Here is a 551,860-nt window from a genome sequence, read left to right as displayed (position 1 = left end):
TGGGGAGGGGAGTGATGTGACTGAGAGGGTGATATAGCTGGGTTGTGTGGATGACTCACGTGGCTGGGAGGGTGATGTGGCTGGGTCTATGTGGATGACTGATGGGGCAGGGAGGTGACATGGCTGTGGGTGTGTGTGGGTGTGATGTGGCTGGCGGTGTGTTGGGGGTGATGTGGCTGGGAGTAGAGAGGGAAGTGATGTGGCTGGGGTTGTGTCTGACTGACGTGGCTGGATGTGTGTGTGTGGATGACTGATGTGGCTAGGAGGTGACATGGCTGTGTGTGTGTGTGGATGACTGACATGGCTGCGGGGTAACATGGGATGGGAGGGTGTGGATGACTGACTTGGTTGGGAGGTGACGTGGCTGGGGCTGATGTGGCTGGGGGCGAGTGTGGGTGATGTGGAGGGGGACACTCCTGGGAGGTGAGGACAGTCTCAGGATGGGTGGGTTGGGTGCAGCTTAGATCTGATGGGCTGTGGGGGGAGCCAGCCCTCCAGCCTGGCTGCCAGGGGGTCAGCTGACTGTCCTACGTCCCTGGGGTTGGGAGAGCCAGTGGGAGAAGCTGACCCAGGGAGCTTGAGGGGGGACTGGTCCCAGGTTGGAGAGCTGTTCTGCACAAGGCTGGGACCTGTGGGGGAGTTTCCCATCAAATACACACTCCAGCCTCCTGGGGCGAGGGCAGAGAGCACGTCTATTTGTTCTTTTTTCTTTTTATTTCCAGTTTCGAATTTTCTACAAGAAAAGAATAAAAAAAATAGAGAACTCTACGGATCGTCCAGCTGCCACGGCAACCATCGCCACAGGGCCAAGGCCATGGCACCAATCACCATGGAGACGAGGCCACAATACCGGCAGCCACAGGGGGGAGGCCACACAACGATCACCACGGAGACCACACTACAGCTTGAGTCCCAATGGAGACAAGGCCAGGGTGTGGACACTCACACACCCAGAGACCCTTCCATGGACATGGCCCTGCCCAGGACACGGCTGTCTCTGCTCGGCCCGCTTCCTGTGCAGCACTTCGTGTCCCAGAGCTGCATAGACCCACAGCCTCCGCCGGGGCCTCTGTTAGCATGACAACACTGGAACCGACAACGGAGACATCTACAGACACTAGGAAACTACCACCACAACCCCAGGGGAGAGAGCCCCGTTAGCCAGAGCACCCCGCTACAGCCCCCCTGCCAGCCAGGGCACCCTGACTCAGCCCCCGGCCAGCCAGAGCATGCCACTACACTCTGAGTGCCCCACCACAGTCCCCAGCCAGCCAGGGCACCCCGACTCAGCCAGAGTGCCCTGCTAGCCACAGCCCTCTGCCAGCCAGTGGAGCTGGAGTGGGTGCAGAGCAGCAGGGGCTGTCCACTCCCCATGGCTCTCTGCCCTTACCAGGCATATCCCTCATCAGTGGCTCTCTGTCCCCTCCTGGCTTCCCTCCCCTGTTGGCTCACTGTCCCTATGAGTCTACTTTCTAGCGAGTTCTCCCGCCCAGTGTTAGTGTTTCATGTCTACACTACAGGCCCCTGCGTCGGCCTTGCCCCACTAGTGGGAGGACTAGGGGATCATGTCCCTGCCCCTCCTGGACACTGGGGTCTCCAGGCCCTGTGGGGAGAGCAGGGCCCCTGGCTGGCTGCTCTGCTGCCTCAAGCGAGCACCAGCTCCAGCTCCCCTTGCCTCTCACTCGGCTCCGTGTCCATAGGGGTTCCAGGGGGCCGTTGGGACATGTGGGCCACAGCGGTGGGGGGCTCCTCCCCAACTCCAGGCCCCTCGTCCTGGGGGTGCAGTGGGGGCTGCTCCCTGTCCTGCCCCAGGCAGGTGTGGGGTCGTACGGGGGGGGCCATGACAGAGCGGCGCCCCCGGGCCTTGCGGCTGTGGTGGACCTGCAGGTGCAGGGCCATGAGCTCAGGTGCGGAAGTGGCAAAGGGGCAGAAGAGGCATCGGTGCAGGGTGAGCTCACCAGGCGGCACCCCCTCTAGCGCCGGCCGCAGCGACAGGTCCAGCGGCTCGAAGTCGGCCCGGCCATTGCGTAGGGCTCGGCCAGTGCAGGCCGGCTTGCGGCGGGACGGCCGGGCCGGGGGCTCATGGCTGGCCGTGCCCCAGGCCTGCGGCAGGAAGGCCCCGCGGTAGTTCTCAGCTGCCTGCAGCAGCAGCTCCGGCGGGAAGGCGGGTGGCTTGGGGAGGGCACTGGGGGTGGTGCGGCTCCGTGGCTCCAAGGCCCTGGCCGCGCCTGCGCCAGCGCCGTTCTTCTGCTCGCGGTGGTGGCGCTGCAGGTGGTACTTGAGAGAGCCAGACTGGGTGCCAGCATAGTCGCAGTGTGGGCACTTGTACGGGCGCTCGCCTGCCAGAGGAGAGGGGAGACATCAGATCCACAATGGGGAGCCCAGGCAAAGACAGATGCGGAGAAAGGGACACAGGCAAATAGGGAGACACAGACGGACACAAAGACAGGTCAAGTACTGGGCTAGTTTATTCCACACACCCACACACACTTAACACCCATACACACATGCAAGGACACTACACACACACACTACACCCACCCACCCACATGCACACTTACACACACACACACACACACACACACACACACTACACATACATGCACACAACACACACACGCACGCAAACCAAGCATTACTGGTAAGACAATAGCTTTGCTGGTTTAACTTCATGTACCCTCTGGGCTTGTTCGGCAGAGATCACACCACTTCACTCCCCTCTGCCAGCAGGACAGACGGATTCAGAGACTCAGACACAGACACTGATGTACAGATACAGATGCAGACAGACAGACAGACACATCCAGGCACGTCAACCTAGTTCCCTTGGGGCATTTCAAGCAGAACCCATTTCGGACTCCAGCACAGCACTTTTTACCAAACAGCTTCCATCCCCCATCTCCCCTTTTTCCGGTTTTGCCCCTAATCATTTGGGAAGTAAGCGAGGAACACTGGAAACCCACCATTTTTTGGTTTTAAACACACCTGGAAAATTCTAAAAAAAGTTCATGTTAGGGTGAAATGTTTGTTTTCACACAAAAACCACTTTCTTTGATGCAGTCAAGACCTTGCAGCCAGCTCATGCCAGGCTCTCTGGCCAGGCGAGCCCATCAGGACCATCCAGAGCAGCGCACTGCGTGGGCCAGGATGCAGACACTCATCCAGGGATACCCCTTCTGCTATGGGCACCGCCTGCCCTAGCCAGTCCGCTGCCACACCATAAGTCCACTCCATGTGACACTGGCTTTGTGATCTGGAGACCTGCTCAGATGCAACCACCTCTAAGCTGGAACCCACTGCTAGGGAGTCTCAGGAAACCCTTTAGCACAGGGAAGGTAATAGCCTACTGCTGCTGCCAGCACAGGCAGTCCTGCTGTGGGGCTGCCAGTCTGAGTGCAGCTCCTGAGGTGCCCTGCATTGCAAGGGCTCCCCTCTGCCTCTCCCCTCCAGCCAGAGGGGCCATAGAGAGCCTGGGGAGGGCTCTGTCCTGCAGGCTCCCCAGCACCCAGCTCACCTGTGTGGACACGCAGATGCACCTTGAGATGGTGGGAGGAGCGGAAGGTTTTCCCGCAGTACGGACAGTCTTTGCCTGATGTGCCGCGGCCCCCATCTGGACGCAGGGCCCCGCTGCGCAGCCCCTTCTCCTCTGCACAGACAGGAGGGACAGCATGAGCCCAGGAGATGGGGATTCGGGGGAAGGGCAGGGAGTGCAGGCCTCTGGGACTGGGGGGACATGCGGTTGGTGGGAAACGCAGAAGATGGGTGGGAGCTGTGGAGTCCATAGTCACCCTGTATCCCTGGTCTGGGCAGGGCCATGGTGCTATGGGTTTGTAGGTGGGATGGGGGGGTGCTGTTGTGAGGGGGCGCTGTGGGGGCTGTATTCACCCTGTATGCCTGGGCTGGGCAGGGCCGTGGTGCTGGGGGTATGTAGGTGGGTTAAGGAGGAGGGTGGGGGGGCCATACTCACCCTGTATCCCCGGGCTGGGTAGGGCCGTGCCCCAGCCGGTGCCTGCGTTGGAGCTGCCCCCGCCATCCGTGGGCAGACCGTGTCCCGCTGCTGCGTGAAGCGAAGCCAGCGCCCCCAGGGCCCGGCCCCTGGCCCAATCACCATCCTGGGGCTGGTGGCTGCGAGTGTGCACGGCCATCTGCTGGTAGGTAGCGAAGGCCCGGGCGCAGTCGGGGCAGCGGTGCTGTCCCACGCCGGCGCCACCCTCCTCCCTGGCCTCCTCAACCCTATTGTGCCGCCGGCGCTCGCCCCACAGCTGGGAAGCCACCTCCTGCCCACTCTCCACTGCACGGGCCGTGGCCTGGAGCCGCTCGACGCAGCTGGCGTCTCCTGGCGGGCGCAGCTCCAGGTAGCCCAGGAAGGATCCCTGCTCGGCCTTGTCCGGGGGCGGCAGGAAGGCAGGGTACAGTGCCTCATAGCCCAGCAGCAGCCCCCGAGGCGCCTTGGGCTTCCCGCCAGCCGCCGGCACGGCCGCACCCCGCTCGCCCTTCAGCCCCAGCTTGCTGAGATGCACTTTCATGTGGTTCTTGAGGAACCAGGGCTCCTTGAAGCAGCGCCCGCAGACCTGGCACTTGTGGTCGAAGGAGTCCTTGTGTTTGCGCATGTGCCCCTTGAGGAACCAGGACTGGGTGAAGGCCTGGCCGCACACGTGGCAGCGGAACTCGGCGGGGGGCGGCGCGGCTGGGGCTGGGGGCGCTGGGGGGGCGTGGGCCTCCTGGTTGTGCCGCTGCAGCTCCCCCTCCTGGGCGGCAGCAAAGGGGCACTGCCCGCACTTGTAGGGCTGGTGCAGGATCCGCAGGTGTCGCTCCCGCTCATCCACCGTCCGGAACTTGCCTTTGCAGAAGGGGCAGCGGAAGCTGGGGGGAGGCAGTGGCCGTGGAGGTGACAGGGGGGCAGGGGGAGGGGCTGGCGGGGGGATAGGCAGCGGGGGGGGCTCCTCCTCCTCCTCTTCCTCCTCTTCTTCCTCCCCCTCGCTGGCGGCTGGCGGGCCCCGCCGCAGCAGTGCCCGCTCCTCCAGCTCCAGCAGCAGGCGGCTCTGGTGGCTAAGGCGGGCGCAGGCCTCAGGGCGGTGGGAGCGGAGGTGGAGCCGCAGGAGGCCGCGCTGGGCAGCACGGTGCCCGCAGTAGGGGCAGGTGAAGGGGGTCTCACTGGCATGGATCCGCGTGTGCAGCGCTAGGATGCTGTTGAAGCGGAACCGCTTGCCGCAGACGGCGCAGGGGTAGGGCCGGGCTTTGCGCCCCCCGCCTGCCCCCCGTGCAGGCCCTGGCCCATTGAAGTAACGCTGCAGGTCCAGCTCTCCGTTGAAGGCCGGGTTTTCGCCCTCGCCAGGGGACAGCTCCTCAGGCAGGGGGGACGGTAGAGGCTCCTGCTGGAGTGGGGGAGACGGCAGGGCTGCGCAGCTGGCAGGGCTGGAGTCCACCGCCTTGTGTGGGGACGGCGACCGGGAGTCCACCTCCTGCAGGGGACAAGAGGGAAGGGGAGCACTGGAGCTGGAAGACAAGTGAGGAATAAAGAGCACCCAGGAAAGGCCCTCTCCTAACTCCCAGTAGTTGGAGATTGGGTGAGAGATGGGCTGGAAATGGATTTCCCAGGTCAGGAAAAAAGTTGTGATTTTGGACCTAAAGTGACCAATGCCTGAGTCTGCAGAGAGCCTGAGCCCATCACTGTGAGAGGGAGAAGCTGCCCCAAGTGAGACCGTCACAGCTACACTGTCTGGAGGGGCCTCCAGAACGACACTGCTCTGACGGCCTCTCCAGTGCCACCGTGGTAGCATCTCCACACAGTGACAACTGATGCAAAGCAATTCCCTAATTTCCCTGAATGGGTCCTTTAACCCAGGGGTCCAATATGACGAAGTGGGAATTATCTGTAATATTTTCATGAAGCCTACATGTACCTCAGTTTCCCTCTGTAGTTTGCATTGCTATTCAGTGGAGGGAAAAGGGGGCAGTGCAGGACACATGTTGTGGGTGACACCTTGCTGTCTGTACTGCAGTGAATAGGGTCATTAAGGAACTGGTTGAAACCAACCCAGCCCAACAGAGGGTCCAAAGAAACAAAGGAAGCCCCAAGCACTGAACAATCAACACTCAACAGCGCGGGCAGTAGGGCTGTGAACTCAGCAGGGCCCTGCCTGGACATAAAGGAAGAGAGGTGACCAGCAAAGGACAAAGTGTGGGCCTCTGGAAGAGGTTGGCTGCTCTCACCTGATGGACTGCGTCTTAACCTCTGTCTCTGTGCTAACCCGAGCCCTCCAATACTGTGTCCCAGGTGACAATAAACCATTGCCTGGTTTGAAAATGCTGCCTGGTGCCACTGTAAATATTTGCTGAGCACATTTGACCTGGAGGATGCCTCTGAGCTGGACTCCCTCAGCTGGACTCATTGAGCACAGCTCAGGGAGTGACTCAGAACGGCTGGAGCCCCGAGGCTCAGGCACTGAGGCCGCGTGGCCTCCCCTGAAGGAAGCATTGGACCCCTTAGGGCTCTGGCCCACTGATGGGTTCCTCCAGGATGGACAGTGTTAAAAGCAGGAGCCTAGCACAGACCCTATGGCTCCATGAAACTCAGCAACTCCAATCCCCTGCCTGGCCGGGGTTAGGGAATCCCACTGTCTGTGTTTACACCCTCATCAGTTCTCCTTTCCAGGGGGCCTCCCTCTCCCCCAGCCACTGCCTCCAGGCCCAAGGCTAGGAAATGGGATCCCAGCGGATGGAAGAGCACTCACCTCCATGATGCCAGCGATCACATGCTTCAGGCCTGCTCTTTCAGGGCAGCCGAGCGGATGGGGCCAGGCGCATCTTCAAACCCAACAGACAGTGGCATGGGCTGCGAGAGAAAAATCAGAAGAGCTCAGAATTCATCACCCAGGGATTCACTCTGGACACCCACAATGTAGGATTCACCCCCAATGCCAGCATTGCATAGGGACTCCGGAGCAGTGGCACAGCAGCCAGAGCTGAAAACAGGGGAGTTTGAATGGTGGTGTGTGGGAGAAGGGAGACAAGCCCATGTTCCTTCGGGGCAGTGACAGGAGCTCAGGCAGGAAGGCTCTGACTCCTCCAGAGGCAGCAGTGCAAGTGACCCAAGGAACGACAGAGACGATGAAGGTGACTGGATGTGGAAGCTGCAGGATGTACGTTATTCTGGAGAGGGACCCGGAAAGGTGCTGCCTTTGAATGAAGTGCTGCCTGATACAGCTGATGGAAGAGATGACCCAAGGTCTGGAGATGCAGCTAGAAAGTCTGGTTGTGTTTCAAAGGGGATCTGAGCGGCTGATGAAGGGAAGCAGCTGAAGGGAAACCTCCAGACTTGCAGATGCAGGCTAGACCGGAGAGCTGCGAGGTTAGCCTGCCAGGTTGGGTAAGTGCACAGTGGAAGCATAAATCCAAGCAGAAGAAAAGACCCGGCTAGTGAAGAGTAGAACTGAGGAAAAGGTTTGCTGAGCTGGAAAAGGAAGGGGTGCAGCAGGCAGTGACAGAAGTTGGGAGGGTGAGGAAGAAGAGAAGAGCAGCTAGTTCTACAAGAAGAGGGGAAGAGGCAATGGAGATCCAGAGTTCGGAGCCCCAGGACGACAGGAGAGGATGACATGCTGAGGACCGCATGTGAGAGTAGAAGACAAGAAGACACAGCAAGAAAAAACAGAGGGCAGGAGGGTGGAGAATTGCACCATCCCTTGGAAAAGGCAGGTCTCCATGATGGGGGATTCCCTACTAAGGGTATGTCTACACTATAAAATTAGGTCGATTTAATATGTCATTTTTTTAGAAATTGATTTGATACAGTTGATTGTGTGTGTCCCCATTTAAGACCATTAACAGTACCAAGGCTAGCGTCGACTTTCGGAATGTTGCACTGTGGTAGCATGAGCTATCCCACAGTTCCCGCACTCTCCGCTGCCCATTGGAATTCTTGGTTGAGCTCCCAATGCCAGTTGGGGCAAAAACATTGTCGCGGGTGGTTCTGGGTACATGTCATCAACCTCCCCCTCCCCCCCACCCCCCCCCGTGAAAGCAACAGCAAAAAATAGTTTCTTGCCTTTTTTCCTGGGTTACCCATGCAGACAACATACCATGGCAAACCTGGAGCCCGCTCAACTCACTGTCACCGTACGTCTCCTGGGTGCTGCTGGCAGACACAGTACTGCAGTGCTACACAGCAGCAGCTCCTTGCCTTTGCAAGTTAGCAAAGACGATTAGGAGCCGTATTGTACCATCTGCTGCTGTCTCCTGGTTCCTCCCGGCCAGCCTCAGTGAGGTCGGTCGGGGTGCCTGGGCAGACATGGGGGCTCCTGGCCGGCCTCGGTGAGGTCGGTCGGGGGCGCCTGGACATAAATGGGAATGACTCCAGGTCATTCCCTTCTTGAAGTTTCATCTAATGGAGATTCAGTCCTGCCTGGAATATCAGGCAAGCCTACTAAAGAACCAGAGAGGCAAACGGCTGCTCTGGGTCACAGCCCCAAACATCCTGCTTCTATGATGAGCTGCTGTCATTCTAAGGGGTGCCCCTACAACTACCCCACCCCTGTGCATCCCTCCTCCTCCATGGTCACCTCTGCTGATGAGCTCTGCGTGGTCACCTCTGCTGATCAGCTCGCCATGGTGGCCAAACAGGAAATGAAATTCAAAAGTTCGCAGGGCTTTTCCTGTCTACCTGGCCAGTGCATCTGAGTTGAGAGTGCTGTCCAGAGCGGTCACAATGGGGCACTCTGGGATAGCTCCCAGAGGCCAATACCGTCAAATTGTGTCCACACTATCCCAAATTCGACCCAGAAGGGTTGATTTCAGCGCTAATCCCCTCCTCCGGGAGGAGTACAGAAATCGATTTTAAGAGCCCTTTAAGTTGACAAAAATGGCTTCGTCGTGTGGACGGGTGCAGGGTTAAATCAATCTAATGCTGCTAAATTCGCCCTGAAGTCGTAGTATAGACCATGGCTAAGAAGAACAGACTGGTCTGTCACCAGAGCTGATCAGGAGAACAGCCGGGGGTGCTGTCTGCCGGGAGCTAAGATACGGGATGGGGACTTGAGGCTGAAGAGGATACTGATTGGAGCAGGAAACAACCTACTGACTGTCCTTCACGTGGGAACAAATGATACAGCTAGATTCAAGGGAGAGTATACCAGGCTGGGGAAGACATTTAAAGAAATGGAGGATCAGGGGATCTTCCATGGGATTCTGCCTGTCCCTAGAGGAGTAGAGTAAAGGTGAGACAAGATTATGATCATCAGCAGATGGCTCAGGCTGTGGTGCTATAAGGGGGACTTTGGGATGTTGACCACCGGGAGGCAATTCACGGAGGGAGGCCTGTTCTCATGGGATGGACTCCACCTGAGTAGGGAGGGAAATAGACTTTTGGCTTGGAGGTTGGCTCAACTCAGTAAAAGAGCTTTAAACTAGGAACGGGGGGAAGACAGTTGGGCGATGCTCATGTAATCTCCATGCCTGATTCTAACACTGAGTGGGTGGAAAATCAAGTACAAGAGGATAGAGCAATGGAGACAGGAACAGCAGAAGGTAGGAGAATGGACAACAAGAGGAAAGACGGAGCCAGAACCAATGACACTAACAGTCTTAGGTGATGCTGGTAGTATAATGACTGTACCTAATGGACGAGAAATCTGTGCCAAGCCAAGCAGAAACAGCTAAGATGTCTGTACACCAATGCAAGGAGCCTGGGTAACAAAACGGAGGAGCTAGAATGGCTGGTGCAGGAAGTGAAACCAGCTATTACAGGGATAACAGAAACATGGTGATAGAGCAGTAATGGCAGGAGCATGGGTATTGAAGGCTCTGTGCTCTTCAAAGGCAGAAATAAAGGTAAAGGTGGTGGAGAAGCATTATATGTTTATGATGAGGTAGATTGTAAAGAAATTAGAGGTGATGGAATGGATAAAAGGGAATCTGGGTCAAAATCACTTTGGGGACGAAAGGTAACAGAGACTCCCCTGGGGCAGTGCTGGGGATGTGCTACAGACCCCCCAGGATCTGATCTGAATAGGGAGAGAGCCCTCGTTAAGGTTTTTAATGAAAGAAATACTGCTGGGATTTATGTGATTATGGGAGACTTTAACTTCCCAGATATAGGAGGGAGGACAAGTGCTACTAATAATAGTAGGGCCCAGATGTCTCTGGGTGTGAGAGCTGACAGATTTCTTCACCAAATAGTTGCTGAACCAACAAGAAGTGATGCCATTTTAGATCTAGTGTTGGTAAGAAGCAAGGACGGCATGAAAGAACTGGTTGTAGAGGACAACTTTTGTTTGAGTGATCATGAGTTAATTCAGTTTAAACTAAACTGAAGGACAAGCAAACTAGGTCTGCACTGGGGTCCTTGATTTCCAAAGAGCAAACTTCACAAAATTAAGGGACTTAGTATGGAAGTGGACTGGACTGAGGAACTCAAGGATCTGAATGTGGAGGAGGCTTGGAATTAATGTCAGTCAAAGCTATGTGAAGTCGGCATCCCAAGCAAGGGAAAAATTTGTAGAGAGGGTTGCAGGCCAAGCTGGATGAATAAGCATCTCAAACAGGCTAGTGAGAGAAAGCTGAAAGCCTACAAGGGATAGATCAGCAAAGAAAGCCACCTCTTTGCAGGGGTGCTGGGAAAACTTTTTCAGTGGGGGTGATGGCAGAAACCATGTATTTCGGTTATTATACTACTTCAAGCCAGGGGGTGCAGCAGCACCCCCAGCTCTCCTGACCATCGACAAAGTTAGCCTTGAAATTAGGCAAAGGTTTCTAAGCATCAGAGGAGTGAAATTCTGGAACAGCCTCCCAAGGGGAGCAGTGTCTGAGCTTGGTAAGTGTTTGCAGGGGATGTTATGACGGGACTGCCTGCCTGGCGTATGGCCCAATACTCCCAGCGGCCGGTGACTGGGCACTAGGTGGGGAGGGCTCTGAGTTACGACAGAGTATCCTCTCCCAGGGGTCTGGCTGGTGGGTCTCACCCACATGCTCAGGGTCTAACCGATTGCCATACCTGATACTGGGAAGGAATTTTACCCTGGGTCAGATTGGCAGAGACCCTGGGGCATTTTCTCTTCCTCTGCAGCATGGGGCATAGGTCACTTCCTGTTTTGAACTAGAGCAAAGGGTGGATTCTCTGTAACTTGAAGTCTTTAAACCAACATTTGAGGATATCAGTAACTCAGCCAGAGGTTGGGATCTGTTACTGGAGTGGGTGGGTGAGGTTCTGTGACCGGTGATATGCAGGGGGTCAGAATGAGATGAACATGATTGTTCATTCAGCCCTTAGAGTCTATGAGATGTCAGTTTCACACACACCAGCATCACACTGGAATTCACCCCACCCCCAAAACCAGCATCACAACGGTTGCCAACTTTCTAATCGCACAAACCCGAACACCCCTTCCTCGCCCCTTCCATGAGGTCCCATCTCTGCCCCACCCCTTCTCCGATGCCCCACCCCTGCTTGCTCCACCCCCCCTCCCTCCATCACTCACTCTCCCCCACCCTCACTCACTTTCACTGGGCTGGGGCAGGGAGGTGGGTGTGGGAGGTGGTTCGGGGTCCCGGTGGTGCTTACCGCGGCTCCCAGGAAGTGGCTGCCATGACCCTGCAGCCCCTAGGTGGCTAGAGAGGCTCCATGCGCTGCCCTCGTGCTTGCAGGCAACGCCCCCGCAGTTCCCATCGGTTTCCAGCCAATGGGAGCTGTGAAGCTGGCACTCGGGGTGGGGCAGTGCACGGAGCCTCCCTGGCCACCCATGTACCTATGGGTCTAGCGGCCGCTTCCGGGAGCTGCACAGAGCCAGGACAGGCAGGGAGCCCACCTTAGCCCCAGGCCCCCACTGTGCTGCCACCTGGACTTTTAAGGGCCCGGTCACCAGGGCCAACCGGAGCTGCCAGGTTCCCTTTTCGACTCGGCGTTCCAGTCAAAAAAACAGACGCCTGGCAACCCTACCTTTAAACCCATGCTCACCTCCACAGCCAGCCTGGCCTGGCCCAGAGTGCTCTGCACAGCCACCCCCGCCCAAGGCATAGCCCTCTGCCCAGCCTGGCTTGGCCCAGAGTGCTCTGCACAGCCACCCCCGCCCAGGGCATAGCCCTCTGCCCAGCCTGGCTTGGCCCAGAGTGCTCTGCACAGCCACCCCCGCCCAGGGCATAGCCCTCTGCCCAGCCAGTCCAGACCCAAAGCCAGAGTCCCCTGCCCAGCCTCCATGTGGTACCAGGGGCTGGTGCAGCCATGGGCTGGGTGAACAGCTGCGTGTTTGGGTCACTGACAGGTTTGGGCTGAACCAAATCCCAACATTTTGAAAATTTTCTGCAACACAAAACAATCCATTTCTGGTTGAGCCAAACATGTAACCCAGACTGGACTGGTTCAGGCCTTTGTCCAGGCCTAGCAGAGCCCCCCAGTCTCACTTTCAGCCCAGCAGTCACAGCACTTCCCAGGTTCAGTTCCCCCGTGCTGATAGGAAGGAGGGACTTGAACTGGGTCTCCCCCTTTGCAGGAGGGAGCTGTTGGAGCTGTTCCACTGTGTACAGTGCCTGCTCCAAGCCCCAGGCTATCGACTCAGTCTCATGCTCTCCCTGGCCCACTGACTATCCATTGTCACTAGGACGATGCCAGATGGCCACTGGGCCTTGCCCAGCATAGCTCGGCCTCACGTGGGGAACAGGCAGGGGGTATGAATGCATCCTTAAGGGATCGAATCTGAAAGGATGTTTCTCAGCCTTGTCTCTGATTCCTTGGGCCTGCTGGGACCCTGGCTGAAAAGGGCCACAGACCAGGGGACCAGGGAGTCAGTGCCACACTGCTCAGAGCACTTGCAGCTCTGAACTGGGACTATGACTATAATGATAATGACTATCACCCAATGTCATGCTTCAGGGCTGCAAGTCCTGCAGGGTCAAGAAGAATGTTCCCGCCCCATGCACAGCTGCCAGAAGGATTGAGGCAGTGAAGGTGGGGTCACTTTCCTCTGAAGCATCAGTGATCATCCACAGCTGGAAGGAAATACTGGATGTGGCTGCTGTGAGCTGATCCAGAGAATTCTGCCTTAGATACTTGGCTGGTGGGTCTTGCTCAGGGTCAAACCAATTGTCAGATTTGGGATTGGGGAGGAATTTCCCCCTCAGATTGGCAGGGACCCAGGGGGCGGGGTGTGTCTCACCTTCCTCTGCAGCATGGGGCATGGGTCACCTGCTGGGAGCACCTGGGCATGTCCCACCACCTCAGTTCCCTGCCATTGCAGGGGCCGGGCATTGGTGTGCCACAGTCTCCCATTCTCTGCCTCTGGCACATAACCATTTAGTCTCTAAGGACTGACATGCTTTGGTCTAAGTCAGGTAATTGAGTGAGTCCTGCATTATGTCAGGCTGACTGAGAGTGGAGTTGCTAGAAGGAGATGCTCAATCTTTGATTAGTGATGGAGAATCCACCCTGTGAGTTGCTCTAACATCAATTTCCCTCCTTATTAAGCATTTGCATGTTGTTCCCAGTTGGAATTTACAGCCATTGGTCGCCCACAAAGCAAACAGAGCTCTCAGACATGAAGTGTGCCCTCAGATGCTGTGGTGGCTGCCTGTTTTTGCAGAGAGCCTGAAGCCACACTTACCGGGGGACAACTCCTCTGACCCCCATGGGCTCATTGCAGACTCAGTGCCATGCCCAGTGGTGGCTGCATTGTGCACATTAAGCATTTCAGTGCTGATCTGGACTGGGGACAATGGTGGGCAGGCAGTGGGAAGGCACAGCCAGGACACAAGGAGAGGAGGAGGAGGAGGGGATCGAAAAGATGGCCTGAAAGGCTGGTGGGGATTCCCACTGAATGCAACAGTAACGCACTGAGCAAACAGCACCCACACGTTTCACTTCAAGCTGGTCAGAAAATGGGGAGATGTTTTCCCAGAAAATTCTGACTCTGTTGAAAAAATACAAACGTATTTTGCCACTAAAAAGAAAAAAAATCAGTTTTCTGTGGGGGTGAAGGTTGTCCTAGTGAAGAGGAGCGGCCCGTAGCCCTTCCCACCCACTCAGGGACTCCCACCGGAGATGGGCAGTGGTACGAAAGCCCCCCAGCCTGTGTGTGTGTGTGGGGGGGAATTCCCAGTGGACATGGGCAGGGATTTAGTGACTGTCTGTACTCAGTGCTCTCCCTCATGCCTCTGCCCGTCCAGGGGCTCCCATGCACACAGCCTGGAGGGAAAACCCACTTTGCATGGAGAGCACCCCAGCTAGTGCTCTGGTCCATGCTAGCCCTTACATGCCCAGACCCCACTGGGATCCAAGTGACCTATTGACCTTGGTTGTGAGCCCCCGGGAACACAGGCATCACCAGCTGGGGCCATGCTGTGGCCCCTCTAGCCCAGATGTTCTCTCCAACAGTGACCAGCACCAGATGCTGCAGAGGCAGGGGTAGGACCTGTGTGGTAGCAGTGTGTGGTAACCTGCCCCCCCAGCCCCAGGAGATCCATCTCATCCTGCTCGCTAATGCCTTAAGCCCCAAAGCAGGAATAATCTCCTTGTTGGTGTGAACTGTTATAACCCTGGACATGCTTGTACTGCAGAGAAGCTGCCTGTGCATCTTTATAAGCGGGTGCAGCTCTCGGCCTCAGTGACACCCTGTGGCAGAGAGTTCCACCGGCTCGTCACTCCCTGTGTGTGAAAAAGCATTTCTTTTGATCAGTTTTCAATTCCCCCTTTTAATCTAATTGACCAGCCCTTGTCCTTATGCTGTCAGAAGGGATACCCCCCACTTCTCCAGACCGGTCGGTATTATATAGACCCGGGTCCTGTCGTCTCTTAGCAATCCACCTTGTTTCCATCTCTCTCCAGAGAAGTTTTTCCAGCCCCTCATAATTCTAGCTGTACTACTAATATGCACTAGTCTCTGGGACGGGGTGCCCAGCACTGCACAGTGTCCAGAGGGGGCCACCCCATGGATTTATAAAGCAGCTTTGTGACATTTGCTGTGATTCTCCACCCCCAATATTAACTATGCTGTGATTCCCTGCACAGAGCCCTGCCAGAAGGAAGTTAGTCAAGGGGCAAAGCCACAGAGAATGGAGGCTCCGCACACCCTGCTCTCTGTGCCTGGCCTGGGGCTGCCCTCACACCCATGCTCTCTCCACAGGCCTCAGGTAATGTGCAGGGTGTAGGCCCCAGGCTTAGGTCACTATCCCGTCACCGCATCCTGAGCCCTGCATGGAGACGGCCGAGTTCTTGGCCCCTGGACTGACTCATCTCCATGGTGCATGGCAGCCCCTGGGAGGCAGCTGGGTTAAGCCTAAACCTGACCTCTTAGGTGTTTGCCTTTGCCCTCAGTGACCCCCTGCCTCCTCCTTTCCCCTCCACAGGCAGCCCTGCGGCAGCGCCTTTCCACCCTTCCCTCTGGGGGAGCTGCCATCTCGGGGAAGGGGCCCTGCCGCTTGTGATGGGGCCGGCCCAGCCGGGGGAGGGGGAGCTCCCCAGAGTGAGGCCCAGGGAAGAGGGGAGCGCCAGACCTCAGGGAACCCCCAAGTCCCAGCCAGCCAGCCCAGTGTGGACAGAGGAGGGGAGCAGTTCCCAGCTCGGTCTGCTCGCCAGTGTGCACCTGTCCCGGCGAGGGGCGGGGGAGGGAGCTGGCCCTGCGAAAGGGCTTTATCCCAAGGCATCCCCTCCCCCGCCTGCCCGCCCATCCGTCTGCACAAACTTCTGGGGCCTCCATGAAAGGAGCCCAAAGAAAAAGGATTAAGGTCCATCTCCCCCCTGCCGCTGGGAGAGCGGCCGCCCTGCACCCCAGCTCCCCCAGGCCGCACCGGGGACCGCTTCCCTGCCTTGCCCTGCAGCCAGCAGCTCCCAAAGTTGGGCAAGTGCCCCCCCCCCGCCCAAGCTGGGGAGCCCAGACAAGTACGGGATTGTCCCCGCTGGCCCCTTCCCCCAGCCGGGGAGAACAAAAGGAGCCGGAGCCGGAGCAGCAGCAGCGCCTGCCTGACTCCTTTGTGCCACTTGTGCTCATGCAAAACAGCACATTCCAGCTCGCCTGGCCCCTGCGCCCCCACCCTGGCCGGGAGCGCCCCAGCCCCCAAGCATCTTTTATCCCCCAACCCCCGAGAAACTGAGCCCTCCCCCCTAGGCCCCAGCTCGCGTCTGCAGTACAAAGGGCTGCCCCGGGGAGCAGGCCCACTGTGCCACGCAGGCCAGCAGCACCCCCTCTTCCCTGCCACCTCCCTGGCCAGCGAGAGAGCCACAGCAAAAGTTGACTTAGTTTCCCCTGACCGGGCACCCCCTCCCCCATCTGCACGGCACCTGCTCCCAAGTTGGAGCCAGGGCCGGCGCCCAGCCATGGGGCAGCGGGGGCGCTGGCGTGGGCCGCGCAGCACAGCTACTCACGGGCCGGGCGAGGCGACAGCTGGGGAGCCCCCCGCGCCAGCGCTGGGCTGGGGCTGACTGAGCAGAGCAGAGCGGCAAGCGGCCGGCCTCCCCCCTCATTGTATGGAGCAGGCATGCATGCAGCAATTTGCATTTTTTAAGCTTTTCATCACTGCACAGGCAGCGCCGGGAGTTTTCTCCCCCTCTCGCCGCCCAGCTCAAAATGGTGGCAGGGCTGGGTGGAGGGTGTCCCACACAGGCCGGGCTGCCCGGCATGGGGGGAGACAAGGGCCTTTCCCAATCCCCCCTCTTTTCTTTGTTTAGACGGTGACATTTGGTAGAGTCCTGGTTATTGATCACAACATTAAAGAGACAGTGACTGGGAGAGAGACAGAGCAGCCCAGAGACAGGGCGCAGCTGGGGGTAGGAGCCAGGCTGCAGGGCAGGGGGTAGGAGCTCAGGGATGGGGCACAGGGGTGGAGGGTAGGAGCTTAGGGATGAGGCAGGAGCCCAGATGGGGCATGTGGTGGGGCTGTTAGCCCAAGGACAGGGTGGGTGAAGGAACTCAGTGAAGGGTTGTGGGGCAGGGGTAGGACCCATCTGTCCTGTGGGATCACAGGACAGCATAGATGGTCAGAGGGGACTCTAGGCCTCTCTCTCCTGTGGGGTCATGGCCCCAATGCAAGTGGGTTTGAAGGGGCTCTGGGTCTGTTTTGCTTATGGGGAGCACAACCCCAGCATGGAGGATGGGGGTCTCTAGATCTGTCTCTCCTGTGGGGGTCACCGCCCCGGGGCTGGAGGTCTTTGGGTCTCTCTCTCCTGTGGGGGTCATAGCCCCAGGGCTGGGGGGGAGGGGCTGCTCTCAGCTGGTCTCTCCCATGGGGCCTAGGGTCTATGGGCCTGTCTCTCCTGTGGAGTCTGGGGGTCTCTGGCCTGTCTCTCCCATGGGAGTCACCAGGGGTGGCTCCAGGCCCCAGCACGCCAAGTGCGTGCTTGGGGTGGCATGCCGCAGGAGGCATTCTGCCCGTTGCCGGGACCAGTGGACCCTCTGCAGGCACGCCTGCGGGAGGTCAACCGGAGCTGCGGGACAGGCGACTGGCAGAGCGCCCCCTGCAACATGCCGCCCTGCTTAGGGAGGCGAAATGTCTAGAGCCGCCCCTGAGGGTCACAGCCCCAGGGCTGGGGGTCTCTGGGCCTCTCTCTCCTGTGGGGGGGGTCACAGTCCCAGGGCTGGGGTCTCTGGGCCTGTCTCTCCTGTGGGGGGGGGGGGTCCACAGCTCCAGGGAAGGAACAATCAGTTGCACACATACAAAATGGGAAGTGACTGCCTAGGAAGGAGTGCTGCGGAAAGGGATTTGGGGTCATAGTGGATCCCAAGCTAATAATAAATAATAATTTGAGATATACTTATCTCATAGAGCTGGAAGGGCTCTTGAAAGGTCGTCGAGTCCAGCCCCCTGCCTTCGTCAGCAGGACCAAGCTAAATATGAGTCAACAGTGTAACACTGTGACAAAAAAAAGCAAACCTCATTCTGGGATGTTTTAGCAGGAGTGTTGTAAGCAAGACATGAGAAGTAATTCCGCTCTACTCCGTGCTGATTAGGCCTTACCTGGAGTATTGAGTCCTTTTCTGGGCACCACATTTCAGGAAAGATGTGGACAAACTGGAGAAAGTCCAGAGAAAAGCAACAAAAATGACAAAAGGTTTAGAAAACATGAGCTGTGAGGAAAGACTGAAAACACTGGCTTTGTGTAGTCTAGAGGAGAGAAGACTGAGGGAACATAACAGTTTTCAAATACATAAATGGTTGTTACAAGGAGAAAAATTAACCTCTGAGGACAGGACAAGAAGCAATGGGCTTAAATTGCAGCAAGGGAGGTTTAGGTTGGACATTAGGAAACCCTGTCAGAGTGGTTAAGCACTGGAATAAATTGCGTGGGGAGGTTGTGGAATCTCCATCATTGGGGATGTTTAAGGGCAGGTGTAAGGAGGCGCTCTGGCTCCCTGCTGCGCCTGAGGGGGACGAGCCAGAGCAGGCGCCTCAGTGGGCGGAGTCAGCACGGCCTGTCCCCGCCCCCCGGAAGTCAGGGGGCGGGACAGGACGTATAAAAACCCGGCCCCAGCGCTCAGTTGGAGGCAGGTTGCCGGAGAGGACAGACACTGGTGCCCGGGCTCCCGCCGGGCCGGACCTGCCCTGCGCCCACTATCCCGAGGAGCGCTGGCCTGACCTGCCCCGCGCCCACTACCCGGAGGAGCGCTGCCCGGACCTGCCCCGCGCCCACTATCCCGAGGAGCGCTGCCCGGACCTGCCCCGCGCCCACTACCTGGAGGAGCGCTGGCCTGACCTGCCCTGCGCCCACTACCCGGAGGAGCGCTGGCCTGACCTGCCTCGCGCCCACTACCCGGAGGAGCGCTGCCCGGACCTGCCTCACGCCCACTACCCGGAGGAGCGCTGCCCGGACCTGCCTCACGCCCACTACTTGGAGGAACGCTGGCCGGACCTGCCTCACACCCACTACCCGGAGGAACGCTGGCCGGACCTGCCCCGCACCCACTACCCGGAGGAGCGCTGGCCTAACCTGCCTCACGCCCACTACCCGGAGGAACGCTGGCCGGACCTGCCCCGCGCCCACTACCCAGAGGAGCGCTGGCCGGACCTGCCCCGCGCCCACTACCCAGAGGAGCGCTGCCCGGACCTGCCTCGCGCCCACTACCCAGAGGAACGCTGGCCGGACTTGCCTCAGACCCGGTACCCGGAGGAACGTCGGCCTGACCTGCCGTGTGCCCGATACCCCGAGGAGTGGCCTGAGCTTCCCCACGACCGGTACCCGGAGGAGCCCATGGTCTGGGACCCCCCAGACGACACTGGCAAGGACCAGGTACCCAGAGAGGGGGAGGTTGGAAGTGGCCCAGGGATAGCCGACCCTGGTTTGGCTCCGGAAGAGCCCGAACCCATGTCAATGTGTTGCGGCCAGGATCCCCACTGACCGCAGCGGGTCTTGACCGCTGCTAGGACCCCGGGCTGGAACGCAGTGGAGTGGGAGGGCCTGCGTTCCCCCTGCCACCCGTAACCGGGTGGCAGACTCCCCCTCTTCCCGCCTATTGCCACTGCTCTGCCCTGACCCAAAGGGCCAGAGCGAATTAGACTTGTGTTTGGTGTCCCGCTCGAACCACGGGCTGGGCCCCGTTGACTTTGCCACTGCTCTGCCCTGACCCAAAGGGCCAGAGCGAATTAGACTTGTGTTTGGTGTCCCGCTCGAACCACGGGCTGGGCCCCGTTGACTTTGCCACTGCTCTGCCCTGACCCAAAGGGCCAGAGCTAATTAGACTTGTGTTTGGTGTCCCGCCCGAACCAAGGGCTGGGCCCCGTTGACTTTGCTACTGCCCTGCCCTGACCCAAAGGGCCAGAGCTAATTAGACTTGTGTTTGGTGCCCCGCCCGAGCCAAGGGCCCGGGCTGATACTGTGTTTGCTCAGCCCCTCCTAGGGGCCTGAGCCGGAACTATTACTGCCCCGCCCGAGCCAAGGGCCTGGGCTGATACTGTGTTTGCTCAGCCCCTGCTAGGGGCCTGAGCCAGAACTATTACTGCCCGGCCTGTCCAAGGGCCTGGACTGATACTGTGTTTGCTCAGCCCCGCTGGAGGCCTGAGCCTGAACTATTGCCGCCTGCCCTGTCCAAGGGCCGTGGCTTATTGACTTTGAGAGCCCCGACCCCGGCTAGAGGGCCGGGGCTCTACCCTGTTTACAGACCCTGTACCCCGCTCAACACCTGCAGAGGGCTAAGCCTACCCAGACTGCGGCGCGCAAGGAGGCGCCCTGGCTCCCCGCCGCGCCTGAGGGGGACGAGCCCCGACACAACCGGCTTACACATGGAAGCACCACTGGGAGTTACACAGCGCCAGGATGTGGGCACGGACCCTTAACACCGGTGAACGGGGGGCCGTGGGAGAGGGAGCCCCCTCCCCCGAGATGGACCTGTCCCACCTCGCCGCCCTTCTGACCGAGAACCAGGATCGGCAACAGGCGGCGCAGGCACGACGGCAAGAGGAGCAGCAGGCTGCCCAGTTTCAGCAGCAGCAGCTGCTTGTCAAGCAGCTGGGGACTCAACAACGCCAGCTGATCCAGGATCTGGTTCAGCAACAGCAGGAGTTCCAGCTGAAATGTCTCCAGCGCCTGGCAGCGGAGCGGGGGCCCCGAGAGGGGGTCCAGTCGGGGGGCACCGACGGCGGCCCGGGGCCCCGCCCACTGATCCGACTGACGAAGATGGGCCCGGGGGATGACCCGGAGGCCTTCCTGGTCACCTTTGAGCGAGTGGCTACCGTCGCGGTGTGGAACCCTGACCACTGGGCCTCCATCCTGGCGCCGTACCTGACAGAAGTGGCTCAGGCAGTCTACCGAGGCCTGTCTGCCGAGGCCGCCCAGGACTATGGGCAGGTGAAATCCGCCATCCTGGATGCCCTCGATGTGAGCCCGGAGATGTTTAGACAGCGGTTCAGGGGCCTGACGTATCCCACGGGGGCCCGGCCTCATATGGTGGCCCAAGAACTGCGGGAGACCTGTCGGCGGTGGTTGCAGCCCGACCTTCGAACGTCGGAAGAGCTAGCCGAGCAGGTGATCCTCGAGCAGTTCACCCACATCCTGCCACTGCGAGGAAGGGCCTGGGTCCTCCGTCATCGACCTGCAACACTGGCCGCCGCTGTCACCCTGATGGAGGACTTCCTGGCAGCAGAAGCCCCGATGGGCCCGACAGGCCGACCAACTCCACCAGGACCAGAACGTCCCGACCCCGGGAAGAAGGCGACACCCACTCAGGCTGCAGCCCCACCAGCATGGCCGGCCCAAACCCCAACGCCCGCTCCCCGGAAGGTGCCTGGGAACCCTGCCAGGGACTCCCCGAGGACCCGACCCCGAGTCGGACGACCTGACTTAGGGCCTTGTTTCTCCTGCGGCAAGTCGGGACATCTCCAGAGGGATTGCCCCCAAATGGAGTGTACCTATGGCCAAGTCTGCTCCGGGGAGGCTCGGGCCCGGCGCCGACAGCCCGCCAAGATTACGGCGCCTGTGATCGTGGAGGGATATCCAACCGTGGCCCTCCTCGACTCCGGTTGCGGACAAACTTTAATCCGCAACCACTTAGGTCTCCCAGCAGATGCACGCCTGGGGGAGATTCGTTTACAATGCATCCACGGCGACGTACGGCTGTACCCCAGCGCCTGGGCGAAACTGACAATTGACGGGGAGACCCGACGGATGGTGGTAGGTCTAGCACCGAACCTGGCCTATCCAGTCATCCTGGGCCGGGACTGGCCCGGGTTTCCGGCCGTCCTACGCCGACGTGCAGGGGGCAGCTGGGGTCCCGTACCAGCCTTAGAAGGAGAAGCCTCAGGAGGGAAGGATGATGAGCAGAGGCCCCTAGAAATGGAGGAGGAGGAGCTAGACCCCCCGGAGGACCCCTCCGCCGAGGGTGGGGACGATGCTCCCCCGGGCGAGGCCAGGGATCCCTCGGCCCCCACGGACTTCTGCCGGAACCAAAGAGCGGACCCCACCCTCAGCAAGGCATATGAACAGCTCGCCGCCGTGGATGGCACTATCCTCTATCCCGGGCGAGCTGCCCGGTGGCCACACTTTGAGTTGCACCAGAACCGGGTCGAGAGGGACCCACACACCAAGGAGCCCCGATCACAGCTCCTCGTACCGCGCTGTCATCGGCGGGCAGTCATGAAACTGGCCCATGACGTCCCGGCTGCCGGACATCTGGGTACCGAAAAGACCCTGGCCCGAATATTGGGGCGCTTCTATTGGCCGGGGATATACCGCGAGGTGAAGGACTATTGTACCTCGTGCCCGCAGTGTCAGTTGACTGCGCCAGCGAGGACCCCCAAGGCACTACTGATCCCGATGCCGTTGATCGAGACCCCTTTCGAGCGGGTGGCCATGGACCTGGTGGGACCCCTCCCTAAGAGTATTGCGGGGTACCAGTACATCCTCGTCATGCTGGATTACGCCACCCGGTTCCCCGAGGCGATCCCGCTCCGGAACATCACCGCCCGCACCATCGCAGGCGAGTTGGTTAAGGTCTTCGCCCGCGTTGGCCTGCCCTGGGAGATCCTCATGGATCAGGGGACCAATTTCACCTCGCGGCTGTTGGAGCAGGTGTGCAGGCTCCTGGGGATCAAGCAACTACGAACCTCAGTGTACCATCCCCAAACAGACGGCTTGGTAGAGAGGTTTAATTGCACCCTAAAAGATATGTTGCAAAAATTCTCCCCCGAAGACCTCCGCCGGTGGGACCAGCTACTCCTGCCCCTGCTCTTGGCGGTGAGAGAGGTCCCCCAAGCCTCCACCAAGTTCTCGCCGTTCGAGCTGTTATATGGCCGCCAACCGCGGGGCCTGTTGGACCTGATGAGGGAAACCTGGGAGCAAACCCCCTCACCCGCCCAGGGTCTCCTGCAATACGTGATCCAGCTCCAGGAGCGTCTCAAGCAAGCTGGGACCCTGGCACAGGCAAACTTAAAAGCCGCCCAAGAGATGCAGGCCCAGGCCTACAACCGGGATGCGCGTACCCGAGACTTCCAACCTGGGGACTGGGTCTTACTCCTCCTCCCCTCCAGCGAGTCCAAAATCTTGGCTCGATGGCAGGGCCCGTACAAGGTGGTGCGGAAGGTGGGCCCCATCACCTATGATATTCGTCAGCCCGGCCGGCGGAAAGAGCTTGAACGATATCATGTTAACCTCCTAAAACCCTGGCGGGAGCGGGAAGGATTGCTGATCAATCCCTGTCCACCAGAACCCGAACTCGGGCTCCAGATACCCACTACGGAGGAACCCGAGGGACCCCAGCTCGCGGAAACGCTGACCGAAGAGCAGCTGGAGCAAACCCGCTGCCTCCTTCAAGCCTTCCCTCGCACATTTACAGCCAAGCCCGGGTACACCTCCCTGGCCTATCATCAAATTCAGATGGAGCCAGGAGTGGTGACCCAGGCCACGACCAGGCCCCTGCCGTATCACCGAAGGCGAATCGTCGAAGACGACGTACGGGCAATGCTAGACTTGGGGGTAATTGAGCCGTCTCAAAGTGAGTGGCGTAGTCCCATCGTCCTGGTGCCTAAACCCGATGGCTCCCAGCGTTTCTGTATAGACTTTAGACGCGTAAACGCCATCTCCAAATTTGATGCTTACCCCATGCCCCGAATAGACGAGCTGCTGGCCCGGTTGGGAGAGGCTCGCTATATTACGATCCTGGACTTAAGCAAGGGGTATTGGCAAATTCCCCTGGATCCGGCCTCCCAGGAGAAAACCGCGTTTGCCACGCCGACCGGCCTGTACCACTTCACGCGGATGCCCTTCGGCCTTCATGGGGCACCCGCAACGTTCCAACGCTTGATGGACCGCCTCCTCCAAACACATCAGGACTACGCCGCCACCTATCTAGATGATGTAGTCATCTACAGTCAGCAGTGGGAGACCCACCTGGACAAAGTCGCCGCCGTCCTAAGGTCCTTGCGGGAGTCGGGGTTGACGGCCAACCCGAAGAAGTGTCGCATCGGCTGGCGTGAGACCACCTACTTGGGGTATACTGTTGGCAATGGACAGGTGAAACCTCTGGTGGACAAGGTTCAGGCCATTGCCGCCTGTCCACCGCCAACCACAAAGTGCCAAGTCCGCCAGTTCTTGGGGCTGGCGGGATATTACCGGAGGTTCATCCCCAAGTTTGCAGCGGTGGCCGCCCCCTTGACTGGGCTCCTCACTAAGGACAGCCCGCAACACGTACGCTGGACCTCCGAGTGTGACGAGGCTTTCCGGGCGCTTAAGGCAAGCCTCTGCAGCAAGCCAGTCTTGTTTAGCCCGGACTTCCAGCGCCCATTCATCCTACAAACAGATGCGTCGGAAGTCGGGCTCGGGGCTGTCCTCTCACAGGAGGTGGATGGGGAGGAGCACCCAGTTCTTTACATCAGCCGGAAGCTGTTCCCCAGAGAACAAAACTACGCAGTCATCGAAAAGGAGGCCCTCACGGCGAAATGGGCCTGCGACGCTCTGCGTTACCACCTCCTTGGGGCCCCATTCACTTTGGTCACGGACCACTCCGCCCTCCAATGGCTAGGCCGGATGAAGGACCACAATGCGCGGCTGCAACGGTGGTACCTAGCCATGCAGCCCTATGCCTTTGCCGTCCGCCACCGGGCCGGAAAGGACCACGCCAACGCGGACTTCCTTTCCCGCCTGGGGGACATGGACGAGCCTGGCCCCGTCGCCCGGGAGCCAGCCTTGGGGGGGTGTGTGTAAGGAGGCGCCCTGGCTCCCCGCTGCGCCTGAGGGGGACGAGCCAGAGCAGGCGCCTCAGTGGGCGGAGTCAGCACGGCCTGTCCCCGCCCCCCAGAAGTCAAGGGGCGGGACAGGAAGTATAAAAGCCCGGCCCCAGCGCTCAGTTGGAGGCATGCTGCCGGAGAGGACAGACACTGGTGCCCGAGCTCCCGCCGGGCCGGAACTGCCCCGCGCCCACTATCCCGAGGAGCGCTGGCCTGACCTGCCTCGCGTCCACTACCCAGAGGAACGCTGGCCGGACCTGCCCCGCGCCCACTACCCGGAGGAGCGCTGCCCGGACCTGCCTCGCGCCCACTACCCGGAGGAGCGCTACCCGGACCTGCCTCGCGCCCACTACCCAGAGGAACACTGGCCGGACCTGCCCCGTGCCCACTACCCAGAGGAGCGCTGGCTGGACTTGCCTCAGACCCGGTACCCGGAGGAACGTTGGCCTGACCTGCCGTGTGCCCGATACCCCGAAGAGTGGCCTGAGCTTCCCCACGACCGGTACCCGGAGGAACCTATGATCTGGGACCCATCAGACGACGCCGGGAAGGACCAGGTACCCAGAGAGGGGGAGGTCGGAAGTGGCCAGGGGGTAGCCGACCCTGGTTTGGCTCCGGAAGAGCCCGAACCCATGTCAGTGTGTTGCGGCCAGGATCCCCACTGACCGCAGCGGGTCTTGACCGCTGCTAGGGCCCCGGGCTGGAACGCAGTGGAGTGGGAGGGCCTGCGTTCCCCCTGCCACCCGTAACCGGGTGGCAGACTCCCCCTCTTCCCGCCTATTGCCACTGCTCTGCCCTGACCCAAAGGGCCAGAGAAAATTAGACTTGTGTTTGGTGCCCCGCTCGAACCACGGGCTGGGCCCCGTTGACTTTGCCACTGCTCTGCCCTGACCCAAGGGGCCAGGGCTAATTAGACTTGTGTTTGGTGCCCCGCCCGAGCCAAGGGCCCGGGCTGATACTGTGTTTGCTCAGCCCCTGCTAGGGGCCTGAGCCTGAACTATTACTGCCCGCCCTGTCCAAGGGCTGGGGCTTATTTACTTTGAGAGCCCTGACCCCGGCTAGAGGGCCGGGGTTCTACCCTGTTTACAGACCCTGTACCCCGCTCAACACCTGCTGAGGGCTAAGCCTACCCGGACTGCGGCGCGCAAGGAGGCACCCTGGCTCCCCGCCGCGCCTGAGGGGGACGAGCCCCAACACAACCGGCTTACAGCAGGTTAAACAAACGCCCTGTCAGGGCTGGTCTAGATAATACTTAGTCCTGCCAGGAGCACAGGGGACTGGACTAGACAACCTTTCACAGTCCCTTCCAGTCTTTTATGGAGGATGGGGCGGCTCTGGCTCTGGCGTTCCTGGGGTGTCACGGGCCCTGCACTGCTCCATCCTGACAAGGAGCGGCCCAGTGCTGGGGTTTCTCCAGGCTCCGTTCTCAGTGGAGGCTGGACACTTGGACAAACCAAGCGAGAGAGATGCTGGCACACAGCTGGGTCCTGCAGTGGGACTGGCCACAGCACGGGAACAGAGACAGAGTCAGCTGCCGGTACAGCTTTATTAATATGCAGGAAATAAATGGCCAGGAGTCTGTACAGTGACCGGCTTCCTGGCTCCAAATGCAGTCACCCCAGCCCCTACTCCACCCAGTCAGGGGGAGCCCTCAGTGCCAGGTCCTGAGGGCATGAGGCAGCAGCCTTCCAGTCCACCTCTCGCTCCTAGGCCAGGTCCCACAGGCTCCTGCTTCCCTGGCAGCTGCACCCCCACTCCTGCCGGCCCAGCTTCCTCAGTAAATATATTGTATATTATACATTCCTTAGTACTCGTATAAAGCTCCAGCCCAAAGAGCTGAATCCTCATGATGCTCCAGTCTGTCAGGCAGAGAATTTCCCACAATGCTCTAGTCCCCCAGCACAGAATGTCCAATGATGCTCCAGTATCCCCAGGAGGGAATGTCCTAGGATGCTCCAGTCCACCAAGCACAGAATTTCCCATGATCCTCCAGTCATTCCCAGCACAGTGTTTCACAATGCTCCAGTCCACCAGCCACTGAATTTCCCACAGTTCTCCAATCTCCCCAGGAGGGAATGTCCTATGATGCTCCGGTCTGCCACACAAAGACTTCCCATGATGCTCCTGCCCCCGGCTGATGGGGCTGCGCCACCCAGTGCCTTTGTGGGTGCCTTGCAGTAACCTGGTGGCTGCAGCTGCTCCAGGAGGGGAGTGGAACAGGCACACACACGTGCGCACAGGTGTGGGTCGACCCAGAAGCACAAATGGACATGTGCAGGCTGGCTGAGGGTGCAAAAGGGGCCTATGTGTGTGCATGTGCACATGTGCCAGAATCATTCCATGGGCAGACATGTCTGACTTGTGACACAGGGATCTCAGCACACTGCTCCATGCAGTGGGTGTTCATGTGCGTATGGATGAGTCATTACATGTACAGGTACAGCTGGCTGAGACAGGGATCAGTGTGGGCGTGGGCACGTGAAGGGACCATTGCACATGGAGTCAAGTGTGAGTGAGACAGGGATCAGTGTGTACGTGGGCGTGTGCATGTGATGGGGTCATTGGATGAGGAGAGGGGGTACCTCTGGGCCAGTGTGGAGACAGGGATCAGTGTGGTTGTATGGAGAGGTCATTACATAGGCAGGCATAGCTGGATGACAGGAATCTGTGTGTGTGTGTGTGTGTGTGTGTGCATGTGAAGGGGTTGTTGCATGTGGAGGCACGGCTGGGTGAGACAGGGATCAGTGTGTGCGTGGGCGTGTGCATGTCAAGGGTTGTGGCACATGGATGCACGGCTGGGTGAGACAGGGATCACTGTGGGCATGGGCACGTGAAGGGGTCATTGCACATGGAGGCACGGCTGGCTGAGACAGGGATCAGTGTGGTTGTATGGAGAGGTCATTACATGGGCAGGCATGGCTGGGTGACAGATCAGTGTGTGCATGGGCATGTGCATGTGAAGGGGTCATTGCATGTGACGGCACTGCTGGGTGATACAGGGATCAGTGTGTGGTGTGCATGTGAAGGGACTGTTGCACATGGAGTCAAGTGTGGGTGAGACAGGGATCAGTGTGTGCAGGGGCATGTGCACGTGACGGGGTCGTTGGACGAAGAGAGGGGGTACCCGTGGGTCAATGTGGAGACAGGGATCAGTGTGGTTGTATGGAGAGGTCATTACATAGACAGGCATGGCTGGGTGACAGGAATCAGTGTGTGCATGGGCGTGTGAAGGGGTTGTTGCACGTGGAGACACAGTTGGGTGAGACAGGGATCTGTGTGTGCATGGGCGTGTGCACGTGAAGGTGTCATTGCACGTGGAGGCACAGCTGAGTGAGACAAGGATCAGTGTGTGCGTGTGCACGTCAAGGGGTCGTTGCACATGGAGGCAGGGCTGAGTGAGACAGGGATCTGTGTGTGTGTGGGCGTGTGTACGTGAAGGGGTCGTTGCACGTGGAGGCACAGCTGGGTGAGACAAGGATCAGTATGCACGTATGTGCCAATCCTCATGGGAGCTCTGCTCTGCACGTGCGTGTAGGGCTCGGTGAGTGTGCAGGGCCAGAGGTGGGCACACTCGGAGTCTATGAGAGCAGGGTCCTCATGCTATTCAGGTGCAGTCCCAGGCCAGACCCACGGTGCAAGCCAGCCCCAGTGCTCTGACGCCCAGGCCAGATGGGTTTCCTGCCCACACCATCACTGTCCTTCCCCTCCCAGGCCATGGGGCGCTGCGCCCTCCACTGATACCCATCCCCCAGCCCACATGGTAGCTACAGGGCCCTAGTAGTCCCATGAAGGGTGAGGGGAGGACCCATGGGGCAGTGGCTGGAGGTCGTCTGGTGGCTCCATGCAGTGGGTGGGAAGGGGAGGATCCGTGGGGATAAACCTGTGGGGTGCGGTGCCAGGAGTCTGCCAGGGGCTCAGACTGTCCTATTCCTGGCAGCCCCAGGGCTCCGATCCTGCCCCACGCGGCCATGCAAGGCAAACAGCTTCCTGTGCAGGCTCCAGACCCAGCTCTGGGGGAGAGAGAGAGCAGGGTGAGTGCTGGGGGAGGGGCAGACAGACACATGGGGAGGGACAGATGGACAGCGACAGTGGGGGGCAGACGGACACAGAGTGGGGGAGGGGGACTAGACAGACAGACAGAGGCAGTGTGGGAGGGGTGGGCGCCCTGCCCGTATGCTGAAGCAGGGCAGAGGGACACACAGACTGATGGGCGCCCAGGGGGCGTCCCAGCCACTGTACCTCGGTGCCAGGGTCAGAGCGGGGTCGCCAAGTCGGGGGGTGTGTGGCCGTCTCTCTGGCAAACAAATAAAACACCATTTGTGAGGGTGCCAGGGTCACTGTGGGGAGGGGGAGAGGGAGGGAATGGGGCTGGGAACGTGAGTGGTGGGAAGGGTTGGAGTGGGAGGATCTCAGGGGAGGAGACCTTCGAGTGGAGCTGGGAGAGGGAGCTGGGGAGGAGAGGGGGTATCTGTGGGCCAGTGTGGAGGGTGGAGCTAAGGGAAAAGGTATGTGCGGCAGGGCGGGGGTGGGAAGGTTGGGGGTGCCCTGGTCCCATGCGGGGGACACAGCTGGTGGCAGAATGCCCCAGGGCAGCCCCTCCTAGGAGCCAGCAGGCCTGGGGACCTGCAGTGCCCAGGCTTGGGGCAGGGCAGGGCCGAGGATGGAAGGAGGGAAACAGTAACCAGCCTGGGGCCCCGCAGTACCCTGCCTACAGTGGTGTCCATCCCTGGCCACTTACCAGGCAAGACGGTAATGTCCCCCCCACAACACACCTTATGTTGTGCGTTCCCCCTGGCACTCCTGTGAATTCAAATGCTCCCAGTGCTCCCAGGAAAGATGCCAGCCCCTCCCAGACAGCACAGACAGAGACACAGAGAGAGACAGCCCACAAGGCAGACACACAGCCAGATAGACAGACAGACACCCACCCACCAGCCACCCATGCACAGACAGACACACAGAGAGCCAGAGACAGCCAGCTACGCACAGACAGACAGACAGCCCACCAGTGACAGACTGAGCCAGAGAGACACACACACAGCCAGCAACATCCACGACCGATGGACAGACAGACAGACGGCCGGCCAGACCCCGCTCTGTAGGACAGCCCCAACCCCAGGCAGCTCTGAGTGGGCAAAGTTAGGTGACAGCTGAGCCCTCTGGAGCCCCGAGAGCTGAGATGGGGATAGAGACAAAGACATACGCCTACCCCACAGCCCCTGCTCTTACCCCCGGTACTCACTGGCCGGCGTTGCACTGGGGCAGTGCCCCCTGGCGACTCTGCCTCCCTGGGGGACGGCTCCCCCAGAGCCAGAGCGGCTCCTGAGCCAGCGGCTGTCTCGGACGCTGCAAGAGAACCGGGGTGGGGGGTGAGGCCCAGGGACCCATGCCTGTGCCCGCCCACATGCATTGCTGGGCATCACCACAGTGACTGGGCTACAGACCACGGAGCCATGTGTCAACAACAGGAACCAGCGTTGCTCCAGCAGCCTCAGTGCGGGGGAGAGGCAGAGACCCCCCATGTGTCTCCCACAAAGCCAGCCCACCACGCACTGGCCCCACAGAGCCCCAAGCCCATCTGCCCCTTTGAAGCAGTCACGCCTCCCTGAATGCCAGGTGCCAGCAACATGTACCCTCCCCATGGAGCCAGCTGCCCCCCACGGTTCCACCGAGCTCCCCAGAGACACCACCCCTGCAATCCCCCTCGTCTTGCAGGCTCACCGCGGGGGATGTGCTTGACGTCCAGCTCCCACTCCTCCTCCTCCAGGTGCCCTGGCAGCGAGCAGGCCCCAGGGGAGCGCCCTGCCGCAGGGGGCACAGGGCTGGCATCGCAGAACAGGCCCAAGGGGGCAGGGCCAGGGCGGGGAGACGACGTGGCAGCTGGCGGGGAGCATGGAGCCCCGACCCAGGGGCTGAAGGAAGAGAGGGCCACCGAGGCACGGGTGCGGGTAGCTGCAGAGAGAGGGGATGAGAAAACACCAGGGGAGAGACCCTCCAGGCCCACAAAGGAGACACCTCTCTACCGCCAGAGACAGACAGCTCCCCAGGGAGAGACCGTTCCCAACCCTGCCCCCAGAGAGACAGCCTAAGAACCCCTCCCCTATCCAGGAGACCCCCATCGCCCCTGCTGCTCTCAGAGACACCCACCCGAGAGACTCCCTGCCATGCCCCTAAGACCCCCCCAGAGTGACCCTGCCATGATGACAGCCCCACAGCCCATGGCACCCCCGTGACCCAGCCCCCCTCACCTCTGCCTGTGAGCAGGCTGCTCAGCAGGGCCTGGCTGGGGCCCTGGACACTGACAAAGGGCTTGTCCCCGATGCCCATGGAGACCATCTCCTGTGTGCGCAGTTCTGGGCAGGACACAGAGAGAGATGTCATAACACAGCCACACACAGTGGGTCAAATCCCCCAATCTCACCCTGCTGGGGCCACTCTCCGTCCCATCCCCCTCCTTCCCCACCCCATCACAGCAGGGCCCACCCCCCAATCCCATCCCGCCAGGGCCACTCCCCATCCCATCCCCCTCCTTCCCCACCCCATCACAACAGGGCCCACCCCCCAATCCCATCCCGCCGGGGCCACTCCCCATCCCATCCCCCTCCTTCCCCACCCCATCACAACAGGGCCCACTCCCCAATCCCATCCCACTGGGGCCACTCATTGTGTCCCACCCCCCCTCCTCCTTCTCCACTCCATCACAATGGGGCTCACCCCCACATCCCATCCCACCGGGGCCACTCCCTCCATCCATCCCCCTCCTCCCATCCCACCAGTAGCCACATCCTCCATCCCACCCCCTTCCTCCTTCCCCACCCCATCTCAATGGGGCCCACCCCACCAAATCCCATTCTGCCGGGGCCACTTCCTCCGTCCCGTCCTCCTCCTTCCTCCCCACCCTGTGACGCTGCACCTTATAATGCTTTATAGAAATATGCTTATGAATGTAAATATGACATAACTGGAATATGATTTATGCTACATATGCCATGTAACATATCTTTGCAAAGATTATGTTCTACCGAATGCATTCATCCTATTTGTATGCATGGATCATTTTTATATTTGAAGTTATGAGCGTTGGCTCTATGCTTGTGTTTAAAGTGTTTGCTGTAGAAAGCACCTAAGGTAGATTTGGTCAACATAGTGTGAAGGGTTTATTCAAGTAATTGGGAGTACTTGGCCAACAACGGACCTTGGTAGACGCCAATCCACATCTGAGCTTTCCTGGGAACATTCGGGCTAACATGGCATTGGCCTATAAAGAATGAAGTCATGCATAGACATGTGACTTGCCCATGTGACTCCAAAACTCCATCTTGTAGCTGTAATTCTACATAGGGGGAGAGAGCGGTTTCCACCCACAAGAGGGAGGCAAAAACCCCTCCATTTTGTCTCCAGCTGGCTCAAGAGATGGCCTCTCCACCCCAAAGGATGCCTGAGAGAAACTGGAACAAAGGCTAGTAACTACAGGGGTGTGAGTGATTGCTGGACCCAGACTAGAAGGAGGTTAATCTGTCAAAGAAGCTTATTGGAACATCTCTGAGGGTGAGATTTACCTGCATTCAGTTTCCTATTATGTTAGGCTTAGTCGTGCGTGTTTTATTTTATTTTGTTTGCTAATTCACTTTGTTCTCTCTGTTATTACTTGGAACCACTTAAATCCTACTCTCTGTATTTAATAAAATCACTTTTTACTTATTAATTAACCCAGAGTATGTATTAATACCTGGGGGCGGGGGGCAGGTCAGCTGTGCATATCTATCTATCAGTGTTATAGAGGGTGAACAATGTATGAGTTTACCCTGTATAAGCTTTATATAGGGCAAAAGGGATTTATTTGGGGTTTGGATCCCATTGGGAGCTGGGTATCTGGGTGCTGAAGACAGGAACACTTCTTAAGCTGTTTTCAGTTAAGCCTGCAGCTTGTGGGGGACGTGGTTCAGACTTGGATCAGTGTTTGCAGCAGGCAAGCGTGTCTGGCTCAAACAAGGCAAGGTAGTGAAGTCCCAAGCTGGCAGGGAAAATGGGCTTAGAGGTAGTTTAGGCACATCAGATGGCAGTCCCAAAGGGGTCATCTCAGCAGGGCCCATGCCTCGCATCCTCTCCCCTACCTTGTCACAAGGCCCACAGGTGTCCTCATGCGTTACACCAAGAGCCATGTCCCCCCACCCATCCCACCTCCTCATCTTGCTACGCTAGTGTCCGTGTCCTCTTGCTTCCCACAACCCATCACAATGAAGGTTACCCCTTGCCCCCATCCTGACATGCCAGGGCCCATGTACTAACCCAACAACCTCATCCCTCACGCCCCATCTCACTGCAGCCCTGGATCTCATCCTATATGTCCCCCCATACCATCCCCACCTACCCTTGCTGAGCGTGGCCTGCCTCCACAGCAGCTGGGCCACGGCACTGGTCCACTTGTGCTTCACCTCGGGTGAGGAGGCCTGCAGCGTGTAGGCCTCACGGAGCTTGCGACGCCGGAACCAGAGCTCAAATCGCAGCCCGCTCTCCCCGATGTTTTCCGTCAGCCCCATATCTGCTGTCTGGGGGGCAGACAACATGGCCAGGAGATGAGACATACCTTGAAGGCCTGTTTGCAGTGCAGAGGGGGACCCATGGGGGAGGTAGTGCTAGGGGAAGAATCCTATGGGGGAGGGGAGGTGGTCCCCCGGGGCAGGGTGGGATGAGCCAGCACACCTTGAAGGCCTTTTGCAGCGGGGGCGATCCCCTGGAGTGGAGCAGGGTGGGATAGGGCAGGGATCCCATGGGGCAGGGCAGAATGAGGGAATGAAGGCAGGGGGAGGGGATCCCATGGGGCAGGGCAGAGCGGGGGGAACATGGCAGGGGGAAGGGATCCTATGGGGCAGGGCAAGGCAGGGGGAGGGGATTCCATGGGGTGGGGTGGGGGGAACAAGGCAGGGGCAGGAGATCCCACAGGGGAAGGCAGCGCACCTTGTAGGCCTGCTTGTAGACATAGACGTCCAAGCCACCCTCGGTGCCCTTGCGCTTGCTGAAGAGCAGCAGCTGCTCGAAGAGGAAGACATGCCGATGGCACTTGCGGCGCCCACGCAGCACGGTGAACTCGTCCCGGTGCAACAGCTGCCCCTGCGCCTTCAACTCCAGCTGCAGGGAAAGGAGACACCGCGGGCAATGGGCAACCTTCCCTGGGCCAGGCTCGCTGCCCCCCAGGGACAGAGCAGTGCATGCTGGGAGAGCTCCTTGCCACCCCCTCGGGTACGGATGGAGCTGTGCATGCTGGGAGAGCCCCCAGCCACCTGCTCAGTTAGGGATGGAGTAGTACATGCTGAGCGCGCCCCTGGGATCCCATCCTCCCGGAGACACAGCAGTGCATGCTGGGATGGCCCTTGCCTACACTCACCTCACAGCCCCGGATCTGCTCCATGGCCAGCAGGTTCCTGCCATGCTGTACCTGGGACTCCAGCAGCTGCTGCGCTGCCCGCAAGGCCTCACGCTCTGACACCTGCTCCATGTCCGTCTCCTGCAGCAGCTCCTCCAGAAAGCGCCCATAGCGTTCCAGCTGCTCCAGGGGCCTCTGCAGGGCACTTGCTAGCGCTGTGTCCTCCCAGGGACCTTCTAGGCTGCTGTGTACTGTCTGGGGGGAGGAGAGGAGCTGAGCATGGAGCCCACAAGCCAGGCTACTGCACCATCACTGGGGCTTCCAGATCCCAACAGCTGCCCAGACCAAGGAACAGAACCCATAAATCCTAGCTCCCAGACCCCAGCTCTAACCACTAGACCCACTCCCTTCCTAACACCAGGGCTAGAACCCAGGCGTGCTGGCTCCCAGATCCCAGCTCTAACCACTAGCCCCACTCCCCTCCTAGCATCAGGGCTAGAACCCAGGAGTGCTGGCTCACAGATCCCCTCGCTCTAACCACTAAATCCCACTCCTAAATCCCAGAGCTGAGGATAAGGACATAAGAAGGGTCACAATGGGTCAAACCAATGGTCCCTCTAGTCCAATATCCTGTCTTCTGAAAGGCGCCAGTGCCAGGTGCTTCAGAAGGAATGTTACTGAGTGATCCATCGCCTGTCACTCAGTCCCAGCTACTGGCAGTCAGAGACTCTCTGTTAGGGACACTGAGAGAATGGGGTTGCATCCCTGACCACCGTGGCTAATAGTCGTTGATAAATAAGTTCATGGAGGATATTCTTTTTTTAACCCAGATATATTTAGGCCTTCACCACATCCCCTGGCAACAAGTTCCACAGGTTGACTATGCACAGTGGGAATAATTACTCTAGTCTGTTTGTCTGAAAACTGCTGCCTATTAATTCATCAGGTGACCCCTACTTCTTGTGTTATGTGAAGGAGTAAATAACACTTCCCTATTCACTTTCTCCACACCATTCGTGATTATATAGACCTCAATCATATCCTCTCTTAGTCATCTCTCTTCTGAACAGTACCAGTCTTTCTAATCTCTCCCCATATGGAAGTTGTTCATTACCTCTAGTCATTTTTGTTGCCCTTCTCTGTACCTTTTCCAATTCCAATATATCTTTTTTTGACATGGGGCAACCAGAACTGCACGCAGTGTTCAAGATGTGGGTGTACCATGGATTTATATAGTAGCATTATGATATCATATTTTCTATCTCTTTCCTAATAGTTTGCTTTTTTGACTGCCGCTGCACATTGAGTGGATGATTTCAGAGAACTATCCAGAATGACTTCAAGATCTCTTTCTTGAGTAGTAACAGCTAATTTAGACCCCATCAGTTTGTATGTATAGTTGGGATTATGTTTTCCAATGTGCATTACTTTGTATTTATCAATGCTGAACTTCATCTGCCATTTTGTTGCCCAGTCACCCAGTTTTGTGAGATCCCTTTGTAACTCTTCACAGCCAGTGTTAGACTTAGCTATCTTGAGTAGTTCTGTATCATCTGCAAATTTTGGCACCTTACTGTTTATCCTTTTTTCCAGATCATTTATGAATATGTTAAACAGCCCTGATCCCACTATAGATCCTTGAGGAACCCTGCTATTTACCTCTCTCCACAGTGAAAACTGAACATTTATTCCTATCCTTTGTTCCCTTTCTTTTAACCAGTTATTGATCCATAAGAGGACCTCCCCTCTTACCACATGACAGTTTACTTTGCATGACAGCCTTTGGTGAGGGACCTTGTCAAAGGCATTCTGAAAGGCCAAGTACAATATATCCACTGGATCACCCTTTTTCCACATGGTTCTGCCCCTTCTCAGAGAATTCTAGTAGATTGGTGAGGCATGATTTCTCTATACAAAAACATGCTGACTCTTCCCCAACAAGTCATGTCCATCCATGTGTCTGATAATTCTGTCCTTTACTACAGTTTCAACCAGTTTGCCCGGTACTGAAGTCAGGCTTACCGACCTGTAATTGCCAGGATTGCCTCTGCAGCCTCTCTTTTAAAAATTGGTGATACATTAACTACTCTGCAGCTGTCTGGTATGGAAGCTGATTGAAACGATAGGTTACAAACCACAGTTAGTAGTTCTGCAATTTCACATTTGAGTTCCTTCAGAACTCTTGGGTGAATACCAGCTGGTCCTGGGGAGTTATTGCTGTTTAATTTATCAATTTGTTCCAAAACTGCACTGCTACAGGCTGGAGACCGACTGGCTAAGCAGCAGTTCCACAGAAAGGGACCTGGGGATTACAGTGGACAAAAAGCTGGATATGAGTCAATAGTGTGCCCTTGTTGCCAAGAAGGCTAACGGCATATTGGGCTGCATAAGTAGGAGCATTGCCAGCAGATCGAGGAAGTGATTATTCCCCTGTATTCGGCACTGGTGAAGCTACATCTGGAGCACTGTGTCCAGTTTGGGGCCCCCCACTACAGAAAAGATGTGGATAAATTGGAGACAGTCCAGTGGAGGGCAACGAAAATGATTAGGGGGTTGGGGCACATGATTTATGAGGAGAAGCTGAGGGAACTGGGCTTATTTAGTCTGCAGAAGAGAAGAGTGAGGGGGGATTTGACAGCATCCTTCAACTACCTGAAGAGGGGTTTCAAAGAGGATGGAGCTCAGCTGTTCTCATTGATGGCAGATGACAGAACAAGGAGCAATGGTCTCAAGTTGCAGTGGGGGAGGTCTAGGTTGGATATTAGGAAAAACTATTTCACTAGGAGGGTGGTGAAGCACTGGAATGGGTTACCTAGGGAGGTGGTGGAATCTCCATCCGTAGAGGTTTTAAAGGCCCATCTTGACAAAGCCCTGGCTGGGATGATTTAGTTGGGGTTGGTCCTGCTTTGAGCAGGCGATTGGACTAGATGACCCCGTGAGGTCTCTTCCAACCCTAGTCTTCTATGATTCTATGAAAACCCCCTTTACTCACACCTCAACCTGGGACAGTTCCTCAGATTGGTCACCTACAAAGAATGGCTCAGGTGTGGGAATCTTCCTCACATGCTTTGCAGCGAAGACCAATGCAAAGGATTTGTTTAGCTTTTCTGAAACCTCATCTCCCTTGAGCGCTCCTTTAGCACCTCAATCGTCCATTGATTGTTTGGCAGGCTTCCTGCATCTGATGGATTTAAAAAAAGATTTGCTGTTCGTTTGTGTGTCTTTTGCAAGTTGCTCTTCAAATTCCTTTTTGGCCTGTCCAATTACACTTTTACATTTGACAGGATAGAATCCAAGAGTCCTAAACTCCCAGCCCTGCCTTGCCTAACCATTAAACCCCACTCCCCTCCCAGAGCTCTGAGCTTCTCCATGGGTACACGCAAGCAGCACAGTACCTTGTGGGCAGCTTGCTGAGAGGCCAGTGCTGCATCGAGCTTCTGCCGGTTCTTCACGTAGAGGGCATAGAGACTGAACTGGTCCGCCTGGCGCAGAGAGTGACAGGGGAATTAGAGCCAACTTCAGTGTCACCACCTCCCCACAGCACAGGGCACACGGGGGAGACACAGAAGGGCAGGGCCAATGCAATTAGAGCAGCATCCCAGGGCAGATGGGCTATGGGCCCCTGCAAGGGTCTGCGGGCATCTCCTGGGGAGACGACGGGGGTGCCAGCGAGCAGCACTCATGCCTTAGTGCGGGGAGGTGCCTGGGAGAGGGGAGGTCCAGGGGGAGAGTGTGGGTCCCCAGATGGGTCATGGGGCTGGACACTCACGTATCGCAGGAAGCAGCCCCCTGCACGGAGAGGATGGCTGGCGCAGCCCTGCAGCTCCTTCAGGAAGTAGGTGCGGTGGAAGCCCAGCAGCCGGTCACGGGTGCCCTCCAAGGCACCGCACTCGCGTTTCAGCTCGGGGGGTAGCTCCTGGCACCCCGACTCCTGGGGCAGCAACTCAGCCAGGCAGCCTAGATACTCCTGCTCCGAGGCAATCAGCTCTGCCACCAGCCGCTGCTGGGCGCTGGGCAGGAGAGGGGATAGGCATCAGTGAGGGGCCCTGTGCCCTACCCTGTGGGTGCTGATGAGCCTCCCGCCCTGGGGCTCCCCTATGTGCCGCCCATGGGTCACCCAGCCCGGTACTCCCCTCAATCCCGTGGGCATCGATAGCCCTCCCATGGGTACTGAGGTGCCTTGCGCCCCAGTGCCCCCACACCCTCACAGGTGCCAATGGGCCCTCCACCCCATGGGCACCAACAGGTGGGGCCAGGGCGCACTTCTCTCAGATGGGGCAATGGGTCCCGATGTGTGGAGTATTTGGGTCCCAGTGCGTATGTGGGGTGGCAGTCGTGGGAGGGGGCAGTGCCCAGAACTGCAGGGTCCTGGTCTAGTGCAAATACCTCTCCTCCAGAGCAACTCACCCCAGGCGGTGTTTCCGCTCAGTGCTGGGCATGCCCCCCCACGGCGCTTCGGCTCTCTGGGCGCTGCTACGAACCAGCATCACGTGCTCCCGGGGCGAGCAGGTCCGGTCCACTACCTCCTGGCTGCTCACTTCCAGTCCCCGAATGAGGACGCTGGGGCGGGGAGGGCCGGGCTCGCTCAGTGCCCTCTGCGTGCTGGGGGGACCCTTTGCAGGATGCTGGCAGGAGGGCAGTGTGCCCAGAGGCAGCGTGGGTGCCTGAAAGAAGGCAGCGGTGGAGGAGCTGATGGGAGGGGGGCTTTGTTCTTCATCACTGTTCTCCATGGGGCCCCTGGAGGATGCTAGTGAGTGGCAAGAGGGCACCTCACACAGGCCAGGGGAGAGGCTGCCCGGTGGAGGCAGCAAGCAGCTCAGGCTGCGGGAGGAGCCCAGGCCGGTGCCCAGACCCCTCATTGGGCGCTGCGGTGAGCAGGAGGCGCTGGTGCTGTCAGCCCGGCGCCGGGGCTGGGGTCCAGACTGCAATGCCACTTCCAGCCGCCGCTGCAGGAGGCGCCCCAGCTCCTGGCAGCGGGCCCGGCAGCGCCCCAACTCCCGCAGTGCCCAGGGACTCTGCACTGCCAGCCCATGCATCTCCTGGAAGGCGCTGTCCGAGATCTCGCCATGCTGCTGGCAGTACCGGCCCAGCGTCCCCAGCACCATCTCTGGCCCTGCGCTGTCCTCAATGGCCGACAGGCACCGGACGCCCTCCAGGGCCCAGTCCTGAGCCTACGAGAGACAGTGGGAGAGATGGGGTCAGAGTGACATAGGCCAGGAGGGACAGGGCGCCGGGGTCAGAGTGATGCAGGCCATGGGGGGATGGGGAGTCGAGGACAGGGGGCAACGGGGAGCCGGGACAGCCCTGCAATGGAAATGGGCAGGAACAACAAACGGACCCAGGAAATCACCCCCACTCCAATGTGTGATGCTGCCCTGGGGGCATCCACACCCGCCTCTGGCATGGATAGTGGGGTTGGGCTGCCTGTGATGTGGGATCTGCTCCCCCTGCCAGGAACACCTCCTGGGCTGAACTAAGCTGGATGCTAAAGGGGAAAGGAGGGACAGGGCAGGCACAGATAGACAGACAGAGGGGGCAGGCACAGACAGACAGAGGGGGCATGACTGAGCGGCTGGCACCTGCTGCAGGAAGCGGTGCAGCCGCAGGGCATTGTGCATGGTGTGCGCACAGCTCTCCAGCCGGCGCTCGAAGCTCTCCAGCTGCTGCCCCTCAGCTGCCAGGTCCCTGTCACCAGCCAGATGCAGAGCCTCGTGCCCCCGGGCCAGCCATTCCTGGGAGAGAGAGGAGGAGATCGGGCAGTGCTGTCCCTCCTACACTCCAGACACCTGCCAGCACAGAGTGCCCCGCGGAGCTGATGCACCACAGATGCAACTCCCACCCACTCCCATACGGAGCACCCCATAGAGCACATGTCCCCCCAGTATAGAGTCCCCACAGACCCAATGCACACCCCACAGCATAGAGCCAGTGTTCTCCCACTCTCAGTATGGTGCATCCTGCAGAGTCAGTGCACCCCTTACCCCCATATGGAGTCAATGCACCCCCTCAACCCCATATGGAGCACCCTGCAGAGCCCATGTCTCCCCCACTATAGAGCCCCCTACAGACCCAATGCACACCCCACAGCATAGAGCCAGCTCCCATCCACCCTTAGTAAGATATTGCCTGCAGAGCAGATATCCCCTCAGTACAGAGTGCCCGGCAGAGACCCATTACCCACCCCAATACAGGGAGCCCACAGACCCAAATACACACCCCACAGCATAGAGCAACAGGAGAGCAAAATGCCTGCTCACCCTCAGTATGTCACACCCTGCAGAGCCGATGTCCCCCAAAAACAATGTGCCCCGCGGAGCCGACGCACCACCCCCCATCAGTACGGTGGGCCCCGCAGAGCCAATGCGCCCCCCCACCCTCAGTATGGTGCACCCCTCAGAGCCAATGTACCCCCCATCCTCAGTATGGTGCACTCCTCAGAGCCAACATGCTCCCCCACCCTCAGTATGGCGTGCCTCTCAGAGCTCCCCCTTTGGTATGGTGTGCCCCCCAACCTCAGCATGGTGCATCCTGCAGAGCCGATGCAGCCACCCCCGCCCCCGTCTTCGCTATGGCACACCCTGCAGAGCTACTGGACTCTCCCACCCTCTATACAGCTCACCCCAGAGAGCCAACGCAACTCCCCCACCCTCAGTATAGCACGCCCCACAGAGCCAACGCAACTCCCCCACCCTCAGTATGGCACGCCCCACAGAGCCAACACAACTCCCCCACCCTCAGTATGGCATGCCCCACAGAGCCAACGCACTCCCCCACCCTCAGTATGGCACACCTCTCAGAGCCAACGCACCCCTCACCCTCCCACCCTTGGTATAGTGCACCCCTCAGAGCCAACGCACCCCTCACCCTCCCACCCTCGGTATAGTGCACCTCTCAGAGCCAACGCACCCCTCACCATCCCACCCTCGGTATAGTGCACCCCTCAGAACCAACGCACCCCTCACCCTCCCACCCTCAGTATAGTGCACCCCTCAGAGCCAACGCAACTCCCCCACCCTCAGTATGGCACGCCCCACAGAGCCAACGCAACTCCCCCACCCTCAGTATGGCACACCTCTCAGAGCCAACGCACCCCTCACCCTCCCACTCTTGGTATAGTGCACCCCTCAGAGCCAACGCACTCCCCCACCCTCAGTATGGCACACCCCTCAGAGCCAACGCACCCCTCACCCTCCCACCCTCGGTATAGTGCACCCCTCAGAGCCAACGCACTCCCCCACCCTCAGTATGGCACACCCCTCAGAGCCAACGCACCCCTCACCCTCCCACTCTTGGTATAGTGCACCCCTCAGAGCCAACGCACCCCTCACCCTCCCACCCTCGGTATAGTGCACCCCTCAGAGCCAACGCAACTCCCCCACCCTCAGTATGGCACACCCCTCAGAGCCAACTCACCCCTCACCCTCCCACCCTTGGTATAGTGCACCCCTCAGAGCCAACGCACCCCTCACCCTCCCACCCTCGGTATAGTGCACCCCTCAGAGCCAACGCACCCCTCACCCTCCCACCCTCGGTATAGTGCACCCCTCAGAGCCAACGCACCCCTCACCCTCAGTATGGCACACCCCACAGAGCCAACGCAACTCCCCCACCCTCAGTATGGCACACCTCTCAGAGCCAACGCACCCCTCACCCTCCCACCCTTGGTATAGTGCACCCCTCAGAGCCAACGCACCCCTCACCCTCCCACCCTTGGTATAGTGCACCCCTCAGAGCCAATGCACTCCCCCACCCTCAGTATGGCACGCCCCACAGAGCCAATGCACCCCTCACCCTCCCACCCTCGGTATAGTGCACCCCTCAGAGCCCCACAGAACCTATGCCAGCCCCCAGTACAGAGCGCCCCACAGAGTCTATGCCAGCCTCCTGGTACAGAGCGCCCCACAGAGCCAATGCCAGCCCCCCAGTACAGAGCGCCCCACAGAGCCTATGCCAGCCCCCAGTACAGAGCGCCCCACAGAGCCTAGGCCAGCCCCCTGCTACAGAGCGCCCCACAGAGCAAATGCCAGCTCCCCAGTACAGAGCACCCCTCAGAGCCAATGCCAGCCTCCTGGTACAGAGCGCCCCACAGAGCCAATGCCAGCCTCCTGGTACAGAGCGCCCCTCAGAGCCAATGCCAGCCCCCCGGTACATACTGCCCTGCAGAACCTATGCCAGCCCCCCAGTACAGAGTGCCCTGCAGAGCTGGCACCCCCTGATATGTAGTGCCCCACAGAACCAGGCAGTGCCCTCCCAGTATGCAGCGCCCCACCCACACTCTTCTCCTCAGGATTCCTCCCTGCAGCCCTCAAGTGGGTGAGAGATGTGTCTCACCTTGGCGAGGGTGTGAAAAGCATCAAACTTCATCAGCATCTCCTCCACGACCAACACCGAATCCCCCATCTCCATGGGGGTGAAACCTGCCAGCGCCTGCTCCCCATGGTCAGCCAGCCAGCCCACAGCCTGCCAAGACAGAGGGTGAGAGCAACAAGAAGGGGCAGGGGGGCAGGCATGTGGGGGTCAGCACTCCAGGCATGGCGGGGCAGCGGACATGGGGGCTGCCAGACTGCTGGGCACGGGAGTTGGGAGGGGATCTTGGGGAGGGGGTCAGAACCCCAGGCACAGGGGTGGCAGAAGACAGGGAAAGTTTTGGTGCCAGATAGGGAGGGGCACATGGAGGAGGTGTCAAAGTGCCAGGCATGGGGTAGATGAGGCATGTGGGGGCAGCATGCAGCAGGTATGAGGGCTGTCAGTGCTCTGGGCGCGGGGTGGGGAGGAAGGTGAAACACAAAGCAGCACAGTGGGGGGGTAGGGAGGGGGGAAGGTCACCGGGGAAGGTAACAGAGGGGTAGTACCTGTGTCAGCTGCCGGCAGCCCCTCTCCTGCTCCAGCTGCCCCAGGCGCCGATTGCTGAGCTGCACCAGCCTATGAATGGCATCGTCCACCTCCTGATACAAGCTGGCAGCCCTTGCGGCCTGGGCACTGGGCACGGGAAAGGACATCAGCCCCTGCCCCACGTGCTGCCCTTTGTGCCATACCGCTGCCCCACGCCACCCCTCGCACCATAGCACTGCCCCATGCACCATTCCCCCTGCCCCATGTGCCGCCCCTCATGCCGTACTGCTGCCCTACGCGCAGCCCCCAGTACCACGTGCCGCCCCTCGCACTGTACCGCTGCCTCATGCACCATTCCCCCTGCCCCATGTGCCGCCCCTTGTGCCATACCGCTGCCCATGCGCCGTCCCTCGTACCGTACCGCTGCCCCATGCACCGTTCTCCCTGCCCCATGTACTGCCCCTCGTGCCACACCGCTGCCCCATGCACCATTCCCCCAGCCCCGCATGCCGCCCCTCATGCCGTACTGCTGCCCTACGCGCCGCCCCCACTACCACACACCGCTCCTTGCACCGTACCGCTGCCCCATGCACCGTTCTCCCTGCCCCACGTGCCGCCCCTTGTGCCATACCGCTGCCCCATGCGCCGCCCCACACGCAGCCCCTCGTGCCACACCGCTGCCCCATGTGCTGTTCCCCCAGCCCCACGTGCCGCCCCTCATGCCGTACTGTTGCCCTTTGCACCGCCCACTGCCCACGCGCTGCCCCTCATGCCATACCGCTTCACCATGCGCCGCCCCACACGCCGACCCCCAACCCCATGCACCCCCCCACTGCCAACCCCACACTTGCCCAGCCACCCCCATGCTGCCAATTCCATCTAGCCACCGCCCCGCCCCACCAGCCCCCCACACTGTGGCCTGGGGACAGCAAATAGCATGTCACTCCCTGCCTCTCACATCACCACGCCACCAACCTCGTCACCCCCCACTTGCTCCGCCAGGCCACAGGGTATGGGGAAGCTTCTCAGGCCAGTGTGTGCATAAAGGGGGCAGAGACCACCTCTCCCAACTACAACGGGTGAACTCCGGCACAGAGGCCATCCCCCAGCACAGGCTGTGGCGACAACCCGCATGTCGGGCCCAATCCCCTCCCACTGTTAGGCCTGGTCTCCCCTCCCCTCCCGTGTGGAATGCGGGACAGGGGTCACCTGCAGGTTCCTGGTGGGGGAAGTCGAGCCAGCAGGGACCCCCCGCTGCTCTGCAACTCCAGCAGCCATGGGTCTGACAGCAGCTTCTGCATGGCATCCTTGTGCCCAGAGATCTGCACAGAAAGCGCCTGCGGGCACATAACAGTGAGCAATACAACACACCCCCGCACAGCCAGCCTGGCCCGGCCCAAAGCCTCCAGCACAGCCTGGCCTGGCCCAGAGCCACCCAAACAGCCAGTCTGCTCCAGAGCCCCTGCCCAGCCATCATGGCCTGGTCCAGAGCCCCCACAAACAGCCAGCCCAAAGCCCCCCACCCAGCCAGCCCAGAGCCCACCACCCAACCAGCCCAGCTCAGGGCAGAGCCCCCCCTGAACAGCCAGCTTGGCCCAGAGACCCCTGCTTTGCTGACTAAGCCTAGAGCCCCCCACCCAGCTGGCCCAGCCCAGAGCCTCCGCAGGAAGCTCAAGGGGGCCCTGCAGGGGCAGGAGAGTCACAGGGGAGAGCCAGGGAGGTCTGGAGGGCTGCCTGTGTGATGAACTAGGAATGTTCTTAATGTTCCCTCTGAATACTGTGGGGGTGCCTCTGTTCCTGGCCAACCCTCTGTCACCTAGCAACTAATGGCCAGGCCCTTCCCCCTGCAAGGGGATGCTAAAGGTGTGGGAGAACAAAGAGGTCAGGTGACCTCCTGGCCCGGGAAAGGAGGTGGGGCTGGAGGGGTTTTGGGAGTCTGGAGCTGCCTGGGGACGAGGAGTGAAATGCAGACATGGGAGTCTGGCTCACTGCCCCCAGAATGAACCCGGCAGAGGGGTCCGGTTTATGGTACCTACAAGCTCTGTTTTAGACTGTGTTCCTGTCATCTAATAAACCTCTGTGTTACTGGCTGGCTGAGCGTTACATCTGACTGCGAAGTGGGGGGGCAGGACCCTCTGGCTTCCCCAGGACCCCACCTGGGTGGGCTCGCTGTGGGAAATGCACGGAGGGGCAGAGGATGCTGAATGCTCCAAGAAGAGACCCAGGAGGTGAAGACGTGTGAGCTTCTTGCCCTGAACAAGTCTGCTCCAAGAGAGAGGAGGCTCCCGAGAGTCCTGACTGGCTTTGTGGGGAGCAGTTCCAGAGCATCGCCCGGGGACTCCGTGACAACTGGTGGCAGAGGTGAGATGTGCTACACCCCGTGAATGGCGCTGCTTGCAGTAAGTGAGTGGGGAGCAGTAAATCAAAGGAGGGATAATGAGGACCAGGCATGCTGAAGGCTCAAAGAGAGACGGTTTCAGGGGGCGGTTAACCTCTGAGAGTGTGTGACCAGCGAGAGGGACTGTTGGAGTAACAGGGTCCCCCTGAGGACTGCAGCGAGCAGTCTCAGGGGCAGAGGAGCTTGCCGCTCAAACCTGGGAGAGAGAAGGATTTTTGCAGTAGCAGGGTTCCCCTGGGGATTGCAGGAACAGTCCCGGGGCGGAGGAGTCTGCAGCTCGACCTTGGCAAAGAGGTGGTGATCACGAGAAGGGCTGGCACACCAGGGGTTCTTGGAAACCATGGAGGAGCCAAGAGCACACAGGCCTGTGAGTCCAGAGCAACTTGGGAACAGTGAAGTGATGGCCTATCACCATCTCCTTAAGAAGGACATTGTGATCCTGTGCACAAAGAGAGGATTATGCATTGGGAAGTTCACCAAGGCACAGTTGATTGCGCAGTTTGAGGAGGAGGACCCTCTGAGGAGCAGATTCCTGACCCAGATGGGGCCACAAGAGGATCTGGGAGCAGCTGGAGCAGCAGCCAGGCATCCCCAAGAGTCTGGTCCCCAACCAGACGAGGGTCTTCACGACTGGGTACCCCATCAGGGGATCGGAGAAGGATGGGATTGGCGCAGAGCCCGAGAGAGAGAGAGCCTGAGGAAAAGCTGCAGGAGAAGCAGAAACAGCATGGACTGGTGATGGTGGAGCGGAGAGGCATAGGGGGCTTCCCAGGGGTCAGTGCAGAGACATGCCTGGGGTGGCGAGAGCCTGGAACAGAGAGAACTGTGGTGGTGCAGCCGCAGATGCTGAGGGGCTGTGGGACCTGGGTGAAGGTCCCTGGGGTGAAGCCCCTCGCCCTGCCTATGGCCCGGATCCCTCTGAAGACCCAGGAGGGGTCCGGCTGGCTGGTCGTTGGGGTTCTCCAGGATATCGGCTGGGAGGCCCTGTTGGGGGCTGACCCTATCTCTTTGGGACAGGATCCAGACCCTGCTCCTGTAACAGCCAAGGGTTTGAATTTAAATCCAGAGAACCAATTGGCTAGGATGGAAATGGTCAGTGAAAATGCAAAAGATCTGGCTGGCAGGGAGGAGGGGCTGCTGGGCTCAGGATACCTGCCTACCTGTAACCAGCCCCCTGGGGCTGAGCGGGAGAGAGAGAGGCTCCCTGGCCCCCTGTACACCGGAGCTGACGCTGGCTCTGATGCTGTGACCAGAGCAGAGAGCTCGCTGCCTGCCCCACTGGGACAGCAAGGGCAGCGCTGAGCACGGGGGGAGCTGAGACCCCAGCTGAGTGGGGGGACACCCAGGCAGGGCAGGTTGGCTGCCAACCGGTTTGCCTGGTCCAGATGTGCTTCTGGGAAGTAATTACACAGCAGGGAGGGAGCTACCAGGGACAGGGCTCAGGGAGGCTGTGACCCCAGGCCCAGCCAGTGAGAGGGAGCAGGTCCCACTCCCTTCCCCAGCAGCTGAATTCCAGACTGAGCTGCGCAAGGATCCCTCCTTGGACAAGCTGAGGGAACTTGCTGGCCACAGCGCTGCAAACCCCCTTGGGGAAGGCTGCAGGGACAGAGTCCTGCAGGAGAAGGGATTCCTGTACCGGGAATGAGCTCCCCAAGGGGAAGCAGAACTGCAAGGAATCCGGAGGCAGCTGGTGGTGCCCCAGGAATCCACAAGGTTCTTCCCATTCAAGCTGCTGGATGGGAGGAGAGTGAGGGGACCCTGGACCTGAAAGGGGAAGATTGGGAGAAGAAGAGGGAAGACCCCTGTGACATTATTGATATAAACTGGGACCATATAGAACATGGTTTGCAACCAAGGTCCTGTAGTGACACCAAATCTTATGTAAAGGGGGTTATATAAGGTGTCTAAGACCAGGTTATGGGTTGCTGGTTATGATTATGCTGTCTGTACGTCTGTATCATTTTGTAGTTGAAGTTATGAGTATTGGCTGTATACTGTCTGTATTTCAAATTTGTGCTGTAGTTCTGGGAAAAATTCCAGAGAGTTGGTGTTAGCTCTGCCTAGCCTGCTTGATGCCCATTAAGGACCATCAGCTACACAACTGACCCATTGAGAGGAGGCAGATATGCCTTGTAACTCAGCAGGGTGTGCAGGAACTTGCCCATGTGACTGTAGACTCCATTTTGCTGTAATTTTCCACAGTAAGAATAAAGAAGTGTTCTTACACCTGGAAAAGCCTATATAAGGCTGATGCCTCGTCGCCATCTTGTCTTCAATCCTGCTTCTTACCTCTGGAGGGACTTTGCTACAAGCTGAAGCTCTACACAAGGGACTGATGACCCATCCCAGCTGGGGATGTTCTCCAGAGACTTGATTTGAACCTGCAGTTTACTCCATCACTGCTATAAACCTGATCTAAGAACTTTGCCATTACTGTATGTAATTGATTCCATTTAACCAATTCTAGCTCTCATCTCTACCTTTTTCCCTTTATGAATAAACCTTTAGATTTTAGATTCTAAAGGATCGGCAACAGCATGATTTGAGGGTAAGATCTGATGTGTATATTGACCTGGGTCTGGGGCTTGATTCTTTGGAATTGAGAGAACCTTTTTCTTTTATTCGGGTGTTGGTTTTCATAACCATTCTTCCCCAGGACGAGTGGGACTGGTGGTGATACTGGGAGACTGGAGTGTCTAAGGAAATTGCTTGTGTGACTTGTGGTTGGCCAGTGGGGTGAAACCGAAGTCATTTTTGTATGGCTGGTTTGGTCTGCCTTAGAGGTGGAAAGACCCCAGCCTTAGGCTGTGACTGCCTTGTTTGAGCAATTGGTCCTGAATTGGCATTCTCAGTTGGGTCCCGCCAGAACCACATCATCACAACCCCCTGGGGGATCTCTTCCCTGAGGTGGGAGCCAATCTCCCCATCAGTTGTTCCCCATTCAGAGTCACTGGGAAAGCAGCCCAGAACCTGAAGAGAGAGGTCAAGGACCTGCTGGCTTTAAATGTGATCCAGCCGTTTTACAGCCCATGGGCCTCACCCATGGGGCTGGTCCCCCAGGAAGATGGGATGATCTGGTTTAGTGGGGACCTTCTGAAGCTTAAAGCCATCACGGTGTCCGATGCCTACCCCATGCCTACGCCTGGGGAGATTCTAGATAAGCTGAGGGGGGTGGAGAACTTGGCCCTGGTACACTGATAACATGTGCATCTTTAGCCAGACCTGGGAGGAACAGGTGTCCCAGATGAAGAGGGTGCTGGGCTGCCTCAAGGAGGTGAGACTGACGGTAAAAGCTGGAAAGTGTAAGGTGGGGATGGCAGAGGTGTTGTATCTGGGCCACAAGGTGGGGAGCAGCTGCCTAAGCCCAGAGAAGGCCAAGACCAAGATGGGAGCTCTTAACCAAGAGAGCCCGAATCGCAGCCCAGAGTGCTGGGAAAAGACCCAATCCCAGTTTGAACCCCAGGGATATAGGGTGGCAAAAGGGTTTGGGCCACATAAACCTTCCCATGTGCGGCCTGCGAGTGCCATCAAGCACACCTGACCTAAGGGAGGGTGCAAAACTGGATTGTCCTGGTGTAACTCACACCAAGGAATGGGAGAGATGCTGGGGCATCCATGGGAACGTTGGTGGGTTCGAACTTCCTCAGGTCACTGGCTGAAGTGACCTCGCTCAGTTCGGTCTCGAAGGGGGGAGAGATGTGACGAACTAGGAATGTTCTTAACGTTCCCTCTGAATACTGTGGGGGGGCCTCTGTTCCTGGCCGACCCTCTGTCACCTAGCAACTAATGGCCAGGCCCTTCCCCCTGCAAGGGGATGCTAAAGGTGTGGGAGAACAAAGAGGTCAGGTGACCTCCTGGCCCAGGAAAGGAGGTGGGGCTGGAGGGGTTTTGGAAGTCTGGAGCTGCCTGGGGACGAGGAGTGAAGTGCAGACGTGGGGGTCTGGCTCACTGCCCCCAGAATGGACCTGGCCGAGGGGTCCGGTTCATGGTACCTACAAGCTCTGTTTTAGACTGTGTTCCTGTCATCTAACAAACCTCTGTGTTACTGGCTGGCTGAGCGTCATGTCTGACTCCAAAGTGAGGGAGCAGGACCCTCTGGCTTCCCCAGGACCCCACCTGGGTGGACTTGCTGTGGGAAGCGCACGGAGGGGCAGAGGATGCTGAATGCTCCAAGGAAAGACCCAGGAGGTGAAGACGTGTGAGCTTCTTGCCCTGGAAAATCTGTTCCAAGGGAGAGGAGGCTCCCCAGAGTCCTGACTGGCTTTGTGGGGAGCAGTTCCAGAGCATCGCCTGGGGACTCCGTGACAGCGTGGGAATACAAGGTGGCAGGAGACCTATAAGGGGAGGAGAGGACAGTTGTAGAGGGGCTGGGGAGCAAGGGAGTCACGGGAAGTGCTAGGCAGAGATGGTCTCCACCTAACGAAGAGAGGGAAGAGCATCTTCGCAAGCAGGCTGGCTAACCTAGTGAGGAGAGCTTTAAACTAGGTTCACCGTGGGAAGGAGACCAAAGCCCTGAAGTAAGTGGGGAAGTGGGATCCTGGGAGGAAGCGCGAGCAGGAGAGCACAAGAGGGGAGGACTCCTGCCTCATACTGAGAAAGCAGGATGATCAGTGAGTTATCTTAAGTGCCTACACACAAACGCAAGAAGCCTGGGAAACAAGCAGGGAGAACTGGAAGTCCTGGCACAGTCAAGGAACTATGATGTGACTGGAATAACAGAGACTTGGTGGGATAACTCACATGACTGGAGCACTGTCATAGACGGATATAAACTGTTCAGGAAGGACAGGCAGGGCAGAAAAGGTGGAGGAGTTGCATTGTATGTAAGAGAGCAGTATGACTGCTCAGAGCTCCGGTGTGAAACTGCAGAAAAACATGAGAGTCTCTGGATTAAGTTTAGAAGTGTGAGCAACAAGGGTTATGTAAAGGGGGGAGTCTGCTATAGACCACCAGACCAGGGGGATGAGGTAGACGAGGCTTTCTTCCGGCAACTAGCAGAAGTTACTAGATCGCAGGCCCTGGTTCTCATGGGAGACTTTAGTCACCCTTGTATCTGCTGGGAGAGCAATACAGTGGTGCACAGACAATCCAGAGAGTTTTTGGAAAGTGTAGGGGACAATTTCTTGGTGCAAGTGCTGGAGGAACCAACTAGGGGCTGTGTTCCTCTTGACCTGCTGCTCACAAACAGGGAAGAATTGGAAGGGGAAGTAGAAGTGGGTGGCAACCTGGGCAGCAGTGACCATAAGATGGTCGAGTTCAGGATCCTGACAAAAGGAAGAAAGGAGAGCTGCAGAATACAGACCCTGGACTTCAGAAAAGCAGACTGTGACTCCCTCAGGGAACTGATGGGCAGGATCCCCTGGCAGAATAACATGAGGGGCAAAGGAGTCCAGGAGAGCTGGCTGTATTTTAAAGAATCCTTATTGAGGTTGCAGGCACAAACCATCTGATGTGTAGCAAGAATAGTAAATATGGCAGGTGACCAGTTTGGCTTAACAGTGAAATCCTTGCTGATCTTAAACACAAAAAAGAAGTTACATGAAGTGGAAGATTGGACAAATAACCGGGGAGGAGTATAAAAATATTGCTCAGGCATGCAGGAGTGAAATCAGGAAGGCCAAATCACACTTGGAGTTGCAGCTAGCAAGAGATGTTAAGAGTAAGAAGAAGGGTTTCTTCAGGTATGTTAGCAACAAGAAGAAAGTCAAGGAAAGTGTGGGCCTCTTATTGAATGAGGGAGGCAACCTAGTGACAGAGGATGTGCAAAAAGCTAATGTACTCAATGCTTTTTTTGCCTGTCTTCACGAACAAGGTCAGCTCCCAGACTGCTGCACTGGACAGCAGAGCATGGGGAGGAGGTGACCAGCCCTCTGTGGAGAAAGAAGTGCTTCAGGACTATTTAGAAAAGCTGGATGAGCACAAGTCTATGGGGCTGAATGCGCTGTATCCAAGGGTGCTAAAGGAGTTGGCGGATGTGATTGCAGAGCCATTGGCCATTATCTTTGAAAACTCATGGTAATCGGGGGAGGTCGCAGATGACTGGAAAAAGGTTAACGTAGTGCCCATCTTTAAAAAAGGGAAGGAGGAGGATCCAGGGAACTACAGGCCAGTCAGCCTCACCTCAATCCTTGGAAAAATCATGGAGCAGGACGTCAAGGAATCAATTCTGAAGCACTTAGAGGAGAGGAGAGTGGTCAGGAACAGTCAGCATGGATTCACCAAGGGCAAGTCATGCCTGACTAACCTAATTGCCTTATATGACGAGATAACTGGGTCTGTGGATGAGGGGAAAGCAGTGGATTTGTTATTCCTTGACTTTAGCAAAGGTTTTGATACAATCTCCCACAGTATTCTTGCCAACAAGTTAAAGAAGTATGGGCTGGATGATTGGACTATAAGATGGATAGAAAGCTGGCTAGATCATCGGGCTCAACGGGTAGTGATCAATGGCTCGATGTCTAGTTGGCAGCCAGTATCAAGCGGAGTGCCCCAAGTATCGGTCCTGAGGCCAGTTTTGTTCAATATCTTCATTAATGATCTGGACGATGGCGTAGACTGCATCCTCAGCAAGTATACAGATGACACTAAACTGGGAGGAGCGGTAGATACGCTGGAGGGTAGGAACGGGATACAGAGGGACCTAGACAAATTAGAGGATTGGGCCAAAAGAAATCTGAAAAGGTTCAACAAGGACAAGTGCAAAGTCCTGCACTTAGGACAGAAGAATCCCATGCACTGCTACAGACTAGGGACCGAATGGGTAGCCAGCAGTTTTGCAGAAAAGGACCTAGGGGTTACAGTGGACGAGAAGCTGGATATGAGTCAACAGTGCGCCCTTGGTGCCAAGAAGGCTAATGGCATTTTGGGCTGTTTAAGTAGGGGCATTGCCAGCAGATTGAGGGATGTGATCATTCAACTCTATTTGACATTGGTGAGGCCTCATCTGGAGCACTGTGTCCAGTTTTGGGCCCTAAACTACAAGAAGGATGTGGACAAATTGGAAAGAGTCCAGCTGAGGACAACAAAAATGATTAGGGAGCTGGAGCACATGACTTATGAGGAGAGGCTGAGGGAACTGGGATTGTTTAGTCTGCAGAAGAGAAGAATGAGGGGGGATTTGATAGCTGCTTTCAACTACCTGAAAGGGGGTTCCACAGAGGATGGAGCTCGGCTCTTGTCAGTGGTACCAGATGACAGAACAAGGAGTAATGGTCTCAAGTTGTAGTGGGGGAGGTTTAGGTTGGATATTAGGAAAACTTTTTCGTTGGATATTAGGAAAACTTTTTCACTAGGAGGGTGGTGAAGCACTGGAATGGGTTACCTAGGGAGGTGGTGGAATCTCCATCTCTAGAGGTTTTTAAGGTCAGGCTTGACAAAGCCCTGGCTGGGATGATTTAGTTGGCAATTGGTCCTGTTTTGAGCAGGGAGTTGGACTAGATGACCTCCTGAGGTCCCTTCCAACCCTGATATTCTATGAGGGCCAAGCAGCACCGAGCTGCAAGGGGACCCAGAGTGTGGGGAAGGTGAGCTGCATAGGGGTGTCACGTACCTCGTCACTCTCGGCCAATTCCAATGCCTCCAACTCAGCACTGGCCACTTGCACCGACTGGATCACACCCTGGCAGAGCCCGCAGAGCCGCTCCAGCGCCTGCAGGGAGAGACAGTGGGCAGCGAGGGGGACACAGACCCCTGGAGGAGATAGCGGGAAGGGGACTGGGATTCAGCCAGGGGTACTGTGGGGGGAAATGTGCCACCTCTAGTTACATGGGAGGCTGTGTGACACAGTTTGCTGCAGGGGGTGGGGGTTGTGGAGGTGTTGGGGTGCTGCAGGGGTGCTGGAGGGCTATGGGGTCACTCCTAGTTCTCACCTGGCACATCTTTACCCACTGGGTCTGCGAGTGCTGCAGGGTCCCGCCCAGAGTCGTTTGCAGCTGCTCTGGGTCCACAAACTGGGGCAGGTCGCCTGGGGAGAGCACGAGTGCCTCCTGGGGAAAGGAGCAGGGCGTCACCAAGCAGGGAATCCCCACTGCCTCCCCCAGCTAGGGGAAAACCTGCCACCCCTCTGCTACCGGCCAGGGATCCCCCTCCCATTATCCCCCCCATAGGGAACCCCCTACACACCCTCCCAGCTGCTCCTGCCAGGCAGGAAACCCCTCTCATTATCTTCCCCCCTCCAGGCAGGGAATCCCTCCAACACCCTCCCAGCACTCTCACTCTAGTTCAGGTGCTGTCAGTCCTTTCTATCCCACCCTGATGCCTCTACCTGAATGAGGGGCAGCTCCTCGCCCTCCGGTGGGGCCAGCACCAGCAGGCGGCTAACAGGAGCTGGTGAAGCCTCCTGCAAGGCGAGAAGAAATCAGGCTGCCACCCCAGTGCCCAGGGCAGGGGAGGGGGGCAGGCAGGGGGCAAAGGTGTTCCTTGGAGTCCTTGCAGGGCTGGGGAGGGGCCATGCATAGAAAGTGCAGGCAGTGGGGGGAGCTTTGCACCATGGGGAGGAGGAGTTACTGTGGGGCAAGGGGCAGCATGGGGCCATGTGGGGGGCAGTGCAGGCTGTAGGCAGGGAGCCATGCGCCGTGAGGCAGGGCAGGAGGAGCAGCATGGTACCATGTGGGAGGCAAGCAAGGGGGGGAGGGGTCATTGCAGGGGAAGCTGGGTGGCTGTGTTGGGTGCTTGCAGGACTGGCAGCCGTGCAGGAGGTGGTGAGGCAGGGCTGGGCTCCACGGGGGACCTGGTGGTCAGTGAGGGGGAGAACCAGAGAACCGTTAGAGGGGGTAGGAAGGGGACTGTGCAGGTGGAGGTGGCAATGCTGGGGGGTCTGTCTGGGGCAGTACCTGCAGCTCCTGCAGGGCTGGCAGCAGTGCAGGGGGTTGGGGGGGCAGAGCCCCCCCTTGCCGCAGATCCAGCAGCACCGTCAGCCCCAGCTCCTGCTGCTCCTTCCTACAGGGGAGAGGACAGTGAGGGGTTAATGGGGTGACAGCTCTCACCCCCAGTAGGGGATGGGGCGAGGTGTGCAGCATGGGGCAGTTGTGGGGTTGGTGTAGGGAGCATGGGGGTTTATGTAGGGAGGACGGTGTGAGACGTGGGGATGAGGCTGTGGGGGAAGGAGGAGTGCGGGCTGTGTGGAAGGAGCTAGTGTGGGGGAAGACATTAAAAGTGGAGGGGATGTATGTGGGAGGGCTGGGGTCTCCCTGTTGGTGTTACCTGAGCAGCAAATGCAGGTATCGCAGGGCCTGGCTCAGCTCCCCCTGCACTGGGAGGGGTTGGCAGGGATACATGGGGGAGGTGGTGTAGGGATGGAGGGGGATGGATGTGGGAGGACTGGGGTCTCTGGCATTACCTGAGCAGCGAATGCAGGTACCGCAGGGCCTGGCTCAGTTCCCCCTGGGCTGGGGCCGGCTCCCCTGGGGGCTGGGGGGTGACAGTCAGCAAGGCCCTTCCCATCCGGTCTACTCCGCCTGCAGGGGCAAGGTAGGCTGAAGGAGGCCGTGAGCCGGGGCAGGGCCCATGACACACACACACCCACCCCAGGAGCAGGCAGAGGAAAGACAGCTGTGGGGCAGCCCTAGGGCGGTGAGAGTGAGCAGTTCTATTCTGTGCTCCCAGAAGCTGGGCCAAGCAAGGAGAGCGGCTGCTTGGGGTCTTCCACTGTGCTTGGTGTGAGCTAGCAGGTGGCAGAAGGGGAGTCTCTCTCCCCCCCACCCCACAAAGGGGAACAGAGGATCCCAGAGGAAAATGCTCCTCCATGATCCCTACAGGACCCCTCCCCGCTGTACTGGACTCTCCACTCCCCACCCAGCAGGAGCCCCCATTCCCCCCCCCCGGCCCTTGCTCTGTTCCCCTGCGGTGCCAGGCACTCTAGCTCTGCCCCTTGGGAGATGCCCAGCTGTAGAAACCCCCTGCCCCAGACAGTCAGGCCACTGCACGGAACCCAGGAGCATTCTTTCCCTCAGGCAGCCACGGCCTCCTTCCCGTGCCACAGCTCTCCGAGGCTGCCAGCCCCATGCCACGTGGGGCCCTGGGCAGAGGGGCATGGCCAGCACAGCGTGGCACACAGGGCTCGCATGCTCTGTTCAACTGCCCCAGTAGCTGAGCACCGAGCTCTGGCTCTGACCCCTGCCCCATGGGCTGCACCCACATTACTGTATCTGCCTGTAAAGGAGGGCCTGAGGCCAGGCTGCCTGGGAAGGGACGGAAAGAATGAACAAGAAGCACAAGGGTGCAACTCAGGAGCCCCAGCCAAGGGACTCCAGGCCCCTTGGGCACAATTTGCCCAAGACCAAAGCAGCTCCAGACCCCAGGACCTCCTAGCTGCCAGCCAGCGTCCTCTCTGCTGGGCCCCAGTCCATCCGGCCATCAGCACCGCACCTGCGCTGGGCTGTCCTTGGCCTGGCCGGCTCCAGGACGCCGGGTTTGTCCAGGGCCCAGGCAGCTCCCTCAGTGCACTTAGGTTGACAGGGCTCCAGGCCCAAACAGAGGAGGAGAGTGACCCGCTTCAAGGCGACAGGAAGGACATGAGGGTGGCAGTGCTGCTACACCAGGCTCCAGGGTGCCAGCCCTCCCCCGTCCATGTACCTAGCCGCTAACCAGCTTAGGCCCAGGCACTCACCTGTCAGCTGGAAGATGCCTGAGCGCAAAAGCTCCCAGTCTACATCTTGCCCCACAGGGGCCGAGGTGGGGGGCAGGGATTCCACGGGGCAGCTGGTTCTTGCACCCCCTGTGAGGGGCAAAGCACTCTCCACAAATGGGGCTGCACCAGCACCAACAGCCTCCGTCCTCTCCAGGGATTCAGGGGCAACCTGTTCCTCTGCGCCAGTGGGGACAGCAGCCTCTGCCAGGGCAGCTGTGAGGGCCCCCAGCCCGGGGCAGTCAGAACAAGTCTCTTCCTCTGGGTTTGGGGGGATGGCCCCCTCTCCTGGGGTGGGGGCAACGGAGAGTCTGGTGCCAGAGGGGCTGTCCGGCTCTGTGCTGCTGGGGGGGATGGCCCGCTCTCCTGGGGTAGGGGCAACGGAGAGTCTGGTGCCAGAGGGGCTGTACGGCTCTGTGCTGCTGGGGGGGATGGCCCCCTCTCCTGGGGTAGGGGCAACGGAGAGTCTGGTGCCAGAGGGGCTGTCCGGCTCTGTGCTGCTAGGGGGGGTGGCCCCCTCTCCTGGGGTGGGGGCAACGGAGAGTCTGGTGCCAGAGGGGCTGTCCGGCTCTGTGCTGCTGGGGGGGATGGCCCCCTCTCCTGGGGTGGGGGCAACGGAGAGTCTGGTGCCAGAGGGGCTGTCCGGCTCTGTGCTGCTGGGGGGGATGGCCCGCTCTCCTGGGGTAGGGGCAACGGAGAGTCTGGTGCCAGAGGGGCTGTCCGGCTCTGTGCTGCTGGGGGGGATGGCCCGCTCTCCTGGGGTAGGGGCAACGGAGAGTCTGGTGCCAGAGGGGCTGTCCGGCTCTGTGCTGCTGGGGGGGATGGCCCCCTCTCCTGGGGTGGGGGCAACGGAGAGTCTGGTGCCAGAGGGGCTGTCCGGCTCTGTGCTGCTGGGGGGGATGGCCCCCTCTCCTGGGGTAGGGGCAACGGAGAGTCTGGTGCCAGAGGGGCTGTCCGGCTCTGTGCTGCTGGGGGGGATGGCCCCCTCTCCTGAGGTGGGGGCAATGGAGAGTCTGGTGCCAGAGGGGCTGTCTGGCTCCCTGCGGCTGGGGGGGATGGCCCCTTCTCCTGGGGTGCGGGCAATGGGGAGTCCAGTGCCAGAGGCATTGCCCCCCTCTGTGCTGTTGAGGAGAACACTCGCTTCTCCTGGGGTGGTGGCAACAGGCTGTTTGGTGCCAGAGGGGCTGCCTTCTTCTTTGGTGCTGGGGGGGACACCCCCCTCTCCTGGGGTGGGGACAACAGGGAGTCCAGTGCCAGCAGGGATACCCACCTCTTTGGTGCCAGCCGGGGAGTCGTCCACCCCTGCCCCAGGAGACCCAGGCTCCTTCCAATCCACACTGGTGGGGCAGCCACTCCCTCCCCACTTTCTCCTCCTGCGATTGCCCTTGGCAGACCGGTGTGGCAGCCCTGGAGCAGAGTCCCCAACGGCTCCTTGCTGGGGGCTAGTCCTGGCTCCTGGTGGCTCTGCTCTGGCTGGACTCAGGTCCAGGCTGAGAGCCTCTGGCCGGGGGCTGCTCGGCCTTGGAAGGCCTTGGCTCTGTTCCCGTTGCCTGGGGCTAGGCCATGCAGCTCGCCCTGCCGCCTGCCCCGCTCCCTCACTGAGCCCCTGCACCTCAGCCACAGTGCTGGGCTCAGGAGAGATGGCTGGGGGGCCAGGGTCCCCGCTCCGCTGTACCTCCCCAGGGCTGCAATCCCCTCCTTGCTCCCTCTCCCCAGGGACTCCATCTCGCTGCTTCTCCGCAGGGTCCCTGCTCCGCTGCACCTCCCCAAGGCTGCTATCCCCTCCTTGCTGCCTCTCCCCAGGGACTCCATCTCGCTGCTTCTCCTCAGGGTCCCTGCTCCGCTGCACCTCCCCAAGGCTGCAATCCCCTCCTTGCTGCCTCTCCCCAGGGACCCCATCCCGCTTCTTCACCTCAGAGTCTCTGCCCCACTTCTCCTTCTTGAGGCTGGGATCCCCTCCCCGCCACCCCTCCGGAGGGTCCCCACCCTGCTGCTCATCCCCCAGGGTGGGATCCCCTGCCCTCTCCCCAGTGCCTCCTCCCCACCATCTCTCCCTAGGGAGACGCCCCTCTTTGCCCTGACTCTGTGCTGCCACTTTGTGTACAGGGCCTCCCCGATCCTGCCCATCCCCCTGGCTGGCCCTCAGCCCTCCAGTCTCCCCGTATGGCCTCTCTAGGTCCCAGCCCCGAAGGAGCCCTGCTTGGCCGGGATCCACCCCTGGCCGCCCCCCTTCCCAGGTTCTGCGGGGCCGATTCCTGGGCAGAGTCTCCTCCCGGCTGGGCTTGTGGTGTAGCCAGGCACGGTGGCGCCGGTTGCGGCCCTTGCCCTGGCCCTTGCGGGTAGGCAGGGTACGGCTCTGGGAACTGGGGGACACTGGGGTTGAGGGGGCATTGTGCCGGGGCGGGCTGATTTCCAGGAGCTGCACGTACTCCCCCTCCAGGCCCCCACCCTCTGTCTCCTGGCTCTCCCCGCCTGAGTGGCGCCCGTCCCCAGGGCTGCGAGCTCCCAGCACCTCAGGGCTGGGTCCTGGCAGGCAACGCCGCCCCACCATGAAGCTGCCATGGTGCACGAACTGCGGGCAGATGAGTTCAGTCCAGGGCAGGCGCAGAATCCGCTCTTCAGCTGCCAGCAGGCAATGCTCCAGCCGCCCGGCCCGCCGGTCTTTGTTGATGCCGTTCAGCCACTCAGCAGTGAAGAGGAAGGGGTAGGCGTCAGGCAGCACCGGCAGCTCCTGCACGCTGCGCCCGTCCGGCGACAGGCACTTGAGCACCAGGCGGGGGGCGCGGGACAGGTAGGGGGTCACCTGCAGGTAGAAGTCACCAGGACACAGCTGCTGCCAGGGCAGGGAGCTGAGCTGCACCACCACCTTCTCGTGCAGACAGAGTGGCCAGCCCTCATGGTAGAACACAAACCCGCTGTACTGGGCCTGACAGGAGAGAGAGATGGAGTCGGGGGGAGCACAACCTGGGGCACTTGGTCCTGTGCCTGCGAGGCCAAATGCACCTCTTCATGCACTGGGCCTGCAGCTAGATGCCGGGCCTGTAGCCGCCCGCCCCTTCCACCCGCCGGACCCGCGGACGGACGCCTGCCCCTTCCACCCGCCGGGCCCGCGGACGGACGCCCGCCCCCTCCACCCGCCGGGCCCGCGGACGGACGCCCGCCCGCTCCACCCGCCGGGCCCGCGGACGGACGCCCGCCCGCTCCACCCGCCGGGCCCGCGGACAGACGCCCGCCCGCTCCACCCGCCGGGCCCGCGGACAGACACCCCCATGAATCAGGCCTGCAGACAGACACATATCCCTTCATGCACCGGGCCCAACCCACAGACACATGCCCCTCAACACGCCGGGCCCACAGACACCCCCACCTTCCTGTACCGTGCCAGACACACATCCTTGCACACACATACATATGGATGGACAGATGGAGGCACAAACAGACTCACACAGGCCTCCTGTTGAATGCGTGCCAGGATGTGCTTGGCAGGTATGAGGAACTCAATGGTGTAGCGCAGGGCATCCTCCCGGTACGTCCGCTCCACTACCTCGAACACCTGCCCCAGCAGCGTGGGTGCTGTGCCCACAAAGGGCGGGTACAGGGCTGAGAGTGTGTTCTGCACACAGTCCTCCACTGGCTCGGGCTCCTGTGGGGAAGGGCGACACAGCACTGCCCTAAAGACTTGCCACACTCCCCTCCCAGTTCAGAGAGAGAACCCAGGAGTCCTGGTGCACAGCTCCCAGACCCCCAGCTCTAACCCACCAGACCCCACCGCCTCTCAGCTCAGAGAGAGAACCCAGGAGTCCTGGTGCACAGCTCCCAGACCCCCAGCTCTAACCCACCAGACCCCATCGCCTCTCAGCTCAGAGAGAGAACCCAGGAGTCCTGGTGCACAGCTCCCCTCCCAGACCTGGCCCAGCTGAGGCCCTGAGGCATGGGACAGCACTGTGCAGCCAGTACTAAGCAGCACAGCTCCTGTTATGGGCCAGGGCCCTGCCCACGCAGGGGTGCCAAGCCCAGTCCGAGCTAGCGACCGCATGAGCGCAGCTGTGCTGGGCTGGGCCAGGGGGATGGGAGCCGGGCTCAGGCCCCCGCACCAGCTGCAAGCCATTAACAGCACTGAGCTCATTCCTTCCGCAGCGCACAGGGCCAGGAAACTGCCACGGGGAGGGGAGAGCTCTGTCTAGACTCTGCTCCTCACACCCCACTAGCCGGCACCAGTGCCCGTAAGGGAGGGACCAGCCCTCGGCATCTATCCCTAGGTCCATATCCAACTCAGAGGGAGTCTGCCCCGCCCAGACATCACCTCCGTCCTCTGCCCCCCACAGGGCAGGAACTAGTTAGAGTTGGGGAACTGGCCCCTGGCCATCTAGCCCCATCGCCATAACCCACTCAGGACAGCCCCACAGTGCCCCAGCCCCCTGCTTCCCACAGCGCTGGCCATGAGTGGGGCAATTGGAGAAGGAAATCTTTACTGTAGATGGAGACACGCAACTTCCCAGTGCTGCGAGCTTCCTTGTGACAGTGCTCAGCTGGGAACTCCAGGTGACGCGGGCTTCCCCACACAGGGCCCAGATGGGGACCCCTGTAGTGCAAGCTTCCCCTTGACAGTGCCCAGCCAGGGACCCCAGCCCCAGGGCGAACTCCACCACCCAGCCCCCATCAGAGTGACTCACTATCAGCCAGACAGGTGAACCCCTTCCAGTGCCCCACATCCATCTCCTATACAAACACAGCTCACAGGAGTGTCCCCTCCCAACACTTGACATTCCCTGTGTGTGGGACGGGAGCAAGGACAACCAGAGAATAGAGTGAAATCCTGGGATAGATGGGGCAGTGGGGAGGTTGGGGGGAGGCAGGTGGACCCCTGATAGCTGGAGAGTCCTAGCAAGAAGAGGGGTGGATGGGCGGTACCTACAGAGCCCTGGCCAGGCAGAAGGAGTGGAGGGGGCAGGGGTGCTGGAACAATTTTTATAGTGGAGGTGCTGAGAGCCATTTAACCAAACTGTAAACCCAGTATATAATGGAAACCTCTTCAAGCCAGAGGGTGTGGCAGCACCCACAGAACCCCTAGTTCCAGCACCTATGGAGGGAGGCTCCCGGGAAACCCTGGCCAGGCCGAAGAGATGGAGGGGTGGGCACCCAGTGAGCCTTGGCCGAGAGGGGACTGGATGGGTGATACCCGGGGGCCCATGGCTAGGTACGGGGGTTGGGTGGAGGATATCCAAGGGGCCCTGACCATATTAAGTTGGATGGCGGGCTATCTGGGGAGCCCTGGCTGGGCGGGGGCTGGAGGGAGGTACCCAGGGGGCCCTGACCAGGTTAAGTTGGATGGGGGGTACCCGGGGGCCCTAGCCAGGTGTGGGATGGATGGGGGGTTCCCTGGGGGGCCCTGACCAGGTTAAGTTGGATGGAGGGTACCCGGGGGGCCCTAGCCAGGCAGGGGCTGGATGGGGGGTACCCAGGGGGCCCTGACCAGGTTAAGTTGGATGGAGGGTACCCGGGGGGCCCTGGCCGGGTAGGGGCTCGGTAAGGGGGTCCCTCACCAGGTTAAGTTAGATGGGGGGTACCCGGGGGCCCTGGCCAGGCAGGGGCTGGATGGGGGGTACCCAGGGGGTCCTGACCAGGTTAAGTTGGATGGGGGGTACCCGGGGGCCCTGGCCGAGCGGGGGCTGGATGGGGGGTACCCGGGGGGCCCTGACCAGGTTAAGTTGGATGGGGGGTACCCAGGGGCCCTGGCCGGGCGGGGGCTGGATGGGGGGTACCCGGGGGGCCCTGACCAGGTTAAGTTGGATGGGGGGTACCCAGGGGCCCTGGCCGGCCGGGGGCTTGAAGGGGGGTACCCGGGGGGCCCTGACCAGGTTAAGTTGGATGGGCGGTACCCGGGGGCCCTGGCCGGGCGGGGGCTGGATGGGGAGTACCCGGGAGGCCCTGACCAGGTTAAGTTGGATGGGCGGTACCCGGGGGCCCTGGCCGGGCGGGGGCTGGATGGGGGGTACCCGGGGGGCCCTGACCAGGTTAAGTTGGATGGGGGGTACCCGGGGGCCCTGGCCGGGTGGGGGCTGGATAGGGGGTACCCGGGGGGCCCTGACCAGGTTAAGTTGGATGGGCGGTACCCAGGGGGCCCTGGCCGGGCGGGGGCTGGATGGGGGGTACCTGGGGGGCCCTGACCAGGTTAAGTTGGATGGGCGGTACGCGGGGGCCCTGGCCGGGCGGGGGCTGGATGGGGGGTACCCGGGGGGCCCTGACCAGGTTAAGTTGGATGGGGGGTACCCGGGGGCCCTGGCCGGGCGGGGGCTGGATGGGGGGTTCCCGGGGGGCGCTGACCAGGTTAAGTTGGATGGGCGGTACCCGGGAGCCCTGGCCGGGCGGGGGCTGGATGGGGGGTACCCGGGGGCCCTGACCAGGTTAAGTTGGATGGGCGGCACCCAGGGGCCCTGGCCGGGCGAGGGCTGGATGGGGGGTACCCGGGGGGCCCTGACCAGGTTAAGTTGGATGGGCGGTACCCGGGGGCCCTGGCCGGGCGGGGACTGGATGGGGGGTACCCGGGGGGGCCTGACCAGGTTAACTTGGATGGGCGGTACCCGGGGGCTCTGGCCGGGTGGGGGCTGGATGGGGGGTACCCGGGGGGCGCTGACCAGGTTAAGTTGGATGGGCGGTACCCGGGGGCCCCGGCCGGGCGGGGGCTGAATGGGGGGTACCCGGGGGGGCCTGACCGGGTTAAGTTGGATGGGCGGTACCCGGGGGGCCCTGACCAGGTTAAGTTGGATGGGCGGTACCCGGGGGCCCTGGCCGGGCGGGGGCTGGATGGGGGGTACCCGGGGGGCCTGACTGGGTTAAGTTGGATGGGCGGTACCCGGGGGGCCCTGACCAGGTTAAGTTAGATGGGCGGTACTCGGGGGCCCTGGCCGGGCGGGGGCTGGATGGGGGGTACCCGGGGGCGCTGACCAGGTTAAGTTGGATGGGCGGTACCCGGGGGCCCTGGCCGGGCGGGGGCTGGATGGGGGGTACCCGGGGGGCCCTGACCAGGTTAAGTTGGATGGGCGGTACCCGGGGGCCCTGGCCGGGTGGGGGCTGGATGCGGGGTACCCGGGGGGGCCTGACCAGGTTAAGTTGGATGGGCGGTACCCGGGGGCCCTGGCCGGGCGGGGGCTGGATGGGGGGTACCCGGGGGGCCTGACCGGGTTAAGTTGGATGGGCGGTACCCGGGGGGCCCTGACCAGGTTAAGTTGGATGGGCGGTACCCAGGAGGCCCTGGCCGGGCGGGGGCTGGATGGGGGGTTCCCGGGGGCCCTGACCAGGTTAAGTTGGATGGGCGGTACCCTGGGGGCCCTGGCCGGGCGGGGGCTGGATGGGGGGTACCCGGGGGGGCCTGACCGGGTTAAGTTGGATGGGCGGTACCCGGGGGCCCTGGCCGGGCGGGGGCTGGATGGGGGGTACCCGGGGGGGCCTGACCGGGTTAAGTTGGATGGGCGGTACCCGGGGGCCCTGGCCGGGCGGGGGCTGGATGGGGGGTACCCGAGGGGCCCTGACCAGGTTAAGTTGGATGGGCGGTACCCAGGGGCCCTGGCCGGGCGGGGGCTGGATGGGCGGTACCCGGGGGGGCCTGACCAGGTTAAGTTGGATGGGCGGTACCCGGGGGCCCTGGCCGGGCGGGGGCTGGATGGGGAGTACCCGGGGGGGGCTGACCGGGTTAAGTTGGATGGGCGGTATCCAGGGGCCCTGGCCGGGCGGGGGCTGGATGGGGGGTACCCGGGGGGGCCTGACCGGGTTAAGTTGGATGGGCGGCACCCGGGGGCCCTGGCCGGGCGAAGGCTGGATGGGGGGTACCCGGGGGGCCTTGACCAGGTTAAGTTGGACGGGGGGTACCCGGGGGCCCTGGCCGGGCGGGGGCTGGATGGGGGGTACCCGGGGGGGCCTGACCGGGTTAAGTTGGATGGGGGGTACCCGGGGGCCCTGGCCGGCCGGGGGCTGGATGGGGGGTACCCGGGGGGGCCTGACCGGGTTAAGTTGGATGGGCAGTACCCGGGGGCCCTGGCCGGCCGGGGGCTGGATGGGGGGTACCCGGGGGGGCCTGACCAGGTTAAGTTGGATGGGCGGTACCCGGGGGCCCTGGCCGGGCGGGGGCTGGATGGGGGGTACCCGGGGGGGCCTGACCGGGTTAAGTTGGATGGGCGGTACCCGGGGGCCCTGGCCGGGCGGGGGCTGGATGGGGGGTACCCGGGGGGGCCTGACCGGGTTAAGTTGGATGGGGGGTACCCGGGGGCCCTGGCCGGGCGGGGGCTGGATGGGGGGTACCCGGGGGGCCCTGACGAGGTTAAGTTGGATGGGCGGTACCCGGGGGCCCTGGCCGGGCGGGGGCTGGATGGGGGGTACCCGGGGGGGCCTGACCGGGTTAAGTTGGATGGGCGGTACCCGGGGGCCCTGGCCGGGCGGGGGCTGGATGGGGGGTACCCGGGGGGCCCTGACCAGGTTAAGTTGGATGGGCGGTACCCGGGGGCCCTGGCCGGGCGGGGGCTGGATGGGGGGTACCCGGGGGGGCCTGACCGGGTTAAGTTGGATGGGCGGTACCCGGGGGCCCTGGCCGGGCGGGGGCTGGATGGGAGGTACCCGGGGGGGCCTGACCGGGTTAAGTTGGATGGGCGGTACCCGGGGGCCCTGGCCGGGCGGGGGCTGGATGGGGGGTACCCGGGGGCCCTGGCCGGGCGGGGGCTGGATGGGGGGTACCCGGGGGGGCCTGACCGGGTTAAGTTGGATGGGCGGCACCCGGTGGCCCTGGCCGGGCGAAGGCTGGATGCGGGGTATCCGGGGGGCCCTGACCAGGTTAAGTTGGATGGGGGGTACCCGGGGGCCCTGGCCGGGCGGGGGCTGGATGGGGGGTACCCGGGGGGGCCTGACCGGGTTAAGTTGGATGGGCGGTACCCGGGGGCCCTGGCCGGGCGGCGATACTGACCATGGCGCGCCCCGTGCGCTCCCCGCGCTCGGACTCGGGCTGCTCCCCGTGCCGGGCGCTGGGGCTCGGCCCCCCATGGGCCGCAGCGACTCGGTCCCGCTAGACGCCTCCGGCCACCGGGCTGGACTGGAGCCGCTCACGCAGGACGGGGCCCCACTAAGGGGGACGCCGAGACGCAGGCGGCGCCGGGCGGTGCCGGCAGTGGAGCCGAGCCCCGCGCGACCGAGGCATGTCCGGACCGGGACCCCCGCAGAGCCCCAATCTGCCCGGGACACCCCTAACATGGCCGGGGGTCCTCGGGATCCCGATCGGCGCCTCAAGGCATCCCTGCCCCGGGAATAACCCTGATTCCGCCTCGCACCCCCAATGCACCACAAGCCAGGAACCTCCAGCCCTAACTCCACCTGGGGAGCCCCCAACCCTTCCCCCACTTTCCCCCCTACAGTCCTGCATGGAGGCCCCATACCACCACCCTGGGGAAACCCTCAACATCAGCCCCACAAGAGGATCCCCTACCTGTGGGTAGTCCCTCATCCTCCCTGTCACCACATAGACCTTGCCCGATCCAGGGACCCCCGCACCCCTGTCCTATCCAGGGATATTCCCTGCCCCCCGCCCCCGCACACACACTCACCCTGCCCTGACCAGGGATTCCCACACACACTACACCCAGCCTAGGGGTCTCCCCCCACCCCCGAGTAGGAATTCTCAGCCCCCACCCCCGCTTCTCTTTCTATCTCACCCTGACCCCCCCGCCCCCATGCATCTGTAAAAAAAGCATGATCTATTCTCTGGGCCTACCAGAAAACGTTGACAGGGAATGTTTGCCCAGGGTTTGCCCACAGCTAGGACCTGTCTCCCGCAGGGACCTTCACCACAAGCAGGAGACAACATAGCTCAGACCTCAGAGGGGAAATAATCTGGAATAAACTACAAGAGAGGAGAGCAGCAAGAGTTTTGTTTGAAGTGGCAGGTGTAAGGAAGTGTCAGCTAAAGTAGTTTCCTGTTCAATGCTGTCTGACACCACTTCCAGCTTCTTGCTGGTGTGAAATACATCACCTGGGACTTGCTCCCACCCCAGGCACTCTGGGTGAGAAAGGCAGAGGCACCCTACTGAGGGACAGGGGTCTAACTGAAGCTGTTTGTGCTTCGCCTCTGAGTTTGGCCGGGTCTGTGACTTGAATCAGTAAACAGCTTATGGCGTCTGTGTGGCAGTGGTCAGTCCCTTTAGAGCAGCCCTGTCCAGGGACAACCCAGAAAGAGCCTGAGCCCAAGCAGGCCTGTTGACAATGGAGACGTAAGTGTTACAGAAATGTGACAACATGGGAATATTTTGTACATTTTGTATGAGTCCTGTTTCTGCCTTAGTTGTGCATTGTTACCCAGTGAGCAGAAGGGGGCTGTTTGCTCTCTATGCAGGCAGAGATACCGGTGCGGGTATCACGTAGCTGTCTGGGCCTTAGTCTTCATATCACGTAATCAGACTTCACTGCTGAGGATGTGAGGGAGATTCCCAAACCTGAGCCATTCTTTTGGGGTGACAGATCTGAGGAACTGTCCCAAATTGAGGTGTCCTTAGGAGAGGTTTTGGAACAAATTGATAAACTAAACAGTAATAAACCTCCAGGACCTGATGGTATTCTCCCAAGAGTTCTGAAGGAACTCAAATGTGCAATTGCAGGACTACTGTCATCTGTAACCTGTCATTTAAATCAGCTTCTGTACCAAATGATTGGAGGATAGCTGATGTGACACCAATTTTTAAAAAGGGCTCCAGAGGTGAGCCCGGCAGTTACAGGCTGGTAAGCCTCACTTCAGTATCAGGCAAACTGGTTGAAACTATTGTAAAGAAAAAAACTGTCAGACACATAGATGAACATAATTTGTTGGGAAACAGTCAACATGTTTTTTGTAAAGGGAAATCAAGCTTCACCAATCTACTAGAATTCTCTGAGGAGGTCAACAAGCATGCAGACAAAGGAGATCTAGTGGATATAGTGTATTTAGATTTTTCAGAAAGCCTTTGACAAGGTCCCTCACCAAAGGCTCTTAAGCAAAATAAGCAGTCATGGGATAAGAGGGAAGGTTTTCTCATGGATTGGTAACTGGTTAAAAGGTACTTCTGGTGAGTGAGAGACTGATTAGAGCCGGGGGTGGGGGCGGAAACCCAGCCACGCTGGGCTGTTTCCTTTAGTTTAAAGGGCTCATCCCTGCTCAGAGCCTGATCGGAGCCACACGGTGGGGGCTGGGGGGAGTGCTGTGTCAAACAATCATCCCAGAGAGCCCACAGGCCCTCCTTTTATATGGCAAACCCACCAGGCATATTTTGCTCTGGGAAAGGGGGCCCAGCAGTTTGAAAACATTGAAATGAATGTAGAAGAAGCAGAACCCTGTGTGCCCCTAGGCTGCCTGCAAGCTGAATTCTGTTGCCCAGCTGTGCGTGATGGCTTACTCACACCAAAGTGGCAGGCACTTCCGTATAAGAAGCAAAATGCTAAGTTGTACAGAAAGAACATGTGCTGTATACTATGATTTGCCTGTTTCACTGAGGAGTGTCCCCTTTGTTCTCTGAAATGTATCTTAAAATACTACCATCCCTTTTTCTCCTCCTGCAGGTGCAAATGTTTCAACGCAGCCCCTATATACTCCGTCCCAGAGGCTGGTCCAGATTAGAAGGCAGAAAAAAATGAACTTGGGACGACATGTTCGCCGAGCTCATGCAGTCCTCCCGTACTGATAGGACCCAGCTGAATGCCTGGAGGCAAACAATTGTGGAGTCCCGTAAAGCATTACGGGAACACAAAGAGAGGAGGGATGCGCATGATGAGAACAGGCAGGACACTATGGTCAAGCTCACGGGGGAGCAAACTGACATGCTCCACTGTATGGTGGAACTAATGCGGGAAACGCAGCAAGACCACAGACTGCCATTGCAGCCCATGTATAACCGCCCTCCTTCCTCCCCAAGTTCCATACCTCCTCACCCAAATGCCCAAGAACACGAGCGGGGAGGCTATGGGGACCCTTACACTCAACCCCAGAGGATCGCCCAAGCAGCAGAAAGCTGGCATATGCAAACTTCTGATTTGGTTTCTGGATGTGTCCTTCCCTCCTCCTCCTCCCCCTTAACCCAATACCCCTCCCCTCCCCTCCCCCGGTCTACCTTCTGATTTCTCTCACTGTGTTGTGCAACAAATAATAAAGAACAGTTTTTGAACTATTTAGACTTTATTTCCTTTCATATATATAGGGGGCAGGTAACTTCAAGAGAAACAAACACAACTGTCACACTGTACCCTGGCCTGGTCATGAAACTGGCTTTCAAAGTTTCTCTGATGTGCAGCACGCCCTGCTGCGCTCTTCTAATCGCCCTGTTGTCTGGCTGTGCAAAATTGGCCGCCAGGTGAGCTGCCTCAACCTCCCACCCCACCATAAACGTCTCCCCCTTACTCTCACAGAGATTGTGGAGCACACAACAAGCAGCAATTACAATTGGAATATTAGTTGTGCTGAGATCTAACCGAGTTAGTAAACATCCAAAAGCACATTCTACTACCATTCTGCACTCGCTCAGCCTATAGTTGAACTGTTCCTTACTACTGTCCAGGGTGCCTGTGTATGGCTTCATAAGCCATGGCATTAAGGAGTAGGCTGGGTCCCCAAGGATAACTATTTCAGCATCCCCAACAGTAATTTTCTGGTCTGAGGAGAAAGTCCCTTCCTGCAAACAGACCAGAGTTCCTGAAGATGTGAGCGTCCTGCACCTTTCCCAGCTATCCCACATTGATGTCGGTGAAATGTCCCTTGTGATCCACCAGTGCTTGCAGCACCATGGAAAAGTACCCCTTATGGTTTATGTACTTGCTGTCCTGGTGTGCCAGGGCCAAGATAGGAAAATGTGTTTCGTCTATCGCCCCGCTGCAGTTAGGGAACCCCCAGTGCATTAAAGCCATCCAAAATGGTCTGCACATTTCCCAGAGTCACTACCCTTGATAGCAGCTGGTCAATGATTGCGTTGGCTACTTGCAGCACAGCAGCCCCCACAGTAGATTTGCCCACTCCAAACTGATTCCTGACTGACCAGTAGCTGTCGGGCATTGCAAGCTTCCACAGTGCTATGGCCACTCACTTCTCAATGGTGAGGGTTGCTCTCATTCTGGTGTCTTTGCTCTTCAGGGCAGGAGACAGCAAGTTACAAAGTTCCATGAAAGTGGACCTACACATACGAAAGTTTCGCAGCCATTGCAAATCATCCCAGACCCACAACACTGTGTGGTCCCACCAGTTTGTGCTTGTTTCCTGGACCCAGAATCGGCGTTCCACAGCATGAACCAGGCCCAATGCCACCATAATCTCCCAACCGCCACATGCCATGCTTCTAGGAATATCTGTGTCCATGTCCTCATCAGTATAGTAATTGCATTGTCGTCGCGTCCTCTCTGGTTTTGCAGGTACTGCACGTACTGCTGGATACTGCACGAGGTATTTAGAATGATCAAAACTGCAGCGGAGATCTGAGCGGGCTCCATGCTTGCCGTGCTATGGCACCTGCACAGGTAATCCTGGAAAAGGGTGCGAAACAAGCCGTTTGGTTCAAGATGGCCCATAAAAGGCGGTAAATGATTATCTTCTGTAACATTCACGGAGTTGGGAAACTTGCTAGAGCTGCAAGAGCGGGAGAGCAGAGTTTGTGGCGGAAGCTATGCAGCTCAGTTCACGATGGCCAAAAAATGGTGGGGAACTGTTGCCTTCTGTAGCTTCCATGGGAGCCCAGGACAGACAACATGGAGAAATTAGCTAGTGCTGCAAGAGCAGGACAGCAGAGTTTGCGGCGGAAGCTGTGTTGCTTGGGTCACAGTAGCCAAAAAAAGGCGGGAAATGGTTAGATAAAAGAGTAGATAGAAAGACGAGAGGACGTGCGAGGTGGACTCATAGTACCAGGAGACAGGCAGTGCACCGTCTGCTGGCAGTATGGCATCTGCTGTAGCTTTCACGGAGGGAGGAGTGAGTGACGGCACACACTCAGAAACACACGCGAGAATGTTTTTGCCCCATCATGCACTGGGAGCTTAACCCAGAATTCCAATGGGTGGCGGGGACTGAAGGAACTGTGGGATAGCTTCCACAGTGCACCGCTCCGACATTTGATGTTAGCCTCGGTACTGTGGATGCACTCCGCCCAAATCACGCACTTTAGTGGGGACACAACACCGAATGTATAAAATCGCTTCTGAAAATTCAAATAGAATAAGTTCAAATAAATTTCGTACTGTAGACATACCCTTAGACTTCTTTGAAGATACCGTAGATGGTAAAGGTGCTGTTCAAGCAGGGCCAGCTCCAGGCTCCAGCAGAAGAAACACGAGCCCAGGGCAGCACATGCTAAGGGGCGGCCTTCTGTCCATTCTTGGGGCAACACAGTCAAAGCGGGTTTTTTTGCACTTCTGCAGTCCAAGCAGCACTGTGGTGGTGGTTGTTTTTGCTTGGGGCAGCAATAATGGTAGAGCCGGCCCTGTGTTCAAGCTACCATTATGGTCTGCTACTAGGAGAGTAATAATAGGTACCAGTCCCAGCCTCAAATGCTCCCTGGAGCATCAAAGAATGGTTCCTTGAAGGAGATTCCTGACTCACTTTCCTGCCAAGGTACAAAAATTCTGAAGTCAAGCAGTCCAGTTTTCAGTAAAGCAACAGGTAAATTGACTATAATAGAGCTTTCTACATTCACTAACCTTGACCTCACTCAGCTATTGTGCAAAAGTACGATGCACTCCAGAGGCAAAAAATAGTAAGTATGGCTTCAGTTGAAGAGATAGAAGACAAAGCCTCAAATGCTCCAGACACCCAGGATACATCGTATCACACCATCTCAGAAGACAGGTACATTCCAACATGATCAACCTTTAACTTAGAATTGCACAAGGTGCAAGAGCAAATGCCCTGTGTACACCAATTATACCTGCTAATCCCATTGCTTGCTCAGTAATTTAACACACTTTATTCAGCTGGAACTGAATCTTTCCTGGTATGGAAACCATTCCATACCCCTAATCATTTCTGTTGCCCTTCTCTATACCTTTTCCTATTCTACTATATCTTTTTTGAGATCGGAACTGCACACACTACAGTATTCAGAATGTGGGCGTACCATGGATTTATACTGTGGCACTGTGAAATTTCCTGTCTTACCTATCCATTTCCTACTTCTGTTAGCTTCTTTTGACTGCTGCCACACACTGAGCGGATGATTTCAGAGAATTATCAGTGATGACTCCAAGATCTCTTTCTTGAGCAGTAACAGCTGAATTTAAATCCCATCAGTTTGTATTTATCATTGGGATCATGTCTTCCACTGTGCATTCCCTGGCACTATCAACATTGAATTTCATCTGCCATTTTGTTGCCTAGTCACTCAGGGTATGTCTACACTACGGGATTACTCTGATTTTACAGAAATCGGTTTTTTGAAACAGATTGTATAAAGTTGAGAGCATGTGGCCACACTAAGCACATTAATTCGGCGGTGTCCGTCCATGTACCGAGGCTAGCGTTGATTTCCGGAGCGTTGCACTGTGGGTAGCTATCCCACAGCTATCAAATAGTTCCCACAGTCTCCCCTGTCCATTGGAATTCTGGGTTGAGATTCCAGTGCCTGATGGTGCAAAAAACATTGTTGCTGGTGGTTCTGGGTACAGCCCCACCCCTCCCTCCGTGAAAGCAGCAGCAGACAATCATTTTGAGCCTTTTTTCCTGGGTGAACTGTGCAGACGCCATACCATGGCAAGTATGGAGCCTGCTCAGCTCAAGACAGCAATCATGGACGTTGTAAACACCTCACGCATTCTTGTGCAGTCTATGCTGAACCAGGACCTGCAAAACCAGGCAAGGAGGCGGCGGCTACGGCGGAGTGGCAACGAGAGTGATGAGGACATGGACACAGAATGCTCTCAAACCACAGGCCCTGGCGCATTGGAGATCCTGCTGGTAATGGGGCAGGTTCTAGCCATTGAACACCGATTTTGGGCCCGGGAAACAAGCACAGACTGGTGGGACCGTATAGTGTTGCAGGTGTGGGATGATTCCCAGTGGCTGTGAAACTTTCACATGCATAAGGCCACTTTCATGGAACTTTGTGACTTGCTCTCCCCTGCCCTGAAGCACCAGAATACCAAGATGAGAGCTGCCCTGACAGTTGAGAAGCGAGTGGCAATAGCCCTCTGGAAGCTTGCAACACCAGACAACTACTGGTCAGTCTGGAATCAATTTGGAGTGGGCAAATCTACTGTGGGGGCTGCTGTGGTGCAAGTAGCCAAAGTAATCACTAAGCTGCTGCTACGAAAGATAGTGACTCTGGGAAATATGCAGGTCATAGTGGATGGCTTTGCTGCAATGGGATTCCCTAATTGTGGTGGGGCGATAGCTGGAACCCATATCCCTATCTTGGCACCGGAGCACCAGGCCACCCAGTACATAAATCACCAGGGGTACTTTTCAATGGTGTGCACTGGTAGATCACAAGGGACGTTTCACCAACATCAACGTGGGATGGCCAGGAAGAGTTCATGACGCTCGCGTCCTCAGGAACACTACTCTGTTTAAATGGCTGCAGAAAAGGAATTACTTTTCAGACCACAAAATAACAGTTGGGGATGTTGAAATGCCTGTAGTTATCCTGGGGGACCCAGCCTATCCCTTGATGCCATGGCTCATGAAGCCATACACAGGCAGCCTGGACAGTAGTCAGGAGCTGTTCAACTACAGGCTGAACAAGTGCAGAATGGTGGTAGAATGTGCATTTGGACGTTTAAAGGGACGCTGGCGCATGTTACTAACTCGCTCAGACCTCAGCCAAATCAATGTCCCCTTTGTTATTGCTGCTTGCTGTGTGCTCCACAATCTCTGTGAGAGTAAGGGGGAGTCCTTTATGGCAGAGTGGGAGGCTGAGGCAAATCACCTGGCCGCTGATTACGCACAGCCAGACACCAGGGCGATTAGAAGAGCACACCAGGAAGTGGTGCGCATCAGAGAAGCTTTGAAAACCAGTTTAATCACTCGCCAGGGTACGATGTGACTATTGTGTTTTTCTCCTTGATGAAAACCCGCCCCCTTGATTGACTCATTCCCTGTAAGCCACCCTCCCGCTTCGATTACAGCTTGCTTTCCAAGGAAATAAAGTCACTATCATTTAAAAATCATGTATTCTTTATTAACTGATTATAAAAAGCAGGAGAGAACTGACAAGGTAGCCCGGGTGGGGTTTGGGAGGAGGAAAGGAGGGAAGGAAAAGTAACTAAAAAAATTTCAAAAACAATGAGAGTCTTTGGTTGGGCTGTCCACGGGGGTGGAGTGGGCGGGTGCACGGAGCCTCCCCCCACACGTTCTTACACGTCTGGTAGGTAAGGAGGCTAAGGAACATGGTGAGGAGGGAGGGTGATAATACAGGGGCTGCAGTAGTACTCTGTGATCCTGCTGCCATTCCTGAAGCTCCACCAGATGCTGGAGCATGTCAGTTTGATCACGCAGCAGCCCCAGCATTGCATCCTGCCTCCTTTGATCTTCGTGCAGTCACCTCTCCTCTCGAGCATCCCTCCTGCCCTCACGTTCGTCCCTCCTGCCCTCACGGTCACTGGCATTCTTCCTGTACTTTGATACCACGTCCTTCCACTCATTCAGATGAGCTCTTTCATTGCAGGTCACTTCCATGATTTCCGAGAACATTTTGTCTCGCGTCTTTTTTTTCCGCCGCCTTATCTAAGATGGCCTTCGGGATGGAGTAGGGAGGCTTGAAAAATTTGCAGCTGCAGGAGGGAGGGAAAAAAGGGAGAGAAATATTTTAAAATATACATTTTACAGAACAATGGCTACACTTTTTTATGGTGAACAACACTATTCACATTACATTGCACATGTGATTTCAGTACAAGGTCGCATTTTGCATCTTAATATTGAGTGCCTGTGGCTTTAGTGTTAGAGATCACAGACGCAGGTCCGGGCAGCAGAATTCGGCTTGCATGCAGCCATGGTAAGCCACTGTCTTTCGGCTTCTGCAGCCTTCATATATCCAGTGCCCTCCTTTCCCAAATACCAAGCAAAGCCCATCTTTCCTGTTAACGTGCAGCAGCAGAAACCAAACTCCCCTCCCACCCATCCAATTCTCTGGGATGATCGCTTTACCCCTCCCCTCACCACGTCGCTGGTATCAGGGAAGATCCCTGCCAGCCAAACGCAAAAACGCTCCGCGCCAATCACCACCCCCCCGCCTGGCTAATTGCAGGGAAGGATTTTTTTTCAGCCACGGGCAAACAGCCCAGTAGGAATGGCCACCTCTGTCCCCTTAATTTAATTCCTGTATTTCAACCAGGTTACATTGAACGATATCACTCTCCTGAGGATAACACAGCGAGATAAAGAACGGATGTTGCTTGAATGCCAGCAAACACCGGGACCATACGCTGCTAGGCTTTGTCATGCAATGATACCAGATTACTTGCTACATGCATGGCGTTGTCAAGTGTCCTACCATGGAGGACGAAATAAGGCTGCACTGCCCAGAAACCTTCTGCAAAGGTTTTTGGAGTACCTCCAGGAGAGCTTCATGGAGATGTCCCTGGAGGATTTCCGCTCCATCCCCAGACATGTTAACAGACTTTTCCAATAACTGTACTGGCCGTGAATGCATCCCAAGTCCTCAGGGCAAATTAATCATTAAAAAATGCTTTAAAACCATGTTTTATATTTACAAGGTACATTCACCAGAGGTCCCTTCCATGGCTTCATTGTCTGGGATAGTGGCTTGGGAGGGTAATTCCGTTAGGCTGAGAAAAAGCTCCTGGCTGTTGCGGAGAACGGAGTGCTGTGTGCTCTCTACAAGCTCGTCCTCCTCTTCATCTTCCCCGTCTGCAGAATCCTCAGGCACGGCTGAGATTACCCCCGCCTCGGAATCCACGGACAGGGGTGGGGTAGTGGTGGTGGACCCCCCTAGAATTGCATGCAGCTCAGCGTAGAAGCAGCATGTTTTCGGCACTGCCCCGGACCTTCTGTTTGCTTCTTTGGTTTTCTGGTAGGCTTGTCTGAGCTCCTTAACTTTCACACGGCACTGTACCGAGTCCCTGGTGTAGCCTCTCTGCATCATGGCCTTGGAGATTTTTTCAAATGTTTTTTCATTTCATCTTTTGGAACAGAGTTCTGTTAGCATGCAATCATCTCCCAATACAGCGATCAGATCCAGTACCTCCCGTGCAGTCCATGCTGGAGCTCTTTTTCGATTCTCAGACTGCATTGTTACCTGTGCTGATGAGCTCTGTGTGGTCACTTGTGCTGATCAGCTCTCCAAGCTGGGCAAACAGGAAATGAAATTCAAAAGTTCGCAGGGCTTTTCTTGTCTACCTGGCCAGTGCATCCGAGTTCAGATTGCTGTCCAGAGCGGTCACAATGATGCACTGTGGGATAGCGCCCAGAGGCCAATACCGTCGATTTGCGGCCACACTAAACCTAATCCGACATGGCAATACTGATTTCAGCGCTACTCCCCTCATCAGGGAGGAGTACAGAAAGCGGTATTAAGAGCCCTTTATATCGATAAAAAGGGCTTCGTTGTGTGGATGAGTGCAGGGTTAATTCAGTTTAACGCTGCTAAATTCGATATAAACGTGTAGTGTAGACCAGGTCTCAGTTTTGTGAGAGCCCCTTGTACCTCTTTGCAGGCAGCTGTTGACTTACCTATTTTGACTAATTTTGTAACATCTGCAAACTTTGCCACTATTTACCCTCTTTTCCAGATCATTTATGAACATGATGAACAGCACAGGTTCCATTACAGATCCTCGGGGGACCCTGCTATTGGCATCTCTTCACTGTGAAAACTGACCATTTATTCCCACTCTTTTTTCCTATCTTTTATCCAGTTACTGATCCACTAGAGGATCTTCCCATGACAGCTTACTTTGCTTAAGAGCCTTTGGCCTTTATTACAGTATGCAATTATTGTAAAAATTGTGTGGAAATGTGAGATTTAGGGAGGATCAGAGCCTCTTTAGTGACATCAATCACTGGGAAAAATTATTTAAATTAACTTCTGAGAAAAAAATAAAAAGTTGCTCATTTTTGCCCATTGCCATCTAGTGGGAAAAGTGTTGAACTGCAGATTTCTTTAAAAAATTCAAAAATCATGAAGTTTGGATTGTTTTTCCCTGGAAAAACCATCAAAGTTAGAAAGGTGCCAAGGGGTGCAACGGATTCAGTTACAACAAATCTAGTATTTGTATTCTAATGTTTATACAGGAAGCCGAACTGTCAGACGTGGATGAAAGATCATAAAAAAATATCATAAGAACGGCCATACTGGATCAGACCAAAGGACCATCAAGCCCAGTATCCTGTTCTCTGATAGTGGGCAATGGCAGGTGTCCCAAAGGGAATGAACAGACAGGTTATCATCAAGTGATCCATGCCCTGTCACCCAATCCCAGCTTCTGGTAAACAGAGACTAGGGACACCATCCTTGCCAATACACCTCTACCTCAATATAACGCTGCCCTCGGGAGCCAAAAAATCTTACCACGTTATAGATGAAACCGTGTTATACTGAACTTGCTTTGATCCACCAGAGTGCACAGCCCCGCCCCCCCAGAGCACTGCTTTACCGCATTATATCTGAATTCGTGCTATATCGGGTTGCGTTATATCGAGGTAGAAGTGTAGCCACTGATGGACCTATCTTCCATGAATCTATCTAGCTCACTTTTGAACCCCCGTTATAGCATTGGCCTTCACACCACCCTCTGGCAAGGAGTTCCAGAGATTGACAGTGCATTGCGTGAAAAAAATACTTCCTTATGCTTGTTTTAAACCTGCTACCTATTAATTTCATTTGGTAGCCCCTAGTTTTCATGTTATGAAGAATAAATAACATTTAATTATTTACTTTCTCTATACTACTCATGATTTTATAGACTTCCATCATATCCCCCCTTAGTCATTTCTTTTTCAAGCTGAAAAGTCCCAGTCTTATTAATCTCCTCATATGGAAGCCATTCCATATCCCTAATCATTTTTGTTGCCCTTTTCTGAACCTTTTCCAATTCCAATATATTTTTGAGATGTGAAAACCACATCTACACGCAGTATTCAAGGTGTGGGCGTACCATGGATTTATATAGAGGCGATATGATATTTTGTGTCTTATCATATATCCCTCTCTTGATGATTCCCAACATTGTTTGCTTTTTTTGACTGCCACTGCACATTGAGTGGATGGTTTCAGAGAACTATCCACAATGACTCCAAGATCTCTTTCTTGAGTGATAACAGCTAATTTAGACCCCATCTTTGTATATGTATAGTTAGGATTATGTTTTCTAATGTACATTACATTGCATTTATCAACATTAAATTTCATCTGCCATTTTGTTGCCCAGTCACCCAGTTTTGTGAAATTCTTTTGTAGCTCTTCATAGTCTGCCTGGTACTTAACTATCTTGAATAGTTTTGTATCATCTGTAAATTTTACCACCTCACAGTTTACCCCTTTTTCCAGATCATTTATGAATATGTTGAATAGGACTGGGCCCAGTACAGACCCCTGGGGGACACCACTATTTACCTCTCTCCATTCTGAAAACTGACCATATATTCCTGCTCTTGGTTTCCTATCTTTTAACTAGTTACCAGTCCATGAGAGAACCTTCCCTCTTATCCCATGTATCCTTATTTTGCATAAGAGCCTTTGATGAGGGACCTTCTCAAAGGCTTTCTGAAAAATCTAAATACACTATATCCACTGAATCTCCTTTGTCTGCATGCTTGTTGACCCCCTCAGAGAATTCTAGTAGATTAGTGAGGTATGACTTCCCTTTATAAAAATCATATTGACTATTTCCCAACAAATTACTTTCTTTACGACAGTTTCAACCAATTTGCCCGGTACTGAAGTGAGGCTTACCAGTCTCTAACTGCCAGGCTCACCTCTGGAGCCCTTTTTAAAAATTGGCATCACATTAGCTCTCCTCTAGTCATTTGGTACAGAAGCTGATTTAAATGATAGGTTACAGATGACAGTTAGTAGTCCTGTAATTTCACATTTGAGTTCCTTCAAAACTCTTGGGTGAATACCAGTAGGTCCTGGAGACTTATTACTGTTTAGTTTATCAATCTGTTCCAAAATCGGCTCTAAGGACACCTCAATTTGGGACAGTTCCTCAGACCTGTCACTCAAAAGAATGGCTCAGGTGTGGGAATCTCCCTCACATCCTCAACAGTAACAGTGAAGACCAATTACTTAGCATAAAAAATGTTAGTAGACTGAATTAGTCTAAACAAAAAGGTCTATTGATTGCACACGAGGACTGTGTGGCAGTCATGTGAGGAAAATAGAACTGAAAATTAACAGACCAAAATTGTAGTGTTGGAAATTAGGCCAAATTGGATTTGAGGGGGGCACAGTAGGCAGGACCCATGGCAGTGAGGTAGGAGGCAGCCACGGTTTAATTTCCACTCCCCTTTATATGCATCAAGCAGCCACAGGTGAGGAAATCAAGGACGCACTCCCTGATCCCCACCATGGACTCATGGTATTTCATGCTCTGGCACTGGGAGGCACGTGAGGGGAAATTTAGTCTTCCCAATCTCTACCTCCCACCATCCTACCGCAGTGCATCATGGGAAACCGTGTCCCTCACATCCATCTCAGGTGCTGGTGGAACCACTCCCTTGAAGCCTAAGTGCTGATGCATCATGAGAATTGTAGTCTTCCTACCACAGCCCCAGTGCCTTATAAGAGTTTTAATCCCTCCTTTCCCCTACCCAAGCCTCAGACGCTGTTGCTGTTACTAAGATACATATCTGTTTGGTAAGGGTGATGGTCATAGCCCTGATGATTATGGACAGGTGCTGCGCTTGAGCTGGGGCTTGGCTTCTATTAAAAGGCTCCTGACTCGTTCTGTATTTGGGAAAAATGATATGGTTTAATTATATGGTGATACCAGTGAAATGGGAAGCAGGTTAGCACTGGAGGATGTTAGACAGAAGCTACTGAAGAGACAAGGTGGAAGAGGTAATAATAGCAGGGGGAGGGATAGCTCAGTGGTTTGAGCATTGGCCTGCTAAACCCAGGGTTGTGAGTTCAATCTTGAGGGGGCCATTTGGGGATTGGTCCTGCTTTGAGCAGGGGGGTGGACTAGATGATCTCGAGGTCCCTTCCAACCCTAATGATCTTTGATTGGACCAACTTCTGGTGGTGAGAATTTGTCTATGTAGCACTTCGCTGTACACACCACCTATGCTGACAAGAAGGGTTCTTTTCCTAGAAAGGGGCACCCTATGCACAGTGCTGGCCTGCTCACGTTGTGCCTGTTAAAGGAATAGGGCTTTGCCAGAAGAAGGTCACAGCCAGTTCCTTCCCTCCAGCTCCAGAAGGGAGGATTAGGGAGACTTACCTCAAGAAGGATGTTTTTAAGCTTTTTATTTCACACTTTAAATACATTTATACTTCAGGAAAAGACCAGAACAGGCTAGTCAGGCAGAGCCCAGAGAACTGAAAACAACAGTATTTACAGCCCATGCATCAAGAGAGAATACATTGTTTTATTCCACAAAGCCATAGGGCTGTGGATAGGAACCCAAAAGAGTCTGTTTCAGTCCCCGGTGAGGTGCACAGCTCAGCCTTTGCACCTCTTGGAGAAAGACTAAACTTCATTTTCATGTCAGTAGCAAACTAGGACTTTAGTCAACATGATCTGAAGGTTGTGAACCCAGCTCTGTCATGTTCTTCTTAGAAACAGGCATCAATCACCCACTCCACAGCTAAGCCTCTGCCAGCAACCAGAGCTGGGAAATGGAACTCTGGGCACAGGGCCAAGCAAATCCAGGTTGTTTCCTGCTAATGAAACTTCACTTCTTACCTTCAATAAAACTCCATTGTTCAGGAGAGACACTCCCGAGATTGTATCCCTGCCAGGGACTGCAGTCCAGGGCCAGGAGAGCCCTTAAAGGGTCCCCACAGCAGCACAAGAGCAGGACTGGTGTAGAGAACTAGCATGAAACAGCTGCCTACATCGCCGGTCTGAGAAACCAAGACTCACCACCAGCATTTTCACTCCAAACTGTCTCCCTTTCGAGCCAGAAGCTCCAAGGGAACAAGGAACAAGTTCAAAGGGCAAATTCCCAGATCCTTCCAAACTGACTTTTGAGCATCTGCAGCGGGACTGTGGAGGGGTGGAGGCAATTGGCCATGGGAAGCTGAATGCTGGGCTGAGGATGGGCTCACACTGGGCTGGGGAGTTTCCTGTGTTCCCTGTTCACATTCCCCTGACCTTCTGGGCCTTTCCTGGTTGTTACTTGGCTGTGCCGGTTCTGCTGGGGCTGTGCAGCTCACAGACAGGTTAGCAGTGGGAGGCCTCTCACAGGCGACACTGGCAGAAGGTGTATCAGCAGCCAGCTCTCCTGCACGGGAGCTGGGATCTGACCCTTTCCTGCTCCCATCTGGCTGCCGAGCAGTCAGTGCCCTGTAGGATCTGTGCATGTGGCTCTTCAATCCATCATAATCCAGGTTGCTCAGCTCTTCAGGGAGGGACATCAGCAGGTCTAGCACGACAGCAGACTCTGGAAGGAAGAACGGACCATGTCAGGCTGGTCTAATACTCGATCACAAGCCAGTTTGTTTATAAGCCGCCCCCCGTCCACCAAGATGGATAAGTAAAAATGGAAAATGTGAATGACCTGTTCATAAGATGACCCTATAATTCAGGGGTCAGCAAACTCTGGCTCCCGGGCCACCAGGATAAGCTGCTGGTGGGCCGAGATGGCTTGTTTACCTTGAGTGTCCACAGGGATGGAGGTAAACCTAAGTAAACAGTGTCCTGGCGCGCCAGCTGCTTACCCTGACGGGCCAGGACAGCAACTAGTGGGGAAATGGGGGGGGCACAGGGGGAGCGAAGCTGGGAATTGGGGAGTAACCCGTGACCATCCCCCTGATGATCCCACCGCTACCTAGGACCCCCACACTCTCCCCATTCCATCCTTTCCCACCTTGTCTGGGGAGAGCCAGGGGAGGTTGTCTCTGGCCTGGCTGGAGCTGCTCTGGCAGGCTGGGCAGCATGGCTGCAGCCTGCTCCAGCGGGACAGACCGGGCGGCACGGCCGCAGCACGTTCCAGCGAGTTGGGTGGGGTGGCATGGCCACAGTGTGCTCTGGGGGGCAGGGCTGAGCGTCATGACTGCAGCCTGCCAGCCACGGAGCTGCAGCTGCTTCGGAGGCTGCAAAGAGAGCAGAGTGGCCAGAAGTGGAGACACTCTGGCCCTGGCTCTTCCCTTCTGGCTCTGCTGCTTCTCCTTGCTCCCTCTGTTGGGGGGAGGGGCTGTGTCCCACCTCGCCCTCTCTATATCCATTCATAAGCCGCCCCCACCCTCTGGTGCTTCTCTTTTTACTAAAAAAAATTTGGTTTATGAACGAGTATATTCGGTAATCTGTTTTTAATCTTGGTTTGCATTGTACTTTTCAGTTATTTTCCTAAAGAGAGGTTGATTCTCATTGATTGGAAACCATTAAAACATGCAGCTTTGCAACTAAATATACCCTTTTCACTCAACCTGGTGCTTCTTTTTGCTAACCAGAAAATTATGTTACGAAATGGTGAATGATGCATTTGCTATTTACTAGACAATTTTTTACACATGATTTCTGATAAACTCCATTTCGATGGAAACTGGAATTCAGCTAAATGCATAGAAACAGCATGTTGCAATTGTTTTTTAAAAAACCTCCTTAAATGTGCTGGATATACAAGAAAAAAGAAAGTTTTAAATACAAAATGTTGTGATAAACTGTGGTCTTAGAACTTATACATCTCACTCTTATTTTCATTCATAGATTGCAAGAGGAAAACAAGCTTTCCAACTCTCTCTCAGTGTCTCGGTTTTGAATGGGCTAGTCACTGAACTGAACTAGCTGAATCAACTCAAAAGAAAATATTCTCTTTGCACCTACAGGAGAGAGTACTGCTTTCAAAAGCTTGTTTAAGAACATAAGAATGGCCATACTGGGTGAAACCAATGGTTCATCTAGCCCAGTATCCTGTCTTGACAGTGGCCGGTGCCAGATGCTTCAGAGGGAATGAACAGAACAGGGCAGTTGTTGAGTTTTTTTAAGAACTATAATTTTGGTCTTTACAACATCCCTAGCAACAAATTCCACAGGTTAACTGTGCGTTGTGTGACAAAATACTTTCTTATGTTTCTTTTACTCCTGCTGCCTATTAATTTCATTAGGTGACCCTGGGTTCTTGTCTTACGTGAAGATGTCAGTAACGCTTATCCATTTACTTTCTCCACATGGTTCATAATTTTATAGACCTCTATCACAACCCCCCTTCGTCTTCTCTTTTCTAGACTGAACACTCCCAGTGTTATTAATCTCTCCTCATACGGAAGAGAAGAGATTAAATTTCAGCAAACTCTACTTCCAGGTGCTTGGTCAGTGACTTTTACCAAACCAGCGGTTTGACTTTATTGAAATTTGGCAGCAAACATGCACTGTTTGAATATTTTTTGTTATTTAAATTATTGTAATAGATTATAGTAAGGTTTGATCTCAGCATAGGTTGTCAATTTCAAAGAGGTTTATTTTATAAAAGGAAAAGTGTGCTGAACTTAAATATAAAAAAACCCCTATTTTAAAATTGATTAAAAAAAATTGTTAATTATTAGCCATCCTGAACCTTGTCACTCATGCCTGCGGAACAGAGGCTACATTCTGGCCCTGGATCCATAAGCATGAACAGATGCATGCCCCAGGCTCCAAACTCACGCACGCACTCTGCACTAATTCCCCATTCCAATCACACTCAGGTCCCTCAGTCCCCGTGTCAAGTCAGTAGAGGAAGTGGCAGTAAATGGCTGACAACCGTCCCTTGGCCCATTAAAATCCCCCCAGGGCCAGGATCATGGGACATCTTGATTAACCAGCACATGGCTACAATGCTCCAATCAATCTCGCCACAGAAATGCTCACTAAGAAAAGGAATGTGTTTTCAGCTGGCGGATCTGAAGGAGCCAATGCTTTGCGCATGGGAGGCCAGGAATCATGTACCGCTGCTTTGTTCACCTCAGTCTGAGGACAAGGTCTCTGTTTATAAGGTGACTAGCGCTCATCAAGCAATATACAAGTATGAGAATGGAGAAGACGGAGGTGGGCCAGGACTCCCCAATCCACCATCTCAGCACAAGAGGGACCCCTAAGCACGTGCACCCACTCAGCCCTCCAGCACTGTCTGCAGAAGGATGGCCAGGAATGCCACGAAGAGGAAAGTGGAGGCAAGTACTAGGACAAAGCAAACGCTCCCCTCCTCCTGAAACAGGCAAGGGAGCAGATCAATTTCCAGACTCTGGAGGAAGCTACTGACTGGCAATGGGCTAGTGGTGGTTACAAGATCCCAGGGAACACATACGGTGCCAGTGAGCCTCTAGGTGGCCTTGGATTAATTTCCACAGTTCGAGTAACAGTACACGTCACCAAGGTTTGCTGGTGTCACACACTGAGCTACGCTATGGGTGAGTGACAGCTATCACAGCCAGCTGGTTCCCTCCCTGAAGATCACAAACATGTAGCTTTTTGGATCCCAACTCACCACATGGCGAGAGCTCAGGCACTTTGATGTCCCTGGAGAGCATCGATAAATATTTGTAAATCTTCTCAAAGTCCACGCTGAATTTCTCTAGTTCCCCATGAACACCTGGGTCTGTGCTAGTGCTGGAGGACTGAGCTGCTGCGGGGGGGTCTGGGGCAGCATCTCCATTTCTTGCTGCATCATCAGGGGCTGGCGATGCATCACGCTGGCTTGAGGAGTCTGGAAGGACCTTCTTCTCTGCAGCTCTGGTCAGCTTCTGGGGAATTGAGTGGAGCAAACCAAGCGGCTCGGTGACTGCGATGGTCAGAACCTGAAATTCAGAGATTCTAAGGGACAGAATCATCTAGTCTGACCTCCGACATGACACAAGCCACAGAACTCGCCTGAATTAATTAGTGTTTGAACTAGAGCAGATCTTTTCAATAAACTTCCACTCTTGATTTTAAAATTAGCTGTTCCAACGGTTCATTCTCATCACTGTTACAATGTTGTGCCTTATTTCTACTCTGAATTTGTCTAGCTACAAGTAGGAGCTCAGGAAGGAGGAGGAATGGGAACCCCCTTTCCAGAAATGCCAGACACTCTCAGGGCAGCCTCCCGCTACGTCAGGCACTCCCTGATCGAACAGCAGACCTTCCTCAGGGTGAGACTGGGCCAGGAGAGCCAGCCACCATGCAGCACAGTGAAGCAGAACGAAATGCAATGCAATAAGCTACAGGGGCTTTGGACAGCTTGATGCTCTCTGGGGGAAATCTCTGATATCCAGGAGTGAGAGGAGATGTGGTTATTTATGAGGTGCATGGCAAGGGAACGGATTTGCTCACTGCCGGGACAGGTGGCAGAGCTACCATTGCCCATGCCCCACTTCAATCTCTTCATCTTTACGTAGCTAAGCTGCACAAAAAGCAGCAATTGGGAGAGCAACACTCAATGTCAGAACAGCTGGGTTCTACTCTGAGCTCTGCCCCTGACCTGCTGCATGATATCAGGCAAGTGGTTTCACAGTATGTACCTCAGTTTCCCCCACACCAACAGGAAGGGTGAACTGCTGCTTGGTCACTGCAGCAATGAGGCCATGTGACCACAGAGGAATGTGGTAGAATTCCTGATGGAATAGCCTGCCTGTAGCAGGGATGTTTCCTACTAGTGACCAGAAGGGACTGGCAGGCTTGAGCCCTATCACTGGCCAGATTTTCCATTCTCTGTAGAAGTCTCTGACCCTGCTGAGTTCTTGGCCCCAGTGGGATCTTGCGGGTGTCACTGAGAGCTGACGCCTGTTACCTGAGAGAAAGCTGCTGTCACGGTTTCTTCCAGCTTATCCGTCAGCTTCTCAGCAAGATCTGTCCAGACCTGAGAGGCAGATTTCAGTTAGTGCACTGGAATCAGGGACCCATCCACTTCCACACAGCCACAGTGCGAGAAGCATGAGCCCAGCCAGCAGAGGGCAAGGAGAGCACAGATGAGAGGGACAGCTCCAGAAAGGCTGACTCACAGCAAAAGCCATGTGCCTCAAGCCCATCCTGGTACAGCACAATCAAACTCACCCTTGCCCTGGTGCTGTACAGACAAACCAGCCCTGCCCACCTCCACACAACACCAGCCCTGATTCCCAGGTTCTCTCTCTCTCTAAGCCATACCTCGATAGGAGCTAGGACCTCAGTTTCCTTGCGTGTCTGCTCCTCCCGGCAGCGGCGATACTCCATCTGTATGGCCTCCCTTGCTACGCGGCCCTTCAGCTGGTGGATGAAGGCCAGAATCTGCAAAACGGGGAAGTTCAGGCATAGCAGCATACAAAGATGCCCCTCCCGCAATAAACAGCTCATGGGTGGGCTGGGAAGGGCGTGGCTGAATGCCTTCTATCCCAACTGGACTACATAGCTGCACCTGAACTGAGTGTCCATTCCACCTCTCCGAAAACCCTCTCTGGTTCCAGACAGCAATGAGTTAGTGGGATGAACTTGCAAAAGGACTGTACAACTAATAAGAAGGACCAAAAAAGTTTTAGGCCTGAAAAGCCACGGGAGGAGATGTCTGCACCTAGATCAGGGGTAGGCAAACTATGGCCAGCAAGTTCCGGCCAGGAAGCAGGTCAGGGGCTGCACTACGCAGCTCCCGGAAGCTGCAGCATGGCCCCACTCAGCTCTTACGCGCTCCAATGGTCCCCTTCAGCACTCCAATGGGAGCTCCAGGGACAGTGCCTGCAGACGAGGCAGCATGCAGAGCTGTCTGACCATGCCTCTGCATAGGAGCCGGAAAAGGGACACGCCACTGCTTTCAGGAACCGCTTAAGGTAAGCGCTGCTCAGAGCCTGCACCCCGAGCCTCTCCCCATGCCCCAACTCCCTGCCCCAGCCCTGATCCCCTTCGCACTCTCCAAACCCCTTGATCCCAACCCAGAACACCCTCCTGCACCCCCAAACTTCTCATCCTCAGCCCCAATCCATCACTCGCATCTCCTTTCAGAACTTGCACCCTTTCCTGCACCAGCCCTGATCCCCCTCCCACCCTCCAAACCCCTTGGTCCCAGTCCAGCGCACCCTCCTACATGCCAAACTTCTCATCCCCAGCCCCACACCAAAGCTCGTACCCCAATTTTCTGAGCATTCATGGCCCACCATACAATTTCTATTCCTCAATGAGGCCCTCGGGCCAAAATGTTTGCTGACCCCTGGCTTAGGTACTACAGTGATGGGAACCGATAAGATATCTGGATAGAAAATGCTGTGGAGAAAGCGGGCAGGGAGCAGCTGTGACTGCCAGTGGTAGATAAGGGGCAAGACATCACCCACAGCAGCCCACAGCCTGCAAAACCCCTAAGCTACAGAAGATGCATAAGCCAAAACCACCTCTAGTGCTGCCAAAATCAGGGGCCAACATAAACAGAAATAAAAGGAGCCAGGCAGCACTAGGTTTCCCCACCCCAACCTGAACAGTGGAGAGTACCCCAACCTGCAGGGTAGTACGATGATGGCCCTCCCTTCCCAAGCCAACCAGGAGATTGGGCACCCTTTCTCTTTTGTTAGCAGAGAGACTGCTGTTCCCTAATTACCCTTATTCTGAACCTGACCTGGTCAGTTACCAGCTTGACTAGGACCAGACCCCGCTCACCTCAGCCTCACTCTTACGGGGCAAATGCTCCCGCAACAGCGCTGCCTGTAACTCCCCTTGAGGGGCCTGGGACTTCAGGGCCTTGATCAGTTGCCGCTTCTCCCGCAATGTCCAGGAGGCCCGAGTGGGTGCATGGCATGCAGGGAGCCCCGTTTCGTAACGGGTGGGGGCTGAGCGGGTCCGAACTGGTGGCTTCATGCCTCAGGCTCTGCAGGGGGAGAAAAGGAGGAGTCAGAGAGCAAAGCCCCTAGGTCCTTCCATCTACCTATGGCCCCCGTCCACTCTCTGGGCATCTCGCCCCCTAGCCTTCCCCCCTACCTACAGCCCCCCCTCACACACTCACTCTCCAGGGCACCTGCCCCTCACCTACCCACAGCCCCCTCCCACACACTCACTCTCCAGGGCACCTGCCCCCCATCTACCTACAGCCCCCTCCCACACACACTCACTGTCCAGGGCCCCGCCCACCATCTACCCACAGCCCCCCCCCCACACTCACTGTCCAGGGCACCTGCCCCCCATCTACCCACAGCCCCCCCCACACACACTCACTCACTCTCCAGGGCACCTGCCCCCCATCTACCCACAGCCCCCCCCACACTCACTGTCCAGGGCACCTGCCCCCCATCTACCCACAGTCCCCCCCCACACATACACACTCACTGCCCAGGGCACCTGCCCCCCATCTACCCACAGCCCCCCCACACTCACTCACTCTCCAGGGCACCTGCCCCCCATCTACCCACAGCTCCCCCCCCCCACACACACACTGTCCAGGACCCCTGCCCCCCATCTACCCACCCCCCCCCACACTCTACGTGGCACCTCACTCTCATCCCCCCCGCCACGGACCCTGCGGGTGAATCCAGGCTGTGGCCGGCGTAGGGGAAGGAGCGAGGACTCCCTTCTGTCTCTGTCGCACAGATATGACGTAAGCTCCGCGGCAGAGACCCTAGACGGGCAGGGGAGAAGTGAAGTGATGCATTGTGGGAAGCGTGGTGTTCCCCCGGCCTCCTGGCCATTAAGGGCCCCGCGGCGCTATGGGAAATCTAGTGTCACCCAGACTCCATCTCCCATCGGCCATTGCGGGGCTCGGGACTTTCCGTTTCCAGGACTAGGGCTCTGTAAGGCCGGAAGCGGAAGTTGCCGTAGGAGGCGCTGCCCTGAGACCAAGGGAGAGGTGTGAGCGCAAGCGCAACAGACTAACGTGCGGCCCCATGCCGGGCCCGATGCATCCCGGGAGTCGCAGGCCAAGCTCCTCCCCACCCCGGTGCACCACGGGAGTTGCAGTCCCCGCTCGCCGTCCCTCCCTCCCTCGCCCCGGTGCATCACGGGTGTCGCAGTCCCCGCCCTGCCGCTGATGTCAGGGGGCGGTTCCGGTTGTTGGGATGTTTAGCAAACAGCCGCCGGAGCCCGTCTTCTCCCTGGGGTATCCCCCTAGCGGCCCCCCAGGCGCCGGACCGTGGGCTAGGTGGGCCGGGCTTGCTGCAGGAGCAGGGCTAGGCTGACCAGTCAGCAAATCTGAAAAATCGGGATGGGGTGGGGGGTAATAGGAGCCTATATAAGAAAAAGACTCCAAAATCGGGACTGTCCATGTGAAATTGGGACATCTGGTCACCTTAAGCAAGGCCAGTCCCTGCCTGGGGTCAGCTCAGCAAAGGGCCAGAGCCTTGTGGCATCTCCCAAGCAGGTGGTCTGCAGCACATGCAGGTTTTCCTGGGCAGGTTAATTAGGACTTGATGATTCAACCTGCATCCAGACAAATAGCCCAGGAAGGGATGTCTGGGTATCAGGGTCATGTGTTAACACAATAAGAACACTGTTCATTCACACATTTGAGCACGGGAGCCTGGCCTCATAGACTCTAGAACTGGAAGGGACCCCGAGAGGTCATTGAGTCCAGTCCCCTGTCCTCATGGCAGGACCAAATGCTGTCTAGACCATCCCTGATAGACATTTACCTACCCTACTCTTAAATATCTCCAGAGATGGCAATTCAACAACTTCCCTAGGCAGTTTATTCCAATGTTTAACCACTCTGACAGGAACTTTTTCCTAATGTCCAAGCTAAACCTCCCTTGCTGCAGTTTAAGCCCATTGCTTCTTGTTCTATCCTTAGAGGCTATGATGAACAAGTTTTCTCTCATCTCCTTATGACACCCTTTTAGATCCCTGAAAACTGCTATCATGTCCCCTCTCAGTCTTCTCTTTTCCAAACTAAACAAGCTCAGTTGTTTCAGCCTTCCTTCACAGGTCATGTTCTCTAGACCTTTAATCATTCTTGTTGCTGTTCTCTGGACCCTCTCCAATTTCTCCACATCTTTCTTGAACTGGACGCAATACTCCAGCTGGGGCCTGACTAGCGCAGAGAAGAGTGAAAGAATTACCTCTTGTATCTTGCTCATAACACACCTGTGTGATGCAGTAGGGACTGTCTGTGTGGGGAGTGGGAGAGCAGGGGAGGACTTTAGGGGATGGACGATGCCAGAACCTGTAACCTGAGCTAGGTAAGGGAGGGGAAAGGTCAACACCTTTGCCCGGGAAGGGGACAAAGGAAGGGAGTGGCAGGAGGGAAGCAGTTTGAGTTTGGGCTTGGGGCTGTGTGGGCGGAATTCAGGGTATCCTAGCTAGGATCCAAGCACCCTGAAAGCCCAGAAGGACTCGGTGGAGGGGTCCTGACTGTGCCTGCAAGCTCTACTGTAACCTGTGTTCCTGTTGTCCAATAAACCTTCTGTTTTACTGGCTGGCTGAGAGTCACTGTGGGTCCCAGGAAGAGGGGTGCAGGGCTGGACTCCCCCACACTCCGTGACAACTGGTGGTAGCGGTGGGATATACTGCACCCCGTGGACGGCGCTTCCTGCAGTAAGTGACTGGGGAGCAGTAAAACGAAGGGGTGATTAACCCCTGGGAGTGTGTGCCCAGCGAGTAACAGGGTCCCCCGGGGGATTGCAGCGAGCGGTCCCAGGGGCGGAGGAGTCTGCAGCTTGACCCTGGCAGAGAGGTGGTGACCTCAAGAAGGGCTGGTGCACTAGGGGTCCCCCTGGAAACCGTGGGGAGCAGGGAGCACCCCGGCTTGTGAGTGGCCAGCAGGAAGATGTATGCCAAGTGGCGCAAGTGCGACCTGCTGGAGCTGTGCAAGCAGAGGGGGTTGCGCCCGGGGAGGCTCAGCAAGGACCAGCTGATTGCCCAGCTGGAGCAGGGAGACCGCATGAATGAACGGAGCCCTGTCTCTGAGGGAAGCAGCCGAGCAGATGCAGCGCAGGCACCAGTGTCTGTCCCCGCTGGGAGTGGTCAGCCGGCGGACGAGGGCTTCCCGAGACCCTCCCTTCCTAGGCCTAGGGGAAGGGCAGGGAGGAGCCCAGTGTATACCGAGGGCACCGTGACCCCCCCGGCCAGCAGGGGAGCCTCACGGCGAAGCTCACCGCCCAGCAGGGGATCCTCCCGGCAACGCTCGGCATCCGTGGAGTGGAGGCGGCTGGAATATGAAAGGGAGCTGAGACGGGAAGAGCTCGAGTTAAAGAGGCGAGAGCTGGAGGAGAAGGCGAAACAGCGTGAACATGAGGAGAACCAGCGTAAACATGAGGAGAACCAGCGCCAGCGTGAGTGGGAGGAGAAGGAGAAACAGCGTGAACATGAGCGGGAGGAGAAGGAGAACCAGCGTAAACATGAGCTGGACCTGGCACGGCTGAGGAGCAGTGAGGCTCCGGCTGCGGTGAGTGAGGGGGGACCCAAGCCTACAAAGAGCTTTGATAAGCACTTGCTGCCCCGGCGTAAGGAGGGGGAGGACATAGATACCTTCCTGACGGCCTTTGAGAATGCCTGCGAGCTGCACAGGGTTGACCCTGCAGACAGGATTGCAGTTCTCACCCCCTTACTGGACTCCACAGCCGTGGAGGTGTACAGCCGACTGAAAGGGGCGGAGGCAGGGGACTACGAACTGTTCAAACAGGCCCTGCTCCGCGAGTTTGGGCTGACTCCTGAGATGTACCGGAAAAAGTTCCGGAGCCAGCGTAAAACCCGTGAGGTCACATACCTACAACTGGTCAACCAGGCGCAGGGGTATGCCCGCAAGTGGACAGCTGGGGCCCAAACTAAAGAGGACCTGCTTGACCTATTCATACTGGAGCACCTGTACGAGCAGTGCCCGTCCGACCTGAGGCTGTGGTTGATGGACCAGAAGCCGAAGAACCCGCAGCATGCAGGCCAGCTGGCCGACCAATTTGTGGACAGTCGGGCAGGGGATGGCAGGGAGCAGTCTCGAAGGAGCAGGCCTGCCTCAACGCAGAGAGAGAGTCATCATGGGACCTCCCAAAGGGGGCCTATGGAGAACCCCCCCAAAAGGGGAACATCCAGCGGCAGGTCCCTCCGACCCACTCAAGGGGACCCACGAGATATGGGCTGCTATCGCTGTGGCCAACGAGGTCACATACGGACCCAGTGCCCCAAGCTCAGGGACAGACCAAGCAGACCCAACCCGCAGAGGGTGGACTGGGTAAAAACCCAATCGGAGGAGGGGCTACATTCCCAGGAAAGGGGGGTTGGCAACATACCACCTGTGGATGCTCCAGGTTCCGGGTTTTTGGTTTACCGGGTGGGCGCGGGGCTGCCCCTCCGGAAAGAGTGCATTGTTTCCCTGGAAGTGGATGGGAGGAAGGTCACTGGGTACTGGGACACGGGCGCAGAGGTGACGCTGGCCCGGCCCGAGGTGGTGGCCTCAGATCGGATGGTGCCCGACACCTACCTGACCCTGATGGGCGTGGGCGGGACCCCATTCAAGGTACCTGTGGCAAGAGTACACCTGAAATGGGGGGCCAAGGAGGGCCCCAAGGATGTGGGGGTACACCAATATTTGCCCACTGACGTGTTAATGGGAGGGGACCTTGAGGACTGGCCTAGTAACACCCAGAGTGCCCTGGTCGTGACTCGTAGTCAGAGTCGGCAAATGGCACTGCTCCCCGACAACGGGGAAGGTACTCGACCTGAGGTGCAGGACCCTAACTCAGGGAGCGGGGAACGCCCAGGGGCACGGTGCAGAGAGGCTGCGGCCTCAGACCCAGCCAGCAAGAGAGAGCCGGTCCCCATTCCTATTCCTGTTCCAGCTGCTGAGTTCCAGGCCGAGTTGCAGAAAGATCCCTCCTTGCGGAAGCACAGGGACCAGGCTGACCTTAGTGCGGTACAGACCATGAGGAGAGGTTGCAAGGAGAGGTTCCTGTGGGAGAAGGGGTGCCTGTACCGAGAATGGACTCCCCCAGGGGAAGTAGAGTCATGGGGGATCAGGAGGCAGCTGGTGGTTCCCCAGAAGTTCCGTCACAAGCTACTGTACCTGGCCCATGACATCCCTCTCGCAGGGCACCAGGGAATCCGGCGCACCAGGCAGAGGCTGCTACAGAACTTTTACTGGCCTGGGGTCTTTACTCATGTCCGACAGTACTGCCAATCCTGTGACCCCTGCCAGAGAGTGGGGAAGGCCCGGGACAAGGGGAAAGCGGCTTTGAGGCCTTTACCCATCATAGAAGAACTTTTCCAGAAGGTGGCCATGGACATAGTGGGACCCCTCAGCAAGACGACCCGGTCAGGGAAGAAATACATCCTGGTGGTGGTGGATTTTGCCACTCGCTACCCCGAGGCGGTGGCCTTGTCCTCTATCGAAGCAGACACAGTGGCAGATGCGCTGCTGACAATTTTCAGACGGTTGGGGTTCCCCAAGGAGGTCTTAACGGACCAGGGGTCCAACTTCATGTCGGCCCTGCTCCGGTCCTTATGGCAGAAATGTGGGGTCCAGCACAACTGGGCCTCAGTGTATCACCCCCAGTCCAATGGGCTGGTAGAAAGGTTCAACGGGACGCTGAAGAGGATGCTAAAAACATTTATGAATCAGCATCCGCAAGATTGGGACAAGTACTTACCTCACCTGCTGTTTGCGTACAGGGAGGTACCCCAGGAATCTACCGGGTTTTCACCTTTCGAACTGTTGTATGGAAGGTGGGTGAGGGGGCCCCTAGACCTGATGAGGGATGAATGGGAGGGGAAGGCCGCTCCCGAGGGAGAGTCAGTGGTGGAGTATGTCCTGACCTTCCGGGAAAGACTGGCCGAGCTCATGGGCCTGGCCAGGGAGAATCTGGCCCGAGCCCAGAGGAGGCAGAAGGTCTGGTATGACCGCACGGCACGGGCCCGTGCCTTCGCCACCGGAGATCAGGTAATGGTTCTCATCCCCGTGAGGAGAAACAAACTCCAGGCCGCCTGGGAAGGGCCCTTCAAGGTTATCAAGCAACTGAATGAGGTAAACTATGTGGTGGAGCTGTCAAACCGGGCACATCACCGTCGGGTGTACCATGTGAACATGATGAAACCATACTATGACAGGGGGAATGTGGTGTTGGCTGTGTGTGGACATTGGGAGGGGCAGGGAGATGACCCCTTAGTAGATCTATTCCCTGGGACCAAAGCGGGTTCCCCGGTGGAGGCGATTCCCCTCTCTGATCAGCTGACCCCGGGCCAGCATGCTGAGATCAGGGGGGTGCTGCATCTATACCAACAGCTGTTTTCCAACCAGCCTGGACGCACTAATTTGACTGTCCACCGGGTGGAGACCGGGTCACATCCCCCTATAAGATGCTCCCCTTTTCGAGTCACTGGGAAAACTGCCCAGGACCTAGAAAGAGAGGTCAGGGACATGCTGGCTTTGGGGGTGATCCAGCCGTCTTCCAGCCCTTGGGCCTCGCCAGTGGTGCTGGTCCCCAAGAAGGATGGGTCAATCCGGTTCTGTGTGGACTATCGAAAGCTCAATGCCATCACCGTATCTGATGCCTACCCTATGCCCAGGCCTGACGAGCTCCTAGATAAGCTGGGAGGTGCTCGGTACCTCACCACTATGGATCTTACCAAAGGCTATTGGCAAGTGCCGCTGGACGCAGATGCCAGGCTGAAATCGGCCTTTATCACCCCTCTGGGGCTCTACGAGTTTCTGACCCTGCCCTTCGGCCTCAAGGGAGCGCCGGCCACCTTCCAGCGCCTGGTGGATCAGCTACTGAGGGGGATGGAGAGTTTTGCCGTGGCGTATATTGACGACATCTGCGTCTTCAGCCAGACCTGGGAGGACCACATGTCCCAGGTTAAACAAGTCCTGGACCAACTCCGAAAGGCTGGGTTAACAGTAAAGGCTGAGAAGTGCAAGGTGGGAATGGCTGAAGTATCTTACCTGGGCCATCGGGTGGGGAGCGGCTGCCTGAAGCCGGAACCAGCCAAGGTGGAGGTAATCAGAGACTGGCCTGCTCCCCAAACCAAAAAGCAGGTCCAGGCCTTTATTGGGATGGCGGGGTACTATCGAAGGTTTGTGCCCCACTTTAGTGCCATAGCCGGCTCCGTCACTGAACTGTGCGAAAAGGGGAAGCCAGACAAGGTGATCTGGACTGAGCAGTGCCAGGAGGCTTTCCGGGCGCTGAAGGAGGCTCTGGTTAGTGGCCCAGTTCTGGCAAACCCAGATTTTGACAAACCCTTTATGGTGTTCACCGATGCCTCAGACACGGGACTGGGGGCGGTGTTAATGCAAGAGGATGAAAAGGGGGAGAGACACCCCATCGTGTACCTGAGTAAGAAGCTGCTACCCCGGGAACAAAGCTACGCGGCCATCGAGAAGGAATGCCTGGCCATGGTGTGGGCCCTTAAGAAGCTAGAGCCATATCTCTTTGGGCGACACTTCACCGTGTACACCGACCACTCTCCCCTGACCTGGCTGCACCAGATGAAAGGAGCCAATGCCAAGCTCCTGAGGTGGAGCCTGCTCCTGCAGGACTATGACATGGACATGGTCCATGTGAAGGGAAGTGCCAACCTAACAGCGGATGCGTTGTCCCGGAGAGGGGACCCTGAACTTCCCCAGGTCACTGGGCAGAGTGACCCGGCTCAGTTCAGTCTCGAAGGGGGGAGAGATGTGATGCAGTAGGGACTGTCTGTGTGGGGAGTGGGAGAGCAGGGGAGGACTTTAGGGGATGGACGATGCCAGAACCTGTAACCTGAGCTAGGTAAGGGAGGGGAAAGGTCAACACCTTTGCCCGGGAAGGGGACAAAGGAAGGGAGTGGCAGGAGGGAAGCAGTTTGAGTTTGGGCTTGGGGCTGTGTGGGCGGAATTCAGGGTATCCTAGCTAGGATCCAAGCACCCTGAAAGCCCAGAAGGACTCGGTGGAGGGGTCCTGACTGTGCCTGCAAGCTCTGCTGTAACCTGTGTTCCTGTTGTCCAATAAACCTTCTGTTTTACTGGCTGGCTGAGAGTCACTGTGGGTCCCAGGAAGAGGGGTGCAGGGCTGGACTCCCCCACACTCCGTGACAACCTGTTAATGCATCTCAGAATCACGTTTTCTTTTTTTGCAACAGCATCATACTGTTGACCCATATTTAGCTTGTGGTCCATTATAATCCCTGGATCCCTTTCCACCGTACTCCTTCCTAGACAGTCTCTTCCCATTCAGTATGTATGAAACCGATTGTTCCTTCCTAAGTGGAGCACTTTGAATTTGTCTTTGTTAAACTTCATCCTGTTTTCCTCAGACTATTTCTCCAATTTGTCCAGATCATTTTGAATTTTGACCCTATCCTCCAAAGCAGTTGCAATCCCTCCCAGTTTGGTATCATCTGCAAACTTAATAAGCATACTTTCTACGCCAATATCTAAGTCATTGATGATATTGAACAGAGCCAGTCCCAAAACAGATCCCTGTGGAACACCACTCATTATACCTTTCCAGCAGGATTGGGAACCATTAATAACCACTCTCTGAGTACGGTTATCCAGCCAGTTATGTACCCACCTTATAGTAGCCCCATCTAAGTTGTATTTGTCTAGTTTATCGATAAGAATATCATGTGAGACCATATCAAATGCCTTACTAAAAGTCTAGGTATACCACATCCACTGCTTCTCCCTTATCCACAAGACTGATTATCCTATCAAAGAAAGCTATCAGATTAGTTTGACATGATTTATTCTTTACAAATCCATGCTGGCTATTACCTATCACCTTACCACCTTCCAAGTGTTTGCGGATGATTTCCTTAATTACTTGCTCCATTATCTTCCCTGGCATCAAAGTTAAACTAACTGGTCTGTAGTTTCCTGGGTTGTTTTAATTTCCTTTTTTGTAGATGGGCACTATGTTTGCCCTTTTCCAGTCTTCTGGAATCTCTCCTGTCTCCCATGATTTTCCAAAGATAGTAGCTAGAGGCTTAGATACCTCCTATGTTAGCTCCTTGAGTATTCTAGGATGCATTTCGTCAGGCCCTGGTGACTTGTAGGCGTCTAACTTTTCTAAGAGATTTTTAATGTGTTCTTTTTTTATTTTCTCTTCTAAACCTACCCCCTTCCCATTAGCATTCACTATGTTAGACATTCCTTCAGAGTTCTCGGTGAGACCAAAACAAAGAAGTCATTAAGCCTCTCTGCCATTTTCAAGTTTCCTGTTACTGTTTCTCCCTTCTCACTGAGCAGTGGGCCTACCCTGTCCTTGGTCTTCCTCTTGCTTCTAATGTATTGATAAAAAGTCTTCTTGTTTCCCTTTATTCCCATAGCTAGTTTGAGCTCATTTTGTGCCTTTGCCTTTCTAATCTTGCCCCTGCATTCCTGTGCTGTTTGCGTATATTCATCCTTTGTAATTTGTCCTAGTTTCCATTTTTTGTATGACTCCTTTTTATTTTTTTAGATCATGGAAGAACTTGTGGTTAAGCCAAGGCGGTCATACCTATGTCACATGTGGGGAAACAAGCAGAGGATTTTTTCCAATACCTGTTCGCTAGTAAAAACAACGAGGAGTCTTGTGGTACCTTAAAGACTAACAAATTTATTACACCATGAGCTTTTGTGGGCTATGACCCACTTTTTCAGATGCATGGAGTGAAAATCACAGTAGGCAGACATAAATATACAGCACGGGAAAACATGGAAGTTGCCTTACTAAGTGGGGGGGTCAATGATTCAGTTAGGCTGGAAGTGTCCCATTCCCAACAGTTGACAAGAAGGTGTGAATGTCAACAGAGTAACAATGTAAGGATGCCAATTCCATCAGGGTGGATGGCCCATACCCAACAGTTGATGGGAGATTACGTCTCGTAGTGACCCAGCCATTCCCAGTCTTTTTTCAGGCCTAATTTGATGGTGTCAAGTTTGCAAATGAATTCCAGTTCTGCATTTTCTCACTGAAGTCTGTTTCTGAAGTTTTTTTGTTGAAGAATGGCCACTTTTAAGTCTGAAATTGAGAGTCCAGGGAGGTTAAAGTGCTCTCCCACTGTTAGTCTATAAGGTGCCACAGTACTCTTTGCCACTTTTTTTTTGAATGTTATAATTCTTCACATCTACTTTGTGTACATTTATTCTTTTGCATAGAGACTGTCCAGTTTGACCAATGTATGCGGCAGAGGGGCATTGCTGGCAAATGATGGCATATATCACATTAGTGGATGTGTAAGTGAACAAGCCCCTTATAGTGTGGCTGATGTGGTTAGGTCCTGTGATGGTGTCACTTGAGTTGATATGTGTACAGAGTTGGCAATGGGGTTTGTTGCAGGGGTTGGTTCCTGGTTTGGTGTTTCTGGTGTGTGGTTGCTGGTGAGTATTTGCCTGAGGTTGGGGGCTGTCTGTAAGCAAGGACTGGTCTGCCTCTCAAGGTCTGTGAGAGCAAACCTTCCAGGATAGATTGTAGATTCTTGATGATGTGTTGGCAGGGGTGTCCCAAGCACGGCAGGCAGGCTGCCTTCGGCGGCTTGCCTGGGGGAGGTCCCCAGTCCCATGGATTTGGTGGCACGCCTGTGGGAGGTCCGCCAAAGATGCAGGAGCAGCGGACTCTCCACAGGCATGCTGCCAAAGGCAACCTGCCTACTGTCCTTGCAGCGACCAGCAAAGCGACTCCCGTAGCTTTTCGCCACAAACACGCTCTTGGCGTGTTGGTGCCTGGAGCCACCCCAGTGTATTGGAGAGGCTTCTATTTGCTAGTAGGTGTGTGTGTGTGATAGAGGCTTTAGGGAATGTACCGCAATTTCACTGCCTCACCCTATTTGCATTGCTATTTCAGTAGCCTCATCCCTATGTCCAAGCATACAAATGCTACATAAGTAAGTAAAATCATGTGTTCTGTGCTAGATATATAAACAGTCGCCCCCAATCCTCCTGACTTAAGATGATAATGTGTGAAGTAACACTTGACATTAAAATGAAGACATTGGTTTTTACTGGTGATTATTCCTTGTCTGGGGTAATAAAAACTTTCAGGGAAGCTCCAAATTATTAATAAATTGCTTATAAACTACCTTTCAAACTGAACTTGTTCTAAAGCAATAATTAAAGCTCTTTAATATTCTTACATTTCAAACAATTCTCCTATATTTAACTGGCAGCCAATGTGAGGCTTAAGATATTAATTGAAAAGCTTGGCTAAAAATGGTGTAACTATAAAGTATTTTTCTCTAATACAAGGTTAAGCCTTTTTAATCTGGGAAGATAACTGAAGCTGGTCATGTCAGTGCTATATGTACAGTTCATTTACCCTGAAGAACAGGATTGTTTTCATATTATTATGACTATCAAACTTTTCAGGCCCAACAGTTAAGCAGGGTATGCATCTTCCCTGGAGGAAGATTGGTTCCCAGGAGAGTGACCTGCCTGTAATCAGAGATGCTCAGTCCTCTTTTGGCTCCTCTTACACGTTGGTGGGTTGGAGTCACTGGTCACCATTTTCTCCTTCTCTGTACCTGATCTTGGTTTCCTTCTGACAACATGAGCATCTTAGCCAGGGACAACCTGCTCTGGGGATAAAAAGAAGGGAGAAGGGTAATAGTTTCCTTTGAGCAGTGACTGTTTCAGGTGCTGTTTTTCACAGTATGGGTACATCCAGCTGACTGGATGGGGGAGTGCCGTGGATGGGAGTGTCGGAGAGATCCCTTCAGAGAAGCATGCATGAGCTCCTGCCATTGCAGTCTCTGGCCATAACTTCTCCTTTTGTGTTTTGTGTTCTGCCATAGGAAGATCTGAGACGAGATTTGAGAAATAAAGACTAGGTAAGTCCACCCTGTTGGGATAGATGGCTCCAGGAAACAGTGATCCAGCTGGGAGCAGAGCAGTTGCTGGCATCTCTGAGATAAGTGTCCACCTAGAGCTTTAAGTCTAGTCCTCCTGACTGGAGACAGGTCCCTCCTGTGTTAAGTGGGGCAGGGTTACCAAGAAAAGGTTTTTGACTACCTATGTGTGCTGAGGACAGTGGAACATAACTGCTTGCACGATGGGGAAGTTAGTACCCCATGACATTAGGGTGTATGTAATGTGTCCTCCCCAGAAGAAGATAGGATCTATGTGGGTGATTAGAGGGAGTTAGCGCCTATCTTCTTGTCTCCTGTGTGTTCTAAAGTTCCACTAACTTTGTCGTCTTGAGTTGTGTTTCTGCAACGCAAAACTGATGGAGGATGAGAACAGCTCCACCCTGAGGTGGAGAGTGAGACCAGCTTGGCCTTTAGATGGTCTCCCATAGTAGTCTTGTCAGCAAGTTAAAGTAGTATGGATTGGATGAATGGACTGTAAGGTGGATAGAAAGCTGGCTAGATTGTCGGGCTCAACAGGTAGTGATCAACGGCTCGATATCTAGTTGGCAGCTAGCATTAAGTGGAGTGACCCAGGGGCAGGGGCGGGGGTGGCTCCAGGCACCAGCGCTCCAAGCGCATGCCTGGGGCGGCAAGCCATGGGGGGGAGGACTCTGCCGGTCACCGCTAGGGCAGCAGGAAGGGTGCCTTCAGTGGCTTGCCTGAGGAGGGTCCACTGGTCCCGCGGCTCTGGTGGACCTCCTGCAGGCATGCCTGCGGGAGGTCCGCTGAAGCTGCGGGACCAGCAGACCCTCCGTGCTTGAGGTGGCAAAACATCTAGAGCTGCCCCTGCCCAGGGGTTGGTCCTGGGGACAGTTTTGTTCAACAATCTTCATTAATTATCTGTATAATGGGATGGACTGCACCCTCAGCAAGTTCGTGGATGACATTAAGCTGGGGGGAGAGGTAGATATGCTGGAGAATAGATTGGGTCCAAAGTTACCTAGACAAATTGGAGGATTGAGCCCAAAGAAATCTGATGAGGTTCAACAAGGACAAGTGCAGAGTCCTGCACTTAGGACAGAAGAATCCCATGCACCTCTACAGGCTGGGGACCAACTGGCTAAGCAGCAGTTCTGCAGAAAAGGACCTGGGGATTACAGTGGACAAGAATTGTGTGCCCTTATTGCCAGGAAGGTGTTACCAGATTTGCCCATTACTTTGGGGCATGCTTATTTATTCAGGTTACTCTTCTGGGAAGGGGGCCAGGGTGTTCTGTAATTCTGTCAGGGTATGTCTACATCTAAAATTTTGCAGCGCTGGTTGTTACAGCTGTATTAGTACAGCTGTATAGGGCCAGCGCTGCAGAGTGGCCACACTTACAGCAACCAGCGCTGCGAGTGGTGTTAGATGTGGCCACACTGCAGCGCTGTTGGGCGGCTTCAAGGGGGGTTCGGGGAACGCGAGAGCAAACCGGGGAAGGAGACCAGCTTTGCCGCGGTTTGCTCTCGCGTTCCCCGAACCCCCCTGCAAACCGCAGGGAAGGAGACCTGCTTGCACGGAGGTTCGGGGAACGCGAGAGCAAACCGGGGAAGGAGACCTGCTTGTTCGGGGAACGCGAGAGCAAACCGGGGAAGGAGACCAGCTTTGCCGCGGTTTGCTCTCGCATTCACCGAACCACCCTGCAAACCGCAGGGAAGGAGACCTGCTTGCACAGAGGTTCGGGGAACGCGAGAGCAAACCGGGGAAGGAGACCAGCTTGATTACCAGAGGCTTCCTCAGGTATGCTGGGATACCTGCTTATTCCACGGAGGTCAAGAAAAGCGCTGGTAAGTGTCTACACTTGATTACCAGCGCTGGATCACCAGCGCTGGATCCTCTACACCCGAGACAAAACGGGAGTACAGCCAGCGCTGCAAACAGGGAGTTGCAGCGCTGGTGATGCCCTGCAGATGTGTACACCTCCTAAGTTGCAGCGCTGTAACCAACTCACCAGCGCTGCAACTTTGTGATGTAGACAAGCCCTCAATGTACTGCTTGTGTCACTTGTGTTTTTATATGGAGCTCTACTTCTCCCTTCTGCAAGGCCCCTCCCAATGGAGCTATCCTGCAGGACCTAGGTTCCCTAGGGCTGGGTTCCTCCAGCCCCAAAACCGGATGAACACATGCACATACATTAACAGAGCAAGTCTGAACAGACTGGGTCAATCAGCACTGTCAAACTGACCCTTTATATGTCTTTGGACTCACTGGGCTGGAGGAAGCAGTACTTTCAAGCTGCCTCTCCTTATATGCCCCTGGGTTCCTTCGAAGAGCTCAGTTTGACTCCAGCCTTTGTCACTCAGGTATCTTTATTTGGATATAGCAATGATATGCTGGGTTGATCAGACTCAAATGCAGGGCATGGACGCAGGATGCATCACAGATCCATATTTACACAGAAACTCTCTCCCTTTTATATACATTTACACATCTCATTGCATTTACTAGAATTTACATCACACATTTTTGGATTGGCTCGGTTTCTCTGTAGGAACCATGTACAGCATGCACTGTCCATGCTCGACCTACTCTTTACTTCATCTTTATATTCCTGACTTATCTTGCCCATTTTTATCTTGTGTTCTTAGTAAATGGTTCCCTGGGCATTCCTTCTCTTCCCTTAGCTAGCTTAGACAGGCAGTCTGTCTCTTAGCTAAGTGACCCATTTTCTCATCTTAGCACAAATGATCCATTTACCTCCCTAATCCTGTCTCCCAAGAAATGAGGCCTTCCTCATGTTCAATTATTCATGTCATGCCAGGCCTATCTACACTCCACTGCTTCTATTTTTCTTGTTTATATTAGCATTCATTTCATTTGCATCATATAGCACTGGAATGGGTTACCTAGGGAGGTGGTGGAATCTCCTTCCTTAGAGGTTTTTAAGGTCAGGCTTGACAAAGCCCTGGCTGGGATGATTTAGTTGGGAATTGGTCCTGCTTTGAGCAGGGGGTTGGACTAGATGTTCTCCTGAGATCACTTCCAACCCTGATATTCTATGATTCTATGAGTGGGTCAATCAGCAATTTCAAGCTGTTACCCTTATGTGTCCCAGATTCAGCACGTCCCTATCCCCACTCTCACATCACAATTGTACTGGCAGTAACCTACTTGATGAGCAAACCCCACAGTATTTTGGGCACTGCAGGGATCTTTAGTTTAGGTAAAAGAAGTGTTGCTGTAGAGTGAATGGGGGAAGCTAAAAACACAAAAGAGTAAAGTTCAGCAAGAGAGCGAGAAGCAACTAACTTAACCATAAAAGTTATTTATTGAATAATAGTGATAACTACACAAGGCGGGCTAAACCAACATAACATACATTATGTTAGGTAAATACCTAAGGTAGAAAGGAAAACAGAGAGAGAGAGAGAGAAAGAGAAGAGGATCTTACCGCTTCCTGAAGCTTGAACTGGTCGGGGTTCCTAGGTGATGGTGGTAGCTCAGGATCATGAGGGTATGAGACATGCAGAGTCCCCAGCATGATCAGTTAGGAGAATATGGAGTCCCATTGGAACTGATGCATAGTTTGGATCTAAGCATCAGACCCCTGACTAGAGGATGAGTAGGGATCTTTGTAGAAAAAATACAATGGTTCAAGGGAGAACACTAGATTTGTTCATGGGTAAACTGATGACTTAAGGGTTTTCTTTAGGCTAGACAATAGGAGCTGATCACTCTTGGCTATGGGTGGTGTTTTCTTCCAGGGAGCTCACAATGCAACGAGGCTGCTTCAGTATTTTGGATATCAGTCAAGGATTCATTACTAGAATTGATCTGATAAGTGCTGAGCTGGGTGTGTGCAGGCATAGGTTCATTAGCATCTGGAGCAGAGATTCCCAGGATGCAGTGCTTCCCTGCTTTTTCTGGTCCCAGAGTTCAGTGCGGTTCTCTGTTCTCCATTCTGTATGCAAATTGAGATGTCTCCCTGTCCCATCTTTCATGCAGATGAGGCTAGGGGAGTTGTTTCTGTTCTTCTTTCTGTATGCTAATGGAAATGTCTTAAACTTGTCACACTTGTCAGGAGAGGTCTAGGTGTGTCTTCCACCGCTCTTTACTGCTCTCTGCAAGTTTTTTCCTCTGATGGGTTTTAGTTTAAGTAGAGGCTGGGGTGGGGGATGTCTTTCATGAATCAGGCTGGATACTGCACTCTGGTTCCCCAAGAACACAGAGCTGACTGATATCAAAGGCTAACAGCATATTGGGCTGCATTAGTAGGAGCATTGCCAGCAGATCGAGGGAAATGATTATTCCCCTCTATTTGGCATTGGTGAGGCCACATCTGGAGTATTGCGTCCAGTTTTGGGTCCCCCCACTACAGAAAAGATGTGGATGAATTGGAAAGAGTCCAGCAGAGGGCAACGAAAATGATCAGGGGGCTGGGGCACATGATTTATGAGGAGAGGCTAAGGGAACTGGGCTTATTTAGTCTGCAGAAAAGAAAGCAACCTTCAACTACCTGAAGGGGGGTTCCAAAGAGGATGGAGCTAGGCAGTTCTCATTGGTGGCAGATGACAGAACAAGGAGCAATGGTCTCAAATTGCAGTGTGCAAGGTCCAGGTTGGATATTACAAAAACTATTTCACTAGGAGGGTGGTGAAGCACTGGAATGGGTTACCTAGGGAGGTGGTGGAATCTCCATCCTTAGAGGTTTTTAAGGCTTGGCTTGACAAGTCCTGGCTGGGATGATTTAGCTGGAGTTGGTCCTGCTCTGAGCAGAGGGTTGGATTAGATGACCTCCTGAGGTTTCTTCCAACCCTAGTCTTCTATAATTTTTATGATCACACTGGGACTACATGTTCGGCTGATTGTCCACCATGACCCAGAAATCTTTTTCAGAGTCACTGCTTCCCAGGATAGAGTCCTCTATCCTGTAAGTATGGCTTACATTTTTTGTTTCTAGGTGTATATATTTGCATTTAGCTGTACTAAAAGACATATTGTTTGCTTGCACCCAGTTAACCAAGCAATCCAGATCGCTCTGAATCAGTTACCTGTAATTTTGATTATTATTTAGCACTTCCCCACTTTTTGTGTCACCTGCAAACTTTATCAGTAATGATTTTATATGTTCCTCCAGGTCGTTGATAAAAATGTTAAATATTTTAGGGCCAAGAACCGACCCAGGCAGTACTCCACTGGAAACATGCCTGCCCAATGATGATTCCCCATTTACAGTTACATTTTGAGACTGATCAGTTAGCCAGCTTTTTTAATCCATTTAATGTGTGCCATTTTAACTTTGGATCATTCAATTTTCAATCAAATGTTGTGCAGTACGGAGGCAAATGCCTTACAGAAGTCTATTACATCAACACGGTTACCTTTATCAACCAAACTTGTAATCTCATCAATAAAAGATATCGTTAGTTTGACAGGATCTATTTTCCATAAAAACCCATGTTGATTTACATTAATTACAATACCCTCCTTTAATTCTTTATTAACTAAGTCCTGTATCAGACGCTTCATTATTTTGCCTGGGATTGGTATCAAACTGACAGGCCTATAATTATGCAGGTCATCCATTTTATCTTTTTAAAAAATTGGCACAAATTAGCTTTCTTCCAGTTTTCTGGAGCTTTCCCAGTGCTCCAAGACTTATTGAAAATCAACCTTAATGGTCCAGCAAGCTCCTCTGCCAGCTCTTTTAAAACTCTTGGATGCAAGTTATCTGGACCTGTTTTGTTTTTTTTTTAAAGTCTAACGTTAGTAGCTTCTATTTAACATCTTCCAGAGATACTACTGGGATGGAAAGAGTGTTGTTATCACCACACGATGAGACTATATCGTCTGTTTTTTCCACAAATAGAGAACAGAAATATGTATTGAACTCTTCCGCCTTTTCTACACTAGTATTGGTAATTCTACCAGTTCCATCTAGTAATAGACCAATATCATTGCCAGGACTATTTTGCTCCTAATACGGTTAAAAATTCCTTCTTCTTGTCCTTAACGCTGCTGACTATAGATTTCTTCTTGTGTTTGTGACATATAGAGGCCCATTGGTGGTTCAGTACTCTGTCGTCGGGCCTGACAAACTCACTGTACCTAACACACTATTGCCATAAACTATATCTAAAAGGTGTCACGTAGGTATCATACACAAACTTGTAACACGCTAGTCCTGAAAATCAATGTGTGATGTACAATAGAACCTCAGAGTTACTGACACCTCAGAAATGGAGGTTGTTCGTAACACTGAACAAAAAATTATGGTGGTTCTTTCAAAAGTTTACAACTGAACATTGACCTAATCTGAAATGTTACTATGCAGAATAATAATGCTGCTTTTAATCATCTTAATTAAATGAAACAAGCACATAAACAGTTTCCTTACCGGGTCAAATCTTTTATCTAAACTTTCTCTTTATTTTTTTAATAGTTTACATCTAACACAGTACTGTACTGTATTTGATTTTTTTTTTGTCTCTGCTGCTGCCTGATTGCATACTTCTGGTTCCAATGAGGTGCATGGTTGACCAATCAATTTGTAACTCTGATGTTCATAACTCTGAGGTTCTACTGTATGTATGGTAAGCCCACAGAGGACTATGGAGATATGTGCTGCAAATGTGTTCTTAAAATGTGTGTGGCAAGCAGTGCATAAGCCATGTTTGTTCCAGACAAAGGATTGTGGTTCCACCTGCTTGGATGTGTCTCCAATGTAAATTAGGAAGGGTGTGGCCAAAACCAAAGAAAAGTACATTTACATGCAATGTAAACAAAGCCATCAGGAGAGCAAGCAGGGAAAGATGAATACTTACCAATCTCAATGAGGAAATGGACCCCCAGGAAGTCTTCTTGCCTCTTGAAGCAGGATCAATAAATTCTGGGATGACATTATCACATCTACATCCCAGCAGTCAAGAGCAGCTTGGTCTGGGCTTGTTTTCAATGAATACATTTCAAAGGGTTACTGGGCTATCAACAGGGTGTTTGAACCTCAAAGGAACCTCAACTGATTGTATACAACATTACTGTATTATAAAATCGTATTTTGTAAGGACTTTTATGAAAGCCTGTGACACACTGGTGAGTGAGATCATTGTGAAATGTCTGCATTAACATTACATGAGGAATTACGGAGACTCACTGATATTATCCTTTAAAGTCTGTGACCAAACAGAGGGAGAATGGAGGGATGGCAGCTATCTTTAGCTGAGGCCTGCTGTGACATGAGTAATTAACACATTAAGAGAGGCATCACTTCTTGGAAGATAGAATTAGGGAGGTAAATAGATCATTAGGCTGAAAACAGAACATTTTGTGCAACATAGATCAGTAAATAGGTCAGTAGGCTAAAAAGACAGAATGCCTGATCCAGCTAAGAAAAGAGGCAGAACACCCACAGAATCATTAACTATGAACTAGATACCAATGGACAAGATAAGTTATGAACGTAGAGATGAGGTAAAGAGTAGGTCAAGCATGGACAGTATAGTTCCAATGTATATTAAGCATTATGAATCAAAACAATGGAAGCCTCATTTACATATGAATCAGCAGGGGAATAGGAAGTCAACAGGAAGTGAAGAACAGCAGGAAGCCTTCCTGTCTCTTGTAACAGGGTCAATGAACTTTGGGAGATCTAAACAGAAAGCTACTTTCGTATTTATCACTTGGGGATTAAAGGTTCCAGAGCCCTTGAAATCACAGAACATTGAATCCTTCAACCAAGAGGGCTGAAGTCCCTTGGAACTGAGTTTAGGTGACAAATCTTCTTAGGCAAAGGTTGTAACGTGCTGCAATTGTTCAGTCTTAGATGTGTATTTTTACTTTTGTTTACTTGTAACAATTACTGTTGTTATTCCTTATACTTGGTATCAGTTAATCCTGTGTCTTTTTGTTAAATAAACTTGTATTACGTTTTCCATTAGCCAGTACAGTGCTGTGATTGACATAACAGTATTTGTAAAATAGCAGTTAAATTAATGAGCTGCAATGCATTGTCTCTTTAAAGAAGCAACAAACTTTGGTAAGTGAGAGGGATGGACACTGCAGGGACCTGGTGTGATGCACTGTACCTCAAAGTAGAACCCTATAACCACCATATTCATCATTGGTGTGTGGTTGTGATATTTCATACAAAGCATGCTTTGCAAGGTATCAAACTTATTGTTCTGTCATAATATACGTATTATCACTGTATGTGGAATGATGATATTCTGCTGTATGGTTGTAACTGAAATATGTTGTGTGTCCAGGAGACACCCATAGCTAGCTTTCCAGTGGCAACGAAGGAAGTGACATTAAGCAACCATCACAAGCCATTGACCATCGGGGAATTGTAAACAAGAGATTTACAATTCTGTGAGAGACAGTAGTGCAAGCACTACACAACGAGGATTGCTCAGCTCTATGATCAGTTGCACGACCACCGTACAAAGGAGACTGCTCAACTCTGTGACTCAACAAGGCCCACCAGGACACGTCTGGGCCAGTATCTTCCCTGGGACATGAATTGAGAGTATAAAATAAGGGACAGTGTCATCATGGGATCACCTCTTTGCTCCCCACCTACTCTGAAGGCAATAAGAGCCTGGGAAGATAAAGACTTTGAACTGAGGACACTGGTCCCAGGCTGAGAAGGAAATTCAGCATGTGTATTGTGATAGACCCAGACCAGTTGGGACCAGCAGAGTAGTTCTATTGGTATTCAGGAGGTGGGCAGGCGAAGCCCGCCCACTTCTAAAGGACCTCCCCCCAGCCTAAGGAGAGGATCCACTAGTCTGTGACACCAAATGATTCCGTGGGACAACTAATGAAAAAATAGGATCCAGAGTGAGGTCATAGGGCTAAATGAAGGGAACCTGATGGGGACACCGAGCAGAGAACCCCGGACAACGTCCACTGCTCCTCGAAGGCGTCAAGGGAGCCAGTGGACGCCGCCCAGAGGAACTCTGCCCGGATGCATGAACGGATGGAAGAGCAGAAACAGGCCCCACAGTCACAGGAAATCCTGTCGGCCAACCTCCTCTCACTGGTTTTGTAGATGGCCAGTTTGGCTAGGATCAAGAGGAGGTTGATAAGAAGATCCCGCGACTTTGTGGGGCCACGGATGGGGAGTGCATAGATAAAAAGATGAGGGGAAAAGTGCAACCAAAAACACAATAAGATATTCAAGAGGAGCCAGAACAGGGGCTGCAATCTGGTGCACTCCAAATAAATGTGCACCAGGGTCTCTTTCACGCCACAAAAAGGGCAGGTGTTGGGGACAGGGGTAAACCGCGCCAAGTACACGCCCGTGCTCACGGCCCTGTGAAGGAGCCGCCAACTGACATCCCCGGCAGGCCTTGGTTCCAGCAGAGTAGTCCTATTGGTATCCAGGGGGGTGCTTCGCCCGCCCACTTCTAAAGGACCTCCCCCCAGCCTAAGGGGAGGACCCACAGGTCTGGGACACTAAGTAATTACGGGGGACAACTAAGGAAAAAACAGGATCGGGAGCGAGGTCATAGGGCTAAATGAAGGGAACTGATGGAGACACCGAGCAGAGAACCCCGGACAACGCCCACTGCTCCTCGAAGGCATCAAGGGAGCCAGTGGACGCCGCCCAGAGGAACTCTGCCCGAATGCATGAGTGGACAGAGGAATGGAAATAGGCCCTACAGTTGCAGGAAATCCCGTTGGCCAACCTCCTCTCCCTGGTTTTGTAGATGGCTAGTTTGGCCAGGGCCAAGAGGAGGTTGATAAGGAGATCCCGTGACTTTGTGGGGCCATGGATGGGGAATGCATAGATGAACAGGTGAGGGGAAAAGTGCAACCAAAAACGCAATAGGAGGTCCAAGAGGAGCCGGAACAGGAGCTGCAACCTGGCGCACTCTAAATAAATGTGTGCCAGGGTCTCTTTCACGCCACAAAAAGGGCAGGTGTTAGGGACAGGGGTGAACTGTGCCAAGTACACACCCGTGCTCATGGCCCCGTGAAGGAGCCACCAACTGACATCCCCGGCGGGCCTCGGGACCAGGGCAGAGTATAAGCTTGAGAGGTGGCAGGAGGTCCTGCCATTTGGTATCGGGGCGGGATGCGAGGGTGAGGTAGTGGAGAGTGTGGAGCACGGGCGTGTACAGATGTTTCTGTGGTGCGGCCTGGAACAGAACCGGCTGCAGATAGTGCAGCCGGCTGGCAGTGAAAGGGTGAGAGGGCCGATTGGGTCCATGGGGCAGGGGCTCGATAAAAATGTCCACGGGGCCTGGGGTGGAGGGTGGGCGGGGCATGCCCTCTCGCAGGACCTGGTCGAGGTAAGCCCGAGCAGCAGGCAGTAAAGCGGCCTTCACTTCCTGAAGTACACGCTGGGGAGTATGAGGTCTGGAGAGCCCCATGCGCTGAGCGAGCGTCAGGAGATCCAGCCAGTCTCCCCGGTCGTAATCCAGGAGGTCTCCGACCCTGGTGACTCCTGCCAAGACCAGCCTCTGGCGCACTGCGGGGGACTCCGCCACCTGCACACGAAGCTGGGGATTGTGTAGCAGGGGCTCCACGAGGAGGTCGGCCCCCACAGTGGTCACCACGGACCTGGTCGTTGAAAAGAGCTTCCAGGTCCGGAGGAGGTCTTGGTAGAAGACCGGCAGCCCGGAGAGGTCTTGTGGAAGACCTCTCGGATGGAGGTAAAAGAGCTGCCAGTCGTATCGGAGCCCTCGGAAGCGGCGGAGGAAGGCGTGCGCCAATACGCTCCACGCCAGACTACCTGCACCAAACAGGACCTCTGCAGGGCCTGGAGGCGGAAGACGTGGACCTGAGTGCGTAAGCACTTCAGGCCCTGTCCCCCCTCCTCCAGGGGCAGGTGGAGGACCCCTGCAGAGACCCAGTGCGTCCCTGGCCAAAAGAACTCCAGAATTGCTGTCCGGAGGTTGGCCAGGAAATACGGGGCCGGGACCAGGGTGTTGAGCCGATACCAGAGCATGGACAGGACCAGTTGATTAAGCACCAATGCCCTCCCCCAAAGGGAGAGGCACCGGAGTAGTCCTGTCCATTTCCGGAGCCGCTCCGTCACCCTGCCCTGCAAATCTTGCCAGTTCTCCGGCGGAGACGGATGCGTGGCAGAAAGGTAAACGCCGAGATAGAGCAGCGGACCCGCGCTCCACCGGATGGCCTGAAGCGTGAGTAGGAGGGAGCTTGCCTGCCACCCGTCCCCAACCACCAGGCCAGAGCTCTTGACCCAGTTGACCCAGGCGGAGGAGGCCGCCGAGTACACAGCCTGGCAAGCCTCCACCCACGCATCCAGCAGAGTAATCGAAAGGAGATCTACTGGCCACTGCAGAAGCAGTTTTCTGTTTCCTGAGTCACCAGAGCAGGGGCTGCTCCAGGCTAATAAGAACACCTGACTGCAATTAACCTGCTAAGAGTCAGGTGAGTCTGTTAAGCACCTGACTCTAATTAAGGTCCCTCTGATACTATAGAAGGGCTCACTCCAGTCAGGCCAAAGGGAGCCAGAGGAGAGGATGCACGTGTGAGGAGCAAAAGGCACAAGGAGCTGAGAGTGAGAGGGTGTGCTGCTGGAGGATTGAGCAGTACAAGCGTTATCAGACACCAGGAGGAAGGTCCTGTGGTGAGGATTAAGAAGGTGTTTGGAGGAGGCCATGGGGATGTAGCCCAGGGAGTTGTAGCTGTCATGCAGCTGTTACATGAGACTCTATAGACAGCTGCAATTCACAGGACCTTGGGCTGGAACCTGGAGTAGAGGGCGGGCCCGGGATCCCCCAAACCTCCCATTTCCTGATCAGACACAGAAGGAGTTGACCCAGACTGTGGGTTCCACCAGAGGGGAAGATCTCTGAGGTGAGCAAATCCACCAATAAGCGCAGGGCGCACCAAGGTAGAGGAGGAACTTTGTCACAGTATTAAGAACTGTAACCTATCTGCAACATCCAGTGGGGTGAGAAAAGCTGTTTGATTCAAATCTTGCTTAGTCTGAAAGTTTAGGATTTAGTATGGATTTAAGATTTAGATTTAGGATTTAGATTTTTTATATTCATGAGTATCAACTTCCTGTTTTTTTCCATCGGTTACATATTATTCATTTATTTTTATAGCTGCCAAAAATACTTTCTTTGTCTGTTGGTCTGTGACGGGGTGTTTACCCCATACTTGCCCTGAAAGGGTGAAGGAAGACTAATTAACCCAACAGGCCACAGTTCAGGAGAATTAGGTGGCTAAGCAATCCCTTGCCTGAGGGGGAATGAGCTGAGAGGGAATGAGCTGGGCTAGGACTATAAAGATAGGAAATTGAAAGTAGAAGGGGGGCTGCTGGGAAAGTCTGTAGTCATTCCCTGGGAGAAGGGAGGTGTGTTTGGGCAGGCAAACCCACAACTCCGGGAGAGGCAGTAAGGTCTAGAAGGGAGCAGACTTTGACTTCTAGCTAGAGGGTCTCTGAGCTGGAACCTGGAGTAGATGGTGGGCCCAGGTTCCCTTGCCAGCTTCTGAGGGAGTCGCACTACAAGGCAGTGACTGGGAAGACTGCCTAGGACTGCTGCAGGAAGACTTTGGACCTCGGAACGGGAAAAGGCATAGAGTGACCTGGCTGGAGGGGTAAGGCACAAAGGGGCTGCAGCAGCTCATGGAGCGAGAGAAGTGTTGCATACTCAGAGAGAGAGAGACAGGTGGAGAGACATTGTACAACTATGAGAAGGGCAGTTGACTTGTGAGCTATTCCCCAGAACAACCAAGAGGCACCCTCCAGTCTGAACCATGGTCTGTGAGCTTCTTTCTGGGTGAGGCTTACTGGTTAGAAGTGTTACAACCTGAGTGAATCTGCTTTACTATTCTTAGTTCCTGGAGGTGTTATAACCTTATTCCCAGATTCTGGACCTTAGCGTCCAAAATATGGGGGTTAGCATGAAAACCTCCAAGCTTAGTTACCAGCTTGGACCTGGTACTGCTGCCACCACCCAAAAAATTAGAGTGTTTTGGGGCACTCTGGTCCCACTGAAAAACCTTCCCTGGGGACCCAAGACCCAAATCCCTTGAGTCTCACAACAAAGGGAAATAATCCTTTTCCCCTTCCCCCCTCCAGATGCTCCTGGAGAGATACCCAGACACAAGCTCTGTGAAACTACGCAGAGTGATTCCCCCTCTCCGTTCCCAATCCTGGAACAAAAGCACTTTCCTCTTCACCCAGAGGAAATGCCAAATCAGGCTAGCAATCCAACACACAGCTCTCCCCTTGATTTCTTCCTCCCACCAATTCCCTGGTGAGTACAGACTTAATTTCCCTGAAGTAAAGAAAAACTCCAACAGGTCTTAAAAGAAAACTTTATATAAAAAAGAAAGAAAAAATACAAATGTTCTCTCTGTATTAAGATGATACAACACAAGGTCAATTGCTTAAAAGAATATTGAATAAACAGCCTTATTCAAAAAGAATACAAATCAAAGCACTCCAGCACTTATATTCATGCAAATACCAAAGAAAAGAAACCATAGAACTTACTATCTGATCTCTTTGTCCTTACACTTAGAAACAGAAGACTAGAAAGTAGAGAGTACTTCTCCAAAGCTCAGAGGAGCAGGCAGACAGACAAAAGACTCAGACACCCACTTCCCTCCACCCAAAGTTGAAAAAATCCGGTTTCCTGATTGGTTTTCTGGTCAGGTGTTTCAGGTGAAAGAGACATTAACCCTTAGCTATCTGTTTATGACACGCCCCCCAAATTGCAGACAGTGGGGAAGCTCACTGGCGGCAATTTCCTTCTAGAACTTGAAAATAAACAGATTAATACAACACATGCACCTTTACATATACTACTAAGTATATAACTAACAGACTTTTACATTTTAAGAACACTTTTTAACTACTGGATTCTGGGAAACTCTCACGGGAGAGTGCATCAGCAACTTTGTTAGAAGCTCCTGTGATGTGTTGAATTTCAAAATCAAAATCTTGGAGAGCTAAACTCCAACGAAGAAGTTTCTTGTTGTTCCCCTTGGCAGTATGAAGCCACTTTAGTGCAGCATGGTCAGTTTGTAGTTGGAACCGCCGTCCCCAAACATATGGGCGTAGCTTTTCCAGGGCGTACACAATGGCATAGCATTCCTTTTCACTGACTGACCAGTGACTTTGCCTCTCAGACAGTTTCTTGCTGAGAAACACGACAGGATGGAAGTTGTGATCTGTTGCTTCCTGCATGAGCACTGCTCCTATACCACGCTCAGATGCATCTGTGGTTACTAGGAATGGCTTGTTAAAGTCCGGGGCCCTGAGCACAGGGTCAGACATGAGCATCGCCCTAAGCTGGGTAAAGGCCTCTTGACACTGATTAGTCCACTTAACGGCATTTGGCTGGGTCTTTTTGGTTAGGTCGGTTAATGGGGCAGCGATTTGGCTGTAGTGTGGTACAAATCGCCTGTAGTATCCGGCCAAGCCTAAGAAGGATTGGACCTGTTTCTTTGACCTTGGGACAGGCCACTTTTGGATAGCATCCACCTTGGCCTGTAGGGGGTTTATGGTTCCTCGACCCACCTGGTGCCCCAGGTAAGTCACTCTGTTTTGGCCTATTTGACACTTTTTTGCCTTAACAGTTAGTCCTGCCTGCCTGATGCGCTCAAAGACCTTTTCCAGGTGGAGTAGGTGTTCGGGCCAGGAGTCTGAAAAAATGGCCACATCATCGAGGTAGGCAACTGCAAATTCTCCCAGTCCAGCTAGTAGACCGTCTACCAGCCTCTGGAAGGTGGCGGGTGCATTTCGAAGGCCGAAAGGAAGGACATTGAATTCATACACCCCCGTATGGGTGACGAATGCTGACCTCTCCTTGGCAGGTTCATCTAGCGGTACTTGCCAGTACCCCTTGGTTAAGTCTATGGTAGAGATGAACTGGGCACGTCCCAACTTTTCCAATAGCTCATCAGTACGTGGCATTGGATAGTTGTCCGGACGAGTTACAGCATTTAGCTTACGGTAGTCCACGCAAAAGCGTATTTCCCCATCTGGTTTGGGTACCAGAACCACTGGAGATGCCCATGCACTGGTAGATGGGCGGATTATACCCATCTGTAGCATGTTCTGGATCTCCCGTTTTATAGCAGCTTGGGCATGAGGAGACACCCGGTAGGGTGGGGTTCTGATTGGGTGAGCATTACCTGTATCAATGGAGTGGTATGCCCGTTCAGTCCGTCCTGGGGTGGCTGAGAACAATGGGGCGAAGCTAGTGCACAGCTCCTTGATTTGTTGCCGCTGCAGACGTTCCAGGGTGGTTGAGAGGTTCACCTCTTCCACGCCACCGTCTTTTTTTTCCGTCGTAGTAGACACCGTCAGGCCACTCAGCATCATCTCCCTGGACTGTAAACTGACAAACCTGTAAGTCTCTGGAATAGAAAGGCTTGAGAGAATTAACATGGTACACTTTAGGCTTTAGTGAGGAATTGGGAAATGCTATGAGGTAGTTCACAGCTCCCAGGCGCTCTTGGACCGTGAATGGCCCTTCCCATGATGCTTCCATCTTATGGGCCTGTTGCGCCTTCAAGACCATAACCTGGTCTCCTACCTTGAAGGAACGTTCTCTGGCATGTCTGTCATACCAGGCCTTTTGCTCTTCTTGAGCATCCTTTAGGTTCTCTCTAGCAAGGGCTAAAGAGTGTCGGAGGGTGCTTTGTAGGTTGCTTACAAAGTCCAGAATGTTAGTTCCTGGAGAAGGCGTAAACCCCTCCCATTGCTGCTTCACCAACTGTAATGGCCCCTTAACCTCGTGACCATACACAAGTTCAAATGGTGAAAACCCTAAACTGGGATGTGGTACAGCCCTGTAGGCAAACAGCAACTGCTGCAACACTAGGTCCCAATTATTGGAGAATTCATTGATGAATTTTCTTATCATGGCCCCCAAAGTTCCATTGAACCTTTCCACCAGGCCATTGGTTTGATGGTGGTACGGGGTGGCAACCAAGTGATTTACCCCATGAGTTTCCCACAGTTTTTCCATGGTCCCTGCCAGGAAATTAGACCCTGAATCTGTAAGGATGTCAGAGGGCCAACCTACCCTGGCAAAGATGTCTGTTAGGGCCAGGCACACAGTGTTAGCCCTGGTGTTGCCTAGAGCTACTGCTTCTGGCCATCGGGTAGCAAAGTCCACTAAAGTCAGTACGTACTGCTTTCCTCTGGGCGTCTTTTTTGGGAAAGGGCCCAGAATATCCACAGCTACTCGCTGAAATGGGACCTCAATTATGGGGAGTGGCTGGAGAGGGGCCTTGACCTGGTCTTGAGGCTTACCTACTCTTTGGCATACCTCACAAGACCGGACATACTTGGCAACATCCTTGCCCATCCCCTCCCAGTGGAAGGACTTCCCCAACCGGTCCTTGGTTCTGTTCACCCCAGCATGGCCACTGGGATGATCATGGGCTAAGCTTAAGAGCTTCTCCCGGTACTTAGTTGGGACCACCAACTGTTTTTGCGGCTGCCATTCTTCCCGGTGTCCACCAGAAAGAATTTCCTTGTATAAAAGTCCTTGGTCTATAACAAACCGGGATCGATTAGAAGAGCTGAGAGGCGGTTGGGTGCTCCGTGCCGCCGCCCACGCTTTCTGAAGGCTGTCATCTGCTTCCTGCTCAGCCTGGAACTGTTCCCTTGAGGCTGGGGTCACCAGTTCCTCCTCAGACTGTGGACTTGGGCTTGGTCCCTCTGGAAGCGATGTAGGTGATGGGGTTGTTTCCGTTGCTGGTGAACCGCTCTCCGCTGGTGCACCTGAGGGTATTTCAGGCTCTGGCTGAGCCTTTTGGGTATGGCTGTCGTGTGCTTCTGCCAGTTCTGGCGTTGAGTTTGAAGATGTGGTTGCACTTGTTGGTGCTGGTTGCTGTTCCAGTTCCGGGCCTGGGACTGGAGATGCTGTGGCTGTTTCAGTGGTAGGCATGGAATCCGGGTCCATTACCTCTGTCTGGGTCTCTGGTAACACAGACGGGGCCTCTGTGGACGGCTCAGGAACAGGAATGGGTCTGGAAGCTTGCCTGGTTTGGCTACGGGTAACCATTCCCACTCTCTTGGCCCGCCTCACCTGGTTGGCCAAGTCTTCCCCCAGTAGCATGGGGATAGGATAATTGTCATAGACTGCAAAAGTCCACATTCCTGACCAGCCTTTGTACTGGACAGGCAGTTCAGCTGTAGGCAAGTCTACAGCTTGTGACATGAAGGGGTAAATGGTAACTTTGGCCTTTGGGTTGATGAATTTGGGGTCAACGAAGGATTGGTGGATAGCTGACACTTGTGCCCCCGTGTCTCTCCACGCAGTAACCTTCTTTCCGCCCACTCTCAAATTTTCCCTTCGCTCCAAGGGTATTTGAGAGGCATCTGGGCCTGGGGATCTTTGGTGTGATGGTGGTGTAATGAATTGCACTCGCATGGTGTTCTTGGGACAGTTGGCCTTGATATGTCCCGGTTCATTACACTTAAAGCATCTTCCATCTGATGGGTCACTGGGCCGAGGTGAGTTACTGGAGACTGTTGAGGTTGAAGAGTAGGGTATCTGTGGCTTTACTTGGGTGGTATGGAGGGTCTTTGGCTGTCCTCGGTTGTAGGGTTTATGGTCTGTGTGCCCCCTGGGGTAATCGTTCCCCTTGACAGTAGCTTTTTTGCTTTCTGCCAGTTCCATCCATTTGGCTCCAATCTCCCCCGCCTCAGCGATAGTTTTGGGATTTCTATCTTGTATGTACCGTGTGATGTCTTCAGGAACACCATCCAAGAACTGCTCCATTTGTATGAGGAGGTTCACTTCTTCCAAGGTTTGAATGTTGTTTCCTGTTAACCAGGCCTCATAGTTTTTTGCAATGTAGTAGGCGTGTTTGGGAAATGACACCTCTGGTTTCCATTTTTGGGTTCTGAAGCGCCGACGGGCATGATCTGGGGTTATCCCCATCCGGTATCTGGCCTTGGTTTGAAAAAGTTTATAGTCATTCATTTGCGGCTTGGGCATTTCAGCTGCCACCTCTGCTAAAGGTCCACTGAGGTGTGGCCTTAATTCTACCATGTACTGGTCTTCGGGGATGCTGTACCCAAGACAGGCTCTTTCAAAATTTTCCAAGAAGGCCTCGGTGTCATCACCTGCCTTGTAGGTGGGAAATTTCCTGTGCTGGGGAGCAATAATTGGCGCCGGGTTGTTAGGGTTGGCTGGCACATGCAGCCCAGCTTTTGCCATCTCCAGTTCATGTTTTCTCTGTTTTTCCTTCTCTTCATTCTCTTTTTGTTGTTTTTCCATTTCTTTTTGTTGTTTTTCCATTTCTTTTTGGTGCTTTTCCATTTCTTTTTGGTGCTTTTCCATTTCTCGGCGGTGGGCTGCCTCATCTTCTGCTTGTTTCCTTCGGTAGGCCACCTCTTCTTCTTCTAGTTTTCTTTTGTGTGCTGCCTCTTGGGCTGCCTGTTCTCTTTGGAAGGCTGCCAGTTTGAGGCTTTCTTCCTTTTCTTTCATCTCCATCTGTCGCCTGTGTTCAGCGTCTTTGATTTGTTCTTCGGCGTCAATCCTTGCCTTAGAAGTCATGGTTCCTGTTTTCTTGTGTTGGAGTGCCCTCCGATGTTTATCTTCTGAACTGCAGGCTCTCTGTTGCCTCCTGAAGTCTGCCTAGCAACAGTGCTTTTTTCCTTTTCTCTCTCTAGCTAATGTTCAATTAAGGGAAACCAGAAAAACCACTTTATCTGCATGCATATAAGTGCTGGTACTTGCCTCCTAATGGGAGGGCTATTGCATGACAAAAGACCCTTAACAGTCTTCTCGCTTAATATGCAAACCACAAACTGCTAGAGAGCAGAAAAAAAAAATTCTCTCTGGTTCCATTTTAAAACCAAACTGTTTCTCTCTGCTAAAAAGCCCTTAGCAGAGAAAAGAAAAATATAATATTCCTACTGGCTTCTGGATTCTGTCTATATCCCGCCGCTGCTACACCATGTTATAACCTTATTCCCAGATTCTGGACCTTAGCGTCCAAAATATGGGGGTTAGCATGAAAACCTCCAAGCTTAGTTACCAGCTTGGACCTGGTACTGCTGCCACCACCCAAAAAATTAGAGTGTTTTGGGGCACTCTGGTCCCACTGAAAAACCTTCCCTGGGGACCCAAGACCCAAATCCCTTGAGTCTCACAACAAAGGGAAATAATCCTTTTCCCCTTCCCCCCTCCAGATGCTCCTGGAGAGATACCCAGACACAAGCTCTGTGAAACTACGCAGAGTGATTCCCCCTCTCCGTTCCCAATCCTGGAACAAAAGCACTTTCCTCTTCACCCAGAGGAAATGCCAAATCAGGCTAGCAATCCAACACACAGCTCTCCCCTTGATTTCTTCCTCCCACCAATTCCCTGGTGAGTACAGACTTAATTTCCCTGAAGTAAAGAAAAACTCCAACAGGTCTTAAAAGAAAACTTTATATAAAAAAGAAAGAAAAAATACAAATGTTCTCTCTGTATTAAGATGATACAACACAGGGTCAATTGCTTAAAAGAATATTGAATAAACAGCCTTATTCAAAAAGAATACAAATCAAAGCATTCCAGCACTTATATTCATGCAAATACCAAAGAAAAGAAACCATAGAACTTACTATCTGATCTCTTTGTCCTTACACTTAGAAACAGAAGACTAGAAAGTAGAGAGTACTTCTCCAAAGCTCAGAGGAGCAGGCAGACAGACAAAAGACTCAGACACCCACTTCCCTCCACCCAAAGTTGAAAAAATCCGGTTTCCTGATTGGTTTTCTGGTCAGGTGTTTCAGGTGAAAGAGACATTAACCCTTAGCTATCTGTTTATGACAGGAGGGTTGTGGTCTCTGTCCCTCATGGAAATATATGCTATCCCTCAACAGTACATAAACATTTGCATTTTCATGTAATGAACTCCTAAAATACTTAAACTTAATTCAGTAAGGTTTGATCAGGGTATTGTCATATCTGTCACACTGTGCTGTGAACATATAAAATACTCCAAAAAATCACTTTCTTCTTTCATGAATTATGCAATCAAGGTCGGTGGAAACTTGACTTTAATCTGGCTCTGATTTTTCTCCTCATCTGTAAAATGGAAATAATACCCCCTCAGCTCACAGGGGTGTTATGAAGATAAATTAATATTTGTGAAGCACTGAGATGTTAGTGATGAGCACCCTAGAAAAGTCCAATAGGGAATTCATAATTCTGTCTTCAGAGAAGAACCCTCCAATTTCCTGTGGGGAGGTTCCACAGAGCACTGTCCTTGGTCCTGTTCTCTTCTCCCTCTAGATCTTATCCCTGGGTAATCTCATCTGCAAACACAAATTTAACTACCATCTCTATGCTGATCACTCACAAATCAATCTCTCTCTACTCCAGACCTGGCTCATGCAGAAGGTGAACAGCTGCGTTCTACCCCCATGCTTCATCATCAGCTTCCAATACAGTGAACAACAGTCATCCAGCCTGGAGGTGACAAATGCATGGATCGCTATGGCCAGGTCCTCACCCAAGAGCAAGGGATGAAGTTTCCTAGTGATCAGCAGCTTCTCCAGTATCAAACAGAAACCTGAGGTTTTGCTCCACTTACATGAATGGGGAAGGTGATGGGGTGTACAAACTCCACCCTGGCCAGGAAAGGGTTACTGAGAGTCTGTGGACTCCATCAAAGCCCTGCTCTGCTCCACCTGCAGTAGGTGTTAGGCCTACCCTCTGGGACTGTGCCAGTGAAACCCCCTTACTCATAAGTGTACATGGGTACGTGCGCTTCCCGCTATTACTCCTCTATACCCCCTTGCCTGCCCATTTGCATTAGTGTGAAGGGACTCTGTGACTCTTCTTGGAGCACCCAGGGCTGAGAGTCACCTTGTTGCCACCTGCTTTCAGTGTGAGGAAGTCTCACCTGTGTCAGCTCCCTAACACCAACAGCCTGTCAGCCACTCAAGCACTCTCCTCTGAGCTATGCAAGCCCTAAATTTGTCCAGGCTAGCAACAGAGACACCCCAGTCCCTGAGTCCTTTCAAAGTATCTTCTTGTGATATCTGCTCCTGACCACTCGATACCCACAGAAATCTCAGATCGTCTCTTCCCAAAAGTGTCAAGTGTAACCCTTCTGCCCCTCTGAGTTGGCAGCAACAAGGGCTGGGTTCAGTATCCAGGGGTTCCGTTTCAATAACACAATGCATAACTGGCTCGAGCCCCTACCCAGTGACCTGGGACACTTACATACCACCCTCCCCCCTCCCGGGCGCCTCTAGGAGGCAATACTTCCCCTCTCGCAAGCACGGAGTCTGCGTGTAGCAAAATCCTTTTAATAAAGGAGGGAAACAATGCGGCATCACATTGGAGAAACACCACAAACAGGATTATAACACAAACCATAAGCAAAAAACCCACCTCCAAGTACATTTGGCAATGTTCTTTCCCCCTTAGTGTCTTAAGTCCAATCCCCCCAAAGTCCAACAACCCAAAAGTTTCTGGTCAGTGCCACCTCAGAGTTCAAAAGTTTATCTGCAGAGTTTTACCCCCATTAGCCTGGGCGGAAATGGGGGGGTCCTCACACAGGGTGGTAAGGGGCACCTTACGTGGTCCAAGGCCAACTGCTCCACCTCTCCATGGAGTTCTGCTGCAGCCTTCACCACGACCAGCTCCACTACACCAGGTGTGCTGCTCCTACAGCCAACCTGCAAACCACTCCACTCCACTCCACTCACTGGTCCATGGGCTTCTCCAACATGCTGCAAACTGCTCCACTCTGCCGACCACTTAGCAATAGGCCTTCAGGCTACTCCACTAGTTAACACAGCACTCAGTGATCTCAGCTCTTAGCAATTTCAGCTTGTAGTAGGGGAGCCCCAGTGCTGGTGCACCATTGGCCCAATATGAATTCAGCTCAGCAGCCTTTAGATGGACTCCTAATAGAATCAAAATTAGCTCTACTCTTTAACAGTGGAGAGAGGAGGATGTGCAATTGGTGTTCCAGGCCCTCAAAAGGGGCCCATACCATCAGGTACACACACCAATCCCCAAACTCTCTCAATTCACTAGGTTTTGGAACCCATGTCCCTTGTCTAGCAAGACTTACTTAATTGAGGTTGAGTCATTTCTGTCATAAAGCAGTCTCATAGTTCCTCATTCACATAATCAGGGTGACAACACTTTATTTATCCTGCCCCAATAACAAAGAAATTGGGGATCCCACAGCTGTCAAAATAACCATCCCAGGCTGCCGTGGGCTATGCTAGGTGTGGTGGGTGTGCCAATGCAAATACCTGAAATTCCTTTCCACATTCCCCATAATTCACCACCAGATGTCAGGGTAGAGTTCATCCTGACTCTGCTTACACAAGTATCAGGGGGTAGCTGTGTTAATCTGTATCCACAAGAACAACAAGGAGTCCAGTGGCACCTTAAAGACTAACAGATTTATTTGAGCATAAGCTTTTGTGGGTAAAAAACCCACTTCTTCAGATGCATGGAGTGAAATTCTGCAGTTCTTTCTCTCTCAGGGGTTATGAAGGCAGCTTGCACAGAACATTTACAGACAAAACATACCATAAAATAACAAACAGCCCCCACACTCTAGCTGATCAAGTGTAACCCATTTTCCACGGGGAGACCCTGACAGGTTCCAGTCCTTCCCACCCTCCCAGCAAGCTTTGCCATTGTGGTTAAAATCACAGACCAGTTCATGGATACATGAGGGTAATCTCTGAGTCAGTTCAAGCTATTTATTCTTTCTTTGTCTGCGGGGCCTCTTCATTCTGTTCTGAACCAGCATATGCAATGCCTCTTGGGTGATACTTCCCCAGAGTTGTTTGTCTCTCCAGGGATTTTAGTTTCTGCAGGAAGCTCAGTCACCCTTTCTTCTGAGCTAGAAAACAGTCCCTAACTCACAAAGACCCATCACATTATAGATATAATAATCTGTGATTCTCCCATGTGCTCATAGTGTCTGTCACATCTCTGTATAATATCTTTGCAGTTTCCCCACTTCCAGGGTATTGCATTTGATCACATCTCCCCCACTCAAAGAAAAAGAAATTAACCTCTTCACTGTTGGTGGGTAACAATACAAGTTTGGGAGGGGGAGGGAAACTGAGTCACATACTTTTTTTCATAAAAATAAATCAGAGGTTTTCCAAGTTCTCCACACCCCTCACTCCCAGTGTACCCCCTCCCCACATGTGGTATTTCTCTCTCTCATTATATAATTACATCATTTTCTGTTTGTTCCCACCTTTCCACCCTACAGTTTAGTGGGGAGGAGTGGTTAACCTACTTTTTCTTCCTCTTACTCCCCCTTCCATTTTCTGCCCCTTCTGAGGGATGTTCCCATTACCTACCCTCTGAGGCAGACCCTGACCCGACCACAGAGGAGGCTTCTGTTCCAGCAGCTTCGTCCATGGGGGATGGGGGATAGGGAGGAGCGAAGGAGTGAGGTGTGCCCCTGGTTACTGTTGCTGCATCCCCTCAGTTCTGTCCCCCAGCCATCATTCCTGCAGCAGCCACCACCACTATTGTCACCCTTGCCTAAACACTGATAACAGGCAGAGGGGGGACTCCGCTGCTGCTAACGCTACCAAACCCACCTCCAACAACAGCCTGCTGGATGTTGGCTTCATAGTGTCCTTCTTGGGGAGTTCTGGCTAGGTTGGCACAAGCAAAGGCACAACTTTCCCTTAGTGCAGAGGTGGTGGGTAAGTGCCTGGCTCTTCTGCCATGACTACACCTGTGGGACCAATTGGTGGAGAGATGCAGTGATAGAAGTTGGAGCGTGAGATGTCTTTGAGCTAGAGAGATGCCTGGCTGCTCGCCTGGGAATCTCTCCCTCTGCTTGGAGTGTCCGGAGAAGTGGGACAAGCTTTGGGTCCTTGATGACTGCAAGCCTCAGGCAGCCTTCATCTTACTCTTTCTGGATACACCTCACAGTTCCCACTTCATCTATCTCCTGGAGAAGGAGGTGTCAAAAACATCACCTGCCTCCTGGCAGAGGATGGCACCTCCCACAGATCCAGCAAAGAACAAGGGCTTTCTACCTTTTTTCCCCAGACTCTCCTGGTGCCAATGTTTTCAGGCTCCTGAGGGTTGAACTCCCTATGGTCAGAGCAGGCAACCAGGACTGGCTTGAACTTCCTCTCACTCTGGCCAAGTTCCAGGAAGCCCTCCATCAAATGCCCACCAACAAATCCCCAGACATTGATGGGCTGACTGTGGATTGCTACCAAACGTTCTGGGAAGACCTCAACCCGGACCTTGTCATTATCTGGGCTGAGTTCTTGGGGCGCAAGATGCTCCCTCCTGTTGTGCAGGCAGGCTAACATGAGGAACTGGCACCCAGTATTGCAGCTCAGCACAGGCTATAAAATTGTATCAAAAAGGCAGTCTTGCAACAGTTGAGGTCTAGGCTGGCAGACACAATCCACCCTGACCAGACCTACACTGTTTTTAGGCCAGACCATCTTCAATAACCTCTATCTGGCCTGGGACCTTCTCCACCTGATGTTCAGAGATGGTCAGTCACTCGCCCTCCTGTCTCTCAACCGGGAGAGGGGTTTGAGAGGGTGGATCCATGAGAAGGATTTGTTACCAGGGAAAAGGGCAGAACTAGAATTGGTGGAGGTTACAAAGTCCTTGCATCCTTAGCTAAGGTATACATGGAAACTGGTGATTTGCAGACTGAATTGACTCTTACAGCAGTGGCACACAATTTTGCACCGTTTCTACTGGAGAATGATTGTTTTGATATCGCAAAATCTGTCCCAGCATTTGTTAGCAGCAAGAAGGAATCTGGTGCTGAAAGCCCCAGAGGGGAGGGTAAAGTCACAAGTGCTGCTGGGGAAATAGGAGAGTGTCTCTTTAATTCCTTTGTAGCAGCAGGGATGGTCATAACCACTTCCTGTAGCCCCAGGGCTCAAAGGAAGTTCCTGCAGGAGGGGCTGGATAGAGCCATCTCCTGTCCCCTGATCATCTCCCTATGGGAGGGGAATATTCCACCTTGTAACAGGGAGGCCTTCCCAGCTGCTGACTGACAGGAAGTTGCAGGTCTGCAGGGGACAGGTCCTACCCTGGGGTGCACAGAGACATATATCCTGGAGATGGAAGTTGGGGTCCTGGTGACTCCTGCAGTGGGAACAGATCCCAAGGATTCTATGACTGGAAGCAAGCTCAACCTGAGAGAATGGTGGGGAGACGGGGAAGGGTTTGCTGGCCATTGAAGGGTCTGTCATAGCTGGTAGCTGTGAGCCCATAGCTGGATCAGGGTCATCTTTTGGAGGACAAAGGAGTGTCTGCTTCAGAGGGAAGCCCAGAGAGTGAAGTCCTGATGGAAGGTGAGGGGGACAAGAGGGTCTGCCAACTTTTTGTAGGGAGGCTTTTCCCCAGGATGTGGGTAAAACATCTGCATCTGACATACCAGACCCCTCACCTGAGGCTCAGGTTTTAAGGGAAGATGGGGGGTCAGATCTCCTGGAGGGGACAGTCCACCCAGCTGACCTGTTGGGAACAGAGAGTGGTGTGACTGAGGGGATCTTACCAATCCAAAGCACTCCATTAAAGAATGTTATTCCTGCTACCCTTGTAAAAGATAACAGTCTCTTCAAGGCTGGAGGAAGAAGAACTTTGCTTTTGGGAAGCTTCACAAGGGGGTGGGGTCCAACTCAAAGAAATTCCAGAGGGAGGGGCTGAGGGCAGGCATGGCTGCCGTGCACCCTTTCCTTGCCAAAGCCTCAAACGCATGCCTGAATTGAAAACTTTCTCCAAAGAGCAGAAAAATCTGTATCAAAGCACCTAACACGGTACACAAAAGGATTGGAAAATGGAATAGACACTGAACAAGCCAAACTGTGTGAACAAAGTCTGTCTGTCATAAATTGGCTGCTAATCTTGTGTCTTTTGCTACTTCATCTATGTGTCAAGACAAAGAAGTTAATACTAATGGTAAATGCTTTAAAGATGTGACTTACCTGATTTGTGGGGAAAAAAATTCTACAAGACAGTCCCACAAGCATGTTGCTTTTCAGCTTATACCTGTAAGCAGGCTGGAAGTTTGGCACATCAGCAAAAGCATAACAGGCCTACGCTGCTGTGTGGAAGGGGAAACTGAGACACCCCCCCCTCATGGCATTGGTGGCTAAGTACCAAGACACCTTCACTTTAACAGATATTGCTATCTGCATACTGTTAGCAATACTGCACCCCAACATGCTTTCAGGCACCAAGAGACCAGGAACCCAGAACTTTGCTAAGAAAGCTATGAATGACATCATAGGATTTAAAGGTACTGGGAGGGTGTGTGACCAGAGACGAACAGGGATTTTACATGTACTTCCTCTGCCATGGACAGTGTCCAAGTCTCTGGCAGTAAGCTCAGGAGGAGGGTGTGACGTTACTGACATGAACTGTGACCATGTAGATCATTGTTGCAACCAGGATCCTATAGATGCACTAAATCTTGTACAAAGGAAGTCAACCAAGATGTCTATAGAAAGGTTGTAATTTGCTCGTTATGATTATACTGTCTGTGTGTATCATTTTTGTATTTGAAGTTATGAATGTTGGCTATGTAGTTGTATCTCAATGTGTTTGATTCTAAGTAGCCTCAGTGAAGCATTTGGTCAGCTTCTTGAGAAAGGACTATTCTCAGTAAGTGCCCAATCAAGAAACACTTAACTGACAATGAACTTTGGTAGACGTCAATCCACAGCTGAGCTTTCCTGGGAACGTTCAAACTAACATGTAAACAATGGCATCCACCTGCAAAAAGCGGAATCATTCATGGACATGTGACTTGCCCAGGTGGCTACAAACTCCATCTTGTTGCTGTGACTTTGCATAGAAAAACAAAGGGGTTTCTGCCCACAAGAGAGAGTATATAAAAGGCCCTGGAAGCTTCTCCATTTGTCTTCAGCTGGCTCAAGAGATGGCCTCTCCACCCCAAAGAGATGCCTGAAAGAAACTGGAACAAAGGACAGTAACTATGGGGGTGGGAGTGATTGCTGGACCCAGGCCATAAACTACAACGTTGGTCTGAAAAGGATTGGGCCTAGACTAGGAAGGAGTCTAGTCTGTGAAAGAAGCTTATTGGAACATCTCTGCAGGTGAGATTTACCTGTATTCAGTTTCCTACTATATTAGGCTTAGATTTTCATATTTTGTTTTATTTTGCTTGGTAACTTACTTTGTTCTGTCTGTTATTACTTGGAACCACTTAAATTCTACTTTTTTATACTTAATAAAATCACTTTTACTTATTAATTAACCCAGAGTAAGTAATTAATACCTGGAGGGGCAAACAGCTGTGCATATCTCTCTATCAGTGTTTTAGAGGGCGGACAATTTATGAGTGTACCCTGTATAAGCTTATACAGAGTAAAATGGATTTATTTGGGGTTTGAATCCCATTGGGACCTGGGTGTCTGGGTGCTAGAGACAGGAGCACGTGCTAAGCCATTTACAGTTGAGTCAGCAGTTTTGGGAGCGTGGGTCAGACCCTGCGTCTGTATTGTAGCAGATTAACTTATTTGACTCAACAAAGCAGGGTTCTGATGGCCCAAACTGGCAGAGAAAACGAGCTCACAGGTAGTCGCAGCACATCAGGCAACAGTCCCAAGGGGGTTTCTGTGATTGAACCCGTCACAGCATGTTTGGGCTCAGGCTGAAGCCCAGGCTCTGAGACCTCCCTACTTCATAGGTGTCATACTGTCTGGAGTGGTTCACAACGGTGAGTGCCAACCTCAGGGCATGCTGTCAAAAAGGAGGGCATAAACCCCAAACTTGGTTGTATGTTTTATAATTAAGGCTATAATTTTTTCACCGAGGTCATGGAATCTGTTTTCTCCAGCAACTTCTGTGACTTCAGCCCATGGCAGCTGGGGGACCCTGGAGCTTCCAGCCGCCAGGGAGGACTCTGGAGCTGAGCTCCCCATTTTGTCATGGGTATTTTTAGTAAAAGTCAATGACAGGTCATGGGCTCCCGTAAATTTTTCTTTATTACCCATGACCTGTCCATGACTCTTACTAAAAATACCCGTGACAAAATCTTAGCCTTATATATAATTAGATTTCACCAACCCAGTAATGAATGTGAACTACTGAAGCATCAACAATGACAAAAACATTCAGGTTCCTTCCAGTCCCAAGAGATCTGTCACTTACCCCAGGTTAATTTGTACCTCCAATCTCACACCAAAGACAGTGCTTACAGCCAATCCTATAGTAAACTAACTAAGGATATATTAACTCGGAAAAGGAAATGAGAACTATTTACAGGTTAAAGAAGGCAACACATATACACAAATGAGTTAGCCTATGTGTAGTAGTAGGATTTTATCTTTGTATTTTATCTTTTTCCTCTGTTTGTTCAGATAATCCCCTCTCTTTTATTTTAACTTCTCTTAGGGTATCTTTGAGAATGTCTAACTGGCTTTGGACCCCAGTGGCCTGTATTTTCAATTTATCGGTTTCTCATTCAGATACACTGAGTTTCTCATGCAGTGCAGCATTCTCCTCCTGGCAGCTGGCCAAGTGGAGGAATACCTCATTGCATGCTTCCCACAATAGCCATATTGCAGCCGTCTCTTTTTATCAGGGTCAATGGCCTGTAGACCAATAGATATTTTGCCAATCTATCTTCCAAATCAGCCATAGTATGGACATCGGCTAATGCTTGTTTAGTCCATGGGCTGTGCCCAAACTTTTGTGAACAGGAGTTGTTTCCTGTATAAATGGCATTTTTTTCTGCTCTTCTTGAGCTTTGTCCTTAGGGGACTCCTTTCGACTAAACATATTTCTTTACAAATCTTTTACCTTTTAAAAACTCTTCTGTGCCCATGCTTGTGCTGGGACAAACACAACACAGAAGTCTATACTCACTAAAAACTCTGCCTGACAGAGCAGGAGGGGGAAATGCTAAGCCCCCTACCTTTTGGGCTTGATCCTGCTATGATCGAGGGTATATTCACCCACCTATGCAATATTTCCCCAACAGATGGGTAGGAGCAAGGATTCTAATCCTCTCCCGTATGGCCTGGTAACTCTACGACTGGGGGTGTATATACCTAGACAGTTTGTATATACCTTAGCTGTATAGTTTTCCCTCACAGACTAGCAGTACGTACACACACACACACACACACACACACACACACACACACACACACACACAAAGTTTCATGGCAAGGCACCCTGTTTATACAGTGATTTTCCTTCGTTGGGACCAATGAGTTCTGCACTGTCATACTATAATCAATTGTTGTTTGATGAGTGCTTGTTTTCTTAAATTGTCCTTCTCATCCTTTATCTTGTTCTTTCATCAAATTCCTCAGGGAGTTATCACAGGCTGGTTTTGATCACAGCTATCTTGTTCCCATTGATAGCTGCCTGTCTCATATTTAGAGTTGTCAATCTGCCCTCCTCTGACATTTCAACAGGGGCATGTTACACTGCAGCCTCCTGGAGCCCTTGCGTCTGTCTCCGGTTCCTTCCTAGACCATCTGATTCAGCGATGGCCTTCACACTTATCTCTTAACACACACATTCCTCATTCACATACAAAACAGAATTAATTTACACAGAACATTTTGAACAGGAACATTGTTGCAATGCAAAAGAAAACAATCATGACATTCTTTCACTTTTTAAAAAATGCTAAACCTACAACAAATTGGTGACCCTCAAAGGTCTGTTACTGCCTTGAAATCAGTCCAGACACATATTCTGGCTGAGGCATCTCTATCAATGGCCCATTAGGCCGTTCCTTTCTGCTATTCAAAAAGGGTGTCTGGCAGGATATGATCAAATCATACACCAATACATTTAATACATGCTACATTATTATTCTTTATCCTTCATTGTAAATTTTATAGAACACTAACAAAAACCCTACTACTACATATGGTTCCAAAAGGTGGCAGAGTTGTAGTAATCTGTCAGCACTAAATGTCTTCTATGGCTAACCCAGGTTGACCTTGGAGATCTCTGTTTTTGTTTTCTAGCTCCAGCCCTGTGAGAGTTCAAACAGCAAAGATGAAAAATTTTAGTGTCAGCTATCTTTATTTCCTTCTTCCAGAATTCAGGCTTGTGGGACAAATTTTCTTACATGTAGCAGCTTCATGGGTGTGAGAAGGTGTTATAAAGTGGGGAACTTTCTTATTTTTTTTTTCCAATGGTTTGCATGCAGAGTGGATGGGACTCAGTTTCCCTGGGTGTTACTGGTTTAACGAGGTGATGGGAGAGGGAGTTTTTTTATAGAGGACTAGCAATGGAACTTGAGATCCTGTACAACGGCCTGGAAAATGGATACCCCAGGGACTGGTGACCTGGTGACCAGGAGGCCCAGCTCAGATGCCACAGCCAGTTCTGGCCAGGGGATGACAATGGGCTGCAGAGAGAGGACCCCGGTGACCTTTCCATCCAGTGGTGAACAAAAGACAGCTGAGAGGAGAGGAGGCCCAGGCAACTCTGTTTACCTGGACAAAAGACAAAGGACAGAGATGGGGCTTTGGGGCAGGTGATATCGGATGGCCAGCTAGAAAACACGAGGTCTCTGGACTGGACAGAGAGACCAGGCAGAGCCCACCTGGATGCACGGAAGACTTAGATATTATGTGCTGAGGAAGGCCAGGCCTGAGGGCCCTGAGAGTTTCTTATGCTGTGTTCAGATGCTCAGCAAACCCTCCTGTTTTACGCTGAGAGTTGCTCCAGTCTAGAGAACAAGGCTGCATTATTTCCTCTTGGCATGGAGGCCCTGGTGGTCCAGAGCAAGTGGACTCTCTGAGGGGGCCCCTGGCCAGAGACAGGCATGCTAAAGGCTCAGAGAGGTGCAGTATCAGAAGGCAGTGGGGCTAACCCCCAAGGGAGAGTGGATGATGTCACAGTGAAGAGGGTTCCTCCTAGGGACCTTAGGGGCCAAGAGTGGGCACGACCTGTGACAGAGGGCCCTTAGCTAAGTCTTTGTATTGTGATGTTCTACAAGGGCCTAGTTTTGATTGTCCTTCTTGATGGGTGGGAGAAGCACTCCTCCTGGCCACATTCACAAGTTCAGAGCAGGCATTTGATATCATTATAAAGCAAAACTTACATATTACCTTTTAGCAGGTGGCACAAACATTACAAGAATGTAAAAGCAGCAAAGAATCCTGTGGCACCTTATAGACTAACAGACGTTTTGGAGTATGAGCTTTCGTGGGTGCAAATAAGTGACGGTCACATTAACACCACCCTATACCGAAAACCTACCGACCGCTATGCCTACCTTCATGCCTCCAGCTTCCATCCCGGGCACATCACATGATCCATTGTCTACAGCCAAGCACTGAGGTACAACCGCATTTGCTCTAACCCCTCAGAGACCAACATCTACAAAATCTCCACCAAGCATTCTCAAAACTACAATACCCGCACGAGGAAATAAGGAAACAGATCAACAGAGCCAGATGTGTACCCAGAAGCCTCCTACTGCAAGACAAACCCAAGAAAGAAACCAACTGGACTCCGCTGGCCATCACATACAGTCCCCAGCTAAAACCCCTCCAACGCATCATCAGGGATCTACAACCCATCCTGGACAATGATCCCACACTTTCACAGGCCTTAGGTGGCAGGCCAGTCCTCGCCCACAGACAACCTGCCAACCTGAAACATATTCTCACCAGTAACTGCACACTGCACCATAGTAACTCTAGCTCAGGAACCAATCCATGCAACAAACCTCGATGCCAATTCTGCCCACATATCTACACCAGCGACACCATCACAGGACTTAACCAGATCAGCCACACCATCACCGGTTCATTCACCTGCACGTCCACCAACGTAATATACGCCATCATATGCCAGCAATGCCCGTCTGCTATGTACATTGGCCAAACTGGACAGTCTCTACGGAAAAGGATAAATGGACACAAATCAGATATTAGGAATGGCAATATAAAAAAACCTGTAGGAGAACACTTCAACCTCCCTGGCCACATTATAGCAAACTTTAAGGTGGCCATCCTGCAGCAAAAACACTTCAGGACCAGACTTCAAAGAGAAACTGCTGAGCTTCAGTTCATCTGCAAATGTGACACCATCAGTTCAGGATTAAACAAAGACTGTGAATGGCTTGCCAACTACAGAACCAGTTTCTCCTCTCTTGGTTTTCACACCTCAACAGCTAGAACAGGGCCTCATCCTCCCTGATTGAACTAACCTCATTATCTCTAGCTTGCTTGCACATATATATATAACCCTGCCCCTGGAAATTTCCACTACATGCATCTGAGGAAGTGGGTATTAACCCAGGAAAGCTCATGCTCCAAAACGTCTGTTAGTGTATAAGGTGCCACAGGACTCTTTGCTGCTTTTACAGACCCAGACTAACACGGCTACCCCTCTGATATGTTACAAGAATGGTTTTCATGCACCAACTTGCAAACATTTTATAGAGCGTAAACACGTCTTTACAAACGGAGCACCCAGCTTGAACAAGGCTAACATACAGGCGAGCTGGTCTGGTTTCCAGCTATGAATCGGTCAGGGCTGAGCTGACGCCTACACCCTGGGCAAGCGCTGGCACCTCATCTACCAGCATTGCAGCAGGGTGCACAGACCAAGCTGCAGCCAGAGCCCAAATCCCTACCGCAATGTTACAGCCCCAAGCAGCTGGCCCGGCCCGGCCCGGCCCAGCTGCAGGCGTGTGACTGCAGTGCAGACACAGCCGTGGGCACGACTGGCGCACACCACAGCCAGGGCCAGCATGCGGGAACAGCGCGGCAGCGCCAAGTGCCCGGCCTGGGCACCCCCGGAGTTCCGGGACGGGCCCAGCCAGCCCCCTGCTGGGGAAGCCGGACACGCGCTCCCAGCCCGCGGCCGCGCGCAGGCCCCTGCCAGCCGCGCCGAGCGGGCTCCCACCGCTGGAGCGCGCATCGCCTGCACGCCGCGGCCGCGGCCGGGGCCGGGGCGGCTCGGGCCGAAGGGTGGGGCCGGCCGGCAGTGAGGGGGAGGCCGAGTGGCGGCGCGGGGGGAGCGCGGAGCTCCTGGCCGAGCCCCCTTGAGGCGGAGCGGAGCGGAGCGGGCGGGGGCGGCCCTGAGCGCGCGGCCTGACGCTGCTGGGGCCTCCCCGAGCCGACCCCGGGGCGCAGGGCGGCCAGTGGCGGGACTCGGGAGCGGCGCTGTGGGGCCGGCTGGGTGAAAGGGGCGGGAGACGCGCTGGGGCGCGAGGTGAGTGACTGTGGCGGAGACGCGCAGGTGGGTTGGGGGTGTGACAGTGACCGGAGAGACAGGCTGAGGGTTGGTGACGGTGGCCGGAGAGACAGGCCGAGGGGGTGGGTGACGGTGGCCAGAGAGACAGACTGAGGGGATGGGTGACGGTGGCCGGAGAGACAGGCTGGAGGGTGGGTGACGGTGGCCGGAGAGACAGGCCGAGGGGGTGGGTGACGGGGGCCGGAGAGACAGGCCGAGGGGGTGGGTGACGGTGGCCGGAGAGACAGGCTGAGGGGTGGGTGACGGTGGCCGGAGGGACAGGCTGAGGGGTGGGTGACGGTGGCCGGAGGGACAGGCTGAGGGTTGGTGACGGTGGCCGGAGAGACAGGCTGAGGGGTGGGTGACGGTGGCCGGAGGGACAGGCTGAGGGTGGGTGACGGTGGCCGGAGAGACAGACTGAGGGTGGGTGACGGTGGCCGGAGAGACAGGCTGAGGGTGGGTGACGGTGGCCGGAGAGACAGGCTGGAGGGTGGGTGACGGTGGCCGGAGAGACAGGCTGGAGGGTGGGTGACAGTGGCCGGAGAGACAGGCTGGAGGGTGGGTGACGGTGGCCGGAGAGACAGGCTGAGGGGGTGGGTTACGGTGGCCGGAGAGACAGGCTGAGGGGTTGAGTGACGGTGGCCAGAGAGACAGGCTGAGGGGTGGGTGACGGTGGCCGGAGAGACAGGCTGAGGGGTGGGTGACGGTGGCCGGAGAGACAGGCTGAGGGGGTGAGTGACGGTGGCCAGAGAGACAGGCTGGAGGGTGGGTGACGGTGGCCGGAGAGACAGGCTGGAGGGTGGGTGACGGTGGCCGGAGAGACAGGCTGGAGGGTGGGTGACGGTGGCCGGAGAGACAGGCTGGAGGGTGGGTGACGGTGGCCGGAGAGACAGGCTGGAGGGTGGGTGACGGTGGCCGGAGAGACAGGCTGAGGGGGTGGGTTACGGTGGCCGGAGAGACAGGCTGAGGGGGTGAGTGACGGTGGCCGGAGAGACAGGCTGAGGGGGTGGGTGACGGTGGCCGGAGAGACAGGCTGAGGGGTGGGTGACGGTGGCCGGAGAGACAGGCCGAGGGGTGGGTGACGGTGGCCGGAGAGACAGGCTGGAGGGTGGGTGACGGTGGCCGGAGAGACAGGCCGAGGGGTGGGTGACGGTGGCCGGAGAGACAGGCCGAGGGGTGGGTGACGGTGGCCGGAGAGACAGGCCGAGGGGTGGGTGACGGTGGCCGGAGAGACAGGCCGAGGGGGTGGGTGACGGTGGCCGGAGAGACAGGCCGAGGGGGTGGGTGACGGTGGCCGGAGAGACAGACTGAGGAGTGGGTGACGGTGGCCGGAGAGACAGGCTGAGGGGTGGGTGACGGTGGCCGGAGAGACAGGCTGGAGGGTGGGTGACGGTGGCCGGAGAGACAGGCCGAGGGGGTGGGTTACGGTGGCCGGAGAGACAGGCTGAGGGGGTGAGTGACGGTGGCCAGAGAGACAGGCTGAGGGGGTGGGTGACGGTGGCCGGAATGACAGGCTGAGGGGTGGGTGACGGTGGCCGGAGGGACAGGCTGAGGGGGGGGGGGCTGACAGTGGCCAGAGAGACAGGCTGAGGGGTGGGTGACGGTGGCCGGAGAGACAGGCTGAGGGGTGGGTGACGGTGGCCGGAATGACAGGCTGAGGGGTGGGTGACGGTGGCCGGAGAGACAGGCTGACGGGGGGCTGACGGTGGCCGGAGAGACAGGCCGAGGGGGTGGGTGACGGTGGCCGGAGAGACAGGCCGAGGGGGTGGGTGACGGTGGCTGGAGAGACAGGCCGAGGGGGTGGGTGACGGTGGCTGGAGAGACAGGCCGAGGGGGTGGGTGACGGTGGCCGGAGAGACAGGCCGAGGGGGTGGGTGACGGTGGCTGGAGAGACAGACTGAGGGGTGGGTGACGGTGGCCGGAGAGACAGGCCGAGGGGGTGGGTGACGGTGGCCGGAGAGACAGGCTGAGGGGATGGGTGACGGTGGCCGGAGAGACAGGCTGGGGGTGGGTGACGGTGGCCGGAGAGACAGGCTGGAGGGTGGGTGACGGTGGCCGGAGAGACAGGCTGGTGGGTGGGTGACGGTGGCCGGAGAGACAGGCTGAGGGGTGGGTGATGGTGGCCGGAGAGACAGGCTGAGGGGATGGGTGACGGTGGCCGGAGAGACAGGCTGAGGGGGTGGGTGATGGTGGCCGGAGAGACGCCGGGGGGTCGACAGAGACAGGAGATGCACCAAGGGGCCAGATGGGTGACAGAGGCGGGAGATGTGCGGCGGAGGGGGGGAGGTTGACAGTACCTGAAGACATGCTCTGTGTGTGTGTGTGTGACAGTGGTGGGGTGGGGCTGCAACAGTGGGTTGGGAGGGTGACAATGGCGGGAGATGCATTCAGGGGGGACGGAGGCAGGAGATGTGGTGGGGGTGACGGTGGCAGGAGACGCACCAAGGGACCAGGTGGGTGTCAGAGGCAGGAGATGTGCTGTCCATGGCTGCCCACACCTGCTTCTATCTGGCTCTTTCACTCCCTCACTTGCATGGACCTAGTAAGGAGCTGGTGATATGTTTGGGAGCTGCTCTCAGGACTGGAGTTTTCTGCAGGACATTTGGCAGTGGCTGTGAGAAGGCTGCACCTTGCACTGCCACCCATAGGTCTGCCTCCTACTCCTAGATTAATCTTGCTGCTAAATACTGGTGCCAGGCTATTCTGGGGCATGCTGCTTCTTCACATCGACTGGACCAGACACTGTAGCTTGCTCCATTCAGCTTATTCCAGTACAGGAGCCTCCTGATTGGATACTATGGATGTCTTGCTAGAGTCACAGCCAGACCCAGTGGGCAGGCAGATCTAATTAGTTTCAGTCTTCTTCATCCTCTTCCCTGCTTCTGAAAACAGCCTAGGCTTCTGACTTACTGCAAGGCCATTATCCTCTTCCTGTATTACCATTATACCATTCTTTGATCCTCAGATGGAGGCAGGAGACCAGGAGGTGAGCAGCATGAAACTGCAGACATTGTCGTTACTGCCCGAGGAGCAGATAGTGACACTTCGTCAACAGATGGTGGAAAGCCAGGCATCCTATCAACGCAAGCTGCAGAGCTCCCAAGAGGCACAGCATAGGCAGGCAGTGCTTGTGCAGAAGCTACAAGCAAAGGTAAAGCAAAAGTATAACCGTGAACATGGAAACAGGGAGCCAGGGATCAGGAGTGAAAGACATTGGCTGAGATGTGGAAAGACCAGGATGACAGAGAAAGGGGTGCTGTGGGTCAGGAGTGAGGAGCATAACTATAACTGACAGCTGATTTCCTTCTGCAGCCTTTTTACATATTTACAAAAGAGAGAGGCAGAAAGGTAGGGTAGAGAAGAGCAAACATGGCAGAAAAAAGATAAAGGGGGAAGAAATGAAAACAAAATCACTAAGATGGAAGGGGAAGTAGGAAGCAACGTAGAGGGAAAGACTAGCAGGGAAAATAAGAGCCCCACTATCTGTTGTACTGGCAGCCCTGATGTTTGCTTGAAAGCCTCTGCAGCCTGCTCACGAATGCTGAAGAATTTGAAGGTGACTTACACAAAATCTGTCGTTATGGAGGCTAGGACCACATCTATCTTAGGGATTGGGTGCAGCAGGGCAAAGAGGACTGTGAGTGTGTGTAGACGGTGGTGTTGGATAGCGGAGGGGAAATAGGGGTGGAGATGGGAAAAGGAGTAGCTAGGGCTGTGGGAGCTATAGAGTGGTTTGGGTAACAAGGAAGGGGAAATTGAGCGAGCAGTGGAGCATACAGTATTTTCATGTAGTTAAAAAAGGCAATAAGTGGGTCCGTTGCATTTCTAGCCTTTTTTAGCAACTTAACAATTTTAACTCCACATTCTACCAGTCCATTACTCAGTGGATATTTAGGACTGGAGGTAAAATGTTCAATTCCATAATCTGGTGTGAAGGTCTTAAAATCTTTACTAACAAACTGAGGCCATTGTCCGCCCTCTCTATTTTAGGGATACCTGATATGACAAAAATAGCTGTATGTTTTAAGATTGTCTGCTTTGATGTGGTCTTCTGTAGTTGAGCTTCCTGTGGATAAAGTATATTTTTGCAGGATCTGGCAACTCAATTTTCTGAGAGAAATTCCTCCAAATTCAACAATTCTTTTTTCTGTAATTGGCGTTTTGCTTTATTCAGTTTCAGTCCATTGTCTCTAGCAATCTGCAGAACTTGTACAAGTCTAACATGAGTTCTTGTTCTGGGGCACTCCAAATGAGAGTATAATCTGAAAACATCTTAATACCCTCATTGCTACTACCTTGTTTTGTGGGATGCAGATATGAAAAAGGTATGTTCTTAACTTGCAGATATGAAAAAAACTGATGCTATTGAAATGAATAGCTGAGAGGAAGCTAGTAGGGGGAAGGTTAAACATGGATATTTGTAGGCACCACTCCCACTGATTAATACCCCAGAAACTGAAGAATTTAGATTGTGAACTCTTTAGCGCAGATTTATAAGAATGATGTCCTGTATGCTTGGATAGCAGCTAGCACATTATGGGCATTTATTGGAGAACAAATAATGACACTGATAATAAAAAATAGGTGATAAGTATATTTCATCCAGATAGTCCAGGAGGGTTTCTGTCTATTGCCTCATCAAATTTTGACAACCCTTCCACCTAGAAATGTTTGTTGTTCCTTCCCAATTGTATAGGTTGCTGCTCAGGGGTCTCTGATTTTTAAGACAGTTTTCTTAACCCTTTCAATAATATTTTGAAATATATCAAAATATTATATTTATAACCTTTTCTGTTGCTCTTTTCTCCCCTTTTTTCTCTCTATGGTGTGTACTTTTTCTGGTTGTGTGGCTACATTGGTTTACTTCTCTATCGTTAGCTCCATGTAGGTGACTGGCATCACTCATGCTGTTAATTATAATTTAGTGTGTTATATTAAGTTTGCTGTAGTGGGGATCTGTAGGTTTGCTTTGTATCCTTTTTGAGTTTAATTCCTGTATATAATATTGCTGGGATTTCATAGGGGTTTTGTGCTCAGTGGTTTTTCTAGGTTTTGGGATGGTTTTTTATCTATCAGCTGAATTGACTGTAGTTTGGTAGGTATGTGGGCATTATTTCACTGCTATTCAGTTCTTTCTTGCTCTCCTCAATCCCACCATTATTTTTTGGTAAGCTGAATGTGTCTGAGAATGGAGCCCATCTTCAATGCCTGGAGAGATAATGGAGCAAATAATTAAGCAATCAATTTGCAAAAACCTAGAAGATAAGGTGATAAATAACAATCAGCATGGATTTGTCAAGAACAAATCGTGTCAAGCCAACCTAATAGTTTTCTTTGAAAAGGGAACAAGTCTTGTGGATGAGGGGAAGTGGTAGATGTGATATGTCTTCACTTTAGTAAGGGTTTTGATACCGTCTCTCATGACCTTCTCATAAACAAACTAGGAAAATACAACCTAAGATGGGGCTACTATAAGGTGGATGCATAACTGGTTGGAAAAGAGTGTGCATAACTATTCCCAGAGAGTAGTTATCAGTAAGGCTACATTTTAGTCACAGGTCTTTTTAGTAAAAGTAATGGACAGATCATGGGCCATAAACAAAAATTCACGGCCCATGACCTGTCCATTACTTTTACTGTTTACCCATAACTAAAACTTGGGCTGGGTCTCCTGGGGGGGTAAGGGGGAAACGGCAGTCTGGGGGCACTGCAGGTGCTGGGGCCGGTGGCCTGGGACCCCCGCTGGCGCTTGGAGGGGAGAAGCAGCCGGTTGTGTGCTGCCTGGGATCCCTGCTGGCTCTGGGGGGTTAGGTGGTGGCACAGGGCCTAGGACACTGGCTGGTGCTGAGACGGGGGGCTCGGGTGGAAATAGGGGTTGACGGGGTTAGTAGGCTCCTTACCCGGCTCTGCATGTCCCTGCAGCTCCTAGAGGGAGGGAAGGCCAGGGGGGCTCCACACGCTGCCCCCGCTGAGCTCTGGTTCCACAGTTCCAATTGGCCAGGAACTGCAGCCATTGGGAGCTGTGGAGGCGATGCCTGCAAGCAGGGACAGCGCACAGGGCCCCCTGGCCCCTCTGCATAGGTCAAGAGTTGCAGGGTCATGCCGGGCACTTCCGGGGAGCCTCCTCACCAAGTGAGCACTGCCCCACACTCCAACCCCTTGCCTCAGCCCTGATCTCCCCCCCACACCCAAACTGCTGCAGGCCCTGCTGCTGCCTAAGTGTTTGGGCAGCCCCTCTGCCAGGGACACCGGTTGCTGCAAAAGTCACAGAGGTCACGGAAAGTCATGGAATCTATGACCTCCGTGAGAGACACGCAGCCTTAGTTATCAGTGGTTTACAGTCAAGCTGGAAGGACATACCAAGTGGGGTCCTGCATTGATCAGTTCTGGGTCCACTTCTGCTCAATATCTTCATCAGTGATTTATGATAGATAATGGCATAGAGAGTACACTTGTAAAGTTTGCAGATGATACAAATTTGAGAGAGAGGATGGGATTAAAATTCAAAGTGATCTGGACAAACTGGAGAAATGGTCTGAAGAAAATAGGATGAAATTCCATGAGGATAAATGCAAAGTACTCCACTTAGGAAGGAAGAACAGTCAATTGCGTGCACACAAAATGGGAAATCACTGCCTAGGAAGGAGTACTGCAGAAAGGTTCTTGTTAACCTCTGAGGATAGAACAAGACACAATAGACTTAAATTGCAGCAAGGGTGGTTTACTCTGGACATTAGGAAAAACTTCCTGTCAGGGTGGTTAAGTACTGGAATAAATTGCCCAGGGGGAATATAAGAACATAAGAATGGCCGTACTGGGTCAGACCAAAGGTCCATCTAGCCAAGTATCCTGTCTACTGAAAGTGGCCAATGCCAGGTTCCCCAGAGGGAGTGAACCCAACAGGCAATGATCAAGTGATCTCTCTCCTGCCATCCATCTCCACCCTCTGACAAACAGAAGCTAGGGACACCCTTTCTTACCTATCCTGGCTAATATTCATTAACAGACTTAACCTCTATGAATTTATCCAGTTCTCTTTTAAATGCTGTTATGGTCTTAGCCTTCACAACCTCCTCAGGCAAGGAGTTCCACAAGTTGACTGTGCGCTGTGTGAAGAAGAACTTCCTTTTATTTGTTTTAAACCTGCTGCCCATTCATTTCATTTGGTGACCCCTAGTTATTGTATTATGGGAACAAGTAAATAACTTTTCCTTATTTATTTTCTCTAAATCACTCATGTTTTTATATACCACTATCATAGCCCCCTTTAGTCTCCTCTTTTCCAAGCTGAAAAGTCCTAACCTTGTTAATCTCTCCTCATATGGGACCTGTTCCAAACCCCTAATAATTTAGTTGTCCTTCTCTGAACCTTTTCTAGTGCCAGTATATCTTTTTTGAGATGAGGAGACCACATCTGTACGCAGTATTCAAGATGTGAGTGTATCATGAATTTATACAAGGGCAATAAGATACTTTTCGTCTTATTTTCTTTTCCCTTTTTAATGATTCCTAACATTCTGTTTGCTTTTTTGACTGCCGCTGCACCCTGCGTGGACGTCTTCAGAGAACTGTCCACGATGACTCCAAGATCTTTTTCCTGATTCATTGTAGCTAAATTAGCCCCCATTATATTGTATGTATAGTTGGGGTTATTTCTTCCAATGTGCATTACTTTACATTTATCCACATTAAATTTCATTTGCCATTTTGTTGCCCAATCACTTTGTTTTGGGGGGTCTTTTTGAAGTTCTTCACAGTCTGCTTTGGTCTTAACTATCTTGAGCAGTTTAGTGTCATCTACAAACTTCGCCACCTCACTTTTTACGCCTTTCTCCAGATCATTTATGAATAAGTTGAATAGGATTGGTCCTAGGACTGACCCTTGGGGGACACCACTTGTTACCCCTCTCCATTCTGAGAATTTACCATTTATTCCTACCCTTTGTTCCCTGTCTTTTAACCAGTTCTCGGTCCATGAAAGGGCCTTCCCTCTTATCCCATGACAACTTAATTTACGTAAGAGCTTTTGGTGAGGGACCTTGTCAAAGGCTTTCTGGAAATCTAAGTACACTATGTCGACTGGATCCCCCTTGTCCGCATGTTTGCTGACCCCTTCAAAGAACTCTAATAGATTAGTAAGACACGATTTCCCTTTACAGAGACCATGTTGACTTTTGCCCAACAATTTATGTTCTTCTATGCGTCTGACAATTTTTTTCTTTACTATTGTTTCAACTGATTTTCCCGGTACGGACATTAGACTTACCGGTCTGTAATTGCTGGGATCACCTCTAGAGACTTTTTAAAATATTGGCATTATATTAGCTGTCTTCCAGTCATTGGTTACAGAAGTGATTTAAAGGACAAGTTACAAACCATAGTTAATAGTTCTGCAACTTCACATTTGAGTTCTTTCAGAACTCTTGGGTGAATGCCATCTGGTCCTGGTGACTTGTTACTGTTAAGTTTATCCATTTCCAAAATCTCCTCTAGTGACACTGCCGTGTGTGACAATTCCTTTGATTTGTCACCTACAAAAGCCGGCTCAGGTTTGGGAATCTCCCTAACATCCTCAGCTGTGAAGGCTGAAGCAAAGAACCCATTTAGTTTCTCCACAATGACTTTATCTGCTTTAAGCGCTCCCTTTTGTATCTCGATCGTCCAGGGCCCCCACTGATTGTTTAGCAGGCTTCCTGCTTCTGATGTACATAAAAAACATGTTATTACCTTTTGAGTTTTTGGCTAGCTGTTCTTCAAACTCCTCTTTGGCTTTTCTTATTATGCTTTTACACTTAATTAGGCAGTGTTTATGTTCCTTTCTGTTTACATCAGTAGGATTTGTTTTTCACTTTTTAAAAGATATCTTTTTATCTCTCACTGCTTCTTTTACATGGTTGTTAAGCGACGGTGGCTCTTTTTTTAGTTCTTTTACTGTGTTTTTTAATTTGGGGTATACATTTAAGTTGGGTCTCTATTATCGTGTCTTTGAAAAGCATCCATGCAGCTTGCAGGGATTTTACTTTAGTCACTGTACCTTTTAATTTCTATTTAACTAACCCCCTCATTTTTGCATAGTTCCCCTTTTTGAAATTAAATGCCACAGTGTTGGGCTGTTGAGGTGTTCTTCCTACCACAAGAAGTTAAATGTTGTTATATTATGGTCATATTTCCAAGTGGGCCTGTTATAGTTACTTCTTGGACCAGCTCCTGCGCTCCATTCAGGACTAAATCGAGAATTGCCCTTGTGGGTTCCTGTACCAACTGCTTCAAGAAGCAGTCAATTAAAATATCCCAGTCAATATGGAGATAATTGAAATCCCCCACTATTATTGAGTTCTTAATTTTGATAGCATATCTAATCTCCCTTAGCATTTCATCATCACAATCACTGTCCTGGTCAGGTGGTCAATAATAGATCCCTACTGTTATATTCTTATTAGAGCATGAAATTACTAGCCATAGAGATTCTATGAAACCTGTGGATTCACTTAAGATTTTTACTTCATTTGATTCTACATTTTCTTTTACATATATTGCCACTTCTCCCACCTCCCCCCAGGACAACCTGTTCTGTCCTTCCGATATGTTTTTTACCCTGGAATGATTGTGTCCCATTGATTGTCTTCAGTCCACTAGGTTTCTGTGATGGCTATTATATCAATATCCTCCTTTATCACGAGGCACTCTAGTTCACCCATCTTATTATTTAGACTTCTAGCATTTATATAAAAGCACTTTTAAAAAATTGTCACTGTTTATGTCTGCCCTTTTCCGATGTGTCCTATTCTTTTTTATGTGAATGTTTCTCATCTGATCTGGCCCTTAGATTATCCTCTTCCATCCTTTCCTCCTGACTAAAACCTAGATAATATCTATCAATAGACGCTCCTCTAAGAGAAGTCTCTGTCTGATCCACAGTCTGCAGCAATCGGCTTTCCCCCATCTCTTAGTTTAAAAACTGCTCTGCAATCTTTTTAATGTTAAGTGCCAGCAGTCTGGTTCCACTTTGGTTTAGGTGGAGCCCATCTCTCCTGTATAGGCTCCCCCATCCCAAAAGTTTCTCAAGTTCCTAATGAATGTAAACCCCTCCTCTCTACACCATCATCTCATCCATGCATTGAGACTCTGAAGCTCTGCTTGCCTACCTGGCCCTGCGTGTGGAACTGGGAGCATTTCTGAGAATGCCGTCATAGAGGTCCTGGATTTCAGTCTCTTCCCTAGCAGCCTAAATTTGGCCTCCAGGATGTCTCTACTACCCTTCCCTATGTCTTTGGTACCTACATGTACCACGACCTCTGGCTCCTCCCCAGCACTACACATAAGTCTGTCTAGATGCCTCGAGAGATCCGCAACCTTCGCACCAGGCAGGCAAGTCACCATATGGTTCTCCCGGTCATCACAAACCCAGCTATCTACATTTCTAATGATCGAATCTCCCATTACTAACACCTGCCTTTTTCTAGTGACTGGAGTTCCTTCCCCTGGAGAGGGAACCTCAGTGTGAGAGGATACCCCAACACCATCTGGAAGGAGGGTCCCAACTATGGGAAGGTTTCCCTCTGCTCCCGTTGACTGCTCTATTTCCATGGACCTTTCATCCTCCTCAACAGCGCAGGGGTTGTCTGACCAGAGGTGGGACATTCTACAATGTCCCAGAAAGCCTCATCAACATACCTCTCTGCCTCTCTTAGCTCCTCCAGTTCTGCCACCCTGGCTTCCAAAGCCCATATGCGGTCTCTGAGGACCAGGAGCTCCTTGCACCCAATGCACACATACACCACCCGCCCACAGGGCAGGTAATCATACATGCTGCACTCAGCGCAATAAACTGGGTAGCTCCCACTCTGCTGCTGGGCTTCTGCCTGCTTTCTCTCCTACAGCTACCTAGTTAATGTTTAAATTGTTTAAATCAAGAAGTTTTGAATATAGTTTAGTTTACAGGTTTTAAAGAATGGCAAGTGAACCTTGCCCCCTTCCCACTCCCCTTCTAAACTCCCTTGCGAAACTCAGTGTTAGCCCTGGCCGCAAGTTTGCCCTGGTTGTGGAATCTCCATCATTGGAGATTTTTAAGGGCCAATTAGACAAACACCTTTCAGGGATGGTCTAGATAATACTTAGTCCTGACTTGAATGCAGGGGACTGGACTAGATTACCTCTTGATGTCCCTTCCAGTTAGGGTGACCAGGTGTCTGGTTTTTAATTGGAAAACCTGGTTGAAAAGGGACCCTGGTGGCTCCGGTCAGCACTGCCAACTGGGCTGTTAAAAGTCGGCTAGTCCCTACCTATCCTGGCTCCATGTTGCACCCCGGAAGCGGCCAGCAGCTCTAGCTCCTCGGTGTGGGGGCCATGTGGCTCCATGCACATGCCCCCACCCTGAGCACCAGCTCTGCATTCCCATTGGCTGGGAACCGTGGCCAATGGGAACTGTGGGGGCAGAACCTGCGGGCGAGAGCAGTGCGCAGAGACCCACCTAGGAGCTGGACCTGCTGGCCGTTTCCGGGGTGCAGCGCGGAGTTGGGACAGGCAAGGAGCTTGCCTTAGAGCCCCCGAGCTGTGCCACTGACCGGGAGCCACTGGAGGTAAGCCCGTGCCCCAACCCTGAGCTCCAACACCCTGCCTCAGCCCTGAGCCCCCCTGCACACGGAGCCCCCTCCTGCACCCCAAATCCCTCATCTCTGGCCCGACCCCACAGCCCCCAACAGAGCCCTCACCCCCCCTGCACCCAAGCCCCTTGACTCAACCTGCAGCCCCCTCCTGCACCCTGAACCACTCATCCCTAGCCCCACTCCAGAGCCCGCAATCCCAAATGGAGCCCTCACCTCCTGCCCAGCCCAGAGCCCCCTCCCACACCCTGAACTCCTTATTTCTGGCCCCACTCTGGAACCCACATCTGAACCCCGTGTCCCAGCTCAGTGAAAGTGAGTGAAGGTGGGTGAGAGTGAGCCACCGAGGGAAGGGGAATATAGTGAGCAGGAGGCAGGGCCTTGGGGAAGGGGCGGGGCCTCAGAGAAGGGGCGGGGCTAGGGCTTTTGGTTTTGTGTGATTAGAAAGTTGGCAATGCTACTTCCAGTCCTACGATTCTATGAGCTTGTCTACATTACCCACTGGATTGTCCAGCAGTGATCGATCCAGTGAGGGGTCAATTTATCACGTCTAGTCTAGACACGATAAATCAACTGCCGAGCGCTTCCCCATGGAGTCCGGTACTCCACCAGCGCAAGAGGTGCAGACGGAGTCAACGGGAGAGTGTCAACGGTCTACTTACTGCAGTGAATACACCACGGTAATTAGATCTAAGTATGTCAACTTCAGCTATGCCATTCACATAGCTGAAGTTCCGTAACTTAGATTGATTCTTCCCCCTCACTGTAGTCCAGGCCTAAGATTCATTCTTTCATTATGGTGAACTAATTGAAACTCTTGCGTGTGGTTAACAATTTCTTGCTGATCATGTTAATGTTACTGTGAAATCTACTGTGCATAGTCATAGAATCTTAGGTAGGCAGGGATTTGTTTTTCATGTGATTGCATGAAGTGCCAGTACTCTTGCATGCATCAGTGGCTCTTACTGAGTCTCCCTTCTTGTCCAGGTGCTGCAGTACCGGAGTTGGTGTCGGGAGCTGCAACAGAGGCTGGAAACGGAAAGGGGGGTGAGTTGTTCAGGTAGCTCACTGAGGACAGTAGGTGCAGAGCGAGTTAATGTTGTTATAAGAGCCAAAAAGGAAAAACAGAGAGAAATATGTTTCTATTGACACTGAAGTTTAAAAGACACTGTCTCTCTCTCCTTCCACTGCCTTGTTCCATCTGCACTACCAGAGTGGCTTCTTCAGGTACCATTTCCAAAAATCCTAACAATCAGGTGTTAATTTTTTAAAGGAACAGTTAGGTTAAACATGGTTGTATAATGTTGTTTTGGGTCCCTCCCCCACAGCCTGGTGTGGGCTAAGCTGACTGATCTAGCTCTCCTGTCTCTGAATAGGGATTGGTCACAGCATAGGGCGTTTGAAGGGTATGACATTTAGATGTTCAACACGTGGCTCACTTTGGTTACTCCTCCTGTATCACGGAGAGCAGAATTAGAAGGCAAAGAGGGAAAGAACCAGAGAATGCACGTTCCTGGGCCCAAGCCCAAGTGAGCCTTCCTCACCAACAGCACCATATGCCTCCGCAGTCCTCCAGTTCTATTTCAGGCTAGTGGGTTGTGTACTGCACAAAGGAACAGGAACTGTAAGGAACGTGGAGCCACACTCGGCCTGTGTCCCATTCTGTTCAGTGATTGCATTATTGTGCCATGGTAGCAGCCAAAAAATCTGTGATGCTGAGAGAGCATAGGGGTGAAGGAGGAACACAAAGGGCTGAGATGGTTTGATTAAGTTCTCCCTCTGTCTCTCTAAGGGGCCCGTTTCACACAGGTGGGAAGCCAAGGAGGAGCACAGTCTGGAGAGGGCTCTGGTCCAGCTGGAGGAGGAGCAGCAGAGGTGAGAGGAAAAACCATATTATTCTGGGTTTTCTGGATATCCCAGAATGATGTGTGGAGAGATGGGAAAATTCCAGCAGTGCTGCTTGCTCAGCCTGGGGGGGCAACTGGGCAGATAACCCTGAACGGAGAAGTATTGTGACTGCATTGTGTAGTGTCATAAATGTGAACAGCATAGTGGGACATGGTGGTGGACAGGGCCAAATGAATAACAGGTCATAACTTCAGACTGAAAATCAAGCCTATTATCTTGAGTACTTCGTGGAATGGATGTGGTTTCTGTTCTGTTCAGGTTCTTATGCTGTGTCCAACACTGCGTTGTCTGGGTGCCTCCTAGTAGTGCATTTGGCAGCGTGACTAGCCTCTATTCCACTCTCTTCTTTCTTTTCCTTTCCCTCCTCCTCTCCCCTTGGAAAATGTTGTGTTTGGATTTTAAAAGACCTCATATTTATGTGTTGTGCTGTGTGTGTTCTCAGCGAGGGCAAGTGGGAGAAGTGTGCCTGGTACTTGGAGTGGAAAGGGATGAGGCCTATGTTGGTTTTTGGAGCCTATGGGAGTTCATTCCACAGTTTTAAACTGACCTCCAAGAAAGCTCTGTCCCTGTGTTCTTCACCCTTGTGTGGAATAATTCCATGTGTCAGAGGGGCTGAGTTGTTGACTGCAGTCCTCATCCTGGTTTGGAGCACAAGTGGTTCTAGGAAGAGGGCAGGAATGTTGGTAGGGACAGAGGAATAGAAAGCTTTGCATGGGCAAAGAAACTCGAATTTCATGCAGAAGTCACTGCAGAGATACAAGAGTGGAGAGAGATGATGAGAGCAGGAAGACAGAATAAACTAAAATGTGGAGGAGGGGAGTGGTGGAAGCTGGAGAGGAGAAGGCTGCAGTCATTGAGACAAGAAATTGAGAGTGTGGATTTGTATCTTGGCAGTGGGGGTAGAGAGGAAAGGATGAATTTTGCAGATGGGAAAGTGAGGGCATAATGTGGATGTGCGGGGCAAGGAGTCAGCAATGACAGGGGGCTCAGGAGATCCTGAAGGGACGTCATGCCACCTCTCAGCCTGGAGAGACAGTCATGACTCAGGGAACCAGCCACGTGGTGGTGGTGGAATTCAAGAGTGTAGCCCCGGGGATGTTACTCTCTGATCCCCAGGTGATTTCATAGTCACAACTCTGGTGCTATTTATTGGGTGTGCTCATCACTGTTCTCTTCCCTCCCCAGATGTGAGAATCTAGCTGAAGTGAACACTCTGCTCCGGGAGCACCTGGGCAAGGCAAATGAGGTGAATACAGCCCTTAGAGAGGATGTGCGAAAACTGACAGTTGATTGGACAAGGGCCCGGGACGAACTGGAGCTCAAGGAGAGTGAATGGCGCACTGAACGTGAGGTAGGGTTGGGGTGGGGAGCAGTGAACAAGATGCAAGACAGGGGAGAGAGAAACAGTGAGGTTCTCTCTTCCTCCAACCAGGACCATTTGTGGAAGTTTTTGCAGTTTTGGGTATGGATTGATGTTGGCTAGCGGAGTGGAGGGGATCAGATTGTATTTATGGAAGATGCTGATGAGGCAAGGCTGTGCTGCTGGCGGGGGCAAATATTAGCGAGATCATTGTGAATGCTGGGACTTGGGGGGCATTGGGAGCTGAGCCCTATCTGTGCTGAACACTGAGGTTACGCTGGGTTATTGCCTTGTTGGAGTTAGTTTTGCATTTACACTTGGACAAGATGCTGGATCAGCGGTTTATAGACTGGAGGACTGTGTATCTCCAGAACTGGTGAAGTCCTGGCAGCAGCATCACAGGTTTCCCTACTCCAGTGTGCCTCACCCCTGATTCTGAGGAATTTGTTTCTGTCCTATTGATAAATTATATAGTCAGTTGCCTGACCACACTTTGGTTCATTATTTTGTTATAAAATATACTCGAGGCCAGTGTCACTCAGGTTTATTAATATGGTGCAAAAAAAGGTTCTACACAATACCAGTCTCCAAAGAGCAGTCCCATGCAGCGATGTTACATTCACCTTATGCAGAAGGTGTGCTCCCTAAGTTACACATTTCAGCTTGTATTATATGGTTTTACAACTAAACATCTCTTTACATGTCACTAAAATCCATTTTGTCAATTTGTCTCAGTTTCCTAATGTGTTCTGTTCCTTCCTCATCTTTGTTTTGATACTAGCGTTCCAAGTACTGATCCATGCAAGTACTTCCCTTGTGTTAGGGAACCCAGAGAGATGGGGGCTTGCTGAGAAGCCCACCTTCTTTGGTAAATGGAATGAGGTACGTGCCCATGGGGGAAGGATGCCTTCCAAGGAAATGAGGCACTTAAGTCCACTTGTAAGAGGTTTGAAGTAAAGGCAGCATTATGGAAGGCTGCCAGTAGTCTTTCAAGTTTGGTGCTACTCCAGCAAAGGTAACTGTAGGATTGTAAATTAGAATTAGGGGTGGTTAAAGATAATTTGGCACTACAGGAGAGTCAGAAGGAGAGTTAACAGACCCCCTTTTAAGAGACAGATGCTGGGAAAGGGGACACAGGTAAAGGCTGTGCCGTATCAGTGCTGGGAACGGAATACTGGGAAACAGACTCTCCCGGCATGTAGAGCTATGGATATGCTTGCTTGAAACTAAACCCAATAAACATTGCGTTGTCTGCACTTCGGGCTTCTGCTTTCTGGGTGCATGACATGAACCAGTGGAGGGCGTGAAAGAGAGGCCTCCTAACATCTAGCTTATACTAAGACATAGAATGAATGTATCTTGATTTTGACAAGTTTCGTGTCTGCTTATGCAAAATGTTTACTTCAGCAAATGCAAGGCGTTCTGGAATGCTTAGCATAAGTGACCGGGTTTGTGGAATAGTCCAGTTTCGGCTACATCACTGTTACAATATTGGTGCTTCATGCATACTAATATATATCTATATGATGTGGATAATACATATTATTAATATTATATAAATATATATGCTCGCCAGCAGATATTCATCAACATCCCTCAAGACTGGCTCTTGGACATCTCTGCGGAGTGAGACAGGATTGTTAAATGACTATTTTGGTAATCTCCATGGTGGCTGAGATTTGGGCCTGTTATTAGTTGTGCTCAGGTGGTGGCCCTAGGAAGGATGCTCAGAGTGCATCTTTGGCCTTTTGGCTGGGACTGCTATCAAAAAACTTCTTTGTGTCTGAGGTGGTGACTCTCTCCCTGCTGGGAGAAAAGGGCACCTCATATGGTGTGAGTGGTGTGTAGGGGATCAACACCATGTGGCTGAGCTGCTATTTGCTTTTGTCTCTGCACATTTAGTTCTTTGAGGGGTACTTGAAGTGTGAACATGATCGACTTCTCAACCTGTGGCGGCAGGTGGTGACCTTCCGCCGTCACTTCCTGGAGATGAAGACTGCAACTGACAGGTGAGCAGGAATGGGGACTCAAGCTGGTTAGGAAACATGGGTTCTTCCCCTAACACCTTGTTCTGGGCACCATGGTGTTGGGTTTACAGTTAAAGGACACAGTGCTCCCTCTGACCGTTGGAAATAAAAGAGATAACTATGTCGTGTTCTGACACTCTCCTTGGAAGACCTGGGTTGCGTTAGGAATCTTATTCTCAGGTATGGGGTCCCAAGCAGAGATGGTGATGAGGAGGGTTAGGGTTGCCAGAGCACTGTGAAGAGTCCTTGGAGGAATGAACTTGACAGTAGTGAGGTCTGGGCATATTTTCAAATTGCCTCATCAAAAAGTCAAGCTGCTCACTTTCAAAAATGCCTAAAATACACACCAGTTGTTCAATGATAATGGAAAGGCCTGAATTTTCAAAAGGGCCTAGGTGAGTTAAGCACCCAACTCCCAGTGAAAGTCAATGGGAGATGGGCATCTAATTCTCTTAGGCCATGTCTACATCTAAAATTTTGCAGCGCTGGTTGTTACAGCTGTATTAGTACAGCTGTATAGGGCCAGCGCTGCAGAGTGGCCACACGTACAGCAACCAGCGCTGCAAGTGGTGTTAGATGTGGCCACACTGCAGCGCTGTTGAGCGGCTTCAAGGGGGGTTCGGAGAACGCGAGAGCAAACCGGGAAAGGAGACCAGCTTCGCCGCGGTTTGCTCTCGCGTTCCCCGAACCCCCCTGCAAACCGCAGGGAAGGAGACCTGCTTGCTCGGGGGTTCGGGGAACGAGAGAGCAAACCAGGAAAGGAGACCAGCTTCGCCGCGGTTTGCTCTCGCGTTCCCCGAACCACCCTGCAAACCGCAGGGAAGGAGACCTGCTTGCTCGGGGAACGCGAGAGCAAACCAGGGAAGGAGACCAGCTTCGCCGCGGTTTGCTCTCGCGTTCCCCGATCCTCCCTGCAAACCGCAGGGAAGGAGACCTGCTTGCTCGGGGGTTCGGGGAACGAGAGAGCAAACCAGGAAAGGAGACGAGCTTCGCCGCGGTTTGCTCTCGCGTTCCCCGAACCACCCTGCAAACCGCAGGGAAGGAGACCTGCTTGCTCGGGGAACGCGAGAGCAAACCAGGGAAGGAGACCAGCTTCGCCGCGGTTTCCTCTCGCGTTCCCCGAACCCCCCTGCAAACCGCAGGGAAGGAGACCTGCTTGCTCGGGGGTTCGGGGAACGAGAGAGCAAACCAGGAAAGGAGACCAGCTTCGCCGCGGTTTGCTCTCGCGTTCCCCGAACCACCCTGCAAACCGCAGGGAAGGAGACCTGCTTGCTCGGGGAACGCGAGAGCAAACCAGGGAAGGAGACCAGCTTCGCCGCGGTTTCCTCTCGCGTTCCCCGAACCACTCTGCAAACCACAGGGAAGGAGACCTGCTTGCTCAGGGAACGCGAGAGCAAACCAGGGAAGGAGACCAGCTTCGCCGCGGTTTGCTCTCGCGTTCCCCGAACCTCCCTGCAAACCGCAGGGAAGGAGACCTGCTTGTTCGGGGAACGCAAGAGCAAACCAGGGAAGGAGACCAGCTTCGCCGCCGTTTGCTCTCGCGTTCCCCGAACCACTCTGCAAACCGCAGGGAAGGAGACCTGCTTGCACAGGGGTTCGGGGAACGCGAGAGCAAACCGGGAAAGGAGACCAGCTTCGCCGCGGTTTGCTCTCGCGTTCCCCGAACCACTCTGCAAACCGCAGGGAAGGAGACCTGCTTGCTCGGGGTTCGGGGAACGCGAGAGCAAGCCGGGGAAGGAGACCAGCTTGATTACCAGAGGCTTCCTAAGGTCTGCTGGGATACCTGCTTATTCCACGGAGGTCAAGAAAAGCGCTGGTAAGTGTCTATACTTGATTACCAGCGCTGGATCACCAGCGCTGGATCCTCTACACCCGAGACAAAACGGGAGTACGGCCAGCGCTGCAAACAGGGAGTTGCAGCGCTGGTGGTGCCCTGCAGATGTGTACACCTCCTAAGTTGCAGCGCTGTAACTCCCTCACCAGCGCTGCAACTTTCTGATGTAGACAAGCCCTTAGTCATTTCAGCAGATGGGCTTGATTTGTGCAGCTCCCATTTCCTTCTCCACCTCCTCTGTCGCTCCTCATCCTTCCTCTGTTTCTTTAACAGAATCACAAAGGTTAGAGATAGGAAAGATGCATAGGGTTAATCTAGTCCATAGTCAGACTTGTTTGTCTCTATCTGTTTTTCTAGTATTGTCTCTGTTTTATCACTGTAAATATCGCAGTTGGTGGGCTTTCATAGTATCTCTTGGGACACTATACTAAAGATGAGGACCAGGTCCTCTTAAACATATTTGGAAACAAATGCTGGGTTTGGGCATCCTAGAGCTGGGTGGTGTAAGCATATTGAGGACACTGCAGCCACATTAATTCAGTAATCCTCCTTATTGTCCGGGCTGTACGCTGTGAACAGGAAGGCTGAGAAGACAGGATGCTGCAGAACCCCATAGGAGAAAGCCCACAGGATAGAAGAGCAGTCATCCCAATCTCTGGGATCTTACACAAAGAAGGAAAAGGAGCTATTAAAATGACTCCACTGACCCCCGTCCAAATAATACCTAATGTTCAACAGCATGAAATGCAAATAGGAAAGAATCAGCACAGGAACTTTGTCCTAATCCATTGTGACATGGACATTGCTCAAAACCCACCAATGTAGTTTCTGCCCCATGTCCATACCTGAAAAGTAACTGAGGGAAAAGATATCTGAGGACGTCACATACTTCCAGAATTGCCCAGCCACAACAAACTCTTTCCCAGAAGAGGAAGATTGATCATAGGTTGATAAGTGATAGCACTGTCAATATTGATAGATAACGGGGGCTTGATAGTCTTCATCTGTGGTGATAAGGGTCATATAAGCAGCAAGTTACCTATACAGAGAAAAGAGAGTTAGTATGCTTGCCTTCATCAACCAGAAAGTGCATGGGCCTAACTTGCAGGTTGTATCTGGAATTAGTCAAAGTACCTCCAGAACAGAGGTGGACAAACTTTTTGGCCTGAGGGCCGCATCGGGTTTTGTAAATTGTATGGAGGGCCGGTTAGGGGAGGGGATCATGGCCCAGCCCCCACCTCCTATCTGCCCCCTCCCCTACGGGACCCCTGCCCCATCCATGTGCCCCTGTCTCCTGACCGCCCCCGGATCCCCGCCGCCCCATCCAACCCCTCCTCTCATTCCTGATGGCCTCCCCCAGGGACCTCTGCCCCATCCAACCACCCCTTCTCCCTGTCCCCTGACTGCCCCTGGAACCCTTGCCCCTGACTGCCCCCTGCTGCCCCATCCAACCCCCTCTCCTTCCTGACTTCCCCCCTGGGACCCCTGCCCCCATTCAACCCCCTGTTCCCCCTGACTCCTATCTACACCCCCTGACCACCACCCCGAATTCCCCTGCCCTCTATCCAGCCCCCCCCCCCGCTCCCTTACTGCACTGCCTGGAGCACCAATGGCTGGCGGCACTACAGCCACACTGCCCGGCTGGAGCCGAGCCATGCCATCACCACCACCAAGCAGCACAGAGACTGGGTCGGGTCAGGTCAGGCTCTGCAGCTGTTCTGCCCCAGGAGCTCACAGCCTCGCCACCCAGAGCATTGTGCCGGCAGCAGAGCAAGCGAGCTGAGGCTGCGGGGGAGGGAGGACAGCAGGGGAGGGGTCGGGGCTAGCCTCCTGGGCCAGGGGCTCAGGGGTCGGGCAGGACAGTCCCACAGACCAGATGTAGCCCGCGGGGTGTACTTTGCCCACTTCTGCTCCAGAACCACAGTTGGCTATAGGAGCAGAAACTCAAGCAGAGAAAATTTTGCATTTGTTTCCTGAAGACATTGCTCAGTAACTATGAAAACAAAATAACATACATTCTTCATGGTGAGGAAATTTCTACTCTGTCTGATGGGAGACAGTCTAGATGATATGCTTTAGTCAGACACAAGTTATTTGGCTCAATATTGGGGTAGCTGGTGAAATTTAAATGTCCTGTGTACAAGAGGTCAGACTAGATGATCTAATGATCCCATCTGGTCTTAAACTCTATGAATCAAGAATAGCTTGCCTACTCGACAACTGGAATTGCTTTACTAAGTCAGACTTTGCAGATACCATGGTGGAGACTGGGTAACCTCTGTGTCCTGCACACCCATGGTGTAAGACTTCAAAAAAAAATTTCAATCAGTCTCAGCAGTGGACTTCTACCACCAATGGCGCATCTATCGTCCCCTGCTCCATATGTCAGTGGGAGTCTAAACCTGGAGGCCTATGAGAATGAAACCTTGGACAGAGGCATTTAGAAGTCACTGAATTAATAGCTGAGGACAAAAGAAAATGATACAATTCCACAAGGCCATTAATAGAGTAATTTGAGTTCTTCAGAGCCATCTGGAAATTGACAGGTTCCATTTACCTCCAAGGATAAAACAGATTAATTGGCCCAACCATAAAGGTGTGTCAGACCCCAGAGTTTACGAAGGAATGGGTCAGTCCATGAAAAAGCTGTAATCTTCACTCCCAATCCAAACACCAGATCTAGAGAATGGCCAACTATATGTGCTGAGCCCAAAACCACTTGGGACAGCTCCAAGAATTTCATGGCCCTAGATAACAAAACAGTCTAGATGGAGCTACTATAAGATTGGTGCATAACTGATTGGAAAACCATTCCCAAAAAGTGGTTCACAGTCAAGCTGGAAGGGCATATTGAGTGGGGTCTCACAGGGATCAGTTCTGGTCCAGTTCTGTTCAGTATCTTCATCAGTGATTTAGATAATGGCAGAGAGAATACACTTTAAAGCAGGGGTCTCAAAGTCCCGAACGTGGGGCCGTCTGCGGCCCGAGAACCTCCTCACTGCAGGTCTTGGAGGAGAGACCCATGCAACCATGCTGCTGGCTACGGGCGCCACCTCCCTGCAGCACCCATTGGCTGGGGGAGAGGGACAGAGATACCATTATTAGTTGGCGGGCAGAGCCAACCATGGAGGCAGCATCGTTAGTTGCCAGGCAGACTTAGCCATGGAGGCACTGTCACTTTTTTCCACAATGAATATAAACAAGTCAAAATACCGAACACAGCTATCTGATGCACACCTTGCTGCAATCCTGAATGTTTCAACTGCTCAGTCACGGAGGCCAAACATCAACATACTGACAGAACTGAAGTATTGCCAGGTGTCTGGCAAACACTAAAAACTCTCTGGAAGGCAAAAAATTGTATAAAGTTATATGACAATTTTATTATTTCTAAGAAATTTGAAATAAAAAATACAATATACATGTTTTCTTTTCTGAACACCATCTTCAGTGACATTATTGGCCCGCTGGGAGGATTTGAGGACTGGCACTGGCCCTAAGGTAAATTGAGTTTGAGACTCCTGCTTTAAAGTTTGCAGATGATACCAAGCTGGGAGGAGTTGCATGTGCTTTGGAGGATAGGATTAAAATTCAGAAATGATCTGGACAAACTGGAGAAATGGTCTGAAGAAAATAAAATAAAATTCAATAAGGACAAATGCAAAGTACTCTATTTATGAAGGAACAGTCAATTGTACACATACAAAATGGGAAGTGACTGCCTGGGAAGGAGCACTGCAGATAGGGATCTGGGGAGCATAGTGGATCACAAGCTAAATATGAGCTAACAGTGTAACACTGTTGCAAAAAAAGCGAACATAATTCTGCTATGTATTAGCAGGAGTGTTGTAAGTAAGACACGAGAAATAATTCTTCTGCTCTACTGCATGCTGAGACAGCCTCAACTAGAGTGTTGTGTCCAGTTCTGGGCACCACATTTCCAGAAAGATGTGGACAAATTGGAGAAAGTCCAGAGAAGAGTAACAAAACTGATTACATGTCTAGAAAACATGATCTGTAGGAGAGAAGGCTGAAAAAATTGGGTTTGTTTAGTCTGGAGAAGAGAGGACTGAGAGGGGACATAATGTTTTTCAAGTACATAAAAGGTTGTTACAAGGAGGAGGGTGAAAAATTGTTCTTGTTAACCTCTGATAGGACAAGAAGCAATGGGCTTAAATTGCAGCAAGGGTGGTTTAGGTGGGACATTAGGAAAAACTTCCTAACTGTCAGAGTAGTTAAGCACTGGAATAAATTGCGTAGGGAGGTTGTGGAATCTCTGTCATTGGAGGTTTTTAAAAGCAGGTTAGCCAATCACCTGTCAGGATTGATTTAGCTAATACTTAGTGCTGCTGTGACTAGATGACCCCTTGTGGTCTCTTCCAGTCCTATGTTGCTATACGATTCTATGGCAGCCATGATATCTTGTAACCTAGTAAAAATATGGACGCTGAAGTCGCTAAGAACAGTGACTCCAGTGCCATTGCAGAAAGAGGAATCCAGTAAACTCAGCCAGGGATTCCGGTGCAGCATGCAATCTATATTTTAATACTATATCCAAAAGCTATGTTAAAAGAACATGAAGGTATCATAGCATTCCCTCTCAGATCTGAACCTTAGAGTTCAGAAAATGAGATACTAGCACCTGAATCCTTTAAGCTTAATTACCAGCTTAGATCTGATAGCACTGCCACCACCCAAAAATATAGTGTTTTGGGGCACTCTGACCTCCCCAACCTTCCCTGGGGACCCCAAGAACCCAGATCCCTTGGGTTCGTAAAACAAGGAGAAATAAACCATTCCCCCACCTTTCCCCTTCCCAGAATTTCCCTCCCTGGGCTATCCTGAGAGATCCTGATCCAACCTCTTAAATCACCATACAGAGAAGCATCTCCCTTCCCTTCCACAAAGAGGCAAACAGATTCAAGGAAAACAGAGATTCTATCTCTCCCCCCTCCCGTCTCCCCCACCCATCCTGGTGAGTATCCCAATCCCCTGGAATAAAACAAGGGAAATAAGAAAAAAAAATCAATCAGGTTCTCTAATAAGAAATCTTTTAATAAAAGAAAGGAAAAAGTAAAGATTATCTCTGTAACTTCAAGATGTAAATATTACAGGGTCCTATAGCTTACAGACACCAGAAAGAGACTTTCCCCCTAGTACCAATACAAATCAAAATATTCCCAGCAACTACACATATAAAAGTTACCCAGCCAGATCCACAATTGCAAATATAGTAAAACAATCAAAAAGCCTAAACCGCCTGTTTTTACTTACTATTTGAAAAGAAACTTAGAGAGCCTGTAGTAATGTCTGGTCTCTCTCAGACCCTCCGAGAGAAGAACACACAACGACAAAGAACACACACAAAAGCTTCCCTCCACCCAAATTTAAAAGTATCTTGTCTTCTGATTGGTCTTCTGGTCAGGTGTCCAGTTCCCTGCTTGTAACCCTTTACAGGTAGAAGGGACATTAACCCTTAACAATCTGTTTATGACAGAAGGTTTCAAATAAAGAATGCAGAAGATAATTGCCTGTGCAACCTTAATTCAACACCCTAGTGCATATGCATTATGATACAGTCTTTTATTACATTTTTGCATACCATTTTTCCCACAGGGCTCCTATGTCATGCAGTCTAAGGATGGACTGTGCTTTGGGAATGAATTGAGTGTATAGTAAAGGCGATTGTTTGTAGGATCCCTGCCTCATTTGTTGTAGAAGTTGAAGGTCTGTAGTGAATGAGGAGTGAATGCAGGAAGAGAATGAAGTGTTTCAGGGTTAAGACAGTTGCATGCTATTCTGGACAAATGGATTCTATTCTTTCCTCTTCCACAGAGTTCCTGTGGGATTTTGGGCATGTCACAAACCAGACTTTTCACAGATCGTCACTAATTCTATGTTCCTTATTTTAGACTCAGAGACTTGAAGTTGTTATGATCATCTAGTCTGACTTCCTGCACAACGCAGGCCACAGAATCTCACCCACCCACTCCTGTAATAAATCCCTAACCTGAGCTACTGAAGTCCTCAAATCATGGTTTAAAGACTTCAAGGTGCAGAAAATCGTCTGGCAAGTGACCCATCCTCCATGGTGCAGAGGAAGGTGAAAACCCCCCAGGGCTTCTGCCAATCTGCCCTGGAGGAAAATTCCTTCCTGACCCCAAATATGGTGATCAGCTAAATCCTTTGTGGGTGCCTGACTTCAGACACTTGGGTTTGATTTGCAAAAGTACTGAGCACCCTTGGCTGCAGCTGAAGTCAATGGGAGCTGTGCTTGGAACATACAAAGTGCTGTAAACTTTTGAAAAACCAGGCATGAGGCATCTCTGATTAACTTCCTTATCTATAAAATGGGGATAATAATACCACCTCACCTCACAGAAGTGGATCAAAAGTCAATTAATTAATGTTTGTAAAACACCAAAGTAATATGATGAGAGCACCATAGAATAACCCATGAGGAAATTAGTAATTTTATATTCACTGCAGGGTTTTGATGCTTTGCAGTAAATGCATAGGCCACTTAGTGAATAATGAAGATAAAAATCTTAAATGGCTGTCAGTGGGCCATCCATTTGTGGAGGAGGAATAAGTAATCATAATTAAAGACTGTATTGTAATTCATATATGTAAGGGGGTTGAATTAAAGTTTTGCACAGGCAACCATAATTCAGATGTTTCCTAACATCTGAGTGCTTGATTTTGCAACCTTAATTTTTTTAATTTATTTTTGTATATGTAATTTCTTGGGTTTCTGAAAAAGCAAACTGAAAAGAGAGAAATTCTGTCATGTGGCATAGTGATGGAGTTGGAATCTTTATATCCATCGCACAGACTTCTACCATTTGAGCTAATGGAGTAACTGGCCACAATAGTAGATTTTCATCCTCTGAACACTAGATGGGGATGAGGTACACACTTTGCCAGGGAAAAAATGAGGAGTTCTTGTGGCACCTTAGAGACTAAAAATTTATTTGGGCATAAGCTTTCGTGAGCTAAAACTAGGGTGACCAGATGTCCTGATTTTATAGGGACTGTCCCGATATTTGGGACTTTTTCTTATATAGGCTCCTATTACCCCCTACCCCCATCCCAATTTTTCACAGTTGCTGTCTGGTCACCCTAGCTTAAAGCCACTTCATCAGATGCATGGAGTGAAAAATATAGTAAGCAGAATATATATTATAGCACATGAAAAGATGGGAGTTGCCTTACCAAGTGTGGGGTCAGTGCTAATGAGCCAATTCAATTAACTGTTTTTGCTGATACAGACTAACATGGCTACCACTCTGAAACCTGTCACTTTGCCAGGGGTTTCACAGATATTTGCTGACAGCAGAACACTGGCGAGACCCTGGAGGAATCTTGGGTTCCATTCCAGGCTCTGGAAGGAAGAATTCTGTAGTGGATACAGATCCTTCTGCCTGTGTCTTTTCTAGTTCTGTGTCCCTTCTCTCTCAGTCTCCACTCACCCTAATTTCTCATCCTCATCACAGCCTCCTTGATCAGCCAGTCCTAGTCTCCTCTCCAGGTTTCTCATTGACATTTGATTTTTTCTGCCCCCACTATGGCTCCCAGTTCCAGTCTCCCCTTTGGCTTCATGCCCCCAGTCTTCTTGCCAAGCTAGTTTCAACCTTCTACAACCCTCACCTCCTTGTCAGAGCCATCTTCCACCCTCGTCCCACTGATTCCAGCCCCTCTCCTTGCCCTGTCATTCTCAGTCTCCTCCTTTGCCCCACACCAAGCTTCCAGGTCTATTCTTCTTAATCAGGTTCCTTGTCCAAATCTACTCGTGCCATTCCCCTTCTATTCTAGCAGGCTGAGCTCCCCCGACCCCTCTGTATTCCAGTCCTAGGCATGCTGCTTCCATCTTATCCTCCATTCTTCCATGCTATCTGGGCACCTGCTGGGGGAGCATTGAGAACACAAGAGAAACTGTCTCCTTGCTCCCAGTTCCTGTAGCTAGCACCACAGTGGTCCCCTGAAGCAGTAATTGTATGGAAAAAAGTCCTGCTCAATCACTGCATCCCTTGGCTGAAGCATTCTCAGTACAGATAGAATCTTCTGAGAATTTAGCTGCTAAACTCTAACAAGTCTCTGAGAGAATGAAAAGCGAGGTTCTCCCCCGCACCCCCCCACGGCTTATAACTTGTTTACATTTGTGTAGCTTTTCACAGGGAAAGCAGAAGGCACATCTTTGACCCCAGGTAACCTCCAAATTCTAAGACCTTGCTACAAAGCCATGGAGGTTATAGAGCAGTGATGGGAAGCTGTGGGCCACACGTGGCCTGTCAGGATAATCTGCTGGCAGGCTGTGAGAAAATGTTTACATTGACCGTCCATAGGCATGGCCATCTGCAGCTAGCAGTGGCCATGGTTTGCCATTCCCGGCCAATGGGAGCTGCAGGAAGCTGTAGCTGGCCTGTGCTGCTTCCCGCAGCTCCCATTGGCTGGGAACAGCAAACTGCGGCCATTGGGAGCTGCAGGTGGCTGTGCCTGTGGACAGTCAATGTAAACACTGTCTTGCGGCCTTCCAGCGGATTACCTTGACGGGCCGCAGGTTACCCATCACTATTCTAGAGCTTCTCTACAGAACAGCTTTATGAATTTTTTTAACATAGGCAAAACAATTTTTCCTTAATTTTGTACTTGGAAATCTCTGAACCATTTTTTTGAAAAATTCAGCCTGAGACAGATACCTGGGATGGAAAATTTCAATGCAAATGGTTAAAGTTTGGCAAAGTTTATAAGCAAATTCAGTGACAAAAAATGTTGGTAATGCAGATTTAAGGTTGCACATTGGTATCTCATAACCTTCTGAAATTCAGCAAACGTCAAACGTGTGAAAATGAGGAAATACAGAGATAAGGTACATGCGCACGCTACCTGAACTCTGTCCCTGTGGAGCTGGCAGTAACAACTGGGAGTTAACCTCCATCCATTGCAGCTGCATTCTCTGTGTTAGGCCTACCTGAACTGAGTGGTGGAAGGATTAGTTAGAGCAATTTGAAAGAACAGTGCCCCTCTGGAGCAGTATGAGCTCCTCTTCTTGATCACCCTGGGTGTAATCAAAGGAAAGAAGTGTACCTTGGGAGATCCAGTATGTCTCGTTTCATAAAATCATAGGGTTATAAGGGACCACAAGGGTCATGTGATCTAATGCCCTGCAAAGATGCAGGATTTGTTGTGTCTAAACCATCCAAGAGAGATGCTCTCCAGCCTTCTTTTGAAAACCTCCAGTGAAGGAGCTTCCGCAACCTCCCTAGGCAGTCTGTTCCATTGTCCTCCTGTTCTTACAGTTAGGAGGCTTTTCCTGAGATTCAGTCTAAATCTGCTGTGCTGTAGTTTGAACCCGTTGCTTCTTGTCCTGTCCTCTGTGGCAAGAGAGAACAACTTTTCTTCATCTTTTTTTATGGCAGCCTTTCAAGTATTTGAAGACCGCTATCATATCCCCCCTTAATCTCCTCGTTTCAAAACTAAACATATTGAGTTCCATCAGCCTTTGCTCATATGGCTTTTATTGCTTCTCTTCGATCATCTTTGTCACTTGCCTCTGGATCCTTTCCAATTTCTCTACATCCTTTCTATGCAGTGGTGACCAAGATTAAACACAGTACTCCAGTACTCCAGCTGAGGCCTAACCAGCACCATGTAGAGCAGTACTATCACCTCCTGTGATTTGCAAGCTATGCCTCTGTTAATGCAACCTAAAATTACATTTGCTTTCTTTGCAATAGCATCATATTGCTGACTCATGTTGAGGTTGTGATCCACCACAACTCCAAGATCCTTATCAGCAGTGCTGCTGCCAAGCCAGTTATTTTCCATTCTGTATTTGTGCATTTGGATTTTCCACCCTAAGTGTAGCACCTTACATTTGTCTTTGTTAAATTTCATTTTGTTGTCTATGGCCCAGTTCTCCAATTTATCAATATCCCTCTGAAATATAGCTCTGCCCTCCAAAGTGTTGGGAACCCCCCAGCTTTGTGTCATTTGCAGATTTGATCAGTATGCTCTCTATTCCTAGATCCAGGTCATGAATAGAGATGATAAACAACACCGGACCAGTGATCCCTGTGAAACATCACTTGAGACCTCCCACACATCTGACATCATTCCATTAATAGTTACTCTGTGTTTGCAGTTGTTTAATCAATTATGTATTCACTTAATGGTAGTTCCGCCAAGCCCACATTTCTCCAGCTTACTTATCAGAACGTCATTGGGGACTGTGTCAAAAGCCTTGCTGAAGTCCAGATATATTATGTCAACCACATTCTCCCTGTTCACCAAACCAGTTACCCTGTCAATTTCAGTGCAACATTGTATAGATTATGTTACTGGTGGGGCACAAGGTGGTTCTTGCCATAGATGTTGTCAGCAGGTAAGTGGGAGATAGGTATTGTGAGCATAATTCATAGATTTTAAGGCCAGATAGGACCTTCGTGGTGATCTACAGGTGGTATAACACAGGCCAGAGAACTTCCTGAAAACAATTCCTAGAGCATATATTTTAGAAGAACAGCTAGTCCAGTTTAAAAAATTGTCAGTGATGGAGAATCCACCATGACCCTTGGTAAATTGTTTCAATGGTTAATTACTCTCACAGTTAAAAAAAAGTACACCTTATTTCCAGTCTGAATGTGTCTAGTTTCAACTTCCAGCCACTGAATTGTGTTATACCTTTCTCTGCTAGATTGAAGAGCCCTTTATTAAATATTTGTTCCCTCTTTAGGTACTTATAGGCTGTAATCAAGTCACCCTTTTCTTTGTTAAGCTAAATAGATTGGGCTCTTTGAGTCTATCACTATAAGGCTTGTTTTCTAATCCTTTAATCATTTTTGTGGCTTTTCTCTGAACCATCTCCAATTTATGAACATCCTACTTGAACAGTGGGCACCAGAATTGGGCACAGTATTCCAGCAGCAGTTGCACTAGCACCTAATACAGAGGTAAAATAACCTCTTTACTCCTACTTTAGATTTCCCTGTATATGCATCCCTGCATTAGCTCTTCTGGGTACAGCATCACACTGGGACCTCCTGTTCAGCTGATTGTCCACCACAACTCTCATATCCTTTTTGCAGAATCACTGCTTCCCAGGATAGAGTCCCCCATCCTGTAAATATGGCCTATATTCTTTGTTCCCAGATGTATGTTTACATTTAGCCATATCTTGTTTGCTTGTGCCCAGTTTACCAAGCAATCCAGATAGCTCTGGATCAGAGACCTGTTGTCCTCTTATTTACCACTCCCCCAATTTGTGTGCCATATGCAAACTAAGAATCATAGAAGATTAGAGTTGGAAGAGACCTCAGGAGGTCATCTGATCCAACCCCCTGCTCAAAGCAGGACCAACCCCAACAAAATCATCCCAGCCACGGCTTTGTCAAGCTGAGTTCTAAAAACCTCTCAGGAAGGAGATTCCACCACCTCCCTAGGTAACCCATTCCAGTGCTTCACCACCCTCCTAGTGAAATAGTGTTTCCTAATATCCAACCTAGACCTCCCCCACTGCAACTTGAGCCCATTGCTCCTTGTTCTGTCATCTGCCACCACTGAGAACAGCCGAGCTCCATCATCTTTGGAACCCTCCTTCAGGTAGTTGAAGGCTTCTATCAAATCCCCCTTCACTCTTCTTTTCTGCAGACTAACTTTATCAGTGATGATTTTATGTTTTCTTCCACATGACAGATAAAGATGTTAAATAGTGTAGGGTGGAGAATCAATCCCTGTGGGACCCCACTGGAAACTGACCCACTCGATGATGATTCCCCATTTACAGTTACATTTTGAATTAGTCAGCTTTTAATCCATTTAATGTGTGCCATGTGAATTTTATATTTGCAGTGTGGTTGTAACCATGTTGGTCCCAGGATATTAGACATGGTGGGTGAGATATCTTTTATTGGACCAACTTCTGTTAGGCCTGGTCTACACTACCAAGTTTTTTTTGCCAAAAAACAGCAGAGGTGTTTACGCTGCAAAGCCACTTTTTGCCATGAAACTCCTCAGTTGCAGCACTGTAATAAAACCACCTCAAGGAGAGGGATAAGGCTTTTTATTCCAAGGTTTTAATACTAAAGTGCTTTTATCCCTGTAATTGGTCTCCAGTGGTGTCCCACATTGTCTGAAGTGACCGCTCTGCTCATTGTTTTGAAATCAGCAGCCCTGCAGGCATGCACCCCTCCCCTTTCAAAGCTCTGTTCTGACAGCTGAGGTGCTGTGTTGCTCTGCTCGGGGGAAACAAATAGCAAATCATTAACTGGAATGCTCCTGCTGTCTCCTACACTAGGAACACAGAGGCAAGCAGGTGTGTGTGTGTGTGAGAATGAGAGAGAGACACTCTGTGTTGTGCAGAGCCAGGAAGCAGGGGCTGATGTTAGGTTTTCCCCCTCCCTCCTGCTTCAGGACTGGTTGTTTCCGGGGGCTATCTGAACTTACGAGACAGCATGCAGACACAATCATTCTCCCCCAACGCACACTGTCTGTCTCTCCCCCATCTCCCCATGCTCCCTGTCACATATTCTTCCCCTACCCCCACACTTCAGTAAAAGTGGCTGGCAATCTGGTAGGATGCCCATGAAACAATGGAATTAAAATACCTACATCATGTGATGCTGTACCTGCCCCATGAGACATTGCAAACCCTTCCAAAGCATTGCATCCTGAGGCCAGCTGCACAGTGGGATAGCTACCCACACTGCACTGCTCTTTTTGTTGTTGCAAAAGCTGCTAGTGTGCATGCACTCTAGTGACACAAGGAGCACAGTGTGGACATGCAACAGTGGTTTAATTAAAGCACTTTAATAAAAGTGGCATAACTTTTGGCGAAAAACTTGACAGTGTAGACATAGCCTAAGTGAAAGAGACAAACTTTTGAGTTTATACAGCACTCTTGTTTAGGTCTGGGAAGGGTATTCAGAATGCCACTGCTAAATACAAGGTGGAACAGGGAGTTTAGCATAACTAGTTAAAACATATTTACTCCTGGGGGAACTGTGTATCACTCTGCGTGCACAAAATTCATGTCCCCTGCAGTTTTCTTTGCTTCCCTGCAGAAAAATGACTTCTGTTGGGGAAGCAAAGGGAAGCCGCGAGAGCAGTCACGTACCTCTCCCTGGCAGCGCAGGGAAGTCAATTTGGACGCCCGGAGCAGTGGGTAGAAATTAAATCACAGCTGGTGGAGGGTGATGGGCAGTCATGTGTGAGTGTGAGAGAGTGACATTTGCTACCTCTTACTTGCTATTGCAGCACACTTGACGTGGAGGGGCAGGGCTTTGGGGTGTTTCTGAGGAGGTAGGAGTGGGGCAGGCTCTGTCCCCCCAGGCAGAACAGAATGTATAGAATTATAGGACTGGAAGGGACCTCAGGAGGTCATCTAGTCCAGTTCCCTGCACTCATGGCAGGACTAAGTTTTATCTAGACCATCTCTGACAGGATTCCTGGAGGAATTCTGCACCACTGCACAATGCAGAATTTTGCAGAAATTAACATCTGCACAGAATTTCCATTCCCACACAGAAATGGGCTGCAGTGCTGCTAGCTGCCACTAAGGGCTACTGGATCCAGCAGAGCCCAGCTCACACATAGAAGACATTGCTGGGGGGAGGGAGAGAAGCTAGAGGGTTCCTGGTAGCTTCAGTTCCCAACATGCCCTGAGGGAAGGAGAGGGTGGCGTACAGGAAACTCTGTGTAAGCCTAGGACTGAGCATCAGGCTGTTTCTCCCTCTGTATCCCTGGGCTTGAGGTGTTGTGGGTGTCTGGCCCCCCGGTTGGGCTCGGGAGTGGGCAGAGAAACAGGAATGGGGTTGTCATAGGGGTTTCTTTAACTCTACTTCAGCGGGAATTTTTGAGTGTGTCTGTATTGTTATAGACATACTTGCTGACAGGTATTGTGAAATAAATTACCAAAATAATTGAAACTGGCATGATTATATAGTGTTATTTTGACAAATAAAATGTGCGAATTTTGCAGAATTTTAAAATATTGTGTATAGAAGTCTTAATTTTTTAGTGCAGAATTTTAAATGTTTTTGTGCAGAATAGCCTCAGGAGTAACATATTGTAAGATACACTTCAGGGTGAAGTGTTCAGTTAGCACCTCTGCAGTCATAGAACAAAAAAGGGTAGTTAGTAGGTTACAGATGTTGGAAGAAGCCATAAATTCAGTGTCTTTGTAAATCAGTGTGTTTGGTTTGAAGTGTGTCAGAGGCTCCTCTTGGGATAACAGACGTGGTATATATCAATTTATTTGTTAAATTGATGAACTCATATAAGCTTGCAGCGTGAAACGGCTATAACTGGACACTGCAAGACGGAGATTCCTAGGGTTTTGTCTGGGACCGGAGATATTGGCCGGTGTCATTCGCTTGCAAGTAGCTGGGAGCAGCTTACATGCCAGAGGCTGTGCGTGAACAGCCCAGGAGTGGGGGTTCTCACAGGAGAGCAGGGTAAAGGCTGGCTCCCACAGTAAAGGATTGGAGTGACGTAGCAGATCACTGGTCCAGATAACACCAGAGAGGAACGTCACAGCTCCGTCTTATTCTGGTAGAATAAACAAACAGATTTATTAACTATAAAAATAGATTTTAAGTGATTATAAATCAAAGCATACCAAGTCAGATTTGGTCAAGTGAAATAAAAGCAAAACGCATTCTAAGCTGATCTTAACACAGGGTTTCTCAAACAGGGGTTGCCGCTTGTGTAGGGAAAGCCCCTGGCGGGCTGGGCCGGTGTGTTCATCTGCCCCGTACTCAGGTCTGGCTGATCGTGGCTCCCACTGGCCGCGGATTGCTGCTTCAGGCCAATGGGATCTGCTGGAAGGAGCGGCCAGTAAGTCCCTTGGCCTGCGCCGCTTCCAGCAGCTCCCATTGGCCCGGAGCAGTGATCCATACCGGCCTGGCCTGCCAGGGGCTTTCCCTACACAAGTGGCGACCCCTGTTTGAGAAACCCTGTCTTAACACTTTCAATGCACTTACAAACTTAGATGATTCTCACCACAGGCTGGCTGGTTGCTCCTCAGCCGGGCACTCCCTTTTGATGAATGCTTAGGTTGCTTGGTGTGGTGTCGGTAGATGTAGGTGGAAGACAGAGAGCACGGCAAACGCCTCTCCCTTTTATCATGTTCTTTCTTCCCTCTTGGCTTTGCCCCCCTCCGTAAGAGTCAAGTGAGCATTATCTCATTGCAGTTCCAAACTGACCAAAGGAATGGGGGGGATGACTCACTTGAGAGTCTAACAGATCCTTTTGTTGCTGCCTAGGCCAGTGTCCTTTGTTCCTGTGAGGCTGGGCTGGGTTTGCCCCATACATTCCCTGATGAGGTGTGAACTGCCTCTCTGTTCTTAGAGAGTTTTTGCCTGGGCTTGCTTTAAGCCATAAGGATACATTTTCAGCCTCATAACTATATATATGAAATTATAACCTATAACTTTATTATAACAGTTACTATAACAACCATGCTCAGTGCATCATGAACCTTCCAAAGACACCCAGCTTGACAAACTTTGCATTGGATACCACACAGTCATTTGACAAGGATGAGCATGGGGGTGCTGGGTGTTCCCTCAAAGTACAGAGTGTCACAGGAGGTTCCTAGGGTTGTGTCTGAGACTGGAGGTATTGGCTAGTGTCATTTGGTTGCACAATCCAAGGAGCAGCTTACATGTCAGAGGCTGTGCGTGAACAGCCCAGGAGTGGGGGTTCTTACAGCAGAGCAGGGTAAGGCTGGCTCCCAGAGTCAAGGATTGGAGTGACGTAGCAGATCACTGGTCGAGATAACACTAGAGGGGAACATCACAATCACCCATCAATCAAACTGTGTCTAGAACACTCCCATACCAGCATCAACTTCCTAGACCCATGATCAGCTTCAACAACGGAATCCTACAGACAACTACAGTAACTCCTCACTTAACGTTGTAGTTATGTTCCTGAAAAATGCTTCTGTAAGCGAAACAATGTTAAACAAATCTAATTTCCCCATAACAATTAATGTCAATAGAGCAGGTTAGTTTCCAGTGAAATTGTTTACACACACACACACACACACACACACACACACACACACACACACACACACACACACACACACACACACACACACACACACACACACACACAGAGCGGATCCTGTGCAGGCAAGACGCCGAAGGCAGCCTGCCTGCTGTGCTTGGGGCGGCAAAATGCCTACAGCTGCCCCTGTTCCCAGGGAATGCCTTACTGCTACATGATGAACTAGCACTCAGCTGAGCTCTCAAGGGTTAACACATTGTTCTTAATGTATCCTCACACTGTATAAGGCAGTACAAATGAAGGGAGAGGAGACAGCACAGCAGAGAGAGACAGAGACACATACCGTCTGTGTGTGAGAGAGATGCGCATTTCCCTTTTAAGTACACTGACCCCACTCTAAATATATTGCCTTTTAAAGTAGATTGGCAAGTTGAGACAACAGCTGCTGCCAGCAAGCTCCCTCTGTCCTGAGCCCTGTCGTTTGTCCACTCTGCTCTGTGGAGATGGGGTAAAGGAGTGGGGGTAGGGGGATACTCTGACATTAGCACTCATCTTTCCCACCCCCCTCTGCACAGCAAGCAGGAGTCTCCCGGGAGCAGCTCCAAGGCAGAGGGTGGGAGCAGCACATGGCAGTGGGGGGAGGGACAGCTGGACTGCCTGGCAATTTATAGCCTGCTGGACAACTGTTGCACAGGGAACTTCGGGGAGCAAGGAGCTGACGGGGGGCTGTCGGCCCACCCTAGTTCCAAGCTCCCACCAGCTAGCTCCAACGGGCTGCTCTTTCTGCAAGCAGTGGACAAAGCAGGCAGCTGCCAAACAATGTTATTAAGGGAGCATTGCACAACTTTAAATGAGCATGTTCTCTAATTGATCAGCAACGTAACAATGAAACAACATTAACCTGGACAACTTTAAGTGGGGAGTTACAGTATGTACAAGAAACCTATAGATCATCAAACCTACCTTCACAGATCCAGTAACCACCCAAACACACCAAGTAATCTGTTATCTTCAGCCAGGCACTCATATATTGCAGAATGTACTCTGATTGAAAGTCCAGGATGTACACCTGAACTCACTTAAAACTGCCTTCATCAAACAAGGACGCTCTATCAGAAAAGTAGAAAATATCATTAAATGGGCCAACCAAATACTGCAAGAGAACATGCTTCAGTACAGGGTGAGGGTGGGGATGCTGACAACTCTGACCACACATCTCTAGTTGTCACCTACCACTCCACACTGGAACCCATATGGGATATCGTTAAACAATTACAACTCATACTTGATGGGAACCACATCCTGAAAGAAATATGTTCCTTGAACACTCACTTCTACCCTTCAAACAGTCCCCAACCTCACCAAGTTCATCATCAGAGGCAAGCTCCTCCCAGACCAGGACTCTCCAACTCAAAGCAGCACCAGACCCTGCCAGAACAACAGATGCAAAACCTGCAGACATATTTCCATTGCTACAATGATCAATATCTTGCACAACACACCTTTCAGCATCCATGGGTCCTACACAGGACTCTCACAACATGGGAACTCGTCATCAAGTGCAGTAAGTGCCCCAACAATAACTATGGGGGTGAAGGAAGACAAGCACTACACTCTTGAATGAGCTCAGACAGAAAAATGATAAAAGACAAAAACACCATATAACCCATGAATGAACATTCTTCACAAAGTAATCACTCCATATCTGACCTCTCAGTCCTTGTTTTCAAAAGGAAACCTGGGAGCTCAAATTCATAATTTTCTAGATACTAAAAATCATGATACAGAGTGTCACAGTGGTGGTGGTTGAAGTTGTGCTGGAAATCTATGAGGAGTCTAAGTCATCTGTCCAGAAGAAGAAAATATCATCAATGTATCTCAAGTATATCATTGGTTTCATGGTACATTTTTCCAGAAAGGCTTCCTCCAGGTGGCCCATGAAGAGGTTGGCATGCTGGAGTGCCATCTGTACCATGTCTGTTCCCAAAGTTTGGACAAAGTGCTGTTGAATGTAACATTTTTAGGGGTGAGGGTGAAATGAATGAGTTCAGTGATGTGTTTGGTGTGGATCTCTGAGTATTGTCTATAGTCTAGTAGGTATTTGAGGCAGGCAGTGATGTCATTGTGAGGGATATTGTGTATAGGAAGGGGAGACTATGCCAGGCTGGGGAAGATCCTTAAGGAAATCGAGATAATCTTCAGTGGGATTCTGGCTGCTCCTAGAGAAGGGCAACAAAGGTGTTACAAGATTATGAGGATCAACAGATGGCTCAGGAAGTGGTGCTATAAGGAGGTCTTTGGGATGTATGGCCATTGGGAGGCATTCATGGACAGAGGACTGTTCTATTGGGATGGACTTCACCTGAGTAGGGAGGGAAATAGACTTCTAGGATGAAGGCTGGCATAACTGATTAAGAGAGCTTTAAACTAGGAATTTGGAGGAGATGGTTGGGGGATGTCCAGGTAATCTCCACACCGGATTTTAACATTGAGAGGGATGAAAACAAAGTAAGAAAGGATACAGCCGTGGGTGGGAGAATGGACATAAGGAGGAAGGGTAGTGTAGATTCCAGTCTAATAAGTGATACTGGTGATAGAATGTCTGCGTCTAATCTGGTAAAGAATGTGAGCAAAGCCAGACAGCAAAAATTAAGATGTTTATACACCAGTGCGAGGAGCCTAGGTAATAAAATGGAGGAACTAGAGTTACTGGTGTAGGAAGTGAAACCAGATATTACAGGGGTAACAGAAACATGGTGGAATAGTAGTCATGACTGGAGTACAGGTATTGAAGGGTATGTGCTGTTTAGGAAAGACAGAAATAAAGACAAAGGTGGTAGAGTAGCATTGTATATTGATGAAGCAGAATGTAAAGAAATAAGAAGTGAAGGAATGGATAAGACAGAGTCTTGTTGTCAGATGCTCCCGGTGTGGTGCTCTGCTCTGTTCAATGTTGATATCAATCGGCTGCGTGCGTGTGCTCCCTCTGTGTGCTGTCCCACCTCTGCGCAGATAGCTGACACAGCAGACCCTGAGAGAACCCCCAATGACCACAGACTCTAGTAAGGTACGAAGGCACTTCGGCCAGGTTTATTGTCTAACGAAGCACAATGATAGTTCCCGCTAGACTTTACTCTACAGGACATACTACGAATATGTGCCCCCGGCAATGGACTCAGCTCAGTCAGTGGTGGGACTTTCCATTGCCCCCTAAGCTGGACAAAGACATCCACTCAGGGATGCATTCTTATACACAGGTACAAACAAGTTACATAGCTCTCCTGATGTATTGAGGTGCAACCCTTCTACGTAGCAAGGTACAACCCCTCTACGTAGTAAGGAACCGCCTCTCACCTTGTACATATTGGTTTGAACAAAACAACTCTGTCCATCATATTACCCTTTTGGCCCTCTCGTTGGGTTGGGTCCGCTAGTTCCTTGTTATCTGTGTGGAATGTACAAGTATGTGAATGTTCTGATATCTGGTCCAGTACCTTTTAGGTATGTCTCTTTTTACAGCATCAGCCCTTTCCTTGCCAGCTTCTGTGAGCAGAGCCTGCCTCTGGCTCACAGCTTAACTTTGCTTAAAGTTAGCAAAGTCTTGACCATTACTTTAGCTCAGGCCTTAGGCCTCATACTGGGCCTCTGATAACTACATCTGTTTGGGCCTCTTCTTACTACATCTGTTTGGGCAAAAATCACACTGGGGAAGAAAGCTATTAGAGCCTCCCCTGGGATAGTGCTTGGGGTGTTCGAATTGTGTGATCATAGGAGACTTTAACTTCCCAGATATAGACTGGCAGACAAGTGCTAGTAATAATAATAGGGCTCAGATTTTCCTGGATGCAATAGCTGATGGATTCCTTCACCAAGTAGTTGCTGAACCAACAAGAGAGAATGCCATTTTAGATTTGGTTTTGGTGAGTAGTGAAGACCTCATAGAAGAAATGGTTGTAGGGGACAACCTTGGTTCGAGCAATTATGAGCTAATTCAGTTCAAACTAAATGGAAGGATAAACAAAAATAGATCTGTGACTAGGGTTTTTGATTTCAAAAGGGCTAACGTTAAAAAATTAAGGAAATTAGTTAGGGAAGTGGATTGGACTGAAGAACTTGTGGATCTAAAGGCGGAGGAGGCCTGGAATTACTTCAAGTCAAAGCTGCAGAAACTATCAGAAGCCTGCATCCCAAGAAGGGAAAAAAATCATAGGCCAGAGTTGTAGACCAAGCTGGATGAGCAAGCATCTCAGAGAGGTGATTAAGAAAGAGCAGAAAGCCTACAAGGAATGGAAGATGGGAGGGATCAGTAAGGAAAGCTACCTTATTGAGGTCAGAACATGTAGGGATAAAGTGAAAAAGGCCAATAGCCATGAAGAGTTGGACCTTGCAAAAGGGAATTAAAACCAATAGTAAAAGGTTCTATAGCCATATGAATAAGAAGAAAAAGAAAGAAGTGGGACCGCTAAGCACTGAGGATGAAGTGAAGGTTAAGGATAATCTAGGTATGGCCCAATATCTAAACAAATACTTTGCCTCAGTCTTCGATGAGGCTAATGAGGAGCTTATGGATAATGGCAGGATGACAAATGGACATGAGGATATGGAGGTAGATATTACCGAATCCGAGGTAGAAGCCAAACTCAAACAACTTAATGGGACTAAATTGGGGGGCCCAGATAATTGTCATCCAAGAATATTAAAGGAACTGGCACATGAAATTGCAAGCCCATTAGCAAGAATTTTTAATGAATCTGTAAACTCAGGGGTTGTACCGTATGACTGAGAATTGCTAACATAGTTCCTATTTTTAAGAAAGGAAAAAAAAAGTGATCCGGGTAACTACAGTTAGTTTGACATCTGTAGTATGCAAGGTCTTGGAAAAATTTTTGAAGAAGAAAGTAGTTAAGGACATTGAGGTCAATGGTAATTGGGACAAAATACAACATGGTTTTACAAAAGGTAGATCGTGCCAAACCAACCTGATCTCCTTCTTTGAGAAGGTAACAGATTTTTGAGACAAAGGAAACGCAGTGGATCTAATTTACCTTGATTTCAGTAAGGCATTTGATACGGTTCCACATGGTGAATTATTAGCTAAATTGGAAAAGATGGGGATCAATATGAAAATAGAAAGGTGGATAAGGAGCTGGTTAAAGGGGAGACTACAACGGGTCATACTGAAAGGTGAACTGTCAGGCTGGAGGGAGATTACTAGTGAAGTTCCTCAGGGATCGGTTTTGAGATCAATCTTATTTAATCTTTTTATTACTGACTTGGGCATAAAAAGTGGGAGTATGCTAATAAAGTTTGCAGATGACACAAACCTGGAAGGTATTGCCAATACAGAGAGGGACCGGGATATACAGGAAAATCTGGATGACCTTGTAAACTGGAGTAATAGTAATAGGATGAAAGTTAATAGTGAGTAGTGCAAGGTCATGCATTTAGGGATTAATAACAAGAATTTTTGTTATAAGATGAGGACTCATCAGTTGGAAATAACAGAGAAGGAGAAGGACCTCTGAGTATTGGTTGATCATAGGATGACTATGAGCCACCAATGTGATATGGCCGTGAAAAAAGCAAATGCGGTCTTGGGATGCATCAGGCGAGGTTAGATAAGGAGGTGTTAGTACCGTTATACAAGGCACTAGTGAGACCTCATCTGGAATATTGTGTGCAGTTCTGGTCTCCCATATTTAAGAAGGATGAATTCAAACTGGAACAGGTACAGAGAAGGGCTGCTAGGATGATCCAAGGAATGGGAAACCTGTCTTATGACAGGAGACTCAAAGGCTTGTTTAGCCTAACCAAAAGAAGGCTGAGGGGAGATATGATTGCTCTCTGTAAATATATCAAAGGGATAAATACCAAGGAGGGAGAGGAATTATTTAAGCTCAGGACCAATGTGGACACAAGACCAAATGGATATAAACTGGCCATCAGAAAGTTTAGACTTGAAATTAGATGAAGGTTTCTAACTATCAGAGGAGTGAAGTTCTGGAACAACCTTCCAAGGGGAGCAGTCGGGGCAAAAGACATACCTGGCTTCAAGACTAAGCTTGATAAGTTTATGGAGGAGATGGCATGATGGGATAGCCTAATTTTGGCAATTAATTGATCTTTGACTATTAGTGGTAAATATGCCCAATGGCCTGTGATGGGATGTTAGATGGGGTGGGATCTGAGTTACTACAGAGAATTCTTTCCTGGGTATCTGGCTGATGAGTCTTGCCCACCTGCTCAATGTTTAGCTGATCACCATATTTGGGGTCACGAAGGAATTTTCCTCCAGGGCAGATTGGTCCTGGGGGTTTTTCGCTTTCCTCTGCAGCGTGGGGCACAGGACACTTGTAGGATTTTCTGCACCTTGAAGCCTTTAAACTGTGATTTGAGGACTTCAGTAGCTCACACAGAAGTTAGGGGTTTATTACAGGAGTGGATGGGTGAGATTCTGTGGCCTGAGTTGTGCAGGAGGTCAGACTAGATGATCATAATGGTCCCTTCTGACCTTAAGGTCTATGAGTCTATAGGAAAGTGACATTCCTGGTGGCAAGGATGGTGGTTCTGAGGGAACTGGTCATGCTGCTGGGGGCGTGGAACTATATGTGAAAGAAAGCATAGAGTCAAGTGTAGTAAAAATCTTAAATGAATCATACCAAAGGATCTGAAGTTTTCAGAGTGGAGAGTGTTAAATAGTGCTGTCCCCAGGGGTCTGTACTGGGACCAGTATTAGTCAACATATTAATAAATGATCTGGAAAAAGGGATAAACAGTGAGGTGGCAAAATTTGCAGATGATACAAAACTACTCAAGACAGTTTACTCCTGGGAGTATTCTGCGCCAAAAATAAAAAATACTGCCCCCAAAATATAAAAATTTTGCATACAATATTTTTAAATTTTGCAAAATTTATTGGTCAGTATAACACTACATAATCATGCCAGTTTCAATTATTTTGGAAATTTATTTCAAAATATCTGTAAGGAAGTATGTCTGTAACAAAACAGACACACAAATTTTTCCCCCAGGAGTAGAGAGTTAAAGAAACCCCTATGACAACCGAGTTTGTGTTTTTCTCCCTTCTCCTGCCCCAGAGTCCAGCTAAGGGGCCAGACACCCCCCGCCCAAGCCCAGATGTGGTCCCCTCAGCCCAGACACCTGTGCCCCTACCGTCCACAGATGCCAGCCAGGGTTGTGTGGAGTTTCCTGCGTGCCGCTTTTTCTTCCCTCAGGGCGTGCAGGGAACTGCAGCTGCTAGGAACTCTCTACTCTCTCTCTTCCCTCATCTCCCCGCTGTGTTGTCTATTTGCAACCTGGGTTCTGCCAGGTCCAGTGGCCCCTAGTGGTCACCAGCAGCACTGCAGCCCATTTCTGTTGGGTAAAGGAAATTATGCATGAAAAATATGAATTTCTGCAAAATTCTGCATTATGGATTGGCTCAGAATTCCCCTAGGAGTAACAGTTAAGTCCAAAGCAGATTGTGAAGAGTTACAAAGGGATCTCACAAAACTGGGTGACTGGACACCAAAATGGCAGATGAAATTCAATGTTGATAAATACAAAGTAATGCACATTAGAAAACATAATCCCAACTATACATACAAAATAATGGGGTCTAAATTAGCTGTTACCACTCAAGAAAGAGATCTTGGAGTCATTGTGGATAGTTCTCTGAAAATATTCACTCGATGTGCAGCAGCAGTCAAAAAAGCAACAGAATGTTGGGAATCATTAGGAAAGGGATCGCTAATAAGACAGAAAATATCATATTGCCTGTATATAAATCCATGGTATGCCCACATGTTGAATACTGCATGCAGATATGGTCACCCCATCTGAAAAAAGATATATTAGACTTGGAAAAGGTTAGGAAAAAGGCAGGCCCTGCTCACAGAATCTGGCAAGAACAGGGCTGATATTGCAGAAACACACATTCCTAAGTAGTGCTAGGCATAAGAATACACACGCAAACGCATTCCAGAAGGATGGTACCAGAAAACCTCAATACCAACACATTCCCCAAAGATAACAGGGACACGCTTACCCGTTTTAAAGATAAGGTCAGGATGACAGCATGATGAATAGAAATATTTTGATCTAACCAACGTGTATAAGGTAATGGGTGGCACCTGGCCACATCAGAGAGGCAATACGTAACTTGTTTGTATCAGTTTATAAAAAGGTATCTCAGAGGGAGTGTCTTTGGCCAGCCAAGGGGGGAATGGAAAGTCCCACCATTCACTGAGCTGTGTCCATTGTCACGGGCATACATGTCTTAGATCCTTGTAGAGCTTGCCAGGTGCTTGTACCATGCTTCGTCAACAATGAACCTGGCTGGGTGCCTTCATACCTTAATGGATCTTGTGGTCATTTGGGGAATTACAGACCAGTCAGCTTAACTTCTGTACCCAGAAAGATAATGGAGCATGTGTCATAAACAGATGGCTAAGGGTTAATGTCTCTTACACCTGGAAAGAAGTAATCTGAAATACCCTCAGGTGCACCAGCGAAATCTGGGACTAAGTTATGATAGCATGTAATTAAGAAATCATTTTACAAACACCTAGAATATAATGAGGTGATAAGTAACAGTCAGCATGCATTTGTCAAGAACAAATCGTGTCAAACCAACCTTTGACAGAGTAGCAAGCCTTGTGGATGGAGGAAAGTGGTAGATGTGGTATATCTTGACTTTAGTAAGGCTTTTGATACTGTCTCGCATGACCTTCTCATAAACAAACCAGGGAAATACAACCTAGATGGAGCTACTATAAGGTGGGTGCATAACTGGTTGGAAAATCGTTTCCAGAGAGCGGTTATCAGTGGTTCACAGTCATGCTGGAAAGGGCATAACGAGTGAGGTTCCACAGGGATCGGTTCTGGGTCTGGTTCTGTTCAATATCTTCATCAACGTTTTAGATAATGGCATAGAGAGTACACTTATAAAGTTTGCGGATGATACCAAGTTGGGAGGGGTTGCAAGTGCTTTGGAGGATAGGATTCAAATTCAAAATGATCTGGACAACCTGGAGAAATGGTCTGAAGTAAATAGGATGAAATTCAATAAGGACAAATGCAAAGTACACCACTTAGGAAGGAACAATCAGTTGCACACATACAAAATGGGAAATGACTGCCTAGGAAGGAGTACCGTGGAAAGGGATCTGGGGGTCATAGTGGATCACAAGCTAAATATAAGTCAACAGTGTAACACTGTTGCAAAAAAAGCAAACAGCATTCTGGGATATATTAGCAGGAGTATTGTAAGCAGGACATGAAAAGTAGTTCTTCCGCACTACTCTATGCTGATTAGGCCTCAGCTGGAGTATTATGTCCAGTTCTGGGTGCCACAGTTCCAGAAAGATGTGGACAAATTGGAGAAAGTCCAGAGAAGAGAACAAAAATGATTAAGGGTCTAAGGACCTATGAGAGAAGATTGAAAAAAATTGGGTTTGTTTAGTCTAGAGAAGAGAAAACTGAGAGGGGACATGATAACAGTTTTCAAGTACATTGAAGATTGTTACAAGGAGGAGAGGTAAAAATGATTCTTGTTAACCTCTGAGGATAGGACAAGAAGCAAAGGGCTTAAATTGCAGCAAGGAAGGTTTAGGTTGGACAGTATGAAAGAGTCCCTAACTGTCAGAGTGGTTAAGCATTGGAATAAATTGCCTAGGGAGGCTGTGGAATCTCCATCATTGGGGATTTTCAAGAGCAGGTTGGACAAACACCTGTCAGGGATGGTCTAGATAATACTTAGTCCTGCGCTGAATGCAGGGGACTGGACTAGATGACCTCTCAAGGTCCCTTCCAGTTCTATGGCACTGTTACTGAAGGAATATCAAGATCCGTGGGAAAGTACTCTCAAACCAGTCAGCACACAGGCAGACAACTTCCCACAGGACAGACTGACTTCCGCCAGAAACTCTGCAACATTAACAACGTAAGAATGGCCATTTTGGGTCAGATCAATAGTCCATCTAGCTCAATATTGTGTCTTCTGACAGTGGCTAGTGCCAGATGCTTCAGAGGGAAATGATGATCAGGAATGCAGTGTCATGCTTTGGCTGTCCCAAAACCTCTGACTGCTATAAGCTGGGAGTGGATGACAGAGGATGGGTCAGCCAGTTGCAGTGATAAATGGCAGGCTTGAAAGCCTCTTGGCCACTCTGTGCATGCACAGTGTAACCCTACGGCTCACATGCCAAAGAGAACTCTCTTGTGGATACTGTGTTCAGTTTTGCTCTCCCCAAGGGGCAATGGATGCCATGCGCTAGCTGGAGTATATGCTGAGAAATTGAGACTATTGTGGTTTGAAACCATACTTGATCCACAGTTCCAGGCAAAAAAAGGCTGGTAGAATCTGTCAACCTTAGGAAAAGCTGGGGCAGTGAGGGAGAGGGGGTTCAGGGTGCACAGTATCTTAATTAAATGACCAGCTGTGTTAGCTTCTATAGAATAAAGGGACCTAGAGCGTCAAAAGTGTTAACCCGATCCTATCACTGAACAACAGTAACAGACAAAATTTGGAGTTCCAAATACTGAGACCTTGGTCTGTTTAGTACCATAGCAAATACAACTTTAGAAATGCTTTAAAACTTTATTAAAGATACCAAAAAAAGGAAAAACAGTTAAAGCAATTTAGTGTAAAATATTAAGTAAGGTTTTCATTTTAACTATCTTTTATTCTAGTGTTTCTCAAACTTTTGTATTAGTGATGCTTTTCACAAAGCAAACCTCTGAGTGTGACCTTATAAATATATAAAAAATGTGTTTTTAATGTAACACTATTATAAATGCTTGAGGCAAAGTGGGGTTTGGGGGTGGAGGCTGATAGCTCTCAACCCCCTACATAAAACCTCATGACACTCTGAGGGGTCAAGACCCCCAGTTTGAGAACCCCTCCTTTATTCCATTTCCCCTTTAACTATAGAGAGTCCTTACAAGGAGAAAAAACCCTGTTTGTCAGTCTCTAAGATGGTATTAGAGATGGTGATAACTCTCTTTTTGGGGAAAAAAGTTAATTGAGATGGGCTGGAGTTGTTGTTAAAGTCGGATCGTGCTTCCTTGAAGAGAAAACCAGACATACACATGCAAAAGGGGAAAGAAAAGAACAGCTTCTGTCTTTTTGGTGGTGACTCTCACATGCACTCTCATTGCTGGAGAAACACTAGCGAAAGCATTGCTCTGATCAGCCACTTAGAGACATGGTAAACTTTTACAAGCATCAGAGTGTTTCAGGCATTGCTGTTAGCCAACTCCTTGGGCGCAGGCTTTAAGTGATGGTTCAAAATGTACAGTCTTGGCCAGCTAAGCCAGTCTCTTATTAAACAGAAGGCAAAAGGGAATAGAAGAAATAAGGTGGTGAATGAATAAGACACATGAGGGAAAGGGTGACAAAGTCTCCCATCCCAGGTGATATTCATGATTTAGCCAAAGCTGGTGGAGGTGGTGATCTCATCTGTGTCCCTCTCTCTGGCCCAGTCTGGTCAGGATATCTCCACAATCAGGATAGTGAAGGCCCAATAGTGAAAATGTGTATCCTGGAATCCCAGGAAGTAGTGGCGGTGGCAGCCATGACGGTAAAGCTCACTCCTTCCAGTCCACCCACCTCTCAGTCAGTGTCCACTAATTTTCACCTCAAGTCTCTTTTTAAGGACCCCCGAAAGGCGTGATGGGTAGAATAGCCCATCCTCTCATTATTTTGTTTGCCAATTAGGCCTAATTTCGGAAGCACCAATTTTAGTCCATTGATTTCTGGTCCTATGCTCCTCTTGTTTACTAAGCATGATCTTGATACAGTCCTTGCATGTTATTGGTAAACTCTTGCTGTGTGAAGTACTTCAGCCTTCCAGTTTTCTTTTGAAACAATTTTATGAGACAACTGGAGACAATTCACAAATCTTTACCCATTTTTCACCAAATAAGCTCATAATTGGAGTAGGACTGCTAGGTTCCAATTATTACAACAGACTCTAAATTTGCTTCACTAGCCCTACTCTCTGCCCCCAGATGTCAAGGCTGTCGAATTAACTATGTGGATTTTAGGGCACTTAGAATAGTCCTTTAAACAGAAAGCTGTTCTTAACCTTAACTATAGTAGTGTCTTACAAGAGGGTGTGCTGGGCAACCTTTACTGTATGCCTGTAATTAGCCCCAACTTAACTTCATCCATTTACTTGCACACAGCCAATCTAATTTTTGGGCAGGAGACCTGTATTTTCACAACCTCCTCAGCTTCTCTTGTGCCTAATACCATGCCTTACACCCTGCTGAAGACAGGTACATCAATATACATTTCCTGCCACGTTTCCCAGCTAAGGAGCTTATAACACTTTTGTAGTTGGAATTTGAGGAACAAGCCATTGCTCAAGCCTTTGGAAATTGTGAGCTCCAGAAACCTGAGAGTTCCAACCTTTTCCTTACACGACAGGGAAGTTAGATTGGGGAGAACCCCCTTAGTATCAGTGTAAAAATTAAAGTTGCTAAATCAAGCACTCAACCAGAAAATTCCCAGAGTTCAGGTTTCTCCCATGAATCTTTGCATGTTGCACATATGGAATGCTTCAACAAAGGAAACAACACGAGAAAAACATTATGTATCTATAATGAGGCAAAGTCAGTACTTCAGGAAGTAGCTTAGCTTTTGGGATTTCCTGATTTTTAGTGTAGATCACCTTTAATGCTATAATAATGCAAGATTTTTGCATTCAGGTTTTTAGGTGTGTATTTGTTTTGTTTGGGTTTTTTGGAGGAGTGAGGATTGGGCAAAAAGAAATTGTATGCAAGCCCTTAGATACTTATCTGGTCCTGTCTGAATGTTTCACAATTTTAATGTATTTTTCTTTACAGCACTCCTGTGAGGTAGAGAAGTGCTTTATCCCCATTTTGCAGATGGGGAATTGAGACACAGGAAGTCTGTGGCATAGCTGGGAATTAAAGCTGGGTTTCCCTAGTTCTAGACTAGCACTGTAACCACCGAAACATCCTTCTTCTTCCTTAGTTGATTACAAACCAGATCACTGATTGAGATGGCTGAACATCTTTGGAAAATATTAGGACTGATCCTCAACAATGGGTTGTAATTGTCATGTTGTGACATGTTTAAAAGGTGAATTTGCAGATGAAAGTGTTCTTGAGGATCTATTTTATTCTGCTTCAGGGACTTGTCAGCACTGAAGGCAGACCAGATAAGACTTTCTGGATCAGTACTTGTCAGCTGCTTCCATCTAAGTTCTGGTACGTGGCACTGGGAGTCAAACACTTTGGAAAGATCTGCCCCGAGGAATCAGACACAGCAACTTTGTGCCAGGGCTCAGGAGCTGGAAAAGGAAGTATACCAGAAAACCCAAGAAGTGATGTGCTTGCAGGTCAAAGGGGATATGGAGAAAGAGGAGCTTCAGGGCAGGTAAATTAATCTTGAAAAACTCACACACCTTTGGGGAATGTTTCTCACCATTTATCACAGAGGCCTTTGGATTCAATCTGCATTCTCCTTCAAAGCACAGCCACTTCGTACCAGGCTTGTTTTTTGAAATGGTATCTACTGTTGGCTTTAAAAAGAAATAGGCAGAGAGGCACGTGATTGTAAAAAAATGGGCTTTCTGAGTAGGGTGACCAGATATCCCGATTTTATAGGGACAGTTCCGATATTTGGGGCTTTGTCTTATATAGGTGCCTATTACCCCCCACCCCTGTCCTAATTTTTCACACTTGCTGTCTGGTCACCCTGTCTCTGAGTGAGATGAAGCTGGAAGTAATGGTGTGTGTGGAAAGCCGGGTTTTCTTGGAGGGTGGGAGGCAGTGCTGGGTTTACAGTTACAATAGAACCTTAAGAGTTATGAACACCAGAGTTATGTACTGACTGGTCAAGCACACAACTCATTTGGAACCAGAAGTATGCAGTCAAGGAGCGGCAGAGACCATAAAAAGAAAAAAGGAAACAGTACAGAATTATGTTAAATGTAAACTACTAAAAGAATAAAGGGAAAGTTTAAAGAAAAGATTTGACAAAGCAAGGAAACTGTTTCTGTGCTTGTTTTATTTAAAGCAAGAAAGTTAAAAGCATTTTTATTTTGCATAGTAAAGTTTCAAAGCTGTGTTGTCAGTATTCAGTTGTAAACTTTTGAAAGAACAACCATAACAATTTGTTCAGAGTTACAAACATTTTAGAGTTACGAACAACCTCCATTCCCAAGATGTTTGTAACTCTGAGGTTCTACCGTAATGTAGTTGGAGAGAAATGCTGAGCAATATAAAGGGACCAGTTCTGTCCACAACCCCAGTGCAATGCTATGGTAACCAGATCTATGCTGCAAGGGGCTGGAGAGAGAATTCCCACAGTGCAGATGCTGCATAGGGCTGCCAGTTATACTGCCCCCTTGCAAGCTCAGGTGCAGGGACGTGTTGGGGGCATCTACACAGTGCTCATTGTTACAAGGTTCCTGGGCTGTGACACAGCCCGTAGTTAGCCCTCCATGGGGCTGCTGTAACTTACCATACCAGAACCACAGAACCCCTCAGAATCCTGAACGGCCAAAGGTAGCATAAAGCCATCTCTGTCCCCTCCCTTTGGGCTGAGTCTTCTGTGGTGTATCTCATGGAGGTGCTGCACAGACTTTCAGACATAGCTTCTATGCAGCTGATGGTGTGCTAAGCTTTTGGAATATTACACAGACTTTTTCTTCTCAGGGTGATGGAGCTCTCAGCCTTGCTGGCACAGTCCCAGAAGCAGAATGAGGAGAAAGAAAAGACCGTGAAGACGCTTAGTGACACGATGGAGATTCTGGTGTGTGAGAAATCCGTGGGAAAGCAACCCAACAGCTACTGGGTTTGAGGTTTTTTTTTCTTTCCCAGCCTCACCACACAGGTGGCTTCCTCCATATATGGAAACGTAAAGCACTTTGTCTAAATATGTATTTCGTGGCTGGCAACTGAAGGCTGGGCAGTGGCAGGGGAACTGCGTGCACATCTAATCCAGCATCGGAGAGCTTGTAACAGAACATTTCACCTCAGGCACTTGTAATCCAGTTAGGTCACCAGTGACCAAAGACTGTCAGCATGTGACAGCTTCTCAGTTTATCCCGAATGATTTGTTGGCCTGTCTCATTCAGAGTTATCAGTTGTTGAAGTTGGTGTCCTTGTTAGTTTCAGCAGAGAAGATAAGGATTGAATGGGCCATGGAGAGTAATGTGCCCTTTCATCCTTAGAGCTGGCCCTTCAGTTCGTAGCTGAGGCACAGTGGCAAGTCAGTGCTAGAGGAAAGGAAATGCTCCAACTCATCCTTTCTTTATTCTGTTTCTAGGAGACCAGTCGGTTGGCAGTAGAATATAAAGCTTCACTGACCAAGAATGCCAAAGAAGAGACCCTTTCCCTTCATCAGGTGCTAAAAGACATAACTCAGGTAAATAACATGTTCTGGCAATATAGCCATTCTGCTACAGAAATATCTGGGAGAGGCATGGGAAGTGCGCGATATAGATGTACATTTCCAAAGGCCAGAAATGTTGGAAGAGCTCTTGATTTGGAAAATCTAACTTCTCACATCTCACTTGCCTGTAAATTGCCTCTCACTGTGGGCCAGATCCTATAGACTTTGCTTAGACCTTACTCAGGCAAACATTGAAGTCACTGGGATTTTTGTCTGAGAAGGAACGTAGGGGTCAAGTCATGTCTTTTTGGAACATTACCTTGTTTTTTGGAACATTACCAGTATTTTTTTTAACCTTATCCGGGCTTTGCTGAAACACTTGCTCATCCTTCTGCCTTAATAACTTCCTGAATAAAGGAATAAAAGAAAACTAGTAATTTTCTTACAGGAGCAGTCCAGCATGCTGCATCCAGTAGTGGCCAAAACCTGATGCTTCTGACTGGATGCTATGCACCACTCACATAACGTGTGACAGGAGTAATATGTATCCTTAACCTTTTATTTCCTGGTTTTCAGCTTCTCATAGACTCATAGACTTTAAGGTCAGAAGGGACCATTATGATCATCTAGTCTGACCTCCTGCACAATGCAGGCCACACAATCTCACCCATCCACTTCTATAACAAACCCCTAACCTATGTCTGAGTTATTGAAGTCCTCAAATTGTGGTTTGAAGACCTCAAGCTGCAGAGAATCCTACAACAAGTGACCTGTGCCCCATGCTGCAGAGGAAGGCGAAAAACCTCCAGGACCTCTGCCAATCTTCCCTGGAGGAAAATTCCTTCCTGACACCAAATATGGCGATCAGTTAAACCCTGAGCATGTGGGCAAGACTCACCAGCCAGCACCCAGGAAAGAATTCTCTATAGTAACTCAGATCCCATCCCATCTAACATCCCATCACAGACACTGGGTATACTTACCTGCTGATAATCAAAGATCAATTGCCAAATTAATTGCCAAAATTAGGCTATCCCATCATACCATCACCTCCATAAACTTATCAAGCTTAGTCTTAAAGCCAGATATGTCTTTTGCCCCCACTACTCCCCTTGAAAGGCTGTTCCAGAACTTCACTCCTCCAATGGTTAGAAACCTTTGTCTAATTTCATGTCTAAACTTCCTGGTGTCCAGTTTATATCCATTTGTTCTTGTGTCCACATTTGTACTAAGCTTAAATAATTCCTCTCCCTCCCTAATATTAATCCCTCTGATATATTTATAAAGAGCAATCATATCCCCCCTCAACCTTCTTTTGGTTAGGCTAAACAATCCAAGCCAAGTTTAGCTTCTCTTCATATTTTTGAAGGGCACAAGGGCAACCTTAACTCTGTGTTGATGATGTTTTTGGACAGTTAATTTTTTTAGTTAAAAAAAGGGAAATTGGCATCCTCACATTCCATTGCCTCTGACTCCTTGGCAACAATTGCCCCAGCCACAGAATGCAATGGCTGTGTTTTAATGCCTTCACTGCTCCTGCATTATCTCATCTCATCTCTTTGCCTCTCCAGCCCAGTCCAGCCCTCCCTCTTCAAAGTGCTAGTCATTAAACTGGGTTTTCAAAAACAGTTTTGGATGGTCCCTTATGCCTTTCACACTGCTCCAATGCCTCCAACCTTCCCTCCAGCTAGTCCATTTCTCTGACCATCCTTCTCACATCCTCACTGCCCCAAGGCTGCCACCGCCAGCTAGCTCCACCCTCTTCCTTGCCACCACATGTCCCGGGTAAGCTTAGAGGGCCCATGGAGAGGGCAGGTAATGGGGTCTTAGGAGTGCATGTAATAGCTGGATAGGTCTATCACTGGCTATTAGCCAGGATGGGCAGGGATGGTATCCATAGCCTCTGTTTGCTAGAAGCTGGTAATGGGCAACAGGGGACAGATACCAGTTCTATTCATTCCCTCTGAAGCACCTGGCATTGGCCACAGTTGGAAGACAGGATACTGGACTAGATGGACCTTTGGTCTGACCCAGTATGACTGTTCTTATGAGAGAAGAAGGGGCAGTAAGGTGAGTTGAGATCCAGAATCCCGACCCCAGATCTGTGCGTCGTGTGTGGGCATGGGTTTCTACATGCACCAGAGGAGGCTCAGAGAGGAGTGACACGCCCCATTGATCTCAATGAGATGTTCTCGGGTGGATGAGAATACCCCATGGAGATGAATACTGCCTGAAATAATAGTTCAGAGAGACATGAATTTAGGACTCAAACTCACTGTGCTGCTCAAGTTCAGTGACCGCATCATGTCACTTTGGGCCCCCCAGTTGGCAACACAGCTTTAGCCTTACTACATCTGCACATTTCACTCTCTTTAACAGGTCAGTTGTCGTTAACTCATATTGGAGGTCCCAACTTTACTCAGACTCTTTCAGTATTGCCTCCCCAAAGGGAAAGGGGCTGTGTGCTAGCTGGGATCAACCCTGAGCAGGTGATATCAGTTTGGGTATAGTTTGAGACCTGGGTGTGTGGTGGGCAGGAAAAAAAAAAGAGGATTTTGATATCACACGGCTTTTTCTCAGGAACGTGTTGCTCAAGTGACCCCAGATTTGGTCCACTCACCCCACCCATGAAGCACAGCAAATGTCAGGACAATCTGATTCAGTATGTGGTGTTTAGACTATGTGGAAAAGTAGTCTGCTAAACAGTGAGTCTCAGCCATTACTATAGTGCAGCTTCTGCTCTGCTATCATTACTCAGGCATGTTATGGATTCTTCATCACCTGAAATCTTTAATTCAAGATCAGGATGTATTTTGTAAAAGATCAGATCTACCAAAACCAGAAGTTATGGGTCTGATAAAGGAATTATTGGATGAAATTCTCTGGTCCATGTATGCAGGAGGTCAGAGTAGATCATAATATTCCCATATGGCCTTAAATTCATGAATAATCGACTGTAAAAACTGGCATTATTTAGATTGGATGAACAAGTGTAGGAAGGGAACTGACTGAGTTGTCCAGTGGCTGGGGACCTAGACCACAGCTGGGAACTAGAGATTCTATTTCTGCTTTACTCTGTGACTTTGGCCAAGTTACTTTGGCCAGAATTCTCAGAGTTGGGTGCCTAAAGTTAATTTCCTAAATTCATACTAAGACTCCTAAATGAAAGTGGCCTGCTTTTGAGAAGAGCTGAGCATGTGCTGCTTTCAAATGATTTAAATGAAAAATTAGGTTATCTTTATTGAGGCACCCTGGTTTGAAAACTATGGCTTTCATCTCTCATCTGTAAAGTGGCAGTAACATTTGCCTTCCTTCGTAAAGCTATTTGAGATCACCAAAAGAAAGTCACTAAAGAAATGCTGAGTATTGATATCCAGATTATAGAGGATAGAACAGTTTTCACTGTCCCATGGAAGAAAAATAAGGGAGGGTCCTTTGCTGAGGTTAGGATGCAGAGAGTATAGAACAATTGAAAGGAAATGGTGCTTCACACAACAAAGTCTGCCTGGGGAATTTACTGGAGGTTACTAGATCAAATATGGTGGCTCTATTTATTTTTTATGACCAATAACACTTGTTAGAAATCCCCAAATAAAAGTAATTAAATCTCCTACTTCAGGGCCTTGCCTGATTGCTGCAGGGGTCAGGAGGGACATTATTTTCTTCTCCCTTTATAGCACTACGTAATTGGCTCTCATTCTGGGCCACAGCCCCAACAGGATCATCTGAGCAGTCCCTTCCAGGATTCAGGAAGTGAAAGAGAACTTCCTCCCAGCCCATCTCAGAAACCCTAAAAACCCAACCCCACTGTGTTCCCTTTTGCCATGGCCTCTCCTGTCACTCTGTCAGCAGCTTGATTGCTTCTGGCTCTTCAATTTAACACCATGTGACATGGCAGGGCTTTTTCCCAACTTCCAAGCATATACTGCCATGTCCAGTCTCCTTTAAGATTTATTGTACAAACAGAAGGAAATAAAACAAACACAAACAGTCCCTTTGCTTACCCTTTTGTCACAGGGTTTCATGACCCCACTCCCAGGGATCTCTTGACAATCCTGCTATTTGCAACTTCCCAGTCCCAGCCCACTCTGCTTCCTTTCTGGAACACCAGCTCCAGGCCTACTTCCCTGGGAACCTGGCCCTTGCTCCAGGCAGGAGCAGCTCTGTGTTTTTTGCCGCCCCAAGCACGGCAGTCAGGTGGCCTGCGGCGGTACTGGTTACATGGATTCGGCAGCGCTTCTGTGGGTGATCTGCCGGTCCCACGCTTACCTGCCGCTGAATTGCCGCTGAACCTGCCTGACTGCCGCCCTCACAGTGACCAGCAGGCTGCCCCTCACAGCTTGCTGCCCCAGGCACGTGCTTGCTGTGCTGGTGCCTGGAGCCACCCCTGGCTCCAGGGACCCACCACAGGAGTTAACTCCACTCCTGGGGGGAATCTCTCCCCAGGCACAGCCTGCCCCAATCACTCCTCTCTGTGCTGCCCTCTAACAGGTCTTTATAGCCCCAGGTGTAGCCCTTCCCCTTTTCATTGGGCCCACCTGCTCTGACACCGGGAAGCTGGGCCTGGTCTGCTCACAGGGACCCTGTGGCCTCGTCCAGACTAGGGGAGGAAAATCGATCTTAGATATGCAACTTCAGCTACGTGAATAACGTAGCTGAAGTCGAATATCTAAGATCGAATTACTCACCCGTCCAGACGGCGCGGGATCGATGTCCGCGGCTCTCTGTGTCGATTCCGGAACTCCGTTCGGGTTGATGGAGTTCCGGAATCGATGTAAGCGCGCTCGGGGATCGATATCTCGCGTCTAGACTAGACGCGATATATCGATCCCCGAGCAATCGATTTTAACCCGCCGATACGTAGTCTGGACGTGGGCTGTGACACACCACTCGTTTTTCTGATCCTTCCAGAACCCTTTGTTACTAGCTCCCTGGCTGCCTACCCAAGAGCACTTTGACAAAGTCTTAGAACTTCAATCTGTTTGGGGTTCCTTACTCACATGCCTCCTGGACTTCCTTTCCTGATTGTGTCCTTTAACTGGGCAACCTTAGTGTTAGCTGCATAGTCCACAGGGATGATGTGAGAGGCGAGTCGTCATTGTTCTGTCTGTCTGTTCATTTAATCCATTTAAATTTAAATGTCTTTTCACTTGTATTTTTCAGTCAATCTGATGTGCTGATGAGTAATTCTTCTTTCCCTGCACATCTGTATAAGTCCTCCATGTTTCCTTTGCATGTGCTGGTAACACTAACTCATTCTTTTTGACTGCCCCTGGTTTTCCTTGCAAACTTTAGTTGACTGACTGTTCCTCTTAGGTTGCCTCCCTTTCTCCATTCCCAGGGCAGGAATTTTAACCTGAGATCTTTGCATAGACCCTCATGAAGCTTCTTTGGCCAATTCTTGCTCCTTTCATGCTACTGTTTCAGAGGAATTATGATCAGTTACTCTTCTATTATCATATTCTTCAGAATTCATCAGCTGCTTTCTCCTCTGGGGAGTTTTAATAATACTTTTCATGGCTATTGGTCACTAGAGGCCTGATTCTGTTACCTTAAAGCTTTTTATATCACTCTGACCACATAAAGAAGCCTTAAAGGAGGCAGAAACGGTGCCTGAGGGCAATAAGAAACTGAACACTGGTTAAAGTAAGCCCCCAGAGGCCTAGAATAGAGGGAGTACAAACATAAGATCCATTCCTGCCCCATGGTTTTTCTCCTGTTCTGCATTATTCTGGAATCACCCATACCTGAAATGCAGGAGATCATGGTAACCAGAAACAATCTTCCCTATTGCCTTAAGTCAGTTAGCCTGTAACCTCTGACTTCAGGGTGGCATGGAGGAGGAGGGAGAAATAGGTAAATAAGAGTGAGTGGTAGGAGGGAAGGAGTAACAGCTTGGTCTGGGGTTTCAGGCAGTGCTAGACGATACTGACAACGCAGTCAGCATCTCATGGGTTGAGAGCTCCCAGCATCCTGAATCCAGCAACCTCTCCTCCCTGCTGAGTTCCAGTGACATGGAAAGGGCCCTCGTTCTGGTGCATGAAGCATTGTCAAGGAGGTGCCAGGCAGTACAGGTGAGAAGGATCTGGTGCAGGACTCTCTTTACGCTGGCAGCAATTTCCCCAACCCCACTGCCAACCCACTCTCTCAAATGCCTGTGCCTCATCCAGCCGTTCCTCCTCCACCTACTCCTGCCCTCCAGCCATCCTTCTCTCCACACTGATACTGCCTTTTCTCTGCCTCCACTTCCTCTGTAATTCCCCCTCCCACCTGAGCACCCTTCCACACTGGATCACATCTTTTGCCCTCAGATGATCTCCTGACTCTTCCCAGCTGACTCATGTTTGAACTATCTTCCTGCACTCTTCAGCTGCTGTTGCCCTCAGGCCTAACTGTTGGTCTCCTCCTAGTTGGTCTGCCTGGGCCCATCTTCTCAGCCCCATTCTGCTCATGCACTCATTCTGCCTCTTCTCCTGGCAGGACCTAAGGGAGCAGCTTTCAGCCAGCCAGGACTCTGTCCGTTCTCTGCAACATCAGCAAAGGCAGGAGGAAGAAGAATGTAAGATGCTGAGGCAGAGGCTCCAGCAGCTGGAGGAGAACTGCAAGACACTCACCAGCCAGACACAGCACCTCCAGTCCCTGGTGGAAACTCTCAGCAGGTCAGCCCTATGTCCTCCTTCCACACTGAATAGGGACTTCAGTAGCAGAGTGTTGGGCCTAAGAACTCTCCTGTTCCAGAGTAAGCCTGGCTCTGCTTCTCAGGTTAGTCTTTCCCTCTCACCAGCAATTCATGTTCCTAGCCATCGCCCCATATCCAGGCTGCCTGAGGAACTTGGAGAGCTGCCCAAGTATAGTGTGTGTCCAGTCCAACCTCTGCCACCCCTAAATTAAGCTGCCTAGGTGCATCCTGCATCCTCAGGTTGTAGAGAGGCCCTCTGCCGAGCACTGCTACTCACTGAGTGAGAGCAACAGCCTCCCCAGCCCCTTTTCCCCCACCTCAGCCGCCAAGAGAGGAAAAGAGATTCACATGCAGCAAGCACTTCTAACTCCCCCACATTTCATCCTCACTGGTGCAGATGGGGTCTGCTCATGTTAGATTCTCCTCATTCTGCTGACTGGGCCTTGCCTCTTTGCAGTGACCGTGTGAACCTGGAGAAGGCCAGGGAAGAGCTGCAGCAGCAACTGGAGGTGTCTGAGCAGGAGGCCTGGCGATTGCGCCGAAGCAACACTGAGCTACAGCTGAAGGAAGATTTGGCTCAAGGGGAGAAGGAGGAGCAACAGCTGGAAATAGAGAGGATCCTTCGGGAGAGGGAGCGCCTGTGAGCTCTTCTGTCATCCCTCCACAGGGCAAGGGGTTAGGGCACTGTGGGAGCATGCTGGGAATGGTGGCTGAGTGCTGGAGGTGGAAGTGATGAGTGGCTGCACAGGCCTGGAAGTGGAAGCTAGGAGCTGAAGGGAAGCACCAGGAAAGGGAACATGGGGTTGAGTTAAGATGGATAGTGCAGTTGATGGCATTTATTTCCCTGATATTAGATTATTACTAATCTTCTTTGTGGCCTCATCCCCTCCTCCCTTCATTCCACTGTTGGTCCTTGGAGGGCAGGGTTTTTACTTGGTCATCCCTGCTGGTCTAACTCTTTTCAGTCTTTGCTTACTGACTGAGACATGAAAATGGTTCTTCCCTGCAGAAATTACTCCTGATTTTTGCTCTTTTTTCCCTGGGCTCACCCATCTCAGCCAGCTGATGCTAGGCAAAAATGCACAGAAGCAAGTGGTTGCTGCAGCACTGGGCTTTTGGGACAGCTCGTCGGAACCTGGTGGGCCTGGTTCTCTTCTATCCAGGGTTAATCAAGAGTAATTCCCCTAACGTTAGTGGAGTTACACCCATGAAAAACTAGTGTAAGCCACTAGAGAATCAGTTCCTTTGTGCCTTGCTGTCCTTGGCTTTGTACAAGTGTTGGCATTACCAAGTGTTAAACAGTGCTGCATGTACCGAGTTACATTCTTTTGCCCAGAAGGATGGAGAGAAACAGCCCTTTTGTTCTGGCTTTTTATGCTACACTTGGATATCACTGGGACAGGCGCTATATGATATCCAAATCAATAGACCTAGGTTACATCTGGCCCAGCTGGTGCAGTCCACACTGCAGAGCGACACGTGTAGTGCAACTTCAGTGGCCAGTCCTTCCTGTTCAGTAATGCACTGCCTCACTGGATCTGTCTGAAAAGAGCAGAACTACTCAAATGCCACCAACCAGCCAGCATCCTAATTTGCATGACATTGTGCTCAACAGTATTGATGACAGCTGGTGGATAATAGATTATAATAGATTAATCGTATTGAAATAATCCAGATCTTCCCCTGATTCCAGTCTGTTGATCTATCATGTAACACATGGGTAAAGTGGGTGGAGGTAGAGCTAAAGTCAGGGTCGGAACAGCAGCCTCCAGCCAGTGTGTGTGGGGAGGACAGTAGTGTGAGGCTAATGTTGGGAACATGAAGGGACATGAACTCTTGACTCTATTTCCGGGATGGACAGGTGGTGGTGGTGGAGTGGCAGAGTTTAAGGTCTGAGCTGAAACCTTAACTTAGAGTTTCCAACTTTGGGTATTTAAATTCTGAACTTTAATGCACTTGGTTTTTGGTAAGTTTATGCAATCATACTCACAGGTGCATTAGCAACAGTTCTTGTGAGAATGTCCTTGTTTTCACGTTCACAGTTCTACCAAAAAAGCCTAATATTTTACTTTGAAACAATTTTATGCAGTATTTAGGGCTACAGGACAAGTTCAAGATAAGAAAAATATTGTTATATTATAATATATAAATATTCCATACTCTCTTCGTTGAAATCTTCATAGGACTCTCCGAGAGAGATCAGTCTTCCACTGATGTTTCCAAAGTTACACTTTTTTATTGTAGAGTATAATCTCCATAATATATTAAAATCTTCACACTGTACTACAGATTCTTTTGGCAACTGTAATCTCTGCAGAACTAGTTGGTACATATCTTGATTTTTGCAGCACCCTTTGATGCATACTCAGTTCTCTTCTGCAATAGCTACCACAACCATTCAATTTTCAATGAAACCTTTTAATAAAGTTGGTTTGGTTTTTAGTGGTATTTTTTCAAAGCTACCCAAATATTAGTTCTTATGGATGCCCGAGTGCCTGAGAATTGTAGAACTTGTAAGAGTCAGACCTTTGTGTTATGGTTTCCAAAGCAAAGCTAGACACTCTTAAAAATTTGGAAAGATGTTAAGTTTTCAATACAGTATGACTGAAGAAAACAACCAGACCAAACCTTTACAAAAAATCATATCTGGTCTGAACAAAGTGAGAATTTTCAGACCAAGAGGAATAACTTTGTAATCACCTATATCTTTTCTGCACAGTGTGGCATTGTTCCATAAAGTACATTTGCTGGTGTTTTGTCCAGAGTAATTTTAAATGATCCTCAAGATGAGGCTCTCATTGCAAAGACTCTAACATACTCAAGAAGTTTCCCTGATATTCAGTCTGAATCTTCTCTTTCTTTCTTTGATTAGTAATAAGCATAGTATTATGGAAGTGACTGGAAGCCCAGTCAGAATTGGAGTCTATTTTATTACACAGGCATACCATGCCTAGCAATGGGACAATCTCTGCCCTAGAAAGTGTATAATCTAGGGTAATAATAAACAGGAGGCTGAAACAAATAGGCGAGAGGGAGGAGAAGTAAAAATAATAGAAGCATGTTGTTATGCAGAGTAGCTGTGTGCACAGTGTAACTTGCCAGCTATACCAGCTAGCAGAGTACTGTAGACATCACAGTGGAGGCAAGTCTTATGGACTTACACATTTTGAAAGAATTTGTGCCATGTGTTAAGTAAGTGCAGTTTTGTCCCCTGGAGCACAATAAATAACTCCTCTCACTCTTCCACATCAACCCCCTGCAAACATTTATAGAGGTCTCTAGTTCTCCTTCTCTCCTGCACACGTAAGCTCATAGTCTCTGGGCACTGAGACAAGCCCTACTTATGAAAAGAGCTGAATATTTCCTCATTAATCAATCCTTCCCACTCGTCTCCTCCATTGGTTATTGAATGGAAGCCTGTAAGTGGGAGCAGTGTTCCTGGTGGAAGAGCAGAGGCATTTGGAGGAGCTGCCTCTGCTTTGGGATGTTATGCCTGTGTATACAGCCTGCGATCAGGAGGGTGGTGCAGGAGTCCCCTGCTTAATGGTTATAGTCCAAGGTGGTGGCAGCAGCCCCACTTAGTAGTCACTACTCGAGTGGGAGTAGGGGAACCCAGGACCACCCTACTACATTGGGTTCTGACCCAGGGTCCTGTGGGCCAACTTGACTGCTTGCCTGGCCCATCAGCTTCCCTAGGCCACTTCCTACTCCAGTCTGCATCCCATCTAACCACTGCCTGGCTCTGGGTAACGTCACCTTTGGGGCCCCAGCCCTCATCCCTGCCACCAGTTCTGAGTCTCGACTGCTTGCTGACCCGAGGCAGGCTCCACTCTGATTATCTCCAGGAGCGCCCAGGTTACATCCTCCTCCCTGGCTGCTCAGGCCTAGCCTGAGCTGCCTGGCTGACTTTTTAACCCTGCCTCCAGTCTGAGCATGCTCCCACGGGCTAAGGAGAGGGGCCTCCTTAGCCAATAACTGTTCCTTAACCCCTTCTTGGCCAGTGAGGGGCCTATACCTCGTCACACGCAATTCTTTGTTGGCTTTTTTGTAGGCACATCAGGTTGCAAACTTCTGTCTAATTAGATTTGTTTTTGGTGTTCCTGCTTCCCAGATTTTTGCCTCCTGTTGATCATTTCCCTGTTGTATATTAGCCTGTATTTCCTAAGATGAATGTCTTATTTTTCTTTCTAGAGAGACACTGTGGGTTAGGTAATAATCTTTTATTGGACCAATTTCTGTTGGTGAGAAGACCCACTGTTTCCTTGTGGTCTTTAGCAGCAGCAGTTATAACACATGTACAGAGGACTGACCATTCCCAGATCTCGAGGCAGTTGTCCTTGTGAACTTTTGTGCTGCCCACAGGTCCCCCCGTGCCCTACAAGCAGTGTTATCAGGCTAATCTGGAGGTTATCGAGGCTCACCCTCTGAAAAAATATTTATTTAATCCCTGCTTGAGGCATCCCACTAGATCTCTTCCCAAGGACAGTTTTTAGTGCTTATTACATTGTTTCTGTGCAAGATAATTAGAACTCATTTTTTCAGTTAAGATTCTGAGACACAGTATCAAATACTTTCATTATTAATCTATGATGATAAGAATGGCCATACTGGCCATACTGGGCCAGATCAATGGTCCATCTAGCCCAGTATACTGTCTTCTGACAGTAGCCATTGCCAGGTGCCTCAGAAAGAATGAACAGAACAGGGCAGTTATTGAATGATCCATCCCCTGTGATCCAGTCTCAGCTTCCGGCACTCAGAGATTTAGGGACACCCAGAGCATGGGGTTGTGTCCCTGACTAGCTTGGCTAATAGTCATTTATGGACCTATACTTCATTAACTTAGTAAATTTTTTTAAACCTAGTTATAATTTTGACTTCCACAACATCCCCTGGCAATGAGTTCCACAGGTTTATTGTGTGTTGTGTGAAGAAGTACTTCCTTATGTTAATTTTGAACTTTCTGCCTATTTATTTCATTGGGTTACCCTGGTTCTTCTGATATGTGAAAGGGTAAATAACACTTTTTCTCCATCCATAATTTTATAGACTTCTATCATATCCCTCACTTAGTCGTCTCTTTTCTAAGATGAATAGTCCTAGTCTTTTTAATCTCTTTTTTTGTGGAAGCTGTTCCATACCTCTAATCATTTTATTGCCCTTTTTGTTTCTTTTCCAATTCTCATATATCTTTTTTTGAAATGGGACGACCAGAACTGTACATGGTATTCAGTGTGTGGGTGTACCATGGATTTATATAGTGGCATTATGATATTTGTATCTATCCCTTTCCTGTTGGTTCCTAACATTCTGTTATTGTTTTATGACTGCTGTTGCACATTGAGCAGATATTTTCAGAGAACTATCCACAATGATTCTATGATCTCATTCTTCAGTGGTAACAGATCATTTAGATCCTGCCATTTTGTATGTATAGTTGGGATTATGTTTTCCAGTGTAGATTATTTTGCATTTATCAACATTGAATTTCATCTGCCATTTTGTTGCCCAGTCACCTGGTTTAGTGACTTTCCCTTGTAATTCTTCTTAGTCAGCTTTGGACTTAACTATCTTGAATAATTTTGTGTCATCTGCAGATTTTACCACCTCACTGTTTACTCCCTTCTCCAGTTCATTTATGAATATGTTGAACAGCACAGGTCCCAGTACAGATCCTTGATGGAACCTCCTATGTGTCTCTCTTCACTGTGAAAACTGACCATTTATTCCTATCCTTTGTTTCCTATCTTTTAATCAGTTACTGATCCATGAGAGGACCTTTCCTCCTGTCCTATGACTGCTTACTTTGTTTAAGAGCGTTTGGTGAGGGACCTTGTCAAAAGCTTTCTGAAATGCCATATTCACTATATCACCTGGATCACTCTTGTCCACATGCTTGTTGACTCCCTCAAACATTTTCAATAGGTTGGTGAGTCAAGATTTCCATCTGCAAAAGCTTTTTGACTCTTCCCAAACGTATTGTGTTCATCTGTGTATCTGATGATTCTGTTCTTTGCTAGAGTTTCAATCAATTTCTCGGATACTGAAGTTAGGTTTACTCATCTGTAATTGCCAGGATTTACTCTGGAGGCTTTTCTAAAATTCAGTGTTATATTGGCTATCCTCCAGTCATTTGGTAGAGAAGTTGACATAAGTGATAGGTTACATGCCACAGTTAGCAATTCTGCAGTTTCACATTTGAGTTCCTTCAGAACTCTTGGGTGAATACCATCTGGTCCTGGTGACTTACTACTGTTTGTTTCAAAACCTTCTCTACTTACACGTTAACCTGGGACAGTTTTCAGATATGTCACGTAAAAAGAATGGCTCAGGTATGGGAATCTCCCTCACGTCTTTGGCAGTGAAGACTGATACAGAAAATTCATTTAGCTTCTCTGTAATGGCCTTGTCTTCCTTGAGTGCTCCTTCAACACCTTGATTCTCCAGTGGCCCCACAGATTGTTTGGATCACATCTACATTACTCTCATTAGTGTTATAATTCTGTTCAAACAAGTAGTCAGGTTTGATTATTGTTTATAAACCCAATGTGATCAACTATGGAGTCATGACCACAACTTTGTAATAGCTATTAAACTCAGCTTGCCTCCTTCAAGGCCTTCTGTCAAGTAAGCTACGTTATTTACAGATGTAAGGACCAGGAAGGACCATTATAATCAGCTAGTGTAACCTTCTGCATAGCATAAGCTATAGAATTTCACTCAATATTTCCTGCATTTAACTAATTAACTTGTAAGTTAATTAGAATATCTCTTACAGTAAGCCATCTAGTCATACTTTAAAGATTTCAAGTGGTGGAGAATTTACCACATCTTTTGGCAATGTGTTCCAGAGGCTAATTACCCTCACTGTTAAACATTTGCTCATTTCCAGTTTGAATTTTACTGACTTCAGCTTCCAGTCATTGGACTTTGTTCTGCCTTTGAGTGCTAGACGGAAGAGCCCTCTAATATCTGATAGCTTCCCTGATGTAGTCACTTATAGGCTGATTGAATAGCTTCTTAACCTACCCTTTTTGATAAATGAAGTAGGTTGAACTTCTAGTCTCTCACTGTAAATTATTTTTTCAGACCACAAATCATTCCTGTAGCTCTTCTTTGAACTGTCTTCACGGAAGAGGGAAAGGGCATAATGTGGTTTTATTTCTTAGCAGCTTCACTTGACAACATCAAGTTGCATAAGGCTTTTATACCACCACCCATCACTGTAGTATCTGAAGGCCAGGTTTTTAAAGGTATTTACATGCCTAAAGATGCCTGATGGGATTTCAGAAGAGCCTAGGCATCTTACTACTATTGACTTAAATGGGAGTTAGGCACCTTGGTGCCTAGTGGGACTTTCAAAAACACCTCTCTGCATCTTTAGGGACCACTTTAAAAAATATGGCCCAAGTGCCTTCAACATAAAATCGATAGCAATAACAAAATCTCTTGCAGACTTCATGGGGCCTCTGGCACTTTTCAGGGTAAAAACTCTGCCTGGGGTAGGATTCTCTTTTTAAATGTTATTAATTTACTTTTTTGGTATTTACTTAGGTTAAGTTGTTTCAAAGTTGATATCTTATGGTTTGTTGGGGGTATTTTGGGATCTGAATGAAAGGAAATAGTATCACTTTGGGTAGATAAATTTAATTTATGTCCTGTGTGGTTTGCAAAGCTGGTTGACATCTGTACACTGAACTGTAGGGGTGGAAATGGAGCTCTATTTTTGAGCTAGGTCCCACCATCCTCTGAAGTGCTCAGAGCTCCTTTAGGCAACATGTATTCAGCTTGTGGAATTTGTAACTGAAGAAGGTCAGACAGTCAAGACCATGGCTGGATAATGTTATGAATTCTAAAATCAGGGTAATCCCACTGAGATGAGGAACATCTCCATGTCCAGCATTGCACAGCTGGCCAGTTCCAGGGCCTCTCACCCACAGCAGAGACAGAGGATGAATGGCTCAAGCCAACAATGTCCTTGGACCCTGAGACCCAGAAGGGCTGATGGAATTGGCTGGGAAACAGTGGGTCTGGGATAGGAGTCATCTGGACATGTCTTCTTGTTGCTTAGGATTTTGAAATGATAATGCCTTTAAATCTAAAAGCTTCTCTCCTCTCTCTCCCACCTTCCACCATTGTGTGTGTGTGTTCGTGTGTCTGTCTCTCTGTCTGTCTCCCTCCCCTCCCCTCAGTCAGAAGGCTTTAGCTGCACTTGAAGCAAAGCATTCATTATTAAAGAGCGAGTTGGTTGCCAGGAGGGAGGCGCTGGAGAAATCTCACCTTGATGGGGAGTTGATGAAGCAAGAGAAACATGAGCTTGCCATGGCACTGGAGAGGGTACGGGCTCATCTGTTATTCCCAGGCAGCATCAAGCCCAGCTTATTATTTCAAGAGAGAGTTCAAATAGCAGGCTCACCATACATTGCTCGCTGCAGTAAGAAAAGGCTCGATAGTGTTATCTCCCATAGGGGGACACCAGAATCAAGCCAGAAAAACACTTTGGGGAGCTCAGCCTTCATGTGCATAGAGGGATGGCTGAGAGAGGATTGGGACCCTGACTAGACAGAAAGAGGAATTCCTAGAGGATTAGGCTTGTGTATAGTGAGAGGGATGCACTTCGGGTCTGAGGGAGGAAGACTGCCTTGGAGACACAGCTGATGTCAGGGGTTTGGTATGGAAAAGGCGATCCTTGGATTAAAGCAAGGGATGCCTTTGAGGGGTTTTGTTTTCATCTCCTTCCTTTCTTCTTTGCCCTGCTAGGCAGAACAGTCAATTGCTGAGTTGACGGGGGTTCAGAATAAACTGAAGGCAGAAACCGCTGATCTGCATGATGTGGCTGAGAAGATGAGTGGCATTAATGAGGCTCTAGCTTTGGATAAAATGCAGTTGAATCAGCTTGTCCTGCAGGTGAGTAGAGGTCTCCAAGGATTAGGTCTACCTTGCTGAGGTCTCCTTCAAGCTTCTTCAGGGAGTATGAGGGCTGACTGAGTATGGATGTGGCACAGTGTTCTCTGCCCAGGGCAGAAGCCCCCAAAAGATATGTCTATGTTCTCTGCTCCTTGATTTCCTTTTTGTTTTTTCCTTGACTGTAGTTGGAGCAGGAGAATCAGGCTTTGTCAAGCAAAGTGAAAGACATGCAGAGAGCAACAACCTCTGTGCAGGAGGAGCTGAGCCTGTCCGAAAGAGCAAATGAGGCGCTCTGTGCAGAGAAAACCCATCTGGAGCAGTTGCTGCAGAAGGCTAAGGAGGTACAGGAGGGACTGCAAGCAGAGTTGGATGTGCTGAGAGATGAGACAAAAGAGACCCATGAGGTGATGAGTCAGGTGAGAGAGACCTCAGTTGTCCTCCACAGGAATCTGGCAGTACTAGCACTGTGATGATGAGGCTGGGCATTGTGCTGCTGGGTTTTAGAACACCCTCAGCACTAAGACATCCAGTGCTGTTGGAAACAAGACAGGGTCAGAATTCACATGAATCTACTGGGCATGTCTCAGACTGATGGTGAAGGGTGGAGTTTGCGTTGACTCTCCATGTTTTCTTGGGAGTTGAATTGTCCAATGGAGAGTATATTGCATATAGTGAAGACGGTCACTTTCCACCCCAGGAACCCAAAACACTTCATAAATATTAGTGAGTTCAGACTCACAACCTCCCTGAGAGGGAGGGACACTAGCCCCATGTTACAGGAATCTGAGACGGAAGATTGCACACAGGCCTATGGCAGAGCATGGAATAGGACCAAGTCTTGCCTCTTAACTACAGAAGCATTCTTCTAACACTACCACTGCACCTGTCATTGCCCCAAGGAGAACTCACTGGGAAAGATTGTGTATTGCAATAGGGGCCCATTTCATCCCTGCACCTAATGAATCTGCATTTTCTGATGAAAAATTCCTGTCCAGCTCTTGTTAGGGGATTTCCCCATGGGCTGGCTTGAGCAGCTTTGCAATCTCATGAAACTAGGATAGTGGAATGCAAGGTTCTGTATTAGGTTCGGAATGTCAGGAAGCATAAGGAATGGAATAGAAAATATGGAAAATGTAATGCCCTTGTATAAATCAGAAGTCCGGCCTCCACTGGATACTGTATGCAGTACTGGTCACCCCATTTCAAAAGGATATTGCGCAGTTAGAGGGGGCTCTGAAAGAGGTAATGGTGAGAACAGTTAGGGGCCGGGAAAAACTCCTATAAAAAGACCTTGAGAAGATTGGCATTGTTTACATTAGGGAGAAGACATCATAAGAATATGTAAAATACTGACTGGTCTAGAGCAGAAATTTGGCGGCGGCGCCTCTCGATGATGCCACTTGCCGCCGACAAGGGACATCATCAAGAGGCGTCGCCGCCGAAACGCTGCAGAAATTCGGTGGCAACACCTCTCGATGACGCCACTTGCCGCCAACAAGCGACGTAATTGAGAGGCATCGCCGCTGAAATGCCGCAGAAATTCAGCGGCATTTTGGCGGGTGCTCCACCGCCGCCACGGTCCTTTGTCTGACGCCTGCCAGACGAAAAGGTTGGGGACCACTGGTCTAGAAAAGGGAGATTTAGTCACCCTGACTCCTAACTCAAGAACAAGGGCAGATTCATTGAAATGAGATAGTGGTAAATTGATAAAAGGAAATGCTTTTTCACACAGCGTGTATTTAGAGTACAGAACTCCATTGCCACAGGATGCCACCACTGAGGCCAAGGACTTAGCAGGATACAGAGAGGACATTTATATGAGTGACCAAATATTAAGAGTTACAATAGTAACTACTAAGAAAGGAGATGGAAGGGCTATAAATCTTTTTGCACTGGGGCTGAAGCCAGTCTCTAACAGTTCTAGATTTGGAGGAGAGTCCCCTGTGGGGATTATCCTATGAGCGGGGATTCATGCATTTTTCTATGGTATGTCTTGCACCTTTCTCTGAAGCAGCTGGTATTGGTCAGTGTCAGAGATAGGATAGTGGCCTGGATGGACCATTGGTCTTATCCACTCTGGCAATTCTTGTGTTCCTACATATTATTTTGGTCCTGGGACTCCCATGGGCCCTTGCTCCTCACTTCCCCTGCCTGCAGCTCCTGAGAATGATTTATAAATGCCCATGCTTTCTAGAAGAGCCTCCATGCCAAGAGTAGCTGCCCTTAAGCAATCTTTGTTACTCACTCCAAGCTGACCAGGATGATACTGTTGCCTCCTGTCTTGACTTATTAGTTAGCTCCTTCAGGATACCCTGCCTTGTTTACTTGTCATAACTGAGTGCTTATCTCGTTTCCTGTTATAAATAACTTGTCACTTACACCTTGTCTGTCTCAGCTTACCACTCTCCAGCCACCACCAGGCTTCCTTCACTCATCTTCTGGATCCACTCCTCACTTGTCCTCATCCAGTTCTCCCCTTCCCAACCTCATTCTCACAAATCCTCTTACCTTCTCGCTGTCCTGCCTTCAGCAACATGTCTCCTAGGCCATGCCTTCCTCCAATCCCATCATCATCCTCACCCCACTAGCTGCAAGCTGAGCCACCTCATTTCATAGATCCATGGATGATTAGGGTTGGAAGATCCCTCAGGAGGTCATCTAGTCCAACCCTCTGCTCAAAGCAGGACCAACTCCAACTAAATCATCCCAGCCAGGGCTTTGTTAAGCCAGGCTTTAAAAATACCTGAGGATGGAGATTCCACCACCTCCCTAGGTAACCCATTCCAGTGCTTCACCACCCTCCTAATGAAATAGTGCTTCCTAATATCTAACCTAGACCTCCCCCACTGCAACTTGAGACCTTTGCTCCTTGTTCTGTCATCTTCCACCACTGAGAACAGCCGAGCTCCATCCTCTTTGGAACCCCCCTTCAGGAAGTTGAAGGCTGCTATCAAATCCCCCTCCCCCCCCAACCACACACACACTTTTTTTCTGCAGACTAAATAACCCCAGTTCCCTCAGCCTCTCCTCTTAAGTCATGTGCCCCAGTCCCCTAATCATTTTTGTGGCCCTCTGCTGGGACTCTCTCGAATGTGTCCACATCCTTTCTGTAGTGGGGGACCCAAAACTGGATGCAGTACTCCAGATGTGTCCTCACCAGTGCCGAATAGAGGGGAATAATCACTTCCCTTGATCTGCTGGCAATGCTCCTACTAATACAGCCCAGTATGCCGTTAGCCTTCTTGGCAACAAGGGCACACTCTTAACTTATATCCGACTTCTCGTTCACTGTAATCCCCAGGTCCTTTTCTGCAGAACTGCTGCTTAGCCAGTCAGTCCCCAGCCTGTAGCAGTGCATGGGATTCTTCCGTCCTAAGTGCAGGACTCTGCACTTGTCCTTGTTAAACCTCATCAGATTTTCTTTTGGCCCAGTCCTCCAATTTGTCTAGGTCACTCTGGACCCTATCATTATCGTCCAGCATATCTACCTCTACCCCAACTTGGTGTCATCCGCGAACTTGCTAAGGGTGCAATCCATCCCATCATCCAGATCATTAATGAAGATGTTGAAGAAAACTGGTCCCAGGACCGACTGCTGGGCATTCTGCTTGATACTGGCTGCCAACTAGACATCGAGTCATTGATTGCTACCTGTTAAGCCTGATGATCTAGCCAGCTTTCTATCTATTTTTATACTCCATTCATCCAATCCATACTTTTTTAACTTACTGGCAAGATAACTGTGAAAGACCATATCAAAAGCTTTGCTAAAGTCAAGTCCAATCCCAAACTCTCCCAGTTTCTTTTCCCCCAGGCTACTTCCTTCACTCTACCACCAGCCCTTGACTTTCCAAGGACTGGGCCTCAGGGAAACTCCTACTCCTCAGTGTACTTTACGCAGCTGTCTGTGGGGCCTCCTCCTAAGCTCTTTGACAGGATTCTTCTAAAGCTTCTTGCAGGTCTTTTGCCTGGAGAGGCCTCGAACTTCTGCTTCTGTCCATGTCGAAAGAGAGACCCAGAGCAAATCTTGCTCCCTCCCTCATCATTCCTTTACTGAGATGAGAGAACCCTTATAAAAAGTCTATCTTCTTCTTCAAGTGCTTGGTGGGTCGGCTGGGTTGCCCCCTGGAGTGGCGCCATTATGGCGCCGGATATATACCCCTGCCAACCCAACGGCCCCTCAGTTCCTTCTTACCACCCATGACGGTCGTTGGAACTGTGGAATGCGGCTTTGCTGATCTCCACTTCCCTAGCTTACTCGTCGTTCTTTATTGTTAATTGTGTTTATAGTTCGAGTTTTTACACTTACAGTTAGTGTTAGTTGTTGTATATATATAGTTAGTGTATATAGTTGGGGGGGATTGGGGATTAGCCCCTTTTCTCCACGCCGGTGCCGGGCTCATGCCCTGGTCACCGGGATTCAAATCGTGCTCGGCATGCCAAAAGCCAATGCCAATAGGGGATCCCCACGGCTCCTGCTTCAAGTGCCTAGGGGAATCCCACCTTCCTGACAAGTGCAGCATCTGTAAGTCATTTAAACTGAGGACAAAGAAGGAGCAGGACTTTTGACTGAAACAGCTCCTCCCTGCAACGTCGGTACCGAGCGCTCAACAGCTTGCATCTGTGAGGAGTGCTCCTTCGGCTCCAGACCACTCTGGTACCACGGCACCGACTCTCACAGGCATTGACGTCTGCTCGGCACCACTCCCTGTCCCCACGGCCCAGGAAGCAACACAGTGCTCCAGCTGCTTCGACACCATCCGCACCACAGAAGGAGCGCCCATTGAAGACGGATCGCCTGGCGCCGTCATCTGCCACGGCACTGCCGAGTGCGGCACCGTTGATTCCGGTCCCGCAAGGGCCATTGAGTCCAGAGCCTGAAAGCTCCCCAGCTTACGCTGTGGTTGAACTTGCTCCGCCATCTACGCTGGAGACCTTCTCCACGGCAAGGGAGCTTATAGCCATGACGGAGACCGCATGGCCTCAACCCCCGGCACTGCCTATGCAGGTCATCCAATCCATTGGAAAACCTGCCTTGGTGAGGCCACCCTCTGTCGGAACCGCAGACAGACATCGTTCAAGATCTCGATCTCACTGACGCTCTCGATCCCGCCGATCCCGCTCCCGACGCCGCTCGCAGTCCCGGCACCACTCTCCGTCGCAGTACCAGTCGCACTCGTGGCACTGCTTGGCCTCCCGTTCGCCTGCCAGATAATCCTGGTACCGATCCGATTCCCGGCACCATTCATGGCACCGTGCATCTCGCAGCCACTCCAGGTGAAGGGACTCGAGATCCCGGTCGACCTCCCGGCACCGCTACAGTCGTAGGTCCCGGTCTCGCTCCTGGTACCGTTACAGCTCCCGGTACTGCTCCCCGGTGCCATCCCGGGAAAGACCAACCCAGGCTGGTAGCGTTTCCTATCCACAGGATCGTGACTCGGATGTCCCCAGCCATATATTTCCTTAGAGCCAGGGCCATGAGCAAGGACCCCATCAATAGTCTTTCTGGACACCATGGGCGTACCACCAAGCCCAAATTGCTCCCTCAGTTGCACCATGATCTGCCCTGTCAGAACACTGGGCACCAGAAGCAACTGTAAGCTGCCCCCCCCATGGATGTGGATGAAGCTTCGGTACAACCTGCAGACACCCAGGTCCCACCTGAGTCTGATGCTGCTCCTCAAGAACAGGTGCCCCCACAGGACCCTCTTGTCCCTGGCCTCTCCTCTTCCTCCTCACCAGATGAGCCGGTGGCAGGAATATCCTCCTCTGGCCCTCCCCCAGTTGATCTAAGGGCCCATCAAGACCTCTTGAGACGAGTGGTGCAGAATATGAATCTGCAGGTGGAGGAGGTCCCTGAAATAGAAGACCCTGTAGTGGACATCCTATCTGCAGACGCACCTACTAGAGTGGCTCTGACGTTTATCCTCACTATACAAGCAAACGTGGACACCATTTGGCAATCCCCAGCATTGATCCCCCCCACAGCCAGGGGAATAGAGAGAAAATACATGGTACCCTCCAAGGTACACCCACCTCCTTGCTCCCTAGTAGTTCAATCGGTAAATGAGAGGGAGCGTCATGGCCAGCACGCTCCTGCTCCCAAGTCCAAGGAGGCTAGGTGCATGGACCTCCTAGGCCGCAAAATATATCTGGCTGGGGGCCTTCAATTTAGGGTGGCAAACCAGCAAGCCCTCCTAAGTAGGTATAACTATATCACGTGGACGTCCTTGGGGAAGTTTACAGAGCTTCTTCCCCAGGAGTCCCGCCAAGAATTTGCGGCCCTGCTTGAGGAGGGTAAGAAGGTGGTGAGAACTTCCCTCCAAGTTTCTCTGGACGCAGCGGAGTCTGTGGCCAGGACTTTGGCATAAGGAGTGACGATGAGGCGTATCTCTTGGCTCTAGGTGTCAGGCCTTCCTCCTGAATTACAACAAACTATTCAGGGCTTGCCCTTTGAAGGCCAGGGGCTCTTCTCAGACAAGACTGATCCCAGATTACAAAGTCTGAAGGACAATCACGTAATAATGCGCTCGCTGGAGATGCACACACCAGTGACCCAACGCAGGATCTTCCGGCCCCAGCCTCACCGTACTTACCCCCCACCTAGTCCATGACAGGACTTCAGCAGAGGGCGTGGCCGAGGGAATTGACGGAGGCAGTCTGGCCCCCAAATCAGGCCCCCCCTAAACCACTAGTGGGCCCAAACAAAACTTTTGATGGGACACCCAAGGACGGCCCACTAGTTGTTTTCCTGGATCCTCCTCCTCCCTTTTACAACCGCCTCTCCCATTTCCTCCTTGCGTGGTCCCAGCTAACTTTGGATCATTGAGTCCTGTGCACGGTGGAGTTGGGATACCACCTTCAGTTTGTTTCAACCCCATCTTCCCACCCTCCCTCCTTGTCCCTCTTCAGGGACCCCTCTCACGAGCAATTCCTCTTACAAGAGGTCCAGTCGCTCCTAACCATTGGAGCCATAGAGGAGGTACCAAAAGACCTGAGGGGCAAGGGGTTTTATTCCCACTACTTCCTAATCCCCAAGGCAAAGGGAGGTCTACAGCTGATCCTAGACCTTCGAGGACTCAACAAATTCATGATAAAGTTGAAGTTCTTCTTCGAGTGCTTGCTCATATCCATTCCAGTTAGGTGTGTGCGCGCCGCGTGCACGTTCGTTGGAAGATTTTTACCCTAGCAACACTTGGTGGGTCGGCTGGGCGCCCCCTGGAGTGGCGCCACCATGGCGCCGCATATATACCCCTGCCAACCCAACCGCCCCTCAGTTCCTTCTTACCGCCCGTGTCGGTCGTTGGAACAGTGGAGTGCGGTTTTACTGACCTCCACCTCCCTAGCTACTCATAGTTCTCTAGTTATTTTGTTCTGTATATAGTTCAAAGTTATATAGTTATAGTTAATTTTTATTGTTCGTCGTTAGTGTATAGTTAAGAGGGGTTCGGGGATTAGCCCCTTCCCCGCACCCGGTGCCGGGGTCCATGCCTGGTTCACCGGGTTTTCAGCCTGTCATAAGCCAATGCCGACAGGAGATCCACATGATTCCTGCCTTAAGTGCCTCAGGGAATCTCACCTGACAGATAAGTGTCGCATTTGCAAGGCTTTTAAGCTGAGAACAAAAAAAGGAGCGGGACTTTCGGCTAAAGCAGCTCCTCATGGAGGCGGCTCTTACCCCTCCGCCTTCAGCACTGAGCGCTGGTCAATTGGTGGGCAGAAGCACCTCCTCGGCACTGGACCGCGCCGGTACTGCCAAGGACTCTCGGCACCGGCCGTCGCCGGCACCGAAATCGACTCGGCACCGCTCTCTCTCCCCGAGGTCGAGAAAGCCTACGACTCCTACTGCTTCTGTGCCACCTGCACTGCAGCCAGAGAGCTTGTCTAAGTCGGATCGCCTGGCACCGACACCTGCCGCGGCACCAACAACATCGGCACTGTCGATTCCGGTCCCATGAGGGCCGTTGAGTCTGGTGCCTGTCAGCTCCCCGGCATGAGCTGTGGTTGAGCTTACTATTCCATCCACGCTGGAGACATTCTCAATGGCAAGGGATCTGATTGCCATGACAGAGTCGACGCTACCTCAACCCCTGGCACCACCGGTGCGGGTAATACAGTCTATCGGCAAGCCTGCCTTGATAAGACCATCCTCTGTTGGCACAGCAGAGCGGCACCGTTCACGATCACGGTCCCGCAGACGTTCCAGGTCCCGTCAGCGCTCCTGCTCCTGACGCCGCTCGCAGTCCCGGTACCGTTCTCCTCCTCGGTACCAGTTGCACTTGCAGCACCGGTTGGTATCCCATTCGCCTGCCCGCTACTCTCGGCACCGTTCCAGCTCCCGGCACCGCTCCAGGCACTGTGACTCCTGTAGCCGCTCCCGACGTTGAGCCTCGAGATCTCGGTCGACCTCCCGGCACCGCTCCAGTCACAGGTCCCGATCTCGTTCCCGGTACCGGTATGCCTCCTATCATAAACAGATAGCTAAGGGTTAATGTCTCTTTCACCTATAAAGGGTTAACAAACAGTGACCTGCAAACACCTGACCAGAGGACCAATCAGGAGACAAAATACTTTCAAATCTCGTGGAGGGAAGCCTTTGTTTGTGGGTTTTGGGTTTGGCTTTGTTCTCTCTGGGTCCTGGACAGGACTAGAGGTGCAACCAGGTTTCTGCCAATCTCCCTGCTACAGTCTCTTATCTATTCAAAATTGTGAGTAAGAAAAGGCGGTCATAGTCTTTTAATTTGTTTTTTGTTTCATTTACATATGTGTACTTGCTTGAAGTAGCTTAAATTGTGTTTCGGCTGGAGAAAGTTTCTTTTTATTGTTTGTAAGTTGAAAGACCCTGTAACTTTTTACCATCTAAAGTGCAGAGATAAACCTTTTACTTTTTTCTTTCTTTCTTATTAAAAGTTTTGCTTTTAAGACCTGTTTAATTTTTTTCTCCTAGTTAAGGTTCAAGGGAATTGGTGGGGAGAAGGGAAGGATAAATTTTCTCTTTGTGTTATATTCATGCAGCTTGTATTGCCTCTGGGTGAGGGGGAAGGTAACACTCCTCTCGGTGTGGTGATTCAAGAAGTTGAATCAGGCGATCTCCTAGTGTTCCCAGGGCGGGAAGGAGCTGGGAGGAAGAAGGGAGGGGGGAGGGAATGACTTATTTCCCTTTGTTGTGAGACTCAAGGAATCTGGGTCTTGGGGTCCCCTGGGAAGGTGTTGGGGGGACCAGAGGGTATCAGGCCCTAAAAATTCCTGATTGGTGGCAGCCTATCCGATATAAGCTGGTAATTAAGCTTAGGGGAATTCATGATAGTACCCATATTTTGAACGCCAAGGTCCAGAATTGGGAATTATACTACAACACCTCCCGGTACCGGTCCCCGATGCCGAGTAGGGCAAGGTCCACTGGAGACAGAGACTCTTTCCAGGGCTTTTCAGCACCTCCATGGCCATCCAGACACGCATCAGTGTTGTCCCACCTGGACAGCTCTTATGCTCAGGACTGCGATTCTGATGTGCCCACCAGAGTCTTCCAAGAGACCCAGACCCAGGACCAAGGACCCCATCAGTGGTGTTTCTGGACACCTTGGGCGTACCACCAGGCCCAAGGCATACGAGTAGTTCCGTCCCGCTCTGTCTCATCAGAGCACCGAGTGCCAGAGGCGACGGTTAGCTGTCCCCCTCCGACTGCTGCAGTGGAAGCCCCAGTTCACCCACCAGACTCCCAGGTTCCTCTGGAGCAGGAGATCACCCAAGAGCAATAGACCACCCAGGACCCGCTCGTCGCCGGCATCTCCTCTTCCTCTTTTCCAGATGAGGCGGTGGCAGGAACATCCTCCTCGGGCCCTCCTCCAATCGACCTGAGAGCCTATCAGGACCTCTTAAGGAGGGTAGCACTCAATATGAACCTCCAGGTGGAGGAGGTCCCGGAGATAGAGGACCCGGTAGTGGACATTCTATCGGCAGATTCCCCCACTAGAATGGCCCTACCATTTATTCGGACCATCCAAGCGAATGCCGATACTATGTGGCAGTCCCCAGCCTCTATCCCTCCTGCAGCCAGGGGAGTCGAGCATAAATATATGGTGCCCTCTAAAGGGTACGAGTACTTGTATGTCCATCCTCCTCCCTGCTCACTAGTCGTCCAGTCCATTAATGAGAGGGAATGCCATGGCCAGCAGGCACCAGCCCCGAAATCGAAGGAGGCTAGGCGAATGGACCTACTCGGCCGCAAGGTGTACTCGGCAGGGGCCCTACAGCTCCGGGTGGCAAATCAACAAGCCTTGCTTAGCCGCTATAATTATAACACCTGGGTGGTGGTGGGTAAGTCTACAGAGTTTCTCCTTCAAGACTCCCGCCAAGAGTTCGCTGCCCTTTTGGAGGAAGGGAAAAAGGTGGCCAGAACTTCTCTCCAGGCCTCGTTGGATGCAGCAGACTCAGCAGCCAGGACTCTGGCCTTGGGTTTTGCCATGAGGTGCATCTCATGGCTTCAGGTTTCAAACCTCCCACCGGAGCTGCAGTATACCATTCAGGACTTGTGATTTGATGGTAAAGGCCTCTTCTCGGAAAAGACTGACCCCACGCTGCAAAGCCTGAAGGACAACACGGTCATAATGCGCTCTCTCGGCATGCATACGGCGGTGACCCAACACAGGCCTTTCTGTCCTCAGCCTCACCGCCCATACTCTATGCCTAGACAAAGACAGGACTTTGGCAGGCGGTGCGGCCGAGGTGGTCGCAGACGACCGTCAGGACCCCAAGGGGGCCAAAATCAAGGTCCCTCGAAACCACCACCGGGACCAAAGACGAACTTTTGAAGGTGCACCCGAGGGTGGCGTACCAGTTACAGGCCAGGATCCCTTTCCTCCCTTCTCCAACCATCTCTCCTACTTCCTCCCGGCGTGGTCCCAGTTAACTTCAGATTGCTGGGTCCTATGCACGGTGGAGTATGCGTACCACCTCCAATTTATTTCAGCCCTGCCCTCTCACCCTCCAATCCTGTCCCTCTTCAGGGACCCCTCTCACGAGCAATTCCTCTTACAAGAGGTGCAGACGCTCTTCGCCATAGGAGCTATAGAGGAGGTACCGATGGACGAAAGGGGCAAGGTGTTTTACTCCCATTATTTCCTAATCCCCAAGTCGAAGGGAGGTCTCAGACCTAGCCTAGACCTGCGAGGACTCAACCAGTTTATGATAAAGTTGAAGTTCCGCATGGTATCCCTGGGGACCATTATCCCGTCCTTGGATCCTGGAGAGTGGTATGCCGCCCTCGATATGAAGGATGCGTACTTTAACATTGCCATCTTTCCTCCGCACAGGAGATACCTCCGCTTTGTAGCCAACTGTCAGCACTTCCAGTTTACGATCCTGCTGTTTGGCCTTTCTACAGCCCCAAGGGTATTTAGAAAGTGTATGGCTGTAGTCGCCACCTACCTCCGCTGACGTTGGATACACGTTTATCCGTATCTGGACGATTGGCTCATCCAAGGGGCCTCCGAGACAGAAGTCACTCAGCATGTGGGCATCGTCAAGGACCTAGTCACACGTCTAGGCCTGATGATCAGTATAGAAAAATCCACTCTGGTTCCCATGCAGAGGTTAGACTTCATAGGAGCTATCCTGGACTCCAGTCTAGCCAGAGCCTGCTTACAACAGACGCGATTTCAGGCGATGGCAACAATCATCCAAGGTCTACAGAATTTCCCAACGACCTCGGCTTGCACTTGTCTCGGTCTCCTGGGTCACATGGCTGCCTGCACGTTTGTAACCAAACATGCCAGGCTCCGCCTCCATCCTCTCCAAGTTTGGCTCAACTCAGTATACTGCCCAGGCAGGGACCCAATAGACACGATAGTCACCATTCCCCCGAGCACCCTAAGCTCCCTAGAATGGTGGCTAACTCCTTTCCTGGTGTGTGCAGGGATGCCTTCCATCCACCCCAACCCTCAATGTCCCTGACGACAGATGCGTCATCTCTCGGCTGGGGTGCTCACCTCAGTCACCTTTGTACTCAAGGCCTTTGGTCTGCTCAGGAGCTGGCATTACACATAAATGTCCGAGAACTGAGAGCAGTCCACCTGGCATGCCAGGCATTCCAGCAACAGTTGCGAGGCCTTTGTGTCTCAGTGTTTACAGACAACACAACGGCCATGTACTACATAAACAAACAGGGAGGGGCATGGTCCTCCCCCCTTTGTCAGGAGGCCATCCAACTCTGGGACTTTTGCATAGCCCACTCGATAGATCTGGTAGCGTCCTTTCTCCCAGGCGTTCGGAACACCCTGGCGGATCGACTCAGCAGGTCTTTCCTGTCTCATGAGTGGTCGATCCACCCGGACGTTATGCATTCTGTTTTCCAGAAGTGCGGATTTCCCCACATAGACCTGTTCGCTTCCCACGAGAACAGGAAATGCCAGATGTTCTGCTCCTTCCAAGGTCTCTCCTCGGGATCGATCTCGGACGCTTTCCTGATGCCGTGGAAGAGCCAGCTCCTTTATGCCTTCCCACCGTTCCCGCTGGTTCACAAGGTCCCGCTGAAACTCCGCAGGGACAGAGCGCGCATCATCATGATCGCTCCAGCATGGCCCAGGCAGCACCGGTACACCACGTTGCTCGACCTGTCGATAGCCAACCCAATTACTCTGCCACTCCACCCAGACCTCATAACTCAGGACTATGGCAGGGTTCACCACCTGGACCTGCAGGCTCTTCACCTCACGGCATGGCTGCTGCGTGGCTAAACCAGTCAGAGTTACGTTGCTCTGAATCAGTACGACAAGTTCTCCTGGGTAGCAGGAAGCCTTCCACCCGGTCAATGTACCTGGCCAAGTGGAAGCGTTTCTCCCGCTGGTGCAAAAAGCTTAATCTTACTCCCACTGAGGTCTCGATCCCCTCTATTTTGGACTACCTCTGGTCTCTCAAACAGCAGGGCCTAGCAGTATCATCACTGAGGGTACACTTGGCAGCCATCTCTACCTTCCACCCAGGCGAAGGTGGTCGTTCTGTTTTCTCACACCCTATGGTTTCGAGGTTCCTCAAGGGCTTGGAGTGCTTATACCCTCAAGTACGCCGCCCAGCCCCGACCTGGGACGTCAACCTGGTTTTAACCAAACTTATGTCTCCCCCATTCGAGCCGTTAGCAACCTGCTTGCTACTATACCTGTCTTGGAAGACAGCTTTCCTCATAGCCATTACATCAGCCAGACGAGTCTCTGAGCTTAGGGCTCTTACAGTGGATCCGCCGTACACTATGTTCCACAAGGACAAGGTGCAGTTGCGACCACACCTGGCTTTCCTCCCTAAGGTGGTTTTGGCCTTTCATATTAATCAGGACATCTTTCTCCCGGTCTTCTTCCCAAAGCCACACTCAACGCGACGGGAGCAACAGTTGCACTCCCTGGACTTCCGTAGAGCACTCACATTTTATATTGAGCGGACAAAACCGTTTCGTAAAACGCCCCAACTCTGTCGCAGTAGCAGACCGAATGAAAGGCCTACCTGTTTCCTCTCAGAGGATCTCATCTTGGGTGACGGCGTGCATCCACACCTGTTATGATTTGGCTCATATTTCCCCAAGCCACATCACTGCGCATTCTACCAGGGCTAAGGCTTCATCTGCTGCCTTCCTGGCTCATGTACCTGTCCAGGAGATATGTTGCACAGCTACCTGGTCCTCGGTCCACACCTTTGCTTTGCATTATGCTCTGGTTCAACAGTCAAGACATGATGCAGCCTTTGGCTCAGCAGTTTTGCATTCTGCCACATCTCACTCCAACCCCACCGCCTAGGTAAGGCTTGGGAATCACCTAACTGGAATGGATATGAGCAAGCACTCGAAGAAGAAAAGACAGTTACTAACCTTTGTAACTGTTGTTCTTCGAGATGTGTTGCTCATAACCATTCCAAACCCGCCCTCCTTCCCCACTGTCGAAGTAGCCGGCAAGAAGGAACTGAGGGGCAGTTGGGTCGGCAGGGGTATATATCCGGCGCCATGGCGGCACCACTCCAGGGGGTGCCCAGCCGACCCACCGAGTGTTGCTCGGGTAAAAATCTTCTGACAAACGTGCACGCGGCGTGCGCACACCTAACTGGAATGGATATGAGCAACACATCTCGAAGAACAAGAGTTACAAAGGTGAGTAACCATCTTTTCTGCATGGTATCCCTGGGGACCCTTATCCCGTTTTTGGATCCCGGAGACTGGTATGCCGCCCTCGATATGAAGGACGCATATTTCCACATCACAATTTACCCACCACACAGACGGTACCTCCGTTTTGTGGTCAACCATCAACATTTTCAATTCACGGTCCTTCCATTTGGCCTTTCTACGGCTCCGCAAGTATTCACAAAATGCATGGCCGTAGTCGCCGCCTCCTTCTGGCGTCGGGTGCACATTTACCCGTATCTCGACAATTGGCTCATTTGAGGGACCTCCGAGTCACAAGTGAGACATCACCTGTACATCGTCAAAGACCTCTTCAGGAGCCTAGGCCTGATGATCAACATAGAGAAGTCTACTCTGATACCCACACAGAGAATAGACTTCATTGGGGCAATTCTGGACTCCAGCCTGGCCAGAGCCTGCCTGCCGCAACCTCGTTTTCAGGCGATGGCTACAATTATTTGAGGCCTCCAAACCTTCCTGACAGCGTCAGCTCGCGCTTGTCTCAGCCTAATAGGTCACATGGCCGCCTGCACCTTCGTGACCAAAGACGCCAGGCTACGCTTCTGTCCATTTCAAACGTGGCTTGCCTCAGTATACCGGCCGGGCTGGGACTCACTGTCACTCGATACTCACTGTTCCCCCGAATGTTTTAGGCTCCCTAACCTGGTGGCTGACTCCCATCATAGTCTGTGCAGGGATGCCATTCCATCCTCCGCAACCTTTGATGGCCCTAACCACGACGCGTCATCTCTGGGTTGGGGTACCCACCTCGAGGGCCTCCACACTCAAGGCCTCTGGTCAGCTCAAGAACTAACCTTACACATCAATGTGCGGGACCTGAGGGTGGTTCGTCTAGCGTGCCAGGTGTTTCGAGAGCATCTCCAAGGCCGTTGTGTATCAGTGTTCACGGACAACACAACGGCCATGTTTATAGACTCATAGACTCATAGGTCAGAAGGGACCAATCTGATCATCTAGTCTGACCTCCTGCACAAGGCAGGCCACAGAACCCCACCCATCCAATTTTATAACAACCCCTAACCCAGGACCGAGTTATTGAAATCTTCAAAATTGGTTTGAAGACCTCAAGCTGCAGAGAAACCACCAGCAAGCGACCCGTGCCCCACGCTGCAGGGGAAAGCGAAAAACCTCCAGGGCCCCTGCCAATCCGCCCTGGAGGAAAATTCCTTCCCGACCCCAAATATGGCGATCAGCTAAACCCTGAGCATGTGGGCAAGAGTCACCAGCCAGCACCCAAGAAGGAATTCTCTGCAGTAACTCAGTTCCCATGCCATCCAACAACTCCCCGCAGATCATTGAGCAGACCTATCTGGTGGAAATCCTAGATCAATTGCCCAAAATAGCAATCCTATCATAACATCCCCTCCATATACTTATCAAGCTTTGTCTTAAAGCCAGGAAAGTCTTTTGCCCCCACTACTTCCCTCGGAAGGCTGTTCCAGAACTTCACTCCCCTAATGGTTAGAAACCTTCGTCTAATTTCAAGTCTAAACTTCCTAATATCCAGTTTATACCCATTCGTCCTCGTGCCTACATTAGTACTAAACTTAAATAATTCCTCTCCCTCCCTAACGTTAACCCCCCTGATATATTTATATAGAGCAAGCATATCTCCCCGCAGCCTTCTTTTGGCCAGGCTAAACAAGCCAAGCTCTTTGAGTCTCCTTTCATAAGGCAGTTTTTCCATTCCTCGGATCATCCTTGTAGCCCGTCTCTGAACCTGTTCCAGTTTGAATTCATCCTTCTTGAACATGGGACACCAGAACTGCACACAGTATTCCAGATGGGGTCTCACCAACGCCTTGTATAACGGTACTAACACCTCCTTATCCTTGCAGGAAATACCCCGCCTGATGCATCCCAAAATCGCATTTGCTTTTTTAACAGCCGTATCACATTGGCGACTCATAGTCATCCTGCTATCAACCAGCACCCCAAGGTCCTTCTCCTCCTCCGTCGCTTCCAACTGATGCGCCCCCAACGTATATCCAAAATTCTTATTATTAATTCCTAAATGCATAACCTTGCACTTTTCACTATTGTATTTCATCCTATTTCTATTACTCCAGTTCACAAGGTGGTTCAGATCTTCCTGAATAGTATCCCTGTCCTTCTCCGTGTTAGCAATACCCCCCAGCTTCGTGTCATCCGCAAACTTTATTAGCACATTCCCGCTCTTTGTGCCAAGGTCAGTAATAAAAAGGTTAAATAAGATCGGTCCCAAAACCGATCCTTGAGGGACTCCACTAGTGACCTCCTTCCAGCCTGACAATTCACCTTTCAATACGACCCTCTGGAGTCTCCCCTTTAACCAGTTCCTTATCCAACTTACAACTTTCATATTCATTCCCATCTTTTCCAATTTGACTAACAGTTCCCCGTGCGGAACCGTGTCGAACGCCTTACTGAAATCTAGGTAAATTATATCTACCGCATTTCCTTTATCTAAGTAATCCGTCACCTTCTCAAAGAAGGAGATCAGATTGGTTTGGCATGATCTACCTTTAGTAAATCCGTGTTGCAATTCGTCCCAATTACCATTGACCTCTATGTCCTTGACTAGTTTCTCCCTTAAAATTTTTTCCAAGACCTTGCATACTACAGACGTCAAGCTAACAGGCCTATAATTACCTGGATCACTTTTATTCCCTTTCTTAAAAATAGGAACTACATTAGCAATCCTCCAATCATACGGCACAACCCCCGAGTTTACCGATTGCTTAAAAATTTTCGCTAACGGGCTCGCAATTTCACGCGCCAGTTCCTTTAATATCCTCGGATGGAGATTGTCCGGGCCCTCCGACTTCGTCCCATCGAGCTGTTCAAGTACGGCCTCTACCTCAGTTGCGGTAATATCCACTTCCATATCCACATTCCCGTTTATCATCCCTCCATCATCGCAAGGTTCCTCACTAGTCTTATTAAAAACTGAAGCAAAATACTTGTTTAGATGATGGGCCATGCCTAGGTTATCCTTAATCTCCATTCCATCCTCAGTGTATAGCGGCCCCACTTCTTCTTTCTTTGTTTTCTTCTTATGTATGTGGCTGTAGAACCTTTTACTATTGGTTTTGATTCCCTTTGCAAGGTCCAGTTCAATGCGGCTTTTAGCCTTCCTCACTTTATCCCTACATGTTCTGACCTCACCAAGGTAGCTTTCCTTACTGATCCTGCCTTTCTTCCACTCCCTGTAAGCTTTCTGCTTATGTCTAATCCCCTCTCTGAGTTGTTTGCTCATCCAGTTTGGCCTACAACTCCTGCCCATGGTTTTTTTCCCCTTTCTCGGGATGCAGGCTTCCGACAGTCTCCGCAGCTGCGACTTAAAGTAATTCCAGGCCTCCTCCGCATTCAAATCCACTAATTCCTCTGTCCAATCCACTTCCCTAACTAATTTCCTTAACTCTTTAAAATTAGCCCTCAAGAAGTCAAAAACCCTAATCCCAGATGTACATTTGTTTATCCTTCCATCTAGTTTGAACTGAATCAGCTCATGATCACTCGAACCAAGGTTGTCCCCTACCACCATTTCTTCTACGAGGTCCTCACTGCTCACCAACACCAAATCTAAAATGGCATCTCCTCTCGTAGGTACTTCAGCTACTTGATGAAGAAATCCATCCGCTATCACATCCAGAAAAATCTGACCCCTATTATTCTTGCAAGTACTCGTCCTCCAGTCTATATCCGGGAAGTTGAAGTCCCCCATAATCACACATTTCCCCTTTGTGTTTACTTCATTAAAGACATTAAAGAGGTCTCTATCCATATCCCAATCAGATCCCGGCGGTCTGTAGCACACGCCAAGCACTATCTCAGGGGAAGCTCTAGTTGCTTTTTTACCCAATGTGATTTTCTCCCAGACAGACTCTGTCTTATCCATTCCATCGCTTATTATTTCGCTACAGTTAATGTCATCATTGATGTACAAGGCTACTCCACCACCTTTGCCTTTCTTCCTGTCTTTTCTAAACAGCACATAGCCTTCAATACCCGTGCTCCAGTCATGAGTACTATTCCACCAGGTTTCTGTTATCCCTATAATATCCGGTTTCACTTCCTGCACTAGTAACTCCAGTTCCTCCATCTTGTTACCTAGACTCCTCGCATTGGTGTACAGACCTTTTAATTTTCGGCGTTTGGCATCAGTGACATTCTTTCCCCCGTCGTGCAGAGACCTTTTACCACCAGCATCACCCGTTACTCTGGTTTCTACTCCACTATTCTTCCTTGGATCAAATCTTGGGACCGCAAGGGTATCCCCTCTCACTTTGTTTACTTTCCTCTCCAGGTTACATTCCGGCGTGGAGATCTCCCGAACATCTCCCAACCATCTCCCCCAACTTCCTAGTTTAAAGCTCTCTTGATGAGGTCGGCGAGCCTCCATCCTAGAATTCTATTTCCCTCCTTGCTTAGATGAAGTCCATCCTGAGCGAACAGTCGTCTATCCGTAAACGCTTCCCAGTGACCGTACATCCCAAAGCCCTCCTTATAACACCACTCCCTAAGCCATCTGTTGATCGCCATAATCTTGTCACTCCTTCGTCGCCCCGCTCTAGGAACCGGCAGAATCCCACTGAAGATCACCTGAGCCTCGATGTCTTTGAGCCTCTTCCCCAGTCTGGCATAGTCCTCCTTGATACAGTCCAGCGAGTAACTAGCCGTATCATTCGTTCCCACATGAAGGATAATCAACGGATTCTTTCCCGCTCCCGCTAAGATCGTATTCAGCCTCAGGTACACATCCTGTATCTTAGCCCCTGGCAGACAGCACACCCTTCTGTTCTCCCGATCAGGTCTAGTTACAGGCCTATCCACTCTTCTCAGTAAAGAGTCTCCAATCACGTAAACTTGCCTTTTCCTGGCGACAGTGCGATTCTGCGGTCTATCCCCCACAGCAGGTGGTCGCAATTCCTTTCGATTTGTATTCGCCCTTACAGTCCTCCTAGGGCTCACACTTGGTGTTGCCTCCATCGACTCCTCCCCTCTTTCTGCAGGACTAGCTGCTCGCCTCTTCTTCCTCGCCCTTTGTCCTTCAGCAGCCTGCTGTGCTCCATCTTCATTTCCCAACTCAGCAAACCTGTTCCTGATTCTATTTCTCCATCGCTGGCCCGTCTTTTCCTCTGCCTGGTTCTCCTAGTCACATGCTTCCACCGTCCACTTTCCTCACCCAGCAGCCCCTCCTCAGAGTCCTTTGGTCCTGCTTCTATCCGCTCGTCTGGGCTTGTCCCCGGCGCCTCATCATGTCTGTGTTCCATCAACTGCTCAAATCCCCTTCTAAACTCAGCCAGAGTTTCCACTTGCATCTCCAGTCCCCTTACCTTTTCCTCCAGCAGCTCTATCAGGTGGCACTTCATGCAGATGAAACTCCTTTCAGGTGTCCCCTCTAGGACCATGTACATGCCACAGCTACCGCATCCGGTCATCCTCAGTGTGTCTGCACCTGCTACCTCCGCCTCCATCGTAGCGCTCCAACTCTGTGCCTGGCAATCCACGCCTCACACCACACCGCAGGCCACCAACAAGGGTTGGGCTGCTGGCAGACCCCTGCCTCTTCTCTGGTCTGCCTTCCTGGTTCCTCTGCCTTGGTCTCCCCTGTAACCTCCCCCTGGAAACTCCCACTGAAACTCCCCTGTTAGCCGCTCTGTTCGCCGCCTCCTGTGCCGCTGCAGCTGACTGTGCCGCTGCCTGAGTGCCTGGCTCCTTATATAGGACCCCTAATCAGGTAAGCCCCGCCCCCAACTCAGGGCTCAGCCTCGCTCCCAGCACACAGCCCCTAGCAGCCTGCACACACACTCACTCACACACAAACACCACAAACTACAAAAACCACAAAAACCTGCTCCTCCAACAGCACTCCCACTGAAACTCCCCTGTTAGCCGGTATCCCTTTGTCAGGAAGCCATCCAGCTCTGGGACTTTTGCATAGCCCACTCGATTGATCTGGTAGTGTCCTTTCTCACAGGAGTTCAGAACATTCTGGCGGATCACCTCAGCAGATCCTTCCTGTCTCACGAGTGGTCGATTCGTCCGGATGTCATCCATTCTATTTTCTGGAAGTGGGGTTTTCCCCACATAGACCTCTTCGCCTCTCGCGAGAACAGGAAATGCCACGTGTTCTGCTCCCTCCAGGGGTGCTCCCCGGGCTCCCTCTCAGACGCATTCCTGATACCGTGGACGAACAGCCTACTCTACGCCTTTCCACCGTTCCCACTGGTCCACAGGGTCCTCCTCAAGCTCCGCAGGGACAGCGCCCACCTGATCATGATTGCTCCAGTGTGGCCGAGGCAGCACTGGTACACCATGTTGTTCGACCTCTCAGTGGCAGACCCAGTTCCCCTACCACTCTGGCCGGATCTCATAACTCAGGACTTCGGCAGACTTCACCATCCAGACCTACAGTCTCTTCACCTCACAGCATGGTTGCTGCGTGGTTAAGTCGGTCCAAGTTACGTTGCTTTGCCTTGGTCCAGCAGGTACTCTTGGAAAGTAGGAAGCCTTCCACTAGGTTGACATATCTGGCCAAGTGGAAGCCTGCCTTAAAGAGCCATCATGCCCGGTTGCAGGTGGAAATGGAGTATCAGATTGTACCTGTTTTCAAAATTAACCAATAAACTTTTAGGAAAGGAGATAACACAACTTTGATTAAGTGGGAGCCCTTCCTCAAGCCCTAAGGAAGAAGAGAAGAGAGAAATTAACAAACGGACAAACACCCCCTGTTATAAACAGATAGCTAAGGGTTAATGTCTCTTTCACCTGAAGCACCTGACCAGAGGACCAATCAGGAAACCGGATTTTTTCAACTTTGGGTGGAGGGAATTTTGTGTCTGAGGTCTTTGTTTTCTGTCTGCCTGCTTTCTCTGAGCTTTGGAGAAGTAGTTTCTGCTTTCTAATCTTCTGTTTCTAAGTGTAAGGACAAAGAGATCAGATAATAAGTTATATGGTTTCTTTTCTTTGGTATTTGCATGAATATAAGTGCTGGAGTGCTTTGATTTGTATTCTTTTTGAATAAGGCTGTTTATTCACATTTCTTTTAAGCAATTAACTCTGTATTTGTTACCTTAATACAGAGAGACCATTTTTATGTATTTTCTTTCTTTTTTATATAAAGCTTTCTTTTTAAAACCTGTTAAAGTTTTCTTTACTGGGAAATTTCAGGGAAATTGAGTCTGTACTCACCAGGGAATTGGTGGGAGGAAGAAATCAGGGGAGATCTGCGTGTGTTGGATTTGCTAGCCTGATTTTGCATTCCCTCTGGGTGAAGAGGAAAGTGCTTTTGTTTCCAGGACTGGAAACGGAGAGGGGGAGTCACTCTGTTTGGATTCGCAGAGCTTGTGTCTGTGTATCTCTCCAGGAGCACCTGGAGGGGGGAAGGGAAAAAGGATTATTTCCCTTTGTTGTGAGACTCAAGGGATTTGGGTCTTGGGGTCCCCAGGGAAGGTTTTTCAGGGGGACCAGAGTGCCCCAAAACACTCTAATTTTTTGGGTGGTGGCAGCAAGTACCAGGTCCAAGCTGGTAACTAAGCTTGGAGGTTTTCATGCTAACCCCCATATTTTGGACGCTAAGGTCCAAATCTGGGACTAGAGTTATGACACCCCCTAAACTGTCTTTGCTCAAACTTTTCAAAAAGTCACCTTCAGGCATACTTTGACCAGGGCTCTCAAAAGATTTCAGCTTGAAAGGTGAAAGCTTTGGAAAGTTTAATACAGGATCTTTGCATGGAAACACTTCAGCAGCCATAGCCATATGTGTTGGTAGCTGGAGCTAATGTTAAAATTGTCTAATACACAGGTTAAGGAAAGAGTATCTGTACTTCTGGGTAGAATGCTTAAATTATCCAAAAGTATAAAGTCTGGTTTAAAAGTCATAAAATACATATAGTACATAATCTGTAGTACCCCAAATTAGAGTTAATAAATTCATCGATACAGTTAAAAGTATTAGCATCCAAATATTTGGGCACATCACTTATAAGAGGTATGCTAAGAGTAGATTATGGAAAGCAAATATAGCAATGTGTGTAGATTGTCCCTCAATAATTGAGAATTTAGGCTAGGTTGTCCCTCAGTAAATACAATCCATCACAGAAGTATTTCAGTTACTTTCCTGACTTCACTTCTCAATGGCACTCCAGCTCACCTCTCCTGTATTGCCGATGTCTGGTGATGTGTTCTAAATAGATGTCCCTCAACTACCTGATGGCGTCCGATACCATGAGTTGCCGCATCAGCTGAGCATAGCACTGATCGATTCCATATTCTCACAACACTCACTCATTACTGGGGCCCCATGCGCCCAGGGACTAGAGTTATAGTACTATCCCAAGCAACCCAATATAGACATAGGCATAATTTCCAAATAGTCATTTTCAGGCCTGGTTGTCTCCTGGTACATCAGTGCACAGTGACACCATGAAGGGAAATTATCTCAATCCTTCAGCTCTCTCCTCTGGCTAGCTCAAGAGTGAAGCTGATGAGTTCTGGAGAGTATCTTGGCTAGTAGTAGGAGCTCATTTCCTCCTTTCCCCCCATTTCCAGATGTGTCGCCAGGAGGAGTCATCCAGCACTGACTTGGAGAAAACACGTCTGGAGTCAAGTCGCCGTGGAGATGCATTGGCTAAAGTATCCAGAGAAAAGGAAGCCCTGGTGCGTGAGAAGGCAACACTGGAGGTGCGACTAGGGGCTGTGGAGCGGGACAGACGTGGCCTTTCAGAGCAGCTGGCAGAGCTCAGGTGAGGTTGGGGAAGTGGGGGCCTTGTGCAGCACACATATATATTTGATGGATCTAGTTGTAATATCACTCAGCACTGAGTAGCTGGAATAGCATAGGTCGACTTACCTCCATAGTGAAGACATGCCCTGAGAGAGCGCTTTCCATCTGAGGATCACTATATGTTTTACAAACAGCCTCACCACCTCTGAGGGGTAGGGCCATTTTAATATCCATGTGCCAGGGCCAGGGTTTGCTCAGCCGGACAGCAGCTCAATAGCAGTCACAAGAGAAAACCCGAAGTCCCAGTGAGGATTTATTTTTGGTACAAGCTTAATAAACTGAAGCAGAAGTATCCGCCCATGTCCCTTTCCTGCAACATAGTACTGGGTAAACTCCAAAACAATCCAGTATAATTTTTCGATATTTGGTTCCTCAGCTCTGACAGAGTGAGCTGTCCCTGGGCCATCCTCTTTAGCACAAGCTGTTTGCTTGGATCCAAGTGCTTATTGGGACTGTGGAACGGAGTCTGAGGCTTCAGAGGCTGAGTTTTCTGCAGGCTGCACTCTTGATTGAGCAGACACCATTCCCTGATTACAACTCCACAGATTTTGGAGCGGGCACTTCTGGATCCAAGGCTTTGACTTGAAGACAGTCAGAGTCAGTCCCACATCCAACTAAGATGGAGCTAGAGACTTATTCTGAAGGTGCTGGGAACCCAGAAACCTTCAGGGATCCATTTCTATGTTTGCTTATGTTGGGAATGATGGGGAGGTTGTAGGAATGTGCCACAGACAGAGATTCCATTTTCCCTTGGTCCTCTCCTGCCTCTTTTGATTTCTAGTCCTTCCCTGTTTTATGGATCCTTTACTCCTAAGCCTTGCTGACCTGTCGGAACTGGCATCAAGGAGAAATTGTTTGGTCTTCATAGGGGTCTCCCTGTTGGATGGGGGAGCAGGCTGATGCCGGGCACAGTTTTGGTATATAATACTCTAAATACTTTTATTGATTACCGTGTAAACCCCACTCACTCCACATTCATACCCCTTTCATCCTGCATCAGAGTCTGACAATTAGACCGAAGTCCCGATGGCCAGTTGAGGTCCGCTTCCAGTCATAAGGCCTGGGCAGCGAGCGTTGCACACCTCTTCAAAATTAGGGCTCTGGATCGATGTCTGACTCCAAATTGCAGATATCATAGACAACCATTTATAGTCCATTCCGTTGCATCATCTGTCCTTTACCTTTGCCAAGAAAACAGTCCTGGGCAGGCCACCATAATCTAAGGCATTTCATTTCCCTCAATTTTTGTCCACAGCTCCACAGCTGTAGCGAATACATTGCTGTGACAACACCACTGATGTTATTCCTTTTTCTGCTGATTCTTTATTTTTCCCATTGACACAAGAAGTTGTTTTGCACAGAACAGTCCTTGACCATTCGCAGCCTTAAATCCTTCCTTCGGTTGCCAGCACGCAACCCACGTACTCATCTCAAGCATACTTCACACACACTAGGCCCACTGGCCTATAACGTATTACAACGTATTCATATATATGTGTATATGTGTCACAACATATATGATTATATCCCAGCAATATTACACTATTTTTGCTTCTGCATCAGGATCAAATATCTGAGTGATCCTCTGGTCCAGAGAGAGTTTACTGTTAGTTGCCATGTTGCCATGGAAGAGTATGGTTCTTAAGTATCTGGGCTACCAGAATAATTCAGGGAATGAAGAGTCTATCTTATGAGAGGAGACAAAGGGCTTGGTTTGTTTAGCCTAGGAAAATGAAGGAGGATCTGATTGTTCTCTATAAATAAATTAGGGAGTAAACACCAGGGAGAGAGAGGAACTGTTTAAACTAAAGGACAATGTTGGCACAAGAAGAAATGGGTATAAACTGGCCATGAATAGATTTAGGCTGGAAATTAAAAGAAAGTTTCTAGCCATCAGAGGAATGAGGTTCTAGAGCAGTCTTTCAATAGGAGTTGCAAGGGCAAGAAATCCAGTTAATTTTAAGATAGCTCTTGCTACATTTATGGCTGAGATTAGGTGATGTGGTTGCCTTCAATAATAGGGGACTGGACTCAATGACTCAGGAGGTCCCTTCCAGCCCTGTTCTCTGATGTGAGGAAAAGGAGTATTGCATCTCATTTTGGGCCCCCCCACTACAGAAAGGATGTGGACACATTGGAGAGAGTCCAGTGAAGGGCAACGAAAATTATTAGGGGGCTGGGGCACGTGACTTAGGAGGAGAGGCTGAGGGAACTGGGGTTATTTAGTCTGCAGAAAAGAAGAGTGAGAAGGGATTTGATAGCAGTCTCCAACTACCTGAAGGGGGGTTCCAAAGAGGATGAAGCTGGGTGGTTCTCAGTGGTGGCAGATGACAGAACAAGGAGCAAAGGTCTCAAGTTGCAGTGGGGGAGGTCTAGGTTGGATATTAGGAAAAACTATTTCAGTGGGAGGGTGGTGAAGCACTGGAATGGGTTACCTAGAGTGGGGGTGGAATCTCCATCCTTAGAGGTTTTTAAGGCCCAGGCTTGACTAGGATGGGATGCCTGGCTGGGATGATTTAGTTGGGATTGGTCCTGCTTTGAGCAGAGGGTCGGACTAGATGACCTCCTGAGGTCTTTTCCAAGCATAATCTTCTATGATTCTATGAAGAGGAACAGGAGAATCATAGATTCTAGGGCCATATGGGACCATTGTGGTCATCCTGTGACAGGATCTCCAGGGTGCAGCCTGGGGTGGTAGGACCGTTGTGCCCCCTTAACTCTCCAGCCTGGCCTGTCTCTCACAATGCTTTGCAAGTGACATGTAGCAAACCCTTCCAGGCGCTGTTATCACTCAGCACAATGGCATGTGGAGCCCCACACCCAGCATGATTGCATGAATGCTTCCCAAGCCACTCATGAATCACACGGAGAAAGGCAGCAGCCAAATCCTCCCAGCTCCCAGCCTTGAACCTCAGGAATATACCATCTTGCACTGCTCGAGACCCTTTCTTGAGCAATGCAAATTAATTAATTGGTTCACCACTTCACCAATGGAAAGTGGATATACACCAGCCTTTGTAAACCTGAGCAGATTTACCAAACACTTCAGGCAAGCTCATTGGTAAAGGTAAACAGTTAAACAAATGTATTGACTACAAAGGATAGATTTTAAGTGAGAGGCAAAAAGTCTGAGTTAGCTACCAAAGCAAATAAAATATAAGCACGCAATCTAAACTCTCAACCCTATTAGACTGGGCAACATCTAGATTAAGATATCACCCCACTGGAAATTGCAGTTCATAGTACATAGGTTTTCCCCTAGAAATCTGGGCCAGTCTCCTCTGATGGAGTCTTCAGTCTTCTGAGTGTCCGTGTTGCTTGCAGCTTAGGTGGGGGGAGGAGAAAGGCCAAGTATGGGGCCACTGTGTTCTGTTTTGGACCTTTAGTCCCATGTGCTTGGAGAACACAAGACCAGGCATATCTGGTGGGCATTGCTGCGTCCCCAGGCAAGGTCGAACAATTCCCCTTGGTGTGGCCTCATGCAGGTGAGTCATTGCATTGTAGCTCTCTTGCTGGACAGTGGCGGTTGATGGTTGTTGGACACCTGCCCACATGTTGGTTACTTTCCTTGCTGTTGTCTCAGAGTCTCTAGGGAGCTAACATCTGGCCAATTCCCCAACTTATAGCATGTTTTAGTGACAACCATACACCACAATCTCATAACTTCATATGTGCCAATGATATAAATATTTAGATAGAACAATGACTTTCAGCAGATCATTATCTTTTTCCTGATACCTCACATGGCCTGGTTTATAGGAATATCACAGTTATATATAAGTAAAGAATATGGGGGATACAGGGTGCTCCCCAAGGTATAGAATTTCACACATCTAGTCCAACTTCTGTGTAACAAAGGTCATAGAACTTCCCCAAAATAATCCCTAGAGTTTATCTTGTAGAAAAACAAGAGATAGTTACTGGACCTAGAGAACAAGCTGTTCCATCTTCTGCCTCTCTTGTGAAGTGGTTAGAAATTGTTCTTCGTCCCTTCTAGGTGATTTTTAGAGGTTTCCAGAAATGGCTAGCTTATATTGGTGATGCCTTTGACTTCAAAAACTAAACAAGTACATCAGAAAGTTCAAATTTTGTATGGTGATTTTGGCTTCTGTGATTTCTTCCCTGAGTCCAGGAGATTGATTTGTGGCTTTTGACATCAAAGACATCTACTTTCACACATACATCATATATCAGTACACAGAAATTCTTGGATTCTGTCTAACAGCAGTTATCCATCCAAAGCAGTTCTCTGATATTGACTATGGTCTCCTTACAGCTTTTGATACTCATGGCTGTTCTTTGTGTATGTGTCTGTCAACGTTCCTTCCCCACTCTGAACTCTAAGGTACAGATATGGGGACCTACATGAGAACCCCTAAGCTTAATTACCAGCTTAGATCTGGTTTTGCTGCTACCACCCAAATCATTTAAGAGTTATTTGGGAAACTCTGTCTACCTCCCCCAGAATATCTCCCTCCCAAGTACTATAACCCTTCCCTGGGTAGCCTTGAGAGACTCCTCCACCAATTCCCTGGTGAACACCAATCCAAACCCTTGGATCCTAAAACAAGGAGAAATTAACCATTCCCCCTCCCTTTCCCCCACCAGTTCCTGGTGAGTCCAGATCCAACCCCCTTGGATCTTAAAACAAGGAAAAATCAATTAGGTTCTTAAAAAAGAAGGCTTTTAATTAAAGAAAGAAAGGTAAAAAATCATCTTTGTAAAATCAGGATGGAAAATAACTTTACAGGGTAATCAGTGTCAGAGAGCCCAGAGGAACCCCCTCTAGCCTTAGGTTCACAGTTACAGCAAACAGAGGTAAATCCTCTTAGCGAAAAGGAACATTTACAAGTTGAGAAAACAAAGATACACCTAACACGCCTTGCCTGGCTGTTACTTACAAGTTTGAAATTTGAGAAACTGGTTCAGAAAGATTTGGAGAGCATGGATTGATGTCTGGTCCCTCTTAGTCCCAAGAGTGAACAGCCCTCAAATCAGAGAGCACACAAACACAAGCCTTCCCCCCACTAAGATTTGAAAGTATCTTGTCCTCTTATTGATCCTTTGGGTCTGGGTGTCAGCCAGGTTACCTGAGCTTCTTAACCCTTTACAGGTAAAAGGATTTTGGTGTCTCTGGCCAGGAGGGATTTTATAGTATTGTACACAGGAGGGCTGTTACCCTTCCCTTCATAGTTATGATAGTGTCAGTGTGGACCCCAGCACTAGATGCGCTGTGCCCTTATGCACGGAACCAGATTTTTTTGAAGAGCACTGTCAATTAGAGGCTACACATGCATCCTGTACTGCTGCATGCTGCTTTATGAGGCTATAAAAGCCACAACCCTCCCACAGTTCCCTCTTACTGCTCCTGGTAGTGAAACAGAACTTAGCAGTATCAGACCCATGGACTTTAGCTCCAGCTAAATTTCTCAAAAAAAAAAAAAAAGTCCTTCAAATCTTCTTAGATTCCTCAGAACCATCTTCATTATTTATTTTTGTTCCCTAGTCTGTTCTAGCACTTGTTGAACCAAAAGCTGCCTGGAGACCCTGGTGTCCAGGTCCCCCCATACAAAGGCCCCCTGCATAGACTCTTAGAATGGGAAATTCAAAACCTACAGGCTTAAAGCCTTGTCTGCCCTGCAGTTAGCTAATTCCTCTGAAAGATGGGCCCTGCAGATGCCTATTCTGCTTGAGAAAGTCTCATGTCCCAAGCCAGTGCTCTGTCTGCCTCTTCTCTGCAAGAAGTAGCAAGTCAGGGGGTACAAGGCTGAAACTCCATCTTCTGGAGCAATCTATGAGAGTGGCATCTGATCCAGAAAGGCCAAGCTTGAAGACCCCTTTGATGGCCAAACCCACATCTTCCAGCACTCCCTCTAGCAGGCAGACAACTCTGAAGATCTCTGCAGAAAAAGAGGCATCAAAAGCTGACCTGGCACTGGCATCAGCATTGGCACTAGTACCAACCCTGGCATTGAAGTCATCAGTGGCCCCCTCCATGATGATGACACTGGTCACAGATTTGTCAGGGACAAGGTGGGGGGCCCACTTACACCACCTGTAAATGCTAGGTTTGTAGTCCCAGGATGATTTCAAGCTCCACACAAACGTTTTTGAACCGAGCGCCATCAGACTGGCTTAGATAGCATTCTCACCAGTCCTCCAAAATGCCACAGAGTAGATCCTGATAGACAACACTTTGGCAATTACTATATAAACAAGCAGAGAGGCACTTGATCATCTCCACTGTGCTGGGAGGTGATTGAGTTCTGGGAGTGGTGTCATCAGCATGGAAATGGACTGCATGGAAGTGGCCCATTAACTTCACTTTACCTGGAATGGTCCCTTGAAATATGTGTTAACTACTTACGATAAACAATGTGTTCCACCATATGTATAGCTGTGACACTCTGTACAGAATCCAAGACCTGAAGAATAGCTCGGTGTAAGTTCAAAAGCTCGTCTCTCTCATCAACGGAAGTTAGTCCAGTAAAAGATACTATCTCATCCACTGTGTCTCTCTAATATCTGGGGACTGACATGACTACAGCTACACTGCAAGTGCAAGAGATTAATTATTGCTCTGTATTTATATCTTGTAGATCAGCAAAAGAGATCTTAGAATCCAGCCTGTTCGAAGCTCAGCAGCAGGTGTCTCAGTTGGAGGTCACTAGGGGTCAGTTGGAAATCAAGGTTCAAACAGTCACCCAGGCCAAAGAGGTGATACAAGGTAAGAGGCTGAGAAGCACAGCCCACCGGAGATGCCCCTTCTGTGGATGGGGCAGAGGGGCCTCTGGGGAGTGAGAGATGGACATGGCCCTTTCCCTGTCTGGGACAGAGAAGGCTCTGGCATGGTGCAGTTGAGCCCTTAATAACTCAAGGAAGGGAGAGGGGTTCACACTCTTGCCGTGTCTCCTCTTCTGCAGGAGAAGTGAAGTGCCTTCGTTGTGAGCTGGAAACAGAGAGATCCTCAATGGAGCGGGAGCGGGAGGATATGGCACAGCAGCTGTCACGGACAGAGCAGCAATATCAAGATACCCTTAGCCTTCGTCAAGCTGCGTACGAGGAGGAAATGAACAAGCTCCTGCAAGAGCTGGTAGGTGGTAGGATGGCCATTGTCAAAGAGCAAAGGCAGTGGATTTGAATGGTTAAGACCAGGCCATCCCCTGGGCCCATTTTTAATGTTTTCATTAATGTTTATTGCTCCCCTCAGACACCATACTGACCCTTCCTGTACAATGTTTGCCACTGCAGACTTGTATGATTTACTAACAACACCTTGTAAGCTGGATTCCATTCCACTGCAAGACAGCTAGGACGTTCCAAAGCTCTAAAGCTTTGTTTTGTCCCTTTGAGGTGCATGTGCTTCATGTACAGACTTGCTGCCAGTATATGGCTATGTTCATACAATTACTTTGTGATCATGACTTTGGGGATAACAAAAAATAGAAGACCACTAAGTACAGTGAGAATGAGAATCTCAATGCCTGTTAATTTCTAATAGGAATTGGGCATCCAGATCCCTCAGACAATTTTGAAAATCCTTTGTTACATAATCTATCCTATAGAGGAAAAGTAGAAGTATATCTGTATAGCAGATATTTGCAGTGGACCATTTTTAAGCAATCCATAGACTATGATGTGTATGCACACAACGTTCATGAAACAATGAACAAATTTGGGAAAACTTTAACTTGTTTGCAGATGCTCTTCAAGCAGAAGAGGGTGATGTTCGTGGAATAAATGTTATGAATAATTTGACAGCTGTAAATTAAAGTTGCTGTTTAATATGGGTCTGTCAGTCATGGCTGCGTGTACAGCTGGGTATGATGGTGTTCCTAAAGTTTGGTCTGCAGACCTATGCCGGTCCACATAGCTTTTCCAAGTGGATCCTGGGGCTGCTTACATCATAGAGGCAATCAAGTGAAACAACACAGTCTCTCAGTATGTGTTACTCTTCAAGCAGAGCTTCCTCTCATGCCTTTGCTTGTTTGGGCTATTGCCCTGGAGGTGAAGTTTGTTATCAAGCCTCATTCTTTATTGGGTGTTCAAGGGGAATATAATTGTGAACAATTTGCAGACAATACCACAGAGGAGGGGAAGAAACACGGTGGTGTCAAAGCTGAGCTTCAATGGGACCTGAAGAGATTAGATTGGGGGCAACAGGAAACAAAGGCATGAAGTTCTGACAAAGTGCTGAATTGCTGATTTAACCTGAGTTCTTACTCACATATGGTCCCTAACCCACGTCTCAGCTGAAAACTCAGACCTCTCACCCTAGCTTGATAGTGCTTTCCGCCTGGTCTAGCTGATCCATCCTGGGTTGTAGGCTTAAGCCCAGGTGTCACTTTGACCCAGGTTGGTAACATACCTATTTTGCAGTGAGGACACAGGCTAAACCTCTCAAGTGCAGATAGTCCTCCAGCACCTTCCCACAATTCTCCCCGTGTGCCCAGGATTGTGGGATTCTCCCACAATTCACTGGGAAAGAATTAGAGCAGCTCAGCTTGGGACAGCACAGAGAACCATAGGATGTACCGCCAGAAGTCTTAGCATCTCACATGGGTGAATTCATCCACTGTAGACACAGCAACTCTCATATGGCTCTGCAGTGTGACTGCTCACACCTGAATTAGACCAACCCGGGTACTGATCCTCCGAGTTAACTCTGCCGTACAGACCTGATCAGAGAGAGGAAATAACTTGGACCCTACCAAATTCACAGTCCATTTTGGCCAATTTCATGGTTATAGGATTTTAAAAATTGTAAATTTCATGATTTCAGATATTTAAATCTGAACTTTCACAGTGTTGTAACTGTAGGGGTCCTGACCCAAAAGGGGGTAATGGGGACATTGCAAGGTTATTGTAGAGGGGTCATGGTATTGCTACCCTTACTTCTGTGCTGTTGCTGACCACAGCGCTGCCTTCAGAGTTGGGTGGCTGGAGAGCGGTATCTGCTGGCCGGGAGCCCAGCTCTGTAGACAGCGCCAGTGCCAGCAGCAGAATAGAAATAAGGATGGTATGGTATTGTCACCCTTACTTCTGTGCTGCTGCCTTCAGAGCTGGGCCCTCGGCCAGCAGCCACCACTCTCAGACCGTCCATTGCCACCCTTACTTCTGTGCTGCTGCTGACGGTGCTGCCTTCAGAGCTGGGCACCTGGCCAGCAGCCAGTGCTTTCCAGATACCCAGCTCTGAAAGTAGAGCAGAAGTAAGGGTGGCAATACCACGATCCCACTACGATAATCTTGTAACCCCTGCCCTGCAACCTCCTTTTGGGTTGGGACCCCCAGTTTGAGAAATGCTGGTCTCCCCTGTGAAATCTGTATAGCATAGGGTAGCAGTACACAAAAGACCAGATTTTCACGACCGTGATGCATTTTTCACAACTGTGAATTTGGTAGAAATAACCAACCCAGTGACACAGTGGAGATGTAAGTAAAGCTGTATCTCAGTGCCTTGGAGGGAGTTTATCATTTCACTTTAACCCTGTCCTAATGTTACTTGTCATGTGATCAAATACAGTCGGTTTTTTTTGTATTGCTGTTTATTTATCCGGTACTGGAGAAGCCATGCTGTGTGGGATCAAGACTGGGAAATGGAAGGAGAAATTGCTCAGCGTTGACACCCAGGCACAGTAGGGCAGGATGAACTAGACACATAAAACTCTTTACACAGCCCCTGTACCCACAAACAGATGGTGACTTTTCCCAGTAGCTCAGTTACATGAAATTAGTCAGCAGTTGGTGTATGTGAAGAGAGATTTCATGCATGCTGTTTGTGGCTACTGTTGCTTAATGGTTTGCTACTGGTAACATGCTGCATACAGTGGCTAGTTGGGGATGCATGATCAAGTCACTCCTCTGGTTGAGGAGGCATAGGGAGCACATAGCTAGTGACAGTGGCTGGTGGTGATAGGCGTGAGTACCCTTCCTCTTCAACTCCTTGCTGGGGCCAGGCAGCAGTGGTTGAAAGTGGCTCCTGCAGGTGTGCAAAGGCTCCTTTCTCAGGCTCTTCCCTGCTGCTGCTGCTATTATGTGACCTGCCATGGGGCACCACATCCAACCCCAAGTTCAGGAGGGCTCTGGGACTGGCTCTGCAATCAACTATGTTCAGAAGGCCTGACAACCAGGGGTTGAAATTCTGCCTAGACTCACAGATTGATATGAAACAGTCACCTGAGGCTCTGGGATATTGCAGCAGGTTGCCCAAGGGGTGTAATAAGGCAGAAGTGAGGAGGAGCCTCAGAAGAGCTGCAGGAACCTGTGCTCCTTTCCTGCTGGACTTGGCTGAGGGAGGCCATGGAGTAGCTCCACAGTGTCTGGCCCAGCCTGAATCATGGGAGCGGGTCTCCTCATTCTGTATGCAGTTTACGCTTATTATGCATTAATCAAAATGTTGAATTAAGCTCTGGGATTACAGGAAATAAGAGTAGAAGCAAATACTGGGGATGGTGATGTGGAAAATCCTACAGGAACAGAGGGAGAAAATCCTCACAGGAGGGAGGGTCAGTAGGTGGAGGGAGGTGGGGTGCTGTTTCCCCTCCAAGGTCACTACGAGTCCCCTTGGAAAATAACTTCTTCTGTCCCTGCCCACAGCACTGCAAGTAATGTGTATGCTGTTGATGCTTCATGTTGGTGGAGGGAACTGTGACCTGGGCCTTTGGCTGGTGCCATATCAGCAAGCTGTAATATGACGAGGTGGCCTAAGTCTGAAGCACCTAATGGCTCTTTTTCTGATTGTTAGAAGAGTGAGCAGGAATGGCACCGCGCAGAGCTGAAAGAGATGTGGGAGCTCTCAGCCCAAGAGAAAGTAGAGGCAGAAGGTGCTTATGAGAAGAAGCTGTTGGAGCTGAAGCAGGAGGCTGCTACTATGCAATCTCAGAGAGAAGAGGAGCGAGCTAGGGCTGAAAATGCCAGGCAAGAGGTAAAGGGTTTGGGAGGGAAACGTGTGCATTTAAACAACAGACATCTTTGGTCTCCTGACCGGTGAAGTTTCCCATAACCCAGGTGTCTAGGCAGAAGTAAGAGGCTTCTTGAAGGTGATAAAATATCTTCTCTTTAGCACAGGAAATCAGGATTTACCAACCCAGATCAGGTGATTGCCCATGAAAGTCTGTGTCATAGATTCATAGATTCTAGGGTCAGAAGGGACCAATGTGATCATCTAGTCCGACCCCCTGCACAAAGCAGGCCACAGAACCCTACCCATCCAGTTCTATAACAAACCCCTAACCTATGCCTGAGTTATTGAAGTCTTCAAATTGTGGTCTGAAGACCTCAAGCTGCAGAGAATCCACCAGCAAGTGACCCATGCCCCACGCTGTAGGGGAAGGCGAAAAACTTCCAGGGCCTCTGCCAATCTGCCCTGGAGGAAAATTCCTTCCCGACCCCAAATATGGCGATCAACTAAACCCTGAGCATGTGGGCAAGACTCACCAGCCAGCACTCAGAAAAGAATTCTCTGCAGTAACTCAGATCCCATCCCATCCAACATCCCATCACCAACCACTGGGCATACTTATCTGGCGATAATCAAAGATCAGCTGCCAAAATTAGGCTCTCCCATCATACTATCCCTTCCATAAACTTATCAAGCTTAATCTTAAAGCCAGATATGTCTTTTGCCCCCACTACTCCCCTTGGAAGGCTGTTCCAGAACTTCACTCCTCTAATGGTTAGAAACCTTCGTCTAATTTCAAGTTTAAACTTCCTAGTGTCCAGTTTATACCCATTTGTTCTTGTATCTACATTGGTACTAAGCTTAAATAATTCCTCCCCCTCTCTAATATTAATCCCTCTAATATATTTATAAAGAGCAAGCATATCCCCCCTCAGCCTTCTTTTGGCTAGACTAAACAAGCCAAGCTCTTTGAGTCTCCTTTCATATGACAGGTTTTCCATTCCTCGGATCATCCTAGTAGCCCGTCTTTGAACCTGTTCCAGTTTGAATTCATACTTCTTAAACATGGGAGACCAGAACTGCACACAGTATTCCAGGTGGGGTCTCACGAGCGCCTTATATAACGGTACTAACACCTCCTATCTTTGCTGGAAATACCTCGCCTGATGCATCCTAAAACTGCATTAGCTTTTTTAACAGCCATATCACATTGGCGGCTCATAGTCATCCTGTGATCTACCAATACCCCAAGGTCCTTCTCCTCCTCAGTTGCTTCCAACTGATGCGTCCCCAATCTATATCTAAAGTTCTTATTATTAATCCCTAAGTGCATGACCTTGCACTTTTCACTATTAAATTTCATCCTATTGCTATTACTCCAGTTTACAAGGTTGTCCAGATCTTCCTGCAGGATATCCCGGTCCTTCTCTGTGTTAGCAATACCTCCCAGCTTTGTGTCATCCGCAGACTTTATTAGCACATTCCCGCTTTTTGTGCCAAGGTCAGTAATAAAAAGGTTAAATAAGATTGGTCCCAGAACCGATCCTTGAGGAACTCCACTAGTAACCTCCTTCCAGCCTGACAGTTCACCCTTCAGTACAACCCGTTGTAGTCTCCCCTTTAACCAGTTCCTTATCCACCTTTCAATTCTCATATTGATCCCCATCTTTTCCAATTTGACTAATAATTCCGCATGTGGAACTGTGTCAAATGCCTTACTGAAATCGAGGTAAATTAGGTCTACCGCATTTCCTTTGTCTAAATAGTCTGTCACCTTCTCAAAGAAGGAGATCAGGTTGGTTTGGCACGATCTACCTTTAGTAAAACCATGTTGTCACTCACTCATGCCCGTCACCCCAATCTGGGTATGGGCTGCCAGCCACAGATCTCCAGAGTCCTCTATCCTGGGCCATTCGCTCTAGCTGGTTCCAAGTATAACCCATTTTTTTGCTATCAGCCTGAAGGTCGCATCGCCAGGTGTTTCTTGGACAGCCTCTTTTCCGCTTGCCTTGGGGGTTCCACCGCAGTGCCTGTCTGGTGATGTTAGTTGGCTGCTTACGTAGTGTATGTCTCAGCTGCAACCTGCGCCATCTTTCCTGACTCGTACATGGTCCTCACGTTCCATGTGCCTATGGTAATCCTCCTGGTTGCAAGAAGGGTAATCGGCTTAGTGACTTCCTCACGGCTTTTACCACCCAGCGTCATGCATCTTCGAATTGAAGACCGTTCTTTTTCCAGGGTAAAAGTCTCTGTTGTCTCTATTGTTGGCGTTTCTGTAGCAGGTTGATTTTTTACGAGGTGGAGTTGCTAGCCCCAGGCCCAACCCTCCTCCTTTATCCTGACTTGGGACAAGCAGATGGCCCCAAAGGACCTCTCTGGTGGAGTTAAAACCATGTTGTACTTTGTCCCAATTACCATTGACCTCAATGTCCTTAACTACTTTCTCCTTCAAATTTTTTTCCAAGACCTTACATACTACAGATGTCAAACTAACTGGCCTATAGTTACTCGGATCACTCTTTCTCCCTTTCTTAAAGATAGGAACTACGTTAGCAATTCTCCAGTCATACGGTACAACCCCTGAGTTTACCGGTTCATTAAAAATTCTCGCTAACGGGCTTGCAATTTCATGCGCCAGTTCCTTTAATATTCTCGGATGAAGATTGTCCCGAGCCCTCCGATTTTGTCCCATTAAGCTGTTCAAATATGGCTTCTACCTCAGAGGTGGTAATATCCACCTTCATATCCTCATTCCCGTTTGTCATCCTTCCATTACCCCTAAGCTCCCCATTAGCCTTATTAAAGACTGAGGCAAAGTACTTATTTAGATATTGGGCCATGCCTAGGTTATCCTTAACCTCCTTTCCATCCTCAGTGTGTAGCGGTTCCACTTCTTCTTTCTTTGTTTTCTTCTTATTTATATGGCTATAGAACCTTTTACTATTGGTTTTAATTCCCTTTGCAAGGTTCAACTCTACTTGGCTTTTAGTCTTTCTCACTTTATCCTTACATGTTCTGACCTCACTAAGATAGCTTTCCTTGCTAATCCCAACCTTCTTCCACTCCTTGTAGGCTTTCTGCCTTTTCTTAATCACCTCTCTGAGATGCTTGCTCATCCAGCTTGGTCTACAACTCCTGCCTATGGTTTTTTCTTCCTTTCTTGGGATGCAGGCTTCCGATAGTTTCTGCAGCTGCGACGTAAAGTAATTCCAGGCCTCTTCCACATTTAGATCCACAAGTTCTTCAGTCCAATCCACTTCCCTAACTAATTTCCTTAATTCTTTAAAGTTAGCCCTTTGGAAATCAAAAACCCTAGTCCCAGATCTATTTTTGTTTATCCTTCCATCTAGTCTGAACTGAATTAGCTCATGATCACTCGAACCAAGGTTGTCCCCTACAACCATTTCTTCTATGAGGTTCTCACTGCTTACCAAAACCAAATCTAAAATGGCATCCCCTCTTGTCGGTTCTTCAACTACTTGGTGAAGGAATCCATCAGCTATCACATCCAGAAAAATCTGATCCCTACTATTCTTGCTAGCACTTGTACTCCAGTCTATATCTGGGAAGTTAAAGTCTCCCATGATCACACATTTCCCATTAGTGTTTACTTCCTTAAAAACATTAAAGAGGCCTCTATCCATATCTAAATCAGATCCCGGCGGTCTGTAGCACAGCCCAAGCACTATCACAGGGGAGGCTCTAGTAACTTTCTTTCCCAGTGTGATTTTTGCCCAGACAGACTCTGTCTTGTCCATTCCATCACTTCTTATTTCTTTACTGTTAACCTCCTCATTGATGTACAACGCTACTCCACCACCTTTGCCTTTATTTCTATCTTTCCTAAACAGCACATAGCCTTCAATACCTGTACTCCAGTCATGACTACTATTCCACCACGTTTCTGTTATCCCTATAATATCCGGTTTCACTTCCTGCACCAGTAGCTCTAGTTCCTCCATTTTGTTCCCTAGGCTCCTCGCATTAGTGTACAGACATCTTAATTTTTGCCGTTTGGCTTCACTCACATTCTGTACCCTGTTAGGCACAGACATTCTACCACCAACATCACCTGTTAGTCTGTTATCTACACTACTCTTCCTCCTTATGCCAATTCTTCTGTCCATGGCTGTATCCCTTCTTACTTTGTTTACTTGCCTCTCAAGGTTAAATTCCGGCGTGGAGATCTCCCGAACATCTCCCAACCATCTCCCCCAAATTTCTAGTTTAAAGCTCTCTTAATCAGGTCAGTGAGCCTCCATCCTAGAAGTCTATTTCCCTCCTTGCTCAGGTGAAGTCCATCCCGAGAGAACAGTCTTCTGTTCGTAAATGCTTCCCAATGACCGTACATCCCAAAGCCCTCCTTATAGCACCACTGCCTGAGCCATCTGTTGATCGCCATAATCTTGTCACACCTTTGTCGCCCTTCTCTAGGAACCGGCAGAATCCCACTGAAGATCACCTGAGCCTCAATTTCCTTAAGTGTCTTCCCCAGTCTGACATAGTCTCCTTTGATACATTCCAGAGAGTATCTAGCCATATCATTCATTCCCACATGAAGGACAATCAATGGATTCTTCCCCGCTCCCGCTAGTATCCTTTTCAGCCTCAGGTCCACATCCTGTATCTTAGCACCTGGCATACAGCACACCCTTCTGTTCTGCCGATCAGCTCTAGTCACAGGCCTGTCTATTCTTCTCGGTAAGGAGTCTCCAATCATGTAGACCTGCCTTTTCCTGGTGACAGTGCGCTTCTCCGGTCTATCTCCCGCATCCACCGGCTGCAAGTCCTCTCGATTCCTATTCCCCCTTGCAATCCTCCTGGGGCTCGTATCTGGTGTTGCCTCCATTGACTCCTCCCCTCCTCTTGCAGGACTATCAGCTCTTCTCTTTTTCCTTGCCCTCTCTCCTTCATCGACCACCTGCTGTGCCCCTTCTTCATTTTCCAACTCTGCAAACTTGTTCCTGAGTTCTATTTCTCCTTCACTGGCCCATCTTTTCCTCTGCCTGGTTCTCTTAGTCAATGCTTCCACCGTCCACTTTCCTCACCCAGCAGTCTCTCCTCAGAATTCTTTGGTCCTGCTTCTATCTGCACATCTGAGCTTATCCCTTCAGCCTCCTCATGTCTGTGCTCCATCGTCTGCTCAAATCCCCTTCTGAACTCAACCAGAGTTTGCACCTGCATCTCCAGTCCTCGGATCTTCTCTTCCATCAGCTCTATCAGGTGGCACTTCATGCAGACAAAGCTCTTTTCAGGCACCCCTTCCAGGATCATGTACATGCCACAGCTTCCACTTCCAGTCAGCCTCATTGTGTCTTTCACTGCTGCCTCTGTATCAGTCATGGCCTTCCCACCTGACGCCTGGTAGTTAACACAACACAAGCCCCCGGTAGGCACCAGACCACCACCCTATCCCTTGACTTGCTTGTCGGTTCCTCTGTCTTCGTCTCCCCTGCAACCTCTCCCTGGAAAATCCCTCTGAAACTCCCGTTTACAGTTCTGTTTGCTGGCTCCTGTGCTGCTGCAGCTGTCTGTGCTGCTGCCTGACTGGCTGGCTACTTATATAGGACCCCTAATCAGGGCTCCGCTGCTCTCCCAGCACACTGCCCCTAGCAGCCTCCACACACACACAGACACACAGACACACACACACAGACACACACACACACACACAAAATACAATCCACAAACTACACAAACCTGCTTCTCCAACAGAACTCCCTCTGAAACTCCCCTGTTTACAGCTCTGTTTGCTGGCTCCTGTGCTGCTGCAGCTGTGTCCTACTTCTGACAGTGATGGATAGTTGATACTGCAAAGGAAGATGAAATGCCCACAGCTGGGCAATTGTGCAATGCAGAGTAGGGAGTGGGGAAAATCTTTCCTGAACTGCCTAAGGCTCCATGTTTGTCACAGAGGCCACATAAGTCACAGATTCCATGACTTTCCGTGACCTGCGTGACTTCTGCAGCAGCCGGTGAGCCTGGCCTGGGGGCCGCCTGAGCAGCTCGGGCAGCCCCTGGGCCAGGTGCACTGGCTGCTACTGGGGCAGTCTTGACCCCTCCCAACCCCCAGCAATAGGGGGTGGGGGCTCCCTGGAAGGGCAACTGCAACTCCCTTCCCTCAGCTCCTAGCTCCACCTGCTTCTTCTGCCCATAGGCAGTGCCTCTGCCACTCCCATTGGCCGCAGTTCCCAGTCAATGGGAGTTGTAGAACCAGGGCTTGGGGCAGAGTAGAGGCAGCACGTGGAGCAAGGAGCTGGCGTCCCTGCTTCCCAGGAGCCGGGTAGGAAGTCTGCCTCAGACCCACCAACTCCCCCACACTCCCCAGCACCCACGGTGCCCCCCCGGGCTATTCCCCCAAGCATCCATAGCCCCCCCAGGGCCACCCTCCCAAGCCTTCTCCCCTCCCCTCAAGTTTTAGTGAGGCGAATATAATAAAAATCATGGACAGGTCACGAGCCATGAAATTTTGTTTACTGCCTGTGACCTGTCCATGACTTTTACTAAAAATACCCATGACTAAAACATAGCCTTACTTATGCCCAAAGGAGCAGATATGAGGGCCTTTTCATTTATCCTTGCTACATGCATTAATAGTGCATGAGGGATCTGTACTTCACTCACCTTTATTCCGTTCTAGGATGGGGACTCCTGGCTTCTCGGAATGAGCTGTCTGCAGAAAAAGTTCAGCTTAGGTGTCTGGGGGGAGAAGTCAACAGAGCAATTTTCATACTTTCACTGTAGCAGGGAGCCTGATGTTAGATGAGCCATTGTAACATGAGGCAACTCCTTCACCAGGCTGCGCCCAATTCTCCTGTCATTATAACAGGGTTTTTTTCTCAGTTTATCTTCCAATTAAAGTCACTAAACTCTGGGTTAGGCCCTCTAAGGTATGTCCCAGTGCCAGCTAGGGTGACCAGATGACAAGAACAAAATATTGGGACACGTGGAGACAGGGCCCAAGCAACAAAAAAAAAGCCAGAGTGCCCCAAGCCAAAATATCGGGACGCGGGGCAAACAACTGAATATCGGGACAGTACCGATTTTATCAGGATGTCTGGTCACCCTAGTGCCAGCATTACTGTCCCTGCTCCTTAACCTGCATCTGGAAAACCGTCTCTTGACCCTAATGTAATGCTCCTGGCGGAGAATATCCTGCATGGAGCATAGGATAAAGGCAGCCATCTTCCCAATCCCTGATGGGCTGCCAGTCCAAGGGTAGCAGGATCCAGTTTGGAGGTAGAAGTTATGTTCTTCTTTGAGTGATTGCACGTGCCAATTCCACTGTAGTGGTGTGCGTGTTTTGTGCATAGATGTCGGAGATATTCTTCCCTCAGTGGTACCTGTCGGGATGGCTTGAATATCCTCTGTTGCCACGTGCTGGTATAAGAAGGCAGAGCCACCCCCAACTCCCCTCAGGTCCTTCTTATTGTCAGTGACGGTTGCTGGAGAAATTCCAGACTTGTTGATTCAAGTGCTTCTCTCACTCGTTGTATATAGTTATAATTAGTAGTTTTTAGTGCTGAATAGTTAGTTTATAGATAAATTAGTGATACGTTTCTGGTTTTGCATCCTTTTTGGACCATTTTTTCTCTTTCAGTACTGGTACCAGTAGGATGCCTTGCTTGGAGTTTAAGTCCTGTGGGACCTGCTCAAAACCCATCCCTGCCAGTGACCCCCCCATCTGACCTGTCTGAGAGAATCCCACAGTGGTGACAAATGCCACATTTGTTGTGGATTCAAGCCCTGCTCAAAAAAGGACAGAGCGCTGAGACTTAAGTGCTTGCTTATGGAAGCAGCACTTCAACCCTCCCACTGGAGTCATTGCATGGGGAGAGTGCCCTGAGTACTTAAGTGTCAGTACAGCGTACTCCACTGGACGTATCTCCGACTCCTTGACCCCTGTCCCTGGTGCCAAAGAAGAGACTCAGACCTTCCTCGGTTCCACATCTCGTTCTGCTGCATCAGTACCGAGGCGAGACAGAGGCAGGGACTCCATTAAGCATGTGGCAGAGAGAGCCACCTGAGAGGCATCACTTCCTAAGAAGGGTTCATTGCTTCCGGAGCCCATGCCAAGTCCATCAAGTTTGTCCCCTGAGAAACATCTAAGGAGTCAACAAATGATACCTCTCCCATCAACTCAAGAGGCATATGCAGCCACAAGAGACTTGCTTAGCCTCTCCGTACCGGTTTCATCAGCAGTGAAAACTGTCCAGCCAGTCCCTGTGCCTGCAGCTCATTCCTCATCATACCGAGAACCCCCAGTACTGCTGTCCAAACCTCTCAAGCTTATCTTATTGAGAGGAAAACCTCCTGTGATTTCCCCGGTACTGCTATCCCCAAGTTTGGGCTACCTCTCACATAAGAACATAAGAACAGCCATACTGGGTCACGCAGTATTCAGGATGTTGGCATACCATGCATTTATATAGAGGCATTATGATATTTTCTGTCTTGTTATCTATTCTTTTCCTAATGGTTCGTAACATTCTGCTTAACTTTCCTCCCCCGCATAGCAGGGAAAATCTATTGATTCTGACAGTCAACTTGGCAATCATGTTTTTCATAAACAGACAAGAGAGGTCAAAACAACTCTGTCAGGAGGCAGTTCGCCTTTGGAACTTCTGTATAACCCACTCAGTTTACCTTGAAACTACGTTCCAGAAAAACAAAACACATTGGCAGATCAGCTGAGCAGACCATTCACCGATCAACACGAGTTGGTCGTTATGCTCAGATGTGGCCAGGTCCAAGTTCAGACTCTGGAGGACTCCCCAAGTGGATCTATTTGTGACAGGAACCAAAGAAAATGCAATCAATTCTGTTCCTGAGGGGATCTCATAGACTCATAGACTTTAAGGTCAGAAGGGACCATTATGATCATCTAGTCTGACCTCCTGCATGATGCAGGCCACAGAATCTCACCCATCCACTTCTATAACAAACCCCTAACCTATGTCTGAGTTATTGAAGTCCTCAAATTGTAGTTTGAAGACCTCAAGCTGCGGAGAATCCTACAGCAAGTGACCTGTGCCCCATGCTGCAGAGGAAGGCGAAAAACCTCCAGGGTCTCTGCCAATTTGCCCTGGAGGAAAATTCCTTCCCGACCCCAAATGTGGCGATCAGTTAAACCCTGAGCATGTGGGCAAGACTCACCAGCCAGCACCCAGGAAAGAATTCTCTGTAGTAAGTCAGATCCCAATCCATCTAACATCCCATCACAGACCACTGGGCATGCTTACCTGCTGATAATCAAAGATCAATTGCCAAATTAATTGCCAAAATTAGGCTATCCCATCATACCATCACCTCCATAAATTTATCAAACTTAGTCTTGAAGTCAGATATGTCTTTTGCCCCCACTACTCCCCTTGGAAGGCTGTTCCAGAACTTCACTCCTCTAATGGTTAGAAACCTTTGTCTAATTTCAAGTCTAAACTTCCTAGTGTCCAGTTTATATCCATTTGTTCTTCTGTCCACATTGGTACTAAGCTTAAATAATTCCTCTCCCTCTTTAATATTAATCTCTCTGATATATTTATAAAGAGCAATCATATCCCCCCTCAATCTTCTTTTGGTTAGGCTAAACAGGCCAAGCTCTTTGAGTCTCCTTTCATAAGGCAGGTTTTCCGTTCCTCGGATCATCCTAGTAGCTCGACTCTGAACCTGTTCCAGTTTGATCTCAGCTCAGGCTCACTGACAGATGCTTTTCTCCGATCCCGGGAGAATACCCTTCTGTACATCTTCCTTCAGATTTCTTTGCTTTGCAAAGTCGTGTTCAGAATAAAGCAGGACCATGCTCATCTCATCCTTATAGCACCTGCATGGCCCTGCAAACACTGGTACTCAGCCCACTAACCCTATTGACTGAGCCCCGTCTGTCCCTCCCCATTGAATCCAGACATAATTTCCCAAGATCACAGCTGCATATTGCACTCCAGCCTCCAAGCTCTCCATCTCACAGCGTGGATGCTTCATGGCTGATGCCCTTTGAAAAGTCCTGCCTGAAGGCTATCCAGAATGTGTTTGTAAAATAGTAGAAACCCCCCAACTAGGATCACTTCCCTAGCTAAGTGGGAACACTTCTCCATTTGGTTTCTTGGGGAATATGTATTTCCATGGCAAGCACCCCTGCAGCTTGTGCTGGACTATCTTCTAGATCTAAAACAGAATTTGATGATTAGCTCTAGAAGGGTGCATTTGGAACGGGTGGATAATAGATCCCTTTTCTCCAACCCCATTGTTACTCGATTCCTGAAGGGCTTGGCCAGATTATATCCTCAAGTACAAGACCCCATCCCTCCTTGGGATCTCAATTTAGTCCTGGAAATTCTGATGGGACCCTTTCACAACTTGCTCTCTCCTCTACCTCTCCATGAAGTTGGCATTTCTAATAGCGATCACCTCAGACAGAAGGATTGGTGAGTTGAGAGCTCTGGGATTAGAACCCACCTCACATACAGTTTTTTATAAGGATAAAGTTTATCTCCAGCCTCACCAAAAGTTTCTTACAAAAGTAGTCTCTAGTTTTCACATTAACCAAGCTATCTATTTGCCCACATTTTTCCAAAACCCTATCACTAGAAGCTTTGGATGTAAGAAGGGCTCTAGCTTTCTATCTGGAGCATACTAGAGCATTCAGCTCCTCCACACAACTTTTTGTGGCAGTTGCTGACAGAGTTCAGGGCAGTCAAGTGTCCTCTCAAAGAATTTCCTTCTGGTTATCTTCCTCCATCTGTTATGTTACCAACTGACTAACACAACCTCACCATCTAGAGTAAAGGCACATTCTACTAGACAGCACACAAGCAGCTTTTGCAACTTTCCTGGTTCAAGTACCCATTATTGACATTTGTAAAGCAGTGACTTTGTCATCAGTCTACACATTCACTTCTCATTACTGCATTTCCCGTCAGTCCAAAGATGATTCCAGTTTCAGATGGGCCGTCTTACAATCACTGTTCAGATATACTTTGAACCCTCTCTGTAGCTGTTTGTTTGTGTCACCTACAGTGGAACTGACATGTGCAATCACTCAAAGAAGAAGAAACTGTTACCTACCTTTCTGTAACTGTCATTCTTCAAGATGTGTTGCACATGTCAGTTCCACATCTCACCTCCTTCCACTCTGTATTGGAGTCAGACCAGTATGAAGGAACTGAGGGGAGTTGGGGGCAGCTCCACACTCTTAGACCAGCACACAGTAGCGCAAAGTGACAGAGGGCACTCAAGCCACCCTGACAAGTACCACTGAGGGGAAAAAATCTCTGACATTTGTGCATGAGGTATCACCTACAGTGGGATAGACATGTGCAACACACTTTGAAGAACGGTTATGGAAAGGTAGGTATCTATTTGTTCCTTACCCTCCTCATAGAGGAAGATGTCAGAAAACATGAACAGCTTTGAGGGCGGGGAAATCTGCCTCCTTTTAAGGCATGGAGCCAGAAGGTAAATCAGGAGCTGGAATGCTGGCAGTGGAGGGTAAAGAGCAAGTGCTGAGAGCTTGCTTCTTGGTTAAATAAAGAAACTGCAAAGTGACCAGTGTATACTCCAGTTTTCCTGTTTGTATGTGATATGTCACTTGGAGACTGGGCTGTTGCACAGTGTCCAATTTAGGGAGCTATCCTAGAGAACCATTGTGTAACTTCAGACTGTCATATATTTAGTAAGCTCCCAGGAGTCAAGTTGATCAGGAGAACAGGCCAAGCATGTTGTTAGCCTCATGAGCCTTCAATTCAATGAGTCTGCATAGTTTTCTGAAAAGCATCTACCACACACTGGGCATGCTCAGAGGTTTAACACCAATTTTAGCGTAGTCACTCCTGTACTAGTAATTTTATACTCCTCCTTTCATCTCCCTCTTTAGCTACTTCAGTTCATCTCAAACAGCACTCTTTTTCGACTGGAAATAACACATTGTACAGGTCCATGGATTTGGAAATAGCTTTCAGGACAATTTAATTAGTCTTTGCTCCCCAAATTTTCAAACATAGATGCCTAAAGTTAACCACCCTGGGTGGGATTTTCAAAAGCCCCTAAATCAAAGTTAATGGGACATATGACTTAGGAGTGTGTAGGTGCTTTTGAAATTCATGTATAGGCACCAAAGGTCATTGAATTCCCATAGTGCCCGTTGACATAAATAGGAGCTACAGGTGCTCAGTATCTCTGAAAATCAGGCCAGTTATTGAGACTGCTAATTTTAGGCCCTTAAATTTGAAAACGATTGCCCTTATATATTACTTCAGACCTGTATGTATAGCTGCTAACATGATTCACTCCATACCGATTATGCTTTGGCATCAGCCCAGTGTTACTTGGAGTTTGCAGTCTTTGTGATGCTATTGTTTTCTATATAGGGTTTTGTAACGCACTTATCTCTGTGGTATCTGAACACCTTCCAGTAGTGCATTAAGCAATGTGACTATACATCGCTTGTGTGTTGTTTGTTCTCTCATTCTCTCCCCAAGAGAGAATTGTGTGCAGTGGAGTGTCTTGTTTTGGTAGGTGTGGGTTTGTTTGTTTTTTTTTATGCTGGGAGGTAGACTTTCTCCTTTCTTTTACTGTTCTTTAAGGAATCAAGTTTCACAGTTCTTCTCTGGCAGAAGCTGAAATCTAGATTAGTAGAGTAGAATTTCAGAAGTTATGAACACCTCAGGAATGGAGGTTGTTCATAACTGAAATGTTTGTAACTTTGAACAAAATGTTATGGTTGTTCTTGGAAAAGTTTACAACTGAACACTGACTTAGTACAGCTTTGAAACTTTACCATTCAGAAGAAAAATGTGGCTTTTAACCATCTTACTTTAAATGAAACAAGCACAGAAACAGTTTCCTTACCTTGTCAAATTTTTTTTAAACTTTCCTTTTTTTTTTAAGTAGTTTATGTTTAACACAGTACTGTACTATATTTGGGGTTTTTTTTTGTCTCTGCTACTGCCTGATTGCGTACTTCCGGTTCCAGATGAGGTGTGTGGTGGACCTGTCAGTTTGTAACTCTGGTGTTTGTAACTATGAGGTTCTTCTGTAGATTCTAAGGCCAGAAGGGACCACTGTGATCATCTGCGCTGATCTCCTGCATAACACAGGCAACAGGACTTCCTTGAATTCCTCTTTGAATTAAAATAGATCTTTTAGGAAAACATTCAATCTTGATTTTAAAATTGCTAGTGATGGAGAATCCACCACAATCCTTGGTAATTTGTCCCAATGGTTAATTACTCTCACTATTAAAAATTTACATCTTATTTCCAGTCTGAATTTGTCTAGCTTCAACTTCCAGCAGTTGGATCTTGTTGTACCTTTGTCTGCTAGACTGAAAAGCTCATTATCAAATTTCTGTTCCCGATGTAAGTACATATAGACTGTGATCAAGCCATCCCTTAACTCTCTATCAAGAACCTATCCGTGCAGGACCCCACTAGAAACACAGCCACGTGATGATGATTCTCCATTAACAATTACAGCTTGAGATTGCCTGTTGTAAATCCATTTAATATGTACCATGTTGATTTGGTACCATGCACATTTCTTAATCAAAATTACATGCAGTACTGAGTCAAATGCCTTACACAAGTCTTAGAATATTACACCAATGCTGTTACCTTGTCATCTTGTTACCCTCTCTCTCGAGAGTGAGGGAATCTTGCTTGTGCCTAGTTGAGTGTCAGCTCCCTGACACCACCACCCAACCAGCCACTGAAGCATTCTCCTGTGGGCTATGCCAGCCCTGCATTTGCTTGTATGTTAACAATAGATGTGTCTTACTCCCCAAGTCCCTTTGAAGTATTCTCCAGCCCTGACACTGCTTCCTCACAGAAATCCCAGATCCTCTGTCCCCAAAGGTGCAATGTATCCCAGTTTTACCTTAAATCACTGCTCCTGTAAACCACCCAGCACTTATAATGAAACAGAAGAAGGTTTATTTCAGAAAGGATAGAGATTCTACTAGAAACAAGAGGGAGTGATGGAAACAAATGATTAAAGTACAAAACATAATCGTAAGATGTGAACCTGAGTCTTCACTTTTTAATAGACCCTTCCTGCCTAATAAAGTAGATTCCCCAAAGCTCAGTCTGTTGCAGAGCTGGCTGGCTTCATAGGACCAAGTATTCAATTTTTTTATTAGGACACCTCCACTTCTTCGAGTGATTGCTTATGTGTATTCCACTATAGGTGTGCGTGCTCACCACGTGCACCGGTGCTGGAAGTTTTTCCTTTAGCAGTATCCATAGTGGGGGAGCACCACTGCGACCCCTGGATCACACCATAAAGGGGGCTGCGTGCTCCCTCCACTCTGAGTTCCTTCTTGCTGCCAGTGAAGGTAGTTGGAACTTGCTCCAGCCTAGGCTGCAGCGTTATATCCTTAATGGTATCCAGTCTTCAGAAAACTTCCTTGCTGAACTTTCTCTTGTGAAGCCGGACTCGGGGCATGCCCCGTGGCCCAGGCTTCAAGTCATGCGACTCCTGTCACAACTCCATGCCCAGAAGCGATCCACACAGTCAGTGTCTTCGCTGTCTGGGCGAGGCTCACATTAGTGAGAAGTGTAAGATCTGCCACTCCTTCAAGCCTCGAATAAAGAAGGAGCGTGAGATCCAACTCCGAGCTCTCCTCATGGAGCGAAGTGAAGCGCCTCCGGTGCGCCATCCTGATTCAGCACCGCTCCCCCGCTAAACAAGGGAAGACTCAGCAGTGCTGAGAGAAGGAGAGAGGTGAGGCCAGACCCAAGTTGGGCAGCCCACGATGCCCATCGGAACATAGACCTCCGACTCGTGCTGAGTGGAGTAGTCTAGTCCTGTCCACGCGAGCCTCGCCCGAAGTACGCATGCCGTCGACACCAGAGGCAGCTCAGGCCACGCGTGATATCTTGGCGCTTCCAGTGCCGGGTGTGCTGCCTCGGTCGGGCCCCTAGTCCCGTGGAAAGCCGCCCTTGGACACCCATCAGCCCTCCCCAGAGGTGTCAGAGGTCAAGGCACCTTCCTGGGTCGAGGTGCCGAGTAGAGCCCCGCAACGCATGTCGACTCCGCATCCCAGCTCTTCAGTGAGCACATCTCACTCCTCTGGTCTCAGACGCCATCGAGGAGGTGACAAGAGACGACGCTGTTCCTCCTCCAGCCAGTCGGAGAAGAACAGGTCTTGCTGCCGTTGGCACCGACGCTCGTACTCAAGCACCCACCATTACAGAGGCCATGCTCAGAGTGCGTCCCGAGAGTCCCCGGCACCGAGGCGCTGTGGTTGCAGGTGCCACAGGGAGTCCAGAGATACCTCATTGGAAATTTACCTCTCGACGTCCTCCAGGTCGAAGTCTCGGGGCAGGAGCCGTCATGACAGAGAGCACTCCAGTCGTTCCTATGGCACTGTATGTTCCTCCAGGACTTCTGCATCGGCACGCAGCCGTCTCTTGCCGAATCACACCGTACCACATGACCAACCAGCCCTGCCGGCGTCCGAGGCGACTCATTTCCAAGCCGTTCCCTGGCAAGAACAATGGTGCCCCTGGGCACCGTGGCCTCAGGTTCCTGCGCAGCCAAGACCTTGCTCCATGGCAGGAGCCTCTTAAGGCCGCCCTGCGTCACCTCCCCGGCACCGGGATCAGACCATGGGTGCCAAACCCGCAGCACCGACTCCAGCACCAGACCTGGACGTTGAGCCCACGATGCTGTCTGTGGCTGAAGGCACTGCACCATCCACCTCTTCAGCACCGGGGGATTCAGTTGCGGTACCACCTTCCTCTTCCCAAGAAGACTTCAAGGCACATCAGGAGCTGCTTAGGAGGGTGGCAGCAAATCTTGAGCTCTGGGCCGAGGAGATGGAGGAGCCATCCGATAACCTCTTCAGTGTCCTCGCCTCCTCAGTACTGGGGCGTGTGGCGCTCCCATTCCATCAGGGAGTAGCCAACATCACCACAGGCCTCTGGCCCCCCGCCTCCCTTGCATCAATTTCTAAAAAGGCTGAGAGGAAGTACGTCATCCCCACAAAGGGTCACGAATACCTATACACCCACCTAGCTCCTAACTCCTTGGTGGTAGAGTCGGTCCACCACCGTGAGTGGAATGGCCAGCCCGTGCCCACACCAAAAGACAAGAACACTCATAGATACTGGACACCTTTGGGGATAAAGGTTTATTCGTCCGCGAGTTTCCAGCTCAGAGTGGCCAACCACCAGGCACTGCTGAGCTGGTATGAGTTTAATCTCTGGGGTTCCCTCTTTAAGTTTGAGCCCCTTCTCCGGGACAAGGACGGAAAGAAGTTTCGGGCCTTGATCAACAAGAGTGCAGCCGTGGTCAAAGCAGCTCTCCAGGCGGCTTCGGATGCAGCGGACACAGACACTCGTATGATGGCTTCCACAGTCTCCATGCGACGGGCGTCGTGGCTCTCGCTGTCAGAGTTGTCAGTCGAGTCCCAGTCTATAATGCAGGACCTGCCGTTTGATGGCAAGGCCCTGTTTGCAGAACAGACAGATACCCGTCTGCACGGGATGAAGGACTCCTGCACCACCCTTCAGACACTAGGCCTGTATGTCCCTCCCTCTAAGGACAAGCCCAGGCCTCAAACCTCTGCTCCTCTCGCTTGGGGCAGATACGAGCCCCCGCCTAAGCGGCAGAGGGAACAAAGGCGTCAGTCCCAACGCCAATACCGTTTGGCCCCACGGCCTGTGACCTCTAAGGCCAGGCGGCCGGGGAAGCGGCGTTTTTTACTCATTGAGGGGGGTCACCGAGCCTGTTGCCAGTGTTCCTCCCACCCAGTTAATAAAATTGCCTTTGATGAACAGTTTATCGGCCTTCCAACTGCAATAGGCCCGTATAACATCGGACCAATGGGTCCTCAGCACCATTTCCCAAGGGTACAGGCTGCAGTTTGTTTCCATCCCTCCCAATTGTCCCCTGTTCGGACAGCTGGCCGGGGTCCTGGAGCATGCCCTCCACCTCCGTCAGGAGGTGGAGTTCCTCCTCTCCCTGGGAGTAGTGTAAAGGGTACTGGGAATACCAGGGCAGGGGTTTTCACTCCAGGTATTTCCTCATCCCAAAAGCGAAGGGCGGGCTCCAGCCCATCCTCGACTTGCGGAATCTCAACCAGTTCCTCGTTCATTGCAAATTCCGCATGATGTCCCTGGCCTCTATTATTCCATCCCTAGACCAGGAGGATTGGTTTATGGTGCTGGACCTCCAGGATGCATACTTTCACATCCACATATCTGAGGGTCACAGGCGTTTCCTCCGTTTCATGGTGGGTCAGGACCATTTCCAGTTTACGGTCCTCCCCTTTTGCCTCTCTACTGCCCCCAGGGTATTTACAAAGTGTATGGTCGTTGTGGCTGCCCATCTCAGGAAAAAGGGGCTGCAAATCTTTCCCTACCTCGACAACTGGCTACTCAAGGGCCGGTCTCAGTCTCTGGTGCAGCAGCACATGAGCGTCCTGCTAAACACCTGTGCAGCTCTGGGCCTACTGGTAAACGAGGAGAAATCCACGTTAATCCTGGTTCAGCGCATAAGCTTTATAGGGGCACTGCTGGATTCCCGGGCCATAGCCTCCCTTTCAGAGGACAGATTCGAGACGCTCAAAGCTCTCATCGCCTCGGTCACAGCCTTTCCGGTGACCACGGCACAGGGGTGCCTGCAAATCCTTGGCCACATGGCAGCATGCACCTATGTGGTGCGACTTGCCTGGCTTCATATGAGGCCCCTTCAGCTCTGGCTGGCCTCCCGGTACTCCCAGGCCAGAGACAGCCTGGACAAGGTTGTCACGCTGCTGCCCAAGGTGGTGGCAGATCTCCAATGGTGGTCCCTCCCGAGCAACATGCTCCAGGATATCCCCTTTCGAGAGCCCCCTCCATCACTAGATCTAGTGTCAGACGCCTCGGACCTGGGCTGGGGAGCCCATATGGGCGATATCAGGACCCAGAGCATGTGGTCACCAGAGGAACTGGCCCTGCACATAAATGTCATGGAGCTCAGGGCCGTACGCCTGGCGTGCATGGCCTTTTGCCAGCACATACAAGGGAAGGTGGTCAGAGTCCTTACGGACAACATGACCGCTATGTATTACATCAACAAACGGGGGCACGCGTTCCCAGGCCTTATGCCAGGAAGCCCAACTCCTGTGGGAGTTTTGTATAGCCCACTACGTACTTCTGTGGGCTTTGTACCTGCCTGGCAAAAGTAACACGTTCGCAGACCGCCTGAGCAGGGTGTTCTCCCAGCAGCACGAGTGGTCCCTGCACAGGGAGGTAGCCAGGTGGATCTTCCTACAGTGGGGTGCTCCCGAGGAAGACCTGTTCGCCACCATCCAGAACTGACAGTGTCCTCGATTCTGCTCCAGAGTGGGAGGGGGCGAGGGGTCGATATCAGATGTGTTCCTACTCCCATGGTCGGGGCCCCTGTTGTACGCCTTTCCGCCCTTCCCCTTAATAGGCAGGGTACTACAGAAGGTGAAGTCAGACAGGATGAGGGTCATTCTCATAGCCCCGGATTGGGCCCGTCAGCATTGGTACAGGTCCTTACTGCAACTCTTAGCAGTCCCTCCGTGCAGGCTACCGCTCCGCCCAGACCTCCTCTCCCAGGTGGAAGGTCGTCTCCTCCATCCCAGCCTAGCCGCTCTCCACCTGACAGCGTGGCTGCTCCATGGTTAAATGAGGAGGAAGGGAGGTGTTCTGAGGATGTGAGGAAGGTCCTCCTGGAAAGTAGGAAACACTCCACATGTTGAACCTACCTGGCTAATGGTATAGGTTCTTTAGGTGGGCGAGGAATAGAGGTTTCTCTCCCTCCTCCGTGTCTATCCAGCTTGTCCTCGACTACCTCCTCTCCCTTAGGACCCAAGGGCTGGCGCCCTCTTCGGTCAGGGTGCACCTGGCGGCATTTTGGCCTTCCACTCCCTGGTGCAGGGCCGTCTTTGTTCTTGCATCACATGATGGCCCGATTCTGAAAGGGTTAGGTCGGGCATTCCCATACGCCAGACCCCCGATTCTGCTCTGGGACCTGAACCTGGTGCTCTCCTGCCTCACAGGGCCTCCCTTTGAGCTGTTAGCCACGTGCTCGTGGTTCCACCTGTTGTGGAAGGTGGCATTCCTAGTGGCCATCACCTCAGCCCACTGCATCTTGGAGCTCAGAGCCTTGACTTCTGAACTGCCGTATATGGTCTTCCATAAGGACAAGGTTCAGCTCGACCCTCACCCCACTTTTTTGCCAAAGGTAGTCTCGGCTTTTCACATGGATCGGGATATTTTTCTCCTGATCCTCTGTCCTAAACACGATTCCTCCAATGAGGAACGCCACTTGCACACATTGGACGTGCACAGAACGCTGGCCTTCTACCTGGACAGAACCAGGTCATTTAGGAGGTCCCCCCAGCTTTTTATTGCTTCGGCTGAGCGTATGAGGGGACAGCCAGTGTCCACCCAGCGTATCTCCCATTGGATCACCTTGTGCATTCGCACCTGTTACGACCTGGCAGGGGTTCCCCGCCTCCTAGTGTAAAGGCACATTCCACCAGAGCTCAAGCCTCATCAGCGGCCTATGTGTCTCATGTCCCTATCCAGGACACCTGTAGGGCTGCTATGTGGTCCTCTGTCCACACCTTTTCATCGCACTATGCGATCGTCTCCCAAACGAGGGATGACGCTGGGTTTGGTAGGGCGGTGCTTCGCTCCAGTAACCCTTAAAACTTTACATTTAAACTCCTACCCGCCTCCATCAGGTATAGCTTGGAGTCACCTATAGTGGAATACACAAACAAGAAGAAAGGACAGTTACCTGTTTCCATAACTGGCATTCTTTGAGATGTGTTGCTCAGGTGTATTCCATGTCCCACCTTCCTTCCCCTCTGTTGGAATTGTCTGGCAAGAAGGAACTGAGGGTGGAGGGAGCGCACAGCCCCCTTTATGGCGTGATATGTCGGCGCCACTCTAGGAGTCGCAGCAGTGCTCCTCCACTACGGATATTGTTAAGGCAAAATCTTCCGGCACCGGTGCACGTGGCAAGCACACACACCTATAGTGGAATACACCTGAGCAACATATCTCGAAGAACGCCAGTTACGGAAGCAGGTAACTGTCCTTTCTCAAGTTGACTCCTCAGTAAGAGGATCCACGGGGCCTCTCTCCATTCTGTGTTATACTGAAACCGCCTTTGGTCTCTCTATAGACAGAGCAGCCCTTGTCTCTTATAATGTGCGTTCTTTACCTTCAAAAGTGATTTCAGTTGTGTGTAGCTTTCTCTAAAAGGTTTTCCATTGGCTGTTCTGGGATGGGGCAGTAGTATACCAAAGAACCTTGACATTTGACCAGATAGGGGTGGCAACTCCCTTCTGCATGAATAGGCCATCACCCAATAATAGTACTCCCTTGTGACTCCTTTTAACTGTAAGAGCATGTAAAGGGGTGCACTTGGAGAAGTGTGAGTGCCTGCTCTCCCTCCCTCCCTCCCTCCCTCTCTCTCTCTCTGGTTGCTCCTGCTCTGGGATAGAGCAGTGTCACAGGGCTCCCTCCCTGGAGACAATGTCTTCGCCCTCTTGGGCTTCCTGGCTTCAGCTCTCCAGCTGGGCCACTATAGTTCAGTCCTCCCCTCACTGTCCAGGCCACTTCCCCCAATGGCTAATGGGGATTGAGGGGGGGGAACTGGGCCCAGCCCAGGAACCCTGTAGATAGCAGCTGTCTGCTGTGTCCCTTTATCTAAGTCACGCTGCTGCTCTAAATCCCTGGGCCACTTCCCTGCGGCCCTGTGCCATCCAGGGCTTGTCCTGATGGAGTCCCCACAATCGACTCAGGGTTCCTTTTCGCTCTCCCTGGCTTCTGGCAGCGTTACCTCCTCCGAGGGCCTTCAGCTCCCTCAGTCAGCCACACACCATCCATACTCGTACAGCTCCAGCAAGGAACTGAACTCCCTCTGGCCCTGCAGCGCCTCTTACACTAGGCTGCTGGGCCCTGATTGGCTGTGTCCCACGCAGCCACTCTAAGCAGCTTGGAGGACCTTTTTTGGGGCAGGGTGTGGCACGGCCACGAGGCCTCCAGTAGGGGGTGCCAGAGGGTCTGATATACCCCATCGCAGATCATATGGTACTCTTTTATTGTTTAACAGCACGATTAATCACAATTAATTATTTTAATCGCTTGATCTCACTTTGGGGCGGAACTCTGCTGTTTCTAAAAGCTATCTTAACACTGTTCGCTTCAGTTTATGCAAAATTGGGTCTGTCTGTTTCTGTTTGAACTGCTAACTCTGAAGTAGTCTCACAACACTGTCATAAACAGATAGCTAAGGGTTAATGTCTCTTTCACCTGAAGCACCTGACCAGAGGACCAATCAGGAAACCGGATTTTTTCAACTTTGGGTGGAGGGAAGTTTGTGTCTGAGTCTTTGTTTTCTGTCTGCCTGCTTTCTCTGAGCTTTGGAGAAGTAGTTCTGTTTTCTAATCTTCTGTTTCTAAGTGTAAGGACAAAGAGATCAGATAGTAAGTTATATGGTTTCTTTTCTTTGGTATTTGCATGAATATAAGTGCTGGAGTGCTTTGATTTGTATTCTTTTTGAATAAGGCTGTTTATTCAATATTCTTTTAAGCAATTGACCCTGTATTGTGTCACCTTAATACAGAGAGACCATTTGTATGTATTTTTCTTTCTTTTTATATAAAGCTTTCTTTTAAGACCTGTTGAAGTTTTCTTTACTGGGAAATTTCAGGAAAATTGAGTCTGTACTCACCAGGGAATTGGTGGGAGGAAGAAATCAGGGGAGATCTGTGTGTGTTGAATTTGCTAGCCTGATTTTGCATTTCCTCTGGGTGAAGAGGAAAGTGCTTTTGTTTCCAGGACTGGAAACGGAGATGGGGAGTCACTCTGTTTGGATTCACAGAGCTTGTGTCTGTGTATCTCTCCAGGAGCACCTGGAGGGGGGAAGGGAAAAAGGATTATTTCCCTTTGTTGTGAGACTCAAGGGATTTGGGTCTTGGGGTCCCCAGGGAAGGTTTTTCAGGGGGACCAGAGTGCCCCAAAACACTCTAATTTTTTGGGTGGTGGCAGCAAGTACCAGGTCCAAGCTGGTAGCTAAGCTTGGAGGTTTTCATGCTAACCCCCATATTTTGGACGCTAAGGTCCAAATCTGGTACTAAGGTTATGACATGGTGTAGCAGCGGTTGGGAGATAGATAGAATCCAGAAGCCAGTAGGAATATTATATTTTTCTTTTCTCTGCTAGGGCTTTTTAGCAGAGAGAAACAGTTTGGTTTTAAAAGGGAACCAGAGAGAATTTTTTTTTCTGCTCTCTCTGGCAGTTTGTAGCTTGCATCTTAAGCAAGAAACCATTAAGGTACTATTAAGAGTCTTTTGTCACACAATAGCACTCCCATTGAGAGTCATTACCAGCACTATATAAATGCAAATAAAGTGGTTTTTCAGGTTTACTTAACATTGAAGATTAGCTAAAGGCACTGTTGCTAGGCAGACTTCAGGAGGCAACAGAGAGCCTGCAGTTCAGAAGAGAAACACCGGAGGGCACCCCAACACAAGAAAACAGGAACCATGTCTACCAAGACCAAAATGAAGGCCGAAGAACAAATCAAAGAAGCTGAACACAGGCGACAAATGGAGATGAAAGAAAGAGAAGAACAAATCAAAGAGGCAGCACACAAAAGAAAACTAGAAGAAGAAGAGGTGGCCTACCGAAGGAAACAAGCAGAAGAAGAGGCAGCCCACCGCCGAGACATGGAAAAACACCAAAAAGAGAATGAAGAGAAGGAAAAACAGAGAAAACATGAACTGGAGTTGGCAAAAGCTGGGCTGCATGTGCCAGCCAACCCTAACAACCCGGCGCCAATTATTGCTCCACAGCACAGGAAATTTCCCACCTACAAGGCAGGTGATGACACCGAGGCCTTCTTGGAAAATTTTGAAAGAGCCTGTCTTGGGTACAACATCCCCGAAGACCAGTACATGGTAGAATTAAGGCCACAGCTCAGTGGACCTTTAGCAGAGGTGGCAGCTGAAATGCCTAAGCAGCAAATGAATGACTATAAACTTTTTCAAACCAAGGCCAGATACAGAATGGGGATAACCCCAGATCATGCCCGTCGGCGCTTCAGAACCCAAAAGTGGAAACCAGAGGTGTCATTTCCCAAACACGCCTACTACATTGCAAAAAACTATGAGGCCTGGATAACAGGAAACAACGTTCAAACCTTGGAAGAACTGCACCTCCTCATACAAATGGAGCAGTTCTTGAATGGTGTTCCTGAAGACATCACACGGTACATACAAGATGGAAAACCCAAAAATCTAGCTGAGGCGGGGGAGATTGGAGCCAAATGGATGGAACTGGCAGAAAGCAAGAAAGCTACTGTCAAGGGGAACGATTACCCCAGGGGGCACACAGACCATAAACCCTACAACCGAGGACAGCCAAAGACCCCACATACCACCCAAGTAAAGCCACAGACACCCTACCCTTCCACCTCACCAGTCTCCAGTAACTCACCTCGGCCCAGTGACCCATCAGATGGAAGATGCTTTAAGTGTAATGAACTGGGACATATCAAGGCCAACTGTCCAAAGAACACCATGCGAGTGCAATTCATTACACCACCATCACACCAAAGATCCCCAGGCCCAGATGCCTCTCAAATACCCTTGGAGCGAAGGGAAAATTTGAGAGTGGGCGGAAAGAAGGTTACTGCGTGGAGAGACACGGGGACACAAGTGTCAGCTATCCACCAATCCTTCGTTGACCCCAAATTCATCAACCCAAAGGCCAAAGTTACAATTTACCCCTTCATGTCACAAGCTGTAGACTTGCCTACAGCTCAACTGCCTGTCCAGTACAAAGGCTGGTCAGGAATGTGGACTTTTGCAGTCTATGACAATTATCCTATCCCCATGCTACTGGGGGAAGACTTGGCCAACCAGGTGAGGCAGGCCAAGAGAGTGGGAATGGTTACACGTAGCCAAACCAGGCAAGCTTCCAGACCCATTCCTGTTCCTGAGCCGTCCACAGACGCCCCTTCTGTGTTACCAGAGACCCAGACAGAGGTAGTGGACCCGGATTCCATGCCTACCACTGAAACAGCCACAGCATCTCCAGTCCCAGGCCCGGAACTGGAACAGCAACCAGCACCAGCAAGTGCAACCACATCTTCAAACTCAACGCCAGAGGGCGCCAGCGAGCCAGAACTGGCAGAAGCAAAAGACAGCCATACCCAAAAGGCTCAGCCAGAGCCTGAAATACCCTCAGGTGCACCAGCGGAGAGCGGTTCACCAGCAACGGAAACAACCCCATCACCTACATCGCTTCCAGAGGGACCAAGCCCAAGTCCACAGTCTGAGGAAGAACTGGTGACCCCAGCCTCAAGGGAACAGTTCCAGACTGAGCAGGAAGCAGATGACAGCCTTCAGAAAGCTTGGGCGGCGGCACGGAGCACCCCACCGCCTCTCAGCTCTTCTAATCGATCCCGGTTTGTTATAGACCAAGGACTTTTATACAAGGAAATTCTTTCTGGTGGACACCGGGAAGAATGGCAGCCGCAAAAACAGTTGGTGGTTCCAACTAAGTACCGGGGGAAGCTCTTAAGCTTAGCCCATGATCATCCCAGTGGCCATGCTGGGGTAAACAGAACCAAAGACCGGTTGGGGAAGTCCTTCCACTGGGAGGAGATGGGCAAGGATGTTGCCAAGTATGTCCAGTCTTGTGAGGTATGCCAAAGAGTGGGTAAGCCTCAAGACCAGGTCAAGGCCCCTCTCCAGCCACTCCCCATAATTAAGGTCCCATTTCAGCGAGTAGCTGTGGATATTCTGGGCCCTTTCCCAAAAAAGACGCCCAGAGGAAAGCAGTACGTACTGACTTTAGTGGACTTTGCTACCCGATGGCCAGAAGCAGTAGCTCTAGGCAACACCAGGGCTAACACTGTGTGCCTGGCCCTAACAGACATCTTTGCCAGGGTAGGTTGGCCCTCCGACATCCTTACAGATTCAGGGTCTAATTTCCTGGCAGGGACCATGGAAAAACTGTGGGAAACTCATGGGGTGAATCACTTGGTTGCCACCCCGTACCACCATCAAACCAATGGCCTGGTGGAAAGGTTCAATGGAACTTTGGGGGCCATGATACGAAAATTCATCAACGAATTCTCCAATAATTGGGACCTAGTGTTGCAGCAGTTGCTGTTTGCCTACAGGGCTGTACCACATCCCAGTTTAGGGTTTTCGCCATTTGAACTTGTGTACGGTCACGAGGTTAAGGGGCCATTACAATTGGTGAAGCAGCAATGGAAGGGGTTTACGCCTTCTCCAGGAACTAACATTCTGGACTTTGTAAGCAACCTACAAAGCACCCTCCGACACTCTTTAGCCCTTGCTAGAGAGAACCTAAAGAATGCTCAGGAAGAGCAAAAGGCCTGGTATGACAAACATGCCAGAGAACGTTCCTTCAAGGTAGGAGACCGGGTTATGGTCTTGAAGGCGCAACAGGCCCATAAGATGGAAGCATCATGGGAAGGGCCATTCACGGTCCAAGAGCGCCTGGGAACTGTAAACTACCTCATAGCATTTCCCAATTCCTCACTAAAGCCTAAAGTGTACCATGTTAATTCTCTCAAGCCTTTCTATTCCAGAGACTTACAGGTTTGTCAGTTTACAGTCCAGGGAGATGATGCTGAGTGGCCTGACGGTGTCTACTACGACGGGAAAAAAGACGGTGGCGTGGAAGAGGTGAACCTCTCAACCACCCTGGAACGTCTGCAGCCGCAACAAATCAAGGAGCTGTGCACTAGCTTCGCCCCATTGTTCTCAGCCACCCCAGGACGGACTGAACGGGCATACCACTCCATTGATACAGGTAATGCTCACCCAATCAGAACCCCACCCTACCGGGTGTCTCCTCATGCCCAAGCTGCTATAGAACGGGAGATCCAGAACATGCTACAGATGGGTATAATCCGCTCATCTACCAGTGCATGGGCATCTCCAGTGGTTCTGGTACCCAAACCAGATGGGGAAATACGCTTTTGCGTGGACTACCGTAAGCTAAATGCGGTAACTCGTCCGGACAACTATCCAATGCCACGCACCGATGAGCTATTGGAGAAGTTGGGACGTGCCCAGTTCATCTCTACAATAGACTTGACCAAGGGGTACTGGCAAGTACCGCTAGATGAACCTGCCAAGGAGAGGTCAGCATTCGTCACCCATGCGGGGGTGTATGAATTCAGTGTCCTTCCTTTCGGCCTTCGAAATGCACCCGCCACCTTCCAGAGGCTGGTAGATGGTCTACTAGCTGGACTGGGAGAATTTGCAGTTGCCTACCTCGATGATGTGGCCATTTTTTCAGACTCCTGGCCCGAACACCTACTACACCTGGAAAAGGTCTTTGAGCGCATCAGGCAGGCCGGACTAACTGTTAAGGCCAAAAAGTGTCAAATAGGCCAAAACAGAGTGACTTACCTGGGGCACCAGGTGGGTCGAGGAACCATAAACCCCCTACAGGCCAAGGTGGATGCTATCCAAAAGTGGCCTGTCCCAAGGTCAAAGAAACAGGTCCAATCCTTCTTAGGCTTGGCCGGATACTACAGGCGATTTGTACCACACTACAGCCAAATCGCTGCCCCATTGACCGACTTGACCAAAAAGACCCAGCCAAATGCCGTTAAGTGGACTGATGAGTGTCAAAAGGCCTTCACCCAACTTAAGGCAACGCTCATGTCTGACCCTGTGCTCAGGGCCCCGGACTTTGACAAGCCATTCCTAGTAACCACGGATGCATCTGAGCGTGGTATAGGAGCAGTGCTCATGCAGGAAGCAACAGATCACAACTTCCATCCTGTCGTGTTTCTCAGCAAGAAACTGTCTGAGAGGGAAAGTCACTGGTCAGTCAGTGAAAAGGAATGCTATGCCATTGTGTACGCCCTGAAAAACCTACGCCCATATGTTTGGGGATGGCGGTTCCAACTACAAACTGACCATGCTGCACTAAAGTGGCTTCATACTGCCAAGGGGAACAACAAGAAACTTCTTCGTTGGAGTTTAGCTCTCCAAGATTTTGATTTTGAAATTCAACACATCACAGGAGCTTCTAACAAAGTAGCTGATGCACTCTCCCGTGAGAGTTTTCCAGAATTCAGTAGTTAAAAAGTGTTCTTAAAATGTAAAAGTCTGTTAGTTATATACTTAGTAGTATATGTAAAGGTGCATGTGTTGTAGTAATCTGTTTATTTTAAAGTTCTAGAAGGAAATCGCCGCCAGTGAGCTTCCCCACTGTCTGCAATTTGGGGGGGCGTGTCATAAACAGATAGCTAAGGGTTAATGTCTCTTTCACCTGAAGCACCTGACCAGAGGACCAATCAGGAAACCGGATATTTTCAACTTTGGGTGGAGGGAAGTTTGTGTCTGAGTTTTTGTTTTCTGTCTGCCTGCTTTCTCTGAGCTTTGGAGAAGAAGTTCTGTTTTCTAATCTTCTGTTTCTAAGTGTAAGGACAAAGAGATCAGATAGTAAGTTATATGGTTTCTTTTCTTTGGTATTTGCATGAATATAAGTGCTGGAGTGCTTTGATTTGTATTCTTTTTGAATAAGGCTGTTTATTCAATATTCTTTTAAGCAATTGACCCTGTATTGTGTCACCTTAATACAGAGAGACCATTTGTATGTATTTTTCTTTCTTTTTATATAAAGCTTTCTTTTAAGACCTGTTGAAGTTTTCTTTACTGGGAAATTTCAGGAAAATTGAGTCTGTACTCACCAGGGAATTGGTGGGAGGAAGAAATCAGGGGAGATCTGTGTGTGTTGAATTTGCTAGCCTGATTTTGCATTTCCTCTGGGTGAAGAGGAAAGTGCTTTTGTTTCCAGGACTGGAAACGGAGATGGGGAGTCACTCTGTTTGGATTCACAGAGCTTGTGTCTGTGTATCTCTCCAGGAGCACCTGGAGGGGGGAAGGGAAAAAGGATTATTTCCCTTTGTTGTGAGACTCAAGGGATTTGGGTCTTGGGGTCCCCAGGGAAGGTTTTTCAGGGGGACCAGAGTGCCCCAAAACACTCTAATTTTTTGGGTGGTGGCAGCAAGTACCAGGTCCAAGCTGGTAACTAAGCTTGGAGGTTTTCATGCTAACCCCCATATTTTGGACGCTAAGGTCCAAATCTGGGACTAAGGTTATGACAACACGGACTTGATATTAATCCATTTCCGTGTCCGCTGGGGTTGATGTGCTTACTGTTCTGCTACGTGTATGTGCTACATGTATTTGTTATCCAGTTTACATTCCATATGGAAGTCCATCTTTGCAGCTTGGTCCAGAAGCCTTCATCCCTCTGACCCATCCTCATGCTGCTCCCTTTCCCTGCTTACGTATGTACTCCCTCTTCCTGACAACTGAGGCAAATTGCTAGGATGCGATAGGTTCTTTGCACGGCTTCCTTTGCTGGGAATTAAACTCTTCCCTGTCTGAATTAGTGTGTAGTATGTCCACACTCTCACACTTGGATTCTAGGTGGTGCTAATGATTTTTAAACAATATTCAGAGTTTGTGATCACTTTCTATATTATGCGTCCAGTATCCAATGTAAAGGCTAGCACTCTGCCATTAACGTCCAGTCCCAGGCAGTGTGTTGTGCAGTCGCTGCATGTCCAAGGAGAACGACAGATCTGCCTTGCTCTGTACCAAGCACTGGGACGCTCTTGGCTTCACATATGGGAAAGACCTTTGGAAAACGATGATGGTTTGTGGACACATACTGGTCCAAATGTTGGGCAACTGCTTGCCTCAAGTTCTCCACCACTGCTAATGCACTGGAATTTTTGTTTGTCAGCTGACTAGTGTTATTCTTTTTATTGCAATTTCTTCTTCTTTCCTTTCTTAGCTTTCTCTGCAACCTTCCAGGTGGTGGGAAACATTTTAACTGTTGCTTTTACTGGTGCTGTTTTTGAAGTGGTTTTGGAGGGATTAGTTGTTCTCTCATTAATTTCCTGTACCTTCAGGCATTGTGTAATATCCACATAAGAGCACTGATGAGCTAGAAGGGCTGTGAGCCCCTTGGGACAGATCTGCCTTTGGGCTTCAGGAGAGACAGTCTCACTTTCTTCTTCGTTTTAAATACATTTCTAACTCATTTTCTCGCAAAGCTCTGTGCATTGGAAAGTGACCCTAAAGCCTTGCTAGGGACTGAATATGTAGAGAGGAAAGGGTTCATTCTGCAGCAGAAAGCTAGGGAGACTTATAGACCTTTCATCCATCGGCTTTTAATATAAAGTAAATTGGCTATGTTTGGGATGGCCAGCCCAGAGCATAATGGTGTGAGCTTGGTGGGCAGGATGCTGTTATGTTTGCAATAGGTTGTGCAGCCTCAAAATGCTAAGGCTGGCTCTGCTTGTTGAAATGTTTAGTCTTCTTGGATGCTGCAGTCACTGTCATTGCTGCAAGGGTATCTCCCTTCTACCAGCGTTGCTAGCACATGACGAGGGGGGAGGGCCAAGCCACTGCTATAGCCTCACTTCTCTCCCTACCATTGCCTGTGCCCCTCCCCATGACGTGAAGAGCTGGCTTTGGAAGGGAGTCTGGAAAGCCATTCTCCTCAGACACACACCCAGAATCCCAAGGGAAAACAGCATGGTGTATGGCAGGATTGATAGATTAAAGTCAGGGGGGCAGTACAGATTAGATTTTGGGGGTAGAGTCTGGGCTGCTGGGTATTTTAGCCAGGGGGCATTGCATGTATTTCCAGCTGAGGTGGAATGTTTTTTAAGAAGCTCCTTCTTTATCTCTTCGCAGCACCAAGCCACTCAGGAGTGCAGCTGGCTGCCAGGAAGGTCCAGCATTTCTCTTAACTTTTGCCTGAGCCTTTGCTCAAGTTTTAGGCTTGACAGTTTGTGTGCACTGTGTTTTGCAATGGAGTTTGAGACCGAGAAGGCGAATGCCTGGCATCCAGGGAGGGAGGGCATTGTAGGCATGAGGACAGCATGGATTCCATGCTTAGGTACCAAGGTGGTAAGCCTAGTAGAAATGCTGTCTAGAGAGATGAAGAAGATACGGAAGATGTAGGAGTCTGGTTTCTTGGACACGATCCCTGACTTTTGTTGCTGCTTTTCTGACAGCACTGATGAAGTGCTCATATGCTTGCTTTCTCAGACTGCATGAAGTAGGAATGTACACAGGCCTGCACCAGTGATGTCGGTGAAGGCTGGCTAATGAGCTGTACAGGGGTCCACTTGCATCTTAGATGTTTGTTCTGTTACTGGGATCTGCAGCAGCTCAGATATTTGGGGTTTAAAAGTCTTTCCTTAACTTACAGTTTTCCTCAGTTCAACCATTTGTGTTTCAATAATTCATTATTCTTTAAGGCTCTTTCTCTGAGGTTACTGACCCATATTTACAACCTTGAGTGCAGCTAGATGAAGTTATTAGTTGTGGATTTCCTTAACTTTTTGTAAACTGTTTTCAGAGAATTGCCCTGGGATTGGAACTTTCTGTTCCGCTTGCTGTCCATGTGCTCTATTTCTTAAGTATGCAAAAGTTGCCTGCCAGATCGTCCCCACAGTAGGGGCCCTTATTGTGTGCCATCCAAAGCCCTGCTCTTCTGTCTGAGTTCCTGAGCATGGCAATATCCCTACGATACACTTGCAAACATCAGAATGACTGCACCAGATCTCAGAGATGAAAATGTGCTCATGACACCTCAGAGACACCTGGTGGATATTTTCATTTAACCACCTACTCTTTCCAAGAGAGCCAAAGATTCCTGTCCTCTTTGGACCATGACACTCTGCTACTGAAACCCAGTGTGCACCAACAAGAGCTGCTGCTGGCTTCGTGGGAAGAACTGAGGAGCGTAGCTGCAGGCTGGGGATGGCCTCACTGAAGATGGTCCAGCAGAGTTAGGCAAATGTTTACATTGACCTAAGGCAATTGGGAGGTGCCATGTGGTTTGGCACCACATAAGAGGAGACACTCATCGAAGGTGGATTTCTCTCACTGTCAGTCGCACCGTAGAACCTGGGTCTCTGGTGAAATGGAGACTGATTGCAGAGACAAGAAGCTAACCTCTGGGTTTCAGCAAACTCATTATATCTGTGAGGGTTAAGCCTTCCCTCTCCCCTTTTTTCTTTGTGCAGGTGCTGCTAGAGAAAGAGAGGGAGAAGAAGTCTTTGCTGGAGGCACTGCTCCAAACACAGGAAGAGTTGACAGATGCCTGTCAGCAGCTGGAGCAGCTTCGCCAAGAGGTGAAGAAGCAACAGAAGGAGCAGGTAGGTTTGACCAGCAGGGAGCAGTAGAGAGGAAGGAACGGGCTGTCAGAGTCCAACACATAGGATGGAAAAAACGGGAGTGAAAGAAGAGAGAAAGGGGACCAAGTCAGGGACTGGAGGGCAGTGCAGAGCTGGGAGAAAAGCACTGGTGCAGAAAGGGAGAGGGCTGCGCCTGGGCAGAGGCCTGGTAAGCTGATAAGTCAGAGAGCTCAGTAAAAGGAAGGACAGGTTAGAGGCAAAGATGGCAGCCAGGTGGGTTTTGTGCACAGGACCACCCAGGCGGAGCAAAGGCAGAAATATGTGGTTGGTGAGAGGGACTCGGGGGCACAGAAAGGAAGAAGCAGGATTTGATATTTCACAGCTTTCAGTGACTCACTCTTTGGCCGGGCTGCAGGACACCGTGGAGGGGCTGCAAGCTGAGCTCCAGGAAGCTCAGAATCAGATGGAGGCAGTGGAGAGCAGGCACCTGGAAGAGGTCAAAACCCTCAAACAGGAAATAGACATTCTCCTTCTGCAGCGAGACACCCTGCGAAACCAGGTGACTGCCCCAGGCACAGTGCAATGGGGATTCCACCCAGGAGGGTGGCAGTCCCCCTGCCTGTCACTCACCCTCAATATGACCCTCAGCCCCGATCCTGGCTAGGCAGAGGGGGGAGGTCCCTCTGTCTTTTGCCTGGTTGCTCACCCCTGATCTCAGCTGGTGGGGACGGTGCCTCTCTCCGTCACTCTGCTGCTCACTCCAATCCCACCCCGATCTTGGCTGGCAAGGACAGTCCCTCTGCCTGTCACCCCGACATTTGCTCCTGATCCCAGCTGCACAGTGGCATATCACCATCTCTCTTGCTGCTGGTGTTTTTATTTCTGGGGGTGGTGGGGATTGGATGAACGAACTACTCCTCTTGGGTCTTGAAACATATGAGCAATATCTAATTTGAACCTGGTACTCTGAAGATCAGATGATACTTCAGTTTGCTTGTTTGCTTTCCCCACAGGAAGGCTATTGCATGCTTTAACCTCTGGCTCCTCCACTATTCTTCTGTCATATTTCAGGTGCAAGAGCTAGTGGTCACAAAGGATTCCTGGCAACAGATTGGCCTGGAGGCTCAGCGGCAATTGAACGAGGTGCAAAAATTATCCAACCAGAAGATACTGGAAGCTGCTCATATCCAGAAGATGTTAGAGGGGGAGAGGAGCCAACGGGAGGAGTCAGAGTGTCAGAACACAGAGCTCCAGGCCACAGTCGGAGCCCTGGAGGGGGAGAGGAGCCGATGGGAGGAGGCGGAGCGTCAGAACATAGAGCTCCAGGCCACAATCAGAGCCCTAGATGGGGAGAGGAGCCGATGGGAGGAGGCGGAGCGTCAGAACATAGAGCTCCAGGCCACAATCAGAGCCCTAGATGGGGAGAGAAGCCGATGGGAGGAGGTTGAGCGTCAGAACACAGAGCTCCAGGCCACAATCAGAGCCCTGGAGGGGGAGAGGAGCCAATGGGAGGAGGGGGAGCGTCAGAACACAGAGCTCCAGGCCACGCTCAGAGCCCTGGAGGGGGAGAGGAGCCGACGAGAGGAAGCGGAGCGTCAGAACACAGAGCTCCAGGCCACGCTCAGAGCCCTGGATGGGGAGAGGAGCCAATGGGAGGAGGCGGAGCGTCAGAACACAGAGCTCCAGGCCAGGCTCAGTGCTCTAGAGGGAGAGAGGAGCCGACGAGAGGAGGCGGAGCGTCAGAACACAGAGCTCCAGGCCATGCTCAGAGCCCTGGAGGGGGAGAAGAGCCGACGAGAGGAGGCGGAGCGTCAGAACACAGAGCTCCAGGCCAGGCTCAGTGCTCTAGAGGGAGAGAGGAGCCGACGAGAGGAGGCGGAGCGTCAGAACACAGAGCTCCAGGCCACGCTCAGAGCCCTGGAGGGGGAGAAGAGCCGACGAGAGGAGGTGGAGCGTCAGAACACAGAGTTCCAGGCCAGGCTCAGTGCTCTAGAGGGGGAGAGGAGCCGACGGGAGGAGGTGGAGCGTCAGAACACAGAGCTCCGGTCCATGCTTGGAGCCCTGGAGGGGGAGAGGAGCCAACGGGAGGAGGTGGAGCGTCAGAACAAAGAGCTCCGGTCCATGCTTGGAGCCCTGGAGAGGGAGAGGAGCCAATGGGAGGAGGTGGAATGTCAGAATACAGAGCTCTGGGCCACGGTCAGAGCCCTGGAGGGGGAGAGGAGCCAACGGGAGGAGGCGGAGCGTCAGAACACAGAGCTCCAGGCCAGGCTCAGAGCCCTGGAGCAGGAGAGAAGCCGACGAGAGGAGGTGGAGCGTCAGAACACAGAGCTCCAGGCCACGCTCAGAGCCCTGGATGGGGACAGAAGCCGATGGGAGGAGGTGGAGTGTCAGAACAGAGAGCTCCAGGCCACAGTCGGAGCCCTGGAGGGGGAGAGGAGTCGACGGGAGGAAGCGGAGCGTCAGAACACAGAGCTCCAGGCCATGCTCAGAGCCCTGGAGGGGGAGAGGAGCCAATGGGAGGAGGTGGAACGTCAGAACACAGAGCTCCGGACCACGCTTAGAGCCCTGGAGGGGGAGAGGAGCCGATGGGAGGAGGCAGAGCGTCAGAACACAGAGCTCCGGTCCATGCTTGGAGCCCTGGAGAGGGAGAGGAGCCAATGGGAGGAGGTGAAACGTCAGAATACAAAGCTCCAGGCCACGCTCAGAGCCCAGGATGGGGAGAGGAGCCAACGGGAGGAGGCGGAGCGTCAGAATACAGAGCTCCGGGCCACGGTCGGAGCCCTGGAGGGGAAGAGGAGCCAATGGGAGGAGGCGGAGCGTCAGAACAGAGCGCTCCAGGCCCGGCTCAGAGCCCTGGAGGGGAAGAGGAGCCAATGGGAGGAGGCGGAGCATCAGAACACAGAGCTCCTGGCCACGCTCAGAGCCCTGGAGGGTGAAAGAACCAGGTGGGCAGAAATCAAGTGTGATGTGGGCTAGATATTTTGTTTTCAATCTTAACTGATTCCTGCTTTCAGGTCTGTGCACATGCAAGCCAATCTGGGAGCATCTCCCAAAGGTCTGAGGTCTGGGCGCAATTGGGGGCCTGCTCTTACGTTCTCCCACTGGGGTGCCTGGACTGCACTGTGCAGTTGCCTGTCAGTTTCCTTCTAACAGCAGTCAGCAAAGGCACTTCTTAGGGACCTAGCTGCAGTTGTACTGGCTTTGCCTTGGTTTGCCTCCTGGAAACTGCTGGATTTCTCACAGTTCAGCATAATTAGCCAATTCCTTTACCTAGCTGGTTGCCCTTAATGACGTTTCAAATGTCTGAGTGCCTTGTATGGAACATCCTTAGGGGGTTGCGAGGTTATTACATGAGGGGTCGCAAGCTCTCAGCCTCCACCCTAAACCCCACTTTGCCTCCAGTATTTATAATAGTGATAAATATATTAAACAATGTTTTTAGTGTATAAGGAGGGGATCACACTCTGAGGCTTGCTGTGTGAAAGGGGTCACCAGTACACAAGTTTGAGCACCACTGATCTAGAACATCATGAATGGCATGGAGAAAGTGAATAGGGAAGTGTTGTTTACATTTTCATATAACACATGAACCAGGAGGCACCTGATGAAATTAACAGGCAGCAGGTTTAAAGCAAACAAAAGGAAGTACTTCACATAACACAGTCAACCTGCAGAACTTGTTGCCAGCGGAAGTATAACTGGGTTAAAAAAAGAACGAGATAAGTTCCTGGAGAATAGGTCCATCAGTGGCTACTAGCCAAGATGATCAGGGATTCAACCCCATGCTCTGGGTGTTCATAAACCTGTGAGTGCCAGAAGCTGGGACTGGCTGACAGGGATGGCTCTCCTGATAATTTCTCTTGTTCTGTTCATTCCTTCTGAAGCTCCTGCCATTAGCCACGTGAAAAGACAGGATGCTGGGCTAGATGGACTATTGGTCTGAGCCAGTATGGCTGTTCTTATGAGATCATTTCTCCCCCTTTAAAAACAGCAGATATGCTGGGACTGCTAATACGGGGACAAGACTGCAATGCTAGCGTGGGACTGAATGAGCAGAGTGTCTGTGGGATTAAGAAAGGGCCGGGCCTTCTCTCCTGCCAGACTTGACTCACAAGGGCTTGTTAAATATTAAACCACATGGCAAAGAGCCCCGGGTTTACGGAGATCCCTCCTCTGCCCCTCCCATCACGGCACCACTGGGTTTACGAAACCCCCCTGTTGTGGTGCTGTCAGGCTTAGAGAGAGTTTCCCTGCCTTTGTCACAGACCCCGCCCCCCATCACATTGCCATCAGATTGTCACCCTCCCCCATTCCAGGCACTGAGACGCCAGGATTATAGAGCCCTTCCCCCCACATCACATTGCCATCAGAGCATCACCCCTCCCCATTCCAGGCACTGAGCTGCCAAGATTATAGAGCCCCCTGTCATAAACAGATGGTTAAGGGTTAATGTCTCTTTTACCTGTAGAGGGTTAACTAGCTCAGTAAACCTGGAACACCTGACCAGAGGACCAATCAGGAGACAAGATACTTTCAAATCTCGGTGGAGGGAAGCCTTTTTTTGTGCTTTTTGGGTTTTTTCTTTGTTCTCTCAAGGATCTAAGAGGGACCAGACAGGTATACAGACTCTCCAATCTTCTGTTCAATTTAGTAAGTACCAGTTAGAAAGGCAGTTTAGTCTTTTTTTGTTTGTTTTCTTTATTTGCAAATGTGTATTTTGGTGGAAGGATTGTATCTCTGTGGCTGCAACTTGTATTTGTGCTGGGGGGGGAGGATTCTCTCTAGTGTCTATAAGCTGAAAGACCCTGTAACATTTTCCATCTTGATTTTACAGAGACAATTTTTACTTTTTTCTTTCTTTTATTAAAAGTTTTCCTTTTTAAGAACCTGATTGATTTTTTTGGTTATCTTGTGTAAGACCCAAGGGGAGGGGGTCTGTACTCACCAGGGAATTGGTGGGAGCAAGGAGAGAAGGCGGGAGGAAAAACCTGATTTCTCTCTTTGTTAGGATTACTGTCTCTCTCTCAGGGAGAGTCTAGGAGGGGTAGAGAAGGGGGGGAAGGTGAATTTCCTCTCTGTTTTAAGATTCAAGGAGTTGAATCACAGGGATCTCCCAGTGTTATCCAGGGAGGGGAGAATCTGGGAGGAAGAAAGGAGGGGAATGGTTTATTTCCCTTTGTTTTGAGATCCAAGGGGTTTGGGTCTTAGGGTCCCCAGGGAAGGGTTTGGGGGCCAGAAAGTGCCCTAAAACACTATATTTTTGGGTGGTGGCAGCTCTACCATTTCTAATCTAGTAATTAATCTTAGGAGGGTTCATGCAGGTACCCCATCTTTTGGACACTAAGGTTCAGAGTGGGGGTTCATACCTTGACACCCCCCCCATCACACTGCCATCAGCGTCACCCCTCCCCCATTCCAGGCATTGAGCCGCCAGGATTACAGAGCCCCGCCCCCCCATCACATTGCCATCAGAGCGTCACCCCTCCCCATTCCAGGCACTGAGCTGCCAGGTAACTTTCACTCCGTGCATCTGAAGAAGTGGGTTTTTTACCCACGAAAGCTTATGCCCAAATAAATCTGTTAGTCTTTAAGGTGCCACTAGACTCCATGTTGTTCTTGCCAGGATTACTGAGTCCCTTGTCTCTTTCAGCCTGGCTCTGACCCTGGAGGGGAAGGAGCTGAGACTCAGGACCTTCCAGGAGAGAGATGATGCCCAGCTGAATGAGATCATCAGCCTGCAGGCAGCCATTTGCCAAGCTCAGCAGCTGCATTCTGATCACAGAAGAGAGATACAGGAGCTCAACACACAGGTGCCCTGCACACCAGCATTCCCTTCCCTAGCAGCACATCAGCCTTCCCCAGGACCAGCCTCACCTTCCCCAGCCACTGTACTCTGGTCCCTGCCCCCTCCTCCACTGCTTCCACTCCTGTAACACTGCCTCTCCTGCTTGCAGCCTTGGAGCTATGGTGCCGAACCTTGGCTCTGGCTCTGCCCTCCCTACATCTTAGCCCCCTGATTGCAGACACTGAGCCCCAGAGAGAACAGCAGACCCCTGTGGAACATCTCAAAGCCTCTATTGCAGTTGTTGGCTCCAGGTGGCTGTGCCTACCCCTGCAAAGCACTAACTTCTCTCTCTGCTGCGGGGAGGAGGAAGGGAGCTCAGAGCTGGGAAGGTGGGCGGTCCCAGACACACAACTTGAGGGACTGACGATCTTGCTGTTCTGCCTCTGTGTTTTTGTCAGGTAGTTCACCTCCACTATGGCATAACTGGCTCCCTCTCAGGAGCCTCTTTCACCCTGTGTGTTTCTTCTAGTTTCTTTCTGAGGTTGAGAGCATGGTGGGGCAGGGAGCAATAATCTGTGTTTCCCTGTGAGTGAAGAGCACCTGGTCCCTGAAGGTCCTGGAGCTTATTTCCAATCTGACCTCTGCACCTCCTCAGTTTTGTGCCTTTGGCTGTAGGAAGGTGTCTGCTTGAAAGCAGCTTCCTCCATCAGACTCTCCTCCTCCCTGCCCTTGCAGTATTCGTGCTGAGCCCCAAGGGCCTGTGTTCCTCTTCTCTGCAGGTCCACTCACTCAGGCAGGCAGTGCTAGAGAAAGAGGCTGGTTTAGTGGCCCAGGAGAAGCAGCTGTCACAGGATCTGGAGGAGTCACGGGCGGGTGAACGGCATTTGAGAGATTTGCTGCGGACAGTAGAGGCAGAGGTGTCTCAGCTGCGCCTTAGCCTTTGCAGCACAGAGAGCCGGGCAGAGGCACTGGCTGTGGAGTGCCACCGCGCCAGCAGTGCCCGCTGTGAAGCAGAGTCCCAGCTGGCCAGGCTGCACACCGTTCTGCAGCACACACTGCGTGGCAGCACTCTTGCAAGTGGAGACCTTGTCACATGGAGTGCAGGTGAGTGTGGCTGGTGTCTGTGGCAGTGTGCTAGAGGCTTACCCCCAGAAGGCCATGTGGATCTGTTCTTAGCTGAGAAGGCTTTACAGCCTAGTGGAGGAGACTGGGGTTCCCTTCCTAGCCTGATTTCCTGGCCCATATCGCTTCCCAGTGGCCTTGCTCTGGTTGGGGAAGGCTAGGAACAGTGGGGAACCCTTTACTCTGGCTCTTGGCCCAAGAGAAGTCCTCAGTCTCTGACACAGCAATTCTTGGCCCTCCATTCTGAGCGAACAGACAGCATATTACATTTGAAAAGTATAACACGTTCCAGCCATATCTGGCCCCCGGAAGGAGAGTCCTTCCACTTCTTCTGGAATTGCTGATCGGGATGGCCTTAGGGCTGGTTAGAGGCTTCCAGGGACTCCAGATCTGCATGGGTGACCTCAATAGCAGGCGCCATGGATAATGGGTTATACATCTTATGGGATGCCGTGCAAGATGCAGGAAGCATTACAAGCCAGAGAGCCCAGAGCTGGTCATCAGCCCACCTGTGCTGCTGACTGCATGGAGTCCCACGTGGCACAGTTGCCAGTACTTAGAAATATCCCCTGGGACATTGCTCCAAGAAGTCCCGAGAAAATTTTGCATGGATTTTGTAAGGATATTTCATTGCAACCTCCCTGTCAACGTATCAAAAACAAGTACTAAGCCTGAGTGGGAGAAATCCAAGTGGGTAAGGCTGTATGGGGATGTGCCAGTGTTTCTCAGAGCTGATGAAATTGCATTGTGTGCTTTACTCCCCTCCCCCATTTTTCTTCAGGGGCCATTTCTCCCTCCCTTGCCAGTGCCTCCAAGAGGGGTCTCTGACATCCCTCCCACCCTCATGTTACTGCCTCCTGAGGGGAGCTGCTGCTGAGGCTGGTGATGTGGGAGGAGACGGTCTCTCCTGGCTTAGTGCTGCAGATCACGCCTGTGTGAAGGGAAGCCTGCAGTACCTGTTTTTGATACGTTGACAGGGAGGTTGCATGCCTGGCAATAGCGTCTGGTGTCTGTAAGAGATCTGCGGCTGAGCCATCTTCCAGCCCCATTTGCTGGAACAAACGGAGATGTGGGACACGGGGCAGTTGGCAAGTGTGGGCAGTCTTTGTTTCTAAAGCCAGGAGGGACACGGAGGGCAGGCCTATGCCCCCAGAAGCTCACTGCAGAGAGAATTAAGGCAGTGTTTGTGAATGGGGAAGCGACCTCAGCCCCAGTAGCCGTTGGAGAATGCCACATGTGATGTGGCACTAATGGGCAGTCAAGCTAATGTGCAGTGTGTCACCTATTCACTGTCACATCTGTGGGACTTGCCCCTGGGAGGTCTCCAAACCCTGCCAGCTTCTCCTACGTGTAAGCAGGGCCCCGTTACTGGCGACATTTGGACAAACACTGATCCCAGGGCTTATATTTCCAGAACAGGACCGTGTTTGTGGGCTTACTGGGCCTCAACCTAAGGCTTTCCCTATAGAGCTCACAGCAGAGAAAGTGGCAACAGCCTTCCGGAACCTGCACCAGGACCTGAGGCAGACTCTGCAAGATCGGGTAACTGCTCTCCTCAGTGCACTCACTTCCCCTGCCCCTCTGCTGAGCTTAAGCAGCAAAATAAGGTGGTGTGGCCAAACTGGCTCTAGTTCCCTGTGCCAGTGCAGCCTAGACCGGCTCCATCATGGGGAGAGGGGAATACCCCCTCTGTAGGGATCCCAGTCACTACTACTGCCCCTGTTGGTAATGGCCCTGCCCTGTCTGAGTCTATGCCCTAGACTTCCCTCTCTCTGCTGTCCTGGCACCAGGCGTGTGTCGCTTCATACAGCCTCTCCTGCTTTCTACAGGATGATGCCAGGAACAAGGCTCAGAAGCTGGAGCAGGAGCTGAGCAAAAAGGAGGCCGAGAGGGACTGTCTCAGAGCCCACAACCAAGAGCTGCAGACGTGGTTGTCCCAAAGCCAGGAAGGTATGGCTGCTCCTCTTCCCACTGTACAGGCCCACTCTGCTTTATCAGCAAGGGAGTGGAGATGGCAGTTGGGGGAGAGGAAGAGCCACCATGAGAGCCCACACAGACTGGCGCTTCTGAATAGATGGTGACTCATTGCAGAGACAGCCTTGGTTCCCTGCAGTGCTCCTTGCAGTACTTGAAGAGTCCTCTCTTCCCTCCTCCTGCCCTGTGCTAACCTGGGGCATTCCTGAGTAACGGAGGCTTCTCCTCCATTTTCCAGTGCATTAGCTCTGTCTCCTCCCCCAGGATCCTTGCATTATTGCAGTTGTCAATAAATCATGTGCCTCTGCTACCTTCCCCAGTTTTCTACAATCTGCCACTTCTGCTTCCTTCTCAACTCTCCCCTTCCTAGCCCTGATACAGTCTGAGCACAGGCTGCTGCTGACCCTCCCGCCCTCAGCAAAATGCTTGATGGAGACACTGTTTCTCATCTCCCCAGTCACTTTTCACAAACAGCCCCTCAAACAGATCCTATTCTGGGTCTTGCCCTAGGCTATAGCACAGTAACTACTCCCCTACATGTAGCTAATTGTCCTGTCTCTCTTACTCTTCCTCGCTTCCCTCGGTCTCCAGTAGTGTGGACCCCTCCATACCACAGCTCTTGGCTTCTCATCTGTCATGGCACCACTCGTACCCACTAAGCACTTGGAATTGTCTGCCTTTCAATGTCATGGATTGTCCCCTGTTCCTGTGTAGTGGGACATAAACTCCCTATTCTCCCGCCCTAGACCAGTCAGTATTTTATAGGCTTCTGTCATGTCCCCTAGGCCTAGTTGAACCGTCTGAGTCTTTTCAGTCTCTCTCTATGGCAGAGCCCCTTATTGCCCATCTTGGAACTCTTTCTAATTCTGCAACATCCTTTCGCAACCTTATTGCTCCCTCCTTTGTGGTAGCAGCTCCTCTGCACCCAGACTTGTCCTTGGATGGAGCCCTACGTCAGTTGGTATTCATCCTTTTCCTTCCTATATATTTTCCTTTTGTAATCTTATCCACCTCAGCGCTCACTACTATACTGATGATGCTCACCTGCACCAGTCTGTTGACCTAATCTTATCGACTGTGCCTTGTTCACTCGCTCTGCCTCTGAACTCTGGTTTCACCTGAACTTCCTTAAGCCAAATACCTCAGACCAAGATACTTCTCTGAGCATAACCCAGTCTCCCCGTTGTGGGCCGGAGCCTGGGAAGCAAAGGGCAGTTGAATGGAAAGATCATGGCTCTTGTCCAGCATTGTTTGGTTTTGTTTTGGTTCCTCTTCTCCCCCTTCCCCATTGCAGAGATGCGGATGGTAGAAGGGAAGCAGGGCTCACTCCAGGCTACGCTGCAAGAAGAGGTCATTGCCCTAAAGAAGGAGGTTGTGACGTTGCATGGGGAGGTTGCATCCTTGGAGAGGAGCCTTGAGGGCACCGAGAAGCAAAGAAGGGATGTTGTGGTGAGGCTGGCAGATGGCCCTGAAGCTTTGTTACATAATGGCCATTCAAGGAAAGCCTGGACAGAGCTCTTTTAACACTGCATTCCTGGGAACAATCCTGCCCTAGCCCCAGAGCCACTACATTGAAAACTCCTGCACAGTGCCATCTCCCATGTCTATTTTCTAATTTCTGGTGCTTCTCTCAATGTTAGAAGCATGTATAACCAGACAGAGTGTGCATACATTGAGCAAGTTTCCCCTATCCCTCCTGCAGCCCCTCTGTCATGCCCTGTTATCCAGTCTTAGGCTTCCCGTGCAGTGCTGCTGAGCCACCTGGCTGCTGATCCACAGTATCCTCACTATTCCAGTCTGAGTTCCACCCCTAGAGTTCTGCCAATGCATTTCACTTCTCTCCACTCATACCCTTGCTGTTCCAGGCTTGGGATTTTCATGAGCCACTGATAATCTTCACACACTGAGGAGACTGCTGTAAGGAAAGAGTGGGTTTTAGTTGGGAGACATAGGCAGGGTTTGTTCACTGTGAATATCAATAGCTGGGCAGGCATCTGGTGAGCGTGAGAACCCTTTGGTGTGTGTGTGAAGGTGGCTGATGTTATGCGACATCTGGACAGACTTCCAGTGAGTTCTGGAGAGCAGGCTGTGGCCATGGTACATACTAGTACTAGCGACACTGGGAACGCAGGAAGTTAAATTTAGATTTAGGTACTTCTGTACTTGGTAAGTTTTATAAAACATCTAAAAGAGCCTGTCATAGTGTTTAAACAGCACAGCTTCTGCCAAGGAAAACTGTGCCTCATTAATCTATTAGAATTCTGTCATTAAAGTAATAGGTAAAGAAGAACTGGTTGATGTAATTTATTGGACTTTCAAAGTCTTTGACAATGTCCCTCAGAAGGGGATGTAAAGGGAATGGAATAGTCATGGTATGAGAGGCAAAGTATTGTTACGGATCAGAAATTGGTGAAGGTACTGACTCTGCAAAGACTTCCACATATGCTTTGCTTTACTACTGAGTAGTCTTCCTGAGATCATTGGAACTACTCACAGCAGTGAAGTTAAGCACATGCATAAGTATTTGCAGAGTTGGGGCCTAAAAGACAGAAAACAAAGAGAAGGAATGCTTGGTTAACTTTCATAGTTGAAAAAAGTTTAACAGCTGGCTGCCCCAGGGCTCTGTGCTAGGACCAGTGTTTTTTAATATATTAGTTATCTGGAAAAGGTTTATAAGTATTGAGGAAGCAAAATTTTCAGATAACACAAAATTATTAACACTAGTGAAGGCTGGAGAAGACTAACTTCAGAAGGACCTAACTAAGTTACACAAATAAGCAGCATGATGGCAAATGAAATTCCATGTTGATAAATGCAAAGAGAATTTTAAAAATAATTGTAATGACATTCTCTAAATTAATAGAATGCCCTCACCTGTAACACAGTGGTTGATTCAGGACACATGATGAGAATGATTAGAGACCTGGATAAACTTCCATATGAAGAGAAGTTGAAAGGCATGGGACTGTTTATCTTAGCAAGGAGATGAACACAGTACAGTAGGCAGGAGGAAGAGGAAAGGGGTCAATGAGTATAACTGGAGGGGAATGGAATTAGCCAGACATACTTACAGTAGTTTTTCAATACAATTACAATACAGTTTTTCAGGTTAACTTTTGTAATAGTTGTGATGGGATCCCCAGGGTGCAGCCTGGGACCATTGGACCGCTGTGCCCCCTTAACTCTCCAGCCTGAGCTGTCTCCCACAATGCTTTGCTAGTGACAAGCAGCAAACCCCTCCAGGCACTGTTATCACTCAGGATAACCATATGCAGAGCACCATACCCAGCTATATAGCATGAATGCTCCCAGAGCCACTCATGAATCACACAGAGAAGGGCACCAGCTGAATTCCCCCCAGCTCCCAGCCTTGTACAACAGGAACATATCACCTTGCGCTGCTCGTCTTCAGCAGTGCAAAGGTATAAATTCATTCACCACATCATCAAAGGCAATTGGATATACACTAGCCTTTGCATACCTGAGCAAATTCACCAGACACTTCAGGCAAACTCACTGGTAAAGATAACGAGTTAAATAAATTTATTGACTACAAAAGATAGATTTTAAGTGATTATAAGTGATAGGCAAAAAGTCAGAGTGGTTACCAAAATAAAATAAAATGTAATCACACAGTCTAAACTTTCAACCCTATTAGACTGGGCAACATCTAGGTTAAGCAGTTTTTCTCACCCTCACTGGATATTGCAGTTCATAGTACACAGGTTTCACCCTTGAAACCCAGGTCAGTCCCCTCTGTTGGAGTCTTCAGAATGTCCTTCTTGCTTGCAGCATTGGTGTGGGAAGGAGAAAGGTCAAGTATGGGGCAACTGTGTTCTGTTTTATACTCTTAATCTCATGTGCTTGGAGAGCACAAGTCCAGGCATTTCTGAGACTCCAGGCAAGGTTGAGCAATTCCCCTGGTGTGGATTATGCAGGTGAGTCACTGAATTGTAGCTCCCTTGCTAGACAATGGCAGTTGATGGGTTGTTTGACACCCCACGCGGGCATTGGTTACTTTCCTTGGCATTATCTCTGGAGAGCTAGTACCTGGGCACTTGCCAAACTCACAGCATATTTTAGTGACAGTCATGCAGCACGTTCTCATAACTTCATATGCATTAATGATACACATATTTAGATAGAACAGTGGGTTTCAGCAGATCATAACCTTTCCCATGAGACCTCACATGGCATGCTTTGTATGTAAGATCACCATTATATATAAATGAGGAATATGGGGGTTACAGGTCACAGTCCCAGGGTATAGAATGTCACAATAGTCATACGAATAAAAACATGAAGTTGCTAGATTCATGTATGTTTGAGTTATGATTCAGGGATTTTTTCACCATTCCTAATTATCTCTGCTTACTTAAGAGAGTAACTTCACCCACCCTTCAGGAGCTACAACCAGAAGTAACTCGAAGGTCTGATCTACACTCCAAAATAGTGCTGTTTCATCAATGATTTTGGCAGAATCAATAGTGATTACAGCTTGCCCATGTCTGCATATACAGCTACACCACAGGTATTATCAGCTCAACTAAATCAGCTGCTGAAACAGTGCTAGATCCTTCTCTAAACAAGTCCTAGGGGAGAAAGGGCAATTCTCAAGTTTCCGCTAGTGACCAAAGAACAAGAAAAATTAGATAGGAGAGAAAAGCCACCCCAACCGGAAGAGTTATTCCATTAAGAGCCACACTTGCAGAATTTGGGTGTCACATCATCCAGGCAGTAGAGCTACAGCCCAGTTCTGAGATGGGAAGAGTTATCTAGATTTATTTTCAAGTCATTTTCTCTCCATTTCAGCATGAACGGGACATGCTGCAGGCAGCTAAGGAGAAACTGGTACAGGAGATGGACCTTCTCCAGGAATCAGTCTCTGCCTCTGAGACTCGGGCAAACATAGCAGCAAAGATGAGCCGCTCCCTAGAACAAGAGCTTCAAACAACCCTCTCTGCCCTGAAAATGAAAAGTGAGGAAGCAGAGACTCAACAGGAGGGAATCCAAACATTGCAGAAGGAGGCTGCCTTGGGGAAGGCTTTGCAGGAAAATCTGGATCACCTGACTCTTGCCTTAAGCCAGAGAGATGAAGAAATGGAAACACTGCAAGAACAGATTAGCAAGCTGGAGCAGCAGAGAGAAGTGCAAAGAACAGCTTTAGATCACCTTACTAAAGACCTAGAGGAGAAGGACAGAGAGGTGGAATCCCAGCAAGAACAGATTCAGGAACTAGAGAATCAGAGGGAAATGCAGAAGACTGCTATAGAACGACTGACTTTAAACCTAGAGGAGAAAGTAAAGGAAATTAAATTCCAGGAAGAGAAAAACCAGACTCTCGAAGAACATGGAAGGTCACAAATGAAAGCTCTGCTGGAGGAGCTCTATCTGATCAAAGCAGACTTAAGGGAAAAAGATTGTGAGCTTATGTCTCAGAGAAAGGTAGCTGAAGAATTGAAAGAGGAGGAGAAAAAGCAGGTGAAGGTTCTGCGCACAAGCCTAGAACACATGAAAGCAATTCTCGGGGACAAAGAGAGTGAGATCGAATCACAGCGGGAGCAGGTAAGGATTTTCCAGCAGTATGAGGATCAGCGGGAGGAAGAGCTACAGGACCTGCGGGAGAAAGTAAAACAGATGACCCTCACTCTGACTCAGAGAGATCAAGAGCTTGAGTCACAACAAAAGCAAATTCAGAATATTAAGGAAGAGATGGAGATGAAGCTAAAGTCTCTTTGTGAACATCTAGAGCAAACACAAGCAGCCTTAAAAGACAAAGACAGAGAGCTGGAATTCCAAATGCAGCAAATACAGAAACATGAGGAAGAAGCAGAAGGGCAGATGAAGGTTTTACAGAGAGATTTAGAATATGCCAAGGAAGAACTAAAAGAGAGAGATGGAGTGATTAAGTCTCAGAAAGAGCAGATCTGGACATTCCAAAAACAAGAAACAGAAGTTGAGAAACAGGTGAAAACTCTCGACCATCTTGAAACAATATTAAGGGAGCGAGAGCAAGAAATTGAATCCCTGCAAAAGCAATATGAGGAGCACAAAACGGAGGAGGAGAAGCAGGCAAGAGCCATGCAAGCAAATCTTCAACAAACACAGGTGACTCTGAGGGGGAGAGAGAGGGAAATAGAGGCCCTTGAGGAAGAAATCCATAAACTTCAGCAACATGAGAAAGATGCAGTGACACAGACTAAGGCTGTCTTGAAGACACTTGAATATACCAAATCGTCTCTACAAGCCAGAGACCAGGAGATAGAGTATTTGCAAGGGCATGTCAAGGAGCTGTTAGGGCAGAAAGAGCTGGAAGAAAAGTGTGTCAGGAGCTTACAGCAGGATATAGACAGAATGAGCCAAATAGTGAAGGAGAAGGATGTAGAACTCCTCAAGCAGGCGGAGCAAATTAGCATATACCAGCTTCAAGAAGAAAGAATGCAAGTGGCACTAAAGTCCTGCCAGAACCAAGCAGGTTGTTTAGAGGAAGTTGTAAGAGAGCGAGAGTGGGAGAATGAGACTCTCATTCAACAGCTCCAGCACCGAGAGGAAGAACAGGAGACCCTGCACCGTCTCCAGCTTACACTGGCAGAGAAGAAGGAGAGACATCACAGAGAGAGAGAGCAGCTTCTAGAAGAAGCCCTGAACAAGAGGGAACAGGAGATCAAGACCCAAGATAAGCGAAAACAATTGGAAGAGGAGGAGGTGAAGGGTCTTCAAGAAAGTCTCCAGCATCTCCAGCAGACACTGGCCAAAAAGGATGAGGAGATCAAACATCAGAGAGAGAGAGTCAGGGGCCTGGAGGAGACTCTGAGAGGGAGAGATCAGGAGCTGAGGACACAGGGTGAGCTCCTGAAGCAGCTCACCTCAGCTCTGCAAAGGAGAGTTGGTGAAGGGGAGACTCTCAAGAACCAAATCCAGAAACTCCTGAGATGGGAGACAGAGGAGGCAGCCAAGAGGAAGGTTCTCCAGGAGAGAGACCAGCAGTTGGAAATGCAGAACGTGTGGATCCAACAGCTGGAAGAGGAGAAAAAGGTGAAGGATCAGGAACTGGAGCACATGATGGCTGTTCTGAAGCAGACTGAGAGTGTGGAGATAGAATGGAGGGAGAAAGCACAGACCTTGGCTTTGTCCCTGGCCCAGAGCGAAGCAGCCAGTAGGACCCTGAGGGACGAAATGGCTGTCCTACAGAGCATGGTATCAGAGCGGGATAAGGATCGGCTTCATCTTCAGGTAGGTGGTTTGGTGGGTGACTTGCATGAAAAGGATGCCTGTCTATTTCTGTCGTAGGAATCCAATGGCACTTTGCTTAGATTCATAGATGTTCAGTCCAGAAGGAACCATTATGATCATCTAATCCAAGATTAAACAACCTTTTTATGCCCAAGATCAGTTTTTTAATTTAAGGGCAACTGAGGATCTACCCCACCCCTTCCCCCAAAGCCCCACCCCTTCCCCCAAAGCTCTGCCCCACTCACTCCATTCTTCCCTCCACCACAGTCACTTGCTCTTCCCCACCCTCACTCACTTTCATTGGGTTGAGGTAGAGGGTTGGGGTTTGGGAAGGGGTGCGGGCTCTGGGCTGAACCTGGGACCTGGGGTTGGGGTGCGCCAGGGGGCTCTGGTCTGGGGCAGAGTGTTGGGATGCAGGAGAGGGTGGGGGTGCTGGCTCTGGGAGTGGGCTCAGTGCTGAGGTTTGGGTGCGACCTCCTGCCAGGCTGCACTTACCGCTAAGGCAGGCTCCCTGCCTAACACGGCCCCACGCCACTTCTGGAAGGGGCCAACATACCCCTGTGACCCCTGGGGGTGATGGGCATCACGTGGCTCCACACGCTGCCCCTCTCTGCAAGCACCACCCCCTCAGCTCCCACTGGCCACAGCTCCCTGTTCCCAGCCAATGGGAGCTGCGGGAGCAGTGCTTGCTGGCAGGAGCAGTGCACGGAGGGAGACCCCCACCTGCAGGGCTGCACTGGCCGCTTCTGGAACCGGCGTGGGGCATGGCAGACAGGGAGCCTGTCTTAGCAGCAGCCCTGCTGTGTCGCTGGAGATGGATTGACCAGTCGATCGCAATCAACCGGTTGGTGACACTGATCATAGAATCATAGAATATCAGGGTTGGAAGGGACCTCAGGGTCATTTAGTCCAAACTCCTGCTCAAAGCAGGACCAATCCCCAACTAAATCATCCCAGCCAGGCCTTTGTCAAGCCTGACCTTAAAAACTTCTAAGGAGATTCCACCACCTCCCTAGGTATCCCATTCCAGTGCTTCACCACCCTCCTAGTGAAATAGTTTTTCCTAATATCCAACCTCAACTTCCTCCACTGCAACTTGAGACCATTTCTCCTTGTTCTGTCATCTGCTACCACTGAAAACAGCCCAGATCCATCCTCTTTGGAACTCCCTTTCAGGTAGTTGAAAGCAACTATTAAATCCCCCCTCATTCTTCTCTTCTGCAGACTAAACAATTCCAGTTCCCTCAGCCTCTCCTCATAAATCATGTGCCCCAGCACCCTAATAATTTTTGTTGCTCTCCGCTGGACTCTTTCCAATTTTTCCACATCCTTCTTGTAGTGTGGGGCCCAAAACTGGACACACTACTCCAGATGAGGCCTCGCCAGTGTCGAATAGAGGGGAATGATCACGTCCCTCGATGTGCTGCCAATGCCCCTACTTATACAGCCCAAAATGCCATTAGCCTTCTTGGCAACAAGGGCACACTATTGACTCATCTAGTGTGACCTCCTGCATAGCACAGGTCAGGGAACGTCATCCAATGTTTTCTGCATTGAACCTGTAGATTCTGGCTGAGCTAGAGGGAAACTTTTAAAAAGTGACCTCCCATTTGAGTTTAAACACTTCAAGTAATGGTGAATGCACTACGTCCCTTGGTAATCTTTCCAGTGGTAAACGATCACCCTCACCACGGGTGTGAGTGCTTTCAGCTGGTCAGCTCTGCCATGTCCAGGCGGGTTTAGCTGTCACACATCTGGTTGTCTAGCAGCTACTAACCATGGACTGCTTACCCCCTCCTCTCTGGAGGAAACCAGCCACTTTGGACCAGCCAAGAACTAAGAGTTGTTTGCCCAGGAAGAGGGACAAAGGAGGGAGAAGGAGCAGGTTGAGTGAGTTAAGTGTGGTCTGTGAGAAGCAGGAAGGCTGCTGAACTGGGGGCTGTGAGAGGGAGCCCTGGGCTCTGGTCAGACTCAGATGGATTTGGCTGTAGCTTCCCATTCTCTATGCTCACCTAAAGGCTTTCTACGCTGTATTACAGACATTTAACAAATCTTCTGTTTTACAGTGCTGTCTGAGAGCCACTCCAGTCTAAAGAGGTTGGGGATGCATTGCTTCCTTTGGGTGTGCAAGTCTCCCCTTCAGGGGTCCAGTGCGAGTGGATTCACTGAGGGGACCTCACGGAGTGAGGCAGGCGTGCTGAAGGCTCAGAGGTGTGGTCCCAGGAGGCGATGGAGGCTTAAAGGGCTTAGCCTCACAGAGAGAGTGCAGCCCTCGAAGAGGACTGACACACTAAGGGGGGTTCCTCCCAGGAACTGTACGGAGCCAAGGGAAAGAGCACTGGGCCTGTGGTACCATGACTAATGGTAGTGGGGGGTGGGTTGGCAGTCCATGGTCATTAGTTGCTAGGCAGCCAGATGTCTGGGTCATTGTCTTCTGGGTTCTTCATGGGCGTGTGGCCCAGGCAGCTAGGCAAAGAGTAATCACCCTTCTCCCACCGTCTGGGTACACATGCAGCAAGTAGGGGAAACTGGGGCACATATGATTCTCATCCAGAGCACTAGGAGATATTTCCACTTTGTCACAATTGGATAGACGCATACCTTACCAGTCTCCTGGGCTAGGGAACCTATTGCTCTGTGTTTCCTGGGCCTCCTGGTGCATGTGCACCTGCTCTGTGTTCTCAGCACCATAAACTTTTAGCAGTTGGTGCATTGTTCATCCTCTGTCCCCTAGCTTTGATTCAGTGCAGCAGAACCATTCCATCTGCCTTAGAGCAGATATTGCCTTTAGCACTGAAGATGTGGAGAGGATTTCATAACCCTCTTGGAGGTACTCCAAGAAATCCTTAAGTCTGGCACAAGAGCAGCCCCCAGTTTCCTAAAGAACAAAACCTCAAAACAGAAGCTTGGATCAGCCAAAACCACTAGATGCCAGTTCTAGATGAGAGCTCTGCCAGTGCAGAACTAGCCCCATTTCGCCAAGTCGAGTCAGGTGGCTTCACCACTGACACGTGCTGCGCCATCACCATGAAGGCCAGAGACCCCAAATGTCAGCTCTTTGATGTAGTTCCCGTGACTCTTCTTGGAGTGCCCAGGACTGAGTCACCTTGTTATCCTCCTGCCTCTAATGAGAGAGAGACTTGCTGATGTTTAACTGTGCTCCCTGACACCACCAGTTTGCTAACCACCCAATATACTCAGGGCTGTGCTAGCACTCACTCTGCTTTGCAGGTTAACAGTAGGTTCACCCCCAATCTCCGAACCCCTCAGAAAGCATCCTCCTGTAGTATCCAGTCCCTGTCACTGGACACTCACAGGAATTCTGAGGGTTGTCCTCCCCAAAGGAATAGTATACACAACACTTTGACTGGTATAACTCAAGTTTAGGTCTTTGCTATCATCACTGAACTGAGATATATTTATAGTAAGAACAATTATAAGTTTATCATCACATGCAAAGATTTCAGAGATAGTGAGTAAAGTTAAATATAAAACAAAAGTATTACACCCTTCCTATCGGCTCTGGCCCTTGTCTAAAGTAGTTTTATCTAACCTAAAGCAATCTCCCAACATGTCCAGGCAGTATGGTTCATGAATGCAAAAAGCATTGTCCTTTTTTCTTCCTCAGTGAAGGATAACAAAATGTCTTTTTTCTTCTCCTTATATTCTCCAAAACTCATTGTTTTGTCAGGACAACCTCCTTACTCCCTCCCTGATGTGCTGGCTCCATGTTGTCTTCACATCCTAATGTTGATGTCATATGCAAATAGGTTTCCATTATGTTGGCTTATAATGCTTATTTTACATGTGAACCAAGGGAGACTGGTGAATATACGTCCTGTGTCTGGTGAAAACCTGCTTGTCAACCCTGCGTTGATTCAGACTTTAAAACATATTTTCCTGTACATCTTTACAACTCCTTAAATATCATGTGTACATATATCTCACAAAGATTATGAAGATCAGTATGACATAAGCTTTTATTAGGGACTTGACATGACCCTGTTTGGTAATACTAAGAAAGCATTGTGAGTTTGTCAGGTCTGACAGGAGCTGCTGTTGTAGAACAGTGAACCCAGCACCAGCTGGCATTGAGATGTTCTAAGGGGCACAGTGGGGCCTCAATACTTGCAATCAGTGTGCTCTAGTGACCTCCAGTCCACTCAGTGAGAACATAAGAACAGCCATACTGGCTCAGACCAAAGGTACATCTAGCCCAGTATCCTGTCTTCCGACAGTGGCCTATGCCAGGTGCCCCAGAGGGAATGAACAGAACAGGTAATCATCAAATGATCCATCCCTTGTCACCCATTCCCAGCTTCTGTCAAAGGGAGGCTAGGGATACCATCGCTGCCCATCCTGGCTAATAGTCACTGATGGACCTACCCTCCATGCATTTATTTAGTTCCTTTTTGAACCCTGTTATAGTCTTGGCCTTCACAACATCCTCTGGCAAAGAGTTCCACAGTTTGACTGTGTGTTGGGTGAACAAATACTTCCTTTTGTTTGTTTTAAACCTGCTGCCTATTAATTTCATTTGGTGATCCCTAGTTCTTGTGTTTTGAGAAGCAGTAAATAACACTTACTTATCTACTTTCTCCACACCAGTCATGATTTTATGGACCTCTATCATATCGCCCCTTAGCCATCTCTTTTCCAAGCTGAAAGTCCCAGTCTTATTGATCTCTCCTCATACTGAAGCTGTTCCATACCCCTAATCATTTTTGTTGCCCTTTTCTGAATCTTTTCCAAGTCCAATATATCCTTTTTTGAGATGGGGTGACCACATCTGCATGCAGTATTCAAGATATGGGCATACCCTGGATTTACAGAGGCAATGAAGCAGAACCTCTGCCCAAAATGATAAGGCAAGAGGTGCCAAAAGTGAAGCAGCTGCACCCCCAACATGGCCTTGCTATAGGCAGCTCCATTGCTGGATTCACCCCTTCTGCATTTGTGGGGTAATTCTGGGTAGCAGTATATGCTTGGCCCAGTCACTCCTGGTGCTCTGAGTGTCCTGCCTTCAGGACTGCCTTTTCGCTCTTCCTCCTCAGGGTAGGTGCTCTTGCGGCCTTGCAGCATTCTTTGTGCTGAGCTCTGATAGGTGGTGCTCCTGGCACAGAAAACTCTGGCTTCAGTGCTGGCTCCCTCCAACGCCTTTGTTGGTGGCTGCGGTGCAGCCAGTGTCAGCACTTTGAGAGACTTTGTCTTCACTTCATAATCTAGACAGTTTGGGCGGGGGCTGGCTGAGGTCAGTGCAGAGAGGAGCCAGGTGATGCTGTTATCTACTGTGGAGGAACTCCAGGATAGCAAGCTGATGGGAGGATCTTACCTTACCCATGTGTTTGTAAAAGCTGGTGCAGACAGCAGAATCTGAGCTGAAACCAGTACATGAACTAGGAATCACTGGGGCTAGGAAATCCTGTCAATAGGGCTGCAGCACCTTTGCTCCTTGCTGTGGGCTGGCTGGTGGAGACTTTGTTGCATACCCCCCCAAGCTGCTGCCCAGTCTCAATGGAAGTGCCAGAAAAAGTCTGTCTGGTCTCCCACTGAGAGCAAGGTGGTGGAGGCGGCTATGAGTGGGCTGGCAATGCACAGAGTGCTGATGCACTGCACAGCAATGGCCCTGAGATCCATGGGATGAAGTGTGTACCTCACTGGCTACGACCCTTCACGTTCAGCACTAACAGACCTTCATGGCCCTGCTATCAAGGATCAGACCACCTAAGACCACCTGCTGGGCTGCTCCCTGACTAATTGCACTGCTAGATAGCCAGTAAGTCAGTGTAGTGTGGTGGCAGTCGTCCCTCCCTCTCTGGGTCGAAGAGAGGCCACACTGCATCACTGGGGTCACTGCCTAATATCAGGTGCTAGCGCCTGGAGCCTCTCGGCAGGGCGAAGCACCAAACAATCTGTGGGCTAAGCTCTCAGGCAGGACCGAGCAAGCCAGTGGTCTATCAGCTCTGGCCCTCAGGCAGGGCAGAGCTAACAGGCAAACACAGGCTGTTCGGCCTGAAGCAGAGAGACAGCCGCCCCAGGGATGGGGTTGGCAGCAGGGGGTAGGAGGACCTGGGCCCACATTACTCCACCAGCGAGCAAGATATTTCTTCCTCACTCGGAACAGCAGTGAGGGTCCTCTCCAGCACTGGGCACTGCAGCCCTGGCTTCCAGAGGATGATCTGTGCTGTTTGTCACTCCCACAGGAGCAGCTTGCTTCAGCTCTCAGAGACCTAGAGGAGAGCTTTCCAAACAAGGCTCTGAATGGAGATGCGGATTTGCTACTTAGAGAGGAGAGAGCATGGAAACAGCAGGTGAGGGAGGGAAGAGTGGGCAGGGTATGTGCACACATGGGAGAGGAGAAGAAGTATGTTTCTGGCCTGGATTAATTCTGCCCTGTGGCTGTGCTGGAGGGTGGCCCCTGAGCCCTGACGGGTGCTGGTGCCTATGCTTTGGGAGCAGAGGGAGCGACTGATGAGCGCTCCCCTTCAGGCACAGTGTGCTTCTCTGTAGGCCTCCCTGGCCAGCTTTGTACAGATTCCCCACTCGGAGCATCTGGGGCACACGCCCATATGGCACAGGCTCGCCAAGACTCTTCTCTGTACATCCCCAGGCCATGGGAGAGGAAGAGGAGCAGCTGGCAGCAGGGGCAGAGAGGAGACTGCTGCAGCAGCGGCTGGAACGTCTGCAGCGAGCTGTCGCAAGGCTGGAACATGACAAAATTGAGCTGGAGCAGCTCAACACCCAACTCAGGAGGACTCTAGAGCAGGTGAGCCAAGTTCCTAGCGCCTCCCCAGTTCCCTTTGGCACTCTGGGATGACAGCACCTCCATGTGCTCTGGCACCGTCTGCCCACCCCCACATGCTCCAGCACTGCCTGTCCACCCCCACCTGCCCCACCCACCCGTGCCCACGCCCTCTGGCACTGCCCACTCCCTAGTGCTCCAGCACCTCCTGCCCACGCCTTCCAGCACTGCCCACGTCCTCCAGCACTGCACTCTCATGTGCTCCAGCACTGCCCGGCCACGCCTACCAGCACCCCCTGCCCCTCAGCACTCCAGCACTGCCTGCCCACCCCCACGCACTCCAGCACTGCCTGCCCATTGTACCCACACACACTCATTTTAGCATCAGCTGGTCTTGCTCCAGCGTGAAGCCTTTTCTGTCCCACTTCCTTCCCCCGCCACCACCTGGAAGTAAGTGCCTCTGAGTGGAGAACCTGCTCTGCCCACCTGATACCCCAGGTTATTAGCTCCTTGCTCCCTGGCAAACTGCTGTGACCCTTTCTGTGTGTCCTGTGTGCAGGTGGAGCGTGAGCGGAGGAAGCTGAAGAGGGACCGTGCTGGCCTCTCACTGCCAGATGCCTGTGGACTTTCTGTGTCTGACTCTGGGCAGAATAAGGCATCAACTTCAGGACAGGTAGGAACAGGGATGAGAGCCTGAGCAAGTGACCCTAGCAGAGTCCCACCTGCTCTGCTCTAGTCCTGCCCCAAGCAGAATGAGGACTAAAGGCCTTCTCATTGCATTTTCTTCCCAGGAGGAGGCCCGGGCTCTCCGTAGGCGACTCGCCGAGTTGCAGAAGCAGGTTAGGAGTAGAAAGCCTCTCAGCTAGATGGTCGTATCTGCACGGGTGGGGCACACTGGTGTGGAAACTCCTAGGAATGGGGGCCTGGAAGGGGCCTGGCGCTGAGGAGGCTTGTAGCACTGGGCCAGCCCTGGCTGTGAGGGGGCTGTAGTGCTAGGGCCCAGGGCAGAGCAGGGCTGTGAGGGGATCTCAGTGCCAGGCTGGGCAGAGCTTTGAGGGCACTCATAGCACTGGGATCCCAGACCGGGTAAGGTGTGGCTGTGACGGGGCTCACAGTGCTGAGGCACCAGATGGGGTGCAGCTGGGAGGGGTTTGTAGCATTGGGGTACTGAGCGGGGTGGGGGCAGGGCTGGGAGGGGTTTGTAGCATTGGGGTGCTGAGCTGGGTGGGGCGTGGCTGGGAGGGGGTTGTAGCGTTAGGGTGCTGAGAAGGGTGGGGTGCAGCTGGGAGGGGTTTGTAGCATTGGGGTGCTGAACGGGGTGGGGCGCGGCTGGGAGGGTTTGTAGCATTGAGGTGCTGAGCAGAGTGGGGCACGGATGGGAGGAGGTGGTAGCATTGGGGTGTTGAGCGGGGTGGGGCACTGCTGGGAGGGTTTGTAGCATTGGCGTGCTGAGCAGGGTGGGGTGCGGCTGGGAGGGTTTGTAGCGTTGGAGTGCTGAGCAGGGTGGGGTGCGGATGGGAGGAGGTTGTAGCATTGGGGTGCTGGCCGGGGCATGGCTGTGAGTGGGCTGGTAGCCCTGGGGTGCCAGGCCTGAGGGGGCGGCATGACAGTTGGGGAACTGATAGCACTGGGTCAGGATCTTGAGAGAAGCAGAATGGCAGGCAAGTCACTTCTTTTCCTTGGGCCCCTTGAGCTCAACCTGTTCCTCTTCCTTCAGGTGTCTCTTCTGCAAACCCAGCTGGTGCTGGAGCGGAAGCACAAGCAGGACTACATCAAGTGCTGTGCAAAGACCAGCCAGGAGCTGTCGGGCCTGCACCAGGAGCTCTCTCACTCCTTAGCAACTGTGGCCAGGGAGCCCAAGGCTGCTGTTCTAGAAGCAGAAACGCGGAAGCTGGATGAATCCCTGAACCACAGTTTGGCACTGGTGGCTCTAGGGTGGGATGGCCAATCTCTGGAGATACACCCTCTGAGTTCCACACCCAGAGCAGCCCAGCAGAATGAGTTGAGGTAGCAGGATCAGCGTTCAGCAAATGGGTCACAGCAGAAACAAGGTCCAACCCTACGTGTGGTTTGGCAATGCCATTTTCAAAGGTGCCATGGGCAATAGACTCTTGCCCACCTTGCAGAAGAATCCTACGTAGCAGTGGAAAAGGTGGTGATTGTCCCTTCAAGAGGCATCCCCTCATTTTTCATGGGCCAGACCTCCTCAGGTCCAGCCTGCCCGCTGACGTGGCCCTGACTCTCGTAGCCCCAGCCGAATACCAGTCCTCAGGAACATTGAACACATGGTTGGTTGTGGCACATGAGAGGATGGAACCAATAAGAACATGGGTTTTCCCCCTTCTTCACAGCCTGTGTATCCTGAGGAATGTCCCCAGAGTGTGCAGAGACCTACTGCAGGAAGTGAATTCAGGGGCGTGGGGTTGTGTCAAAGCTGAGACCTGAGGCAGGGGGGCAATAGTGCTCACTGTGGAAACATCATTGGCAGCAGTGTTCACCATGGAAACTTTCCAGCAGGGCTGTGCTAGGGGACCAAAGGTTGGAGCTGGCTGAGCAGGGCTCAGAGATTGGAGGCGAGCTAGAAGAAGGCTCTAGGGTTGACTGGCAGCAGCAGATTGGTGGAATTTTCTTTTTCTGAAGCACACGATTGTTGCCTGCCCCAGAAATGTTGCTGTTACAAGGTGCCCCCAGAGATTGCCCTCCTGCTGCCTGGAGAGCTGGTTCCAAATGACTTTGTACTGTTTCCCTTTCAGTAAGAGCTCCAGCGGGATCTGTATTTTCAGCTTTTATAATAAAGTGATTCCCTACGAAAGAGCTTTATTTTCCCTCGTTTCATCTTTTCACTCTATCAAAAACCTCCTTCCATGTGGCTCCAGTTCTAAAAATGCCCTTGGGGCTTTCTCTTCGTGACCTGTGCTTCAGTACCGTGAGATGGGCGCTGTCCTGCAGTGGAGCTCTTCCTTGTGCAGTTTTCTTTGTGCCTGGCTGAGCTGGGAGGAAGCTGGGCAGAAGGGCATAGCCTCAGGAAATGTCTCTTCTCCTGCATATTCCCTGCCCTGCTCCCCAAGCCAGCTGTTTGTTGCCTGCGCTGCAGGAGGGAAGCACAACAGACACCACAAACTCAATGTGGAAGAGGCAGCTAAGGCATCTCTGGAAAATAAACCAAAACACAGAGCTTCAAAAGGAGGTCGAGAGCTGGGGTGGAAATGGCAGATAGTGGCTGGAAGCTGCCCGGGCTCACTAGTGCATTTTGTAGAAGCTCTGACGAGCAGTGGCAGCAAGGCCTGGGCTGCACCTGAAAGTTACACCACTATAACTGTTGGCTGGGAGATGATTTTTACTAAGATCGGTAAACTGATAGGAGCCCTAGTGTGGATGTAGTTATAGTAACGAAGTTACTGCCCTTCCTGTATGGGAAAAGCTGTACAGCACCTTTATGCCAATATAACTGAGTGCACACTTGGCAGTGGCGTACCTTAGTACCTAGTTACAGTGGTACAACACTCCCACGTAGCCAGGCCCTGGGGAAGACAGCTCAGCCCTGGAATCCTGTTCTCTTTGGAAGGTTTTTCATAACCCCTGGAGCTACAAGCTTACTCTTCAAATGAACACTTAGATTTGGTCAAAGATGATGGCCCTTGCCCTGTGGGAGCATAGTGAGAAGGTGCATTTTCTAGCAGTGGGGTGACATAATTAGATCTTTTCAGAAGAGCTTAAGGAGGTGCTAGTATAGTTTAGTTCCAGTCCCCTGTTCTGAGGCCATTCTTCTGAAGTGAATGACTTCTCAGGCTGTAGCCAAAGAATAAGTCCAAGTGTTTAGTCAAGTCTGACTGGGATGAGTTTTTCGCTTGGCCTACAAGAAATGGTATGTGCTATCTAATGCAGGATGTGTGGGACTGCCACGGGATTACATCACTTTGCTGACACCTTCCAATGAACTCTGAAAATTGTAGAAAGTCATGATGATCTATCCAAAAGATTAAGCATGGTTCCTCCCCTGTGGCTCCTGTGTGAATCAAGCAGTTCCCCAGCCTCCCTGTGAACAAGTGGGTCTGAAGGATCAAACAATGCGTGTGCAAGGTCTAACTCCTCCTGTTGTGGGGCAAGCACCACCCTCGGACTGACAGGATGAGGGAGAGACTTTCTTTGGGGAAGGACATTCCATTATTGTCCATTAGTGGGTTCTTTGCACCATCCTCTTAAGCAGTGGTGCTGGCCACTGGGCCAGAGTCTGAACCAGCAGAGCAATTCCTATGTTCCTAACAGTCCCCAGGAGCTGCAGTCTAACACAGTGAGAGACTAGATGCCCAGGAACACCTAGTTTGAGCCAAATAGGTGGGCACTGTAACAAAGGGGCTCTGGTGAGAGAATTCCTCCTCCCCACACCTGAAAACGAGCTGGTACCTCTCCAGAGGTTATGCACAGGGAGGGCAAGGCATACTGTGACAGGTTCTGCCCACCCAAGAGAACAGTGAATCAGATTCAGTTAAGGCTGCTGTAAATTAAGTTAAGGCACACTTTTTACAAAATCAACATGTCTTAAAGTCTGGGCAATACACAGGTAAGTAAATGTCAGTTCCTTTCTATATCAAGAAATATTTAAATCTTTTCCAGCAAATTTACATTTATAAAACTTCATTTCCTTTAATGGTACTAGCTACTGACTTACAATATTTCCAACCTTGATGCTCAGTGGTGTTCATCAATACATGATAATACCCCCTATCTGTTACATAGCACTTTTCATCAGTAGGTCTCAAAGCACTTTTGCAACGGTGCAGTATCATTATCCCTATTTTACAGATGGAGAAACTGAGGCAAAGGATAATAAAGTGACTTAGCAAAGGTCACCAGCTAACCTGTGGCAGAACTGGGACCTGAACCCAGCTCTCCTAAGTCCTAGTCCAATCCCCTATTCACTAAGCCACTGCAGGGTATATGATATCAGACTGATTTCATCTCCTGGTACATTAAGGAGACACTCACTTACAACTAAAAAACTCTGGATTCCCAATTTAGTCATGTTATCTCCTGCTGCCAGGCCCCCATGTGATCAAAGGGTAAAATGAGCAGCATTTGGGGGACAAGGAGCAGTGAATGGTGAGGATTACTGTCCATCAGGATTGCAGAGCTGGAATTGGCTGTCACTTAAGAGACAGCAGAGAATAGAGATTGGCTGATCTGACCATTAGTAGGGAAATGTCGAGCAAAAACTGGCTGAGCTAGCTGTCAATCTCGAAGGTCTGAGCAGCAATTGAATGGCTTAGCTTGCCACTGAGAGAAATAAGCAAGGATCAAGTGGGCTGGCCTATCCTACTGACCTTCTGTGACCCAAGAACACCTTAACGCCAGCTAGCAAGAGGGTTACAAGAATATCCTGCTCTTCGAGTCATGTGTCCACTCAAGATGTGCTAGCACCCCTCCACCTTGAGTGGAGATTTCGCATAGCGGTGTCCATTCGGTCCATGAATGCGTTAGTCAGTTTCGTGCCCCATCCTGTTGTTAGATAGCACTGCATGGGTGAACGACCCCTCAGTTCCTTCTCAACCACCACAGCCTGAGACAAAGCTCTAGCAGTTGTAGTTAGTTGTAGTGTTTGTTCTCACATAGCCCCTATTTCCTTTTATTCTAGCTTCTTTCCTCTCTTTAAAAATAGTTTCTTTCTCCTTTCTCTATACTATTTAGATAGTTTTAGGTAGGCAGACATTTTCTGTTTGTGAGATGATGCCTAGTTAGCCTGGCTTCAGATACTGTTTGTCATGGCAGAAGGCCCTCCCGGTCAGCGACAGACATTCTGGTTGTATCCGCTGCCTTCGAGGAATTGCATGTCTCTCCAAAGTGCAACTTTTGCCTTGCATTAAAAATCAAGAGCCAGGAAAAACCAAGAAATTAAACTTTGCCTCCTTATGATGGAGCTCTCTTTACACCTGGCCTCAAATTCAGGCCAAGGGATCCCCTTCCCCCGTATGCCAGGCCCCAAGTAAGTCTGCTGCCTCAGAGCCCCACACTTTCAGGGTGCCCAAGAGGCAGATACAGGATTCCTCTCACAAGCCCTCAAAAAAAGTGCCCCAAGTTAACCAGATAGACTACCTCTAAAATGCCAAGATCATTGGTTCCTTCAGCTCTCCAGTCAGGTACTGATGAGGCTTCCAGTTCCTCTCATACCCAGGGCACAGCTAGCGCACACGGCAGCAAGGCTTCAGCCCCAGAGCAAACCTCAGTACCATCATCAGATCGAAGCAGCAAGAAGAGCTCTTCCGTTGCTCTCTCGGCATTGAAGAAGCCTGCTCACGCTCTGATTGTGCCTCCCTTGGCGGGCGTGAAGCACTCAACTTCATCAAAGACTGCACTACTGTAAACAGCCCCGGCCACAACTACTTAAGCACAGCCATCAGCATTGGTACCAGTGCCCCTGGCGGTACCACAGGTGTTCCATTTTCCTCAGGACCTGACCGGATCAGCGACTCCCAGCTGAGCATTCGTCGGCTCCGCTGTGCTTTCAGTACCAAGGACATCTAGATAACCAGAGGTGTGCCCGGTACCGATTTGTTCACCTGAGATGTGTCCAGGCACTCCACTGTTCCTGAGGGAACCAGAAGAAGAGGATTCTGTGTGGACCTCACCTCAGTTCCCCAAGTGTCAGTCCAGGGCTCTCCTCACTTCTGCAGCGGTCCCTTCCCCGAGGCTTCGGCTGGAGCTGTTTGTTTAATTAAAATTCTTTATTCAAAGGAAAAAAAGGAGAGGAGACCTCAACATTAAGGTAAAGGTAATATTAACAAAAAGTCAGTGTCTTGTTTGGGTTTTTTATAAACTTGTTTGCACTTTTAAATATAGTTATAAGAATGTCATAGCAAAAATATTTAAAAATAACAATTTATGCATAAAGCCTACCATACAATTTCATCAGGTTTCCACCTTTGGCTCCCAAACACAACAAAGCATTGTGCAAATGTAATACCCTTAAAGTGTTTGCATAGACTTGCATTTAAAATTTATTTTGATTTAATGTTATACACTTTTCTTTTATGTTATAGGAAAATAGTGGTTGTTAAAGCTTGTGCTTCTAAACAGTTTACGAAAATGGGATTGGTATCACAAGCAAATTAACTCTAAAAATCGTGGTAAAACATCTGTTGTTAACTCTTTTGCTAAACCAGAGTGCTCAGCAAGGGAAAGCAATACACCTTCTCATAGAAGATTGTGAGCAGCTATTCAAGCCATTAAGCATTATATTTCATATAAAGTATTAGTAATGCAGCTCATGTAAAAATGAATATCTGTACAACAATTGCAAAAGTATAGATTGTGTTATAAAAAACTTGGTCTCTATTACATTGCAAACACACTTCATTAATCTGTGTATGAAATTAGAGTTACTAGAAACAAAAACAATGTAAAACGAAACAAAAAAATTTATGATGTTAACTAACTTAAGCTGTTTAAGGTTACATCCCACAGACCAAAGACACCAGAAAATATCACAGCACAAAGACATCAGAAGATCTCAGTAGACAGTGAAGGAACCCCCAAGCATCAAGAAAAGAAAAATGAAGTGCCTTATAAATAAAAAACTGGTCTAATACACCTCAATCTACCATACATGGACAGTGAAGTTGGCAATCAGCTAGAAATCTCCATCAGTTAATTTAAACTTGGCCACTGTGTAAAAGCAATTGTAGCACTGCTGTATTATATTATTGCTGTACATCATTTACAATGTGCATAACATAGCTAAACTGTTTAACCAACACACAGGTAAAAATCAACAAACGAATGGCAGCAAACAACATGAAAGCAAGGAAAAAACCAAATTGGTAAAGAAATTAAGTTATACAGTAACTAATAATAATATGGATATATATATATATATATATCTCCCTCCTAGAACTGGAAGGGACCTGAAAGGGTCATTGAGTCCAGCCCCCTGCTTTCACTAGCAGGACCAAGTACTGATTTTGCCCCAGATCCCTAAGTGGCCCCCTCAAGGACTGAACTCACAACCCCCTGGGTTTAGCAGGCCAGTACACAAACCACTGAGCTATCCCTCCCTACAAATTGGGTAAACAAATTCCCTGGTAGTACCAGTCACACTTTGGGGTCAATAACACTACATCCTCATCAGAAACATTTTATTCAGAACAATCTTGTTCAGTGTCTCATTACCAATACAAAATGCTGACCCAATAATATTTAATACATTGGTTACTGTTGACAAGCCCTCAACCTCCTTTGCTAACGATTAAGCCCATTACTTCTTATTCTAATTTCCGTGGACATGGAGAACAACTGATCACCATCTTTTAAAAACATCCCTTAACATATTTGAAGACTGTTGTCAGTTCCCCCCCATCCTCTTTTCTCAAAATTAAACATATCCAGTTTTTTAAAGTTTTTCTCACAGATCTGATTTTTTTTAATAAACTTTTTATAATTTTCATTGCTCCCCTCTGGACTCTTTCCAATTTATCTACATCTTTCCTAAAATGTGGCACCCAAAACTGGAAACAATATTCCAGCTGATTCCTCCTCACCAGTGCTGAGTAGAGCAGGACAGTTATCTCCCGTTTCTTGCATATGATGCTCCTGCTAATACACCCTAGAATTATATTAGCTTTTTCCACCACTGCATTACATTGGTGGCTTATATTCAATCTGTGAGTAACGATAAAGCCTTGATAATTTTCTGGAGTACTACTGCCTAACCAGTTATTCCTCATTTTGTTTTTGTGCATCTGATTTTCCTTCCTAAATGTAGTAATTTACACTTGCCTTTATTGAATTTCATATTGATTTCAGACCAGTTTCCGAATTAATGACGTGGACAAGCAACTGAACGTGGCAAAAAAGGCTCATGTGATCCTTGGATGTATAAACAGAACTAAAAAGTAGGAGCAGAGAGGTGATTTTATCTCTGTTTATTGCACTGGGTAAGACCAATGCTAGAATACTGCATCCAGTTCTAGAGACCACATTTTAAAAAGGATGTTGAAAAATTGGAGAAGGTTCAGAAAAGAGCCACAAAAATGGTTCGAGGGTTGGAGAAAATGCCTTACAATGAAAGATTTAAAGAGGTCAATCTGTTTAGTTTATCAAAAAAAAATTGGAACATGACATGATTATGATGTATAAGTACTTTCACATGGACAAAACATGGGGTACTAAAGGGCTCTTTCATTTAGTAGAGAAAAGTAGAGCAACAGCCAATGGCTGGAAAGTGAAGCCAGACAAATTCAAGTTAGTAATTAGGCACACATTTTTAACAGAGAAGGTCATTAACCAATGAAAAACTACCAAGGGAAGTGATGGATTCTCCATCTCTTGATATCTTCAAATCAAGGGTGGACACTATTCTAGATGATACATTACAGTCAAACAGAAGTTGTTACTGGGCTCAGTCCAGGAGTAACTAGATGAAATTCTGTGGTGATGTAGAGGAGATCAGACTAGATCAGTGGTCTCCAAACTTTTTTGATCGCGCACCCCCATCAGTAAAAAATTTTTGAGCACCCCCCCATATATACATATATATAAAAATAAAATATTTATGTATAAATTATATACATGTACCACTATAATAATATATAATGTACATTATAAAACATACAATTTTTTTAAAAGGATGAGATAAAGATGAAAAACAATATTTTAAAAATATTTGTATTTTATTAACAGTACAAAAAACCTTTTTGCTCTCACAGAAAAGTTAATATTTTTAGTGAGAGCAATGTGATTGAATATGCTTCATTATTTCTGAAAATCTTGGTTTAACACAGGGGGCTCAAACATGCGGCCCACAAGGTTATTTTCTGCAGCCTGCGAGCTCCTCATGGCCCCCCCGCCCGTCCGCAGCATTTTTCTAGAGCGGCTCTGACCCGGCGCGCACCGGGATGCGGTCCAACTGGGAGTGGCATGACCGATGAGCTCCCACCCGGACATAGGTGAACGTGGAGACATCGTCCGGGTGGTGGTCACGCCAGACGTCCACCCGGGAATGACGGTTGACGATCTCCCAGAGGACGGACACGGCGGCTGGGCTCTGCTCGGTCCCCGAGCGGTCCTACTCCTCTAGGACGATGTTGAAGTCCCCGCCCAGGACCAGGCAGCCACAAGGAGCCAAGGAAGGCAGACGCCTGCTGATAGAACGGCAGCCTCTCCGGGGCCGATGTCGGGGCATAGACGTTCACGAGGTTGACCACGAGCCCCTCCATGCGGACCCGGAGGTGCAGCAGGTGCCCCGGCACAGCCTCAAGCAGGGCAGGCTCCCCACGTCGCTCTGAGAAGTGGAAAGAATCTGTGGGTGGAGAGGCGCAGGGGTGTGCGTTGCTATTGCTTCAGGCACCGCCCTCAGCATCTCCCATTGGCCAGGAACGGGAAACCGCGGCCAATGGGAGCTGCTGGGGGCGGTGCCTGAAGCAATATCAAAACACACCCTGCACCTCTACTCCCCCATGTTCCAGCTGCTTCCTGGAGTGGTGCGGGGGCAGGGCAGGCAAACAGGCAGGCAGCCTGCACTGCCTCCGGTGTGCGCTGGGCCAGAGCCCTCCCCCCAAACCCCTCATGCAGTCGAACCCCCTGCCCTGAGCCCCTTGCCGCACCCTGCACCCCGACCCCCTGCCACATCCCTCCTGCACCTCAACCCACTCCCCTGAGCACCCTGCCGCATCTCAACCTCCTGCCGTACCCTGCACCCTGACACCCTGCCCTGAGCCCCCTACTGAACCCTGACTCCCTGCTGCACCCCTCATCCCTCCTGCACCCCACACCCCAACTCCCTGCCCTGAGCCCCTGCCACACCCCACACCCTTCCTGCACCCCCTGGGGGCAGGGAGGGGGCAGAGTTAGGGTAGGGATTTCAGGGAAGGGGTGGGAAGAGGCAGGACGGGGTGGGGCCCCGTGGAAGGGGTGGAGTGGGGGCGGGGCCAAGGATGGCATGCGGGAGATGTCAGTAATGTGGCCCTCAGGCCAATGTACTAGTCCTCATGTGGCCCTCGTGGTCATTTGAGTTTGAGACTCCTGGTTTAACACTTTGTGATACCGTGATTTGAAGGTCTGGATTAGGGTTAGGGTGTGGGAGGGAGCTCAGGATGGGGGTGTGGGGTCTGGGAGGGAGTTAGGGTGCAGGAGGGCGCTCAGGGTGGGGTGCAGTCTGGGAGGGAGTTAGGGTGCTGGAGGGCACTCAGGGTGGGGGTGCAAGAGGAGGCTCAGGGCTGGGGCAAGCAGGAGGTGCAGAGCCAAGGGTGAAAGTAAAATACAGCTTTTACCAGTATGGGTCCCACTTTGCCCAGGGGCAGCTCCAGGCACCAGCACACCAAGCGCATGCCTGGGGTGGCAAGCCACGGGGGGCACTCTGTCGGTCGCCGCGAGGGCGGCAGGCAGGCTATCTTTGGTGGCATGCCTGCGGAGGGTCCGCTGGTCCCGCAGCTTCGGCGGACCTCCCGTAGGCTGCCGCTGAATTCACGGGACCGGGGACCTCCCGCAGATAAACTGCCGAAGGCAGCCTGCCTACCTGCTGTGCTTGGGGCGGCAAAATACCTAGAGCCACCCCTGACTCTGCCACCCCCAAGGAGCGGAACCTCAGACAGAGGGGGCAGGGCCAGGGGTAGAAGTAAGTTACATTTCTTACTGTACAGTCCAAACACAAGCAACCCACCTCTCCTACATATTTCATGGATCCCTCCCACTGCATGACTTAGATTCAGAAAACAAAGCTACTATTACTACTACCCGTACTGTCTGCAATAAAACTTTACTATTGGAATAAGCCTGAAAAACTGAAAACTCACTGTCACATTTTTCTCCTTGTCCTCCCTTCTCCTCCAACCAGGCTGCCCTACATGGCTAGGCTCTGCGTTCCCCCGACCCTTGCACTCAGCAGGGGCTGCAGGGGTTCCCCTCTAGCTTGTAGCAGGGGAACTGGCTGAGGGAGAAGTCTCCCCAAGTAGCCTGCTGCCTGTATAGGCACAATTTAAATTTAGCTGTTCACTCTGTGGTCTGGGATTTGGGCCTATTTCTGGCATCCTTGTTAATTTTAGTCTTGGTTGTTGGGGGGGGGGGGAGTGACCAAAGCAGGGGCAGTTCTTTTCTGCCCCCTGGATGAAGCAATCTTCAGTAATATAAATTGAATATAAAGGAGGAGAGGGAGAGAAACAACAAACAAACGTGACAATGAGTTTTTCCTTTCCAAGCTTTTATTAGCTCTGAATTTGAACTTTTTGTTATGCAGCCGAAAGAGGTGAAAATAAGTCAGTACTGGATGCTGGACACTACTGCGCCTTTTTTTACCAGTACCCCGTACCGTCTTACTTTCAGCTCTGCCTATGACACACCACCACCGTCACCCCACGACTTCCCCGATCTCAGCCCAACACTCTACATCCCACTGTCACCCCATGAGACCCCACTGACAGTGTCACCAAACACCCAGTCTCACCCCAACACTCTACATCCCACTGTCACCCCATGAGACCCCACTGACAGTGTCACCAAACACTCAATCTCACCCCAACACTACACATCCCACTGTCACCCCATGAGACCCCACTGACAGTGTCACCAAACACCCAGTCTCAGCCCAACACTCCACATCCCACTGTCACCCCATGAGACCCCACTGACAGTGTCACCAAACACCCAGTCTCACCCCAACACTACACATCCCACTGTCACCCCATGAGACCCCACTGACAGTGTCACCAAACACCCAGTCTCACCCCAACACTCCACATCCCACTGTCACCCCATGAGACCCCACTGACAGTGTCACCAAACACCCAGTCTCACCCCAAAACTCCACATCTCACTGTCACCCCATGAGACCCCACTGACAGTGTCACCAAACACCCAGTCTCACCCCAACACTCCACATCCCACTGTCACCCCATGAGACCCCACTAACAGTGTCACCAAACACCCAGTCTCACCCCAACACTCCACATCCCACTGTCACCCCATGAGACCCCACTGACAGTGTCACCAAACACCCAGTCTCACCCCAACACTCCACATCCCACTGTCACCCCATGAGACCCCACTGACAGTGTCACCAAACACCCAGTCTCACCCCAACACTCCACATCCCACTGTCACCCCATGAGACCCCACTGACAGTGTCACCAAACACCCAGTCTCAGCCCAAAACTCCACATCTCACTGTCACCCCATGAGACCCCACTGACAGTGTCACCAAACACCCAGTCTCACCCCAACACTCCACATCCCACTGTCACCCCATGAGACCCCACTGACAGTGTCACCAAATACCCAGTCTCAGCCCAAAACTCCACATCTCACTGTCACCCCATGAGACCCCACTGACAGTGTCACCAAACACCCAGTCTCAGCCCAACACTCCACATCCCACCGCCCCTCCCAACGTCACTCCAATGACCCCGCCCCCGACACCCGCATTCTCAGCGCGCAACACCCCCAATGCCACCACGCCCAGGGGCGAGACTCCTGCTCCTACGTCACTAAGCCCCGCCCCCAGCACAGGGCGGGCTCCCAGGGCGTCCTGCGGTGGGGGGAGGGGCACACAGCGGAGTGCTCCGCCCAGCAGGCGGGGGCTGGCGCCGGAAGTGGGGTCGCTGCCGGCCGGAAGTGGGTCGCCGCCGCTATGGACTCGCTGTGGAGGCTGAAGCGGTTCGATGCGTTTCCCAAGACGCTGGAGGATTTTCGGGTCAAGACCTGCGGGGGCGCGCTCGGTGAGGGGTGGGGCGGGGCGGGGGCGCGCTCGTGGCCGGGCCAGGGGGGCGGTGGAGCTGGCAGGTCCCCCTTGCAGAGCCCATCCCCCGCTGGGGGGCTCGCTGCGGGCCCCGGCCGGGCTCAGGCCGCGCCTCCCGGGTGGGCCGGGGGCAGACAGCCCCCCCCGGCCCCTCCGCGGGAGCCCGTGCAGCGTGCGGGGCAGGAGAGTCCGGGGTGTGGGGCTCCCGGGCCAGCGCTCTCTTGCCCCGCAGCCCCACGCTGGTGCCCCGCCCTCGGCCGCAGGGAGCGAGGCTTTCCCGCCGCCTCTGCACCGATCTGCCGCCTCTCACGTGCAACCGGGCACCTCAGCAAGGAGCCGGCGGGCTTGCTACAAAAACCACCTAATTCTCCTCTTCCCTTAACCAGCCCCCCCACCCCCCAGTGCCCAGCCTGCAACCCCCTCAGATACAGAACGTGATGGGAGAAAAACACCTCCTCGCTTTGCAGGGTGAACAACCCCAGCCTGGTCCTCTCCCGCTAAGGCCGAGAATAGATCGTTTCAAGTCCAGCTACATCCTTTTCTTTCTCCCTGAGCGTCTTTCACCTCCCTAGTCACTAAGGTGAACCGCCCCATGCGCAGGGGAAAGGTTGTCATCTGACCCCCTCCAGCCCCGGGCCATCAAAGCTGGAATAAAGGGCGTCTGCTTGTGTAAAAAGAAGAGAAGAGTCACCTCCCTTGCCCGCATGGTAAGAACCATCAATACCCCTCCAAACAAACTGTCCAAATTCACTCCTCAGTCCTAGAGCAGTACTCATCCCTCAACCCAGAAACACAACAATCCCAGCCTCCACATCATCACTTACAAAGCGGAACATCCAGCCCTCATATAGGGCAGATAGTGTCTGATCGTCCCAAAGCCAGTGTGATGTTTCCAGCTGGAGTTAAGGGCCAGAGGTGGTAAATGGGCTAGGAGTGGCATATATTCCCTCACTGTATTGTTCACACACACCTTCCTTCTGATTGTCTCCCTGCTTCCTTTTCCCATTGTCCTCTCTCTGTTCTTTCTTCCACCCCTGCTTTGAGGAGTAACCTGACCAGTGCCAGCACAGCAAGTAACAGCAGTGAGGGGTGAGTAGGGTAGAGGCTGTTCAGTCTCCACTCAGGCCCCAGAACCTGGTTTCTTTTAACTCTGAAGATGGTCAGTGGGCATGATGTTTGGGCTTGTCTACACTGGCAATTTATAGCTCTGCAACTTTCTCACTCAGGGGTGTGAAAAAACACCCCCCTGAGCACAGCACATTTCAGTACTGTAATGTGCCAGTGTAGACAGGGTACCAGCGCTGGGAGCCACGCCTCTCGTGGAGGTGGGTTTTTTTTTACAGCTCTGTGAGACCTGGCACAAAAAGTGGGAATGTGCTAATAAAGTTTGCGGATGACACAAAGTTGGGAGGTATTGCTAACACAGAGAAGGACCGGGATATCCTGCAGGAAGATCTGGATGACCTTGTAAACTGGAGTAATATTAATAGGATGAAATTTAATAGTTAAAAGTGCAAGGTCATGCATTTAGGGATTAATAACAAGAATTTTTGTTATAAATTGGGCACACATCAGCTGGAAGTAACAGAGGAGAAGGACCTTGGAGTATTGGTTGATCACAGGATGACTATGAGCTGCCAATGTGATATGGCCGTTAAAAAAGCTAATGCAGTTTTAGGATGCATCAGGCAAGGTATTTCCAGCAAAGATAAGGAGGTGTTAGTACTGTTATACAAGGCACTGGTGAGACCTCATCTGGAATACTGTGTCCAGTTCTGGTCTCCCATGTTTAAGAAGGATGAATTCAAACTGGAACAGGTTCAGACGCGCTGCTAGGATGATCCGAGGAATGGAAAACCTGTCTTCTGAAAGACTCAAAGAGCTTGGCTTGTTTAACCTGACCAAAAGAAGGCTGAGGGGAGATATGATTGCTGTTTATAAATATATCAGAGGGATAAATCTTAGGGAGAGAGAGGAATTATTTAAGCTTAGTACCAGTGTGGACACAAGAACAAATGGATATAAACTGGACACTAGGAAGTTTAGATGTGAAATTAGACGAAGGTTTCTAACCATTAGAGGAGTGAAGTTCTGGAACAGCCTTCCAAGGGGAGTAGTGGGGTCAAAAAACATATCTGGCTTTAAGACTAAGCTTGATAAGTTTATGGAGGGGATGGTATGATCGGATAGCCTAATTTTGGCAATTTATTTGGCAATTTATCTTTGATTATCAGCAAGTAAGTATGCCCAGTGTCTGTGATAGGATGTTAGATGGGATGGGATCTGAGTTACTACAGAGAATTCTTTCCTGGGTGCTGGCTGGTGAGTCTTGCCCACATGCTCAGAGTTTAACTGATCGCCATATTTGGGGTCGGGAAGGAATTTTCCTCCAGGGCAGATTGGCAGAGGCCCTGGAGGTTTTTCACCTTCTTCTGTAGCATGGGGCATGGGTCTCTTCCTGGAGGATTCTCTGCAGCATGAAGTCTTCAAACCACAATTTGAGGACTTCAATAACTCAGACATAGGTTAGGGGTTTGTTATAGAAGTGGATGGGTGAGATTGTGTGGCCTGCATTGTGCAGGAGGTCAGACTAGATGATCATAATTGTCCCTTCTGACCTTAAAGTCTGTGAGAGCTCTCTCCCAGCACTGTGCCATGACCACACAAGGCACGTTAAAGCGCTACCAGTGTAGATTAGCCCTTTGACTCCTCACCTCAGATTTAAAATTTCAAATAAAGGCTGTGACTCCCTTCTGTCTGTGTCATCCTCCCAGGCAAGGCTCAGTACGCTCTTGTTCTTTTGTTAGTTGTGTTGTTTTGGGAGTTTTAGGTATAGTGAGGTTCTGGGAGTCCCGCAGGCGCCCTTGAACATCTTATCTGTTTGACCGAAGTAAGTCATAAGAGACTGCGTTTTGCTATAAGACCGACCTGTCTGTTTGTTGCTGTATAGGAGAGCCAAGTCTTCATATGTAAGGTTTCTATAGTACAGAATTTTGGAGCAAAGTAGTGATCCAGTCAGTCAAGTAACCTGTTCCTGACAGTGGCCAATACAAACTAGTTCAGAGAAAAGAACAAGAAACCTCCCACTGGGCCATTATGGAATAAACAGCATATAGGGAATGTGCCCTAAAGCAAAAGGGTTTGTGTATGCTTCCCTGAAGCAGGAGGGTTTGATTATGCACATATATATGTTTAAATAATAAAGCCAAAACCACCCCACTGAAAGAATATTAAAGTGGCAAAGTCAAGCCCTCCAAAATTAGGAAATATCAGAATTAAGGTTACCATAGAATCGTAATCCTTCTCCCTCTGCCAATGGTGTGTGTTATGATACAGTCTTTAATTACGTGATCCCATACTATTTTTTCCACAGGATCTTTGCGTCATTCAGGGAATAGATAGTGTTATGGAGCCACAGGATCAATGCTACTCCCCCAGCTTTGGAACAGTCTCTTAGAGGAACTCCTTTGATGTGCCAGACCCCCAGGGGTCTCACTTTTCCCTCAGTACTCCTGCTTCATACTGTGAGCTCTGTTCAGTGAGTCCAGCTGAGACAGACTCCTGGGAGAGACTTGTCCACTCTGCATGGATTAATGCACCTCACAAAGTATTTAAAGGAACACTCAACAGTGGTTTCAAATCAGTTGGGTTTATTAGTCCCCTGGCATACAGCATGGGAAGTCCTTAGGTTAACACAGAGAAGTGCAGCTTAGCACAGTTCAGTCTGGTCAGCCCAGAGTCCCAGCCATGCTGTAGTGAACCCTATTTTCAGGCTCTCTCTCTCTCAATTTGACCTTCTGTGTCAGTTCCCAGCTTCCTCCAGAAGCCCCACTGCCCACCTTCCAGTCCTTTATTCTTAAACTGGGCTCTCTGCCCAACTTCCTTGCTGAGAGGCCTTATCTCTTGCTTCTTTTGCTTTCCTCAAGCAGGTCTTCCTCCTGACCTGCCTCTGGAACTCCTCATTGTGCCCCTGCCTCATGAGCCTCCCTGGCTGCCCCGACAAACCAACCTGAGTTGCCTGAATAACATCCAGCCAGTCCACCTCTGCACTGGACTCAGGAAACACGTGAAGCGCAAGCATGTACGCCATCCACTTCCCTGCTCTTGTGTCCCATCCTAACACTAAATGGTGGGACCTGTTGCCACCTAAGGAGGGTGGGCTAGTCTGTACTCTACTCTGGTTCCACAATCCACCAGCAATATTAGTTGGCAGCTCCTCCATGGAGCTGTGAGCACAAGTGAGTAACTGACACAGTTCATGAATTCTCCCTACACCTGTCCCGTGTGTGGTGAAAGGGAGAACCTGGCACACATCTGTGTAGAGTATGTCAGGTTGCAATCCCTCTTCTGGCTCCCCCAGAATCTCTTATTGAGGTTCTAGGTGCACTTTTCCACATACTTTCTAATTCTTGCACTCCCCATCCATGATCCTATAAAGTTGCAGGACCTCCTTTTGGCACTGGGCAAGATGGCCATCCATCAGTCCAGGAGGAGAAAGCTGGATGGGGGTACTCTGTGACTGCAGGGCCTATTTCTGGTCCCTTGTCTGATCATGTCTCGAGGTAGAGTTCCTCCAGGCAGTATCCACAGATTCTTTAGATGTCTTTGAGGAGTGGTGGGCACTGACCAGGGCTCTCTGCTCAGTGTCCCCTTCTAGTTCCCTGATTATTAACCTTTGACCTCGCTCCCATTTCTGTTTTCCCCTTTGTTGTCCCAGGTACTCACTTGTGGTTGGGCTTAGTGGTTCCTCCCCCTTAGCTGAGGAGACAGACCTTTAGTTTTGTGTGGGCCTAGACGCACCTGTCCTGGTACCCGCAAATAGAACATGGCTTCCAACTATTGCAACAGTTGAAGCAGGGGTCCTATAGACAACAGCTTCCTTTGCTAACAAATCTTATTCATCCCCAGAGCACCATCTCTCAGTTCTAGGATTAACTGCATCTGTCATAAACAGATAAGTAAGAATTAATAGAACAGAAGTACTTCATATCTCTTTTGCCTGTAAAGGGTTAACAAGATCAGTGAGCCTGGCTGTCCCCTGACCAGAGGACCAATCAGGGGACAGGATACTTTCAAATCTTGAGGGAGGGAAGTTTTTGTGTGTGCTGTTAGTTTTTTGTTGTTGTTCTCTGTGGGTTCTGAGAGTGACCAGACGTGCAACCAGGTTTCTCTCCAATCTCTTTGATACAGTCTCTTATATGTCCAGAATAGTGAGTACTAGGTAGATAAAGCGAGTTAGGCTTATGTTTGTTTTCCTTATTTGCAAATTTGTATTTTGCTGAAAGGATTTTAATTTGTACTTGTATTCCCAGTGTCTATAGCTGAAGGACCCTGTAACATATTCCATCTTAAATTTACAAAGATAATTTTTACTGTTTTTTTCTTTATTTAATTAAAAGCTTTTCTTGTTTAAGAACCTGATTGTTTTTTTATTCTGGTGAGACCCCAGGGGACGGGGTCTGGATTCACCAGGGAATTGGTGAGGAGAAAGGAGGGAAGGGTGAGAGAGAGGTTTATTTCTCTCTCTGTTAGGATTACTTTCTCTCTCAGGGAGAGTCGGGGAGGGGGGAGGTGAATTTTCCTCTCTATCTTTAGATTCAAGGAGTTTGAATCCCAGTAATCTTCCAGGATAACCCAGGGAGGGGAAGCCTGGGAGAGGCAACGGTGAGGGAAAGGGTTTACTTTCCTTTGTTAAGATCCAGAGGGACTGGGTCTTGGGGGTCCCCGGGCAAGGTTTTGGGGGGACCAGAGTGTACCAGGCACTGGAATTCCTGGTTGGTGGCAGCGCTACAAGTACTAAGCTGGTAATTGAGCTTAGAGGAATTCATGCTGGTACCCCATCTTTTGGACGCTAAGGTTCAGAGTGGGGAATTATACCATGACAGCATCTCTGCCCCCTCTGTGGTCTCCTCAAGGGGCACCCCTTGAGGTCTCAGACCTCCAGACCTCACCTTTCCCTGGGTAGGGACTTGCACCCCTGTCCCTTTAGAACAAGGATTTCAGTCCTCCTTCAATTTGCTGTGATTATCATAGCAGATCTGACCTTCATCCAGTACCCCTCTGCCAGGGACTATGCCAGAGTTGTCAGTGACCAGACAGTTTCCACAAACCACAGTTCAATTATTTAGAACAAAAGCATTACATAGAAAACATAATAAAGCAATAAACAGTCTCCATTGCATGCTAGTTTACTGGCCCATCTGACGACACAGAGACATTGGCAGGTTCCAGTCCTTCACACCTTTCCAACAAGATTTTGTCTTCTTGATTATAGTTTCATGTCAATTCTTGGATCAGAGGTACCTCAGCCAGTTCAGGCTGATCCTTTATGCCACAAGCTCTTTCTTTGTCTCCTGGATCATGGCTGAACAGATCTGTCTACTTTCCAAAGGGTAGTACTTCTCTGGAGTAGTTTTCCTGTCTCAGGATTTGCAATAATTATCTTCATTGATTTCAGATGTTGGGGTAAACTCAGTAATCCTCTGCCATGGGCTGGAATAATGTCTGTAGCTCACAAAGTTATATATCACATGTATAGATAGTTAAATCCACAGCTGACTGCAAGGAATTACAAAGGGATCTCACAAAACTGGGTGACTGGGCAACAAAATGGCAAATGAAATTCAGTGTTGATAAATGCAAAGTAATGCACATTAAAAAACAATCCCAACTGTACATACAAAATGCTGGGGTCTAAATTAGCTGTTAGCACTCAAGAAAGACCTTGGAGTCATTGTGGATAGTTCTCTGAAAACATCCACTCAGAGCGCACTGACAGTCAAAAAAAGCTAACAATGTTAGGAACCATTAGGGAAAGGACAAAATATTGTAATGGCACTATATAAACCCACGATATGCCCACATCTGGAATACTGTGTGCAGTTCTGGTCACCCCATCTCAAAAAAGATATTTGAATTTTAAAAAGTACAGAGAAGGGCATCAAAATGATTAGGGGTATGGAACAGCTTCCATATGAGGAGAGATTAAAAAGACTGGGACTGTTCGTATCTAGATGTGTTTTTAAAACCTTGAATGATGGAGACTCAGCAGCCTCTCGAAGTAATTTGTTCCAATGCTTAACTATCCCTTACAGTTAGGAAGTTTCTTCTATGTCTAACCTAAATCTCCCTTGCTGCAATTTAATCCCATTACTTTTTGTCCTGTTCTCAGTGGATAAGGAGAATAACGATTTTTACATATGTCTAGACTGTTACCATGCCCCCCCGGCCCAGTCTTCTCTTCTCCAGACTAAATAAACCCAGTTTTTTCAATCTTTCCTCGTAGGTCGTGTTTTCTAGACCCTTAATCATTTTTGTTGTTCTTCTATGGACTTTCTCCAATTTGTCCATATCTTTCCCAAAATGTGGTGCCCACAGTTGGGCACAATACTCTACTTGAAGCCTTATCAGTGCTGAGTAGAGTGGAAGAATTACTTCTTGTGTCTTGCTTACCACACTCCTGCTAGTGCATCTGTCATGGGGTGCGCCACTCACTGCTGGTCTGGCACCACCTGGTCACTCTGGACATTAGCTCATTCAGTAGACCCCTATTTAGCGGTTTGCATGCCATTGCTCCAATGCTGTCTAGCCTGCAGCCCCTTTTGCTGTCTCAGGAATCACAGTATCTCTCCATGCCTCCATGCCTCAGTCCTCTGGCTAGCTCACTCAGAGTTCTCCCTTCTGTGGTATAGTTCCTCAGCAGTCTTCCCATTCACTGCCTTGGTGCCACTCTCCCAGTGGCTGGTAGGGGAACCCAGGTCCACCGTCTGGTCTGGGTTCCAGTCCAGACTGTCCTCCTCTGCCCTCGCTGCTCTTTGCTTGGGCTGCTTTCTACCACTGGTTCCCTTTCTCTTTCTTCGTTTATTGATTCCCAAAGCCTCCTCCCTCTTCCAAGGGAGTGACTGCAGCCAACATCCCTATAGTCTCCAAACATTTCTCCCATCTCCTAGGAGTGTCTGCCCTTTCCCAACAGCCCTTGCTGCTTCCAATTTTCTGTCTTTATATGTCCTGCTCAGCTCATTCCTCCCCAGCTGGTCCCACACCCACTCAGGGGATTGCTTGCCTGCCTGATTCCCCTCAGCTGTGCCCTGTCGGGTTAATTAGCCCCCTTCTTGGCCCTCATTAACACTAGTGGCGAGTCAGGGTGGGATGGGATGGGATGGGACACCTCATCGCAACATACCAGAATGATGTTTGCTTTTTTTGACATCAGTGTTACAATGTTCCCTCATATTTAGGTTGTGATCCACTATAACTCCAGATCCTTTTTCACAGTTACTCCTGGTTACTTTGCTAGTTGTCTGGTCACATATTATTTTTTGTGTGAAGACTGAATCAAAGTAGGCACTGAGCATCTCCACTGTCTTCCGATCTTCCTTTTTTGCAGTCATTTTCCATTTTCATAGAATCATAGGGTTAGAAGGGACCGCAAGGGTCATGTAGTCTGACTCTTTGCCAAGATGCAGGATTTGTTGTGTTTAAAGCATCCAAGAAAGATGGCTCTCCGGCCTCCTTTTGAAAGCCTCCATGCTATTCCTCTGTTAATGCATCCCAAAATCACATTTGCCTTTTTTGCAATTGTCACATTGTTGACTCATGTTGCAGTGATCCACAACTCCCAGATCTTTCTTAGCAATGCTGTTGCCAAGCCAGTTTCCCCCCATTCTATATTTGTGCATTTGGTTGTTCTTCCCTAAGTGTAGCACCTTACATTTGTCTTTGCTGAATTTCATCTTGTTGTGTATAGCCCAGTTCTCCAATTTATCAGGATCCCTTTGAATTTTAGGGCTGTCTATCAAAGTGTTTGCAACTCCACCTAGCTTTGTGTCATCTGCAGATTTTATCAGTATGCCCTTTATTCTTACATCCAGGTCATTAATAAAATTGTTAAATAACACCAGACTCAGAAAAGATGCCTGTGGAACCCCGCTTGAGACCTTTTTCCAATCTGACATCTTTCCATTAATAGTCACTCTCTGTTTGCGATTATTTAACCAATTATGTATCCACTTAATGGTAGTTCTACTGAGCCCGTGTTTCTCCAGCTTACTTAAGAGAATATTATGTTGGACTGTGTCAAAAGTATCGCGGAAGTCCAGGTATATTATGTCCACTGCATTCCCCCTATCCATCAAACCAGTTGCCTCGTCAAAGAAGGAAATCAAGCTAGTTTGGCATAATTTCTTTTTAGTAAATCCATGCTGGCTGCTAGTGCTCACCCCTTCATCCTCCAGATATTTGGAAATGGAATGTTTTATATGTTGCTCTAATAGCTTCCCAGGTAATGAGATCAGGCTGACTGGTCTATAGTTCTTTGGCTCCTCCTTTTTCCCCCTTTTTGAAGATGGGCACTATCTTATCCCTTCTTCGGTCTTCCAGGACCTCTCCTGTCATCAGTGAGGTTGAATATGTTATTGCCAAGTGGCTTTGAGATTCCTTCAGCTAATTCCTTCAGCATGCCGAGTTGAATAGCATCAGGCCCTGCTGACTTGAATTCATTGTAATTAAAACATCTCTGATGTGTTCTTTATTGTCCTGATCTGCATGCCTTCCCCTTTATTGTCGATGGTAACTTTGCTAGTTGTCGGGTCACATGTTATTTTGTGTGTGAAGACTGAAGCAAAGTAGGCATTGAGCAGCTCCACCTTTTTCTCATCTTCCGTTACCAGGCACCCATGGTTGGATTCAGGTGCAGGTGGAAGAGCCAGGAGCAGTGTTGGCATTGGCAATGCAACCTTTCCAAATCATGGTGATTGTATTCTTTCTCCCTCCAAACTCCCTTTCAAACTTGCCTGTTTGCTGCCCCCTTTTCGCTAGCTGGGTTCAGTTCCAGGTTCTGGAGGGGAATGTGCTCTGCTGGTTATAGACTCCTCTGCCCCTGTGTGCCCAACCTGTCCTCATCGCCCTCTCCTTTGGACCTCCTCTCATTTGGCACTTATCCATCCCCCCATCTTCCTGCTCCTGCCACCTTTCTGCTCTGCTCCTATCCAGTCCCCTCAGAGGTTTCTGCCTTCCCCAGCTGCTGTCCAACCTCTCTCTCTCTCTCTCTTTCTCTCTCTCTCTCACACACTCACTCACACTCACACTCTCACACACACAGTCCTGCAATGGGACTGGAGCATGCTTAGTTGCTCTGTGAGGGGATGGAGCAGGCTCACTACAGATGGAATCTTTGGATAGTTTAGTTGTCAAACTCTAGCAAGTCTCTACTGAGCATGCACAAACAGATTTTTCAGAGGCTTATAGCTTGGCCAAATTTGGCTGAATTTTCATGGGGATGTTAGAAGGTACCTCTCTGACCCAAGGGAGACCCCAAATTCCAAGTCTGTTCCAAAGCATAGAGGCTCTACTGTGTCTCAACAAAATGGTTGTAAGATTTTTTTAGCTTGGGCAGAATAACATACTTTCCCTAATTTCATTCCAGAAATGGCTGAACTCTTTTAACTGAAACTTTCCAAAAACAGATTCAGCCTAAGGCAGACACCAAGCATGGAAATTTTTGTCTTGAATGGTTAAAGTTATAAGCAACTGAAAACAGAGTCTTGTAATGGGACGTGTCAGTCAGCCTGAAATATAGGCAGTGCTACCAGCTCCACCTATAATATATTTATAATATTTTTAATATATTTTGAAGGCCAAGACCATAAGAGGTTTCAAAAAAGAGCTATATACGTTAATGGAGGATATGTCCATCAATGGCTATTAGCCAAGATGGGCAGGGACGGTATCCCTAGCCTCTGTTTGCCAGAAGCTGGTAATGGGCAACAGGAGATGGATCACTTGATGATTCCCTGTTCTTTTCATCCCCTCTGAAGCACCTGGCATTGGCCGCTGTCAGAAGACAGGATACTGACGGACCCTTGGTCTGACCCAGTATGACTATTCTTATGTTTTTTTTAATCATATCTACTGTGACTGTGGATGCTCTCATTATCCAAATAAAGGTCTAATAGTAGTCAAACTGGGACTGCAGCCACACCAGAAAGCATCTCTTCTATGTGAAATGTTCCCTTTGGTGGCCGGGAGAGGAGGACTGTGCCCAAATGAATGAAAACAGCTCCTATCTTGGTACTCAGTACTGGTTCACTCTCCTCTTTAATAACCTTGAAATGCAGGAATTAAAGATTTGCTTTGTGGTCTAGCCTTCAAGATCTGCTTTCTAACTGGCATCTGAGTTGGGCTATCAGCATGTGTTTTTTACAGAGCACAGGGGAGGAAGATAGCGATTTTCATGAGCAGCCTGGTTTCTTCTCACCCACTGTAATGCCAGCTGCTTTCTTCATGGGAGTCAGACAGCGGATTAGTGAGTCATAGGGCTGCTCCACCACAGCCCATGGTAATGCTTGTCATTCTCCATTTGCAGTGACAATCATCAGTGGACTTATCATGCTCCTGCTTTTCTTCTCAGAGCTGCAGTACTACCTCACTAAGGAAGTAAGTAGAGCTTTGTATTGCTGTCTTTTGGGGGTTTATGTGTTCCCCGTGATGTCCTGTTGGAGTCCTGGGAAGCAGGAAGAGCCACATATTCAACCAGGATCCACTGTTTTCAACAGCTGAGCCAGGCTCCCAAGTTGTGCAAGGCACAAGACCATTCTGTAATTGCACATTGTCTCGCCTTTTCCATGGTGTGATGTGGTGTGCATACCCTGCACTAGGCAGGAAAGGGTTAATCTCACACCCTGAGTGGAGAAAGTCTTGCCGCTCAGACCATGCTCCGCATGCTCCAACTGCTGTGCTAATACAAAGGAGAGCAGCCCAGCTCAGTAAGGCGGAGGCTCCCACCCAGGAGCTGTTACAGCCCTTGCCTGCAGGAGCCAGAGATCCCACAACCCAGACCAGAGGCCTGTGATTTACAGCTGACTGGCTGGAGTCCAAATCCCAGGGCGTTACCTGCACCGAGGAGCCCAGAGACCCTGATGTTGTGTATACTGCCGCTTCAGGAAGCCCAGTAGGAAGTGACAGAGGGAGATGGAATGAGTGGTATCTTCCACCTGTGGAAGGTCAGCGTGTTGTGGTTGGATTTCCCCACTGACCCAGTGATGGACCATTCTGCCACTGTTAGGGCCCTGAGTCAGGACCCAGTGGATTCGGATGGGCCCGGGTCCCCCCTACCCTGGCCACCACCTCCTTTGGTGATGGCCTTGGATTTGACCAGTAGGCCACACTGTCCTGTACTCGAGGGCTGCTGTACTGATTCTGGCCATTGAGCAACGCTGCCCTGCACTCAAGAGCTGCTGTACTGACTCTGGCCACTAGGCCCCACTATCCTGTGTTCGTGGACAGCCTTATTGTCTTGGGTCATTAGGCTGCGCAGCCCAGGTGGCTCAGAGGATCTGCCCTGTTGCTGTAATGGTGGCTAGAATTTAGTATATATTCCTGCCACACACAGCCAGCGGTTTGCAGTGCTTGGTCTAGTTCTGTTGTGAAGCGGGGCGGAAGTAGGATCAGTGACTTGCAGTAACACTTTATTTTGAGCTAGCATGGACCCTGCTGAAAGCCCAGCTAGTGAGATGAGAGTGAATTGCTGTTGCTGCTCCCTTCCTCTTTCCTCCCTGCCTATCTCAGAAAAGATGAGCACTGGCCCTGCAGGGAGCCTCTTTCCCCTCCTGGTCACCCTAGCATTGGCTTCCTGTGTCTCTGATTGGATTTTCTGTACCTTTCAATTTCACTAAGGCCTGGATCCCCCTCCTGGAGAAGGCAGCAGAAGTCATAGTGGGCTGCTGGTTCCTCCAGCTTCTGCTGTGAAGGGAGCACTCTCCTATGTCACCAGTAGGAGATAGCCATCAGTTTTACAGACTCCGTAGTGGGGAAGAAATTGCAAGAAGGAAAATATTTTAAATTGCTTTCATTTAATTTAAAGCCCCAAATTATCACTTTGCTGGCTAGGAGCATCGCACATGGTAAAAGCACTGCCAGATTTGGAAGCTGCTTCAACTACTCTGTCACAGCATTGCGGAATGTGCCATATTGTGCACCCATGTGGAGGAGGCCTTTGGAAGTATGGTGGCATGGCACCTGTAGAGAGGCTCCTGGGCTGGGGAGAAGGCAAGGGAAAAGGCCTTGCCATGTACTTCCCCGTGGAATAAGACTTTTGTTTTCTTTGTTTCTAGGTTCATCCTGAACTGTACGTTGACAAATCGAGAGGAGACAAATTGAAGATTAATATAGATGTTGTCTTTCCGCATATGCCTTGTGCTTGTAAGTAAGTCTGCTATAGAGTTGAGAAGAAGGGAGCTTTCACTCTCTGCTGGAGGTTGGGCACACTGGCCAGCCAGTGCAGGTAGCAGTTTGATTTGCTGTTGAGCTGCTTGTCTTGTCAGCAGTAAGGAATTACATTTCCCTGTAGTTAGAACAGGGAATTCAGTCAGGACTCCTGGGCTCTGTTCCCAGCATTGTCATTTGACACAGTAGGACTCTGGTCCCATTGCTTCATTTGTCTGTGTGTGTTTCCTAATTTGTGCAATGAGGATAAAGCTCTTTATCCACTGCTGTAAAGTACTTTGAGACCTGCATGTGAAGAAGAAGAGCCTGCATGAAAGGAGTATAATACTGATTTGCTCCCACGGCTTGTCCCAGTTGCCATTAATTTTTGTAATGTGCAAAGTCTATTTTGGAAGTCACTGTAGAGTAGATCTTGGAACCAGCTACTTTCTTGACTCTTGTGTTTAAATTTTGAACATGTACATTAATGTCGTGTGGAACCAAATCAGTTATGTTATGTGTCATGTGACACATTTTTCACTCTGTAATAACTTCCTCCAAAATGTTTCTATTGGTCTGAATACTTCTTAGCTGAATTGTGAGGTTTGTTGCAACTAAATCCATTCAACTATTTGTGCTGTTTTTGAGGGGAGACTATTTTTACACTTGAATTTTTCAGACCCTTGATCACAGATAGCTCAAGTATGAACACTGGAGCCTCACATTTCCTCTGAGGAATAGGTATTTGGTAATTTAACTGCAAAGTGAAAGTGATTAAAAATCCCACCATTCGAGTATACACTGCAATTTCTATTCTGTTTTTAGTAAGGTGGGCAGTTCTGTGTGCTCTGTCTCAGATCACCCCCATTGAAATGTAGTTGCAGAAGATACCATCACCCTAGGGAGGATTCTTCCCCTTCTCCAATCTCAGACTTCCTCCCCTACTATGTTTAAGATGGAGTGGACAGTCCAGCAGGTCTGGCAGCTTCTTTCCCCTGGGAAGATATTTACGTGTCCCCAAGTAGCAGGCAAGCCCCCCAGGTAACACACTAGGACCCAACAAAATCTATCTGAAACACTTTGGTGAAAGGTAATGGGAAAGGGGCCACAGGGGAGAGCGGCTGGGATTGGAATGGTGGGGGAGTTCTCCAAGTGAATTCAAGCTTTACCAGCAGGTTGAGGTATCTGCAAAGGATTGGGCAGGTGTAACAATGCAGTTCTGGCGGGACCCGACGGAGAGTGCCAGTTCAGGACCAATTGCTTAAACAAGGCAGTTACAGCCCAAGGCTGGGGTTTTTCCACCTCTAAGGCAAACCAAACCAGCCAGACAAAGAGGACTTTGGTCTCAACCCAATGGCTAACCACAAGTCACACAAGCAATTAGACGCTCCAGTTTCCCAGTATCACCACCAGTGCCACTCGTTATGGGGACAAATGGTTATGAAAACCTACACCCCAATAAAAGAAAAAGGTTCTCTCGATCCCAAAGAATCAAGCCCCAGACCCAGGTCAATATACAAATCAGATCTTACCCACAAATCACACTGTTGCCATTTCTTTAGAATCTAAAAACTAAAGGTTTTATTCATAAAAGGAAAAAGATAGAGATGAGAGCTAGAATAGGTTAAATGGAATCAATTACATACAGTAATGGCAAAGTTCTTAGTTCAGGCTTGTAGCAGTGATGGAGTAAACTACAGGTTCAAATCAAGTCTCTGGAGCACATCCCCAGCTGGGATGGGTCATTCAGTCCTTTTTGTTGAGCGTCCGTTTGTAGCAAAGTCCCCCCAGAGGTAAGAAGCAGGATTGAAGACAAGATGGCGATGAGGCATAAGCCTTCTATAGTCTTTTTCCAGGAGTAAGAACACCTCTTTGTTCTTACTGTAGAAAATTACAGCAGAATGGAGTCTGGAGTCACATGGGCAAGTTCCTGCATACTTTGCTGAGTTACAAGGCGTATCTGCCTTCTCTCAATGGGTCAGTTGTATAGCTGATGGTCCTTAATGGGCATCAAGCGGGCTAGGCAGAGCTAACACTAACTAGTCTGGAATGTCATCCATAAGCATAGCGTAAGTCTGAAGTATAGAGCCAATATTCATAACTTCAACTTAAAAAAATGACACATGCATATAGACAGCATAATCATAACCAGCAACCCATAACCTGGTCTAAGAAACCTTATATGACCCCTTTACATAAGATTTTGTGCCGCTACAGGACCTTGGTTGCAACCATGTTCTATATGGTCCCAGATTATATCAATAACGTCACAGCAGGTTATTTAGCTTGAGTTTATCTGCCCAGGTGAAAATATGATTTATATGAGAGCTAGCTGAAGAGGATCCCTCTTGGGCAGCAACCCAAAAGCCTTGTTTGCAGGAGAGATTGAAATTCAGGGGTGCAGTTTGGAGTCACCTTGAGGTTCTCAGCCACCACAATGCAGCCACTTATGCCAGTCCCCTTCCATTACTTGATTTTCACTTAATCCGCAGATGAAGTCTTCCTCCTAGATTCCTGCCTTGGTGATCTTCCTCTTGTTAACAGGCTTGTGATTTCTCACTGGCTTGCTGCTTCCATATACCATCTCAGACCACAAAGAACTGCCTTAATTCCCTTTGCTTGCTGGTTTCAGATTTGAGCATTGATGCCATGGATGTGGCGGGAGAGCAGCAGCTAGATGTGGAGCACAATCTCTTTAAACAACGTTTGGATAAAGATGGGAATCCTGTGACCCCGGAGGCCGAGAGACACGGTAGTACAACGTCCTGCTACCTTCCTCTGTTGGATGCTCTAATGGTCTGACCGCCACTGGTCTTCCTCTGTTGCCTTCCATAGGAAATCCCTGGGACTAAAGTGTCAGCCGAAGGGAATTTGAACTCTGAGCAGAGAGTTCACAGCAGTGTAATGCTGTTATCTCAAGTGCACTGGTGTGGGATGTGCAGAGATGGGTGCTCTTCAGGGATCTGCCCTGCTCGAGGCTATGACTGAGCCTGGTTTAAGGGTGTCTGTCACACCATGCCATTTATTTTCTCCTTTTTTTGGTCTTTGGGATTTCATGGGACCTGGTCATTGCATAGCTGGAATACATTAGAGGCTGCCCTCAGCTCTGGAGCTGACACGTCTGCACAGAAGCTGACAGCTACTCAGACTGCCTACACTAGTCTCTTTCCTCTAAAATATATTCCCTTTGCTAACATCAATACAGGGAGCACCAGTGTGGACAAGATGCTGGTGAGCTTCTACCATCATGCCCCGACTCTGCTCAGAGCAAGTCTACATGACATAGACTCATAGACTCCAGGACTGGAAGGGACCTTGAGAGGTCATCGAGTCCAATCCCCTGCCCTCATGGCAGGACCAAATATTGTCTAGACCATCCCTGATAGACATTTATCTAACCTACTCTTAAATATCTCCAGAGATGGAGATTCCACAACTTCCCTAGGCAATCTATTCCAGTGTTTAACTGCCCTGACAGTTAGGAACTTTTTCCTAATGTCCAACCTAAATCTCCCTTGCTGCAGTTTAAGCCCATTGCTTCTTGTTCTATCATTGGAGGCTAAGGTGAACAAGTTTTCTCCCTCCTCCTGATGACACCCTTTTAGATACCTGAAAACTGCTATCATGTCCCCTCTCAGTCTTCTGTTTTCCAAACTAAACAAACCCAATTCCTTCAGCCTTCCTTCATAGGTCATGTTCTCAAGACCTTTAATCATTCTTGTTGCTCTTCTCTGGACCCTCTCCAATTTCTCCACATCTTTCTTGAAATGCGGTGCCCAGAACTGGACACAATACTCCAGCTGAGGCCTGACCAGCGCAGAGTAAAGCGGAAGAAGGACTTCTCGTGTCTTGTTTACAACACACCTGTTAATGCATCCCAGAATCATGTTTGCTTTTTTTGCAACAGTATCACACTGTTGACTCATATTAAGCTTGTGGTCCACTATGACCCCTAGATCTCTTTCTGCCATACTCCTTCCTAGACAGTCTCTTCCCATTCTGTATGTGTGAAACTGATTGTTCCTTCCTAAGTGGAGCACTTTGCATTTATCTTTATTGAACTTCATCCTGTTTACCTCAGACCATTTCTCCAACATGGTGGTGTTATGTCTATACTGGAGTTCACGCTTTTGATACTGTCAGTGAAGCTGCAGTGAAGTTAGCACTGGTGGGGAATCTTCGGGATCAAAAGGCTAATGTGAGTGTGGGCTCAGGGCTTTAACATAAATGCAGCAGGAGAGGAGTGATGTCTGCATCTCTTGACCAGAAGGGCACAAAGCTCATCCATGTTCATGAGCCACACTGACTGTCACACTCATGAGGTAACAAGATATAGCAGCCAACCTACTGGAGGATCACCAGTCTGCTGCATTGGATCCAACTTCTGGATCCCACATGCTTCCAAGGCAACTGGATCTGAGCAGCATCCATGTAGAGTTTCTAGTTCTGGTCTCCCGGGCACTCCCGTGGTACAGACTTCCTGTCTTGTGCCTTCTTTGGGATGACAGGACTCTGCAGTCCAACTGCCCTTGGCCCCAAGACTTGTACCAGACCTCACTCCCCAGCAGCTTGTGTATACCGGAACTCCAACTCACTGTGGACCTTTCTAGTTTATTGTTTAATTTTTCAGGGGCAATTAAAGTAAGGGATGTGAAAGAACTTCTTATCCACATCCAGAGTTTACTGTTACAAAGCACAAGAGAGTTACAGATGTAGGCAAAACAACAAATACCTGACCACAACCCCCACCCATCCCTTGTGAGACTGATCACATGTCTCCAGTTTGGGTCTGTGGTCTGATCAAGTTCAGGGTGGGTGGGAGATTCCTGTCTCCCCTGCAGCAAGTTCCTTAACCTCCTGCACACAGAGCCCCTTCTGCTTACAAGCCAGTCTTGGTCATGAGTAAGGTTGCGAGTCTTTCCTGGAGGTCATGGATTCTGTGACTTTTTGGGACCTCCGTGACTACTGCCGCTCAGCAGCTGTTGTGGCTGACCCCAGAGCCACCCGAACAGCTGGGGCAGCCCTGGGGCCAGCTGCACTGGCCGCTGCTTGGGTGGTTCCAGATAGCTAGTCCTGTTCACTGCCCGGAGCAGAGGTCCGGGAGCAGCAGCAGCTGGGCCCCCAGGCTGCCCCAGGTGCCAGCGACCACCGGAGGATCCCGTCCCCACGCCCCCAGAGCAGCAGTGTCTGCTGGAGCACCCCATCTCCCTAAGCACCTAAGATTTAGTTAGGGGTATTTTTAGTAGGCGTCATGGACAGGTCACTGGCTGTGACTTTCTATTTATTGCCCGTGACCTGTCCATGACTTTTACTAATAATACCTTTGACTAAATCGGAGCCTTAGTTATGAGCCCCAGTATACATCTCCAAGCCCCAGCCATGCTGGGTTCACAGGCCCAACACTCTGGTTGCATAGAGGATGGTAACATGATTAAGAGTCATTAGCAAGCCAGTCATTCATGGGAATTGGTTGGATGACTCTTCCTGTGTTCACTGTCCCTGAGGTGGGAAACACCCCCTCCAGCTTGTTATACATCTCAACAAACTACATAAATGCCAGCACAACTGGCTCTACACTAGACACAGAGTGGAGTCAGATTAAAAAGGGGATGTTCTAATCCATAGTGCAGAGTGTGATCATGAGTGATGCAGACCATAGTTAAATTCATAAGATGACACATAGACATATTCATAAAACTGTCACACTATTTGAAAGTCTTGTTTTGTTTCAGAGTTGGGCAAAGAGGAGGAGAAAGTGTTTGATCCAGATTCCTTAGATGCTGATCGCTGTGAGAGCTGTTATGGAGCCGAGTCGGAGGACATCCGGTAAATGAAGGCTTCCCTGATCTCCTTACTTAGGGCGGGGGGTTGTATGCTGATCCTGATCTGACAGGAATGGGGGATGTGCACATTCCTAACCTCCAGAATTGGAGGAGATGGGTGGAACGACAGATCTGTGGTGTTCTGACCTGCGTGGGGAAGTGGGGTTCGAGTGTGTGTTTCCCAAATATCCTGATTTGGACAGAGGTCAGGTGGGTGAGCCCACACTTGCATAACCTCCTGGTTTGTGACAGACCCCACGTACTTCTCTGTTCTCCTGATAGGAGGTTGGGGAAAAGCGTATGTGTATGTGCGCATGCGAATGCACGGTTTTCTGGTCTTCTGATCTCGGAGAGTGAAGTGGGGGACCTGTTCCATATCTTGTCAGCAGCATTTGCCACAGATATTGAATGAATCCATATTGTGTGTGAGTTCTCCTTCAAGAATTCCCATAGGGATCTACAGTTTTGGGCTAAGCAGTTCTGGGCACGTGAGCTTGGATCAGACTGGAAAGAAGTGTCCCTTGGGGTGTCTCCCCTTAGGTGGGGCTCTCAGGGTATAAAAGGAAAAGTGTCCCCCATTAGCTGTGAGCACACTCAGGGCTAGTTCATCATGTTTGCCTGCGCTCTGTGTGTGTGTGGCAAACTGGTGGTACATTATTCTCCCCATCTCCTTGCATGCTCCTGCAGCAACAGGTCAGAATCTGGCCCACTGGGTCTTTGATTCTTTCTCCTCCCCTGTTTTTAATTTTCTGGGCTTAGAATAATCCATCGGGTTGCAGCCCCTGCCTGGAGATGCTCTCTCCTGGGGCATGGGGGATTCAGCACTCCAGCCTCCCCTTCTCAGGTAACAAAATTGTCAAAAGAATGAAGAAACCACAGTCCTCTGTCCAGGGTCCACCCTGGTCTCCCCCTTGATGCAGGGGAGTGAAGGGGGTTTCCCTTGGCCTGAGACCTGTAGACTAGTGGGGGTGCACTGCAGGAGTGAATTGTTTATTCATGGGGGGAGACTCCAAGCCAGTAAGGTGAGGTGCATTAACAGACCTGTTTATGGGACTTCTCTGGCTGGTTAAAAAGTGATACCACTTTCTAAAGAGAGTCTGGTCCATTGGGAAGATCCTCAGAGCTCTGTTGTGAATGCAGAGGTCCTCTGATGGCTGTCAGCTTCAGGAAGGTAGTGACTCAGGGTTGCTTAGCTAGGTGGATGGACACCTTCAGTTCTGGGAATTTAGTCTTCCCTTGAACCAGAGACCATCGGCTGAGAGAGACTAGTAGCCCCAGTATGAAGGAGAATTCACTTCTGTGTCCTCTGCAGAGAGGATGTTCCACATTTTGTGGTCTCTGCTCTTGATTTTTGTTTCCCCTCCATTCAGGGTGAGTGAGATGATGCCTGTACTTTTGCAGGTGCTGTAATTCCTGTGATGATGTGAGAGAAGCATACAGGCGGCGTGGCTGGGCCTTCAAGAACCCTGACACTATAGAACAATGCAGGAGAGAAGGGTTCAGCCAGAAAATGCAGGAGCAGAAGAATGAGGGCTGTCAAGTGTATGGATTCTTGGAGGTCAACAAGGTGAGAGAGAGCTTCCCTTGAACGTTCAGCTGTGCCAGGCACCTGAAATCACCCCACTGTCAGTGACCAGGAGAGGGCAGAGGTTGTGAATTCCCCTCCTTCCCCCACTTTGCACGATGTCTCCACAGTTCTGTGGTGTTGGGACTTAGGCCCTTTGGGCATTGTTAGGTGCTGAGTGCAGCAGAAGAGCCTAAATAAAACAGCAGTTAGTTTTGCAAACTAGAGGAAGAGAAGCAATACAGAGGAATGGCCTCGTGTGTGTTGTTGGCTGGACCTTTCAGAACATGTGAGTACAGAGAGGCTGGTGGATTTTTAACTAATAGCCACTTTCTCTATATCAGGGGTGGGCAAACTATGGCCCGGGGGCCCTCCAGACATTTTAATCCGGCCCTCAAGCTCCCTCTGGGGAGCAGGGTCTGGGGCTTGCCCCGCTCTGGTGCTCCAGTCAGGGAGCGGGGTTTGGGACTTGCCCCACTCCACATGGCTCCTAGAAGCAGCAGCATGTCCCTCGTCTAGCTCCTACACATAGTGGCAGCTAGGTGGTCCACACGCTGCCCCCGCAGCCCCCATTGGCTGGGAACTGCGGCCAATGGAAGCTGCAGGGGCAGTGCCTGTGGACAGGGCAGCATGCAGTCAACTGGCCATGCCTCCGTGTAGGAGCTGGAGTGTGGACATGCTGCTGCTGCTGGGAGCTGCTTGAGGTAAGCGCCATCCAGAGACTGCACCTCTGACCCCCTCCTGTGCCCCAACCCCATTCCCCAGCCTTGATCCCCCTCCTGCCCTCAGAACCCGTCCTAGCCCAGACCAACCTCCCGCACCCCAGTCCCCAATTTCGTGAGCATTAATGGCCCACCATACAATATCCATACCCAGATGTGGCCCTTGCACCAAAAAGCTTGCCCACTCCTGCTCTGTAAGCTAAACAGTTGCTGAAAGGCCCAGTACAGAACACACACAGCAGGGTCTTGCTGACTGATTTTAGTTAGCCTTTGTCTACAAAGGAAGGTTGGGATGTTCAAAGGGCCCTAAGGGAATTAGGTGTCCAATTGCTATAGAAAGTATGTGGAACTGGTGCCTAACTCCCTTAGGCCCCCTTTAAACATCCCAGGCTGAACTTTTAGTTATCTTTATTGTTTGTTCAGTGATTTATTGTCTCATTCAGCATCACTCTGGGAATATATGTTCCCTTTAGGACCAACAGTGTTACTCCACTTTATTTTCCTTCCTCATCTTCCTTTTCTGTTTTTCTTCCCCCTTCCTAGGGATCTCCTCTCGTCTTCCCTGCAGCAACTTTCAGTTCTACTCCTGTGGACTTCACTCTTACACCCTCCCCATTATTGTAGCTGCTAAAAACTATCAGCAATGAAATAGTTAATGTTGACATTAACAAACGGTCTTTCCTGTTGATATCCCAGTGAGATTAAGGTGGATGGTGAAATTCACATCTCTGAGACATTGTTTCAGGCTGGCTGTGTGTGCATTGGTTACATTTTGTTCCCATTTAAAAGATTACCTTCATAAGCAGGAAAGGTTGAAATATATATACACCTCTACCCCGATATAACGTGACCCGTTAGAACGCGGGTTTGCATACAACAGTAAAGCTCTGACATTCTGCTCTGAGCAGCGTGTTAAGGATGTCGGGCCAGGCTGGGGCTGAGGGGTTCGATAAGGAGCAGAGGGTCTTGGGGGCGGTCAGGGGCTCCCGCCCCCAGGGTCTGGGGGCAGGAGCTGTGGGAGGGCACTTTTGGGGGCCCCACAGTCCCAGAATGGCCCAGGGGATTAGCAGGGGGCTGGGAGCATCCCACTCTGCTTCCCTCGCCCCATCCCCAGCTGTGCCACTCTGGAGAGGGGGCTTGAGGGAAGGGATCCACCCCCGCACTCACCAGCAGTGGCAGAAGTGGAGCAGCCCGGCCCCAGCCTGCTCCACTCCGCCAGCTCCCAGATGCAGCGCTCCACTTCCTGCCACAGGTGAGTACGGGGGGCGTCCTTTCCCCAACCTCCCTGCACTCACCTGTGGTGGGAAGCAGAGCGCTGCGGCTGGGAGGTGGCAGAGTGGAGCGGGCTGGGGCCGCATCGCTCTGCTTCCCGCTGCCAGTGATTTCAGAGGGCGTCCTTTCCTCAACCTCCCCGCACTCACCGGAGGCAGGAAGTGGAGCAGCCCAGCCCCAGCCAGCTCCACTCCGCCAGCTCCCAGCTGTGGTGCTCCGCTTCCCGCCGCAGGTGAGTGCAGGACCTTTCCCCAGCTGCCCCCTTGCGACACGGCTGGGGCTGGGGCAAGGAAAGCGGAGCAGGCTGGGGCCGCATCATGCTGCTTCCTGCTGCAGGTGAGTGCGGGGGGGCATTCCTTCCCCAACCTCTCCGCACTCACCAACGGCAGGAAGCGGAGCGCCGTGATGGGAGCTGGCGGGGTGGAGCGGACGGGGGCCGGGCTGCGCCACTTCCCCACACTGCCGATGAGTGCCTGTCAGGGGGTGGGGATGGGTGGATCGGGGTCAGAGCAGGCAGGGGACAAGGGGGTTGGGTAGGGGGTAGGATCCTGGGAGTGATTAGGGTTGGGGGTCTCTGGAGTGGGCGGTCAGGGAACAAGGAACGGGGGGTGCAAAGCAAGTTTGATATAACGTGGTCTCATCTATAACACGGTGAGATTTTTTGTCTCCTGAGGACCGCATTATATTGGGGTACAGGTGTATTTTAAATGGGAACTTAGATTCTGCACAATCTGTGTAGGCTCCCCCTACACATCAGAAATGGTCTGTGAGCCAGGTGTCTGACATCTCTGCTCTACAAATTCGTGAAAAGTACTGATTGTTTGATATGGAAAAAGGTTCCTTGGGGAGTAGCTGGTTCACTTGTGACTGTTTCAGCAGATAAGTAACATGGGAGGGGGAAATCACCTTTGAAAAGGGGGCAGCAAGTGTTAATGCTTCACTTTGTTATGTAGAATGGGGCCTTTTAATGAAAGATGACTGTTTCCTACAGGTAGCTGGAAACTTTCACTTTGCACCTGGAAAAAGCTTTCAGCAGTCTCATGTCCATGGTAAAGTATTTTGAGTTTTTTTCCCTGTGGCCTCCTGACTTCCTGGCATGTCTGCTTTTCTCTTTGAACATTTCCCTCTGATTTCCATATCATGAACCATGATGGATAAAGTTGTCGGAAGTAGCACTGCCAGGGCGGGGAGGAATTGGCAGAAGTGCCAGGGTAGGAGGAGAAAACCATCGGGAGCAAGTGGAGGAATGTTGGGTTGAGGAAGAACTGGGAGAAAGTGGGACCAAGGAGGAGCCTTGACTATGTATACAACCAGCCTGTCCCATCTCGTTAAGCAACCCTGTTCTGCTATAAACCGCTCTGTCAGTGTGTTGAGTCCAAAAGTGTTACATGGAGAATTTTAAAGTAATTCAAGTGATTTTTATACAGAAGTTAGGCAAGTTAGTATTTCTGGGGTAACAGAGTGTTTTAATTTATGCCTTAATATATATTCTCAAGAACCTTTTAAAATAGATTTAAGATTGGAAGTATTTATGTAACTTAATAGTATGTTGCAGTTTCAGAAACATAAATGTTTGAAACTCCAGGTGTTCAGAGTTACGTTTTGACAAAGATTTTTAACTCTACCCTTGTAATCGGCTGCATCATGTAACATATACAGACCCATATTTACAGCTTTATAATAAATAGTTACATTAATGAGGCGTGCCTTAAATGCCTTTTTCAACTCTTCTGTGCACTAGATATATGAGCGTAGACTAGCTAACCCACTTTCAAGAGTGAGGTACTCCTCCAGTCTGTGGCTCTGTACAGTGGATGAGTTCAGCATAACTATCTTATTGTATGTGGTTGGTGAGGTCTTGGACCCACGTCAGGATCATGAGTATGACAATAGTGGCTTTAGTCTGTGTAGAGAGGGTGGAAGGGATAGAACGGTTTTGTAGAATGGTGGATAGTGCTGTGTAGTTATTATAGCTTGTGTTGGAGAAAAGCAGAGTTCTCACTCTCAGGTTGGGTGCAGCAAGTCAGATACTTTATTATCTCTAGCAATTGCATGGCGGGAGAGCTAAACAAGTCTCTCTCTAGGTAAACAATTACAGCAAGCATTTATACCTTTTGTTACATATAATAATGGGCAAAAGCTGCATTTTGTTTGTACATATGTTGTCTGGTATCTTATTTTTCTCACCAGTTTAGACTATAGTCTACATTCCATACTTATCTAACACAAGGTCACAACAACTTCTCATACAGTTCTTTCCCACTGCCTCACACAGTCCTCGTTTCTACAAATCTCACGTTATTAGGGTTACAGCTAGCCTGCTCTTGCTCACAGAGGGGACTCTTTGCATTGAAATCCCCTTCACAGCCCCGTCCATTCTTTCTCTCCTTCAAACCTGTATGCAGAGGGTAAGTTTTATGAAAATATGCTTTTCACTGTAATAGGAAGGTCAGGAAGGAGCTAAACTATTCAGTTCCACACAATGCTTCACGTATGCATGCATACACCTTTCACCTTTGAGGAATTCCTTCAAATGAAAAATTGTTGAAAGAGAAGGGATTTGGTTGCAATAGAATAGAAATACTTTCAACCTGTTTAAAGAGGATTCTTCTTTCTTGGTCCAAAAAAAGAAAGGGGAACCTATCTGAAAAGACTCAACTAGCCTATCAGAGCTGAGATTCCACATGGAATCCTCTTCCTGAGTTCTCAGGATTGGTTCAAATACTTGGCTTTTGAGATAAGTACTTCCACACCTCAATAATGCAGCTGCACTAGAGTTACCTCAGGTTCAGACTGAGGGACAGTCTTCAAAACAAAGTGCTAGCTGCAGACCCCAGAGTTTTCACCAGATTTCTGGCATTGGTGGCTGTATTCACTACAGTGTGTTTTTCAACCTACCCAAATTTTGACAGTTATAGGAGCAATGTTAGATATAAATGCTGCTTCAGTTTTCCTCCCTCCACTCCACTTCTTAGAGCTTCCTGGTAGCAGTGTTGTAGCTGAAAGATCAGGATCCCAGAGCTGATGATCTTGCATAGATATTCATTGACAATTGCATGACTTCAAATGCGACTGCTCCAGACATGGTTAAACAGCCATTACTTGGCTGATCTCAGGGTATGTCTACATCTGCAATTTTGCAGTGCTGGTTGTTACAGCTGTGTTAGTACAGCTGTATAGGGCCAGCGCTGCAGAGTGGCCACACTTACAGCAACCAGCGCTGCAAGTGATGTTAGATGTGGCCACGCTGCAGCGCTGTTGGGAGTGGTGCATTGTGGGCGGCTATCCCACAGAGCACCTCGTCCCATATCGGCGCTGTGGCTTGGGGGAAGGGGAAGGAAGTGTGATTGTCTTTCCGCTTCCTATTCTTGTTCCAACGCCCAGCGGTGCTTTGTTACACATGCGGAGCAGTGTGGCAGCATTGTGAGTGTACAACGCTTTTTCTGCGAATTTTTTAAAAAATGGATCCTCAGCAACTGACGACCTTATTGATGAATGTTGCCAGCACATCGCGCTTGGCAGTGGAGCTATTCCTTCACCTGCAAAAAGTGAGTGATAGAGTGACAGTGAGTCAGACGATGATATTGAATCGCCTCACTGTGAAGACAGTACATTGCTTGTGGCAGTAACAGATGTGCTCAGCTCCCTGGACCGGCGCGTTTGGGCTCAGGAAACCAGCACTCAGTGGTGGGATCAAATCGTCCTGCAATCCTGGGATGACGAGCAGTGGCTGCAGAACTTTCGGATGAGAAAAGCCACTTTCATGGCACTGTGTGCTGAGCTCGCCCCTACCCTGCAGCGCAGGGACACGAGATTTAGAGCTGCCCTGCCTGTGGAGAAATGGGTGGCTGTTGCAATCTGGAAGCTGGCAACTCCAGACTGCTTCAGATCGGTGGCGAACCAGTTTGGAGTGGGGAAGTCTACCGTTGGAATGGTGCTGATGCAAGTTTGCAGGGCCATTAATCGCACCCTGCTAAGAAGAACCATGTGTCTTGGGAACGTGCAGGACATTGTAGATGGCTTTGCGGAAATGGGGTTCCCTAACTGTGAAGGGGCAATAGATGGGACTCATATTCCTATTCTGTCACCACCCCACCTGGCATCAGAGTATGTTAATCGCAAGGGTTATTTCTCCGTGGTTCTGCAAGTGCTTGTGGATCACCGTGGGCGTTTCACTGACATTTACTCAGGATGGCCTGGAAAGGTGCACGATGCACGCATATTTCGGAACAGTGCCCTGTTCAGGAGGCTGAGGGCTGGGACTTTTTTCCCAGACCGCAAGATCACAGTAGGGGACGTGGAAATGCCCACTGAGATCCTTGGAGACCCCGCTTACCCCTTAATGCCATGGCTCATGAAGCCATATACAGGGAAGCTTGACAGGAGCAAGGACCGGTTCAACTACAGGCTAAGCCGGTGCAGAATGATTGTGGAGTGTGCTTTTGGCCGTTTGAAAGCTCGCTGGAGGTGTCTTTATGGGAAGCTAGATTTGATGTAAAGCAGCATCACCGCTGTTATATCCGCGTGCTGCACCCTCCATAATATTTGTGAAGGGAAGGGTGAAAGATTCAGTGAGGAATGGACCTCCGAGGTTAGACGCCTGGAGAATGAGTTTGCTCAGCCAGAGAGCAGGGCTAATAGGGAGGCCCAGGAAAGGGCTTCAAGGATTAGGGATGCTTTAAGGGAGCAATTTGATGCTGAGAGCCAGCAGTAATGTTTGATGCATTTGATGTGCTTTGCTCTACCTCATTGTGTATTATTTACCACTTCCAGCAGCAATAAAACGTAGTGAAAGAAATAGAAAAAAAAAACCTTTATTCAACATACAGTACAAAACATGCAAGGGGGTAGGGGTGGTTGACAGTACATTTACAGGTTTTACTTTGTCCTATTTTGATCAATATTCACTGTCTGTTGCACTTCAGCATTACTATGCTGCAGAATGATGGGGGTGGAGTGAACAGGGTAAGAATTATAGTTATCAGGGCTAATAGGTGATCTTATAGGTGTTGGGGGCAGCTGGGGATAATAAGGAACTGGCTGCTGGAGAAAGTTGTTTTGTGAATATACAGGGTGACAAGGAAGAGGGCTTTGGGAGGGCTGTGGGTTAGCACGGTACATATTTGTCTGCATGGCTACAAGAGACTCGAAAGACTCAGTTTGGCGAGACAGGAGGCTTATCATCTGCTTTGTTGTTTTTTTGGCAGACAATTCCTTTCTCCTGCTTTCTGTTTGCCTCCATTCATGTACAGTCTTTCTCCACTCCTGTACTCTGCTTCTCCATTCCTCTGTCCTCCTACTTATCCTGTTGTAGTGGCTCAGAACAGACTTGATCAATTCCTCTTTTGATTTCCTAGGATTGCGTCTCAAGTTCTGCAACCTACGTGAGGGCGGTGATACAGCTGCAGTAGTCAAGGTCCCTAGAAAACAGAGAGATAGAAACATGTAATACACAGAGGCATCATTGTTTATTATCAAATTTTGAAGGACTTTTGAGACTTTAGGTAGCATCCTTCTCACATACCTCACATAACACAGAGAGGGCAAGCAAGCTAAGTCATGGCGAGCAATGGGGTGAGTGTTTTTAGCAAAAATTACCCCTTGGGAGTGGGAATTGACCACTGGGTCGCTGGGGTTTATCAGCAGTGGGTACAGGGGGTAGCTGGTGTCCTGAAGAAGGGACAGTAGTGAACAGGAAGGTGGTGAGCTAGGTGCTTGGGGGGTTGGGGTTTTTTTTGGTCCGCTTTCAACCCGTCCTGATACTGGGGAGGGGGGTGTGGGTGTATGGAAACGCGGTGCTGGATGCCTGCACACCACGTGGCTGCCTCCGTGCTGGGAGGGTGGCTGGGGAACACGGCAGCACACCGCGGGGCTGGATGCCTGCTTGGAGGGGGGGTGGGGAACACGGCAGCACACCGCGGGGCTGGATGCCTGCTTGGGGGGGGGGGACAGCGCAAACCGCGGGGAAGGATACCTGCTTGGAGAGGGGATTTGGGGGACACCAGAGCAAACCGCGGGGAAGGATAGATCAAATCAATGGGCTATTCCACGTTTAGGCATGCATGCAGGCAGCCATAACCAAAATCCTCCTCTCCCAAAACATTGAAATCTACTTACCACGAGCATGATCCTCAGCTTCCTCCTCACCGTCAGCTTCCAGCTGCTGCGACTGGCTAGCCTCCTCCGGGCTGGAGAAGAGATCCTGGCTGCATGTGTCCTGGGACTCCGGGGTGTCTCCCTCCACGCCAGTAGCCTCACTGTCTCCGTTCTCTACACCATCCCCCACTTCTCCCTGCTCTGAACTCTCCATCGTGCTCCTAGGATTTGCGGTGGGGTCACACCCAAGTATGGCATCCAGCTCCTTGTAAAACCTGCAGGTTGTGGGGGCAGCTCCTGAGCGGCGATTTCCCTCACGGGCTTTGCAGTACACACTCCTCAGCTCCTTAATTTTTACTCTGCACTGCAAGGCGTCCCGTTCATGGCCCCTTCTCATCAAGGACTGCGATATCTGACCATACGTATCATAATTTCTCCTTCTGGAGCGCAGCTGTGTTTGCACAGCCTCTTCTCCCCACACACTAAGGAGTTCCTGCAGCTCTGCATTGGTCCATGCTGGGGCTCGTTTGGTGTGTGGAGGCATGGTCGCTGAGTGATTGATAGATTAATTGCACTCCACACCTGGCTGAGCAAACAGGAAGGGGATTTTTAAATTTCCCGGGGCATTTAAAGGAGGGGTCAGGTGAGCACAGGGCAGTGGAGTTTGCTTGATTACCAGAGAGGCTTCCTCAGGTATGCTGGGATACCTGCTTATTCCACGGAGGTCAACAAAAACGCTGGTGAGTGTCTACACCTGATGACCAGCGCTGGTGATCCAGCGCTGGATCCTCTACACCCGAGGTTCGACCGGGTGTACGGCCAGCGCTGCAAACAGGGAGTTGCAGCGCTGGTAATGCCCTGCAGGTGTGTACACCTCCTAAGTTGCAGCGCTGTAACCCCCTCACCAGCGCTGCAACTTTGTGGTGTAGACAAGGCCTCAGTGTGGTTGGTGGTCAGACTTCCTCAGCCAGTTCAGGAGGTATTAAGTGGTGGTCATTTTCACAAAATGTCCTGCAGAATGTCACATGCTCTGCTTTCTCAGTCTTAGGGAGAGGTGCTTTTATTTCAGGATAGAGAGCTGCCATAGGTCATCTCACTACATAAAGCCTGTGAAAGCCAAAAGAAGCCAGGTACTAGCACTTGAGGCAATTCATATACCACTCACAGCTTTCACCTGTGATCCTGTATAGGCTATTGGATACTTGGAACCCAAGTTAAACAAATTCTTGATAGGTTCTATCAGAAAACTGACTTTTCTACATAAAGAGATCAAATTAATTTTTAGATTTTAAGGCCAGAAGGAACCATTGTTTACGCTTTTATGCCTTTTCTGTAAAGCCCAAGAGAGAGGACTCTATCCTCATAGGAAGGTAGTAAGCTAAATTCTACTGTTATTATTAACTATTAAAAACAAGAAATAAACAGTGTAGGTCTTATCACAACACAGTGCTATTCTGTGGTCATGTGCAAGGCTAGAAGCAGGCTGATGGACCACTTCAGTCTTCTCCATATTGAGAGTCCTAGGCTTCAGTAAGCTTGTGCAAAAAAATCCAATGTGGGCTTAAGGCCATTCTCAGTATGCGTGAGGATGGCACAGTCATTACCATACTGAAGATCAGTAGTGGATGCCCTGAGGACTTTAGACTTTGAGCAGAGACGTAGAAAATTTTTTAAAAAATGCCCATCAGCATGACCCACCACAAATCACCATTGAGGGACAGACTTTGGAGATAGTCGAGCATTTCTGCTGCCTTGGTAGCCAAACTTCTCAAAATGCATAAATCAACAGTGAGATCCAACACAGGATCCAGTGCCAAGTGCTTCCTTTGGGAAATTGCTGTGACATGTTTTCACGGACTGTGACCTACGGCAGGACACCAAGATCCAGATCTATAAGACAATTGTTATTCCTACACTCCTTTATGGATGTGAAACCTGGGTGACTATCAACAGCATCTCAAGAGTTTGGAGAGGTACCACCAATGATGCCTCCGGAAGATCCTTTGCATCAAGTGGGAAAATCACTACACTAATGCCAGCAGTCTCACTGAAGCCAGTGTCACCAGCATAGAAGCAATGATCTTCATGCACCAACTCCACTGGGCTAGACATTGTGTGCGGATGTCAGACTCTACCTCCTGTCCTCTACTCTCAGCTCACCCATGGTCAGAGGTCCCATGGTGGTCAGAGATAAAGCTACAAAGTGTATTTCAAGAAAACTGATGTGGACATCACAAGCTGGGAGGAGCACGCCATCACCACCCAACCCCAGTTAGTGCCACATCCTCCGTCAGGCAGTGGCCTGTTTCGAGGAGAAACGCTTTGCTCTCAAAGATGAAAAGAGACAGAGAAGGAAGGAAAAAGAAAGCACTTTATGCCAGCAGGCAGCTGATCTACCAGGAAATGTCTGTACCTACTGTGGGTGGTTCCAGGATCGAATTCCTGAGTCATCTCAGGACCCATATGTAAATCTGTGGACTTGGGCTTGGTCCTTAAATCCAAATCCTTATATTTACCATAGTCAGAGGCATCCTCAATAGGCATCTTGTTGAATATGTCTAGAACTCTTCCAGTCAATTTTGCCATTAACGTAGTCATTTTTTGATGGTCAGGAATTGCATGGAGGGGGCACAGTCTCTCAAAGATGATGAAATATTCAGCGATATCACTGGATTCATCATACTGTGGACATAGTCGCTCCCATTTGTGGATTTTTGGGAAGTGGAGCCAGCTACTGAAGGGTTCCATCTCTTCCACTTCATCACCTCCAGTTCATGCTGCCTCTCTCTTTCCCTCTTCTCCTGAGCAGCTGTTTTGTGCATAACTCATTCCCCCAAGAAGCTGCTTGACTCCAGGTGGCAGCTGGTTCCCGTCCATGGATTGCTGAGCAGAGGTAGGCACCATCCTGCAACTCGGACCTAGGCATCACAAGAGAGGGGCAGGTTTTAGGGCACATCCCTCTGGTTGGCATCTACCGTCGGCTAGTTTAGACAGCTTCCTGCCTAGTATGCTGGCTGTTGTGAATTGCATTTGAAGGTATCTGTCTCTTTCCATATATTGTAAAGGAAGCCTCGGTGCCTAGCTCAGGCTTTGTGGATCATAGTGTGGTTCCTGTGATTTTTCTAGGCAGCTAAAAATTAGGCACTGTGATTGTCAGTCCCAAATTAATAGCTCCTTCATAAGAACTGAGCAAGGTGGGTTCTCTCAGCTGCCTTGAGGACAAAGTATATTTTTATGCCCTCATCCAAAATTCTTGGCTGCTTCTGGCTTATTACCAAAGCGCCGGTATCAAATTTATAAAGCTACCACTTGGAGTTGAGTCTACACTTTTACTCATCAGAATCCTCTCAATATTCAAGCTAGATCAGAGCCTTGTTTCAGGAGAGCAGATCTTCAGTCTCTTTAGTTAATAGTCAGTCCTTGCGCTGAGGATTTCTGCTGGTTACTAATCTCTGAAACCAGGTTTCTACATAGGCAATTCCATGACGGAAGGAGAAAAGTTCAAATTAAGAAGCCTTTTTAAAATTTGAGCCCAAATTTAGTTCTGATCTCAGCTGGCTGATTTCTTAGTGGTTATCTTCAGAGCTGATATAACTTCTGTCCTTGTTGGAGTTTCTACTTCCAGGAAATAGGGTGAGGGATAAGAGGAGGTTTAGAGCTTGTCCAGACATAAAGTGGAACCGAAGTAACTAATGGTGTGAAGTACAACTGATATGATTTCACTATAGACTGGCCTTTGGGCAGGCCCTTCATTTCATTCCCACAACTCCCCTCTGCCTGGGTTGATTCATTCCTTGGTTAGAGCCCCATTTTCATATACAGTGTGTTGTGCCTTCCCACATATACATTTTCTTTTCACATACACAAACCCTGTTCTGAAAACACACTTCCAAACAAATGCTCTTCTAGACCGTAGTACACACTATGTTAGTGGAAGTCTAGCTGTACAGGCCAGAGCTAGATGCATTACGTGAAAGGTATAGGTAAAGGGTCTGAGCAGTCTTGTTCACATGAATTCATTCCATGCGTTGCAGCCACAAAATTGATTGCTTTGTATCTGGCTTGCAGCGCAACCCTCGATCTTTCCCTAAACCAAGGAACATCTGAGTCTTGTCTGGACTAGGAAGAAGGTTTGAGTTTAGGTTGGGTTTAGCTAGCATGGGCTAGCTAATCTTGATCTTAACTCAATCACTTTTCCTAGGCTGGAAAATGCCAAAAGATAACTATTGCATTCCCCCCTGCCCCCTTGTAACAACAGCTTCTCTTCAGGCTTTAGCGTTTTTTCAAATCACATGTTAAATCTTTCAGCCTCTTTCGTGGGGCTGACTGAGCCTCAGAATTTTGCTTTCCAATCCGCATTCGGACATTTTGAATTGCCTATTAAAAAGATTACAAGTTTTAGCCCAGATTTCTCTGTGAGAAAGATCAAGAGAATCCAAGCTTTGGGACAGTTGTTTTTTAGGAAGGCTAGCTAATGCAGCTCACTCTTTCAAGGAAAGCTAGTCCAGAGGTTCTCACAACAATTTTTTGGTGGCGTTAGAGTGTGGCCACCAACTCTTGCTGGTGGCCGCTCTGACAATTTTTCCTAAAATACTTAATTAACTTTAGGAAAAAACAAATAAATATGCACATACACTTGTCCAAATCATTGTCATATGTTTATGTAGGGTTTTTTGGGTTTTTTTTTTCAGATTTAATAATAAAAATAGTATACAGTCGTCTCTATTCTTTACTGGACCCAAACAGAATAGAAACAAATAAGTGAAATAAAAACTGTTTCATTAGGATGGTGATGAAGCACTGTAATGGGTTACCTAGGTAGGTGGAGGAATCTCCATCCTTAGAGGTTTTTAAGTTGGAATTGGTCTGGATGACCTCCTGAAGTCTCTTCCAAACCTAATCTTCTATGATTCTAAGGTGCTTTGCATGTTCTTATCATTTTTGTTTCTTTTGCTTTTCTTTTGCCCTTGGCTGCAGGGCTCTAGTTTCGGGCTCATCTCCCACCCCATCGTTATTTCTAGCCCCCAAGCTGCCTCCCTACCCACCTCCCCATCCAGGATTTAATTTGTCCCCCAGCTTGCCAGGGCTGAGTAAGTCTGTTGTGAAAAATAATATTTGTATGTTTGTTAATATCGCTTTTCACTGCCTCCCAGCTAGCTGGCAAGTCTGCTGCTGTGAAAAGTAGTATTAACAAACATACAAATACCATTTTTTACAAAAATAGACTTACTAGTTAGCAAGTCTTTAAAAAAAAAAAAAAAAAGAGCAATCAGAAAAGCAAAAGAAATAACAAAAAAGGCAAGAACGTGCAACGCACCTTACAAAAAACCCTACATAAATAAATTCCTATGATTTGGACATGGAGATGTGTGTATTTATTTGTTTTTCCTGAAATTAATTAAGTAATTTAGCAAAAATTGTCAGAGCGGCCACCAGCAAAAGTTGATGGCCTCACTCTGAGACCACTAAAAATTAGTTGCGAGAACCCCTGCTCTAGGGACTGGTTGGCAAAGTGATTATCCTCCTCTTCTAGAAGGTGTCATTTTTAAATGCAGCCTTATCTGAATGTGTGCTTTTCAATGTAAGAATCTGAATGTTTCTCTTTTCTTTCCTTATTCCTGCCCTTATCTGCAGTGCACGCAGTTGAGCATAAGTGATGCTTGCTTCTTTCCTTTTCTGTATGTTCACTATTGAATTAATGTAATTTCTCTTATGTGCCGTTTCCATATATCCCTTGGGAAGGGCAGATAGAGCATTAGCTTAGGTTCTTAGCCTGGGATTTGTGAGTAGGTTTCAGGGGGCATGACCACTGACCCTTTCTTTGTCGCTAGAGTGGAGGGTGGATCTGTTCTAACTGGGGGTCCCAGTATAGAAAAGGTTGAGAAGCTCTGGCCTGGATTACTTTAATAAGTCTGTAAGAGACGGTAGGTTGGTGGATGTGTTTAGTCTGGTGGACTAGCTGAGGGAGGCCTGATAACAGTTTGGAGAGGTAGAGTTAATAGATTTAAAGACCAGAAGGGATGATCATCTAGCCTGATCTTCATACCACAAGCCAGAGAATGTGCCCCAGTGATTCCTGCATCCAGCCCACTAGCTTGTGACTGGGTTAGAGCCGATCAAGAGGGTTACAAACCATGGGTTTCATTTTCAGGTGTTAAGTAGAAGTTGATTTCTTCAGAGCTAAAAATCCAAACATTGTTGCCTGCTTGAATGACCTGGCATTCTTAGATTAGACGCTCCATAGGGCAGGGACTGCCCTTTTGTTCTGTGCTTGTACAGTGCCTAGCACAGTGTGGGCCATGTCGAGTGTTCAGAGGTGCTACAGTAATACAGATAAGTAATAATAATAACAACAAAAACAGTGCTTTACTTGGCTTCTACCTTCGTTTTGAAATAATCTTATTTACGGGCAGAGGTCTCCTGTGGGATTTTGGTGGTTGTGGGGGTGGATCTTATTGCTCTTCATAGGCAGGGTGGGAAGAATGAACTCTGCACCCTGGTTGTGGCAGCAGCCAACCTTCAGTCAGTGCAAGGCTGCTCTCTGTGCTGGATCCCAGACATTCTGGAGGAGCCAGCAGCAAGGATGATTCAACCACCCTTTGTGACTTCTAGTGAAGAAATGAAGGGAGGCTGAAGTCGAGAGTAGCAAGGGGTTGAAGCAATGGGGATGGTTATAACTGTGAAGGCCAGTAGGGTGTAGAGGCAGGATGGGAGGGGCAGCCTGAGGCTCTGCCCCCCAAATACCCCATAGGCTGCCCATTGCCATCCCTTTGGTACCTTTGGCTAAAGTGTCCGCAGAATGTGTAGATTCCCTCCATCACGTCACATAAATCACTAATCCTGCTGTACATTGTATTGATCTGCAATCTCCACTATAAATAATTTTCCTATTCACCTTTCATATAGTGTTATGTGTTAGTCACCTACAACATTTCATGTTAGCCTCCAAGTGCCTTTCAGTAGAGTTCTAAATATGTGGTGAATAGGTTGTGTATTGGAAACACTGTAATGATAGCAATTGGGCACACATATATAATATTGTTCAACATGGCGAGTATACTGTATGTATATATTATTGAGAAAGTAACATTACGCTTCGGTGAGGTCTTGGATATGAGGAGGAGAAGGCAAGGGAGGGATCAAGGATGATACTAAGGTTACAAGCGTGGGTGATGGAAAGGAAGAGGGTATTGCTGACAAGGTAAAGAGGAAAGAACAAGTGTTCCTTCATAGCCATGTGGAGTGTAAGGTGGTAGGACGACATCCAAGAGGATGGATTTAGGTGTCTGGGCTGGAGGGTAGAGGTGAACGATGGCTGTCTGTTTGAGAAAGGGGAGCATATGTGAATTTTTAAGTACTGATCAGAGGAATGCTAGTGGAACACATGGGTTCTAATGGTATGGAGGAACAAAAGGAGAGGGTCAAGTATACTGGTCACAAACCTCATCAGTGAGAAGTGGATTCTCATCCTCCTATTGACAACTATTTTCTCTGAGAGTGGCTGGGTTAGAACCTCTTTGTACCTTAGTTATTCCATCTGTAAAATGATTCATCGCTGAGTAGATGAAGCTGCGTATTCCACGTAGATGTGTGCATGGCCAGAGCTGGAGAAATTTGCCTAGCAGTACCTACGGAGGGCTTAGTAGTCATAGCTCCTCCGCTGGCTACATGAGGCAGCACCATTCTCACCGTTTCTGCGTACCACCCGTGGCTGGACTCAGAGCTCTGCGTGGTTTTAACCTCACAACCTGTCAACTAGTTTAGTTTTTTTGCTTGTTGTGTATAGTTAGTAGTATGCTTAGTATGTCAGAAAACTTGCATTCCTAGTAGCGATAACATCTGCAGGGAGAGTCTACAAGTTGCAGGCTCTGATGACAGAGCCACCTTATACACAATTCTCCAAAGACAGATTGACTTTATGACCGCATCCAAAATTGTTGTGTAAACTGGTTTCTCAGTTTCATTTGAACCAGTGGTATATTTACCTGTGTTCTTTCCGAAGCCACATTCATCCCCAAAGGAGCAATGTCTTCATCCCTTAGATATCAGGCAATGTCTAGCCTTCTGTGTGGACAGGACTAAACTGTCTCATGCTTCATCTCGTTTGTGTCATATGCAGATCGCATGAAGGGTAAAGTGGTCTCTTCACAGACAATTACAAATGTATAGCATCCTGCATCACAGAATCATAGATGATTAGGATTGGAAGAGACCTCAGGAGGTCATCTAGTCCAACCCCCCACTCAAAGCAGGATCAACACCAACTAAATCATCCCAGCCACGGCTATGTCAAGCCGGGCCTTAAAAACCTCTAAGGAAAGAAATTCCACTACATCGCTAGGTAACCCATTCCAGTGCTTCACCACCCTCCTAGTGAATAGTTTTTCCTAATATCCAACCTAGGTCTCCCCCACTGCAACTTGAGACCACTGCTCCTTGTTCTGTCATCTGCCACCACTGAGAACAGCCTAGCTCCATCCTCTTTGAAACCCCACTGTTCTGCAGACTAAATAAGCTTAGTTCCCTCAGCCTCTCCTCATAAGTCATGTGCCCTTAATAATTTTTGTTGTCCTTGGCTGGACTCTTTCCAATTTGTCAACATCCTTTCTGTAGAGGAGGGCCCAAAACTGGACGTAGTGCTCCAGATGTGGCCTCACTCGTGCTGAATAGAGGGGAATAATCACTTCCCATGATCTACTGGCAGTGTTCCTAATAATGCAGCCCAATGTGCCATTAGCCTTCTTGGCAATAAGGGCACACTCTTGACACATATCCAACTTCTCATGCATTGTAATCCCCAGGTCCTTTTCTGCAGAACTGCCACTTAGCCAGTCAGTCCCCAGCCTATAGCAGTGCATGGGATTCTTCCATCCTAAGTGCAAGACTCTGCACTCATCCTTGTTGAACCTCATCAGATTTTGTTTGGCCCAATCCTCCAATTTGTCTAGGTAACTCTGGACCCTATCCCTACCCTCCAGCATATCTACCTCAGCCCCCAGTTTAGTGTCATCCACGAACTTGCTGAGGATGTAATCCATCTCGTCATCCAGATCATTAATGAAAATGTGGAACAAAACCGGTCCAATGACGGACCTGCCAACTAGATGTCGAGCCATTGATCACTGCCCGTTGAGCTTGATGATCTAGTCAGCTTTCTATTCACCTTATAGTCCATTCATCCAATCCATACTTTTTTAACTTGCTGTCAAGAATACTGTGGGAGATGGTATCGAAAGCTTTGCTAAATTCAAGATATATCATGTCCATCACTTTCCCCATATCCACAGAGCCAGTTATCTCATTACAGAAGGCAATCGGGTTGGTCAGGCATGACTTTTCCTTGAGGAATCCATGTTGACTGTTCCTGATCACCCTCCTCTCCTCCAAGTGCTTCAAAATGGATTCCTTGAGTACCTGCTCCATGATTTTTCTGGGGATTGAGGTGAGGCTGCAGTCTGTAGTTCTCCGGGTTCTCCTCCTTCAGTTTTTTACAGGTGGCACTATATTTGCCTTTTCCCAATCGTCTGGGACCTCCACCAATCGCCACGAGTTTTCAAAGATAATGGTCAATGGCATTGCAATCACATCAGCCAAGTCCCTCAGCACCCTCAGATGCATTGCATCCAGCCCTATGGACTTGTGCATTTCCAGCTTTTCTAAATAGTATGAAATTTCTTCTTTCACCATGAGGGCTGCTCACCTCCTCCCCATACTGTGCTGCCCAGTGCAGCAGTCTGGGAGCTGACTTTGTCTGTGAAGACGAGGCAAAAAAAAAAGCATTGAGTACTTCAGCTTTTTCCACATCATCTGTCACTAGGTTGCCTGCCCCATTCAGTAAGGGTCCCACATTTTCCCTGACCACCTTCTTGTTCCTAACATACCTGTAGAAACCCTTCTTGTTACTCTTAACATCCCTTGCTAGTTGCAACTCCAGTTGTACTTTGGCCTTCCTGCTTACACCCCTGCATGCTCAAGCGATATTTTTATACCCCTCCCTAATCATCTGTCAAGTTTCTACTACTTGACAGCTTCCTTTCTGTATTGAAGCTTATCGAAGATTTCTTTGTTAAGCCAAGCTGATCCCCTGCCATATTTGCTATTTTTTCTGCACATCAGGATGGTTTGTTCCTGTGTCCTAAATAAGGCTTCTTTGAAATACAGCCAGCTCTCCTGGACTCCTTTCCCCCTCAGATTAGCCCCCAGGGGATCCTGCTCATCAGTTCCCTGAGAGAGTCAAACTCTGTTTTTCTGAAATCCAGTGTCTGTATTCTGCTGCTCTCCTTTCTTCCTTTTGTCAGGATCCTGAACTCGACCATCTCATGATCACTGTTGTCCGGGTTGCCATCCGCTTCTCCTTCCCCTACCAATTCTTCCCTGTTTGTGAGCAGCAGGTCAAGAGGAGCACGGCCCCTAGTTGGTTCCTCCAGCAGTTGCATCAGGAAGTTGTTCCCAACACTCTCCAAAAACTTCCCGGATTTTTGGTGCACTGATGTATTGCTCTCCCAGCAGATGTTAGGGTGATTGAAGTCCCCAGAAGAACCAGGGCCTGTGATCTGGTAACTTCTGTTAGTTGTCCAAAGAAAGCCTCGTCTACTTCATCCTCCTGGTCTGGTGGTCTATAGCAGATGTCCACCACGACATCACCCTTGTTGCTCTCATCTTTTAACTTAACCCAAAGACTCTCAACAGGCTTTTCTCCAGTTTCATACTGGAGCTCTGAACAGTCATACTGCTCTCTTGTATACAGTGCAACTTCTCCACCTTTTCTCCTCTGCCTGTCCTTCCTGAGTAGTTTATACCCATCCATGACCGTGCTCCAGTCACGTGAGTTACCCCACCAATTCTCTGTTATTTCAGTCACATCATAGTTCCTTGACTGTGCCAGGACTTCCAATTTTTCCTGCTTGTTTCCCAGGCTTCTTGCGTTCATATATAGGCACCTAAAATAATTAGCCGATTGCCCTACTTTCTCAGTGTGAATCAGGAGGCCTTCCCCATTGTACTCTCCTCCTTGTGTTTCCTCCCGGTATCGCACTTCCCCACTTATCTCAGGGCTTAGGTCTTCATCCCCCAGCAAGCTAGTTTAAAGCCCTCCTCTCTAGGTTAGCAAGTATGCTCTGACTGCAGATATGCTCTTCCCTCTCTTCGTTAGGTGGTTCCCATCTCTTCCTAGCAATTCTCCTTCCGGGAACAATATCCCGTGGTTGAAGAATCCAAAGCCCTCTTTCTGATACCACCTGCACAACCGAACATTTACTTCCACAATTTGATGGTCCCTACCTGGGCCTGTATTGGTCTAGCTTCATCTTCCAGCCATTACATGATCTTATACCCTTCTCTTTGTTAGACTCAAGGAGCTCAAACTATTCAGTTTATCCATATAAGGCAGCTTTTGTAATCCTTTAATGATTCTTGTGTCTCATTCTCTTTGAACATGCTCCAATTTATCAATATATCTTTTGAATTGTGGGCACCAGAATTGGACACAATGTTCCAGTACCAGTAGCACCAGTGCCAAATGTAAAGATAAAATAACATCTATACTCCTTCTGGAGTATAAACACGGGATCACATTCGCTCTTTTGGCCACAATATCACACTGTGAGTTCATCTTCAGCTGATTATCCACCATGATTCCCAAATCTTTTTCAGAGTTACTGCTTCCCAGGAGAGACACCCCCATCCTGCAAGTATGATCTACGTTCTTTGTTCCTAGATGTTTACATTTACATTTCACCATATTAAAACACATAGTGTTTGCCCCCAGTTTACCAAGCGATCCCGATCTCTCTAAATCAGTGACCTGTCCTCTTCATTATTTACTACTCCCGCAATTATTGTGTCATCCTCAAACTTTGTCAGTGATGATATTGTTTTCCTACAGGTGGCTAATAAAAGTGTTAAATAGTGTAAGGCCAGGAACTGATCCCTGTGGGACCCCACTGAACACACAACCGCTTGATGACGATTCCCCATTTACGATTAGATATTGAGATCTGTTATCCATCTTTTAATCCATTTAATCTATGCCAGATGTCATTCTAGTGTGTTCAGTCCAAATGTCATGCAGCATCAAGTCAAATGCCTTACAGAAGTCTTAGCATATTAGATAAACATTATTACCATTATCATCCAAACTTGTAACCTCATAAAAAAAGATACCAAGTTACTTTGACAGGATCTATTTTCCATAAGCCAAAATTGATTTGCATTAATTACATAATCCTCCCTGACTGAACTACCTCATTATCTCTAGCTTGCCTGCATATATATACCTGCCCCTGGAAATTTCCACTACATGCATCTGACGAAGTGGGTATTCACCCACGAAAGCTCATGCTCCAAAACGTCTGTTAGTCTATAAGGTGCCACAGGACCCTTTGCTGCTTTTACATAATCCTCCTTGAATTCATCATTAATCGAGTCCTATATCAACCACTTTATTTTCTTGTCTGGGATTGATTTCCTAATTACTCTGGTTATATCTCATTTACCCTTTTTAAAATTAGCAGATTAGCTTTCTTCCATTCTTCTGGAATTCCTCAGTTGCTCCAAGACTTATTGAAAGTAAACGTTAATGGTCCAGCTTGCTCCTCGGCCTCTTTTAAAACTCTTGGATGCAAATTATCTGGACCTGCTGATTCAGAAATGTCTAACTTCAGTAGCTGCTGATTTAACATCTTTCACAGATATTAGTGGAATGGAAAGAGTGTTATCACCATATAGTGAGACTATATCATCTGTTTTTCCCCCAAATACAGAACAGAAGTATTTATTGAAACCTTTTTCCTTTTCAACATTATTACTGATACTTCTACAATTTCCATCTAATAATGGACCAATACCGTTGCCAGGATTCTTTTTGTTTTTAATATATTTTAGAAACTCCTTGTTGTCCTTAACTCTGCTGTCCATAGATTTCTCCTTGTGTGCCTTTGCTTCCCTCATCAGTTTTCTGCAATTCCTAACTTGTGAATTATATTAATTGCTGTTAATTTCCCCTTTCTTCCATTTGTTATATATTGTGTTTTAATTTTTATAGCTCCTTTGTAAATCCTGATGGATACACTTAATGAGAGATATTCAGGAATTTAGACATAAGCTGTACCCTCACTCTGCAACCACAGCTTGTTAGCCTAAGAGGAGAAAGCTGAAGTTGGGCAACTGTTTGATTCCCTTTCATGTGGACAAAGGTATAAATGAAGTGCATCATGCTGTTTCTGGTTTAACAGTGCTCCCAGTAATGTGGTGTCAAAGTGTGCTGGAAACCAGGAGAAACAGAGAGAGTAGGCTTGTATTCAAGGTCTAGCAATGATAAAATTAGTTCAGATCAAGTCAGATGCTGGTAACCACCCAAAGTCAGAACACAGACAGTCTACACAGATACTTTTTCTTTGAGTGCTGGTCCCTATGTGTCTTCCACACGTGGGTACACATGTGCGCCCTGTGCCTGAGTCCAGAAATTCTTACAAGCAGAATCTGTTGGCCCACATGTGCAGGAGGTCTCCTTGTGTTCCCAACTGACACCTCACCAGTTCCTTCTTACCACTGCACCTGAGTGGAATCCTGTCCTTTCTTCCCTCAGCTCGTTTGTAGAACCTGTAAATACATTTGTAAATAGTTTTATTCTTCTTAGCTAGTTAAAATTTATAGTTCAGTAGTATAGTTTGTATAGTAAGTTTTTCCTGGCTGGGAATTTCCTCCCTGGGTCTGGGACTGTGCCCAGAGACCCAGGTTTCAAGACTTGTGTCTCTTGCCCTCACTCCTTCTGCATTAACAACAACCATCAGCGCTGCCTCTACTGTCTGGGTGAGACACATGTTTCTGCAAAGTGCAGTATTTCTTGTTTGTTCCCAGCCAGAATTTGAGAAGCTTGTGAGTGTCGCTTGAGAAAACACCTGATGGAGGATTCTGTGAGGCCCCCGTCCTATCTGGGCCAGGGAGACACACCCCCCCCCAGTCAGCCTCAACTGACCACCCCAGCCCCAAATCCATCGAGTTGGATGAGCCTTTATATGCAAACCTTAAGGAACCAGCTTTCCCGAAAAGCCCCCAGATTGGAGGGTAAAGTGTTTAGAAAGAAAAATCCACCAGTTCCAATGGTCACCCCAATACCAAAAGGTAAGGACCAACGTTCACCAGTTCCATCCACAAGTGCAGGTCCAATTTATCATTGGTACCACCTCATTTGACCAAAGACTGCTCTGTTTCCTGGGATGCACTAGTTCCATCAGACTTGACTGCCAGAACCCCCCCAGACGCCAAGATGTATCCCCCTCCCCTCCTCTCCAGCCTAGCCCTTGGGAGACATTACTACACTGGAGGAGGATACTACTCTGGTGTCCCAGGAGATATCTTACCTCCAGCCCTCTGATAGGAGAGGTCCAGTACCAATGGCCCCATTGCTACCAGAGGAGCGGTTTTCAGACTTGGATGAGTCAGATGTGTTGGCTGCTCCTGTGTCTCTGCAGTGAGAGTCGAGCCTTGACAGACATTTAAGAAGTTACACTTGCTGCCCAACAGATATGAATTCCCCAGGGACCACTTGGGGTCCCCTGCAACGCCAGTAGTACCAGGAGCTACTGCAAAGGGTTGCCAGTGATCTCCAGATTCCACTGGAGAAAGTCCAGGACCCGCAACATCAACTCCTGGATGTCCTGCAACCTCAAGGACCAAATAAGGTAGCCCTCCTGGTTAATGAAGCCATTCTAGAATTGGCCAGACCCACCTACCAACCACCTCTTCCCTCATCATTTTTGGGGGCCATCTCACACTGTTCACCCACAACTGGCAGCTGATTTTGCCAGACACTTGGGTCTTGGAGATTATCTATCAGAGATACTTCATAGAGTTCCTCTCCTTTCCTCCTCACAGACCCCCTTTGGGGACTATGAGGTGATTCTTCAGCAGGAAGCAGAATCCCTCCGACACTGACAGGCAATAGAACGCATCTGACTTCAGTATCACCAGGGAAGGTTCTACTCTACTCCCCGTATTTCCTAGTCCCCAAAAAGAACAGATGGTGGAGACCATTCTGGACCTTTGGCAACTCAGTTTATTTGTTCAAAAGTTGAAATTCCAGATAATTATGGTGGCATCAATAATCTCCTCCTTTCAGGAGGAGATGTGGTTTGCAGCTCTTGACATTCACCCCACGAGTTAGGAGGCTAATGCGTTTTATGGTGGGCCGGGAACATTTCCAGTTTCGAATCCTCCTCTTTCAACTTGTTACAGCACTAAGAATATTCACAAAAAACTTCTCTGTGGTGGCAGCCAAGATCAGACGCCAAGGCTACTCAGTTTTTCCATACTTGGATGACTGGAAAAGAGGAGACTAAGGGAGGATATGACAGAGGTATATAAAATCATGAGTGATGTGGAGAAAGTAGATAAGGAAAAGTTATTTACTTATTCCCATAATACAAGAACTAGGGGTCACCAAATGAAATTAATAGGCAGCAGGTTTAAAACAAATAAAAGGAAGTTCTTCTTCACACAGCGCACAGTCAACTTGTGGAACTCCTTACCTGAGGAGGTTGTGAAGGCTAGGACTATAATGGCGTTTAAAAGAGAACTGGATAAATTCATGGAGGTTAAGTCCAAGTCCATTAATGGCTATTAGCCAGGATGGATAAGGAATGGTGTCCCTAGCCTCTGTTTTTCAGAGGGTGGAGATGGATGGCAGGAGAGAGATCACTTGATCATTGCCTGTTAGGTTCACTACCTCTGGGGCACCTGGCATTGGCCACTGTCAATAGACAAGATATTGGGCTAGATGGACCTTTGGTCTGACCCAGTACGGCCGTTCTTATGACTGGCTCTTGGTAGGCCCCTCCCACCAGGAGGGGCTCAGTAACAGAGTTTCTTATGCAGCTCCTTGCAGCCCTACACATTTACATAAACAGAGAAAAGTTCATTTTATCACCCACGAGGACAATAACTTTATTGGAGTGACATTGGACTCTATTTCAGTGAGAGTTCTCCTCCGCCCCCGCACAAAGATTTCAAATAATGAGCAACTTGTTTGCACAAATTACCTGCAGACTGCAAATTACAGTCTTGATGCACCTTTCACTTCTAGACCATATGGGCCAGATGCACCTACGTGACACCATTCACCAGGCTTCATCTGTGATGTCTGCAGCCCTGGCTCCACTCAGTCTCCTTACAAGACAAGGATCACATCAACTCCAAGGTGGCTATTACCACCAGTGTTATTGACTCCTTATCCTAGTGGTCGATCCCAGAAAAGGTGAGAGTGGGCATCCCTTCAGTACTCCAATCCCCCAGTGCCACCATTGTGACAGATGCCTCTCTCCTGGGGTAGGGTGCCCACCTGAACAATCACACTGCTCGGGGTACCTGGACCCCACGGAAGGCCAGACTACACAATCAACATACTATAACTGAAAGCAGTCTGCCTTGCATGCAAAGTCTTCCTCCAACTCAAATGCTCACTCCACAGCCAAGTGTTGTTGGACAATATCACTACCATGGGTTACATAAACAAACAGGGTGGAGTGACATCTCTTCCTGCAAGCTGTCAGGCTCTGGAACTGGTGCATCAAAAACAGCATCACTATCCAGGCCACTTACCTCCTAGGTATTGAGAATTCCTTAGCAGACAACCTAAGCAGGCACTTCTCAGCAGACTACAAGTGGGAGATCCACGAGTCCGTCCTGACTGAAATATTCACACAATGGGCTACACCTCAATAGGACCTCTTTGTATCCCAAACAAACAGAAAACTTCCCCTGTATTGCTCCAAAGGTGCCATGGGCTGCTGCTGCCAAGGCAATGCTCTCATTATCCTGGACAAACAACCTCAGATATGCTTTTCCTCCCATTCCCCTGCTTTCGCAGGTCATAAGAAAGGTGTTTCACAACAGAACCATTGTCATTATTCTAGCACCCAACTGCACAGATGGTTTTGGTTAACAGCGCTCCTGACTATGTCTGCCTCTTTCCCTCCTCCTTCCCTCCTACCCCCGACCAAGATTTGCCCCTTCCCAGATCTCCTAACTCAAGAGAGGGCAGAATCAAACACCTCTGTCTGGGCTCACTCCACCTCTCAGCCTGGTGTTTGGATGGGCATCAGAAATAGAGCATTTCTGCCCATTTCCTGTTTAGGCTGTTCTTACCCAAAGTAGGAATGATTCAACTGGAACCTGCTACCTGGCCAAACAGAGGCTTTTCTCTGCCTGGGCACAGCACAATCAACATTCTCCAATTACTGCAAGTATTCCAGTCATCTTAGATTATCTCTTGTCCTTAAAAGGCTCGGGTCTCTCCATTAGTTCATTGTAGGTCCACCTTGCAGCAATTAGTGCCTGCCTCCCTCCAGCAGACAGATGTTCTGTTTTCAGACACTCAGCTACAGTATGGTTTATATCAAACCTACACCTATATGGGACCTTAATGTCATTCTGTTGACATTCACCAGACCACCATTTGAACACTTAGTGACATGCTGCATGTCTCACCTGTCCATGAAGGTTGCATTTCTGGTGGCTATCATTTTGGCCAAAAGGGTCAGCAAGCTGGGTGCAGCATGGCAGACCTTCCTTGTACGTTTTTTTCACAAGGAGACGGTTTCTCTTCACTTACATCCTAAATTTCTCCCCAAAGTTGTTTCTGAATTCCACATCAACCAAAGTATCTCCTTAATTGCCTTTTATATGAAGCCCCATGCTTCTTCTGAAGAGACTTAACTCTCTTGAAATCTGGCTTGCCCTGGTGTTCTGTGTATAGAGAATCAAACCAGTCAGAAAGTCACCAAGACTTTTTATCACCATAGCAGAAAGATCACATGGGCAATCTGTATCCTCTCAAAGGATTTCTAAGTGGGTTTTGGGATACCTCCTACAGTGCTACAGGTTAGCACACATCCCTCCCCTTGGAAGTGTCATGGCTCACTCCACAAGAGCGAAAGTCACTTCCACAGCATCCCTGCAAGAGGTCCATCCATTCACTATACGCTACACGTTCATTCGCTGCAGATGCAGCAGTGTGATTGGCATCTTTGCTGCCGGGTTCCTCGCACCCACCTCCAGTGTGAGCGTTGCTTATGAGTTACCCATGTATGGAATATACATAGGGACCAGCACTTGAAGAAGTAGTGGAGGTTACTTATGGTAACTGGAGGCTCTTCGAGATGGGTGGTCCCTATATGTATTTCACTACCCACCCTTTATTCTCTCTGCTTTGGTTCCTGTTGGATTTGTGGTAAGAAGAGGAACTGGATAGATATCAGCCCACACTGGCGCTTATACCCTCAGTCAAGAAAACTGAGACCTACTGAGCATGTGCAGGCCAATAGACACTGCTTGTAAGATTTTCCAGACTTAGAGTTCATGGCGCGCATGCATACCCAAATGCAGAATACAGATAGGGACCACACATCTCGAAGAACTTCCAGTTACAGTAAATTACCTCTGCTTTTTTCCCGTTTGTGGGCTCAGAATTGCAGTGGAGAAGGACAGATGAGGGCTAGCTGCTACTGGGATGTAGACAATCTGTTTGGATGCTTCATTTGGTGGTTACAGTTCTGTAGGAAGATGCTCTGTTCAGTCACTCACGTAAAATGCGTATGAATATTATTCTGCCTTCACATTCTACGACAGTCTGAGAAGCTAAGCAAGGACTAGAGTTGGAGCTCAGCAAGTGAGCACGAACACCAGTGGAGCTCTCCTAGCCAACCTACAGACCCTGCATGTTTACTTCCTAAAGGTCATGGGCAGATAGTCTGATGATGACTGATGTGTCATTTAAATAAGCCCCCTAGTTCAACTAACTTTCCATCCCTTCTTCTGGAGGTAATTAGTTAATGTTGGAAGGGGGAATTTGAGTGTCGTTTTATCTGTCCGATGCCCTACTGCAGAGGGGAGAAATCCAGGGTGTTTTCTTAATGCTTTAGATGGCAATAGATGTGATGGGAGCTCCCTTCTGAGACAAATATATGTCCTTTGTTCCATGGTCTGGATTATTTTAACATGCTGTTTCTCTATTGCAGTTCATGATTTACAGAGCTTTGGACTTGATAACGTAAGTGTTGCAAGAGCATGTGTGTTGACATGATGGAAAATGTTGTTTAAAAAGACTGGATTTCTCCTTTCTTCTTAACTTCTAGCTCTTCTCTGACGTTCTTTTTTCCCTTGCCACATGTCTAACAGCCATACAAGCGCTGTTTGAGAGGAGGCACAGAATCCCACTGTGCCCCGCAGTTGCATCTGAGTTGGCTCTTCTTTGCCCTGCACCAGGAGGGAAGAGACACCTGTGTCTCAGAACCTCTCCCCAGAGGGAAGCTTCCATGGTGGGAAGGGTGGAGGGAGTTGCCTGCACCTTGGAATCTCAGTGGGTAGGAACATTGAAATTTCCCATGGGAGGGGGAGAGGAGATGCCTATCCCTTGGAGTCTCTCACCAAAGAAAGATGTTCGTGTTCTGCAAACTCCAGGGCCCTCATCCTGCCCCTGGGTAGATGTTGTGCCAGCTGTTTGAGTGTGTCCGTGTTTCTGTTTCAGATCAATATGACGCACTATATCAAACGTCTCTCATTTGGGAGGGATTATCCAGGCCTCGTCAACCCTCTGGATGGGACAGACATCACTGCACAGCAAGGTACAGCCATGTGCAGGAGAATCTTTTTCTAAACTTTTGTATCAAATAAGTGTTTCAGAACAACGTGAAGAGCTACAGCACAGCCAAGGCAACTGGGACAGGCTGCAGGGAGAACCCTGTTGGTGCTGCCTAATGGGCAAGCCTTCCTGCCCTAGCAGAAATGACACGTCTGCTCTCCCTGACATTTGCTCACTCATTGCCCACTTGGGGGTGGGGCAAATTGGCCTACATAAATGTGTCTTTTTCTGGTATAGCATTAAAGCACCCCAGTTTCTCTCTTACTCCTGTCCTCCAAATTCCTTCTGCCGTGTGCACCTCCTTACAGTCCTCTATGCTCTCAAACTCACCCACCAGTTTCCTCTTCCCTCGAACAGCCCATACACACTCCCCTGCCCACACGCATGCACGCAGTTCCCCCTCCCTCTTGCCCTCTCTGGTGAGTAGATCTGGTGCAATGAGTAGCTTTAGTAATTTTTGCCATTATTTCTGATAAATGAAAGTTTCTCCTTCAGGAAGGGCTGACGAATAATATTCTGTTACAGAGAAGTCCATGACAAACTGCCCTCTTTCAAAATGGCTGCCATATCCCACTGTTCTCAATAAGACTGAAGCTACAGGTAGCCATTTAGAGAAGGGAATTTATCTGCCTCCAGCTCAATGGGGCTGAGTGTTCCTTTTCACATTCTGACACAGAGGCAGCCATCTGAGGCTTTGTTTACACAGGAAATATTTTTTTGAATAACTTAAGATGAGAATTTAAACTGATACTATTTACAGGTATAACTGCTGCGTGGACTCTCTTATTCTGGTATACAAGTGCCTTTTTCAGGTTAGTTTATGCTGCACAGGAAGGGGTTTATGCTAAATCACAAAAGGTACTCTTTAGGGTGGAATACAAGTGTCCAGATGAGGAGTTATACTAGCAGAACTATAATGGTGTAACTTGGGTAACTTTCCTGTGCAGAAAAGGCCTAATAAGAGCTGCTTACTTTCGCTGTTAGTTTCACTTTGGGAGCAATGGAAAATGCTGGCCAGTTTGAAAGAAGGCATCTTAACTGAAGTCAGCCTGTAACCTCAGTCCCCTTGAGAACAATGGGAGATGGCAGTCATTTTGAAAGACGACAGTTCTTTGGGTATTTCTCTCAAGAAGGAGAATTCTCAGTTACAGCCCACCATGAACCACAGGTAGCTTGATGGGGCATGTGACTAAAAGCTGTGGGGAGGACTAGAAGAGCCCGCTGCTCTTTCCATCTTCCTTGCAGAATAGCTGCCTTCAGTCTTCCTAGTTCCTGAGAACTTTGCCATTCACTCTCTGAGACAAAGCTTGGAAAGTTTCAGCCCCAAGGGTGAATTTTCTAAACAAGCTCTGGCCTCTCTCAGAGGGGAAGGTCCCTTGAGAATCCCTCTGTGGCAAAAGACCACGATCGATGGCCTGGTGGTAGGGATTTATTTGTATTGTATTTGAAGCACCAATTCTTTGCTCTAGGTGCCTTTGACCAAAATTAAAATATGCCCCGTAAACATTTTAAAAGAAACATGTGCAACAGTCCCTTCACCCTTTAGAGATTCATCTTATCTCACCATTGCCTCAGAGAGATCTGTTCCCTTCCCTCAATCTAACCCTCACCCTAAATGCCTGGGGAAAAGAGTGAGCATGGTATCCAGGAGAGTAGCAGACCTGCGCTTGTTGCAAACCATGGCTAGTATCTTCTGTGGAAAATGCTTTCCCAGCAGGCCCATCTTCTAAACTAAGGGGCCTCTAAATTAAGCCGTGATGGCATGGGGAGAGAGATCTCCTCTCAGGTAGACGAGTTCCTAACTATTTAGAGAAAATCAGCATATTTTAACTTAGCTGCAGGTTTCTACTACCATCCTCAACTATAGCTATTCTGTGTGCCATGGCTATGTCATGGCCATGCAGCGTGGCTTGGCAATGCTTTTTTGTGTCTATTTTCTGTGCTGTGGTTATTCCACATTATATATACTATGACTAGTCAGAGTTCTCCCAGCCTGTAACACATCTAGGTAGTTCATCATGATGTGTCTGTCTTGTGCTGTCTGTTGTGGCTGTAGAAAGTATCTGCATTAGCACTTAAAAGAAAGATTTATTAATAAGGGTCAATGAAATTCAGGATGGGCACATCTCTGTCTTCTCTAGTTATTCACTATGTCTCTTTGTCGTCTGCTACTAGCTTCTATGATGTTTCAGTACTTCGTCAAAGTGGTCCCTACAGTCTATATGAAAGTCGATGGTGAGGTAAGCACTGTTTGTTTTTTTTCTCTGTGCACACATTGGGGATGCTGGTCTCCTTCTGCAGGCCTAACCCCAGAAACACTCCTGTGTTTATATGCTTCTGTGCTTTATTAATTTTGTTTGTATCTTTGAATGTGTAAGGTCTTCTCAAACTGTGATTGGTGGAGCACTTGCTGGAGGGCACTTGTTTGCTCTTACTTCTGACTATCCATTTATGTCCCATTCGTCAATGGAGTATCTGCTTCCAGCTGCTTCTGTGGGTCTTGGGCATCCATGGCGAAAAAGCTTGAATGCTCGTAAAAGCAGCTGGAAACAAGAAGGAGCTAACCTAATCATTTCCATTATGTGGAACTGCTGCAGCTACATAAAGGGAGGATAGTGTGGGCGTGGAAATTGGAGCTGTCCCCATGCTCCAGCTCCACCAGCAAGACTAGAGGTGCCAATGGCATGGAGCCATGAGTTGTAGCAGAATGACTGGAATGGGGGATGAGGAACCTGGTACCATGTCCAGTGGAAAAGATGACGACCTTGCAGGAAAGTAGGTTCAGGTGAAGAGGTCTGAGCAGCAAGACAGCATGTGTAAGGGAGAACAGGACCAAGTGGCAGAGAATCATGTGAAGGAGTAGAGGGGAAGAGAGAAGTAGGACACACAAGGGCAGATTAAAGCAGTGGATAGCTCAGTGGTTTGAGCATTAGCCTACTAAACCCAAGGTTGTGAGTTCAATCCTTGAGGGGGCCACTTAGGGATCTGCAGCATAATCAGTACCTGGTCCTGCCTAGTGAAGGCAGGGGGCTGGACTCAATGACCTTTGAAGGTCCCTTCCAGGTCTGGGAGATAGGATATCTCCATTAATTTATTTAAAACGGCCTGTATAATTTGCTGTAATCATATTTCCATATAAGCAATTGTTATTAGCTTTCATATGATACTCAGACAGATATTATTGCAGTAGCATGTAAATACCACAAGAATATTGTGCAATAATTAATGGGATTGAAATGGGGAGGGAGGGAATCTATGAGATGAGACCTGTTGAGTGAGATTCGGTCCTCCCTGTGAAAAGACTTTTAAGAGTCCCTGGCATACCCCTAAGCACTCTGTAGCCAGGTTACAAGGGAACCAAGTAAAATGCAGTGTATTCCGACAGAAATGAAAGCTTACAGCACAGGGGGTCATTTGAAGGCTGCAGACTTTGTCAGGCCTCAAGTAGCCTCTCTGGACACAGCCCTCTGCCCTTTAAAACAGTAGACCTTGCCAGATGCCAAACTCTGTGTTGTTGTGATTGTGGCAGGGAGTCCCAGATGTGTGTGGCCTGGTTCTTAATTTAGATATCTCCCATACTCCAGCGCCTGCTCCACTTTATTCAACAGGCCATTGTTCTCTGGTTGAATAAACCTAATCTTGCTTTCTTGTCACTTTCATTAAAGCAGGCCCTACCGTCAACTTCTTCTTTCAGTGTTACATGCCCTCCTCCCAGCTTCACTTGTGTTCACAGGAGAAATGAAATGGCAGGGCCAAGGCTTTGGAATTAGGGGGCAAGGAAGTCATGCAGAGAATCACGCCCGAGTCACATGACTGATCAGAAATGAGGTTCATATGGTAACTGCATCGTTTGTTTTGACAACATCATATAAAAAAATGGTGCAGCCTCATCTGGATACCATGTGCTGTCCTGGTTACCCCATCTCACACAGTATTGCACAATTAAATATGAAGAGAGATTGGAAAGAGTGTTTCCCTGGGAAAGATGATGTATAACAGGGGACAAGATACATGGTCTAGGAAATTTGGCTTAGGAGCTTCTGTTCTCTGTGACTGATAACACAAGAACAAAGGGACATTCAGTGAAATTTAAAAATGGGAAATTCAGAACTGATCAAAGGGAATACTTTTTCACACAATGAGTAATTAAATGGAGGAACACATTGCACAAGAAGTTGTTGAGGTCAAGAGTGTGGCAAGATTCAAAAAGGGATTTATGTGGATACCAAGAATATCCAGGGTTAGAATAATTAATGCTAGCAAAAAGTTTGGAAGAGGTACTGAACCTTAATGTGATGTTATGGGGTTCACCCAGGCCAGTAAGGGGTTTCTGTCCTGTATCCTTGGCTGTCTTGTGGCTATGAAGCTTTGGTCCAGAGCTCTGACCCAAGCAGCCTGCCAGCAGTCCACAAACCTCATCCTGGCTCTGCCCAACCTGGTGACTCCTTGCTGTGCCAAGGCACTCTGAGCAGAGGAGGTTGAGCATCAAGTTTAGGAGCCAGTGTCTGATAGATCTTGACATATGGTCCCATATGAGAGTCAAAAATGTTGCTGCTGCCTTGGAGGCAGCTTTAGAGATTCACAGATTTTTTTTATTGTTTTTTTTTAAGGCCAGAGGGGCCATAATGGTCATATAATCTGACCTTGTGCTTAGCATGGATCATAGAATTTCACCTCATGATTCCTGTGTCAATCTCATAACTTGTAGCTGAGCTAGGATGTATCTTTTAGAAAGATATTCAGTCTTGATTTAAAGACTGCAAGTGACGGAGAATCTACCACATCCCTTGGTAAGTTTTTCCAGTGGTTAATTCCCCCCACTGCGCCTTATAGCCAGTTGAATTTATCTAGCTTCAACTTCTAGCCTTTGGATCTTGTTGCCTTTGTCTGCTAGATTGAGGAGCCTGTGCGATCAGAACTCTGCCTGTGTAGGTACTTATAGACCCATGATCAAGCCCTTCTTAACTTTACCCTTTATAAGCTAAGTAGATTGAGCTTCTCGCATCTCTTACTTTAAAGTGAGTTTTCTCCCCCCCCCTCTCCCCCCCCCACTGGCCGCTTGTAATGTATTAAGGGGGGTTAGCCAGCTTTTACATTCTTATAGCTCTTTTCTGAACACTTTCCAGTTTAAGATCCTTTCTGAAGAGTGGACAGTAGAACTGGACACATTACCTCAGTAATATTTCACTGTTGCCATATACCTAGGTAATACCACCTCCCTTCTCCTACTTGAAATCCCATTGTACTGGTGATTGGGATTGACACTGAAGCTCCCTGGATCAATCCCTCAATCCTAAATCAATATGGAGAGGGGACACAGGAAGCTTTTATGTAAAACTAATGTGAGCCCAGGAGCTTCCGCAGTGATAATCCAGAGAGCATCTGTCTCCTACTCCATCTCCTGTTGAGGCAAGGTGGTGTCTCATCCATTTAGCGGGAGCTTGGTACAACCAACTCAAATACTGAGACCTGGAGGGTGTTGGGGAGTCATTCTGTAGCATTGTTCCCTGCTTTGGATGGGAAGATAGACAGTGCTTTAGCGAAAGCTAAGCCCCTGGGCCTACGAGGGAGGTTGGGTCAAAGCTAACTCCGGCTTACCCTTTCGGGATTTCTCCTTTTGAAGCCCTGCAGTCTGGGCTCATGCTGAACTTACTGGATTCTCTGAGAAACGATTGGAAACATTTCCCATAATGGTTCAGTACACAGGCTACATTCTGCAAACATCGCCACACAGCATGCCAATCCTCTATGTAGAGGACGCAGTGAATACTTCTTACATGATAGCCATCTTTCTGCCATGTAGATGTTGCATGAAAGCACTTGATGTGTCAAGATAGAGGATGACGTTTGCTCAGGGAACGAGGAAAGAAACACTCACTCGAGGCAAGTCGCTCCAAAGTTCGGAGATCTCCAGAGTTGCCAGGAAAGAACTGAGGCCTGGAGAGAGCAACAAGGCTTTGAAGTGCTGATGCTCTGAAGCAAGAGTACCAGAGCACTAAGTACAAAGATCCAGGCCACAGAGCCAAGGTTCCTCCAGAGCCTCCAAAGGCTGGAGGAACTATCAGCTGTCAGGGAGGCAAAAGGTCACCAGAATAAAAATACCAAAGACCGGAGGGCAGGGAGGAGCATTACGGGAGGGTTGAGAAGTGCTGGAACAGTGGCTGCAGGCAGCTCTCGAGGAGGAACTGTCTGGAAGATTCCAAAGATGATGTGGGGGATGGGGAGGACTTTTGCTCCTACCCACAATCACCACCATTAGGGACCAAAAATCGTTAAGAGCTTGGGGACTTGTGCGTGGCTCATTCTCACTCCTGGATCTCAGTTCTCTAGAATCCTGCAGGTCCTGCAGTGCAGGATGTTGTCTGCAGTGAAGATAGGGTTAGGTCTGGGAGTGCCCCCCCTAGCATCCTCTAGGGGTAGGGTGGCCTTCAACAGAGGCTCCAAAGTGCAGTCTACACTACTTAGTCTTTTAGTTACTTTACGAATTAAACACTATTTTCCATATTTATTTCCTGCTAGGTGGTGAGGACTAACCAGTTTTCAGTTACCCGGCATGAGAAAATCGCCAATGGGCTAATAGGAGATCAGGGCCTGCCTGGTGTATTTGTGCTCTATGAGCTTTCTCCCATGATGGTGAAACTGACAGAGAAACACAGGTAAGGGGGTGTTTCTATTCACTTCATTCACCCTGCTTGGAAGGACGAGGCCAGTTCTTATACAACCTGAACCTCTCCAGATTTTCTGAGATTTTATAACATGGGCTATAGTGACAGTAACACAATGTATATGAAATCTGTTTTTTGTGATGTTTTCAGTAGTGTGTCTATGTATTTTATTGTAGGCAGCTATATTGGGGATGGCACACACAGTGAAACACCAAGTATTTCTAACCAGTAGTCAACAAATAAAACACAGTCAAAGGGTACGAAAGTGTATTGTTTAACATAGCCATGTTTTAAATCAGTGTTCTGATTAAAGGAGAATTCACAGCATTTCTGTTATGATAGAATGGTACTGATGGATGGATTAAAGTTGCCATCAATAAACTTTCTGGCAACATCCCCATGCAATTAATTCTTTTTTTGTTTAGAATATTAGAAGATGTGCTCACAGGATACAGCATATTGCACTGTGTGTTACCAGTTTTGGAAAGTGAGCTTTTGTGGTGCTGTCTCACAGCAGAGTCTCATTTATCTTTGTACAATGGTGGAAGTACAGCAGAAAAGAGTAAAGCCATTCATATTGGGGGTGGGGTGTTAATCTCAAACACAGCCACGTTAATGCTACATGAAGATTGTGAAGTTAATCAGATAGAATTCAGCAAACTGAAAAGCTGATGTTCCTGTTTTAGCTGCATACACAGGATGTCATAGTTTCTGTTCCTATTTCTCTTATGTTGTACATTAATTACATGTATTACTCTGTTAAATATATACCCTTAAACAAGCAGACTGTGCAGTGTGGCTCAGTTCTTGTCACTTAGCTTTGTGATATCCTAACTTTTTCCATGGTTCTCCATCTTAATCATGTATTAACATGGGGTTTTTGTTTGGTTGGTTGGTTTGGTTTTGAGGTTTTCCATTGTCAGTGCAGACAGGCATTGCTGGTAAATTATTTGGGATGAGAACCTCTGTGTATCACTCACAAATAGTGCCATTGATAGCAGTGGCCCTGTTTTCAAAGTACGGCACCACTTAGCCTGAATGAGGGTGGCAGAACCTGACCAGTAGCTGGACAGATTGAATTTGGGGATTTCATTTTTCTTCACCATTAAATTCTTCCTTTTTGTTTTGTTTAAGCTCTCGATTTCTAACTTGCAAATGATCTGTCTAGGTATCGATCTGTCATCATGGCACCTGAGCTCATGGAGATTATTCAACCTGTTTTCCTCTCTCTAGGCCCTTTACACACTTCCTCACAGGAGTCTGTGCCATTGTGGGAGGAGTATTTACAGGTATGAGAGCTTTTAGTTTCATTTTTTTCCTAAAATGTGCAGGCTTATCACCCTGCTCATACTAGGACTGAAATGTGGATTGAAGCTCCTTTGGGGAGAGATTAGGGCTTTCTTTGCCTTCCCTGAGGTGCCACACACCCTTTGGAGCTATAAATTATCATTAGAATGAAAGTTCATTTATTTACAAAGATCCAATTCACAGTAGAAGTATAAATACAATAATATCTAATTCTTCTTCGAGTGATTGCTCATATCCATTCCAGGCAGGTGTACGCGCCGCGCGTGCATGTCTGCCAGAAACTTTTTACCCTAGCAACTCCAGTGGGCTGGCAGGTCGCCCCCTAGAGTGGCGCCAGTATGGCACCAGATATATACCCCTGCCGGCCCACCCGCTCCTCAGTTCCTTCTTACCGCCGTGTCGGTTGCTGGAACTGTGGAGTGCGGCTTGCTGACCTCCACGTCCCTAGCTCTCCTGTACTTGTTCGTCATTTTTAGTTGTAAATAGTTCATAGTTAAGTAGTAGATAGACTGTTAGCATAGTAGTTAGACAACTATATACAAGATTCTAACTAACATCGCTTGCGGGTGGGCCGAGAATGAAAGTTCATTTATTAACAAAGATCCAATTCACAGTAAAAGTATAAATACAATAATATCTAATTTCAGCATAAGTCGCAGTACTAAAAGAAGCTAATTTTACACCGGATTTCCATTGGAAACAGTAACAAAGTTGAAGTAATATTACAGAATCTCTGTTGTTACTATAAATTTGAGTCATATTTGTCTAGAAAATGTGTCTGACCAGGGAAATGCTTTCCAGAAGCAGTTCCTTTTGTCAAATGAATCTCGGTCTTGTTCTAAGCAGGGTGGTTGGGGTTTTCAGGATATGCAGATAGGTTTGGAAATAAATATGCACAATGAAACACATAGGGGTAGGGGTCCATCTGTCGAAAGGAAACGTCTTGGAATCCTGGCCCCTTACATTCTGTGAGAATAGTTTAATCTCTTGTCTTTTGGGTACCATTCTGTTCTTCAGCGCATGCATCACCTGCCTTGGTGAGAATGGTCTTTGTCCTGAGAAGTATAATCACATCTGTGTCTCATCTCCATCAGAGGAGATCAGGGTCTCTACAATCTCCCAAGGAGCTGCAAGGGTTCTGTTCTCTGTGCTTAGAGCTGGAACTTCGCTCCTGGGGGAAGGGTTCTGTGTTTGTCCCATGCAATAAAGCATTTTCGTCTCTGTTTTGTGGAATGTCTGGGCTGATCCTTCTCTGTTCTTCTTTCAGTGGCAGGACTCATTGATTCCTTGATCTATCATTCTGCTCGTGCCATTCAGAAGAAAATAGAGCTTGGGAAGACGACGTAGATATGAAATTGCTGCAGCCCATGTAGAATGCAGAGAGGAACTGAACAAATCCATCAAGACACAAGTGACCCCCTGAGTGCGCAAAGAGAAGATACTTGGGATTACCAGACACCCCCACTCATCCTTCCATCACTGTCTCTTTGTGCTTTGTTTGGCATTGATTTATGGATAGGACAACTCAATCCTTGTTCCGGTGAGGATTTTTCATTAGCCATCTTGTCAGGCTGTGCAGACCCTCCTGTGGGCAGCCTTTCGTGCCCATCGCCGTTGAATTGCTCCTGAGGCTGTTGCAGGAGGAGCATCCTGTCATGAGATGCTGAATGGATTAAAGTTGCCATCAAATAAACTTTCTGGCAATGCCACCAAGGAGTTATTTCCTTTTTGTTCAGAATATTTACAAATGTGCTCACTGGATACTGCATCAGACGTCTGTCAAAATGTGCTGACCCCTCCTGTCCTGCCCTGCCGAATCTCTCAGGCAAAAAGGTATAAGACCTAGCACACCAGAAATGGTTATAAGGTGATAAATCTCTGCCTAGGAGCACCTTAAAACTCCAGCAGTAGGAATGCTCAGAACTGTTCTTTCAATGCAAGAAAAGCGATCTGTGCTAGTAAGGAACCAATCTTGTCTGTTTTTAAAAATGTTTCGTCCGTTTTTTAAATTGAATCGTATTTTCATTCCCCATATCCTTACCTTTTGTAATAAAATATATCATCTGTGGATTTTAGTAAAGCATTTGGTAGAGTGACTCAATGTAACTAACTAATTTATTAAAATTGGTGAATTAACTTTGATCCCATAGTGGTACATGAATCGAAAACTGTCTGAAGAACCACAGAGGGAATGATGAATGGCAAAGTGTGCAGGCAGGATGGCATGGTTAGTTCTTCTTCGAGTGCTTGCTCATATCCATTCCAATTAGGTGTGCGCGCGCTGCGTGCACGTTCGTCAGAGACTTTTTACCCTAGCAACATTCGGTGGGCTGGCAGGTCGCCCCCTGGAGTGGCGCCGGTATGGCGCCTGCTCTATACCCCTTCTGGCCCGCCTGTTCCTCAGTTCCTTCTTACCGCCCGTGTCGTCGTTGGAACTGTGGAGCATGGCTAGCTGTTCTCCACCTCCCTAGCATTTCACTCCTGTGTAGTATCGTGTATATAGTTCTTTTATTGTAGTTCTAGTTAGTGTTTAAAATTAGTAATTTATAGTTCTGTATATAGTTATAGAGGATCGGGGGGTTGCCCCTTTTCCTCCCCCGGTACCGGGGCCTATGCCCGGTTCACCGGGTTTCAAACCTTGTGCGGCCTGTCATCGGCTGATGCCCACAGGAGATCCACACGACTCCTGTCTGAGGTGCCTTGGCTAGTCCCACCTTGCGGACAAGTGCCGGATCTGCAAGGCGTTTAAACCCTGGACAAAGAAAGAGCGGGACAGTCGCTTAAAGCAGCTCTTGATGGAGGCAGCGCTGGCTCTCCCATCGTCGGCACCGACTCCGGCACCGGGACCAAGCGTTTCCTCCGCTCCGGACCGCCCGGCACCGACAAGGGCTTCGCTTCCCCACCCTTCACCTGCCCAACACCCAAGCCGGCACAGCTCCCTCTCCCCGAGGAGCAAGAAGCACAAGGCTCCTGTGGCACCTACAACTGCACCACAGTCAGAGCGTACTTCCAAGCCGGACCACCCGGCACTGTCACCTGCCGCGGCACCGAGTATCTCCGCACCGTTGATTCCAGCTCCTCAGGAGCCATTGAGTCCGGTGCCTCTCAGCTCTCCAGCATGACCTGCAGTTGAGCTCGTCGCACCCTCCACACCGGAGACCTTCTCCGTGGCACACGACCTCATCGCTCTCACAGAGCCCGAATTACCCCAACCCCTGGCACCGCCAGTGCGGGTTATTCAGTCGATGGGCAAGCCCACCATGGTGCGGCTGCGTTCGCTGGGCACTACCGAACACCGTCGGTCCCACTCCAGATCTAGAGACTACTCTCACCCTTGTCGTCGCTCAAGATCCCGGCGTCGCTCGCAGTCTCGGTACCGTTCCCCGCGGCACCGGTCGTACTCGCGGCACCGCTCGAGATCCCGGTCGCCATCATGCTACTCTCGACACCGGTCCAGATCGCGGCATCGACACACCTACCACAGCTGTTCCCAGCACGACAGCACACAGCACCAGTCAACCTCCTGGCACCGAGCTGGTAGCAGGTCTCGGTTCCGATCGAGATACCGCCACGACTCCCGGTACCACTCACCGGCACCGCGCAGAGGCGAGATCTATGGGCACTGAGGCCTGGCACAGTCATCGTCAGCTCCTCTGTGGCCTTCACGTCACTCGTCTGCCTCTCCACACGCGGACAGCGCCTCCTACGGGAGTTCGGATGCACAGGCCCACCTGGACCATGGGCCACCACAGTGGTCCTTTTGGACGCCTTGGGCCTACCACCAAACCCAGGGCGAGCCATTGGGCCCAGCACACTCCAGCCATTCGGAGCACCGTGCACCAGAGGCCACAGTCAGCCGGCCTCCCCCCTCGGGTACAGAGGAGGACCCTGCGCATCCCCTGACACAGCAGGATGTCCCAGAGACGGAGGTCCCTTAGCACGAGGCTTCCGTACAAGAACCACTCCTCCCTGGGTTATCTTCTTCCTCTTCCCCGGATGAGGCGTAGCGGGCACATCATCATCGGGGCCCCCGCCTATTGATCTTCGGGCACATCAGGACCTTCTGCGGCACGTTGCCCAAAATATAAATCTTCCTGTAGAGGAAGTTCCTGAAGTGGAGGACCCGGTGGTCAGCATACTCTCTGCAGAAGCACCGACCAGGGTGGCCCTCCCCATCATCAAATCCATCCAGGCAAAGGCAGACACCATATGGCAGTCCCCGGCCTCCATCCCACCTACAGCCCATGGAGTGGAAAGAAAATATATGGTGCCATCCAAGGGGTATGAGTACCTCTACGTGCACCCCGCCCCCTGCTCGTTGGTGGTACAATCAGTCAACGAACGGGAGCGCCACGGCCAGCAAGCTCCTGCGCCAAAATCCAGAGAAGCCAGGCGCATGGACTTGCTGGGCCACAAGATTTACTCTGTGGGAGGCCTTCAGCTCCATGTGGCGAACCAGCAGGCCCTCTTGAGCCGATACAGCTACAACACCTGGGAGGCTGTCTGCAAGTTCACTGAATTAGTTCCCCAGGACTCACGCCAGGAATTTTCAGCTCTCCTGGAAGAGGGTCGCCAGGACTACACTGCAAGCATCCTTAGATGCCGCAGATTCGGCAGCCAGAACGCTGGCATCTGGTGTAGCCATGTGTCGCATATCGTGGCTACAGGCTTCCGGACTACCGCCCGAGTTGCAGTATACAATCCAAGACCTGCTATTCAACGGGCAAGGTCTTTTCTCAGAGAAAACAGATCCCAGACTACAGAGTCTGAAGGATAACTGGGTTATCATGTGTTCACTAGGAATGCATACACCCCAGACTCAGAGACTGCCATTCCGCCCACAACCTCAGCGCCCTTACCCCCCGCCTCGACCCAGACAGGATTTTACCCGGAGACGAGGCCGCCCGAACTGCAGACGTCAGTAGGGTCCTCAAGGGGGTAACAACTCTGGGTCCGCCAAACCATCGCAGGGACCCAAAGCAAACTTTTGAGGGTGCGCCCGAGAGCAGTATACCAATCCCTTCCCTGGATCCTCTTCATTTTCTCAACCGCCTCCACCCCTTCCTGCCAGCGTGGTCCCAACTGACCTCGGACCGTTGGGTCCTACGCACGGTGGAGTTTGGATACCCGTCTTCAGTTTATTTCTCCACCCCCCTCCCATCCTCCCTCCTCGTCCCTCTTCAGGAACCCCTCTCACGAGCAACTTATCATCCAGGAGGTTCGCAAGCTCCTATTCATTGGAGCTATAGAGGAGGTGCCGGAGGAGTTAAGGGGCAAGGGGTTTTATTCCCGGTATTTCTTAATCCCCAAGTCAAAAGGGGGCCTTCGGCCCATCCTGGACCTGCGAGGACTGAACAAATTCATCAAAAAGTTCAAGTTCCACATGGTATCCTTAGGAACCATCGTTCCTTCCCTGGATCCCGGAGATTGGTACGTTGCTCTCGACATGAAGGACGCATACTTCCACATTGCAATTTTTCCTCCGCACAGGAGGTATCTGCGCTTTGCGGTAAATCAGGATCATTACCAATTTACTGTCCTCCCCTTTGGTCTCTCCTTGGCCCCTCAGGTATTCACCAAATGTATGGCGGTCGTCGCTGCTTCCCTGCGCCGTCATCATATTCACATCTTCCCTTACCTCGACAACTGGCTTATCCGAGGCACTTCGGAGGCGCAGGTGATCGGCCACGTCGGCATCATCAGGGAGCTGTTTGCTAGTCTAGGCTTGACCATCAACCCAGACAAGTCCGGTCTGGTGCCTACACAGAGGATAGAGTTCATCGGGGCAATGCTGGACTCCAACCTTGCGACAGCCAGTTTACCCCTGCACCAGTTCCAAGCCATAGTTTCCCTGGTCAAAAGTCTACAAGCCTTTCCGACCACTTCTGCTCGAACTTGCCTCGCTCTCCTGGGGCACATGGCGGCATGCACCTTCATCACGAGGCATGCAAGACTGCGCATGCACCCGCTGCTGACCTGGCTCGCGTCGGTCTGTTGGCCAGGCAGGGACGCCATAGACACAATCATAACGATTCCACTGAATGTTCTAGGCTTCCTCGGCTGGTGAACGACGTCCTCCCAAGTGTGTGCGGGCCTACCATTTCACCCCCCCCAGCCCTCTGTGTCCCTGACAACGGACGCGTCCTCGCTGAGCTGGGGTGCCAACCTGGGGACCCTGCGCACACAGGGTCTCTGGTCACTAAGGGAACTGATGCTCCACATCAATGTGCGAGAGCTGCGGGCAGTCCGATTGGCATGCTAAGCGTTTCAACGCCATTTACACGGCTGTTGTGTTGCGGTATTCACAGACAACACAATGGCCATGTATTACATCAACAAGCAGGGCGGGACTCGGTCCTCCCCGCTGTGTCAGGAAGCAATACACCTGTGGGACTTTTGTATAGCCCACTCTATACATCTATTGGCCTCCTTTCTCCCGGGAGTACGGAACACCCGCAGATCACCTGAGCAGATCCTTTCCGTCCCACGAATGGTTCATCCGTCTGGACGTCCTTTATTCAATTTTCCGGAGGTGGGGGTTTCCCCGCATAGACCTGTTTGCCTCCAGATTGAACAGGAAATGCCAGGTGTTCTGCTCTCTACAGGGTCGCTCCCTGTCGGATGTGTTCCTGATCCCGTGGATGGGATGTCTTTGTTACGCCTTTCCACCCTTTCCTCTCGTCCACTGAGTCCTGATCAAGCTCCGGAGAGACAGAGCCCGCCTCATCCTGATCGCTGTGGCTTAGCCGCGGTAGCCCTGGTACACCATGCTGCTCGACCTGTCCCTGGCGGACCTAGTTCCCCTGCCTCTTTGGCCGGATCTGATCACGCAAGACTTCGGCAGGATGCACCATCCGGACCTACAGTCCCTCCATCTAACTGCATGGCTCCTGGCTGGTTAAGCCAGTCAGAGTTGCGCCGTTCCGCAGCAGTACAATAAGTGTTGCTGGGCAGCAGGAAGCCTTCCATGCGCTCGACCTACCTCGCGAAATGGAAGCGCTTCTGCCATTGGTGCAACCAGCATGGCCATTCTCCACATTCCATATTAGTCCCCACTATTCTGGACTACGTGTGGTCTCTCAAGCAGCAGGGATTGGCGATCTCCTCTCTACAAGTACATCTCGCGGCTATATCCACCTTCCATCCGGGCAAGGCTGGCAAGTCCAGTTTTTTCCCACCCTATGGTGTCAAGATTCATCAAGGGCTTGGAGCGACTATACCCTCAGGTCAAACGGCCTACCCCTACTTGGGACCTGAACCTTGTCTTAACCAGGCTCATGGCACCCCCCTTCGAACCTTTAGCCACATGCTCGCTGCTGTACCTGTCCTGGAAAGTGGCCTTCCTAGTCACTATCACCTCGGCTAGACGAGTCTCGGAGCTTTGGGCACTGACTGTGGACCCTCCATATACTGTATTCCATTAGGACAAGGTACAGCTGCGACCACACCTGGCGTTCCTCCCTAAGGTCGTCTCCGCCTTTCATGGTAACCAGGACATCTTCCTGCCAATCTTTTGCCCAAAGCCGCATTCCTCGAGGCGGGAGCAACAGCTCCATTCTTTAGATGTCCGAAGGGCTCTTGCCTTCTACTTTGAGAGGACCAAACCCTTCCGCCGTTCACCTCGATTGTTTTGTGGCAGTGGCGGAACGCATGAAAGGCATGGCAATCTCCTCCCAGCGTATTGCATCCTGGGTGACATCCTGCATTCGGGCATGTTACGACTTGGCCCATGTTCCGACGGGTCCTCTTACCGCCCATTCTACCCGAGCTCAAGCTTCATCTGCCCCATTTTTGGCCCATGTCCCCATACAGGAAATCTGCCGCGCGGCCACCTGGTCTTCCGTACAAACCTTTGCATCATACTATGCACTGGTCCAGCAGGCTAGAGACGATGCTGCCTTCGGCGCAGCGGTTTTACATTCTGCAACGTCTTGCTCCGACCCCACCGCCTAGGTAAGGCTTGGGAATCACCTAATTGGAATGGATGTGAGCAATCACTCGAAGAAGAAAAGACGGTTACTCACCTTTGTAACTGTTGTTCTTCGAGATGTGTTGCTCGTATCCATTCCACACCCGCCCTCCTTCCCCACTGTCGGAGTAGCCGGCAAGAAGGAACTGAGGAGCGGGCGGGCCAGCAGGGGTATATAGCAGGCGCCATACCGGCACCACTCCAGGGGGCGACCTGCCGGCCCACCGAGTGTTGCTAGGGTAAAAAGTCTCCGACGAACATGCACGCGGCGCGCACACACCTAATTGGAATGGATATGAGCAACACATCTCTAAGAACAACAGTTACAGAGGTGAGTAACTGTCTTTTCTGTTCTTCTCATTTACGTTAGTGATTGGCCAAACTGCATGTTAACAAAGCTAGCAGATGATACCAAAGCTGACTGACTCTGGGATAAACTGGAATTATAACACTGTACATCAGGATGGAATAATGTTTGTGAGCGTATAGCAGTAATTTATTGTAAATTACATTACAGGAATGGTGCAATTATCCCCAAACCAAACGCTGTCAGTCCAATACATTCTGAGTTGAACTTAAAGTTAAAAGAAGCCCAATTTACTCAAGATATGGAAATGCACCGTTAAGGCACCTCGGCCCCAATGTGAGGGCACCCATAATTCAGGCACTTCCTAACTTTTGAGGGCTTGACTTGGTCACCTTAATGTTCATGCATTGTAGAGGTTTTTAATGGAATTTCCTACAGTATATAAAAAAGCAAACAAATAAAAATGCCATACTGTGGAACCAAATGACTCCCCCATAGTTCATCAGCAGGGGTAGTACCTTTACATCCATAACACAGAGTAACCTATAGCAGCAGTAGCAGGTTATCTTCTGTGGCCCAGCCATTAGAAGGCAGTGAGAGACTGGCAGCAGAGGAATCCTGACATTCAGGAATCCTTGGTGCTATTCCAGTTTCTAAGGAGCCTGCATTCTTCTGCCCTGTCCCCTCCAGCCTGTTCTTGTCCCAGTCTTAGCTTCTCTCTTTCCCCCACCCATCCTTAGACCCAGTCAGGTTGCTTCCTCTTCCTATTCCAGGCTTCCTGAGCACCCAAGGGGGACTGTGGCAGTGCAGAGGTAAAACCCCCTTTAAAGCCCTGCCAAAATGCTGGCTGCAGTCTGCTCTCTGGCCAGGGTAGAGACACAGGCATTCAGCAGGGAGCCCAGCTGCAAGCCCTAATCAGGGCTGGCTTAGAAGAACATGCTGAGCTGACAGCTGGGCTGAGACAAGTGAGGGCTATAAAAACCTTAAACAAGCTTCAGAGAGGGGCCTAGCCTGGGAGGAGACAAGAGAGTGATTTCACTGTCTCCTCACCAAAGAGGGAAGCCTCTGAGGCAGGAGACCCTGGGGAGGGTCTGTGGGGCATTAGTTGTTGGGAGACCGGGGTACTGCACAAACGCTGTAAATAAAGATATTGGGTGATCCAGCCGAGGAAGGCGTGAAAGACTCCTTATTATACCAGCCTAACACAGGGTGCAGGCATAAAAGTGGGAGAGCCAGCACCAGCTCTGTGACAGGGACCAATGAGAGCACTGGAGAGAGAGCACCTCTGATTTCAGCTCCTGTAACCAGGACACAGGCGCTAGGTGCAGCAATTGCAGTGAAAGTATGATAATTACCTGTTCTGCTCCTTCCCTCTGAAGCACCTGGTGTTGGCCACTGTTGGCAGACAGGATACTGGGTTAGATGGACCTTTGCTCCGACCCAGTATGGCCACTCTTACGTTCTTTAAAGTCCTACTCAGTCTCTGCAGCTGCGGGCTGGAGAATGGTCAGTGCACAGAATTTTCAAAGAATGTAGTTGCCAAACTTAACAGGTCCCCACTGTTAAGAACTAATTCAGGGGCTCGTAACTTGGTCAAATTCAGGTGGATTTTTATAGGGGATCTTAAAAGACACAGCTCTGACACCAGGGCAACCTTCCTGCCAAATTCCAAATCCTTGCTCCAAAGCATGGAGGTGCTAGAGTTTAACTAACAGTGGGAAGAATATTTTTAACATGGGAAGAAGTGCTGTATTTTTCCCTAGCCTTGTTCTGAGAAATGCTTGGACTGTTGTGCTTAATCTTTAAAAAAAGAAAAAAGCCTGAGGCAGACACCCTCTAAGGGGTACAAATACCTTTTCACCCACCCTTAACCAGGTATGCTGCTCGTGGACACAGCCAGCGTCGAGGAAAGGCAAGGGCAGCAAAGTCCTGTGCCAAAATCCAGAGAGGCAAAGAAACTGGACCTCCTTGGCCACAAGGTTTATTCCACCGGGGGGGGTGGGGGTCCAGCTTCGAATTGCTAATCAGCGAGCAGTGCTCAGCTGCTAGAATTGTAATTCTTGGAACTCTGTCCAAGTTAAAGGGACTCCTCATCCGACTTTGAGGCTATCCTTGGGGGACGGGGGGGTAAGGCAATGGCAATGACTTCCTTGGAGGCTGCGTTGGACGTGGCGGACTCGGCCACCCGTACAATGTCCACCTCCATTGTTATGCGCTGAAGCTGGTGGCTGCAGGTCTCCAGAGGCACAGCAGACCATTTGACAGCTTAGGTCCGTTCACAGAACAGATGGACTCTAGGCTCTACAGCCTAAAAGACTCTAGATCACCCTTAAAGTTGCTGGGCTCCACGCTCCAGCCCCATAGAGGAAGCATTTAAGCCTCAGCCCCCATCTCATGTCTACCCCTCTCAGCAGAGACAGGACTATAGCAGGAAATGGGATAGGAGTAATAGGAGAAGGCCTCCATAGTCCACTTCCAACCAGGGCCAGGGCTCAACAAGGCAGTCTCCGGCTTCCAAGAAGACTTGGAGATGTGCTAGGAGCAACGCACCGGTCCACATCCCAGATCCTTCCCCCCTCTTTGTGAACCGTCTGTCTCATTTTTACCATGCTTGGACCCAAATAATCTCAGACCAGTGGGTCTTGCACATGGTAGAATTGGGATATTCTCTCCAATTCTGAATCCTCCCACTTTCCCCCCCACCTTCCCCATCCCTCTTCAGGGATTTTTTCAAACGGGGGCCTGTGGACCCCTGGGAGTCCCCAAGGGTACCCTGGGGCCTGCAGCCCCTGTTGCTCAACTCTTCCCCCTCCTTTCCAGTGCCTCCTGCACACTAAAATTCCTGCAGTGTAGCAGAGCTAAGGTACCTGCCCTGGCTCCACACTGCTCCTGGAAGCTGCCGGCATGTCCCTGTGGCCCAGGAGCTGTCCCTGCGCTGCCCCAGCCCCAAACTCTGCAATTCCCCTGGCCCTCCCACCTAGGAGCTGCTGCCAGAGGGATGTGCTGATCACTTTCAGGAGCTGCCTGAAATAAGTGCCCCTAGGCCGGAGCCTGCGCCTTTCACCCCCTCCCGCACCCAAACTCCTTCCCACTCCTGCACCTAAACTCCCTCCCAAGCCCACACCCTAACACCCTCCCAGTGTCTGCACCTCACATCCCCTCCTGCACCCAAACTCCCTCCTAGATCCTGCAGCCTGCACACCTCATGCACTACCACCCCTTCCCTGAGGCTGGGGGAGAGTGAGCACTGGACGGAGGGAGGATGGCGTGAGCAGGTGTGGCCTCAGGGAAGAGGGTGGGGCAAGGGCTGAGCAGGGGAACTTAGGGCTCCCTGAAAAAATTTAAATCAAAATGGTGGTCCTCAGGTTGCTAAAGTTAGAGAACCGCTGCTCTAGAGTTCAGGGGCAGGGGGTTCTACTCCCAATATTTCCTAATCCCCAAGGCCAAGGGTGGGCTCAGGCCTATTTTAGACCTGTGAAACCTCAACAGATTCAAGAAGAACTTGAAGTTCCGCATGGTTTCCCTGGCTTCCATCATTCCCTCCCTGGATCTGGGGACTAGTATGCTGCCCTTGACTTGGAGGACGCCTACTTCTATGTGTCCATAACGCTGTCCCCCAGGTGTGGATCCTCTGTTTTGTGGTCAGCAACATTCACTATCAGTTCACGATCTTCCTCTTGGCAACCACTTGGGTGTTCACCAAGTGCATGGTGGTCATGGCAGCCTTCCTATGGAAGCATCAGGTGCAGGTATTCCCGTACCTAGCCAACTGGCTAATCAAGGGCTACTCCTGGGCGGAGTGGAGGACCACGTGAGCCTGGTGCAGACAACGTTCCTCCACCTCTGCCTCAGCTTGAACATGGTGAAGTCAACCATAACTCCCATTCAACAGAGTTCATCAGGCCCTCCTGGACTCCAGTCAGGCCAGAGCATTCTGTCCCGAATCTTGGTTCCTTGCCACAAGTGCTGTCATAGAGGATCTCAGCAGATTCCCCAACACAATGGTGCAGAATTGCCTAAAATTACTTGGATGTCACATATGGCTGCTTGCACATATGTAGTACAGCATGCCAGACTGCAGCTTTACCCCCTTCAGGCATGGCTGGCCTGAGTTTACAGGCCAAACCGAGACCACTTAGACAGACTGGTCACTCTTACCCCTCAGATTCTCGAGTCCCTCCTGTGGTGACTTGACCCACAGACAGTATGTGGGGTTAGCAATGTGGGATTGGCCCCTGCAGTGCCTCCTGCTGGTCCATATGGGAATTAGCTCTTCAGCCTTGGAGCACCCTCTGCAGGCCGATGTCCCTCCCGGATCCCAGTGCCCCTGTCCCTTGGGTGTTGCCCCCTGGCAGTACCCCCACTCCCTGGGCTCCCCTCCCAGGGGAATTCCCACGCTCTATCCCCACCTTGCCTCAGTGTTCACTGCCAGTCCTCATCTAGCCTCCACACTCTGGGACAGACTGCAGTCCCTATCGCTCATCATCAGCAAGGGGGGTTGAACCTGCTTCCTCCACCTATGCCCGGGGCTGCACCTCTGCAACCCCAGTGCCCTTTCAGGCCTTTGGCTAGGCCTGCAGCATGGGGGTTTTCCAGGCAGGAGCTCCCCAGCTCCCTTGCTCTATTCCCCAGCGCTGCTCTACTCTGGTACCTTACTCAAGTCTCAGACCCTTCTCTCTCTGCACCTAGAGAGAGACTGCCTGTGCTCCTGGCCCACAGCCCCTTTATAGAGTCAGCTGTGGCCTGGTTGGGGCGTGGCCCAGCTGCGGCTACTTCCCCAATCAACCCAGGTTTTCCTCTACCACAGCCCTCTCCCAGGGCTGTTTTAAGCCCTTCAGGGCAGGAGCAGGTGGCCACCCTGCTACAGGGGGCAGACCCTTCTCCAGACCTCAGCCCTCACTGTCACTAGTCACAGATGTGTCAGTGATGGGATGGGAAGCGCACCTAGGCAGAGGCAGGACTCAGGGTCTATGGTCCCAGGCAGAACTTTCACTGCATGTCAAAATCAGGGAGCTGCGTGCGGTGCACCTCGCCAGATGTTTCAAACCCATACACATCTGCCCTGTAGATCAGTGTTGACAGACTATACCACAGCAATGTTCTATATAAACAGACAGGGTGGTGCTCACTCCTCTCCCCTGTCAGAAACCCTTAGGCTGTGGGACATCTGCATCACCCACTCGATACACTTGGAGGCATCATACCTTCCGGGCTTGCAGAACGAACTGGCCAATCACCTCAGCAGGTCTTTTCATGGCCGTGAGTGGGCTCTGTTCCTGGACTTTACCATAAGCATTTTCCAAAGGTGGGGCTCTTCCCAGATCGACCTATTTGTCACACAGCACAACAGGAGGTGTCAGCAGGTCTGCTCCTTTATGAACCACAGCCTGGGCTCACTCGCTCACGGACGCCTTTCTCCTCTCATGGAAGGCGTGCCTGCTGTACCCATTCCTGCCATTCCCACTCAGCCACAAGGTCTTCCTCAAGGTCTGACAGGATAAAGTGTCATTAGTCTTGATAGCACCAGTGTGGCCCCATCAGCACTGGTTCACCACACTGCTAGACCTGTCAGTTCACACACCTATAGCCCTGCCCCTGGTTTTCAGACTGATCATGCAGGAGCACAGCTGCCTCCAGGACCCCAGCCTGTAGTCTCTCCACCTCACGGTATGGAAACTCCATGGCTAAACCCATTGGAGCTTGTGTGCTCTGACTCAGTTAGGGAAGTCCTCCGTGGAAGCAGAAAGCCTTCCACTCATGCCACTTATCTGGCTAACGGGAAGAAGTTTTCAGTTTGGTTTCTTCAGAAGAGCATGATTCCCTTCATCCTGGACTATTTACTACAGTTAAAACAACAGGGGTTGGCAGTGTCATCAACGTCTGAGTTGGCAGCAACAAGAGCCGGGTTCAGTATCCAGGGGTTCTGTTTCAATAACACAATGCAAAACCATCTGGAGCCCCCACCCAGTGACCTGGGACAATTACATGTCTCCCCCTGGGTGCCTCTAAGAGGCAGTACTTCCCCTTTCGCAAGCATGGAGTCTGAGTGTAGCAAAATATATGGAGATATACCTATCTCATAGAACTGGAAGGGACCCTGAAAGGTCATTGAGTCCAGCCCCCTGCCTTCACTAGCAGGACCAAGTACTGATTTTGCCCCAGATGCCTAAGTGGGCCCCTCAGTGAGGGAACTTACAAGCCTGGGTTTAGCAGGCCAATGCTCAAACCACTGAGCTATCCCTCCCCCTAGTCTCATTTGAAGTCAAGCAATTGTCAATGAATATCTATACAAGACCATCAGAAACAATGCAGCATTATGTTGGGGAAACACCACAAACAGGATTCATAGCACAAACCATGAGCAAAAGACCCACCCTAATATTAAGGGAGCAGTTCCTGGAAGAGCAGGAAGAGGATGAAAGCCTCAAGGGAGCTTGGATGGCATCACGGAATAACCCATCGCTTCTCAGCTCTTCTAATAGGTCCAGGTTTGTTGTAAAAGGAGGACTCTTATACAAGGAAACCCTTTCTGATGGGCACAAGGAGGACTGGTATCCTCAAAACAGTTGGTAATTCCAACTAAGTATAGAGAAAAGCTCTTGAGCTTAGCCCACGATCACCCTAGTTAACGGAGTTAATGGTTAATCACATGATTGGCTAAGTCTTCTCTCAGCAGCATGGGAATGGGATGGTTGTCACAGACTGTGAAAGTCCATATCCCTGACCAGCCCTTGTACTGGACAGGCAATTTGGCTGTAGTCAAGTTAAAGAGTTGGCCTTAAAGGGTTGCACTGTCACTTGGGACTCTAGGTTGATGAATCTGGAGTCCACCAGGGATTGTTGGATCGCTGGCACCTATGCTCCAGTGTCTCTCCACGCAGTAATCTTCCTCCCACCCACCCTCACAGTTTTCCTTCGCTTTGGGGGTATTTGCGAGGCATCTGGGCCTGAAGGCTCTTGGTGACTCTGTGGTGTGATGAGTTGCAGTCGGCTGGTGCTCTTAGGGCAGTTGGCCTTCACATGCCCCAGCTCGTTACATTTGAAGCATCACCCAGCCGACTGTGGGCTGGGGTGAGGTGGGTAGTTGGAGATGGGGTGGTGGGACAAGAGGGCATCTGGGGTTTCCCTGGCTATGTGGAGGGCTCCTCCTTGTGATATGGGGCCTTGGGCTGACTTCGATGGTGAGGTGTCATCTCGAGTTGTCCCTTCTGGTATCCTCACCAACTGCTACTAGCTTCCTTTTTCTCTGCCACCTCCACCCTTTTGGCTCCAATCTCCCCAGTCTCGATTGCAGTTTTGGGCTTTCCAGCTAGGATGTACCTTTCTATTTCCTCAGGAACACCCTCTAAACGCTGCTCCATTTGTATTAGGAGAGACACATCTTTCAAAGACTTAACATTTGCTCCTGATATTCAGGCATCTCAGTTTTTTTACAATGTGGTAGGCGTGTTGGGGCTCTCAACCGCCGACAGTCATGCTCAGGGGTTAGCCCCATCCTAATTCTGGCCTTTTGTTTAAAAAGTTTGTACTTGTTCATATGTTCTTTAGGCATTTCAACTACCACTTCTGCTAAGGGTTCACTGAGTTGTGGCCTCAGCTTCACAAAATACTGATCTGGAGGGATGCTGTACCCAAGGCAGGCTCTTTCAAAAATTTTTAAGAAGGCCTCTGTATCATCACCTACCTTGTATGTGGAGAATTTCTTAGAATGGGGAGCAGTACTTGGAGGAGGACTGCTAGGGCTACCTGGTTGATCCAGCTTAGCCCTTTCCAGCTTTAAGTGCTTCAACTCTATTTCCACCTCCAAATGCTTTGCCTCTCTCCTCTCCTCTGCTTCCAAGTGCTTTGCCTCTACTTCTGCCTCCAAGAACTTCATCATTTTTCTTTCCTCTACCTTCAAGCGCTTGATTTCTAGGAAGAAATTCCTGTCATCCTGTGATGATTGTGCCCATGGAAGCCAGCTGAGGTCACTCAGTTAGGGTGAACTGCAAACAGAATGGGGCAGACAAACCCCCAAAGCTGGTGGATATTCCAATACTTAAATTTACAAAGTCAGCACAAAACAGCTTCTCTATTACCTCACTAGTTACTCAGAAGTGCAAATAATGCAGTTCCCTTAAAGTGCCCAGCCTCAGGCCTCTGTCCAGACAATGATGATTACTGAAAATCTTATCTCATCATGTAAAAGAAAAGGTTCTTCCAACCCCAAAGGATCAGCCACACATCCAGGTCCAGTTATAACTTAGATCTTACATAAAATACACACTTATAGTCAATTCTTGTTAACTGAACTAAAATTTATTTAAAAAGGAAAGAGAGAGTGTTGGTTAAAAGTTCAATATACATACAGACCTGAAATCAATTACTGAGGTTCAAATACATAGCAGAGATGAGTTTGTAATTGCCAAAAGTCCTTTTAGAAATAGTTCATAGCTTATAGTCCATATTCAGGGTCTCTCAATTCTTATGGCTTAGGTTTCCCCTTCTTGAAAGCCAAAGCAGATCTGAGATGATGGAGGATTGTGTCCCAGGGTTTTTATACATTTCCAGAAGCCTTTTGGCCTGAGAAAACAATAGGCTTAACTTTCCTTCTCCCAAACATTATGACAATTAGCACAGGGTAATTTATCCATTAAACAGTTCAGATACAGGTTACCACAACCTTCAAAGAGACATATAGACAACAATACTATTTCACTCAAGTGTCTTCCAAAATATTGATACTCTTTTTTTTAATCTTTGAATAAAAGCCATAGTAATAGCACAAGACCTAAGCAAACATCTACCCTTCTATCTCTAACAATGCAGGCTGCGTTTCAAAGCTCTATTTATTTACATATCTTCCTAACAAGTCTTTAAAGTTCGACCATGGGTCATGTCAATCTGTGAGTTAATTAACTTTTTCTGGCCCTGTCACCTTTCAGTGAGATAGTATATTACACTCATAACGTCACACTTCTGCAGCTGGAACTTGGTCTAGGTTAAAGGGATTCCTCCATCCTGGCACCTAGATCTTGGGTTGGGGAGGGCTGACCCTTCCCTCCTGGGAAATCACCGGGCCCCCATCCCCTGCCTGCATTTCTGTCATGGAACTGGATGTCTGGGCTTGATCTGGGTCTGTCTTCTCCTTGCCATGTCACTTTGGGAGTGTGAAAGTAGAATGAATTATATTGTAAAAATAAGAATGGATTAAAGAAATGTTGTATGTATCTTTTAAGCAGAAATAAGAAATGTTGAAAAACAGGTGCCAGGAAAAGAAACATTAGGCATAAACAAGGGTGCTAATGGCAAAACATTAACAGAAGATTGGTAATAGTTAGTAAGGAAATAAGATATGCATGCCTAGCCCAGGTAAACTTAACAAAGGAAGCAGAATCTGATATCTTGTTAAATGCTCGCCCTTTTATCTGTATAAATAAGATAGTTTGTGTCTTGCATGGTGCTCACATTATCTGGGTGTTATTAGCAGAGCGCTGTGCTAATAAAACAGAGTGGTCTGACAAACTGTGAGTCCTGAGTCTAACTTTGACAGGAGGATGAGTTGTTCTAGGGTTTCGGTGCCTGACCGCCACCTCATGCACAGGGCTGCTCTACTCTAGCCTAGGTATTTCGTTGCCATGAAGCTAGGGAAAAAAATTAACTGCTTCCTGGACTCCCTGGCTTTGAAGGCTGAACCCTTTGTGTGCCTGTTCCCCCTTAGGCAGAAAAGAAAAGAAAAAATACCCTCCCTGGCTTTGCAGGCTGCCAAAAGGAAAAATGTGTCCTTTAAAAATCCTGAGGTCTGTGCTTCTGGTTCAAAATGAGCCCACTATTGCCACCATGTCAAGGCTGATTCCCCACTCTGGCACTCCGTGTGCAGAAGGTGGAGCCCGCAAGGATTCTAAGAATTAATCCTGGCCACTCCAGGCTGGTATTAAACTCCCAAGGTTACAGCTTCTCTCTGACCTTGGATTGGTAGATGCTGCCACCACCCAAGTGCAGAACGCCTTTGAGAGCCCAGGAAGGCGCACTTGGGAATTCCTTCCTGTGGGATACCCTCAAGCCCTTTCACCCCTGCCCCCCGGGAAGACCTGAGAAAGAAAAAAAACGGTAAATTGTATTAATTAAAAAAAAAGAAAATACATCTGGAAATTTAGGCTTTTGTTAGATTTAAAAAAACTACAAGGATTAGGCTTCAAGAATAACTTTCTTGAGGTCCATCTTAAAGGTTACAAGCAAAACAAAAGCACGTGCAGTTAGCACACAGGAATCCACAAGCCATAGAGAAATAAAAAGAGATAAACCTAATTGTGTCTTCCTAGACATTTCCTGTTCTACTTACATATCTGGGGTTTAAATGGATAGTTTCTAGGTGTCATACTGAGGATTTTTCATACCTGGCCCCAAGCTTCTTACAGCATAGATGTTGCCCTGTTCACCTCTCTCCGGGAGAACAACAGACAAACAAAAGGGTTGTCTTGTTTTCATTTTTAAAAGTTTTAGCTTTTCCATTGGCTCTTTTGGCCAGGTGCCTACTCACTTCCTTTGACCTGTATATCACAGAGAGACTTTTTAACCCTTTACAGGTAGGGCAAGCAGAGACCAGCTACTAAGAGGAATTTTAGCTACTGGCTAGCTGAGTGTCCATAAAAGGGAGCTACCCTCCATCCTTCATTTATTATAACCTGCAATCTAGAACTAAAGATCTCATCTGAGTTAAAAAAAAATAAATTGTGGGAATAAAGAGATCTAGTCACAATTACAGTTATAATCACACTGGTAAGAGAATACCAATTGAAATATATATAATTTTTGGATATTTTTCTACATTTTCAATTATATTCATTTCAGCTATAACACAGAATACAAAGTGTACAGTGCTCACTTTATATTATTATTATTACAAATATTTACCCTGTAAAAAGAAACAAAATAAATAGTATTTTTCAATTCACCTCATACAGGTTCTGTAGTGCAATCACTTTATCGTGCAAGTGCAACTTACAAACGTTGAATTACATTTTTTTACATAACTACTCAAAAACAAAACAATGTAAAACTTTAGGGCCTACAAGTTGACGCATGAAGGGCCAGTTGAATGTTCAGCATATGTGGCACGTAAATACCTTGCAACGCTGGCTATAACAATGCCATGCGAACACCTGTTCTCACTTTCGACTGACATTGTATATAAGAATAAATGTAAACAAACTTGTTTGTCTGAGTGATTGGCTGAACAAGAAGGAGGACTGAGTGGACTTGTAGGCTCTAAAGTTTTACATTGTTTTATTTTTGAGTGCAGTTATGTAAAAAAAAAGTCTACATTTGTAAGTTGCACTTTCACAATAAAGAGTGTTCACTACAGAACTTGTATGAGGTGAATTGAAAAATACTGTTTCTTTTGCTTATCTGGTTTACAGTGCAAATATTTTTAATAAAAACAACAAAGTGAGCACTGTGCACTTGTATTCTGTTTTGTAAGTGAAATCAATATATTTGAAAATGTAGAAAAACATCCAAAAATATTTATAATAAATTTCAATTGGTATTTTATTATAGTTTTAATGGTGCAATTCAAATGGCAATTTATCGCAACTAGTGTTTTAATCTAGTTAATTTGTTTTGTGTTAATCGCTTGAGTTAACTGCAATTAATTGACAGCCCTAGCTGGACCCTAGCGTTACGTAACTAGTTACACTCCTGCCTTATGGAGCGATGCTCACCCAACGGCCTTCCAGTGTCATTGAGCTGGGCCTGGCTCTGAGCCTTCTTCATGAGACACGTATCTGGTGAAGGATCATAGCCATGTGTCTGCACCGCTCAATAGATCCAAAAAATCCATTGGCCTTAAGCAGCTCCCCCCCAACCCCACAGCCATCCTGATGTTGGTTTTACTCTGGATACTTCCTTCTTGTAGATTTTGTAATCCCTTAATTGGCATCTGGCTTAGTAGGCAAAGAGGCATCACTTGGTGAAGCACACAGTACACAACAGCCAAATACTAGACAGGGAACAGTCTACCCTCTCCTCCCCCACCTGTCTGAGGTGTCATCTTCTGGGGACCTGCTTTCACTGCAAGGCTTTAAGATGCTCATTTCCAGCATGGATACTGTGACAAAGTTCCTCCTTTATCTTGGTGGGTCCTGCGCTTATTGGCAGATTTGCTCACCTCACAGATTTACCCTGTGGTTCAGGAAACAGCCCAGAGACCTTCCCCTTTGGTAGAAGCCACAGTCCAGGACAATTCCTCCTGTGTTTGATCAGGAGTTGGGAGATTTGGGGGGAACCCAGGCACAACCTCTACTCCAAGTTCCAGTCCAGGGTCCTGTGGATTGCAGCTGTCTAGAGTGCCTCCTGGTACAGTTCTATGACAGCTACAACTCCCTGGGTTACTTCCCCATGGCCTCCTCCCAACACCTTCTTTGTCCTCACCACCAGACCTTCCTCCTGATGAATGATAATGCTTGTACTTCTCAGTCCTCCAGCAGTATGCCTACTCACTCTCAGCTTCTTGCATACCTCTTGCTCCCAGTTCCTCACACACACTTCTTCTTCTCCGGCTCCCTCTGGCCTGAGGGGAGTGAGCTCTTTTATAGCATCAGAGGGGCCTTAATTAGAGTTAGGTTCCTAACAGCCTCACCTGACTCTTAGCAGGTTAATTGCAATCAGGTGTTCTCATTAGCCTGGAGCAGCTCCTGCTCTGGTCACTCAGGGAACAGAAAACTGCTTATCCAGTGGCCAGTATATCTCCCTTCTACTACTCTGCTGGTCCCAACTGGCCTGGGTCTATCACAATACAAAATGCCTTAAATGTTACCCAGCAGCCATATGTGGCACAGTGCTGATGCCGAGGGGGGGGGGGGTTGGCTCTCGGTAAAGACCTCACATGTCTTCCTTTAGTGGCTGACTGTGCACACAGCTGTCCCTTGGGCTCCCTGTAAAACCCTGTGCCCCTCCGTGAACGGCTCTTCAGCTTCTCTTCTCTCATTCATATTCAAAGTAACCAGCCAGCAGGTCAGAGGCGCCCCGAAAAGTTGCAGCAAGGTGCGGCTTTGCACTGGGCAACACCACACACCGCAACGCCCCTGCTCTGCCGCAGCATTCCTGGGCGGCTTTGGGCAAGTTCCCCAGCTGGCCAACCTCTCGGGGTGTTGAGAGGGTAAAGCCATTGCTGAGTGATGACGGGGGGGTGGGGAGGGGCTGGCCACTGGGATAGCCAAACACCCCCCTCCAGAGCGTCCCCTCTCAGCGAAGAAAAGTGAGAGGAATGGGGCAGCATGGTCAGAATCTAGTTTTGACAAGTACTTGGTTCTGCTGCAACGCTGAACAGTCCTGCTCTCTGAGCCAGTGGGGTTGGGTGTGGATAGCGGAGCTCCCACAGGAGGAAGCGCTGCCTGTCTGGGGGATGGCGTCAGGGTAGCAGAGGCTGAAGAGGCCCTGGAGCAGCCCCCTTAGCTAGTTATAAAAGGAGATTTTGCCTTCGCCTGCCAGTTTCTTGATGAGGGTGAGTTCAAAGTCAGCGCTGTGCACGCCGGTCTTGCGGAAGGCTCCAGGGTGACGGTTCTCTTCCCAGTAGTGGTGCCAGTTTCCATTGCTGTCCGCACCGTACCCAAACACTGCCACCTGCATGCAAACAGGTGATGTCAGCAGAGCCCCACATGAACCCGCCCCCCACATGAAACGAAACATCCCCTCCCGTACAGCCACAGCTCTTGGGGCTCCCATTCTGCCTGGCAGATGGCCAAGCCAAACCTGAGGGGCATTGCAACCCTGGCCACCCAAGCTAGGGGCCTGGAGCTGCCACTGGGGATTGAGTGCAGGGCAGGCTCAGTCTGCAGCCCCTGCATCTCCCACTCTGAGGGCAGGATCCCACCTTTCCAAATGCCCCGGGAGCCAGGGGGGAGATGGAGATTCAGAGTCAGGAAGGGAAATATTTAGGGGAATGAATTGGGGGGTCGGAGGGGGAGGAGTGTGCCAGGGGTTAATATGAGGGCTGGGGCTCACTGAGAGAGGGATCATTTGAGGTATTTTATTATCTACATGTAATAAAAAGAAATAAAACATTTTAATGGCTAAAACAAAATCAGAAATCCCCCCCGCATTCAAAAAATTATTTTAAAAAAAGGCACAAGGCTCTAGCCGCTGAGCTCCCCAGGCCCCACACTGAACTCCCTGGGGACCATGCTGACCTGCCCAGATACCACGCTGAGGTACCCTGTTACCACACTGAGCTCCTCAGGCCCCATGCTGAGCTTCCTGGGGACCACACTAAGCTGCCCAGGCCCCATGCTGAGCTGCCCTGGTACTACACTGCACTGCCCGGGTACCATGCTGAGCTCCCCTGATATCATGTTGAGCTGCCCAGGTACCACTCTGGCCTGCCCAGGCCCCACGCTGAGTTGCCCAGGCCCCACGCTGAGTTGCCCGGGTACCACGCTGAGCTGCCCGGGTACCATACTGAGCTGCCCAGGCCCCACGCTGAGCTGCCCAGGCCCCACGCTGAGCTGCCCGGGTACCACACTGAGTTGCCCAGGCCCCACGCTGAGCTGCCCGGGTACCATGCTGAGCTGCTGCTAAAGGGAAGCTCCTCTTATGGATCAGTAACTGGTTAAAAGACAGGAAACAAAGGACAGGGCAAAATGGTCAATTTTCAGAATGGAGAGAGATAAATAGTGGTGACCCTCAGGGGTCTGTGCTGGGACCAGTCCTATTCAACATGGTCATACATGACCTGGGAAAAGGGGTAAACAATGAGGTGGCAAAATTTGCAGATGATACAAAACTACTCTAGCTAGTTAAGTCCAAAGCAGACTGCGAAGAGCTACAAATGGATCTCACAAAACTGGGTGGCTGGGCAACAAAATGGCAGATGAAATTCAGCGTTAACAAATACAAAGTAATGCACATTGGAAAACCTAATCCTACCTATACATACAAAATGATGGGGTCTAAATTAGCTGTTACCACTCAAGAAAGAGATCTTCGAGTCACTGCGGATAGTTCTCTGAAATCATCCGCTCAATGTGCAGCGGCAGTCAAAAAAGCAAACAGAATGTTAGGAATCATTAAGAAAGGGATAGAAAATATCATAATGCCTCTATATGGGTAGGGATGGTATCCCTAGCCTCTGTTTGCCAGAAGCTGGGAATGGGCGACAGGGGATGGATCACTTGATGATTCCCTGTTCTGTTCATTCCCTCTGGGGCACCTGGCATTGGCCACTGTTGGTAGACAGGATACTGGGATAGATGGACCTTTGATCTGACCCAGTACGGCTATTCTTATGGTCTTATGCCTGGGTACCACTCTGAGCTGCCCAGGTACCATGATGAGCTGCCCAGGTACCATGATGAGCTGCTCAGGTACCTTGCTGTGTTGCCCGGGTACCATGTTGAGCTGCTCAGGTACCATGCTGAGCTGCCTAGGTACCATGTTGAGCTGACCAGGTACCAGGCTATGTTACCCGGGTACCACATTGAGCTGCCCAGGTACCACTCTGAGCTGCCCAGGTAACACGCTATGTTGCCCGGGTACCATGTTGAGCTGCCCAGGCCCCCACCCTGAGCTGCCCAGGTACCACACTATGTTGCCCAGGTACCACATTGAGCTGCCCAGGTACCATGTTGAGCTGCCCAGGTACCACACTGTATTGTCCGGGTACCATGCTGCAATTTGGGGGAGAGGTGAGCAAGGGCACCAAAGGGGCCTACGGGCAGGCAGCTGCAGCAAGGGTGGTGTGTGAGCTGGCTGCCTGTGGTCTCAGCATGGAGGCTGAACCTGGACTCTGCGCCAGACTCCTCTGATCATAGCGTTTGGACAACATCTGACTCTAGCTTTTCCTGCCCTCATCACAGGCCAAGGGCATTGGCCCCACCCACTCGGACACTTACCTGATCACAGGTGTGCAAGGCAAAGAGCAGTGCTGTGAAGCCAGTGGATGGATACCTCCCATGGTGCTGTGTCCACTTGTCATGGATGTATTTGAGAAAGGCAGGGTTCAAGATTAGCACCTGATAGGAGGAGAACAGAACAGGGCAAATGCTATGAGATTCTGTCATCATCCTACCCACCACTAAGAGGCCATGCTCGGAAGGCGCAGCCCCACCCCTGCTCACTGCTGACACCCTTGTGTGTGTCACTGTCCTGGAAGGGCTAGAGCATATCACAGTGAGAGCCCGTCTGGGACCGTGTGCACAGGGCTGGGCACTCGCTGATGGGGCAGAGATGAGTACCTAGAGAAGGTGATCTTAGCTCCCATCAGGGCAGAAGCGCTACTGGATTAGTCTGCTCTGAGATGAATGGCCCGTCCTGGGTCTTGGTGCGCTGTGGGCAGTAAATACCACCCGGTGCACAGCAGGAGAACGCGCCACAAGGGCACCCCACTCCTGAGAGCCTTCTGGGACACTCTAACCAGCTGCTGCTGGAAATGGCCAGCCTGGGAATGCTATGCTTGGCAGGCCAGGAGGCTCTGGCAGGGCTCTCGTGTGCTTTGCTGTTTCCCAGCAGTGTCAGGCACTTGAAGCTCTGCACTGGCTGGCTAGGAAAGATGGAGTGTTCCTGCAGCCAGTTCTCAGGAACACACCGTCTGTGAGGCTGGACTGGTTTGTTGCCTGAATGGCTGGATTCCTAGTCAAGTATCAGAGGGGTAGCCGTGTTAATCTGGATCTGTAAAAGCAGCAGAGTGTCCTGTGGCACCTTATAGACTAATAGACGTATTGGAGCATGAGCTTTCGTAGGTGAATACCCACTTCGTCGGCTGCAGGACATGGATTCCTAGTGTGTCTCAGGGATTCCAGAGCACAACTGGCCATCAGGCCAGTTTACTGGAAGCCACTTTACAAGCACCTGCCCAAGACTCTAACGTACAGACTTTGTGTCGCCAGCTTCCCATGCAAGCGGGTTCCATGGTTAGTCTTCGGCCACTTGATCAAAGTTTTTGGAAATTCTTAGACCCCCCTCCGCCATTAAGCAGTGTCAGGAAACTGTAACCATCTGGCAATATAACCTGAAAGGCTTCTGATAACTGTCCTCCCCACAGACCTGACCATCCTCTACCCAGACTCGGGAAGCAAATGTCCAGAACATGACGTGGCTGGTGCTGCTGTGTCCCCAGCCAGCCCTTACCTTGCTTCTGTCAGCTTCAATGAACTGTTTGACTCTTGTGTACGTGCTACAAAGGAAGAGGAAGCGTGGTCAGTGGAAAGTGGGTGTCTTCCGTACTATATGCTCGGCTTTCTTCTGGCCCCACCCATGATTTCTACAATCCACCAGGGATGAGGCTAATGCCTGCGCAGACCTTCTCAGGAGCTGAGCGGCTGCCTCCTAATCAGTGCGTCTGCTGGAGCTGCTGTCTCCTTGCACTGACCTCAGCTCAGGAGCCAGGATGCCTTACAGCACAATGTCATTAAGCCACTGAGCCAGCCCCTGGGAGCTTTGGAGTGTGTCTGAACACCAGTGCTGGAGCCATCAGCCATGAGACATGGACCTTCCCCGAGGTCTGTACAAATGTTCTCACCCTCTCTATCCAGCTTCAAGTCTGCCCTGTCCTTTGCCACCCTTTGGGGTTTAGTGAGCCAAGCCGAACATCATGTCTGGTTTGTGCCCCGGCCTGAGGCGGAGGAACCTCTGAGCCTATCAACCTCCCAAGGGAGCCACTGAGTCCCTTCAAGGGACGAGGCAGGAGCAATCTAGCTTCCCAGAGCAGAGCCCCCATCTTGTGGGGAGGGGCAGTGCCAGTGTCCTGGGGATCCTCCATCCCCCATCCTAGGGTGGGGTCATCCTTCTGGGGGGGGGCCTCCCAAGGCCCCTCTCCTTGGACAAAGGGGTGAATCAGCTTCCACAAGTCAATGGAGCCTGGGCACCACCTAAGCCTGGTCTTGTGTGGGGATTTGTGCTGTGGGCACATTGGAGCCCACTGCCCCTTGAGATGAGACAGCACCCTCAGAGCCACCTCAGACCTTGCATCTTAGGAGGACCCCAGAGACTGCTCAGCCTCCACCAGGGGCAAATGAGCCATGCCCATCTGGAGCCTCCTGCCTGTGACACTGTCCTCAAAGGATCCCCCTCAGCAGATCAGGCCCCATGCTTACTAGCGCAGCTCCCCCGTGGAGAAGGCGCTGGTCACCCATTTCAGGTCCAGAGGTTTAAAGGGGACCAACACCAGGTGGACCCCAGGCTGGAGGTCCACAGCACTCTCTGGGTACATAAAGCGATGCGTTGTCCTCGTGCCGACATCCTCCTCAAACCCAGCAGTCTGCGCCCTGTTCATCCTGGGGGCACGAGGAGAGAGCACAGATCAGTCTGTTGCAGCACGTCTGGCCACACATGCTGGGACCTTGCACTCCCAGTCTCCCAGGGAGCCCTTCCCGGCCAGCTGGGTGGGGATGGGGCTCGGGCTCACCCTGCCCAGCAATGTGAGGATGGGGCTTGAGGCCTGCCCTGGAGAGCAGGTTGGGGATGGGGCTCGGGGCTCGCCCTGGCCGGCTGGGTGGGGGATGGGGCTCGGGGCTTGCCTTGGCTAGTTGGGGGAGGATGGGGATCGGGGCCTTCCCTGGACAGCAGGGTGAGCATAGGGCTTCGGGCTCGCCCTGGCTGGCCGAGTGGGGGATGGGACTCGGGGCTCGCCCTGGCCAGCTGGGTGGGGATGGGGCTCGGGGCTCGCCCTGGCCAGCTGGGAGAGGATGAGGCTCGGGGCTCGCACTGGCCAGCCGGGTTGGGGGATGGGGCTCGGACCTCGCCCTGGCCAGCTGGGCAGGGATGAGGCTCGGGGCTCGCCCTGGCCGGCCGGGTGGGGGATGGGGATCGAGACCTGCCCTGGCCAGCAGGGTGGGGATGAGGCTCGGGCCTTGCCCTGGCGGCTGGGTGGGGGTTGGGTCTTGGGGCCCGCCTTGGCCAGCTGGGTTGGGGATAGGGATGGGGCCTAAGTTCCCCCTAAGCTTCATGGCCATGCGACTGTGCAAAAGCCTATTAAGCACCACACAGGTGCTCAAGGCTGTGGCAGGCAGAGATTCCTCTCCCCTAACCCCAGACCCAACCCAGCCCAGCCAGGGACCTGCAGCGAGCAGGGGAGATGTGCCCCTCCCTCGGCCCAACCCAGCCCTGACCCGGACCTGCCACAGCTGTGGGAGAGGTGCCCCTCCCCCAGCCTCAAGCCAGCCCTGGCCAGAGCTGCTGCGGCGGGGAGAGGGGTCCCCTTCCCCAGTCCAGGGGCTGCTGTGGGGAGATAGAGCCGTGGGGAGTTCTTGCTCCCTGTCACAGCCCCGGGGCAGCCTGCACCCCCAGCTGGAGCCCTCACCCCCACAACCATCTGCCCCAGCCCTGAGTCCCTTATCCCCAGCCCCACCCCAGAGCTCGCGCCACTAGCCAAAGCCCACACCCCAAGCCTCTGCCCCAGCCCCGAGCCCCCTCCCACACTCCGAATCCCTTGGCCCTACCCCCACCACATGAATTTTGTTATGTGCACCAATATGAAGGTGATGTGGGAAAAATTAGAGAGAACACTGTGGGGCCCACCCAGGCCAGCTGGGTCGGGGATGGGGCTCGGGATTCACCCTGACTGGCTGGGTGGGGGATGGGGCTCAGGGCCTACTCTGGCCAGATGGGGGCTCAGGGCCTGCCCTGGCTGGGAGGGAAGAATGGGGTATGGTTATCGCTATGGCTGGGAGGATGGGTTGGGGCAAGGGAGCCATCCTGGCCAGCAGGGAATGGAGAGGCTTGGATCTGTCTGTCGTTGTGGCCAGTGCTCACTAGGGCTGCTAGCACAAGCTGGCTGCTTTTTCACTTTCAGATGTAGCCCCAGAGCTGCACCCTGCTCTCCTCCAGCAGCTCCCAGATGAGCTGAAACATGGGGCATGAGGGAAGACAGTGGGCGACGGCGATACAGATTCCAGGGAGTGCTTCGTACACGGCCTGGGAACTCCTTCCCGCCAATGACCAGGTGGCCCAACGGCCGCTGGGGCCTCAGCAGCCTGGCTGCAGCACCAGGTGCCTCCTCACTGCTTGTAGGGAGGGCACAGCGCTGTGAGACACCCTGGTGCAGGACAGGGTCCCGGGTTCATCTGCGCCTTTGCTGGGGCTCCACCCCAGGCCTGTGGGCAGAGATTTACTCTGCTCCACCAGAGCGACTACAGAGGGCTGGGCCCATTGGAGGGGCACATACAGAGCAGGGAGTGAGTCAGCTCTGTGCCACTCACCTCAGAACCCAGTGGTGGGAGTCGATCTCTCGCCCGTGGTGGGAGCCCCGCAGGCGGCCGGAGTTCCCCACCACTGCACACGTCCTGCAGCGGGAGGGGGCGCGAGCGTCCACCGTTGGGGATGGGAGAATGTCAAACATTTGCTGGATTATTCCCTGGAGCTGGGCACTGCTCTGCGAGCCCTGCAGCTCCTAAAGGAAGAAGAACAAAGATAGGGTATGTCTGTAGCTCACCGAGCCCAATGTGCAGCAGGGTGGCAGGGCCTGGGGGCTGGGCAAGGGCAGGCAATGCCTTCTCTGCAGGGGCCAGAAGAGCTGTGAGCCCAACCCTTCTGTGCTCAGGGGGCACACAGCATGTCCCGGCTCCTGCTCTGCGACACCCCCTTTTTGCAGTGCAATGGCTGGGGTAGTCCTCCTCACCCTGCCTGTGCAACTTTGCCCAGGGCTGCCCCAAGCTCCCTGCCAGCGGAGCTCTGCTGGCCACACGGGTGCATCTCTACTAAGAGTGTTGGTATAATGAAGTTGGGAATTTTTGAATAATTTGTATGACCCTGATGTGTGCCTCAGTTTCCCTGATACATTGCATGGTTACCCAGTAGGGCTTAAGTTTGCTTTCAGGGCAGACTAAAGGACACAGGTGCTGATTTTCCACAGTTCTTGATCCCCGACTCTGCCCCAGACCCCGCCCCCACTCCACCCCTTCCCCCAAGGCCCCTACCCCGCCCCACCTTTTCCCATCTCCACTCCACCCCAACCCCACCTCTTCCTGCCCAGTTCTGCCCCCTCCCCCGAGTGTGCCACATCCTCGCTCCTGCCCCCCCAGCCTCTCTGCATGCTGTGAAACAGCTGATCGTGGCAGGCGGGAGGCACGGGGAAGGAGAGGGAGGTGCTCCAACCTCAGGTGGGTGGGAGGTGCTGGGAGGTGGGGAGGATCTGATGGCGGGCTGCCACTGCATGCTCAGCACCCGCCCACCATTTTTTCCCTGTGGCTGCTCCAGCCCCAGAGCACTCACTGAGTCAGCGCCTATGCTAAGGGACATAGGTCTGGGTGGACTGAAGAGTCATTAAGGAACTGGTTGAAATTCACCCAGTTCAACAACAGGGCCCGAAAAAACAATGCAAGCTCCAGTGCCTCCTGGATTTCGCTGCCTCTCAACAGGGCAGTCGGGCAGAGAGCCCAGTCTAAGAATAAAGGACTGGAAGGTGGGCAGTGGGGCTTCTGGAGGAAGCTGGGAACTGACACAGAAGGTCAAATTGAGAGAGAGAGAGCCTGAAAATAGGGTTCACTACAGCATGGCTGGGACTCTGGGCTGACCAGACTGGACTGTGCTAAGCTGCACTTCCCTGTGCTAACCTAAGGACTTCCCATGCTGTGTTTGAAACCACTGTTGAGTGTCCCTGTAAATATTTTGTGAGGTGCATTAATCCCTGCAGAGCGGACAAGTCTCTCCCAGGGGTCTGGCTCGAACTCGCTGAACAGAGCTCACAGTATGAAGCAAGAGTACTGCAGCCCCAGAGGTTCAATCTTAGGAGGCAGCAAGGCCGGGTGGCCTACCCTGAGGGAAGAACGAGACCCCCTGGGGGTCTGGCGCATCAAAGGGGTTCCTCCAAGAGACTGTTGCAAAGCTTGGAGTGTAGCACGGATCTTGTGGCTCCATGAGGTAATTAACGCACAGTCCCATCCTGATGCAGACCAGGCCAGCGGAGCTAACAGGCCAAGTTAATGCCGATGGGGACCCCAGGGTTCCCGCAACCTGTGATCTTGTGGGAACACTCCAAAGAACCTGGCCTTCCCCTGAGTGTGAGTGACTCTGTGACCTAACGCCTAGTGAAGACAAGGCCTGAGAGTGCAAGCTCAGCTCACGGGCCCCTGGCTGCTCCCTGCAGCTCCCACTCTCTGGGCCCCCAGAATTGCTCCTGGCTGAGCTAAGCACGGCTATACAGGCAGCTGTGGGTGTCAGAGCAGGGAGCTGCACGCAGTGGACAGATGCAGCCAGCAGGGACTTGGAAGGGGCTGGCTGAGCGGCTTGCTCTGCAGACCAGAACTGCTGGTAGGTGTGCTGGTGGCTGCCCTTTTCTACCCCAACCGCCTCTTCCCAGAGGGATCCATGGGATGGGGAGTGAGAGGAGCACAGAACAGCCTCTCTGCATGGGCAGCTGCTTGGGGAATGTGAAGGCACCCTGGCCCGGCCCTATGCACCTCAACCAGGGAGCACGGCAGCAGGGGCAAGCACCCACCCTCACTAGTCTCTGCTGGCCTCTTCAGTTGCTACAGCCTGTCTCCTGGACCAGTCCTACAAAGGAGCCAGCCCTTGGTGCTCAGAGCATCCCTTTGTTTGCTACCCGCCCGGGCCATGGTGCCGTGCCCCAGTCCGCTGCTTTGTCCTTGCTGCAATGCTCTGAGGGGCCCAAGGGTGGGCTCTGCCATGAACGGCCATGGTAGGAGGTGCCTGCATTGCTTTAATTGCTGTGACTCTGTAACTCACCAGCCACCACAAAAGAACGTCTGGGGCGATCTTGGAGGTGTGCACTGTCAGTAGGGGATTTATCGCTGAGTCATACCGTTTGTTAAACCAGGCTGAGCTGCTGAGCTCCACAATACAGCTGGCACAGCCACAGGGCTTGGCCACTGAGACAGACAGAGGCCACAGCATGTGTCCAAGGCTCCAGGAAGAGGCAGAATGCCCTGGGTACAAGGACTGATGAACCTGCCACAGGACAAGCATCATGCACAGAACTGTAGCAGCCCACAGCTTCCTCCGGTGCAGCATCCTTCACTTCACCAGCTCTTCCCTGCAGAACTTCAGTGGGTCCGTTCCATGGGAAGGGGCCCATGTGTGGTGTTCAGGGTCACTGCCCATAGGCACCTGGGCACTGTTGCAGTTTTCCTGCTCTTACGAGATGAACAGGAGCCTTCCTGGGTAGCTGCAGATCCCCAAGAACGGAAGGAAGGGGCAGGCATGTCCAACATGCACAGGAGCCACTGGTCCCAAGTCAGCGTTAGCACCAGTCCCGCATAGCTCGGTGCAGGGGGCAGCTTCTTCCAGGCTTTGGCTCTCTCTGTCCCAGCCTGAAACAGACCAGATAACGAGCATCAGTACAGACTATAGTGCCAGGGGCACGTCTTGCAGTGACTTGCCGTCACTCAGGACAGAGTCTGACAGCACTGACTAGGCCGAGGACAGGCGGAGGTTTTTCTGAGTAATGTAAATGTATTTGTAATTTATTGTATGATAATTTTTTTCTAAGAATATGAACCTCTCAAATCTACATTTAATGCACAGTCCGAGCAGAGAATGTAAACAGACATAAGTCAAGAAATTCAAACATTATGGTTCCTCCCAGAAGCATTAACTCAGCCCCATTTTCCAGATGTGAAATATGCCACAAGTGCAATGTGGGGGCCCCAGCCGCGCTTGGGGAACCTCACCCCTTTGTTTAAATTCTCAGCCTTTGTGTTCCAGCGACATAGGCTTCCCATGCATTTTCCTTTGAAAACTGACGCTGGTCCTTGCTCAGCTCTGGCTAAGTGAGGCCCAAAGACAATCCCCTCCACTGCCCCAGGAGGCAATGGGCCAGGAACAAATAAACCACGTGCACCTCCACCTGGCACATGCACAGCGAGACCCTCGCGCCACCATTCCCAACAGAGAAAAGCTCTGTGTAGCATGTGGCAAACCCAGAACTTCAAAGCTTTGCAGTTTCAGGAACACTCAGCTATGTCAGAAGACTCCAGCCCCCCAGTGAGGATCCAGAACCAGGACTCAGCCATTATTTTTATTATTTGTGGACCAAACCCTCCCCAGCTGATAAGATCAGAAAAGAGGAATTTCCCACCCATTGTGCCCTGACTCAGAGAAGCTAAAAGTCTTTTGCATTAAGTCTCCAAACAATAATCCCCCTTTGAGCTGAGCTCCAGAATGGGAAGGATGCTCCCATAAGGAAAGGGCAGGCCTCATCTTGCCGGGGGCAGTGTGATGCTGGATGGTTGAACAGAAGCATTATATCAGTGACAGTACCACTGTTAGACAATTGCAACAAATCGTATACAAAGTATATCATGGAAGGTGTCAATGGAAAAGTTAACCATTCACAACTCTCTTCTTTTCTTTTCTTATTAAACCTTTAGTTTTTAGTTACTAAAGGATTGGCATCGGCATGATTATTTGGTAAGATCTGAGTTATAGTCTGACCTGGCTAAGTGGCTGACACCTTGGGATTAGAAGGATCCTATATTTGATTAAACTGGGTTTCAGTGACCACTCATCATACAGGCCAGCATCTGGGTGGTGAGCCAAGGGCTGGAAAGCCTAAGGAGAGTGCATTTTTGACTTCTTGTTAGCCAGTGTGGTGAGACAGACGTTCACTTTTGTTACTAGCTTAGTATAATCTAATGATAGGATAACCAGCAGGTTGGAGTGAGTCTGCCCTATTCTGTCTGGAATCTGGTATTCTCAGCTTGACTCCCGCTTGAGTTCAGCAGGAGCTGGGCACGTGCAGCACCGTGTAGTACTGGGCCATCCCCACTGAAGTGCCCCCGGCATGCTGCCAGGCAACTGCTGTCACCCTGAGGCTCACAGGAAAACCCTGGAAGCATTTGAAAAGGATGAGGACCTCTGGGTCCAGAGCCAAGGCCACAGCCCTGTTATTCATAGAGCATTAGAGTTTACCCTGCAAGGCATCGGGCTTTCCACCAGAGATCGGCATGCTCTGGCCCCAGAAATAAGCCAGCTGCTGAAGCAGCAGGCCTATTCACGTGAGCAAGCGGGCAGACTGATATGCAAGACACCAGGAAAAATGAAGAAATCCCCCAGATGGTGCTGCCCCAGAGCAACCGAGATGCTGCTCCAAGTCTACCCTGTTGCTGTGGGCCACTCTGGGCCCCAAAAGAACAAGCTGAATGTCCGCAGGAGGTTGTACCTGACGGGGCTGAGCCGTGCCATGCAGGAGTGGTGTGAAAACAGCTCGGTCTGCACCAGCAGAAGAAACTTTGGGTTGGGTGACAGGGCCCCTCCTCCAGCTGATAGAGACCAGCACACCTTAGAGCTGGCAGCACTGCACCACTTGAAGGTGGAGCCAATCCTAAATCCTGACCATGGTGGACCACTACTCCACGCTCCTCAGGGAGATCACAACCAGAGAACTCGAGAAGCCTTCTGGTGCTACTGTGTCCAGCCCTATGGCTACTCCCCCAAGTTGCTCAAGGGCCAGGCATGCCCTTCAAGTCACAGATGTCCATTGCCCTCTTTAGTACCTTTGAAAAGACTCTCAAATAGGGTTGTTCCCCCTTGTAAAAGTTCTCTACGGCTAAAGGGAGCCAGGGAGGTTTTCAGAATGAAAGCCTCATTTAATACTTTATCCGTCAAATGCTTTAACTGATGTTCTGACATTCAGTATTGTTAAGAAAAGGTTATAATGATTTTTAATGGTGTGCTCATCATTGACTGTTAAGTGTGGGATAGGGTCACATTAACATCCTTGGCACTCTGGGCCCATTTATTCCATCAAAATTAATACAACTTCCCTGGAGCACCTCCAGCCTGGGATCCACACACCCTCACCCATGGGCAGTGCCAAGCCGTGGTCTGACCCACCCCAAGTGTGAGGAGCCCCACAGAGCTATAGAAGGAACCTTTAAGCATTCTAGGGATAGACTCACAAAGGGGACTCACACCTCAGGCCGAGCATTGCAGCCCCTAACATCTAGGTGCCCTCCTGCCCAGTGAAATTCACACTGCTGAGTTCAGTGCCCAGGCTCCCCGTACAATGCATGGAGAAAGAGAGATGCCTCAGCTCCATACACGGGCACGGGCCCTGCCCCTCTCCTGGAGTTAGGTGCCTAAGCCAGGTCAGCCCCACTCTTCCTGCAATATATCCAGTCGTTGAAGCACTGACCCCTCAGGCTGATTAGGAGCCTGGACCCATGCCAGTGTCCTTCCCACCAACTGCCGGCTAGTCTGGGCTGGGGCAGAGCTCCCAGTGTCTCTTGCATGAAATAGAGAAATAGCCCTTGGAGCAGGGCCTGGGCCCAGGATCTCTCAAGAGAGTGCACTGACTACTGGGCTAGCAGGCCAGTCTCACTCCCTCTCTTGCTGGCACACTGGCCCTTAATAAATAGATTAACCAACATGGGGCCTAGGACAGAACCTAGAGGCCCCAGCTGGTCTCCTTTTATGACAGTGAAAATCAACCATTTAACCCTGCCTAGTTCCCATGTCCTGGCCAGTTTCTGAGTCAGGACAATATTTTGCCTCTCACCCCATGACAACTTAGCTTCTTCAGCCGCCCCTCGTGCTAGACCTTGTCAAATGCCTTCTGGTACCTAAATAAATTATATCAGCTTGGTCTTTATCCACTACTTTACTGATGTTCAAAGGAGCCCAATAGATCAGAGCTGTGATTTCCCTTTGCAGGAGCCGTGCTGGCAGACCCTGTCAGAGCATGAACTGGTAGGTGTTTGTTAGCCTATTTTTAATGATCTCTTTGACCTATTTGCTAGGTACAGAAATAAGGTTTAATTCTAATTTCCTTAATCACTCTTAGCACTTTAAAAACAAATACAGATAGACTCATAATAGGCCATGGTTACACTGGCACTTTACAGCGCTGCAACTTTCGCGCTCAGGGGTGTGAAAAAACACCCCCCCGAGCGCTGCAAGATACAGCGCTGTAAAGCCTCAGTGTAATCAGGGCAGCAGTGCTGGGAGCACAGCTCCCAGCGCTGCAAGCTACACTCGTAAGGGATGTGGTTTATGTGCAGCGCTGGGAGAGCTCTCTCCCAGCGCTGCCGCTCCAACTACACTCACACTTGGCAGCGCTTTGAAATTTCAAGTGTAGCCATACCCATAGAATCAGAAGGGAGTACGTAGGTCACCTCGTCTAACCCCTGCCAAGATGCAGGACTTGTTGTGTCTAACCATTGAAAACACATGGCTGTCCACCATCCCTTTGAAAACCTCCAGTGAAGGAGCTTCCACAACCTCCTGAGGCATCTGTTCCATTGTCTTACCGTTCTTACGCTCTGCCTCTGTTAATGCAACCCACAATTGCATTTGCTTTTTTTGGAACAGCATCATATTGCTGACATATTGTTGATCTAGGACAACTCCCAGATCCTTCTCAGCAGTGCTGCTGCCAGCCCAATTACTCCCTTTCCATATTTGTGTGTTTTGGTTTTTCCTCCCTAAGTGTAGCACCTTAACATTTGTCTTTGATTAATTTAATTTTGTCTATAACCCAGTTCTCCAATTTATCAAGATCCCTCTTAATTTTAGCTCTGGCCTCCAAAGTGGTGGTAACCCCCTTCCCCCAAGGTACAACATTTGCTGCCATCAACTATTTAGCAGAGTAGCTGAATTTTAAATTTTAATTTTTTCTATTTTTTTAAATTAATAACATTTACCTTTTTTAAGAATAGATTTCGATTTTTGTGTCTTAAGAGGTTTGTGCACATGTGTAATTAGCTGGTGGCAACAGCTGATTTCCTTTTCTTTTTTTTCTCGGCTCTTTCCTGGACTTTTTCCCTGGGTGAAAGGGCTTGAGGGTACCCCACAGGAAGGAATTCCCAAGTGCGCCTTCCTGGGCTCTCAAAAGGGTTCTGCACTTGGGTGGTGGCAGCATCTACCAATACAAGGTCAGAGAAAAGCTGTAACCTTGGGAGTTTAATACAAGCCTGTAGTGGCCAATATTAACTTTTAGAATCCTTGTCGGCCCCACCTTCTGCATTCGGAGTAACAGTGTGGGGAATTAGCCTTGACAGAGGAAATACAATTTCCAGGCACATGGAATTTCCAGGCACATGCAGGTTTCTGGGGGGTTCTATGATATCATAGAAGGTTAAGGCCAGAAGGAACCTCCTGTATAATGCAGGTCACTAAGTATCATCCACTACCAAAAGGATGTAGACAAACTGGAGAGAGTCCAGCAGAGGGCAATGAAAATGATTAGGGGGCTGCGGCACGTGACTTATGAGTAGAGGCTGAGGGAAATGGGATCATTTAGTCTGCAGAAGAGAAGACTGAAGGGGGATTTGATAGCAGCCTTCAACTACCTGAGAGGGGTCCCAAAGAGGGTGGATCTCGGCTGTTCTCAGTGGTGGCAGATGACAGAACAAGGAGCAATGGTCTCAAGTTGCAGTGGGGGAGGTCTAGGTTGGATATTAGGAAGCACTATTTCTCTAGGAGGGTGGTGAAGCACTGGAATGGGTTACCTAGCGAGGTGGTGGAATCTCCATCTGTAGAGGTTTTTAAGGTCAGGCCTGACAAAGCCCTGGCTGGGATGATTTAGTTGGGGTTGGTCCTCCTTTGAGCAGGGGGTTGGACTAGATGACCTCCCGAGGTCTCTTCCAACCCTAATCTTCTATGATTCTATGATCCTGGTACTCCTGGTTTGCGCCCCAAGACTTGAACTAGATCAAAGCATTTCAGTCCTCAGGAGACTAGGCTGTTGTGCGCAAAAGGCAGCAAATGGGAGCAGCTGAGGGGGCGAGAACTTGCTCCTAGGGATCTCAAGACTCTAAAGGCCTTGTCCTCCCTCCATCTGCCCGGCGCAGTGGGAGCCGACCCTTCCCCAGCTGCACTTGGCCATGCCATGGACCTTGGTGAAGACCAAGCAAACTCTGCTCCTCTGAGGAAAGATGCAGTCAGTGGCGAGCCAACATGGGGTGGCCGCCTCATGCAGCCCTGGTGGCTGGTTTAAAACAACAAAGAGCAGACCCAGACTGGAGGCGCCGCATCCAGGAACCTGCTCCCCGCCTGAGCGAGTGGGACAATCTCCCTGCCCCTCCCCTCAGCCTGCCAAGATGCTGGGCATGCAGGTAGGGCCTGTGTGCTGGCACATGGCCCTGTGGACTGTGTTACAAAGATGCTGCTGTGCCAGAGCAGAATGTAGCCCCCGTACTTGCGCTGCTGCACACTCACCTGGGGGGTGCCTCACCCGGCAGCACTGAGATGTGACGATGACAAGTGAGCGTCCCAGCATGCGCCTGCAGCCCCCAGCACTCTCCCTGCTCACTCACGGCGCTGGGCGGGGAGCACACATCCGTTCTCTGAACAGGAACTAGCTGTGTAGCACACAGGGGAAATCTGCAGCCCACAAGCCTGATAACAACTCAGCCCTGTGGAAAAGGCCTGAGCAGCATGCGCATTGAGGGCTGACTGACAGCACCCCAGAGCTACCAGAGCAGGGCTCAGGAGAGCTTGTGCTGGGCTGAGTGACTCACGGGGGGTTTGGGGAGCCATTATTACAGGTGCTTTCCTAGCCACCCCTCAGAGTGGGTTCTGGGCCTGCCACACAGCTCCCATGGAGCAACCCTGCACAGGCCTGGCTTCCCCTGGCACCCTCAGGGGGAGAGAAGCCAGAAGACCTTGCAAAGCCACATGGCTCTCAGCCCCTTGGCTGCATGGTCCCATGCAGCAAGGCTCCCCACACAGTCCCATAGGGCCCTCTGTGCCAGGGGGCAGACACAAACCTGTTGCCCCTCCCCCACTGGTGATCCAGACCCCACAGGATCCCAGAGAGCAGTGCATGCCAGGGAGGTGCTGTCCCCTCCCCACAACCCTCTGCAGGGGTGCCAGGGTGATGGCCCCCATAGCACAGTGTCCAGGCCAGCATATGCCTCCTAGGGCACTGCAGGCCTCAGTCCCACAGGGATAAAGGTCAGTATGCTCAAAATCTAATGGCTGGGTTTGGGCTCCTTGGGATGCGCACACGCACCCCTCCTCCAGCCTCCGTCTCTCCTGCTACCTCCCCCACTCCATTTCCAGCAGCTGGTCCAGCATGGAGCTGCTCTGAGTTTTCCCCGCCCCTGCTGCTGTCACAGGCACATTCTCGCTGCTACCCAGCCTGAGGAAGTCAGGGAACGGGGTCCTGCTGGGCAGGTTCCCCGTCCAGGGAGGAGCCCCATGGGGCTGCTGATGGGGGAGGGGCTGCCTGCAGAGATGAGGCAGGGGGGAAGGAATCCCATGCTGAGCAGCCTCCCAGTAAGTCCCTCTCCTCCAGCTCCTTGCAAGCAGCTCCCCCAGCCCTTGGGCATGGGTGGAGAGTGACTCCAGCAGTGGCTTAGGTCTGGCACACCAGACCTGGCACACAGCTCTGCTCCCAGCCATTCTCACTGCCCCAGGCAGGCAGCGCAGGGCCATTGTTGGTTCTGGAGGAAGAGATGGGGAAAGACCCTAGGGACAGCTCCTTCAGGCCACAAAGTAGTTTCCAATGGGTGGCACAAGGATAATTGTCCCAGCGGCTCCCTTGGCCTTTTACTGAGCCAGCGGTTCTCAAACTGGGTTGGGACCCCAAAAGTGGGTCACGACCCTGTTTTAATGGGCTCACTAGCGATGGTGTTAGACTTGCTGGGGCCGAAGCCACCACCTGAGGCTGAAACCTGAGTCCCACCTCCCAGGGCTGAAGCCAAAGCCTGAGCCCCACTGCCTGTGGCCCACACCCGAGCCCCACGACCTGGGGCGGAGGTGGTGTGGGGGGCTCAGGCTTCGGCTTCAGCCCTGAGTGGCGGGACTCAGGTTACAGCCCCCCTCCCCCACCTTGGGCTTAAATTCTTGGGCTTTAGTTTAGGCTCCCCCACTTGGTGTGGCAGGGCTCAGGTGGACTCAGGCTTTGGTCCCCCCTCCTGGGGTTGTGAGTAACTTTTGTTGTCAGAAGGGAATCACGGTGCAATGAAGTTTGAGAACAGCTGATAAGCTGCCCCTCCCACTGGCCAGAGTTCAGTCTTTTCACTTGTGCTCACATTGGGGCCTGCATTGCTCTCCTGCCAGAGCCACCACCCCTCTGAGCCACAGCCTGCATTGCGGCACAGTTCTGATTCTCCCTCAGCTCCTGGGAGGCTGCCTTTGGCCTGCTGCGTCTGCTCACACATAGTCTCTGGCTTACTCCTTGGGCCTGATCCCAGACAGAGCCCTATCCCACAGGGCATCCTGGGAAGGGCAGGGAACCACATCAGCTTTCATGCTCTTGGGGACACCAGAAGAACGGCACAGCAGCCTTGGAGGTCACATTCCCCAGAGAAGTGCAGTGCTCCAGATGCATACACAATGGCGAGGGCACATATTTCCTGTAACTCAGGCTTACTGGTTGCATAAGAAGGTATAGACAGAGGTGGCAGTGTATGGTGTACTGGTATGATGGTGGCACAGTAGGAAACCCATTGTTAGGCATTTCTTTTTAACAGGAGTGAATGTCACAATTTGTTTTTAGAAGTGTTGCAAAAATTGAAATAAACAAAATGTAGTCATTAAAATAGTACATTTAACTTTTCTGTGGTGGACTGGTGCAGGTCAGATTGATACGAACAGAATACTAAGATTTCAAAAGTGGCCACTTGCAAACTATGTGAATGGGGCATCTCACCATTACTCAGATCCTTTCTGCAAAATCAGTAACATTCTGGGATGCACTTGTGTCTTACCCAATAGTTACATGTGCTAGTTGGGACCGTGCCATCAAGAAAGATGTCACATCCTGCCCTTTATGGATTTTCACAATTTAATTATTTCCTAACAACCACACGAAGCCAGTGTATTTGTTGCTCTTTCCAGCAGGGCAGTAGAAGTGACACAATGCTGCAAGGACAGGACTTGCTCAAGGAGAAGATAAGCTGCCTTGTTTCCTGTGTGGGCATTATTCTATTCAGGGCTTGTAATGCAAATAACCCTGAGCATGCTAATTGGATTTTCCAAGGTGTAGTAAATAAAGGCACAAGGGGCATATGAAGGGCCACAGAGACTGGTGGAAAATGTGCTGACAAAACTGTTTTCTGCGGAAAATTGGATTTTCAACAAAACATTTTTTTAAAAGTATCTGAATCCTCTGGAAAATTTAGATATTTTCATTAAAAAACACCACCCCACAAACTGAAAATTGAGAGATGCTGCTGCAGTGCCTCTTAGTTGTAGTCTGGTGCCTTGTCCACATTTTCCTCTGTGGGCCAGGCTCTCCCTGCTAAACTACATCTCCCATGCTGCACATGGCCAGGGATTACCATGATTCACTGCCTCCCCTTCCCAAGAGGAAGACCACAGTGCATCATGGGAGACATAGTGAAACCCAAGAATCCAACCTACAAAGGTGAATGGGAGCACAAGCCACCCGACCTCCAGCTCCTATGAGGCATCGCAACAGCATTCCCAAGTCAAATATTTTGGTTTTCAGCTGAATTCTTTCCATTTTTGACTGGGTTTTTTTGTATTTCCATTTCCACTGAAAAATCAAAATTTTCCAAAGAAAATTTAGAGAAAAATGATTGTTCTCTCCATTTTCATTACATTTTCCACATCAAGACCCATTTTTCATCGAGTGACAGCTCCAGCCTGAATGCTACCTGTGCAGTCCCTGCTGCCTTCCCTTGTGGGCTGTTCATGACGGCTCAGGCAGCACAACTGCACTGTTGCCTTTGGTCACTGTGCAGCAGAGCCAGCAAAACAGGCGGGAAGAACCAGATGCATAGATCCACCCTTCCCAGGCACTGACTGCCGGTGAAGCTCACACCCGGCCTTGTCCCAGCCCTGTGTGTGCGCTGTTCCCTGAGGCTGTCCACAGCCCTGTACATCCCTGTACTACACCTTGGAAAATCCAGTTAGCGTGCTCAGGGTTATTTGCATTACGAGCCCTGAACAGAATAAGCCCACACAGGAAACAGGGCAGCTTATCTTCTCCTTGAGCAAGTCCTGTCCTTGCAGCATTGTGTCACCTCTACTGCCCTGCTGGAAAGAGCAACAAATACACTGGCTTCGTGTGGTTGTTAGGAAATAATTAAATTGTGAAAACCGGTATAGGGCAGGATGTGACATCTTTCTTGATGGCACGGTCCCAACTAGCACATGTAACTATTGGGTAAGACACAAGTGCATCCCAGAATGTTACTGATGCTGGGCACGTGTCAGGAACAGAGGAGGGCAGAGGAGAAGCAGAACTCAGTGGGAAGGGGGCTGTTACTGGGGATTCATAGTTGGGGGGCACCCATGGAAGCTACTTCCCAAAGCCCCATCCTGCAACTGCAGTGCAAGAAAGGGTGGCAGCAGCCAGCGCTGGGTGAAACTGCCAGTTCCTGGCACACATCCCAGCTCAAAAGAGAGAAGCATGGAGGCTGACTGTGGTTATGACCCACCCACCTCAGACCAATGGCACAGAGGTGTGCACTTGGCTTTGGCCAAGGCCTACACCTCTACCTTCACAGCTTCCCCATCCAGCTCACAGCAGCGTGTGTGCACACCCCTCCCCCCCCCGCAGGGCGGCAGTTGCTAGCGAGTATGTGAATGGCTTTGGGGCTCATTAGGCAGGGGTGGCTACAGATGCTTGGTGAGTCCCTTGGCTGGCGCAAGGTGCTTTGGAGACAGGATTTCCCCAGCTGAGTACTGGGATTGTGATAGACAGTGGGAAGAGATGGCATGTGACTCAGGTGTATCCAATGCCAGATACTTAGGGGAGTGGCATAGCCACTTCGCCTCTGTGGCTCTGTTTGCTGTGGGAAGGGATGTAGTGCAGGCTTGCGCCTGCAAACCAGAGCAGGATGGGGTGTGTGTGCGGGGGTCTCTTTTCCTTCTCCCCTTTCTTCTCTCACATGTTTTAGCAGTTGAATGAGGAGTGTGTGAGACTGAGCAGATTGCAGCATCTCTTGGCGAGCTAGGAGAGAGGTCCTTTCTGGCAGTGCCTCCCCTGCAATCTGTGTGCAGCAGCGCCCATAGCTAGAGCAGGGACCCCAGCATCTCTTCTTCAAGCATGTGCAGCTGAACTCAGCTGTCTACAGGTCTTTGAGGGGTGTAAACACCAAGCCAGGAGGGGAGCTAGGAGTAGAACTAGGCACAGAGGGGGGATGTTAAGATAGGAAACTCTTAGGTTCAGACTGGTAATCTCCCTGGCAATGAGATGTACTCAGCTGGGGAATGGGCTCTCTGGGAAATGGAGGAAGATGAAGCCACTACTTTCCTGTGGCTCATTGTACTGGGACACTTAACAGCTGTGCAGATAACTCCTCTGACACAATGGGCAAACCCTTCTCTCCACCCTGGTCCCACACCGCTGGTTTCTGGAACAGTAAACACAGTCAAACCCTAGACTGGACCCTGGGTCTAGAATACACGAGGAAAGTGTCATTACTTGGCACATTTAAGACTAGACTGGAAAAAGCTGGTAGTGACTCTTGTACCCTAACCCTCAATGGCTGGACTAGATGGAATCCTAGGGGCCTTTTCCACACCAGTTCCCAGGAGATGTGATTTGGTGACCAGATAGGGGTGGGCTTGGAAAGAAGGCTGGAGAGAGAAACTGGAACACTCCTTCCTTCTGTGAGACCAAGTAGTGGACAGTCAGTATTTACTGGTGACTGGGTCACATCCCAGAAGCTCACGGCCTCAGCACTGTTTCAGGGCTTCTAGCGAAGGACAAAGCAATTATCTGAATCTTGTCCAGTTCAGAGAACGCCAGCCCTGCAAGAGAGGCTTGCTAGTGGTGCCGAGTGAGTGCGGGCTATACTCTTGGAGGAGAGGGAGCTGAATCCAAGATGATCCTCAGTTTGGATGCACTTGTTCCCATGGATTCCAGGGCACCCACTTCAACTTCCAAACAGTAGAGTTGGAATACAGGTAGTGAAGGTTGTTGGCAATGGCGTACAGGTAGTGAAGGGTACATGCTGTTCAGGAAAGACAGAACTAAAGGCAAAGGAGGTGGAGAAGCATTGTATGTTAATGGTGAGGTAGACTGTAAAGAAATTAGAAGTGATGGAATGGATGAGTCAGTTTGGGTCAAAATCACTTTGGGGGAACACAGATAACTAGTATTGGTTGATCACAGGATGACTATGAACTGCCAAAGTGATGTGGCTGTAAAAAAGGCCAATGTAGTCCCATAATACAGCAGGTGAGGTATTTCCAGTAGAGACAGGGAAGTGTTAGCACTGTTATACAAGGCACTGGTGAGAATTCCTCTGGAATAGTGTGTGCAATTCTGGTCTCCCATGTTTAAGAAAGATGAATTCAAATTGGAACAGGTGCAAAGAAGTGCTACTAGGAGGATCAGAGGATTGATGCCTTATGGGAGGAAACTCAAAGAGTTTGGCTTGTTTAGCCTAACCAACAGAAGGCTGAGGGGAGATATGTTTGCGCTCTATAAATACATCAGAGAGACAAATACCAGGGAGGCAGAGGAATTATTTAAGCTCAGTACCAATGTGGACACAAGAACAAATGACTATAAACTGGCCATCAAGAAGTTTAGGCTTCAAGTTAGACAAAGGTTTCTAACCAAAAGAGGAGTGAAGTTCTGGAACAGCCTTCCAAGGGGAACAGTGCTGGCAAAAAACCTAACTGGTTTTAAAACTGAGCTTGATAAATTTATGGAGGGGGTGGGATGATGGGACTGCCTATAATGGCATGTCGCCGATCTGTGACTGCTAGCAGCAAATAGCTCCAATGGCTGGTGATGGGACACTATATGATGAGGTTTCTGAGTTACTTCAGAGAATTCTTTCCCAGGTGCCTGGCTGGTGGGTCTTGCCCACATGCTCAGAGTCTAAGTGATCGCCATATTTAGGGGTTGGGAACTAATTTTCCCCCAAGTCAGATTGGCAGAGACCCTGCGTTTTTTTTGCCTTCTTCTGTAATGTGGGGTATGGGTCACTTGCAGATTTAAACTAGAGTAAATGGTGCATTCTCTGTACCTTTAAGTCTCCAAAACATGATTTGAGGACGTCAGTAACTCAGCCAGAGAGGTCTATTATTGGGGGTGGGTGGGTGAGGGTCTGTGGCCTGCAATGTGCAGGAGGTCAGACTGGATGATCACAATGGTCCCTTCTGGTCTTAAAGTCTATGAGCTCTCTCCTGTCACATGCCCCTGTCCACTGGGAACACTGATTGGTGTTTTTTGGTCCCAGCACAGCTCTGCCGGTGATTCCCTTGGTGGCAGCTTTAGTGGAAAGAGGGCTATGAATGGGGCTGGGAAAAATGCCTCAGCCTTAGCTATACTCCCAGCTCCCACTAGTAGTAGCACTGGAGCAGAAAAACACTGTGAATTGTTGCCAGCACAGACAGGAGCTGGTGCAGTTTCTATGGTTTGGGTGTCAAAATGGCTGCTCAGGTGAATGCCTGGTTCAAATGGGAGAGTGGAAGGGAGCCTGTTTTGGGCAGCTCCTTGGCTGGGATAGTGGAAGGGTTTGACTGGAATGGGGCTTGGGACCTGTTGGAACCTGAGTTAACTCACGTTAATTGGGAGGAGAGTGGATGTTAATCTGGACACTAGGGCTGAGTGTGGAACAGACATCTGTGGCGTGTCTAGAGTGGCACTGACTATCCAGTTAGTCAGCAGTCAGTTATCCCATGTTAAAACAGGCCCCAAACTCTGATGTCCCTAAACTGGCATTCTCCCAGCTTTGGCCACTCCCAGCCAGCACCATGCAGGAGTGAGTGCCACACTGCTGTGTGGGAGGCTGCACGCTGAACAGCTGGAGCTGAAAGCAGGACTCAAAGACACCCGATAGGATACTTGATTGCAACTCAAGAGACGGGCAAAGACTTGATCCCTCCAAGCCCCGCTCTGGGCCCCGTGGGCCGAACCACATACTGCAGGCCTGAAAGTGAGAGTGACAAGGTACAAGAGATGAGACACACAAGCTCGCCAATGTGTTCTCTGCAGGAAGCCTGCTGAAAACAGGGAGTCTGGGAGATCTGCACTTCGATCAGCGGAGATGTTTGTTCCTCTGTCAGCCATCCAGGTTCTATTCACTCAGCACATGAACAAATGATGCTGGAAAGACGCCTTTCCTGTGGGGCTGCCCTTCAATCCAGCCGCTCTGTGAAGAGAAAAGCCAGCAAAGGCTTAGTCAGCTATGGCTCTTCCATGGGGTTGGGTAGCCAATGGAAAGGCACTGACTACAGTAATGACTGCAAGCCATTCCCAAACCAGCCTGGGCAGTGCCCAGCCACTCCAGTCTCCACACAAGCCAACTGCCCTGAGAACAAGGCCAGGCTCCGGGCAGGTTCCGAGGTTCTCAGCAGAATGGTATTGTGAGTGGATTTCCAATCGGGGCCCCTGGATCCTCCGTCCACAGCCACTACCCAGCAGCTCACCTGAGCCACTGTAGAAGGGAACCAATGAAGCTCTAGCTCACAAAGGGCTCTGCCTCTGAAGCTCCTGATTGGGGGAAATGTCCAGCGTCATGGACTGGCTGGGGAGTTCTGTTTAGACCAGAAAGGGACAGAAAGTTGTCTGAGCAGCTGGAAGAATCCCTGGCTGGCTGCTGCTACTACTGCTATGGACCCTGCCTGCTTGCACGACTCCTGGTTCCTGCCTTCCTCCCTGTTGCTGTCATCCCCCGTCTGTTCCCAGTTCCTGCTTTCCTGCCTCACTCTGCATCCCTGGTCCTACACCCGACCCCGATGCTGACTCCAGCTTCGACCTGGCGCCTGACTCTAGCCACAAGGCCTGACCACCCAAGCCCCACTCATTACAGGAACCAGGGCACTGCCATCCAGGGTTCCAGCTAGGGTTTCCAACTGTCTAATAACACAAACTCAAACACCCTTGCCCTGCCCCCTTCCCTGAGGCCCCACCCCTTCCCCGCCCCTTCACCAAGGTCCCGCCCCGCTCACTCCATTCCCCCCTCCCTCCGTCGCTTGCTCTCCCCAACCCTCACTCACTTTCATTGGGCTTGGGCCAAGGGTTTTGGAGTATGGGAGGGGGCTTTGGGCTGAGCCTGGGGCAGAGGGTTGGAGTGTAGGAGTGGGTACAGGGTGCAAGCTCTGGGAAGGAGTTTGGGTAATGGAGGGGGCTCAGGGTTGGGGTGCTGGAGGAGGTGTGGGCTGGGGCAGGGAATTGAGGTGCAGGACTGGGTGTGGACTCTAGGAGGGAGTTTGGGTGCAGGAGGGGTCTCAGGGCTGGGGCGGGGATTGGGGTGTGGGAGGGGGTGAGGGGTGTGAGTTCCAGCTGGGGTGTGCTTACCTTGGGTGGCTCCTGGTTGGCAGTGCAGCCAGGCTAAGGCAGGCTCCTTGCCTGCCCTGGCCCCACACTGCTCCCAGAAGCAGCCACCATGTCCCTCTGGCCCCTTCCAGGGCAGGGGTCAGTGTGTGCTGCATGTGCCCTGAGCCCTGACTCTGCAGCTCCCATTGGCTGGGAACTGCGGCCAATGGGAGCTGCGGGGATGGAGCCTGCCTTAGCAGAAGCCACGCGAGGTAAGTGGGGACAGGGGGCTCCTCATGCTTCCCCCTCCACACACTGCTCCCGGAAGCAGCCAGCACACCCCCAGAGGGACAGGGAGCTCTGTGCACTGCCCCTGCCTGCAGGTATCGCCCCCACAGCTCCCACTGGCCACAGTTCCTGGTGGATGCTGGGGAGGGGGTGCAGGTGCTCGGGTGGGGGGAGTCATGGCCCAGGCTGGGGGCATGGGTACTGGGCAGGGGTTGGTGGGGCTGGACCAGGCTCCCTACTCAGATCCTGCGAAGTGGTGGTCCCAGCTCCCTTGCTACACATGCTTCCTCTGCTCTACCCCAATCCCCGGTTCTGCAGCTTCCATTGGCTGGGAACCATGGCCAATGGGAGCTGCCGGGGTGGTGCCTGTGGGTGGAGGTAGCATGTGGAGCTCCCACCCTGGTAAGCACTGGCCTCAATCCCAGGCCCTGAGCCCCCCCGCCACCCAAACTCCTTCTGCTGGGGGGCAGAGGGGCTCTGAGACTGCCCCAGCAGCAGCCAGTGGTATCTGAAGTTAGGAATGTGTCTATGCATCTATTACAAATGTGTTTACACCTGGGGAATACAATAACTCTAGATGGCTGGCTGGGAAGGGCCATGAGGGAGAACAAAAGGTCTTAGAAGATGCTAATCTTCCACCGGGGAGCCTTCCTGGGAAGCCTTCTTGAGGACACTGCAAACAGCCTCTGAGTCATGGCTGCGGTGGCCCTCCAGGGATATGTGACCAAGTCACCTGGTACTGGACTCCATGATAATACTAGTGTTTTTCCACTGACCAGGCATGGGAATAGAACTGGGAGACAAAGGATTCCCGCCTTACGCAAAAACTATTTAAGGTAGGGGAGTGACATCATTGTGGTTCGTTCTTCACTGACTCCCTGCCCAAGAAAGAGGACTGAACTAGGGGAGAAGGGCTTAATCCAGGCTAGCGGGTTGTCTAGCCTGTGAAAGGAATAACTGGAGTTTTAAGCTGCAAGCAAGTGCAGCTTGCCTTCAAGAATCTCTGCAATCTGCCTAAAACAACATTTAGAGTGAGAATTTGCTGCACATATCCAATTTCTTTGGAATATTAAGATTAGATTGTGCTTTTGTTTTATTTGCTAGGTAATCTGCTTTGATCTGTTTGCTATCCCTTATAATCACTTAAAATCTATCTTTTGTAGTTAATAAACTTGTTTTGTCTAAAACCAGTGTGTGGAAATCATAACCATGGGGCAGAAAGCTGTGTATATTCCTCTCCACATTGAGGGTGAATTTCATGACCTTATGTTGCACAGATCTCTGTGTAGCGCAAGATGGCATAATTTTGGGTTTACCCTCTAGAGGGCGGTGTGCACTTGAGTACTGGGCTGTACCTTAGCTGAGCCTTCCCATGCAGAGCTGATATCAGCATCTGTGTGAATCTGCAGCTGGGTGTGTCCCTGCCTGTATGTGTGCTGGTAAAGTGCAGTTTGAAGCCTGAGGGAGGGCTTGGCAGGCTGCAGACCAGTACAGTGTTAAGGGAACCCAGGCTGGTGGGTCAGGTGGGCTCCGTGGTACCCCAGGCCCAGGTGGTACCCTGGAGAGGGGGGAGAGGGGAGCCGTCATAATTATTATTTTTTAATAAAATGGTGACATCTGTATTGTTTGTCTTGGAAGAGCCAGCCATAAGCTAGATTTCTAGATGTCCAGTAGAGATAGGACAGGTACAACTGGCTCCCAATATTCTAACATTTGCATTTCAAGTTTGTAGCTGGTTAGCGCCACAGCAGAACCTGAAGTGCTGAAGGAGAGTAGGGTGTGACAGGAGCAAGCAGATTAACAGGTATCAGTGCAAGAGGCAGAGGGAAGAGAGAGCCAATGAGGTTTCGGGTGAGCACATCAGAGTGGAGAGTCCAGAGGGCTGGGTGTAGAGCTCTGGAGATCAGCAAGACAGGAGTGGGATTGCTCAGCTCTGAACAGGAGACCATGAAAAAAAACAGGACAGTGCTTCAAGGGAGGCAAGGGAGGAAGGTAGCTTGGCTAAGATTCTGGGAGCTGTGGGTAGAGAGGGGCTTGGTGTGCAGCTCAAGGGGACATCAGCATGTGTAACCCACACACCTCCTGGGTGTGGTGTTCTGTCCCATCTAGTGGCACTGAGACCACTTAGAGAGAGACGGAAAATGAACCTGCTCTACAACTTCGGCTAAGAGCCAGCTGGCTTTTAGCTCATGCAGTAAGCTCCAGAGGTCCTCGGTCAGATCCTGTCTGCCAGCAACCGGGGGTCTGTCGGCACTACACATGTACACTGGAACCTGCAGTGCCATACTACAGCATAGGCTGATACTTACCCACCAATTGCTGTCCTCCTCTTCAGCCACAATGATGATCTCTCCTACACGGAAGGTCAGCTCATCCTCCCGGTCAGCCTGACAGTCGTACAGGGCTCGGACCCGGAAGAGGCGCCGTTTACTCTGCAAATCAGGAGGGGAGAACACCATCAAGCCTGGATCCCTTTGTCCTGCACCATGCTCTTTGGTAGACCCAAACACATGCAGCCTGAGAGCAGGGGCATTTTGGTCCCCAAGCCCCGGTGCATTCAGCCTGTTCCGGCTGTGTGGGGATGAGAGGGACTGTGCACCTAGGGATTTGGGCTAGCCCTCTGCTCCCCATGGTGTTCTGTGAATGCCCCCGCAGGGGGAGGGCTCCATGCCTGCAATCAGCTCCTGCCATTTCCACGTGGAGCTCTGCTGCCCTCCGAGCCCTGTCCATGGCCAGGGTGCCAGAGGGGCAGTGCTGGAGTTAGAAGGGGGCACGTTTGCCAGCATTACAACCAAATACGGAAAGAAAAGGGGGGATCTGAGTGCGACATCCCAGACCAGACAACCTACCAGGCCGCACCTCCTTGGGATTGGGGGCGGCACGTCCTCTGCTGGGCCAGGGCCTCCACCTGGGTCTTGCGAGGGCCACGGCAGCCCGCGGCTTCTTCCTTTGCTGTGGCCGGCCTCACAGAATGTCTCCACTGTCCCCAGGGCAGCTAGGACACCAGCAGAACAGTTACCAACTCCCTCTCTTCACAGGCACTCAACACCACCCACAGGGCAGCACAGGATGCTCAGCACCACCCACAGGGCAGCACAAGGCGCTCAGCACCACTCGCAGGCAGCACAGGGCACTCAGCACCACCTGCAGGGCAGCACAGGGCACTCAGCACCACCTGCAGGGCAGCACAGGATGCTCAGCACAACCCGCAGGGCAGCACAGGGTGCTCAGCACCACTCGCAGGGCAACACAGGGCACTCAGCACCACCCACAAGGCAGCACAGGGTGCTCAGCACCACACTGTGCCAGCCAGGCCCTCTCTGGCAGCTGGCTGGTCAAAGGAGAGAGACAGGAGAACAGCTCAGCTGGGGCAAGATGGCAGAGGGCAGTGGGGCTGGGGTTAGACAGCAGAGAGCTGGGCGAGGGGTGGGATGGCAGAGGGCTGGGGAAGAGGTACAGTGGGCAGTGGAGGATGGCAGTGCTGGGCGAGGGAAGGGACGGCAGAGGGGCTGAGGGAGAGGTATGGTGGCAGACGCAGAGGGCAGTGGAGGGTGGCAGTGCTGGGCGAGGGAAGGGACGGCAGAGGGGCTGAGGGAGAGGTATGGTAGCGGACGCGGAGGGCAGTGGAGGGTGGCAGTGCTGGGCAAGGGAAGAGATGGCAGAGGGGCTAGGGGAGAGGTACGGTGGCAGAGGGGTGGGGCAGTGGAGGGTGGCAGTGCTAGGCAAGGGGAAGGATGGCAGAAGGGCTGGGGGAGAGGTACGGTGGCGGAGGGGTGGGGCAGTGGAGGTGGCAGTGCTGGGCGAGGGGTAGGATGGCAGAGGGGCTGGAGGAGAGATACTGTGGCAGAGGGGTGGGGCAGTGGAGGGTGGCAGTGCTGGGCGAGGGGTGGGATGGCAGAGGGGCTGGGGGAGAGGTACTGTGGCAGGGGGTGGAGCAGTGGAGGGTGGTAGTGCTGGGCAAGGGGTGGGATGGCAGAGGGGCTGGGGGAGAGGTACGGTGGTGGAGGGGTGGGGCAGTGGAGGATAGCAGTCCTGGGCAAGGGGAGGGATGGCAGAGGGGCTCAGGGAAAGGTACGGTGGCGGAGGGATGGGGCAGTGGAGGGTGCCAGTGCTGAGTAAGGGGAGGGTTGGTGAAGGGGCTGGGGGAGGGTGTTGGGGGAGGGGTGAGATGACAGAGGGTGTTGGAGGGGTTGGAGAGGGGGGGATGGTGGCGGGCTGCTGGGCTAGTTGGGCAGTGCCTCCAAAGTGAGGAGCACTAGGGCAGGGAGCTGGGCCCGATGCGGCAGGCTGCAGGTCGGTACTGATAGCCAAGCAGGGCTCACATCGTCCTTACCAGGCTGTGTCGTGTCCTTGGTGGTGAAGTGGCTGGTGCCCTGGCGGGATCCGGTGCTGAGGGAAGCCGCAGAGAAGGGCTGGTCACTCAGATAGGACGAGGATGGGTGGGGCCCCAGGTACCCTGTGCTCCTGAAGCCCATATCGTTGGGCAGCAGATCTCAGGTGGGCCCCAGGGCTCCGTGGGGTTCCCTTGCTGGCTGTTGACTGCCAGCCAGCCCCACTGCCAGCCCCATTGGCAGGCAGAGTCACAGAGGAGTATGACATTAGCTGGGTGATTGGCTTGGCCTGGGGTCTTTCTCCAGTGGTGGAGGCAGCCCTTCCAGGAGCTCTGCCACATCCAGCAAGCCACAAGGCACTCCAGAGAGCCAGCCATGCTGCAGCTTCCATGGAGGGCAGCCTGGGGCTCCTGCCATGGGGAATGGGATGGGAGGTGAGAGGGCAAAGCCTCGCCCACACCTCGCCATAGTGCCATGGCCACCACCCCTCCCGCGGGAAGGGGCCATCGCACAGGGCAGCTGGCCAGACACACCCATGCCAGGGCGCTGAGACATGGTATTTAGCAATAGAAGCACGTGGCACCCAGAGCCATCCCCAAGGCTCCCAGTCTTGGGACAGTGGCCCTGGGAGACAATGGCTGCAGACGTCAGCGTCTCCCTGTCCCCCCCCAGCCTGTTTCAGGACCTCGTGTTGGGGGCGAGGCACAAACAGGACACTCACACCCCCCGAACACTGACAAGCCCCCAGCCCCCCTCCAGAGAGCCCCAGGTTACCTTCCCCCACAGAGAAGCCTTCTGCCCAGGGAGCTCTCCCCTGTGATCCCCAGAGGCCCGGCATAGCTTGTCCCAGGTTCATGGGGCTTGTAGCCAAGTGACATGACTAGGCTCCAGCTCTCTCAACTTCATGTGAACTCAGGCTGAGGCTAAGGGGTGCCAGGGCCTTGCCCCTCAGTGAGCTCAGCCATGGGGAGTTACCTCAGTCTCCTGGGAGGGGCTTCTGCTGCAGAATGGCCTTTGGAAGGTGAGGAGGATCCAGAATCTGACCGGGAGAAGAGAAATGGCCAGAGCAATGGAGAAACAGGTGGTGTGTTGCCCGCGGGTGGTGCCTTCTCGGCAGCTGCTGACCCACTGTGGATGGGCAATGCGCACATCCAAGCCATGCCCCACCCCCACCTAGCACCAGAGACCCCATCCTGGGCACGGGGCAAATGTTCAGCTACTGCCGTAGCATCCCTAAGAGCTAAGCCGGGCAGGGGAACAGGCCTGGCCCAGAGCTGGGAGCGGTGTACTATGCCAGCCAGGACGCCCAGAGATTCCCAGGAGCAGATACTTTGCACTCGGATCACATGCGGCTCCGAGGTTCAGTACGTTCCCCCATGCCCCAGAGGCCTGGTCAAGGAGCCTCAGAGCCCCAGGGAAGGGAACAATCCGGGGTGAAGGGCTGGCGCAGAGTTAGTCCCTGGCAGCTGCACGGTTCAGTCCACTGCCATCTGGGGATCCTCTCCATCCCTGTGCTCTCTGGCCTTCGGAGTGTGTGTGTGTGAGTGTGTGCATCTCCCAGAATTCAACTGGAAGGGTCAGACCCTGCAATCCCAGGGAGCTGGACATGCCCGGCAGGCCAAGACTGACAGGAAAGGTGTCTACCTCGGGCAGGGATGGAGCGAAGGGCAACAGAGACAGAGTGAGTGTCCTCAGCTCCCCAAGCGTCTTCCCCACAGAGCCCCATCCTGCTGGCCAGTCTCTTACCTGGAGCTAGGCTGCTGTGGTTGGGCTGCGTGGGGCTGAGCAGCACCCAGGGCACAGGGTCTGATGAGGTTCGTTTGTGCTTGATGCTCAGAGGTAGCGACAGGATCCTCCTGACTGTAGGGTCCACAGCACTGGCCAGTTGGTTGGCAGGAGGAGCGGGCGGGGGCAGGTTGGGAGCTACACAAAATCAACAGCAAGTCTGGCAGTGAGAGGAGAGCAGAGGGAGAGGGAGGGGGACACAGGGCGGGACTACTTGACAGCTTTGGTGGACAGGGCCTCAGCTGGTGCACATCAGAGAAGCTACAAGGACATTAACATAGCAAGGCTGATTTACACCCGCTGAGAATCTGGCCTGCGGTGGACAAAAACTTAGAGGGGCTGATACTGAATTACATGGATAGCTACTAATGCTGCCCCTTGTACCTGGGGGGCTGCCCCGCCTCAGCCCCTGAGAGGTCACCACCCCGTATACATGCAGAATAACTGAAGACATTTCCTCACAGATATCTGCTGCAGGCAGATTGGTCTGGGCCTGGCTGCTTTGACAACACTTGCTCTAGGACTTGGCCCAGTGGTGGTCAGGCCCTGGGGTTGGGGCAGGGAGCTGCAGGGATGGGGCATTGTCAGTGGGGCCAACAGGACAATTAACTGCAAATTTTGCCTAGGATAAGAAGGAAGGGCATTGCTATTGTTTGAAATCTGTCCAGCTGGACTCCCCTGCTCTGGGGCTGGCCCTACCCCACAAACCCCACTGCTGCAGCAGGGCTACCATGAAGGAAAATCTCACCTCGGATTACACTGCGTGGTGGAAGAGGTGGCACACACAGAGCAGAGGCAGGGGCTGCTGGTATGTGGGAGTGAGAGTGTGCATAGATGTCATGCAATTTCCCCTGGGGGACTGGAATTGCACCCTTTGAAAGCCCTGCTGCATTTCCCCCTGGCTGGGAGGCAGTGGCAGGTGAATGGTAGCAGCTCTGAGGGCGGAGAATGCGTTCCTTCGGGGAGCCCAACTGAAAAGAAGAGACAGGCATGTTCTTTATGTGGAGCTGTGAACTGATGGAGACTTTTGGTCACTGCAACCTGGACTGGATTGAATCCAGCAAGCTTCAGCTGAAAAGCCTTCACTCTCAACTACCGAATTCCCTGAGCACATGATACATGCAAGTGTCATGCCAATTTCTAAGCAGACAGACGGACGGACGGACGGACGGACGAAAGAGTTCCACGCCCGGTAAATTACTGTAACAATAATAAGGCAGGTGATAAACAGCAAGCAGCATGGCTGCAGCAAATCCCATTCCAGCCCAGTTTCAGCTCCTGCGTTGATGGCACAACACGGAAGAGAAAACGGGTGCCGTATTTTTGCTCATCTTCAGTGAAGCATCCAATACAGTTTCACATGATAACCTTGAAGGGAAATGAGGCAGGATCAGAGGCAGCTGCAATAGGGGGACAGGCAAGATCTGCACATGCAGTCCCAGTTAATGACTCGGTGATGGGAAGAAGTGCTGAGTCAGGTCTGTGCTGCGTCCATACCAGTCAATACAGAACCTCGGCTTGTAGCTGGGGACAGCTGTAGTGTGCTGGGACCTCACCTTCTCATCCAGATCATCGTCGCTCTCATACATGTCATCCTGGCCCAGCCGCCACTCATATTCCACGTGAACACGCATGTTGAACTGATTGTTTTGAGCCTGCAGCAGCTGGAACACAGAGGAATCGGGCTCAGGTCAAACTCTCTCCTATACCCACCTACAGTGCTCTGCATCAAGGCTTAAAAGTGGAGTGGGCAGCCCAGGGTCACAGAGACAGGTCCTAGGGGAAGACACACCTCAGTCTGAAGCAGTGGTTTCCAACTGGTAAGCATGGTACCCAGGGTGTCCCACCTCTACCTAGGGACTTTCCTACAACCTTCCTCCTCTTTCCAGGACATTGCTGTTTGCATAGAAGCCCTAACACATGGCCCTGGGCAGCACAAAAGCAAGATTTCTGGGTGGTTTCTGGGCTCTGGGTGTGGGATCCTCCATATGCCAGCAGGAGATCATCCCACAGCAGACCGCGCTGACCCCAGCAGCTATAGCCACACAGACCTCTCAACCTGGCAAATCCAGACCATGTCCCATCAGTTCTGACTCTGATTTTGTTAGCTGGGAGAAGAAACACCTCTCTAACCCCAAAGCCTGCACTACCACTAGAAATGTCTCTAAACTGGCTGTCCCATCCCCCAAGTGGGGTCTGATCGAATCCCATTCTCTGTCAGCAACAGCAGACCAGGCATCCGCCTGAGGTCACTTTATGTCCTGCTCTGCATCCCTCATGAGTACCAGCAGAGCCCTAGCAACTCAGAGAAGGCCTTGCATCAGGGCACCAGCTGTCAGCCAGGATCAGCAGAAGCAGCATGCACTGCCTGCAGCACTCCTAGGCCATCCTGGATGAGCTGGGGGAGGGACAACTCCCATCTCTCCCCCCACCCCTAAGCCCAGAACCCCCTACCAATCAGGCAAAGTTCAGGCCAGATTCCAGACCAAGAAGAGATCAACCTCACAGAATTCAGCCAAGTCATCACATGGAGCCCGGTGCAGCCTGGGCCAGAAGCTTAGATGTCTTGTTGGCACTGTGCAACTATGGGCTGTAAAGCCGAGTGCTATGGACCTCGACTAAACAAGAGGCAAGACCTTAGAAGGGAGCTCTTTGCCCAGCACACGGCTAGATCTATGTTGGAGGGAGTGCAATGTGAGCTTGGGGAAGCACCATGCAGAAGCAGTGTGTGGGGCTGCTACCTTCCCCTTCTAATGAGGTCCAATCCCTGGCTTGCTACTGAGCATCCCACCTGCTGTGTGGAGCTCACGCCCCAAGGGTGGAGACTGTAAGGTGCCATTTCTTACCAGTTCTTCACACAAGGAGTGTCTCATGCGCCTGGCCACATCCAGGGCTGTCTCTTCAGCTTCATTGGCTGTGGGGGAAAAGCAGCTGTCATGATCCCTGTGAGCGTGAAGGCAGCGACTCTCCATGGGGCTGCCCTGGGAGTTCCATGTTAACCCCCATCTCCTCTAGCTCTTGCTCTGAGTGAGTGAGTTGTTTGGGTGCTTCCATATGGGATGCAGGATTTCAGAGCTCCTGGTGCGGTGCAGGCACAGGGGAGTTTAACATTTGGCTGCCAAGCCTTGGGAGTTTTGGCTTCCCTCAGGTCAGGACACACTTTTAGCCCCCTGATTGGCCCCTGCAGAATTTGCTCTGCACGTGAGCACAGATGTGTGTACAGCCAGGGACTGCAAAGAGGAGAGAACAACCACATAGCCCTTGCTACTAAATGGTTTCTGGGCAGCCTTTAAAGGTAAATGTGTGACATCACTGACAAATGCGTGACAAAGATACAGACACTAATTAGTTCTCGTGATTTTACTGCCACCCCGAACTTTAAAGTGGAATTCTTTCTAAATCTCAAAGGTCAAACATAGGTACATTTTTCATACTCTCATGCACAGCAGACTATTAGCTCTTTGGTCAGGGTTCAAAAACAGCCGGCATATGCCCATACACCATACCAGTACTGCTCCACGCCTGCTCTTTTGTTCCCCGGAATCTCAGCCCTCATTCTTTAAGAAAGGAAGCCTCTAGCTGTTCTGTGTGTAGAAAACCTCAAAAGTGTGTGCACAGTATCACTTGTGCAGACATGTCTGCCTGAGTCTGGAATGGCAGCTCTGAAAGGTGTGCCCTGCCTCATTCGTCTCAGGGAGGTGATTGCTCAGAAGCCTAGGGATGAACATTCAGGTGTCACCATGGGAAGCTATCCCCCCCCATACCCCCGGAAAAGAGGAAAGGGAGGGGCACACACCTGCCATTTACTGAGTAACGGCTCATGTTGGTGCTGAAGGTGGGTGGCACTGGACAGATGCCACAATTCATTTCTTCCCCTAGTCTAAAAGACGCTGAGCCCAGCAGAGCCCAAAGGCTTGTTCAGGCCCTGCCAAGGCAGAACCAAGCTCAAGGAGCCCAGCTGGCACATGATCATATTCTGAACATTGACATAATCTACTGTGTCTCATGTCTCATGTTGGCAAGGCACCGGGGTGGAGCTTATTTTGTGGGCAGATTCCACCACCTCCCTAGATAACCCATTCCAGTGTTTCACCACCCTCCTAGTGAAATAGTTTTTCCTAATATCCAACCTAGACCTCCCCCACTGCAACTTGAGACCATTGCTCCTTGTTCTGTCATCTGCCACCACTGAGAACAGCCGAGATCCATCCTCTTTGGACGTAGCTGAAAGCTGCTATCAAATCCTCCCTCACTCTTCTCTTCTGCAGAAAAAATAACCCCAGTTCCCAGAGCCTCTCCTCATAAATCATGTGCCTGAGGCCTCTAATCATTTTCGTTGCTTTCCGCTGGACTCTCTCCAATTTGTCCACATCCTTTCTGTAGTGGGGGCAAATATTCCACTGGACGCAATACTCCAGATGTGGCCTCACCAGTGCTGAATAGAAGGGAATAATCACCTCCCTCAATCTGCTGGCAATGCTCCTACTAATGCAGCCCAATATGGCACTAGCTTTTTTGGCAATAAGGGCACACTGGTGACTCATATCCAGCCTCTCGTCCACTGTAATCCCCAGGTCCTTTTCTGCAGAACTGCTGCTTAGCCAGTCGGTTCCCAGCCTGTAGTACTGCATGGGATTCTTCTGTCCTAAGTGCAGGACTCTGCACTTGTCCTTGTTGAACTTCATCAGATTTCTTTTGGTCCAATCCTCCAATTTGTTTAGGTCACTCTTGACCCTATCCCTACCCTCCAGCGTATCTACCTTTCTGCCCAGCTTAGTGTCACCCGTGAACTTGCTGAGGGTGCAATTTATCTCATCATCCAGATCATTAATGAAGATGTTGAACAAATGTCCTGGGGTGGATCCTCAGCTGGGGTAAACTCTCATAGCTCTCTCCAAGTCAATGGTCCCCTTCATTAAGAGCACTAGAGCCACCATTGGAGGCAGCAGGCCGAGCTGAGAGGTTGTAGGGAGGGAACTACTGGTGGGGCCCTGGAGGGGGCTGGAAAGAGACAGAAAGAGGAGGCTCTGATGTGCAGCCCAGGGTCTCTTATGGAGGGGAGCCCTGCTCTGGAAGACTTTATATAGGTCCAGTGCATGGGGCTCCCCTTCTACAGACCTCAGTGGAGAGAGGAGAGTGTATGGCGGTGCAGCAGGAGCCAAAGGGAGGAGCTGACTGAGGGCTGCAGGACTGGACATGAGGAGCTGGCGCTGCCTGAGGTTTAGAGCTTGCAAACAGGGCTGGCCAGAGGACCTGAGGTGTTTCTGGTCCATGGAACAGGCCTGAATTTGGGGCTAGTGAGCACAGCTGCAGCTAGAAAGCAAAGACTGATTGACTGGGAGTTGGAAGAGGACAGTGAGATCTGGCTGAGGATGACTGGCTGGTGATTGGCTGAGGGGCTGGGAGCTGGCCTAGTGGCTGGGAGCTGGCCTAGTGGAAGAGCTATGAACCATGGAGATGGTTAAACAACCAAAGCTGCTCTGAGGAAACCCCTGCACATCTGGCCAAGAAAGCATTAACTAATATTACACTGATATGCACAGAGCTCTCCAGGAAGAAGTCTGGCCTTGGATTCCAGCTGAGACTTACCACAACAGGAATTCCAACCCAAAGACTTTGTCAATTTGCAGTTAAAGTAGCACATGATAGTCCAGAGAAGAGACCACATTGGACTCATAAAAGCAACCCCACTCAACATAAACAGGTATGGATAGAAATTGATACCTAAACAATTTAGACATCAGCAACAACTTTCTCAACGCCTAGCACCCAAACAACTTTAACTGTGCCGCCAGGAGAAAGTGCACTTCATGAATGACATGATCCATCACAGAGCTTTCTCTCAGAACTGCACCTAAAAGCATGGATACATTACTCTTATTATAGAAAGCTTGTGTCACCATTTCAGGGTAACTGCACCTTTGACCCACTCCATGGTCTGCTCAAGGGCACCCCTTTAGATCTCAGGCCTCCAGCCATCTCCCCTCTCCCTTTAGACTGGGGGTTTAAAGGCTGCAGTCCCCGTGCAACTCACGGTGATTATTCCAGTAGATCTGACCTTGCTCTGCACCTGCGTTTTACTTTGATCCTCCAAAGTCCATGAGTTACCTGGTACCAGACAGATTTCACAGAGCACAGAACATTGATTTTAAGAGAAAAGTATTACAGCGGAAATATATCATACAACAAAGAAAGGTCTAAACACATGTTAGCTTATCAGAGGTTGCCTATCATCCACATGGGGGATCTGGTAGGTCATAGTCCTTCAAGCCTTTGGGTAAGGTTTGCCCCTTTGGTCAAAGGATCATGTCAATTTGTTGGATCAAAAGCAGGACCTCCTCAGCCAATTCAGGCTGGGCCTTTACAAGCTCTTCTTTGTCTTCTGTGCCTCTTGAATGGTCTGAATTAGTCTGTGCAATTTCCCCTGGGGGTGGTACTTCTCCGAAATTGTCTACCTGTCCCAGGTCTGCAGTAATAAATCTCACTGATTGTAGCTCCTGGAGCGATTGGAGCTCTCCACCAGCCAGCACACACTGCCTGGCTTACAGCGATTGAGATAACATTTATAAAATCCCAAGGCTAGTCTAAGATATGCCTCTGATTGACCCCTTGTCATCAATCAGGCTTTTTGTAAAGCTAAAATCCAATCCACCAAACTAAAGGCACTTTAGGGATCCCTGAATTCATATGTGTAACAGAGTCCTTGGTGGTTCCTCCCTCGGGGGGCGGGGGGAGGGCAGGAACTTGACAATGCCCAGTTATCTGCACTGGGGGGTCTCAGTCCAGCCCCACTTCCTTACTATTTGAGGGTGGGGAGCTCTGCCCTTTGTGGGCCCTTTTAAGTCTCTCCAGAGGGGGGGTATCAAAAATGAAAGTCACAAACCCCAACGCATTCAGAGATACTCCCTCCCACTGGTGCAGCAAAAGGGGAGGGGCAGCAAGTCTACAGTGCATCAAGGTGCTGGTTTGGGGGAAATTGCTGCTCTGGCCGGGCCTCTGGGTCAGGCTCAGCCTGTCCTTCTTACTCTGGGAGTCTGTTGTTCAGGGTGAAGGTCTCCTGACTAGGAGTCACTCCTGCAGCCTGCAGCTTAGGGCAATCCTGCTCCTCTCTCACCCTGCCGACTGCAGTGTCCTCCCTTTAAAAGGCCTCCTCCCTATCACACATGATTCACAGGGCCAAAGGGGTGGGCTAGCCCTTCCTTGTCTGCATGGGGTCTATACACCCTGTCACAATATGCATCTAAAGCAGTGGGTCTCAAACTTTTTTACTGGTGACCTCTTTCACATCGCAAGCCTCTGAGTGCGACCCCTCTAATAAATTAAACACAAGTTTTAATATATTTAACACCATTATAAATGCTAGAGGCAAGCAGGGTTTGGGGTGGAGGTTGACAGCTTGGGACCCCTCATGTAATAACCTTGCAACCCCCTGAGGGGTCTCAACCCCCAGTTTGAGAACCTCTGATCTAAAGTTTGTTAGGGCCCATCGGCACAGCATGCAAACCCATCCAAAAAGTGATTTTTTCCTACTACTAATACCATGCACCCCAATTAAATACATATAGTTAGAGACAAAGCTACTGTATGAACTAACCAGAACTGCTACACCAGCTGAGAAAGATCCACATTCATTATATTAACACAGGAACTGTGCACATCATCACAAATCAGACACAGAATTACACACTAGAGGAAGGACACATATAAGATTAAGTAACAGGAGCACAAGGGACCAAAGAGGCTCCCAATAAAGTAAAAGCAAAGACTGCTGTTGTCTCTAGCAGAGGTCAAGTCAGGGCCTAACATATTAACACAAATGCAGGGGCAGAGTTAAGGTTGTTTGGGCATTGGTCATTGAGCATTTTTCTCTTTAACGGTAAGTGTGTGTGTGTGCACATGCTCAAGTATAAGTTGTTGTCCAAACTGCTAATGTCTGAGGGGTTTAAGATGGGTTTATTGTAAGATGGCTCTTGACTTGCACTTAACCTTAACAGGAACAAGGTTTTTGTTTTGGGATTCTCTACACCTGCTTAATAGACATTAGTGACACCTCAAACATGTTCAGAGCTGCTTCAAAACCACTGGTCAATAAGATACAAATAACTCCAAGCCAATGGATCAGCGATATCTGCCTTCCTGTGGCCTGGAATAGTCACTCCTGTATAAAACTCGTGGTTGTCACATTCACAGTCACAGCCTCTTCTGTCCAGGTATCTCCTGAAGGAATCAGGATTCTTACAGCCCACTGAGTCGTCAAGGATCAGCACCTGACTTCTCTAACCAGCGCTAAGCCATAATCCCTGTTACACACCATGTACTGCCGACCCTGTCAGGGGCACCTCTGCACTGCTCCTGAGACACACTGCCCTGTGGATTTACAATGCTACACATTCTGTGTATAAAAGCCACTTGGTTCTTCATGTTTCTTCTATTGCATTTGGCCTAGTACCTGGAGCAAAGGGCTCCTATTCTGTTCCCAGTAAGACATGCAAGGTGCAGAGAGCAGACACAGGCCCTGCGAGTGAGGCAGTAAAAAATAAGTAACTCAACCCTAACACCTTCTTCCCTGTTTGGAGAACAGAGCCCATGCAATCACTTACTGATGGCGATGCTGGCTTTGGCTCTCACAAAGAGCTTGAGGCACTCGGGTTTATTGTGGAGGCAGCAGTAATGAAGCGGCGTGTTTCCCTTCACTGTCTGCTTCACAAGGCTCCCACTGGGGCAAAGGACAGTCAGTGTCAGTATGCTTGAGAAAGAGCAGTTCTCATCTATAACAATAACTGTGTGACATTCAACCCCCACTCCTTCTCCCTGGCTCACAGGAATGTAGATCAGAACGGACACTGCGCAGCATTCGGGTTTTTAGCCAAGGCATGTGAATGCAGGGCTGCCAAACGACTGGCAGATTGTGCAGCTCTGGTGCATTGGTCAGCCCTGCCACCCCTGCTGACAGCTCACCTGGAACCTCACACATTTGACTGAGGTAGCAACTGCAGTTCATCCTATGACCACAAGAGGCTGTTGTGGCACATGGCTTCGGGCAGGAAGAGAGCTTGTTGTAGGGGTGGGGATGTGACACAGGCTGAATGGAAGGGACTGACTGGGACCCAGATTAAACCAGGGTCTGAAAAGGGTCAGGGAAGGCTGTCTCATCCCAAGCTGCCAGATGCTGCCTCCAGTCATAAATCACACAGCATTTATTAAAATAATTAGGATTGTATGCAAATTATGTTAGCATATGCAACTCTTCTCATTGAATACTCTAGCCTTGGAATTTCCCCAATCTTGGCAGCTGTGTGCATGTTCCCCAGCAATGGGCAGTGCTGTGTGGTTGGTACAATACCCACTCTACTGCAGCAGCAGCCGAACTCAGAACACAATCCTGCACTTGCGAAGCAGATCACACAGGACAGCACATCCATGAAGACACAGCTATGCATCACTGAGTGATGCCAGCATGGAATTTTGCATGGAATGAGCACACAGTTTTATCAGCTTTCAAGTTTTACAACCATATATGGTTGCGGGGGAAGTGGGGGTTAGAGATAAAGAGAAGAGTTCACAGTACAGGTGGTAATGCAGAAGATAAGGGTTTAGAAGGATCATCTAAGAGGAAGGATAGTTTTGTATGGGCTAGAACCCAGGAGAGCTGAATTCCATTCCCAGCTCCAACAGACTTCTTTTGTGACCTTGCACAAGTCACTTCCTCCCTTTGAGTCTTCGTTCCCCCTTCTGTAAACCGGAGATGATAACGGAGCCTGAGCTCACAAGGGTGCTGGGAAGATAAATCCATAAACACTTGGGAGGTACCCAAACACCATGGGGCAGCCCTTAGGGAGACAGACTTTAACACTGGTTCCACCCCAATTAATGGTGCACTCGGCTTGAATGCAGAAGGAACATAAATGTCCCTCCTCTTGTTCAGGAAGAACCAGACTCACTCAGAAAACCAAGAGCCAGCCCTTGGGAAGCCCATCTTCGAACCTTCCTGGCCCAGAGTAGTGGCTAATGGGATATGGAGCCTGTCACCAGTGGACTGCAATCAGGGTGGGCATGCCCACTGGAGAGCTGTTCAGTGGTGAGGTGGGAGGAGGGGCATGGGCTGAACCATCCAGGGGGACACGTGTCCATCCCCATTGGCACTCATTGCTCCCCTCAGCAGAGAATCCAGGGAAGGGCTATGGCCATGAATTCCCCTCTAACCCTAAAGATAGTTTCTCCAAGTCAAAACTGAGGCACTTCCACAGAGAAATGACCTGATGCTGCCCCCCTGGTGGTACTTCAGGGGATATCCAGAGGCACTTGGTCTCCAAGACTATCCAGCACTAACTCCGCTGATGACCTTCTGTGTCTTATCCTGAGCAGACAGTCCTACCCCTGCAAGCGCTGCAGTCAGCTTACCTGTTCTGCACCAGAAAATCTACAATGTGTAGAGAGGTTCGGTCAGCTAACAGCACTGCCAGGTGGAGAACAGTTTCCCCGGGTTCCTGTAAATGGGACACAAACAGCAAGTGACCGGATGCATCTGACTTTCTCAGTTTCTCCATGCAAAACAAGCATGTTCTACCCCTCCTTAACTTCCAGGACTTGAAGAATTGCCACCACGGATCAGGGATGGGGCTTGTCTAGCCCCATACCCTATCTCTGACTGTGGCCAGTACCAGCTGCTTCCGAGAAAGGCACAAGAAACCCCAGAGTGGACAAGTTTGGAACAATCCATCCATAGGGGAAGTGTCTTCCTCACACCCATCAGTTAGAGGCTTGTTCACGCCCTGAAGCGGGGCAGGGGAGGGTTCATATCCTGACTCTTTATGTAATATAACCGCAGATGAAGTCATCAGTAATTAAGAGCAGCAGTACTGCAGTAGTGCTTAGATCAGGGCCCCATTGTGCAATCACCAAATGGTAAGAGACAATGGTGACATAGTTTCCTTACTAGGACACAGACCTGGAAGGGACCTCCTGGGACACTGGGTCCATCCCGACTATCACCGGCAGCCCTGTCAAATTATCATAATTACAATAATAGTAGTGCAGAAACCCACCCCCTGGCACTGGCCCCTGCTCCAGCTGTGATGCAGCAGCACACAATACTGTCCTGGGGAGGGGACGGCCAATGGGAGAGCAGCTCTGAATCCACCCAAAGGGGCAGCTGGGAAAAGCTGTTAGAGAAGGAGAAGAATAGAGATGCTGAGCTAGTGGGTGAACCGGAGCCCAGGGGAGGTGATACAATAAAAGAAGAACAGGAGAATAAAAGCAGAGGACTGGGATGTGAGAAGGAGGAAAGAAGAAAAATAAAAAGTGTCAGGTCAGGAGAAGCAGAAAAATAAACAGACTTGGTAGGCATGAGCAGCACTAATAGAGAAGGGAAGTAGACTGACCCAAAACAGAGCACCAAGGGAAAAACTGGAAGGAAATAGAACTGGTGAGAAAGGGACTTGATCAGAAAGCTGTTTTAGATGAAAGCAGATCCTGAAAATGGTAAATGAGAAGGCCGCCCACAAGGGACCTGAAGCACGTGAGCAGAGAGAGTGACTGTGACCATCTAGTGACAGGATACAGTTCAAAGGGGCCTAATGCACAAATGAGGGCCCACTAGGTGAAGAAACCCCATTTGTAGATAAATTCTGTGAAAAGAGATACAGCCACAGGGACAGCAAATCTAAGGAGCCCTTCAAGCCAAAGAGAAGCAAAGAACAGGCCAGCAAGAGTGGAGCTTGACTTGCAGCCACGGAGAAGAAAAGTTGACTCTTCTGTGAAGTGGCACAGTCTATTGTTAAGGAATCTCTTTGTTCTTCTTAATAACAATCCGTTTGGTACTAACTGCCCAGCATGTACAAGCCCCAGAGGTTAACAAGTTGGTAACCTATAGTTTAGTACTATGAACAGTAGCTCTTTGGCAATGTTCTACAAGATTTAAGCTCCTGGTACAATTTTGGAGTTTCCCCTTATAAAGTTCTAAAAATTTCAAATGATCCATTTGTCTTGGTTTGCCTTTGCCTCTCCTCCCAGTTTGCCTTGCCTGCCTGGCCAGGTCACCACACTATAATCATACAGTATTAGTGGGGCACCCAGAGGCCACAATTAGAATTAGGATCTCATTGTTTCACAGACACCTGAACTAAAGCAACTGGCCCCTCTTCACTCATTTGTACTGACATGTACAAAACATTGCGATGTATCAGCAAGGTGTGATTTTCCTTTGCAGAAGCCACTCTGGTTTCTCCCTTATATCCAGGTCCTTGTGGTTGTGTATAATTCTAATGATTACTTTAGTGAATTTTCCTAGTGCTGAAGACTCAGTGATCTGTAATTCCCCACATCAACCCGAGCATTGTTTTTACACTTGATACCCACTAGCTGACCAGGTACTGTAGCTGATTTTAACAAGTGACTACATATTTTATAAGCAGCTCAGCTATTTTATTTCTCAATAATAAACAATACCTATCCTGCATATTGCACTTTTCAACTGGATAGCTCAAGGAGCTTTACAGTAAATACCCCATTTTTCAGATGAAGAAACTGAGGCACAGACTTGTCTAAGATTACACTTAAGGTCAACAGCAGAACTGCCCTACTCTCCTGAGTTCAGATCCAGTGCCCTATCCAAAGGGATCACAATACCTCCCATTGGATTCCTTTTAGATGTGTGCCATCTGATCCTGGAGACTCAATCTTTCAATGATCAGTTTGTTCTAATACTTCCTATATTGACACCACAATTTCTTGCAGTGCCTCATCTTTATTACAAAAATCACTTCCTTACCCTCCTTAATTGTTCCCTTTATCCTGCAGCAGGCCAACAGACTCCCGAGTTCTCTCACAGGACAGCTGCCCTGCTTTCGATATACTTCAAACATGGCTTGTGATTTGTTTTTATGCCGTTAGCTATTTGCTCTTTGGATTCCCTCTATGCCTCCTGATCTCCTTCAGACATTTTGCCTGACATAGTCTACATGTTCATTTAGAAGCTTCACTACCATTGGTTTTCCAGTTTTGGAAGAATACCTGTTTAGTTTATAGCTCTTGAACCTGCCATTTAGCCAGGCAGGTTTACTTCCTGTCTTTCTGCTTCCCTTTCCAATTGAGGGTACATATGTTCTTGGGACTGCTAGGGTTGCTTAAACAGTCTCCATGCTGAATTCAAGAGTTTTAATTTCCTCATTTCTTAATTTTATGGTTTTTTACTTGTTTCCTCCTTTTCTTGAAGTTTAGTGTCACCGTGCTCATTACTGAAATCTTTCCTCCTCCTGGCAGCCTGCACCTAAGGGTATGTCCACACTGCAGTGAGACACCTGCAGCTGGCCTGTGCCAGCAGACTTGGGCTCGCAGGGTTGGTTAATTGCAGTATAGACTTCTGGGTTCAGGCAGCAGCCCAAGTCTGGGACCCTCCCACCTCGCAGGGTCCCAGTGCCTGGACTCCAGGCCAAGCGTGAACATTTACACTGCAAATGACCAGCCCCTTAGCTCGAGCAAAGTGAGCCCGAGTAAACTGACACAGGCCAGCAGCGGGTTTTTAATTGCGGAGTAGACACACCCATAGTGGCTCAGCTATTTTTACTTCTTGATTTAACTCCTGTGTAAGGGCCTTTCTACACTAAAAGCTTAAGCTGACCTTATCATAACCTTAGTCCCAGATCTGGACCTTAGCGTCCAAAATATGGGGGTTAGCATGAAAACCTCCAAGCTTAGTTACCAGCTTGGACCTGGTACTTGCTGCCACCACCCAAAAAATTAGAGTGTTTTGGGGCACTCTGGTCCCCCTGAAAAACCTTCCCTGGGGACCCCAAGACCCAAATCCCTTGAGTCTCACAACAAAGGGAAATAATCCTTTTTCCCTTCCCCCCTCCAGGTGCTCCTGGAGAGATACCCAGACACAAGCTCTGTGAAACTACACAGAGTGACTCCCCCTCTCTGTTCCCAATCCTGGAAACAAAAGAACTTTCCTATTCCCCCAGAGGGAATGCAAAATCAGGCTAGCCAATTCAACACACACAGATCTCCCCTGATTTCTTCCTCCCACCAATTCCCTGGTGAGTACAGACTCAATTTCCCTGAAGTAAAGAAAAACTCCAACAGGTCTTAAAAGAAAGCTTTATATAAAAAAGAAAGAAAAATTACAAATGGTCTCTCTGTATTAAGGTGACACAATACAGGGCAATTGCTTAAAAAAATATTGAATAAACAGCCTTATTCAAAAAGAATACAAATCAAAGCACTCCAGCACTTATATTCATGCAAATACCAAAGAAAAGAAACCATATAACTTACTATCTGATCTCTTTGTCCTTACACTTAGAAACAGAAGATTAGAAAACAGAACTACTTCTCCAAAGCTCAGAGAAAGCAGGCAGACAGAAAACAAAGACCTCAGACACAAACTTCCCTCCACCCAAAGTTGAAAAAATCCGGTTTCCTGATTGGTCCTCTGGTCAGGTGCTTTAGGTGAAAGAGACATTAACCCTTAGCTATCTGTTTATGACACGCCCCCCAAATTGCAGACAGTGGGGAAGCTCACTGGCGGCGATTTCCTTCTAGAACTTGAAAATAAACAGATTAATACAACACATGCACCTTTACATATACTACTAAGTATATAACTAACAGACTTTCACATTTTAAGAACACTTTTTAACTACTGGATTCTGGGAAACTCTCACGGGAGAGAGCATCAGCAACTTTGTTAGAAGCTCCTGTGATGTGTTGAATTTCAAAATCAAAATCTTGGAGAGCTAAACTCCAACGAAGAAGTTTCTTGTTGTTTTCCTTGGCAGTATGAAGCCACTTTAGTGCAGCATGGTCAGTTTGTAGTTTGAACCGCCGTCCCCAAACATATGGGCGTAGCTTTTCCAGGGCGTACACAATGGCATAGCATTCCTTTTCACTGATTGACCAGTGACTTTCCCTCTCAGACAGTTTCTTGCTGAGAAACACGACAGGATGGAAGTTGTGATCTGCTGCTTCCTGCATGAGCACTGCTCCTATACCATGCTCAGATGCATCCGTGGTTACTAGGAATGGTTTGTCAAAATCCGGGGCCCTGAGTACAGGGTCAGACATGAACGTTGCCTTAAGTTGGGTAAAGGCCTTTTGACACTCATCAGTCCACTTAACTGCATTTGGCTGGGTCTTTTTGGTCAGGTCGGTCAATGGGGCAGCGATTTGGCTGTAGTGTGATACAAATCGCCTGTAGTATCCGGCCAAGCCTAAGAAGGATTGGACCTGTTTCTTTGACCTTGGGACAGGCCACTTTTGGATAGCATCCACTTTGGCCTGTAGGGGGTTTATGGTTCCTTGACCCACCTGGGGCCCCAGGTAAGTCACTCTGTTTTGGCCTATTTGACACTTTTTGGCCTTAACAGTTAGTCCTGCCTGCCTGATGCGCTCAAAGACCTTTTCCAGGTGGAGTAGGTGTTCGGGCCAGGAGTCTGAAAAAATGGCCACATCATCGAGGTAGGCAACTGCAAATTCTCCCAGTCCAGCTAGTAGACCATCTACCAGCCTCTGGAAGGTGGCGGGTGCATTTCGAAGGCCGAAAGGAAGGACATTGAATTCATACACCCCCGCATGGGTGACGAATGCTGACCTGTCCTTGGCAGGTTCATCTAGCGGTACTTGCCAGTACCCCTTGGTTAAGTCTATTGTAGAGATGAACTGGGCACGTCCCAACTTCTCCAATAGCTCATCAGTGCGTGGCATTGGATAGTTGTCCGGACGAGTTACCGCATTTAGATTACGGTAGTCCACGCAAAAGCGTATTTCCCCATCTGGTTTGGGTACCAGAACCACTGGAGATGCCCATGCACTGGTAGATGGGCGGATTATACCCATCTGTAGCATGTTCTGGATCTCCCGTTCTATAGCAGCTTGGGCATGAGGAGACACCCGGTAGGGTGGGGTTCTGATTGGGTGAGCATTACCTGTATCAATGGAGTGGTATGCCCGTTCAGTCCGTCCTGGGGTGGCTGAGAACAATGGGGCGAAGCTAGTGCACAGCTCCTTGATTTGTCGCCGCTGCAGACGTTCCAGGGTGGTTGAGAGGTTCACCTCTTCCACGCCACCGTCTTTTTTCCCGTCGTAGTAGACACCGTCAGGCCACTCAGCATCATCTCCCTGGATTGTAAACTGACAAACCTGTAAGTCTCTGGAATAAAAAGGCTTGAGAGAATTAACATGGTACACTTTAGGCTTTAGTGAGGAATTGGGAAATGCTATGAGGTAGTTTACAGTTCCCAGGCGCTCTTGGACCGTGAATGGCCCTTCCCATGATGCTTCCATCTTATGGACCTGTTGCGCCTTCAAGACCATAACCTGGTCTCCTACCTTGAAGGAACGTTCTCTGGCATGTCTGTCTTACCAGGCCTTTTGCTCTTCCTGAGCATTCTTTAGGTTCTCTCTTGCAAGGGCTAAAGAGTGTCGGAGGGTGCTTTGTAGGTTGCTTACAAAGTCCAGAATGTTAGTTCCTGGAGAAGGCGTAAACCCCTCCCATTGCTGCTTCACCAACTGTAATGGCCCCTTAACCTCGTGACCATACACAAGTTCAAACGGTGAAAACCCTAAACTGGGATGTGGTACAGCCCTGTAGGCAAACAGCAACTGCTGCAACACTAGGTCCCAATTATTGGAGAATTCGTTGATGAATTTTCGTATCATGGCCCCCAAAGTTCCATTGAACCTTTCCACCAGGCCATTGGTTTGATGGTGGTACGGGGTGGCAACCAAGTGATTCACCCCATGAGTTTCCCACAGTTTTTCCATGGTCCCTGCCAGGAAATTAGACCCTGAATCTGTAAGGATGTCGGAGGGCCAACCTACCCTGGCAAAGATGTCTGTTAAGGCCAGGCACACAGTGTTAGCCCTGGTGTTGCCTAGAGCTACTGCTTCTGGCCATCGGGTAGCAAAGTCCACTAAAGTCAGTACGTACTGTTTTCCTCTGAGCGTCTTTTTTGGGAAAGGGCCCAGAATATCCACAGCTACTCGCTGAAATGGGACCTCAATTATGGGGAGTGGCTGGAGAGGGGCCTTGACCTGGTCTTGAGGCTTACCCACTCTTTGGCATACCTCACAAGACCGGACATACTTGGCAACATCCTTGCCCATCCCCTCCCAGTGGAAGGACTTCCCCAACCGGTCCTTGGTTCTGTTCACCCCAGCATGGCCACTGGGATGATCATGGGCTAAGCTTAAGAGCTTCCCCCGGTACTTAGTTGGAACCACCAACTGTTTTTGCGGCTGCCATTCTTCCTGGTGTCCACCAGAAAGAATTTCCTTGTATAAAAGTCCTTGGTCTATAACAAACCGGGATCGATTAGAAGAGCTGAGAGGCGGTGGGGTGCTCCGTGCCGCCGCCCAAGCTTTCTGAAGGCTGTCATCTTCTTCCTGCTCAGTCTGGAACTGTTCCCTTGAGGCTGGGGTCACCAGTTCTTCCTCAGACTGTGGACTTGGGCTTGGTCCCTCTGGAAGCGATGTAAGTGATGGGGTTTTTTCCGTTGCTGGTGAACCGCTCTCCGCTGGTGCACCTGAGGGTATTTCAGGCTCTGGCTGAGCCTTTTGGGTATGGCTGTCTGTTGTTTCTGCCAGTTCTGGCTCGCTGGCGCCCTCTGGCGTTGAGTTTGAAGATGTGGTTGCACTTGCTGGTGCTGGTTGCTGTTCCAGTTCCGGGCCTGGGACTGGAGATGCTGTGGCTGTTTCAGTGGTAGGCATGGAATCCGGGTCCACTACCTCTGTCTGGGTCTCTGGTAACACAGACGGGGCGTCTGTGGACGGCTCAGGAACAGGAATGGGTCTGGAAGCTTGCCTGGTTTGGCTACGTGTAACCATTCCCACTCTCTTGGCCCGCCTCACCTGATTGGCCAAGTCTTCCCCCAGTAGCATGGGGATAGGATAATTGTCATAGACTGCAAAAGTCCACATTCCTGACCAGCCTTTGTACTGGACAGGCAGTTGAGCTGTAGGCAAGTCTACAGCTTGTGACATGAAGGGGTAAATTGTAACTTTGGCCTTTGGGTTGATGAATTTGGGGTCTACGAAGGATTGGTGGATAGCTGACACTTGTGCCCCCGTGTCTCTCCACGCAGTAACCTTCTTTCCGCCCACTCTCAAATTTTCCCTTCGCTCCAAGGGTATTTGAGAGGCATCCGGGCCTGGGGATCTTTGGTGTGATGGTGGTGTAATGAATTGCACTCGCATGGTGTTTTTGGGACAGTTGGCCTTGATATGTCCCAGTTCATTACACTTAAAGCATCTTCCATCTGATGGGTCACTGGGCCGAGGTGAGTTACTGGAGACGGATGAGGTGGAAGGGTAGGGTGTCTGTGGCTTTACTTGGGTGGTATGTGGGGTCTTTGGCTGTCCTCGGTTGTAGGGTTTATGGTCTGTGTGCCCCCTGGGGTAATCGTTCCCCTTGACAGTAGCTTTCTTGCTTTCTGCCAGTTCCATCCATTTGGCTTCAATCTCCCCCGCCTCAGCGAGATCTTTGGGTTTTCCATCTTGTATGTACCGTGTGATGTCTTCAGGAACACCATCCAAGAACTGCTCCATTTGTATGAGGAGGTTCAGTTCTTCCAAGGTTTGAATGTTGTTTCCTGTTATCCAGGCCTCATAGTTTTTTGCAATGTAGTAGGCGTGTTTGGGAAATGACACCTCTGGTTTCCACTTTTGGGTTCTGAAGCGCCGACGGGCATGATCTGGGGTTATCCCCATCCTGTATCTGGCCTTGGTTTGAAAAAGTTTATAGTCATTCATTTGCTGCTTAGGCATTTCAGCTGCCACCTCTGCTAAAGGTCCACTGAGTTGTGGCCTTAATTCTACCATGTACTGGTCTTCGGGGATGCTGTACCCAAGACAGGCTCTTTCAAAATTTTCCAAGAAGGCCTCGGTGTCATCCCCTGCCTTGTAGGTGGGAAATTTCCTGTGCTGTGGAGCAATAGTTGGCGCCAGGTTGTTAGGGTTGGCTGGCACATGCAGCCCAGCTTTTGCCAACTCCAGTTCATGTTTTCTCTGTTTTTCCTTCTCTTCATTCTCTTTTTGTTGTTTTTCCATTTCTTTTTGTTGTTTTTCCATTTCTCGGCGGTGGTCCACCTCTTTGGCTGCCTGTTCTCTTTGGTAGGCTGCCTCTCTTTCTCTCTCTCTTATTTCCATCTCTGTTTGTTTTATTTCCAGTTGTCGCCTGTGTTCAGCTTCTCTGAATTGGTCTTCGGCCTCAATTTTTGCCTTGGTAGACATGGTTCCTGTTTTCTTGTGTTGGGGTGCCCTCCGGTGTTTCTCTTCTGAACTGCAGGCTCTCTGTTGCCTCCTGAAGTCTGCCTAGCAACAGTGCCTTTAGCTAATCTTCAATGTTAAGTAAACCTGAAAAACCACTTTATTTGCATGTATATAGTGCTGGTATGACTCTCAATGGGAGTGCTATTGTGTGACAAAAGACTGTTAATAGTCTGGTAATGGCTTCTTGCTTAACATGCAAGCCACAAACTGCCAGAGAGAGCAGAAAAAAAATTCTCTCTGGTTCCCTTTTAAAACCAAACTGTTTCTCTCTGCTAAAAAGCCCTTAGCAGAGAAAAGAAAAATATAATATTCCTACTGGCTTCTGGATTCTGTCTATCCAACCACTGCACACCATATCATAACCTTAGTCCCAGATCTGGACCTTAGCGTCCAAAATATGGCGGTTAGCATGAAAACCTCCAAGCTTAGTTACCAGCTTGGACCTGGTACTTGCTGCCACCACCCAAAAAATTAGAGTGTTTTGGGGCACTCTGGTCCCCCTGAAAAACCTTCCCTGGGGACCCCAAGACCCAAATCCCTTGAGTCTCACAACAAAGGGAAATAATCCTTTTTCCCTTCCCCCCTCCAGGTGCTCCTGGAGAGATACCCAGACACAAGCTCTGTGAAACTACACAGAGTGACTCCCCCTCTCTGTTCCCAATCCTGGAAACAAAAGTACTTTCCTATTCCCCCCAGAGGGAATGCAAAATCAGGCTAGCCAATTCAACACACACAGATCTCCCCTGATTTCTTCCTCCCACCAATTCCCTGGTGAGTACAGACTCAATTTCCCTGAAGTAAAGAAAAACTCCAACAGGTCTTAAAAGAAAGCTTTATATAAAAAAGAAAGAAAAATTACAAATGGTCTCTCTGTATTAAGGTGACACAATACAGGGCAATTGCTTAAAAGAATATTGAATAAACAGCCTTATTCAAAAAGAATACAAATCAAAGCACTCCAGCACTTATATTCATGCAAATACCAAAGAAAAGAAACCATATAAATTACTATCTGATCTCTTTGTCCTTACACTTAGAAACAGAAGATTAGAAAACAGAACTACTTCTCCAACGCTCAGAGAAAGCAGGCAGACAGAAAACAAAGACCTCAGACACAAACTTCCCTCCACCCAAAGTTGAAAAAATCCGGTTTCCTGATTGGTCCTCTGGTCAGGTGCTTTAGGTGAAAGAGACATTAACCCTTAGCTATCTGTTTATGACAGACCTATATTAGGTCGACTTACAGCCACCGCAGAAATTAGTCCACACTACCTCCTTGGGTCAGTGGTGTGCATCCTCATCCGCATCCTCATCAGGAGCACCAACCTAAGAGGAAATGTGGGCATGTGGAAAAGCCTGGTCTCATTTCTGCTGGCGGCTCCCTGCCGGAAGCCCAGCTGCCCCACAGGCTCCCGGCCTCCCTGCGGGCGGCCCCCTCTCAGCTCCCCATTACTCATCAGGAGTATGGGGCAAACCGCCTGGGGCTTCTCGCCTCCCTGTTCCCTGCCGGGAGTGGGGTCCAGCTGCCCAGGCTTTTTGCCCTAGCTCCCAGCTGGGAGCGGGGTCCAGGCACCCAGCTCTTCAAGGGAGCAGGGAGCAATTGGATTCCAGCTGCCTGGCTTTCTTGTCAATTTCTCAGCTAAGAGCGCTGAGAGCCATTGTAAGTAAGGCAGTGTCTACACAAACATCAACATAAGCCCTGCACCTCTCATGGAAGTAGAGTTATTATTTCAGTGTAGTAAGACACTTAAGTCGGTGGGACAAGGCTGTCGGGTAGACACTCACATAATTAGGTTGACGTAAGACAGCTAGCTGTGCAGTGCAGACCAGGCCTTACTTAGGAAGTAGAGTGTCTTGTGTGCTCTAGAGCTAGCTGTTCCAAGAAGCAACCAATGTGCTGTTTGCCCCGTTGAAGTCACTCATTTCATCATTTTGTTAGGCTGAGTTCCTTCTCTCATTTCTCTCTACAGGGATGTTTCCTGAGGTAACCATACTATTTATAGAGCAGTAGCAGTGACTCCTGACTTAAAGTTGTGTTCTATTATTTCACTTGAAGCACGTATTATCTTTCAGACTTTGGTCTGAAAACCTAATGTATCTGTCCCAATTGTTCAGCCCATAATCTGAGTAATGTGTGAACTTTCTGAGGATTTCAATAAATCTGTTACTTTCTGAGTTTTAATCAGTTAAAAATTGGCCTTAAAAAGTTCTAACTCAAAAAGATTGAGTTTTATGATTGTTCAAGCCTCCCTAGCTTAAAAACTATGGCATACAGAAATGCACGTAGGGAGAGTGTGGCATCTCTCTTCGGATGTGACTAGTTTGCAAGTTAACAAAAAGAAGAGAATGTATTAGTGTTATTTACCATAATTAAATCTGTATGCACTGTGCTTAGCTTATGGAAAGCATGATTTAAATTGGCCACCTCTGTTCTCTGATGCAGTGTGGGGAGGTCTTTCTGAAAAGTGTGAGAAAGGATTACATTACTGCCTTTTGTCAGACGACCCCAGGAACCTTCCCTGTGTCTGAAATTGGGGCTACCATGGTGTATGGGGAGTGGGCAGTGCTTGTCCAGGGGCATTGGTGTTGGGCTAGAGAAGATCACGGACAAAGGAATGGATGCTTCGCTGAGATCAGGATCTCGCTGAAACTGAGATACCAAGACAGCTGGACAGTGTTACAAAGATCAAGATCTTCGACACAGTAGCAGCTGCTTTGACCATGACCTGAATGCAGGGTGGGCTGATATAAATCAAGGTGATTTAAATCACCAAGTGGGAAAACCTCAATTTAAATCATCCATTTTAATCAACTTTTCCATTTGTATTTATTATTTTCTAAAGAAAGGTGCATTCTCATTGGCTAATATGACTATTAAAACATGTTATTTACAACTAAATAGAGCTTTTACACTAGATTTGGTACACCTTTTTGCTGCTTTGGAGGGTACATTATAACTATATACACTTATTTAATCATTATATAGCTTAATTTCACATTCTTATTAACTGTACATTTCAGTACATTAGAAAACGGTGAATGATATGTTGCTTATTTACTAGATAATTAACCTCATGACTTATATCAAGCTACATTAGGTAACAGGAACTTAATTAAACACACTATATATAATTTATTTTTATTAAACAAAACAACCTTAAGTATTTTGGATACATAACTTCTCTGACCAAAATGGGTTTCACATTTACCATAAACAATTTATTACAGAAACAAAGGGATTCACTGTAGTCAATGAATGAAACTGATTATTTCAGGTCAGCCTGGAAAAAATTTCAAATATACCTGAAAGTGACTGGAGCTTAAGTCCCTACTCACCTAAGTCTCCTGAAAATGAGACAACAGTCTCCTAAGAGACTTAGGCTGTCCTCCTCTTGTTTTTATTCATAGATTGGAAGAGAAACAAGTTTTCCTGCTTTTTCAACTCCCAACTGATTTCCTAACTTGGAATGAATTAGTCTCAGTGAAGAAAATACTCTTTCTGTCCCTGCAGAAGATGCTACTGCTGTCTACAGCTGGTTTAGCATTTCAACAAACTCTAGTTCCAGGTGCTTAGCTCATGACTGCCACCAGTTCAGTGGTATGACTTTCTTTAAAACATCATCAGCAAACACGTCCTGTGTGAATGGTTCACCTCCAGCCCTGAAATTCATTGTGGTTGACATGATTAAGGGATGATTATAAAATGCCTGTATCATAGCAGCATCTTCTTCTGCAGTTAGACGTCTACCCTGGTACTTTGGGTTGAGGATATTAGCAAGAAAGTGAGGTGAAGTAAGTGCTTGATCTATCTGTTTCTTTACTGCCTACACGTCTGTCTTTAATGTCTCCTGAAGTTCTTTCCAAATGTTAAGAGCATCAGCAACGGAACAGCAATCTTTCTGTGGTTTGTCCAAGGCCACGGAAACTGGTTCCAGTATATCCAGCATATCTTTTATGTTTCTCTTTAGTCCAATGGTGGCTACTTTGGCTGTGATACTTTCATCTGTTTTGTCATGATTTTCTTCACAAATTGTCATCAGACTAGGCCAGCTCTTAATAAATAGCTCTGTGATGGGATGTATAAACCCCACACTGGGACTGAGATGGTTAAAGAGCAGCTCTGGGCCCAGGTGACCCCATCCAGCCGCACCTATAGAGCATGCGCCAGCTGGAGGTGGAGCTTGAAAGGGAGCCAGACAGCTCAGAAGGGGCCTGATAGGGTGGGGAGAGAGCACCTGGAGAAAGGTGCTGCGGAACCCTGTCCCTGGGAGACAGAGCCTGTCTGCTGCGCTCATAGGGGCTGCCGGTCAGTTACTCTCCTTTTCTTTACTGCTTTGTGTCACTCTGTGAGACTTGGGCTGGAGCCAGGGATGTAGGAAGTGGCCCAGGGATGCAGTCTTAAGGCACTCCTGGGTGCTGGACTTTGTTGCTTCTTAGAGGATCCTCTGCCAGAGCCCAGTGGAGTAGGAAGGTCTGGACTCTCTTACCAATCACCTTTGTTACAGAGAGCACAAAGCCCCTCACTTCCAAACTCCCCCTTGAGGAAGCCAAGGGAGGGTAAAGAGTGAAAATTCAGTGGTTGGGACTGGAGACCTGGAGGAGTCCACAGATGGATGAATTCCTACCCCAGTCATGAAGGCATGAGACCCAGTATCTTTCTTGGAACTCTGTTACCCCAGAGAGAGATAAAGCTAACTGGTGACCTGACCAGCAAAAGACAGACTGTCATGGAGCAACGTGCCCAGGTGAAACATTGGAGGTGAAGTGAGTAGAGACACAGTGCCCTAACCATTAGATGACTCCACCAGTGAGCACCACCCATTACAAGCTCAAAACAGTCAACCACTAAATTCCATTGTATATCTTGGGAAAGAATTAGTTTGGTTGTCCCCCAGGGGTCTGTACTGGGACCGGTGCCATTCAACATGTTCATACATGATCTGGAAAAAGGGGTAAACAGTGAGGTGGCAAAATTTGCAGATGATACAAAACTACTCAAGATAGTTAAGTCCAAAGCAGACTGTGAAGAGCTACACATGGATCTCACAAAACTGGGTGACTGGGCAACAAAAAGGCAGATTAAATTCAATGTTGATAAATGCAAAGTAATGCACATTGGAAAACACAATCCCAACAATACATACAAAATGATGGGGTCTAAATTAGCTGTTACCACTCAAGAAAGAGATCTTGGAGTCATTGTGGATAGTTCTCTGAAAACATCCCCTCAATGTGCAGCGGCAGTTAAAAAAGTGAACAGAATCATTAAGAAAGGGATAGATAATAAAACAGAAAATATTATATTGTCTCTATATAAATCCATGGTATGTCCACATCTTGAATACTGCATGCAGGTGTGGTCACCCCATCTCAAAAAAGACATATTGGAATTGGAAAAGGTTCAGAAAAGGACAACAAAAATGATTAGGAGTATGGAACAGCTTCCATATGAGGAGAGATTAATAAGATTGGGACTTATCATTTTGTTAAAGAGACGACTAAGGGGGGATATGATAGAGGTCTATAAAATCATGACTGGTGTGGAGAAAGTAAATAAGGAAGTATTATTTACTCCTTCTCATAACATAAGAACTAGGGGTCACCAAATGAAATTAATAGGCAGCAGGTTTAAAATGAACAAAACAAAATGAACAGAAGGAAGTATTTCTTCACACAACGCACAGACAACCTGTGGAACTCCTTGCCATAGGATGTTGTGAAGGCTAAGACTATAACAGGGTTCAAAAAAGAACTAGATAAATTCATGGAGGATAGGTACATCAACGGCTAATAACCAGGATGGGCAGGAATTGTGTTTCTAGCCACTGTTTGCCAGAAGCTGGGAATGGGTGACGGGATGGATCACTTGATGATTACCTGTTCTCTTCATTCCCTCTGAACCACCTGGCACTGGTTATTGTGAGAAGAAAAGATAATGGGCTAGATGGACCTTTGGCCTAACCAAGTATGGCCATTCTTATGTTCTGCTTTCTTTAGTGAAGCTGAAGCAAAGTGGTTGCTAAAGAAGTATTTTGAAATGTCAACAACATTTTCCTTTTTCCTGCAGTTATACTTAAGTTGGTGGCTACAAGATGCATCAAATTAGCACTGCATCTATATGCCGTAAGTTTCAAATTCCCTTTTGAAACACTCGGAGGAGAGGAAGGTGATCAGGAACATTCAACATGGATTCACCAAGGGCAAGTCATGCCTGACCAACCTGATTGCCTTCTATGATGAGATAACTGGCTCTGTGGATATAGGGAAAGTGGTGGACGTGATATACCTTGAATTTAGCAAAGCTTTTGATACGGTGTCCCATAGTGTTCTTGTCAGCAAGTTAAAGAAGTATGGATTGGATGAATGGACTATAAGGTGGACAGAAAGTGGACTAGATCATTAGGCTCAAGGGGTAGTGACCAAAAAGCTCGATGTTTAGTTGGCAGCCGGTATCAAGCAGAGTGCCCCAGGAGTCAGTCCTGGGGCTGGTTTTGTTCAACATCTTCATTAATGATCTGGATGATGGGATAGATTGCACATTCAGCAAGTTCGCAGATGACACTAAGCTGGGGGAAGAGATAGATATGCTGGAGAGTAGTGATAGGGTCCAGAGTACATAGACAAATTGGAGGATTGGGCCAAAAGAAATCTGACGAGGTTCAACAAGGACAAGTGCAGAGTCCTGCACTTAGGACGGAAGAATCCCATGCAGTACTACAGGCTGGGAACCGACTAGCTAAGTGGCAGTTCTGCAGAAAAGGACCTGGGGATTACAATGGATGAGAAGCTGGATGTGAGTCAGCAGTGTGCCCTTTTTGCCAAGAACGCTAATGGCACATTGGGCTGCATTAGTAGGAGCGTTGCCAGCAGGTTGAGGGAAGTGATTATTTCCCTTTATTCGGCACTGGTGAGATCACATCTGGAGTATTGCATCCAGTTTTGGGCCCCTCACTACAGAAAGGATGTGGACAAATTTGAGAGAGTTCAGCAGAGGACAACAAAAATGATTAGGGGGTTGGGGCACATGACTTATGAGGAGAGGCTGAGGGAACTGGGCTTGTTTAGTCTGCAGAAGAGAAGAGTGAGAAGAGTCTATTTGACAGCAGCCTTCAACTGCCTGAAGAGGGGTTCCATAGAGGATGGAACTCAGCTGTTCTCAGTTGTGGCAGATGACAGAACAAGGAGAAATAGTCTCAAGCTGCAGTGGGGGAGGTCTAGGTCAGATATTAGGAAAAGCTTTTTCACTAGGAGGGTGGTAAAGCACTAGAATGGGTTACTTAGGGAGGTGGTGGAATCTCCATCCTTAGAGGTTTTTAAGGCCCGGCTTGACAAAGCCCTGGCTGGGATGATTTAGTTGGGATTGGTCCTGCTTTGAGCAGGGGGTTGGACTAGATGACCTCCTCAGGTCTCTTCCAACCCTAATTTTCTATGATTCTATGTTTCATTATGTTCTTTTAGATTTCTTCTCATTTTAGCTATTGTGATGCTGAGCCAGTGAGAGTTAAGCAACCAGATGATTGGTTGAAGTAAAAGCAACCTTTAAGGACATCTTAGAAGAATATTGAAATGTTAAATAGGGCCATTCTGTATAGATAGTTAGCAAAGCCATGTTAAATAGAATCATAGAAATGGAAGGGACCTCAAGAGGTCATCTAGTTCAGTCCTCTGCACTCATGGCAGGACTAAGTATTATCTAGACCACCCCTGATAGGTGTTTGTCTAACCTGTTCTTAAAAATCTCCCTAGGCAATTTTTTCCAGTGCTTAACCACCCTGACAGGAAGTTTTTCCTAATGTCCAAGCTAAACCTCCCTTGCTACAATTTAAGCCCATTGCTTCTTGTCCTGTCCTCAGAAGTTAAGAAGAATAATTTTTCTTCCTTCTCCTTGCAACAACCCTTTACATACTTGAAAAAAACTGTTATCATGGCCCCTCTCAGTCTTCTCTTTTCCAGACTAAACAAACCCAATTTTTTCAATCTTCCTTCATAAGTCATGTTTTCTAGACCTTTAATAATTTTTGCTGCTCTTCTCTGGACTCCCTCCAATTTGTCCAAATTCTTCCTGAAATGTGGCACCCAGAACTGGACACAATACTCCAGTTGAGGCCTAATCAGTGCGGAGTAGAGTGGAAGAATTACTTCTTGTGTCTTGCTTACAACACTCTTGCTAATACATCCCAGAAGGATGTTTGCTTTTTTTGCAACGGCATTACACTGTTGACTCATATTAAGCTTGTGGTCCACTATGACCCCCAGATCCCTTTCCACAGTATAGAAGACTAGAGGTCCTCTATATTAACTATAGACTAGAAGTCTTGAAATGTAGGCCTGTATTGTTAGAGAACCAGAAGTAGATACTAATTCTATTTGTCTGTGTTTACCGATATCTTATCAGAAGTTCAACACTGTGATCTAATTAGCTTGTAGATGCTAAACATTGGTTCCTGTCTGTAATGTTTCATTACTATATTCTATTGATTCAGCAATCAAAAGGGGGTATTAATAATTAGATGAAACTTGTGGTTTAATAATATAATTGTCTTTATTTCTCTTTGAAGTTTGTAGTAAACTACCTATGAACTGTTTGAATGGTTAATTGCCTTATGCTAATCAATTAAATTAGTTATTGCTAATATATGCCTAGGAAATAGAGAATTACTTCAAAGCAACAATGTACATTACCTATTCTTTGCCTAAGGAATGCCTCCTATGACCACTTGCTGCCCACAGTATTCTTGCCGGCAAGTTAATGAAGTGTGAGCTGAATGAATGGACTATAAGATGGATAATGCTGCTCGCTTCTTGTTTACAATGTCACCTGAAAGTGAGAACAGACGTTCGCATGGCATTGTTATAACCTGCTATAATATGAAATAGGTGGCAGAATGCGGGTAAAACAGAGCGTAAGACATACTATTCTGCCCCAAGGAGTTCAGTCAAAATTTCATTAACACATTATTTTTTTAATGAGCATCATCAGCATGGAAGCATGTCCTCTGGAATGGTGGCTGAAGCATGAAGGGGCACACGAATGTTTAGCATATCTGGCACGTAAATACCTTGCAATGCTGGCTACAAAAGTACCACGCAAACTGCTTTTCTCACTTTCAGGTGACATTGTAAAGAAGAAGCTGGCAGCATTATCTCCTGTAAATAAACACACTTGTTTGTCTTAGCGATTGGCTGAATAAGAAATAGGACTGAGTGGACTTGTAGGCTCTCAAGTTTTATATTGTTTTGGTTTTGAGTGCAGTTATGTAAAATAAGTTACACTTTCACAATAAAGAGATTGCATTATGGTACTTGTATGAGGTGAATTGAAAAATACTATTTCTTTTGTTTCTCATTTTTACTGTGCAAATATTTGTAAAATATTGTACACTTTGTATTCTGTGTAGTAATTCAGATCAATATATTTTGAAATGTAGAAAAACATCCAAATATAGTTAATACATATTCAATTGGTATAAAACTTTGTTTAATCGCAATTAATGTTTTTAATCGTGATTAATTTTTTTCAGTTAATCACGTGAGTTAACTGTGATTAATCTATATTCCTAGTAGAAATCTTTCTGAAATTAATTTTAAAAGATATAGTACAATAGGCAGTGCATATGCAGAGTTTGTTCAAATCTTCCATAAGAATTGCGGAGCTAACCCAGAATAGACATGGAGACCTCAGTCTTGCAACTTGAACTTCCCCTGACCAAGTTTAAGCAGAACTGAGATGGTAAGAATCAGGCTCGAAAATTCCTTTATAGCTGAAGTGCAGCTGATAAGCCTCTTAGAGAGACACAACCTTATTGTCTGATGCCACACAAGCACGTATTACTGGATCGTTGTGTACATTGCTCATCAAGACTCAGATTAACGAATTTCCCATCAATGTTTTTGCACACTGTTCGATTTCCTTCTCATATACTGTATCCAGCATCCTTCCTGCAATGTCTGCTCTGCCAGGTGCAGCACAGCCTGGTTGTAATGACTGAATCATGTCAATGCAATGTTTGTTCTGAACAAGACAAAAGGAAAAATGTATTGCATAAATGAACTGAGCAACCATTTCGTCTATAGAGCTTTGCTGGAATGTGCTGGTCCTGATCACAAATGGAGCCATGCTTTTACTGGAGGATGAAGAAAGTCTTTTTTTGTTTTTTTGACACTGGTAATTTACTGTCTGACACATGTTTAGTTGTAGCACTGCCGATGGTACCAGCCGATGACTCTAAAGTTGTAGACATTATAAATGATGGACATTTATAACCTCTTCTGTCTAAACTGGACCCTGAAACAAAAGGGTCAAAAAGTCACTCACTCACTATTACTCAGTGCACTGTTGTTTTTTTTAAAATGGGATTGTAAATGAAAGATTCCTCCTACTGAAGCTGTTTGTGCCACAGTTGCAGGGCCGGCGCTTCCACTTAGGCGGCCTAGGCAATCGCCTAGGGCGCCAGGATTATTGGTGGGCAGCATTTTGCTGGAGGGGGCGACAGGCGGCTCCGGTGGAGCTGCCGCAGTTGTGCTTGCGGACGGTCAGCTCCTCCCGCGGCTCCGGTGGACCTCCCGCAGGCACCACTGCGGCAGCTCCACCGGAGCCACGGGACCAGGGCACGGGGCGGCGAAATTGCCGTGCGCCTAGGGCGCTAAAATCCCTAGCGCCAGTCCTGCACAGTTGAAATGATATAATTTATTTGAAATCCATTTTCATAGAGAAAATTAATAAATCATAAGAATTACCTAATTTTTTTGAACCTTTACCTCTAGTACCATATCAAACAGCTTGGGGAAAAAATGTAATACCAAAATTCATAAATGCCTAATAAAACTTTACTTTTAAACAGGTAAACTTCACCTAGGATGCTTAATTATACTGAGCAATAAAAGATCACTTCAGAAGTCCAGCAGTAACAGTAAAAATGTAATTGATAAATACTCCCACAACAAACTAACTTACCAATTATATTCCAAACACAAATATATTGAAATTCATAAGCAATTAATCCACTCAAAACACAAATGTATGACAATAATCTAAGCAAGCATCTACTAGCATAGTAAACCATGGCAGGCAGTCTAAGAATGGTACAAAAATAAGTTTACTAACCAGCTGATACAGGTTGGCCAGACAAGTCCATATCAATTTCAAAGTCATTGCCTTCTGAGTGCCCCTTTCTTAATGTTGTTTCCTTTTGACAACCAGGCCTTGCATTTCCTTGTTGCACTGTTTACATTTGACTCCTGTTTCCTTTTTACCCAGAGGTAAAGGAATTTCTTGAAAATATTCCCAGATAGGTATTTTTTAATGAGCTGAAGCCATGGCAGTTTTTTCCCCTCCAGTTTCCAGGTGTTGAAATCAACCCAAGAGGCTGCACTCAGATGAATATTGTCCCTTAGTAAGTTTCCATGGTGGGTGGAGTCGTAAATCTTCATAATCTGAGAACTGAGCCCAACAGAACTCAGGGAGGGAAAAACTATAAAACAGGAGTATGAGACCCCCCCCAGGTGGGTTCAGTGGATGATCTTGGTGAGATATATGATGGTGTCTCCTGGAGTCACAGGCTGGGTCTCAGCACCTGGGATGACTTTTTCTGTCTCTTAAACCCAGTAGCAGAGCCCCAGGTCCACCACAAGATCAGGCCCTTACCACAGCACATGACCTACTGTGCCATATTCATAAAGCTTGACCTCCAAAATTCGATGTTTATCCCCTATTTTTTTCTTGATATAGAAAAGCAGTGGCTCATGGAATCAGCATATTTTTTTTTATTTTTAAGAAGAGATTATAATAAGTTTAGGCCTTAACATATTTTGTATTAAATTCAGATTTCTTTGGAAAAGAAAAAATATTATAATTTAAACAACAAAATAAAAAAATTCAATTTTAAATTTAAAAAGTCTGATTTTTTTGTAAACTACTGTTTTTTATCCACCCTGGCAGGACACCCGCCATACTGCTGAGCCGATTCAGGGGTAGAGTATGAACCAGTAGAACAGCTTGTCGAAGAGCTTTTTGGTGAATACCAGGATCTTGATGAAAGTGCTGAGAGCGAGCTCTGAGCCTGCTGGGTGCTCTGACAAAGGGCCTGCCCATCTTGAAAGGCATCGTCACTGGGTTGGAGACACTATCCAAGTCTCCAGAGACCAGGGAAATCATACTTCAAAACACTATACTGGGGATCAGTTAAAATTGATCTACAGAAAATCTAAAGATGACGGAAATGCAAAGTGAAGCCATCAAACAGAACTTTCCATCTGCTCAGCCCATCCACACTAGCACAACCACACACCCCAGAGAATCAACCCCAACCCTAGCTCTGCCTCTGCTTTCCAAAGCTCTCACGACCTCAAAGCCAGCAGCCCTCTGCTCTTACCACCCCTTCTGCACATTTTTGGAGCCAGACTCTCAGGAGGAGACGGGCGGGCGTGCCAAGGGATGCTATCTGCAGTGCAATCTTACCTGAAACAAAGCACAGTGCTTTCATGCACTAATAGTACAGCCAGTGTGGCCAACTCTCCCAAATCTATCACTGTCACAGGATTCTAGACCCTGCTGGAGCCAGTCTCACAATGATAGGAGAAGCTGCAGCCTTAACACATTTTAGCCGGCCCAGAGGAAATCCCCCTCTGAATGGCTGCTTCCCACTTCCCCACCTCCTGGGGAGAACAGCCAATCATAGCTGCTGCAGGAGGCAGGAAAGGAAGAAAAACAGATGGCAAAGAAATTGCACATCTACCAAGAGCCTGTGATTCCTGACAGGCCCAGATGGGGGCACTGCCTGTGAAAAGCCAACACAGGTGCCAAAAGCAACAGGAGCAAGAAGAAAGAGCTGAAACCTCTGACCTAAGGTAAGAAAAACTGGGGCAGTGTAGCAGCAGCCACTGGAGACAGAGAACCCAGACCCCTTTTTGACCCTGCCCCCTACCAGAGGGGTGGGGCCCCTTACCCTACGCCTGTGTGTCAGCCCCTTATCGCAGGCCTGGTGCCTCAGCATGGTGCCCCATGCCTGTCCCCCCCCACCCTGGTCAGTGACATGGTCCCACTGCCCCAGTTTGCACTGCCCCTGCCTGGGCTGCTCCTTTCCATCTACACTGTCTCTTGGGGCACCCAGCACAGGGGCATCCTCACCTGCACAGGCTCCAGAACAAGGTCACTTAAATCCACCTTTTCGGCATAGGCCTGGAGCAATACAAATAAGTCCTTCCACCTGATGGCTTCCTGTAGCTCCTGGCGCTGGGCAGCTGGGTTCCTAGAGCTCCTCTTGGCGTATTTCCTCTCGACATATTTGGAGATGATGAAATCTTTCCGAAGGGCCCTGGGGTGGTGCCAGCATGGGAAGAGAGTTAGAATTCACATGGGAATGCACAGGCTGTGTGCTCCTGATCCCGATCACTCCTGCTCCACTCTGGGCAGGGCAGGCATAGGCTCGAGGCTACCACAAGATGGGCAATCATCAGAGAGGCAGTGATTCCCCTCCTTGCCTGCTGCTGGTTCCTTCTTACCTCTGCCCCTCCTTTCCTCTTGCCTGACCCCCACCCTCCTGCACCGCTCCCCAGATCATGATCCAGAAGCACTGCCAACTCTCGAGATATTTGGTGCTGTCTTAAACTGCAGCTGCTGCAGTCAAGTGATTATGTGAGAATCGCGGTTTCTATCCTTCAAAAGTCAGTTTCTGGCCACCGGAAGCAATGTCCCACATGTAAGCGAAAGGCCCACAAATCAGAAGGCAAAGGACATCATCATGATTGATATGGAGAAAGTAAATAAGGAAGTGTTATTTACTCCTCATAATACAAGAACCCAATGAAATTAACAGGGAGCAGGTTTAAAACAAACAAAAGGAAGTATTTCTTCACACAACACAGAGTCAGTTGTGGAACTCTTTGCCAGAGGATGTTGTGAAGGCCAAGACTATAACAGGGTTCAAAAAAAGAACTAGATAAGTTCATGGAGGGTAGGTCCATCAATGGCTATTAGCCAGGATGGGCAGGGATGGTGTCCCTAGCCTCTGTTTGCCAGAAGCTGGGGACGGGTGACAGGGGATGGATCACTTGGTGATTACCTGTTCTGTTCATTCCCTCTGGGGCACCTGGCATTGGCCACTGTCAGAAGCTAGGATACTTGGCTTGATGGACCTTTAGTCCGACCCAGTATGGCCGCTCTTATGATCTTATCAAATGTTATCATCTCATGATATCTGGGCTTGACACATGATTTTGATGTGTCGAGTTAGCAATGCCGCCCTGCCTTGGAGGCACTCTGTAGATTTCTCCATATGGATTGCAATGCGCTACACTAAGGCATGGTGCTGTGAGGTGAAGAATGAGCAGGGTAGGAGTTTAGGGAGGAGCAGAGCACCGGCATGGTGCACAAGAGCACATCAACCCCTGCTGCTGCCCTCTGAACAGGACAGCTTCAAGGGCTTTCACCAGTGGCAAGCACTGCAGGTCACAAAATGCTGGAAGCTAGTGATGAAGACACCCGCTGGCCCTTCCAGCCTATCCTGGCCAGGGCAGGATTGTTCCTAAGGGCTTGTTTTCTAGCATTTTGTCCTATCTAGTTTTAAATATCCAAATCATGGGATTCCTGCCCTGTCCCCTGGGAGGTGCTTGCATCACCTCATATAGTTCAGGGGGCACTTTCTGAGATGCAGCATCTCTTTTCTCTCTCTGTTTCCTCCCATTTCCTCAGGTTCTAGCCTCACAGATCACACGTAGACCACCCCACGCCTAGTTGTGTGTGCCTCCCAGACAGTCTTGCTTTAGCCACATCCTGCAGATTGAGTTCTCTATTCTTTCCTTATAAAGCAGAGTCTCTCACTTCATGGCTGGTTCCATTGCTCTCAGGCCATTGTCTATATCTTTCTGACAGGGCAATGCCCGGAGCTGGATGCAGTGTTTAGAGATTCATAGATGTTAAGGTCAGAGGGCCCATTAGCATCACCTAGTCTGACCTCCTGCAAACACAGACCAGAGAACCCACCCAGGAATTCCCAGATTCAGCCCAGAACTTGTGGTTGAGCTAGAGCAGAGCTTAGAAGTAGACCACCAGCCTTGACTTTAATGTCCAGGGAATCTCGAGAGGTGCCAGTGCAGCCGCCTCCCCCGTCTGTGATTGACACTATGACACTCTACACTCCAGGGGAGCACCCTGTAACCCCCATATTTGTCATCTGTATATAATGGTGATATTGCATATAAAGCAGGCCATGTAAGATATCACGAGAAAGGTTATGATCTGCTGAAACCCACTGTTCCATCTAAATATGTGTATCATTAATGCATATGAAGTTATGAGAATTGTGTTGCATGGTTGTCACTTAAATATGCTGTGGGTTTGGGAAGCGCCCAGATACTAGCTCCCCAAAGACAATAATCAGGGGGATAACCAACACCTAGGCAGGTGTCAAACAGACATTGTCCAGCAAGGGAGCTACAATACAATGACTCACTTGCACAAAGCCACACCAGGGGAATTGCTCAACCTTGCCTGGTGACTCAGCAATGCCCACCAGACATGCCTGGACTTGTGTTCGCCAAGCACATGGGACTAAGGGTATAAAACAGAACACAGTGGCCCCATGCTCGGTCTTTTCTCTTCCCCTAACCTATGCTGCAAGCAACAAGGATGCTCAGAAGATAGAAGATTTCAATAGAGGAGTCTGACCCAGGTTTAAGGGACAAACCTGTATATTGAGAACTGTAAGATTCAGTGGGGGTGAGAACATTGCTTGATCTAAATACTGTCTAGTGTGATAAGAGTTAAGGTTGAGACTGAGTGTTTATATTTTATTTTCTTTTGGTAACCACTCTGAGTTTTTGCCTATCACTTATAATCACTTACAATCTATCTTTCATAGTCAATACATTTGTTTAACTGTTTATCTTTACCAGTGAGTTTGCCTGAAGTGTTTGGTAAATGTGCTCGGGTTTACAAAGGCTGGTGTATGTCCACTTTCCATTGATGAAGTGGTGAACCAATTAATAAATTTGCATTACTCAAGAAAGGGTCTTGAGCAGTGCAAGACGGTATATTCCTGAGGTACTAGGCTGGGAGTTGAGGGAATCTGGCTGGTACCTTTCTCTGTGTGATTCGTGAGTGGCTCTGGGGGCATTCATGCAATCTAGCTGGGTATGGGGCTCCACATGCAGTTGTGCTGAGTGATAACAGCACCTGGAGGGGTTTGCTGTTTGTCACCAGTAAGGCATTGTGAGAGACAACCCAGATTAGTCAGTTAAGGGGGCACTGCAGTCCCACAGTTCTAGGTTGCATCCCGGGGATCCTGTCACAGACACTTTTATCCAGGCAGCCCAGATCCCCTTAGGGCACCTCAGTGCGCTGGAAGCACAGTGGAATTTGCTGACTACTCTCCAGCAGCTGTTTCTGTTCCCACCTGCTGTGGGCTTATTTGGTGTTATTTCTCCCTAGAAGTACAGTCTTGTATTTTTTCAAAATGAATCTCGCCTTGTTATTTCTACTGTGTGTTTCCACTTCCTTTGTTGGATGTTTACCCTCACTCACGCTGGACCTGATCCCCCTTTGGGCTGCACCTGGAACTGGCATTTACACCTGTGCACAGTTGCTGTAAAATTCTGCCATTTCAACTCAGTAGCATCCACTGCCCACCATGCCCTGGGGCACACTACTGTGCCCTCGGGCAATGGGGGGCTGGGCTCACAGTCTGATCTGAAATGTAACTGATGTGAAGATCGTTACTGAAGAGTTGGCACCCAAGGGTATGCCCCTGCCCATGACATCTTCTCATGCTGAGGAGTGTTTTCCAATGCACTCAGCATTGGTCTAACGGCTCTCATTGACACCCAGGAAAATCTACCAGTAACATTAAAGGGAACAGAGCACCCACGCTCCAGGCAGCTTTGAAAATCTCAGCCCTGAGGTCACATCCCCTCCTGCTTGAAACTGCCTCTCTGCTGTGTCTGTCCTTGTGAAATGCCCAGAGCAGTCTGGGGACTCCTCCAGAAAGAAATGCCATCCGGCTCCCTCATTCCACGCCTGAGCATTGCTGAGGAGTGGGGCATGTATGAGGGTGCACTCTGACCCTCCTACCCCGGAGGAACCTGGGCATCTGTTCCAAGAAAATTGGGAGGGCGATTGGGAATATACAGTGCATTCCAAATAGGTGCAGGAGATAGGCTAAGCAACCCAATGCTCCTCAGCTAATACCCCAAAGCTCTATCTGGAGATGTTTGTCTTGGCTCCAGGCTCCTGAGAAACTACTTACATATCACTGCCAGCTGTGGGCTTCAGCAAAGGGCTGGGGAGGTTGGCTTCCAGAATGTCGTTAAAGCCAGAATTGCCAATGTTCTTAGCCAGCTGCAAAACAAACAAGCACGAAACAAGTTGGCGCAACAGCACCATGCAGCACCATGCTGAGAGCTGGGAGCGCATGCCAGCCAGTGTACTGGGGAGGAGGGTGCTGGAGGGTAGAGCCTAAAGGCAGGGACGAGGTAGGAATGTAAGCTTGCTTTGAAGCTCTGGCCCATGTTGTAACTAGCTCCTGTCTGTGCAATGCACTATCCAAGGTGCAGGCAACAGCAGAGCAAGGGGAAGCCCTCAGGGCACGCCCATGAGTGGCAGTGGAGTGGGGTGACGCCCTGAGGGAGCGCAGGTGGTGGCAGAACAAGGAGGGGCACCCTGAGGGAGCATAAGTCACAGCAAAGCAGGGAGGGGCACTCTGAGGGAGCGCATGTGGGCAGCAGAGGAGTGTGGGGACTCCCTGAGGAGGTGTGCATGGGCGGCAGTGGAGTGGGGACGCCCTAAGGGAGCACGCAGGTGGGTGGTGGCGGCAGCAGAGCGGGTGGGAGCCCTGAGGGAGCACACGTGGGCAGCAGTGGAGGGGGGACACTCTGAGGGAGCATGCGCATGGGCGGCAGTAGGGCGGGGGGTGCCCTGAAGGCGCTCAGGAGGCAGTGGTGGAGCGGGGGGACACTCTGAGGGCACACGTGTGGGCAGCAGCAGAGTGGGGGGGTTGCCCTGGGGAGCGCAGGAGGCAGTGGGGGGGCACTCTGAGGGAGCACACATGGTCAGCAGCAGAGTGGGGCGGTTGCCTTGAGGAAGTGCAGGAAGCCGCGGGGGGGGCGCTCTGAGAGAGCATGCGTGGGCAGTTCCCTACCAAGAGCTCGGAAGTTGCAAGCTTGTCCAGAGACAGCGACTGGATGCGGGAGTGGTGCACGCCCATCTCCCGGTGAATCCCGGAGCACTCGATGCAGATCAGGATGCCCAGGTTAATGGAGAGCCAGGCTGGGTCTGTTGGGGAGACAGTGCATTGCTCTGGTTAGGACCAACATCCCGCCAGAGGTGCTGGGCAGTCACAGGCACAGGGTGGGGTGGGCAAGGCACCTTGTCAACCACTCAGTCTAACCCCCCCCCTTTCCTACAGTGGGGCACCTGAGTAGGTGGTGGAAATGTAGAAGGGAGAGGTGGAGCAGGCGAGATGGACTGGGACAGAGACAGGAAAGGAAGGAGAGTGGAAGAGAAGCTAAATTGGGAATGAAGGTACATGGACAGTGAGAACCAGATTCCCCTTCCCAGACCAGGTACGCTTTACTGAAAGAGTCCTTGAACCTAGAAAGGGGCCTAGAACTGTCATAGCTCCTTTGCTTTCCTCCATGCAGCCTCAGGTGCCTCTGAGGGAATGGCTAGAGCACAATACTCTCTGGCCGTCTCAAGCTGGTGGTTGGTCCCTCAGGGAGCACAACCACCTGGTGCAGATCAGAGCAGCCCCCAGGATACTTTAGTCTGTGCCAGAGGCCAGGCAGAGAATCAGGGAGACATAACTGGACAGAATAGAGAATCTGGGCTGTAGAAAAAAAATGTGAGAACAGGAAGGGGAAGTGCCATGGGGTCCAAGGAGCCACTGGCCACTTGACTTTACATGATCGACTGAGTGGAGGATGGCAAAGGGAGCTGTTTATGGCAAACATAAAAATAATTTGAAAATGTCCCAGCTTTGGATGGGGGTGGGAGGAGAGTGGGGAGCCCCTTTCCCCCACTTGGATGCTGTCATCCCTCTAGAGTTTGTGGATGGGAGCTGACAGGTCTGCTGGCTGCCTTGCCATGCTGTTGCTGTGGGTTGTGCATGCTGCGCGCAGTGGCATCTTAGCATGTCTACACTTAAAATGGCACATCTGCACTGGTGCAGCTGCGCTGCTGTAGCAATTTGGTGAAGATGCTCTTTCCCTGACGGCCCATGGAAATGCGCTCTCCATTGCTGCTGGTAGTGGTGGGGCTGCCCATGGGGGTCTGGGAAGGGGAGCATAAATTCACTGATTTTAAAGGTATCTCTAGAAGGAGTTTCCAGGCCACTGCTTCTTCCTCCAGCTCCCTCACTGGAGCGAGAGGTTGGTGTCTTGTCCTCGCAGGTACACGTCTGTGTGCTAGTGCTCCAGCTTAGGTGCAACTCACACAAATGCTTGGTCTGAATGTTGCTTTGGGCAGGGACCTGTCTTGCTATCTGCTCTGTCTGTAAAGGGCCCTGTCCCCTCTGGAGCTAGCTCCCTAGCAACAAAACTCAAAGAAAGAACCTGACTTAGTAAGTCACACACGGACATGCCAGCCGCCAGTGCCTGGACATGTCTGAGCTCTCAGGCCCGGGGGGCAGAGAGCAGTGTGGGCTAGTGACTAGAGCACAGGACTTGACTTTACGCCAGACTCTAACACTGACTGGCTGAATGACCTTGACCAAGTCATTCCCCTCCCCGTGCCTCCATTCCCCCTGGGTAAGAGGCAAATGCTGATGGAGTTTGTAGGCTGCTGCCAGAGCAGAGGTGATCGCGCTGCCAGTTCTCCAATACAAGGCAGTTCCTGGGGTTTCATCCCATCTTTAATACTCACAGATTCCAAGGCCTCATCTAATCGGTCCTCCTGCATACACAGGCCAGCGAACTCCAAATAATCCCTGTCTTTATTCAAAACTTGCCAGGGATGGAGAAGTCACCACTGTGTCTAGCTTCAACTTCCAGCCACTGGAGTGTTAAACCTTCTCTGCTAGACTGAGGAGCCCACTGGCAAATATTTGTTCCCCACATAGGTACTTCTAGACTAATCACGTTCCCCCTTACCTTAACCTTCTCTTTGTTAAGCTAAATAGAGTGAGCTCCTTGAGTCTATCCCTATGAGGCAGGTTTCTAATCCTTTAATCATTTGCGTAGCTCTTCTCTGAACCCTCACCAATTGATCAGCATCCTTCTTGGACTATGGGCACCAGAAGAGGACCGAGGATTCCAGCAGCAGAGGGCAGGAGTGACTGAGTGGGAGGAACCAAAGGGCGGGCGGGAGGGGGAATGGAGGCACTGATTTGTGAGGTGCAAAGGGCTCAGCTAAGTGATGGCTGAGCGGACACAGTCTCCTCTCACCGAGCAGTTTCACAGCAGAATCCTTCCATTGATTCTGAGGGGGTCCAAGAACTTGAGGGCAGATCCATGGTCCCCCTCCCTCAAGGCTGTTATTCAGGGAAAGCTCTATGTGAGGCTCCTGCTAAACTGCGTACTTCTGCAGGAGGGAGGAGTGCAGGGCATTTTCCCAGGGAGTTGTGGAAATCCCCTGAACGGCACTGGTGAGGGGGATGGGAGCAGTGGCGTGCTGGCTGGGGTGGGAGTAAGGTGCCAGATGCTCCCTACCACCCACGGCTCCAGCAGTACTGTGAGTGGAGTACAGGGCTGCAGAGGGGCTAGCGGCTGTGTTCGGGATGGCTGCTGGAGTATGGTCACTGCATCACTGTGCTGGGTGCTGACTGTGCAGCGGCTCTAGGGTGCCTGTCTCTGTCCCATCCCCCATGACTATGCTCACCTGGTGCTGAGCAGTCGCAGCACACACTGTTCCCTGGCATGCACTTGATTTCCTCGATGATGGCCCTGGTCAGCCCCTCCATGCTGCTCTCTCGACTGCCATGCACCCGGCTGAATGCCACGTTCAGAGCCTCCTCCTTACTGTTGCTAAGAACAGAAATCCAGCTGCAAAGAGGAGGAAGCTGCTGTCAGAGGGGCTCCTGTTCCATGTCAGCCAGGGGGTATGGGCTCTGTACTCTGGTGCATGGCGGCGCAGAAGCGAGGACTAGACATGAGCCATTGCTTCCCTGCTGTGCCGTTGCCCCTGCATGCTCAAGGCTAACATGGGGAGGGTGATGGGGCAGTGGAGACCTCGAGTTCTGCACATGCACGTTGCTCTGAAGAGGGGCTCTACCCCATGGCCTCACCCTGGCACTTGGCAGGAGCCCCGGAGTGGCTGCAGAGCAGCATCTCAGGGCTGCAGGGATGGACATTGTGCTTCCAGACCTGCCCAGCACCTTTTGCCTTGCACCAACACTTGCCTGGGGCTGGCCAAAGCATTGGCAAGCCCTTTTTCACTACAGGCCTGTGCAGGCTCAGAGAAGGAAGTAGGGTGGGTTCACAGCAGGCTCCTCCCCACACCTCATTCCTGGCAGGAACTTGGTAGTGAGGGCCAGTGAGCTCAGACAGGACACTGTTGCCTTCTTGCTGCTGCGTCTCCCTGCAGGGCAGACAGAGCAGCCCAACAGCTAAGGCCACTTTTCAGCCTCCACGTCCACAGCTGGGGATGGGCAAGAGAAGGAGGCTGGAGGCAGTAGAGCTTTGCAGGTAAGTCCCACTGCACCGGCTGGTGCTAGGGCCAGGCAACATGGAGGCTGCTGGCTCTCCTGCTCCACACACAGGCACGGGAGCCAGGGGCCGTTGAATTCCAGCCATGGCCTTGGGCAAAGGCATCAGCAGCCTCTGCCTCAGCCTGGCTATGCTGCTGCCCTCCCTTCTGCAGGGGAGAGGAGGACACAGGGCTCTAGCCTGCGGCAGAGGAGTGAGATGGCCTAATAAGGTGGCTCCCGTTCAGCAGCTCTCAGGGCTGGTACTTGTCCCCTTCAAGGAGCCATTCTGTTCCCAACTCAGCGCAGTCCCTGCTCCTGCCCCTGTACTTACGCGGTGCATTCCTGCTCGTCCTCCGCCAGGAAGTGGTATGTGCGGTTATCTGAGATACACAGAACCATTTTGTGTTTAGACCTGAAACAAACCAGTACACAGAGGGCACCAACGCCACCCAGAACCAGCTGTCTGCACTCCCCAGGTGAGGGGTGTGTGGCACAGTCCAGCACACAGAGAGGGCCTGCTCCTACCCCATTCATTCGCTTAGCCTCTGCAGCCAATGTGCATGGGTTAGCACCCTGCCTGCCCCACCCGAAGGTGGTGCCCGTGGGGCCAGGTGCAAGAGCTCTGGACCACATGCCCATAAGCTGCAAGCATCTGAAGCTGTGAAGGTGCTGCATCACAGAGCTGTACCGCTTTCGCTCTGTCAGTCTTTCCTCAGCCCCAGGTCCTTTCAGGAAGCCAACCAGGGTGTTGTGTTTCACTGAGTTGCACGTACAGCACCCAGCAGGATGGGGCCCTGACTCGGAGTAGCAATACCAATACCTAGGAACACCTGTGGTTGGCTAAGCTGCCTGCATTACAATGTGCTTGTTACTGAACCTCTGCTTTCCTCCTGCTAGTGCCACCCACCCAGGCTGACATCCAGCATGGATGTACTCCGGCGAATCCCACCATGGAGATTCCCTTTCATCGCAACAACCCAGCTCGGCGTTTGTCAAGCAGCTTGAAAGCTCAGAACTGCAAACGACCTCGCAAACCTGCTCTGTATCCCCATGCCCTGGGCCTGGCCTATAGCTCCCCACTGGAACCACACAATCAGTGCCCCTGCCCTGCACCTTACTGCCTGCTTGCATTGATTCTCTGACATGCCGCCTTCTCGGGGCCCTGAGTCAGAGATCCAGCACACGGCTGCCTATTGGGCCTTCCCAATTATGAAACAAACAATGGGACTCACGTGAAATGAGGTCGAAGCACTTCCTATCATCTGGGTTCGGCTTCACTTGGCAAGTCAACAAATTCAGCTTGGCTGGTGGGCGGTTTAGCTAGTGGATGGAAGATGGATCCTTAGTACTTGCAGCTTTGCTAGGACAGCAACCCCTGGGGGCAGGTCCCTGCCATGCTCCCAAGCAATTAGGGTCATTGAGGCAGGGAACAGGGAGGAAGAACTTCCCAGCGGTTAGGGACAAACCTAAACTTGGGAGACTCAGGTTCAAGACCCTGCTCTGTAAGAGCCTGCTGATGTGAGCCTGGGGAAGTCACTTAGTCTCTCCGGTCTCAGTTCCCCTCTGTCCACGGGGATAAGAGCCCTGCCCTGTCTCCCATGGGAGCTGTGAGGGGAAATCCATTGAAGCCTGTGAGCACTCAGCTAGGCCAGTGACAGGGGCCAGACAGAACGCAGTGGGCCTTCCGAGTAACCCAGGCACGTTGTTCTTGCTGGTGCTGTCATCAATAACAATAAAAGAAATCACAGCAATGCTCCCCTGCTTTCCCCTGCTCCCGGATGCTTGGTGCACTCTCTATGCAGGCTCTCAGGCTGGGCAAGACCCTAGTGCATTTGCCTGTGGTCCACTGAGGGCACAGGGACTCCAGCCTCAATGGAAAGACTCCAGTGGGCACAGGGTCAGGCCAGCAGCATGGGGCTGGAGAAGATCACAGTCCAGGGTTTCTAGTCAGGCTCAGGATAAGCCACTAGACTCACTGTGGGTAACAGTGTTAATCATCTGCACAACCCCCTGGAAGGGACTGAATCCCACAGGCCTTTTCAGCCCACCGCTTCCGAGCATGGGCCATCATGGAGGCACCGGCCCTACCGTGCTGTGAAAGATGGTCAGGTAGCCATTCTGGATCGTGCACTTCCTCTTCTGCCAGACCTTCCTCAGCCTGAAAATGAACCGGGAATTCTCTCATTTCAAAGGAGTTGTTGAAAGTCCTACTGCCCAGGCTGCCAGGAACTAGCCTGTCAAAGCAGCGTGCAGAGCAGCACCACCGTAGGCAGCAATGCAGAGAGGAGAGGAGGCCACAGCTAAGGCCACAGCTTCTGCTCCTGACAATCTGCCTGGCTCGTGCAGGCCTGGGGGTGTAGCAAGAGCAGGGGGGGCAGCCCTTGGCCTGCTGTGAGCTGAACGAGGTGGCCTGTGGCACGCCGCAAGAGGCGTGATGGACTGGCAGCACAGCCTCTTACTGGAGACGATGTATACAGCATTTTCCCCAAGCAATGGGCTGCCACTGCTGCCAGTCCCAGCCTGGCAGAGCTCACTGCTAGGATGCGCTCCAGGCCTCTCAGTTCATGTGCTCCCTTCCACTTCTAGCTGTAGCCGTTGTCATGTCCTAGATTCCTCTCCTGCCTTGATATTTACACCCCAAAGGGTTTGTAAACTGCCTTGTCCTCTCCCCACCTGCAGGCACTGCTCAGCCAAGCTGGACATGTTACGCCCTTCCAGTCTCCTTCGCACATCAATCCCTTCGGCCCCTGATCATTTCCAGGGTTTACCTGGCCTCTTTGCTGCCATATTGTACTGCAAACTCATGACAGATTTGGAAGTGTCTGTAATAATCTATGTGTGAGACAAAGTGGGCAAGGTAATGTCTTTTATTGGCCCAGCTTCTGTTGGTGGAAGGGATAACCTTTCAAGCTTACACAGAGCTCTTCCTCAGGTCTGGAGAAGGTAATCAGTGTCTCCAAGCTGGAGGTTTTTAAGAACAGGTTAGATAAACACCTGTCATGGATGGAGTAGAGCAGGGTTTCTCAACCCGTGGGTCAGGACCTAGCACTGGGTCACCAGAATGTTTCAAAAGGTCACTTGGCAGCTCCTGTGACTCCTGTCCATGGGACAGGATGGACTCGCCTCCCTGCTCCAGGCATTGCAACCTCTGAGGTCCTGTGCCATTCAGATTTGGCGCAGCTGTCATCATGACAGGAGTCCCAGTACGCCAAATGGGAGTGAGTGGCAGAAGCCAGGTCACAATTCCACTCTCACAAAGTCAAGGGAGCAGTCAGGGAGCAGAGCCAAACCTGAGCAGCGCTGCAGCCCCTGAGATTGCAATGTCTAGAGCAGAGAGCCAAGTCCAGCCAACCCCACAGCACTGGAGCTACAGGTGCCACCACTCTGGGGTGAGTGCTGAGCACGATCCAAGCCCCCTGGGGGCAGGATCCAATTGAAACCACCCGAGGGCCTCTACCCCCAAACTATTTACTGGGTTGCGACAGGCCATAAACATTTACAAATGGACCCTGGGTCCACAAAGGTTGAGAACCACTGATCTAGATAATACTGAGCCCTGCCTCAGTTCAGGGGGCTGAACTAGATGACCTCTTGAGGTCCTTTCCAGTCCTAAATTTCTACAGTTCTAAGGTGGAACAGATTGTTATGCAAAAGGGGTTCACATGTTGTAGGAGATCACTTAAAATGAAGTGAGCAATTAGCACCTTTGCAGTGGATGACAACGGAGGGTTAGTAGGAAGCAGAGTGTGTTACAAATTGTTGTAACAGACCGTAAATCCAGAGTCTCTGTTAAGTCCATGATTTTTAATGTCAAGCAGAGAGTTGTGAATTTAAGGCTATGTCTGCACATATATCGCCGCTGCAGTGCATGTGGTGAAGACACTCTATGCCAATGGGAGAGAGCTCCCCCATCAGCATAATAAAACCAGCATCTGCCATTTGCAGAGATACGTCAGTGGGAGAAGCTCTCCTGCCGACATAGTGCTTTCCACACCAGTGCTTATGTTGCTGTAATTTATGTTGCTCAGGGGGGTGGTTTATTCACACCCCTGAGCGACATACGTTTTGCCAACATAGTGTGACAGACCCAGGCCAGTGGGGTGCAGGAGTCTGGCAGAGGGCAAATATACTGGTCACTGGGTGAGTAGTTTTCTGTTCCCTGAGTGACCAGAGCAGGGGCTGCACTAGAGTAGTGAGGAACTTGCTAGAACCAATTAAGGCAGACAGGCTGATTAGAACACCTGCAGCCAATCAAGGCAGGCTAATCAGGGTACCTGGGTTTTAAAAGGAGCACTCTCCAGTCAGATGAGGAGGAGCCAGAGGAGAGGACGTGCGTGTGAGGAGCTGGGAGTAAGAGACACAAGGAACTGAGAGTGAGAGGGTGTGCTGCTGGAGGACTAAGGAGTACAAGTTTATCAGACAGCAGGAGGAAGGTCCTGTGGTGAGGATAAAGAAGGTGTTTGGAGGAGGCCTTGGGGAAGTAGCCCAGGGAAGTGTAGCCGTCACACAGCTGTTACAAGAGGCACTATAGACAGCTTCAAATCCATAGGGCCCTGGGCTGGAACCTGAAGTAGAGGACGGGCCCGGGTTCCCTCCAAACCTCCCAACTCCTGATCAGACACAGGAGGAGTTGGTCCAGACTGTGGTGGAGATCACTGAGGTGAGCAAATCTGCCAATAAGCGCAGGACCCACCAAGGTAGAGGAAGAACTTTGTCACAACTGGTGTCAGGGGTGGGATCTGGTGTGCACAGCACAGCAGAAGAAGGAGGGTGATTAAAAAAAAAAGGGTAGAGGGTTTTGGTTTTTTTTCCCACCACAATTGATGACTTAGTATAGGCATTGATACAAGCTACAGCGGCCCAGCAGGAGGCTACCCGTGTCCAGGCACCCGCCCAACAGGAGGCAGTGCGGCTGCAGCGAGAGACTAATCGCCTGCTGAAGGACCAGGCTTCTCAAGACCGGGCTATATTGCGGGAACTGGTAAACCAGGTAAAGACCCTTACAGAGCTGAACCACGGCCATGATGGGATGCAGATCATACGGGCCAGCAATTGGCTGCAGAAAGTGACATGGGAGGATGATGTAGAGGCATACCTTCTGGCCTTTAAGAGGACAGCCCTACGGGAAGCCTGGCCTCGAGATCAGTGGTCTGGCATCCTTGCACCATTCCTGTGTGGGGAGGCCAAGAAGGCTTACTATGATCTGCCTGAAGAAGCTACAGCACACTATCCCCAGCTGAAAGCAGAGATCCTGGCCAGATCTGGGGTAACGACCGCAGTGCGGGCCCAGCGGTATCACGAGTGGAGGTACCAGGAAAACAAAACCCTGCTGTCCCAATGGTATGACCTCATCCATCTTACACGAAAGTGGTTGCGAATGGAGTCCCGGAGCCCAGAAGAGATACTAGAGGTTCTGGTCATCGACCGATACATGAGGGGACTACCGCCAGACCTTCGTGCCTGGGTAAGCCAGAACGAACCCTCCATCTATGACGAGGTTGTTGCACTGGCAGAGAGGCGAAGGCCGGCGAGGGAGCTGACCCGACCAGTTAAGGAAGAGGCGCCCTGGGCTAAACTAGCAGCACCAAGCCCTAGAGCTCGGGTGACTGGGCCACCAGGGGATCACAGGTGGAAAAAGAGAGGGGCTGAAGGCCCACCAGAGACCACAAAGAGTCGGAGCACAGAGGAAGAAGAGGATTGTGAAGTTAGACTGCCCAAACCAAGAGACCGGGGAATGCCCAGGGCTCCATACAGATGTTATGCCTGCGGGGAGTGGGGACATATAGCTGCACAGTGTCCCAATGCTGAGGAGCCAATGCAATGTAACCTGGGGAACTGGGCAGACCCATGCTCCCTAATCCACCTTGTGGGGGTCTCACTAACCCCACATATGTACACCAGACCAGTAAAACTAAATGGGGTAGAGACCACGACACTGGTTGATTCGGGGAGTGCTATCACGCTTGTCGCAGGGAAGTTCGTCAAGTGTAGTCAGCTGCTGCGGGCTAAGCGTACAGGGATAACATGCGTCCATGGGACAGTTGGTTATTACCCCACCATCCCAGTAAAACTCGAGATTCAGGGGAACATACTGAGGTAGCAGCAGGTGTAGTCCCTAAACTCCCATACCCGGGAGGGATTTCCCAGGGTTTGGAAACTTACTGCCAGTAGGAGGATTGGAGGAAAAGGGGAACCCTGAAGTTAGTGAGGCATCCACAGTAGACTGTCAACCCCCAGTCTTCTCTGAAATATCCCCAGATTTATTTTCCATTCCCAGACAGGGTAGAAAGTCAAAAAGGGAAAGGAGGGCAGCTAAGGCCTTGGGAACCCGAATACTGACTCAAAGCCAGAGGGTCACTCTCGTAGGTAGGCGGACCCGAGCAGCTGTAAAGGAGGCCACCCAGGAGGAAGAAGCACCTGAGTCTGACCCCCACCCTAACGCTTCTGAACCAGTAGAGGCAACAGAGACTGGGTCCCTAGTTTTTGGGCAAATTAGCCCAGGGAGAGGAAATTTTGGGCAAGACCAGGCTGAAGACCCAAGGTACAACAACATTAGGAAGGAGGTGACTGAAATAGATGGGGTCCCCATGGAAGGGAAAACCCAGGGACCAGGACCCTACTTCATAATGAAGAAGAATCTCTTATACGGGGTTGCACCAGTACAGGGGCAGAAAGTACAGCAGATCCTAGTACTTCAAAAACACCAGAACGCTGTATTAAATCTTGCTCATTAGTCATCTTTTTGGGGGGCACTTGGGGGTAGAGAAGACCCTGGCACGAGTCCTACGATGGTTCTTCTAGCCCGGAGTACATGAAGAAGAGTGGAGGTACTGTGCGTCCTGCCCGGAGTGTCAGCTGCACAGTCCCCGTCCCCACCTGAGGGCACTTTTAGTACCCCTTCCCATCACAGAAGTCCCCTTTGAGCGAATAGCCATGGACCTAGTGGGACTCCTGGAGAAGACGGCTTGGGGCCACCAATATATACTTGTTGTTTTGGACTATGCTACTCGCTACCCAGAAGCCATCCCCCTGCGAAACACAGCCTCTAAAATGATAGCCAAAGAGCTGGTGGGGGTCTTTTCCTGAGTGGGGCTACCAAAGGAGATATTAACAGACCAAGGAACCCCATTTATGTCAAAGCTAATGAAGGACCTCTGTAAGCTGCTCCATATACATAGCCTGAGAACTTCAGTCTGCCATCCGCAGACTGATGGGTTGGTAGAAAGGTTTAACCGAACCCTCAAGGCTATGATACGGAAAGTGGTAAGTTGGGATGGGAAGGATTGGGACACCCTACTACTCTATCTTATGTTCACTATCCGGGAGGTACCTCAGGCCTCAGCTGGGTTTTCCCCCTTCGAGTTATTATATGGGCATCACCCCCATGGCATACTAGTTATCGCCAAAGAGATCTGGGAAGAGGAACCCAATGAGGGGAGAAATATAATAGAACATGTAATACAGATGTGAGAACGGATAGCCCAGGTCACCCCTATTGTACAGGAACATTTGGAAAAGGCACAGGAGGCCCAGAGAACCCATTACAATTGCCAGGCAAAAGTCCAACAGTTCCAACCAGGGGATTGGGTAATGGTGTTGGTACCCACTGAAGAAAGCAAGCTTCTGGCCCAATAGCAGGGACTCTATGAGGTGGTTGAACCTGTGGGGGAAGTAACCTACAAGATGTGGCAGCCAGGACGCCGAAAACAAGAACAGATTTATCAGATCAACCTTCTGAAACCCTGGCATGCACAAGAGGCGTGCATAAGTGTCCAAAAAGACCTAACCCAGGAAAACAAGCCTTCCAAACAGGTGAGAGTGTCTCCCGATTTAACACCAGACCAGAAGAATGAGGTGTCTGAGATGATCTTCCGGAACCAAGATGTGTTCTCGACAAAACCAGGTCGAACAACCGAGACATATCACCACATCGTCACAAATCCTGAGGCCAGAATAACAATGAAGCCCTATCGGGTGCCAGCAGCCAAAAGGGAGGAAATAAAAGCAGAAGTAAAAAAAATGCTGGAGTTGGGGATCATCGAAGAATTCCACAGTCAGTGGTCCAGCCCAATCGTGCTGGTGCCCAAACCTGATGGAACCACAAGATTTTGCAACGACTTCCGGCAACTAAACGAAGTATCCCAGTTTGACGCATATCCCATACCTCACATAGATGAGCTAGTGGACCGTGTGGGTAATGCCCGGTATTTGACTACTCTATACTTGACAAAGGGGTACTGGCAGATTCCCCTTGCGGAAGATGCAAAGGAAAAGACTGTGTTCTCTACACCAATATACTGTCCTCCTTTTTGGACTACATGGGGCCCCAGCTACTTTCCAGCGCCTCATGGACAAGCTGTTACGCCCGCATAACAGTTATGCTGCTGCCTACTTGGACAATGTGGTCATTCATACCCCAGACTGGGAAACCCACCTAGAGAAGGTGGAGGCAGTCCTTGATACCTTCAGGCGAGCTGGCCTTACAGCAAACCCTGCCAAGTGCGCTGTAAGGTTTACAGAGGCCAAATATCTTGGCTACATTGTGGGAAAAGATCTGGTAAAACCCCAAGTGAACAAGTTGGAGGCCATCCAAAATTGGCCCCGACCACGTCGCAAGAAACAAGTCCGGGCATTCCTAGGTGTAGTGGGGTATTACCGACGATTTATCCCCCTCTTTGCCATAAGGGCAAGCCCCCTGACAGACCTAGTGAAAGCCCATGGACCTGATCTGGTGAGATGGTCTGACGCAGCAGAGGAAGCATTCACAGACCTACGGACTGCCCTCTGGATAGGCATGTGTAGGTCCCATGGAACTTGAAAAGTGTGTTCTGGAGAGTATTAATCATCATAGCAATGGAGACATGTCTGCAGGTTTTGTATCTGTTGTTCTGGCAGGGTCTGGTTCTGCTTTGAGTTGTTGTATCATGATCCATGGGAGCCTGCTTCTGATGATGAGCTTAGTGAGGTTTGAAGGCCAGAAAAGGGGTTCAAGAAAGATTTCTTTCAGGATGTAGTCCCCATCAAATATGGGTTGTATCTGTTTGATGATACCTCATATGGATTCCAATGTGGGGTGATAGGTGACAACTAGGGGTGTGCAGTCAGAGGCTTTTTCTTTTTCTGTATTGAAGCAGGTTCTCCCCAGGTATTTGGGTAGCCAGTTCCATGATGCAATCTACTTCTCTGGTGGATTGTCCTTGCTTCGTGAAGGCAGTTTTAAATGTGTTAAGGTGTGTATCCCTGATTTTCTCCTCAGAGCATAGTCTGTGATATCTGAGTGCCTGGATGTAGATAACAGATTTCTTGGTGTGTTTGGGGTGATTACAGGATCTGTGAAGGTAGGGGTGGTAATCTATGGATTTGTTGTATATGGTTGTCTGTGGTGTTTCTCTTCATGGACTATTCTGGAAAAATGCCCCACAAAATCAATGATATACTTGAGATACATGGATGATATTTCCATCCTCTGGACAGATGACAGACTCCGTCATAGATTTCCACCACAACTTTAACAACCACCATCCATCCATTGAACTCTCTCTGAACACTCCGACACCAGCATAAACTTCCTGGACACCACGATCAGCTTCAGCAGTGGAACCCTACAGACATTTATGCACAAGAAACACATGGATCACCACATCTACCTTCAGAGATCCAGTAACAGTCCCAGACATGCCAAGAAATCTGTTATCTACAGCCAAGCATCAGATACCACAGAATATGTTCCCGTGAGAAAGTCCAGGATACACACCTAAACACACTTAATACCGCCTTCACTAAACAAAGACACTCCATCAGAGAAGCATATTGCATCATTGAATGAGCCACCCAAATACCTCAGAAGAATCTATTTCAGTAGAGGGGAAAAAAAACCCTCTGACTGCATATCCTTAGTTGTCATTTACCATCCCACACTAGATACATCATATCATCAAACAATAACACCTGATGCGGACTACATCCTGAAAGAAATCGGTTCCAGGCAGCTGTGTGTGGGGGGGAATGTGCATGGCAGACTGGAGGATCCCGGCAGTGCAAGCGGCAGGGGCGGTGACAACGCTGCTGGAACGGTGACTGCAGTTGGTGGCGGCACCGGTGAATGCAGCAGTGTTTCTCTTTGTTCTCAGTCCTGGACTACTTGGGAGCTGCAGCAGCCAAGTCAACATGTGACTTCTCAACCAACTGGGCCTGGCTCAGGGAGGCAATGCTGCATTTAGGGGCAGTCCCAGACTGGGATCTGTCTGTATGCCCATGGCTGTGCTTCTTATGGTCAGAGCAGGGCTTGTCAGGCGGCGGCAGTATCAACAGATACGTGGGCACATAGCCTCTTCCACGAGGAACTTACAGAGACAAAGTTCCCTGGCTTCCTGTGTTCAGATTGGGAACAAACGTCAGATGGTGCAGTAGGCCACAGCATGGGCTTCGCCGAGGCAGTAGAAGCACTGTTGGTGCTTGTCGCTCTCAGGAAGGAGCGTGGGCACAAAGCGCAGTTTTTGAAGCTGACTTGCCAGGGCATAGTCACTAGGTAGGGAAGTTCCCCCAACGGGAGAAGAAGTCTGAAAGGAAACCTAACTAATTACAATACATTATACAAACAAGAAAAATACTATCTGTAACTAGGTACACAAAGGCGGAACAAACTATCAACTGTCTTAGCTAGGCTAAGAACACGGAGGAACAGGGGTTCCAACTCTGCCCATGTGGTGGTAAGAGGGAATTGGAGTGGAGTCGATGCACACAACTTCTTATAACCTTGACAATGCATGATGCACATCTGGGTCAACAGACTCTGCTACAGACTCCCGCTCTGGCACATGATGCACATGTGCACACACCTTTGGAATCCATATAGGGGCCATCACTTGAAGAAGAAAAAGGCCTCTATCATAGCAGGAGTCGTGTGTAGGCCTACTGTTGTTTTAAAATCCTTTTCTCTCATTAAGCTGTTACTGCTGTTCACAGTAGACAACAGGAACAGTTTGGGTCACTCTATTCATCACAGCTCCCCAAGGGAAGAAACACAGGTTCCTACTCCAGTCAAATGTGGTTGGAAATCAAGGACCCGGTCTGAGTGGGGGAAATCACAGGACTCCACTCACAGAAGTGAAAGCTAGAGGCCTCAGATCTGGAGGAGATGCATTCAGAGAGACCCAAGATGGGGACAGGTGCAGCCAGCCCTGATCTGGGACACCATCATCTTACATGTCTCTTAGCATCCCAGCTGCCCTGTGTTCCCTCCCATTGTGTATAAGGCAGTGGCACAGGAGACTTGGCTTCTATTCCTGGTTCTGCCATCCACCAGCTGTGGCCCCTTCACTGCCCTGTGTCTCCCTAGCCTCTCAGTCCAGGGCCGGCTCTGGCTTTTTTGCCGCCCCAAGTGCAAAAACCAACCAAACAAACAAATAAAAAAAATGTGCGCAGGGGCCGGAGCAGCAAAGGGGGGGAACAAACCTGTCAGCGAGCCAAAACAGCAAAGGGGGGGGCAGGAAACCTGCCGACCGGTCGGAGCGACGTGGGGGGAGATGAAACAAACCTACCGACCGGTTGGAGCAACGGGGGGGGGGGGCGTGAAACAAACCTGCCGGCCAGAGCAGCGAAGGGAGGGGTGGGAAACCTGCTGGCCGGTGAGAGCAACGAATGGGGTGGGGTGTGAAACAAACCTGCCGGCCGGAGCAGCGGCGGGTGCAGGGGGACTCCCAGCGCTGCAGACCCCGGGCAGCAGTGTGCACACCCCAGCTAGTGAGGGGGGGAGAGAGAAGGGGGCACCAGGGCTTCCTTAAGCGGGGCACTCGCCATGCGGCCCCTCCAGCCACGCCACCTGCTGGGAGGGCTCCGCGCCGCTCTGGTGGGCAGGCAGGGAAGGACGCGGGCTCCTGTGCCGGGCTTGCTGCAGACCTGGCACCACTCCCAGCAGCTCCCTTTGTCCGCGCTGCTGCCCCCTACAACCTGCAGGGGCAGCGGAAGCAGTGAAGCGCAAAAAAAAAAAAAAGGATTGGGTGGGAAGCCGCCCCTTGGAATCTGCCGCCCCAAGCACCAGCTTGCTCGGCTGGTGCCTGGAGCCGGCCCTGTCTCTGTCACAGAGGGATCATGGTACTGAGCTCCTGTGAATGGTTTTGAGATCTGTGCAGGAAGATCACTGTTCCATCATTTAATATCTTCCTTAATGTTGCGGGGGAGCGACATTAGTGAAGTGCGCAGGGGAGGCTAACCCGGGCAGAGTGTCATGCCACTGAGCATGGGGAGGATAGGAAAGGGACCTGGAAAGACTTGGAACTGGTAGAAAAAACCAAAGGAGGTTCAGCTTGGGAGTCTGCAGTGAATGCTCCTGGGAACACGGTACTGCCATCCCTAAGCCCAGCCCCCATGCAGATTGTCACTAGAACCTCCCCCCATGTTATTTCTCATTCCCCTTTGTTTATGCTGCTGCCCATAATTTTCACTGCACACAGCATTGTTCCCATCTGATCCAAAATGAACTCATTGTGAGGGAAACAGTATCTAGAACAGCCTAGTAACTCAGCTGGGGGGGCTGCGGGGCTGCACTGGAGATCCTTAATGTCTACGCTACAGACTAGTGAGATCTGCACTTACCCATCACTTTTCTTAAAGAGGTTCCCTGATTTCTCGGTCCCATACTGCTTGTTCCCCTGCAGCTGGTGCATGTTGTACCGTAGCTGCTTGTTAGCAGAGTCCTTGTAGACAGAAAGAGATAGCTGTTAGCCCATGCACATCTCTTCCTAGGGTGACTCCTCCTGACCAGGATATTCCAGACTGGCATCTTAGAAAGGTCCCATCCAGGGAGGAGATGTGATGTTAATACAGAGTGCAGCGAATGTCGCAAGAACCAAACTCAGAGAGCAGTGCCCTGCACAGGGAGCAATCACAGACCGAACCGAGTGGTACAAAAAGCCACAAATCGCTCAGTCTGCTCCACAGCACTGCCCCCTTCCCAAGCTGGGCACAGAAAGGGAGAGGGAGCCCAGCCCTGGTTCAAACACTGCAGGGCAGTAGTGATGGAAGCCATTTCTGCCTAGCCACTCTCCGTGGCTGTGGGGTGTCTGGGAGGGGACATGGCCACATCATGCAGACACCACTGGAACAGGCCCCTTGCGGCAGCAGCAGCAGAGAGGCCAGTGACAGAGTAAGCCCTGGGGAGGCTGCTAGCATGCTGGGTACGCGAGTGGTCAGGTTTGGAGCTCCTGTCATTAGGGGGGTGCTTAATGCTAAAGGGAGTAGGTGAGAGTCTTACCAGAGGGGTGTTGGAGGGCTCCTCCCCCAATTCCAATCTCCCTGGGCCCCCTCATCTCCTTGTCTTCCCACAGCCTCTGGCAGGGGATCCTGCTGCTCCCTCTGGGCTCATCCCCTCTCTCTGGAGTCCCCACTCCACACAGCTAGGGCAGTCTGGCATGGCCCAGCCTGGGGATGCTGCATGCCCCAGACTGTGCTGCCCGTTGGCATGTGCACAATCCCCAGGGAGCCTGCAAAGGGGGCACTGCCAGGGCTGCAGGTGAGGCCATCAGGATGGGCTGCCCTGGGTGAGGCTGTCAGGACGGGCTGCCTCGGAGAGGGAGGCAGTCAGCAAGCTCAACAGGGAGAAACCACGACAACACCTCAGCCTCAGCCTACTCCCCTGGGACAACCAGGCATCTCCAGCAGCTGGGTCTGTGTGGAACAGGAGATGCATGTTGCCGGGACAGCAGGAGGGGTGAGGGAGACATGCCCTCCACTTCCCATTCCACAGCTGCTTTGGGAAGAGTGGGCTCCAGTCCCCAGGGCTGCAACTCCAGCACCTTCCAAGCACATGAAATTCACTCACAACATCCAACCCACAGCCCCCAAAGGAGAACTCTGCTGTGCCATGGATAGAGCAGAGGCCTCACCATCCCCTTGGCCCCTCTGGATTTGAGCTAGGAAAGCTGCTTCCCTTTGGCCCATAGCTTCCTGGGGGGGGTGGGGGGGCAGAGCCCACCTCACAGGGCTCATCTCATAGCCAGGAACGAGATGGACTTGCCACCCTGCACATACATTGTTCCCTGCATGGGCTCCAGGGATGCTGTGCAACGCACAGTATTGGACCGGAGTGACTGCTCTGATTGGTTGCTCCCCATGAATACTCCTCCAGGCAGCCGTAATGGCAGCAGCTAGGAAGGGGGACACACTTTACCTCTTTCTGCTCCAGTTGTAATGCTGTTTTCAGGTGATCTCGGAGGGAGCACAGCTGCTGTTTCTCCTCGTCCTGCCTGACCTTCATCTGAAAGGCATCACACCACAGTGATTCACTCAAGTAGGGGAGCTGGACTGTACTTTGCTTCTGTCTGTACATCCCACTCATTCTCTTAGGCAAGACAGGCATTTCTCTCCCACACTACATAACAAATGAGTTCCCATTCCTGTGGGAAGCACCATGTTGAAAACACAGGCCAGGCTGAGGTTGTCCCACCCCGTGCAGCACCATGGCACAGGGCATGTGCTATTGTAATACAAGCTTCTCCAAAACCCCATCTCCTCCAGAGCAGTTTGGACAGAGCTATCTGCAGGTGGAGGGAACAGCAGTGTTTCCTCAGTGCTCTTCAGCCAGGACAAATGGAGCCTGGTGGGTGCATAGTGGCTATGGTTTGGCTGCATTATATAAAGAATGTTTGCTCAGGACGGGTCATCATTACAACAGCTGTTTATGTTTCTGAACCAGGCATTGACTATTCAGAAGTCTGAAGCTCAATATGAGATGAGTCAGTAATGAAAGCAGTCAACAGGATCAAAAGTTCAGTTTGCCAGAAAACGAGAGTTAATTTTCAACATGCCTGTAGGGCAGACGCATAGCTGAAGAGTTTGTGTGTTTATAGCATTAAGGGACACTGCAAGTGTTGTGTATTATGCCTTGTTCTCCATTCCTCAAGTTACTGATTGTGAATAGATTGTATTGAGACAATGTATTGGAGGGTTATTTAAAATGTTGTTTGTATTAATGTGCTACAAATGTAAAGAGACCAAGAGTGTTAAAAGAACTGGCACTGAGCCGATTCTGGAGAACCCACCTTGGGCTGGTGAGGTCAGTCTCCGTGCAAAATATTAAAACCAGCCAGCTGTATATCTATTAAATTCAAAATTACTGGGAGGGAAACATGTAAGGAAGGCCCCAAAGTTACCTGCAGTGTTACTGAGGGCTCAGCACTAAAGATCAATACTCCACCCAAATGAGGATTGCAACCTCATCCTCATCAGAGAGATACAACAAAAGCAGTGCTTTAAAAAGATGATAGGACCATGGAGTAGCATCCTCAAATCTTTTCATGAGCTGTATGTACTTATCCTAGCTATCAAGCCCTGGGAAATTTCCACTTAGCCTTTAAACCTTCTCTACTTCCTTAGGGGTAGGACTAACGTATTTCAGGTTCCCAAAAAGAGGATATTGTTGGAGAGTGGAAGAGGGGGTGCTGGGGGGAGAGGGAGGGGGAAAGGGGTTGGGGTATTTGGTGGGGAGGCTGCAGCCCCAGCTGTCAGCCCCCCACGTGGGCGTGAGGGTGAGAAATCCTGGACAATTACTAATATTTTAAAAATCTACCCAAACAGAGATTGGCAGACCAAAACCGAGGTCATGACCCAGAAAAGCTGGACATATGGGAAGCCTCCTTAGGGGTAATAAGAGACTTTAGGGGGTAGACATTCTTCCTGCAGGGCCCATGCCCCCTCTTGCCTTGGTCCCTGGTGAGCTGGTGTTATGATGCATACTTACGCTCTGTAGCTCAGGGGTGAGCTTCTCTATAAACTGCTTAAGTGTCTCGGTTGCCCTTAAACATTCCTGAAAAAAACTAACAGGAGAAGCGAATGTGAGAATGGTTTGAACTAAAGCTCCTAGCATTGGCAGTGCTACATGTGATCAACATGCCGCTGTGCATTGCAGTCCTTAGGCCTTTGCTTTGCTGTGTCATTATTAACCCTTTGACCTCAAACACCTTATCATTATCAGGACCCCCAGATTCCCATAATAACCAGCGAGAACAAACGGAGGAGTGAGAAGCCAGCACTGTAACTGCCTTGTATTGTACTGTCAAACGCAAGTACCACTTCCTGTAACTTGCAAGACAGACACAACCGTAAAGCCCTACGGCTACATCATCTCCAGAGGGAGAGGAAGCTGAGCATGTTACCACACCGGTGGAGGGTGTCTGCAGGATATTTGTTCACTGCAAAATAAATCAATGCCTAGGTCTCCTCAGTTAAACTGGGGACCCGGCAAAGACAGGGAGGACAGAGAATAAAGACGACCGATCACTCTTACTTGAACTGAGCATTGCAATGCTTGATGTGGTTCTGCAGCAAGTCCACTCCTTTCTTGGTTTGAATCTCATTCACTTTGATCAGATACTGAGGGGAAAACACACCCAGGAGTTGGTTCTTGTTACCTGCTGGGTTCTGCATTGTTTACTTATCACCCTTTGTGTTGCCATGACTTGTGAATAACATGATTTTGGCTCCCACTACTGCAGTCCTGCCATTTTGTGCTAGCTATAGACTTCCTGGGAAGTGAGCCAGAGACCAGCAAAGACTGCCTAACACCGTGTTGTGTAGCTTAGTAGATGGTGCACGGATCTGTAAGCCTGGAGATTAGCCCCAGCTATTCCACTAGCTCCTATTAACACTTCTGCGCTCTTCACAGCTCTTATTGTGAGTCAAGCTTTCACACAGATTCACTGAACAGGAGCGAAGTCATTTAATGCTAACCCAGGGCTCATACTAGAAGGCCAAGTCTCACTTACTTTGCCACACACCTCAGAATATGCATGTCAAACTCGGCTCTTGTGTATCCCACGCTAACACACTGTGGCTCGGTTACTCTCTAGAAGCTAGAGCACATATAGAATGTTATGACTCCGCAACACTTCTGTACTGGACAGGTCTGGTTCTTAAGTTCTGGTGTCAGTGACTCAGGTGTTTACATCCACAGATCTTGGGTTCAAACCCCAGAGATGCCCCAAACAGGTGGTGTTACATTTAGCTACCCAGTCTGTAACCACTACACCACAATCTATTTTCAGAGCCAGAAATAGAAACCAGGAATCCTGATGCCCAATGTTCCACTGTCTCACAAATATTTGTGTAACCCACTGCCTGTGTGTGTGTTGTGGCTCCCTATCGGACAGTCCAGCATAGAAAACAACATACAGGCCCCAGTTAGTCCGGTAGTTAATGCGGAAGTGGTCTGTGTTGAAGGCTTAAATATGTATGTATAACAATTAGCAGAAGGACTCTGAAGTAACTACTGGAATGACTTTACATTGCAGAACCTTGTAATTAGAAGTGAATGCTGTGCTAGTTTATTTTACTGTTGCATGCATTTGGCTAATGGGAGCTGGCCCTTTAAGAAGAGAGTGTGGCTGACAGTGTGTTTGAGATTAGGAGTGCGTGGGAGATTTTGCCTGTGTGCAGAGAAGGGAGACCCGGCCTGTATGAGCTCCGAAGTGGCTGGAACGTGAGTTAATAAACTCATCTTTCCAGAAAGCAGACTCCCCCTCCGTCTCTCCGTCACTCTTATGAGGGAATGGATGATTGAGGGTGTTGCTACAGACCGGTTTGCCTCTGGCTGGCTGATTTGAATCCCACCCAGTCCAGCAGGGATACAAGCTTGCTCCTTTCTAATGGTAGCAACTACTGTATGGAAGTTACCTAACACATCCCGGGTTTAGTTGCTTATAATGATGCCAAACTTGAACAAGTTGGGCTGAATTTATTCATGCTGAATATATGCCTCAGGCTCAATAATTTTGGAAAGTTTCAGCAGAAAAGGTGTTTCCAGGGATGAGGTCAATGACAGCTAAGTAATTTTAACAATACTGACCAACTTTCCAAGCTTTTTAATGCATTGTATTTCTTATGATGTGCAGTGGCAGCAGGAGACAGGCCCAGCCATGAGGAGCATCCAGCCCACACAAAAAAAGAGAGTCACTGAGTTTAAGGCCAGAAGGAACCACCCAGATCATCAAGTCTGACCTCCAGTATTGCACAGGTCACCACCTCCACCCAGCGCTCACACAGGAATCCCAACACTTGAAATGAGACCAGGAAGAGAGACAGACCCACCCCAGGAGGGGCATGGTTAGAAGACAGGAGCGGAGTGCTGGGCAGCAGACAGCATGGCGGAGCTGGGGTTTCTCTTCCCTTCTGGGTGATGGGTTTTTTCAGTTCAGGTCTTTTCTTTTTCAATTTTTTTTGTGGGAGAAGGGGAGAAAGGGTTGGCTTAGTTTATTGCTGTTTCTCTTACAAGTATTATAGGGGAGAGGAAGGGAGGGAGAAAAAAGCAGGGGGAGGGAGAGAAGGAAAGGAGCCTGGGGGCCACTTGGGAGTCAGACTGTGTGATGGGAGTCAGACTGAATGAGGAGGGGGTAGGAGGGAGCTGGGGCAGGCAGTCAAATCAGCACAGGAAAAGAGTGCTCATAGCAATGCTGCAGATAGCCATCTGGGGTCCTGGGCAGGGCCGGTGCAAGGAAGTTTTGTGCCCTAGGCGAAACTTCCACCTTGTACCCCCACCCCCAGCTCTGCGGCAGCTCCCCGCCCCCTCCTCCGCCCCCCCGGCAGGTCCCCCCCGCAGCAGTTCCCCCCTGTCCTGAGGTGCCCCCCCACAGCAGTTCCCCCCTGGGGAGCCATGCAGCACCTCCCCACCCCAGCTCACCTCTGCTCCGTGTCCTCCCCGAGCATGTCACCCCTGCTCTAATTCTCCTCCCAGGCTTGTGGCGCCAAACAGCTGTTTGGCGCCGCAAGCCTGGGAGGTGGGAGAAGTGGAGCAGCGACACATGCCCTGGGAGGAACCGCTGTAAAAAAAAAATTGGAGGCACCGCTTTTTGGTACCCCCAAATCTTGGTGCCCTAGGCAACCGCCTAGTTCGCCTTAATGGTAGCACCGGCCCTGGTCTTGAGACATCATCAGTGTCTGAGGGTACGTCTATACTACCCGCTGGATTGGCGGGTCGTGTTTGATATATCGGGGATTGATTTATCGCATCTCGTCTAGATGTGATAAATCGATCCCCGAATCGATGCCTGTACTCCACCTCGGCAGGAGGAGTAAGCAGAGTCGATGTGGGAGCCTCAGCGGTCGACTCGCCACCGTGAGGACGGCCAGGTAAGCCAAACTAAGATACTTCGACTTCAGCTATGCTGTGTATCTTAGTTTGAACCACCCTGCTAGTAGCCCAGGCCTTAGGGCCCCAGTAGGGTTGCCAGACGTCTGTTTTTGTACCAGAACACCAGGTTGAAAAGGGATCCTGGTGGCTCTGGTCAGTACCGCTGACCAGGACATTAAAAGTCTGATTGGCAGCACAGCAGGGCTGGCAGGCTCCTTGCTCTGCTCTGCAGCGCAGCTCCCAGGAAGCAGCCTGCATGTCCCGCCAGCTTGGGCCCCCAAGCGCCAGCTCCGCAGCTCCCATTGGCCAGGACCCACAGCCAATGGGAGCTGTGGGGGTGGCGCTTGCTGGCAGGGGTGGCATACAGAGCCACCTGGCCGCACCTGAGCTGGAGGAACATGCCAGCTGCTTCCCGGGAGCCACCTGAGGTAAGTGATGCCCGGAACCTGCGCCCCCTCTTGCACCCCAACCCCCTGCTACAGCACTGAGACCCCTCCCACACCCAAACACCCTCCCATGCTCCAACCCCCTGCTCCAGCTCTGAGCCCCCTCCCACACCCAAACACCCTCCTGCACCCCACACCCCCTGCCCTAGCCCTAAGATCCCTCCCCCATCCAAACTCCCTCCCAAAGTCTGCATCCCACACCCCTTCCCATACCCCAACCTCCTGCCCCAGCCTGTAGCCTCCCCCCACACCCTGAACCCCTCCTTTCTGGCCCCAGCCCAGAGTCCATACCCCCTCCCATACCCCAACCCCCTGACCAGCCTGGAGCCCCCTCCTTCACCCCAAATCCCTCATTCCTGGCTCCACCCCAGAGCCCACACACCCAGCCAGAACCCTCACCTCTCCCACTCCCAGAACCCCTCAGCCCCAGCCCACAGTCCCCTCCTCCACCCTAAACCCCTCATCCCCAGCCCCATCCTGGAGCCCTCACCCCAACCTCCTGCCCCCAAAATGAGTGAGGGTGGGGGAAGCGCAAGCGACGGAGGGAGGAGGGATGGAGTGAGCTGGACGGGGTTCAGAGAAGCGGTGGGGCCTCGGAGAAGGGGTGGGGCAAGGGTATTTTGTTTTCTGCAGTTAGAATATTGGCAACCTTGGGACCCAGAGAGGCCATGCCTTGTGCCTGTTCCTGCTGATGGAGTTTCTCTGACCTTGGGGCTGGGATCTCCTCCCTGGGATTTCTTTCTTTCTCAAGGGAGTGGGGACACCACATGATCCTTGGTACCCTGCCCGGGGTTCTCTGCATAGTTCTGGTCCAGGAGTGCTGGGTGAGCAGTAGTCCCAGCTGTGCACCAGCCAATGGTGCCGGAATGGTGGGGCCAGGGAGCAGTCTTCAAGGTGTGCGTGTACCATAGATTCATATCGTGGCATATGTTCTGTTTTCTTATCTATCCCTTTCCTCATGGTTTCTAACATCTGTTAGCTTTTTTGACTGTCATTGAGCAGACGTTTTCAGAGAACTATCCACAGTGACTCCAAGATCTCTTTCTTGAGTGGCAACAGCTAATTTAGACCTCATCATTTTGTGTGAATGGTTGAGATTATGTTTTCCAATGTGCATTACTTTGCATTTATCAATACTGAATTTCATGTGCAATTTTGTTGCCCAGTCACCCAGTTTTGTGAGATCCCTTTGTAACTCTTACAGTCTGCTTTGAAATTAACAATCCTGGGTAGTTTTGTATCATCTACAAATTTTGTCACCTCACTGTTTACCCCTCTCCATTCTGAAAACTGACCATTTATTCCCAGCACAGATCCTTGGGGGACACCACTATTTACCTCTCTCCATTTTGAAAACTGACCATTTATTCCTATCCTTTGTTTCCTATTTTTAACCAGTTACTGATCCATGAGAGGAACTTCTCTACTTGATTGTAAATTCACTGAATGTTCCATTGCACCGAGCATGCTCCCTGACCCCTCCATGCTACATTTAGATGGCTAGGACAAAGGCTATACCCAGGGCCCCATGGGGGCTTTCTCTGGATGCTTCCAGTTCCCCATGCAGCGTCAGCCAGACGGGGGACTCCAAGGACTCAGTGGGGGAGGAGGAGAGCATTTAACAAGGAGGGGGTTACATTTATGAGGCAGCAGGGAGCATGGTAGCAGGGACAGGTGGTAGCCGCAGTGGAACCTGGCTGCTGCTCAGAAAGGACTAGAGGCCTGGGGGTGTTTAATGAGGTGCTGGGCAAAGCTGACAAGGTCTGAGGAGCACATGAGTCAGACAAAGCAGCTGTTGGAGGTCAGGAATAGCAAGGACTTTGTAGTCAGTGAAGGGTGGGACACAGCACATGGTCTGGGCATGGGCAGCACATGATTCCCACATTTGGGAGGCTGGGCGTGAGCGCTGGAAGCTCCCAAGAAGTGGGGGGGGGCACTGGTGTCCAGACCGTGGCCCTGCCCCCTACTCTGCCTCGAGGCTTGGCCCCCTCCCCCGAGGCCACTCCATCCCTCTCTGCCCCCTCCCACTCCTTGTGCTTCTTTGCCCCCTCCCCCAAGATCCCCACCAACTGCTCGCACCTCTCCACCCCCCTACCTGCCCACCACTCAGCAGGTGGAGAGGCATGAGCTACAGGCAGGGCCACGGGGGAAGAGGATGAGCACAACGGGGCCTTGGGGCAGAACATGGGTGAGATGATGGCACCTGTTTGGTGGCAGGGCTCCAAAGACATGGGCTGGTGGCACCCACCTATTTGGGGAGGCTTAGCATCCCCTAGCCTCTTCTACCCGCTGCCCATGGGGAAGGCAGAGGGGATGGGCACAGCTGTAATTTCTGTAAATTCAACAAGGTGTCAGACTACAGGAAACAAGGCATCTGGTCAAAAATGAACACTAGAAACATCTTTGTGCTGCGCAAGAAGCTGAAAAGCAGCCACCGGGAGCTAGGCTGGTGGGCAATGGAAGAGGCCTTGATACAACCCCCACAAAAACATTCAATTGGAGTTAAAAAAACCCCACAACAATGTGAAAATTAGGGGTCTTCCTTTTCAAGAGTTTCCCCTCCCCACCCCCGAGCCACTTTGCACCTTTCCTCCCGTGGCTGTGACTTCCAAGTTCATAGCAGGTGGGAGCTGCGGAGAAGAGGCCAGTGCTGCTCAGTGGAAAGGGTCATTGCTCTAGGTGCATGTGATGCCACTGCTCCCTCCCACCCCCCCTTACCTCACACATGTTTAACTGGAACATCCTGCGCTCCTTCTCCATCTCCTCTGCGATCTCCCCTCCCACCACCTCGCTCCGCACCAGCCCGTGCTGCTTCGCCAGCTCCCGCTTCTCCTTCTCAATCTTTGTGCTTGAAGAAAGGGAAAAAACACCCTGAAAGGCTCCCTCTGGCCAGGCTTTATTAGAATCAGCTTCCGGGGAGCCTGAGTAAACAGGACACGGGGCAGGTCAACTTACAGTTTATTCTCATAGTCTTTCCAGGCTTTGTCAAAAGGCTTTTTGAAGTCCTGGTAAGAGATGGGTAAGTGCTTAGTGACAATCGTCCTGTGCAATACACCCCCTGTTCCTTACCCCTGGCATGGCAGAGCTTTCTACGCACATTGCTAGCCTGCCTAGTAAGGGCCCAAATGTGCACTCTAGCCTGTTTGTTAAGGCCATGTCAGCTGCCCAGCTAGTAAGTCAGCTTGGTCTGTGTGTCCCATGTAATGGTATCCTATGGACGTGTCATTCTGAACCTGCAGGGGCTGGAAGCTGTGCAGGGGACACCAGAGTGCTCTCCACTGCTACCCCCTCCCCCTCGCCTCCATGCTGCTGGAGTGAAACTGTCGCACTCACCAGCTGGAGAATCTGTGTCATCTCACTCTGCATATCGCTGAGAGTGAGTTCCCCTATTGCTCATGCAGTGTGCACGAAAGCTAAAACAGGAACACCCCCCAAACACACACACACACACACAGACCCACACGTGTGTATACACAGACCCAGAGCCACACAGACATATTGTCACACACATGTGCACACAAGGATACACAGGCACGTAGATTTTATAGCCAGACAGGACCATTGGATCATCTAAGCTGACCTCCTGGCTAGCACGGGATATTCAGTTTCATCCCATTACCTCTGCATTGAGTCGAGTAATTCGTGTTTGGTTAAAGAATGTTCCAGAAATGCAGCCAGTCTGGAGAATCCACCTCTTCCCTTAGGAGTTTGTTCCAATGGTTAATCACTCTCATGGTTACAAATTTGGCCTCATTTCTCATTTTAATTTGTTTGGCTTCAGCGTGTAGCTGTTGGTTCTTGTTCTGCCTTTCTTCCCTAGGTTAAAGAGCCCTGTAATACCTGGTATTTTCTCCCCAGGAAGGTGTCACAGATCCTAGCTAGCACCCCTTCCTGGCTGCCCACTAGGATTGCTGTGAGGGAATCCAAGCTGTGCTGTGGGTTTCCAGGGGATTTCAAGCTCCTGGAGCCTGAATGGCGCCTGGACACTGCCCAAATCTCAGGGTCCCTAAGCACACTCTCAGGCCACAGACTTTCTAGCTGGCAACCCCCAACTGTTGGAACTTGCTGTCCAGCCATGTAGCTCCTCTGGGTGCAGTACTGACCCTTCAGACTCCCCTGTACTCAGACACCCCTCTGCCAGAACTCCACCCAACAGCAGGAAGCTTCTGCTTTACACTTCAACTCTTTCAGGAGCAGACAGCAGTTGTGAAGCAGTCAACACATGCACGTGCACACACACATTTTATTCAATATATCAACTCTATGCTCTTTATACTTAGGACCGGTCTACGCTACAGAGTTAGGTCAACGTAAGGCATCATCCACACTGCAGTGGTGCTCCCACTGATGTAAATCACCCACTACATCCACTTAACTCCACCTCCATGAAAGGCACAGCATTTAGGTCGATGTAGTTAGGGTGACAGTGTCCACACAGACACTGCGTTACTTACATCGCCTGTTGCACTCAGCTGGGTGCGGGGCTGACATCTGGAACCTCCCTCATACCCTGGCAGGGCTGTCAACAACAGGGCAGCGCCCTCAAATCATCACTTTTCTCCCCCTTTCAAAAGAGAACATAGCAGAGGTACATGACAAGTACTCCAAGGATGTTCTGCCCACCCTCCCATTTTGACAGCACATCTGCTTTACTACTTATTAATTTAAACTTCATACAATCAGTCAATAAATAGATAAACAGTTCCAATCACCACATCAAAACACAGTTTCATGACAACATTATAAGTCAGTTCCCAATTCCCGCCCCCATTCCCTTGAGGTGAGGTGAAGTGTGTTTGCTTCTTCCATCCCTCTCAGGTCTAATTACACCTCCACTGACCAATATGAAACCACAGATTAAGGGGCAACTTTCTCCCTCCTTAACCTCAAGACTCCACCCAGTGTTTGCTTCACACCTCTCTAGGGTTTTTCCCACATTCTGCCAAGCATCATTATTTGGCAGCACTCTTTACTATCCAGAATCACCCTCATTCCAGGGGAGCTCTGACACATCACCTTTCAGCTATGCCTCAGTTTCCCTGCTGAGTTTTGAAACCTACTACCAGTGCCTAGTTTCCCAGCGGAGTCCTGGGCCACAATGTTGCTTAGCTGTCCCAGTATCCCACAGCTAGAATCATAGAATATCAGCATTGGAAGGGACCTCAGGAGGCCACCTAGCCCAACCCCGCTCAAAGCAGGACCAATCCCCAGACAGATTTTTATCCCAGTTCCCTAAATGGCTCCCTTGCAGATTGAACTCACAGCCCTGGGTTTTGCAAGCCAATGCTCAAACCACTGAGCTATCCCTCCCCTCAGCTATTAACATTCTGTCCCAGATCCTCACAAATGCCTCTTCCTGGCCTCCCCCTGGGATTGCTGTGAGGGCAATCTCAGCCTCTGTGCTCGGGATTCCCAGAGGTGTATCAAGATCTGGGAGCCTGAACAAAATTCAGTCACGGCCCCTGTCAGAGAAGGTGTTTATATACACAAGACTTATTAAAAATTAACATCAGTGAGCCAGAGAGCTCCTCAGTCAACACTTTTAGGCCTTTTGGGGGCAATATTTATCCCTAGCTGCTGCTGCTAACATCCTCCTCAGTTACTAATGGACTTGGAAGAGATTTCTTCATCCTCATGTGACACAAGCACATCATCCTGCTTCTTTCCAAACCCAGAACAAAAATATTTATTGAACACTTTTACCTCTTCTGCATCGTTAACAATTTTACCATCTTCATCTAATAATGGGCACATGCAAACACAGATATCAATACAGAGCAGCACACCTGAAAGCAACACACACTTACACACATATACCAAGGGTCAAGGTGGATTCTCCACCTCTGGCAATTTTTCAACCAAAATTGGATGTTTTTCTAAAAGTTCAGTTCTACTTCAAAGAGGAATTGATTCAGGGAGGTTCCCTGGCCTGTGTTATACAGGAAATCAGACTAGATGATCACAATGGGCCCTTCTGGCTTTGGAATCTATGAAGCTAAGAGAGCCATGCACACCCAGACACACCCATAGCCACCATGTGGACACACAAACACATAGTGGGGTGAGCTCCCTGGGAGAGCACATGTTAGAGACCACAGGGGGTGGGCAGGAAACACCGGGGGGGGGGGGTGAGGAGGCCAAAGGCTGTACCAAAGAGGCCCCACTGAGAGGTCACAGCGGGTGTACATTTGCCTGGGGAAGGCCACAAAGGGCATGATTTGACTGGTGAGCGTGCAGGGGGTTCCTGGGAGGCCATGGGAGGTGCATGCTCACCCCAGGGGAGACCCTGCTGGGAGATCACAGGAGGTGCATACTCGCCCAGGGATGCCCCACTGAGAGACCATGTGTGCCATGCACTCACAGGGGGGCTCACTGAGAGACCATGGGTGCCATGGACTCACAGAGGGGCTCGCTGAGAGACCATGGGCCATGCACATGCCTGGGAGCTCCCTGGCACATCACAGGGGACACACACTCGCCTGGGGGCTCCCTGGCAGACCACAGGAGACACACTCGCCTGGGGGTGTTCCTGACAGGCCATGAGGGAAACGCACTCACCTGGGGGCTCGATGGGAGATCATGGGGGACACACACTTGCCTGGGGGTGCTCCTGGCAGGCCATGAGGGAAACACACTCACTTGGGGGCTCAATGGGAGATCATGGGGGGACACGCACTCCGCTGGGAGCTCGATGGGAGATCATGGGGGACACACACTTGCCTGGGGGTGCTCCTGGCAGGCCATGAGGGAAACGCATTCACTTGGGGCTCGATGGGAGATCATGGGGGGACATGCAGTCACCTGGGAGCTCGATGGGAGATCATGGGGGACACACACTCGCCTGGGGGTGTTCCTGGCAGGCCATGAGGGAAACGCACTCACCTGGGGGCTCGATGGGAGATCATGGGGGACACACACTTGCCTGGGGGTGCTCCTGGCAGGCCATGAGGGAAACACACTCACTTGGGGCTCGATGGGAGATCATGGGGGGACATGCAGTTGCCTGGGAGCTCGATGGGAGATCATGGGGGACACACATTCGCCTGGGGGTGCCCCTGGCAGGCCACAGGGGACATGCACTCAGCTGGAGGTGCCCCAGGAGGCCATAGGGAACACCCACTCGCCTGGGGGCTCAATGGGAGATCATGGGGGACACACGCTCACCTGGGGGCTCGATCGGAGATCATGGGGGACATGCACTCACTTGAGGGCTTCCTGGGGGGCATGGGGACACTAAAGTTGCCAACTGTCACAGAAACCCAAACACCTATGCCCTGGCCCTGAACTGCCCCTTCTGCAAGGTCATGCCCTGCTCTTTATCCCACCCTGCCTCTATCGCTCACTCTCCCCCACCGTCACTCAGTGTCAGTCGGCTGGGGCAGGGGGTTGGGGTGCAGGAAGGGGTTTGGGGTGCAGGATCTGGGAGGGACTCAGGGCTGGGGCAGGGGGTTGGCGTGTGGGACGTGGTGAGGAGTGTTGGCTCTGGGAGGGAGTTTGGGTGCTGGACGGGGCTCAGGGCTGCGGCAGGGGGTTGGGGTGCAGGAGGGGATGACGTGTGCAGGTTCTGGCTGGGCAACGCTTATCACGGGCGGCTCCCGGACAGCAGTGCAGCAGGGCTAAGGCAGGCTCCCTGCCTGCCCTGGCCCCATGCCACTCCTGAAAGTGGCTGGCATTTCCATGCGCTGCCCTTGACTGCAGGCACCACCCCCGCAGTTCCCAGCCAATGAGAGCTACGAATTCAGCGCTCAGAATGGGGGCAGTGCAGAGAGACTCCCTTCCCCCCTCCCAGGGCCTGCAGGGATGTGCTGGCCCCTTTGGGGAGCAGCATGGGGCCAGGGCAGGCAGGGAGCCTGCCTTAGCCTTGCTGCGCTGCTGGACTAAAATCTCCCATTTTGGCTTCAGTATCCTCTGGGAGATAGAGCCTGATTCTGGGAGACTGCCAGCAAAACCAGGAGGAATGGCAACCCTGGAACACGCACTCAACAGGGTCTCCCTGGGAGGCCCTGGGGACATGCACTCGCCCGGGGGCTCACTGGGAGGCCATAGGGACACAGTCGCCGGGGGAAGGGCTTTCCGGGAGGCCAATAGGGATACAGTCGCCGGGGGAAGGGCTTTCCGGGAGGCCATGCACAATCAGTGCAGGAAGGTGAGGGAACTGATTGGGAGGCCATAGGGGGTGCTCATGCAGTGATGTAATGGGAAGCTATTAAGTATTTGGGGGTAAACAGGTTCTTTTGTTCCCGGGGGACTCCTATGACACCCCTTGGTTCAGCCAAAGAGCTGTAGGCAAATTGGGTCAGAGAAGGGGGAGGAGTGAAGAGGTGGGTGGGGACATTGCCCTGTTGTCAATCACCTCTATTCCTGCATCCTTCTCAGAGGCTGGGGCAGGATGGAGAGCGGCAGGTGGCCCTGGAGACAGAGATGGAGTTTTCTGGAGGGCTCAGGAGTACTGCTGGGCCCAGCTGCTCCCACAGAGCTCAGAACCCAGCTCTTAGCACTGCTACTGCCTGCTGCTAGTGAAACGCAGGGGGGGAGAGCAGGGAACATCCTTCAGCTGGTGCAGCCCCTCTCCCAGGGCCCATCCTGACAGGCCCGCTCAGCATCTACTCACCCCTTTGAGCTCTTTTAAGTCTCTCTTTACCAGCGAGTCCAGGGAAAAGTTAATGTTGTGAGACAAGCTCTGCAACTGGAAAGAAAGGAGAGAGACCCTGAAGCCTGCGTTGTGAGTGCCCCCAGCACAAAGCCAGGCAGCGGGTCTCACCCACTTGGCAGCCTGCAAGAGGATCCCCCTCAGCGCTCTCGTACTGGACAATGGCTCCCCGGGGAAGCACTTGTCTTACAAATTCTGTTCATTGCCATCTTTTCCCTTGGGCTCTGATTCTGCAGCTGGAGGACAAACTCAGCCACCTCCACCCCACCTGGAGCAGGCAGGGTGTGGAGGTGTCAAGAGGAGCCCTGTCTCATCCCACGCACTCTCAGGCATGTGGAACAGGGGCTGAGACTCCCTTGCTGGTTCCTCACATTGTGTGGGTAGCTCAGAGGTTGTGAGGGATAAGCCAGTGTGCATGGGCAAAGGGCAGGGTGGAAAATATTCTCCCACAACCAAATCCAAGGGGATTTTCACCAGCCTTCTGTAACGCATATGTCTGTCTCACTCCAAACACAGAGCTTCCAGAGCAGTTCAGATAGAGAAAGAGAGTTTGATATGGGCAAAAATGTTGGCTACTTTTCATTTTCTTAATTCTCAAAAAAACAATTCTCCTCATATTTGAAAGAGAAAAAAGCCCTCAGACAGAAACCAGAGCTGGAAAATTCCAGCCTGAAAGATGAAACTTGACCAAGTTGTTAGCAACTAAACAAGGGCCTCTAAAATGGATACATTTAGCCAACCATAACTAGAGAGGTTACATGCCAGCTCTAATTCCCAGACAGGAAACCTCATTCGCTTTCAGTTATCACTATGCACAGGATTTTTGAAACAAAACAAACACTGCAAGGAAAGGAGATTAAGTCGTTTCACCATCTATTCTACTCTCTGAATATATCAGATACCCCAATAACACCAAACCACAACCAAAGTTTAACTCAAAATGCAATTAAAACCTTAAAACTCTGACCCTTACAAGTTTGTTCTCAGGAGGGAGCAGATTGTGAGCAGTGTAATTCAGGAGTTGACACAGTTACACAGGTGAGGAGGATCAGGCTCTGTATCATTGGTATTTCAGAAGAATCTGGAGTCTACAACCATGATCAGAGCCTGATTGCGCTAGATGCTGTATAAAGACATAATAAGAGCCAGCCCCTGCCCCAAAGGGCTACATTCACAAGGGGATTTCAATGCCTACTTGCTCTTTAGGGGCCCACATCCAACATGCAGGCACCACTGGCATTCTCAAAACCCCTGCTCAGCTGCTACATATATTCCCTACATTCCAACAAGCATGTGCAAAACTGCCCATGTCCTGATGACAGTGCTGAGCAGCTCGCCACCCTTGCTCATACCTAGCCCTAGCAGGAGTGTCAAATGAGACATTCTCTATGTAGCTGTCCTTGGGGCCCAATCCAATAGGCATACTCAGAGCCTTCCTACCCTAGTACCCAATTTCCTGGTGGTAGGGCACTCCCTGGGGTGTAGGAGACCCAGGTTCAAATCTGCCTGATCTGGAGTGAGGATTTGAACCCAGAGCTCCCCCATCCCAGATGAGTGGTCTGGGCACAGCACCACCTCTGTCATTTTTTGTGAGCAAAGGCCTAATTCCTTTTGCCGCTCCTTGGCATTTCCCACTGGCTGGCCCAAGTGTCTCCCTGCTCAACACGCTGGCACCTGAGCAACCTTTTGTTAGGCTCCTCGCTTCTCCAGGCATGGCATGGGGAGTGGGGTACCTAACTGGTGCTGAGGAATGCACAAGGTGGCCGAGTGCCTAGGAGTTGGCGTTGCAATGCCCAGGTCCCCCTTATGAATGTAGCCCGAAGCACTTAGCCCCATACAATCCATTACACACACAGCGCTGCAGTTCTCGTGTCTCTTCCAATCTTTGGTAGTTTTCTTAAAGCCCCAGCTCCTCGAGTCATGTGAATAGGTGAGACCATCAACTTCCATTAAAAAAGGAAGTTTCTAGTCCTCTTTGTTGTGGAGAAAAGCATGGCAACATGACCTGAGTGCAGCCTACAGGCTCAAAAGCAGAAGGCAAAGTGAAAGAACCTGTTTATGTTTTTAAATCTCACGACTGTTTGAAGGCCCAGCTCAGACTTTTAAATACTTGCGAGAAAGGAGACTGGCTTAACTTCGCCAGTGGACTTGGAAAAATCAAATCCTGGCAGAGGAGCCTGTCTCAGTTCAGGGCAGGTCAGCTCAATCCCGCTGTAAGGAGAGTCACTCTGGGTATTCCGCTGCCTAGTTAATTGCCTTTCCCAACACAGACTAGCTGCCCTAGGACACCTGTTTGCTTTCTCCTCAGAGACAGAGAACAGTGCAATTGCTACAGATACAAGTTACCACCAAAAATGAATAAAAAAGTAAGGATTTGATCAATTATAGATCAGTATGAGGTTCAGAAGTATTAATTTTAAGTTAAAAAATAGTACAAACGGAAGCAGCAAAAACAAAGCTTTGCACACATTTTTGGAAATATGACACCAAACAATGGTGTATTAATCCAGTATAATATCCACCAGTCCTATCTTATCAGTGGGAGGAGAGTGTTTGTTTCCTCACTATACAAAGTAATGGATTTTGGGGTTGCTATGTAGGAGGGAAAAGATGTAAGTCATCTTCAACAGAAAGCCAGGAGCAATACTTGGAACTGCAGTTAATGCTGACTTGCATAGTTAGGTGGCTTTAAGACCCCCCCATGTGCTAACTCACGAAACTCAGATCCCACCGATAACCAAAAGTCTGCATCTGGCATTTGTGAACATTTGTGCTGCAGTTCCTTGTCACTTGACCGGACTATAAGGTTTTCCTCTTCTTTTGAAGCCAGCATATCTGTGGGATTCGGCTTAAGCTGATGGGTTCCTGGTCCATTGATTACATTGGTCTTTGCCAACTTCAGGAAAGCATTCGGAAAAACACACACACATACATACAGAGAGCTTACACCTCCCTTTACACATTCCCATGCCTCCCTTGGGAGGCATGGCCCAAACTTTAAGAATCGCTGTTCTATACCCATTAACTCAGAGGCCTCATGGACTGTGGTAACCCTCCAACCAGTTCCCCATTGAGCTGACGCGTCAATATAGGTTATGTTCTCTTTCTTTTGAACTGCCTGAAACCTTCTCCAATATGCTTCAGGGGTCAGTTTAAACTTCAGCCACAAAGCTTGTTTTCAATTATCATAATCTTTACAGTCTTCCCATAAGGGTAAAGATGTCCAGGGCCTTTGCTCAGAAAGCAGTGGAGCCAGGTCTCTTACCATGTCCCCCTGTTCAAGCTTATTTAATTCATATAGCGAGGAAGTCATTTGGAGTCTATGCCACCCACGGGCACAAGTCCATGGTGTCTGCCTCCACCTACTGGACAATGGTTCTGCTGCCACAGTTTCTCCATCTTGATCTGATATTGATGCTCCCTGTCCTTTTCTCTCTTCTAGTGCTGTTACTGGCACTGGTATTTGGTCTTACTGGCACTGCTGGGGTTCCCAGACTGCTCTCTCTTGCTCTAGGTCTGCAAGCTTCTGGGTTTCCAGATGCACTCTGTCCCTCTCCAGCTGAAGCTTCTCCTGCTCTAGCTGTTGTGTCCAGCACTCCTCTTGCAGTGGTGGCCTTGGTCTGGATGGAACACAGTAGCTGACTGTCAGCCTCTTCCCTGCTTCTCTCCAGGGTGTTGGCTCCAAAATTCTCCCTGTCTGCTGGGCCCTCTGTCAGTCGACTGGAGGTTCTCTGTGAACGTGGACCATCATTCCTTGACTGGTCATTAGAATACAGCAAATCAATTAAGTATGATTTTGTTCTATCTTCAGGGCTAATCTCCCTTTCTCTGCATAGCTCAACAATAGATTTTTCTTCAGTTGTTCGTAATTCATTTTCCCCATCTCCCTTTTCACTGTTCCTTTCCCCAGAAAGGCTACTGAGGCTTTTTTCTCTGTGCCTCTCCTGTCTAAGTAACTTGCTTTTGCTGCTGTTGGCATTTATGCACTTGACACTGTTAAGAGATCCCACCAATGCTGCCACCATAGAGATTGTGGTTCAAGGCGGCTGCACCTGGATTTCCCCTATGTGGTTCAGCAAGGGCACCCGCTCTCAGGCTGGTAGCTCCCCAGCCATTGCTCTTTGGGTGGAGACCTGCAGCTCTCTCCCCTCTGACCAGAGTATTCCCAGGCTTCACAGCTCCCTGTCTTCACTGTGTCACAGCACAGTCACAGCACAGCCGGTTGCCCAAGGACACCTGTTTGCTTTCGCTTCAGCAGGGCCGGCTCAGGCTTTTTTGCTGCCCCAAGCGACAAAGGAGAAAAAAAAAAGCCGCGATCGGCGGCATCTCGGTGGCAGCTCTACCGCGCCGCTTCATTCCTCAGCTCCGAGAGGGACTGAAGGACCCGCTGCCGAATTGCCACTGAAGACCCAGGTGTGCCGCCCCTTCCCATTGGCCGCCCCAAGTACCTGCTTCCTTCGCTGGTGCCTGGAGTCAGCCCTGCTCTTTAGAGACAGAGAACAGTGCAATTGCTACAGATAGACGTTACCACCAAACTCTTCCTAAGCAGGCCAAGTATATTCCTAAGGTACAAAGCATTACCGAGAAAACGGAACAAAAGAACCTACCCGCATGCTAATAAGCTCACCAGAGTTACCCCAACTCCCTCCTGGGCTCTGGCAAGTGCAGGCTTTTAATACCGCACCCTAGGAGCATCCTTGTGGTTACAAGGTCATCAGAGCGTCAGCTCAGAACAAGCACCCAGTCATATGAGGCTTCAGTAGGCCAAGTCCTTCCAACTCTCCCCTAAGGACTGGGGCCCTCCAGGGTCCAGGGGTCCTGCCCATTTGCTGGAGTAGGGAGAAGGCCCTGAGACAGGTTAAACCCCAAGCTTTTATGCTAGAGACTTTTCTTTGTCTGATGGGCTCTGGAGAATCCATTCTGCACAAACATATGCAGCTCTCCCCAAGGGGTGACTTCAAAGGGCTGGGAATGGAGGAGGTACATTAGTATCCCCCGTCCCTGCTAGAGAAGGGGTACACACTGCCACAACAACACAGCCACAACTGCATTTTTCATACTGTGCCCAAAGGTGTTAAGTTAAACCATATGGAATTGGGGTTAACTCAGTAAAGCTTAGCTTCATTCCATCAGGATATTACAGGATATTGTAAGTCTGTCACAGAGCTTCCCCTGGGACAGAATATATTGAGATGAAAGCTGTCAGTAGGCTCAAACTAGAGCGTTCAACCTGCAAACACTTGCTACTAGGACTGCCACTTACTCTGATCCAGGAACTACTCCCAGCAGGAACTGCAGGCTCAGCACTTAGCTTTCTTTTTGTAAGTGTTGGTGTGGTTGGGGCCCTGTACTGCACAAGACCATAGTCATCAAATTTGCTGCAGAACTTACCACTTGTGCAGAGCTGGGCTCCAAAACCTGAGTTTCCACCTTTTTAAAATGAACGTAGTTAACCCTGAGTATGACTGATGTAGTGTGGCATGCCTGAGTCTGCAGACAGCCTGAAACAGTAACTCTGAAAGGTGTGAACTGCCCCATTTGTCTCAGTCAGGGCCCCGGTGACTCTGATTCTGTGGCCAAGTAATCTGGCCATGGAATTCACGGTTTTCCTGCAGCCAGGTGCCTGACATTTATTTTTGTCTCCCTGCCCTGCTTGGACTTGCCTGTAGCTGCCACTTTCTCTTTAGCTCCTCGCACAAGGGATCTTAACTAGACACCCATGTATGCTCCCTGCATTGCTCCATGGAGATAGGCAGCAGGGACTGGGGAGCCAGAGCAGGAATCCTGCCTGCAGGGAGGAGACAAGGGGAGCAAGAGGTGAGGCTGGGCTGCTTGCAGAATAGTACAGGAGCCATGGTCCAGTGAATGTTGCTGGGGCCCTAGAGAGCAGAGCTAAAAGCCCTTCCTTGAAGGGACTCAGGGCTTGTCAACACTTTACAATACTGCAGGGACATGGCTGCATTGCAGTAGCACTCAGTGACGATGTTGCTGATGCCAACAGGAGAGTTTCTCCTGCTAGCGTGGGTACAGCACCTCCCCGAGAGGCAGGAGTCAGGGAGCTATTGTCCCTCCCTACTATTGCAATGGCACTCGTGGTTCAGTTGCCTAACACTACCTATTATAAACAGTTCCTGCAGCTGTGGTGAATAATAAGAGTCATAAGAATGTGTTTAATGCTCAGACGTTATTGAATGCTCATGCGTAGCTGCCTGCACCAATCTCACCTTTACCATCATATCCCAGATTGGATAGTGATATTTGAGCAGTTTGTCTTGTGAGTCTCTGTGACTGTGTAAATGACCAAACAGCAGAGATCCACTGACTAGTATGAAGGGCTGACCTCTATCAAGTGTTTCTCCCTTCCCAAAAGCAAGGGGCCATCCATACCAGATGGACAGTTGTGGGATACTGCAAAAAGAAGACTGAAGATTTTGTTGTTGTTGTGCTTCTCCCCATGAAGATGAGCCAGGCAAGTGGACTCCTCCCATCAACTGAATTGAGTTTGCAGCTCACAGCACATTGCAGGAAGGAGATAAAAATGCCAAACAAAAGGAACCTGAGATCTCTATGCTGCTTGAACTCTGGGGGACAGAGTTTTCAAGGCATAAGCAAAGGATCCCCAGCTGCTTAGCCTGGGTTAGCCCTAAGGAACATATAGCGCTGATTATAGAAGCTTTTATTACCTTTTGGAACTTAAGATTGGAACTCATTTTTGTATCTATGTTTACCTGCTTTCACCTGGTAAAAAACTCGTTTCTTTTTCCTAGTAAATATATCAGTATATAGCTTATTCTAGGACTGGTTACAGGCATTGTCTTTGGTGTGAGAGCTAAGGTGCAACTGACCTGGGGTAAGTGACTGGCCCTTTGGGACTGGGAGTAGCCTGAGTATTGCTGTGATTCTTGGTGCAAGGGACCAGCTATCACAAAGGCAGGCTCACTGAGGTGACAAGACAGATGGGAGTAGCCCAGGGGACTGTATCTGACTCCATGGTTAGGCTGTTGTAGTGCCTGAGGATTATACTTGATACTTGGTTGGTGATATCTGAGTATAGAACTCCCCACCAGTGTGGGGTTTAGGCCCTGCACCCTAACAGCCTGCCTTGAGGGGGGACTCACGCTCTGAGCACTGCAGGCAGCGTTACAACAACTCAGGCCACAATTACACCATCACGTGCTATTTTGACCATATGACAGTGGCTTCATTTCTGGGGGAGGAAACCAACTGGGCCCCTCTAACCCTGACATACGATCTGTGGCTGGGAGAGCACCCAGGCCTGAGGCACTTGGTCAGCAATTCTTACCAGACCCTTGACTGGGGCCAGCAGCTCCTGGGAGAACTCGGCAAAGGTGAGGAAGGCACCGGCCAGTTGCTCATCACCATCACTCTGGTAGTTTGCAGAAAATTTTTCCTGGGCTGCAATATGAGCTTCTATGTGGCTAGCAAGATCTAGGCATACAAACATCAAGCCCCAATCAACATGGATAAGGAGAGCAGAGAAGGAAGCTACCATTGGCTGTCCAGTCATCCACACCTCAACCCCCACCCCAGACAGCTGTCAGCATCTAGGCCAGAGTAGGACAGGGCTGGAAGGGGGAGTCAAGTGGGGGAGAGGAGCACTGGGTCTGGCGGGAGTGGACAGGTGAGTGTAGGGGGAAGGTGAGGATTGGGGTGAGGGAAGCAGGGGTGGGGCGAGGGGGCTGGGGCAGAGCAGCAATGGGGGGATGGGACAGGTGAGTGGGGCAAACCAGGGGAAGTATTGGGGGATGTGCAGATGAGTGGGACAGAGCAGGGTTAGGGCTGTGGGGAGGGACAAGGCAGGGATGAAGGGTGGGGCAGGTGAGTGGGGCAGAACAGCAGCAGGGCTGGGGGATGGGACAAGGCAGGGCTGGGGGATGGGGTGAGTGAGTGGGGCAGAGCAACAGCAGGGCTGGAGGATGGGGTGAGTGAGTGGGGCAGAGCAGCAGCAGGACTGGGGGATGGGGCAAGTGAGTGGGGCAGAGCAGCAGCAGATCTGAGGGATGGGGTGAGTGAGTGGGGCAGAGCAGCAGCAGGGATGGGGGATGGGGCAAGGCAGGGGTGGGCTGGGGTGAGTGAGTGGGGCAGAGCAGGGGTCGGGGAGCAGCAAGGCAGAGGTGGGGGGATGGGCAGGTGAGTGGGGCAGAGCAGAAGGTGATGGTGTGTGTATGTGTGTCTCCTACAGCCCCTCCCCTGTGATGCGGGAGGACCTTGCAGCAGGGCAGTTGGAGCTGGTGGGCTCCCACTCTGGGCACTGGGCACACAGACTCTGTGGGGCAGGTTTTGCAGGAGGCAGCACAGGCCCCCAGAAGGTGCCCTTGAGAAACAGCCTCTGGCAAGGTTCCACCTCCTGCCTCCAGCCCTGGCTGTGCCCCTCGGCAGCGGCAGCAGCACCAGCAGCAGCGTTAGGGGCGCTACCTCCTCCTGCTCCTGGCGCACTGCAGGGTCACCGGACTAATGCTCCGGTCAGCACAGGGGTGGCAGGGGTGGAGGACGAAGCTCCAGCGCAGCGCTAGCTCCCATCCAGCCCCATCAGTGGAGTGGGGGAGCTGGGCTGGGGCAGGGAACAGCCATTCCTCTCACCCTGCCCTCGCTCCCTGTCAGGTCCGTGCTCAGCGGGCTGGGCAGGGAGCACCAGGGCCTGTTGGCTCCAGTAAGCACTAGTGACCTGAGGCCTGTCTGGGCTGGGAGATGCAGAGGGAGCTGGGTGGCGCAAGCAGGGGCGTGTAAGCCGAGCTGGGTGGCACAGTGGGCTTTGGTGATGCCATGGCTACTAGTTATGCAATGCTATCCTTATTGCTAGCGGTGGTCTCTGCCCCTCAGCTGCTTGCCAAGCAGAGGGCATTGCTGTGGGGCCGTGGTTGGGGTGCATGCTGCTCACAAGGGTGCTGCCTGGCCTGGCCCACCCCATTTCCCATTCATGCCCAGCACTCATTGCAGGGTTTCTGTGAGGAGGGCAGAAAGGCAGCTGAGGCCAGCCCTGATGTCCACTGCAAAGCTGGGAGGAAGGCTGGGAGGAGGGGGTTCCAGCACACCCAGAAACAGGCACAAATGTGAGGGCATGTCTCCAAAATCCCAGCTGCCCCCTGCCCACTCTCCAGCCCAACAGATAGGCCTCCCTCCCCCTGGCCCACTCTGGGTCTCTGGTTCTGCTCTCACCTTGTCCAGAAGCATGCTCTGCTTTGGTGGCTTTCCTCATTTTTTGCAATACAACTCGATCAGAATCCAAGGCCTAGGAACAACAAAAGAGGGTTTGTGGGTTTCTACCTGCCAAACCCTCTAAACATGAGACTAGACCCAACCACATTGCAGATGGGCTACACAGCCAGGGGGTGACTTGGTTTACAGGGCAGCCCGGGGGGGGGGGGCAAGTGGGGCAATTTGACCCAGGCCCCAGGCCCCTCAGGGGCCCCCATGAGAGTTTTTTGGGGGCCCTGGAGCGGGGTCCTTCACTCGCTCCGGGATCCCTGGAAAACTCTCGCGGGGCCCAGCCCCTGGAACTTCTTCCGCTCCGGGTCTTCAGTGGCTGGGGGGTCCTTCTGCTCCGCCCCGCTGCTGAATTACCACCGAAGCGGGACCCACCGCCGAAGTGCCAGGTCTTCGGCGGTAATTCAGCAGCAGGGGGCCCCCGCCGCGGGTCTTCGGGGCAATTCGGCGGCGGGTTCCTGAGCGGAAGGACCCCCCGCCGCTGAATTACTCCCGAAACAAGGCCCCCCGCTGCTGAAGACCCCAGGCCCCCTGAATCCTCTGGGCGGCCCTGTTGGTTTATACAGCCTCTGGGCACCAGCCAGCGCACCCCAGGGCCCAAGGAACACACACTGCCCTGCCCAGCCTCTGCCCATTTGTCCCTCCTGCTTTGTTTGAGGGAAGCTGCTAGAAGGAGCCCTAATAACCAACAGCCCGGTTGTTGCCCATACCCTGCTCTTTCCCCTCTTTACACACAAAATACTGCAGCTGGGGCTTTCAACAGTAGTGGCTAGACCCCAAAAGGCCTTATTTGTGGGTATTCTGGGACACACACACTAGCTAGCCCACCCTCAAAACTCCTGACCTGCTAATCCACAGCTGTCTTTTGTGAGGGTTTAGGCATGCTCAGAGCACACCAGCATCAGGACTTGGCAGCTTCCACATGCCCAGCTACAAACACTTAGGGGCCTAGGGAACTTAGGTGGCAGCCGAGTGAGGGTTTGGACGATCTCAGCGGTGCCTAAGTATTGGACTTAGGGCCTACGTCCCTTCGTGGATCAAGCCCTCAGTGCCCAAAGCTCACTGCAGTGGGAGATGAGCTGGGCACCCAACTCCTGCAGGAACTTTTTCCCATCTCAGCCCATGCTCCAAGTACATTATTAAGAAAGCAGCATCCTGCACTCCAATGCCAGGATTACAATTGCCTGGGTAACATATGACAAAACCATGGTTAAGACAGCATCAGTAGCCCTAAACCAAGCATTGCAAACCCAAGCAATTCAGAGTTAAGGTTACACTTCCCAAAAATCCCAATCTGTTAAGGTAAGAAAGGGTAGGGCACCCACAGACCCTAATTCTGCCATGCCACAGCCCAAGCATGAGTGGCCAGACCTAGAAATCAGACCCATAATCTGTTGCAGGAGACAAACTGGAGATTTGAACCATGAGTTGGGCCAGGTTAGGATGTCAGAGGCAAATTGGACTCAGAAACCACAATTTAGATGCCAGAAGTCAAACCAGGTCGGATGCCAGGAATGAAACTGGGGGAGCAGGGTAGAGCCCAGTTGCTCAGACTGCTCCTTGTTCCTGCGGATAGCTTCAGCAGGGCTGGTGGCTAATCAACCACCTTGGGACTCTACCAATTGGACCTCAGGGGTGGAGCCTCACACTGGAACTGGGCTTCACAGGTCCCAGGTAAGTGCTAGCCAGCAGGCTGCCAAGTGGAGGGTTGGATGCTCCCCTACAGACCTGGGTTCAAGACATGAAGGTCAGGACACACCATGAGAGGAAAAATGATGGTGTCTTCAAATCAGTGTAATCTAAACAAGGCTCACAAACCCACCCTGCCTTAATGATAATTGTATGGCTATTGCAGGGCAGCATTAAGGTGCCTTGTTCCACCCGAGTCTTCCTGTGTGACTTGGACAAGTTACCCATCTCTCTGCTCCCTGATGGTACTATTGGGAGTGGGCACTGCCCTGCCTCACAGGGGTGGGTGAGGACACATTAGATTAATGAATTGTAAGGTCATTGAGTCTGACCTCCAGCATAATATATGGCATCCCTGCATTAATTACTCCTGTTCTAAATACTATGCCTGAGGTTGAACTACAGCAGATCTTAGAAAAAAACATCCAATCACTATTTAAAGATTGCCAGTAATGGAGACTACACCACAACCCTTAGGAAGCTGTTCCAGTGGTTAATTACTTTAACAAATTTACACCTCAGTTCCAGCCTGAATGTATCTAGCCTCAACTTCCAGCCATTGGATTGTGTCAGACTTCTCTCTGCTAGACTGAAGAGCCCGTTATCAAATATTTGTTCTCCATGTAGATATTTATAGACTGTATCAAGTCACCCCCTTGAGCTCCTTGAGTCAATCACTGTAAAACCTGTTTTCTAATTTCCAAAGGCTCTGAGGTGCTCAGATACTACACCCATGGGGGCCAGAAGAGTACGTAAGAGATAGATGGCGCATTCGAGGCCACCTTATACATCACTGGAGAAGAAGGGAAAAGTTAAGATTTGCTGAATATGATTATCTTATCTGTGTGCATGTATCATTTTTGCATCTAAAGTTATGAATATTGACTATGTAGCTGTATTTCAAATGTAGTTACACCTGAGTGACATCATCTGTAGGTAAGATGCTTCCAGTCTAGATAGCAGGTTGGGAAGGGTCTTGTTCAAGGTAAGGGGCCTTAGGAGAAGCTTATCTCCACCTGGTGAGCCTTCCTGAGAACGTTCCAGACAGCCTGCGGGTAATGGCTGCTATGATTCAGCAAGGTGTTTGCATATAAGTCTGTTTGTTAGCCTGGGATAGAATTTTGGGTTTGACTTTTTGATACTCTTATATCTTACACTACTATGTGTGAACAAAGAACAAAGATTGTGTCTATGGCTTCTACCTAGTCAGATGGATTTGTTAGTACAAGGGGAACAAATAAAAGCAGTTAAAGTGTTACTTGAACGAACGCTTTCAGATTGCCTCAACCCCAATCTCAAGGCAAAGTCAAGCAACCAGTCGGGAGGGGCAAAGGGCAATTGGGGAGAAGGTATAAAACACTAGAAGACCAAAGAAATGCCTGTCCCTGATCATACGACAACCTCACTCCTTACCCCTCCCATGGGGTACAAAAGAGTTGAGATGAAGACCCCAGACCCAAAACGGAACATGATGCTAAGTTATAAGGGGTGGGATTGTGGATGTGCATTTCAGGTATAATTATGCCTGCTGAGGATGGGGAGAGGGAACACTGGGAAACAAGGCTCTGTGGCATCAGAGTTATGGGTCACGTGCTTGCTGGAAAATAATCCCAATAAACATTGTATTGCCTGCACTTCGGACTTCTGGTCTTCTGCTTTCTGTCTGCATGACAAGAACCGGGGAGAGGGTGAAGGGAAAGCCCTCTAATACAAGGTATACAAAGGCATGTGACCAGATGACATGACACTGATCTCCATTCTGGGTACCTGTATTTTTCCACAAACTGGTCTGGGAGCCAAGTTTGAAACAAAGGGTTCCCGCCATATGGAGAAGCTATATAAGGCCTGGAGTGACATCATCTCTTGTTCTTCACTCTCCCACAACTCAGCACCTGAGAGAAGCTCTGGAAGAAAAGGACTTGGAATGGGGGTGGGGAGCCCAAGCTGCAGAGCAAGTGCAGCTTGTGCCTTGAGAATCTGCAAATCTGCTTGTATCTAGGGCTGGCTTTAGCAGGTGCGGGGCCCGATTCGTACTCACCCAGCAGAACTCCGGCTCTTCGGCAGCACTCAAGGACCCGCCATCAAAATGCTGCCAAAGACCCCCTGGAACACGGCCATGTGAGTAAAAATTAAAAAGGCGCCAACATGGGGCCCTCTTAGACACGGGGTCCGATTCCGGGGAATTGGGCGAATCGGCCTAAAGCCAGCCCTGCGTGTATCATCAGTCAGGGTGAGAGACTGCTAATTCTTATCTGTTGGGGCTGACCACAAATTATCTTGGGCTGTTGTTACAGAATGGTTTGGGGGGAGCTAGTAGTGAACTGGCTTTGACCAATTGGGCTGGCTTGCAGCCACTTGACTGGATAAACAAGTAAAGAGATAAGGAAGGCCTGAGAGTGTTGAGTGTGGAAATGGAGAGCAGTTGTGTTACCTGCCAGAGCCTGCTTGTGGGTTAATACGCCCCCCCCTTAGAAGGAGATGATGAAAGCAGCTATGAGAATTGCTTTAGATTAACAGTTTCACCTGCGGACCCTTGTGGGTGCCCAGGAATTCCCCATGCTGGAGCAGCACCTGCTACGAGCCCTCAAAGGACAAGGCTGGAGGGTCCAGGACTGTCCGTAGCAGAAGGGGGAGAAAGCATTGATTCTTGCGTGCTTGATTGCTGGAAAGCACGTATTTAGTAATGTGTGAAGGCTGGGAAGCTTATTATACTTTGGCAATAAAACCGGTTATACTTATGCACCTGGTGTGGCTTCATTGAGTGTATCCGAGCCCCCCCTCCCCCTCTTTAGCTCAACAATGTCCAATCTTTCTAGTATTTTAGGCTTAGTTTGCAGTTTGGTTTATTTACTAAGTAATCTGCTTTGATCTGTTTCTTATCACTTATAATAACTTGAAACTATCTTTGTGTAGTTAATAAACTTGTTTTATGTTTTAATCTAAACCAGTGTGCCTTTAAGTGAAGTGTCAGGGGAAAATCTCCGCTTGGTTAACACAAGTGTGCATTGTCCTCTCCACACTGACGGAGGGGTAGGGTGAGCAGATAGCAAATGTAAAAATCGGGATGGGGGTGGGGAGTAATAGGTGCCCATATAAGAAAAAGCCCCCAAACCTGGGACTGTCTGGGGGGGTGTGTGCGAACCTGGGAAACTGGCTGTTGTCTCTTGTCTGTCTGTGAGTGGCTTAGGTGAGCACTCAGATAGCTTACTTAGGTGTGTGGCACCACCTGCTGTCGTGTTGGGTGGAGAGGCTAAATCATGAACAAAGTAGGGTGAGAAGGCATGACCCAGCTGGCTGGTTAGAGGGGCGCAGCGGTTCTCACAGCTCTCAGACTGCACCCCGGGGGTGACAACCCATTACAATAGTTCTGACCCATTTCACGCAGTGACAGTCACTCCCTCTAGGAAAAGCACAGAAATTTATTCCTCATTTCTTGGGCTCATGCAGATGCCCCAGAGTCCTCCTTAGGGAAGGGGGCAAGTTTATCATTCTTGGGGTGGAACAACTTGTAGCCAGGCAGCACAGCGATTCCCCATGGACACTTGTGCCATCACCAACTTCCTTGGCAAGAAGGAAGGCCCACAAAAACAAAGTAATTTTCAGAGAATTCTGTTCAAATTATTTGAGTGGGTCAACAAATGTGGACTAGGGTGATCCACTGGATATAGTGTACGTGGACTGTCAGAAAGCCTTTGACAAGGTCCCTCACCAAAGGCTTTTAAGGAAAGTAAGCAGTCACGGGATAAGAGGGAAGGGCCTCTCCTGGATCAGTAACTGGTTAAAAGACAGGAAACAAAGGATAGGGATAAATGGCCAGTTTTCACAGTGTAGAGAGGTAAATAGCAGGGTTCTGTACTGGGACTAATGCTGTTCAATATATTTATAAATGATCTGGAAAAAGGGGTAAACAGTGAGGCAGCAAAGTTTGCAGACTATACAACATTACTCAATATTACTATACAATATTACTCAAGAGAGTTCAATCCAAATCTGACTGTGAAGAATTACAAAAGGATCTCACAAAACTGGGAAACAAAATGGTAGAAGAAATTTGGTTTTGATAAGTGCAAAGTAATGCACATTGGAAAACATGATCCCAACTATTCACACAAAATGACTGGATCAAAATTAGCTGTTGCCACTCAAGAAAGAGACCTTGAAGTCATTGTGGATAGTTCTCTGAAAACGTCCACTCAATGTGCAGCGACAGTTAAAAAAGCTAACTGGATGATAGAAACCATAAGGAAAGGGATAGATAAGAAAACAGAACATATGCCACAATATGAATCTACGGTACACACACACCTTGAACACTGCATGCAGATGTGGTTGCTCCATCTCAAAAGAGAGAGATTAGAATTGAAAAAAGTACAGAGATCATTCCTGTAGCTCTTCTCTTCAACTGTTCCAATTTTTCAATATCCTGTTTACAGTGTGGATACCGGAACTGGATGCTGTATCCATGAACTGTCTGACCATCACTCTACAGAGATAACATCACCTCCCAACTCCCACTCAATATTCCTGCGTTCATACAGCCAAGGATCACATTTGCTATCTGATAAAAAGTGTCACACAAGGAGCTCATGTTTGGTTGTCAGCATTCTTTGTTCCTAGATATATCTACAGCTAAAGTTCGTAACACACATTGTTTTGAGTTCTATACACAGATGTCCAGTATGACCTTGGGCAAGTCACTTCCCTCTGCCTCAGTTTCCCTCCACTTGTAAAAGAGGGACTATGATACTGACCTATCTACATAAGGGTTGTGCTTGTAAACCGCTCAGCTGGATGATGTTTTTTATACAGCTAAGTGTAAATGTGTACATCTGGGAACAAAGAACATAGGCCATACTTATAGGATGGGGGACTCTTTCAGAGTCAGTGCTTCCCAGGATAGAATTTTGAGGTGTTGTGGTGGATAATCAGCTGAACATGCATTCCCAGTGAGACAGTGTGGCCAAAAGGCTAATGAAGTCCTGGGATGTCTAAAGAGGGGAATCTCAAGTAGTGGTGTAGTGAGGTTATTTCACTTATGTATTTGGCACTGCTGCAACTGTTGCTGGAAGGTTGGGTCCAGTTCTGGTGCCCACAGTTCAAGAAGGATGTTGAAAAATTGGAGGGGATTCAGAGAAGAGCCATGAGAATTATTAAAGAATTAGAAAACCTGCCAGGCTTTCTAGTCTGGTGCTAGACTAAATAGATTGAGCTATTTGAGTCTAACAATGAGAAGGTTAAGGAGTGACCTGATTACCCTCGATCAGTACCTAGATGGAGAGCAAGTATTTAATCATGGGCTCTTCAATCTAGCAGAGAAAGGTCTAACACGATCCAATGGAAGGAAGTTGAAGCTAGACAAATTCAGACAGGAAATAAGATGTAATTTTTTGACAGTGAGAGTAATTAACCATTGGACTAATTTACAAGGATTGTGGTAGATTCTCTATCACTGACATTTGAAGATCCAGACTGGATGTTTTTCTAAAAGATGTGCTCTAGGAATTATTTTGGGGCTGTTCCCTGACCTGTGTTATACAGGAGGTCAGACTAGATCAGTGATTCTCAAACGTTTGTACTGGTGACCCTTTCACACAGCAAGCCTCTGAGTGCGACCTGCCCACCCGCATAAATTAAAAACACTTTTTTGTATATTTAGCACCATTATAAATGGTGAAGGCAAAGTGGGGTTTGGGGTGGAGGTTGATAGCTCACGACCCTCTGAGAGGTCCTGATCCCCCGTTTTAGAAGCCTTGGACTAGATGATCACAGTGGGCCCTTCTGGCCTTGGAATTGATGAATCTGGAGAGTTGATGTTATTTTAATAACTTATGCTCCATGTCAAGCATCATCTCTGCAATTCCCCTCCCCCGCACCACCTCTGACTTTCTCACCATTGTATTTCAATGTTTATATGTGCAAGATGCACATAGAAAAAAATGCACATTTCCATTAAGCCCAATGGCCACATTATTGAGCCTTCCCACCCTACCACTGAGGCACCTCCAGCAAAACCAGGAGAGATTAGCTAGTGGTCTCCTTCCTGAACTTTCTAAGGTAAAAACAAGTTGTAAAAACCATGTTAAAGCAAAAACCAACATCTCCAGGCCCTCCTTATGTGCCATAAAAGCAGCACAGAGGGGCACAACCCCACTGGTTTTCTAGTTACCTTTTATTCCTTAAGGTCTGCAGAGATCTAGGCCTGGGATCAGTAGTAAACAACATTTCCCATAACCACAATTTCTGGAGGTAGCAGCTCTGTTTTAAATAAGCGATTCTGGCTTTGGAGAGAGATACAAATAGTGACGGTTGAGAATGAAGCAACACAAGGAAATTGCACCATGTCCTGTGTTAGTCAGCAAGGTCAAGACCACTGGAAAAGGACAAGGAGACTGATGTGAGAATGAACTCAAGGGAGATGGTAGTGGTGCAGGTGGCCCACTCCAGCAGGGGGTGAGGCAGAAGCAGCCAGGGAGGCTGTAGAAACCTCCAGCTAATTACAGCCTGCTTGTTAGGAGCCAGATAGGAGGCAGCTGCTGGGGCAGCCCAGATATAAGGAGCTGCCCAGCAGCCTAGAGGAGATTGTCTCCCTGACCAGCATCGGAGGAGGACTGGCACCCAGGAATAGCTCCTGAGATAGAGCAGTGCTGGGCAGACTCAGGGGAGCGGAGAGTGAGCTCTGGCCTGTTACCTGCTAGACTGCAGGCCCCTGACAGAAAGGGCCAAGAAGGTGCAATGTCCAAGGGAAAACAGGCAGACAAGGGGAGAGAGGGAGAACAGAGAGGCTGCTGCTAGAGGGTCCCTGGGTCTGGACCTGAGTGGTGGGCTGGGTTTCCCCTGTTCCCCTAGCACTGCAGCTGGCTGTGGGGGAGCATGGCCAATACAGACTGCAACTTGCCCCTGAAGTGAGGGGCTAGACTTTGGGTTGTGGTTGGCCCCTGTGATGGGTGCAAGCCAAAGGATGGCTGTGACCCCCAGAAGGGGGTGAGAAAGAAGTAGTGGGCACTTCTGGAGGGCAGTATCCTGTAAAGGGCACTGCTGAGTGGGGAGCAACGTGGGTCCCAAATCAGTAGAGCAGCTAATGGGCAAGACATAGGGTGACCAGACAGCAAAAGTGAAAAATCAGGATGGGGGTGGGGGGGTGGGTAATAGGAGCCTATATAAGAAAAAGACCCAAAAATCGGGGCATCTGGTCACCCTAGTGAGACACCATGTGCAGAGGGTGCTCCACAGCTGAAAAGAGCTAATTCCCGGAGCAACCAGTGGGTGGTGAGTCCTGCAATCTGTTACACTATTTCACATTTCACATCCCTATTCACATGCAAAAAACTACCTCTGCCATCCCTGATCCCTGCCCTGCAGAGTCCCTCAGTGAGATCCCTGTTCCTTATCCCAAACAGGAGCAAGTATTCCTTGAATCAGTGGTGCTGCCCAGAGCACTATGAGGGGCCACTGGACAGGATAATGAGGAGGTAGATTTGATTAATAGATTCCAAGGCCAGGATGGCAGAGGAGGAGCAAATGGGCTCCTTGCATTTCCACCTAGGTTGGGAGGTAAACTCTGCAGGTGAACTTCTGAAGTCTGGGGGCTGCATTGAGGATGGGCTGCTGGAAACAGGATACTCTCCTGGTTTGGGTCTCTGGGTGGGAGCCAGGGCTCTGGGCCTGACCAAGATGTACTTAGCACAGAAACCAGAAAGTTACAAAGAACAGTTCTATGCTGTGTTCCAGATGATTAATAAACCCTTCTGTTTTATGACTCTGGCTGAGAGTCACTGCTGACTGTGGAAGCTGGGGTCTGAGGAGGCACTGCAGCCAAAGAGGCTTACTCTTGTGGGGGGTTGGGGAGGGGCTCACGGGAACTACAACACTTTGATGGTGAAATGGATAAGTATTATTCCTAGGTTTGTCCATGAATTGTTGTAGAAAGCTGCAATTTGTTTTCTGTGTTTGTTTTTCATGAGAAATATGTGTCAGTTTTGACTGACACTATCCTGGCACAGCATTAGTCTAAGTTGACCTTAGACAGCTGTACTCTAAGGACTGGTGTATTTGGGGTTCATTTTCTGTTGCTCAGCAACACCCTCTTGATCATGCTGCCATTGATAAAAGTTTCAACTGCTTACTTTTCTTTGGTTACAATCAGTCCCATTAGTCAGGAAATTGTTAGGAAGGATGTGGTGTGATTATATTACCATAATATTGTTTCATCTTCCTTCTATTTAATTAATGCTACTTTCCTTGATAATTCTAAAGTAACATCAGGATCTGTTCAGAGAACTTTGAAATATCAGCTATTAAACCAGGAAGAGAACAAATCTTCCAGAAGGAATACAGGCAAGAGTAACTAATATGCCCACCACAGACTCTGACAGCTGCCAAGGCAGGACTCAAACTCAGAATACATTGAGGGGAGAGGAGCGGGGTGCTCAGGGTCAACAGGCAGAGCATAGCACCTTGAGCCACCCACTCACTCTAGTGTTAGGCTCTCAAACAGTCTGGCTTGCAGCAGAGGCTCAGTCCTGCTGTACATGTGTCAATGGTTTGAGTCACATTGTAGAGACAGCTTTTACAGTGAATAGCATCTGTTTCCCCAAAGGGACAGTGGGTACCTCTGAGATCAAACACAAGTGGGTGATGTGAGTCTGAGGAGGATCAGACCTATCCTCTGAGCGCCAAGTGTGCACAAAAAATAATAAAAACAGTAAAATATTGATGACATCATTCTGGGGGAGTATCTTGAGAACCCCTGGCTCAAACAACCTCCCGTTTAGATCCCTCCTTAAGAGGGCACTATCTAAGTGTAAGCAGAGTCAGAATGAGCTCTGCCCTGACATCTGGTGGTGAGTTGTGGAAAAGGACTTCAGGGGCAGATCTCATTTGCATGGGCACACCCACTCCCCCAGCATGAAGGGACTGCTTGCCCAAATGGTCACTGTCTGCTGTGGGACCCCAGTCTCTTTGTTATTAGGGCAGGAGTAATAAGTTGTTATCCTGATTATGGAATCAGGGACAGTAGAACTGTACATGGCATTTTATGATGGAGAGACTCGTCCTCAACTAAGTAGCACTCACTAGGCAAGGGACATGGGTGCCAAAGGGCAGTGAACTGAGAGATGCATGGGGCAGGTATGTGTATCTGCAGTGTGGGCTTTAAAGACCATGTTGACCTGTATTCTCACCACTGTGTAATAACAGAGCTAATTTTGACTCCATTAGAAGTCTTGTTATATGCTGCAGAACTGAAATCACTGTTTGGGGTAGGTGGTTCTAAGTGCACCAGCATTAGGGCCCCTACTAACAGCTGAAATCACTGAAAGCTGTGTTAAGGTGGGGGCTGAAGACATTCTGGTAAGTGGTGAGCTGGACAGCTGGTGGAGTGGAGCAGCTACTGGGGCAGTGAAGGCTGTAACTGAATCCCGCAGAAGTGTGGTATTCAGCCATTGACCCAAGCAGCGGAGCATGTAAGCTGCCCCATATACCTCCTTGCATTTCCACCTAGGTTGGGACGTAAACTCTGCAGGTGAACTTCTGAAGTCTGGGGGCTGCATTGACCAAAGGTCAGAAACTGTGGGTGGGGGTGACTGTTGGGTTGCCGGACTTAAGACCCTGAGGGGAAAAGGACACTGCCAAACTTACTTGGGAGTGGGTCTTTTGCTCATGGTTTGTGTTATGAATCCTGTTTGTGATGTTTCCCCAACATAATACGGCAATGTTTCCCTCCTTTATTAAAAGGCTTTTGCTACATACAGATTCTGTGCTTGCGAGAGGGGAAGTATTGCCTCCTAGAGGCACCCAGGGGGGTGGTTTGTAATTGTCCCAGGTCACTGGATCGGGGCTCAAGCTGGTTTTGCATTGTGTTATTGAAATGGAACCCCTCGATATTGAACCCGGCCCTTGTTGCTGCCAACTCTAACGGGCAGAAGGGTTACATAAGCATATGGGTTTCAGAGCACCAAGGCTATGTCTTTACTGTAGAGTTAGCTCCCATAAGTCATTTCCTCTTGAGTTAGCCTAGCTTGAGTGAGAGCAGTCTCACTGCCAAATGCTACGAGAGTTGTACAGAATGGTTGCATTAGCACCTGCTGCATTGTGTGTAAACCCTGGTCTACACTACAAACTACATCACTCAGGAGGATGCAAAACACCTGTGACTGACACAGTTGTACTGACTGAACTCCCAATGTGAACAGCACTATGTGTGTCGGAGAGCTTCTCCTGTTGACACATCTACTGCCCCCTGGGGAGGTGGAGTAGCTGTGCCAACTGGCGAAGCTCTCCTGTACCTTGTGCAGCTGAGTTGCTGCAGTGTTGTAAATGTAGTCAAAGCTTAACTCAGACTGTAGCCTATGGCCCTGAACAGGCCAGCCAAGTCCAGGCACCAGCACCACCATGCTCAAGTTCTGTATTTTGCGTGTGTGTGACCAGGACTCAAGCTAGGGGCAACACTTGACTTGCAGCAAAAAGAGGAGAAGCAAATAGAGGGCATTTGCCTAGGGGAAAAGCCCACACAGGGTTTTGCCTTTCAGGTTTCTGCGAGCAGTAGTTACAGCATCTGAAGAGACTCTTGATACAAGGTTGGAAATATGGATAGTGAAGTATGAGCTGTCGTGACCTGCATGGGATGTGCCATCTTTGTCCTGGAGCTTAGAAGCGACTTTGTCTGCACGAAGTGCAAGCTGGTCCCCATACTGGAAGCAAAGGTTAAAGGACTAGAGACCCAAGTAATGACCCTGCGTGCATTGCATCAGAGAAAATGTAGACTTCCTGGATCGAAGTCAGGATTTGGTACTGCGGGCACAGCATGCCAAAGAATCTGAGAGGGCAGTGCAGGGGGGGAATGAAGAACAAAGAAGGAAGTTAGCAGCATGTGACCTCCAGAAGAAGGAGGAGGAGGAAGAACCAATATACCCCAGCACAGAGAGAGGTAAATGACTGCTTTTAGGCTCTCTGCACAGGTACTACTGATGAGAATGCCTTGGAAGAGTCATCTGAGGAAGGAGCCTGAAGGAGACCCCGTTGACCTGAAGCCATGGGATGCATTGTCCTAGGTATGGGAGTTCCACGACCACCACTCCCAAAAGAAGGAGAAGGGTGGTGGTGGTCAGGGATTTCCTCCTAAGGGAGACATTCGTCTATCTGCCACCCAGACAGGGAATCCCAAAAAGTGTGTGCTGCTTGCCTAGAGTTAGAATTCAGGATGTGATGAAGAGTCTTTCAAGATGCATCAAGCCCTTGGACCACTGCTCCTTCCAACTTATCCACATGGGCACCAGAAATACTGCCAAGAATGACCTTGAGCGGATCACTGCAGATTACATGGCTCTAGGGTTGCCAGGCATCCATTTTACGACAGGAACGCCTGGTCAAAAAGGGAACCTGGCGGCTCTAGACAGTACCGCTGACTGGCCTACTAAAAGTCTGGTCAGAGGTACAGCAGGGCTAAGGTAGGCTGCCTGCCTGCCCTGGCTCCATGTGGGTCCCAGAAGTGGCCGGCATATCCCTGCAGCCCCTAGGTGCAGGGGCCATCAGGGAAGCTTCACACATTGTTCCCACACTGAGCGCCGGCTCCACAGCTGCCAATGGAAGCTAAAGGGGGGTACCTATGGGTGCAGGCACTGTGCCGAGCCACCTGGCTGCCGCTGTGCCTAGGAGCTGGACATGCCGGATGCTTCTGGAACCCACATGGAGCCAGGGCAGGCAGGGAGCCTGCCTTAGCCTCATTGCACTGCGGCCTGGGAGCCTCCTAAGGCAAGCACTGCCTGGCTGGAGCCCACATCCTGAACCACCTCCGGCACCCCAACCTCCTGCCCAGGTCAGAACCCCCTCCTGGAGCCCACACCCCACACTCCCTCCTGCACCCCAACCACCTGCCCCAGCCCTGAGCCCACTGCTGCACCCCAGAGCCTACACCCCCCAGCTGCAGCCTACACCCCTCCTGCACCCCAAACCCCTCATCCCCGGCTCCATCCCAGAGCCTGCACCCCCAGCTGGATCTCTCATCCCCTCCCCCCTAATTCCTCCCACCCCAGTGAAAGTGTGTGAGGATGAGTGGCGGGGGGGATGGAGTGAGTGGGGTCAGGGCCACGGAGAAGGGGCAGGGTGGGGCCTCAGGAAGGGGAAGGGCAAGAGTGTTTGGCTTTGTGCAATTAGAAAGTTGGCAACTCTATATGGCTGTGGGAAGAAGGATAAAAGAGCTTGGGGTGCAACTAGTGTTCTCGTCCATCCTCCCTTTTGAAGGAAAAGGCCCGGATAAGGAGTGTAAAATCAGGGAATTAAATACATGGCTACGCAGGTGATGACAATGAGAGGACTAGAGAGCAAAGTCATCAAATTTGCAGGGGACACAAAGCTGAGGGCGGGTGGATTGCCAACACTTTGGAGGATAGAGCTAAGATTCAGAGGGATCTTGATAAATTGGAGAACTGGGCTTTAGATAACAAAAGTGAAATTCAGCAACAAGAGCGGCGCCAGGGTTTTTGGCGCCCTAGGCGGGGGTCCTTCTGCGCTCCCAGTCATTGGCGGCAATTCTGCGGCGGGGGGGGGGGGGTCCTTCCATGCTCCTGGTCTTTGGGGCACTTCGGCGGCGGGTCCCAGAACGAGTGAAAGTCCTGCCGCAGAATTGCCGCCGCTGACCCAGAACGTGGAAGAACCCCCCTGCCGCAAAATTCCGCCCTCCCAAATCCTGGTGCCCTAGGCGACCACCTAGGTCGCCTAAATGGAAGCGCTGGCCCTGTTCAGCAAAGACAAATGTAAGGTGCTACACTTAGGGAAGAAAAACCAAACACACTAATACAGAATGGGGGAAAACTGGCTTGGCAGCAGCACTGCTGAGAAGGCTCTGGGAGTTGTGGTGGCTCACACCCTCAACATGAGTCAGCAAATGCAATTTTGGGTTCCATTATCAGAGGCGCATAGCATGCAAGTCACAGGAGGTGATAGTATCACTCTACTCAGCACTGATTAGGCCTCAGCTGGAACATTGTGTCCAGTTTTGGTCATTATAAAAAGGATGAAGAGAAACTGGAAAGAACCCAGAGGCGAGCGACAAAGATGATCAAAGGGATGGAATGCAGCTATATGAGCAAAGGCTGAAGGCTAGTTTGGAAAAGAGGAGATTAAAAGGGGACATGACGGCTGTTTTCAAATACCTGAAAGGCTGTCATAAAAATATGGAGAAAAGTTGTTCTTTCTTGCCACGGAGGGCAGGACAAGAGGCAAATGTGTTCAAACTACAGCACAGCAGATTGAATCTCAGGAAAAACTTCCTAATTGGAAGAGCAATCGAACAATGGAACAGACGTCTAGGGAGGTCATGGAATCTCTTTCGCTGGAGGTTTTCGAAAAGAGGCTGGAAAGCATCTGGCTTGGATGGTTCAGACACAACAAATCCTGTATCTTTGCAGGAAGTTAGACTAGAATTCAGCATTTCTCAAATGTGGCCACCAGTGGCTTTTCTTGTGACCACAGCCTCCTGGGCTGTGATTAGGCGGAGGGAGCAGTGGTCCCTCTCCAAGGGCCACCAGTGGGGGTTGGGCCCTGCCCCCCTCCAGTGATACAAATGCTGGACGTGCAGGCAGCTAGTGAATTGCCCACTTTCCCAGGGTGGAGGGAGGCTTTGGCCACAGGGCTTCGGGCTCCATCTACGTGGTAGCAGGATCTGGTCCCAGGCTCACCACCCATGCCATCGTCCCTGGGTCCCGGGCTTCCCTGCCCACCTCCCCATCCAGGGCTTAATTTGTGCCAGGGCTTGCTGGGGCTGAGTAAATCTGCTGTGAAAAGTGATATTAACAAACATACAAATATCACTTTTCACAGCAGCAGACTTACTATCTAGCAAGTTAAAAAAGAAGCAACAACAAAAAGACAAGAACATGCAAAGCACCTTATTTGTGTTTCTATTCTGCTTAGGTCCAGTAAAGAATAAAGACAAATGTACATTATTTTTATTACTGAGTCTGAAAAATGTCCTCTATAAATAAATGACAATGATTTGGACATGTATATGCACATATTTATTTGTTTTTCCTAAAGTTAATTGTCAGCGTGGCCACCAGCAAGAGTTGGTGGCCACACTCTGAGGCCACTAAAAAATTTGTTGTGAGAACCCCTGGTCTAGATGACCCTTGCAATCCATTTTAACCCTTTTCAGGGTTTTAATTCTATGGTTCTACATTTCCAGTGAAGAAAAGCTCTTAGAAAACGTGTCTGTTAAAAAGTAAGTTACAGCCTTTACCATAGCGGTGTGAATACCTCTCTGTAATGACTGTGGTCTCATCTTCCTTCAAATTAATGCTTCCCTGTATCCAACTTCAATTGTATCCATTACTCTGGGCAGAGTTGGACCCAGGGCAGGCTCCTAAACCTTATTCCACAGCAACTTTCTCAGTGATTCTGTGAGGCCAGGACATTCAGTTTAGGCCTCACAATGGAAAAATTGAATGGGGAAGCAGCAGGCAGGCGCAAGCAGATTGTAGAAGAGGAAGTCAAGGTCTGAAGGGTGGGGAGGTGAGAGATGGCTGGAGACAGCAGCAGACAAAGGGCAGCAATAAACTGAGCCCTGGCAGCCCCCACCAGCTGTTTGTGCTCCAAGACAGGAGAGGGCAGGGAAATGGGACTTTGTCCACTGCTGCACCCCCTCCCCAGCTCCAGCCTGCGGGCTGCAGAACCTCCCAGCCCCCTCACCTCATCCAGGCTGCAGACGGTGCCTCGGCACTTGCCCATGTGGCTGGTGAAGGAGGAGGTGGTTGGGGAGCTCAGATCCTCCAGAGTCTGAGAGATGAAGTCTTGGACAGAGATGAGCTCCGGCATCCTGAATGGCATATGCAGGGTGCTGCGGGTGGGTGATAAGTTCTGGCCAGCAGGAGCGGAACGTCCGGCTCCAGGAAGGGGAACTGCTGAGAGCACCGCAAGCCTGGGAGGAAGTGGCCAAGGCAGCTGCTTCATGCAGGGAGAGTGGCAGACACACAAGAGCAGATATCCTGGCCCAGCCCCACCCAGGAGCTGCCCCCTGCCCATCCTAGCCTCACACCAAAGCTGCTACCCTGCCCTGACACACACACTCTCTCTCTCTTTCTCTCTCATATAGCCTGGAGCTGTCCCTCAGCCCACCCATCCCATCCCAGGCACACGCACACCCCAGAGCTACCCCCCAACCTTCCCCTCCCATCAGAGACATACACAACCCACAGCTTTCCCGTCCCAGTACTCCGGCCCCACATACCCAGGAGCTGCTCCCTACCAGCCACCCATCTCAGACACCCACACACAAAACTCCAGGCTGCCCTCGCATCCCGTCCCTTTCCAGACACATCCCTCCCTCACACAGAGCTGCCTCTGACACCTCCCATCATGCTCCAGAGTTGCCCCATTCTGGCACCCCCAACCTACCCCCCTAAACTGCCCCCCCAGTCATCCCATCCAAGACACCCCCAGAGCTGCCCCCATCCCATCCCAGACACCCCCTACAGAGCTTCCCCAAGACACATACACAAAAAACTATCCTAGATACACACATCCCCAGGAGTGACCCCCCATCCCAGACACACACACACACATACACCCCCCGAGCCCAGACATTCCTTCAGAGCTGCCCCCCGATTCTCCATCCCAGACACACATCCCCCCTACAGCAGCCCACAAGCCCCTCCGTCTCATCCTATCCCACACACACTCACCTGATGCACTGCCTCCCCACCCGTCATCCCATCACAGACACAACCCCAGGCTGCCCTCCCATCCTATCACAGACACACCCCACCTAGGGTTGCCAACTTTCTATTTGCAGAAGACTGAACACCCTTGCCCTATCCCTTCTCTGAGGCCCTGCCCCCTGCTCATCCCCCCTCCCTTTGTCGCTTGCTCTCCCCTACCCTTGCTCACTCACTCATTTTCACCGGGCTGGGGTAGGGGGTTGGGGTGAGAGGGGGTAAGGGCTCTGGGCTGGGAGTGAGGGCTCTGGGGTGGGGCCACAAATAAGGGGTTCAGAATGCATTAAGAGGATCTGGACTGGGCAGGAGGCTGGGCTGCGGGGGAGGGGTGAGTGCTCTGGCTGGGGGTGCGGGCTCTGAGGCGGGGGTTTGGGGTGCAGGAGGGGGCTCCAGGCTGGGGCCAAGGAGTTCAGAGTGCAGGAAGGGGCTCAGGAGGCTGGGAAACTCCAGGGGGGTTGAAGTGTGGGTCCAGGCAGCGCTTACCTCAAGTAGCTCCTGGAAAGCAGTCTCATCTCCCTCCGGCTCCTAAGTGGAGGTGTAATCACATGGCTCAGCACGCTGCCCGCGCCTACAGGTGCCACCCCCTCAGCTCCCATTGGCTGCAGTTCCTGGCCAATGAGAGCTGCTGAGCTGTCACTGGGGGCGGGGTAGCACGCAGAGCCCCTGTGGCTGTGCCTCTGTCTAGGAGCCAGAGGGAGATGCTGGCAGCTTTCTGGGAGCGGCACGGAGCCAAGTAGGAAGCCTGCCTGCGCCACCAACCGGACTTTTAATGGCCCAGTCAGCAGTGCTGAATGGAGTCGCCAGGGCCCCTTTTTGACTGAGTGTTCCTGTCAAAAACCAGACAGCTGGCAACTCTAACCCTGCCCTCCATCCCATCCAAGACACAGACACCCTGACCTGCCCACCATCCCAGACACCCCGCCTCCCAGAGCTCCCCCCTATCCCAGACATACTCATCCCCACCCACTATGACACTGCCCCCCTCCAACCCAGACACCCCGTGATGGGTTGGACTAGGTCCTGAGGCCCCCTTCTGGAGGCTTGCTGGCCCTGCCACACCTTGCCCCACAAAAGGGCAGTAGAGAGGTTCTCCAAGTTGCCTAGACTGGCTGTGTGGGAAGCAGTCAATCAGGGCCCAGCAGGGTAGTATAAGTAAAGCTGCAGTGCCAGAGTAAATTCAGTTCCTTGCCAGCGGTGGAGAAGTGTGGATGGTTCTGGGCTGGCTGCTGGGACTTCACCCTTACCTCAGGGCTTTGTCTGAGTAAAAACTATGCTGGAGCCATGGGGAAGTGGCCCAGGGAATTGTAACAGCAATGCAGTGTATTTAAAGGGACATGGTGGATGACTGCTATCTATAGGGTTCCTGGGCTTGGATCTGGAATACAGCGCAGGCCTGAGTTGCTGCCACCAGCCACTGGGAAAGTGGCCCGGACTTTGATACACCCTAGAAGCAGAACTGAACTCTTTTAGGGGTCCAGCTGAAGAGCTGTGGCTAGAAAGGTCCAGAGAGGTGAAGAGTCTTCAAGGAGAGAGCCCTGGGGGACATGGCCCCACACCAGGGCTGGGACTGCTTAAAGAGCAGGGGCAACTTGAGAGAGCCCAGAGGGACTGAGACACTTTGGATCAGGGTACTGTGATAGGCCCTCTTGGACTGGTTGAAAAGTGAGCTACAGGACAGGCTGCAGATCGAAGGACCTTAAAATGTGCTGAAATAGGCCCCCTTTTTGGACTTATACCCTGGAAGGGGTTTGCTTTGCTTTTATCACACTGACAGAATGTGTGAACCTCGGCTGGAGGGCTGAGTTACTGAAGACCCACCACAAACAGGCAGAGAGAGAGGGCAGGCACGTGCACTCAGCCAGGGGGTGCTCATGAGAGATGAGTGTGATTTTCTTACACCCCTGCACCCCCATGAGTGGGGAGTGACCCCCCCTTTGGGGAGGCTAGTCTGCTGGCCCTCCCCTCCCCCCCCATGACTGGAGGAGTCCCGAGGCCACCAGCATGGAGCTGAGCCCATGTTGGGATGGTTTCAGGGTAGAGTACTTAGTCCTGCCATGAGTCCAGGGGCCTGAACTAGCTGACCTCTCAAGGTCCCTTCCAGTCCTATAATTTGAGAGGATGGAAGAGGGCAGGGCCTCCTGGGGGAACATAGGCAGTGAGGCCACAGCCTGTGTCAGGCAGGGCTTAGCCTGCCCTGGCCTTCAGTACCTGCAGCCCATCCCCATCCCCCACAGAGCTGCCCCACCATCACAGACACCATCCCCTGAGCTGCCCCACCATTGTAGACATACCCCCACCCACCTCAGACACCACTCATGTTCCTTGGCGCTACCCCCTGACTCCAGACACACACACACACACACACACACACTACCCCTCCCCAGAGCTGCTCCCCTGTATAACATAAACTCCTGGATATTCTCCACTCTACAGCTCCAGGGAGCTCTGTCACGCTAATCAGGGATGGGCTGCTGAAACCCACCCAACCAGTCTGGCACACACCAGCTTCTGTCTCTGATACCTCCAAAAAAGCAAACAGAAGACAACAGGTCTCCGCAAGGGAGCGGAATATTTTTGCCAACTCCTCACCGATACTCAATAAGAAAACCTCAGAGTGCTATCAAGAAAATGCAAAGGCAGTTCTAATAACAGAATCTAAAAGGGAAGAATGAATTAGCGAAGCTACTTGGGCATCAATAGAAAAGAGAAGTGTAAAGCAGTGATACTCAGACCTCAGTGGTTCAGGAGCCAAATTAGCGATCAACGTTACCCCAAAAAGCCACAGTAGTGTCAAAATGCCCATTGTGATCCTGGGAGATCCTGCCTACCCCTTAATGCCGTGGCCACATGGGCCACCTTGACAGCAGCAAGGAGCAGTTCAACAACAGGCTGAGCAAGTGCAGAATGACTGAGTGTGCTTTTGGCTGTTTAAAGGCCCACCGGCACTGCCTATATGGGAGGCTGGACCTGGCTGATAACAATATTCCTATGCTTATAGCTGCATAATATTTGGAAGGGAAGGGTGAAAGCTTAACTTAGGGCTGGACCGTTGAGGCTCAGCGCCTGGAGGCTGAATTTGAACTGCCAAAGACTAGGGCTATTGATGGGGCACAGCATGGGGCCATAAGGATCAGGGATGCCTTGAGGCATTTGAAGCTGAAATCCACTAATATTTGTTGCTATGCTTGGGTGTGTAGTGCTTGTAATGCTAGGAGGTGATTGTGATTAGTGCAGATGATGCACTATGAAAGTTTAAGAAAATTGCTTGTTGTTTTGCAGGGCTCTGTTTACTTTCAATTACTGGAATAAAGATTGCTTTCAAACCAAAACAATTCCTTTATTAAAAAACAACAACTGGAGGAGAGAGACAAACAAAAAAAAACACATCAGCACTGTGGAGGATGGGGGAAGGGAGGTTCCCAGGAGGAGGTAGGGTCCCAGGATGGTTAAAGATTTGTGTATATCCAAGTGTAACCCTTCTGCCAGGCCGAATTGATAGCAGCAAGGGCCAGGCTCAATACATAGGGGTCCCTTCCCTACAACGTAATGCAAACCAGCTCGAGCCCCCACCCAGTGACCTGGGAAAATCTTACACACACCCCTGGGCGCCTCGAAGAGGCAATACTTCCCCTCTCGCAAACACAGAGTCTCGGTGTAGTGGAAAATGTTTAATTACATGAGATAAACAACGAGCATTAAATTGGGAAAACACCTCAACTAGAGTTCATAGACCAAACCATGAGCAAAGATCCACCCCAGGAAACTGGTCCATGTCCTCTTCCCTGGGCTCTTGAGTCCAGCAACCCCAAAATCACCCCAAGACTCCAAAGTCCAATACCCCAAATGTCCCTAGAGTCCAGCAACTCAAAGATCACCCACAGTCCCAAAAGTCCCACAACCCCAAAGTCTCTGTCCTAGGTCAGTGCAGCCCCAGAGTTCAAGAGTCTATCTGCAGGGGTTTTCCCCCTGCCAGCCTGGATAGAAAGGGGCACTTTACATGGTATGGGGCAGACTGCCCTGCCTCTCCATAGGATTCTGCTTCTGCCTTCATCACAAACTGCTCAGCTCCACTTGCTCTGTGAGCCACTCCAACCATCCCACAAACTGCTCTGCTCTGCCAGCTGCTCTGCTCTGCAGTTTAGCTTCAGGCTCTCCCAACTAGTTAACACAGCACTCAGTGAGTTCAGCTCAGTAACCTGTAGCTTAGATTCTTAAGGAAACCAAAAATCAGCGCTGATATTCAACAGTGGAAAAAGGAGGGGATACAATTGGTGCTTCTGGCTTACACAAGGAGCCCACTCCCTTGTCTAGCGAGTGCCACTCAATTGATGGTGAGACTCCCTGTCACAAAGCAGTTTCACAGTTCCTCATCCACACAATCAGGGTGACAACACTCCACTCCTCCCGCCCCAACAACAAAGAAACTGGGGATCCCACAGCTGCCAAAGCAACCATCCCTGGCTGCCGTGGGCTATGCTAGGTGGGGAGGGTGTGCCTATGCAAACACGATCAGCCCCTGAAATTATTTTCCACACTCGCCATAATTCACCACCAGATGTCAGGGTAGAGCTCCTCCTGACTCTGCTTACATCCTCCCCCCAGCCAAGAATTTTGTCGTCCCGACAAATCACATTCCCTACTATACCAACTCACTGGTCCCCTCCAAAGGGCCTCAGGTAGCCCACTTTAGCTTCCACAAACCTGTGTGCCAAATGTATTGGCTCCTCACTAGTCACCACAGGTGCATCATAAGTTAACTGTTTTATTACCCTGTCTCGCCTATTGAGAATCGCTGTTGAAGTGGTAGGGGGTACATCCTCTTGAGCGATGGATGGAGAGGTTTCCTGTGAGGTCCCCTTGGACGCTGGCATAGGCCCCTGCATTTCTAATTCTAACAATGGAGGGTTGAAGGTGCTCAGGACATCCTTCACCTGTATGTCTCCACTGTTCAATAACCTGTGTGTGTCATCACATGGGGGTCCCACCAGTGGCTCAGGGGTGTCAGGAATGGGCCTAAATACTTCTGCCATGGGGTTTAGGGCAGAAGAGGAGGTGCTCTCTTTTGATTCAGCTGATCGAGACTGAAATCTTGTCTTCATCCCAGGATACACCCTGGTTATGTCTTCCTCCTCAGATTCACTCTCAGATGTGTTGCATAGGGGTAGGTTAGCTGCAGAGGGCAGGCTGTCCATGTTGGAGGGCGGCTTTGGTCCAGCACCTTTGTTCTGCCCAGTTGCCCTGTTGTGGCTCATCTCATAAGGGGTGCCTACCAATTCTCCCACAGGGAGCAAAAGGTTTCTATGCACTGTCTTTGGCTGTCCTGGACCCTCTTCAGGTTTGATCTTGTAGACTGGCAGGTCTACTAGCTTTTCCATCACCAAGTAGGGTATTGCCTTCCATCTGTCAGCTATCTTGTGTTTGCCAGCAATACCCAAATTTCACAGCAGGACTCTGTCCCCTGGCTGGAGCTCTTGCAGATGTACCCTAGCATCATATCAATGTTTGTTGCGGTCTGCGTTCTTCCGAGCTGCAAATGTAGCTAAGTGATAAGCATCCCGCAGCTTTTCTCGTAGTCGGGATACATATTGCTGATGAGTTTCATAGCTATCTCCATCCTCCGACACACCAAAGCACAGGTCTATGGGTAATCTTGGTTCTCGCCCAAACATCAAGAGATATGGGGTGACTACCATAGCATCGTTCTTTGTGGCGTTGTAAGTATGCACCAGAAATGCAGCATGGCTCCAGGTTGCCGTCTGCTCTGGCCGCAAAGTCCCTAACATATCTAATAGGGTTTGGTTGAACCTCTCTGGCTGAGGATCACCTTGCGGGTGATAACGCATTGTTCTAGACTTTTTAATCCCCGCTATCCTTAGCACCTCCTTCAGAAGGTGACTCTCATAGTTCCGCCCCTGATCCAAGTGTATCCGGGCTGGGAATCCATAAACTGAGAAATATTATTCCCACAGTACTCAAGCAACAGTGGTGGCCTTCTGATCACGTGTGGGATGTGCCTGCGCATATCGTGTATAATGGTCGGTCACGACTAGAACGTTCCCAATATTCCTCTTGTCTACTTCTAAAGACAAGAAATCAATGCATACCAGCTCCAGAGGTTTGTTGCTGGTGATGTTCTTCAGATATGCAGCCCTCGTGGGCAGAGTTTTCCTTTGAACATATCAAGCGCACGTTTCACATTTCCTGCAAACATCTTCAGCCATCCGGGGCCAATAGAACCTACTGTGAATAAGTTCCAGGGTCCTCTCCATCCCTAAATGTCCAAAGTCATCATGAAGGGCCTTCATGGCCAGGGCTCTGTACTCTTTCGGCAGCACTAGTTGATTCCGTTGCTTTTGTTGAGGGTCTGTGGTCATGCGGTGTAGCACTCCCTGAATCAGTTTTAGTTTGGTCCATTCTCTCAATAGTAGTTTACCCTCTGGGTTAGGTGGGACAACTGTAGCTGGGTTTTGCCCCTTCCTTTTGGCAAGCAGGGTATCACGAATGTCAATATCTTGCAGCTGGGCTTCTTGCCAGTCAGTCGCATTGAGATGGGCAAGGGAGACTGGTCCAATGCAATATAGTTCACTGAAGCAGAAGGCACACATTCAGGGGGCAGGCCCAAAGCTTCAGCAACACATCCATGAAGGCTCTCATGGGCCTCTGACTCTCGGCGACTCATGCTGCAAATAGCTCTCACTCCATCTGTGGGTATCACAGCAACTTCGGGTGCCTGCGGACGTCTGGACAATGCATCTGCATCTATGTTGCTTCTCTCTGATCGGTATTGAATATTGAACTCATAGCTAGCCAAGATGGCCACCCATCTTTGCCCTGTAGCAACCAGCTTAGCACTTGTTAACACATAAGTCAGTGGGTTGTTGTCTGTCCACACCTGGAACTGAGCACTATACAAGTAGTCTCGAAATTCTCAGTAATGGCCCATTGCAAGGCCAAGAACTCCAGCTTGTGGATGGGATAGCGAGTTTCACTGACAGACAGTCCTCAGCTGGCAAAGGCTACAGGTTTGAATTTGCCTTCCACTTCCTGGTACAGCACTGCTCCCAGACCCTCCAAACTGGCATCAGTATGCAGGATCAACGGTTTGCTTGGATCAGCAAAGACTAGGATGGGAGCATGAGTTAGGTAAGTAATGATTTCCCGAAAAGCCCTCTCACATCTCTCATCCCACCGTGGCCCGAACGGTTTGAAGGGGCCATAGTGTCTCTGCACAAGAGGCTTTGGAGGCCTTCTCTTATTCTGGGTCTTAGATTTGTTCTTGTTGGACTGGTATCCCCTCGTAAGATCATTCAGAGATTTTAAAATTGTAGCATAGTTCTTCACAAATCCGCGGTAGTAGCCACTAAATCCAAGAAACGTCTTGAGTTCTCTGTAGTTAATTGGACGTGGCCAGGTAGTGAGTGCTTCCATTTTATCGGGATCAGTACTCACACCCTCTTGGGACACGATGTGACCCACATACTTCACTGAGGGTTGGCAGAACTGCCATTTGTCAATTGAAAGCTTCAAACCATATGCCTCCAACCTATCAAGCACTTTAAGAAGTCTTTCTTCATGCTCCTCCAAGGTTCTTCCAAACACAATCAGGTCATCCAGGTAAACTAACACTTACAGTAAATTCATGTCTTCCATGACTTTTTCCATAAGTCGTTGAAATGTGGCAGGGGCCCCAGAAATCCCTTGCGGCATGCGTTCGAACTGGTAGAACCCTAACGGGCAAATGAAGGCTGTCTTCTTATCCTCTTCTCCCAGAGGGATCTGGTAGTATCCGCTCCGAAGATCCATCACAGAGAACCACTGACTACCCAGCAAACAGTCCAAGGCATCTTGTACTCGAGGCATGGTGTATTGATCAACTGTAGTGCACCTGTTCAGGATGTGGTAATCAATACGCATCCGGATTTTCCCACTCTTCTTACGAACCACCACAATGGGTGAGGCGTAGGAGCTTTGGGACTCTGTAATGATATCATTCACGATTAGCTCTTGAAGATGATGGCATGCGTCTTCCATTTCAGAGAGAGCAATCCTCCTAGACCTCTCCCTGAAGGGTTGGGGATCTTGTAGCCTGATGTGGTGTTCCACTCCTTTGGCACATCCCATGTCCCACTCATGTAGTGAGAACACCTTGGATCTCTCGCAAAGCTTCTTCCTCAGGCGATCCTTCCACTCCTCAAACAGTGGTGAGTCCCCGAAGTCAAACTTTGCAGGATCTATCACTGGAACTTCAGCTTCACACTGGAGTCTCACAATGCTTTCAGGCCCAAAGATGTCTGCAATCTTCTGCCTTGTTTTACAAACACATCACGGCGTGTTTCATTAGCAACCAGTATAGTCACCTCTTCCTGGGCTTCAGCAGGTAGGGTTATGACTCCACTGAGAACCAGCACTCCTTCTGGGAGCCCTCCCTTGGTTGGCTGCTCTACCACTGCTAATGTTCCCTTACTGCCTTTTAGGCAGGTACTCATGACAATCACCTCCTTTTCTGACATTGCAGGTACCACTAAAGGGACTGGGCCTGCATACCTCAGTGCTCCCACTGGCAAATCAGGCATCACTTTTCTTGTGTCCTCAAATTTTCTGTAGGCTGCGGCACAGTGTGTGTGTATCACCAAGGTGTTCAGATACTGGTCCCCTGCTCGCTGTCTGCAGTAATTGGCAAGTATCCTAAAGAGGCTGGAGTTGGTCCCTATTACCATGGACACATCAGAGGCTCCCTTAGGGTCAGGGCATATTAAAGCAGCAGTGTCCACCTCCTGTCTTACCCCAGCAATCTCTTCTGGGAATTCCAGGTGTACTATGACATAGCCCAGATAAGGGTATTCATCCATGCTGAGGCCACACAGACCAAGCCCTATCAAGGGCCGTATAGGCAGATGCCTAAGCATCTGCTGGTAGAAAGACTGGAATATGATAGTCACTTGGGATCCCGTGTCAAGCACTGCTCTACATTCTGTCCCTTCAACCTTTACAGTGACCTCCGCTCGGGGTCCTATCAATCCTGGGGGGATTCGGGCCGCATGGTTCCTTCCAGGGGAGCCTCCGCATCCTGCAGGACTAGGCGGCTCCCTTTTCAGGCCCTGGGGCCGTTTCCCAGCTTTCCCCAGGTGGTCCTCAGCTTTTGATATACTAGCATGGGATTCTCTGCATTCTGACACCTGCAGCAACGTGCCCACCCTGGCCACACCGGTAGCAGAAGAAGGATTGTCCTTTCCCTTGCTGTCGAGGGGGTGCAAATGTTCTAAACGTAGTCCTCTGGACCGTGGTAGCAGAGAGTTCCTTGCACCTTGAAGTCTTTGCTGAATCGAAGGTATTCTCTAGTTCCGTCACTTTCTGTGTCAGGGCCTGCACTCGCTGGGTAAGTTCCTCTTGAGGATTTACCATTAGTGCCTTGGGCCTCCGTATGGATGTTGTGCCAGTTGCCTGGTGTTGCTGCACCTCCCAAACCTCGCCAGCTGCCTGCCTCTCTTCTTCCTCTCGGACCTCTTTTATCAGGCGAGAGTAACTTGGTGGATTATCTTGCCATTCCCTTAATCAAAGGTGGAGAAGGATTGGGTTCTGATATTGAATTCCTCTCACAATCTGAGCCAACCTAGTCCGGTCCATTTGCTCAACTGCTACTGCTCCCCTCATACTGGCTCTCTGTAATAATTTCTCCAACCTCTGGATATAGGCAGAAACTTTCTCTCCCTTTTGTTGCCTGGCATTGAGGAACTTGCAATTAACATCCTCTGAACCCTCAGTTCTCCCAAAGGCATGATCCAGGGCCTCTAGGCAGTCCTTAACCTTGACCACAGGGTTACTGAGCTTCAGTGTGCGAATCACATCTAGGGCTGGCCCCCTGAGGCACTCTACTAGTTGCCTTCTCTTTTCAGCATCAGGCACCGCCCACTCCTGCAGCATTTCAGTGGTGTGCTCCAGCCAGGGTTCAAATGCTTCCTCCCCAGGTATTGGGGTGGGACCCCCAGAAAACAACCTCAGTTTATGATAGGGGCTTGACTCAGGGTGGGGTGGCATAACCTTCTCTAATTCTTGCCCCAAAGCCTTCACCCACTCATCAGGTGAAGGAGCAGTCTCCCAGTGTGGGGCTCCCGGCTCAAGGCCCAACAGACCCAGCATATCAGCCAAAGTTTTTCCCTCTTTCCCCAAAAAGGCCAACATTTTCTTTAAAAACTCTACATCAGGGGCAGGGGCTGGTGAAGGCTTGCTCCCAATGGTTATTACCTTCCACTCACCATCTTCCACTGCTATCGTGCCTGGAACCTGTAGAGGGTCCACAGCCGATGGCAGCTCACACAGTACAGCAAAAGCCCCCTCCTCCCTCACAAAAATGCGCCCACGCATTTTGCGTTTATGCAGGTACTCAGTGGATGCCCTTAAGATAGGTTCTATTGAGCCCTCATCAAACGCCTCCAGCACCCCCATTACCAGAAGACAGTTCCTAGGGTCAATATTCATCCCCTTGCACAAGTCCTCTAACAAGTGTAGGGCCATTATACAAACTCTAATTTTTTCAAATACAACAGATCAAAACAACAAGGTAATTTGGGGTTTCCCCAATTCAATGGATCACTCAAGATGTGCTTGCGAAGGGTACTGACCCAGGATCCCAGATAAGACCCCAAAAATGTAACCCTTCTGCCAGGCCGAATTGATAGCAGCAAGGGCCGAGTTCAATACATAGGGATCCCTCCCCTACAACGTAATGCAAACCAGCTCGAGCCCCCACTCAGTGACCTGGGAAAATCTTACACACACTCCTAGGCACCTCAAAGAGGCAATACTTCTCCTCTCACAAGCACAGGGTCTCGGTGTAGCAGAAAATGAGATAAACAACAAGCATTAAATTGGGAAAACACCTCAACTAGAGTTCATAGACCAAACCATGAGCAAAGACCCACCCCAGGAAATTGGTCCGTGTCCTCTTCCCTGGGCTCTTGAGTCCAGCAACCCAAAGATCACCCACAGTCCCAAAAGTCCCACAACCCCAAACTCTCTGTCCTGGGTCAGTGCAGCCCCAGAGTTCAAGAGTCCATCTGCAGGGGTTTTCCCCAAGCCAGCCTGGGCAGAAAGGGGCACTTTACATGGTCTGGGGCTGACTGCCCTGCCTCTCCGTGGGATTCTGCTTCCACCTTCCCCACGAACTGCTCAGCTCCACTCCACTCTGCCAGCTGCTCTGCTCCACCAGCCATCCCATGATCTGCTCCAGCTGTCCCCATAAACTGCTCAGCTCTGCTCACTCTGTAGTCTGCTCTAACCATCCCACACATTGCTTTGCTCCACCAGCTACTCTGCTTTGCAATTTAGCTTCAGGCTCCCCCTGTAGTTAGCACAGCACTCAGTGAGCTCAGCTCAGTAACCCACAACTTAGATTCGTAAGGGAGCCAAAAATCAGCTCTGCTATTCAACAGTAGAGGAAAAGAAAGATGCAGTTAGTGCTTCTAGCTTACACAAGGAGCCCACTCCCTTGTCTAGCGAGTGCCACTCAATTGATGGTGAGACTCCCTGTCACAAAGCAGTTTCACAGTTCCTCATCCACACAATCAGAGTGACAACACTCCACTCCTCCTGCCCCAACAACAAAGAAACTGGGGATCCCACAGCTGCCAAAACAACCATCCCAGGCTGCCGTGGGCTACGCCAGGCGGGGTGGGTGTGCCTATGCAAACACGATCAGCCTCTGAAATTATTTTCCACATTTGCCATAATTCACCACTAGATGTCAGGGTAGAGCTCATCCTGACTCTGCTTACACAAGTATCATATGCAACCTTGTCCTTTGGAGTACAGTGCAGCAGGTACTGTACTTCAGTAAGGCTAAATGGCAGAGGGATGGGTGTTGAGTGCAGTGGAAACTGAGAGTCCGCAGGGCTGGACTGAGATGGGGCAGGAGTGGAATGCCGTGGGTATACACTGGAGCCAGGAGGTTGATAAGAGTGTGTTGGCGGTGTCTAGTGGGCAAATGGGAAAGAGTTTTGTGACAGCGGCTGAGGGGAGGGCAGGCATGGAGCTGCTCAGTTTGTAGTGCTAGAAGTGCCTGGGCCGTGTCTGCTTGACATGCCATAACTTTTAAGAGCTGCTCCATGGCTTTGTTCTGGCATGCTGCGTTCTCCTTTCGGTCCCGCTTCTTGCTGTCCCGTCACTCCTTCAGTTCTTGCTTTTGAGCCACAAAGTACATCATGACCTCACACAGATAGTCTTCTTTAGTTCTTTGTGGCTGCTTTCTAATTCTGTGCAGCCATTCAGCCAGCGATAACAAAGAGAGAGGCTGGGCTCCCAAGCAGGGCTGGCTTTAGGCTGATTCCGCTGATTCCCTTGAATTCGGCCCTGCGCCCAAGAGGGCCCTGCGCCCAGTGGTGAGCTGGAGCCAAGTTTCCAAGCTGTGGCAGCTGTCCGTCCTGCCCCTGGCCCCAGCTCACCTCCCCCTCCTCCCCAGAACGCTCTGCCCCCTTCTCCTCCCCCTCCCCTGCTTCCCGTGAATCAGATGTTCACGTGGCAAGCCTCGGAGGGTTCAGAAACAAGCAGGGACTTTGCAAGGTAAGCTGGGGCGGGGGGGTGGGTGCAAGGAGGGCTCCAGGAAGGTGCAGCCTGGCCCGGCCCAGTCCAGCTCCGGCCCGGGCCGAGCAGCTCCCTCTGGCCCTGGCCCTGCGGTTCTGGCTCTGGCCGGGCAGCACAGCTCCGGCCCGGCCCCAGCCCTAATTCTGGCTGGGCGGCGCCACTCCGGCCTGGCTCCGGCAGGGATAAGCGGCATGGTAAGAGGAGGTGGGGGGGAGGGTTGGATAAGGTAGGGGCAGGGAGTCCTGGGGACAGGAACTGGGTGGGGGGGGGGGTTGATCAGGCAGAAGTTCTAGGGTGGCAGTCAGGGGATGGGGGGGATAGGCGTGGGAGTTCTGGGGGTCTGTCGGGCTGGTGGATGGGGTTGGGGCAGTCAGGGGACAGAGAGCACGGTGAGCTGGGTAGGGGGTGAGGTTCTGGGGGACAGTTAAGGTGGAGGGGTCTTGGGAGGGGGTGGTTAGGGAACAAGAAGTGGGGGGGGTTGATGGGTTGCAGGTTCAGGGGGGCAGTCGGGGACAGGACATGGATGGGGGTCGGATGGGGTGGGAGGGGATGTACTCACCGGGTGGTTCTCTACTGGGTCTTTGACAGCGGGTCCTTCATTGCCGCGGAAGACTGGAGCGCTGCTGGGTGAGTCATCCCTTCTGGGGCCCTGCCGAATTGGGCCCCACACTTCCTAAAGCTGGCCCTGATCCCAAGGTCATATCTATGAAGCCAAAATGCAACATTTTACAGAAGCAGTATTGTTTGTAACACAGACACTGATTCAGTGTTTTAAAACACAGCCAGTATTCACACACCTGTCACTAACTGGCTGACCCCAGGCAAGCACACATGAGCCACAAGACTCCGAAAATGGTGAGTAACTGCAGGGACAGGGGAAATCAGTGTGCCAGGATTGTACTGGGCCCGTGGTTCTTGGGAAGAGCCAGCACTGTAGGGGGTAGGGGGGCCTATAATCATTACTGTCCCCACATTCTCCACAGGAGGTGATCATTATGGAAAATCTCTCACTGCTGAGGGTGAGCAGGGAATCAAGGGAAGGTCTTCTCCAAGCCTGTCGCTTCCGTCCTGGCCTTTATGCAGCTCGCCTATGTGCAGCAATGGTTCCCCCACCCTCCAGTGACGGCAGAGTGGCATGGGAAAGTTACCCTTAATGGGACAAGAAACAGAGCAGCTCTGCCAAAGAACCTGTAGCAGCAGATTGCCCAGTATCTCCATGAGAGTTTTGTGGAGATCTCTGAGGGAGATTCCCATGAAGTGAGGGAGTCAATCAACACCCTGTTCCACCGCTCAGACTAGGCATGTGGTGGTACGTGCATCATGCAGACATGAGCCTGCTTCAACTCGCTTCAGCGATTCCCAAAATCAAAACTACTTACCAGGGGCCTCCTCTCCTGTTTGCACTTCACAGCAGTCAGAGCTTGGCGACTGGCTAGCCTCCTTTGGGGTAGAGAAGAGCTCCTGGCTGCATGTATCTCTGACCTTCGAGTCATCCTCTGCCTCTGGGTCCCCCACACCCTCCACATCCTCATCCAAGATTTCCTCCTCTTGGCTTGGTCTACTCTCGACTGGCATATGAGCAGGGCCGGCGCTACCATTTAGGCAACCTAGACAATGGCCTAGGGTGCCAGAATTTGGGGGGGGCGCTATTTTGCCGGGGGGGCGGCACGCGGGTCCAGTGGACCTACCGCAGTCATGCCGGCCAACGGTCCACTGCTGGAAAGGTTCCAGTGGAGCTGCCGCAGTCATTTCGGCGGACGGTGCGCTGGTCTAAAGGCTCTGGCGGACCTACCACAGTCATGCTGCGGCAGGTCCACCGGAGCGTTTAGACCCATGGACCGCCCGCCGGCATCACTGCGGCAGCTCCACTGGAGCCTTTCCAGCAGCGGACCGTCCGCCGGCATGACTGCGGTAGGTCCACTGGGGCTGCAGGGGGCGGCGAAATAGCCGTCCGCCTAAGGCATCAGAAACCTGGCGGTGCTCCTGCATGTGAGCCACTGAAGTATCCACAGTGGCCTTCGCAGTGGAGGTGGGGTTGCCGCCAAGTATCAAGTCCAGCTCTTTGTAGAACCATCAGCTCATGGGCGCAGCACCGGAGTGGTAGGTGGGTGGTAGGTGTTCCGCAGCTCCTTCACTTTGACCCTGCACTGCAGAGGGGCCATGACCAGGGCACATTATGTCATGCATCATGAAATCTGTCTGCAGGTATCAGAATTCCTATGGCTGGAGCACAGCTGGAACTGTACAACCTTCTTCTTTCCAAATATTGATGAGGTCCAGCACCTTGGCATTACTCCAAATGGGGGATTGCCTGGTGTGTGGAGGAGGCACGGTCACCTAGAAAGATGCGCTGAGCCCACTGCACGAGTCACCGAGCAAATAGGAATGGGACTGTCAAAATTCCCAAGGAATTTAAGGGGTGGCGCTAATTGTTGGTCAGCTGAGGGCAGGGCAGAAGAATTCAAACCGATGACCAGAAAGGTGAGAACAGGCATTGTGGGACACCTCCCGGAGGCCAATTGCAGCGCTGTAATCGACTAGGGTGTCTATGCTGGCATCACAGCACTATAGCCCCGGTGCAGAAAGGTGCATGCCTCTTGTTGGGGTGATTTTTTTTAATAGCGTTGCAACTGTGCAGTTTCTGCACACTGAGTGGCTCAGCAGTGTGTATAAATCGGGAGCTACACCACAGAAAGCTGCTTTACCATGCAGAAACTTGCCAGTGTAGACAAGGTGTTAGGCAGAGAGGTAAAAAGGAATGCTGGAAAAGAAAAGGGCATATATTGCTAGAAAATGTGAAGAGCTTGAAGCTGCTAGTCAGAGAAGTGACCTGCAGCCTTGGGTAAGACAATCAAACTACTAGAACAGGAAACGTTAGCAGTACTGGAGACCCTATTAAAAAGCAAATGGAAGCTCCTCAGGTAGACTTGGCAGAATTCAATTTTTATCTTTTAAATAATTTCAACAGATAATATTGATGTTTATTTTTAAGCATTTTTAAAGATTTTGATCAATTTACATTTCTGTAGTTGTGGGACATTGGGGGGGCACTATTTAATGACAACACTGAACTTCAAAAGTTAAAGCTTTTATAAGCTGGTATGACAATTTGTGTTAACACTGGAGACAGTGGCATTGGAACAATTTGTATAGTGGGGGTGTTGAGCCATTGAACCAAACTGTAAATGTTGTATATAATGGAAACCACTCCAACCCAAGAGATGCAGCAGCCCCCCCCCAGCACCTATGTTTCCTCTGCACCCTGGTTATATTGGGTTTGTGGTTGCTAATTGGGACAGATTAAGGTGAGAGGAAGGGACATTTCCATTGGCTAACAACAGCTGCTCAGGAGCGGCGCTGACCGCAACCAGGTGGACTGCGGCCCCCAACCCAGGATAACTGTGTCCGCCCTGAGCTGTGTCAGGGTGACTAGTTCTTTCTTTAAAGGAAAGGGGGCGGGACTTGTGGGACTGCTGCAGCTAATGGGTAGGTGGTGTCAGGGGTGGGGCACTTGGGTCTCTGTGTATCTTGGGATGGGAGGGGAGTGTGAGGCTGAATCTCGGCACAAGTGGGTGGCACCATGGAGCTAACAGTCCTTCCGCAGCCCTAGGCCTTCCTCTCACTGGCGGCTGCAACACTGCTGCTCCTGGGGGCGGTGGGTGAATAGCAGGCCAGGGAGGTGGGTACATGGGTCCCTACCAGCTCTTTTCAACAACATGGTGCAATGGCCAGTCGGGCAGAGCTGGTTCCTGGCAAGGTAACTCTCTCCCCTGCACCCTTCAATGCCACTGAGCCAGGGGTGGGAGCGGGTCTACTGAAGTCCTCTTGTCTTTTATTCCCCCTTGCAATCCTCTGTGATTCACCCTGGATCATCCTGGAGCTCTGAACGCTGGGTATCTTCATTAACTAGCCTGTCTTCTCTTCTTCCTGGCCCTCCCACCTTCAGTTAATGCCTGCTGTGCCCATCACTTAATTAATTCACTAACTAATAAATTAGGTCAAGCCATTAAAAAAGGAGGAGGAAGTAGCACTTTACCCATCCAGCAAAAGGCATTACTAGTAATATGCACTCCATTGCACAAATTTTAAAATTAATTATATATTTGTAAAAACTGTAATTCATTCATTAAGTAATAATGTTTCTCAGGCAATCGCATGCAGCATATATACTACAAAACTTGTTATGCATCTAATGCAGGAAATAAAAAAAGTTGAAAGTAATCAAGCAACTTTTTGGGCACATCTAGTCATTTGAGAAAAAAATGAAGAAGGTGGCATGGCTCAGAAACACAGTATGTGCTCTGGAATACCACAGCTTCTCAGTGGAGAAAACACTATGCCAGGGAAACCTGAATGAATTTTATCTGAACCTCACCTCTCTCAGATTGATACTCACGCCCTATGGCCAAACGTGCAGATGAAGAAAAATGTGACAGAAGCTGTAACGAACACCACCAAATAAAAATCACCCATACCTCCCTTGTCAACTAACACTACCTAATTTGGTACAATGAAAAATAAAGCAATTGGTGCCCATTGCCCAACTCATAGCTAAGCAACAGAAAATTGAGAACAATACTGTTACTGACAGTGAAAATACCCTGGTGGGCTTAACCAGAGAAGGTGAGCTCAGGGGTACTGGGACAATTTTTACAGTGGGGGTACTGAGAGCCGTTGAATCAAACTATAAACCCTTTTTGTAATAGAATCCACTTCAAACCAGGGGCTGCAGCAGCCTATGAGTCAGCTTGCACCCTGATTCATACTTTAAGCCAGTGGTTCTCAACCAGGGGTATGCAGAAGTCTTCCAGTGGTACGTCAACCAATCTAGATATTTGCTTAATCTTACAACTGTCTACATAAAAAGCACTAGCGAAGTCAGCACACACTAAAATTTTATATAAAAGATGACTTGTTTATATTGCTCTACATGCCATACCAGTGTTTCTCAACCTTGGGGTGGCAGGATGGGTTTGGGGGTTGCAAGCGCAGGGCTGGCATTAGAGACTGGCAAGCACTGGCCCTCTGAAGCTAAGGTACATGCTGAAGTCAAAGTCTGAGCCCCACCATCCAGGGCTAAAATCAGATTCCTGAAAGGGGTACAGTAGTCTGGAAGTATTGAGCAGGTTTCAGGGGGTCCACCAAGCAGGGACAGCATTAGACTCACTAAAGCCAGCCCAGGTCAGAAAGCCGAAGCGAAGCCCCACTGGCCCGAGCCCTGCCACCTGGAACTGAAACCAAAGACTGAGCATCTTATTTTCGCTAGACCCCTCTAACATGGGATCCGAGGCAATTGCCCTGCTTTCTACCCCCAGTGCTGGCCCTGGCTTTTATACAGGGGAGCTGGAATAATTTGTACAGTGGGGGTGCTGAGAGCCATTGAACCAAACTGTAAACCCTGTACATGATGGAAAAAACTTCAAGCCAGGGGGTGCAGCTGCACCCCCAGTTCCCCTAGTTCCAGCACCTCTGCTTTTATATGCAGAAAAACAGTTGTGGCACAGGTGGGCCAGGGAGTTTTTATAGCATGTTAAGGGGGGGCTTCAGAAAGAAAAAGGCTGAGAACCCCTGATCTAGCATCTTGTGACTCCTGGGCATAGGGTACATATCAAATTCAGATACTCTCTTTTCTTTGCGGTAGTCAAAACAAAACTGAATATAGTAGTCTGGTTTGGGGACCAGCATAATTTGACCAGATTGTTCACTGTGGGATTCCTCAATTACCCCCAGTTGGAGCATGCTCTATATTTCTTTTTTTACAGTGTCCCTTAGCCGCTGATATCCAGAAGTGGCCCTTTTGGGTTTAAGATGAATGTCGTAGGTGCAGGGTGTTCCCCCGAGATACAGGGTGTTACACCTGCGCCCTTAGTTTACTGCAAGAGGGTTAATCACTGACTATCTTGAAGGCAGTTTGTGTTATAGTTCTCTTGGCATCCAGCCATTAAGGCCATGAGGCAGCATGCCTCAGTTTCCCCCTCACCCAGCAAACCAGGTTTGTTATGGTTTCTCCACTGTAGTAAGCTTTAAGTCTCTTTACAGGTATTAATTGAAAAGTAGCATTATCGTAAGGTTTAACATCCGCATCAAAATTCTTATCCCCAAAAGTTAACATTAATACCAAAAATTTTATCACAGATGTGCATTTACAAGTATTTTTATGATATTATGTCCTTTGTTCAAAGAGTGTAGTTTGAGGTTAGTTTGTTAATTATCCATGGTGTCCTTTGACACTCCACCATGTAACCAGTCACAGGCTTTTCTTTCCCTCCAATGTTCCCCTCTGTGTGGGCTCTTAATTTAATTATGTTTCTGGAATTTTGGTATCTCAGGGTCTGGCAAGATAAGGGTCCAGGGGGATCCTGCACATTGGCATATTGGCTGGCCCTTTGGGGAGTGGTCTCCCAACCCCAGGACTGTACATATGCAGAAAATCCAGCTCCCGTTTTGGGGTTACCCGGTGTTTCCCCCTCTCAGCACTGGGTCCTTCCCTGCCCCCTAGAGGACTGTGACCTGTGCTTTCAGGGCTAGGTGTGTTTACCCTTTGATCAGATGCACCTTTTCCCAGCAGCTTTTCCATAACTGCTTCCTGTCTCTTGCCAGCCTGGGGGAAACACCGCTTCTCTTTCAGTTGGGTCATTTGTGTTCTCACAAACTACAACCTGGCAATTTCCTGGTCTCAACTCTTTTGCTGTCCCAGGCATTGAAGTTGCATCTTGATGTAAAGAGAGACAGTTACTTTCCAAAAACATATCAGAAATAGCCTCCTGAAAAACTGGGACCGGGATTGGGGTACCACCATGGCCCTCCCTAGCCATTTGGATGCCCTATGAAGCCCCCCAGGCCTCCCCCCCCAGTATCTGGGAGGCAGGAGTTGTGGGGCAGGCACTTTTGGGAGGCCCACAGGCCCAGAGTGACTGGGGGATTAGCAGGGAACCTGGAGCAGCCTGCTCCATTTCCCTCGCCCTGACTCTACTCTGCCAGCTCCCAGCCGCAGCACTCCACTTCCCACCGCTGGTGAGTGCGGGGATGTTGAGGAAAGGACACCCCCCTGCTCTTGCCAGGAGCCCCAGCCTGCTCTGCTTCCCTTGCCCTGGCCCCAGCCATGTCACACAGGGACGGAGGTGGGGGGGGGTAGGGAAAGGTTCCCCCCCCGACTCATCGGTGGCAGGAAATGGAGCGACGCAGCCCCAGCCAGCTCTACTCCGCTAGCGCCCAGCCACGGGGCTCCACTTCCCGCTGCTGGTGAGTCGGAAACTTTCCCTAACCTCCCCTCACCCCCCAGCAACACGGCTGGGACCGGGGCCAGGGTAAGGGAAGCAGAGCGGGCTGGGGCCACGTCGCTCCGCTTCCCGCTGCCAGCGAGTGTGGGGAGTGTCCTTTCCCCAACCTTCCTGCTCTCACCAGTGGCAGGAAGTGGAGTGCTGCGGCTGGGAGCTGGCAGAGTAGAGCTGGCTGGGGCCAGGCTGCCCCACTTCCCAGCACTCCAGTGAATGCAGGGTCACTGAGGGAAGAGGTGAAATGGGGGCTGGCTGGGGGCGGAGCAGGGGGGAAGGTAAGAGATGGGCAGAGGGAGTTGTCCGGAGCCCCATACCCCTCTAGAGATGGCCTTGCCCCTTGCAGTGGGTGCAGCCCATTGGGGGTGGGGGCAGCCAGGGGATAGGGCTGATCACAGGGCTGGTGCTGCCGCGTATGCAGCACACATCTGTCTAGGGCACCATGAAATTTAGGGCAATTTGGTGCCCCAAATTTCATGGTGCCCTACGCAGCTGCATATGCTGAGCATGCCTAAGGACGGCCCTGGGTACCATCCGCCACCCTTTTCTTTGTCCCTGTTCAGCTATGTGACTTCTCCCATCCAGCAGGCAGTTACACAGTTCCTTTTCAAAACCTGGGTCACAGGCTGAGTGCCTGGGTGCACAGATGCTGACCCAGCCATCCTCCTAGTGTCCTGGGCATCCTGCCCCAAGTGACTAGTGAGGAGACATTCCTGTACCCCACTATTCCTTCCCCCGTTTCCTCCTCTGGGTCTCCTCCTAGGATACATTTCTCTGTGCTCCCTAGGAAGGGTTCTGTCTCTCGTTCATCTGCAGAACTCTGCCAGCTAACAACTGGGACAGTTTCCTTAATCACTGACAACACCTCTCCTGCCCCTGCACCTGAGGGCACGTTGCCTTCTGCTGGTAAGGAGCTAGTCTCAGCCCCTTCCATACTTGGAAGCACCCTGCTTCCCTATGTTATAGAGTCACAGGAATTCTCACCCACCTCAGTGGTTTCTGAGATCCTCTGCCCCTTCTCTGGGCTCTCTTCTGGAACACATTTCTCTATGCTCCCTGGAGCTGGGTTTGTCTCTGGTTCAGCTGTGACCGGCTGGCAGCTACCAACCTGGACTGGTCTCTCCTTGGCAGCAGGGTCGGCTCTAGGTTTTTTGCCGCCCTAAGCAAAAAAAAATTTGGCTGCCCCTCGTCCCAGCCCTGGGCTCCCCCCCCCCCCACTCCCCTGCTGTCCCAGCCCTGGGCTCTCCCCCCGCCACACCCCCTGCCACCCCAGTGCTGGGCTTCCCCCTTTCCCTCCCACCAGTGCCCTCTGCCCACCCTGCTGCCGCCCCGGCCCTGGGCTCCCCCCTTCTCCCTCACCAGTGCCCCCCACACACACCTCCTGCCACCTCAGCCCTGGGCTCTCCCCCACACACACACCTGCACCTTCCTTCTGCCGCAGCCCTGGGTCTCTGGTAACTCGCTCCCAGGGTGGGTCATTCAGCAGGGATTTTGTATGTGCATAAAACACAGACAGGGTTGGTTTCCATATGGTTACAGAACTGCAGTAAAGTGGAACAATTTTCAGCTTGTCTGATTGGAGGATATCTGGATGCATATTATAAGACTGTCCTCCATAAATGAGGAAAAGTTGAGGTGCCTTTATTATTCTTTTGTTCCACTTTTTCTTTCTACAGGGAATTTGCCAATACAGTATCACCCTCTTTTAAACAAACAAACAAAAAAAAAGGCAATGGTTGTTGAAAATAGCAATTCCAGTCTTAATAACCACTGGGACGCATTTCTTGCTCAATTTTATCCTACTTTTTCTACAGCAAGTTACAGTAGATCAGTATATTTGATTTGGGAGAAATGAAGTAACAGCTGCCCAAACTGAGCTTGAGCACTCCTGAATTTTGAGGTGTTCAAATCTGGAAGGCAGGTGGGGGGAGGGAGGGCTTTGGGCTCCATGGGGGAGCACGGCAGCATGTATGCAGCAGCGTGTCTGGCGCTGCGTGGAGCCAGACACGCTGGTCTGAGTGGCACAGTAAGGGGGCTGGGGGGTTGGAGAAGGGGTAGAGGGTTCCAGGGGGGGCAGTCAAGGGACAGGGAGAAGGGGGGTTAGATGGGTCAGAGGTTCACGAGGGCAGGCAGGGGAAAGCAGCGGTTGGATAGGCATGGGAGTCCCAGGGGTTTGTTAGGGGACAGGTAGGGGGTGGAGTCCTGGGGGGAAGTTGGGGGGGGTCTCAGAAGGGGGCAGTTGGGGACAAGGAGAAGGGAGGCTTAGACAGGGGGTGGGGTCCTGGGGGCAGTTAGGGGCAGGGGTCCCGGGAGGGAGCAATCAGGGGAGAGGGAGCAGGGAGGGTTTGGATGGGTTGAGGTTTTTGTGGAGGGCAGTTGGAGGGAGTGGATGGTGGCAGGGTGGGGCTTCCCTCCCCCTGGAGTGTCCTGTTTTTTGAATGTTAAAATATGGTATCTCTACCATTCACAGCACTCACAGCACGCTGCCGCATGAGGTCCCCCTCCTTCCTTTCCAGTTGGTAGTGGCCAAGGGAATGCTGGGAAAAGTAGTTCTTTCCCTGCTCCAGGGCTGGCTCTATAGGCAGGGAGCTAACCAAAGAACTACAGCTCCCAGAGCCCCCTGTTGGTTCTCAGCTCCCATGCCGCCTGTCATAAACAGATAGTTAAGGGTTAATGTCTCTTTTACCTGTAAAGGGTTAACAAGCTCAGTGAACCTGGCTGACACCTGACCAGAGGACCAATCGGGGGACAAGGTCGTGCACTTAGGGATTAATAATAAGAACTTTAGGTATAGATTGGGGACGCATCAGTTGGAAGCAACTGAGGAGGAGAAGGACCTTGGGGTATTGGTAGATCACAGGATGACTATGAGCCGCCAATGTGATATGGCCGTGAAAAAAGCTAATGCGGTTTTAGGATGCATCAGGCGAGGTATTTCCAGCAAAGATAAGGAGGTGTTAGTACCGTTATATAAGGCGCTGGTGAGACCCCACCTGGAATACTGTGTGCAGTTCTGGTCTCCCATGTTTAAGAAGGATGAATTCAAACTGGAACAGGTTCAGAGACGGGCTACTACAATGATCCGAGGAATGGAAAACCTGTCATATGAAAGGAGACTCAAAGAGCTTGGCTTGTTTAGTCTAGCCAAAAGAAGGCTGAGGGGGGATATGCTTGCTCTTTATAAATATATTAGAGGGATTAATATTAGGGAGGGAGAGGAATTATTTAAGCTTAGTACCAATGTAGATACAAGAACGAATGGGTATCAGCTGGACACTAGGAAGTTTAGACTTGAAATTAGACGAAGGTTTCTAACCATTAGAGGAGTGAAGTTCTGGAACAGCCTCCCAAGGGGAGTAGTGGGGGCAAAAGATTTATCTGGCTTTAAGATTAAGTTTGATAAGTTTATGGAAGGGATGGTATGATGGGAGAGCCTAATTTTGGCAATTGATCTTTGATTATCGCCAGATAAGTATGCCCAGTGGTTGGTGATGGGATGTTGGATGGGATGGGATCTGAGTTACTGCAGATAATTCTTTTCTGAGTGCTGGCTGGTGAGTCTTGCCCACATGCTCAGGGTTTAGCTGATTGCCATATTTGGGGTCAGGAAGGAATTTTCCTCCAGGGCAGATTGGCAGAGGCTCTAGAGGTTTTTCGCCTTCCCCTGCAGCGTGGGGCATGGGTCACTTGCTGGTGGATTCTCTGCAGCTTGAAGTCTTCAAACCACAATTTGAAGACTTCAGTAACTCAGGCATAGGTTAGGGGTTTGTTATAGAAGTGGATGGGTAGGGTTCTGTGGCCTGCTTTGTGCAGGGGGTTGGACTAGATGATCACATTGGTCCCTTCTGACCCTAGAATCTATGAATCTATGAATCTTTAAAAGATACTTTCAAATCGTGGTGGAGGGAAGTCTTTGTTTGTGCTTTTTGGGTTGTTCTTTGTTCTCTCTTGGGATTAAGAGAAGCCAGATGTGCAACCAGATTTCTCCAATCTTACTGAAACAGTCTCTCAGGTTCAAGATAGTAAGTAATAGATAGAAAGCAGATTAGATTTATGTTTGTTTTCTTTATTTGCAAATGTGTATTTTGCTGGAAGGATATTTCTCCTCTATTTGCTGTAGCTTATACTTAGGCTGGGAGGGGGAGTCCCTCTGGTGTAGGTAAAGCTGAGACCCTGTAAACATTTTTCCATCTTGATTTTACAGAGATAATTTTTACTTTTTCTTTCTTTAATTAAAAGCTTTTCTTTTTAAGAACCTGATTGATTTTGTCCTTGTGTAAGACCCAAGGGGACTGGGTCTGAACTCACCAGGGATTGGTGGGGGAAAGGAGGAGGAGGGGGAAGGTGAATTTCCTCTCCGTTTTAAGATTCAAGGTGTTTGAATCACAGTATCTCTCAGGGTAACTCAGGAAGGGGAATGGTTTATTTCCCCTTGTTTTAAGATCCAGGGGATTTGGGTCTTGGTCTCCCCAGGGAAGGTTTTGGGGGGGACAAGAAGTGTACCAAACACTATATTTTGGTTGGTGGCAGCACTACAAAATCTAGGCTAGGAATTAAGCTTAGAAGGGACATGCAGGTCCCCACTTTCTGGACGCTAAAGTTCAAAGTGGGAAAGAGACCTTGACATAGTGGCACAGTGGTGGAAAGTATAGGACCCAAAAGCCAGTGAGATTTTTTTTTCTTTTCTCTCTCCTTTCTAACTGCTTGAAAAACAGTCTCAAAAGCCAGTAGGATTTTTTTTCTCTCTCTCTGCTAGCTGCTTGGAAGCAAGTTGAGTAGGGGGGCGGGGGCTTTAAAACAAAGCCAGTGAATTTTTTTTCTTCTCTCTTTTCTGGCTGAGGAAGACCGCCTGAAGGCATAGGTGTTAAGTTCTTTAACAAGGGTCTTTGTTAAACAAAGGAGGCTTAAGCTGTGAGCCAGCAAACACCAGCAAAAGGGCATTTGCAAATGAATTGTTTGTTTTCTTTCTAACTCTCCGGGCCTAGACAATTAGGAAGTCTCTGTTGCCAAGCAACCCTGAGGAAGCAGCCAGAGCTGCAGCATTTCAGGCAGTAAGCTGCAGAGGATGCACCCAGCACAAGAAAGCAGGAACAATGAGTTCCAAGGAACGGGCAAAATTGGAGGCAGAAGAACAAGCCAAAGAAGCTGCCCACAAGAAAGACATGGAAAGGAAACTAAAAGAGATAGAAATAAAAGAAAAAGAGATACAAATAAAACAAAAGGAGCTGGAGATAAAAGAAAAAGAGATGGAGCTCCAGAGGGAGGCCCACCAGCAGGCCATGGACTTAGCAAAGACTAAGCCAGATGTTCCAGACAACCCTAACAACCCTTCTCCAGTTATTGTTCCACATCCCAGAAATTTCCCACCTACAAGGCAGGTGATGACACTGAGGCCTTCTTAGAAAATTTTGAAAGGACTTGCCATGGGTACAACATCTCTGAAGACCAGTACATGATAGAGCTGAGGCCACAGCTCAGTGGACCCTTAGCAGAGGTGGCGGCTGCAATGCCTAAGGAACACATGAACGATTATGAACTTTTTCAAATCAAGGCCAGAATCAGAATGGGGCTAACCGCTGAGCATGCCCGTCAGTGGTTCAGAGCCCTAAGGTGGAAACCAGATGTGTCATTCACCCGACACGCCTACCACATTGGGAAGAATTATGGTGTCTGGATATCAGGAGCCAATGTTAATATCTGGACGAGCTGCACCTCCTAATACAAATGGAGCAATTCTTAGAGGGTGTTCCTGAGGAAATAGAAAGGTACATCCTAGATGGGAAGCCCAAAACTGTAACCAAGGCGGGGGAGATTGGAGCCAGATGGGTGGAAGTGGCAGAAAAGAAAAAGGCTACTAGCAAGGGGAGCGAATATCACAGGGGGCACACAGACAATAAACCCTATCCCCAAGGGCAACCCAAGACCCCATCTACAACCCAAGGAAAGCCCCAGACTCCCTCTTCTCCCACCTCACCAGTCTCCAGCAACCCACCTCAGCCCAGTGACCAGTCAGCTGGGCGATGCTTTAAATGTAATGAACTGGGATATATAAAGGCCAACTGCCCCAAGAACCCCAACCGAGTGCAGTTCATTACACCACCATCACACCAAAGATCCCCAAGCCCAGATGCCTCTCAAATACCCTCGGAGCGAAGGGAAATTTTGAGAGTGGGCGGAAAGAAGGTTATCGTGTGGAGAGACACGGAGGCACAAGTGTCAGCTATCCACCAATCCTTAGTGGAGCCCAAGTTCATCAAACCAGAGCCCCAAGTGACAATTTACCCCTTCATGTCAAAATCTGTAGACTTGCCTGCAGCTGAACTGCCTGTCCAGTACAAAGGTTGGTCAGGAATGAGGACTTTTGCAGTCTATGACAATTATCCCATCCCCATGCTACTGGGGGAAGACTTGGCCAACCAGGTAAAGCGGGCCAAGAGAGTGGGAATGGTTACATGCAGCCAAGCCATGCAAGCTTCCAGACCCATCCCTGTTCCAGAGCCGTCCACAAGGGCCCCGTCTGTGTTACCAGAGACCCAGACAGAGGTGGTGGACCCTGATCCCCTGCCAACAACGGCAACAGCCACAGTGCCTCCAGTCCCAGAACTAGAACTGGAAAAGCAACCAGCACCAGAACCATTGCCAGCACTGACGCCAGCACTTGCAACTCCATCTTCAACCCCAACGCCAGAGGGCGCCAGCTGGCCTGAACTGGCAGAAGCAGCAGACAACCATACCCAAGAGGCTCAGCCAAAGCCTGAAATACCACCTGGTGCACCAGCGGAGAGCGGTTCACTGGCAACGAAAACAACCCTATCACCTACATCACTTCCAAAGGGACCAAGCCCAAGTCCACAGTCTAAGGAGGAACTAGTGTCTCCAGCCTCAAGGGAACAGTTCCAGACTGAGCAGGAAGCAGATGACAGCCTTCAGAAAGCTTGGGCGGAGGCATGGAGCACCCCACCGCCTCTCAGCTCTTCTAACTGATCCCAGTTTGTTGTAGAGCAAGGACTTTTATACAAGGAGACTCTTTCTGGGGGACACCAGGAAGACTGGCATCCGCAAAAACAGTTGGTGGTTCCAACTAAGTACCGGGGGAAGCTCTTAAGCTTAGCCCATGATCATCCCAGTGGCCATGCTGGGATGAACAGAACCAAAGACAGGTTGGGGAAGTCCTTCCACTGGGAGGGGATGGGCAAGGGCGTTGCCAATTATGTCCGGTCTTGTGAGGTGTGCCAAAGAGTGGGAAAGCCCCAAGACCAGGTCAAGGCCGCTCTCCAGGCACTCCCCATAATTGAGGTCCCATTTCAGCAAGTAGCTGTGGATATTCTGGGTCCTTTCCCAAAAAAGACCCCCAGAGGAAAGCAGTACATACTGACTTTCGTGGACTTTGCTACCCGGTGTCCAGAAGCAGTAGCTCTAAGCAACACCAGGGCTAAAACTGTGTGCCAGGCCCTAACAGACATTTTTGCCAGGGTAGGCTGGCCCTCTGACATCCTTACATATTCAGGAACTAATTTCCTGGCAGGGACCATGAAAGATCTGTGGGAAGCTCATGGGGTGAATCACTTGGTTGCCACCCCTTACCACCATCAAACCAATGGCCTGGTGGAGAGGTTTAATGGAACTTTGGGGGCCATGATACGTAAATTCGTCAATGAACACTCCAATGATTGGGACCTAGTGTTACAGCAGTTGCTTTTTGCCTACTGGGCTGTACCACATCCCAGTTTAGGGTTTTTACCGTTTGAACTTGTGTATGGCCATGAGGTTAAGGGGCCATTACAGTTGGTGAAGCAGCAGTGGGAGGGGTTTACGCCTTCTCCAAGAACTAACATTCTAGACTTTGTAAGCAACCTACAAAGCACCCTCCGACACTCTTTAGCCCTTGCTAAAGAAAACCTAAAGGATGCTCAGAAAGAGCAAAAGGCCTGGTATGATAGACGTACCAGAGAGTGTTCCTTCAAGGTAGGATACCAGGTTATGGTCTTGAAGGTGCAGCAGGCCCATAAGATGGAAGTGTCATGGGAAGGGCCATTCACGGTCCAAAAGCGCCTGGGAGCTGTTAACTACCTCATAGCATTTCCCAATTCCTCCCTAAAGCCTAAAGTGTACCATGTTAATTCTCTCAAGCCCTTTTATTCCAGAGACTTACAGGTTTGTCAGTTTACAGCCCAGGGAGGAGATGACGCTGAGTGGCCTGAAGATGTCTACTACGAAGGAAAAAGCGACAGTGGCATGGAAGAGGTGACCCTCTCCACCACCTTGCAACGTCTGCAGCGGCAACAGATCAAGGAGCTGTGCACTAGCTTCGCCCCATTGTTCTCAGCCACCCCAGGACGGACTGAACGGGCATACCACTCCATTGATACAGGTAATGCTCACCCAATCAGAACCCCACCCTACCGAGTGTCTCCTCATGCCCAAGCTGCTATAGAACGGGAGATCCAAAACATGCTACAGATGGGTATAATCCGCTCATCTACCAGTGCATAGGCATCTCCGGTGGTTTTGGTACCCAAACCAGATGGGGAAATACGCTTTTGCATGGACTACCATAAGATAAATGTGGTAACTCGTCCAGATAACTATCCAATGCCACGCACCGATGAGCTATTGGAAAAGTTGGGACATGCCCAGTTCATCTCTACAATAGACTTAACCAAGGGGTACTGGCAAGTACCGCTAGACGAACCTGCCAAGGAAAGGTCAGCATTCATCACCCATGTGGGGGTGTATGAATTTAATATGCTTTCTTTCGGGCTGCGAAATGCACCCGCAACCTTCCAAAGACTGGTAGATGGTCTCCTAGCAGGATTGGGAGAATATGCAGTTGCCTGCCTCGATGATGTGGCCATTTTTTCTGATTCATGGCCCGAACTCCTAGAACACCTGGAAAAAGTCTTTGAGCGCATCAGGCAGGCAGGACTAACTATCAAGGCCAAAAAGTGTCAAATAGGCCAAAACAGAGTGACTTACCTGGGACACCAGGTGGGTCGAGGAACCATAAACCCCCTACAGGCCACGGTGAATGCTATCCAAAAGTGGCCAGTCCCAAAGTCAAAGAAACAGGTCCAATCCTTCTTAGGCTTGGCCGGGTACTACAGGCGATTTGTACCACACTACAGCCAAATCGCTGCACCACTAACAGACCTGACCAAAAAGACCCAGCCAAATGCAGTTAAGTGGACTGATGAGTGTCAGAAGGCCTTTACGCAGCTTAAGGTGACCCTCATGTCTGACCCTGTGCTAAGGGCCCCAGACTTTGACAAGCCATTCCTAGTAACCACGGATGCATCTGAACGTGGTGTGGGAGCAGTTTTAATGCAGGAAGGACTGGATCACAACTTCCATCCTGTCATGTTTCTCAGCAAGAAACTGTCTGAGAGGGAAAACCACTGGTCAATCAGTGAAAAAGAATGCTACGCCATTGTGTATGCCCTGGAAAAGCTACGTCCATACGTTTGGGGCTGGCGGTTCCAGCTACAAACCGACCATGCTGCGCTAAAATGGCTTCATACTGCCAAGGGAAACAACAAAAAACTTCTTCAATGGAGTTTAGCTCTCCAAGATTTTGATTTTGAAATTTAACACATTTCAGGAGCTTCTAACAAAGTAGCTGATGCACTCTCCCGTGAAAGTTTCCCAGAATCAACTGGTTAAAAAGTTGTCCTTGAAATGTGGAAAGTCTTGTAGTTTACATATTTAGTAGTATATGTAAAGGTGCCTGTGTTTTATTAATCTGTTTATTCTAAAGTTCTAGGAAGAAATCACCGCCAGTGTGGTTCCACACTGTCTGAGATTTGGGGGGGCGTGTCATAAACAGATAGTTAAGAGTTAATGTCTCTTTTATCTGTAAAGAGTTAACAAGCTCAGTGAACCTGGCTGACACCTGGCCAGAGGACCAATCGGGGGACAAGATACTTTCAAATCTTGGTGGAGAGAAGTCTTTGTTTGTGCTTTTTGGGTTGTTCTTTGTTCTCTCTTGGGATTAAGAGAAGCCAGACGTGCAACCAGATTTCTCCAATCTTACTAAAACAGTCTCTCAGGTTCAAGATAGTAAGTAATAGATAGAAAGTGGGTTAGATTTATGTTTGTTTTCTTTATTTGCAAATGTGTATTTTGCTGGAAGGATATTTCTCCTCTATTTGCGGTAGCTTATACTTAGGCTGGGAGGGGGAGTCCCTCTGGTGTAGGTAAAGCTGAGATCCTGTAAACATTTTTCCAACTTGATTTTACAGAGATAATTTTTACTTTGTCTTTCTTTAATTAAAAGCTTTTCTTTTTAAGAACCTCATTGATTTTGTCCTTGTGTAAGACCCAAGGGGACTGGGTCTGAACTCACCAGGGATTGGTGGGAGAAAGGGGGGGGGAAGGTGAATTTCCTCTCCGTTTTAAGATTCAAGGAGTTTGAATCACAGTATCTCTCAGGGTAACTCAGGAAGGGGAATGGTTTATTTCCCCTTGTTTGAAGACCCAGGGGATTTGGGTCTTGGTCTCCCCAGGGAAGGTTTTGAGGGGACAAGGAGTGTACCAAACACTATATTTTGGTTGGTGGCAGCACTACAAAATCTAAGCTTGGAATTAAGCTTAGAAGGGACATGCAGGTCCCCACTTTCTGGACGCTAAAGTTCAAAGTGGGAAAGAGACCTTGACACCGCCCCAGCAAATGGGCTGCCCCAAGCAGGTGCTTGCTTTGCTGGTGTCTAGAGCCGCCCCTGCTTGGCAGACATTACACTCCCATCCCTTCCTAATAGGTTGTTGCCTCTAGCTGCAGTGCAGGAGTTGGTCTCAATCACCCTTCCACCTGGGAGCACGTGGCTTCCCCCTGCTGCAGAAGAATCAAGGAGACTCTCTCCCATTCTCTCAGCAGTTGCTGAGAGCTTATCCTTTCCCTTGGGGGTCCCAGCTATAAAACTCCCTCCTGCTGCAGGCAAATAGTTCAACCTGAGCTACACAGAAAAAATCATAACTAGGAGGTGTTCCATTACCCCCACAGTCAAAACATTTTCCAAACCTTCCCACATCAGAGGGATTTTAGCTAATATTATGAGGAATCTTCTTTCACCCACCCCCACAATCTCTACCATTTGGCCACATAGCATACTGGCCTTTGGGACCACACACTGCTTAACCAGAGAGATCTGGGTCCCTGTATCCTTCTGCCCTAAGTACTCAATGCCATTAATTTTGACAACCTTAACATGCTCCATGTCTGGTTCTGCAGCGGCTAATCTCACAAAACCAACATGATAGGTTTCGATTGCCTGGGGGGGTTCTGTGTTGAGGACAGCAGAACTGACATGAGCTATTGGTTGCCTGCTTCCTCCTAGCACAGGGTATTTATTCCTCAGGGGATCAGTGGAATTACACCAATAGCACCTTTTGGGCTCTTCTGCTTTTACAGGAGATTTGGGATGGGAGTTACCAGTAGAGGGATGTTTTTGGGTAAGAGAATGTTTAGGATCCCAATTCCCTTCTCTCTTCCCAGGGTCAAAATGGGATCCTCCCTTCCCACCAGTTTTAAACCCCTCTTTCTGTGGCCTGCCCTCAATAGACACCTGAGTCTGTTCAAAGGCATCAGCTAAAAAAGCCATCTCATCCACAGTCTTTACATCTTTATCCCATAGACACTGCTTTACTTCGGCCTTACATATGCTTAGGAAATGCTCCTGAGCAACAAGATCAAGCATTCCTTCAAAACTTGCCACCTCGTTACCCATCACTCATTTTCCCAACAAATGTTTCATCTTTTTTTACATATTCCCCATTATTCATGCCAATATCCCTCTTAAGATTCCTAAATTTAACCCTATATGTTTCAGGGGTAATCTGAAAACTTCACAAAACAGTATCTTTAAATACTAATAATAGTCTAAAAAACATCTTCAATAGGCATTCCACTGAATACATTTTGAACTTTACCGGTAATTTTGCAGTCAGAGTAGGAACTCTCTTGTCAGGGATTTCATGTGTTACGCACAGCCATTCAGAGGCAGTCAGATATTCAGCAGTATCGTCCTCCTCACTGTATGCAGGGCAGAACTGTTTCCATTTGTGGGTGTTTGGAGTGATGGGAGTTGTTGGGGTCGAGGGCCTCCGGTTCTGCTTCTCTAGCAAGTCAAGCTGTTTTCTTTCTCTCTTTTTCTTTCTTACATAGCCCTTCTGTGTGCAGCCTCCTCTTCTTTGAGCCTCATTTCTGCCTACCCCATTTGAAACTCGCAGTCTTTTGCCTTCTCTGCCACTTCCAGTCTGGCCAGCTCTAGTTTTGTAGCTGCCTCACTAGTAGTCATTTTTCTGCTTTCTTGTGCTTATTTCTCTCACCTAAAATAAACAAACAGAAAATAACAAACCTGTGACCTCATCCTGACTGTCCTTAGCCACTGCACTTAAGGCTCCCTTAGAATCACAAATATCAGTGCTTAAAGTGTGATCTCTGCTTGGAGTAACAAGCTGTACGTACACCCTGCTCGCTGTGCCACTCTGATGTTCCCCTGGTGTTATCTGGACAGGTGATCTGCTAGGTCACCCCAATCCTTGACTCTGGGAGCCAGTCTTACCCTGCTCTGCTGTGAGAACCCCCACTCCTGGGCTGTTCACACACCACCTCTGGCATGTAAGCTGCTCCTTGGATTGTGCAACCAAATGACACTAGCCAATATCTCCAGTCCCAGACACAACTCTAGGAACCTCCATCTTTCAGTGTCCAGTTATGCCTCCTGGATGCTGCAAGCTTATATGAGTTTGCCAATTTAACAAAGAAATTGATATGTACCAAGCTTGTTATCCCAAGGGGAGTCTCTGACATACTTCAAACCAAACGCACTGCTTCAGGTAGACTAAACAAACAAATTTATTAACTACAAAAGCTAGATTTTAAGTGATTATAAGTCAAAGCACAAGAAGTCAGATTTGATAAAATGAAATAAAAGCAAAACGCATTCTAAGCTGATCTTAACACTTTCAGTGTCCTTACAAACTTAGATGCTTCTCACCACAGGCTGGATAGTTGCCCTTCAGCCAGGCTCTCCCCTTTGATCAGTGCTTCAGTCGCTTGGTGGTGACGTCTGTAGATGTAGGTGGAAGAGAGAGGAAAAGCATGGCAAACATCTCTCCCTTTTATCATGTTCTTTCTTCCCTTTTGGCTTTGCCCCTCCCCCCCTCAGGGTCAGGTGAGCATTACCTCATCACAGTCCCAAACTGGCCAGGGGAAGAGTGGGTGACTCACTCGAGAGTCCAGGAGATCCTTTCTTGCTGCCTAGGTCAGTGTACTTTGTTCCTGTGAGGCTGGGCTGGGTTTTCCCATACATGCCCTGATGAGGTGTGAACTGGAGAGTTCCTGGAGAGTTTTGCCTGGGCGTGTTTTAAGCCATGAGGACACATTTTCAGCCTCATAACTATATGCATGAAATTACAGCCTATAACATTACTATAACAACAATGCTCAGTGCATCATGAGCCTTCCGAAGACACCCGACATGACAAACTTTACATTGGATACCAGACAATCATATTATAAGGATGAACATGGGGGTGCAGGGTGTTTACCCCAAGATACAGGGTGTCACAGCTACCTATGCCAACAGAAGGGCTTCTTCCATTGAGATAGCACTGTCTACACTGGAGGTTAGGTCAGTATAACTATGTGGCTCAGGGGTTTTTCCACACCCCTGAGAGATTTAGTTATACCAACATAACTTCCTAGTTGAAACCAAGCCTGTGATTGGGGCCTGGTCTACACTACGCATTTATACCGAATTTAGCAGAGTTAAATCGATTTAACCCTGCACGAGTCCACACAACAAAGCCTTTTATATTGATATAAAGGGCTCTTAAAACCAATTTCTGTACTCCTCCCCGACGAGGGGAGTAGCGCTGAAATTGGTATTGCCATGTCGGAATAGGGTTAGTGTGGCCGCAATTTGACGGTATTGGCCTCCGGGCGATATCCCACAGTGCACCATTGTGACCACTCTGAAAAGCCATCTGAACTCGGATGCACTGCCCAGGTAGACAGGAAAAGCCCCGTGAACTTTTAAATTTCATTTCCTGTTTGGCCAGCGTGGAGAGCTCACCAGCACAGGTGACCATGCAGAGCTCATCAGCACAAGTAACAATGCAGTCTCCTGAGAATCGAAAAAGATCTCCAGCATGGACCGCACGGGAGGTACTGGATCTGATCGCTGTATGGGGAGAGGATTCCGTGCTAACAGAACTCCGATCCAAAAGACAAAATGAAAAAACATTTGAAAAAATTTCCAAGGCCATGATGCAGAGAGGCTACACCAGGGACTCAGTACAGTGCCGTGTGAAAGTTAAGGAGCTCAGACAAGCCTACCAGAAAACCAAAGAAGCAAACGGAAGGTCCGGGGCAGGGCCTAAAACATGCTGCTTCTATGCTGAGCTGCATGCAATTCTCGGGGGGTCCGCCACCACTACCCCACCCCTGTCCATGGATTCTGAGGTGGGGGTGGTAATCTCAGCTATGCCTGAGGATTCTGCAGACGGGGAAGAGGAGGAGGAGGAAGAGGAGGACGAGCTTGCAGAGAGCACACAGCACTCCATTCTCCCCAACAGCCAGGAGCTTTTTCTCACCCTGATGGAATTACCCTCCCAGCCCTCCCAAGACACTATCCCACACAATGAAGCCATGGAAGGGACCTCTGGTGAGTGTACCTTTGTAAATATAAAACATGGTTTAAAAGCAAGCGTTTTTTAATGATTAATTTGCCCTGAGGACTTGGGATGCATTCGCGGCCAGTACAGTTACTGGAAAAGTCTATTAACATGTCTGAGGATGGAGCGGAAATCCTCCAGGGACATCTCCATGAAGCTCTCCTGAAGGTACTCCAAAAGCCTTTGCAGACGGTTTCTGGGAAGGGCAGCCTTATTCCGTCCTCCATGGCAGGACACTTGACCATGCCGTGCATGTAGCAAGTAATCTGGTATCATTGCATGACAAAGCCTAGCTGCATATGATCCTGGTGTTTGCTGGCACTGAAGCAACATCCATTCTTTATCTCGCTGTGTTATCCTCAGGAGAGTGATATCGTTCATGGTTGAAATTCTGGAATTTAATTAAGGGGATAGAGATGGCCATTCCTACTGAGCTGTTTGCCTGTTGCTTAAAAGAAATCCTTCCTTGCAGGAAGCCAAGCAGGGGGAAGGGGGGTGGGTGGTTGGCGCTGAGCTTTTTCACGTTTGGCTAGCAGGGATCTTCCTTGCTACCAGACACGTGGTGGGGGGAAGGAAGGGGGGTGTTTGGCAGTGATCTTCCATGATACCAGCCACGCGGTGGGAGGAGGGGTAAAGTGATCATCCCGGAGAATTGGATGGGGGGGGTGGTTTCTGCTGCTGCATGTTAACAGGAAAGAAGCAGCACTGAAGGGGCTTTGCTTGCTATTTGGTAAAGGAGGACACTGGATATATGAAGGCTGCAGAAGACAATGGCTTACCATGGCCGCACGCAAGCCGAATTCTGCTGCCGAGACCTGTGTCTGTGAGATCTCTAACATCAGAGCCGCAGGCACTCAATATTAAGATGCAAAATGCGACCTTGTAGTCAAATCACATGCGCTACGTAAGGTGAATAGTGTTGTTCACTGTGAAAGAGTATAAGCATTGTTCTGTAAAATGTATCTTTTTAAATACTTCTCTCTCTTTTTTCCCTCCCTTATGCAGCTGCAAATTTTTCAAGCCTCCCTACTCCATGCCGAAGGCCATCTTAGATAAGGCAGCGGAAAAAAAAGACGCGAGACGAAATGTTCTCAGAAATCATGGAAGTGACCCGCAATGAAAGAGCTCATCTGAATGAGTGGAAGGATGTGGTATCAAATTACAGGAAAGATGCCAGTGAACGTGAGGATGGGAGGTACGCTCAAGATGAGAGGTGGCGGCAGGAAGATCAGAGGTGTAGGCAGGAAGATCAGCGGTGGCGGGATGCAACTCTGGGGCTGCTGCATGATTAAACTGACATGCTCCGGCATCTGGTGGAGCTTCAGGAACAGCAGCAGGATCACAGAGTGCCGCTGCAGCCCCTGTATAACCACCCTCACCCCTAACCATGTTCCACATCCTCCTCACCCAGATGTGTAAGAACCCATGGGGGGAGGCTCCGTGCACCCACCCACTCCACCCCCATGGACAGCCCAACCAAAAGGTTGTCATTACTTTGAAATTTTTTAGTGGCCTTTTCCTTCCCTCCTGTCCTCCTCCCAAACCAAACCCGGGCTACCTTGTCAGTTCCCTCCCTCTTCTTATAATGAATTAATAAAGAATACATGATTTTTAAATGATAGTGACTTTATTTCCTTAAGCAAGCTGTAATTGAAGGGGGAGGGTGGGTTATTTATAGGGAATGAGTCAATCAAGAGTGGGGGTTCATCAAGGGGTAACAAACACAGCAGTCACACCGTACCCTGGCCTGTGATGAAACCCGTTTTCAAAGCTTCTCTGATGCGCACCGCTTCCTGGTGTGCTCTTCTAATTGCCCTGGTGTCTGGCTGCGTGTAATCAGCGGCCAGGTGATTTGCCTCAGCCTCCCACCCCGCCATAAAAGTCTCCCCCTTACTCTCACAGAGATTGTGGAGCACACAGCAAGCAGCAATAACAAAGGGGACATTGGTTTGTCTGAGGTCTGATCGAGTCAGTAATGTGCACCAGCGCGCCTTTAAACGGCCAAATGCACATTCTACCACCATTCTGCACTTGCTCAGCCTGTAGCTGAACAACTCCTTACTACTGTCCAGGCTGCCTGTGTATGGCTTCATGAGCCATGGCATCAAGGGATAGGCTGGGTCCCCCAGGATAACTACAGGCATTTCAACATCCCCAACTGTTATTTTCTGGTCTGGGAAGTAATTCCCTTGCTGCAGCCGTTTAAACAGAGTAGTGTTCCTGAAGACGCGAGTGTCATGAACCCTTTCTGGCCATCCCACGTTGATGCTGGTGAAACATCCCTTGTGATCCACCAGTGCTTGCCGCATCATTGAAAAGTACCCTTTGTGGTTTATGTACAGGGTGCAGTAGAGTGCCTGATAAACTCTAGTCTCCCCCAAAACCTTCCCTGGGGACCCCCAAGACCAAAATTCCTTGAGTCTCACAACAAAGGGGAATAAACCATTTCCCTTCCCCCTCCTCCCCTCCAGGTGTTCCCTCCCTGGGCTGCTGGAGAGATATACAGATTCAAGCTCCGTGAATCTAAACAAAGGGATTCCCCCTTCTCCTTTCTTCCTCCCAGATCTTTCCCGCCCTGGGTACACTAGGAGATCACCGTGATTCAAACTCCTTGAATCACAACACAGAGAAATCAGGTGGATTCTCCCCCTTTCTCTCCCCCTCCCTTCTCCTTCCCTGTTAAGTACAGACTCAATTCCCTTGAGCCTCAACAAGGGGAAAAATCAGACAGGTCTTAAAAGCAAAACTTTTAATAAAAGAAAAAAATAATAAAGAAAATCACTGTAAATTCAAGATGGAATATTACAGGGTCTGTCAGCTTATAAAAACTGGAAAAAAAGCCTCCTCCAACAGAAATATAATTTAAAATACTTCCAGCCAAATACACGTTTGCAAATAAAGAAAAACAAATAAAAAGACTATACCGCCTTTCTACCTTTGTACTTACAAAATTGGAATAGAAGATTAGAGAGCCTGTAGGTATGTGTGGTCACTCTCAGAGCCCAGAGAGAACAAACCCAAACCCAAAGAACACAAACAAAGGCTTCCCTCCACTGAGATTTGAAAGTATCTTGTCTCCTGATTGGTCCCCTGGTCAGGTGTTTGGTTCCCTGTTTGTTAACCCTTTAGAGGTAAAAGAGACATTAACCCTTAACTATCTGTTTATGACAGGTGCCCTGGTGCTCCTGTGCCAAGATAGGGATATGGTTTCCATCTATCGCCCCACCACAGTTAGGGAATCCCATTGCAGCAAAGCCATCCACTATGACCTGCACATTTCCCAGATTCACAACCTTTCATAGCAGCAGCTTAATGATTGCTTTGGCTACTTGCATCACAGCAGTCCCCACAGTAGATTTGCCCACTCCAAATTGATTCCCGACTGACTGGTAGCTGTCTGGCGTTGCGAGCTTCCAGAGGGCTTTGCCACTCGCTTCTCAACTGTGAGGGCTGCTTTCATCTTGGTACTCTGGCGTTTCAGAGCAGGAGAAAGCAAGTCACAAAGTTCCATGAAAGTGCCCTTACACATGCGAAAGTTTCGCAGCCACTGGGAATCATCCCAAACCTGCAAAACTATGCGGTCCCATCAGTCTGTGCTTGTTTCCCGGGCCCAAAATCGGCGTTCAATGGTTAGAACCTGCCCCATTACCAGCAGGATCTCCAAAGCGCAGGGGCCCGCAGTTTGAGAGAATTCTGTGTCCATGTCCTCATCACTCTCGTCGCCGCACTGCTGTAGCTGCCTCCTCCTCACCTGGTTTTGCAGGTCCTGGTTCAGCATAGACTGCACGATAATGCGCAAGGTGTTTACAACGTCCATGATTGCTGTCTTGAGCTCAGCAGGGTCCATGCTTGCTGTGCTGTGGCGTTTGCACAGTTCACCAAGGAAAAAAGGCACAAAACAGTTGTCTGCTGCTTTCACGGAGGGAAGGGTGAGGTTGTACCCAGAACCACCCGCGACAAAGTTTTTTGCCCCATCAGGCACTGGGATCTCAACCCAGAATTCCAAGGGCGGGCGAGACTGTGGGAACTATGGGATAGCTATGGGATAGCTACCCACAGTGCAACACTCTGGAAATCAACACCAGCCTCGGTACATGGACGCACACCCCCAAATTAATGTGCTTAGTGTGGCTGCGTGCACTTGATTTTATACAACTTATTTTTAAAAAACGGTTTCTGTAAAATCGGTATAATCCCGTAGTGTAGACATACCCTAGGAGTTTTAGAATCCTGTCTCTCTGGCTCCCTCAGTGCCTTAGGTTGACAGAAACTCTATTTTCCTGCAGGGGACACTGCTGCTTAATTCTGGACAGAATCAGAACAGATAGGTAAGTTCTACAGTCAGGGAATATTACAGAAATGGAGAAATCTGGAGAGGCGTGAAAATGCTGTCTACAAAACAGGGAAACACTCCCTCTGTATTTCATGAGGCTTCAGTTCATTTCTTCAAGTGTTTGCATCAAACTGAAATCAACTTTATTTTCTAAAAGTGTAACAGTAAATGGGCTTCAAAATATGTTCATTGTGTGAATGAATGTATATGACTTTGTTAGCAAAGTCCTTCAGTTACCAAATGAAAAAGCGACTTCACTGTTGTAATTAGCAGGAAAAGATTCCAAGTTCAGAACTGTTTGAAATATGTCTCATGAATCATAAGATCTTTAAATGTGTTTATTCTAACAGATTCTGTACAAGATTCATACTGTTAGTTCATACTTTGTTCTGTTTGAAAGTGAAGTTCATCTAAGGCTAATGTAAAGGTCGTATTGCCACTTTAAAAGGCATTCTCTGGAGTTTTGATCGCACAGAGTTGTTTCACATGAAGCAGAGTATGACTCATGCTAATGGAAAGGGTAAAGAAGATTTTTTAAAGAAATATATCGCAGTTAAATTAGTTTAGACAGCATGACATCAGAGAGTAATTAAATAGGTTTTTGTTGGAATTCCGTTTCCAATTCCTGAGTTCAGGTTTGTAAAAAATTTCTAAGCACCTGCAGGTCTCTGTGTGTGAAATATTTTCACTGGAAAGGATTCAAAACTTTAAAAAAAAAAGAAAGAAAAAGAAACTTGTAACACAGAGGCAGCATTACGCCATTCTTCCTTCTTGGAAAAAAAACCCTTCAGATTTAAACAAGACTCCTTCAAGCTTTCAGTCAGTTTTACAGAAGAAAAAGGGGTAGTAAACCTTCTCTTTTCAAGAACAAGTTCTTTTTAGCTGCTAACTGAGGCCAGGAGGAGATTAGATCTGAATAAATGAGCATTTCCACTATGGGACTGGATACAAATGTTAAACAAACAGATTTAAAGTGTTTTAAGCTTAAAAGAAAACTATTCCTGCTGACTTCAGTTTTTAATTTCTTTCATGTTTTCTTATGCCAAACTGGAGGAACCTTTTCTGATTTTTTCTTTAGTGGCATTCAAAGGAAGACCAGAGGATGAAAATCTCGCACTTTCTCACTTTATTGCTTTGGCACTTGACTTGGTTTTACCTGGTTCTAGTTTCTGTAGTGTTGAGTAATTCCGAAGCAAGTCAGAGTAATCCAGGATCCAGGTTAGGATTGTTAAAAACAGAAGGAAAAGAGACAAATCCATTGCCAAGGGCAGGTACCTTTAGGATTGGAAACCATGGATATAGTACTGGGACCTTAAAGGCGAGAGCTAAAAGCAATACTGCTCAAGCTGCAGCTCTCTTGGCAAAGAATAATGAATCAAAGAAGAGTCTCTCTAGAGAAGGGACCACAGACACAAAGGCAGGGCAGTCCCCAAACAGACAATCTGGAGTAAGGACAGTGACCCCAAAGGTTCAGAACCTTGGCAGCAAAGCCTCACTCAGAAAAACTGGCACAGGCAATATTGATGCCAGTTCTTACAAAACCAAAAAGACTAAAGAACCTGTAACACAAAGGGAGCCTAAAGAGACTTTCAAACACCCCCCTATAACGCCACATGAATACATGCTCTCCCTCTACAGGACTCTCTCGGATGCAGAAAGAAAAGGCATTAATGGAAGTGTAAAACTGGAGACTGGACTTGCCAATACAATAACAAGCTTTATAGATAAAGGACAAGGTAAGAAAGGTGATACAACATTTATGGGTGTGTGTGTGACATTGGTATGTGTGTTATGCATGTCTGCATGCAGTGTTAATTGAAAAAGAATGCTCATTAAAAATTAGCTTGACTGATTTGAATGTAATTAGACTCATGTAACTTATAGGCAGTTTTTGTCTTTTCAGTTTAAGCTTAGCAGATTCTTCTGGCAGCAGGACAGCAGGAGTATTTGTACGCTAATTAAGCAAAACATTTTGGGACATATTTTCAAAGGCTTTTTGATGCCTAAAGATGCAGATAGGTGCCTAATGGGATTTTCAAAAGCACTGGGGCACCGAACTCCTATTGAAATGAATGGCTGTCAGATGCCTAGGTGATTCTGAAAACCCACTGACTGCCTATCTGCATGTTTAGGTGCCTAAACACCTTTGAAAATATGACTCGGGAGCTTTTTTCATACTTAAACTACAGTAGTTGGTAAAATACCATTTTATTTCTTGTTCGCCATATGTCTGCAGGCATATGGGGCCGTAAAGACAGTGCTATTTCTGTGCTTTTCCAGGAGCAAAACAAAGAGCTGCTTTGTGAAAATGCTGGCCTCTTCAAGGGGAGACCTGAGACTCTGTGGCACAAGTTTCTGATTGTGGAAAATTTTGAGAAAATTGAGCTAGCCCAGTGCACCCCTTCCTCCAATAAATGAACATGCTTCATTTCCTGTTCATCACGTAGCTTCTTATTGGTGAGATGGTCAGTGTCCCAGATCAGGTGTTCACTTGACTGCTCAAGTAGGGCAATCTGAGCCTAATGCTGCTCTCCATAATGTTAGGATGCGTTTTTTCAGGGATTTCAGTGAGCATCGATGGTGCCCATGGAGAGCAGCTCCTGGGAAAGCTATGGATGAGCGAGCAATGATGAGGCTGTCACCTGACAATCCAGTCTAGAATGGGGACACAGAAGGCATTTAATGATAACAATTTGGCTGCTGTAGCGACATGGAATGCTGTTCAGCAGAGCTGCATTCCACATGAAATACTTGATTCTCCTTTGGAAGGCAATGGCAATGTAACATGCTGAATTTAAATAGCCATGTTTCTTAATAATGCTTCTTATGAACCTCACCAGGCAATGGTTCTGGGGGTTATATTTTTTGCTCCGTCAGAATAAGTTCTGAGCCTTGTGTAGTTAATGAAGCAGTTGTCCCGGTGCCTGGCAGTTCCTGGAGGATTTGGATTTTAAAGGACAAATTAACCATTGTACTGTCTATTGGTGAAATTCACCTCTGTACAGGGGGCCAGCATGAGGTCCAGGCACCACTTAAGCCCCACTTCAGTCCTATTTCAAGAATGTAAGTGGTGGCTATGCACTGTGAAGTCTCACACTTGAAGGAGGAATCTCTGCCAGTTGGCTAATTGATACTTTGGGGCCAGAAAACACACACAGGTGAGATGACATTTCTTTGGCTGAAACAAGAAGCATTCAGAATGCCATTTCACTACTGAGTCATTAGGCTCCTCTGAGTTTCAGCTCAGAGCAGATTTTTATGACTGTGTCTGTATTGGTTAAAAGGCTCTTTATTAGGACTTCCAAGACTGTGGGCTAATAGCAAGTGACCTTGTGAGTTTATGAGCAAACTTCAGAAGTAACAGGAGGAATTTTAGAGCTAATACTCATTCTTGTTTACAATAAACTTAAAAGTGTGTGTGGTTTTTGTTTTGTTTTAGATGACCGAGCTCCAGCCATAAGAAAACAAAAATATGTTTTTGACATCAGTGCATTAGAAAAAGATGGTTTGTTGGGGGCAGAGCTGCGGATATTAAGGAAAAAGCCCTCTGAGACCTGGAAGCCTCATTCTCCTGGGAAAACTTCCCAAGTGAAATTGTTCAGTTGCCCCACAAACAGACAAGCAGCAACTCTCCTGGACTCTCGCACTGTCAGCATTGCAGATACACCAAAATGGGAAGTATTTGACATTTGGAAACTTTTTAGGAATTTTAAAAACTCAGCTAACTTGTGTTTCGAACTCGAAGCTTTCGATAGGGGGAGAGCTATTGATCTAAGGAGTATGGGATTGAATAGAACAGGGAGGCAGGTCAATGAAAAGGCTCTTTTCTTGGTATTTGGGAGGACAAAAAAAAGGGACCTGTTTTTCAATGAAATCAAGGCGAGATCAGGCCAAGATGACAAAACTGTTTATGAATACTTATTCAATCAGCGGAGGAAGAGAAGAGCTCCTTTAGCAACGAGGCAGGGGAAGAGGCCCAACAAGAACCTGAAGGCAAGGTGTAGTAAAAAAGCACTCCATGTGAATTTTAAGGATATGGGTTGGGATGACTGGATAATAGCCCCTCTGGAATATGAAGCTTATCACTGTGAAGGGCTTTGTGAATTTCCTCTTCGATCTCATTTAGAACCCACCAATCACGCAGTTATCCAAACGTTAATGAACTCAATGGACCCAGAATCGACTCCTCCAACTTGCTGTGTTCCAACTAGACTGAGTCCTATTAGCATTCTCTTTATAGACTCGGCAAATAATGTGGTCTACAAACAATATGAAGACATGGTAGTGGAGTCGTGTGGTTGTAGGTAGCAGCACAATCCCTCACATTAATACATTAACAAAGATAATTACAAAAATTGACAAGAACTTCTCAAACAAGAGTAACTAATCCTCTTAGCCCTAGCACAAGTATGTTTACAACAATGGTAATAAGAAACAATCTGCTAAAAATCTCACTGTGTCTGTGTATCTCTTAGTGGTAGACACATTTTAGCAGTAGTTCAATACTGTCACACTCCAAACTCAGCCCAGAATGGGGCTTTGGGTAAAGAATTCCATAATCACAAGAGAATTGTTCTCACTAAAGATCACTTCCAAGGAAATTAAAATTCCATACCACAAAAAGCTCTGCTGTTTTAATACCTAAGGATATTGTTAAATGTAAAGTCAATAAGCAGCATATACACCTCTTAAAATACATTACTGTTCCTTAAAATGTTGTTCTTAAGACAAGTCTGAGTCCCACTGCCAATATCTTCCCCACCATGTTCATTAGGAAATGTGTGAAGAGAATACTAATGTCTGTAAGAGAAAGTAATGTCCCTAAACACTCAGCATTTGGTGTAAATAGTTGCACTGTAAAATGAACTTTTCCAATTAGCTCTTAAAATGATGTGTATATGAAAAAAATCATTAAATATAATATGTTGATTTAGTATTCAATTGTACATGGAGCTAGATAAATGCAGAAGCATATTTGTTTCAATGTATGTTTTGTTCCAAGCTTCATTTCTTTCTTAACTACCCACCCTATCCACTGGTATGTTGCAAGTTGTATTACTCTGTATAAGGTTCAAGCTGTTCTCAAGTGCTAGTAGTAAAATTACTCAATAACAGCATACAATGTAATAAATTATTGACACAGTGCTGTGGTGTAGCTAGCTCTCTCAATCTGCACAATTCTAATTTGACTAAGATCATTTGTTTTGAATCCTGTACAATAAATACAATGGAAAGGGAGCTGTCAGTAAGGCAGGGTGCTAAGGGTGTCTCTACCATGTTTGTGTGCGTACCTTTGATTGCCTCCAGTTGCACTTGTTCACAGTGGTAGTATCAGAAGGAATATTTACTGAGAGAATGCATGATGGTAGGGTGGGAGGTAAAGGGTTTAGTAGACTGAATGTGGAATGAGAGCGGTGATAGCAAATGAGTGCCATTAACCTTTACTGCACTGTATTGTGTGCATGCTGAATCTATTTTAGAAAAATTTTAAGGCATGAATTTGTCTTGGGACTATTTTTTGTATCCCTCCACTGTGGGTGGGTCAACGGAGTGAGAAGCCCCACTCTGTTCACCTCGCCCCATGTGCTGTAGTGGGGTGGGGCAGTTGGCACAGAAGCTGACTTCTGCTGGTTTTATGATAGAGGGGTGCCACCCTTGTGGTGAAACACAATGAGACTCCAGCTCTATTGTGCTGCTTGTGCAACTCAAAGGTGCCTGATCATAATGGAGAATCTGGCAATTATATTTTTAGACCTAGAAAAACTATTGTAGGTAACTTCAAAATGTATGATCCCTTTCCAATGGTATAAAGCTTCTACCTGCAGGACTGAATATGACCCATCCTGGGCCTTGTGCCAGTGTGATTTTTTTTTTAACAGGGCTGGGGGAGATGAGAATTCTGAATTTGGGATACAGCAGGTTGATATCCATTTTAAAGTGACGGCTGCCTGAAGCTGCTCAGGGCTTTGTAATACTGTAATAGAATAAGTCCTGGGGAGCTAGATCAGTGAGCAGGTGAGGTGGTTTAACATGCACGGCTCTGCAATTTTTCCCATAGTTCTGAAACCTGCCTCATGGTTATCACCCACACACAAGTGCTATATATTCAAGTAGCTATTAGAAAAGAAAAAATGCCATTATTCTGTGTATGCTATGTAAACAGGCTCGCTGAACTTACACAAGGATTTTTTGTACTGATCCATACATTGGTTTGTCTAAAAAAAAAATAAGAAAAAACACTCCCCCATCCCTTGGACTGAAACCAGCACAACCTTTCCTGAAAGTAGAAAAATGTGGTGGAAGTCTCTTATTCTGTCTGATGGAGGGTGTTGACAGCTCTTGAAGTCTGGGGCAGGACAGGAAGCAGAAGGAACTCAGTACCATAGCAAAAACCACCCTGAGGAGATTTGCAGCCCAAATATGTAGCTCAAAGAACCACAGAGTCATGTACTTCAGACGTGAGCAAGACCAGCTTGTCTTTCCAGCCATTGTAGGGAAAATACAGCCAAATTTCCCCCTTTCTTAGTTTCATCTCACAGATTCTAATGCAGATGATTTGGATAAGCAACTGCTGGAAACTTCTTCAGCCCAAACCTCTGAGCTTTACTCATCACTACAGGCGTGTCTACACTACCACGCGGGGTCGATCTAAGATATGCAACTTCAGCTACTGAAGTCAACGTACTTAAATCTACTTACTGCGGTGTCTTCACTGCGGTAAGTCAACAGCTGACGCTCTCTTGTTGACTCTGCTTGTGCTTCTCGTTCTGGTAGCGTACTGGAGTCGATGAGAGAGTGCTCAGCGGTCGATTTATCGTGTCTATACTAGCTGTGATAAATCTACCCCTACTGAATCAATCGCTGCCTGCTGATTCGGAGGGTAGTGTAGATAAGCCCTACCTTTCACTACAAAGCTGGAACTTTTAGGTGAAATTACAAAGAGATTTGCCAAGAATTCCAAGGACCATAGATTTCAGGCTCTTCCTCACATGTCCAGTTACTGCTGCCTATCCACCTACCTTCACTGCCTGATCCCACACTGCCACAACCCTTTGTGAAAAGTGTTTGCCCCAAATGTACTTTTGTCACTAATACTGCATCAGAAGGCAAGAAGAAGAAACATTATACCAGGGAGCATGGCAGCAGGAGACATGATGGCTGGAAGCATGACAATAGGAGAGAGACATGGAGGATCTGTTTGTGATGCCCTACTACAATTCTTGCTGATTCCATCTCTTTCTGCCAATCCCGCTGCTGTCATTCCTACTGCCATGCTTCTTAGTGCTGTGCCTCCTATGGAAGCATTCTCCTGTCATGCCTCCTGCCACCATTCTGCATACTGCCATACCTCTGCACATGACAGATGATGACATAGAGAGTACATTGATAAAGTTTGCAGATGACACCAAGCTGGAAGGGGTTGCAAGTGCTTTGGAGGATAGGATTAAAATTCAAAATGATCTGGACAAACTGGATAAATGATCTGAAGTAAATAGGATGAAATTCAATAAGGACAAAAGCAAAATACTCCACTTAGGAAGGAACAATCAGTTGCACACATACAAAATGGGAACTGACTGCCTAGGAAGGAGTACCACAGAAAGGGATCTGGGGGTCATAGTGAATTACAAGCTAAATATAAGTCAATAGTGTAACACTGTTGCAAAAAAAGCAAACATCATTCTGGGATGTATTAGCAGGAGTGTTATAAGCAAGACATGCAAAGTAATTTTTCCACACTACTCTAGGCCTCAGATGGAGTATTGTGTCCAGTTTCTGGGTGCCACATTTCGGGATAGATGTGGGCAAATTGGAGAAAGCGCAGAGGACAGCAACAAAAATAATCAGAGATCTAGAAAATATGACCTGTGAAGGAAGATTGAAAAAATTGGATTAGTTTAGACTGGAGAAGAGAAGACTGAGAGGAAGCCTGGTAACAGTTTTGAAGTACATAAAAGGTTGTTACAAGGTTGTTACAAGGAGAATAGGCCCAGAAACAATGGGCTTAAATTACAGCAAGGGAGGTTTTTTTGGCCTGCTAAACCCAGGGTTGTGAGTTCAATCCTTGAGGGGGCCATTTAGGAATTTGGGGATTTAGCTGGGGATTGGTCCTGCTTTGAGCAGGAGGTTGGACTAAATGAACTCCTGAGGTTCCTTCCAACCCTGAGACTCTATGATTCTATGAAAACATTGGGAAAAAAACTTCCTGTCAGGGTAATTAAGCACAGGAACAAACTGCCTAGGAAGGTTGTAGAATCTCCATTACTGGAGGTTTTTAAGAACAGGTTAGACAAACACCTGTCAGGAATGGTCTAGTTATTACTTAGTCCTGCCTTGAGTGCAGGTGACTGGACTAGATCACCTACTGAGGTCTCTTCCAGTCCCACACTTCTATGATTCTATGATTTCTTGCTACCACACCTCCTGTTACCATCTCTCTCTTTTACTGTCATGTGCTGTTGAGAAATCTGTAAGCTTGTGAACAGTATCTACTGGACTCAGCTGGCATTAAGGAAGCATCAGTTAAGACTGAGATGAATTTTGCAATTAAAGCAATTCTCCCCAAATTTACAACAATTACTCTTTGGGAACAGAGTGAGTTTTCTGAGAATTTACAAGTAAATCCATTAGTTATTTTACAAGTTAAAGTTAATTAACAATGAGCTTTTTGAGAAATTTAGCACCTTCTGTTCAACCTTTTCTCTGTCCCAAATGATATCAGTAACCTAATTACAGATATTCAGATTTCCCATATAGTTAACATTCAGTGAGATCTTGTGATTAGACTACTTTTGAAGAAATATTATCAGCTGGATGGAACCTTGTTATGGGTTGAGTTAAAATCCCCACCTAACACAAAAGGAGTGTGTTAACCTGCCCCGGATCTTTTCAAGCTGAGTATTGTTTTGGTAGTTGTGTATGTAGGGGAGAAGGCAGAACAGAAAAACTGGGAAAGACATAGAGAGACAGCCAAACCTCAAGGAGCAGCTGAAAGCACGGCGACTTACCCTGGAAACAACCTGAGGAGAGGTTATTGCATGAGGCAAGCACACTGAAAAGAGATCTCTTGGTGCTGTTGAACAAAAGAAGCTGTTTCTGCTCTTTGATTCCTTCTGCATTCAGTGACCCGGGACTTTATATATTCACTGTAAATAAACAAAACTACATGAAAGAAAATACCAGACCTAATCAAACTCTACTTTCAGCTGGAACATC

At 50.2% G+C, this 551,860-nt stretch overlaps 8 protein-coding genes and 1 long non-coding RNA gene across 25 annotated transcripts; 3 read left to right on the top strand and 6 right to left on the bottom strand.

The window, feature by feature from the left end:
- Positions 1 to 746: 746 nt before the first annotated feature.
- On the bottom strand, positions 747 to 16,447 carry ZNF219 (zinc finger protein 219). The gene is made up of 7 exons (XM_030533079.1): positions 16,343 to 16,447; positions 6,735 to 6,835; positions 4,894 to 5,462; positions 3,968 to 4,863; positions 3,515 to 3,646; positions 2,224 to 2,339; positions 747 to 2,172 (listed from the first exon to the last, which is right to left on the bottom strand). Exons 2-7 carry the CDS (start codon positions 6,738 to 6,740, stop codon positions 1,645 to 1,647), a joined length of 2,247 nt encoding a protein of 748 aa, XP_030388939.1. The 5' UTR covers positions 6,741 to 6,835; positions 16,343 to 16,447; the 3' UTR covers positions 747 to 1,644.
- Positions 16,448 to 28,232: 11,785 nt separating this feature from the next.
- On the bottom strand, positions 28,233 to 57,771 carry ARHGEF40 (Rho guanine nucleotide exchange factor 40). The gene is made up of 20 exons (XM_030533059.1): positions 55,828 to 57,771; positions 54,559 to 54,676; positions 54,053 to 54,158; positions 53,485 to 53,559; positions 53,090 to 53,206; positions 52,771 to 52,869; positions 44,033 to 44,160; positions 42,844 to 42,970; positions 42,323 to 42,451; positions 39,571 to 39,723; positions 38,399 to 39,162; positions 37,761 to 38,001; positions 37,387 to 37,473; positions 34,013 to 34,246; positions 33,586 to 33,756; positions 32,999 to 33,176; positions 30,876 to 30,980; positions 30,349 to 30,579; positions 29,870 to 29,973; positions 28,233 to 28,637 (listed from the first exon to the last, which is right to left on the bottom strand). Exons 2-20 carry the CDS (start codon positions 54,660 to 54,662, stop codon positions 28,542 to 28,544), a joined length of 3,249 nt encoding a protein of 1,082 aa, XP_030388919.1. The 5' UTR covers positions 54,663 to 54,676; positions 55,828 to 57,771; the 3' UTR covers positions 28,233 to 28,541.
- Positions 57,772 to 79,233: 21,462 nt separating this feature from the next.
- SNAPC2 (small nuclear RNA activating complex polypeptide 2) lies at positions 79,234 to 87,555 on the bottom strand. 4 transcript variants are annotated; one of them, XM_030533086.1, is made up of 6 exons: positions 87,370 to 87,555; positions 86,518 to 86,725; positions 85,048 to 85,167; positions 84,692 to 84,760; positions 83,411 to 83,666; positions 79,234 to 80,389 (listed from the first exon to the last, which is right to left on the bottom strand). In XM_030533086.1, exons 2-6 carry the CDS (start codon positions 86,713 to 86,715, stop codon positions 79,881 to 79,883), a joined length of 1,152 nt encoding a protein of 383 aa, XP_030388946.1. In that variant the 5' UTR covers positions 86,716 to 86,725; positions 87,370 to 87,555; the 3' UTR covers positions 79,234 to 79,880. The 4 variants fall into 4 exon arrangements, with proteins under 4 accessions (XP_030388946.1, XP_030388945.1, XP_030388943.1 ...); XM_030533085.1 differs by having other exon boundaries at positions 83,411 to 83,720; positions 87,348 to 87,554; XM_030533083.1 differs by having other exon boundaries at positions 83,411 to 83,720; positions 87,343 to 87,553.
- A 43,848-nt stretch (positions 87,556 to 131,403) lies between these two features.
- CEP250 (centrosomal protein 250) lies at positions 131,404 to 288,136 on the top strand. 12 transcript variants are annotated; one of them, XM_030533041.1, is made up of 34 exons: positions 134,093 to 134,179; positions 134,692 to 134,877; positions 144,317 to 144,376; positions 145,122 to 145,204; positions 146,423 to 146,588; positions 148,500 to 148,606; positions 179,635 to 179,880; positions 181,164 to 181,260; positions 181,777 to 181,875; positions 187,755 to 187,916; positions 188,323 to 188,501; positions 188,979 to 189,161; positions 196,714 to 196,858; positions 197,282 to 197,428; positions 197,614 to 197,844; positions 220,146 to 220,339; positions 226,980 to 227,107; positions 227,304 to 227,473; positions 231,125 to 231,304; positions 262,355 to 262,486; positions 262,881 to 263,024; positions 263,537 to 264,052; positions 264,125 to 265,410; positions 268,116 to 268,275; positions 269,030 to 269,354; positions 270,787 to 270,914; positions 271,202 to 271,322; positions 272,641 to 272,795; positions 276,159 to 278,579; positions 284,783 to 284,890; positions 285,190 to 285,345; positions 285,881 to 285,994; positions 286,113 to 286,160; positions 287,039 to 288,136. In XM_030533041.1, the coding sequence occupies exons 1-34, from the start codon at positions 134,108 to 134,110 to the stop codon at positions 287,330 to 287,332; spliced, it is 8,943 nt and encodes a 2,980-aa protein (XP_030388901.1). In that variant the 5' UTR covers positions 134,093 to 134,107; the 3' UTR covers positions 287,333 to 288,136. The 12 variants fall into 12 exon arrangements, with proteins under 12 accessions (XP_030388900.1, XP_030388899.1, XP_030388901.1 ...); XM_030533049.1 differs by having other exon boundaries at positions 263,537 to 264,124; positions 264,485 to 265,410; XM_030533050.1 differs by having other exon boundaries at positions 263,537 to 264,484; positions 264,917 to 265,410.
- A 7,784-nt stretch (positions 288,137 to 295,920) lies between these two features.
- On the bottom strand, positions 295,921 to 308,783 carry LOC115634968. The gene is made up of 3 exons (XR_003996484.1): positions 308,707 to 308,783; positions 300,282 to 300,287; positions 295,921 to 295,932 (listed from the first exon to the last, which is right to left on the bottom strand). It is a non-coding gene; the product is annotated as an uncharacterized LOC115634968 (long non-coding RNA).
- On the top strand, positions 298,889 to 357,468 carry ERGIC3 (ERGIC and golgi 3). Of its 3 annotated transcripts, none has more exons than XM_030533090.1 (14): positions 298,889 to 299,021; positions 310,404 to 310,474; positions 312,151 to 312,238; positions 314,874 to 314,993; positions 317,974 to 318,067; positions 319,465 to 319,630; positions 322,613 to 322,670; positions 333,352 to 333,366; positions 346,731 to 346,762; positions 347,240 to 347,336; positions 349,529 to 349,593; positions 353,873 to 354,009; positions 355,252 to 355,307; positions 356,594 to 357,468. In XM_030533090.1, exons 1-14 carry the CDS (start codon positions 298,934 to 298,936, stop codon positions 356,671 to 356,673), a joined length of 1,167 nt encoding a protein of 388 aa, XP_030388950.1. In that variant the 5' UTR covers positions 298,889 to 298,933; the 3' UTR covers positions 356,674 to 357,468. The 3 variants fall into 3 exon arrangements, with proteins under 3 accessions (XP_030388950.1, XP_030388951.1, XP_030388952.1); XM_030533092.1 differs by lacking the exon at positions 298,889 to 299,021 and adding an exon at positions 299,621 to 299,748; XM_030533091.1 differs by lacking the exon at positions 333,352 to 333,366.
- Positions 357,469 to 376,307: 18,839 nt separating this feature from the next.
- LOC115634967 (CMP-N-acetylneuraminate-beta-galactosamide-alpha-2,3-sialyltransferase 2-like) lies at positions 376,308 to 392,833 on the bottom strand. The gene is made up of 7 exons (XM_030533093.1): positions 392,691 to 392,833; positions 386,259 to 386,842; positions 383,774 to 383,964; positions 381,671 to 381,850; positions 380,706 to 380,751; positions 379,472 to 379,591; positions 376,308 to 377,204 (listed from the first exon to the last, which is right to left on the bottom strand). Exons 2-7 carry the CDS (start codon positions 386,541 to 386,543, stop codon positions 377,037 to 377,039), a joined length of 990 nt encoding a protein of 329 aa, XP_030388953.1. The 5' UTR covers positions 386,544 to 386,842; positions 392,691 to 392,833; the 3' UTR covers positions 376,308 to 377,036.
- Positions 392,834 to 399,557: 6,724 nt separating this feature from the next.
- Positions 399,558 to 502,989, bottom strand: LOC115635096 (arf-GAP with SH3 domain, ANK repeat and PH domain-containing protein 2-like). The gene is made up of 28 exons (XM_030533380.1): positions 502,764 to 502,989; positions 486,345 to 486,417; positions 484,471 to 484,616; positions 477,129 to 477,203; positions 471,473 to 471,522; positions 471,236 to 471,365; positions 465,234 to 465,319; positions 464,688 to 464,763; positions 463,119 to 463,205; positions 461,546 to 461,646; positions 451,040 to 451,109; positions 450,184 to 450,271; positions 449,283 to 449,331; positions 448,144 to 448,307; positions 445,469 to 445,602; positions 444,578 to 444,669; positions 440,464 to 440,650; positions 418,473 to 418,558; positions 416,672 to 416,787; positions 410,918 to 410,985; positions 409,628 to 409,735; positions 408,820 to 409,042; positions 408,033 to 408,209; positions 407,262 to 407,325; positions 406,289 to 406,344; positions 404,805 to 404,950; positions 404,265 to 404,387; positions 399,558 to 400,561 (listed from the first exon to the last, which is right to left on the bottom strand). The coding sequence occupies exons 1-28, from the start codon at positions 502,899 to 502,901 to the stop codon at positions 400,487 to 400,489; spliced, it is 2,988 nt and encodes a 995-aa protein (XP_030389240.1). The 5' UTR covers positions 502,902 to 502,989; the 3' UTR covers positions 399,558 to 400,486.
- A 20,546-nt stretch (positions 502,990 to 523,535) lies between these two features.
- On the top strand, positions 523,536 to 547,789 carry GDF5 (growth differentiation factor 5). Its single transcript, XM_030533595.1, has 4 exons — positions 523,536 to 523,606; positions 542,598 to 542,639; positions 544,283 to 544,380; positions 546,084 to 547,789. Exons 1-4 carry the CDS (start codon positions 523,536 to 523,538, stop codon positions 546,950 to 546,952), a joined length of 1,080 nt encoding a protein of 359 aa, XP_030389455.1. The 3' UTR covers positions 546,953 to 547,789.
- The last annotated feature ends 4,071 nt before the right edge of the window (positions 547,790 to 551,860 follow it).

Source organism: Gopherus evgoodei, chromosome 14 (genome assembly GCF_007399415.2).
Source record: "Gopherus evgoodei ecotype Sinaloan lineage chromosome 14, rGopEvg1_v1.p, whole genome shotgun sequence".
NCBI classification, from domain to species: domain Eukaryota; kingdom Metazoa; phylum Chordata; order Testudines; family Testudinidae; genus Gopherus; species Gopherus evgoodei.
The sequence above is the reverse complement of the archived record's forward strand: the minus strand, read 5'-3'. Positions and strand labels throughout refer to the sequence as shown.

Excerpts from the sequence above, each read along its gene's own strand:
- ZNF219 (XM_030533079.1), bottom strand. Across the intron at positions 3,647-3,967 it reads ACCCAGCCCGGGGATACAGG|AGGAGAAGGGGCTGCGCAGC; the intron begins GTGAGTATGGCC and ends CTGTCTGTGCAG. Across the intron at positions 2,340-3,514 it reads GCATCTGCGTGTCCACACAG|GCGAGCGCCCGTACAAGTGC; the intron begins GTGAGCTGGGTG and ends CTCCTCTGGCAG.
- ARHGEF40 (XM_030533059.1), bottom strand. The coding sequence starts at position 54,662 with ATGGGAAGGGCCTTGCTGACTGTCACCCCCCAGCCCCCAGGGGAGCCG. Across the intron at positions 39,724-42,322 it reads CTTTTCACACCCTCGCCAAG|GAATGGCTGGCCCGGGGGCA; the intron begins GTGAGACACATC and ends TCTCTCTCCCAG. Across the intron at positions 39,163-39,570 it reads TGCACCGCTTCCTGCAGCAG|GCTCAGGACTGGGCCCTGGA; the intron begins GTGCCAGCCGCT and ends TGTCTCTCGTAG.
- SNAPC2 (XM_030533085.1), bottom strand. The coding sequence starts at position 86,715 with ATGAAGCCACCAGTTCGGACCCGCTCAGCCCCCACCCGTTACGAAACG. Across the intron at positions 85,168-86,517 it reads CCCGTAAGAGTGAGGCTGAG|ATTCTGGCCTTCATCCACCA; the intron begins GTGAGCGGGGTC and ends CCCGTTTTGCAG. Across the intron at positions 80,390-83,410 it reads GCCTGAGCTCTCGCCATGTG|AGTCTGCTGTCGTGCTAGAC; the intron begins GTGAGTTGGGAT and ends TCTTCCTTCCAG.
- CEP250 (XM_030533038.1), top strand. The coding sequence starts at position 134,108 with ATGCATTCAGGGGGGACGGAGGCAGGAGATGTGGTGGGGGTGACGGTG. Across the intron at positions 145,205-146,422 it reads CTGGAGGAGGAGCAGCAGAG|ATGTGAGAATCTAGCTGAAG; the intron begins GTGAGAGGAAAA and ends TTCCCTCCCCAG. Across the intron at positions 231,305-262,354 it reads CTGAAAATGCCAGGCAAGAG|GTGCTGCTAGAGAAAGAGAG; the intron begins GTAAAGGGTTTG and ends TTCTTTGTGCAG.
- ERGIC3 (XM_030533090.1), top strand. The coding sequence starts at position 298,934 with ATGGACTCGCTGTGGAGGCTGAAGCGGTTCGATGCGTTTCCCAAGACG. Across the intron at positions 299,022-310,403 it reads GACCTGCGGGGGCGCGCTCG|TGACAATCATCAGTGGACTT; the intron begins GTGAGGGGTGGG and ends CTCCATTTGCAG. Across the intron at positions 349,594-353,872 it reads ATATGAAAGTCGATGGTGAG|GTGGTGAGGACTAACCAGTT; the intron begins GTAAGCACTGTT and ends ATTTCCTGCTAG.
- LOC115634967 (XM_030533093.1), bottom strand. The coding sequence starts at position 386,543 with ATGCTGCACCGGAGGAAGCTGTGGGCTGCTACAGTTCTGTGCATGATG. Across the intron at positions 380,752-381,670 it reads TCCACGGGGGAGCTGCGCTA|CACGTACACAAGAGTCAAAC; the intron begins GTAAGCATGGGG and ends CTTCCTTTGTAG. Across the intron at positions 377,205-379,471 it reads CCTTGCACACCTGTGATCAG|GTGGCAGTGTTTGGGTACGG; the intron begins GTAAGTGTCCGA and ends GTTTGCATGCAG.
- LOC115635096 (XM_030533380.1), bottom strand. The coding sequence starts at position 502,901 with ATGCCATTCAGGATGCCGGAGCTCATCTCTGTCCAAGACTTCATCTCT. Across the intron at positions 471,523-477,128 it reads ACTTAAAAGAGCTCAAAGGG|GACTTCAAAAAGCCTTTTGA; the intron begins GTGAGTAGATGC and ends ATCTCTTACCAG. Across the intron at positions 449,332-450,183 it reads GTGCTTCGACCTCATTTCAC|ATAACCGCACATACCACTTC; the intron begins GTGAGTCCCATT and ends TGTGTATCTCAG.
- GDF5 (XM_030533595.1), top strand. The coding sequence starts at position 523,536 with ATGGAGCGACGCAGCCCCAGCCAGCTCTACTCCGCTAGCGCCCAGCCA. Across the intron at positions 523,607-542,597 it reads GGCTCCACTTCCCGCTGCTG|GGGACACTGCTGCTTAATTC; the intron begins GTGAGTCGGAAA and ends ATTTTCCTGCAG. Across the intron at positions 542,640-544,282 it reads GACAGAATCAGAACAGATAG|GACTCTCTCGGATGCAGAAA; the intron begins GTAAGTTCTACA and ends CTCCCTCTACAG.